Source organism: Pempheris klunzingeri, chromosome 22 (genome assembly GCF_042242105.1).
Source record: "Pempheris klunzingeri isolate RE-2024b chromosome 22, fPemKlu1.hap1, whole genome shotgun sequence".
Lineage (NCBI taxonomy): Eukaryota > Metazoa > Chordata > Actinopteri > Acropomatiformes > Pempheridae > Pempheris > Pempheris klunzingeri.
Genome location: NC_092033.1, coordinates 16,930,683 through 17,494,407, shown reverse-complemented (window position 1 = coordinate 17,494,407; position 563,725 = coordinate 16,930,683). Strand labels below are relative to the sequence as shown.

At 42.4% G+C, this 563,725-nt stretch overlaps 14 protein-coding genes across 17 annotated transcripts; 8 read left to right on the top strand and 6 right to left on the bottom strand.

The window, feature by feature from the left end:
- Positions 1-7,089: 7,089 nt before the first annotated feature.
- On the bottom strand, positions 7,090-9,324 carry mrps33 (mitochondrial ribosomal protein S33). Of its 3 annotated transcripts, none has more exons than XM_070854033.1 (3): positions 9,253-9,324; positions 7,760-7,979; positions 7,090-7,544 (listed from the first exon to the last, which is right to left on the bottom strand). In XM_070854033.1, the coding sequence occupies exons 2-3, from the start codon at positions 7,972-7,974 to the stop codon at positions 7,439-7,441; spliced, it is 321 nt and encodes a 106-aa protein (XP_070710134.1). In that variant the 5' UTR covers positions 7,975-7,979; positions 9,253-9,324; the 3' UTR covers positions 7,090-7,438. The 3 variants fall into 3 exon arrangements, with proteins under 3 accessions (XP_070710134.1, XP_070710135.1, XP_070710136.1); XM_070854034.1 differs by having other exon boundaries at positions 9,257-9,315; XM_070854035.1 differs by lacking the exon at positions 9,253-9,324 and adding an exon at positions 8,971-9,094.
- Positions 9,325-15,768: 6,444 nt separating this feature from the next.
- Positions 15,769-98,476, top strand: tmem178bb (transmembrane protein 178Bb). The gene is made up of 4 exons (XM_070854078.1): positions 15,769-16,153; positions 66,403-66,516; positions 94,984-95,121; positions 98,226-98,476. The coding sequence occupies exons 1-4, from the start codon at positions 15,814-15,816 to the stop codon at positions 98,474-98,476; spliced, it is 843 nt and encodes a 280-aa protein (XP_070710179.1). The 5' UTR covers positions 15,769-15,813.
- Positions 98,477-105,482: 7,006 nt separating this feature from the next.
- On the bottom strand, positions 105,483-128,411 carry cnot4b (CCR4-NOT transcription complex, subunit 4b). Its single transcript, XM_070853751.1, has 13 exons — positions 128,330-128,411; positions 122,308-122,543; positions 121,725-121,922; positions 120,637-120,723; positions 120,434-120,535; positions 120,199-120,324; positions 119,729-119,853; positions 116,821-117,015; positions 116,229-116,286; positions 115,680-115,935; positions 114,355-114,897; positions 107,558-107,791; positions 105,483-106,105 (listed from the first exon to the last, which is right to left on the bottom strand). The coding sequence occupies exons 2-13, from the start codon at positions 122,479-122,481 to the stop codon at positions 105,858-105,860; spliced, it is 2,346 nt and encodes a 781-aa protein (XP_070709852.1). The 5' UTR covers positions 122,482-122,543; positions 128,330-128,411; the 3' UTR covers positions 105,483-105,857.
- Positions 128,412-131,605: 3,194 nt separating this feature from the next.
- Positions 131,606-159,223, top strand: mkrn1 (makorin, ring finger protein, 1). Its single transcript, XM_070853855.1, has 8 exons — positions 131,606-131,725; positions 132,450-132,581; positions 149,285-149,466; positions 151,120-151,343; positions 152,424-152,638; positions 153,246-153,356; positions 154,628-154,772; positions 157,332-159,223. The coding sequence occupies exons 1-8, from the start codon at positions 131,652-131,654 to the stop codon at positions 157,542-157,544; spliced, it is 1,296 nt and encodes a 431-aa protein (XP_070709956.1). The 5' UTR covers positions 131,606-131,651; the 3' UTR covers positions 157,545-159,223.
- A 1,628-nt stretch (positions 159,224-160,851) lies between these two features.
- Positions 160,852-162,027, top strand: tmem121b (transmembrane protein 121B). Its single transcript, XM_070854238.1, has one exon. It carries the CDS (start codon positions 160,852-160,854, stop codon positions 162,025-162,027), a length of 1,176 nt encoding a protein of 391 aa, XP_070710339.1.
- A 15,454-nt stretch (positions 162,028-177,481) lies between these two features.
- il17ra1a (interleukin 17 receptor A1a) lies at positions 177,482-187,718 on the bottom strand. The gene is made up of 11 exons (XM_070854000.1): positions 187,550-187,718; positions 184,217-184,241; positions 183,615-183,761; positions 183,243-183,364; positions 182,795-182,921; positions 182,651-182,698; positions 182,404-182,558; positions 181,520-181,594; positions 181,291-181,357; positions 180,187-180,297; positions 177,482-180,046 (listed from the first exon to the last, which is right to left on the bottom strand). The coding sequence occupies exons 1-11, from the start codon at positions 187,643-187,645 to the stop codon at positions 178,590-178,592; spliced, it is 2,430 nt and encodes an 809-aa protein (XP_070710101.1). The 5' UTR covers positions 187,646-187,718; the 3' UTR covers positions 177,482-178,589.
- A 5,488-nt stretch (positions 187,719-193,206) lies between these two features.
- Positions 193,207-213,078, bottom strand: aldh1l2 (aldehyde dehydrogenase 1 family, member L2). The gene is made up of 23 exons (XM_070853638.1): positions 213,014-213,078; positions 211,311-211,455; positions 209,754-209,988; positions 208,400-208,565; positions 204,579-204,680; positions 203,200-203,289; positions 200,785-200,919; positions 200,482-200,607; positions 200,263-200,354; positions 199,251-199,398; positions 198,995-199,114; positions 198,753-198,880; positions 197,880-198,030; positions 197,727-197,797; positions 197,543-197,648; positions 197,270-197,357; positions 196,755-196,848; positions 196,561-196,660; positions 195,912-196,010; positions 195,503-195,668; positions 194,827-194,932; positions 194,543-194,742; positions 193,207-194,027 (listed from the first exon to the last, which is right to left on the bottom strand). The coding sequence occupies exons 1-23, from the start codon at positions 213,059-213,061 to the stop codon at positions 193,972-193,974; spliced, it is 2,772 nt and encodes a 923-aa protein (XP_070709739.1). The 5' UTR covers positions 213,062-213,078; the 3' UTR covers positions 193,207-193,971.
- A 1,923-nt stretch (positions 213,079-215,001) lies between these two features.
- samm50l (sorting and assembly machinery component 50 homolog, like) lies at positions 215,002-225,245 on the bottom strand. Its single transcript, XM_070854067.1, has 15 exons — positions 225,098-225,245; positions 224,206-224,319; positions 222,857-222,958; positions 222,651-222,738; positions 222,329-222,435; positions 220,213-220,343; positions 219,546-219,633; positions 219,307-219,435; positions 219,107-219,178; positions 218,655-218,741; positions 218,253-218,323; positions 217,906-217,973; positions 217,347-217,493; positions 217,102-217,243; positions 215,002-216,000 (listed from the first exon to the last, which is right to left on the bottom strand). The coding sequence occupies exons 1-15, from the start codon at positions 225,116-225,118 to the stop codon at positions 215,955-215,957; spliced, it is 1,413 nt and encodes a 470-aa protein (XP_070710168.1). The 5' UTR covers positions 225,119-225,245; the 3' UTR covers positions 215,002-215,954.
- Positions 225,246-227,247: 2,002 nt separating this feature from the next.
- On the top strand, positions 227,248-320,292 carry scube1 (signal peptide, CUB domain, EGF-like 1). 2 transcript variants are annotated; one of them, XM_070853677.1, is made up of 23 exons: positions 227,248-227,335; positions 229,856-229,978; positions 249,806-249,931; positions 257,527-257,661; positions 278,476-278,604; positions 280,465-280,581; positions 285,972-286,061; positions 292,668-292,784; positions 306,655-306,777; positions 311,747-311,863; positions 313,083-313,205; positions 313,329-313,448; positions 315,066-315,169; positions 316,030-316,141; positions 316,295-316,453; positions 316,657-316,860; positions 316,952-317,113; positions 317,317-317,484; positions 317,993-318,154; positions 318,281-318,478; positions 319,471-319,623; positions 319,838-319,917; positions 320,086-320,292. In XM_070853677.1, the coding sequence occupies exons 1-23, from the start codon at positions 227,248-227,250 to the stop codon at positions 320,236-320,238; spliced, it is 3,063 nt and encodes a 1,020-aa protein (XP_070709778.1). In that variant the 3' UTR covers positions 320,239-320,292. The 2 variants fall into 2 exon arrangements, with proteins under 2 accessions (XP_070709778.1, XP_070709779.1); XM_070853678.1 differs by lacking the exon at positions 285,972-286,061.
- Positions 320,293-340,609: 20,317 nt separating this feature from the next.
- Positions 340,610-409,936, top strand: mpped1 (metallophosphoesterase domain containing 1). Its single transcript, XM_070854110.1, has 6 exons — positions 340,610-340,788; positions 345,171-345,352; positions 365,037-365,262; positions 402,839-402,954; positions 407,234-407,347; positions 409,818-409,936. Exons 1-6 carry the CDS (start codon positions 340,610-340,612, stop codon positions 409,934-409,936), a joined length of 936 nt encoding a protein of 311 aa, XP_070710211.1.
- A 63,603-nt stretch (positions 409,937-473,539) lies between these two features.
- sult4a1 (sulfotransferase family 4A, member 1) lies at positions 473,540-490,476 on the bottom strand. Its single transcript, XM_070854149.1, has 7 exons — positions 490,308-490,476; positions 484,852-484,982; positions 484,443-484,523; positions 483,868-483,994; positions 483,645-483,739; positions 479,555-479,693; positions 473,540-473,652 (listed from the first exon to the last, which is right to left on the bottom strand). The coding sequence occupies exons 1-7, from the start codon at positions 490,474-490,476 to the stop codon at positions 473,540-473,542; spliced, it is 855 nt and encodes a 284-aa protein (XP_070710250.1).
- Positions 490,477-493,652: 3,176 nt separating this feature from the next.
- On the top strand, positions 493,653-505,891 carry pnpla3 (patatin-like phospholipase domain containing 3). Its single transcript, XM_070854056.1, has 9 exons — positions 493,653-493,899; positions 494,901-495,133; positions 495,241-495,306; positions 497,969-498,178; positions 501,880-501,940; positions 502,056-502,235; positions 502,812-502,944; positions 503,040-503,147; positions 504,525-505,891. Exons 1-9 carry the CDS (start codon positions 493,713-493,715, stop codon positions 504,766-504,768), a joined length of 1,422 nt encoding a protein of 473 aa, XP_070710157.1. The 5' UTR covers positions 493,653-493,712; the 3' UTR covers positions 504,769-505,891.
- A 2,559-nt stretch (positions 505,892-508,450) lies between these two features.
- On the top strand, positions 508,451-515,291 carry LOC139222070 (sorting nexin-4-like). The gene is made up of 14 exons (XM_070854039.1): positions 508,451-508,597; positions 509,020-509,144; positions 509,257-509,395; positions 509,945-510,094; positions 510,191-510,238; positions 510,345-510,400; positions 511,220-511,292; positions 511,642-511,703; positions 512,192-512,257; positions 512,380-512,469; positions 514,303-514,402; positions 514,549-514,694; positions 514,833-514,947; positions 515,028-515,291. The coding sequence occupies exons 1-14, from the start codon at positions 508,451-508,453 to the stop codon at positions 515,073-515,075; spliced, it is 1,365 nt and encodes a 454-aa protein (XP_070710140.1). The 3' UTR covers positions 515,076-515,291.
- Positions 515,292-519,188: 3,897 nt separating this feature from the next.
- On the top strand, positions 519,189-546,316 carry ttll12 (tubulin tyrosine ligase-like family, member 12). Its single transcript, XM_070853817.1, has 14 exons — positions 519,189-519,361; positions 519,937-520,103; positions 522,802-523,000; positions 523,753-523,912; positions 526,502-526,635; positions 526,781-526,857; positions 529,862-529,978; positions 532,880-533,074; positions 536,702-536,813; positions 538,902-539,053; positions 539,550-539,631; positions 540,286-540,354; positions 540,511-540,649; positions 546,124-546,316. The coding sequence occupies exons 1-14, from the start codon at positions 519,221-519,223 to the stop codon at positions 546,273-546,275; spliced, it is 1,896 nt and encodes a 631-aa protein (XP_070709918.1). The 5' UTR covers positions 519,189-519,220; the 3' UTR covers positions 546,276-546,316.
- The last annotated feature ends 17,409 nt before the right edge of the window (positions 546,317-563,725 follow it).

Here is a 563,725-nt window from a genome sequence, read left to right as displayed (position 1 = left end):
AGTAAAATAACTGGCACTACTCAAGAAACCCTACAGGACATTTAGAACAAACAGCTTTACAAGAAAGCAAAATCCATCCTGTCCGACTGTTCCCATCCCTTACATCATCAGTTTCAGGTTCTTCCATCCGGTTCACTGCTCAGACTTCCACTAGCAAAAACAAACAGATACAAACACTCTTTTGTTCCATCTGCCATCACCTTACTCAACACCAAGAGGAAAAGGTAGCCTGCCTGTAGTGTTTTGTTTTGTTTGATGTGATTTTCTATTTACTTTATTGTTTCAAGTGTGCATGTATTTTATGTTATGTTATGCTTCCACTGCTGCACAACCAATTGCCCCATCGGGGACAAATAAAGTCATTGATTGATTCTCTTCTCGGACGTCTTCCTCCCGGCAGGTCATCCACAGCCACCTCAAATTTGGTCAAAACATTCCCAGGACTTTGACGATGATGCTACGTTGTGAAGCTCTCCATCAAATGCCGTCGCCGTGGCGATGCCTCGTTTGCCATGAAACGGGAAGTTGCTGTTAAATGGCCGGGCACCTCACCAAACTTGGCACACGCATCAGGAGGTGTAAAATGAGTCATCTGATCTGGTTTATGGGTTTGGGTGTGTCAAACGGCTCAACGGCGCCCCCTACCACGCTGCAACGTGCTGCGTTTGACCTACATTTATGAAATTCGCCGAGTATATAGAGAATAAAAAAAGTCTCCTGGAGCCATGTCCTTAACAAGAAAAGCGCTATTTTGAATTAAGTGTGAAGTGTGAAGTTACTGCGTTGTAAATCTTCTGAGTTTCAGTGTAACAGTGTGGTTGTGGGAGGTGAAAATATAATGTATACCGATATAACGGCACTAAATTTTTTCTGCACTCATTTCATTGGCCACCAGCGGGCAGTGCTGGCTTTCTAATGGATGTAAATCTCTGGAAGAAACTCAGCATGTAATTTTCAGTGTATATCAACTCTACCGACAATCCCGGCTTTTCTAATTGCTCCCCCAATTTCACATGCTGGATGCACATGCAGCGAAAGCCACCAACCAACCAACAGGAGGTCAGCTTCACGTGACATTACATTTACATTTTTTAATCTCACTTCCACTCAAAAACTCCGGCAGCAAATCCACAACTGCAAACACAGACTCCTGTCTGACTCTACAACCAGCACTGCTCCCAGTAGACCACACTGTACCACACTGTACCAAAACTGACAATAACAGCGCTATAATGTACACCAGCTGTACAATATATTTATTCAGAATCATTCTGTGTAACATATTTATTCATCTTTTTACCTGTGAAGGCTCAGCTATCCTGGATTGCCACAAACCGCATTGACAGCTGCCTGGTTCGTGTCAAAGCGGCTTTGCTTCTGTCCGTTACAGTCAATTCAATTCAATATGTTTTATTGGCATGAATGTAAGACAGTATTGCCAAAGCATCAAGTAATGATGAGATTACTGTAATAAGAAAAAAGTAGTTCAGAGTTCAAAGTCAAGAAAGTAGAACATCTGTATGTGTGTTTGTGTAAAATGAGTATTTTTATTTCTAATGATTATATTGCCTTGTGTCACGTTCTTTTTTTCATTTCTGTTTCGAGCTATCCAGTCACAAGCAGCACAGTAAAAACAGTTTTAAAAGGATCAACAGGAATTCATTGAGATTCACCAATATATTTCCTTTTAAAAAATATGAAGTTAATGTACAAATGATGATATACACGTTGGAAATTAGAGGCACGGATACAAAAACACGTTTACAGATACAGATCACTTTGCATTTATTTGTGCATCATAATTTGAGTAATGAGTAATGTGACATGATGTTTGTTTGTGAATACTAATGAGACTTGCATTGGATCCTCATATTTTTTTGCTCTTCAGAGGCTGAAGCCATTGCTGCTGCTAAAGTATTTGGAAAAAGGCTAAAAAATGTTATACATGTACATCTCGGTCCTCTCTTTTTTTTAATGACTCTTCCTCGCTCTTTGATGCTCTTCATTTTTTATGTTTGGTGTTGTTAAATAATCTGTGCTTCAATTTTTGTATACTTGTTCTCTGTCTTCTGTATATTGTCCATGTGTTAAAACAAAATCTGGTCTAGTCAAGACTGTTGTCTTGAAATGATAATAATAAGTACAGGGCCCCATGCAGGTCTGGTGTGTGTCAAGTTAGTTGGTGGTAATTTGATTAATCACAACTTTATTTTCTGAAGATTCACTATGTGAGCATAAAATAAACTCCATTATTAAAGATACATCAATACTAGATGTCAAAAAAAGCTCAAGTTAAGAATGTTTAACCAAAATCTATTCACTTCTCATGAATGCGCCTCTCTCTGGTCCTCTATATGGCTGTTCAAATGTCTTCTTTCGCTGCAAAATACAGCTAATACAGTAAAAAATACTGCAAAGAACCCATTATTCTCAAAGCTGAACCCCAACTTGCATGAGTGTGAAAGGAAAATTAGATCCCCATCACACTGGACATCACTAAAATTTGGCATCTTATATTAGAAAAATCCATTCACACAACTCCAGACCACACAAGCTTTCTGAAGACATTTATTGCATCATGATTACATGACTCATTCACTGTAATTTCATCCTGCTCCTTCTAAGCAGATATTATCAAAATCATTATTTTGACCATCAGGCAAAAGACCAGACGACAAACTGGTAAAGTAGGGTCCATCTCACAGTAGGGTCCATCTTACTCAACAGTCCACTTGCCAGCAATGTGAACCTGAAAATGCTGTAAGCCCAAAACTTTTCTATTAGAAATGTTCAGTGTGGGTCCCCAGCATTATGAAACCACAGGATACTAACTTGCATATATTTTCCATAATTAACATTTATTTGTATAGTCATCTATCAATATTTCACAGCTTGGCCAATGGACTGGGGATGTGAACCTGGGAGCTGTGTTGTCGGGGGCTGTAGCCCCTGGTAGGGTCTCCCAAGGCAAAGTGGTTCCGGGGGGGCAGACTAAGAGCGGTTCAAAAAATCCCTGTATGAACTGGAGCCAGAAATCCAGTGTTCCCTCGTTCATGTTAGGAAAACCGGGGCCCCCTTCTGGAGCCAGACCAGGGAGGGGAGCTCACTGGCAAGCGTCTGGTGGCCGGGCCTGGATCCACGGGGCCCAGCCGAATAAAGCGGAACCGCCACCCTGTGGGCTCACCACCTGCAGGGGCCTTTACAGGGGTTGGGTGCGTGTCAAGCCGGGCGATGGGCCAAGGCGGGGTCCTGCTCTGGAACCAAACTCCTGGAGAGGGGCTGGACTTTCTCCATTTACAGTCCTTCCCCTATTTTGATCTGGACGGTCCTTCCCCTATTTTGATGGGCAGGTTGGAGTTCTCCCCGGTCAGTGAGAGGGGGTTGCTGGGGAGAAGGCTCTGACTGTTCCGTCTGGGGACTCCATAGTTCTACTGGGACACTTCAACGCTCACGTGGGTAATGATGGCGAAACCTGGATGGGGGTGACAGGGAGGAACGGTCTGCCTGACCTGAACCACAGCGGTGCTTTGTTATTGGACTTCTGTGCTAGGTATGGATTGGCCTTAACGAACACCGCGTTCGAGCACAGGGCGGTTCATAAGTGCACATGGTACCAGACCACCTTAGGCCAAAGATCTACGATCGACTTTGTGGTCGTGTCATCGGATCTTCGGCCGTATGTCTTGGACACTCAGGTGAAGAGAGAAGCTGTCAACTGATCACCACTTGGTGGCGAGTTGGATCAGAGCTCTGGGGGTGCACATGAGTGAGGACCTCTCCTGGACCACCAACACTGCATCACTGGTGAAGAAGGCACAGCGGCGCCTCTGCTTCCTTCGCAAACTCAAGCGAGCGAAAGCCCCCACACCCATCATGTACACTTTCTACCGGGGCACCATCGAGGGCATCCTGACCAGCTGTGTCACTGTGTGGGGCGGGAGCTGCACTGACTACAACAGGAAAGCCCTGCAGCGCATAGTGAACACAGCTGGAAGGATCATTGGTGCCCCACTCCCCTCCCTGCCAGACATACACACCACCCGCCTCACCCGCAAAGCGTCCATGATTGTGAGTGACGCCAGCCACCCTGCACACAGTCTGTTCAGCCTCCTGCCCTCAGGGAGAAGGTATCGGAGCCTCCGTGCCCACTCCTCCAGAGTCACGAGCAGCTTCATACACCAGGCTGTCAGGATGCTGAACTCTCTCCCCACTCTCCCACTCCCTCCTCTCTGGCCCCCCCTCGCCCCCAAAACACTCTGGACTCCGAACCCTGTCTTTTTGTACAACTACTATTTTTGCACTATTGCTATTTTTGCACTGTTACAGTAAAACACATCATGCTGCTGTTGTGTTATATACGGACTGGTTTGCACTACACTGTACAGAAACCTCTGCTGCTATTCTTTCTACATACACATATATTTATACATTTCAGTTTTATGCCTTTTTAATCTTTTTCATCTTTACCAGTTCAGCACTAGTAAATATATCTGTGTGCACTTTATTGTTTAATGTGCACTTTCTTATTATTTTTGTTTCATTTCTGTCACTGTGTGATAGTGAGAAATGTCTTCTCGATTCCTCTGTATGTCTGGTACATGTGGAGAAATTGACAATAAAGCTGACTTTGACTTTGGGAGAAGAGCTGGACTCTCCACAGCAGAGATGCCGATCCTAGAGGAGGCTGGGGACACGGAACTGAGGCACTTGCACTTGCACTCGAGTATTTAATGCTACTTTCTACTTCTACAACACTGCATCCGGGAGAGAAACATTATACTTTTTACTCCACTACATTTATTTAACAGCTTTAGCTGCTAGTTTTTTTCAGAGCAGATGCAGAGTTTATGTAGAGCTGAAATAAATGTTTGTATTTCTTTTGGTTGTGTCCAGTTCCTTTCTGAGCGCGGTGTATACGGTCTGTACAAGAGTATCAGTGGTGGTGCATATATCATCTTTAATCTTCGTTTCATAGGGCTGTAATGGCAGCTAATACTGCACGGGTCGGTGGGACTGCCTCCTCATTCACCGTATCGGGTATAAATAAATTGCATTATTACTATTATTATTATTGTCACACAGCACTTTAGAACGGATATATAAGCATTTAGTGTATTAATAATAGCAAAGTTCCTGGAGTTCTCAGAGACATTTCTCACTCTTTCATTGCTCAACAGCCTCCCGCATGAAACATAATCTGGTTTTAATATGGTGACCAGGCGTTAGGTAGATTGGCTGCAGCAGGGCACCTGGAAACATGGGATTACAGCCAGGTGTTGATTGAGCATGGAATTCCTCTTAATGCATTATTTTCTCTTCATTTTCATCATTAATTTTCATCATTAAGTTCATGGTTTTTCTAAAAGTTTCTGATAGCCATGAAATATTTGCCTTTGTTAAGATAAGGGTTAATTTATAGCCTACCAATGCATAATAATCAGAGAGGGTTTGTAAACAGCTCATTTGACTACCTGACTATTCCCTTAATATAAGCTGTTATTAACCCTGTCATCTTAAAGCAGCTTCCAGATCAAAATAGGGGAAGGAAAGGAGAAGAAATGACTAAAACTGATTTGTTAACAGTATTTCTGCGTATTTATCTGATTGATGGCATGAAGTATGCCTATAATCATGTTTAGATACTATCTGGAGACCAACAGCAAAGAAACTAATTTGGAAAAATCGGTCGGTGGTCTACCCTCTTAAGAGTGTTCTGTCACTTGTCAGAGGCATTTCTTCATCATAGGTCATGCGACATAGATATGTTGACTTTAGGTGTGCCCGGGACACTGCCAACCTCAGCAGTGTGTGTGTGTGTGTGTGTGTGTGTGTGTGTGTGTGTGTGTGTGTGTGTGTGCATCGTGGAACTTGTTTTTTTGGCTTTTCTTCAGGTGTCCATGTTAACAGTTTAGAAAAGCTACAGAGCTCCGCTGCAGCTCATAGAGTGAGTCTCACCAATTACTTCTGTGAACAAAATTAGACGGTGAAAACCTGTAAAAGTCATATTTACAGCATGCCGGCAGCATCATACACCTGTCGCTACATTTTCAACCTATGTACTGTGCGTGTATGACATAAACTAAACTCTCTGTGTATCAGCTTAGAATTAAAAGCCCTCTAGCATTTCTGTTGACAGACTGTCTTTATTTGTTAGCATTGCTTTTTATTTGATGGCCATTGTCAAAGACACACTCAGTGAGAATAGAATGACTGGCTGACAGACAGACAGACAGACAGCACTGCAGCAGCCACACTGTCTTTGTGGACACCACACTGGTGCGAGCTGCAGCAGTTCAGCGACGTAGCCGTCATGCACAGTTAGAAGTAGGCGGTGCAGCCATTCGGCTTCAGTAGAACCGGCTCCACACCGACCATTAGAATGCTGGTATTATGATGTCATGATCCTTCCTTCTTTTTCAGCTTCCCTGGCTTTGTGTATCTCCTGTGCTGTTTCTGTGTGTGTGCCTGTGAAGAGGGCATGGCATCAGTTCATTCTCCTCCGCTCCCCGTCTGAGGAAACTTGTATACCAGAAAACTGTTGAATAATTGATAGCAGGTGTAACTGCAAGGTTTGTCTCAGTCTGTTTCTGAAAACTAGATGCCATATGGCCTTGATGGTTTTGAAATTAAACCAACACATTAACAAATAGTCTTGGATATTATTTGTCACTGCAATAAGGAAAATCCCTTTCAAGCTGACAGCTAGGATTTGGTTTTATAAAATCTGTAATTCACAGGAGAGAATCAAAGTTCAAAAATGCTCTCAAATAATAGTATTTGCATTTAAAGATACTTCTTTTCTGTTGATTCCTCATTAATGATTTATTTTGAAATTTATTTTTGTCTCAAGAAATAAATGTCATTAATCACAATTACAGCAAATTTTTAAATTTAATATTTAAAGTATATTTAGCTGATCATATTTCTGTACATAGAATGCAGAGCTTTTACTTGTAATGGAGTATTTTCCCTTGTGGTATTGCTACCAGTCTGTGTACTGTATTGTGGTTTCACTGCAGTAATTTTAAACGGCAGGCAAAAAGAACTTTGTAATATTTTATTTTGAAAACATAAAAGATTTTTCTTCACATCATTTTCCAGCCATTTTATTAACAGTTAACCAAACACCAGCGAACACTTCCTCCCACAAGGAGGTACAATATAGCTGCAACAGACAGATATAAAAAAAAAAAAAAAACATGACCACAGGGTACTTATTGTTGTTCATGCTCTCTGATGATCACAATTACCGGCTTGAAAGTCACCTATTAGCATGTGACTGGTTGTTTGTGGGTCTATACTGCAACATGACAGTCCTGACCAGCTCAATGGAATCTTCATTATGACAGTGTGGACAGTCCAGCACTGTTCGCCTCCATGAAAATAAAAATGAGATCATTAGTCCCGTGTAAAGACGGACCACTCGAACAGTTGCAGTTCATTTCTTCTTGGTTGCCCTCTTCCCCTCTCCTTTCTTTGGCCTCCCTTTTCCTCTCAGCTTCCTCAGGCGACACATCTCCTCCTTGAAGTCCTCGTGCTCGTCTCTGAAAAGGGAAAACGTTTCCTTCAGACTTTCACTGAGCAGTAGGGTCCACGCTAACGCTAATGTTTCTCTACTAAACTGCAACACCGTTCTCACTCACTGATAAATTCTACTGTGCCACTTGTTTTTTTGACCGCCGTTAAGCTGCCACCAATGAGACTCAACATTTCCTGCACAGATGGATCACAGTAAAAATGTATTCATTCATTACAGTACCTGAACAGTCCCATGAACCTGAGCTTCTGGGTCATGGCGTAGTAGATCTTGTGCTGCGGGTACCAGTCAATAACGTCCGGTCTCTTGGCCATGGGGGGCTCCTGGAACAGCTGGACCACCTTCATGGATCTGGAGTCTGTTGGATGCACAACCTCCCCGAAGATCTGCGCGCTGAGCCTCGCCATGCGCGTGGCGTAGCTGGACACGCGAGCCATGACGGCTGAACGGAGCAGAGAGAAGACTTAATGAATTCCATATCACACGCGGGACACGATGGAGCATGAGACACTATTTGAACATCATACAGTAATCATTACATCAGCTGCACCCTATTGAGAGGTGGATTGGCTGGCCAGACACCGGCATGTGGATCTGAGTCCACACTGCCAGGCAGCGGGCTAGCTTTACCATCAACCATTACTCAGATTTGGGAAAAATTATAGGTGCTTTACAACTTTAATTTGAGGTTCTTGCATGATCCAAACCAGACTGGTTGTGGATTTTTAAAAAGGCGATATAATAATGATAGCTGCTGATAGCAGATTCTGCCGTCATCACGATCGATGGGGGCTGAGCAGCAATCCGCCACTATGGGAGCCAGTTCTGCCAAACAGGACAGGCCGGAAAACATCCTACTGGAGCCCATTAATCAGCTGATCGGTCAACATCTAACACAAACAGCAAAGAGGAGGAGTGAACGGGGATTTTTGAGTTTCATATACACATTTATTGTTATAGAGTTTAAAAGAATCTGACACTTATCCAATGGGGGACGTGCATTTCAAGCCAAAATGTGCCAAAAATGTCTTTATTTTTCGGACCAACAGTCCAAAACCCAAACATGTTATTAAGAAAAGAGAAGAATCCTAATAAAGAGAAGAATCCTTGTGTGAAATTGCATGTTTTCTATATATAATATTTTGGCTTTCACTGTTGCTATTTGACAGTTTTTACAGTAACTTCCACAAACATTTTCACAGTGTGAGATCTGTGTGTTGTCCCTCTCCTTAGCTGTACATCTGTCTGTCTGTTTAATCCCGTGGTTTGTGGGAAAAATCACAGAGAGCAAATACAAACTCTTTGTCTCTAATGTTGCCAGCCTGAATGTGAGCTCATGGTAGATATGTTGTTAGTGTTGTATTAAGCTCAGACTGTGCTAACATGAAACCCCCTCAGTCCTCTTTAAAAGGAACAACATGGCGTCGTCTTACCTGTACTCTATAGCCCTGTAGCCTGTGGGAAAGTAGATACCGTTCAGCGAAACGCTGGAAAACTTAAACTCTTGTTGAATGACAACTATGGTTCAGTCATTTCTACGCGTTAACCTTCCGCCGCCATACTGACTTCCCAGACAACACCGCGCCTGACTCGTTTCCCGTGAAGCTAACTGGTTAGTTTTTCACTTCCCGTTTTGAACTATTAAAGTGGCATTTTATTTCCGTCAGTGTTTTTTTTTTAAACGCATAAGTGTGTCAATTAGTCGCCATTAAGACTTACATTCAGGCAGGCTGTCCTTCCTATTGCAGTCGGATGTTTCCTTTAAGCGACCGAGCGCTGGCCGGAAGTCCGTCGCTGTAAAGAGTCCTCCGGGTTTGACAGGCTGTGCACAGAGTTCCAGTCAACGCTGCCTGAAAATGTCATTTATGTGTCATTAACCCTTTCATGCATGAATTATGTTTTTTTTACTAAGTGTTTTTATTCATCTTTAGGCATGAAAAACAAGGTTTGAACTTTATCTTTTTTTTTCAACCCAGATTTTATAAAGATATATTTACATGTCCAGTGGTTGAAATATAGCTAGAGATGCATGATGTACAATTCAGTGGACATTATTATATTTATAATATAGAATAATAACTGAAAAAGTAGGCAATGAAATAACGTTAATAAGGTTATTTTAAAATACATTGTAGCATACTAACTAACAGTATGAGCACATTTTCCAACAATATCTCACCCTCTCACCCATGAACTATGCTAATCGTCGCCCCTCCCAAACTGATCGACAGTGCTGCAGGCTCACTGCGGATGACGCCCCCCTAAAAAAGAAGACAATCAAACAAAAGAAACGACCTTAGCAAACACTTGACAAGAGATGGTATTCTACCAAATTGGAAGAACCCTGCTTAGTATGGCAAGATAGTCTTTAAGGATATAGGAAGGCCTTCTGTAATACCAGAGCTGCCTATTACTCCTCATTAATAAATGAATATAAAAACAGCCCTAGGTTCCTGTTCAGCACATTAGCCAGGCTGACAAAGAGCCAGAGCTCTATTGATCCATGTATTCTTATAGAACTTAGTAGTAATGACTTCATTAGCTTCTTTAATGTTAAAATTCTTACTAAATCGTCAACTTTTCTGCTAGACCCCATCCCTACTAGGCTGCTTAAGGAAGTCCTACCCTTAATTACCATGTCTAGAGCGAACCATAGCACGAAGACAGCCTATCTGATGGGTGAAGGTTACAAATGACCTCCTTACGCCATCAGACTGAGGACTTCTCTGCATTTGATATCATTGACCATCACATCCTATTACAGAGACCGGAACACTTCATTGGCATAAAAGGAGCTGCATTAAGCTGATTTAAGTCCAATTTATCAGATCGATTTCAGTTTGTACATGTTAACGATCAGTCCTCCATCCACACTAAAGCTAGACATGGAGCTCCACAAGATTCAGTACTCAGATCAATACTGTTCACTTTATATATGCTTCCTTTGGATATTGTTATCAGGCCCATCCCATCCATCTGAATGATGCAGAAAAACTAGTCCACACATTTGTCTTTACCAAGTTGAATTATTGCAATTCCTTATTATCAGGCTGGCCCAATCAGTCTGTAAAGACTGTCCAGCTAGTTTGAGAACACTTCTCCACATGTACTGAAAAGAACTAAGAGAAGAGATCATATTTCTCCCACAGTAGCTTCTCTTCATTGGCTTCCAATAAAATCTAGAATAGAGTTTTAAATCCTTCTCCTCACCTACAAGGTTCTTAATGGTCAGGCTCCATCATATCTTAAAGAACTCATAGTACCGTACATAAAGCTTATAGTTTAGGGCTGGCTCAGGCCTGCCTAGATGAGCCCCTAGTACTACGATAAAGCTTCTAACAATAAATGTGTGAGCCAGTAGCTGGTACACACAGCTGGTAACTGGTGAGAAAGTGAGCGGGTTGGAATAGGGGCTGGTCGCTGGCCTACCAGCTGTCACTAACCTTGCTCAAGCTAGCACCATCATCAGATCAACTAGCACTTGGCCAGTTCACCACAAAAATAAATGTTAAACATTATATAGCTCAAACTTTTAAATATCCAAATATATCTGCAAATATACCTATAACCTAGTTAGTAAGTTAGGACTCACTGTGTGAAACAGTGCAAGTCTAAGAGTAGATCCTACAAAAATATTAGTAGTCTATAAATCTGGATCAGTGTGCAAGTGTGCAAGTGTGCAAGTGTGCAAGTGTGCAAGTGTGCAAGTGTGCAAGTGTGCAAGTGTGCAAGTGTGCAAGTGTGCAAGTGTGCAAGTGTGCAAGTGTGCAGCCCCCACCTCTCTGTCAAGGCAGCCAACTCTCTACTCATTATATAGGGCGTTCAATTCACACCTTGCTCACTTCAGCTCTACCATTCTGCAGCATGGTGACCTGTTCTGTACCCTGAATGCAAACAAATCTGCAAACATCATCCTGGTACACATTACAAACTTCTAGGCGTTTCCAAAGATCTCCCTGCAAGCTAAACAAGTGAAATCAATACTAGTTGATGCGTTTTAACACCAAAAGAAACATTTATCAAAAGGAAAAAACCCTCCACTTGGTCTGACCCAATGATGTCACTCTGACATCACCAACACCATAAATTGGGGAAGTGCTGGGCCGGCCTCCTCTCGAACACTCCTCCCGCATGGTGAGCCAGAACAAACACAGAAAGGTGAGTATGAACAGAGGAACAAACAATTGGACCACATTTGACCTGGAACTTATTAAAAGATGACTGTTTCACTTTTATCCTTCCTGTGATGGATGGAAACTGTAACAGAATACTGACGCAAACAAACCCGGGATAGTATGTGCTCCAGTGTTCCGCTGTGGCCTGGTTAGATTAAAGCAAAATACACATGAGGAAAACAGTATGTAGCATGAAGGTGTCCAGGGACAAGTGGTGAGGAGAAGTGAGCGCTCTCACCCACTTTGTCACAAGTACCAGTTTTCTTTCACTCTGTAGTCCCACTCATCCCAAACCATCTTAATTGGGTTCAGGTCAGGTGATTGTGGAGGCCTGGTCATCTGACGCAGCCCTCCATCACTCTCCTTCCTGGTTAAATAGTCCTCACACAGTCTGGAGGAGTGTTCGGGCTCATTGTTCTGTTGAAGAACAAATGATGGTCCTACAAAGCGCAAACAGATGGGATGGCATGTAGCTGCAGAATGCTGTGGTAGCCATGCTGGTTAAGTTTGCCTTGACTTTTGAATAGTGTCACCAGCTCCTTCATGCTTCATGGTGGGTGGAAACAAAAATCTCAAAATCTCAGAGTACAGATCTCCACTGGTCTAATATTAATTCCTTTTCTTTCTTTGCCCAAGCACTTTTCTTCTTCTTCTTCTTCTTCCTCAATAGTTGCTTCCTTGCAGTATTTCGGCCATGCCGCCCTGATTCCCACAGTCCCCTCTGAACAGCTGATGTTGAGATGTTTCTGCTACTTGAACAGTGAAACATTTATGTGGCTCTAATCTGAGGAGCTGTTAACTTGTGGTTTCTGAGGCTGTTAACTCTGATGAACTTATCCTCTGCAGCAGAGAGTAACTCTTTGTCTTCCTTTCCTGGGGGGTCCTCATGAGAGCCAGTTTCACCGGAGCGTTTTCACAGGCTGCACTCAACCGAACATTCAAAGTTCTTGAAATTTTCCCAACTGACTGCTGCTAACGTCTTTAAGTAATGATGGACTGTGGTTTGTTCTGTACGTGTCGTAATAAAAATGCTCTGCTCAGTCCACATGGCGGCAGCATCCTTACAACTTCTCAACAGAAGAGGGCACCAGATATGAAGAAACATTAAAGTGCAGCCACAGAGCCTTGGGGGACATTTTCAAAGCTTCATCTGCACAGCATAGTGGGACTGCCTGTCAGGAAACACGGGGGGGGGGGCAAAGTACCCTGAAGATGAACCTCCAAGCAAGAGTTGATAACAATAATATATCACCGTACAGTCAGCCTTACTGTAGTGCACTGTTTTCTCTCCCCTGGAAGCAGCGGGGGGGGGGGTATTGTAATAGTATTAAGAGAAGCAGTTACACTATGATTATACAAAATGCACTTTTTAATGTGTAAAAATGCTCTGTTCAAATTTGGCCCCACTTGTGACATCATATGCAGGGATCTGTTGAACATGCGACCTCCTTAACCCCTTCAGCAGGCTGACGGTCCCACCCACTGGAAACCTGAACCCACCTTGCTGATGTTGGATGGATGGATGGATCAGTGTCAGTTGTCCCAGTTGTCTTCAGACTTGGAAGCTGTAAGTTTTGCCGTGTTTTGCTGTTTATTCGCTTTACTTACGCAATTAAACACAACGCCGGGAGAGCTGGGGCTAATGCTAAGTATTCCAATTTTCTCGCTGACTTTTCTCCAGGTATCAAAGACCCCCGGGGCCCTCAGACCACCAGCCTGGCTACCCTATGTTTGATTAACGGTCAGGACGCCAGGACAGCCTATCAGCGTTGAGATTCCCCTCATGGGTACATTCACTGAAGATAAGATAAGATGCACCTTCATTCATCACATGTACACAGCAGCTACATACGGAAATAACTGACTTCCAGTGAAAAGAAATAAAAAATACAAAAATAGAATAAAATATACAAAATAGAATGCAAATGTACAAAATAGAATGCAAATATGATGCAAATATACAAAATGTACACAAGGTAAATGGCATAAACAGTGTAGAAGGAAGCAGAAATGGTAAATACTGAAGTCATCTTTGTTTCTGCCAGGTGACTTTTTCAATGACGATGTATATTTTCAACTTGTGCGCTGCACAAATTCACGTCGTTCACATCTTTTGTGTCACCCACTGTGATTTAGTGTCTCTTCCCTTCTCTGCATTGACGTTGCATGTGATTCGCCCGTGGGGAAAATTCAGTTCACGTATAGTGGAAACACCTTTAGAATCGAAACCTGGTGACAGGTTTTGATTGATTTGTGGTGTTTAATCAGTCATATTCAATGTAACAGAGGCACACTTCAGATTTGAATCACATGTTCAGGTAGTTTAAACAGGAGCAGAAGGCCTGGTAGTAATGTTAAAATCAGTACAACAGGTACTATCAGAACTACAAGAAATCGTAGTGGTAGCAAAGGGTAAGTAGAAAGCAGCATCAAAAGTAGTGGCACACACTATAAAGTAGAATATAAAAATATGTGTTTAGCGTTGGTAGGGTTAGCACAGTTCTAATGAACCCTGGGGGGGGACACCTGGCCTTTGGGTCTCTGGTGACCTCACCATGTCTCATTGTTGTAGCATTTGTTCATGGAAACGAGATCGAGCACAGATCATCACAGACATGGCCTGCTATGGTAGTAAAAGCCCCACGTTCTCTGTAAATACTTTCAAATATTCAAAGTGCATAAGCAGTTGGGTGTTCTCCACTGGGGTGCACCAGCACACTAGTGCATAGGTGTTTTTAGAAAAGTGCCAAAATGAAGTCATGAGGAACAAGTTAATTCACAAAGTCATGAATAATTGGAATGATAGAATAAAGCACACGTCGTCAGGATTAGATGTGATCACAGAAACAAGTAACTTAATCCGGCCAGATCAGATTTCACAGAAAAAACACCACAATTGATTCTAGTTATTTGTAAAGGATTAATTGACAATATAATTTCAATTACATTTGTGAGTACATGTTAACAGTATAGTTATTTTAAGATGATAAAAGGTGTCTGTGTTAGGAAGGGTCATTTGATCTGACCCACTTTAAATGCTGAATATGTGAAATGCATGTAAGGAGAACAAATATTTGTGGATTTTATTTTTTATTTTTAGAATGTTTGCATTCAGATGAAATTCAATTTATAAGGAAATCCCATGGATCATGTAACTAATTACAACATTTGCCACGTAGGCTGAAACTGTATTCTACATTCCAAGGTAGAACCTAACTCTTACTATGGGTGAGGGGGGGGCAGGGGGGCAGGCTTTTTGAGGCCAAGGCACACAGCAGCGGTGCATGTAGTGTTACAGGCAGTAATAACGGAGGCTGAGGCGCTCTGTGCTGAATGAAGCATCGTGTGGCCTGCAGGCTCACACGCTGCTCCTCCAGACGCGCCGCCGTTGATTGGTCCTCTGTCGGCCTGCTCTGTAGCAACTGCCGTCATCCTATCAAACGTGCCGGGGATGGTGACTCTGCCGGCCGAGCCCTCTCTGCTCTCCTTCTGCTGATGGACTGCGGTCTTTGGGACACATCAGGTACGTTTAATAATCTAAACCAAGCTGGGCCCCATCATTTGAGGCGCGTAACGCTCCTGCTTATTATAAGGCATGTTGCAAAAAAAAAAAAAAAAAAAAAAAAAGAGGCTGCTGCACAATCCACTGCCCCAGTCTTTATCCACTGTGTTTGAATGGGCGGGTGATGCGTTTAAGGTGTATTCTGTGTAAAAATAGAACCTCCTATGTGCTTGATGACTAAACAGCAGACGGTGTGCTGATGTGCTTTGTGTGCATGCTGGTGTCGCCCTGCTCAGACGGATGGAGGCTGGAGATCTGGGGCTGATGTGAGATAAGCGTCCTCTGCAGCGCCGAGCACGCGGAGAAGACTCCGGAAAAACGCCGATCCCGAGGATTTTAACGGTTTTTTTTTTTTTGGTTTTGTTTGGCTTGCGGGCCGTGTCCACCGGATCGGTCCTCCCTCACACCGCACCGACTTCGACACCTCCGCGATGGCTTCGGCGCTGCTCTCCAGAGGGGATGTGAGCTGAAGTGGCGGAGGAGCCGCAGAGGAGTTGTCCGTCTGTCGAGGTGCTGATGCGGCTGTGACAGAGGCGAGGATGGCTGCCGGGAAGTTGCTGCTCTACGCCGGTCTCTCTCTTTCTCTCTGCGCCTTGGGCATGCTGGCCGTGGCGATGTGCTCCGACCACTGGTACGAGACCGACGCCAGGCGGTACAGGGAGCGGTGCCGAAGCTTCTCCAGCCGCCGCAAGGACCCGGGCTTCATTTACATCCCCAACAACAGCCTGCCGCTGCGGGCCAGCCGGAACCGGCGACAGCTGTTCGCCATGAGCGCCGCGGATGAGTGCAGCAGGCAGTATAACTCCACCAACATGGGGCTGTGGAGGAAGTGCCATCGACTGGGCTTCGACCAAGAAATCGAAGATCTCATCCGGAAAGGTAAGAACGGGGAATACACAGGTGATGAGGTGTTGTTGCAGAAACCAGCAGGTGTGCGTTTGACGCGCTGTGACATTTATCATGGAGAGAATCCAATGAGCATGTGACCACAGGAGGAACAAGGGCATCAGGCTGCTCTTCTTGGAGGCAAATGTTTTTTGACCCAAAGGTATGCCACCCCCAGAGGGAAGAAGAAGATGGGTGCTTGTTCATTGTGATGCTAGACAGATCAGCGGTGCCCCAGGTCTCGGGTTGGGTGCCCGACTCCTGCACAGGCAAATAATGACTTCATGATTTCTTTTTTTTTTAAATCATAATGTATGAATGAGCTCGCCAGTAAGCACTCAGCACTAGACCGGAAGGGAGGGCGGTGCAATGCTCTGCACGCTGGAACGACACAACCTTAATATGTGATGGACCAATATACAGTAATCCATGGGCGTCATATTCATGTTCAGGTGTATGCAGGGGTAGGGTGATTTCTCAAGAAGAGGCCTCAGTGGTGAGAAGTTGAAGTATGGGCTCCCAGGAAGGGGGTGGTGCAGGAGGAGCTCATTCATCAGACGAAAGAGCCAACGTGTGTGTGTGTATATGCATTGTGTTGTGGCATTTACAGAGCAGTGGACGCGTTACGTAACACGTGACAATGTTTTTCAGTGATGTCAAACCTCACCTTGGCACATCTATACTGCAATCTGACCAAACGAAAGGATTGTTTGTTCGTTACGTTTTCTAGAATTAACGCTTCAATCAAGTAGTTCCCGTCATTACATGGGCACGGCGGTTTAATTTGTAGCTCAAGTGCCTGCTCATGTAATGTAGTTCTGAAAAGTCAGGCTGTGAGCAGAGTAGCTGTGTAAAAGAATTGATGATGATGATGATGTCGCCCGTTGGTTGCTGTTATGAAGCCCTGACTTTGGCGTTTTGGGGCGTCACCAACTTGCTTTTTGGAACCAGAAGTGATGTTCCTTCTGCCAAGATCCCCGTGTCTGATTGGTTAGGTTTCTCCATGACCTGCCTCTGATCGGTTAGTCACCAGGTAGTCTCACCTCAAACCACGCTTATCGTCTCCTTTACTCGAAATGGGACCGCAATTTCCAATTTGATCACGCTGTATGGAAGAAGACTTGAAACTAGACTGAGACCGTAGCCTCATCAGGAAATAATCATAAAATTGGTTCAAAACTCAAATAGTTTCCACTTCTGTGTTTGTATTTGATGATACTACACAGGAAGGTTGTGTGTTTTAAAAAGGGAGGGAGACTGAGCTCTCTGATGGAGGCTGCTGGTCTGAGTCCAAGCTAGAAAAAGAGAGGGTGTGTGTGCACTCTCCGAATGTGTGTGTGTTTGTGTGTGCTGCAGCTGTGCCGTCCTTTGAGGACGCCTCAATGGCCTTGATGGCCTACCATCTGCAGTAATGGGCAGCCTGCAGTCAGTGTGCTCAGTGATCAGATATGAATGCCTCCATAGTGGGCTCGGATCTCTCCTAGCTCTCGGCTCCACCAGTGTGGAAAAGCACAGCGTCGCTATCACGGTGTCGTCATGGTGCGTCTGACAATAACTCCACATGGATGGGCCAATAAGGACCAAGTGTGGAGATAGAACACCGTTTATCCCCGTGCGCCCTGCACCTACAGTGGCGTGATCCATTAAAAAGCGATCATAAGTCACGTTTAGCTGCTGGAATGTGATGCACGGAAACTATTACTGCTGCTGCTGCTCATCTGCGCCGCTATTTCTGCCAGTGATGCTACTACTCCTACCGCTTCTACTTCCACTGCTACTACAACTTTCCCGAGTACATTCGCTGCTTCTGCTGCCCAACTCAGGGGTGCAAGCTCGTCGCCTCATCCTGAACTCAAATGAGGTTGTTTGTGAGATGCGTGTAGAGTTTTGGAGACTGGTGGATGCAAGGGGGGTCTTTTTTTCTTTTTTTTTTTTTTTGGCCAGATAAAAATAATGGCCTAACAGTGGGGGCGGTGGGAAACATAGGCTTGCCCTTAAGTTGCTTCCTCTCTGGTGGCAGAGTTTTATATTTTGAATACATCATTCAATAGTAGTATGAGCAGCAGGCGTAGCAGACCTCCATCATCATGGTAAGAAGAATAACCATGTGGTAACCCAAATGCTACACGGTCCCACTTGGGGTGGGGGTTACGGCACCAAAACAATGTGATAGGTTTAGAAAAAGATAAGAAAAGAAGTGTTATATTAGTTATGTTACATACGTGAGTTGAAATAAGTCAACGTTGACTTTTGGTTTCAGGAACAGTGGCCTGCTGGATGAAAAGCCCCGTGTTTCATCCATCCACCCACCCTGACCTCTGCCTTTGTCGCTCGTACTATGTCGCCCGCCTTTCTCTTTTGCTTCCATCATAATTAGAACGGCCGCTAAAGCTTGTTGCTGGACGATATGTAACGCAGTGTAAATATGGGCCGAACTAAGCCGCTTGCACAGGTGACCCATGTGGCTGCGTTTCACATGTGCTTATTCACCACGAAGAAGTTGAATGTAAAAATAAAAAAAACACATCGGTGCTTAACCCCCCGGAAACATTTCACCAGTGCTGTCATTTTCCAGTGAGGTCAGGCTGTTTAATTCTGTGGCTGCTTTTTTTATGTCTGGTCAGACCTTTTACGAGAGTGGAGGTGCTTTGGACTGAAGACCTCAATATTTCTAAAACCCTGACTGCAGCCCCACGGGTCAACAGGCTGTTCAGAGTAAATCTAGTATATTAGCAATGTGACATCGTATTCACAGCATCCAAGCGGAGGGAGAACATAATTCCTCTGAATTTACAGTTGCTTTAACTTACAAATGTCATGCTCCGTCTGCTGTTAACGTCCCTTGTGGGGGGAAAAAAAAACCTAATTCTAATTTTTTAGGGATTTTAAAAAGGTCAAAGGTCGGAACAAAGCACCACAAAGCCCTCCACATGCTGTTGGATTTTTATTACGTTTTAATCTCCAAAGTCAAATCACAGACATGCATACATGCTGCATGATTTCTTTATCTGCGTTGACTAACTGGCTTCATGCATCTGTTGTGTAATGGCTCCACGTTCTCCTGCGTCGTCTTGTGACGAACAGACCTTGTTAAATGACAGGAAACATTCGTGTGTTTGGTTGCCGCATATCTAAACCCCAGATGAGTAATTTCCTAGCCGCTGGAATCGCATAATGTTTTAATAAGCAGGATGATTGTTATATGGGAGGAATGAATGACAATCCAAAAGCATGTATCACATCTCTGTGAACAGATCAGTCCTGATTCACATTTAACGTATTTAACAATTCTTAAACTGGTAATCTCTCGATTCTTGTCCACCTCTCATCTGTAAGCATTTGGCCAGACAAGCAACATCCATTTATCTTATCTCAGAGGCATCGTCCATAACCACAGGCTGCATCAGTGTGTAGATTTATGGAGGGTAAAGGACAGAAGCAGTGGCAGTAGGTCAACACAAAACACTCAAACCTTCATTTCAGAGAGTAATGATGTATATGAATATGGAGTGGGAGTTATTCCAACAGTGTTTAGAGGGAATCTTACCAGTGTTCTCCTATTGCCAACAAATGCCATGAAAGGACTAGAACAATCAATGGGCTCCATTGGTGTCAAAAAACTATTGATGACACATCAGTTAGCCGCACTGTTGCACTGGGTGACATGTTACGTCATTGCCATGAACACACACACTGTAGTTTATATTATTATTATTATACTATTATTATTTTGTCACACATACACCATCCTGCTGCTCCAAATACTCACTAGAGCACCAAATGTGGATTCATCCGCCGCTGAAAGTAGTTCCCTGCAAACGGTTTGTTTGATTTAAAAACTACACTGGCTAGCTGTTACAAAATTAAACGATATGTTTGCAAATCAATATTTATGTCTTCAGAAGGAACAAATGGGCTTGAGCCACAGACAGGGTACGGAAGCCGCAAAGTATTAAGGGGAAGACTAATGCATTGATAATTTAGTGTTTGTCAACAATAAGAAAAATCTAGAATATTGTAGAATTATTCTTTATATTTATATTTTTCATACATGCACCCCCTTCTGGCACAATGGCAGTCTTCTTAACAAATACTATACAAAATACAATAGCGCACTAGACCACATTATAGGAAATCATCAGAGTGAACTTGTGATGCAGATGTTTTCACATATTTGAGTAGCTTTCCGCATTTTAATAAACATTAGGCTCAACACTTAACATTAGGCTTACTGTAGCCAATTATGTAGAAAGAATTGAAGAAAAAAAAAAACATATTTATAGTATGTCCGACCAGATGGATGTTATAGGTTGAGACTGACAAAAGAAAATATGACATGGGAACATTTCATATTGCATTCACATTTTGAATACAACTTTTATTTTTCACATCTTGTTGAGGCATGGATTGCACATTTCAGTAATATAGTCCTATAGGAAACATGGGATAAATTACTGTCAAATGTTTTTAGAGAGCCGGAGCCAATGGGCCAGAATTTGAGAGTTGGGGTACCACCCTGGTCTGGTTGCTAGCCGACCACAGGGCCATCACTTGGAGACAGACAACCACTCGCGCTCACGGGCAATTTAGAGTCACCAATTAACCTAACCTGGAGCTGGAGCACCCGGAGAAAACCCATGCAAGCACGGGGAGAACATGAAGCAGAAAGATCCCAGGTTCAAACCAGGAACCTTCTTGCTGTGAGGCAACAGTGCTAACTACTGTGCTGCCTGCATCATTTTCAAAGATAAGAAAATATTTGTTATGACAAAATGGATTCTGTAGAGATGAAATGTGTCCATAAGTTCTGTGACCCATTGTTTCAATGTTGGGATTTATTTCTTATTCCAAAATAACTAGATGGAGCTTATATGTATTGATTTATGTGAAGTTTCACCAAGATTAGTGAATGTGTACATAGAAGTACATACCGTGGAAGTCCTGGTTGAGCATTCCTGTGAAAATCAATCCACAGGAGTATTCTAACACAGAAAAGGATAGGATTATACTGAGTTGACCTGTAGGTGGTAGGGTTTCAGTGTACCCACCCTCTACTTTACATACTAGGTCACTGCCATACCAGCATCTGATCATTCACCACACGGCTCATGTTGATAATACAAACAGTTGGCACATGTTAACTCTGTGTCTGATTCCGTGACTGGGCATGATATGTGACAGCCTGCTTTAAGAGCAGCTCACTGACTGTCATTCTGTCTGTCATAAGGAAAAGCTCTTGTAGAGAGAGAGAGAGACAGACATCAGGCTACAAAGAGGTTTGGAATATATAATGAGAGGTAACAGAAAAAAGAAGGGAAGAGGAGCCAGGGAGGCTATGGTGATGAGGATGTCAGCGAAGCAGAGGATTACATTGAGGAGTAGGGGGGGGGATCGGTAGTCGGGGAGGTGAGGCCTCCTCATCTTGCACCATCTGTTGACCCTCTGTAAGCAAAAGGCTTTTCACGTCCTGATCAAGACATTCACAGTCCCACCCAAGCAAGGGCCAAGATTGGATTACCTTGCTCCCCAGGGGCCCCATATCATGGAGAGGGCTTAATTAAACCCTACAGGAGGCTAAAGGTGCTTGATAATGTCCCTGCGAATGAGCAACGCTGCTCATCTAATAGACACATTGAAGTGACTGGAGGCAGGTGGGGTGGTTGCTTTCATTTCCAGTTTGACTGGTTGTTGGATGATTATTAAGGGGTGATAGCTGCAAACAGATTTGCCTTCAAGGTTTAATTATAGTTAAGTAATCAATCAATCTTTATTTATATAGCGCCAATTCATAACAGTGTTCTCTCAAGACTCTTTACATAAAGAGCAGGTCTAGACCAAACTCTTTAATTAGAGAGAGACCCAACGATTCAGGAATTCTGTCGGTTTCTGTCGAGGTCCGTGTCAAACAAAAACCAAAATGACAGCAACTATATAAGAATATGACTAATAATGAGCAATATGTTAACAGTTAAAAACATGACTAATATTAGTACAATGCAGTCAATGATCCGCAGCAGTGATTCATGAAGCCAGAGAACTAGGACCAGGATCCACAGGAACCAGAGAACCACAGCAGGAGGACCAGGATCCACAGGAACCAGAGAACCACAGCAGGAGAACCAGGACCAGGATCCACAGGGACCAGAGAACCACAGCAGGAGAACCAGGACCAGGATCCACAGGGACCTGAGAGATGAGAAAAGCACAGAAAGGCTCCGGGGAAGAAACCAAGTTAGTAACAGACATTAAAGAGACATGAAGCATCAGGATGGAGAGGAAGAGGAGGAGAGAGGAGCCCAGTGCATCATGGTGCATCATCAAATTCAATTAATTGACTGTATTATGATGTAGACTATACAGACTGTAGGTCATAGCGGTGCTTTTGAAAGTTGTCTCTACAGTGTTTTTTTATTTGTCATGCCTAAAAGCAAAATGTAATATAAAAAAATCAGTAAGTAGAGATGTCCCTTGAGTTAGCGTCGGTTGGTGCTGAAGACTACAAGTTTAGAAAATGAAAAAAGGTCACGATGTCATAATGCAGGGAGCCGAGGGAGTCGATGCTTTTCAAAACATGTATAGATTTTTATCTCAGGCCATTTGTATGATATGCTTGAGACAAACTAGTCTGTACATAAATTTGAGAGGCAATATCGTCCTTTGTATTGTGTTGTACAGAGGAAAAAGTGGTCATACGCAGGATTGTCTGTCCTCCCCAGATCTGATGTCAATGAAATGTAGTCAAGTTACTCATGTCCAAGGTTATGGTGTGCGTTTCCATAGTAGTGTCCCAGCTGAGCCACTGTTGAGGGATGTAGGTTTGTTGCAGAGACAAAACACCAGCAATAAAACTACATTTGACTGCTAGGTGAAGTTACCCCCTTGATTCATCAAAGTCAGACTGCTGAGGCCTTATATTAGTGTCTGCTGAGCTTTAGAATGCATTTTTAAGACCGAATGACTGCAGATTGTCTCCTCCATCTCTTGCTGTGTACTGTGAGCATGGACAGGAGGAATGAATTCAGTGACCCATGACTCTTTCAACGTACTTTGGGCATTTTTGTATTGTCTTGCGGTGTATTCTGTCTTAAACCGGTTGAATCTGCAGCCAGGTGTGCTCCGATTAAGGCAGAGGTATTGTAGTGAGGTTATTTACCTGTGAAGATGGTCTGTTGTAGCCACAGCAGCAGACACGGGGGGGGGGGGGGGGGGGTTCTGTCGTCTTCCTGGAAACAGTTAAATTATTCAGACACATGTGGCAGCACTCCCTCGCTCATTAGTGCCCCTGCAATCTGCAGCCTAGCCGAGGAGCCTGCCTGCCTGCCTGCCTGCCTGCTAGGTGCTGCTGCAGCCATTTACACCCAGGAACTAATGAAACACAGGAACACCATAACCAGACTATTTTACTCCGTAGTCGATGTTGCAATCCAAACCAATATGACTGAAAATATTTGAAAGGTAAATCATAATGCAGAAGGAAAAAAAAAAAAAAAAACCTGTAGTGTAGTGAGTTAGTTTATTTTTATGTATTTACGATGCATTTTTGCTCCCAACTTGTAAAATGCGGCAGCTTGGTCATCTTTATCTTTCAAGCTATGATTGCTGTAGGTACCTATAGTTAGAATAAGCAATAATAAATATATAGCCTGGCGTCTGGTTAGACTTTGAAAATAACGCTTTCTGAGAAACATTTGATGAGTTTCAGATGTGCAGGTAATTGGTAAATGGAGTGTACTCGTCTTTTTGACCGCTCAAAGCACTGTAACCCTATGATCACAAATTCACCCATTCACAAACCATTCGAACATTGATGATACTGTAGGTTCTAATTAAGCAAACTCATCCTCATAAAACTCTGTGTCCGACGAACGGAACAAAAGCAGAACTGAACTGTGTTCATTTCAAAGCATGTCACCGTTTTGTTCCTGTATGATAATACATTAAATGTCTTATATATTTAAAAAATGACTTAATGAAATCAATTATTCCTCATCAGTCAGATGCAACCAGGGGTCCACTCTGAATTGAAGCTGTATCAGTGATATCAGCAAATATTGTATTGTCATTAATGATATTTTATCATTATATAAATTGTGATTCACAACCCTAATAACTAAAGTGATCTTTTACTAAACTTAACTAAGCGGTTTTGCTGCCTAAACCTGAGGAAACGTTTCACCATGTTAAGTCTCGTACATGATGTAACCTCTTTGATCGCTTGTGGCAGGTCCCCACCCATCCTATGGAAGGTGGTGGGGAAAAACCCTGTCGGAGCCATTTGGAAAATCAACCTATTCTGTTGTTTTTCTATGAGGACATGTTGCCATTATCTAGGTTTTAGTCAGCCAACCTACGTCGAATGGATTAATAGCATAGAATACATAATGTGACATCTTTCTTGAGTAGCTCACTCATCAGTACACTGTCCATTCAGTCAAACACGGTGCATACATCATGTTGGGACCTCACATTGTGGGAGAACAGAGAGCATAAAACCAAAAGCTTAAAACAACCTGGCCTCGTGGATATCACCTTTTTGGTTTGAGCCCATTTAAACCCTGGTGCTTCATGAGACGAGATCCACCGGAGCTTAGAGGGGATCCCCGTGACGTAGCCAGGACTTCACCGTGAATATTGAGCCAGTTTGCACTGAGGCCACACTGCGATGCGAGTTGCTACAAGGTGTTCTCCTCACCCGCTTGGTTTTTCTTTTTTTGTGTGTGTGTGTGTGTGTGTGTGTTCACTGAACACGTTTGGAGCCTGAGGAGAGACTGCCGTGCAAACCAGAAGGCAGAACCAGGTTAATGATGTGTTAATGCAAGCTTGATTGTCTGTGAGTTTTATTAATGGAACCAGTGAATCCTGTTTGTTGCCACCTAAAGATTTTGTTCTTGTGTACCTAAACGTTACAGTGGTCCGGCTGTCCTTTTGTGCTGTATGTCACACCGGTTAAAAGACTGTACCATGTACCATGGCGGGGGAACAGAGTTTGCACTTCAGGTGTGATGAATAAAAGAGACAGTTCCTGAGTCTTCCAGCTGCAGTTTGGATCCTCTTTTCCCTTCTTTGAGTGTTTCCCTCTGATTCTCTCCATCGCCCCTCACTCCTTACTAAACCACACATATATACAGACACGTCGCTTCACACGGTCACATATTTTATAGATAGCGTGGAAGCATAACTCTAGGCTTTGCCTGCCGCCTTTTGGTACCAGAGACGTGTTAATTCAACTCACTGTTATTCTTTCCATGCCGTCTGTTCGACTCTCGCGGGCATGTCCACCATCTTGAAACCACTCACATGAATATGTAAGCCATCTTGCCCTTTTCTCCTCCCTGCCCCTCTCTCTCACACACTCACACACACAATGCATGCTTTCTTGTTGTCTTTAGGTTTATTGTAGTGTTTGTTTGTGCTTGTAGTGTCATTGAATAGATGACGTCCTTAGATTGGACCCCCAGGCTTCTTAAGAAGATGATAACGGAGTTAACAAAGGTAGAGACTACAAAGCAACAGTTCAAACATGACTGTGAGAACACACACTCATGCGCTACCCTTGCCGCCGCCACCACCACCGTCCTTCATGTTGGCACATCCCTCCGCCTTGCTATTGGGTGAAGCATATGAGTTACTGAGGAATTATAGATCAAGACTACTCCAATGATATCTCTTACTGTCGCATGGGAAACAGCTGTTACTCATTAGTTGTGTTATGATGACTTGTTGGCATTGTTCTTCCAAGACGGGATGTTCCATGTTCCCTGGAAAATGACGTTTTAGCATAAACACGCGGTTGTGCAATCGATGTACTCCAACCTGAGGCTACACGAGGATACAATGTGGCCTTAAGACAGAGTATACTTTATAATTCTAGGTTATTTAATAGCTTGTTTGGACTTCCACCACAAATGATTACAGATTTCCAGTCAGTGTTTGTGATGGTCAGTGCCCAGATTCAACGCCAAAAGATCTGTACTTTCTAGTCATTCCTTTATTCACTACATCCACGTTCACACATCATTCATACAGGAGGAATCGAAGTTGGAGGAGACTGTTCTTTCATACGTTGAAGCTGCTTGAGGAGCATGTTGGGGTTCAGTGCCTCCCCCGAGGACACTTGGACGTGCAGGCCAGTGGAGCTGGCGATCAAACTGCCGATTTTTTTTTTTTTTTTTTTTCTGATTGATGGACAACCTGCTCTGCCTCTGAGCCACAGCTGCCCACTCTGCAAATGTAAGACGGTTATATTCTTTCCTTAAAGAATGTATTGACAGGTCAGTTACTGGTGCCTGATTCCAGCCTGTTCTCCTTAATTCTTCTCATATATGAATATGCTTCATTGATATTATTGATGATAATCTTTAATCATTAATGACCAAACCTGCTCCTACCAGTGCAATACTATTAGGAGCGTTTAGTAATACGAGAGTCTTTGATTCAGCTCAAATTTGACTTTACTGTGTGTGTGTATTTGAAAAGGCCAGAGCCAGAGAGCAGCTCCAGCTGGGGAGCTTAGTCATCATGAAGTCATTCTGACTCCTCTAACCACAGGCAGAGTAGCTGGAGAGTCAGAGAGAAAGAGAGGGAGAGAGATGAGGAGGAAGAAGAAGCATAATGTGTTTTTTTTTTTTTCTCTCTTCCACACAGCCAACGGCCAACATAAATGTTTGATGATCTCATGCTCTCTCCCACAGACTGGCCACAGCAGTACGGACACACACACACACAGCTCCGCACGGATTATATGCAGCCCCAGGACAGCCACTGTTTATAGTTGATGCATATGCACACTAGCACACATACTTACAAGACAAACTAATTGGATGGTTACGCCGGACACACCACACACACACACACCACATATGTACAAAGAACATGATTTGTCCAACATAAATAATAAATGATGCACTCAGTGCTCTTGTTTAATGCTGTCTCTTGACACAAAATGTGCATGATATGATACATGCACATGCACAAGGAGGATGCGGCAGATTTTTTTTTTTCGGTGAAGTTAGGAGGAAGGTTCACATTAAAGCTAAAAACGTTTGTGCTAGGCTGTCTAGAATGGAACACAATACTTAAAATAGTCTTGTTTTGTCAGCAGAACTAACACGAAAATGGTAAATGCGTTAGTTATTAGGCACTTGCATAGCACCTTTCAAGTCTTTTCGACCACTCAAAGCAGTTTAACGCTACTTTTAACTATTCATACACTGATGGGAAGTTGCCATAAGGAGGAAACTTACCACTCATACATACTCCGAAATAGAAGATTAGTGTTTTGTAGGACATTTTCATGGACTGGAGGAGCCAAGGATCGAACCACCTCTGGCTCCACCTCTGGGAGCAGAGTTGTTTTCTTCAAGGAAAAAAACTTTTGAGTCTGAGGGATGAATTGTGGTCATGTTTTAATGAAGTGAGAATGAGAAGTTGTTAGGATTTCAATCATCAGGCATCTGGTCAAATGTTTCCCTTTTACGCAAAATATAAATGATGGGCAAGTTGCCATGAATTTTTGGAAAAAAAATAATAAAAAAAGTTCCTGCTCCCCAGAGGATAAGCCCTTTTGATTTTAATGACTCGCAGGACAAGCTTTGCACTTTTAGCTGCAGTACTTATGGGGGGGTCTGAAAGTCTGATTCATTATAGATTGTGTTGGGTGAAAATGGACTGTAGACTATAGCTTTTCTTCCAGCCGCATTGATCCCAGGTGGATATTATTGTCTAATTTATCACAAGGAGTTCCATGCAATGAGGTATACACATTTTCAGTTTGTCAAAAAAAAGCACTGGCATCAGACTGGTAATCATATCAGCAAATACTCTGAGTTTTAATATCAAAATCAGGAGACAAAGAGTTGGACAGTGCATTCCTGCCATTCTCACAGAGTCCTGTGGTCAGTCTGCTTTATTCACACTACAATTGCTAAAACAGTTTGACCTCTAAGACAACATAGACTGTATTTAGATGGTAAATGGCTACACAAATGACAATTTTCTAATTTTCTACCGTCTTTGTCTAACTGTTACGTCACTGTAATCTATTGCCAAGAAATGGCCTTTGGTATGCAGGAAGTGCTTCTTTAGTTGGATTATAGGACTAATAAAGAACTGGCAATCACCACAAGTAACAATAGACCTCATTTTTAACCAGACAAAGTCAAACTTAAATATCACAAAACACTGAGAATGTGAGTGCTTTCTGAATGTGATGGCTGAGTAAGAAGTTATTAATGTGTAGGATTCCCTTTTAATGACTCTGGTCCACAGAAATGTCATGTGAGCCATCGGCGGTTGACGCACAGCATGCAGTCACATCAGCCCCTCAGCTTTAGTGACTTCACTCAGCATGATAAACCCACCGGCAGTGTCGTGGCATCTCCATGGAAATAAAGGTGTCCGAGACTTGTGACTGGCAGTCAGAGGCTGAGAGATGAGTGGGCTGGAGCAGAAGGCAAATATCTGACACAGTGAGGAGGAATGAACCTTCTCACTGAATATGAATATGAATTAGTACAGCCTCTAACATTCAGACTACATGCAATACAAGGCTGTAGAATAGATTTAAAGAAGCACCCATTATTTAGGGCCTTTTATTTGAGAATCTTTGCAGGCAACCCGAAGTGGTTAGAACTGAAACACTGTACATTGTATTAAGTGTATATATAGATATTTGTACACTTGCATTTAAAAGAAAACATCTAAGAGTTTTGCACACACAAGCAAAGTCCTAGAAAGATGGTTACTGTCAAGCATATTTAATCAGGCGCAAAACCAATCCCCCCCCCACATAAAATGCTGAATAAGCAGTAGATAACATAGCAGACATAATAGACTATAATAAACTACATTTAGCTGCATCGAGCCATTCAGCATCGTCAGAACTAACTGTCCAGTGTTCTATAGCAGTTTTACTGGGCATGCTTTATCGTGGAAAGGATGTGTGAAACTTCAAATCAATAAAAAACATCTTAAGCAGGAGATTATCCAATGCAGCTGGCTTGGCTGCCTGATATGAGACATAATTGTCAACTCGTTCCACTCCATTTTCTTCACTTTGACGTTGCCTCCACTCCATCAGAGGATTCAGTTTTCCTCAACCAATCGCTGAAGACCGACGCGTCCCCCTGAATCGTATGTCGTTTCAGGTTGACACTGAAAATTCAGGTCTTGCTGTTGGAGTTTTATTCATTGCTGTTCTTACATCCCAGTTGCCAAGTGTTGGTATTTTATGTTTCGGTAAACCACTGCTAGTTACATCAATATTAAATAAAATGCACATTTTGTGCTCGAAATGTTATCAAAACTAATTTTGATGCCAAAACTATCTTAAAATCTTAAATTTTCCACTGTGAAGAAAAAGAATGTCTGTCATTCATGATTATACATGTACAAACAGTGAATGCGAACAGCCTCCATAGAGGCACAGACGTGAGAACTGGGGGAGCTTGGCTCATTATTTCGTGTTTGATTTATGTTTTTAGAACCAGAAAAGGGTTATTACAGCCTGCTTCCATATTCTTTTCCGTCATACACATTCACACACCGAAGCTGCTTCAGGAGCAAGTTGGAGAATTTGACATGTGGACTTGGAGCAGTGAAGACGCAGTAACGCACACGTATATCTAGAAATGTTAATATATAACATGCACAAAATTAAACATGTGGTGCTCAGACATGTAAAACTGACATTTTCTTCTAGCGATGTGGTCGTATACTCCTCCTTGGTTCCAACGCACAGCTTGACAGCAGCGTAGGTCCCACCTGTGGTGCTAATTAGCTAATCGTCCTCCCACGGTGCTTAGTGGACAACTGCTGCTGTTTGCCTTCATGATGCCAGACCAGAGTCACTCAGCTCGGATAAGTGGGCACCGACCTGTAGGCTTTGCTAAACCCCCATATGCAAAGCCATGTCCTGTTAATTTGAGATATTGGGTGCAGCCACCTAATGTTATTAGGTTTAATCAATGTAATCAAATGTAACTTTGTCCCTTTTTTTTTTTATTTGTGAAAATAAGGTTCATTCTTAATTTTCCATTTTAGTCATCTTTTTTGCCCTTGGTGGTGGTGGGGGGGGTCGTTCTGCCCAGGTGGGGAAGCACTTCTCTAAAGCAGTCATTTTGTTTGATGTAAAACCATAGTACAGTGGCATATAGTTCAAAGGGCAAAGTGTAGTGGTACAAAGTTGAGATACTTGTATGTAAGTTTTACACTCTACTTTGTACTTTTACTTCTTCTACTTCATAGAATATAAAGAGTTTATAAAATATGATGCTTTTTTATAAATTAAATTACACTATATACGGTACAGCTGAAAGGATTATTCGATTAATTAAACAATTATTTGCCGTCCGATACAAAATTGTTCAAAATGAGCGCCACCTCAACCTAAAATCCAGGTGCGTTAATGCATGAGAAATGCTAATCTAGTATAGAATAGTAGAGCAACCACTGTGGATAACACTTTTCCCTGATTCTGCTTACGTGTTTTCTCTTACTGCAGTAAAAATGTTCAGTGCAGGACTTTTACTTGTAACAGAATAGTTTTTAGAGTGGAACTTAATTAAAGGCTCTGAACGCTTCTTCTATCACTGTGCGGTTCATACAACAGTCAGTCGTGTCTGAGACAAGTGTTCGGGATGAAAAGCATGTTTGATTTTTGCTTTAGGTGGACATCTCCATTCTTTAAAAGGAAGCTCTCTCCCTCCTGCAGTGCCTCGCCAGCCACGTCCTTCTCTGGCAAACTTAATCAACAGCTTACCAAGTCAAGAGAGTGCTGTGGGCCTGTAGGAAGAGCCCACATCAATCAGATCCTTATTCTGCCTACTTCCCAAAGACTGGCTGCTTGTGAGGAGGGAGAGTAGATAAAGGGAGCTCTGTGGTCACAGCTGCGTCCCTCACAAGAAAGGGCTTTTTACTGCTCAGGACCACTGGACAATACAAGAATTATGTCCCATAAAGGGATTATTATTGTGCAAGCAGAGTATCCAGGCTGGGTCTTAAGTGTAATGCGATAGTTAGCTTTGTGCCGTCTTCGCCCACAACATCGTCTCACACTCATTTAAAACCGAAGATTTGTTGATTTCCACTGATTAATACGGGAGGGACCGAATGAGAGCGTCGCTATCATCTGCCTCCAATCAATGAAGAAACACCCAGCTCATCCTCTGGCTTGTGCTGTCATGGTAACACGCCATAACTGATGACATTCAGGCAGGTTGAGCCGTTGTGCCGCTGAAGGCAGGGCAAGAGGGGATCGGTGCGAACGTTATTCTGAATGTCATGAGGTTAGACAACCGGATAGAAAGCGAGACTGCATCCCCACGGCGACACCTCTGCTGTGTCTACACGGCTACACCTTCATTGTTGGGTGGAAGAGAGGAGAGGGGGCCGATGTCTAATTATCTATCTAAATGTTTATTTAAATGCGATCTTGGCTGGTTGATCTGCTTTCAGACGTTCTAAGGAGAATACAGTCATACTAGACTTGCCAGTCAATGCCAGCAACTCCACTACAGAGCACTGGCAAACGCTCATGAAGCAAACCTAAAAGAAATATACCCTATGTATGTCAAAGAGCTGATGTTAGACATTTTTTTTTATAGTTCAGTGTCCATTGCATTGGGCAGACTCATCCACCGTAATGTGGTAAGTCAGTGACACAAAATCTCAAAGGGTCAACAATAATATTGTTCTTATTCTAAGTACTTTAAACTTAATCTAGATTTATGATTTACAGCAGGGGTTAGAGGGAGCTCTGACATAGACACCCGGCTCTTCTAAGTCAGCATGGTGAAGTGTCCTCGGGCAAGACGCTTAATCCCAACTTGCTGAATGTGTGTGAAACAACGGTCTCCTCCAACTTAGATTCCTCCTAAATGAATGACGGGTGAATGAGGATGTGACGTAAAAGCGCTTTGAGTGGTCGAAATGACTAGAAACAGTACAAATACAGACCATTTACCATTCACAGGAAACAATTACTGTGAGCGTTTTTGATACGACACCTCAACTGACAGAACAACATGGATTGTTTGTCTGTCACTGCCTTGCAAACGGTTGGATGGTTAAACTTTGCTTAAAGTTAGGGAAAACTCATGATTTGGAGTAAACCAGCTGACTGTTAACGTCTCTGTTAAGCTGTACTTTAGCACAGGGGTACTTTGAGCTACATCTTGATGATGACGATGCAGAGATGTTGATGTCTGTTTAACCCTTCAGAGTCTGGGCTAAAACGGCGTTTTTTACTACTTTTCATTTTACCTTTGTGTTTCCCATTAAAACTGCTTAGCTTGCCTTTCTTTGTGTCTTTCTTTTCAGCACAACCTCACCTGTTTGATTCTACAAGTATTTATTTATTTTGACAGAATATATGGACACACTGTATGTAAAAGTGCAAAAGAAACACAAAATCCGAGAAGGAACTAGTTGGATCTTTGGAGGAGCGGGGGTCTGCGCGGACACCTCGTCTCGTTCGTCTTCACGCGCAGCATCCACTTCATCCTCTGAAAGGAGTCTTCCTCAGAATCAGAACGTTCTTCCCCAGATTCAGCATCTTCTAACTCGTAGAAGAGCTGTAGTGCGCGACTTCGGCTCTTCATAAATTTAGTCTTAATAGGCCGATCGACAAAATTCAAACACTTGTAAAAAGTTTGAAGTGTCCGCTTTCCAACAGTCTTTGAATTGAGCACCTGCGTGCTTGTGTCACAGCTTTACGTTTTCAAACATGAGACATGTGACTTTGACGCCGTGTGGCGGTCCTAGACTCCGAAGGGTTAAAGGAACTCCTTCGAACAGACCAAAATGGTGAACCAAGTGGCCGACCAATGTTGCCATTGACATAGCTACTCAGAAGATGAACTGTTTCTGTTGTGGATGCATATCCATGTCCTTTCCTCTAGTGTCAACATCAGAAAGGTCAACTTTGTACACGAAATATCAAAAAGTAATGGCCAGATTGTTTGCCTTTTAGCTTTAGAGCTGCCACAGATTTTTAGATTTGAGCTGCTAGCATGGAATATCTATCATAGAACATACAGTGGAATTCAGCCAGCCAATGATGCTCCGAGACACTTAAGCACTTAAGAGCTTAAAAACGTGTCTACTTGCCTAATCATCAAGTCCTCAGTTTCTGTTGGGCTTCTTTCATCTCCTTTTAGCTCGTAATTTGCGTTGAATTCATAATTACAACATGATGGGAACTGAACGAACAAAGGCTGCGACGATGTAAGTGTAATGGACATTCTCAGCTGACAGCAACTTCTAAAGGAGCAGACTGCAGGATGATGACTTCAGGTGCCACAGTTTTCTAAATTCCATCAAAAATAGACGCGACCGACACGAGGCTGATCATGTCAGGCTGCTGTAAAAATGTAACTTCATGTTATGTAAAAGGTGATGTGCTACAATATTGGTTTTGTAGTTGAAGAAGTCGAACAGAAAATGCAAAAAACCACTGGTAAACTATAGATGTTCTCATTCTATATGCAATTATAATCACTGTAACTCCTAATACATGGAAAGACCAGCAGGGAGAGCCTTCTTTACCTCATCATCAGTGTTAGGGTTAGGGATTTTAAATGGTCTGTATTTCTGTAGCGCCTTTCTAGAGTTGTGGAAGGACACCAACTCCAGCAGCCTCTGGGAATTTTATTAAGTACGACACAGCTTCACAAAGCACTTCGGTATCAATATCAATTCCAAAGTTCTGATCAACTTCGGGGGTTTTTATACTTTAATACTGCGTCACTACTCAACGTGTGTGCATATGATCATTCTGGTGAATTGTATGTGTGTGACATCCCGCTTTTCACTTTGTGTGTGTGTGTGTGTGTAGTATTACTACTTTTACATCACATCCTCATTCACACATCATCCATTCAGGAGGAATCTAAGTGATACAGTAAAGCTTAATCTTACTTATAATGATATGATGAGCGCTTAACCTTAACCTTAAATATTATATGAATTGAGCATGAAAAACTATCTCTTCTGGTCTTTTTAACATCGTGTGTGTGGGGGTGTCACTTGGACATATAAAGCCTCAGTATTTCTAAAATCATGGCCAAGGTCCTTTTTACAGCCTACATTACATAGCATGGGAAAAAATGTGGTACATACCTTTAACACTGAGACCAAATCCAAATTCTCAGCTGGAGGTTTAATTTGATAGTAGAAAAAGAAAAAGTATCCATAGCAAAAGAAGACATTACTATTCTATATACAGTCCATATAAGTTTATACAGCTGGGACGTACTTATACATGAGCAGAAAACAAACACACCACTATGCCTGCATAGGGCGGGGGCATTAAAGCATGCCTTGATTCATGCAGCCTCAGAGATGCATTTAATTATCAGACATGTGGCTCAGGCTCAGCATGGCACTGGAATGGCTTTGACATTTGAATGACATCAATTTCTCTCTGAATAATTGGCTGAGGCCTGTCGGCTAACAGATAGGTGTTGAGCTCCAAAAAACTGCCTGTTCGCACAAGGATCCCCCAGTAGATACAGAAAATACATGCGGACACAGCCCTCAGCACACACACACAGTATAGATAGATCTCTTCCACAGCAGATAGAGCTGGGTTATTTCCCTTATCTTCTTCACTCCATTATTTTATTGTGCGTTTTCTTTTTCTGCTTTTGTTGCCTCCATTTGCCTTCGTTTATTCAGACAATCGGACATGACCAGATATAAACATGATGTATATCTTCTAACAACCACAATCTTGCAGTTAACTAAAGCCGAAACCATTGTAGTTTAGTTGAAGATATTGTGATGAATTTGAAACTGAAGTCCCAACCCAGAGGAGTTCAGCAGCACAGTGGGAGACGGATATAAATCAGCTGCTGCACCATTTCCTTGAAATGATGACCCCAGACAGAAAACCACCCACCTCTGTGGCGGCTTCTGTCTTCCTGTTAAAGGGGAGTTTAACCTTCTCATTGTTGCCTTGGACTTCCTGTCATGAGGATTCTAGAATCCCTCTCTTGGATCCTAGAAACCTTAAATTCTACAACGGAAGTTATTTAGAATTCTTGACTCTCTTGATTGGAGAGTTTGGTGTTGACCTGCTCTACGTGTAAAGTGTCTGGAGATAACATTTGTTATAAATTGGCACTTGATTGATTGAATGAATAATGGGTGGGAGGGTTGGGGGGGTGGGGTGGATCGATGGATCAAAAGTGTCGACACACGCAGACGGTTTTAGGTGCGTATGAAAAAACTGAGAAAGCTTTTGACAAACATTTGAATACATTTCATATACATTACATTTTGGAAAGTGGGCATTATATTGGTTCACTGTTTCACTAACGTCCACATGATGCTGAAAAGATGTTCCAGTCAAGACGGCTCCGCCACAGATATGGGTGAGGCTACTGGGTGTCTGTTGCAACTGGCATTGACAACCATCTGGCCACAGCTCCTAGCAGCTGCCTCTACAATAGAGACTTTGAACACTCCATGTCACCAACCTCTCACAAGCTGCATGAGAAATTCTCCCAGAGGTGGGAGGACAGGGGCACCCCTAGGCACGGTAATTGAAAACCTGTAAATTTTATTTTTATTGGCAGCTGGACCCCAGTAAGTTACTGTAATTTAATTTATAGTACCAAATTATTACCGTATTTCTATTAACAGTATTATTAGATGTTCAATTATAGTTTAGTTTAATTACAGCTTTAGGACAGCTGTGGCTCAGAGGTCGAGTGGGTCGTCCATCAATTTGGGAGGCTGGTGTCCTTGGGCAAGACACTGAACCCCAACTTGTTAGTTACAACTACAATGACTTCATTTCATTTACAGTATCATGTAATTACCTTGTTTTTATTTACAGTATTATTAGATTTTCAGTTAGTTTAGATTAAATTACATTTCTGATCATTTGTTAGCATTACGTCATTATTTCAGCCAAAGAAATCACATTTACCAATGAACATTTGTCCCTAACCCTTTAAATTGTAGAGCGTTGATTTATTCAAACTTTCAAACAATTTTGTCAGTTCAAACGCGGCTGAAATAGGTTGCACATAGAAAATACAAAGCATTAATACAAATAACATAATCACAAACAGTGTATGTGTACATACATATATATATATATATATATATATATATATACACACACATTTCATTTAGAGCTTATAGGCCAGATGTACTACAGGTGAGGAATGAAACGAGTGAGGAATGTCTTGTGAGTAATTTTTTGTAGAGTAGAAAATCTGTCTAGCAGTATACCACAACCTTAGATGTACTGTTAAGGTGTATTTTGGGGAAACGTGTTCTCTGTGAGACGCTGCGCTGCTACAGTCTATAACAGTCCAACGAGCAGGACCAGCTGTGGTCTAGTAGCAGGTAAAACCAACAGTCTTCAGCTGCAAGGATTGTCAGAATAATAATAATAGGGAGACCTCAGCAGCTATATGACATTGAAGCAAACTCTCTAGTTGATCAATACTCAATAGCTAATCATAGTAGCCATTTTTGATCTAAACATCTTGATAGCCTTACCCAGTGATCAACCTCAGCATGCTGGACACACACTGCCATCTAAAATCTGCTGGACCTGCAGTGACCTGAGATCAGCAATTAACAAAAAATGGAAGACAAATAATAACATGTACAGTCTGGAGAAGAAGCTGGAGTCGTTCTCTAACTTTACTATACTTCCTGTACGACGGATGTGCTGATCTCATGATACAGCCTCCCTGATCTGCTGTGCTACATTTTCACTATTAGCGTTCGGTTAATACAAACACTATGTTGATTCAAATGGCCATGTAAGGTTTTCAGCTAATATAACAGCGTATAAATAAAGCATAACCTCGTGCCCTTCTAACCAAGCACCATTTGAACCATTTACTTTAGCTTTGTCTTTACCAGAGTCAGCAAAAACTGACGGTGTCCTCAGTCTGACCTCCTAATACACTTTTAACGCCACCTAACGTTAATCACTGTCACTTTGTTATGCTGACTGTGGCTGGAGCTCGGCGTGCCTGTGGACGTGTCGGTGAATGAATTATGCAGAGTTACATTTCGGTTGTGATCCCAAACTCAAACTGAGCAGAAAATCCGTCGGACTCGGGACGCGCTTTGTGCAATGTTGTTTTTTTCGCAGGCAGGTTTATTACTGCAAATGGATTTACAGTAGAGAAGAATCACAGCAGTGACCGAATATTTACCCAGAATCCTTTGCTGTTTACAGTAGCAATACTGTATATACGTTTCTCAGTATTTTACATGAACTCGCTGTTCAAATCACAGAAATCATTTACAGTGTGGCTACGACTGACTTTTAATTCCATATGTGCTCCTCCATAGTTTTGGTGTCTTCAATATCAATCTAGAATGTAGAAAATAATTTCAAAAAATAAAGAATGAGAAGGTGTGTCCAAACTTTTGACTGTTCCTGCATGTGCGTATAGTTGAGCCAAATCATGTGTGGTTGGTACCAGCTGTGGTTCCTTTCCCTGTCAGAGAGGTGACATTCCACATCCCTAGAGCCGGTCTGTGATGCCACATGCACTGTTTCTTCCTCTTAACCGTCATATCTCGTGTTTCTCTGCTCTGATGGAACGGCAGAGAAATGGTTTTCGTCCTTTATTGATCCGTCTCAGCTCACGGAGCGGCATTTTTGAATACACATCCATTTGTCGACACTAAGTGCCATCTAAAAGTTACTCCAAATGCGTGTAGTGCTTTTTCCGCTCTGCTGCTCTGTTCATCTGTGACAGCAGCATGTAAAAGATATCGCAGGCATAGAAAGGGTGGTGGTGGTGGTGGTGGGGGGGGGGGGATCTTCCTGTCAAACACCTCACACACAAAGACCCACTTTGAACACAACTGATTGTTCCATGTCTAACTAACAACTGTTCTTATGGATGATGATTTATTTCATGTGGAAGTGTTTGTAAGAGAGGAAAGAGTGGGAGAAAATGGGAAGGACACAGAGTTCTGGGGGTGTTGTTTTACATTTGCATATATTGCATGTACATATATTGCACATGTCTTTCTGTGGTTACCCTAGTTGATCCATTATTCATGTGAAATCATTTCTGAGTGCAGAATGAAGTCACACTCACTCTGTGTGTTGTAATCGGAGCTTCTCTGTCCTTTTGTTTTGGTCATCGAGACAGCCACACTTTCATGTTAGTGCATGTGAGTGTGAATCGTGCTGTGGGGGGAAAAAAAATCGACAGCACAGTGAAACTGAACCGAAAAATAAGTGCGAGTCGCTGCACATGTTTGTTTTCATCTCAGATGCTGACATACAACCAAGTCTGTCCATGGACACCAGTTTCAAACTACTGTATTTCTATGGCGTTATCTCCCATCCCATTGTCTGCATCGTGCCTTTTTTTCCCTGTCAGTAGAACCGCTGTAGCACCTGGGAGCACAGAAACTAAACGGTAAATGTTCTCTACTTGTACAGCTCCTTTCTAGTCATTTCCACCACTCAAAGCGCTTTTACATCACATCCATCATTCATACAGGAGGAATCTACGTCGGAGGAGACTGTCCTTTCACTCACACAGTGAACGAGCGAGTTGGGGTTCAGTGTCTTGCCCAAGGGCACTTCGGTATGTGGACTGGGGGGGAGCCAGGGATTTAACCGCCGATCTGCTTATTGATGGACGACCCACTCCACCTGTTTCCTGTCAAACATTTCTCCACACAAGTATACACATCGTTTGTTTTAAATTAAATCAGATCTTGCCAAAAGTGCCACACAAGAGCACACAGCATACACAATGGTTTAAAGTCATTCGTGCGTTGCCTCTTTAAGTTATTAAAGAGTGAAGGAGTTGTGCCAATTCAACTTTGTTATTTTGCGATATTGGGTGAAAGGTGTTTTTTGTAATTAATGGGAAGGTCCCAAGTGAATATTATTAATGCTTGGTGATTTTCTGAGATGTAGTCTGGCTTTGTGAGGCATACTCATCAGGAAACTAGACAGCTTAAACACTTTCCCAAGCTCTTTAAATTTTATAAAAAATAAAATAATACTATTTCAGTGCAGCTGAAGTGAATATTCCTTTATTGACTTACACTTGCCAACACTGGCTTTACAGACAACAACCCAATGAAAACAGATACACCAGTCTATCATCCCTAATGAGCTTTAAAGCTAGCATATGGTCAGTTTCTAATGTATCTAATATATGACCAAGAGGGGATTGGTAGCACTGAGGGGGTTTCTTCGTTGCCCAATGTAGTGATAAGAGGGGGGGAAAAAAAGGAAGTGGGAGAGAGATGTGCTTTGGCCTACTTGAGTTAGCTCAACAGTCCGATGTGGTTTTCTTTGGCTGCGTCCTTCCCACAGCCAGTCACACTCACTTACCTGGCAGGGTCCCTTGGCTCCAGCCGCTCCTTTGTTTCTGTTGAAGCATTTTTTTAAAACATTCTTGCAAGACTGAATCAGTCGGTAATGGACTGTTGCTGACGCGCTTCACATGAATAATTAAGGTCCGAGGTTAATCCATGTGTCATTCTATGCTGTTTATGCAACACAAGAACAAAATTTTTTTAATTGGAATGTGGAGGATGCGTTAAGGCCCTGAAGAAAGAAGCTAGTAATTGTATATCTCTTTGTCCAGCCGGCAGCAGGGTGAACAGGCTGTTGCAGGGCCCCCACTTTACTGATACCGCTGGTGCTTGGTAGATGGGTACCGCTGATGTACTGTTTTAATCACTCGCTTGCAGAGCCCTCCTGTCCTGAGTCATGCACATCCCGTGCCAACTTTGATCGATTGATATTTACACTCAGGATGCTTTCTATCTCTTCTCTGTTGACAGGAGGCATAGGACGCTTAGCTTACACAGGGTACATCTGTTCACCTCAGCTCCATTGATGTAGATAGGGATATGTAAAATCTATGATCGGTTCCTTGGTTTTTCTGATTTGAGCATCACTCTGAAAGGTTGTTGATTTCCTTCCAGTATCTCATTGTTGCTTGAAACAGAGGACAGGGCTGAGCACACAGCTGCTTCCTAATATAATACCTGATGCTCAGCTCATGTGGGTGATTCTTGAATCCTTAATTTTGAATTCCTGAGTCATTGGGTCTCTCTCTCTTAATGAAAGAGTTTGGTCTAGACCCTGCTCTTTACGGAAAGAGTCTTGAGATAACACTGTTGTGAATTGGCGCTATATAAATAAAGATTGATTGATTGATTGATTGACATAGCCCTGCAGGGGTGGGGGGCTCTGGTGCTCAACCTACATTGGAGGAGATGTGACCACCAATTTGAATAGCCTGGGGTCTGTTTGTGAGGAAGTTTAATATTCAGTTGCAGAGTATAGTACTCAAGCCCAGAGTACTACATTTGCATCAGTTGTGGGAGATTGTGTTAAATGCATCTATCTATCTGTCTATCTGTCTATCTGTCTATCAGAAAATAAACAAGAGGTTAAATTAGCTGCTTTGGATCTTGACTTGGTGAACTGCTTTCAAAAGTCTTGGCCTTAGAAGAATTCTCAGGTGAATGCAGATAACATTAACTCGTAGAAAGCAATTCTACGCCGCAGAGACTCATTTCACATTTAACCAGAGATGAGAGGCAGCTCAGGGAGATTGGTTGCCGTTGTGAAGAGTATGACACAAATATTCAGGAGTGAACACACAGATAGGATGTGCTACAGTGTACTGCAGTGTGAGTGTGGGAGTCAATGGGAATGTGACTTGAGCCAAGTGGTGTCACTGTCTTGGTGTCAGGTTTGCTCATGGGTCTTGTTACAAAAACCTAGCTGCCCTGCAGCACTCAGGGCTGCTTCCTCGCTAGGCTCCCATCTCCCATTGCTGTAACAACAACACAGAAGGTAGCACACAGTAACCTCCTGCAACACTGTGTAGTACCGCCAGTAATTCGACCAATGCAAGGTGTAGCTGCAGCTATGGTGACAAAACACAGCAGACTGGAATTAGACACCCACTTTGACTATTATAAGCCCATTAAATGGCACATTATCAGTCATCAGTATCATTAGAATGCCTCAAATGGTGAGTAGTGCTGTTAGCAGCAAGCCAGAATGTGCGTATTATTAATATCAACACTTCCAAATTAACCTCGTCATTGTCGGGAAATCGACAATAATTAGGCTGGCTATACGCTGTGACTAACCAATTAGAAGCAGCCTTCGTGGAATGAATGTCACTTCTGGTTCCAAAAAACCAAACTGCCGACACCCTTGATACCAAGATTCAATTTCGTGGCTGCTTCACAAACGTCTGTGAGACTGGGTTGGTTAGTCATGGAAGTGAAGTTTTGTTGAAAGTAATCTCACTTTCAAAACGACTGTACTTATTTTAAGACAAATCATCTTTACCTAAACCTAACCATGTAGTCCAAAGAATGTATTCAATGTTGACTTTTGGTTTTACACAGAACAGAACTATTTCTCTTTGAGGCTTGCCTTCATGACCAGGATAATAAATCCTAAGAAGTCCTGTTGCGCAACAAGTATTTTGATTTCTTTAACAATAGTGTCACTAATGACATAATTGTTGCTCTGCATTGTTGTATTTACTGGAATGGAGCCACTGTCAGTTTGATTAGTTACACCTGAACTTGTTGTGCCTCAACTAGTCAAAATGACTGCTCTGATCAAATCTGTGATTCTGATTAATTTGGGAACAATAGGGGCATAGCAGTGCTCTGATGGTGGCAGGCTACTAAAATTCTGGTTAACTAGTTAGGACATAAAATTGATCAACATAGCCTTCGGTGTGAAAAAAGGCAAGCAGTTTGGGCAAAGTTTAGAGCTCAAGCAAAGCCACCGAGAAGCTGCCAGGCAAGTAGTGGCGACCCCAGGAAGTTACTGGTCCTATCTAATTAACAAGTACGGCACATAACGTACATCAATCAATGTTTTATGCTTTTTCAATGGCACCCACTAGTGACATATAAGTAGTTGTTTCCCCATTCCCAGTCTCTGTGCTAAGCTAGGCTAACCACCTGCTGGCTATAGAATCATAATGGATAGATATGGAAAAGCAGTCCTGACATCGCTTCCAGTCAAGCCTCTGTTCCACAACCTTCTGTAATTCAATGCTATCTATCAGTCAGCCTTTCTATATCATATCCACCTTCTAAGACACGTCAGCACCCCCTATGATACTGTCATAATGGATTTGCAAGTTTAAATGTACTACTGTGACAGAGCAAGTATTTAAATTCTCATAAATTGGTTCTGTGTATATTGCTGCTAACTGCTTTTCCCACAGAAGATTGCTAAATATGCACCAAATTTAATAAACAACTTCTTTTATTTCAAAATAATAAAAAAAAAAGGTTCAATAAAAATCAATCAATCAACGATTTATACGTTTTATAAGGTCGGTGTCTGCCTCAATATGCAAATTAGGCAGACTTATCAGCAAACACATGTCTGAAGTATGAGAATGATACGTGGAATACTCTTGGAGGGGAAATTATGGTTTCCTTTTTTATGTAGAATAAACAAACACGATATAACACGTTAATTAATTTTCAGTCTTTATGTTAAACTAAGCTAACTATCTAGTGTTTACCACAAAGACATGACCGTGGCATTAATCTGGAGAAGCCAAACCAATTTGAAGAAGTTGCTGCTTAAGAGGATGGGCAATTTAATCCCAAGATGGTTAAATGAGGAATTAGACTTGAAGCCATTTCTTTTCAGACTATAAACTGCAGGAATTGATTTAATCACAATTTTTAGAGCTTAATGCACTGGAAAATGAAGTTGGTAGAGGTCTGTTTTCAGCTTGTTCCCCAGGGTATGGCTGAACCAGAAAGAACATTTCCTCTCTAATTCAGTGAGCCGGCACTGAAGCAGCCTCTTTGGGATCAGGCTGGTGTGAATCTTTCCAACTTGATGGCTGTTGTGATGCATCTTTTTTTTTCTTTCCAACCCTTTGCAAACACACAACTGATTTCTTGTTTGTTATTCAGAAGTTGCACAGAGCTGCAGGATAATTATAATGTGGGTGATATGCAATGGGGCTTCGCCTGCCTTGCCTCAGTATGTGGGTAATTTATGTCATGTTGATCCCAGCCAGGTGCATGGGCCTCAGTTTCACAAACATGGATCTATAATAGCCTAGTCTGGTATCTGGCCTGTAACAGGATTTATCTACAGATGTCTGATATTTGCACCATCTAAAGAGCAAAGTAAGTCAGATAGATAGGTAGAGAAGTGTTTTAGTCAGCTCCTATTGAATGAGGTAGGACGATGGAGCTCAATAGTGATGCTTTATGGAGACATTCTGAACATTAACCCCAAAAATAGCTTAAATAAGATTAAGAAAATGAACTTCTGTGGAATGGTTGAAAAGTGCATTCAAGAAATTTTAAATAAAATGTAATTAAACTGCATCATATCCATTATAACAGAGGTGGACGCATTGTGTGGATCTGTGTCATTCCATCATATCAATTTAAGCTAACTTTCAACAACTCAAGGCCTCCTCAGAAGTGATTTTCATTGGTACACCCGTCTGTACTGCTGTACAGGTTCAGTTATTGAGCCACACTGTATGTCCTGCGTATATTTACATTGTGTTAAAAGATAATCTCAACTCAAAATCTACTGGCTTTCAGCCTCATCTCAAAGTCTTCATCAGCAAATCCTCAAGGCGACCAAATTTCATACACACACTGAAGCTGAGGTTGGGGTCTTGGCGACATGCAGATCTGAAGGGGCTTCTGATTGATGGACGACCCGCTCTACCCACAAGTGAGGCCAAGCTTAGTGAAGCTCTGGTAACCACCAGAGTTACCTCCATAATCCAGCTACAGTTGGCTCCCAGGGTTGGGAGTTGAGTGGTTTGCTTGTGCATTTACAGAGTGGAGGATGAAGCCATTAGAGGGTAAAACTACAAGCAATGGACTTTTTGGTTGGTTGTCAGGGATTGTTATGGGCGGACTTTGGCCAGACTGAGCCTGCAGCAAGATGAGGCATTTTAAGCCTGTAGGGAAATGCCTATTGTGCCTTCTTTTCTGTCTTCCTCTCTGTCTGTGCAAGTCCATTGATTATTTATTCTTGTAGTTAGTCTTGGATGTTACCACACAGACCTTCCCTTTCATGATTGTTGAAATACAAACTGGTACATGACTAGCCTGTCAGGACATTGAAATCTGATTGCGGTATTACTGGAGAGGTTCAGGGACATTTAGAGGGACACAATCTATCACAGGGTTCATGTTCTCTGCCATTTTGGAGCCCTCCCTGTATCACTGTAGCTGGCATCGCAGCGCATGGCAGGAGATACATGACTTCCTCTGTGGGCTCGGATCATCACGCTGATGCCATGCGACCTCGCGTCTCTCTTCCTATTTTTTTTTTTTAAAGCCCAGCGCTGATGGAAACAAAGGGGCAGTGAGTTGATTAACGAAAGCTGCACGCTCCAGTTAAGCGTAAGAAAGTATATAATTTAAAACCACACACAAACACTCCCCCTCCATCCCTCTACACCCTAGAGAAGCTGTGCAGATGGAAGCACAGGAACTGGGTTAGTAATGCGTTAATTAAATGTATGTCTTGAACTAGAACCTGGGAAAAGCTGGTCGAGAGAAATAGAGCGGGGTATTCCAGTTTTGTGGGGCCATTTGGATGGACCCCACTCGGAGAACAATGTTTTTTCTGAACTATGTTGTTGCTATTGACAAATCTGAAAGTGTTAAAATATTTGTTTGGCGGTGGCTAAGGTTAGGGTAAGGGTCAGGGATTGGTTAGTGTTTTTTAGTTACAGTATACATTGTTTCTATTGTTGTTCCTATGCAATATGATGTAAGTCGACGCGATGATGGAGAATCCGGTGCTATGTGCTTCAATATGATAGTTTGTTTTAATTTCTTGGGTTTTTCTAAGCAGCAAATAGCAAATTAACCAAAAAGGGGACATTTTCCCCAGTACTTCAACTCAGTATGCATCTTATTGTTTATTTCTTACTTCTAACAAAACACGTTCTAAGTAGTTGGCAGTTATCTGACAGTTATCTATTATAACCGAGACCTTCATCTTCAATTTGCTGTTGGTTAAAATATTCTAACATAAACTATGCCAGAGAAATACGGCAGAGAGTGAAGTGTTCCAACCAGCTGTGGTCTCCACTACTGTCAACACGGCAGTGCAAGACTCATGTGGTATTGTGCATAATGTTAGTGGAAAGTTTTTGGTTACTGTCATGTATCATCAGTGCTAAATGGATCCATATGGGGAAATCACGCCCCGTTTACACTCACTTTATAGTGAGAGTTTAGAAACTGCTAAAATGCACTAGTAGGACACATGACCATGGTTGTCAAGTTGTTTGCATAGATACTCAGATCACTTTCTTGACAGTTCATGACCATAATAGTAAGCTGGTTTTGAAATAATGGTAAAATGATAAATCTATTATCACAAAATCCTGTGGTTGGACTGTTTGCTTTCAGACCATAAGCAAACTGCACCAGAATCTGATCGGAAGTGGGCGAGAGACCCCCTTTCTTCAGGTAGTCTCCATCTGGTTTTTCAACTACATCTTTCACATCGGCCTGAACTGAACAGGCAGAAACACCAGACCGACTCTGAGGGAACTGTATTAGGAATATGAGGTACTGGCAAGTAACAGGTCGTGTAATTATGAGATGATATAATATGTACTACAAGTTGGCCTATTGGCGTACTTTGGGCTGGTTGGCTGAAATGCCATGTTCTATTGGCCTAAATATTATTGTTGTTTCCATGCTATTTCTTATTTTTCTGACCGTCAAAAAGATGCACATGGCTTTGTCTTTGAGCAAAGAATAACGACAATATTATTATGCGACTAACGCTCTGGTTCATGTTGGTCAGGTTTTACAAACATGGGTATGGGCCCCAGGTTTCAGTCAGTTTTAGGCCAGTGCAGAACTCCAGATCAGACTTAAAGGTGAGGACAAGAATTAGTACATAGACTTTGGTTTAAACAAAATAGTTTTTAGTATTACTGTGTGTTACACGGATATTTTGTGGCTTTTAACTAACCCTTTAAAACATCAAAGTCACACAAGAACAAACTAACTGACTGAGGCAATGATAGACCAGCAACTTCCAAATTATGGGCCGTAAAAGTACTGTTTTTGTCAGTGGAGTCTGGTGGCTTTGAGCCGAGTGCTGGAACGGCTCTTTCTGGTCAAATGAAAAGGATTTTAAAGGTATATCTCTGTAGCGATCATTTCCATGATGTTATCAGACACTTAGAATAATAATCGGAGCCTGTGACAGCGAAAAACAAGCACTTTAAGTGTTCGTACTTTGATCGGACGCAGTTGCCCGTTTTGCAGCTTCCAGCTAAAGAAATCTATTTTTCTTTTCCATTTCCTTAATTTTTTTTGCACCTACAAGTCATTTTGAACCTAAAATATGTAAATGTAGTGCTCAGGTTTTAAAATTCCAGAGATACCCTTTAAGATAAAGGCTGACCTGATAGAGAATGACTACAGTCTGCGGAAAGTCGTCACAGCTGCAATAAACCCAGCTTCTGTGCTCGCATGTGTTTCAGAGGAGGAAGCACATCTAACTCGTTGGCTCCAGAGGCCTATGACTAACAGGGTAATGTGACTAATTAAATATGGTCCATCTGTCTGTCACACCCACAACTTCCTGCACATCTCCCCCTCACAGAGTGTTGTCTGTCGGTGGGGCCCCAGGGGACCACAGGCTGCCTGGAGCTCCTCTCTCACTAGGGCTGCCTGTGTCTGTGACAACATGGGCCATTATGTTAGGCAGAAATGCAATGAAATGTCAGAAAAGGAGCAAGCACACATGCTAAACTGAGTGTCCCAACACAAGCTGAGATGAATCCTTCCGTAAAAAAGGCCTGTCTTACGCACCAATAGTCATAGTCACACGCACCAAGGCAGTTTGTTAAAATGTCATCATTCAGTCTGACAGAGAATTTGAATTCCCAGTCACCTGTGACTGCTGAATGTGGCTGGTGCTCCATTTATACAACTTGTGCTTCCATTTTGCTGACGAGGACCTCTTGTAATTCTTTTCTTCTTTCTCAAAAGTAGCTTAATGTTACTGCAAAAACCTCGGGGAAGTGGTACCAAGAGTCACTGTGGGCTTCTTTTGCCCATGACTATTTACACCTAACATTATTTAGAGTCTTAACAAATGAGTCCTAATGAGAAAACATTTATAAAACTATTTCTAAGATATATTGTATCTGCATTGTTTCCGCACAGTTCTGCTTGCTTGCAGTCTTCTTCTTCCCTACTGGTGCTTGGTGCTACAACACTGGTTGACATGTGACACACTCTACCACCTGTCCTCGAAATAATATGAAACCAGTGCCACTAATATTAATTGCATTGCTCTGCATTGCTACTTGTGGATTTGCATCCCTACTCATTTACACAATCCAAAGATAGGGATGCCACTCATAAATATGTTGCTCCACAGCTTTAATGCCAATAGAATAAAAGGCTGGAAATGGGCAGCTGCAACCTAAGTGTCTGACAGCATTATGGACATTATGAGCTCTTTTTTTGTGTTATTGTGTATGTTGGGTCAGAACTAACCTTTTTAAAGCACCAAAACCACACAGTAATGCAAACAATTCAGCCAGTCGAGGCAGAGGTAGACCATTGACACACGATGGAGTGTGGTTTCTTCAAAGAGCAACTTGCAGGTTTGCAGGTATTTTTTTCTTTACATTTAAACATGTCTGAAAATGACAATGTTTTAAGGGTAATGTAGGATTCAAAGTTTTACGAGATATAAGGGCAGAAATTCAGAGGGCCGCGAAAGTGGGCGTTGTCCGCAAAGCTCCTAAAAACGCTTTTTAAATAATTATAATAATAATAATAAGAAGAAGAAGATTAATAACTTGGATTTATTTGACCATATATCATCATGGTACCTGTCAGGACACGGAGTCCACAGTTTTCCAGCTGCTAGCTTTCGTGCCTGGCTTCGTTTTGTACGGGTGGAGGAAGTGGACTTCACTGCTTCATCTGTTACTAAAACAAAATTTATTTGAGGCGCTCATTTTGGATCCGAGAATTACCTTTCCAGTGATATAATGGAGTTTTAAAACTGAAGGCTGCTGCCATTCCTTCAGTGCACACGGCGGCGTCACGGGGAGGAGCAGCGCCTGGTTCTGCCGCCACAGCGGGTGGTGGTCACAGAACTGTCAGATACTCAATTCAGCGAAAATGTGCACAGTCTTTTGTTAGCTTCCAAGCACAGTGATTTCAGTAATGAGAGGCAACGTGTAACTGTGGTCAGGCAGTGACTCAATTTCTCTTCTCTGACAGTTATTCCTTCTAACCTTTGTCTGTTCCTGATCTCTTGGACGCCCCACCAGGCTCATAATTCCATGTATGAATAGATACTTGTAACCTCCTCAGAATCAAAATTAGCTTCAGATCTATTCATTCCCAATCTACTGCTTTCCCTTATGTTATGCCACTAGTGGTTTGGCTTCTTCAGATGTGGAAGTAAAATTCTCACACAAAAATGACTCCAGGAGTCCCGCCAGTGTGGGGAACATGTGAGTCCATTGGTATGAAAATCTAATTCCTATTTCGTTTTTTCCTGCATATTGGTTGGATGTGGTGTCCAGCCTCTGAGTTGCTCTTTAAAGAACAGTTGCCTGTGCTTATTTGTGATTAACTGATCATACGTGTTGTGATAACAGCTGGTTGTGATGGTCAGTGCTCTGATTCTCTCAGATTTCAGCCTGTAAATGTAAGAAAGTGTTTAAATATCAGCATTTTAAGTGAACCATTTTTTAGACTGGTTGGTATTGATATTAAAGATGATTTCTGATAACCAAACCAGCTCCTACTAGTGCCAGACACGATTAAGGAGCCATATTTGATCAGAAGTGCTTGTTAGATGGTTGAATAGCCTCGGAAACCCCCCCCCCCCCTCCCTGAAGCCCACATATTTCTGCTGTCAGAATGGCCAGTGGTTGTGCCTGACCATTTCTGAAACTGTCAGTCGCAACCACTTCATGCATGGGTGACTAAGCAGCCCGAGTTTGAGCTCCTCTTCTAGGAGAGGCTTCTGAAAAGGTCTCCATATAAATGATATCAGGTCAGCCGCAGTCTGGAAGCGGTCAAATGTAACGCCTCAGCTAATTACACTGTTGGAAAAATAGTTATAACATATGTAATGAACTCAAATTCAGCAATACGGTTATGCTCATTCTCTTTTAGGACACCGTGTTTCCATCCAGATTACTGTCATGATCATAAGTATATTTTGGCGGGAGGAAGAAGTGCACACCTGCCCGCTCAGACGTTCAAACCTGCGTCAGCCCTGCGAAAGCGAGTGTGTGTCAAAGTCTGCCTCCCTAATATAAATGCTGCTCTCCCATACTGGGATTGAGGTGAGTGGTGAGACTCCAGGCTGGTCCAGACCCATCACTTATTTTACAAGCGCAGAGAACACAGAGGGGACAGGAGCTAGTGAAACAAGGAGGGCCTGACAGAAGGAGAGGGGAGACAGAGGAGAGAGCACCGCCTGCAGCAATGTGTGAGGAATGCTGTCATCATTATTCAAATGTGATGCAAATTTCATACTTCCGACTGATTCCACCTTTTGCTGGATATAGGACTTTAAATCAAGGCACGTACGATATTAGAGAAAGGAATAAGCGAAAAAGCATCAAAAGAGGAGGAATCCAATCAAAACCGAGCCAATGACACATGGCAGCCCTTATCTTAGAAACGGGGCCAAAACCTCCGTCGCTGACAAATTCACTTTTACTTCCAATTCCCATCTCTCTCTTCTCAATGCAATGCCGATTCCCCTGCACCAAAGGGTGCTATAATTGGACTTGGCCATTCAGGCCTGAAAATCAATTCCATCAATATGTGAAATAACCCTCCCATCTTCTCGCTGCGGTGTAGATTATCCACCATCACTTCACTGTTTTCTACTGCCGTGCTTTCCGAGTGTAGACGGGGGGGGGGGGTGAAGCAAGAGTCGCACAATAACACGCAGAGACATCAAGAGCCACTTTCATATGTGATGTCTGTGATATTTACATCATAACCGAGCCTTATCGCAGCGCTATGTCACACCGAGCTTTCAACCGCTACGCTTAATTAATTGTGGTCATTTTGAGCAGTATGTAGTTTCACCACGATAGTGTTGTCTGATTGGTCCATCCGTCAGCCGAGAGCAACAGTTTGCTGTTATTATTTCTTATGATTTCTGAGCAAAATGTCCCTTTTTTCTTTGAAATGTCAAAAAAAATCATTCCAACGTTGACTACCCCAAAAATAAAAACGATACATACAGATCTTCAGGACAAGTCAATACTAACAATGATAATAAACTTATGTTATCTTAAACCTATATACTTTATATAGTATCTTTCATACAAGAAATGCAGCTCCAAGTGTTTCAGAACGAAGAAAAGTACTGCATGCACTGAATGCGTCACATGAAATTGACATGAAATGAGCATGAAAACACGAAAACGTTAATGTAACATAAGATGGAAAAGCAAAATAGAATATAAAAAAAAGTAAAAAGTTGAATTCACAGAATTGAAAACATAACATTTTTAAAAAAAGAGCAAAAGCCGCACAGTGAATGCTCTGCAAATGTTGTTTTATACCCAGTCAAGCAACTAATTTGGCCTCCGTCAAGGCATGAATGTTAAATGACAACATGGTTCTCACTAAAACAGGCACACATGAGCTTTTAAACGAGATGATTTGATATTTTTCAAGTGTTATTTTCCCCCAAACAGCAACAATAGCAGCAACTGAGTGTGATCACTGTCTGCGACGAAGAAAAACCGATTAACCTCAGTAAGACCCAACTGTCAGGATGTCTACATTAAAACAGCCAGTCAGAGATCTGCGCAGGACCAACTAGCGTTAGCGGAAGCATTTCTGCAGAGCGTAAAATGATCAGTTGGCCGTCTGTGCGTGGGTCAGCTCTGTGATGTAGTTCTGGGTTAACATACTGCTCAGAGCTGTCTTAGCTTGGCTCCAGCTGTCTCACAGCGTGCAGACATGGCATGACACACATTCGGAGAAAGAGTGTGGAAATGAATTGCACAAAGTTTAAGATTTCACCTCATTTTAGGATTGGATTTATTTTTTTTTTTGTGTTTGGTTTGTTTTACAAATTGTGGATATGGGCTTCAATGCAATGCATTCTTAACTTGGGGAGCTCTAATTGCTGTAATTGAGTGCTTCTTCTTCGGCAGAACAGCCAGCCAAGGAGACATGGGTTGATTAAAGATGATCAGAAGTTAATGTATTGTGATGGACACGTCCTGGGCTTCCTAGTCATTTAAACACACAGAGATATGACCAACAGAGAACATCTTCTGTTTTTTTGATGGGAATTTCAGCAGTACAGAACTTTAGTGATCACATTTTAAAAGACACACTGTTTCTTTTCTTCACAGTGTTTTAACTACATTATATTAGTAGTGTAGTGTTAACCAGTTAAGTATAAGATTCTAGTGTATGTTTTAAGTGTATTAACCCCTGTTATTTGTGGGGATCAATGGTACCTGTGTAACCTCCTTTTCAACCATGTTCCACACTTAATACTTAATAAAGCAGAAAAGATTTTGTTAAAAATGATTAAGGGAGACACTGAACTGTTTGTAGACGAGGAAGAAGAGCAGATTTTAAATGTAGTTTTATGCTTATTTCCAACATTCATCAAATGAGAAACAGTTATTTTATCATTACCAAATGGTGCCTTGTAACGTACTTTTATAACCTACGTTTTGTAAACCATTAATGACATGAGGCGGTTGCTATACATGTTTGAGGTCACTGCAAGGTTTATTAGGGGAGGATGGGGGGGGTGGAAGGAGGAGAAATGCTGCCCCCCTATTTATTTGGAGCTTATGGTACAATTGACATATAGTTCCGTGCAGCTTTTCGCGTGCCTGAGCTTCAAAGCTACACATTCTCATTGTGTGGTCGAGTTAGCGGTAATAACATAATGAAAATAAAGCTTCCTGAGCACAAACGACACCTGGTTACACTTTAAAGTGAAGCTTGCTGAGAAAAATGTTAGGTGATGATTGACATTTCGTTGGGTTTAGGCACCAAGCTATAGGTACAAACACTATGCACAACAATGACCTGGTTAGCTTTAGGAAAAGATTATGGTTTTGGCTAAAATAAGTATGTTAGTGAGTCACGCGACTACTCAAGTGAAGTCATGTTAGATACATGACAGAAGTTACATCAGTTACAATAATAACTAATGATTTTCGGTTTCATGCAGGAGATGAATCTGTACTGCCAAAGTCCTGTGTTCATCCATTCACCTACAAAGTGTACCTACACACACTTTGTTGCTACATTTGTAATGTTTCTCTATGACATTTGCATGTAAATAGACACTCTGCCTCTGTGCAATATAAGTCAGTAATGACTAAGTGGCCTGAAATGACGTGTGGAAAGTAAAAAATTAAAGTTAAACAAAAAAACATCAAATTACATAAGATCGAGACCAGTCTGATAAACAGTTGATCAATAACCGTTTTGCCAAAATCTGATCATGGAATAGTCGTCTAAAAATCAGGTTTGTACTTGAGCCTGTGCTACATCTTGTGGTTTTGTGACTTTTACTTGCAAAAGTCAAAAATCTGTTGCAAACACATCGCTTCCAAAATATTCATGTTATTCATCTAAAGCATCAAAGGTCTTCTCTCTGTCAATAATATGATGTGCTTTGTTAGAATTATGAATTAGACAAAGTCTTAAAAAGCAAACTCTTTCTGTCAAATATAAACAGCCGTGGGGGAGATTTGCTTCACCAGCATCTCTGCTCCTCCAAGGTTATCAAAACATGCTGCGTTCAATGAGTAATTTGTTTCCATGAAAGCAGCAGGCCTTGCTGTCAAGTCACATTGAGAAGAAATAAAATGGTGCTCAAATTAAAATAACAGCTACTATGTTAACTTACTGAGTCACTGCAGACTCCGTAAGGAACTTGCTGACAGTAATAGGGGTGCCAGTCACAACAAAGGATTAGACGAAGGTCTCTCGGGCATTTGATATTTTAAAAGGGCCTTAAAGAATCTGTCACAACCTTGCAGCTCCTCGAGGACCACGAATCAAAATGAACTCAAACGCAGAGGGATTTCAGCTACTCCTGGAGAATAATTGACTAAACTTAATAGCTGAACTAAGCAAAATTTCGAATCCTTCCTGCTTTCTGTGGCTGGAATGTAAAGGTGCAGCTCGTCTCTAGTGACCGTCAGACTGTAGATTCATTCTATCCATTCAAATTACATTTTGCTTAAAAAAAACTGTCACTGGTACCGAATTGTCTCTCTAATAATAATAAAATATAAGTCTCCTCAATAGCAGTCAAGACAGGGGTGTATTATTCACTATCATTACATCTCCTGGCTCTTTCCTTTCTTTGGTAATCAATGATAAACAGTGTAAAAAGGCTGATCAACATTATAGAGGTGTTGGGTTTAAGGATATACATTTTTAAGGTTGGGGAAAGATCGTGATGATGGTTTAAAAGAGGAAATCTGCAACTTTCTTTTAAAGGCACAACAGCCAGACAAGCTGTGCGGTTCGTTAAATTCAGAAGGGGCATTATGGGGGATCCACGGCACTGGCAGTGCTATGATTCTTGCTCTGCAGGTGCAACAACACAGAGTTAGTTATTGTGAATTGGCTGCTCAGTTTGAGATCATGGAGGCTGTTAAGGGGACTTTAACTTGATTGATGCAATTTGCATCAATTTAATCTCAAGCAAATCTGAACACACAGGCATGATACACATATTGTTAGTATTTTACTATTAGTGTTGATCCTTGATCTTGCCTAGAGGAGGGGTTTACTCTTAACTGACAAGTGAAAGCTGGATAAATCAGGACTCTTGTCTGTGACGCTGCTGTGTAAGATTTGCGATAATGCAGCAAATAAATTCACCTTCCCCAGTGGCTCCGTCACCCCGCTTGACATCAACAGCATTGCAAGTTTTCTCCCACTTCTGCGAATACACGTGTAATGTACCCTTAACGTGAATATTCACAGCTAACCTGCTGGCTAACAGGTTAACGCTCTGTGATAAGCACAGGCGGTTTAACATTGTGTAAGTAGTTCTACATGCGTGTCTTAAAATTTACCGATGTTCAGGCCTGGGGCACTCATGTGCAGAGCCGTGCTTCTAATCCACTGAGCCTCGACTCCAACGCAGCAAATAAACTACATTTTGTGTTATCAGTACCATTATCATTAAAGGAGGAAGAGGAATAGCAAAAGATAAGAATGGGAGTAGAACATTTAACCGGGTTTAGAGCATAAAAAAGCACCACTAGCAACAGAAACGCTGGCGACTTGGAATGAGACGGTACGATTAATGCAGGATGTCAGGTCATAACTTCATCTGGGCAGTCTGCTTTATTTTAGAGAACTGATTTCTGCAGCCCCGATTAAGATGCAACAAATCTGATTTATGACGTTGTTTGTTATTTTTAGATACTTTTTTATGTGATTACAATTTTTTTTACTCCATATTTCATTGAGGTCTACCTATTTTAGCACATCGTAGTCTTGAATAATATGAAACGCCTTCCGTTTTCAGCCGAATGCTTGCTTGAATGTCAGTCAATCAAATGTTTTAACAATGAATCCTAATTGTTCATTTTTTCACTTGCTATCATTGCACCATTGGTTTTGGCCTCGGTGCCCCACATTGGGGGGTGTTGATGCCCCAATAAATGTGTATTCATCAAAGGTACAAAATGACTTAATTCCACGCCCACACCTTTCCCTGTCACTCCCCTTTACCTCACAGTTTGAAAGCCTTTGGTCGAGACAGAAATATCACAACTACTGCTCCTCTTCACTCCCCCTGTGCCTTATTTTCATCCTCTATGGGGTGAAGCAGATGGAAGACTCGGGGTGGGGGGTTAGGGAGCAGAGCAATTCTGCAATCAGTCCATCAATACTCGACCTCACCAAAGCCTAGGGACAGATTTAGGACCTCCTGTTACACGTGGCTGGTGGAGGGGCTGTGACCCAAACTGAAATGCAGCCCCTGGACCTTCAAATCGAGGATATAGAGGTGCAAGAGGTTAGAGCTGACCTCACTGTTTGATCAGCGATGATTACACACTAATCAGAGTCTTAGGGGCTCTTCATGCTGGTGTGTTGTCGAGAAGAATGCACGTGACCACTAGATCATACCTCCGATTGTGTGCGCCCTCGTGGAATTGAACTAGAAAGGTGGCTCTGGAAAACTCCTCCACAGAGGACACCAGCTTCGGTCAGCTTTGATTCACAACAGCTACGATGTCTCCCAATTTAGAGCCAAAGTCACAAAAAATGTATCAAAAATGACATTTCCCAATCCTCAGATGCCTTCTGTGTGAAAGCCGTATGAAACCGTGAATGTAAATGTAATGTAAAAGTGCTTTGAGTGGTGGAAAGGTCTAGAAAGGCGTCACACAAGTGCAGACCATTTACCATGTAGTGCTGCTAAATGTGCTGCGAGCTTCACAGGAGGAAAAAAAAAACCCACCAGGTTTTCTTCTCTTTAAATGGTTGTCGCTGAAGAAGCGGGTCCTTTTGACTCGTGTGAGGCAGATTAAGGCCAGTTAAACATTAAGAGTTATCATGCTGTGACGAGCTCATCTACCTTCTAATCATTTTAAGCCAACGCTGCTGATGAGAACTCAGGAAACTCCCTGGAATAACTCTGAACGGCTGCGTTTTAATGAGAAAAAAAACAGTGAAATGACTGTAAGACTTTGTGGACGAGGCTGGTATGACTTAATGAGACAGGCACAGAATGGCGATTCTAATGATACCATGGATGGGCCTCTGCTGTAAGGGAAAGAAACAAAGACAGAAAAAATTGAACCCTGTTTGTGTATTTGTAATTAAGTATTATTTCCAATGTATTTCAAGCAGCTCCAACTAAATTTTGATTTGAGGCACAACTCTCAGAATTAAAATCAACACTGGCTAAATACCACTGCTATAGAGGAGCGGTTTCCAACCTTGGAATTGCGGGTCATAAATCTTAGTTTCTTAGTATTCTGTGTCATTTTAAGATCCCCTAAATGTTTATTGGCCTATTCAGAACACACACACACACACACACACACACACATGATGTAGGTAGAGGTAAAAAAAAACAACAACAACAGACAGCTGGTGTGTGAATACAGGCTATAGTCCGACCCCTCTAGCTTCAGCATCAGGATGGCTGTGCTGCCTCCTTGCTCGCTCTCTCTTCTAATCCCGTGGCTCTGGGTGTGGGAGCAGGGAAAGATGAAATGGGTCACACAAAAATGAGGCCATGCAGGGCTTGGGCTGTAGCACGACCTCCCATCTGGCAGAGGGCAGAGAGTCTATCCTATCTGCATGGGCACGGATGAAACAGGCCGCGGCAGCTGGCTCAGGTTTCCATTGGGGATGTTTCCAAATCTCAGTACAGCACACATTAAAGCACAAATTATGATCTCTGTTCAAATGTTTGTCTTTTTTTTTTTCTGCATTTGTTTAGACGACGTGAGAAACATCTTTCACAGTAACCGTACCTCATTTTCCACATTTGAAAGGTCCCCTGCTTTCTTGTGTTCATGTGTCGATAAGAGGCCGTGAAGCGCTTAGTTGCAGCCAACTGCAGATTGTAAGTTGTCATCTGGAAATAGTTAAACACACACCAGTGAATTTTGTTGTTGTACTCATGTGTCTGCATTTTGCGAGTCTTGTGCAATATCCCCCCTCAATCTGCTCCAGGTTCAGCTTCTCTGCTTATTCAGTTCACTTGTGCCGCCGCTTAACATAACCAGTCCACTCAGCGTCTCCGGTCCTCAACTGCACTCCTCGTAGTTTTCAACAATTTGAGCTGGCATTTACAACATGGGACAGGGAAAAAAGCAGAAAGCCCTCATATCCCTTACTGGAGGTGAAAGGTCTTCAGCAGAAGTCGCATCTTAGTCATGTTAGTCATGCAACATCATTAGTATGTTTAATTTGTTTGTCACTTGCTTGGTGCATTAAATCAATCATTAAATAAGGCTGATAAATCCCTGATTGATTGCACATTGTTGTGTTGTTCACAAACTGCTAGCCCCAGCCCAGGTGCAACCTCACCTCTCACACCCCCTGACACTTGGCCAGTGAATGCACATTAAGAATTACATTAAGAATATGAAGTTTTCTGGAGTGTCAGCTGAGTGTAGTGTCACCTCTGTGCACATGGAGTTTCTCTCTGCAGCTCTGCAGCAGCCACAGACACCATCAGCTTCTTCTCTGTTACACCTGCTGATTTGGCTTGCAGACTTTTTGTTTTAATTGATGGGACTTGGAAAAAAAATCTTTAGTAAAATTGAAATTACAATTTTTATTTTTAATTCATAAATGTACAGATGCACACAAAATGATTTTGTTACCGTAACATGAGTAAATGTAACAAACATGGTGTGTGTTGCTACATTCTTGTGGCTACAATCTGGTTGTGCAACCATCTTAAACCAATGAACATGTTTGGACCTTAGTTTCTTCACCAAAGGCCCAAAACTGGGAACAACTGGGCAAAATGCAAAGTTAACTCATTTACATGTTTACCAAGAACACTAACAAAAACATATTAATAAAAGCCATCTGTCTGTTGGCTGGATTTGAGACTAGGTTGCATTATTGGGGAGTAGCAATGCTTTTTTTCCCCTACATTTCCCAGCGGCTTCTATGTAGCATAGCTACATTTCCAGTAGTAAGACCAACTGTGTGACTAAGAATAAGAATAAGACCGACTTTATTTATCCCGGAGGAAATTGTTGTGCCAGAGTGCAGTACAGAGGTCAAGTCACAACAATACAAAATATTAAAATACAAAATTGAACAGAAACTTAGACACAATAAAATACAATTAAATTAAATAGTCTGTCCCTTTTTAAAACAAAAAGTACAGATTGAAAAGTACAAATTTGTGAATAGACTTTAACAATTGAATACTAACAATTAAAACTCCTACATTGCTTCATTTTATTTTCCCTTGAAGAAGAAAATAAGCTCAGAAATGATTAAAATGTTGCTCCAAAGTATGTTGACATTCATTGTTTCTCCCAAACTCTAGATTATATTTAGTGGCAACCTTTTTAATGTCAAATTCCACTGATTTAAAAGTTATTACCTTCCACAATACCTGTGCATGGCAACTATAGTATGATTTGGCCAGTGTATTTCCAGAAAACATCGGTGTATATTTACATTTTGATGTAGATATGCCAGCAGTCTCTCCCCTCCTACAGTCTTTGTGTTAAGCTAGGCTAAACACATCCTGGACCTGTGTCTGTGCCGAATATTGAAATTAAATTAAACTTATGATACATTTCAAACATTTAACATATTTTAACGTCTTCCTTTATGATGCTAAAGTTGAATTCAGCAGCAATTGGAGAAAGCTCCCTGTCCACATCACAGGTCTTCATCTTCATTAACCAAAGGTCAAGCATCACTGCACCCCCATAATGTCGGCCACTCTTAAGCATCTGAGTTATGCACGTATCCATACAGTGTAGCTACAGTGCACTCACATGGGCAGGTATGCAAACGCACAAATGCACACACGCCCTGCTTTGTAATCATTTCCAGTCACAGTCGGTAGCAGAGAGGAAATGGTGGCTGGTGGGTTGTGAGTTGTTTGCAGAGGGCTGAAAGGCAGTTTGGGTAAAAGGTTAGAAATTTAGAAATCCATTTGGCGGAGCAGCAGCTATAGGCCTGAGTCTCAGTTCTGGAAGGAGCACTTCTTAGTGCAGGGGTGTAATGTTGTGTAATGTAATGTGTCTCCTTGAGGTTTAGGATTAGGCTTCCTCTCTGTGGCGTTGTCTGCAGAGTCAAGCAGCAGAGAGATGTAGTGCTCACTGGTCGGGAAATCAAACAAAGTGCACTGCGGCTTCAAGCCGAGGGGAGCAGATGGTGATTGATGAAGAAGGATATTGAATGTATCCCATAAACCCGGCATCAGATTACTACTCTTCCTCGTTCTGTACTCCCGCTTCACACACAACTATATCCTTGCAGCATGAGATGCTCCCCATCTATCTGGACTATACCCACCTGCATGGAATTACCACTCAGTAAATATGTTGATTTAGCAAAAGCTTAATATCTCATTTTTGCTGCATGAGCACATTGTGTGCATTGTATCTTTCAAACTGTTGCCAATGAAGGGTTTGAGGAATTTAGTCATTAGGATCTGGTGTGCATTTATTGTTGTTTACTCTTGTTTTTACTTTTTGCTTGTAGTTTTGATTCCTGCCCTGTCAGCACTTTGGGCTGCATGCCTGTATGAAAGATATTCTATAAATAAGTCTGAGTTGAGTTCCTCTGGAATTGATGGTTACGTCTAATTAGTCATCTTGCCAGGCTCCAGGTTATGTGTTTGTGGCTGAACCACAGTGGTTCAAACCAATCACTGCAAGCTGTGGATGGAGTTTACATGTTGGAAACAACAATGGTGCCTTCTAAAGAGGTGAGCACAGATGCTGCATCAGTTATATCTGAACTGGAGAGTATTTCATCATTGAAAGCAGAGCAAAGGATGGTGCTTCTCCAATCACCCGACCAGTATTTTTTTGAATGCGCCTGCCCCTTTACAAACAGTTTCTACGGACAACTTCCCAGATGGTTATGTGTTCCCAAACTACCTGGTGCGTCAGGTTAGGAGACTGCACCACTTTTTTCAGTTTCAGTTTATTAATTACTATTACTTTTATCATGTGCTCACAGAAATATCAAACTTTGTAAAACTGTGGCAATCCTTAAATTCAAGACATTACAGTTTAGCAGCAGTTAAAGCTAAGGCAGTAAAGGACAGTGCTCCTGAGTACCTGACTATTAACTTTATTTCAATGTTAAAGTTGTTGCATACTTTGATTTAATTCCATCAATTGTACTGTTTGTCATTAACGAGCTTCAATACTGAGTTCAGGTTATCAACTGAACTAAGTGTAATTTTCAGTATTTCTATATTTTCAATACTTACTTACTTGCACAAAGTCAGGGATTTTGTAGGACCATAGTCAGGTGTGTGATTAACCAATTATACCAAACAAGTGCTAATGATTATCAATCCCATATGTAGACTGAAACACAGTCATTAACTGAAACAGAATCAGCTGTAGGAGGCTTAAAGCTGGGTGAGGAACAGCCAAACTCTGCTCCCAGGGTGAGACTGTGGAGGACAGTTTCATGTTACAGGTCATACACCATGACAAGACTGAGCACAGCAACAAGACACGCAAGGTAGTTATACTGCATCAGCAGGGTCTCTCCCAGGCAAAGACTTCAAAGTAGACTGGGGTTTCAAGATGTGCTGTTCAGGCTCTTTTAAAGAAGCACAAAGAAATGGGCAACATTGAGGACCATAGACTCAGTGGTAGGCCAAGGAAACTTGATAAAAGACACATTATGTTTACTTCCCTTTGGCATCGGCAGATGTCCAGCAGTGCCATCAGCTCAGAGCTAGCAGAAACCAGTGGGATCCAGGTACATCCGTCTACTGTCAAGAGAAGTCTGGCCAGAAGTGGTCAAAAAGCCATACCTCTGACGTGGAAACATGGCCAAGCTACTCAACTATGGAAACCATAGGAACTGGGATGCAGAAAAATGGCAGCAGGTGCTCCGGACTCAGTCACAATTTGAAATACTAGGCTGCAGCAGAAGGCAGTTTGTTCACTGAAGGGCTGGAGAGCTGTACAATAATGAGTGTCTGCAGGCTGCAAATGGAGTTGGGGATTTGTTCAGGATTAATGGTGTCCTCAATGCTGAGAAATACAGGCGGATACTTGTCCATCATGCAATGCACCATGCAAAGACTTGAGGCAGCCTACATCTATGTACTGTATATCCATGTTTGGAGGAACCTACCTGCCGAGTTCCTTCAAAAACAGTGTACAAGTGTACCTAGAAGAAATTACACCAAATATTGGTTTGATTTAGATTTTTCTTCTGTTTGCCCACTTTTCTTCACATCTGCCTAAAGCCTTTGCACAGTTACTGTACGTTTCACTTCCACTTATCAGGTGGACACAAACACAATTTTACATGAATGCTAATGTTGTTTCATGCGTACTGGAAAAAAGAAATACCTTTGATGTAACAACTCTATTAATCAGCTTAGTTTCTGCTGCCCTTAGGTGGCCAACAAATTATATTAATTCAGCTTTAGAGGAAGAAAAGAAAAAAGGGTTATTGAAGACTCACAGTTGGGCTGACTTCTTAATCTAATTTGAATAATTGGTTATTGACTGTGATAATAGCATGCTCACCAACTTTTAAAACATAAAAAAGCACTTTACGAGAGGGCATCACGACATGGGCAAACCATGGGTTCATCTGGATTTTTACATGTCTGGTCGGCTTTTCCACCGTGTAATCTGGTTGTATAAAAAAAACAGATTTTTCTTTTCTGATTTGCTTGTTCTGCTTCCTTCACACTCAACATGTTCCTGTGCGTTTGCCAGGCTTACAACTGAGTCGAGTAGCTGCTGCTGTAGGAACGGCTGTTCATTGCTGCACAAAGCTGTTGACTCATGTTAGTTCACATCTTCAGTGACCCAGACCGAATGACTTTGTTTTGAAGTGAATATGTAATTGCTTTTTTCACAGGTAAATATTTGGAAATGGCGGAGACTTGGCTGCTGATTGCTGCATTTGAACCATTTTTCACCATTCAACCATTTTTTTTTTGTGTGTGGTGTCTTATCACTTTATGAATATTTGAATTGGAAGCCTGGATTACCTGAGGCATGAATACAAGCGCTCTAAAAGCAGCCTCTGTGGGTTCACAGGATGTGCTTTTGTCTTCACTCTCCAGCCTTTGTCATGTTAGTCACTGCTATAAATCAAAGAAGATTTTGATCATCTTCTGGGTAAAAACTGTTGCTTGGCAACACTTATCTGGTTGTTGTTTTTGATTATGTCATATTGTTTTTAACTTATTTTAAGATCAGCGCATGGATATATGGCTACCGTCCGTTACTCACTGGTCAAACCCATCACAGAACCTGTTTTACTCTATGGCCAGGTTTCTAACATACTACTGTACTGTACATTACACTGAATTTATTAGGAGACAACAGGTTAAGCAATGGTGGAATAGGCTGATAGGGAAGTCTGGGCATCTCTGCTGAGACTGTTGCCTCCGCGACCCAACTCCGGATAAGCGGCAGAAGATGGATGGATAGATGGATGGATGGAATAGGCTGTGTGACATCAGAGCTGCCAATAGGTTAATGCAAAATCTTCTCAGAAAACTTTTAGATAAAAATACTGAAAGAGTCGGGTGGAGAGGCAGATGTAAAGGAGAAGGAAAGGTGAAATGAAAGAAGACACTTGTTACCTGCGAGCCTGAAAAGATAGCTGCTGCGAAGAAAATAAAGGCCAACCTGGCTGGGATGCCAAGATTCGCTTGGGCCTAGACAGTATCAGTGAAGAGATAAGAGAGTTGAAATCAGAAATGAATGTGATTTTCACACATTTTGAGAAGGTCTGTGGAGCAAAATGAAAAAGGACTTGAATAGTGTCATACAAGAAATAAATCATAGACTGACTTCATTAGCCACCGAGCAGCAGGGTGAAAGAGTGGATGAGGCAGAATCGCAAATCGAGAAGCCTGAAAAACAGGATCTGAAGGCAAACAATGCTCTCATCCTCTCCCTGAAACAACAAAACTCACTGAATTGGAAATCCAGGTCGAGGAGAAATAACATCCACAGTAGGGGGTAGAGGGTGAGTTTGTAATCAAGTTTATGGAAAACCTGTTCAGATGTGAACCTTCTCTACAGGACGATTCTCATCTGCAAATTCAAAGAGTGCCTTGACTGGTATAGGAACCTGCAGATGGAGCCCTGCCCATAATCATGAATTTTCTTGAAGTTTCTACAAAGGAGAGAATTTTGAATGAGGCATGAAAGAAGAAAATTCATCTTGGAAACAAAATTTTCATTTCACCGTCGTTATTAGGGATGGTTCAAAAAAGGAGGGAATATAATTTTGCTTTGCAGGAGTCTTGAAGTAGAAAGATATCTGACTCCAGACATCATTTACAGGATACAGAGTCACTGGAATACAGAGAACTGGACATACAATGATGTGCAGGAGTTGAAGAAGGAATCGGAGAGACGTGGATTCATGGAGGTGATGCAGGCTCCTGTGATGGTGGCACAGGATTCAAGGCTTCTATGAGGTTATGCAATGGCAGCATCAGGAAGGGGTCTGGAAAGTAATGCATCAAGGAGAAACTAGGAGGATTTGAAAGTTCTTCAGATAAAGGGATGATGTAATCAAACCAGTAGGAATGCTTTGATTTTGCCTGAATGTGACTTTTGGGGGTCTGGAATTTTTTTCTTCAAGATGTTGGACTATGGATGCTACAACCGTTATCATAGGCATAAAAAGTTTTATTTGTTCCTTTTGTTCCATGCCAGCGTTCTGGCAATGCTAGTGCTTTTCTCCACACAGATAACACAGTGTAACTCCGTGAAGATAGCATCCTTAAATGTCAACGGCTTAAATAATCCATTTAAACATGAAAAATACTAGTTAAAATGAAAGAGTGATAAATTCCAGTAACACATTTATAGGCAACACATCTCTCACAGCAAGAGTATAATAAATTGAAAAAATTCAGATATGGAATACTGTCAGTACTGTCTGTATGGTCCCAAATACAGGAGTGTTGTATTAATATTACATTTTGTCAATTTTAAAGAAATAAGTGATAATGAGTGAGGATATGTAATAGCAGCATGTAAAATAGATAATTATATGGTTACTCTGGTCAATGTTAATGCATCTCCTGGTAGTTCAGTATGATTTTAAATGCAAAGCTTAACACAACTGTGGAGAGTTTCAAGAGACAGACCCGTAAGATCCTTTTTGTTTAACCAGAAACAGCTGAGTAAAAGTTTGTAAGGGGATCATATCAGAACACAAGAACACAGAATTGGCCTGTTCGCAGATTATGTTGTTGCTAATAGAATTTTTTCCTACCTAGTAGCAATCAGTACTTGGGTTATAAATGGAATGTAACAAAGACTCATTGAATTATTTACTAACTAACCAAGAAATCAGACAAAAGTTAAATGTAGGATAAAGCAATTGAATGTGTGGGAATGGTAGTAGAAAAGAAACTTGTGAAAATGAATATTCAGAGTCGTCAGGCGGTGTCGGCCTTTAATCTGGATTTTAAGCACATGGTTTTAGCACGTGATTAAAGTTAATGTCCGTCTTTAACTAATATGAGGTCATATCCTTGCGCAGCTCAAGTGAATCCAAGTTTGTGAATACTGTCATTTATACCAAGAAATTAATATAGAAACTTTCTAAATTCAAGCAGTATTAGGAGATAAATAATAAAATAGTCAAACAAACGCTGAATTTCTGTGACAGTTGTAAAAGAGACGTCATAATATTAATTTGGCCTTCCCTAGATCCCACATTTAAATCTGTGATTTTGGATTCAGGCAGTAGTGGAATAAAGGCATAATAGAAGCAAGCACATTAACTCAGGAAACACAAAAACAAAGATTTCCTCAAATACTTCCAAGACAGACAAGATTGCTATGAAAAAAGAACCAGAAATATCTAAGGTGGGCAATACCATGATAGATATTGTGACTCAAGCATAGAAACAGAGCAGCAAGCAAACCATTTCCTATACCACGGTTAAAAAGAACTAGATATAGAAGTATCAGAGGAAGACTGGCGTTCACTGTGGAGCACACAACATTCATCCATGGGCTCGAAGAAGTGGAGAGAATTGGGTGGAAAAATTGTAATCCTCATAGTAAAAGAAACCAATCTCAGTCACAACAGCAGGACTGGAGACCGTGCAGGCACGTGAACGTCAACCACTCCCATATCTTTTGGACATGTTCAAAATTCAAATATTTTGGGAAAAAATATGTTTAATCCAATAAAACATTTTGGGATATGTAATCCCTAATGATGTTACGGTCCTGTATCTCGGCGTAGTAAGACAGGATGTGGTTGTTAAGAAGGAGTGGTATCTGTGTAAAATACTGTTTATTGCTGGTAGAAACGCGATTACAAGGACTTGATATAAACCTGAGCCTCCAAGCCCTTCATTCGGTGGATTGTATGAAATGGATGAAATGACCTGTGATACCATTCTTCCTGCTTCTTTGTCTAAAAAAAGAACATAGACAGTCGGACATGGAGCACATCAAAACAGGAGCAGAACATTAGACCGGGACGCTTGTTTTAAACCTAGCCCAATGCCTTTTGGTCCATGACGTCAAACTGAAATTGTTGACCACTTGCGGCCCCTACTGGCCAGTTAAGAAGCGTGAGGAGTCAGCAGACAATGGCAGCATAAAACAGTCGACATAATACTTTTTTCGCAAGTTGTGAATCACTGCACTTGCAAAAGGTCGCTCAGGAAAGAGATACAGATAGATACAGATCTTTACCCCTTTTAAACAGGGGTTCTGCTATTCTGCAAATTTAGCAGATCAATAGTGAAATCACTTATCGATGTTGAACTCCCAGCCCATCTGAGATCCTCAATTGTCAGACAAGCTATTGACGGATCTTTTTTCTCAGCATAATGCACACGCATGTATCCCTGCTATCTAACACTCAGTGCTCTCTGTGGGGAGGATCAGTCTGTGTGAGCAACGGGGTGCCGATGCACCACAGATAAAGAGATAGTCATGAATTGGTAATTACCATTGTCAGCAGTTGTGGTCTCTTGAGTTTTCTGGTTTATGCCATGTGTGTGTGTGTGTGTGTATGCACGGGTGCAGGACGCAGGGCTGGCACTGGTCCAGGTGGAGACAAATACCAGACTTAAGTTTAGGATGAATGGGGACCAGCCACAAGCAAGCACTGGCAGTGAAACATTTCATCTAGAAACCCAAGACACATCATCAGGGACACTCAGAGACATTTATAATTATCCAGTGAATGGTTCCCTTGACTCATTACTTAATAGCTTTTGAAGAACTCCGACAGCCATTGTGTCAAAGTTGCAGGTAATAGAAATATATGTTGAAAGCGTCCGTCAGCATTGACTCAATAGAGTCTCAAATGGCAGATTGCCAGCGTTTTAGAAAAGAGGAGTGATTTGCCACCGTTTAACTGCAGACGCAGCCTCTCCAGCTAAAACATCACGTTGTGGAACAACGTTCTGTTCAGTCCTGTGGATCTGATGTAATAATGCATGAGTCAGTGTTGTTTTTTTTCTTGTAATAAACAGGAGCATCTTTTTGTTTTACTCTCTGCAGGTTCCATCGCAAGGTGCACTTACATTAAGTATCACTACTCCTCTGCTACGATACCCAAAAATCTCTCCTACAACGTCACCAAGACAATAAGGCAGGACGAGTGGCACTCCCTACGTAAGTCTGCTACAGTTTCTTCTCTTTATTCTGTGACAACATAGTGTTTTATTTGTACATGGAAACTAAATTTTACTCTGAAACGTGCTTATATTCTGATATATTGATGTATTAATATTTGTTTTTAAAAAAAGGATGATAAATAGAAACACTGCACATTAGCCAGAGAGTTGTTCAATGCTCTTCTCTATCTTTATATCTCACCTCCACTGAGCTTACAGTGCTAGCTATTAATGTAGTAATATTCAAGATATTACAAAGGAAAATTTTTGTGATTTAACCTAGGTTACAGTACATTTCATCTGATTTGTTGTTTAATTTTCACAGGTAGTAAGGTGTACCATTTTCTCTTTGTGTTGACTTATAGTTGCAAAGTGCTTTCTTGAGCAGGTTCACTGTGTTGCTGTAGCACAACAAATGTGGTTGTTACAGGAAACGAATACTTGCAATCACTTAAAGCACTAGACCATTCTGCCTGCATTCAGATCAATAGTATTTGATGGTGTTACACTGTGAAACTGCATTCTTCCATTCGTCTGTCCACTCCTGTGTTCCTGAGCAAAGTATTTGAGCCACTTCTGACCACATAGCCATGTACAAGTGCCATGGTGAAAGTGGTTGAGAGGATAATTATTAACCTTTTTCATGATCCCCCGGACATATAGAGCCATAAGTTCAAAACTTGACGAAGCTAAAAGTATTGAATTAAATTTGCTGCATTCATGGTCCCCAAAGGACTAATGCTATATGTCTTCATTCCATAAATCCAGGTGTTTTCACTGTTTCAGGTGTGGTCTTTGAGAGCCACTGTCGGGTTACATATATATATACACTGTTGCTAATTGTTAATTGTTAATTGTTCAATACCCCCAATTTTGTTAAAGCCTGAATCCACAGTTTGCAAAGGTTCATTGTGGTTTAAGTTTCACTGTGAAGTGTTTGGAAGAGTTTGATCAATAAAGTTGAGAAGATATACACTTTATTTATCAAGAATAAATCACATTGTCACAATCATTTCATGAGAAGAGGTAAAAAAAAAACATTTGATTCCAACTTTATGGGCAACAGTGTATTATTATTATATATATATATATATATATATATATATATATATATATATATATATACACACACACACACACACACAGTACCAGTCAAAAGTTTGGACACACCCTCTCATTCATGTTTTTTCTTTATTTTCATTATTTTCTACATTGTAGATGAGTGTTGAAGGCATCAGAACTATGGAGGAACACATATGTAATTATGTAGTAAACAAAGAAGTGTTAAACAGACCAGAATATGTTTGTATATATGTTTTAGACTCTTTAAAGTAGCCACCTTTTTGTTATGATGACAGCTTTGCACACTCTTGGCGTTCTCTTAATCAGCTTCACGAGGTCGTCACCTGGAATGGTTTTCACTTAACATATGTGCCTTGTCAAGAGTTAATTTGTAGAATTTCCTGTCATCTTAATGCATTTGAAACCATCAGTTGTGTTTAGCAGAGGAAGTTGGTACTCAGTTACACAGTTATATAGTGCATATTCCTATTCCACTTCTGTTCTAATGCATATTATGGCATGAACCACTCAACTAACTAAAGGGAAAGGTCACTCCATCATTACTTTAAGACGTGAAGGTCAGCTAATCTGGAACATTTTGAATGTATCTGTAAGTGCAGTTGCGAAAAACATCAAACGCTATGATGAAGGACTGCCACAGGAAAGGAAGACAAAGAGTTTCCTCTGCTGCAGAGGATAAGCTCATTAGAGTTATCAGCTTTAGAAATTGTAAATTAGCAGCACCTCAGATTAGAGCCACATAACTGCTTCACAGAGTTCAAGTAGCAGACACTTCTCAGCATCAGCTGTTCAGAGCAGACTGTGGGACTCAGGCCTTCATGGTCGAATTGCTGCAAAGAAGCCACTACTCAGGAAGGACAACAAGAAGAGGAGAATTACTTGGGCCTTGAGCCATTAGACCAGTGGAAATCTGTACTTTGATCTGATGAGTCCAAATTTGACTCCACCAATGAATCGCCACCTTATCGTGGTGGGGGAGTTTGTGCGCCCCTGTGAACCTGGGAGCTGTGTTGTCGGGGCCTATAGCCCCTCGTAGGATCTCCCAAGGCGGGGTCAGACTAAGACAAAGACCCTGTATGAAGCAGAGCCAAAACTTCAATGTTCCCCTCGCCCGGGTTAGGGAAACTGTGGCCCCCAGGGTTCAGACTGTGCAAAGATACTCCTGAAACAATGCAGGGTGTAAGATGCAGGCAAGAAGAGCGTACATGGGGCGTCATAACCAAGTGGGTGACAATGTGTACAGGAACATCTGAGTATGAGCTGCAAGTCCCAAGGTTAGAATGGAAGACACTTCCCAAAGTGGGAAACACTCTCATTTGTGGGGGTAATGAACACCCATCACTAACTGCGTGCAGAAGTTTTGTTTTGTTCAGTGAGTCCAAACCTACAGAAAATGGTCAGAGGGCTCACAGCAATGTTGCCTGTTAAAATATGTGAGCGTGAGTTCAAGTACTGTCAAAGGATCCAGAGGGAGTCTATTTACTTTTAGGATACCTGCCAATCATGAGCCGGTCTTCTGGCCATGTTGTAGTGCTCTACTCGGCTGGTCACTGAGTCAAACGGAAACGTGCTCAAACCTCAAACTGTCATTGTGTCAGTCTGACTAGTCCTTAACTGTCAGGTAACAGGCTTGAGAAAAGCTCCCCTATGCTTTCCTCTGCTTTCTTCCCACGATGCAGCCCAGTCCTGCAAAGCATCTTTGACAGTTTATGGCATTACATTTAGCATATTAGACAAACGTACAGTTCCCACCAAATAATCTTCTGTGGATAGGCTTTTAAGCTCCAGCCAAGGACAAAAGACATCACATTTATTGGGTTAAATCACAAGGCTGCTGCTGTATATGCAAATGCTTTTAGCTCAGTTAGTGCCTTTTTCTACTTTGCATTCTCAGACAGAGATATTTCATGTCCTTACAACGTGGCCTATCCACACACCATCTCAGTGTGAGATAACTCTTCTCTAACCGGTGGCCTGTCATGCAAATGTGCGTATGAAAACAAGAAATAGAAATATGAAAAAGGTGACTAAACAAAGGACCCCTTCAATTACTCACCTGAGGGAGCATCTGCACTCACTACCAAATCAATAAGAAGAGCCAGATTAAATCACAGCACTGAAAGACCCACTAAGAAGAAATTACTTGTAGGTCTTGATCTGGAGAATCTTAAGGGACAGTCAGTTTCCTGAGTGACCACAGTTTGTCAGGATGGGGAAATGTGTCTCTGGGACGGTGGTGAGCAGCACACGGGCTCCACAGAGGACTGTTCTGTCTCCGTTCCTGTTCACTCTGTACACACCGGACTTTAAATAGAACTCCTACCACATCCAGAAACACTCTAACGGTGCTATTTTGGTACAGAGACCTCCTGAGCCTTTAGTGACTGGAGTGAGAAGAACATCTCCAAGACCAAGGAGATGGTCATGGACTTTCACAGAGCTAAGCCCCCACTTCACCCAGTCAGCATTTAAGGAAAGGTGGTGCAATCCTATAAATACCTAGGTGCGCCCCTAGACAACAAACTGGACCGGTTCCTGAATACAGCTGGCTAGTTTTCCTCAGGTCCTCCGATGTCTGCAGTGAAACGTTGTAAATGTTTTGCCAGTCAGTGACGGCAAGTGTGCTGTTTTATGCTGCAGTCTGCTGGGAGGTAACATGACAGCTGAGAACATCAGGACGGTTGAGGCATTACAGGGGATCCTTTGTCCCCAGAGCTATCAGACTGTACAACAACTCAGTTAAGGGCAGTGGCTTTCTCTCTGTCTCCAGCACCCCCCCTCCTGTAATATTGGCTTATTTATTTATACTTTACTTTAGCTTTTTTATTTAACAATGTGCAATTGTGCTCATTTTTTACTGGCTTGACTGACTTTACTGTCTACTGTCACTGACTTTTATGACTTATATTATTTATTATTTGTCCATTTTATTGTTTGGCAATATACTGTGAGCAACTGGATACCTGAATCTAAAAATGAACAGGAATTACAGTTTAAGTGTAAACTTTTAAAGCAGCAACAGTCATTTGTCTGTTTAGGTCCATTTTTGTGCTGCTTGTTGAATCGTCTTGGTGTGTTCGTTTGTTCAGCATGTGTGTTTTTGTAACGTTGATTTATTGGTCCCGTACGCATTCCAATGGTCAAAATATTATAGTTTACAGCCTGGCGCTTGACAGCAGCTCAGTAGCTGTTCACCCTGTTTGTATTCTGTCTGGCTGTGGTCACGGATTCATTGGCAGCCCATGATTGGTAGTTACAGTTACAGAAGGTTATGTCTGGTGCCTCAGTGCAGCTGCCATGGCTTTGGCCGCGCTGGTAATTTACCACCAGCCAGTCCTCCTCGTATTTTGTCTTATCTGAAGTTGTGCCAAGGAATGTTAGGGCTAGCTAACACAAAGCCAGTTTAACCCTTTATCTGGCAAGGGACCATATTTGGTAACTTCAGTGGGAGTTCAAAATGCTGCCCCTTGCCTCACCATGAGGCAGTAGAACTACGAGATCTCTGCAAGCCAATCAGCGACAATCAGGCTACATAACAGACCAGCAAGACACCACATATGGTAACTTCATTGACTTGATTTTCACCATAAAATTAAATTTTTTTTTTTTTTAAAAACTCACAAAAGTGAAAAAGTCTTGTAATGACCACCAGTGTTTGTATTTGTATTTCCAAGTATTTCAGTGAGTGCCCTATAAAGGGTTAAGTGGCTTGTAAGCACATAGATATTGTCACTTTCTTGTTGGAACAAGCTTTTAGGTCACGAAGATTTGGCCCTGACATTCCTTAGGCAGGCTTGTTTTCGAAGTAAATTATGCTAAAAGCACAATGAGCTAATCTAGAGTAGGATGCATGGATGCATCTCAGTTGAGAGGTCTACAAGTGTGCTGCCGAGGCAAGCGTGCTCGTAGGTGTGAACAGTAAACTGAATTAAATAGATCAGCATGTGGACCCACCACATTGTCACTGATCCCCTACCTGAATTTGTATTTTTCGTATTTTAGAAAAGTTTTTTTTTTTTCCGTGGGCGCTTTCTGTATGATAGTATGTGCTTAAATCACTGGAGGCATTTTTTCACTGTAATGAGACAGAGAGAGAGTGACTGCTAGTTTCAGTTGTAACTTCAGCTGCTATTATCACGGGGGACAGACCCTGAGGCTATTTCCACACAGTGATGCAGTTACTCTTGATAGGATTAAAGAATACGTGTGTGTCTTGGAGAGGCAGATGCATTTAGACCATTTCAACATCTGGCACATTAGACAAGTGTTTAAACAAAGTTTTTTTTTTTATCCATTCTAATATATTTTTGCGACCAACTACTGCTTTTTACAGATGAGTAACCACACTTCATCTCAGACCTTTTTAGGCTGTTTGGTAGGCAGGGTTTGATAGTGTGCTGTTAAACTTCAGAGATGTCCCGGACCAAAGCTTACCCACACTGCCTCAGGTCTGGATTAAGCAAGAATGGCAGGCTAGTCCTGACTTTCATGAAGTGTGTGAAATTGAGCTCAGGCATGCTTGACAATTTCTTCCACTCACATAACATAGATTTGAGGAAATAGTGGGGTGACACTGACACTGCTTCAAAGACTCAGAGATGAACATGATACTCATTTGTTTCTGTCCGTCAAAGAAGACGCTTCGCCTCGCAGCAGCACCCGCACAGCCAGGAACCAAAAGCCCTTTTTCCTATTACTCCTGAAGATCAAAGCCGCAGCAGAGAGCACACAATATCCCTTCTCCCACCCACATTGTCTGTCAAAGATGCAGACAGCACGCATTTTTGACACTGGCTTTTAGAGAGGACAGGGTGGAAGGAGGTTGTCTCATTCCGCAGCTAAGGATTTTTGATACTTCAAAAGGAAGCATAAGTTGTGAGTTGGGGAAAGCTGTCAATGAGTGACAGTGTATAATCCAAGGTAGCAGCAAAGGTTGTGGCTGAGGCTAATTGTTCACCAGGCAACCACTCCCACTCAATCTCATCACGCTGATGCGGCTGCTATAGTTGGTAGATTATGCAGTGAGCAGGCCTGCTTGAAGACGACAGGGATTTTGCTCGTTGAGAAACATCAATTCAGTGGTATTTAAAAGCTTTGTAGGGCTGCTGCTTTCATCCTGTTAAGCTGATAAGGTGGAACCTCCACCTTCCGCCCCATCACAGTCTCTTTCACTCTCCCGTACAAACAAATTGCACAAACAAGCAGAGCGTGATCCATCAGGTCACGCTGTATCATATCTGTATCTTATATTTGAGGGGGTGGGGGGGTTTAATGATGATTAAAGAGTGCCCCCCTTAGCAATTTGCCCGTGTAGCAGGAAGGTAAACCTGACCGCCGGGAGGTCCCCAGTAAGAGTGCACGAGGAGGGAAGCTCAGAGCTCAGGGGTGCATTATACTTTACACCTGAGTCGTCTGGTTACACATGATAAGACTTGAACTTGTCAATACGCCTCAAAAGAGAAAGGGTGTTAAGTCAAGTTTATTTATTTAGCACATTTCATACAACAAAGATTGGACTCATTGTGCTTCAGATAGGCAAAGGACATCAGATATGAAGTCATTACATATTTAAACACATATAGGGTGCGATAAAGGCATATTTTAAACAAACAAGCTTAAAGGTGGATTTTTTTTTACGAATGATGGTCTGTTTACCATCATTAATTCTGCAGAGCCTTCGAGAACAGTTGCACGAGGTCTTCTGTGTCTGTGTCTTGTTTTTTCAATGCTCTTAATGAATAATATTCCTCATCATGAAGTGCTGTTTATAATTAGCACTTTTTGGGAGTTATTTACTCCCAGAGACTTTGAGTTTTTTCAGTAGGCCTAGTATTTTTAGACTTAACCCTAGAACACTGACGTTAGTGTTCTCGGGTTAATGAAGAAAATGTAGAGATTGATAACCTCAGACAAACTGACATTTGCACTATTACTATGCAAATGCAGTAGTGTGGAGGATACTTTTGTCAGAGGCCGCTCAGCATCTGTAGCCATTATATCCCAATAGAGGGTGCGGAGGCTGTGGGTGGGGATCAGCTCATCAGCTTTCATTACACTTTACATATCACGTCTGAAGAATTCTTACATGGACTGAGGTGATAATTAAAGACCCCAGTGTCTCCCTGCCAGTCCCTTTGTGTGTCCTTCATCAAATATAGACTCACTCAACCCTCTCCCAGCGGTGTTGTACCATCTTCTCGGTGAATAGATGTCAAACAGAAAGAGAAATAAAAGCAGTATTTGCACCGCATGAGTATGTGGTGGTGGTGGGGGGGGTCCTGTTTAAGCTCTCCAAATGTCTTCAAATGTCTTGCCTGAGGACATCACTTTGATGTGAGGCAGATGGAATGATCATCGGCGTGTGTTCGGCGTAAACAGCTTCGGGGGTTAGAAGGCATATTGTTGCTCTTTCGACAGACTAGCAGTTTCCTCTGCTCAGAAGCAGACTCTGAGTTAAGCTAAACACAAACACCTCCCGGACCTCTGGTACACTCACACTGGAGACACAGATATGAGATTGAATTTGATTGTCCTCCTCTGTATGCAGGTTAGACAAAAAAACAAGATGATTTTTGGGGGGTTTTGACACACAGAGAGAGAGAGAGAGAGGTTAAAGAAACAAGCAGGCTGCTGATTGGCATGTCAAACAGTACTCACAAACACACCGTCTCTCGCATATAAACACAATGTAGATCTGAAGGCACTATATATGGATGATGAAGCAGCAGCAGACATTGTAATGGATTCACTCCATCTAGTGAGTGATTGATGGGAAGTAGGATTAAGCGTAATTAACAGGGCAGAAAAACATAACGAGCAGTCCTAGATGAGCCTCATTACACTCGTGTATTTCAGGCACATAATAGAGGAAATCAGTTGTGTTCAGCCATGTGACCACAGGCCCAGTGATTCATCGCTGCTCATACGTACGAACCCTCAGTCCAGAGGGGAGAGCCGTGAACTGTCTCAGTCCAGCAGACAGCCACTATCCCTGAGAGCAGAGGGCAGAGATGCTGTGCTGCGATGGGTAATTTTCATCTCGAAATGGTTTTGACCAGAAGTTTTTCATTCTCGGATCCTCGAGCGGTCTCACTGATTTGACCCCGTTCTGAACATCGGTTGAAGTGGTCTTGCACGGACGTCTGCTAGTGAATCTGTCATAAATGTCCAGTGATGTTCAAAAGCGGTCTTGAAAAGATGACGTCCAAAAATTGATCGGATCTGGCCTCGGCGGGACGTCTAGACAGCTGGACGCGGTTGTCGAGAATAGTCATTGACACTGTGATCATCTGTTGAGATACTGTAAGAAGATGTGCTGTACTGAGCCAGTCATGAACTTTCATAAGGTTTTTATTATGTTCCATGTGATCTTGGCTGGACATCAAATACTGAGCTCGTTATAACTGCTCGTTGGCCATCAGACATCAGATGTCAGAATTCCAGAATGTCTATAGATTGCTTGCATGTCCAGATGTTTGCCAAGCACTGGACACTGATCCAACAACCAAAGCTGATCTGTGACTAGCTGGACCAGGAAGAATAAACCTGTGGCATCGTAATATAATATGTAACACTATGAAAGGGGCATTCTGTATAATTACTGCATTTACTTTTGCCTCAAATACTTTTTTCCTTTACCTCAGTCAAAACTATATCAGGGCCAAATCTTTGTGACTATACTAAGTATTTTTAGGGCACCAAGCAGTGCAAGGACCCTCTTGAAATGCAAGGAATTCTTCTTATTATTATTATTTTTCTCTAAAATGAGTGTCATCGCTGAAAATGTTACTGTTGAGATAAAGAAAGTCCAGATCCTGTGGAGAGAGTTTCCAGCAAAAGTTAATCCAAGCCCCCACTGTGAGGTCAAACAGTCCCCAGGATCAAAATGTCTCTGAGGTCACTTACTCGTGTCTTTTAGGCTGCAAATAGTAAAATGGCAAAACATGGAGGTGATTCTCTTTGTGACTTATATCACTGTTGTAGGCTGTGGGATAGTGGAAATGTACAGGATAAGTTCCAAGCCACGTTTTATACTATGTTTGGCTGTTAATTAACCTTAGTGTTTGCATTTGTAGGTTTTGTGGGGATTAGAATATCTCTTAATAAAGCCTGTTTGAAGTATTATTAGAATGTTATATAATGTTCACTTTAACTTGCTTGAAGTGATCAGTTAAATGAAAATACAAGAAGATTCCTTGGCAATGAGAGAGAATGGTATGTAAGGACAACTGAAACGGTAATATTAACGGGGCTGATTAAAAAGGATGAGTTTTGAATTAAGAACGTGTCCTTTTATAGAATTCTTGCTGTGTCTTAGGCGGTGCGTTTAGAATATAATGACTGTGTTAATCCACTTTATGTTGCTCTATATTTTTTCCATGTAGATAATCCTTTTCTGCATGTTAACTTTTTGCTTTGGCTGCTGAAAATAGCACTTGCATCCCCGTCTCTGTACTTCCATTCAAACAGGATGGTGGAGGAATTGTTCCACATCCGGCACACACAGTCAAGTGCAGGAGTCATAGAAGCCCATAGATCAATCTGGCTTTGGGTGAGAAGCTTTGTCTGTAAAAAAAAAAAAAACAACAATATACATTTTTACTGAATATGAGCAGTAACACCTGCAGTGTATATATATCCAGCAAACATAATGTACACATGCACACACAGGCACCATCTTATGGCCAGCTAAAGTAAAGATGGGGAGGCAAAGCACGAATAAACTTACCAGTTTATTGATTTGCAGGCCAAAGGAGGTCTAGTCCTTCGTGTTAAAACTGTCAGTCTAGGTTGCATGCACAGTTTTTATTTCAAAAGCAGTGATAAATGACTGTATTTCAAGCTTTTCAACCAAATTGCCCAGTTGTAAATAGGATGTCTACTTATTAGTTAGGATATAATGTCTGATGTAAAGTAATGTGTAGTGTAGTAGTGTCAAAATATTTGGAGAAATTGTATTTTGAGGCTTTGGCAACATTGTTCTTGAAACTTACATGCCAATAAAGTTCTTTGAATTGAATTGAATTGTGTAGCAATGTAAGCAAGGTGTAGCTCAGTTGACTTTTCCTTGACAATTGACAATTGACATTACAATATAATACAATGCAGTTCTCTGTTAGCATTGGAAGTAGTGTAAAAGATCTGGACCTGAACTGGGGCGTATCACTGTCCCTAAAGACAGTGTGAGTAGATATACATTGTATTGACACCCCTTTGCTGCACTGTGTACTGTACTGTATTGTGTTAATTTCTTTGTTTCTTTTACTTAGAAACAAGACGGAGAGTGCAGTCATTAGTGATTTTAGTTTGATCAATGTGTAATATTGGCGATCAGTTAGTCCTACACTAGAGACACTCAGCATTTCTTCTATTGCTAAATTAGAGGTTATCTACACAAGACTTAGAACGGGAGAAAGCAAACTACTACGTAAATATATGGTGTAATCCTGTAATCCCAGCGTCTCTGTCCTTTGTTTTGGTCATCCGGACGAGAATGCGTCCATGTCAGTGTCCATTGGATCACTCTGTGAACAAACCCATAGCACAGTGAAACCGAGTCCAGATGGACTCAGAGCTGCTGCCCGGCAACATACTGAGGTAAGCTACTGCACTAAGGCAGCACCACAAAAGCTAAGAGAGGCTGACGGTCGGCGGTTTGTTTACTGCACGACTGAGCGAACCAGCTGAGGAACCACGGTGGCAGCAGGGGGTTCTGGAGGGGCGAGGTGCAGCTTTTGTTTTGGTCTGAGATGCTGAGAAATTAAATAGAGAGATCGGCAGGTCATCTGTGACGCATAATACGAGGACCGACGAATATATAGACGTATTCTGTGAGAGTCGTGTTGTCAAAAAGGCCGTGTAATCCCTGCATGTACAGCTGAGTGTGATAAGCACTTGTATCTAACTCCAGTAGGAGCCTGGCTAATGATCGGCTGCAACCAGGCAAAGGGATTCAGAGGTGTTTCTACTCTGTGTTTTTACAGCAGCAGAATCAGTAGCGGCAGGTTTTCCTCCGACTATTTGGTCCTGATTTATTCAATTTCAGTGGAAAACGTACTGATTTTGAAGTCAAGTGTGAATCCCAACCCTGACACTTCATGAACTTAACAAAATCACCATATGCAGTGTTTGAGCAAGAATTGAAGGGATTCAAATGGGAAATTACCACTTTTCTAAGGGGTCGATATGCTTTCATTTAGCAAAAGGCTGCTCGTCAGGAAGTAGGGTAATGTGTAAAAGTTAATGCAAAATGACATGATGTGCTTTTTATAAGGTTCCTAGCTCCTGCTAGGTCCAAGGCAGGACCTCGCTTTGACTAATGGTAGGAACATTCATCTATTTATTCTTTTTAATCATGATAAAAATGCCACACTGAGACAGCATTTAGGCACACGACTTATTGGAAATTGAGAGACCCACGTCACGGTTGTCTGCAGTTGCATCTCACAGACTTCAAAGCAGTGCCAGACTACACCTCACCAAATCTCCTCACAGAGACACCACTCCTCCATGTCTTTACTTAGCAGCTTCTCTCTGGGACAGAAAGAAAAAAAAAAAAAAATCCTCCTCCACCCCCAGTGTACTGCATAATGCTGTGTATTTATGATCAAGTGATCAGCTAAACATTGCAATCCATCACATCATTTGTCCTCTCTTTTATGCTCGGAGCATTTGTGTGGGTTTGTTGGAGGGTCTGTAGAGAGTCTACAGTCGAGCAGAAAAACAGTGAGCAGAGCCATAAAATTGGCATCAAATGCCTCTGTAAGTTTCAGTGATTTTTATGAAAGTAGGACACCCTGTTTGTAGACAGCTGTGTAAGATAATACACCTCATTTTGTTTGAAGGAAAAGGATGCATACACATCTACTGAAGTGGTTTCAATGAGTACTAGTCATAGACGTTGTCTTACGGTCATTCAATGAGAAAATCCCATGATGTTTGGGACAACAATGGTTATCTGCTTTTCCTGTTCGTTCAGTTCTTTTAGTCAAAAGGATATGATAGACAATACAATGAGTTATGGTTCACAAAGGGAAAACTCACTTTTTGATTGTCATTCTTGCAAAATGTAAGTTGTAATACCTTTATTTTACACAAGCAGAAATATTTTTATGGTTAGTCATGAAATTTCTGCTCTGTAGCGCGGTGGTACAACAGTACAACAAACGTGCCCCCTTTATGCAGAGTTTGGCCAGTTTTACTGGAATCTAACACTAGCTCACATACCTACTTCCATTACTTTTTGTGCGTACAACGTTGGAGAGACAATGGGGTAGCAGTGGGGTGTTGCCAGAATCCAGCCAAAACAGAGTGGTTGTCTGACTGATTTGCCAGATGGCTGAAAAGAGGATGCAGAAGATGCTTTATCCCCCTGCCCCCTTTAAGTGAAGCCACATAAACAGGTGTAAACACATTTGTCTTGTACACATAGATGACGACCTAGTTCATTCGAAGCATACTGAAGGCTCTGGGATCCTTTCACTGAGCACAATGATTGTCCACAGCACATTCGTATTCATTGCAAAATACAGAGATGTTTTCAAGATTTCTTGTACTTCACCACTGTGGTAGAGTTTCTGTGCCTGAATTGTATCTACAAAAGCATGCAGACCAATCAGTCAATATACTTTTGTAACTATAGATCAGATCAGCACATTCGGGAACTTCAGCTTGCGATGCGTCTCTGGCCCTTTTTGTGAGAAAACAAATGACACTCACCGGAGGCTTAAATGTAAAATAATGGTACAAAACAATGCTAATAGAAAACTACCTGAATGAAATTACTTCAAAAATGACTTGATCCACTGTCAGTCATGTCACGACATGAATTTTTCTTTTTTTTTGTGTGTCCTTCAGCACAATTTACAGACTAATGTATTTCTATGGGATTATCTTCTTGTCTACATCACTTCTTTTTTCTGTCAGTAGGACTTCTGTAGCACAGAGGCTGTGCTGTTATGTCTCATTTATATTCATTTTTAAACTACAACCAGTACATTACTCAGCATTTAACCACAAGAGTTTATCCTTGTTGTCCTCTCTTTATTTCATCTGTCCACATCAGTCAGAGGCAGTCTGGAGGGTCTGCTGCCAGTCAAAAACGTGTGTTTGATAAGGCAACAATACGAGCGGCTTTATGCTATGACCGTTGGTTTGAATACATTTCTCAAAAAGATGTGATATAAGCATGAAAAGATAATCCCATGGGAGTACATTGGTTTGAAATTCGTACTCAGGGACATGAAAAAAAAGAGAAATGTGTGTAGACGTACACAAATTCATAGATTAAGATTATTTCACAAACTTCCTTGAGACTGGGTTGACGTGTTTGGAAGGTACTGACAGATGATCATTTTCTGGTAGTAGGGGCAGGGCTATGTTTGTTGTTTTTAAAAACAAATTAAATTAATCATTTAACATTTGCATAATCCTCAAATAGTTCACAGTGACTATTGAATGCACATCCCTCATGTATACCTTCCTTTGTCAAAATGTACATGATTTACATGATTTCTGGAAGATATCTACCCTCTTTCATAACGTTTGAATAGTTTTAGTTACTCTGGTGTTCTGTGTTTTTGACAATGGTCAGACCAGGTAGAAATGTAGTATATACATGATTTGTGGTTCAGTGATAATCTCAAATTGTACTGAATAATGCAGCACTTTTTTTTAATCGTCCTCAGGTTTTGATAGACAGTAAAGTTGCGCGTGCGGTCTCAGCTTGGTTATGAGTGTATCTTGCACATTCATTGCTGCATGTGCTGCCATTGCAGCAGAGGATGGTGAGTCCACACTCCATTTTTCCTCCCATGAAGTCCCATCTAACTGTTAATCTGGTTAGTCACACCACAGAGCTTCTGTATCCATCAGCTCAGAAATCCTCCAGTCATTTAGCAGGACTGAAAAAAGAAGAAAAAGAAGAAGGGGAGAGCTGAGCTTACTTTGACCAGCTGCCACATATGATTTCACAGGCACTGCTATCGTCCTAGTTTACTGTAATTAGCTTAAAGTTAGCCACCTAAAGAGCTGCTCTCCTCTCTCCCTCCATCATACGATACAGTATATGCTGGTCACAATGCATTTATTCTCTGCTACAGTGTATTTTGTGAGTAATCTCTTTCCAGGGCAGCAATGTAGGGATTCATTCCATGTTGACTTTGCAGGGGACAAGAAAATGTGGAATATGAAGCATCATAGAAAACACGTTATATTAGTGATAATTACGGTGTTCTAGAGACCTAGTGGTAGATCTAACCTACCAGAACAGAATACCTGTTATTGTGTATATTGGTGGCTTTACACTCCATTGCAGAGATCAGAGAGCATGGTGACCAAACAGAACTCTGACAGGCCCAGAACACGATATGTGAAAATATGTGAAAAGACTTCTTAATGCCATATTGTGTGGTGGTAACACGTAACGTTATTATATGCCAGCACCATGGAAATGATATGTTATATATGACCGTTAGAGTCATAGTTTAGATTGGTTAGATTAGCAATTTAGTTAAATTTTGGTTAGCAGCAAAACTACCTGGTTAGGTTTTGGTAAAGATCATGGTTTGTGTTAACATTAGTGCATGAGTTACATAGGTTAAGTCATTAATTATGTATTAATTATGTAACAAGATAATAAACTTAGAGGTCCGCGATCACGCCAACGTGATCAGATCACGTGACGTTTTCAAAGCGCAGAAACAAAAAACCTATTTCTAATTTCATGTAGTTCTGCGAGATCAGTCTGGATTGTCATGTTGGTTTTCAGAATTTCCAATAAAATTCCGTAATCCTGCTACCTGGCACATGTCAGTCTTCATAATCCAGTGCACTTTGTCTCAAGACTGTGCTCCGCTGTGTAACGTGCTTTTCTCATATTCTTTGTACAAACATGGAAGTACATGCATGCATACACACCAGTGGATGCCCAAATCCCATGACAGTATTTATGGTTTCTACTGTATATAGCCTCTCATTGTTTATTCACCTTTGTCAGCAAGATGGCAAACAAGGATTACAAATTTCAAAAGCCTGGTTTAGGCCTCAGAGAAAAATGTAGCAAAGACCACAGTTCCATAAATCCATCTTGCACCGTAATACGATTATCTCCAAGGGGATGTCAATGATTTAACCATGATACCATAAATGATTGTGTGCTCTTTTCTTTTAAGATGGAGCTTTAAAGAGCAACTTCTCCCTGCTGGTACCAAACATTATCCCCTCTGTTCTTTACATTGTGCCTTGAAAACCGTTCGTTTATATTCCAACACGGGCGATGTCAGCTGAATGAACAAACAAGCCAACAGTGCCCAGGCTGCCTACAATATTTCCAGTACATTTGCTGTCGCTACTTCTATTTAAGCTCCATTATTCACTAGCATGCAAGTGTAATTAAAGTTGGTTAAAATAATGAATCAGTATATTATGCAGGTAAGACTGGGCTTTGTGTGGGCCAACGGAAGCATCACATAAGCCAGACCCAGAGTGCTCCTGCATATACACAGCCTATCTCGGTGCAACGGAAAAGACTGCGTTTAGCTTAAAGGTGGCGTCGGGGTTTGTCAAATTGGCTTTTCAGCACTGCTGCATATGTCCTTGTTGCACATGGGCAGTCTGAGAAAGCAAGGTCATCTCTCACAGCCCTCCTCAGATGGTGAAGCACAAATAACAAGTTGCTGGATGTGGAGAGCAAAAAGACAGGCGGTAGTGTTAGACATGTCAAGGTTTCACTTCTACCCCAGTTAACCCAGTGTGTGTTTGACTTATATATATAGAGAAAAGAGACTGTCTGTTTTCACCCATCCTAGAAAAGTCAAACATTTCTAACCAAATCCTACTTTACATTCATATTCATGATTTATTCACCTCGTTGACCTGATCTACATACCTTTGACAATATTCTTTATATTAGCCTTCTTTGGAGATGCCTCCCAGTCAGAGTCTGTGTACACACAATGAACAACGATATTTTGGTCGAACTTAAGACGTGGCAGGATTTTGAAGGCCCTCAAGCAAAAAATTGCAATTGGCCCTTTAAAGCCAAGGTGTCATTCCATTTGTGTGAAACACTAAAGTTAACTTGGTGAGACAGACCTTTGGATGGGTAAACAATTATGGTCCCTCTAGAGGTGTGTGTAATCCACAATGCATTATGCTTTTGGTGTATCCTTATTTGGATAATTTGGCCTGAAAGTGTACAAGGGGAGGGGTGCTCTATTTAAACACCCCCACTCCTCCTCCACCCACTTTCCTTATCCTCTCGAAGTGGCCTCTGTGCGATTTATGCTATTATGTAATAGCAAGGCCTGAGGGTGTGTGAATGAGGGGAGGTGGAACCACTAATGAAAGGCAGCCACCGTACCCCTAGTTGCTCCAGATGGAAAGCGTTTTATCCAGATAGAAAGGTGCTCTATGAAGTCCATTTACCATAGAATTAATAAACCCCATCAAACAACAGAATGGGGGAAAAATTTATGTAGTGTATCAAGTTTTTAAGTTAGAATCTCACTTTACATGTTGGTACAATCTACACTTCTTTCTCTAATTGTTGCTTCCCATCACAGCTGCTACCTTTTTCTGCAGCACAGAACGCCAGATTTCAAACACAGTGAACATCGTTGTCCATCCAGTAGGCCAGGTCTGCAGGTCACCTGACCACTGGCTAATCATTGGCATGGTAGTGAGGAACAACAGGCACTTCACTCATGTCACCTTGCTGGTACCCATAGCGCCACCAGCCTCTACCTGTCAGTCACCTGCCATACAGCTGAACACCCAGAACTGCAGTACATTAGAAGATATAGTGGTTAGTCTTACCTCATCTGGAGAAAACCCTACAGGCCTGTTCACTTTGAGCAGATATTAGGTGTGAACCGTGTAACATATGCAACAACGGGAGGAATAGCTGGAATCATGATCAATGACAGACCGAGGTTTAGAGACCACTGTTAAAGGGGGGAAAAAAAGGGTCTGCAGTTTCTGTATTGTCTATGTACACTAAACGTGTTTGAAATAGTTGACATGACGCTCTCACCTCAAGGTCCATTCACCAGCTGCTCTGGAGCTTTTGATCGTATCACATGATCTTGGTCGACAGATAGAGTTTCTTCAGTTGTCAGGGAATTGGAACCACCTTCGACACCTTTCTGTGTCTGTTAGTTGATCAATGCACTCTTTGACATAATGCACCTTCTCGATGTTGGACACTGTAAGATTAGCCCCCTGCTTTTAAATCATGTGTCTTTCAACTTTTTGCATCTCTACACTTTATTTTGTGTTTTAGTGTCCTATTCTGCTTAAAAACCAACATGAGCATTGCGGACTTGGTTGTAAGACAATTTCGGCTTATATTAGTGGCTACACTTTTCAGTACAGGATCACGTGATGCACTCTGGCCCAAAAAACCCTTTCCCCTTACACAATCAAGAAAAGTAATAAGTGTAAAATGGTGAATAAAGTTTTGTCACAAATATCCTGAAACGACTTTGTATGAGCTAAATTTGATCCAGCGTGCACAAGCTACAGTGGCCGTACTACCACTGGTATTCATGTTCTCTTTAAGTCCCATTTACATAAACTTTAAACATAGATATTCTGACTAACCGTGAAATCATTTTAACTTTGTTTCACCTTTTGCAAAATGTGTGAATTAACCCAAACATTGTCATTTCTTCTCTCTTTTCCTGTCTCCCCTTAAGCACTCAGCTCTGCACATCCCTTGTGAATGAGGAACACTTTCATTTCCATGCTCAGAGCATCTAGAACTGCAGATATTAATGGCTGAGAGCTTTTAGTATCTCTCTCCGCGCCAGCTCTGCCTCTGCCTCTCCCCAACTCTTGCTTTCTTTTCTGCTCTTTCATGCAGATTTTGGGGTCCAGACTGAAGCTTCACTCGCTCAACAACTTGGCACCAGACCTGAACAGATTACAAAAATCCAAAATTGCTGAGTCACACAAGTCCCATTTTAAAGGCGGTGGCGGTGGACTGGCCCATTAAAGGGGCGCACAACAGCCATTAACACAATGCCATGCAAACCCAAACCTTAATGATGCTGTGCTCTGATTAGCTGTGAGCACCTCTGCTCCCTCTACAGCATGTAGTCTTCTCTGAGGCTCACAGCCTTTTAGAAAGAGAATAATATTGGATATTAGTAGAGAAGTATGTCATACAGCTTGCCAGGGGAGGGATCTGGCTACCAGAGGCACCAGTTGGAGAATTTCCTTTTTTTCTTTGCCAGTAGTTTTCTTTTCTTGTTTTACAATTATCGGAGATACAAATCAATTAAGCTGCTGATTTTCATCTCTTTATCTGTTAATGCAGTTCCTGACCTTGATTGATAGAAAACATTACCTTGATTAATAGAAAGCGTCACCCTGATCATATGAAATCATTAAAGATGGTAAAATAGCTTAGAAGAGCTGAATGACTGATAAAGATGGTGTCCTTTCGAGCATATTCATTCTAGATAAGCGTAACTAAGGGCAACAGTGTTGTTTGTCCTGTCACTCCTAAACTTTGGTCCAGAGAAAGATATCTGCACAACCACAAGATAAGGTCTGTCCTTTTAAAATTTCAGTCCAATAAGATAAATCATTATATGTTGATCATGTTACTATCAACTATCTTCATGCAAATAATTTCAAAAGGATAAAAATTACTATACAGCAACAGTACGTCTGATGTGTCATGGCATTCCATACTAAAGCTGCTGGGCATCTAAGATGGCATTCATGTTTAATGACTAAACTTTTCTCTTTTGACCCATTTGTACATTGTGGTGTTTATATCAATCCCAGACAAGATACAGGAAGCACAAGGAAACAGGTGCAACACATAGAGACAGAGCATGCTGAACTTACGGGACTTCTAAAGAGGGAATGGTCAATGCATAGGCTTACAACTGGTCAACCTGAAGGCAGTCCAGGCTAAGCCTTAGCTCTGCCCCCGTCACAAACTGGCAGCAGGTCAAAAACATGTTGGCAATAAGGTTTACAGAACAAGGAGGAACCTGATACAGACATGAACAGGGAACAAGTAACAGGTGTGGTTCAAAGAGGGGTTGGAGGGACGGGTAATGGACAGAGCCAAGAGAAAGGAAGAATGTTTGAAACTGGAGAGGGTCAAGGAGAGAATGAAGAGGGACATTTTGGGTCTAAGAAGAGAAACGAGAGGTGTTAATACCCTGGTTTGCTTGAAACAAACTAGCCTGTGCAAAGTGTCATCCTCACACTACACTTAAGGACAAAGACAGTGTCTGATGTCATAGAGGAGAGTGAGACAGTTGTTCAAATGAGTATGATGGAGCACACTTTTAGACGGTCTTTCTGCCAAGACATTGATTTCATTTGATTTGATCTGATTTGATTTGACTTGACTTCAGAATATTACCATTTATTTACCAATTATAACATATTACATCCCATATGCATGGCGATGAATTTAGTCATTCCTTTTTACATATTAGTGTTTAGTTGACGCAGGAACACTGAGGCCTACTTGGAAATCAAACTCCAATTTAACAGCTTGACAGACTGAAGAACAAGAGTTCCACCGTCTGCGGGACTCAAAATCTTCTGTTTGATGACAAAAGCTGATATTTTTCAAGTAAAATATGAATGCGGGTTAACACATTATATTAGCGGCCAGAGACATCATTTTACTTAACACAACTCGGAAACTTGAAGCTAAGCCACTGACCCACAATCTTTGAGCAGACACGCAGCCGTCTAGCCAGTTGACCTTTAAGCTGAAGAGCGAGACAGCTGCCACGCACTGATTCCATACTGATTAGGTTTTATAGATTGGAAAAACAGGAAACAGGAATCTGTTTTCTCCAGAGAACATTCATACTGTCATTGTAAACATGAAAGCTAGTTGTGTAAGAAATTAAATGTAATAAAATTAAATAAGAGCACGAGATAACCGTGCTGTCCATTTCACCTCTATACACTACACCCTAGAAAGGGTCCACATCTGTCAACCATCTAATAAGAACTTTAGAAGCACACTCGATCCTAACCTACCCACGACACCGAGATAACAAGAGGCACAAGGGGCATCTCGTAATCTATCAGGCAGCTATTGCATTGTTATTCATAAAAACTGTTCTCCACCAGCCAGAAACATACCTAGTGAGTTTTCTTCTCAACCTCGTGCCAAACCGACAAATTATCATGCAAGATATCTCCAAATCTAATTGGCAGAATCTCGTGCTTGTTTGCTAAGCATGACTGGGTAAGCTCTCTAAGCTCTCTTTAATGACCCAATGCCTGTGGCACTAAGTTGGTAGTTTTTGTAACTCCATTGTTGAACAGCAAAAACTTAATCCATCCTTTTCAACACTTGGACACGTGAAGTGTAACGAACGCTGCAGTCCTTGTGTCATTATCTAGGCTTTCATTATATTTATGCTGATACGGCCGCACGGCATTACGACGACTCATCGTGCATTATGGTCCCGTTTTCATGTTTACGCGTCATATCAAAGGTCCACCAGACTTCCATCTGCAGCACAGAGGGATGGACAGCTCATAAGAGCATGTCACTGTAGTAACACTCCAATACGCCAGCTATCCTGCTCCAACCAGCCAGCTCCACGGGGACCGATACGTCTGATGTTCTCCAGGAGACGTTCATCAGTGATAACTCCCTGTCCACCCTTCATCTACCCATCCCTCTGTATACACTCGGCTGGCTCCCTCAGGCCCCTGACTCAACCCACAGGGGTGCTCGCACTGCTACTGACTTGTTGTGTTGGCGTGTTGTTAGGGCTTCTTCAGCAAATAGCAAATGTATTTAAAGACGTTGATGCTGCTGTCGCTGTTGCCAACTCATCCCCATCACAACCACCTTCTCCCTCCTCCCTGCTATCTTGCATAATTTGATTTTCCCACTCGATTGTTTTCTGCTCAGTGGCAGTTGGCATGGGGTAATGAAATTATGGTCTATTCCTCCTCCCCAATGAGCTGTGGCTGCAGGCAAGCCTGTGTGTCAGAGCTATATGCTTACAGCAGCAAAACCTCAGCAAATCTCAAATCTCTCTGAAACCTTCCCCTCAACCAACTCCTCTCATCAGAAATGCTTCGCCACTCTCACATCTCAAAACGCACGTGACCCTGGGCATTGCAGTTGGTTACATTGTGATTCGCTTTACATGGTCAATCAGACCCAAAGCCCCTAAGCTTGAGATAGGCCTTCAAATTCAATTTCACCACTTTTGTTTCACTTTTATCTCCAAATAAAGTGATTTGGCGGATCAGAGAATCTGTTTTGTTTCTCAGTAGCCTCATCAACTGACTGCTCATGTTTCGTGGGGGCCATGCAGTTGTTTCAATGGCAGATTATTCCGAAACTCCAATCGGCCGAAAATTGCCCCGTTGGACTGAAATCCTATTTGTCCGACAGTACCCATTGCTCAGAAGGCTCATCGCTTTGAAAATACACACTTTACCTGCAGTTATTATTGGTCCTGTCCATGGTGCTGAATCGTGGCCCTTAGCAGGCTATCTTTGAGGCCTTAGGCCAAAGGACATCTCAGACAATTTTCACCATGATAATGATCATTCCAAAATCTTAAAAGCATGTTTATTATTGTCACAATGACAAAGAAGCTTCTCTACTTTCAACAAACCAGTTGTTTTTTTACCATTAGACCCGACTTCCTCCCTATGCAGACTTTGGCGCTCTTCATACTATGTCACCCAGTATTTAATTCATCTGTGATTCTATAGTATACAGTACCGTAATCCATTTAGTTTGGGAAATGTGCAGGAGCAATGATTGGGGACTGGGGATGGATGGGTAGGAGGGAGGTTCTGTTGAAAAGGAATAGCTTAGAGGAGCTCATTTAGAAAATCCTCTAGAAAATGCTGAGAGTTTGACGTGGGTGGCGGAACTTTGTGGCACGTGGCATCACCCTTTGGAAATGATTTCTTGTCATCATCACTGACATTATATTAGATATTTCCCAAGACTGGTCAGATGTGGAAGATGGTCGGACCTGTTTTTAATTACCATAAAACTGGTACCAGCAGTAACGGTAGCAACCTCTGAATTTACAGTTGCACTTAGCCATGCCAGCAAGCCAGGTGCTGTAAAACACAGTGTGTGTGTGAGCTGTTGTTAACTCTTGTGGGAGTTAATGACACTCATGTTGATTCATTAGGAGGAAACGGATATGTTCAGTTTCCTGTTCCCCAAAGCATGATCGTGTTCGATGAACGCCCTCTTTAAGCATCTGACTCTCTCCTTTGCACTCATAATAATTAGTACAGGCACTAGAGGTTGCTGCCTGAACAATAAATGTAAATATGGGTCGTTCCGCCTTACCAGTAGATGATAACCGCTTAATGAGCCAATTAGGAGTAGCGTTCTACTACCTCTAATCTATGCTCCTGATGACAACTGATAACAGGCGTTTAATGGTCTAATAGCAATGGAATGCACTGACTGTTGGGTGGTGATGAAAGGCTGTGGAAAATGAAGTAATTAAAGTAGGAGTGGATGAGGCAGATGTGGGTGCGCCATAAAGTAAATAGCCCCAGGTCACAAAGTGAAGATCCACTGCAATAGTTCACTTAATATGTTCCAGTTACAAAACGGTGCTCCCGCACTGGATTTTCTAATAATGTAGAGGAGTGTCCGCGGCAGCAAACTGCTGATTAACAGGCAATCTTTTAGCTATTACAGCCAGGACATTTCCTCTCCATCTATCTGACTGAGAAAACAGTATTACCTCACAGGCACCAAATGCCATTTCCCTTTTATGAAATAACATTTCATTGGGCCACTGGTCCTGGAGCAAGATGTAATTAAAAGGGAATTGCAGCACAGAGCTGAACAATGGACTCTATTAAGCAGCAGAGAGAAGCAGATAGACAGCAGCCCGCGGATACAGTAAACAAATGAGCACAGTTACTATTCACAGTTATTCACTGCAAAGCATCCGTAATCAGGAGGATCCAATAAGAGCTTTTGTCTTTGAAGACAATCGTTCTATTTTTTACAGTTAGGACGTTAATTGTTCTACTAAACATTTTACTATTTCAGTAATAAAGTCTGGTTCCACATTCTGAGCTTCTTAGAGAAACTCTTAAGAAGCTCAGAATGTTCAACAACAGTTTAAATGCAACAGAAGAACTTTCACAGATTAATCTGAAGTTGTTGCTCTCAAGGCCCTGACGCAAAGCAGAGTACCAGAAGCAACGAAGGCCGACTGCTGCCTTGACTAATGTTGCCCGTGCCGTCCAAAAGGTTCCACTGGAACAAACCACAAGGACTACAGCCAACTTTTACTTAACTTCTGCACCTGCGTGAGAGGAAATAACTCTCCATAGCAGGAGGTGATGGTATTCTACTTGCGTCAAAAAGGGAAACTGGAAGGTCGAATGTGAACAAAGCAGCATTTGCTCTCATAGGCATTTAGTTACCAAAGATCTGTTTGGCTTCCCCACCAGCTGGTCAGATACAATCTAATCCAGGTCAGGAGGAGGGTCACTGATTTGACCATTTCAGAGTGTAAGAGAGATTTAAGCTAACTAATGGAATATTATTTTACTTGCGAGGTTAATTACAAGGTTGCTTTTGTTTTTGTAATTAAATTGCAGTGGTACTCACTGGTGTGAAATGCTGGAACTTCACCCTAAACAAATAGGCTAGCAATGCTTCTTACTATGTGCTGCCGCTCGGCGGATGGCCAAAATGTGTGGCGCAGGTTATTCACAATGCCAAAAGACAAAGACGGACTCTGACAAACTCACAGAATTGAATGTCGTTGATTTCAGCTACTGTGACTTCCCCCGTCGCTAACTTCACTTGCGAGCTGCAGTGCAAGTCCCTTGCCCCCTACACTGGAGAATGGCATAAACACCCTACAACAATATATCAGAGTTTTGACAGTAAAGGAAATGTATTGTGTGTGATTGTTTTGCAATTACTTCCATATGAGCTTATCTTGAGCATTTTTATAGATTATGTCTCGCTTTTATTTTATTGAAAACACCATGCCATGCAGCTGCCCATATGGGCACCTTTACTGCTTCACTTCAAGCACTGCTTTGTCATATTTCCTGTGTGTGTGTGTGCACGTTATCTTTTTAATGTTGAATTTAATGAACAGCTCCTGACCTGACCCATTCGTGATAAGTCGTAGCGGCTCACGGCGATTTCCGGCTATGATTCTACAAAAATTATTTTCACACGCGTTCCTCAGAGCAGAACTTAGAGTCGGTGCGATCACAGCCCGGCTCGTAAACTGTGAAAATATTGGGAGAACAGACGAGGTTGAGAGTGATCAATAGCGGTTTATTAACAAAATGTGAGCAAACAGGAAAGAATGTGAAAAATCAGTAGTCAGCCATACGTGCGTGTACGAGTGTGTGGACATGTGTGCAGCAATGAAACTAAACACCAGCTGTGCCCACAAGGAGATGGGGAGTGTGTGTGAGAGACAGAGAGAGAGAGAGAGAGAGAGAGAGAGAGGGAGCTGCTGGAAGGAAGGTGAGTGACCACATCGTGCCCAGGTGTGGCTCATGAAGCTGATGACGATCAGTCATCCTGGAACATAAAAGGGAACAAGCAACAGACAACTGCAGAGACACCTACCGGCACCACTGCTATCACACTGAAACAGAACAGCACCTGCCTTCCATCGCATGCATCACATTACAAAAACTGCGGTAGTAACCCTCAAGACCAAGAGGCCACTGAAGTTCCTTCTTAGTTGTCACCTTTGCCTGCACCAGCCACATGCTCCCCTCCCCCACTACTCATTTAGCAAACTCACACTTTGCTAAATTGATTGTCAGACGATCATCCTTCAAACGGCCAAACAGCTTCACAACGCAAACCAGGTGTTCTTCCCAGGTACACGGCCACAACCCAAAACTCATCACTGTGTAGGAAACGAGACCAAAAGGTGTTGTGAAAGCTGAGCTCTCCCTCGCATTCTTTGACAGGGGTATTAGCCAGTTCAATAGACCAAGGACTTTTATCAGACTCTTCTACTAGCAAACAAGGCGACGCATAGCTAGAACACAAGGGTTCAGCAATGCTGTTCTCAAGCATGTACTATATCTCAGAGTCCATCACTTTACACTTTTCCTCAGACGCATGTCAAAAAACGCTGGCGAATTGGCAGCAGATGTTTGGTTGGGTGTATCAAACACATAACCTTTGATAAGTGCAGACGGCTCAAGCACACCTCTCCTTAGAGATCACTAATTCTTGTAATGAAAATGCTTACTTGTGTGCGTTGCACGGTTTGTCTTTCCTCCAGAGATCTGAGACAAACAGCACTTCCAGCGTACTCTACTCTACTCTACTCTACTTCCTTACTGTAGAAACCATAAACCCCAGTGCCTGCTGCCAAAAAAGTCTCGCTGCAGGTCTTTTGCAGTCACTTGAGGGTTTCCAGCCACCTTCCTTCTCAGAAATCTGGTGGCAGCAGTTGATGGCTTCCTCTTTTTGCCACGTCTAGGTAGTGTAACCAGTGTTCCTTTAGCTCTTAGATCTATTATTAAACTCAGTAAGGTACATGATATGTCAGTATCAGTAATAAGTAATGCAAAAGTGTGTTTGTCGATGAGACTCATGGATAATGACTCAATTTTTGCTATTAAAAACGGACAAAAAAATTTATTTTCCAGGATGGAAGGAGAAAAAAATAAAAATGGATGGTCATAGCATTAACCTGTCGTGTTGTTGACTTATCAAGCACACGTTTTTGTGGATGGAGAGGAAAACGAGGATAAAATCTCAGTTAAATGTTGAGTAACGTAGAGGTTACAGTTAAAAAAAACGAACCTAAAAGGAGAAATAACAGCACAGTTTCTTCGCTCCCCCTCCTACTGACACAAAAAGATAATCCCATAGAAATACACAAGTTTGCAAATCACGCTCAGGGACATGAATTCATAGATTAAATTTCATGACTATTTCGCGAACTTCAGTGAGACTGGGCTGCAGAGAGCTTTGTGAACAAACACAAATATAATTTTGCATGTTTAATGTCAAGTCTAGCTAGTTAACCAGCCATTGTTCCTAAATTGATAAAGATTTTTACGAACAAACGAACGGCCGTGCGTGATGTTCAGTTAGTGATAGACTCTCTCTCTCTCTTCTTCCCTTCATTTGTGCTTTGAGTGCAATTTGTTTTCCTAAAAAAACACAAAATGCATAATAAACTGATGAAAATAACTAATAGAATTATTATAATTATTTCAGGTTTTACATAGATGTCGCAGTAATATCGTTAGCATGAATTCTTTCGGCCAAGATAATCATGTGATGAAAATCTGATGTAGTGATGACTGGTTCAAATGGTTCTCTGCCTAATGCCATAGACTTACCCCAGCCATAATTCAGTTATCAATGATCCGGTCCAAGCAGGAGGGAAACCCAAGGGATTACTGTGCTATTTTCTGACCCTCTAGCCTGATTCCAGATCTGTGAATTGGATATAATCCTTTGTTGGATGTAGGGGGAAGTTTTACCGTGCCTCCAACCATATAATAAACTGTTCCACGAGCTTTAGCTGAACATGGAAGCATCCTCCAAAGCTGTCGTGTTGATCTCGCTTTGTTTTCACGAATCCAATTTCCTTAGATACTGCCATACTAACATCAGGCTATTCTATATTTGCTACCACTTTACTCCTCTGTCCTCTTCGTATGTATTCATGTAGTCATGCAGGAGAATCATAGGACGTCATTACCCAGGGGGCACTTGTTCAAGAGTACGCCACGAGGGGTTTTACTCAGTATTTGTCTTCTGCGGTGCTTAATCTTGAAGAGTCCCACAATAATGACCTGCAAGATCTGGCTCATGACAGGGAGAATGCTGTGGGCTAATCTGACCTGACGGAGGCACCAGAAAAGGGGAAATATCACTCAAAGTAGAGCAATAACTCATGCTGACCTACATCGATAGCAGCTAGCCATTAGCCTTTTATGGAAACAAGTGAAGCAGAAACAGGTGTGTCTCAGTGCTGATCGGACCCCTGTGTGTAAGCAAAGGTTGAAAGAATGAATGAATGAGAAAAATAAAATCTTCAACATCAGGAAAGCCCGAACCTGGCCAGCATATGGATCACACACAGAGCACGAGGTCTGAAACAGCATGGTGCTGAAAAATGATGAAAAATGATCAAAGATGCTCTATATAATACGAGGAACTCAGCAGTCAGAGAACAGAATCCGACAAGCCAAACAATATGATATGTGAAAAAGGGAGAGCAGTGTTGATGCACGGCAGGATGAATCATTCGACAGTGTCACTGACTGTCAGGCGAGCTCCACTGACAAGGTCAGGGGTCACCATGGTTACACAGTGTGACTGACAGGGAGTTCCACATGGGCTTTTTTTTCCCCCATGAAACGCATGCACGGGCATCTGCATGTGTTAGAAATGGCTCGAGGGCAGCCTTTGAAATGCTGTTTGTATGTATAATATATTTCCTACAGTTTGTTTTCATGTCTGAAGGCAAGTTAGACAAGTTAGGAAAGCAGATGAATAATGTAGATATGTTCCCTCAGCATTGCATTATTAAATAACTTAAGTTACATTACGTATGTGACTTAATTTTGGGAAATAGCTGCAGTGTGTTTAGTTCAGGCACCAAAAACAACTAGGTTAGGTTTAGGCGACCTCAGATACCAAAGTGAAGTACATCACGTGACGTGCATGAAGTTATGTTGTGCATGTGATGTAACTTAGATGACTATATTGTGGGAAATGCCCTTTTTGGTGTCTTTTCCAGCATAAACATGTGTTCTGTTGTGTCTAGAGATCAAACTATGAGACGTTTTTATCAAATATCATGCTCGACTTGTACACATAATCTCCATCCCTCCATATAACTGTAAAAACTTACAGTAACTACAGAACTACAGTTATATAAATAGTTGGATGTCTGTTCCGGTAAAGGTGTGTAGGGTGTGAAGCGCTCAGTGGTAACAAAGCTGAAGGAACACGTACAGCATGTACTGTGTGAGAGGAGGTTTGGCTTTTGTTGTTTCAGATTGATGCTCTCGGGTCAAATGCATTGACCTCTCTCGCCCCAACATATGGTGTCACCTACCTGATATTTTGCTATGAAGTTTACTTTTGGAGTCCCCGGGGACCTCAGTCAGTAGTCCTTGACCACTGATGGTCCTCGTGTGCTGGAAGTGCTATATGTCAGCAGGCCTGGTTGTCGACCCAAAACTGAATGAAGCACCTAATTTTACTATTTTTTTTTTTTTTTTAGGTTGCGTTCTTCCCCACACAAACAGTTTTTTAAAAAATCTCCTCACGTCTCATGTTTCTGAGAGAATGCTTCGTGTTACTTCGTCAGGGTTGCTCGTTATTCTACTGACGTCGAACCTCTCTCCCGTGTTTCCTCAGACTTGCGGCGAATGACGGCAGGTTTCATGGGCATGGCCGTGGCCATCATCCTGTTCGGCTGGATTATCGGGGTGTTGGGCTGCTGCTGGGACAGAGGCCTCATGCAGTATGTGGCTGGCCTCCTCTTTCTCATGGGAGGTAAGTCACGCACACAATTAAAGCTGATTTTAGTATCTCCACCTTATTAGTCATCCTACAGCCCCAGTCACACGTGATTAGTATTTCCTGGAGGCCTCAAGCAATTAATGCAATCAGTAATAATTGAGGAAGTCGTCTCTACTTCTAATCCCATGCAAAAAGTAAAGATTCCACCAAACAGAGGTCACATGATAATATTAGTTCCCTGAGAATTGACATCAATCAATCAACCAATCCGAAACAAATTTTTATCTTAAGACACTTTTCATACAAGAGAGAAACCTAATTAAGAAAAACATCTCTGTGATTTGGGTTTTTTGTTTGCTTTGACATTATGGACAATGTCAGTAAACATGAGTTAAATACAGACTTCTCTTATTCAGCGCTAATGTGCACAGGAAACACAGCTGGGGATGTCACTTCTAAATGACCTGAGAACACCTGGTTATAAATAGTCATGTGAGAATAGGGGTTAATATAGTAAGAACCACACACTTCTGTTCCAGTATTGTACTGTAATCATTTAACGGACACATGGTAGAAATGACTTCACTGGTTTTCTGTTAAACAATTCTAAAGTAATGAATCAGTGTGTTTTTTTTTTTTACATTCTTTCTGAGAGTGAGATGTTCAAATTGATATCAATTTCATGTATGTGTATTAAGTGCGGAGCTCATGTGACATGACATAGTTAGCCTAGCTTAGCATAAGACTGTGTCCATAGTTCAAAAACCTACCGACCAAAAATGTTCAAGCTCACAGATTAAGATTTTGTATCTAATTTGTTTAATGAGCACACATACAGAAGTGTAAAAAACACTTTATGGTTTTATGAGGGGGGTTAAATGGAAAAACGACAGACTTTCCATTCGCCCTGTACTTGTGTGCAGCATCACTATGGACAGTCATCAGCTGTCTGACAGGTGTCACTAGCTATGTGAACTATTATTTTAACTACAGTAGCAGTCAATAGTTTGGACACACCTTCTCATTCAATCGTTTTTCTTTATTTTTTTTATTATTTTCTACATTGTAGATTAATATTGAAGACATCAAAACTCTGAAGGAACACATATGGAATAATCTAATAAACAAAAAGTGTTAAACAAACCAGAATATGGTTTATACTTTAGATTCTTCAAAGTAGCCACCTTTTGCTTTGATGACAGCTTTCAATGTAAAGTCTTGCAGAACCATTTCTTGGCATACCTTCCAGTCGTGCCACCTCACCAACCCTTTTACTTAAACGACTGCCATGGCAGCCCCTTGTCATGCAAAAGCAGTAAGCAGTCCCAACAGTGCAGCTTGTTGGTGAGCGGGCCACCTATTAGCCACAGGTAGTTACAGCTGCTAACTTGAAACTTTCAAGTTTTTCCTGAAAGGGCAATCTTTAATCTTTCTTCTTTAATCTTTGTAAATTTTAATTAATCCAGCCGCACTGTCTTCTCACAAACTCCCCCCCCCCCCGTTTCCTACGCTCTGTATTTTCATTGTCATTCCTAGTCCTTGTTCTCTTTTTTTCTCCTCACCCACTAACAACTGTGGTGAGTCTCTTATCATCTTCTTCATTGTCTTTATTCACGACTGCTGAAGATGTCAAGAAATGATCTCACTCCCCCCCCCCCCCAAACCCAAGCCCACATTCACTTAAGTTACAAGGACATTTGTTACATCTGCTGAATAAGTGAGTCCAAATTTATAACAATGATCTGAAAAACATTATTATTTCAGTTAAAGAATAAATGAATAAATAAATAGTAAAATAATCTTGCTCACTGAATACTTCGAAGGCCCAGAGGCTTCCCCTCTGGTAAAATGTTCTATTTGATCCAAACCTGTTAATCAGTGGACCTCTTTTTTTCTATATTTCTAAAATAGTATGCTTAATATTTGAATTCGGGAAGTGGCATATTCTCCTTGTCATCTTTTGGGGTTTTGACAATAGTTATTGTTCGGGTCATGAATCAGACTAAGCCATGTCATTCAAAGATCGTCCAAGGGAAGATCCGACAGAGAAGAGGAAGAAAGGCACATTTTTCTACCAACGCTAGGCCACAACGTAATGACCCAGTAGAGTGATGAGGCTGGGTGTATCTCAGACAGCCAAGGCTCTGGAAGTAATCGTCCTTTTCATTTTGGACAGGGACAGTATCAGGAGATCGCTGATACTGGAGCATCTCTCTTAATAGATTTAAATCTTTAACAGCTGAATCAGTGACAAAAAAATCGTTGAGAAACAGCTGGACAGATTCTGCAGATGCATTTTCTAGGAAACACAATGCCATCAGAATTACATTTTTTTTTTATTAGGATGATGACAGAATGATGACATCATTTTGTAATTTTCCAAATCCAACGATTCAGCAAGCATGCCCGTCTAACATACTGTTTGGTTCGGTATGCAGAGGTAAGGAATCAGGCTCTTTTTATCAGCTCCACCCAGTTACTTACATCACTTTTCATTTGAGCAACCAAGTCCAACACTATACATACTTTTAAGGAGAGACTGATGGAAAGAATGCTCCGTCTGTGAACAGGACATTGATAATGGGGTCGTGTCCTCTGTGTTTTTTTGTCAATTTCAGGGTGTTAGCAACTTATTACTAACCTACACATGTAGTTTTTGCAAGAAATCTGATTATATCTAACTGCTTTTTGGCCAACAAAATAATACACAAATAACAGTAGGAAAAAGCCTTAAGACGGTCGTAATGGAGAATGAAGCTTACAAAAAGAGACATTTGCAAAAATAAACAAATAATGATAAATAATGCATTGGTGTGACTCGTGACCTCAGTAAATACCTGGTACAGGTCCCTCCCCTACCAATGAGGGGAGGCTTTTCACATTGCACACAAGTGTGGCGGTTTGGAACAGCTATAAACACAGAAACAGTGTTTTCTGTTAAGAGTCATGTGAGTAGGATACAAACATATTTTGTGGGAGAAAGGGTTCCAGTTTAAGAGCACATGGCCAGTTTAGTACCTGCTTTTCATCAGCAGATGTCAGAGCTGTCACAGATTAAGATTTCAGCTTTGATTGCTCTTTTCACCGTGACAGAGGTCTGACGTATTTTTCTCCTTCGTCTCATTCTGTCGTTTCAGGAACCTTCTGCATCATCTCCCTCTGTACCTGCGTTGCCGGCATCAACTTCGAGCTTTCCCGTTACCCGCGCTACCTGTACGGCCTGCCTGACGACATCGGCCACGGCTACGGCTGGTCCATGTTCTGCGCCTGGGGAGGCCTCGGCCTTACCCTTATTGCTGGGTTCTTCTGCACCCTGGCTCCCTCTGTTCAGCCAATACCCCGATCCACCTGCCCCAAGTCCAGACAGGAGAATGGCACTGTTTGCTAAAGACCAACTGACACCACAGACTGAGAACAAACACACAGTAAAAACTGCTCCATGTCTTGATCTGTCCACTCATCTCCAGCCTCTCCTGGTTACAAATTTTCTCTTAATTTGTGTGTATGTTTAAAAATGGGTGTCTTGACGATCTTCTATCTTAATAAGAGAAAAAACTGAAAGAACTAAATGAAATATTATCAAAAATTTGAATTTGTGCTTGTTTTGTTGTTGTGGAACAGATGCTGAACCAGACCACGACCAAGAAAGGTTGCAAAGGAAATATGTGGAGACAGTGAGAGACAAAATTTTGGATAGTGATTGGTTGTAGCAAAAGAGTTGGAACTTAAACTGGGAAATGCTTCTAATTAACTGGTGATTGCGGAGAACTCAGTGAATCAGCAGTATCGGAGGAGAACAATCAGATTGTTAAGATCAATGAAAGATTTTGTGCAAGTTTCTCGCGGACTCTTGAAGCCTCTGTGGGATAATTCACGAAGGAATGGACCAGACATGAAACCATGTAGGTTGCTGGGATTGGATCGTGTTTCGTGGCCTTTGTTAGTTTTGAGTATTCCAGCTTCGGAGGTCCCTCCAGTTACGCGGGACAATGCGGGCAACAAGGAGATCAAGGACCTCTACTATTGTACATTATTGTACAGAATATTCAAGAGACAACCAGGAACTGTTATGTTGGACCATTTTCATTCTCTTGTAGGTGCATTCCATTCTATCTGATGGCCCCATGCCATTTAGCATTTTATACATGCATCCCTCTTTTATTCAAAGTATATTTTCCTTTTTACTGAACCCTTCATGTCGTGAACGAACTGTCAACTGAGCGTACTTCCTGAACAAATGTTGTATTTTTTCCATTCTAGTGATAGACTTAAACGTGTGTGTATGAATGTGTGTGTGTGTGTGTGTGGGGGGGGGAGGCATTGTTTTACAGTTTCTGTTGAAAATAGTTGTAAAAAATTACCATAATAACAAAGTGGAGCTCTGCCTTTGGGATGTATGAAGGCAGGAGCTTTGATGAACAGAAAGACAAAATGGAGAGATGTAATATCCTGTTTAACCCAACTGACTTCTGCCTTGTCATCTTTTCTGGAGATTCCCAGCAGACATGGCAGATAAAGAAGATTCGGTGTAAAGGGGTGAGCAGCTCAGAGTCGCTCAGAGCAGCAGAGAAGAGAGCTGAGCGAACGCTCTGAGCGACTACGGAAGGTTTAAGTAACTGTATCTGATGAGAACATGCTCCAGCTTTTCTTCTTTGGAATCTGTTAACCTCCAACTGTTTCTCCGAGCACATGGCTTTTCTGCTAGCTCGTATTTTCGCTTTCACCAACAGCAACAACAAGACCTGGCATGGCCTTTTTTTTTTTTTTTTTTTTTGCAAACAGTACAGTATCAAAGTACATGCACAAAAAGGTGTCACCTTACTCATTCAAACTACATCTAGACTGAAGAAGAATATCTAAGTGTTCTGTACCTGCAAGACCCCCTCAGGCCACTAGTCATGAGTTAGAAATCAAAATACACATTACTATGGGCTTAGAAATGTCTATGCACACAAGAAAGGATAATCAGAATGCAAAAAATAGGCCATTTTAACTCTCACCAGGACCAAATACAGCAGCTAGTTGTGCAGGCCAGAAGGCACAGATACCGACATCCAGTCTCGATGGAATAGCTGAATACAATAACAACAATACAAAAAGCAGACATTGAAAGGTAATGAGTATGATCCTCCATTGGATCTGTTGAAAACCGTAGTATAGCCTGTCCAAAAAGACAACCTGAACTGAGAGCTATTCAAGAGTAAGTCTGGTTAAATACATCGTGGGTCCTTATCCTGGTTATGTGAGTTCATGAAAATATCAATATGCTACCTGGAGTATTCTAATTGTGGGGTACTGTGGCTTGTTAACATTTTCTGGATCTGGAGATCAACTTTTTTCCCTATGACTGTGAAGTTAAATCAGGAATAGTTGATGAATGCAAAACTTTGTTCATCCAATCAGAGCAACCAATAATTCTTGATGTCAAAGCCATGATTCGTAAGGATTAAGCCTATGGAGTGACATGGTTAGAGTTAGGCTAAAAGTATCACAGCCAATCGGAGACAGAGGAAAGGCAGGAGTTCACTTTGCCACCATAGGAAAAAAAAATATGGGGTAGGTGGGAGTGGTTGAGCTAGGTTCAGCAAATACTGTCAGACATTCTAAATTGAGTCAAAAGATTGTCTGCCAAGATACAGACCAGTGAACCATGGTTAAGCTGCTAGTATGCTTCATCAGAACTGCTTGGAAGTTGCTTCAGCTTCAGAAACCCACTCCCACCACACCCTTCCCGTGTTGGAACTTTCATGTGAACAAATTAGGTGCATAACAATGAACGTCTTCCAGGAGAGACTCTCAATGCTGCACATTTTCAACCTTTGAAAACGGAAAGGGCGGTAGGGGGGGAGTTGTGGCGTGGACCTGGCAAATCCAAATGAGTAGTGAGGGTGAACTGGGAGAGGTTGGGGACACGGAATCTGAGTGGGCCATGTTCAAAGCCTCCATTTCAGAGGCGGCTGCTTGTAGCTGCGGCCAGAAGGTCATCACGCGAGGGTTGATGAAGGGAGTGAAGGGGTATTGAGGCCATTGCTGTGGGTCATCTGATCGCTGTGTAACCAAACTGGAAGCTGCGTCAGGCACATTTTCAGCGGGTGTTGGACTCTGCCGAGGCTGTCCCACCGATTCTGTTTGTGACATTCATGGACAGGATCTCAATGGTGCAGCCAAGATAAGGACGGTGTCTGGTTTTGGAATCTCAGAATTGCATCTCTCCTTTTTGCTGTTGATGTGGCCCTGTTGGATTCTTCAGACCATCTTCTCCAGCAGGCCCAGGGGGTGGTTTGCAGCGAATTGTGAAGAGGCCAGGATAAGAGTCGGACCTCCAAGCAGTAGGCCATAATTCTCTGCCAGAAAATGGTGGCTTGCTCCCTCCAGGTTTGGGAGTGAGTTGAGTAAGGGTGAGTTCATAAGTGAGGGTAAAATGGAGCAGAAGGTGGCCAGACAGATTGGTGCAGTGCCAGCAGTAATGTGGATGCTCTACCGGACCATTGTGGCAAAGAGGGAGCTATGCCAGAAGACAAAAGCTCTCGATTTAAGTGTTGATCTATGTTCTAACAAAAACAAAAAAGTAAAACAAAAGTAAATACAGTATACAATATAATAATAAATTCCAGGGAATGGAAAAACCGTCTTTTAACTAATTCACATTTGCGGCAAATTTACAACATACTCTGTATCTGTCAAACAAAAATCAATAAAAGAGATACTTCAAGTTCAAAATGAAGTCCTTAGCATTTATGAAGCCACACAGAACATCTGTAAGTAACGTGTGTTCTTGTCAGATACCATTTTATGACCCAGTAGCCAACACTGCTTGGACTGGTACTGGTTTAGATAATCTGCATGAACTGTTGTCTTGTTTGCAACCTGTCTGATCATCTGACTGTTCCCGTTTCTCGACTTCGGCTTAGTTGTATGACTGTCACTGTCTGCGGATCTGAGAAATGAACTTGGTGAGTAGAACGTGATCACGGAATGATGGCTAAAACTTACAACAACGAGACCCAAGTTGTAAGAAACTTGAAATGACCTTTAATAACATCGTCTCTCTCATCCATAGCATACAAGTCAATCCACACCTGGTGGTTCATATGCTCTGTGCTTAATATTTTCAACACATCCTCACACTGAAACGACAGAATAGGCCCATGACTCCCAAAACAACACATACGTGCATTTTCAGCGCTCTATAGGACAGATGGAGACCAGCCAGGCCAATACCTAAAGATACGCCACGTAATTGAGGTAAGTTAACTTTAAGGTTCGGTTCAGGCACCAAAACTACTTGGTTAGGTTTAGAAAAAAAAAGATCATGGTTTGGCTTAAAATAAGAAGATTAGTTATGGAAGGGAAATTATGTTGCGTATATGATGTAAGTTATGCAAGTTAAAATAAGTTAATGTTGACTTTTGGCTTCACACAACGGTATACAGACAGTCTTTTTGCTATCTTAAAAAAAAATGCATATGTACAGTATATACACAACAATTCTCCAGTTAGGTGTCCTTATACTATTGTGGACAAAGAGGGTGCAACAAGATTAAGAAAAGAGCACCAGTCAAACATCATTTAGAAAACTCAATGAATATATGACATCTCCGTTTCAGGTTATATCAGGTCTGTAAGGAACGACGAGTCTCTCAAGCAGAGCCAAAGCTCCCCTGGACTTTGACGTCACATGCCTCATGTGAGCCATCATTCATCTAAATCTAAATCCGTTTCCATTGGCCTTAGTCACATTTTGTTTTATTGATATGCCAACTTTCCACCTTAGCCCAGCAGAGAAGCTTTTTTGAGATATTTTCCGCTCAATTTTATCACGCACATTTTGAAAATGCACAACCTTCGTGATGCCTTTAGACCAATCCTGTTACTATACTCTGCCTGCTCACAGACAGATTTAAAGACTTTCATGTTCAGCCCGTAGTCAACCCAGAATTGATTAATGTTGGCAGGAAAGCGCACAGGCATGGATTTCCAGTATGCTAGACATTTGAGAAATATCTCAGACTAACAGATTTAACCATGGCACACCCAAACAGCAGCTACGCACAACTCATCAGGCCAACAACTTCGTCACAGCTTCCTGAAAGCCTCATCGTTACTCAGCTATCTGATGAAGAAATACAGACAGGAGACAGAGATACTTCTATCAACCTTAAACATCGGTACTTTGTCTGTCGAGTCACACAACGCGGGAGGAAAAGAAGAAATGTGTAACTGTGGAATGTAAAATCACGACAAAATAAATTGCGTCTGCGTGTTTACTAATTCTGCTGCTTGTCTTGCATGTCTGGGACCGGCATGTGTGAAGTGAGCGAGAGAGTTGGAGTTCTGAAGGGATGCACTGAACTCTAGGTTCAGGAGGCAAACCAAGAATCATCCAAGAATGTTTTTTACATGGCAACAGAACACCGTGGTTTTAACAGGAAAAAGACCTGAAGCTTCATTCAACTGCAGAGAAGAAAGAGAAATAAGGACCAAAGTCAATGCACTTCATATTTTCTCTTTTATTTGACATATAGTTTGTTCTATGTTCCAGAACTAGAGAGTCTTCAGTTCAGTTAAGGTCTTCAGTTTAGATGTTTGAACATTGTGAAAACATGTTAGACTGCACCAGTGTTTTAATTGTCAAGATGTTGCTGTTGAATGATGAAAGATGTCAGGACCTCATGTAAAAACATACAATTAGGACCATTAAAAGTGGACGTTTCTGGATGCTAGAGGGGTGTGGGATGTACACCTCATGGTACTGATGGTTTGAGTTGGTCTGAACCTCGACTATTCCCGCACATAGTGCCTTAACAATCAACTGGTCTTCTGAAGTGCAAAAAAAAAGTCAAAGAAAAATCGTCATGAATCCGACTTCAGGAACTCTTTGAGACAAAATGTTTGCAGCCCAGTCTAAAATCAAATAGTCTTTTCAAATGTGACTTTGATTTTTAAGAACTAAAAACTGACAGGATGAACATTAAATAGATGAAGATGAAGCTAAGAGCTCTGGTTTGAATAATAAAAAATCACGTAACCACAGGACAACAGTGATTGCCTTGGATGTCAGCATCACTCCTGCAGCTGAGGCTTTAAGCTGTCATGTAAGTCTGGGGCGATGGAGGCGATCTCTGAGGACAGGCGACAGTGAGTGCCACATAGTGGCACCAACTGTGCTACACCTCTTCTGAGTTTAGATACTTCACATCCTGCAACCCTCTGATGCAGAGGTTTGGCCAACACAGGAGGTGGATACTCACTAAGCAGCATAAAAGAAGGTCCACACTTTCAGTTTTTCACTTGTAAGATTTTCAGTTTATGGAATACCGTAGACTCCAACCCACTTGTTGCTCCGCAAAAAAGCATTCTCATTCAAACTGGCTCCTGCTTTAAACCCAAACCCAAGATCTCTTCCTAAACCTTACCAGGTAGTTTTGGTGCATAAACCTAATCAAACTGCGACTGAAGACTGATAATATAAATTAATTAAATTCACTAATTCATCTAGGATTCAACCCTGCTCAACTGGGTGAAAGTCTGATTCTTAATCCATTCAGGCACCACATTCAGCAAGACGCTTTGTCTATTATATCAGTGGAATCAGTAGATTTGTGCAGTTATTTTGATTGGAGTACACTTTTGGTGAACTTCTAGCCACCACAGGAACTTTTGCAGAGACCCCGAAATCATTTCAGGACCACGTAGGCACTTTATCTCAGTTTTGACTAAAGTAACCAGGTACTTTCTGGTGGCCCAGGAGCTACAACTGGTGTACAGCTTTATTCACACAGCAACCAAATCCTGAGTGTCACTACAGAGAGGAGGGGTGGGCACAACATGACCCTGTGTTGTTGTTTCCCCATCTTTTATTAATGGTCCTTTTGCCTAATTTCCAGATGCAATGGAAATGCCAACAAGAAAATGGAAGGAGTGCTTTTAGTTCCTGTGGTTTCATAGTTCCTGAAAAATAGTCACCGTTTTACCAAGCTTTCAGTACCACCACCTATTTCATGTGGATGTTCAACTGATTTGTCAGATTTACCAGAAAGCAAAGGCTTTGGGCTACAGAGTTTCACAGCAATGTGTTACATGTCAGCCAAAGTTGTTTAGGTGACACAAGCGTGAGCTGCAGTATTAAACAAAGAGACAGCATGCCACAACAGGATGAAGCTGCAGCCTCTGACTTGTTCTTCTTCGCTCTAAATACAGACGTTTTGTGCTACCGCAAAACTTTGGCCTAAACCATACTAAACCTTCAATTTCACCCTGATGAAAGAATCAAGGGTTTGATTATCAAGGGTCTTCCCTCAAGCATTCCTAAGCAGCTGCTGCCATGAAGACAAACAAGACTTATCAAGAAACACCAAATAATTCAGTTGTTTTTATTCCAAAGCATCTTTCAAACACTCTTCCTGGACGTAATCGACTGTCATTGATATCGTAATAACAAATGCTTTTTCAGAGTGACTATGTTTCTGTCAGCAGTACTTTATGATTATGAGGCATTCGGCGTGTTAAGAGGTACGGTCGGCGTAGCCTGCCTCGACCAACTCCAATAACCAATCACAACAAAGACAACAAACATAAGGGCTCAGAGGGTCTAGAGGAGGGAAATTAACATATGGTATTATATTATTAGTTGGTAATAGTTTTGTAATTTGTATCTGCAAAGTCAGTGCAATTTTGAAGTGATGCTAAGTGTGTGTGTGTGTGTGTGTGTGTGTGTGTGCCAACAGTCCCTTGTGGTGGTCCATAGCAGTGCTCTGCAGCAGGTCTGTCTAGGTCTGTGTTGGAGGTCTGAAGGCCGCCTGGAAGCCTGGTGGTGGGGAGTAGAACTGGTTGGTGGGGACCAAGTAGTGCGCCCAGCCAGCTCTGTGGGGGGGTGGCGGGCTCCTAAAGGGGCCGTTTTGTGTGGCGGTGCTGGACGGGGCATCCATTTCTGTAAGCACTTGCAAGGACTTGAGCCAGTGTGGAGGATTGTCATCTTGGAGACAGTCCAGACTATTGCCACCGGAGGCTGGGATTCCTGCAGGGGACAAAGAAATAGGGCACACAGGTTTGAAATGAATCTTTCTAATATACTAATAAATGAATAGGATACGCCTCACGAACAAGACACGTGACATTTACGTCAAATCTAGAGTGAAGGAAGTGTGGCTGAGTGGAATCCATGCTGCTACTACAAGAGGAGAACAGAGAAGAACAGTCTGAGTTGTCGGCACTGTGACTTAACAAGCACGATTGTTTTAAGAGCAAGATGACACATCTCCACTTCGCATGCTTCCACATTGGAAAGCCACATCGCCAGCATATGTCGATAATGACGTCTACAATTGTTACCACAGCGACCCATGCAGATAGGTTGGTGATGTCAGGATACGCAGCTTTGATCTGTCTGCACAGTCTGTCTTCTACACAAAGCCTAAAGGGTTTTCATTGAAAACTGGAAATGATACAGATCAGAGCGGAATTGGCTGGGTGGAAAACTTGACAGCTCCTTGACAGGGGTGCCTGTGGCTCAGAGGTAGAGCAGGTCATCCATCTATCGAACGATTGGCAGTCAATCGTCGGCTCCTCCAGTCCACATGTTGAAATGTCTTTGGGCAAGACGCTGAGCCCCTACTAGCTCCTGAAGCATAGCTTCAGTGTGTAAATGTATGTGAAAGAAAAGTCTCCTCCAACTTAGATTCCTTCTGTATGAATGATGTGTGAATGTGAATTTCGCGTAAAAGCACTTCGAGTGGTCAAAATGACTTGAAAGGCTCTATACATGTACAGACCATTTACCATAAATCCAAAACAATGAGCCAAAAGCTCACATATATCTGCCACATATTTGACTGCGAAATATCTACCTAAATTATCCACCCTAGTGTGCCTTAAGATGGGAACCAAGGTTTTGGTGGCTTGGAGGTGCTAATTGATTTTCGCTTGGCATTTAACACAATCTTGCCACAGCAGCTGGTGGAGAAGGTGCAGCCGCTGGAAATAGACTCAAAGACCTGCAACTGGATGCTGAATTCCCTGTCACAGCTCCGACAGACAGTCAGGATTGGCAGCACGACCTCTACGCCCTCTGAGCACAGGATCGCCTCAAGGGCGTGCACCGTTGTTCACACTGCTGAAACATGACTGTTCTGCACGATTCAACACGAACCACATGCTGAAGTTTGCCGACAACACCACACCTGTGGGCCTCATCGGGACAGAAGTGAGTAGCTGTCAGCCTCACGCACAACACATAATCTCACCCTGAACACGGACAAAACTAAGGAGATGATTGTGGATTTCAGGAGGGCCACTTCTGGTCACCATCCACCACCGGTCATGTGTGGTAGAGAGGGTAAAGTGCACCAAGTTCCTGGGCTTGCATCTAAATGATGACCTTTCCTCCGGTGACACCACAGCCATCATCGAGAGTAATCAGCCAGTAGCTTTTTAAAAGCTTATTACCGTATTTTTGGATAACGGTTCATACCTCTGATGATGGCTGGGTCCTTCCAGCTGGCTGTGCCGTCCCAGCAGAGACTGTGGGAAACATTTCCAGAAACCCCCTGTGCCCCTGTGTGGTTGATGCTGGATGAGGAGGATGACGATGAGGAAGACGAGGAGTTGGGTAGCCCTCCAAAGTTGATGTTGATGTTTGGCAACAGTGCTCTAAGGCCGTCTTGCCACTCTTTCACATTCATACTCTCGACCCAACTGTTGTTTTCTGCATTAAAACGGGGTGAGAGGAAGCTCTTAGGAGAAAAACTATACCACTTGCAACACATTGTTTAGTGCTTAAGTACTAAAATACCTCAGTAAAGAGCTGGTCAGCAAAGACCAAAGGCTCATTATGAACTAGGAACTCAAATATTGTCATTTCATATGCGGCACAAGGTCATTGTTATTCTATGTCCCAAAGACAAACATCACTTGGACTTGGTACTTGATGGTAGTGTCTTCAGTGCAAGAACATTTTGACGTCAAAACAATAAAACACTTAGCATAATATTCGACATATGTGTATCATTCCCCTAGACGACTAAGGGAGCAACATCATCAGAGAGAAGAAATACATTAAATTGAGGTGAAAAGCTTTGGGATGTGGGGGTTCTAGGGGGGTTAATATCAATCAATCATTCAATCTTTATTTATATGGCGCCAATTCATAACAAGATGCTTTCCGTGAAGAGAGACCCAACGAAGAATGGAATTCAACATTAAGGATTCAAGAATCCCCACATGAGCAGCATCAGATATTATACTGAGCATCAGTGGCAGGAAGAACTCCCCTTTAACAGGAAGAAACCTCGAACAGACCCAGGCTCAATGTGGGCGGCTTTCTGTTGGTGTCCGTGTTGGGTGAGGGTGAGGGGTGAGAGGGTGTACAACAAAAAACAACCAAAATAATAACAGCAACTATATCACTGAGAATAGGAATATGATATATGATAATATATATAATAATGAGCAAGTGAAAAACATGACAATAGTTAATATCTGAATAATTATAGCACGACTAATATCAGTAAAAAGTGTCGGCGGCCGATGATCCTCAGCAGTGATTCATGAAGCCAGAGAACCACAGCAGGAGAACCAGGACCAGGATCCACAGGAACCAGAGAGGTAAGCAGTGGCAGAGAGTGGTACATGTGGGTAGAGCAGAGGAAACGTTTAGGAGTAAGTGTTTGTTAAGAATAAAGGCTGCAGAAGTGGCCTTAAAAGTATACTTTTGGATAAAGCATATAGTTAGGGGTTTTCTCGCCTTGGTTTGCCGTGGACCAGCCCTTTCGTTAAGCTGCTACAGGCTTAGACTGGTGCAGGACTTCCCATGATGCGCTGAGCTCCTCTGTCCTCCTCTCCCGTTCCATCTGTACGTTTCATGCCGCATTACATATGCTGCTATCTTCCCCGGAGCTTTTGTACTTTCTCGTCATGCAGGTTCGTGCGGATCGTGGTCATGGTACGCCTGATCACCCAACACCGTAGACCTGTGCGACTCCCACTGTTTATGTTACTGTTATTGGTCATTATCCATTATTATTATTATTATTACTATTATTATATATGTGTTGTATATATAAGTGTTGTCTAATGATAGGAGTCATACAGTACCTTAGTCCAAATTAAATAGATTGAAATTGGCAAAAACAAATGTTTAAATCAGGAGCTACCTGATCGAAGAGTATTTGAACAATGTGATAAATCTGACCAAGAATTAACAAATGGCCTCCTGCCCACAGCTGTCTTCTAATCAGCGTGGAAAACATTATATTCAGGGCAAGCCGTTCACTCCCTTAGCTCTCCACACTGCCTTTCTGTGCCTGTGGTCAGTAAGATCTGAGATATAAGTCCAGAGTCTAGAGAGGCCGCAGCAGTGGGTTAATTATTTAGCTGCCATGTTTTCTCCTGCAGCCGAAAAGCAATGTTGCTGTGTTGTGGTTGGGGGCTGAAATCGTTCGGAGCTCTGACTAATGAGACGTTGCAGACAGCAGACCTCTCAAGGTAAAATACTAATTGACAGAATGATTGTTAGTTGACTTACTCTTTAGCCCACAGAATGCTTCGTATAAGATGGCCAAGGCACAGAGGAGACTATGGACATGCCATGAGGTTTAATTCATTAGAACAGGTCTTGAGATATTGTTACTACAGCCGTTACTTCAAGTGTTGAGTCTAAGGAAGATTCCATGAATCATACTCAGCATTTTCATTGAATACTGCCTGGCACCAACCCCCGACACACGTGATCCTCCCTTTGTATTCTCTTGGGATCGTTGCTTAGCCCTTACTAAGACCTTTTTTCATTTTAATCAGGCTGTCAGGCGTTAACTTCATCACCTATATTGCCATTTGCATCGCCACAGAAGTAAGTGTCTCCATGTTTAATTCACAAGGCAGAGAGTTGCCTTCAAAATCAATTTTAATCAAGTTATCCAATGCTACTCCCTTACAGGAAAGAATTATTCACCACTTAATTAGCTTATGTCTTTTATGAGTGCGGATCGTCTTCAGCTAGTTTCATTCAACAACCTTTATGCCGTGGGTCTGGGTGCATGATCTACTATCCTGAATTCACCCATATCCTACCTACCTCATGTATATATTGGAGCCTGTACATAGTTATTCCATTATTCCAGCGTCTTTGCACTCTGCATCATTGCACTACTGTCTTTTCACACTCTGTCATAGTTTTTCCAATCTTTTTGCTTAAGTTAAATGTGTGTTCACTTTGTTCAGCTCTGTTGCTCTTGTGTCCCTTTTTGTCCAGTTATGTGTAAGTACACACAATAAAGCTGACTCTGATTCTAATATTCATATACCCGATTCTCACTGGCTGCAGGTTGTCCATTATTCTTTGAGAACGGACACCAAAGTAGTTTCGTCGAAGCCCCTTAAAGCCTTTTACAATTTATTGCAACACATTATGAAGCATTCCGAAAACTTATTTCCAGCCGTGAGTGAAGTTCTTTCAGTCCTTCACTTTTTGAATACCACCAGATGGCGACTGTAACACACAAGCTGCAGAAGTACACTGCCCCTCTGACATATCAGATCATCTTACATTTTAACTGGCCGTTCAGCTAAACTACTTCAGCCTGCAGCCGACAGCATGACCTATCATTTGTTTCTTTGAAAATCTTGATATCGACTTGGCTGAATAGCTAGCTAGTCTTGTTGTTAAACATACCATCAAATTCCGTTTACTGTCAGTCATATGCAACGTTATTGACTTTGAATCTCGCTAGCATAATGTTAGCTTTCCAGCTAAAGTGTTCTATGAGCCTAGCGTACTAAAAATATATCTCTCGCATAAAGTCGCATTTAAGTTTCATCCTGTTTACCAGAGTAGAGAACAATGTTTTCATTGCGTTAGAACCTTATGAGAATTGTTCCAGGTATTGGTCAGCCCCTCGGGTATTAATAGGGAGACTGAATTACGACTTGTGAAAAATTTAGAATTTAGAATTTGCTTTTTGCTTTTCTTTGGCAAGTGACCACGGTATAAGCCTTCAACACGTCAGAGGCAACGGTCCTCCAGTTCTTGGCCTCCCCGTCGTCCATTAATTCCTGATAATGGACATCTAGTCAGGCATTATCCCTTACATATCTTTGGTTTAGACGCTGGTAACTTACTGATACACTGTTAATCAGATCATTGCAGCTCAGAAGTGGGGGACAATTACGTAGCAGCAACCTGTGCATGAGTGTAGAAATCTGATACTTGCTGATGATTGGGTTGCAACGCACCGGCAACCAGAAAGCCACCAAACTGTGTCTTTGAAAAGGAATAGAACAGGGAAGTAAGGCACCTAACACAAAGTTGGAGAGCAATCACAACCCCTGTATAGTTTAAATGTTGAGGTGAATTAACACTTCACGTACTTCACACACTTTTAGCCACAGAGAAACTGACTTGTTCCAAATTCAAATTCAAAAATACATCGATCAAAGCCACTCATGAGGTCCAGAGTCATTATGATAATCTGATAAAGGATCATTTATCTGTATCGATATCTTCAGTCCAATTGGAAATTAGAGGTCAAGAGGGAGGGTGAAAAAAATGGAGGGACTGCTTTACCATGTTACATTTTGTATGGTAGCACTTGGCTTTGCTGAGGTAGACAGTAACGTATAAGAACTGGTATTTCAAGCTTGTTGGTGTCGGTAACTTTCTCAATACAGACTTTGAACTCACATTTTTAGAAGATCCAAATTGACAAGCTGAACTGAGAAGTCTGAACTTGCAAGAACAGACAAGAGCTTCCTTGCTGGTATCACCAGCTGAGGCAGGTTTGGGTGACAGACCAGAGGGACCAGCCACTCCTCTGGTTGATATGTGATGATACTTGTCTACCTGAAGTTCATGCAATTATATTGTGAGTCATCCAGAAACTCTGACTGTCCTTGGCTAAATGTCGACTTGATTGTACTTCACAGTGCTTGAGCTGAGAGCACAAGAACAGACAAGAGTGCAGAATGAAAAGCCTCAGATCTATGGACGGGATGGGGGGATGTTTAGTTTGAATCAGATGGCAGAGCAGATAAATTGACTCCAGCAGATTTTATTGTGATGATTATGGAGTCACAGTCTTTACAGAGAAATTGAAATGGTACTCAAGTGGTACTGAAGAAATGTTACTTTTTGAAAGCTTTATACTAATACAGTATCAGGCACTATCACTTCACATGGCTGCACGCATAATTCATATATCATGAACACTACTGAAAATACTTAATTACTCATCCATCACCAGTGGAAAAACTATTACTAATTGCAAACAAAGCACAAACTATAAGCACAGAGTGGAATGTGTGGGGAGCATGGACTCTGTGGGCATCTCCAAGATCACCTGCTATTTTGGTTCATGCAATGATAACAATACAAGTGCAAAAGTCTGGTCTTGTATAGGTTTCACTGTAAATGCTGACAGAAATAAACAATCCATCAATCAGATGTTTTTGGAGTTTTAATTCTACAGTATCTCACATCATTAATGGTCACATATTGTAAAATGTGATACAGCAGTGTTTGCAATAGTACGCACTTTAAGAAGAAAACAAGAGCCACTAAAAAGAAAGTTTCCAACCCTCTCATTTTGTAACCAAACATCCTAAAATATACACTTTCCTGGCATTTTTGCCAACTCTTTTTTTTTTCCCCGTTGATTTGACAGCCAGAAGATAGCTACTGTAAAAGCAAAAGCTGAGGAAGTGAAATCAAATTTCATGTACCCATAACCAATCAGAGGCCACGTGAAATCAGACACAACCCGAAGAAGAAAGTTACTAACTTTACAAAAAATACTGGATTGCTGAATAAACAAATACAAATAAATAAATAAGATGCATAAACTCCCTGGTTTTCCATGGCATGCTCTATTCATCTATGGTGTTCTCTGACTGGAATAGACTTTTCTTGATTCCATGATTTTACAGAAATTCCATGACCCATGGGCACTGTATTAGTAGCAGCCTGCTGTCATTTGCACATGATTTAATCAAGTTAAACACAACAGATAACCATGCATAATGGCACTGGAGCTGCCAGGTGGGACGCCTTTCAGCTCAGAGACTAAAGATTTATGAGCGCTGCTGCCTTTAGGTGCCAAAACTAAAATGGATTAAAAAAAGTAGTTATATGGAGAAGAAATAAGAATAAAAAGAACAAGAATGAGAAGGAACATAGGAATGAAACAGGCTACCAGCCTGTGAGTACAGGTTACTGAATAACACGTAAAATACAAGAAGAAATCACAGCAAGTCGTGCTCTTGCTGGACAGTATGTTTTTCCCCCACCACCATGAATATTAGGCCTCCTCAATGAATGTAAGACAATGCCATTCATTTTAAGGCACAATTATTAGACATAAGTATTATCAGGCCGATACAATGAACAGAAACGAAACATGAGGCATCGTAGCTTTGTGCATCTCTCTAATGCGTCTTCGTTTGATCTCCCTGGTGAAAGACTCTCATGATTTATGGGGATGGGTTTATGTCAATAAGTGCACCTTGCAAATGGATGTCAGACCAGTCTACTTCCCGTAGCTGCTGCTAAAATTAACACAGTGTCTTTAGGGACTTTTACCACACCTTCTCTTGTCGAACAACACTTCCAGACTTATAACATAGGTCTGAAGCAAATTCATTACTTGTGATGGCATTTTATGGCCAGATTATTTCAGTACTTGAAGTGCTCTTTGGATGGTGATTTGCTCCTAGAATAATGCTACAGTAAATGATGTGCTGCCACCAAGTGGTCAATAAATAAGCATACGTTTACCCACAGTAAAGGCACTAAAAGAAGACGTGTGCTTTGAGCCCCCAGTTCTTTACTGATTCTGCAGTTGCTTTACAGACTGAATATTCTCCAGAGCAAAATATTGGGGTTTCTAATTCTGATACACATCCAGTACAGTAGAAATCTTTAGTAAAGCAGATAAGCAGAGACAGATGCAAATTATATGATGCACGTGGATGCATACGATCTGGGCAGAATGCTTGCACTTTCAGAAAGACAGTACTCTCTGAGGTTTCGTAGTTTCATGGCGGTAAACATGCAGTGACTTCTTGCACTGACACACGTCATTGTGCGAGGCTAAAAATATGTTGTCTCCCTACCTTCGTGGCAGTGTGGTGAAAAATGTAGTAAATCCTTGAAAAGACCATGTCCCAACTCATGCCCATTTTACATGACTTCTCACGCTCGTTAACGCCAGTAATCCACATTAAGTTAGACACCATTATATGTATACAGTGGACCGAAACTGCCTGGTCTAGACTTACCTGTGATGGGGATTCCTCCAAGCCCAGTACTGTGATGTCCTGGCAGCAAGTCCAAGAAGCTGCTGTGTGAGGACTGTGTTGGACTCACTGTGCGGTTCAAATGCACAAAGTTACCACGTGACGAGGCGGAACCCATCCAGGACCCACAAGATGCTGAAGAGGAGGAGGAGGTGGAGGAGCAGGAGGACGAAGATAATGAAGAAGGGTGAGTGGGGAAGCTGTAGGAGCTGTAGCCTCCTCTGTGAGGGTGCTGATGCTGGGAGAGGTGGTGATAAGGAGGTGGGAGGTGGTTGGGGAGAGGCAGCCCTCCCGGGGGCCCAAGGCCTTTGTTGAGCAAGGGTCCATGGGGTCTGTGGGGGAAGGAGCCGGTTGACAGGGAGGAGCTGAAACTGTCTTCAACAGAGAGCTCCTTCTCTATGAGGTCAGCCAGAGCCCTGCGAGTGATGTCGAAGGGGTCGAAACCCAGGTCATCCTCCTGCTGTTTGGATGAGCCGAAGCCGAACGCTGCCTGCCAGTCTGTGGACGATGACACTGGGATGGTATCTGCACACATGCAGGAGAGGAGCTCTGAGCAGACTTCACAAAGAAACAGTCAAACAATGTACTGTGGAAGGATTCCCCATTGATACACTGACACCCTTAAAGGGTAACTGGTATTTTTAAACCTGCGTCCTATTTTATTTAAAATAACTAGTAGGTACAAAAGATTTTAGATTATTTGGTCACGTGAATCAACTCAGTCAGTAGCCTGGCTGGGCTGCAATGGCGGCAACGTAATGCTTTGGGGCAACTGCATCCGATCTAAGCACGTCCACTAAGAGTGCTTGTTCTTGTCACCGACAGGTTCGATTGTTACTCGAAGCGTCGGACAACAGTTTAGAAAGAATCCCTACAGAGACCTGTTAGATCCTTTTTGTTTCGCAGAATCAGCCTTTATATGGCTTTAAACATTATATCTTTTGTTCTAGTCCATTTTAATAGTATTTCAGCTAGACTGATTGGCCATAAACTAATTCAAGTTGAAAAATGACATACAACGTTTAATCACCGATGAAAGTTTGCATGATATTTGTTTTATCAGAAATGTAAAAACAAATATTAGCAACTTTTGGGAAAAGTTACATGCCAAAACAATTTCTTGATGAATCAGTTTGGGAAGTCACTGAAGCCGATTCACCAAGAACTTACCAGCACTTGACCCCCCCCCCCATGAAAAACACACAAAGACACTATCAGCAGAAACAGTAACAAGCTGCAACCCATGCTTGACACAAACAGCCACTTCCTTTCTCACAATAAGCTGGCCATTCCTGCGCCAGGCCCACCTGAGGTGAAGAGGCTCTGTGGCTCTGGTGCAGTAGGCCAGTCAGCGTTGCTGTGCTGGGAACTGGGGAAGCCGCTCAGTCCACTGGGGAGGGGGTTTGGATGCCTGAAGTTACTATTGTCTGAGAATAGTGACTGGGACTCTGCAGCAGCCACCTTGAACGGGGAGTGAATTGTGTGGCCTGTGACACTGATGGGAACCACCAGGCTGGGCCTACTGAGGCTGGGAGGGGGAGATGGAGAGTCACTGCCCAGGAGCTATGGGACACAAGAGAGGAGAGCCTCCGATTACTTTCATCCTTTATTTAGTCTGGAGATTATAGTTTAATTACAATATGTATTTATGACTTTAACACATTGCTTAACAAAATTGCATACAAAAATATATTCACCACAAACGTGGAGGATAGGACATACAGATCAGTGATTTAAGATCATTTTGTCAGTGGGGTTCATGTAAAAAATGTATGCACAACAACCATGTCTTAGGACACTTTCATTAACACATTTGGAAATGTATGTTTTACAATTCAAGTAAGTCAGTTTCTTACCAGTTGTGAGGTTTCACCATTGCCTGTGCTGATGATGTCTGGCAGTTTGTTGCTGGGGCTGGAAAATAAAAGAAAGGAAAAATGAATTAAATTACCTGTAGCCTAAAACAACTGTTCTCACGTGTCAACTTCAGCATAACGTCTATTTCGACAGCACTATTTCCATCAGTTCATCGATAGTCAGTCATATCGTACCAACCACTCTGCTTTTCTCCTTTTCTCTTAACAAAAAAACAAACCTTGTTTTATCAACCTTTCGATTCCAGATTTTCAACATTTTTGTTTTCCAATCAATGTTAACTTTCTGTCAATGAAACCTAAGACTTCCTGTGAGTTTTTGACAGGAAAAACCAACAGCAATGACAGGCAGGATGGAGAAATGTCATATGTAAATAAGCAAAAGGAATTTAGGACTAAAAACCTGTCTCCAATAAGTCCTGGTTCTATCTGCCATTGAGGTATACAGATATAATTTACAAGAATTTAAATCCACTACAAATTGTGTTATTTATTCATGTTTATAAATGAATAAATATCAGTTCTTGGTTACTTATTTAAGCTTCTGTATCAAGAGAGAAGCAAACTCTCTTACCTAGTAAGGTCACAGTTAGAGGAGAAAGGGGAGAGGGTTGGTACAGCGACAAAGCTGAGGTCCGCTTCGGGCCCCTCAGGGGTCAAGTGTTCAGAGTCTGAGCCATCTGATGGTGGACTCTTCACGTGGTCTGACAACAGACCGTTGGTCATCCTCCCTGATGGCTGCAATGACAGCCAGCCATCTTTACTGGAGCTGTGACAAAGACAGACACAGACAGAAAAGCAAAGTAGATCATATATACATACACAGTGGGTACGGAAAGTATTCAGACCCCCTTCAATTTTTCACTCTTTGTTATATTGCAGCCATTTGCTAAAATCATTTAAGTTAATCTTTTTCCTCATTAATGTACACACAGCACCCCATATTGACAGAAAAACACGGAATTGTTGACATTTTTGCAGATTTATTAAAAAAGAAAAACTGACATATCACACAGCCATAAGTATTCAGACTCTTTGCTGTGACACTCATATATTTGCTGTCCATTTCTTCTGATCATCCTTGAGATGGTTCTACACCTTCATTGGAGTCCAGCTGTGTTTGATTATACTGAGTGGACTTGATTAGGAAAGCCACACACCTGTCTATATAAGACCTTACAGCTCACAGTGCATGTCAGAGCAAATGAGAATCATGTGGTCAAAGGAACTGCCTGAAGAGCTCAGAGACAGAATTGTGGCAAGGCACAGATCTGGCCAAGGTTACAAAATAATGTCTGCTGCACTTAAGGTTCCTAAGAGCACAGTGGCCTCCACAATCCTTAAATGGAAGACGTTTGGGACGACCAGAACCCTTCCTAGAGCTGGCTGTCGCCGCCAAACTGAGCAATCGGGGCAGAAGAGCCTTGGTGAGAGAGGTAAAGAAGAACCCAAAGATCACTGTGGCTGAGCTCCAGAGATGCAGTCGAGAGATGGGAGAAAGTTCTAGAAAGTCAACCATCACTGCAGCCCTCCACCAGTCGGGGCTTTATGGCAGAGTGGCCCGACGGAAGTCTCTCCTCAGTGCAAGACACATGAAAGCCCGCATGGAGTCCTGAAGGACTCCAGGATGGTGAGAAATAAGATTCTCTGGTCTGATGAGACCAAGATAGAACTTTTTGGCCTTAATTCTAAGCGGTATGTGTGGAGAAAACCAGGCACTGCTCATCACCTGTCCACTACAGTCCCAACAGTGAAGCATGGTGGTGGCAGCATCATGCTGTGGGGGTGTTTTTCTGCTGCAGGGACAGGACGACTGGTTGCAATCGAAGGAAAGATGAATGCGGCCGAGTACAGGGATATCCTGGATGAAAACCTTCTCCAGAGTGCTCAGGACCTCAGACTGGGCCGAAGGTTCACCTTCCAACAAGACAATGACCCTAAGCACACAGCTAAAATAACGAAGGAGTGGCTTCAGAACAACTCTGACTGTTCTTGAATGGCCCAGCCAGAGCCCTGACTAAAACCCAATTGAGCATCTCTGGAGAGACCTGAAAATGGCTGTCCACCAACGTTCACCATCCAATCTGACAGAACTGGAGAGGATCTGCAAGGAGGAGTGGCAGAGGATCCCCAAATCCAGGTGTGAAAAACTTGTTGCATCATTCCCAAAAAGACTCATGGCTGTATTAGCTCAAAAAGGTGCTTCTACTAAATACTGAGCAAAGACTCTGAATACTTATGACTGTGTGATATGTCAGTTTGTCTTTTTTAATAAATCTGCAAAAATTTCAACAATTCCGTGTTTTTCTGTCAATATGGGGTGCTGTGTGTACATTAATGAGGAAAAAAAGAACTTAAATGATTTTAGCAAATGGCTGCAATATACCAAAGAGTGAAAAATTGAAGGGGGTCTGAATACTTTCCGTACCCACTGTATATACAGTACAGAGCTTCATTTACAATAACAAATCTTTGCAGTTATTGTCACTCATTAGTTTTGCTTTTCAAACAAACAGGCAATGTATCTGTATTCATATTGGATAATGTGATCAACATAAACGGTCCAATTCGGTGATAAATTGGCTTTATAGTGTTGAAAAATGACCACAATTAACGCAGCTGCATTTCCTTTACTCCCTGTATCGTTTCCACGTGTGCTACTCTTAATACAAATCCAACACTTAACTTTCCAATGCCTATGAGTGTTCTGCTGCAGGAGCTAACAGAATACGGTTGCCGCCTGCCGCTGTCAGATAAAGCAGTTGAAAGATAACTACATTTTCAATCTGTAATCTTTCTCCTTTGTTGCTGAAACAAATGAAACCTGCTGTCATGATCAGACTCATGCCTTCAAGTTCTCCTTGTGTTTCAGATTGTTCCTGTCTGTGAAATGGGTGTTCCGCTCAGTTCGTCGAGCTCAGAGATGATACTCTGTGGAAGACTGTGGAATAAGGCTGAGTACAACCCTACAGATTTTATAGTGGTTAGTCTCAGTCTGTGTTTACAAATTAGATGGCATATGCTATGTAGGTGCTAATTTTGATGGCCTTGATGCTAGTGTATTTCAACTGGCGCTTTGAAATATGGGCCATCATTTTTGTTAGTCTTTAAACCTTTGCTTGGTGTGGCTTTGTTCAAAAGTTGTAGTTCATAGGAGAGAGTAATATTAAACGACATTAAATGCTTCCAAATACACGTCCTTTGTGTTGATTCTTCACTAATTCTATGATTTTACATTTTAATATTCATTATAGCAAGCTCCACTCTTAAGGAAATAAAGATTAATAGCGATTAAGAGCAAATTGTTTCGTTTAAATAATTAGTTTTTCAAACTGATTGACCGCCTTCATTTGTGAATAATAAAAAAAACAGTAGTAAATCTGATTTTTAAGAAACAAAGAGGAAACGAGGAGCAGCATGTCAAATGACTTTTGAGGCGCACAGAAACTAATGCACAGACACACAATTCACAGTGGTGTTACCTCTGTAGAGAGTTGGTTTTGCCCTTTGGTTTGTCTCCTGACACAGGATTGGTCTGTAGGAAAGTAGGGTTCATTTTGTAGAGGTCTTGCAGTAGTTTCTGCTCATACTCTTGATGCTTTCCTGCCTGAAAGCAAAAGAAAGAGCTATGCTTCATTTAACCATAACATAAAAGTTCCAAATACCAAGAAGTGCTTTGCCGCTGACCAGCTCAGATTGTTATTCCAAACGTCTAACAACATCCCTACATAGACAGATAAGATCCTTTTTGTTTAACCGCGAAGAGTCGTTATATTGCTCTCTACAAAGCCACCAGACTGCATCGACAAAAACAGCAATTTTAGCTCACAGAACATGGGACGTGTGTGAGTTTGGTACTTCAAAGGGTTAGGATGGATCCAAAGTACCCCTTTGGAACACCAAAGTTTGAGTTTAATAGTGTCTTCTAAACTACTACCCTGCCTCAACTTACCTGCATCTCCTCTTTTGTAAAACTGGCAGCTTCATCCCCCAGCTCGTGAAGATACATGCAGTCTGGCTTGGGGCACTGCATGCTCTTTAAAAAGTAACTGCAGTATTTTGTTGTTCCTAGAGAAGCCTGCAAAACAGAAAATAGATTCCACGCTAACTCAAGCTGCTTCAGCTGATGAGCTGTCATGAATTAAAATGCTTTATCTAAATGTACTACTTCTATCCTTCAAAATTACCTTCAGTGCTCTACCATCTACCACTACATTGTTGACGCACTGGATGGCTCTGAGAGCGTCTTCAGACCGAATGTACGTGACATAGGCACTGGCACTGGGCCCCTGGGGAAAAAAGACAGACAAATCTAACATTACAAACTGCATCAACGTGGCTCTGCCTCTTTAGTGAAGTACGAGCTGCTCTTTGCTGTGGACGCCCTCACCTGTGAACCGGCGTATGATGTGCTGTTGTTGATCACCACTTTGTGAATCTTCCCAAACTTTCCAAAATATTCTGGCCTCTTTAGAGCCTGTTAAACACAGAGGTCACATTTTCCAATGTAATAATCATTTACCATCATCATCATCATCATCATGGCAATTGTTCTATTGATCTATTTTCTGTTTGGTCTCAACAGGGTTAAACAACAGTCTGTATCTGTGTCTGTAAACTCACTTTTCCAAATCTATACACAAAAATCAGTGTGTAGATTCCTCTATACATATTACTGAACTATCTAAGAACACGACACTGACCATTTCATTTTTATCCACTTTAGAAAGCAATCATGGTTTTTCTAGCAAGGCCACAAAATCAGGGAAGTTGTGTTGTCTCTTAAAACTCACCAGCCTGCCAGCAGTCAGGATTATGACTGGGACACCAGTGACACCAGAAACTAAAAACTCTGCAGCTCCCATAAATTTAAGCCTAGAGGTCTGGAATTCCACTACAGGTGTGATGACAAGATGTTATGTGGTACTTTGTACAGGATTTGCATTTAGCATGCTGTTATAGTTATTCAAAATGCCTTCTAGATGAGGACCCGTGTTTGAAATGATGTAGTTTACATGTGTGTTATCCACATGCTTAACAAAAAGGTGTGCAAAAAAATCCGGAAAAGATTCCGATGTTAAGCTATGACACACTTTGCAGAGTTATCGCAGTGCAGTTTCTAGAAAGGAGAGGGCACAGAATATTTTTGTTGGGAGTTTACTGTGACTGCAACTGATTGCAAGGACACAGCTGGGGTGCCCTAAAGCCTAACTGTTAGGGTGCATACCAGATAGTTGGAACAGCCATATTTCAATTCTGCCATGTCTATGTCTCTGTAGGAGCTCTCAAATAAAGGCAAAAGGCTAAACACAATCTAAAAAAGTGGAGTTCTGGAATACAATTTCAAGCAGCATTATAGATACAATGTAGAAAATAATAAACATAAAGAAAAATCATTGAATGAGAAAGTGTGGTGAAACTTTTGATTGGTACTGTGTATTAATTGTGTGCATGGATATATGCATGTTGTCGTCTCACCTCAGGGTCAGCCAGCCTCTGAGACAGCCCCACTACAAACACAAGGTTTCTCTGGACCACTCGCACGCTGGCTAGATGTTTTCTGTTCTCTGTGATCTTCTGCTTCCTCTCATTCTGCTTCTGCTTCTTCTCGCTCTTTATCCTCTGCAGCTCCTCCTGTGACAGCGGCTTATACACTGCTGGGTCCTCTGGATACGGCTGTAGGGCGCACACAATGTTTAAGGAAAATGACCCCGGTCAGATGCTCTACCACTGTTACATATCGTACAATCTTTGCTGCTCACTTCTCCCAGGAGTTCATAACAACTGCGTGAGTCATTACACACTTCTTTAGCAATCATCAGTAACAGCTGTGAAACAGAGTGAAATCCAAACTGGATTTAACACTAGATAAAATATGTTAAAAACTGTTTATGCATACTGGTTATCTTAAAGGAGTGAGTATTAGACATAGGATATATTGACAAACACAACTTAAATAAGTCTGACACAGAACTGAATGAATGACTGAGCATTAAGGATTGCATGAATGAGATTGGTGGATCAGTTGGATTAATGTGCTGTAGGTTATTATGAGGAAAACCTTTCTGCAGGCGGGACAGAGACCGTTCTCATCTGTCCTGATTCGATGCCAGCAGAAGCGGCAGATCTGGTATCCACATGTGCAGGGGAAGAAGTTGACGTCATCAATCTCCAGTGGTTCCATACACAGTGGGCACTCCATCGGGTCGTCCTTCAACTCGCGGTTCCGGGGCATCCTACGATTCCGCAGCACCGGTCTGGACAGCTCTCACAGGACAGGGACAGGAGACGCACACACTAGAACAGAGACGGACAGGAGGTTAACTACCTAACCCTAAGAGACTGATACTGAACACCAAAACAAAAGTGTTGAGTAAAACAACCAAAAGATTGATGGTTAACTCTTAACAGTAGTAGCGTTGATAAAATTGTTTAAAGCATTTAAATGACTGAATTCAGCCCTTGGCCATGAATGAGCAAAGTGCTAAAATAATCTGCTTATTAGATAATGCGATATTATATATTTAGAAATCATATATTCATATTATATATTTGCAATGTTGACATTTTGGCCTGAGGGTGGTGCAACAGGTGAATTCATGAAATCTCCCAAATGGAAATAGCTGCTCAGGGTTTTTATATATTTCCTATTTCCTTCCTACAGTTGCATTTTCATTATTAACACAGTACCTACAATTATGATACATTATTATGGCCTCTACCCAATTACCCCACAGAGCAGCTGCCCAACATTTAACTCACATCCCACAGGTTCTACATGTATGAGTTTAAGGTCCAAGTCGCCAGGTTCAATACAACATGATGTTGACTTTGTAAATGATGGTCCCACTGAGAGTAAAATAGATGACAAAGCAGGGTATGCTTCTTCCATACAATATAGAATGCCAGAAAAAGATTTAGTATGTCACAGGACATGAATGTCAAATGCAGTATGCCAGAAATACCAGGATGTCCTACTACATTCAGTTTCATTTGGCAGTACGGAATCCAGCACACGTTTTTGGCTGTTCAGACCAGTCCTGTGATACGTCACATCAACGGAGCTGCCAAGGGAGCTCAGACAGGGGACAACGCATTGACAGTGAAATGATGTGCAGACAGAACGTAGCGCCAGCAGCTGCACATCTGCATTAAAAAATACTTTCATACACAGCCGATCGTCCTGACACTTGAATTGATTTTTGTTGGCTTAGTATATATAACTATGTTCTAACTTGGTGTGTTATGCAGAGGGAATAATACTACATGATAAACAGGAAGCTTCTAACAGACTGTATTACACTCTGTTGTAAACAGATGCTGCTTCCAGCCACTGGTGATCAGCCCTAAAAGTCATGATCAGAGCAGATCAGACCAGATCCTGTGTATTTGCTGGAGCTCTGTGTCTGTTTTCTACACTGTGGTCTTTATTGAAATGCAGAGAGGGATTGTTATTATTGTCCCACAGTCCAGTTGAACAGAGCCATGGGTTTGAAGACTTCTCAGACACCAAAACACTGCACAGTCTGTCTAATGGTATTGGACAAGATTTTAAAACTCTGGAACATTATCATTATCATATTTTATCTTTTGTCATGTTACAAAGTAATCTACCAGCAATGTGTGCTTGTATGTATCAATTTAGGTGTATTGACAAAGGTTGCAAACTTTCAGCTGTGTTCAATGAACAACTCAAACAAGAACAACACAACTAATATAACTTCTCCAAATTCAACACAAAATGCCACTTTTAATGACGACTGCAGTCTCAAAATTATTCAACCCCTTGAATAGAATCCCTCATAAGAGCACTTATTGTAAACTAATCAAGGGCCTCATTAGCTGCATCAGGTGTGCTTGAGATAGAACACATCAAATACCCGGACTGGCAAGGGGTTTGTTCACAGTGACGTTTGGTTGCAGGTGAAGAAAACTGTCCAAAATGTTGAACGAGAGGAGATCATTGCCTGCACAAACAAGGAAAAGGATACAAAAAGACAGCAAAGGCACTGAATATTCCTAAAGATACTGTTGGAAGCACAGTTCACAAGTTCAAAGCTAAAGGAGCACTGGCTGCACTACCTGGACGTGGCAGAAAAGGAAGCTATCAACACCTGCCACTAAATTTCTGAGGAGGCAGGTGACCAAAAACTGCAGTGACTGCAAAAGACCTGCAGCAAGACTTGGTGGCAGCAGGCGCTGAGGCTTCAGTTCCTACAGTAAGGTGCATACTAAAGCTGAAGGCCTCCATGCCAGAGCTCTAAGACGTTCACCACTACTGACCCAAAAGCACAAGAAATGTCAGCTCCAGTATGCTAGAAACCATTTAAGTAAGCCACAGAAGTTTTGGGATTCTGTTCTGTGGAGCGATGAAACAAAACTGGAACTTTTTCAAGTCAATGGATCAGCGGTATGTCTGGAGGAGGAGGAATTATGCATATGCAAAAGAACATCCTGCCTACAGTGAAGCATGGTGATGACTTGGTGATGCTCTGTGGCTGCTGTGCTTCTTCTGGCACTGCAAACCTGCAGGGATCTACCAAGGCTTGGCTTCAGGTTTGCAGCAGGTCATAACAGCAAAAAGGTGCTCTACTAAGTACTAAAGATGCTTATCAAGGGGGGGTTGAATAATTTTGAGACTGCATTAATCATTAAAGTTAAGAGTTATTCATTGAACACAGCTGAAAGTTTGTAATCCATAAAACCTACATATTTAGCTTCAGTAATGAGAAAAACATTTCAGCAGTCCCTGTACCTCTGTCCCCTTACTGGTCAAGTACAAAGGATTTCCATGTGGGTCTTTCCCAGGCAACAGGGTGGGAAGCCAGTGGATGACAGCTAAAAATACCCTGCCTGTCCAGAGTGCGTGGGTGGGCGGGGGAGTGCCTGGAGTGAGCCAAATCTTTTCTCTTTTTAAGGGGAAGTCCAGATGGGCAGCAGAGGTGCTCCTGCAGCCTCCCCTTTCCCCCCTGCTGGACATGTATGGTCATCACTGATTCCTTCAGCAGCTCAACACACGGAGTGGCTCTGCACTGCAGCCTGGCTGCTGATGCAAAATGAAACGAGTGTAAATAGACACACACTGCATGAAATTAGTAACAGCATTTTAGTAAGGCCAGCATTACTGCTTTCTGCTAGGCTCATATATCCATAACCACAAGATCCTCACTGCAGCTGACAGTGAAAGAAATATTCACTTCAACACCAATGAAATCTCCCACTCAGCTAAAGTCATCATTCGGATGAGAAAACAAGGTCTTCAGGTCTGCAGAAAAGAAAGCTCAGCTTGGTTTAGAAGCAGTGGCATGAGTTTTTAGTGACACATTTAGTTCCTAACGACAAATACCACCCTGTGGTATATCTGTATTGTAGCCCAAACTGAGACTATGAGCACGAATAACTGTGAACTATTGTTGAGATGCAGTTATAAACTATAAACTTTGACCTGTGCCACTTTTTGCACTTTGCGGGTGAATTGTTGCAGCGCTGCAAGCAGCACTTCTGGGGAATGCTCGAAATGGGCAAGCGTTCCAAACAGCCACGCCAAGAATGCGCCTGTACTGCACTAGTAGTAATAACATCAGCTTCTCTGCCACATTCGTTCAGTCACAGCACCAATACATCCCTGCCCGTGATGATAGCTTCTCCACTGCTTCAACAAATACACAATGTCAGACTCACATTGAAGGAGTAAAAAAAAAAAAGAGTAGTAACAGGGATATCATCTTTTTAATTCCACACAATTTTCTTCCTTATCAAAATCTGGTTCCTACATTACCCACAATGCAACTCAGTCGCCGACAGTTCAGTCAGAGATTGAGCATTATGTTTGCAGCACCTAATGTAGTCGGAGCCTCTGGCCTCTAGCAGAGATGATGAGTAGGCTACTGAGGTCTGGTAAGCTCACTGTTTTCTAACTTCCAGATTTCTTGTAGTTTTCAGACCCAACTGACGCTGACACAACTGTCATCACGTGAGGGCATTTATCATATCTCACACATGTAAGGCATGACTCAAGAACCCCTTCTCTTTATCATCTACATGCTCTCCCTTGGTCAGATCATCCACAAACATGGTCTCTGTTTTCACTGACACATAATGACACCCCCCACACACACACACACACACACACACACACACACACACACACACACACACACACACACACACACACTCCCTGGTCAACTGCCTGCAAGACAACAAACCAGTTCAAACTTAACAGTAACAAAACAGAGTTCATGGTTTTGTTCACTGAGAACAGACTCATGACTTTTTTCCTCATTTCCTTTTGTAGTCTAGAATTTAATGATAATAATAATAATGATAATATGTTGTTATTATGCTGTCATTATTGTTATTTCAATTATTGCTATACAGATATTGATTGACTGATTGATTGCTGACCAACAGAGACAACAAGGCAACACATGAGGAAGACTGACACTGAGGCAAATAAAGCACCTACAAGGAAGCAGTTGATTTTTTTTTTCTCAGTAATGATTAACTGAAATGCATTGTCCACACAAAAAGACGGAAACACTCAGATCCTTAAGGGAGGGGCTTTCCAGACATTGACACAGTGATACAAGTTGGTCACAGCCAATACACAGAGCTGTTCGCACAAGATGACAAACTTTACTGAGTACTTGCTTATTTAAAAACATAACAGCACTGATCAAGAGCAGGAGGCAATGTCACAAAAATGTGTAGAAGAAAAGCTACATTAAAAACACTGATTTTCAGTCAGAATAAGAAAAAACACAATCATGACGTCCACTTAAAGAGTAACTAAAGTTATCTTAACACAAGCAGCTGGCCAATAACACTTTTAGCCTTTTGGCATCTGCCAAGCTTTTGATAGATTTGATGCACCAACAAATTAACACTACATTTCATTGGAATAAGCTCTGGTTTGGTCTTTGTGAAATCTCTGCTAGCCCTGTGACTCCACTGTGTCTCTGAGGATGGATAAGTGTGTGGGAGGAAGGCGCGTTAGGTGTCAAACACAGGGTCGAGGCAGAGAATCACACTCTTCCCAGCTGACAAATCGTGCTTGGCGAGTAACTTCCCTTACTCAGTTACAAAGAAGCGTTTTGTTTTGGTGGTGATGAGGCCAGAACCTGAACCCCAAGACGAAAAAGATCGCTGATTGATCCTAAAGTGCCACCAGTCCCAGATCCACTTTTATTCTGTTCTTAGCTGCAGCTACGAAGAGGACAAGACTATTCCGATGTATGTTCCGACTATTGTAGCTCTGAAACGGTGCTAACCAAACGAATGTGCCAAACAAGTTGTTGGTAAAAACAAAAAGACGAGTAATGCACTTGTCTAATAGTTAAACACTTATAATACGTGTGTAATTAGAAGCAGTGCTGGTATGAGGGTTAGCACCGTCAGCTTTGTTGTCAGTCATGTGCCGGGTGAAGTGTCACTGAAGTGACAGTGCGCTGCCAGTCTAAGCTAAGCTAACCGGCTAGGCTAACCGGCTAAGCTAACCGGCTGGAGTGTTGCTATCTGCAGTCTGTCCTGTATGACGTCGGCTAAAGGTAGACAGCCTCTCCTTGCACTCTGCTGTAGCATGGAACACAACGGCTACTGTGTGGTAAAAATAAAAATAAAAAAACAGCAAAAGTAACCAGAAGACAGCGACACTTTCTCGCACTCTGGCGGGTTGTTTCTAAGTCGTGTTACTGACAGAAATGTGTAAGAAAGAGGAGTTTACGCGGCCTGCCCTTCGCCGGCAGAGCCCGACATGACCGAGACACTGCCGCTGAATGCAGCCGCCTCAGCCCCGCTCCGCTCCGCTCAGCTCCTGGTGCAGGGCGGTCGTTGGACAGCTATACAACGCTTTGGCTGAACTGTTCCACTCATGCCCTTCACTGAAGATAATGATTCAGTCTAAGGCGTTGACTTAACCAGCATAACTGTGAGTGTGAATACTCACCCTGTCTATGTGTTATAGCAGACCCCCCCACCCCCCCAGGATGTTGAGGCTGAAGTCTGCCTATGAGGGACAGTAACTCCGGTACAGACCGCTGCCGTCTGTGAGACTCAGAAGCGGTTGTCTCAAGGAAACAACCTACCTTTTCTCCCAGCCTGAAAAGGTCTTGGCTGCCTACTTTCACCACAAACCACCATCTTACATTGAAAGGAGGAGAGAATATGGGTAACTACACAACTCAGTGAGTCGGCGCAAATCATCTTGATGTTCATACATGGAATGATGGGTATTGTAGTCTCTACTCGCCGATCTGCACACCGAATGGCCTCACTGTCACATCGATTACTGTCGGCCTTCAGTTTTGCTTAAATCAGTGCAACTTACATTGCTTTATATACTGTGGGGGGAAAAATCTAAATATTATATATTTTATTTATAATAATATGAATATTATTTTTAAAATATTTTGTTAAAAATAATTAAAATGATTATTTTTATTATTCTAGCTAAATAAATAAATTAGTGTTTCTTATTTATAATGTGGAAGCTTTAGGGACATCGGAAATATTAATGAATGGTTTACTAACATTTATATAGACATTAGTTATACTATAGTTTATAAAACTGTAGTAAGGGTTCCTTATACAAATTGGTAGCATATATTATAAGCTTAAATAAATATTAAGAATTTATGGACGGAGTACTGGCAGTGATATAAAACTGACAGCAGTGCCACTGACCGTATGTACATACAGTAGATTTGAATATTAAACAAGGATAAAGGTCATAACTATATTCAGGGGAAAACATCTTTTAATACATTTAGAAAACAAACCTGTAAAATTTGATATATCAATACAGTCCCATTCTGATTCATTCTCTCATGCTGGTGTGTGTGGTAAGTGTCACTACAAACAGTAGATGGAAACGTTTGCCTAAATTAGAAATGTCATAGAAGTAGTTGCTGGGAAAAGACATGTTAGATTATTGAAATATTCAATACCTCATGAATCTGAATATTTCTGTTTTATTGCATCTTTAGATTTTTATGGATTTTATTTTTAGATTTCATATTCAAATCATTATTCTTATTCATGCTGACAGTACAGTGAGATATCTTAAGCTGAGTTATGACCAGTCAGAATGAATTTGAGTTATTGCTTGGAAAATATATTGCTTTTCATTATGAATGAAATATCAAACGTCTTCCAAGAAGTTTTTGGTATCCTGACAAGAGATGATCGATACAGATTTTGTTTTGGAGATTGAATTAGTTTAAAAGTAGTGTATGTCATTTTCATGTAGTGTGTATCAGAAGATGAAAAGTGCAATTCTCAGAATTTAGATAGCGGCAGTCAGACAAAGCAACTTATCTGATGATGAAACAGCTAATGCTTGTTCATCAATGCTAGTGCATGTTCTGGGTGTCAGTATTATCCAATATCTGAAGTGACATATTGATTGGTGCCTGGTGAGCCTGGTAGAACTCACTGGAGACATTCCTCATTGTGTCTTGAATAACATATACGTGTCATATACGAATAACAAACAAATAGCAGCACTTTGAGTGCTCACTTACTGAGATGCTGCAGGCTTTGTGATGATGACACAAGTCTATGATTGGTGTCACTACTTCTTTATACAGAATCAAACTAGCTGAAGGGTCTGAACAGTGGAACCTGTGTGTTTCCATTTAAAGGTTAGATTATTATTATTAGCTACAAACATGAAACATGCCTGAATAACCGCAAATGTATTCAGTTCCCATGAAACATGAGCCCAGTTGTCCTCATGGTGGCGCTGGATATTTAGCAAATTTTGTATAATGTGAAAAACATGAATATGAATAGACTTATTCAGATTCAGAGTTTCACTGTATCAACACCAAATTTGGTATGGGGAAAAAAGATTCTTTGGGCCCAATGGCATGCTGTGATGGACGCCATTGTGGTAATTATTCGTGTCAAATTGGCTGGCATGATTGGGGCAAAAGAAGACTACAAAGATGGCTGAATCAAATGTGACTTTATACAAGCTGCCACTGGTCTGACCCCCTGGTGTGTGGGTCAGACAAGCCCTCAGGAGGTGTGCCTGCCAACATGACATATTGACCAAACCGTGTAGTTACAACAGTGGCATCCATCCCATGATGGTGATGGGTCATAAGTGGTGCTAGGTTAGAGGGAGGAGAGTTAGTTTGCATGCGAGACCCAGTGTGGTCAAACAATAACCTAACAACACATCAGAACAATGAAACTCACTGAAAGGCAATAAAGCAAATCCATACATGTGCATTAACAAGGTTAAACAGCTCCTTAGCTGTGTATAAAATCATGCTATGCTATGTGCACCTTCCAAGATAAGGTTGTTTGTGTTACCAGTGTTTGGGGGGAGAAAGAGAGAGGTCCTTTAGTGTATTCTTTGTAATGGCCACCAAGGGGCGACTCTGCAGGTCTGATTGAATGGAAGTCTATGAAAAAAGGACCCTACTTCTCACTCGATTTATTACCTCAGTAAACACTTTCCTAATGAGTTTATGGTTGATTAAGCCATTGACTGACGTGATTGGCATGAATGATGTTCTCACGCCCCTGACTGTCAATTGTATTCTGTTCCTTTATCTTCTGTTAGCCACGTGCATAAAGAAACTGAGGGCAAATCAGTCCTCAGTTATCTTGTGTGAAATGTTGATGATCAAAACATCTCATAATGTAATAGGCAGTTAGGGAATAAGCCCACATCTCCATGTCCTTCCCTCTAGGACCATCCTCAGGCACGTTTTACATTTTAGCTCTACTACTAGTGTGGATCTAATGAAAGAAAATGGTCAATATTAGTGCAACAATGAATTAATTCAAGATGGATCTGTGGGTTAACAAAATGATTAAAGGGATAGGAAATAAAAATATATATTTCTTCTTCAGCTCTCGTCCTTCAGATGAAACATTATTATAACCGTATTCTTATTCATTTAAAATTTTAGATAAATGAAAATATTAAATATATATATATGCTTATATATATATATATGCTTACTCTACAGTACATTTTCTTGGTAATAGCCTACTTGCATACTTTCACTATATAATTTCGATGGAGGGCTTCTACTTGTAATATGCTATCAGTACCTTGACTTAAATAAATTACTTTTTTTAGAATTAAATTAGGGTTTTAAACAAGATATAATGCGTGAAATTAATTCACTCTGAATGGCGCCGAATTTTAAAGACACCGCAGAGTTTTCATGTTATATGAATAATTAGGCAATCTGGGTAAAACGACCGTTTTGACTGATTGAACTTGACAACTGGTGAAAGTGACAATGGCGTCCCGTCGTGCACGGAGCCTGGCGCTACTTGGCGGTCCTCGGTAAACTCCGGCTTGAATCGTACATATGCGAAAGAGACCGAGCCGGAGCGGAGCTGTCCGGAACATCCGGCTGAAGCTTCTCAACATAAACAGCAATGGCGGAGGCAGCAGTAACGTCTACGGCTACTCCAGCAGTAACAGGAGGTTGGACTAAACACGTAACCTGCAGGTAAGACGGGAAACAAACAACACTGATACAATACAAAAAAGATGGTTATGTTGCCTTTGGGTGGACACAAGAATAGAGGCGGTGCGGTGGGTAGCGAGCGACTGACAACAGTGTCTTGCTCGGCTCGGCTCGGCTCGGCTCAGCTGTTGGCTAGCTAGATGTTGCTAGACCGCTGTGTTGTTATGTTGGCTGTGTTGTGGTCAAACAGCAGACTGATGTGGGACGACAGCCACCAGTTCGCGAGCTAACTCGGCTAGCATTAATGTCGGACTACGGCGTTAGGTTACGCAAAATAACTGTCACACAACAGTGATAAAAGCCAGAGCACAGACGGGAACTAACAGTTCACAGGCACTTTCGCTTTTTAAATCGAACAAGACGAAAAACTAGCGAGTTTTGCTGGTTGGTGAGTTTAAATGTTATCATGGTCACAGCGTTTTGAACGGAACCTCATCCAGACAACACTAGCTAAGCTAACGCTAAGAATTGTCTGTTATGACTGCTAAGATTAGCTTGATGGCGTTACCAGTGTGGAAGTGGTGTAAGGCGTTCACACTAAGTCACACTGGTTAGGTTTAGCTGGCTGTTAAGCTTTTTAAACTATCAAAGATCAGGTTGACATGTGGGTTTGAAATGAGCGAGCTAACTTAATGCTTTGTTACCCTTTTTCTTTGAAAAACTTATAGCACGTATGGAAATCTTTACTTTTGCTTTGTATTTTCAGATATTTCATGCATGGTCTTTGCAAAGAAGGAGACAACTGTCGTTATTCCCACGATCTGACCAACAGCAAACCTGCAGCCATGATTTGCAAGTTCTTTCAGAAGGGAAACTGTGTGTTTGGGGACCGTTGCAGGTAAAGACACAACTGAAATCTTAAGTTATTTTGAGTGCAAACACAAAAAGGAAATAGTCAAAAGATGATGTGGTTTAAAAAAAAAAAAGGGTTTGGATGGTTGAACTTGGCTGGCACGCTCAGAGTCCAAAACCAAAACCAAAAAAAGTGCTCTCAGTTGTCAGTAAAGCTGCATCAATGTACCTTTTCTAAAATTGGCAGTGCTCTGCTTGTCCTCGAATGACAGCACAGCAGCTTTACTGGCAGCCGGGCCAGAAGAGTTACTGAACGCTCCTCAATGTGATGTGACACCTGAGACTGCAGCTCCCTAATGTCAACATGTTGCTGGTGTGTGTGTGTGTGTGTGTGTGCGTGCAGCCACTGCATTCAGGTCCAAGGAAGTGCAATCATTTGTCTGTGGCATTTCAACACTGCTTTGATGGATCAAATTGTGTATTATAAAATATGCATTTGAAGTTTTGTTCTCGAGTGTTAATGGATCTAGTGTAACCTTCCCCTCCCTCTGACTGTGTCACCTCAGGTTTATGTTGGGATGAAATGGCAACAATTTTTGTACATGCAGGCCATTTGCCGGGTTGAACGTGGGAATATTCTCTTGGGACAAATTTGCTGTGGTGTTTTGTCACTGCTTGTCGCCGCTCTGTTATCAATTAATCTGCAAATATTGTCATGATTAGTTCAATTATGATCGTCGCTAATTGATAGTTATAAATCTGCAGGTTACAATTTTAACAATTTCCCAGATGTCAAGTTGAAATATTTACATTTAACCATTCAAATCCAAAGATGTTGTGTTAACTATTAGAAGACAGTCAGGTATGACACTTCAGGCATGTCATTAATGACTAGGGCGACTAGGGATGTGCTTTTCTCCCAATTCGAGCCATACTGTCATTATCCTTGGGTGTTACAAGTCTCCAAATATTGCAATGTGATATAGAATCTTAAAAAGTGGCGACCCTTAAGTGAATCTTTCTCAGCGTCTCACTGCAGATTCAGACTGCATCAAAGCAGTAATGAGTTCAACCATTAATTCACCGTCGTAAAGAACTCCGGATATAAGCTTATGGTGAAAGTATTGGCCTTCGCATGATTATATGTGGATTTCATTCAGTCCATTGTGCCTGCCCTGTATACAAACCTGCAGCTGTGGCTTTTGTCGTGGCTCAAAAACTAACTTTGATAGAAAAGTTTGCTTTTGTTTTTGAACTGAAGTGCCTGCACAGTAATTCCGTAATCCATATTTTATGATCCACTGAATGAATGCACAATATAATGAGAATACAGCTTGAGTCTACAGTTACAAACACGCCAGGAGAACCAAAGCCTGTAATAACATTTTTTTTAAAAAGTAGAAAAATAAAAAGTTGCGTAAATGGCTCGTCAATCTTGCAGTGGTTGTAGTTTTAGGTTAGAATGTGGACTTTTGTTTTAGACTACCAGTCAAAAGTATGGACACACCTTCTCATTCAATGTTTCAATATTATTTTCTACATTGTAGATTGATATTGGGGACAATAAAACTCTAAGGGAACACACGTGTAACTATGTAGTAAAGAAAAAGTGCTAAACTAACCAGAATATGCTTTTATATTTTAGATTCATCAAATTCTGCTTTGATAACAACTTTGCACTCTCTTGGTATTCTCTCAATCAGCTCCGTGAGGTCGTCACCTGGAATAGTTTTCAGTTAACACATGTGCCTTGTCCAGAGTTAATTTGTGGAATTTTCTTGCCTTTTTAGTGTGTTAATGTGAGACCATTAGTGATGTTGTGTTAGGGTTAAATGGCCCTTTACAGCCATTGCTCTTATTGGGTATGGCTCATGATCTTTATTATTATTATTCATTTGTTTATTCGTTAAATTAGTAAAAAAAAAAAAAAATGAAATAGTTCATACAACTATCATAAGTATATTTTCCTTCATTTTTACTGGCACCTAGCTACTGCTGCTTTCTGCAGCGACATGCCATCCCATCTGGTTTGCTCTTAGCATCATTAGCACCATCATTTGTTCTTCAACAGAACAATGAGCCCAAACACTCCTCCAGACTGTGTGAGGACTATTTAACCAGGAAGGAGAGTGATGGAAGGCTGCGTCAGATGACCTGGCCTCCACAATCACCTGACCTAGACCCAATTAAGATGGTTTGGGATGAGTGGGACTGCAGAGTGAAGGAAAAGCAGCCAACAAGTGCTGTAACAATCAATTTGACTTAAACTAAATACCATGTGTTCTTTTTTTTTTTATCAGTTATGTCATCATTACTTGTCACAGATTGATTTGAAACGTCTAAACGGCACAATCATTAGAAAAGTAAAAGCAGACTCAGTGTTCACTGACGGATTACATAACAGGAGTCATTTTCAATTAAATCACTTAGTGGTTTCCTAAAACACATCAGAATACTGTGAATATGGTCAGCAGTATTTATTTGTAGTAAACGGGCTCAAACATGCTGTGGTGTGGTCCTTTTTAGATTAGGCCTCCGGTCTGTGGTCAAGCTAGAGTGTGCTCAGACAGTGCCTGCTCCACATCTGGCTTCAGGAGCATCCCAGTTGTTACCAAGGCACTGAAGAGGACCACCGCACGGCAGCAGGGGCGCATCAGTTCCTCGCATACTTTTTCTGGAGTAGTCGGGTTGTTGCCTGCAGGAAACCTTTGGTTGAGTGTACATAGCTCTGAGCTGTTGTTGTGTTGATAAGTCACATTCCTCTATCCTTGTGATGGAGCTGCAGTAAGAAGGGTGTGTGTCCTCATTATTTCCGTGACCCTGTGGGGCAGTACACCCTGTATTAAGAGTCCAGAGAAAGGCTCTCGCTGTGGGGGTTTATTATGGTTGAATTCCCTGGACTCTGTCTGTTGTTACGGGCTCTGTGTCTCTCTCTTCTCTGCAGCCCCCAGGGCCAAACAAAGTGCACTGCAGCTTGCATAGCAATTGCATAAGGCTTTCTATTTCCCTCCTGCTCTCTTTCTGTGAGCCGCCTCGCCTACCCCCCAACATACACAAAACACCCCCCATCCCTTATGCACGGTTGCCGGGTTCCCCAGGTTCACTGTGCTGCCGCAGCCTCTTCTCAGCCTCTTCCAGCAGCCCTCCACCCCCCCCTTCCCAACTCATTAACATTGTATTCTGATTAGCCATGATAAGCTTGCCATCATGGAGGAGGCTGGAGGAGAGATAGGTTAGATTTTCCTTTTGTATAACTGTGGGCACAGCACAGGCTCTCATGGCCTGTTGATTATGTTGTACTGGCACTTGTCGATGTGCTGAGGAATGTATGTTTTTTTTTTTTTTTTTAGGTTTTTCTTAGTCCTGTTTGCATCTCTATCCCCATGTGAACACTGAAGCGTCTTTGTGGATGGCGTGGAGGAGCTAGCTAGTTAGCTAACATGCAGCATTCCAGCTTCTGTTGACTTTTTCCGCAACGTGAAGACTTCACTTTAAGTCTCCAGTGCTTCCATTCACCCGTTAATCTCAGAGCGAGTCTCGTTCATGTCATTGCACCCGTCAGCTTGAGCTGGCGATTTTGGATTACATGATCTCTCGCACAAGCAGAATGAAAATACAAGGAGCTCTAGATAATGTGTAGGAATCATAACCAATCAATGATTGTTCACAGTAATGATAATAATAATAATAATTAAAGCTGCAAGCAGCGTTGGAGGGCCCTCGCACCTCCGTCCCATCGCCGGACTCCGACCCTTCCACGCGACTCAGAACGTTCATGTAGTTTGGACAGCGCGTGAAGGACTTGCACGTCACTTCCCGCGTCCCCTATGTTGCGCCAGAAAACGCCCGCTAATGACGTCCTATATTCCAGTATATGAAGTGTTGACTACACTGTGAAGGTCTTGAGGCTTCTCAGACAAAACATGAGAAGTGTGAAACACACTGGATAATCTACAGTGAACTTAGAAGAACTTTCGGTGCCATGGCGGGACACTGAACTTTGAAAGCTCGCCACGCCCAAACCGTAAAAGATTATATAAAGCTTTTGATAACTTTTCATCTTGAATAGTGTTTCCACCAGCTGACCGAGTTTGAAGTCGATCGCTTCGACACCCTCGGACTAGTTCGCTCATTTACGACCCCTATAAATGGCTGAAATTTTGACACTTAATTCAAAATGGTCGACTTCCTGTTGGGTTTAGGTCAATGCTCCAAGAGGCTTTTTTGCAGGTCCGATCGTCCCGCATAAGCATCCCGAATTTGGTAGATGTAGGTAAAACGTAGCCCGGGGGCTAGTTCGTCAAAGTTTTGTAGGGGGCGCCGTAGAGCCATTTTGGCCCACCCAAACCTGTTAACCCAATAAGATTATTCATTTTAGGCCTCCTGACGTGTATGCCAAATTTGGTGAGTGTGCACGTATGCGTAAGTGTGGAAATTAAATTCGTGTTTCATGGCGAACAGGGCGTCGCCATGGCGACAGCGTTTGGCAAAACCTCAAGCCCTTCATAACTTTGCATCAACCACATCTTCAGAATGTTTGGCTCAAATTTGAGGTGTCTGCGGTTAACCTGCTGAGAGAGAGACGTGCGAGAAAGAAGACATGTACCTCCTCACGCCAGTAGGTGGCGCTATGACTATGGTTCAAAATGGCCACATACATGTCTTCAGAGCTGGACAGTCATCAAACTGTATGAATTTGGTGAAGATAGGACCTTGTACAGTGGAGTTACAGCACTTTTAATTCTGATGGCGAAAATAAAATTTCACTTGACAGTGTCTGCGTCGCCACAGCAACAGCTTTTGACGGAGACTCACGGCGTTCGCTCCAGACCAACATCAACATCTTCTGGCTTTCCTGACCAAATTTGAAGTGGATCCGATCAACTGGCTGGTCTTGAGCCATAATAGCGTAAAACATAATGTTTCCCGTCACCACCAGGTGGCGCTGTGACTTAGAATGAATATTGACACGTACACCTGTTCGGGGCGGGACTCTCATCAGACATGTGAAGTTTGGTGCATATTGGATCACGTGCAGTCAAGTTATTAACAACTTCCTGTTTGACGGCAAGGCTCAGAATTTTGAGAGCTCACCACGCCCAAACCGTTAAAGATTATACAAAACCTTTGATAACTTTTCATCCTTGATATTGTTTCTATCACCTGACCAAGTTTGAAGTTGATAGCTTCAACCACCTCGGACGAGTTCGTTCATTTACGACCCCTACTTTTCGCCATAAAATCCAAAATGGCCGACTTCCTGTTGGTTTTAAGGCATACCTCCAAGAGACTTTTCTATGCGTCTTGAAACCATACATATACCCTACAACTTTCGTACATGTACATTATACGCAGTTCCGGGGCTGAGTTTTGGTGGCGCTATAGAGCCATTTTTTCACGCCCGTTTACGAAACCCATGAAATACGAAAATTTTTGATGTGCTTGAATTTTGTGCAAATTTTCCTGAGTTTTCGTGCATGTTCAGGCACCCAAATTAGCCTTTGTAAATACACAAGAAAAATAATAATAATAATAATAATAATTAAAGCTGCAAGCAGCGTTGAAGGGCCCTCGCACCTCCACGCGCGTCGGGGCGTGCGGCGGCCCTGTCCCGTTGTTGGACTCCGACCCTTCCATGCGCTTTCAGAACGTTCATGTAGTTTGGACAGCGCGTGAAGGACTTACACGTCACTTCCTGCGTCCCCTATGTGGCGCTAGAGAACAGTCACTAATCACATCCTGTATTCCAGTATATGAAGTGTTGACTACACTGAAAATTTCATGCAAATCAAATGATCATTGCCATAGACGTGTTACTTCCTGTTGCCACCAGGTGGCGCAATGACTGTGGTCACTAATTGGCATCTAGATGTCTTCAGGCCGGGACTCTTATTAAGCGTGACAAGTTTGAAAGAGATTGGATAATGTACACTGAAGTTACAGCAATTTCCTGTTCCATGGCGAACAGCGTTGCCATGGTGACAGCGTCTGAGAATACGTCAAGAGCTTCATAACTTTGCATCATCCATGTAGTGGGAATGTTTGGATCAAATTTGAGGTGTCTGTGATCAACCTGCTGAGAGAGAAACGTCTGAGAATAAAACATGCACTTCCTCTTGCCACTAGGTGGCGCTATGACTTTGAATGAATATTGACATGTAGACGTCTTCAGGGCGGGACTCTCATCAGACATGTCAAGATTGGTGCTGATTGGATCACGTACAGTCAAGTTATTAACAATTTCCTGTTTGATGGCGAGTCATGGCGACACACTGAACTTTACCAGCTCGCCACGCCCAAACCGTTAAAGATTATATCAAACCTTTGATAACTTTTCATCCTTGATATTGTTTGTACCAGCTGACCCAGTTTGAAGTCGATCGCTTGAACCCCCTCGGAGTAGTTCGTTCATTTACGTCCCCTGTAAATGGCCAAAAATGTGTGAAAAATCCAATATGGCCGACGTCCTGTTGGGTTTAGGTCAATGCTCCAAGAGGCTTTTTTGTAGGTCCTATGGTCCCGCATATGTATACCGAATTTGGTACATGTAGGTAAAACGTAGACCGGGGGCTAGTTCGTCAAAGTTTTGTAGGGGGCGCCATAGAGCCATTTTGGCCCACCGAAACCCGTGAACTAAATAAGATTACTCATTTTAGCCCTCCTGACGTGCATGCCAAATTTGGTGAGTGTGCACGCATGCATAAGCTTCGAAATTACGTTCGATTTTCATGGCGAACAAGGCGTCGCCACGGTGACAGCGTTTGGCGAAACCTCAAGCCCTTCATAACTTTGCATCAACCACGTTTTGAGAATGTTTGGCTAAAATTTGAAGTGTCTGTGGTTAACCTGCTGAGAGAGAGACGTCCGAGAAAGAAGACATGTACCTCCTCTAGCCAGTAGGTGGCGCTATGACTATGGTTCAAAATGGCCACGTACATGTCTTCAGAGCCGGACAGTCATCAAACTGTATGAATTTGGTGAAGATAGGACCTTGTACAGTGGAGTTACAGCACTTTCAATTTTCATGGCGTAAAAAAAATTTCAATCGACAGTGTCTGCGTCGCCACGGCAACAGCTTTTGACGGAGACTCACGGCGTTCGCTCCAGACCAACACCAACATCTTCTGGCTTTCCTGACCAGATTTGAAGTGGATCCGATCAACTGGCTGGTCTTGAGCCATCATAGCGTAAAACATAAAGTTTCCTGTCACCACCAGGTGGCGCTGTGACTTAGAATGAATATTGACACGTAGACGTGTTCAGGGCGGGACTCTCATCAGACATGTCAAGTTTGGTGCTGATTGGATCACGTACAGTCAAGTTATTAACAATTTCCTGTTTGATGGCGAGTCATGGCGAGACACTGAACTTTGCCAGCTCGCCACGCCCAAACCGTTAAAGTAATAACAAGACTTTTAATAACTTTTCATCATTGAGGCCTTCTCTACCAGCTGACCAAGTTTGAAGTCAATCGCTTGAACCCCCTCGGACTAGTTCGTTCATTTACGTCCCCTGTAAATCGCCAAAAATGCTTGAAAAATCCAATATGGCTGACTTCCTGTTGGGTTTAGGTCATCGCTCCAAGAGACTTTTTTGTTCGTCCTGAAGAGATACACGAACCCACCGAATTTCGTACATGTACATAAAACGCAGTTCCGGGGCTGAGTTTAGGTGGCGCTACAGAGCCATTTTGCCACGGCCATTTGCGAAACCTTTAAAATACGTAATTTTTCGCCATGTCTGAATTTTGTGCAAATTTTGGTGAGTTTTCGTGCATGTTCAGGCCCCCAAATTAGCGATTCATTGTGGATAAAAAGAATAATAATAATAATAATAATAATAATAATTAAAGCTGCAAGCAGCGTTGAAGGGCCCTCGCACCTCCACGCGCGTCGGCGCGTGCGGCGGCCCCGTCCCGTTGTTGGACTCCGACCCTTCCATGCACTTTCATAACGTTCATGTAGTTTGGACAGCGCGTGAAGGACTTACACGTCACTTCCTGCGTCCCCTATGTGGCGCTAGAGAACAGTCACTAATCACATCCTGTATTCCAGTATATGAAGTGTTGACTACACTGTGAAAATTTCATGCAAATCAAATGATCATTGCCATAGACGTGTTACTTCCTGTTGCCACCAGGTGGCGCAATGACTGTGGTCACTAATTGGCATCTAGATGTCTTCAGGCCGGGACTCTTATTAAGCGTGACAAGTTTGAAAGAGATTGGATAATGTACACTGAAGTTACAGCAATTTCCTGTTCCATGGCGAACAGCGTTGCCATGGTGACAGCGTCTGACAAAACGTCAAGAGCTTCATAACTTTGCATCATCCATGTAGTGGGAATGTTTGGATCAAATTTGAGGTGTCTGTGATCAACCTGTTGAGAGAGAAACGTCTGAGAATAAAACATGCACTTCCTCTTGCCACTAGGTGGCGCTATGACTTTGAATGAATATTGACATGTAGACGTCTTCAGGGCGGGACTCTCATCAGACATGTCAAGATTGGTGCTGATTGGATCACGTACAGTCAAGTTATTAACAATTTCCTGTTTGATGGCGAGTCATGGCGAGACACTGAACTTTACCAGCTCGCCACGCCCAAACCGTTAAAGATTATATCAAACCTTTGATAACTTTTCATCCTTGATATTGTTTGTACCAGCTGACCAAGTTTGAAGTCGATCGCTTGAACCCCCTCGGACTAGTTCGTTCATTTACGTCCCCTGTAAATCGCCAAAAATGTGTGAAAAATCCAATATGGCCGACGTCTTGTTGGGTTTAGGTCAATGCTCCAAGAGGCTTTTTTGTAGGTCCTATGGTCCCGCATATGTATACCGAATTTGGTACATGTAGGTAAAACGTAGACCGGGGGCTAGTTCGTCAAAGTTTTGTAGGGGGCGCCATAGAGCCATTTTGGCCCACCGAAACCCGTGAACTAAATAAAATTACTCATTTTAGGCCTCCTGACGTGCATGCCAAATTTGGTGAGTGTGCACGTATGCATAAGCTTCGAAATTACGTTCGATTTTCATGGCGAACAAGGCGTCGCCACGGTGACAGCGTTTGGCGAAACCTCAAGCCCTTCATAACTTTGCATCAACCACGTTTTGAGAATGTTTGGCTAAAATTTGAAGTGTCTGTGGTTAACCTGCTGAGAGAGAGACGTCCGAGAAAGAAGACATGTACCTCCTCTAGCCAGTAGGTGGCGCTATGACTATGGTTCAAAATGGCCACGTACATGTCTTCAGAGCCGGACAGTCATCAAACTGTATGAATTTGGTGAAGATAGGACCTTGTACAGTGGAGTTACAGCACTTTCAATTTTGATGGCGTAAAAAAAATTTCAATCGACAGTGTCTGCGTCGCCACGGCAACAGCTTTTGACGGAGACTCACGGCGTTCGCTCCAGACCAACACCAACATTTTCTGGCTTTCCTGACCAGATTTGAAGTGGATCCGATCAACTGGCTGGTCTTGAGCCATCATAGCGTAAAACATAAAGTTTCCTGTCACCACCAGGTGGCGCTGTGACTTAGAATGAATATTGACACGTAGACGTGTTCAGGGCGGGACTCTCATCAGACATGTCAAGTTTGGTGCTGATTGGATCACGTACAGTCAAGTTATTAACAATTTCCTGTTTGATGGCGAGTCATGGCGAGACACTGAACTTTGCCAGCTCGCCACGCCCAAACCGTTAAAGATTATATCAAACCTTTGATAACTTTTCATCGTTGATGCCTTCTCTACCAGCTGACCAAGTTTGAAGTCGATCGCTTGAACCCCCTCGGACTAGTTCGTTCATTTACGTCCCCTGTAAATCGCCAAAAATGCGTGAAAAATCCAATATGGCTGACTTCCTGTTGGGTTTAGGTCATCGCTCCAAGAGACTTTTTTGTTTGTCCTGAAGAGATACACGAACCCACCGAATTTCGTACATGTACATAAAACGCAGTTCCGGGGCTGAGTTTAGGTGGCGCTACAGAGCCATTTTGCCACGGCCATTTGCGAAACCTTTAAAATACGTAATTTTTCGCCATGTCTGAATTTTGTACAAATTTTGGTGAGTTTTCGTGCATGTTCAGGCCCCCAAATTAGCCATTCATTGTTTATAAAAAGGAGAAGAAGAATAATAATAATAATAATAATAATAATAATAATAATAATTCCTTCAGTTTCAACTATGTTTTTGGCCCCCTGGTCGCCTGGTTTTTTTCATTTGACGTATTTTTTCAAGGCCTACCTGCTCGGGGCCTGTGAGGTCCGTACACCTCTTGGTTCTTGGGTACTTGCACGTTTTCCTCCCTTGCTCGTTTTCCCCCACACAGTTACAATAGGGTCCTCGCACCGCTTGGTGCTCGGGCCCTAATAATAATAATAATAATAATAATAATTCCTTCAGTTTCAACTATGTTTTCGGCCCCCTGGTCGCCTGGTTTTTTTCATTTGACGTATTTTTTCGAGGCCTACCTGCTCGGGGCCTGTGAGGTCCGTACACCTCTCGGTTCTTGGGTACTTCCACGTTTTCCTCCCTTGCTCGTTTTCCCCTTCGGGTTTCAATAGGGTCCTCGCACCGCTTGGTGCTCGGGCCCTAATAATAATAATTCCTTCAGTTTCAACTATGTTTTCGGCTCCCTGGTCACCTGGTTTTTTCCATTTGACATATTTTTCCGAGGCCTACCTGCTCGAGGACTGTGAGGTCCGTACACCTCTCGGTTCTTGGGTTCTCGCCCGTTTTCCTCCCTTGCACGTTTTCCCCCTCGGGTTTCAATAGGGTCCTCGCACCGCTTGGTGCTCGGGCCCTAATAATTCCTTCAGTTTCAACTATGTTTTCGGCCCCCTGGTCACCTGGTTTTTTCCATTTGACATATTTTTCCGAGGCCTACCTGCTCGAGGACTGTGAGGTCCGTACACCTCTCGGTTCTTGGGTTCTCGCCCGTTTTCCTCCCTTGCACGTTTTCCCCCTCGGGTTTCAATAGGGTCCTCGCACCGCTTGGTGCTCGGGCCCTAATAATAATACTGGACTCTGATTGACTTTCAACAGAAAAATAGACATTCTTCCGTACTATCACCTCATGTCAGACTGGCTGTAAGACAGTTGTAGTGATCAATATGATTAAAGATAGATATATTTTTTTCACACCAGTAAACCTATTATTGACGTTGTGCTGGACTTAATCATGTTGAACTGGCAGTTTATTTCTTTACTTAATCACTACTTAATTACTCAATTTATTTCTTTAAGAGTACAGTTATATTGCCACATTTGATTTTTTTTTTTTTTTCTTGCTGATGCATGTAAACACCCTGCTATGGGTTTGACTTAACAGGTCCACGTGGTCAGCTGTGGATCATATTCCAATTCTGATTTTGATACCTCTACGCCAGGGGTGTCCAAACTACGGCCCGCGGGCCAACTGCGGCCCCTAGTCCAATTTTCATTGGCCCGCGGGAGTTGTGGCTCTGTGCTGCAGCGGTTTTATTCCCAGAGATCATAAATGGACTAGTTTTGAAGAGAGAAGGAGCTCTTCAAGAGCTCAGTGACCCTCTCTGGTTGGCATTTTTAGTGGATCTCACTGATCACCTGAACAAGAGCCTATAAGGCAAAGAGCAGCTTGTACCACAACTAATAAATGAAAGCCCACTAATGGAAAGGCTGTTTTTTTTTTTTTTCTTGAATCATTTCAGTTGTCAAGCAGGATTTACTTACATTTGATTGATTTTGCCAACTTTAACCCACTAGAGGTGAGGCGATATACATCACCTCTAGTGGATTAAAGTCAGCATTATAGCTCAGTTCTAGTGAGTGGCCCAGCCCTTTGTATGTTTTTCTGCATGTGGCCCTCAGTGAAAAAAGTTTGGACACCCCTGCTCTATGCAATCTTGTGAGAATGTTGTTCTGCTGTATTTGGATTAGCAGGAGATCAGTTGCAATTAAGCCCTCCTTAGTTCTCCTGTGTTGGTCTGTGACAAACTGTGAATAAGCAAAAGAGGTCAAACGTGTATGATGGAAATGGAAGAGTAACGGAAATTACTGTCCAGGACATTTATTTTCCTCATCAACACCAAACGGAACCAGACCTTTATTTGATCAGGATTATTTTAGAGACAGCCTTTTATTTATAATTTCCCCTCTTCCCTGAAGGATGTATTCTCTGAACTTCCTCTTTTTCTATTTATCCAACCCTCATTAATGACTGTCAAGAGCACACACACTTTACCTTTCACCAAAGTTAATACACAATGTTAGTCACTGTAAGTTCATACAGCTGTACATAAATAACCTCACCAGCAAAACATGGTGAAGCTATGAAGCCCCTGCAAACATCCAAAACAGGAGCCTTGAACGTATTCAGTATATCTGATAAGCTCCAACAGAAACAAGATTCAACATAACAGATGGAGGATCAGATGGAGAAGACTTGCAATGCAGTAGAGATCTTCCCCTTACTGAACCAATAATCTCTCTCACCCCCATCCCCCAACCTCCTGTTAAAGGTGCAATGTGTAAAGTCGTCCATCCATCCATCCATCCATCCACTATCCATGCCGCTTATCCGTCAGGGTCGTGGGGGAGCCTGAGCCAATTCCAGCTGACTTTGGGGCGAGAGGCAGGGTACACCCTGGACTGGTTGCCAGCCAACCACAGGGCCGACACACAGAGACAGACAACCACTCAGGCTCACACCTACACACAATTTAGAGTCATATATGCATTGGAGGAAGCCAGAGTACCCGGAGAAAACCCACACAAGCACGGGGAGAACATGCAAACTCCACACAGAAAGACCCCAGGGTCAAACCTAGATTCAAACCTGGAACCTTTTTGCTGCACCACCGTGCTGCCTGATTATCAAGGTTCAAAGTTAGTTTATCTGTCTTTTTACAACCTAGGGTTACACAATGTAGCACATAGAACACACTGTATGCAAATCATTAAATATAGAATAGAAAAGTATATCCTCAGGAAATCATTTTGTAGTGTGTTATGTGATATTTTTTAGATGGGGGGGGGTACAGGATGGTGATGATAATGTGTTGTACTGTTTGACTGTGTTTCAACACCAAGTGCATGTCTCCTGTCTTACCAGAGTCCTGCACTTAGTCTACTTGGACCACAGTCCACATGTTCAGAGCAGTAGCTTGATCCACGGAGCTGAGATTACGCCAGATCTCTGTAAAGATGCGGGCACAAACATCCCTGATTCATCATCTGATTTCTGATTACTTAGCTGGCCCGAGTTCCATATCATTGACTCCACCTTCCCATGAACAGACAATCGGCAGGAGCAGCCGGTCAACTTAGCTCTTGCGCCAGTTCTCTGGCCTCTCCTCCAGTCACACCACCTGCTATGGTGTTTGGTCCCACTGGTAGTGCTAAGATGCTATGGGCAGTGATTGTCAGGTCTGTCGCTTTCCTCCAAACCCCATGCTTTATTTCCAGTGCCTAGGAGTGTATTTTCTGACATGTTGCCTGCTGTGGCACTTGGTCCAGCTGGATACTGTGGGCAGTCATCATTTCAAAGGTGCTGCTCTTAATCCACACCTGCTGTATCTGGAATGTTTTTTGGGTTTTTTTTAGTGGCTAGCAGGTAACCATGCCAACAGTAGATTTCCCTGCTGCATAGTACATCCATATCATGTATATAATGCCAATACTGTTATTTCTACCATTCTGGTGTTATTGGTAATTGAATGTTAAACTGAAATTATGCTGAGATGTTACACATTGCACTTTTTAATGCTGGCACCACACTCCAAACAGAATCATATTTGTTTAGTCCTCACATGCAACATGGCAGACTTGAGACCACAATGCAGCTTACTTGATTCTTACAGTGCATATGTAATAGTTTCACACTATACTCAATGGTTAATTCAATTCAATTAACCTTTATTGATCTCCCAAAGGGGGAAATTCCATTTTTTACATTGGGGGGGAAAATGGGGAGGAAAACAGGAGGAGAGAGTGGGGAGGAGAAAAAACATGCGACACCAGACTGTACTCATGTGGAGTGCAGTGTGGGACCGGTAAAAAAACCTCAGCACAAATTTTAGCACATCACATGACAATAACAACATTGCAACAGGGGAGGGGAAAAGGGGAGTGGAGAATTTCCAGCACCGCAGGAGGCAGGCCGCTGGCTACAGCCCCGATAGGCGAACCCTTGGACCACGCCCCTCGTACTGGAGGGGTGGAAGCTGGCGAAGGCGTTGGATGTAGGGCAGGAGTAAGTCCTGATGTGTTTGCTCATCAGTTCCCAAAATCCACCTCAGTTCATTCGGGGTCGTCGGCGATAACATGGCGGTTGCCATGGAGACGTCCCTGGTCTGGTTCCAGACAAGCCAACAAGCACCAGGTGGATGGGGGTGGGATGGGGAAGAGCGTCCCAGCTGCAGTGAACTCAGAGGGGAGATTGTTCCGGCAGTGACCTTGGCCAAGGCCACTGCTTAGGGGAGGCCAATTCAGATTAGATTATTTGGGTTAGAGCGAGACAGCCGTATTCAATAGACTTGGCTTACTCTATTGTTCATTCTGGTCACTCAATTGATCCGATCGATCCCATCCTTTCTGCAGAGCCGAAAGCTTCTCCAAGATGTTATCTGTGCGGTTGAGAACCGCAGCCGTGGCCTGAGCCCTGCCTAAACCCTCAATCATGGCCAGCAGCGGAGTGGGGCCCTTGACTGCTGCCACCGTCTTCCAGTTTTGACGATACATCAGTGCAAAGCATAGTCCATTCAGCAGAACACCTATTATCATGGATCCAAACAGATAAACATCTTCCACGTCCTCAATGGACAGGTCCGCCAGGCACATGGTCCTCCACTTGTCCCATGAGTCGACCATGTAGCCAGCTGGAAACGTTCCTTGAGGGCATGCCGGTTCCCCAGGCACCGCTCTTCTGGTGCTGAAAATTTTATCAACTGCATGGAGAGACCAGTTCACTAATTCCATGGTTCAATAAATGACCTTGATTATTGACAGCTGATGTAAACTTTGACTTGGACTTGGTAACATATTTGTTAGCGGTGGTGCTTAGCGAATTGTGTATTTAGCAAACCTGGGGCTACTAAAGTACCCGCGCTGTGCGCCCAAAGAATGTTTCACGTTTGCGAACACATTTCTACTCTCATATCTCTGCAAAATGCTTGCACTGTAAATCCCTGTCCTGGCGAGATTAGTGCAGCAGATAATGCTTTATCTGTCATATACTACAGTATGGCACTTCAATAACATGGAAACACATAAAAGTCTTTTGTTGACAGTAAGTAAGTGGTAGAGAAATATAACAACAAACAGCAATGTGCAGGTTCAAGCCCTTTTTTTTTGCTCAGTGGAGGGAAGCGGAGCCCTATTGAGTCAGGGGTCTTATGCCATGAGCTGGAAACTGCAAACATGACACTCGGCATATTAACTGGAAATAATGTGCATTTGATTCCCAACAGACATGAGCCCTGTCGGCCACATGGTGGCACTGTACTTGAGGCCATACACCTTATACCCTGACTCTGAATGACTTCAACAAATCCTGTGTGTACTGTGCTACACATTCCTATTTAAATCCTATTTGTCAGGAAATTATTTCTATAAGACAAGAACTGTATTTTTGCTGTTAGTTTGTACCATTAATTTCCCAACACACAAGATAAACTCTCAGAGACAGAGATCTCAGTTCAAAGTTTTACTTGCAACAAGCAAGGAGTACAGGCAAAGATCTACATCTGCACTGAGCAGTCTCAGTGTCTTTCAAGCATATATGTGACATGTATAAGCAAAGTTCCTCCTCTCAGCAGTCCTCCGCCGCACCCTGCTCCCTCTCCTCCTTGCAGGGGAGGTTGGTGGGAAGCGCAGGTACGCTGACTTCTCACTGTTCAAGGCCTTCTCCAACTCTTCTTTATCTCAAGAATGCAAGCACAGCCTGATACATCCTACACCAACACACATCTCTTTGGTCTGTGTAAAGGTCACAGCAACTATCACACAGTCCTGCATCAGGCTAAAACTTCATGATAATAAAGCATAAATGTACTAACATAAAAATGTATTAACATAAGCGTGCCTGCACATTTTCTATTTCCTAACACTATTCATACATAAGATTGGCCGCCATCAATCAAAATGACTTTGCAAAAGCGGGCCTTAGCGGGAAATTTTCCATACCTCATAGATCTTTTGGTCAATCATCCTGAAACCGACCCAATGAGAGCTCCTGAAATGGCACATACTGTATGTATACTTCAAAATCTGGTGGACAAAATTTCACCTGTCACCTTTCACCCATTGCCACTATTGTCTATATATACTTTACACATACACACACACACACACACACACATATATAGTAATATGCAAAAGTTTTAGGCAAGTGTAAAGTGAAGCAAGTGCTGTAAGTAAAAATGTTTTCAAAGACATAATGATATAATTCTATTAATTTTTATAAATTTACAAAATGCAAAGTGAGCAAACAAGAAAAATCTAAATAATATGTGTATATGTACGTGTGTGTGTGTATATATGTGTGTGTGTGTGTGTATGTATATATGTATATATATATATATGTGTGTGTGTATAGATCATTTTTACTGCAACATCCTGATCCCAGTCCTGGTCATGGAATATCCTCTAGCCGTCAGATCTTTTTTGCATGTCACCAACATTTATAGTACATGGAAATTCAACTTCACAGTCATGGAAAGTCAAGAGTTTTACACTTAGAGTGGGAACCCTGTGTGTACTTCCTCAGGTTTGAGCACTGTAAACCGGTAAAGAACGAGGAGCTTCCAACCCCCCAGACGTTGCCGTTGCCCTCCGCCTTGCCTGTTGGCCCGTCAGACCCAGAACCCAGTGGGCCAACACCAGGCCCAGGGGCACAAGACTGGGTCAATGCTGCTGAGTTTGTTCCAGGACAGCCATACTGTGGACGGGGTGAGTGACCAACATTGATTCCATCCAGTTTGGTAGTGACACTCAGACTTGAACGTAGCCCCAAGTTCATACCAACTGTTAGAACGGGATGGTCTTTCATGATGTCACATTTGATTTTGTCTCATGGGTGCCTGGCAAGTGTAGTGTTTTAGTTCTCACTGTGATTGTCTGTTCTCAAATTAGCTTAGTCTTCTAGGGCGATAAGCTCAATTGGAAGTGTAGTGGCAAAGGGCAGTCCACACTGGCACCTTTTTTTGAAGTGTTTGTGGCTTTTGTTCATATCTGTCATTCATCTGTCTAACGGAACAGATCTGTTTCCATTTTAATAGAAATGACAACCCACACTGATTCTGAGAGACTCGTATGATATCAGTCTTCACCAACTTTCATCAATCTTCAGCATCTCCATCTTCATCATCAATCTTTTCATGCTCCAAGTGTATTTTTTGGCAGCCACTTAGATCACGCGTTTCATTTATTTTATTTATCAGTTATTCTGTAATGATGGGTGAAGGCCTCTAGTTTCATTGTGAGCTTGGATGGATGATACCTAACAACCTGTGGTCCATTTGGGTATTTGATTGGATTCACTTAGACATGTGTGAACGCTTTCATTGAAATTGGAATGCTGGTGGTGTTATTTATTAATTATGAAACTTAATTTGTTATAAGTCAATACGAAATGACTCAAACTAAAAGGCAACAATGTCTCATATTTAGGGCTGTCAGTCAATTAAACAAAGAACTAATTAATCGCACAGCTTGCTGTAATTAATCACATTTAAGACTAAAGCTTGATATAATGGATATTTGAATGTAAGCTATTTGTTCGCCTCACTTTAACCATAAACACTGATTCTCTCCCGTGAACCACAGATTTCTAATATAACCATCTTCAAAACTGACTGCGAGCTTGAAAGGCATATTTCTTAGAGCAGAAATAAAAACAAAACCTGTATGTTACTGTGTCATTGATGCCACTAATGTGAATTTCAAAGCCATCATGGCCATTAAAATAAGATATCAGGAGAACGAGCACCAGGCCTACTTCACAGACACACGGGGATGAAACAAACAGGGATTCACGGGAGATACATGAAGCAAGAACATACTGAAGGCAGGACTGTGACTGTTGACACAGATGTTTCAGGTGTAAAGCCGGAAAAAACTTAAAGGATTTAATAAAAATAAAAATTTTTGAAGGAGCTACAGCTACTGCATAATATCTAATGTTACCAATCAGCATCTGAATGCGCTATGGTGTGGTGGGCGGACAACTGCAGCACAGCAGAGTCCCAATCTGTTTTTTTTTTCTTTCTTCTCTATGGCTGAAACATGTATTTACCCATGTTAGAAACACACTAACAGGCTTTGGGAAATTAGGTGTGGGGTTTGGATTAAGAGCAGCAGAGCTTGATCTGATGTGTGCCCATGAAACGGGAAGTAAATAAAACAAAGCTGTGTTAATTATGTTTTTTCTTCTTCTTTTTTTAAAAAAAAAAAACGATTTCAAATTAATTACACAATAATAGTGTTCATTTTGCCAGCGCTGATCTTTTGTTCTTCTCTTTGGTCTGTACTGAGCCAACTGAACAACAGATGCGAATGACACTTTGAAATGATGACACGTCTGTTACCGTGGGTTGTGTGCAGCTGAGCCAGTGAAGGGGGAGACCTCCGACCCTCTCATTGAGGAGCTGGAGAGTGACGCAGCACTGGACAACAAAGAGCTGAGGAAGCAGCTCTGTCCGTACGCTGCTGTTGGAGAGTGCCGCTACGGAGTCAACTGTGCCTATCTCCACGGCAACGTGTGCGACATGTGCGGCCTCCAGGTGCTCCACCCCACCGACAACAGCCAGCGCTCAGAACACACTAAGGTAAAGGTTGTAGAAACGAGCTGCTTGTAGATCCACGTTAACAATGCCGGTGCCCCCACTGTGTATACACAAAGTTATTACAAGAAATTGTTCAAATAGTTTGCAAGTTCTCCTCTGAAGTTGTAGAACAGAAGAAACGGCCCACTTGTGGTCGTACAGCGGTGTTACAGACTGCTGGTCTTCCCTCACAGGCGATCTACGGCTGAGTACAGAGCCGCAAAGAGCACCTTCTGTTAGTGCTCTTTGTCATTTTGAGCTGAGAAATGAGTTTCTTAATTTTAATGAAGAGAGAGACCATAACCTGGTTTACTGACAGGACAGCAGAACTTGCTATGTGCTGATGCGATCACACTACATTTTAGGAATGTTCCCCGCTTTGTACTTTTAGATGTGAATATTGAATTTGGTGAGATCGCTACAGATCAAATATTGAATATTCTCTCTAAATGAAAAATTATAAGCCACATCAGACAGTGAAATATGGTCCAGGGAGTTTCCCCTACAAGAACCACAGCTGCTTCATGTAGAGGTCTCACCTTAAAGAGAATGAGGGGGCTGCTGGTTTCTGAGCACCGCCCTCGAAAACAACATCATGCCCGTAAGAAGTTTAACATTAGGCATGTAGTGATTAGGTTGGGCATTACTTGTTCACAGAAGCGCTAACTGCTTCAGAGGGTGAGCACTATATCAGAGTGAGGTCGATCTGTGACTGCTGCAAAATGGTCAGCTTTTCCCTGCCGTGTGAGAAGAGGGGCACCGATCCCACGTAGTTCACTCGAGCTCATTTGTTAGTTTAACTCTTGTTGATTAACGCTGTACGTTTGATGCTTAATATTGTTCGTATAGGCTACTTTGTATAAGCACTTGTATTAGCAACATTCAAATGTTTTTTTCTAACTGTGTAACCAACACTATTAACCAGTTAAAACTGCCACTGAATTGTTAATTATTAGCATGCCTATTCTGAGCTGTTGGTAGATTCTGCGTTTCTTCTTATTATCTGTGGACCAAAGTGCAATTGAACTCTGGTTAAATGAAGAAGAGGTTGTGGTGTGTTGGTGTAACTTTTTCCTCCTCTAGGCATGCATTGAGGCCCATGAGAAAGACATGGAAATTTCATTTGCCATCCAACGCAGCAAGGACATGATGTGTGGCGTGTGCATGGAAGTGGTGTTTGAGAAAGCCAACCCAAGCGAGCGCCGTTTCGGTATCCTGTCCAACTGCAGCCACTGCTACTGTCTTAAGTGCATTCGCAAGTGGAGGAGTGCCAAGCAGTTTGAGAGCAAAATCATCAAGTGAGTCACCTCTACATGACAAGTCAGGGTCTGGGAAACGTAGAAAGATCTTCTCTGGAATGTATATATTTTTTTTTTTACTTTTTTTGTTGTTGTTTGTGTTGAGGGCCTTCTGTATCCAGTAGATTGTAGGCTCTATCGCTCTAAATGGTAAATGATTTTAAGTCTGCCTCTGGGAAAACAAGAACCATTAGCCTGATCACAGCCCGTTCACAACTGCTGGCTGAGGTGATGTACTGGACCAATTCCAAACCTTTTTTATCAGTCAGTTCATCCCCAAAATGTGTGGACAGTTAGGCTCATGTTTTATATGTACAGGCTTTAGAATGAAAACCATTAATGGCCTTATTATCATATATTATATTTAATTTATTTAGGCTTTAGGCTTTGTAATAAAGACAACATGACACCCCTTTTCAAAGCTGCAATGTATTGCAAATAGATGAAGTCTGGTTAACTGGTTCTTGTTGAAGTATTGTGGTCAGAAGGCTACATGAGCTCAATCCTAGTGACCACACAACTAATCTTTAACTAATCTGTAGCAGTACTTGTAGTAGCTACAAAGTTCAAGGACTCTCTCCACTTTACTTGTTTTATTCTTTTGCAGATCTTGCCCAGAGTGTCGAATCACATCCAACTTTGTCATTCCAAGCGAGTACTGGGTGGAAGATAAGGATGACAAGCAGAAACTCATCCAGAAATACAAGGACGGCATGGGGTACACAGACCATTTCTCATATTAAGGGAAAACAGAGGATACATATCCATACACAGTTACATATATGTCTAAAATAGCAGCATCGCTGCTGCGCTGAAACCCAATGCTGACCAGCTGGTGTGTGTCTACGGTGGGAAACCACAATCCATAAGGTGTTTTCTGCACCTTTAGCTTTTACTAAAGCTGAAGCTGATCTTTCTTTTCTTTTTTTTAAAGACATTTGATGAGGCTTCCTTTTAAATCTGGTCTTCTAAGGCCCCAGTCAGGCAGAGTGTTTGTTAGCAGTGTGGGGCGGCTATTTGTACGACAGACATCCCAGAGACATTATGTTTTCAGGTTGTCGGTCAGTTCCTGTCTTGCGACATCTCACGAATGCCTTGAGGAAATTTCTTCAAATCTGGCACAAATGTCGACTCGGACAAGGATGATTTAATTAGAATTTGGTGGTCAAAGGTCAAGGTCACTGTGACACCACAAAACATGTTTTTGGCCTTAACTCGTATTCGTACACTAATCATGATAACATTTCACACAAACATAACCTAATGTGATATAAATGTTGGGTCTGGTCCGACATGGATGACAACTTAACTTCTAGTTGGAGGTCTATATTACCATGAGGTGGTAATTGTAGTTTATGTTTACGCTTACAGAACCCACATTTATTTTAATTTATATTTTCAGTTTAAAACACGGGCGGGAATATAAATTGTCAGCTTGCACTGTGTTCTTCAGTTGGCAGTTAACGTCATTGCAGTAAAGCCACTGAAGACCAGCTGATTCATTGTTTTGTTTCCAATGATTCAGGTAATTTATGCCGATCTGAAGTGAGGTGGTTGCCTAGCAATAATAAAAATGAAAAAAAAAAGACACAGAAAGCTACTCTTCTGTTAAATTGTAGCCTCCAACAAAAAAAAAAAAAAAAAAAGCAGCGTGGTGCACCTTGCATGGAAAGCTGTTACAGGGTGGATGCGATCAGAATCATCACAGGAGTGGGATGGTGAATCTGCATGAGTGAGTGGTAATAATGGAAGACTGGAGAATCACACTGTTGTAGAATCATCATTGTGCACATTTGAACTCTAAAACACTTAAAGAAGATTTGCCTTCGTCTAATTAACAAAAAGCTCCACAAGGGACAAGACATTAATCACACCCCAAATCGATCAGTGTTGCTCAGTGCTTCTTTGTGTTTTTGTGTTCTGAATCTCTAATAATCTGTGCTAATCAAACGTGTGTGTTTTCTCTGCTATTCCTCGTGTCTCATACAGGAGTAAACCATGCCGATACTTTGATGAGGGTCGTGGAGCATGCCCTTTTGGCTCAAATTGCTTCTACAAGCATGCCTTTCCTGATGGACGGCTTGAGGAAGCTCAGCCCCAGCGAAGACAGACCGGATCCAACAGCAGGAATCGGGTAACAGTTTAGGCTTGGTCCGAACATGGGTGGATGTGGAAAGTAGAAACCATAATAACATGCAGGGTGACCAGAAATAGAAAACGCCCCTCATGGGTAATGTAAAACAATAACCCCGCAATAAGTGTTGCCCTCCTTAAAGTTCCTTATTTGTAGAGTAAATAGTCCCTGTATTTGACTTCCAGTGATGCCACGCTCTGAATGGATGCACAGTCATTTACTTAATGTCTTAATCGGTCTTGAAAACATTCCCATACTTGAAAGTTAAACTCACAAACTTTGAAAGGAGAGAGAAGATTCTGGGGGAGGGTCGTATGAGTTCGAAAGGGCGGGTAACTGAATGATAAACCATGGAAGAAAGACCACAAGGAGCCCTTTGACGAGGAAGGCTGTTATGCCCACTAGTTGAGAAGAAGTTAGAGGATGGAAATAAGCTGCTATCTCAAAATCTAATCAGCTCCAGAACTCTGTGACTTGGAAAAAAAGACAAACACACAGCTATTTCTGAGATTAAGTGAGATTTAAGTAAAGACTTATAAGACAAACACAACCTTAATCAGCGGCTATCTGAGGTCAGGGTGGCACTACAGGCTATCACTGAGGCAGAGGTGACTAAAGAGGCCCTGCCATGTCTGCTGAAAGAACAGCTCAAGAGGAAATGAGGACGCAGGTGGCCATTGCTAGAGAGGACCCAGGACCGAGCATGGAGGTGAACATACCGCAGGGGTCTCCATGGTAACAAGCAGACAGGAACACAGGAGAAGGACTAGAAACGAGAGGAAAAAAGCTTCAGGAGTTCAGGAGAGCCGGTCATTCCGCCACCAGGGAGGGCCACAACCACTTATGGGAGGTCCCTCCACCCTCCAACTGGGACTCATGAGTGCTATTATTTTGTGTTTAAAGTAGGGGAGATCTGGTTTTACATTTTCAACGTGAGAAGTGTGCAGCTGTAGAGACAATTACCTTTTACAATGTAGTGCTTAAAACTAACACCACATAGTTAATTTTTGTTGGTGGGCATTACAAAAAAAAAAGGGAGAACATAGATATTGCATTCCTGCAACAAATTCACATGATTTAGATTTGTATAGTCCTCTTCAAACGGTTAAGAATATAGGAGTAGTTATATTGATTTCTGGAGCAATCTATGAACATGCATCTACTGTTGAGGATAGATTAGGCAGCTTTATATTGATAAAGGGAACAGCTGATTCCTTGACTCATCAGGAACGTGGGTATTTCATTCCAAAAAGATAACAAAGAAAGCAACCTTAAAGATGTCAGATGGGACTGACTGGTGTCTTGTCATCCCTAAATCCATCAGTTGGAGACTCATCTTTTATTACCATCTCCACGTTCAACATACTCACTAATCAATTATTAGTTATTATTTGAAATGGGTAGCAGCAGGGTTGTTACCCTGGAACTATTTATTTGTCTGACGACTGCCCGTTGTATTTGTCACACATCAGGGTGTTGTTCAAGGGGGTTAATCCGACCACCTCAAATGTGGTCAGTGTGTAGAAACGACCTTGACAATGAAAAGTTGCTAAAAGTCTGGAGGGCCTGCTCATCGCTGCTTGCAGCATTCATTCTTATTGTTTGGACCGAAAACTCGCACACACTTCAGGAGTGGCGAGCACTGCAGTGATTGGTCTCGGGCATGGTCAGCAAGCTCCATAGCGCCCCCTGGTATGGTATTAAAATCGGAGCGATACACCTCGGATAATCATGGAATTTGGTGGGATCGCTGAAGTACATAGGTGTAAAATATTTCCTAACAAGAAGTCAGCCACTTTGGATTGTTGATTTGTGTTGAGTTTCATTTTTTGAGCACATGTTCGAGGCCTTTAGCTCGAAGCGCAAAAACACGTGAAACTTTGCACCAATGTTTCTACTGGCAAATACTTTGATATATATCGCAATTGGGCACATGGACTCTGTAGAGCCCCCCCCCTTCTTTAGCATGTTTGAGGTGCTTGAAAACTAACTAATTTGCACGGGCATCAGGAGTGGCCAAACTTAATATTTCATTTGGGTATTGGGCATGTTTGTTGTAAATCAGCTTGAGGGCACCCCCTGGAAAAGCCACAGCTCTGCCCTCACATTCGACAAAATTCAGTAGAGATGTGCATCATGTCCAGACCTATATCTGGAACCTATATCATATCCTAACTCCAACAGGAAGTCCCACATTTTAAAGTGACAGTGCAATTTTCTCACAAATTGAAGCCAAGCATAGGTGTTGTTCACAAGCGAACTTGTCTGACATCGGCCAGGAGAGGGCAGAGCTGTCCTCCTGGTGGATAGAAACCTCTTAGGAAGACGCTGTAGAGCCTCACTAATGCCTGTGAAAACACTTTTTTGTCGTTTACTCTGCCGATGCCCAACATTGCATTGTAAGAGTCAAAGCTTAACAGAGGTCTACATGCCCTTATTGAGTCAAAACATTTTGTACTTATTAGTTATTATGAAACCAAAATATGTAATAATATAGAGTCTTCTTTTAAGTTATTGTCCCCAGAATACACTATATAACATATGACTCTTCCCCCCCAGAACTCGAGACGAACTCCGCTGTGGGACATCTTTGACGAGCGGGAAAGCACCGACTCCTTTGACAACGAGGACGAGGAGATGGTGACGTTTGAGCTGAGCGAGATGCTCCTCATGCTGCTCGCTGCAGGAACCGACGATGAGGTGACAGATTCAGAGGATGAATGGGACTTGTTTCACGAGGAGCTGGACGATTTCTATGAGATATACCTATAGCAGCCCCACACACTAACCCCCCCCCCCCACCACCCCCCGGCCCCCCCCCCCATGTATACTAAACACTAGAATGGACTGTCTTGTGCGAGTGATGGACAGTAGCTTTTTCCCCACTCCCTGTATTGTGGCAGTGCCTTTAAGCAGGCCATTAATAAATGAACTTATAAAAGATAAAAAAAAAAGTCTGTGCGCTAGTGCTAAACATTTTCTAGACATTTTCCTCGTGAGTCTGTCTTGTGCGGTTTATTCTAAAAGGTAAAATGATGAAATGACAAAAAGAAGTCGATATAAAATTCAACAAAAAATCTAACTTTCTTTAAATATTGCTAATAAACATTGTCAAGTTTATTTGTAGGTGTGGGTTTGACTTGTTTATTATCTACCCAGGTGTTAATACATACTTCGGAGACTTTGAGGATGCACTTGAACTTACTTAGCACCATTTACTGTAAATGTGATCGGCATGTTGCAAGATTTTACTCATGGTTTTTGAAGGCCGGAACTTCTTTTTTTCTATATCAAAGCTGCTGATGGCCAATATATTGTGCTTATGTTTAATACATTCACCTTAATCATTGTCATGTTGTACTGAAAATTATTTAATGTGTCTGTACTTGCAGGGTTAAGGTCCAAACAGTGAAACTGAAATCAGGGCAGCCACTAGCCCCGATCCTCGAAAGCCACCTTTAAACATTTCACTCACTAAGCAGCTAATAGAGTTATTTATGGAAAGAATATTATACATATACACACACCAGATGGTAGGTGAACATCTTGGAGGCTTAGAAGGTGGAAAAAAATAAAGTGGAAGAGTGAGAGTGTCTTCCACCAACTGGATTCGAATGTGGGTTAATAAAATTGAAGTGAAATAACAATTAGAAGCTCCCGTAAGGCTGCATTAGACTTACAAGTTACACTAAATCAGAGACCATTAAACATTTTGGCCCCGATTTCACAAAGACTCTGAATAAATGCTAAAAATGATTAACAGACGACTTGACGATTTGAGGTGCAGCTCAGTGGTGGCTGGAAGCCATATTTTACAGCATTACCATAGAACAAAATGCTAGGGCCCCCCACCCCCCCACGTGTCCATGTGTAGAAGTAGTCTGGGGAACGTACTGCCTTTGAAATGAAGAATGAATTTACTGTGCAATTAAGGTCAAATGTTATCTTGTGTGTTTTCTTCTGTGATCTAACTACCTGGGTTTTGCATGAAAAACAAATTAGCTCCATACATCGGTAAAATAAGTAAACTAAAGACGGACGACTTCATTTCTAATGCCCCCCCCCCTCCCCTCCCCTCCCCTCCCCCACGCCATCCTAAATCTCAGCATCCAGGAATGCCTGTGGTATCAAGTCCTCCCTCCCTCAGAACCAGATTCACGAGTCGATACTTGTGACCGATCACAAGTTCTTTAGCAGACGTGCAGCGCGGATAAAAAAAAAATGGACTGTCCCCCCCCCCCCCACAGCCCCAGTGTGAGGTGTGTGTTCACTGCTGTCTGTCGGCTTCACTGGGAGACGCTTGTTAAGCTTTGCCGCAGAAGAGACGCTCGTGGAGGCCGGTCTCAGCTTGTTGAACTCCAATGTAATGCATCTGTTTATACTGAAATGTGTGTTTTCTATGTTCCACAGCCATCCATCATAACTTGAAACTAAAGTTTATTATCAATTAATCTGCTGTATGGAGTCTAACTGTTGCTGCGTCTGTGTTTGAGTTACAGAGTTAAAAACGTGAAGTTACTTCACCCTTTATTTTGAAGACAGTGGTTGTATTGGGTCGATCCTAAAGGGCTTGTCATTACATTACACATGTCTCTAGATGATTTTTTTTTTTTTTGTTTGGTATGATTACATTTCTATGTGGTGGCTTTTTCAGGGTTTTATAAAATCTTTCCATTATTATTTTTTTTGGGGTATTTGAACACAGCACTATAGGGCAGCTGCCACCACCCTTTTTGAGACTGAGAGCTACCTGAAGGTTAAAGAGCTGTGTGAACTACATGAAGGGCTACTTGCTTGATATTATCCTCCTGAAGAATACAAATCTGCACCGTTTACCATTTGAATGATGAGAGTTATTCATTTGACAGGCTGCATATATTTGGGGACGTTCACTTACTGGTTTAATAGTCAACATAATGATTCCTCACATAGCAGCGCCAACATTGGACAGTCACACAGTAGCACGTGTTTGACCAAAATATGAGAGTTTAAAGTTTACATTTCTTGCTCAGTGGTTGTCCTTAATGAAGTTCCTATAAGAAAAGGCTAATCCACACAGTGAGGGCAGCTTGAACCAACCTTTCATAGCTCCCCTGTGTGTGTGTGTGTGTGGGTCTGTGGGCCCTGGTGGGCTTTGAGGTGAATTATCTCTTTGCAACGCGACAATTTCCCTCTCTACCCTCACGACAACCCAAGCTTAATGCTGCACGTATTTGCTCAGCAGGGCATGTAATGTCAGCTTGTGTGAAGGGATTTGAAATGAAGTGTCTTCGAACCCCTGGCCGGGTCTGCTGGTGAGCTGAGAGGATTTTCTGTTGATGGGTCTTTGTGACTGTACTCATTAGTGATCAAAGCCCGTCACTTCAGCACACATGTCCTTCATTTACTAGCTTCTTCATTCCTCCTGCTACTTCTTAACGTAGATCAACTACTTTTAAAAAAAAAAAAATACATCATCACAAAGCTGGGATGGGCCCAGCACAACCTTTAACATGTGGAGCATGACTTATTGTTTTTTTCTGGACAATGAGGACCTTTAGAGATCAGTGGAAATAAGGATGTTAGAGAGCCAGAAGAATGTGTGTCAGACATTTATCTCACGCTCAAGGTCGCAATGTAACGCTGATTAAGAGAACAGTGCAGATTCATCACACACTGGAGATTCTAATGTTACAGTACTGGAACAGACCCCGAAAGAGAAAAGGTTATGGGAGCACTGATTAAACACGATAATCGACATGACTTTAAATAACTTGGGCTGATGATATCTTCTCTGCCATCTCTAAGTAATGTTTTGAATGCTCCTTCTTCTACTAGTGTTTATAAGTCGAGAAGCATCAGTGAGAAAACATGTGAAAATCATGACTTCAGTGCTTTTAGGGGGACACAGGATGACTGGAGCTGCCAGATTAGATAACAAATGAATGAATAACTGAAGTGATGGATACAGAAGCAGATTGGAGCAGCTGTAGTCCATTCCACCAGAGTCCATGCCTCTCTTTGGGCTCCTCTCTTTCCACCTTTTAAGACATCAGGAAGGAAGAAGAGGGGGAGAAAGGAAGGCGACCGCACAAATACAATGATCTCAGAAACTGGGAACGACAATCCGAGGGCCGACTATCTCCGATCTGAAGTGAGCTATCAGCCGGACTCTCACGTCTCCTCTTCCACGGAATCCGGGCCTGTGAGCAGGAGGTGGGACACCCAGACCACCAGCGGCAGCATCATCCCGGAGGACAGCGGCAGCACTCAGCCCCTCGTCTCCTCGGCCGCGGCCGCCGCCTGCATCATGACATCGGGGGAGTTCATCCAGAGCGCTCCCCTGCTGGCGCACAAATCCAAGAGGAGCCTGCTGTACAAGACGCTGTGCTTCCTCCTCCTCATCTTCCAGGGCGCCGTGCTGGACTTCTACCTCATCGTCTTCACCGACCTGTACTGGTGCTCGTGGATCGCCACGGACCTGGTGGTCATCTCGGGCTGGGGCATTTTCTTCATGAAGAACGCGCGGAGCAAGAGGGAGCGGGCCTGCGGCTTCCACCAGAAGAGCTCCATCTTCGGCTGCAACCTCGGGGAGTTCACCTACGCCTACCTGGCCTGGCTCATCTACGTCATCGCCTGCACCCCGAAGGTGGTGCTCATCCTGGAGACCTCCATCCTGGACTTGATCGCGCTCAAGGTGCCGTGCGGGGTGACCGGCTTCAAGATCATCGTGCTGCTGTCCGTGCCGCTGCTCTTCTGCCTCATCAACTCCATCATCGAGGATTTAAACGGGGCGACGCGCCACCACTCCCAGAGCTGCTTCATGAGCACCTGCCTGGACCTGCTGGACAGCTTCGTGCTGGTGGAGATGCTGCTGAGGAACGAGATCCCGGCCGTGTACCTGAAGTACACCGTGGTGTCGGTGTACTTCGTGGCCCTGGCCGTGCCGGTGATCTGGCTCTACGAGCTGACCGCGTCGGAGCTGCGCTGCCGGTGGCTGTGGGCCCGCTTCTCCACGGGCCTGGTGGTGGACGCGCCCCTGCTGGTGGTCCGGTGCTTCCAGGTCTACGTGTACAAGGCGCCGGTGTCTGTCTTCATGTTCAAGAACATCTTCTTCTTGGCGTGCAAGTTCCTGGAGCTGGTGGAGCAGTGCGTGGCGGTGCGGGGCGTCCGGAAGCTGGCCGGCGGCAACCCGGCCCAGTTCTCCCACTGCGTGTCCGAGAACGACATGTGTCCGCACGGGTACGTCAACACCCTGGCCGTGACCCAGTCCTAGAGCCCCCCCCCCCCCCCCCTCGAGACCGTGTCTGCCTGTGGAGGTGGAGAAGTCATGCTGCAGGACAGAAGAACAACCTCCACCCTCTGCTTCCAGACAGTGTCTTTGGAGAAGCAGGCCCCCACCAGACAGTGTCTCTGTACAGCCAGATACCCCCCTGTTCACACATTCACACTTAACCCATCAGTCACCTGCAGCTCAGCACAAAGGCAGGGCTACGTTAACCTGCTGGCTGTCCCATGGGTCCCCCCCCCCCCCCAGCTCCTGCAATCAACTAGTATCATAATCAACTAATTGTTCTATCCTAAAGTCTGGTTGTTCCAGGTTCCTGGTTTTTCATTGGATTGAATTCAATATTTTTGGACTATTTGTCTGACGAGGTCAACCTGGGCTCTAGGACAGGATGGCATCTATCGCTGTTTACTCTTTTTTTTTATTGTTGACCAAACGATGGATCAGTTTATCAAGAAAATGATCAGCTGATTCAGACCTACTGGCTACCCCCCCCCCCCCCCCCCCCTTGCCTAACTTAATTTGGTTCTCAGTTGATCAAACACATTTTTATTGAAGGATATGCAACGACTGAAATATTCCATTCAAGCTCGATCTAAAAACTGTATATCTCTCTAGCGTTTGGCCAAAAAGTGTCTGCTCTCTTCTTGTTTTTCAATCTGCTTATAGAATGATCTACATCGTCTTAGAAATGATTCTCCTCAGCTACATGCCAAGGCACAGATCTCCTGCTATTTTAAAGGCTGCCAAGTAGCAGCTGCAGGACTCAATTAAGCTAAGAAATGACCAGCAAGCTGCTGTAATATATTATATTGTATAATATTTTGACACAGAGTCCTATAAAAGGGGCCCGTGACTAGATTTTGGAAGCAGTTTTGCGCTGACACGACGGCATGACGTCAGATAATTGCATCTCTGACGCCTCGGAGAGGACCTATCCCTCTGAGGTTTCTACCTGGATCTCTTAACTCTTGGGACAGAGGACATTTTACCCAACAAGAGATTTGGATATTCCAGTTGCTTGACATGTCTGGAACACATCGTCTGTACCAGCCTTACAGCGCTCCCCTTTTTCAGGCCAGTCTACAGGTGCTACAGTCAAAGCCAACATCTGCAATACCCTACAACAAAACGGAGATAACCAACTCTAGTGGGCTGAACCTTTTTGAGCTGTGGGTGTTCAAGTCTTTGAGTTTCACCTCTGCACTTGAATGGAACTCGGAGAGACAGCAGCTGGACAGTGTGCGCTGTTGGGACATGCATGAAGAACAGTTGGAGGAATCCTCTGGTGTCGCCCAAAGGGGGCTTGGCGCCACAAATGTACATTAGTGTTTTCTATCTGTGGCAGTGTTGTTTGCAGGTCTGTGCTGGTTTTAAACGCTGTAACTGGTACTGGAAGTAGAGGTAGGTAGGTAGGTAGGGGTGTGTAAGGTAATACCATGCATAAAGATCCAACAGTGCCATAATAGGTTTCTACAGGTTTTCTACACTCTTTTTCCAATGGACCCCTGACCAACAAGTGTGTCTGTTGATTTCTCTACCTGTGCTACTGGTTTACTACTTTTTTTTGTTCACGGGTGCTAAAGGATCACTTAGGCCACCTAAAGCTCTAAATGACACCAAAAACACCCAAGTATTCACTCGTGGGCCTACAGTCTTTACCTAAAGGTCATGTTAAGTATACAAAAAAAGCTCAAAGACTCTGAAAAAGGTTTTTTTTTCAACACATCTGTGAGGCAGATATTATATGGAATAACCCTCCCCCTCTCTCTCTTTCTGCAAAATATACGATTGGCCGTTCATCTTAACACGCTGATCTGTTTCTGACATGCATACACCTGCATGGCATTGCTGCGGTGACCAAAATGTGGGACTTTGACATCAGAGATTTCCATTAATGTTGGACCTAATAAATCTTTACCAAAGAAGTGGCTGGTCAGAAAACATGTCATTTCTTTTCCTAATGATTTAATGTAGGGATGTAAAGATACCAAAAACCATACCACAATATACCACAGTGAAAATCCATGATACAATATTTATCCAAAAAACTGGTACGCCTAAACATAACCTAACTTCAACCTATAACAAATGTAACTAGATATTTCTCTCAGTTTTTCTTTAAACAGTGGCTCAGAGCAGGTCGCCAACCAGCGTGTGAATGTGGTGTTAAAGCCACTCATCGTTTTTTGTTTCTTTTTTTATTCCAACCTTTGGTCTTCCAGACATTCTTGTCATTGTAGACTCAAGATGTAAGCGTCTTACACTTGTCACGGCCTGTAACGGCTTCAATAAACTCCCAGTCTTACAGTCGAGATGGCGGCAAGGATTAAAAACTGTAAATTCCACACCTGATATGTTATAAATCAGTGACGTTATGCTCAAAAAAGCAATATGTCACATATTGTTTTTTGTAAAACTCTATTTAAATAGTGACAATATGAAGTTCATACAGCTTGAATCAACAAATACATTGAGGAGGACCAAAAGTTGTGGAAAATAAACTTCTTGTAATGCTCACAGTTAAAAGTTAGAGGTTAACAGATCTGAGTGCACTTTTCTATTTTTTAAAAAACTTTATTTACACAATGGGAACTTAAGATCACCATTCCAACCACAGTAACAAGATAATGTGAGTTGGGGGTAAAGCAGAGATCACAATATCTATTTAAAAAACATCATTGCTGGTTGGCCTAAAACGATCAGCGTGCCTCCATGTTAATGTCACACACTAGTTAGCACTAGTTAGCACTAGTTAACCCAGCGGAGATCGACTCTTTGACGCTTCGAAGTAAAAAGCGACACCCGTGCCGTATCCAAAAGGTTGTGTTGAAAATTCACCTTTTTCAGTTCACACACTAATATTAGCAGATTCTAAAAATGTGTTGAAATAGTAGATAATCTGCCTCCAGGTACTGCTGGGAACCACATCAGTACATTTACCAGTCTGACACTACGGGTTTGTCTGAATGACGGTGGGGACGGTGGGGACGGTGCGTCAGGGCCCGATCACTGTCCTCTTCCAAAGCTCAGAGTAATGTTGTTTCCAACAAACATGGCTGATCAAAGTATTTTAGAAGTGTGTGCGTAGTGAAAGCATAGTATCGTGTCAGAACTGCTTTTAGTGCCTGTTATTTTGGGGCGTTGGAGTGAACTCGTAGAATGAAATCAGAGCGAGGGTGTCTTGTTTGCTCATCTTGGATCAATCAATGTGTGCTGGTCATAAATGTGCTTTTTGTAAACAGCATTAGAGGGCTGCTGAGGACGAGTGGTTCGGATGAAACCCCCCCGTAAAAGGTGGTGGGTTGGGGTCGGTGCTCTGCCTGACACAGGTAACAGGGTTTGCACCATTTCTGGGGCATGAGAAATGATTAATGATTATCAGAGATAACTGATGATTCTATTGATTCATGGGACTTACTGTAAAGTCCACCTCGGTAGGGACGCCACTTCATTAGCTGAGGAAAAAGATTGAACTGATTCAGTCTTCTAAAATATCTAGATAGATGTAGCTATCAATTTGGCTTTCTGACTAATAATTAACTCAATCAAAATGAACATATTGGTAGCTTTTTGTCGAACATACAATCTGTGTGTGTCCCTACAAAATAGTCAGTCAGACCTTGTGGTGGGGGTCAGAGGAGGCTCAATGCCCCAGCCTGGGTTTGTCTCTCAGAAGGACGAGGCGTATGGGTTTATATGTGAGTGTGTAGGATGAAGGTGTCTGTGTGAGCAAAGTAACATCAAGTTAACTTTATGGCTGCACAGTAAACTACAACACATTACAAATGAAACTCAATACTTTACCAAGGTGAAATGGTTCAGCCACGTTAGGTTGTGCTATGTACCCAGTTAGAGTTAGTTAGCAGCCCTCTGAAGGGAAGCGTGCTGCTTTCTTAGCTGGCACATCTGTCGGTGACCCCGGCTGGAAAAAGGGGTTCTTTTTAAAAGGGGTTCTTGTTGGAGGAATCCGGTCGCTCCTTTTGTTCCTTGATAGTTCGCAGCTCTGTGCCAACTTGCCGGTGCGCTCCTGCTGCTCTGAAGATCAGTCGGCAGACTTTGCTTTACCTGCTGGTGCTGAGGAGTTCGGTTCAGGCAGGGCTTTGTGTCGCTGCCGTGAAAAAGGCGGTCTGTTCTGGTACAGGCCACACTGAGGCTGGTGGGCTGGAGGAGTAAGCTGCAGGCCTGGAAGGTCTGAGCTGAGCCCCAGTCGAGCGCCCACCCATCCATTGTCTATACTGGTCATCCTTAAGGGTCACGGTGGGGCTGGAGCCAATCCCAGCTGACATTAGGAGAGAATCCACGCCGGACGGGTCCCCAATCAATCGCAGGGCCGACACGTAGAGACAGACGAGGGCAATTTCGAGTCACCAGTTAACCTGCATGTCCGTGGGCTGCGGGGGGGGGGGGGGGGGGGGGAGCGTCCAGAGAAAACATGCAGGTTGAAGGCTCAAAACGCAAACCTGTCAGTCAGCAGATTTGAACGTTGAACCCTCTCGCAGTGAGGCTAACCACAGTTAAGCAGAGCCAGGGAAAAGACAGAGGGGGAACTGTGCTTCTATTGACCTGACGTTGTGGGGGTCACGCGACACACAACCCGAGGACTCTGGAATGATTTTCATTGGGCTCCGCCATATGATAAGGTTTCCCAGAGTTCAAGTCAGCTTGTTCAAGTCAGCTCTATAGGGAGGAAATGTTTTCCTCTGACTGACAGCCCTGAGCTCAGCTTCATCCAACACCATCCATTAGTGGTCATATGTGGTTTTATGTGGTGATGTAAACTAAACCAAATGACAAAACAGGAAGGTGGTATGGAACTGTGACGAGTTTCTGAGATTTGGGGGTCTGACATCCAAAAATCAGGTGTTACTTGGTATTTGACTTGACCCCAGCAGTGCCATCTGTGACAAACACTGCTGTGACGGTGCAGCATGTCGGCGGAGGCAGCGTCACGTAGAAGCACCGGGGGGTTAAGAGCTCAGTTAGAAATAAAGAAAACAATTCAAAATACATTTAAAATGAGCAGAATTTCTACGGTCCACCGTCCGGACGTTATGGCTCACATTAGTGTTGTGAATATTGAAAATGACACACATTTGGAGAGGACTGTTGTTTCCCACTTTGCCACAAACAGGGACTTGTTAGTTGACCCCCTAAGGGTCCTGATACACCAAAGTGATTTGAAAGAACTGGTGCCGTCCAGAAAATGACAGCTCGTGCCTCGCACTCAATCGCTGGTAATCCTCAGTGTTGCCACACGCGTTGCCTCTTTTGCAGCTGACTTGTGAAGCTTGGACCTGCAGCTGTCCGCAGTAACGGCACGCTACTGTCACTATCTCTTGTGATGTCCACTTGACGCTTCTTTCAGTGATTTTCAAACTATCGTGCTAAAACACGCTGATCATGCTGATAAAAGCCAGTCGATCAGTGTGGGTTGGAGTTGATTCAGTGAAATGTCGTCAGTGAAACAGGTTGTTTAGTCTAAAAACTGATGCTAATTGACATTGATTGTTATTATTCAGAACAATTGAACAGTTAAATAGTCATTGTGAACTTTCAATCCCATGTCACAGTCTTCCTCATGAGATGTTAAGGTGTCACCGTGTGACCTCAATGCGGTTCAGGTCCCGTGTTCACAGACAGGTTATGTTAGGTTAGGCTATAACCTGTGATGTCACGATGATGTCACACTCATCCTCAGTTTTCCACCTACACGCAAACTGCTTGTTTTCACGACGCGAATGAAGCTCCTTCTGCGTCACGTGACGACAGCGGGGGCACCTCCCCACGTGCACGCGCATCCCGGTTACGATGGAGATTTCAGAATGTCCCGATTGTGTTTTGTGCAGTGATGTTAAGGTGTTATCGCAGTTCCAGAAACCACGCTGGGACTTTATCCTGGTTTTAAAAAGGAGTCGCACTACCTGGAATGAGTCAAATCTAAAGTGGCTGATTTAGTTGAGTCTTGGCTCTGCAGATGTCAGGATGCTGCTGCCTGTGATGTTGGACCTCTGTGTTAAAGATTACAGATCATGAGCTGCTGCTACACACACAATGTTGATGATGTTGATGATGTTGATGATGTTGATGATGTTGATGATGATGATGATGATGACTTGCTGACTGCTGCAGCGGCTCTTTGCTTTGCTTTGCACTGAGAACCGAATGTGTTTGTCTGTTATCATATCTTGCCAAAGTTTTGAAGATGTTCTATTTTGTACTATTCTGTTTTATTTCCTTGTGCTAGTTCTATACTAAACATTTGCATTAGCATCCTGCTGTCTCACAATCTCGGTTAAGATTTGCACACGAAGCGGACCCCAGTTCAGCTCCAGTATAGTGGGCCTGCATGAACAGTACAGTCCAGAAGTACAGTGAAAACGGCCAAAGGCTTTGATGGACGTGGATATTGAAAGGGGCACATGATGTTACCAGTGCTTTGTTTCTTCGCATAGGTGCAATGAAAAACACAACGTGTGCAATTTGGACAGTGTGTTGTATTATATCGACTGTTTTTTCTAAATAGTTTACAGGGAAACAACACTGTACCTACCTGAACTGTTGTGTGATGTCTATCTGTACTGATATAATCCGGTCTATGTACTGTAGCTGTAAGACAAACTATTGCGGTATGTGGTTGAAACCTGAAATAAATGTTGAGAAAGCACTGTAAAAAAGGCTTTATTAGGGGCCCGAGCACCAAGCGGCGCGAGGAGTCTGTTGAAATGGAAATGCTTCCAGTAAAAGTCACGAAACCCAGTCACGTACACATAGGATGAAGACAAAAAGGGCTCCCGGCAGCGCTGTACTCCCGTGACGACAAGGAGACTGTGTGCAGCTGCCATCTGAGCGGGCTGCAGGACTTTCTGCTGCTCCATGTGTCCACTCCACATTTAGTGGTTATTCATTGTAGCCAATGTAAGACGTGTGTGTGACCATATTTATGGTAAAAGCAGTCTCCAAGGTACAATGTGGGTCAAGTGAACTGGTTTCCAATGAGCGGTGGAAGAATAATATCTTTATATATAGTAGCAACATCCTTGAATGATTCTTTTCCATCACATCCATCCCATGTCTATTTCCACACATCCACGGAGTCTCTGAAAAGTGGTGTGATAATGTGCAGACTATGAACATTGTGTTAATATATGTGGTCACTGGCAGTGATATGTAAGAAGCAAAGAGAAGGTAAGAGGTGAAATAATGTGAGCAAATCTGTCAGTTGTCATAATTGTTGTGTGTTTACATTGTGCATTTATTCTTCTATCCATCAACATACAATAAATGAGTGTTTATGACACGGCTGGAATGATTCCTGGAACAATGAGAAGAATTTCATTCTAAAAACATACACAGTTACTATTGTTTAACATTTGGATCCAACCTTTGAATGAACAACTGAACACAGAACTACAGCAAACAAATGAAATAAATGAATCTAGGCCAGATGCTGCTTCTTTTATGATTTTCACTCATTTCTTGAACTAAAGTCAAGCGTTCATTCTTTCCAGACCTGCTTGAGTTTAAATCCAGCTCCGGTCTGTGTGTGGCTCTGTACCTGGACTGTACCACTACTAGCTGTCTTCAGAGCGTCTCCCTTCCTACTTTGACATAATGGTATGATCCTACTCTGTTCTCGCACGTGATTGGCCGCCCGGTGTGTGGCCATCAGATAAAGTGTGAGCAGGAGGAGCTCCAGACAGCAGTCGGCTCTTGTCCTTCAGCTGGGAAGAGTCGGCAGCTTAGCTTGTGCTTCATAAAGTGTTTGGAGGGCGAGAGGAGGAAGAAGGAGTTGGTTTTGGTCCACGAGGTCAGTCTGAGCTAGCTAGCTAGCTTGCGCACAGGTGCTGCATGTTCCTGCTGTTTGAGGCAGATCTACACTAAGAAGGGCTCAAGAGTTTGACTCTGGCTTTTGGGTTTGTCGGTGGTTTGGTTGTGGCCGGTGAAGGTGTTTGGGAACAAAAGTAGCAGATGAGTGTTGTAACCGTGGTTGTCATGTTCTCTGTGTTTGCACTAGAACCTCCAGACGTTCCTCATGGATCCTCGCAGCTGTTTCCCGTTTAATCAGCTGCTGCTTCAGAGGGAGAAACAGGAGGCTGTGAGCACAGTGGCACTCTGCAGCAACAGGAGAGTTAAAGCTCAGACTGAGTGTAACGTTTTTAATTTAAAGTCCTGTTTAAATAGTGTGAGCGTGCTGCTCATGACTGGAGCACAGGGTGAGTCATCAGTGATCAGTTTGAGCATGTGGCTAACATGCTGGCTAGTGTTAGCATGTAGCATCAGCATGTGGTCTGGTAAAGTTAGCTGTAATGAAAGTTGACTCTTGAATTGGCTTGAAGAGCCAAAGCTGAAGGAAGTCTTAAATCACAGGTTCATTGTGGCTGAGATCAGGCAGTGAACCACCAAGTTGAACCAGCTCTGTAGAGAGAAATCCCAAAGTTGTCACATGTAGTCTGTGGTGTTTCCAGGTGAAGTTGATCTGTAATGTAATTGATTTCCTTTTTACTTGAGTAAAGAGTTGCAGTTTTATTGTGAATGTGTTCCTGTTGCAGGTGGTGTCTGGGCTGAGTTTGAAGAGAGAAATCCCAAACTTTGCCACATCCAGTCTCAAGTTTCCAGGTGAGCTTGATTTCTAATAACTTTTTGACTTGACTAAAGAGCTGCAATTTTATTGTGACTGTCTTCCTGTTGCAGGTGGTGTCTGGGCTGAGTTTGGAGAAATCCCAAACTTTGTCACATCTAGTCAAGTTGATTTCTAATCTAACTTCCTTTTTACTTGACTAAAGAGTTGCAGTTATTGTGACTGTCTTCCTGTTGCAGGTGGTGTCTGGGCTGAAGAACCTGAAGGTAAGAATGCTCAACTTTAGCTAGAACATTAGCTGAGCTTTTATTGTCTTCAGAGCAAAGTAACTTTTTTTTGGTCCACTTTTCTGATGAGTTCCAGGTAGAAATCAGTTGTTGCAGTAGTTAATTGTGTCTTGTTTGTACAGGGAGAATGCAGGTGTGTGTGTGTGGTGGGAAGAGATGAGGAATCGGTAAGTATGAACACAGGATGTGAAACTTTATTTAAAATGCAGAGAACAATTTCAAAGTTGAGTCTTTGTGTTCTTTTTTTCCACAGAGGTTGCTGCAGGAGGACCTGAATCAGCCATGGCTCCAAACAGAAGGTCCTGTGGACAAGTAGCAGATGTAGGTGTTAGTGCTGTCTGACTTTGTATTGTGTGTTTTTTTTTTTTTTTTTTTTTTTTTTTTTTTTTTTATAAATAAAGCTGTTTTGTTGAAATTGTTTGTCTGTTTCTCTCTGTAAGTAAGTCCTCACTGCTCTGTCCTGACAAGAAGAACCAGAGAAAAGTGAGAACAAGGAACAGGTTTAAAACAAGAAGTACAAACTCCAGCCTGAGGAAGAGCTCAGCAAGATCAAACAGCTGATGAGGATGCTTTAACTGGGTTTCAGGGTTCATTTAGAAATGAACCCTGAAAACCACTTAAACACATACAGTACAAACATTGATCATTGATCTTCATCAGGTCATGGGATCTCAAACAATAAATGACTATACACTACTGAAAAAGTTAGGGATTTTCAGGTGACATTTATGGAAAATGTACAAAATGAATGCTACAGTGATATTATATCATGAAAGTAGGGCATTTAAGTAGAAGCATGCAATGGTCATTTCTTCAGCTCAAACTATTCAAAAGAAAATCTAACAACAGTAGTGGGTAAACCACCACTGTCTGAATAAATTGGGATGTGGCCAAAGGACGTCCACTCCTCTCCTTTCTGGGACTCTTCCAGTCTCTGTATCACTGTTACAACCTCCAGATGACACTCTGTGACCCTCTAAGCTCAGTGAACACCTCCGTCTGAGGACTATCTATATATCAAGTCAGAATTAGTAGAAATAAAAAATAAACAAGATGCTAAAATAGCTCCCTGAGGGCCTCACCTTGTTCTGCACGTCATCAGTTTCACACGGTGCTCTCCTCATCTGCTCTCATGGGAATGTGCTCGAGGCGTCGGGGTACTATGGACATCCAACCGGGGCTGCTGCTCTCCAAGGCGTGAACGATGGTGTTGCTTGCTTCTGGAAACAACCTGTTATTGTTTTCATCCCCCCATCTGCGGTGGCGAGGACAGCCAGTGACGTCATCCACTCGGTTGACGTGGGAAGCTGAGAGGCAAAACACAAATACAGGGAGAGGATTGAGGAAAAGATGGGACAGAAGAGGTGTGGAATGGGATGAAGCAAATGACTGGCTGCAGTGTGACTCCATCTGGAGGACAGGGGGACCAGGAGTTAGCAACCTATTTTTCAATAGGTTCAACACACCCCCATCCATGGGAGCTCTGACACCATGGTGCCGCCGCACTGTCAAACAGATAATCAATTTGGGAGGGACTAAGAGTAGCGTAGCACTCATCCACAGCACAGGGACACACTGACTGAAATACTGAAGGAATCACCTCCTTACATTTGGCAACAGCACTGTCAGATAAGTATCTAGTGAGGACCTCTCTGTCCTATAGACCATAGTGCAGTAACAAGAGATCAGCAGTTATCAGGGAATGGTCCCATAGAATAGAGTTATGTGGAAAGACTGTTCACTGTTCAAGTTCAACACTACAAGCCAGAACAAGGTCAACAGTGTGCTTCAAACAGTCAGTGGGTTCATTTACAGTCTGGGAGAAGCCAACTGGGTCCAATAGTGAGACAAAAGCAGTGCTCACACCATCGTTATCATCGTCCACATGAATATTAAAGTCACCTACTAGAATCACTTTGTGGCTCATCCCACCCAGGACCAAGACGGAGCGCTTCAGACGGTCATCTGTGCCCACTGCCATCAGACTGTTTCACAGCACTGGAGAACTCAGTCTGCCATCAAGCTGATCCAACAAACAACACTCACTGATCCCCCACCTCTTGCACTGGACTGACTGAATATGCACATAACATTCTACCTATCAACCAGACTATTAGATTTTAGCATCATTATCATTGTTGTCAACTTTATTATTATGTCACCTTGAACTATCATTCATATGGCTGTTATTGGAACTGCCAATATCACTATTATTATTAGTGTCATATAGTATGTTATTATTACTACTATAGCAGTAGTTATGGTTGATGGTAGTACTGTACTTGCACATATTTATCCATCCCATATTCTACTATTCTACCACACAGCAACACATCATGGCTTCACATCTGCACTTTTCTCACACCTGCTGCTATTTAATTTTGTACTTTAATGTTGTACATTGGGCTGTTGCAACACCTGAATTTCCTCCATGGGGATCAATAAAGGATTATTATTATTATTATTAAAATGTAGCAGCTGTTTACATTACCATGGTTAGCTAGCGTTAGCTAATTAGCTAGCGTTAGCTAATTAGCTAGCTTCTGACCACCATGTGTTTGTGTTTGTGTTCGGCCATTCAGCCTCAGACTGACCTCATTAACTAAAGCCAACTCCGCGTCTTCATGAAGTTTTCGTCTCCTCCTCCAAACATCTTTTTGAAGCAGAAAAACGAGCTGCAAAAAACGTGCCAAACAATCCGCTCAGGCTCCGACGTCATCTACTGATGCGGAAGTGTCCTGACTTCATTTCCGGTGTTGCGAACTTGGTGACTTTCTCGTTAAATCTGGCGACTTTTTCTGGTGTTATTTGAGACTTTTCTAGTGTTTTAGAGACTTTTCTGGTATTTTGGAGACTCTGATCACTCTGCAGTCACTGTCCTCAACCAGCAACAGGTGTTGCCGTTAGCCCCGCCCCCTCCCAAAGCTCTCACAGGAGCCTCGCGCAGCCGCGTGCACGCTGCTCATGAATCGCGCACGCGCAGAACCGCCACTGATCCCTCCCTGGCTTACAGAGCGGGATGGAAATGTGAATGTTCACTGTCACTCTAAAATAAATCAGTGCATTTGAGCCACACAGCCTCAGTCACTAACTCACCTGGTCCACTGTGTGTGAGCCTCTCTGTGACAGAAGCTAATCTAGCTAGCTGGCTCATCATGTCTCAGTCTAAAGTGGACGCTCAGAAACAGAGAAAGGAGCTGGAATCAAACCCTGAACTCAAAGGCTGGTTGAAGCCGTTTATTGATTTCTACGCCAAACTTTGTGATATAAAAAAACACACGACAACTCAAAAACATAGTGAAAAGACAAAGCCTTTTAACAGTTCCACCCAAATCAAGCTGCCATTAATGAGGAAAACACTGACAGAAGCCACTGCTAATGCTGAACACTGTTCCACACTGTCATGTTGGCCCATAGGAGCTGGGGATCGAACCCCCGACCTTCACGTTGAGGGACGACCCACTCTACCACTGATCCACAGCCGCCCATGTGGCCACACTGCTGCTCCTCACTTCTAAATGCTCAGGACAAAGTGCACAGAAATGATTCATGGTGTTCTAGCACCAGACTTTCTCTAAACGTTGGTCCAGATGTGGGTGAGCAGCGTTTCAGCCTCCTCCTCCTCCATGAGTCCACAGATGGAGGTGTTTCTAAGTACCTGGGGGGGTGATGAGGTGCTTTAGTGACACCAAACACATTTCTGGGGCTTGTTGAGTTGGAGGGAGGAGATGTCTGTTGTGGCTTTCCTGGAGAAGTGTTGTCTTAAAAATGACAAACTCCTGGGGACAGGGACCGACGATGCCTCCGTCATGACGGGGACTAACAATGGGCTCCATAAAGTGCTGAAGGAGGAGTGTGGCCTCAAAGATCTGGTTCTTACTCGCTGTGTGTGTCACTCTCTGCAGCTCGCTGTAAGTCATGCTTCCAATGACACCCCCCCCCGTAGTGTGGAGCACTTGGTACGGGAGACTCCAAAGCACAGGGAGGCCTACAAAGCCACATATGAGAGCATGTGGTTCTCTGGTTCCTGTGGATCCTGGTCCCGGTCCCGCTGGTGTGGTTCTCTGGTTCCTGTGGATCCTGGTCCTGGTTCTGCTGATGTGGTTCCCTGGTTCCTAAGGATCCTGGTCCTGGCCCCGCTGATGTGGTTCTCCACCAGCCAATGGATGTGCGTCTGTCCAAGGCTCCAGCCTGTCCGTCCTTGGGAGCTGGATCTCTCCTTCACTGTGGTGCTCCCGGAGGTTTCTCTTTTCCCACTGGGTTTTTTGAGTTTTTCCTTCCCAAAGAAGGAGGGTCATAAAGGGCAGGTGATGCCTCGGACTGATCCATTGGCCTCATCGACTGCTGGACTCTTTATTAGATTGTTTGTTCGCTTACACTTGTTTATTTCAGTGAACTTTGTAAAGCACTATGAGACACTCTGTTGTGATATTGGGCTATACAAATAAAATTGAATTGAATTGAATTGAATTGAATTGAATCAACTGTGGGGAGAAACCCTTCCAGATAACCAAGGTGTGTGCCACACGTTGGCTCTCCATTGAACCAGAGGTTTCACACATTTTGGACCAGTGGGAGGTGCTTAAAGTGTGTTTCACATTCACCAAGTCCAGTGAACACTGCTACATGGTTTTATACTCCATGTACATCCATCCATCCATCCATTATCTATACTGCTTATCCGTCAGGGTGGTGGGGGAGCTGGAGCCAGTCCCAACTGAACTGGTCGCCAGCCAATCACAGGGCCACATACAGAGACAGACAAACACTCACACCTACGGCCAAGTTAGAGTTATCAATTAACCCAGCTTGCATGTCTTTTGGATTGTGGGAGGAAGCCGGAGTACCCGGAGAGAGAGAGAACCCACGCTAGCATGCAAAACTCCACACAGAAAGATTCCAGGTTCAAACTGGGATTTGAACCTGGAACCTTCTTGCTGTGAGGCAACAGTGTTAACCACAGCACCACCATGCTGCCCCCTAGTCCATCTACAGTGATCCTCAAATGTTGTCCAAAAGTCCCAAACCGTACATTGGTTACCTTCTTGAGTCAAAGGCAGCTGAGCTCCACCTTGCGTCTGAGGGGAAGAACAGTGTGAGAAAGCGGTGTGTAGCCTTCACCATCTCCCTCTCTGATGAGCTGAGGGTGAGACTGCAGGACAACACTGAAGCATTGCAGTACATGTCAGTTTTCAATGTAGAGGAAACTCTAAAGCACAATAAGAGCCTGGGAGAAAGAGAAAAACTAGCCAAGCTCCTTGGCTACTCTCCTGCAGAGGTAGACAAGATTGTCCAGCAGTGGTGTGGGCTTCTGGGCTGAGATGTGGACAGCCAACAGCTACTTTCCTCACTGGGGAGTTGGCAACACTGGTCATTTCCTCGATCCGAGAAACGAGTTCATTCCACAGTGCAGGTAGAAGTTTGGGTTCAGGTGTTTAGCATTTTTGAAGACACAGCGCCCCCTTGTGTCCTGTAGGAGTAACGGTTTATCAACGTTCCTCCACTCGTTTTCTCTTTTTCACTGTTTTTCTTTTCATTTATTATATCTTTATATATCTTTACTTTTCATGAGTCATTCAATGACGTGTTGATCATTTGGGATGAATAAAAACAGTGTGAAGTGTGTTAACCTGCCCGTTGTGCTCTTTTCTGTCCAGGGAGCCTCATCTGGCCAGTTTTGCAGCAGCACACGATCCAGAGCCCGTCTGCCCTGAGCCACGGCTCTGTGGAGACATCTGGCACTTTGAAAAGAAATGACACAGTTGAACAATGTTGAACTCCACTCACTGCGCCACAGGAGGTGATACCTTCTCTTCTCTGAGTGTCCATCCCAGCAGGTTAGTTACAGCCACTTCAAATTCAGTCCAAACATCCCCAGGATGTGGATGATGCTCACTTATGAAGCTCTTGAGGTTTCACCAAACGTCACTGTGGCAACGCCGTGTTCGTCATGAAACAGGAAATTGTTGTATCTTCAGTGGACATTATCCAATCTGCTCCAAACTTGTCATGATTAATAAGACTCCCGGCCTGAAGACACCTACGTGCCAGTTAGTGACCACAGTCATTGCGCCACCTAGTGGCAACAGGAAGTAAGACTTTTGTGCCAATCATCATTTGATTTGCATGAACTTTTCACGGTGTAGTCAACACTTCATATACTGAAATACAGGACAGGTGATACAGGTGATTAGTGGCTGTTCTCTAGCGCCACATAGGGGACACAGGAAGTGACGTGTAACTCCTTGATGCACTGTCCGAAATACATGAAAACTCTGAGCTTAGCATGGAAGGGTTGCATGAAGCCGACGTGCACGAAGGTGCGAGGGCCCTCTAACGCTGCTTGCAGCTTTAATTTATTATGAATCATTCTACAACAGAGGAGAATGACTGACCCTGCTTCAGATATAAGTGCCCTTAGATCCCTGGTTTAACTGTAGAGGAAATATAATCATCACAGGAATACACAGACAGAATATTAGTTCTAAAATATCCTCATTCACAGAATACTTCTTCCAGTTTGGTGAAGCTTTCACCTTTTTTTTTTTCAATAATGTAAGAATGCAAAAGATACTTTCAGGTTAGATTATGTTTTAGTTATGTGGAGTTTTCCGTGCTGTTGATGATCTGGGGTCCTGGGCAGTTGTTGCTTTGCCTGATTGATAATCAGCAATCAGTGCAAATGCTTCCATCGTTTCCTCGTCCATTCAAGAGGTCCAACATCTCTATTAGAGCAGGTCAAGCATTTTCCAGCCAGATCTTGGTGGATCCAATCCAAGCTACCAATCAGACAACACTCACAACCCTCTGAAAAAATGCACATGATGTGCATTGTACTAGTCACAGTGTCTTAAATCTTTGTTCTATGAAGGTGTGATCATGTTGATTTGTCTTTTTTGATCAAAAAACACGTCAGTATTATTTTGGTCCTCTTTCTATGATACAATATCAAAAGTCTTTGGTCCACCTGTGGTTCCCAGTCCCCTAATCTCTAGTTTTGGTGTTCCTGAGAAATTTGCTTGCTTTTCTGCTAGGGAGAGAAATATTATTGCTTTTGCCTCACTTGTGGCCCTCAGGCGCATTTTACTTCATTGGAAGGATCGTAAACCTCCATCTTGTAATTCTTGTCTAAAAGACCTTATGTCCTTCCTTTATTTAGAAAAGATTAAGCACAGCATTAGAGGTTGTGCTGATAATTTTGACAAGACTTGTCCTTCATGCATTCTGTTCCTTCTTTGGAATTATCTGACTTTTTTTCCCCCCCTTTCTCTTTGTTTGTTTGTTTCCTTTCTTTACTACTTTTGATATTGTCATTGTCATTTAGGGTATTTGGGGTGTGTGATGTGTTATTATACTAAAATAAAAATGGGTTACATGTACTGCACAAAAGATGCATGTGATGCAGATATCCCAATAAAAAAACTTGGTAAAAAACAAAAAACATGTCAATAATACAGAATATGAATTGCTGTGTTTCAGACAGTCATCAACAAATGCTGGTTATTCCACATACAAGAGCCACACTTGGCCACAGCAGTACTTCTGTCCTGCTAACGTGTTTTCACGTTGTGTTGTCCTCATACACTGTTTAGACCTTTTACACCCTCCTACGTTCAGGTAATGTTGCTTAAAACCAGTGAAAGTCTAGTTCTCTTTTTACCGCTGGTGGCTGACTGCGAGCATCAGTTTCCTTCAGGGTCCATGTCGGAGTAACTGAGGTGCTGCTGTAATAGCTCCTCCTGCAGCCTCCTCAGAGCCACCAGGGGATCCTCCTCTGCGTGGGGTTCATGCTGTGAGGACATTTTGGAGATGTACCCTTGATCGGATCCACTGCTCTGACCCTTCCCACTGGGCTCCAGAACCTCGTACTCCTCCATCTCCACGGGCTGAGAGAGGCTGATTTCAGATGGGGGGAAACATTCACTCTCCACGTTGACATTTGTGGACTCTGGAGGGTTGGAGTAAAGGGAGCTCTGTAGGGCCGAGCTTTGGCAATGCAAAGGCACGGAGAATTGAGTTATAGGCAGTAGGGAATCGTCTTCCTCGTCTTCAGTGGGAATTTGACCCAAAGGTTCCTCCTTGAGGGACAGCCAGGTCTGTCTCGGGCCTGTTGGCTTGTTCAGTACAGACTCAACTACGTAGATTGATTCTGTACGGGGGCTGTGAAGATGCAGGCCACCTGTCGACTCTTCACCCAGGTGTGACGGATACTGGTGTTTGAACTCAGGGTTCGCTGCTGGTGTAAGATCCACCACTGACAACAGCCTGTGCTCTGTGTTGAGTTCAGGCGTAAGGACATGGCCGCTGTTGCTTTTTTCATTGATTTCAACCTCGTGGATGCAGACAGGAAGCCCATCTCTGATTAGGGGAATGCACTCCAGGACTGGAGGGAGATTGTCAGTGGGCAGGTTTGTCATGAGCTCCTCCTCGCCATCCACGCACTCCCTCTCGAACCAATCAGGATTTTCCAACTGGTAGGCCTCAAAGGTTTCGATGGCATTCTTCAGGGCTCTACCTGACGGACAATTGAAATATTCATCCACACCAATGCCCTCAATGTGATTGACCTGACCTGGCTGATACTTCTCAATGTCTAGGATGCGGAAGTACAGCTCTTCGAAATGCTTCATCAGCTTGTATTTAACTGCAATGTCAAAGACGGATGGCACATCTTGTTCACTGCTGATGTCATCAAAGTAGGCCACCATGTACTTGCCCAGCATGCCTGCGTGGTGCATGTCTGGTAGGAAGAGGTTGAGAAAGGGAGTCAGCATGTCGTCAGTAGTGGAGAGAACGTCTTCCTTCAGTGTCACCCGACCTTGGCCGCACATGGCCCTCCACTTTGCCTGGACGCCCCGCGAGCACAGCACCAGTATTTTGTCCGAACGATTTTTAAGCTGCTGTCGTTGCCACTCGAGCCAGCGAAGGCGACCCACCATGCCGACCGAGGTGGAGTCCAGCAGGTCTACCAGCACCTTGGTGCCACACTTGGCCTGGAGGAAGGCACAGAGCTTCAGTACTATGTCCCTGTAGAAGTGGTGGTCCTGGGAGTAGATGACCAGCACTTTGGGAGGTGGTTTAAGCTGCTGTTGCCATGGCTTTTTACCCCCCTCAGGTGCTACAGGAACACCAGTTTTTCCTGAAAAAGTACACAAGAGCACTAATAAGATATCATTGGCAAATTCTCAGTAATTTCAAAGCAAAGTTTCTCAATAAAATCTGATGGATTCGGAAGTTAAAACTTAACAGATACAAAACTGAAAATGTAATGTGACTAACTTGGTTTCCTGCAGAGGACATAGGCAATAACTGCCATCACCACACAAATAAACGGCACTCCCAGATGGACAAATGTGTTCGGAGGGACATCGGGGGCATCTGTTGGCTTTACTGTGGAAATCAAAACACAGGTCATGGTGTTGCTGTTTTTACACAGTAAACTATGATTATGACTATGATTTATGGCCTCTTATTAACTGCAGTGTTCTGATATCTACGTACGCTGCTTTTCTACTTTTGGCAAAACCACATTTGGCCTAATATATAAAATACATCGCAACAGAAGATTAGGATTTCTATCTTGATGAAAACACGAATGGTGTCTACACATTGACAAACTGCCAAAATACCTGCCTTCCATATTGTACATATGTAAATTATAGTCCCCTCCCTCTCTGTCCAACCTCCACCCAACACGGACCCTGACAGAAAGCCCCCCTCCCTCTGAGCCTGGGTCTGTTCCAGGTTTCTTCCTGTTAAAGGGGAGTTCTTCCTGCCACTGTTTCCTAATCTAATATCTGATGATGCTCATGTGGGGATTCTTGAATCCTTAATGTTGAATTCCTGAATCGTTGGGTCTCTCTCTAATTAAAGAGTTTGGTCTAGACCTGCTCTTTATGGAAAGAGTCTGACTGACTGACTGACTGACTGACTGACTGACTGACTGACTGACTGACTGACTGACTGACTGACTGACTGACTGACTGACTGACTGACTGACTGACTGGTTGGTTAGTTGGTTGATTGATTTCACTGCCAACACAGAGGGGATCAATGAGGTTCAGAATGTGGAGAACTGAGTTTGTGGCATGGGTGGAGCATTATCTGTTTTCATTCCCATTACTTCCATGGGGCAACAGGTGGAGCTGCCAGTTTGTGGTTTTATGAAATCACAAAACCAGCTTGACTGAGAACTACAACTGTGGTGCTGATTTGTGTCAAATTGCATGGTGCAGCTCTAGGGAATCGTAGTTTTTGATAAGAGCTCTCTATATAACGGTTGGTCCCATGTGTGTAACCCCTTATGGCTTTGTCCAGTGATCACAAGAAAGAGCATCCAGTCACTAGCCTACTTGGCCATAATATTGATATCTGCCAACATACCACAAATATCCAGAGTCGTCTTTCGACGGCTACAGTCCTGGCCACATTGTGGGCAAACAGGTTTGATCTGCAGTGAAGAATAAAGCCGCGAATAACTCCAACATGAAGGTCAAATTACACTGCTGTACATTAAACATGCATCAAATGTCATTATAGATAATGCAGAGGTGAGTAATATAGTTCAGTAATATACTGAATCAATCAGCAGAATAGATTTGAGAAGATTTACCTGAACATCAAACTGGCAGCAGGACCTCGGCCATTTATCGAGGCTGAATGCTACATTCAGGATCGTCTGATTTCCCTGGAGACAAGAGTTTTTTCATGCACATAGTGTCATCATGGAGGCACAGCATTAAAGAGTACTGAACCGAAAGAGGTCGCTAGAATGACACATATCAGGACACTTGTTGACTTGAATAGTGAGTAGGATTTATCTTATTTCTTTTAGGAGGCAAAACAGTTACCAGTGGCATCATTAAGTCTCTGAGGCTTATGTCCCTGAGTGTAGCCCTGAATAAAATTAAATTAAATACTGCCAACTTTACTGCTAACCTTTCAGGCTTTGCTCACATTCACCATCACTCTCTGCCACTCTCTCTCTCTCTCTCTCACTCACTCACTCAACCACACGCTATGTACTGCGTATTCTTTAAAGGAGGAATGCTACTCTTATAATATTGGGGTCTTGTGGTGAGTGCTGAGTGACAGTGTTCTTATTTGGTGTGAATTACTCACACTCGAGTTTGAATACATTCAATAAAGTCCATGTCTAATGTGAACTCTACAGTGTTGCAACTTGGAAAAATATTTACAAAGATGCGACAAGGTGTGAGTCTTAAAATGTGTCTTTGACTGTGGAAATATGTACATTCAAGTGATTTGCAAAAAAAAGCCCTGCACAGAGAGAGAGGCTGCACGGTTTCCTGTGCTAAAAAAACAGGGTAGAAACTAGGCTAAGGCTCAAAACACAGGATGTCTTAATGGGCAGCGACAGTAATGTTCTGGGTCACGTCAAGAAAAAAAGGAAATGCAGTAATCTTCTGAAAGCCTACTGCTCAACTACTCTTCAAATGCAAACACATTTAAATGTCCGGCATGCCATGACCTTACCTTGTATGTGTGCTCGACATCCTGGGTACCGGAGCAACTGACAATAACCATGTACTCCTCACAGAATCTGTAGGGACTGAAGCTGACAGCCAACGCAGATCTTCCACTGGCTGCAGTCACCTGAGCCACACTGATGTTAGGGTGCCACAGACTTCCTACAGTAAGAAGACAACACGGGATTAATGGCAGAATAATGGTTTATATGATTTATACACTCTTACTGGACTTCATACTATCAAGGACTCACCTCTCTCTATGCAAAACTGGGTCTTCCGCATTGCGGGAGCTTGACAACCTGGGTAAACCAAAATCACAGACCACAAAGATACAGTTTCACTTGCTTCATTAAGAACAATAACCAATCTAAATGCTGGTTTTAACTTCAACTCACCAAGAACAGTGATATCGATGCTGACATCATAGTGGCTGTGGTTCAGCTCTGGTTTGGGAATGTTGAAGACAGAGATGTGGTACGTCTGACCAGGATCCAACACGAGCATGTCAGCCCAGAACGACCACTGAAAACAACAAATAACACTGTCTATTGGGGAATTCCACTCTGCTGACTCATGCTGTTCCTATTGCTGGATCTAAAGGAACCTTTGTTCTAAGTTGTGTGAGGTAAATCTATTGTTTGTACTGGGACGTCTGGGGTGATCTACTGGACCAATCCCAAAGCCTTTTGTACCTACAAATCATCAAGACACCAAAATGTGTCAAAATAGGTTTAAAAATTTATCTTTAAGCAGCAACAGTCAGCAGTCCTTCAGTGGTATCATATAAGCTGCTTCATCCTGCAGATATGACACTATACACTAAGTAAGTTGTGAGCCACCCACCTTTTCCCCTGATGGGCTTCTCATTGGGAGTTTGTCTTTGAAAGAGTATCGAACACAGAGGTTCTGGTTGGTGGGCGTCACCAGAACATGAATCTCAGTGGCATTCAGGTACGAAATACTGCCTGCGAAGCAAAGCAGCAGAAGTCACTTTCTGCCTCACTGCTACTTCCTGTTCAAACTACACACGGAAAGTTCATCTTAAGTCACGTAAGTCATCATTGGAAATTCAGAAATCATTACACCATGATTTTCCTAACGTGCTCCTTCTTGCATCTATTTTTATGGAATAATAATAATAGGAGGTAAATTTGGAGGTACAAACCTCAAAGTGCAATACTTGAGAACGCATTTCTTTGCATAAGAGTGACTCACCATCATCCTTTATCTTCCAGTTAGCAACCAGCACAGGCTGGAGGTGCCCTGTGTCATCCTTCCTGGTCTCCACGGAAACCCGCAGCTCCTCTGGACTGCTCGGAGTGTACTCATGCACATGCAGCCATCTACTGTCCATGCAATTACCTACACACACACACACACACACACACACACACACACACACACACACACACACACACACACACACACACACACACACACACACACACACACACACACACACACACACACACACACACACACACACACACACACACACACACACACACACACACACACACACACACACACACAATTCATGTATTTGCAGCTTGCCTTGTTTGTTTACTGAAATTAAATGCAAGTAAGTATTCCACAGTTCCATAACACTGAGCTAGTTTGGGGTGGAACACAGTAGTTCTGAAAGTTTGTACAATATAAATGTTAAAATGTGAAGATAAAGACAGTATGCGCCAAATTGTGGTGACTTAATGTGTGATATCATAATCCTTCAGAACTCAAATCTGTCATCTCTGAGGCATATAACGCTAGAGCAGATGAGACATGGCAACAGTGGGAGTAGGAGTGAAATGACTCACTTATGCTGACTGTACACCTCAAACCCTGTGGCCGGGAAAAAAGAAGAAGATTAGAAATGACAGTTCAAGTATTCAATCTTACAAATGTAAACTTGACAGATTTGCCAGCGTTTTACCAACTACACAAGGTGCTATACAAAACAGCAATAGAAAAAAATCCAAGTCTATTTCAGAGAAATTAAGTTAGGGATAATGAACAACTAAGTGTCCATTTGCCACTGCATCTGCATCTGCATCTGCGTCATCCATTAATTAACAGGTTTTCATGTCCCAATCACCTACATAAGACAACCTGCCATTATTGTACAATTTCATCAAGATTAAAACTGGACAAGTGGTCAAACGTCCAGTCTGAGATCACACATTATCAACATTGTCAGCATGTAGAAAAATATGATGGTAACGTGTTTGCACGTTGTTGTGGTCAAATCAGGTGCATTTGAACTGTTGGGCTTTCCATAGTTATTTCTATTCCGCTATACTTTGGGCTCAGCTATGAGTAGTAAAGCCAACGTTATACTAATGAGACTGAAATGTCAGTAACACTGTGTATGGTTGACAATCTGCAAATGTAATTTCACAATTGTTAAAAGACAAGGATAGCTTGCTAACCAGCTAACTTTTATGTCACTGTCTGTGATTCGACATTGAAGATTTTCCCAAATGATAGGCCGTGTGTTATGTTACTGTCGGCTGCAGCCTGAAGATGTGAATGTGAATGTGGGATGTGAGGCTTGTGCCTACTTCACGCTATGGGATTGCGGCTCTGATTTTCCACACGGAACTTTTTTGAAGACCGCAGGCAAAAATCCCCCGGTCACAGGCTTGCTTTTGTGGTGCTGTACATATATTGTTACTACTGATCAAATCATTGTGCTTTTACACATATATAAATCCTAAATGTGTAGACAAAGGACATTTTAAAATGTCTGTGGATGGACAGAGAAATGACCTAAAAACCATCCTCTTCTTCTATTCATTAAAAGGTCTCCGAAGATGAACATGTCCTTTTCATGACAACAAATTGAGAATATTTGTTGACAGGGTGGCAGTAATAGGATGCTTGAAATCTATTTTCCACACTTCATGTCTAAAATGTGTGGCTACTTTACACTGTCGTCTCTAATGTTTGCATCAATATGCTGCCCTCACTGGTGGAATGTAAGTAAGTACATTTACTCAGGTACCGTTTCTTAGTACAGTTTTGACATACTTGTACTTTACTTGAGTATTTCCACTCTATGCCACTTTCTACGTCTACTCCACGAGAACTCAGAAGGACATCTTGTACTTTTTACATTAATTTGACAGCTACAGTTACTAGTTACTTTTCACATATAAAGCATGTTGTGTCTGTATTATATGATGTAGTGCGATTCTATCGATCTACCCAGTAGTAGAGGACTTCTCTCTGTCCTGGTCTTGTTAGACCTGAGTGCTGCTTTTGACACCATTGACCATCACATCCTGTTACAGAGACTGGAACAGTTCATTGGTATAAAAGGAACTGCACTAAGCTGGTTTAAGTCTTATCTATTAGATCGATTTCAGTTTGTACATGTTAACAACGAGTCCTCTGTCCACACTAAGGTTAGACATGGAGTTCCACAAGGTTCAGTGTTTGGACCGATACTATTTATCTTATATATGCTTCCTCTGGGTTATATTATCAGGAAGCACTCCATTAATTTCCACTGTTATGCAGATGATAAAGTCCTGGATGAGCAGCAACTTTCTGCTGCTAAGTTCAGATAAAACTGAAGTTATTTTGCTTGGCCCCAGACACCTTAGAGACAGCTTTTCTACCAACATAACTGCTCTGGATGACATTACTCTGGCCTCCAGCTCCATTGTGAGGAATCTGGGAGTCTTATTTGATCAAGATTTTGCCTTTTTCCATCTACATAATATTGCTAAAATCAGGCCCATCATATCCACAGATGATGCAGAAAAATTAGTCCATGCATTTGTCACTTCTATTGTAACTCCTTATTATCAGGCTGCCCCAATAAGTACTTAAAGACTCTCCAGTTGGTTCAGAGCGCTGCTGCTCGTGTTCTGACAAGAACTAAGACAAGAGACCATATTTCTCCTGAACTGCCGCCCACATTGAGCCTGGGTCTGTTCCAGGTTTCTTCCTGTTAAAGGGGAGTGCCACTGCCACTGTAGCTCAATATAATATCTGATGCTGCTCATGTGGGGATTCTTGAATCCTTAATGTTGAATCCCTGAATCGTTGGGTCTCTCTCTAATTAAAGAGTTTGGTCTAGACCTGCTCTTTATGGAAAGAGTCTTGAGATAACGCTGTTGTGAATTGGCGCTATATAAATAAAGATTGATTGATTGATTGATTGATAGTATACAAAGCTTCTTAAACGGTCTCCAAACTACAGCATTAAAATGCTCTTAAGTGCATTTGTTAGTGATGAAACAGAATAACACTTCATATTCCATACCAGGGGTGTCAAACTCATTTTAGTTCAGGGGCCACACACGGCCCAATTTGATCTCAAGTGGGCCGGACCAGTAAAATCACAGCATGATAACCTTTAAATAACGACAACTCCAAATGTTTCTCTTAGTTATAGTGCAAAAAAAAAGTACATTCAGAAAATGTTCACGCTCAGATTCACTTTTTACAAAACATTCTGAACGACCTGAAATTTGTCTTCTCTGTAATTTTTACACTGTAAAGTCATCCCGTGGGGCCGGATCGGACACTCTGGCGGGCCGGTTTAGGTCCGCGGGCCGTATGTTTGACACACCTGTTCTATACCAATATGACACTTAATGACTATTTACCAGTGATGGGCAGAGGCCTATAAAGTACATTTTATATGCTTTTGCTTCAATAATATTTTGAATGCAGGACTTAGGACTTCTACTTGTAACAGATTCTTTCTTGTAACAAATGATACACTAATATTTCTACTTTTGCTTCTCCTGAGTACTGGCTGTCATATCTCTCATATAGTGACAGCCTAGTTTTTGAATTAACCCATAAGACCGTTTAAATGTTCTGGAAATGTCTTCATCCTTGAATTTAACTCCAGAACTTCTCTCAGTGACAGCTGCTACACTTCCTGGTGCAGTCATGTGACCCAGTGTCAATTTCTTTTTCCTAGGACAACATTTCCAAAATGGTGGTCTGTCTGCCTGCCTGATTAATAAAGTTAATAAAGTTATACAAAAGCTGTCAAACCGTGATTTTCGACACTACACAACACTAACTAGCAGCTTTAGTTTTAATTTTCACTTTTTTGTGCCGTATTGATAACACATATCAGGACAAAGCTGCTCTACTAATTACAGCTCTGTAATAATGAGGCTTACCTGTTGAGAGCAGTTGAGAGGAGGGACGGTTAGGATCCTCAGCGCGGACGACAGCGGCACACACAGCAGCCACAGCACCGCGCGGTTAACAAGCATTTTTAAAGAAGTACTATCACCCAGTCAGTCCCAGTCTGTGAAGTCCATGCGTTCAGCCATTAGAAAACACTTCAGACAGAGTTTCTACAGTAAGGGGAAACACAAGGTGTGGGCGAACGTGACGCTGCTGCTGCTGCGCGGAAAACTTCCTGCTCTTTATGCAAATCACCTGCTCTGTTTACAGTAAGCTGCCTTCGCGTCGCCTTGGAATGTAGAGTGATTTCTGTAGACGTAATTTCAGAGCTTTTGTCGCAAAAATGAAATATAAAAATACGTTCATTTTTCCCAACTGAAGGTGCAGCAGCGAGTCTGTGTTCTCGTCATGTCTGCTTCCAGGGTCCCAGCCAGGGCGCTCTGCTCTTACAGCACATCTACCCTGGTCTGCTCCTCTGTTAAACCTACCCCCATTGCCCTAACCATAACCACCCTCTCGCCCTGTGCCTCAATCCAACCACCTGTCCACAACAACAGACCATAGCATGCTGAAATTCAATCAGAATCAAGTATCCAGCAAAACCGTGAAACAAGAGGCAAATATTCATCTCTATGCAGGGCTTTATTCAAAATCTTAGAAATGCCGAGGCCACGACAGTTCCCTCTGGCACAGTTACTCAACTCCAATTTTCTGCTTACTGACATACACTCATCTTTTGTCAGTAGGGCCCTGACATGGTGTATTGTACCCGTTTCAACAGAATATCGCAATCAACTCTAAAACTTCCTTTCACAGACACTGCATTTGCATATTTACATAAAACACTAGAAAAAAGAATGACAGAATAGCATCTAACATGAAGAAAATAGGCACAAGTTCTCTGTATGTTCTGGTTGCACACATCAGTGGAAAGCCAGAGTGAAGAGTCATTTCTGACAGGAAGTTGGGTCATTTTTCCTACAGACCCTGAATGCGACATGGGTCGTGCCTCTCTTCCTTGTTGTGTGGTCTCATGGGAACATTTTATTCTACTTTCAACTTCAAAGTGACACATTTCTGATTGATCTTGTTTCTCCGTCATTATGATAGACAGCACACGATGAGATGTGGGTTCCTCCTACACTCTCTGGACTGCACTATAGAGTCTAAAAGGAGCACATCCTCCTCCAGTCCATCAACTGAACTAAACTAAGGCAGCTGCATCGCTACAGTCTGTATTACAGTCTGTACTATGACCTAATGCACTTTTTTGTCATAGTTGAGTAGCTATACATACACAGAATAGATGGAAATGCAGGATGAGATGGTTTGAATCACATTTTTCCGGTTAGATCATTTTGACCTTTCCTTCTTTGAGTTGAAATTTCATCCCAGAGGCTCGCAGATACAACTTTTCCCATTGTATAGACTGAGAATAGTAAAGGATAAAGAGTAACATGGTTTGGGTTTCTCTAGTTTATCTCCAGGTGATAAATGTTTCTTTTGAGATCCCGTCCCTACTGATTTTTGACACTGAGAAAATGTCTTTCCTCAAGCTCGCGCATACAAACTTTTACATTATGCACACTTTGTATATGTGGACATGTCGATCAACGTGGTTTGAACCCATTTTTTTGTCACCAAATAGCAAATGAATGGACCTTTTTTGCTTTTCGCTGTAGATGCAGATGCATGTGTGGATACAGACACAAAACTTCTGGATTTAAAAATTTGAGAATGAATGGAACTGAAGCATAATATACGTGGAATGAAGGTTTTTCTTAATAGTATCTCACCAGACATCAGACGTTCATTTTCAGCTTCTTTCGCTGAAATAACTTGATTTACATTTTGATCTGGAATTTCTTCCAAAAAGGCGCACAACTCCTACATTTTAAACACTGAGGATAGATGGACAGGCACGGTAAAAATGATTTGAATCAATTTGTATTTAGTTGTTTGTCCACAGACATCATTTATCCTTGTTTGTCTGTGTGTTTTGTAAAACTGTCTGTGCCTATGTGAATTCCATGTGCCCTCTCTGCAGCAGTGATTGAATCATTCAGATGAGGCACGATGATCTTATGTAACTCAGACCAAGGTAACCATCAGATGAACATTCCCTCTAACATCATTATGCATCTGTAAAACGGTGAGCCACTGTTAGCGGACGTATTTAGCCCTGAGTTTATTTCTGAGTTTGTTGCTCTATGTCTTCTTACATGCTCTGATTTCCAGCATTGTTAAAAAGGCTATGCCTCTGGTCATGCCCCCCCCTCCTCTCGTGCCGGATCATACTCTGTGCATGTGAACTCCCTGTGCCCTCACTGCAGCACTGTGCATGAGGCCCGACCTTTCTTCTTCTTTCATGTTAGTACAGGTACTAACATCAGTCTTTACTAACAGGCTACGTACCACAGTCCTTTAAAGTAGCAGTAATCAAACCTCTCCTGAAAAAGCCTACTCTTGATTCAGGTGTATTAGCTAACGATAGACCTATATCCAACCTTCCCTTTCTCTCCAAGATCCTGGAGAAACTCTAATAGTCTATTTGAGGATTTTCAGTCAGGTTTTAGAGCGAACCACAGCACAGAGACAGCACTGGTGAAGGTTACAAACGACCTCCTTATGGCATCAGACAGAGGACTTCTCTCTGTCCTGGTCTTGTTAGACCTGAGTGCTGCTTTCGACACCATCCTGTAACACATCCTGTTACAGAGACTGGAACAGTTCATTGGTATAAAAGGAACTGCAGTAAACTGGTTTAAGTCTTATCTATTAGATCGATTTCAGTTTGTACATATTAACAACAAATCCTCTGTCCACACTAAGGTTAGACATGGAGTTCCACAAGGTTCAGTGCTTGGACCGATACTCTTTATCTTATATATGCTTCCTCTGGGTTATATTATCAGGAAGCACACATTAATTTCAACTGTTATGCAGATGATACACAATTATATTTATCAATAAAGCCAGATGAATCCAATCAGTTGGCTAAACTTCAAGTCTGCCTTAAGGACATAAAGTCCTGGATGAGCAGCAACTTTATAACAGCAAAGTTATTCTGCTTGGCCCCAAACACCTCAGAGACAGCTTTTCTACCAACATAACTGCTCTGGATGACATTACTTTGGCCTCCAGCTCCACTGTGAGGAATCTGGGAGTCTTATTTGATCAGGATTTGTCCTTTAACTCCCACATAAAACAGATTTCTAGAACTGCCTTTTTCCATCTACGTAATATTACTAAAATCAGGCCCATCATATCCACTGATGATGCAGAAAAATGAGTCCATGCATTTGTCACTTCTAGGTTGGACTATTGTAACTCCTTATCACCAGGCTGCTCCAATAAGTCCTTAAAGACTCTCCAGCTGGTCCAGAGTGCTGCTGCTTGTGTTCTGATGAGAACTAAGAGAAGAGACCACATTTCTCCTGTACTGGCTTCTCTTCACTGGCTTCCAGTAAAATCTAGAATAGAGTTTAAAATCCTTCTCCTCACTTACAAGGCTCTTAATGGTCAGGCTCCATCATATCTTAAAGAGCTCATAGTACCGTACTACCCCACTAGAGCACTGTGCTCCCAGAATGCAGGCCTACTGGTGGTTCCTAAAGTCTCCAAAAGTAGTGTTGGAGCCAGAGCTTTCAGCTATCAGGCTCCTCTCCTGTGGAACCTCTTCCAGTCTGGATTCGGGGGGCAGAAACCCTCTCTACAGTTAAGAGTAGACTAAAAACCTTCCTTTTTGACAAGGCATATAGTTTAGGGCTGGATCAGGCCTTAGACCAGCCCCTAGTTATGCTGCTATAGGCTTAGACTGCCGGGGGACTCCCATGATGCACTGGGCTCCTCTCTATTCTCTCTCCTCCTCTTCCTCTCCATCATCATGTCTCATGTCCGCTGAATGTCTGCCACTAACTTGCTATCTTCCCTGGAGCCTTTCTGTGCTTTCTCATCTCTCAGGTTCCTGTGGATCCTGGTCCTGGTTCTCCGGCTGTGGTTCTCTGGTTCTTGTGGATCCTGGTCCTGGTTCTCCTGCTGTGGTTCTCTGGTTCTTGTGGATCCTGGTCCTGGTTCTCCTGCTGTGGTTCTCTGCTTCATGAATCACTGCTGCGGATCGTCGGCCACTCGTCATGTTTTTCAATAATATCATACTGCTAATCTTTTAGTCACACTCCTATTGTTAGTGCTATAGTCACTGTTAGTATGTTGGTTGCTGTTTGTGTTGTCTCTCTCTCTCTCTCTCTATCCAACCTCCACCCAACACGGACCCCTACAGAAGCTGCCCACATTGAGCCTGGGTCTGTCCAAGGTTTCTTCCTGTTAAAGAGGAGTTCTTCCTGCTACTGTTGCTCAATATAACATCTGATGCTGCTCATGTGGGAATTCTTGAATCCTTAATGTTGAATTCCTGAATCGTTGGGTCTCTCTCTAATTAAAGAGTTTGGTCTAGACCTGCTCTTTATGGAAAGAGTCTTGAGATAACGCTGTTGTGAATTGGCGCTCTATAAATAAAGATTGACTGATTGATTATAGTACAGGTAGTAGTAGTTATAGTACAGTACACTGCAGAGCTAGTTTGTTCTAGCCAATACTAGAAGCAGAGTTAATAGCATGTCGTCTTGCTCTGCTATTGAAAGAATATAAATATTATATATAGTATTTTGAACAGTATTTAGGGTGCATGAGGTGTGCCCAAATGTATTTCCATTCATTGATTTCATTCACAATAATGTTAAATGTAGTTACACTAGCCGAGTTGTGCTTTGATAGATCTTGTTTTAAGGGATTATAATTTCATGTTATATGAGAAAATATACGGGAAAGGTATTTTATTATATGATGATTGAGGCATGTCACCATCTGGACATCCAACCAGTGTGTGATCATACGTATTTCCCGTGATGACTTCTGGGTGTCTTGGAGTCCTTCTAAATGAAAATGAGAGTTGCCTAAACAACAACTTTTGCATTTTGCATGTATCAAATGTAAGCCCACGAGCTTAACTTCACATATACCGCTTCTCTATTTTTGCAGAACACACTGTAAATGAGGCTCTGTGTGTTGAACACAACAGTAAATACTACATGATAGTGTCACGCTTTCCTCCCTCCATTTGGATTTTGAAAACATTTTCTGGTTAACAGAGACATTATGCAGTAAATTTAAGATGAAAGTTATTTTATCACCTTCTGCGTGAGAAAAAAAGACACTTGCTGCCTTAACCGTCAATGTGGGACAAATGGAAAAGCAATTTCACAACTTCTTCACATTAATGATGCATACAAACATCTAGGTAATGTGTCTTTAATGGATATAATAGTGTTCTGAGAAAATATATCAAATAAACCTTTTTCCCTTTTGTTCAAAATATTTACAAAACAAAAGGTCCAATTTGACAAAGGGAAGAGAGTCGTATGTGGGAAGAGACCGCTGCCAGGACAAGATATAAACCAGAGTGTAATTATTAAGGGTGCAATGATCATTATTGGCTGTTTAAATAGTTTGACTGGTGGTCTCAATAAAGGCCTGCTTTCTCATCTCATTATTTTAATACTTGACAAACTATATTGCTAAGAATAGTTAAAAAAAAAAAAAAAAAAAGCAGCTTTACCCTTTATGAAATAAAGGTGAATCATTTTATGACTTCAGAGCAGGCTGTCAAACGACCATTTTAATGCAAAGAGACAATTAATTTAGCATTAGCATCTCTTCACAGCTAACGTAATCGCCGAATGATTTCCTTGCGACGTGGCTCGTGAGTGTGATGCGATGAAAATATTGGACGTCACGTCCCAAGTTTGATGATTGATACTGAAAGATAAGTCACGTCCTCCTAGGGACGACATTCTAGTGTTCAACTTGTGTTTGGCTGTGGTGAAGTCAGTCCTCATTAATCAATAAGAATAAAACAGTGTCAACAATTCCCTCTACAACTTTTATGTGGTTTGTTGTTTATGTGTGTTTTTTATGATAAATCCCATTGTTGACCTTGGAAACAAGAGATCTGAGAAAATTAATCATTGATAATGATGGAAAAACAGGTGACGGGTTTAAAATGTTGAGCATGTTTTAACATAAAACACGCCGTTATGAAATTGAATCCTTGAAAATACAGTCCGACCCAGCTGGGCTCCCGTTCAGCATCTAACTCGTGGTTATATGTGTAGACACAGAGACAGGTATGTGTCCCCGCGATGTGAATTCTCACACAGAAAAGCGAAAGAAAGACAGGCACATTGTCCAAACTGTGGCGAAAGACGAACGACCAAACTCTCTTCTCATTCTCACAGTAGTGCAACGCAGTCGCGCACAAACACACACACCGTCCAGAAGCACCGCTGACTGAAACAGGCCGACAAGTCCCCGCTCCAGCAGACGTGGGTCAGAGTTCATACGGAGAGTCTTTGCCTCAGTACTCCACGGTCACTGCTTTGGTCTTCAGGTATTCCATGAGAGCATCCTCTCCTGTGAACGGACAAAGAACAAGACAGTGTCAGTGAAGCCTGTTTGGTTACAGAGGATAGGACATTAGGAGGTTTGCATTATGACCCAATGTCTGCATGTGACACGCCTTGTGTACACGTGACTTGTGAACAGTTAAACTAAAAAAAAAATTTTAAAAAAAAAAGTGATTTTTCCTCGTCGAATTGTTAAAAAAGCCAGAAATATTGCAGATAATTCATAGTGAGAGAAATATGTTTTCTAGCCATCATAAGCCTGACAAAAGCAGGACATCAAATACAGAAGTTTAGAAGAAGATTCTGAGAGGGAGCCACGTGTTTCTTGCAATCCTCTGATGACATCATCAGGGTTAATGTGAAGGGTTTATAGCTTCCGCAACAAGCAAGCAGACCTTTAATGCGTAGCTTCCCTTTACTTCAGTCAATACATCACTGGCTGTACAAACAATAAGACAGATGAAAACACTAATACAGTAACACCTTCTGCCTTACGACTGCTAATCCCAAGTGTCTACGCACCGAGGTCTTTGCCAAAGCCAGACTGCTTGAAGCCTCCAAAAGGTGAAGCCACGTCGGTCTTGTTGTAGGTGTTGACGAACACGGTTCCGGCATCCAGCCGCTCGCTCACGTACATGGCCTTGTTGATGTCGCGGGTGAACACGCCCGAAGCCAGGCCGTACTCCGTGTCGTTCGCCCTCTGCAGCACGCCTTCCACGTCGCTGTACCATTCGGAGCAAGAGGACAGAGGCCGCAGGTTATCCACTCGAATCGCACGGCGGCAAGGTGCGTTTCTGACAACTTACCCGTCTCCGAATTTGGACACCACCATGACGGGGCCGAAGGACTCCTCTTTGGCGATGAACATGTGGTCCTCCACATCAGTGAACACAGTGGGCTCCATGAAATAACCTGAAGGAAAATTCCCGTACTGATTACTAGCTAATGCTAACAATGATGCTTCTAAAGTCGAGACTCACCAGAATAATATTCAAACATTTACAATGCTTCTGATTCTTTTGGTAATAATACTGATTTTATGTTTTGACCATTACTGATTTGGACTTTTCTGCTATAGCTAGCTTAGTATATTCTATATACATCTATAATATAGAATATTCTTTCCGTTTCTTGAATGTTTAAACCAAACACTAAGAAGGAAACCTTTAAACAAAAACTGGCATTGTGGTTATACCATTTCTTTGCATTTGACCTTTTTTTTTTTTTTTTTTTTTAAATGTGAACATTTGTTAGTTGCAAACATGGCAAACAAGAAAAGCTGTGTGTAAAGCCTATAAACTGTGTGATTTTAGTGCTCCTAAACGCACACATTTAATGTCCGGTGTCAAATTTCTGATGTAGACACCTTTACTAGGCGTGTTCCTGTGCATACATCTGCCTTTAGCTACGGACGTCGTGCTACTGGTCAGCAGTGCATGGGTGCAGCGCCGCTTGTCTCAGGACACACGGTGCACACTGTACCTGGCCGGTCCACCTGTTTGCCTCCATACACCAGCGTAGCTCCCTCTTTCAGTCCGACCTCGCAGTACTCCAGCAGCTTGTCCAGGTGGGCTTTGTGATTCTGTGGGCCGTGGTCTGTGGAGCGATCCAGTGGATCTCCAATCTTCATCTTCTTGATCTCCTCCACCTTAAAGGGAAAAGGGTGGAGAAATAGTACGGAGATGCTTTAGACTTAATAATACTGTTTTTGTTTCTTCTGCTCAAATTGAAATTATCCTGGGAAGTGTTTTTGCAGCTTGACCCACACTACAGACTAAAGGTTAGGATACTTCTGCCTCTGCCGATCTGATGACTATTGTTTTTTTTTTTAATCGAAGAACCCTTTTCATGCACTGCATGCGCTATAACGTCAGTGTTTCGCCTCACTCACCACTCGGCTGATGAACTCATCGTGAATCGACTCCTCTACAAATAGACGTCCAGCGGCGATGCAGTTCTCACCTTTGTTAAAATACACAGAGCTCATGCCCTGTGGAGCAGCACACACACACACACACACACACACACACACACGTACTGAGGTAAGAACACACAGCAGTTTCATGAGCTCACCGACAGACAAACTGTCCATGTAACCATAGATGTGGGTCACTCTATTGACCACTCGTGAGCAGTATACAAAGATTTAAGAAATAGTTCGTAACACGCTAAAATGTAGGACAACATGTAGTGTTTATCAATGTGCAGCAGTTTTCTTAAGGAATGTTTGATCTTGACTAAAATTTCAAGCATCAGTAAGAACACATATGGCGTAGGACTGCAACAAACGAGTAGTTTCGTTATTGACACGTAGTTTTTTCAGTTACTCTGGTAAATGTCAGTACTCCCTAAGCCAAACATGCTCAAAAGACAGAGAAATCTGTACATTTGAGAAGCTGGATCGACAAAATGTTTGGCACTTTGCTCCATAAATAATACATTCATCAAAGAATATATTTACTGACCGATTGATTCGCACTGACGTGAAATAAAACTAGCTTAACACTACTTAATACTGTCCGTGAGTCTTGCTCTCTCACCATGCGGACAGCCTTGTCCATGTCACAGTCGCTGAAGATGATGAGAGGCGACTTCCCTCCCAGCTCCAGAGAAACCTTCTTCAGGTTACTGACTGCACAGCTGCCGGAACACATCGAAGCAAAAACAAAAAAGGTCAAGAGGTTTCAAACTGACAGTGACCGGGCCGATGAGCAGTGACCGCGTTGGGTTATACCTCTTCATGATTTGTTTGCCGATGGGTGTGGAGCCAGTGAAGCCCAGCTTGCGGATGTCTGGGTGTTCTGACAAGCGCTGTCCCACCATGCCTCCTGCAGGAGAGAAGGGAATGAAGGCGATGGATTATGGATGGCTGAGGAAGCCTGCCTGAGTCAGATGTATCATAGCTGGTGTGATTCTCTAACGGAGCTCAATACTTCCTTTTCTGGCTGTTTTTTTTTTGGAAAATATTGAACAGTTTTAGGTTTCGGGCCAAACTAAAATGAACAAACTGGAAAGGGAACGTCAATCTTAGGACTGCTCACAAATTCTAGATGCATAACCTGTTTCAAGGAGACTTTCCCGTGTGTGAGGAAGCAATGGATTTTACACTAGCCTAGAGTACGATAAGCCACGTTTCATTTTCACCGTTGACTGATTTCAAATGATATGCTTCCTTGACCTCATGCCATCAAGGAAAAGAAACCTAATTTAAAAAAGGAACCTCATTTTGTGGACCATGTGGATCTTTACCTGAGCCTGGCAAAATGTTTATGACTCCTTTGGGAATACCAGCTTTCACCGACAGCTCGGCAAACTTCAGCGCCGTCAACGGAGTCACCTGTGGACATTGGAAGTACTGGATGAAGCACAAACTACTCTGACACTACATCCATTCAGCTGGACGGAAAGAATCAAGAGAAAGACATAGGACAGGGGAGGTAAAGCCGTATAAGGTGTTGAGAACACACTCCACTGTGTGCACGCGAACGGAAAACTAAATATTTAAAGTGACAGTGTTCTCACCTGTGCAGGCTTAAGAACAAGTGTGTTCCCAGCTGCAAGGCATGCAGCACTCTTCCACGCCAACATCATGAGAGGGTAGTTCCATGGGATGACTATAGCACACACACTGCCACAGGAAAACACTCTTACTGAATAGAAAAGTATAAATATGTGAACGTGAGGTAATTCAGTGACAACATTTTACCCCAGAGGTTCTCTCTTGGTGAAGGTTAGGTTGCGATTGGGCCTGGCTTGGTTAATGGGGATCGTCTTGCCCTGCAACAAAGAACCACATGCCGTTATAATCGGCGCTGAACGTTTAAAAAGCTTCGGTTCGTGTGGCTGGACGTTAACCCACCTGGATCTTGTCACACCAACCGGCAAAGTAGCGGAAAGTCTGGATGGACATGCCCACGTGCGTCTTGAGGGCCAGCGTGTACACGGCTCCTGAGTCGATGGACTCGATGGTGGCCAGCTCCTCCTGGTGTTCCTCCATTAGGTCTGCAAGCCTGGGGAGGGGAGGTCCGACGGGGCGGAGACAAAAGATTATGTGTGTGATGCACGTTATACATGAAATATTATAGTCCTGATTTATTGATAACTAGTTTTGAACACTGCCCACGATGTCAGTATCATGCAGGGTGTTGTTAGTGGCACTGGTGAGTAAGCAGCACACCAACATCTAGAAAGACCCAGGTGTCATTGGCAGGACGTTTCCACGCCGTTTAATGTGCTGCTAATATCTGGCCAGCAATATTTGGTGCACTACACCGTGGTGAATGCTTTTTTTAAGTGGAGTCTGTGGCTCTCACTGTGTGGCAGGCTGCTCTCCCTACGGTAGAATGCTCATGTTACCGTTTAATTGGCTGCACTGAAATAAGGTCTCCATTTATGACAATGAATTAAGTTAATGCAAAACTAGGGAGGGGGCACCCTCGGGAAAACCAGAACATCCGATTAAAATCGTCCCTTCAGGCTTCTGATTGCTTCTCAAATGAGAACACGGGACTGGTGACTTGCAGAGCAGCTATCTGGCCTGTACACTAACATTTTCCTGGTGGATAATTAGTTAGTCACGGTACAGATTTTTCAAAAAAGAGAGCAGAGAACGTGTCATTTAGAGAGTCGACCCGAGTGCCGTGGCACAAAAACTCTAACTTTCTAACCTTGGTTAATCTGTGGCAGATTTTTTTTTCGAATCACTGTCGTCCCTCTAAGTGGAGCTACTCACTTGTAAAGCAGACTTCCTCTGTCTCTAGGGTTCATCCTGCCCCAGGGGCCGTTCTCATAAGCTTCTTTGGCAGCTGCCACTGCCCGGTCAACATCCGCTACGGAGGCGTAGGACACCTTACAGATCACCTGGTAGAGGACACAGTGGCCACACAATCATTAAAACGAGCGCAAACAACTCTTGAAACGAAAACCTGTGCATTTATGCGTGGATTAATATGTCGGTACGGTCATGTGACTAACCGATCCATCACTAGGGTTAATGGTCTCGTAGGTCTTGCCATTTTCTGCATCCTCAAACTTGCCGTTGACAAAACACTGGGACGGCATCTTCACCGTCATGTTGTTTACTTCTCTCGTCGCCTGGGTACAACACAGCAGTAACGGCAGCTCAAACATCAACCCTCGCGCACGTCTCAGAATACGATGTGTGACGAAAGGGAATAGAAAATCCGAGCTGAGAGTTAAAAGAACGGGCTTCATGCGTGGGAAGACTCACGTAGTCGATGGCCAGCTCCTCCTCCTGGTCCTCTCCTCTCAGCTTGCGGACGCACATCTGGATGAAGTCCTGGAAGGTGGTAGCCAAGTACACATCCTCGGTCTGCAGCTGGATGCCAGCACACTTCTGCTTCACCTCCTCCACCAGCCTGCACATAGAGGGACGACATCAGTGCTCAGTGCTGCTGCAGCGGTCTCCTCTAGTTTAGTGTGTGCACGACAGCTCCCACACCGGTAGTTCAGCAAAAGGATGATAAAAAGGTTTATAATAACTCATAGGGTTACATTTTGATTTTTTTCTTATTCTTATTTCATTGATTCTATTATTGGAATTCTTTTGGTGTTTGCTGTCAGCTCACCTGCCTTAAAGGACCAGTCATTAAGGAGTGGTCGGCACTGGAACACTGGTAGCCTTCACACTTGGGCCCAATCATTTCATTTAAAAATCATATACCATATTATACTTATATACTTATACTCTTCAGACAGCGTTGTACTGTTTTTGTAATACTTATACTGATCTATTTCGGTTCCACTCTAATGTCGTGGTCTTGTAGTTGGATTTCGAAAGATTGTACTGTGCATGTGTCCCCGAACAATACTTAGTGTCACGCAGTGATTAAATGATTGCCCTCTTGCTATTGCACTACTAGAAAATACATTTAATCATCAAGTATTTCAAATAGACGAGGTATTTTGCTTGTGAAAGGGTAAAAAATGTGTAGGTATAGAGTATAACTCTATTCTTCTGTGTCAAAACATAAAGATCATAGATGGTTATTATTATTATTATTATGGTTACCATCTTTAAATCAGAGAATGTCATTGAGATTTGAGGCCCAAAAATGAAGATTATCAGATAGAACTTTAGTTCAGTGATTTAGGATTTACTTGACACTTGCCTAATACGTGAGACTAACGGCTGGAACTTCCTCATATGTGCAAAACTTATTTCTCTTTGTCTTTCTGGCGAATCCATGCGGACCGATCGCTGCACTTGCCTCCTCCCTCACCTGACTACATCCATGGAAGCAGCTCCGGACTTGAAGAAGTCCGTGGTGTCCCCGATCGCTGGGATGTTGCTGAGAATGCCTTTCCAGATGTTCTGTGAGAAAAACAGAAATAACCAACGCGGCATTTCTAATGAATATAACGGTGCAGTGACTAAATGTGTATAATGTAATGACCAGTCAGCTACCAGGTTAAAAAGAACCAGTGAATAGTTTACTTGCCCTGATCTCCTCTGCCATCTTCTTCTCATCATCGGTTAGCTCCACACTAGAGCTTTCCCCGTAGGTGAAGTATTTGGCAGCAGGGATCATCTTCCCATCTTCAAACTGCAGGTTCTTCACCAGGAGCTGTGGATCAGACAGTGAATGAGGTACAAGAACGAGACCAGGCTAACACATGGAATTCGAATAAACCCAGCAGCCATCGAACCTGCTGTATCTGGAGAGCAGTAGCAGAACGACCGACAGAGGCACGAGTGTTACCGAACTTGTCCAGCTCTCTAAACTAACTACAGAGACACTTACTGCTTTGCCATCAGTTCCGTACAGAACAAGGCCATTCTTGGCGATCAGGCCAGGTTGGGACGCCCCCTTGATCTCCAGGGGCTGACCGTCTGGTATTGATCCCTCCAGCATGGACGAGCCATACAGGGTCACGGACTGAGGAAAAACAGACAGAGAAGTCTTAAAAGGTGATGTTCTTGGTGCCTCTTTCGTTAACCCGCGGTGGTCACATGGTATTACAAGCTCAGAAAGAGAATGGACACCAAATGAATCAAGTCAGGTTCCTCTCTTCATTGTAAGATTGTCCCCATCGATACCAGTTTTTTTCTGGGGTTCTTTAAATGTTCTCTTCAGCTAAACCTATTTGCTGATTATTTCTTACACTTGGTTTTTTGTATAGTGCCACAGAAGAGAAAAATCTTATTCTAACTTTATGAGACATGGGACTACGTGGACACAGAGGAGGCCCAAAGTCTGATCTAGCAGGGAAAAGTATGCTTTCAGCACAGCAACAGGGGCTGTGCTGCTAATATATTTAGAGACAACTTGGTAATTGTGACTGTAAAGGTATATACAGTTATTTATATGCATGTGTACATATATACGTATAGACTCAGTACATACTTCTGTAGTGTATTCTTTTTATTTTAGTCCGGGGGACTGTAAACAGCAGCAACAAGACAGTGTTGATCAGTATCTTAACATGGTAAATCGTTTGAGCAAGCATCACAGGTGTAAACACAGAGTCAAGCTTGGATCAGCTGTTCCGGCCATGTTCTCAGTGTTGAAACTTTCCTTTTTTTTTATGTACATGTATTTTTCTTTGGAATTGATTTATTTTACTGATGTGCCCCTGTCTCTTTTTTGCCAAAAAGTTTCATGAATATATCAATTCAAAAAACGTTAACGTGGGTGCCACTTAACTTTTCATCTGAGATCTCACTTTTCAAAACCATCAAAACGCGCATGAAGACACTCACTGCAGCCTAAAACCTTGGGAAATCTGGAAATAAATTCTAAAGTGATTGTCTACAATGTAAAGAGGAACAGTAAAGGGGGCATAAAGGGACTGCAGGAAGGAAGTGGAAATACAATTCCAAGGAGAACAATCCCAGAAGCTAGTTGAAAGGTCTAAGAACTACCAAACCCCATCCTTGTCACATGTTGATGTGTCCATTGCAAGCGGGCAAAATAGACTTTTATGCTTTTACGCTTTGAGGCCATTGGCAGAGGTTATCCAGTGGATGGATAGTTCCGTGTTTCAAACCAGTTATGACGATGAGCATGACATCTGGCAGGCTGTCAGGCATGTGAACACCAAGAAAGCAGCAGGACCAGATGGTATCATTGGGCGGGGCCTCAAACTATGTGCTGACCAGCTAGCGTCGGTGTGCACAATGATATTCAACCTGCCCTTGGCTCAGTCTGTCGTATGTAGTGCTTCAACAGAGCCACCATCACTCCAGTGCCCATAAAACCTCTGTAGTGACAAAGTCCTCTGAACTGTGGTCGGGGAGGATTACATCTGCTCTTCACTACCCAGGACACTGGACTCACGACATAAGACGCCACAGCGCACATCCTCTGCACCACCCTAACTCACCTGGACAAGAAAAGGAGCTACGTGACCACTGCCGTCCACTGACTAAAGTTCAGCATTTACCACCCTAGTTTTCTTCAAGCTCATCACAAAGCTCAAGGAACCGGGAATTAAACAGCTCACAGTGCGTGTGGGCCCCAGATAGTGAGGGCGGACAGACACAACTGTTCCACCCTCATCCTTAACACCATCCTATCCTAGGGCTGTGTTGTAAGTCTGCTGCTGTAGTCAATCATTGGTGACCTCCTGACCGTCACCAAGACTAAGGTGCTGAAGTTGATAGTGGGGGAAGGCACCAAGGGCTTGGCTGTTTCACCTCAGACACTTGAGGAAATCCTGGATACCCTTCAAATACTGAGAAATTTCAACTCCTGCACCAATGAGAGCGTCCTGATGGGTAATGAAACAGCACTGAACAGGAACGCAAGGACCTGTTGAGAGCGGTTCGCTCGGCTGAACATACAATAGGCTGTGCTCTAGCCGGCTATTTTACACAATATTTACACAAGGCGCTGCGAGAATGAGTCTAAGTGAATCATTAAAGATCCAGACCACTCAAATAGAGGCCATGTCTCCCTGTCTGGACAATAAAGTAAGATAAATGTTATCATTAACAAGAGTAGAAAAAGAAAGTCCAATACCTGGTTTAATGATGCCACGCAGTGCACCGGCCCCGTTTGTAAGCCCACATTTCAAGACTCTTACAGGTCTTAAGATACCTCTAGCCAAAAACTTCAGGATCTATATCAACCATTCAGACCTGCTTGAATCAGTTTGACCACACAAAAGACACTTGGTATGTGCATTTTCTTTGCTTGTGTGTTCAGGAAACACACCTGACCATCGATGGCAGTCCAGGCACCGGGGACTTTGTCATGGCCACGGATCCAGTTGTGGATGGCCTCAGCTGGCTGGGCCAGGTTGACCTGAGGGACAGAGAGAGACACCAAAGTCAACATGCTGACAGCTCGGATTCATTTTCAGACCAGATAAATTTCTGAGAATAAGAAGGAAGCCCAGCAGCCAGTTTCCACTAGCTGAGCGACACGTAGAAAAGCACGGCTGGAAAATAACCCTTTGCACTAAGAATAGCCCGGTTTGATACGCTGCCAGCAACGTGGCTCAAAGTGACAAATCAGAGAGCAGCGAAGATCAGCCCCGACTTGATCTTTCCATTTGTAAAACAAAACACCGGTCCTACAAACTTGGCCCTGAATTTCCATGCATGAATGAAAGTGTTAGTTAGCAGCTGTTGAACAGCTTAAGGCAGCAGAAAGCACGTTGTATGTTTTTCTTTATAAAAGGTCCTCGGCTTTGGCACATTACTTTGATGTAAATACTGAACATTTCAGCACTGATGTGAGGATTTAAACCATCCTGTGTTTAGAATATTTTGGGCCGCCTAGTAGATATTTACATTTAGGAATGACCTCTGTGGGAAGCACCCTATCGGAATGCATGGCCACTGGAATAGTACTGTTCCAATAGTACGCTGTGTGTCAATTAGTTTAAATCAATTTAAGAATGTCTGGAACACACACACACACATGTTCACAAATTCAAAAACTTATTCAAACCTATATGCACAACCCCTTCCCACTGTCCCCTGTCCCCTGATACTCCCACCCCCCCTCACAGCTCTGGCAGATTGTTGCAAAAGTCTTATCTTTCTTCCTGTCTTCACTGGACACATTTCAGTCATGTTAATGCCTAGATAACACATCCAACGGTCATCCAGAACCCATGGTGTCACACTGACATACTAACTCCTTATATAATGTCAGCACTGGGCAGTACAATCGCACTCAAAATTATTCAACCCCCATTGCAAATTAGGTGTATTGGCAAGACCTACTAACTCAACACGTTAATAATGACAAGTTATGTTACAAGTAATGATTACTGCGGTCTTAAAATTATTCAGCCCCCTGAGTAGAATCCCTCATGACTCATTTACAAATCAGACAAAGAACACATTAAATACCTGGACTGGCTGGGGGTTTGTTCACAGTGACGTAAGTCAACAGCATTGTGCAAAACGTTAAGAGAGGAGATCATTTCCTGGCACAAACGAGGAAAAAGATCCCTACCTCTCATTGACACATTCCAACACAGTGAATCAAGTCACCCTGACTCTCCACCCTTCACTGACTCATTAATTTGGCATTATACAGTAACTGACTTTGGGCAGGTGTCTGTAAAAGAAAACTTTCACCTTAGCGTTGGATTTCTTCTGAATGCCTTCATAGCTCGCTCCCTCCTCCGTCTGGGGAAGTCGAGGAGCCTTTCCATCAGCGATGAGCTGCACCGACTCCACCTGCACCAGGAAACAGTATGAGTGTCACTATTTTGTGTAGTGATGCATCAGGATTATGTCATCAGAGGGTTACAGCTTGATAATATCTTTAAACTTATGGAATTGTTTTCATGACAACCAATTCTATCAATCCATGAAAAGCACATCCAACATAGAGGGTTTCCTAGAGAAGAGCTCCACTTTCTGGTGGGGAAACAGAATGGAGTTGAGACGAGATGGAAGGTTCAAGCAGCGGCTGTCCCAAAAAGCTTTCCATTCCTGGCAATATCACCGTCACTCACATGCAAAGTTAAAGAAAGAAACAGCACCCCACGTGTTGTAGAACACACACAATATACCTTTAGTTTGCTCCAGTACTATTTTTATGTTTCATATTCAAAATACATTTGCACTGACAATATTTTGCGATGTTTAAAGAGATAATAGATAGATAATAGTTTTTCACACCCAACCTGGAAAACACTAAAACCAGTGTTGGTTGTCACAGTGTACCGTCCTCCTGGCGTTTTCAGAGTTTTTATCAGACTTAGTCCTCAGTGTGGACAAAGTGATTATAGTAGGTGACTTTAATATGCAGGTGGATAATGAAAATGATAGTCTCAGCACTGCCTTTGTCTCACTTTTGGACTCAATTGGCTTCTCCCAGGACTGTAAATGAACCAAGTCACTGTTTTAACCACACTCTTGACCTTGTTTTGTCTTATGGTGTTGAACTTAACCACATAACTCTATTTTATCAGACCATTACCTGATAACATTTGATTTCTTCCTACTGGACTATGGTCTGTATGACAGAGAGGTCCTCACTAAATCTTTATCAGACAGTGCTGTTGCCAAATGTAAGGAGGTGATTCCTTCAGTATTTCAGCCAGTGCGTCCCTGTGTTATGGATGACCGCTATGCTACTCTTAGCCCCTCCCAAATTGATTATCTAGTCAATAGTGCTGCAGGTTCACTGCGAATGACACTAGACTCTATCGCCCCTCTAAAAAAGAAGAGAATTAAAGAAAAGAGACAAGCTCCCTGGTATAAGTCCCAGACACGCGAGCTTAAGCAACATTCATGAAAGCTAGAAAGGATATGGCGTGCCACCAAATTGGACTCCCGTTTAATCTGGCAACACAGTCTTAAAACCTATAGAAAGGCCCTCTGTAATGCCAGAGCTGCCTACTACTACTACTATTAATAGAAGAAAATAAAAGCAACCCTAGATTCCTTTTTAGCACAATAGCTAGGCTGACAAGGAGCCAGAACTCTATTGATCCTTGTGATCCCTTAGAGCTCAGCAGTAACAACTTCATGAGCTTCTTTAATGATAAAATTCTGACTATTAGAGACAAAATTCATCACCTCCTGCCCTCAACAGGGTCTGATTCAACTTCAAACTTAGGAACCATAGAAACACCTGTTACACCTGATGTGTACTTGGACTGTTTTTCTCCAATTGATCTTGCCGAATTGACCTCAATAATCTCCTCATCTAGACCGTCAACATGTCTCCTAGACCCCATTCCTACTGGACTACTTAAGGAGGTCCTGCCCCTAATTAACACGTCCTTACTGGATATGACAGATCAGTCTTTACTAACAGGCTATGTACCACAGTCCTATAAAGTAGCAGTAATTAAACCTCTCCTGAAAAAGCCTACTCTTGATTCAGGTGTGTTAGCTAACTATAGACCTATATCCAACCTTCCCTTTCTCTCCAAGATCCTGGAGAAAGTTGTAGCTAATCAGCTGTGTAATTTTCTAAACTCTAATAGTCTATTTGAGGATTTTCAGTCAGGTTTTAGAGCGAACAGCAGCACTGGTGAAGGTTACAAACGACCTCCTTATGGCATCAGACAGAGGACTTCTCTCTGTCCTGGTCTTGTTAGACCTGAGTGCTGCTTTCGACACCATTGACCATCACATCCTGTTACAGAGACTGGAACAGTTCATTGGTATAAAAGGAGCTGCATTAAGCTGGTTTAAGTCCTATTTATTAGATGGATTTCAGTTTGTACACGTTAACAACGAGTCCTCTGTCCACACTAAGGTTAGACATGGAGTTCCACAAGGTTCAGTGCTTGGACCAATACTCTTTATCTTATATATGCTTCCTCTGGGTTATATTATCAGGAAGCACTCCATTAATTTCCACTGTTATGCAGATGATACACAATTATATTTATCAATAAAGCCAGATGAACCCAATCAGTTGGCTAAACTTCAAATCTGCCTTAAGGACATAAAGTCCTGGATGAGCAGCAACTTTCTGCTGCTAAATTCAGATAAAACTGAAGTTATTCTGCTTGGCCCCAGACACCTCAGAGACAGCTTTTCCACTACCTTAACTGCTCTGGATGACATTACTCTGGCCTCCAGCTCCACTGTGAGGAGTCTGGGAGTCTTATTTGATCAAGATTTGTCCTTTAACTCCAACATGAAACAGATTTCTAGAACTGCCTTTTTCCATCTACGTAATATTGCTAAAATCAGGCCCATCATATCCACTGATGATGCAGAAAAATGAGTACACGCATTTGTCACTTCTAGGTTGGACTATTGTAACTCTTTATTATCAGGCTGCCCCAATAAGTCGTTAAAGACTCTTCAGCTGGTCCAGAACGCTGCTGCTCGTGTTCTGACGAGAACTAAGAGAAGAGACCACATTTCTCCTGTACTGGCTTCTCTTCATTGGCTTCCAGTAAAATCTAGAATAGAGTTTAAAGAGTTTAAAATCCTTCTCCTCACCTACAAGGTTCTTAATGGTCAGGCTCCATCATATCTTAAAGATCTTATAGTACCGTACTACCCCACTAGAGCACTGTGCTCCCAGACTGCAGGCCTACTGGTGGTTCCTAAAGTCCTCTAAAGTAGTGATGGAGCCAGAGCTTTCAGCTATCAGGCTCCTCTCCTGTGGAATCTCCTTCCAGTCTGGATTCGGGGGGCAGACACCCTCTCTACATTTAAGAGTAGACTAAAAACCTTACTTTTTGACAAGGCATATAGTTTAGGGCTGGCTCAGGCCTTAGACCAGCCCCTAGTTATGCGGCTATAGGCTCAGACTGACGGGGGACTCCCATGGTGCACTTGAGCTCCTCTATTCTCTCTCCTCCTCTTCCTCTCCATCATTATGTCTCATGTTAGTCAAATGTCTGCCTCTAACTTGCTATCTTCCCCGGAGCCTTTCTGTGCTTTCTCATCTCTCAGGTTCCTGTGGATCCTGGTCCTGGTTCTCCTGATGTGGTTCTCTGGCTTCATGAATCCCTGCTGCGGATCGTCGGCCACTCGTCATGTTTTTCAATAATATCATACTGCTAATCTTTTAGTCACACTCCTATTGTTAGTGCTATAGTCACTGCTAGTACGTTGGTTGCTGTTTGTGTTGTCTCTCTCTCTCTCTCTCTCTCTCCCTCTCTCTCTCTCTCCCTCTCTGTCTCTCTCCCTCTCTGTCCAACCTCCACCCAACGCAGACCCCTACAGAAGACACCACAGCGTATGCTGTACGTCTATGAACTTTATGTTGTTGACAGTATTAAAAAGATAGAGATGGCTGAGTAGGAACTGGGCATTATGGGATCAAGATGTGTCTTGACGGGTCTTGCCTACTTCATGGATTACCCAGTTTGAAAAATATTCTGTATGAATGTATGCTGATGATGCGTTCCAGCTTGCACTTGTAATGTAATCAAAAGGTGTAGTAAACCCAAAAATATTAAATTCCATTTACTTACCATAGCCTTGATGCCCTCTGGGAAGAGGAATCGGTTGTAGAGTGCGTCTACGGTATCGTTTGGCTCGACAGCACACTCCCTCTGCAGCAGGATTGGTCCAGTGTCCAGTCCATCGTCAGCCCAGAACACTGTGAAGCCAGCTTTCTTATCACCGTGAATCAAGGTCCTGGTAACACACACGTATTCACAGAAAAAACACACTTTGAGTCATGATGGGATAGGCTCCAGGCCCTAACAAAAGTGTGGAAAGGATAAGCAGTTTAGAACGTCGATTGGATGGAGCTTTTAACTAACTATATCTACAGCACAATTCGGTTTTCACCATCTGAAACATGAAATGCAGACTCATTTTAAACTGTGATTAGTCTTAGTCTTATTTTGCTGTCTCTATCCAAAATTAATACTATTTGTTGAAATGCAATTGTAGGTATCTTGAGCTGTAAAAAGCCTGGAATCAGGGTATTTTTCATCTGTAGCTTTACTTATTAACTTTGCACAATTTGTACAGAAATGTACGAAAATAGCAGGGGTTCAATAGTCACTGTCTTGAAAATGTAGTAACAGTTGTCTCTTCAATATCACAAGGAGGTTGGAGACAGTAACTGCGGATTGGCAGACCAGGGTGGTGGTCCCCATATTTAAAAAAAAAAGGGACCGGAGGGTGTGCTCCAATTATTGGGGTATCACACTGCACAGCCTCCCTGGGAAAGTCTGGAAAGGAGTCTGGAAAACGGTGGATTGCCCTCTCCAGGTTGGGAGCAGGCGCTGCTTCAATAGGGGAGTTTAAGTATCTCGGGGTCTTGTTCCTGAGTGAGGGAACAAAAATGGATGGACAGACGGATTTGTGCTACGCCAGCAGTAATGCGGGCACTGTACCAGTCCGTTGTGGTGAAGAGGGAGATGAGCCGGAAGGCAAAGCTCTCGTTTTACCAGCTGACCTGCATTCCAACCCTCAGCTATGGTCATTTTGTCTGTATTAGCCTAAATGTAAGGACAAAAGAAATCACAACTAAGTATAATATTAAACCCAAATAGACCCAGGAGAGTAATGTGTATTGGTGCTATCAGATGAAACGCATGGTTAGCATGAATTCATAACATAACGGGCAATTAAACTAAACAAAGATGTGGCAATGACATGGCTTCAAAATGAGCAGATACATAAGTTACAAGTGGCACAGTTGAATCCACTGTCACAGTTGTAGATTTTTTTACCACTTTGAGTCCATGTGGGCAGTGAGCCAAACACCGTTTTACAGCAGTGATATCTTTTAACCGGAGAGAAGATGTTAACAACTGTATCCCTAACCCTAACCCTTCAAATAACACTTGTTTTAATCCCCTCCCTCCCTACCAGTTGATGGCTGAGGCTCCTCTGTGCAGGGGCAGGATGGAGGGGTGATAGATGATGGAGCCGTGCTTGGGGTGATCGATGACGTTCATAGGAATGAACTGGGAGCAGAAGGGCATGACATTGAGCTCAGCGCCAACAGCCTTGTAGTAATCCACCACCTCTGGGATGGGCTTCCCCTTGACCCGCCACCGTGGGAACTTGAACACTGGCGTCCCGTCCCTCTCAGCAGCCACCGCTGGAAGAGCAGAGGAGGGGTTATCGGTTCAGTTCAGAACAGTAGAAAGAAGGGCTGCTCAGGGTGATGACTTTATTGACAGTGTTAAGCCTACTCTTGGCAGGCAATTTAGATAAAATCCACTGTAATGGTATGGTAAAGTAATTTCATATCATGGCAGCAAGTATAAAATAAAAGACATTTTGCGGACATCACCAGACGGAAATGAATACTGACCATTAGAATATATAATCAGTTTTTGGACAAACAAAAGAGTTGGAGTCTCTTCATGCTACACACACACATAGAACATATATACAGATTGTTCTCTGTGGAGAGCCATTCAGACCAAGGGTCACATGTGGCACAACTCTACTGGCTGGTCCCGCTCCAGCCGTAAATACTATTGGGCTAAAAGGTTAAAGAATATCTATCATTTCACATGGGCTGGGAGGGGAGAACGACAGGCAGAGGTCGAGGGACAGCTGATAGCTGATGAACGTGACACTTCCTGGAAAGATTGCATCATCCTAAAGACTTTTCACCTCAGAGATGCATGTGCGGGCCACACGGGGCCTCTTCCCACACAGACAATGGAGCCACTCTCCCACCACTAACGCAGGATAAAGACCTGCCTTTGTCCACGAGCACAGTGGAGTTAACATGCGTCTACCTCTGCCACAGCACAGGCCTTTAATGACCCAGTGAAGATCATCAGAGGCTGCCACATACATAGTTTTCTATCTTATTATTTACTTAGAATAAAGTTTTAGTTACAATACTATGGACAGATTTCAGCCAATACCAAATACGTATTACGGTTTGCTACTCAGTGCTACTAAATAGTAGTTACAACTATAGTAGTAGTTCAAACAAAAAAAGTTTATCAATTTGTCCAGCTTGTCACTAAAAAACTGAATTTTTTTTAGAAAAAGATGTAAATATAAACCAATGTTTTACCCCCCCATCACTACTTAAAGGTAGCTCCTCCACTGGGCAGAGCTTTGGCAACCTCTGCATCCCGAAGGGTTAGTGATATTCAGTTAGAATGGGGGTAGTAAAAACGGACTCAAGCAAAAAAGAAATGGCTGCGTATTGCAGACGGCAGTTTGCTCTACTTTATTTAAATGTACCAGAAAGCACCAGTGTCTTTACAGAGAGACAGAAGTTTGTATTTTCAAGTTTTTTAGCTAAAAAGATGAATGGGAATCCACAGTGGGTGTACAGTGACAATAACAGCTCCGTGGAGGATCAGGAAGACAGTAATGTGCGCACAGTCTGGTGGTGCACAAGTCAAAGAGAAAGGCAGAACCAACAGGTAAGAGAGAAGGGAACTGACTCACCCAGGGGGTCGGCCTTGCCATCCTTGTCGGGGACTGTGAACACACCCACCACTTTGTGACCTTGCTTCCTCAGGTTATTGTATACCTCCTGGCCGAACAGGCTCTGGCCAATTATAGCTAGTTTAAGCTTCTTCTGGTAGTAATGCTGTAACGAGACCAAAGAAAAACACCAGTATAAATCTGCAACACTGGAAAAGCTGGAAATACTCAGTTCTCTTTCCTGCTCTCATGTGAGTTCCAGGGATGTTACGCAACTAGTTATGATAGATCCAGTGTGGAGGCTGCCAGAGGTGTCCACAGAGCACAACAAGTTGTAATGTAGGGGAATGCAATACGATTTAAAAGTCAAAACTGATGCTGATCAAAACTTTTGGTACCATATAGGGGTGGAGATCCAAAAACACTGGATCTTACATTTCCCACAATGCAACTTGATAACATCCCCCTACTTGGTAAACACATTTCTGTTAAAATGTGATTATACTGTGTTTTTTATACTGTGTGCACTTTAAGGAGCTGCCCTTTTAATCTCGTTGTACCCAGTAGAATGACAATAAAGGCTTTCTATTCTATTCTATTACTGTTCCCCTCAGACTTGATAGAAAACATTATTCAACTGCGTTAACAGGCTGAGTAGTGCTCCCTTCACTTGTAAGTTCACCAGGAGGTCAGTGAGATCCAATCAATTGCCCCTTTAATACATTAAATCGAGTTAGATAATGTCAAACCTCTACTAATTGAATTGATTTTTGATTAAAAGAACCAACAGCTGCTTAAGTTGCTGGAGACAATTTCACCACAGACTTTAAGACACACTGGGGATTTAATATAATATAACATAATATGTTTAGTCAACACAATGTCCAAAAATACATCTTCAGATTTCTTATTTTATAACAATCTAAAACCCAATTCATTTTTATGGAAGTTACAATCATCAGCTAACATTTCTAAACTGGCATGAGTGAATAAAAAGGCATGAACTGAAAAGAGCCAGGGGTGAAACACTGAGCTCAACGTGTTCTTTAAAGCCAACTAATGGCTGACAGGGGGGGAGATAGGGAGAGAGTGAGGGGGAGTCTGACATGTGTGAGGGACGAGGTTTCAGGTTTCAATGGTCCTGTCAAGCACAGGAGGCACCCTCTCAGGCTGTCACACTGCAAGCGTGCTTCACTGTGCAGATTCAATCTATGCACACTGGGGTAGCACACTGGGGTAGCACACTGGGTTGGGGGGGTGGGGGGACTGACACCCACTGAGTGTGCAGACCGTCCATATGGTGCTTTCCTTTAAAATTGCATGCAGCCGTGCTTCCAGGACCGTAACTGAGCCGCTGACGAGCAACAGTGTGGAGCTCTCAGGCTGATGCAACTCCTCCAGAGCTCCCAGGTCAGGGAGAGGAGGGAGAGCAGGGGGAGAGAGGGGAGAGAGGGGTGACAGCGAACGGGCAGTAACGTGGCAGACTGGCAGTGACACAAAGCTCTGATGAAAATACACGAGCAGGGGAGACTTAAGAAGCCCCCGGACACCAAGTATGACTCACTGATCCGCAATCAGAGCCATCCTGGATCACTCCACCAGTGGGCATAGCCTACGTGATATTTACCAGCGTGGGGGGGTTTGTTTTTATCACTACAGCCTAAGTATCAAAAGGAACTACTCATTTGTGGTACAGCAGGATCTGCAAAAGCAACGTTACTCACGGAAGAGGTGGAGAATTTCCTTAAGACCTGACCCGCCGTCCACAACATTACAGCGGCGTTTAGTATAAAAAAAAAAGGCTAAAAATTAAAAATAAAATCAATCCAGATTCTGCAGAATGTGTCCGGTATGCGCGCTGCTGGCCGCATCCACCTGCCTCCGCATGAGTGTGTGTGTGTGTGTGTGTGACGGTCTCCGTCAGATGAGTAGGGGTGGTGAGGGCTCGCCAGCCACAGCCAGCTTACGCTCGACAGCGGCGGTCACGGCACGTACTGCTGGGAAGCTGTGCGTGCGCGGTCACGCGGCGCTTACTACATTCCGCGGCCGCGCGATCACGCCGCCTGAAATACTGGACTGCCAACGCTGATCAGAGTTGGTTTTAAGTGCACTTTCAAGTTGATGTCGTGTTGGTGTAAGGATGCAGCGTTGTAAAGGCAAACAAAGTGCAGTGCACGTGTAGCTTCTAAAGTAGGGCCACTTTTATGTACAATATTAAATTCTTATTTCTAGCAAAAACATAATCAGAGCAGTAGTGGAGTAGTTTGATAACACTTAAAGTTAACGTGTTGATGGAGGACTGTAAGTCTTCTAGAATATCTGTTTAAATTCTTAATTGATTCATTACTTAACATATTTCATTTATTCCCATTCTGCCCTGTGCTGGTTCTCACTCCACAGTCTAATAATAAATGGTGTTTTCTATTTGTCAGACTGAATTCTATTCAGGAGCTTGAGTCATTTTTAAGACCGCAGCGGTCATTAAAAGTAGCCCTTTGTGTTGAATTTGGAGAAACCACCTGTGATATTAGTTGTTTTGACCTATTTAAATTGTTCCTTTTAGAGCCGTTCATTGAACACAGCTGGAAGTTTGACAATTTTGCCAATACACCTAATTTGCAAAGGGGATTGAATAATTTTAAGTGAAACTGTACTCAAAAATGTGTTAAAAAAAAAAAAAAGAGTACAAAATGTATTTCTGTTCTGTTTCTCAACCCCATGATGTAAAAATAACCCGTGGCCCTTAGACTGACAGTGCTAAGAACCATTCTTTGTATAGGCCATGGCAGTGCATTCATTGAAGTTAAGGTGTAAAAATACTTTATCATATATACAATGTTCACCTCCTTTAACCTCAATTTCTTTTGCACGCTGGCACTGTTTTGTACCACAAGAGCAAGATACAGTGTTCTTCTGCACAGTTTTTTTGGAAAGGCCCTAATTTTCCACCCATGAATACTTGGGTTGCAAGGTCACCTTTGAATCAACCATTTCCAGTACAAACTGCTCAATGTTTAACCACAAAATCCTTTTAAATAAACGGCCACCGCTCTGTATTGTTATAGATGTTGCAATTTTTAAAGATCTAAGGTTAACTTTGGCCCGGAGATCTTACCAAAACTGTTCTTAAAAGGTACGGTGTCCTTCTGCACCACCAACACCCTTTTCAGGGCAAAGATAAACTTCCAAGTAATTTTGTTTTTACCGTGCTCGTGTAGCTCCAGATCTCTACGGCGTTCACCTGCTGTACACCTGCCCAGACTCCCACACAGAGCACGCTCTGATCAAACACATATCTAGCATCAACCGAACTCAACTGCCCTGCACAGGTACCTGTGGAGCAAAGATTAGAACGGTCAGCTCACAGCATGCAGGGAGGTAGGGCTGCAGCACACACTTATTCGTTCACCATGTCCAGTTTAGGTTGGACTGACCCTGCAGACCTGCTAACTTCTTCCACCCATTAGGTACGCCTTTTTAGAACACAGATTATAATGCTCCTGTAAACTTCTTAACTTTTAGATGAGATGCGAGGTGTGTAGTTCAAAATGTTCTAAGAAGCCTTAATGAAGAAAAATACCTCACTTTTAAGAGACATAAAGCGCAAACACATATGAATTTTAGGACAGAAAACCAAGAGCTGGTTGTTTTTCCCCCACTTACTGTAATTGTGTGTACACGACAACCACAAATGATCCAAAGAGAACCAGGGGAGCATCTGTGATTTATTTGTGAACAGCTTCAAAAACATCAAAAAGACTTCTAACAGTAAGAGCACTGGTGGTGGATGTTGCTCAGACGTGGGTGAAGGTGGGGCTGGGGCCTCACAACAATCTTTTGAACAAACTGCTTTGGCGTGCGGGTCGACTCCCCTCTAAAAACAGCTGGCACTGCTCTGATTCAAAAGCGATGCTCTTTCTCGTTTCATATCCCCCGCCGGTCGCTGCCGCAGTCGTTCGGCTGCAGAGCAGAACTCGGCAAAAACTCGTCAGGTCAGAAGAACGCGTACGGGTACGGTGACCTGTCAAACAAAACAAGTCCTGGAACGCACAAAAAAAACAGGAACATGCCCAAAAACTTCTAACATTCTTAAATAAAGTTACTTCGTGCCACCACGGGAATTTGCAGTGGGTGAAATGAACCAGTGAATAACTTTTCCACAGGCAAGGTGCCAGTGCTGGAGATTTCAAATCAAGGCTCATATTTAAAAACAATGCCATAACTCAACAATCTATCGAGGAGAATTAAAACTACTGATATGCAAGTGGAAATTTGGTTGGAAAGATTAACCATGATTGTATTTTTGTAGCCAGAGTCATTACCTGTGGTGGTAAGTAAAGAAATCTAGACTGTAAAAACCCGTTCAGTTTGTACTGTGAACGGCTTCACTAGTTGCGTGACCCAGCACTGATACCTTGTTGTTCGAAAGCTTTATCTGATACATATCAAAGGAGGGCTCTGTGTGTGTGTGTGTGTGTGTGTGTGTGTGTGTGTGTGTGTGTGTGTGTGGGGGGGAGTGGGTCAGGCATGTTTTCCCAGGACGCAGGACCCATGCTTTTGTGTTACACACTCTACAACAAGATACAGGTAACAAACAACAAGACATTTTCCCACTTCATGTCACAAGCCTCTGGTGGAATACTGGTGGGCAGTGGAGTGGTGAGGTTACAGAAAACGGATTCCTGCTCCAAACTGGACGCCGTCACATATCCTGTAGGAGAGATCAGTTAAGGGCTACTATCAGACCATTCCTTGTATTACATAGCATTTCTAAGTTTAAAGGTTGGAGCAATATGAGCCACAGATATCGTGTTTAGTATTTCACACGTTTTTCTTTCTTGGCAGCACCACGCACCTATGTTACCCACAATGCAACTTGACTGTTTGGTCAAAGATTCAGTTGTTGTGCTAGTAGGTGCTAGCGTGAACCTGGAGCTGATAGCCTCGGGCACAGGTAAGCAGCGGGCTATAGAGGTCTGATAAGCTTCCTCCCACCTAAAAACGTCTTCATCTTCAAACTGACTGAGACAGACAGACGTCTGACTGAGACGTCTATATCCAATATACGGTATACAAGTTTGACATTAGCAGTAGCACTTCCCTCACATTTAACAAGCTACAGATGCTGATGAAAAGTGGTCCAGCCTACTTTGCTTCATCTAAAGCAGGGGGGTCAAACTCGATCAAAGAAGGGGCCAAAATTTAAAACACAGTCTAAGTCACAAGTCTAAAAGTGACTATTTTATTATAGTATATAATATAATAATATATATTTTCTTCACAAATATGAATTTAAACTCCAACAACTTTTCCTCAATACAATTTTTAATTCTTTTTTTCTTTGTTCTTGTACTTATCCTGATGTTTTGTCTCACAGTGCTGTCTTGTATTTATATTCTTTAATTACGCCCACATCAGCTCCACAAACAGGACACACAGGTTTACCTCCGATAGACAAACAGGTAAAACTCTGCTGTGAAAGTCTCTGTGTTCAAAGTCCACATTTCCTTTAGCCATTTATTTTAGGGCTGGCTGAAGTGTCGCTATAAAGACGCTGATCGGAGTATCACTATATCTGCGGGAGGGAGGTTTCTGTACGGGTCCTGACTAGCGCGGCAGCTATCCAGTGCATTGTGGGACTTGTAGAGGTGGGAGTGCTATTTACCGGCGGGCCATTCTTAATAGTCACATGAAATTATCTCGCGGGCCGTATATGATGGTATCGTAGGTCAGATGTGGCCTTGAGTTTGACATGTTTGATCTAAAGCATGCTAGTCCTTTTTTCTTTTTTTCTGTGCGACTTGTAGTATACCTGTCTCCACTCTGGACTCCCATGGGCACACAGTAGTTGAGCTCCAGCCTGGCAATGTTCCCAAGCCGCAGCACGATGCCCGCTCCGTATGACCAGCGAATACACTCGGCTAGTTTCTGAATGTGCGCCCGCGGACCATCACCTGCACACACAATAGTCAACATGTTACAACACACTTGGGACGTCTGAAGCAATCGAACATTACTAGATTTCAGTGTATCCGGTAATATTTTCAGTCCACTCACCGTAGTTCAGGTTGCAGAGGTTGCCTGCGTTGAGGAAGAAGTGCGTCCTAAAAAGGTCCCCAAAGCTACCCTTGCCTGGTCTGAAGGGCAGTGGAGTATAGAGGTGCAGACCGCCTGCCCAGTAAGCCTCTCCACCCAGATAGTCCCCTGTGACACACAGCATTAAACCAAGATAAGTTGCTGTAGTACACTACCTGATGGAACACATACACATCTGTCCTATGGCACAAAATGCCCTCTGTGAGGCGGGCTGATACACTATGTTTAGGAGGCTTTGTAATTCCTCCCAAAGGCCAATCCAAATCCCTCCATACCAGCTCGTCTAACCATATCTTTAGTATAATTATTCACCACTGCAAAGAACACATTTAAATCTTAATCTCTTTTTTTAGTCATTAAACATTGCTGTTTTGCATTTTGCAGCAATATCTTAATTATTTGAAGTTACAGCTGACATTACACATGATTTGTTTTACATTTTGTGGGTATTCAGCACTTTTTTCCACTGTGGAAAGCAATTTCTTTAGTTAGTTTAGTTAGTTAGTTTTCCTGATTCTACCTTCACTTTGTGGCCCAATGCTGTACATCCCAAACCCTCGTACGCTGGTGGGTCCTCCGAGATAGAACCTTGACGAAATGCAAAACTATCATTAAAATATCCTCTTAGAATACAGCGTTGTCTTAAAATGACTAAAAGTGAGGAGATTGATTGTGCAAGGTAAAATGCGATGTAAACAAAAAAGTTGAAATGATAGTTCAAGTTTGATTTAAGTATTTTTAAAATAGATGCTTAACATTTTGAGAGCAATCTCTTCATAAAAAAAAAAAAAAACAACTGTTAAATATAAGGTCTCCTACGGCGGCCAGAGTCCGATCACATGTCAGAGCCAGATGCATCAGATGTACCTGTCAGCGATGCAGGATGGCTGTCCTCCCAAAGGATAAAGCATTCCACCCCACAGAGAAGCAGACAGGACCTGACAGGACACACAATATTCCTTTTACATTCCAAACAAACCAAACGTTGCAGAAAAAGAATGCAGTGAAGCAGAACATGACAAAAAAATTGAAACTAATTTAACAGTTTCTCTTCAACTTTAGTGCTGCTTTAGCGCCCACTGGTGGTTCTTTAATGCAACTAAAATTACAAGTGCACCGTGGCAAATATCACTACAATCAGATGTCGATGAAGAAGCTGGAGAAGAGGCTTGAAGCTTTATAATACATGGGGCTATAGGGCTTGTCGTCTAAAACCCTAAAATAGTAGCTTTCAGAAGCAGAACCCTTTTAGATAAGTTTCTATCTTACCGAGTCCCAGAGGAGCCGCGTGTTGACCTGCAGCTCAAAATCCTCTTTTAAGAAGCTGGCGTCTCCACCGGTGTATCCAGCCAGTTCCTGCAGGCCAAAGACACCTCAATAAGTGGACAGAACAGGAAGAATATATCCAGTTGTTTCCAGAGACTAGAGAATACGTGGTCTTTGTTGTCAAATATGCCTCACTCTGTTATAGCTTATATAAAATGCCTACAAGCTCATCATTCATTTTTCAAGGTGGGAAGAAATTAAGATTCCAGATCTGCTGTTCCTTTGTCATGTTACCCTGATGAAATACACAATAAATCTTTGGCACCAACTAATACTACTGTTTTTCCCTCAGTAGACAGGTCATCTATTCTCATAATTAAGAGAATAATTCTGAACACAGTGAGACAATCCAGGTGTGATTGTTCTGTATGGTTCCTACATGTGGGCACACTTACTTGGTTGATCCGGAGTAAGGCACCTCTGCTGGGGTAAATGGCAGAATTCCTTGAATCAACTGACATTGTGTGCTGCAAATAAACAAAACGAGCTGTGTTGAACTGGTGCAGAACAAAAAAACGATATACATCAAAATACTATGGAAAGGAAAAGTATCTTTCAGGTGTACGAGGAGCCGGGAAAAGGCTTCAGGATGTACCGAAAGGGCAGATTTCAGCGAGTGTCCGCTCTCCTCTCGCACGGCAAAGGAAGCACTGCGAGCTAGGCAACCCAGCTCCCTCCATACGCCCTCCCACTTCAATGTGTGGTTGGTAATTCCAAGAGGAAACTGCAGCGGCACAGGGAGGTGGAGAAGATGGTTTTAGTTTAAGTAAACCCACCAGTTACACTTTTTCTTGATAAGAAAGCCCAACAGTTGTGTGTGTGTGTGTGTCTTACACTGAGTTCTGCAGACATGCCTCGGTCCGTCTCTTTTAAAGAGCTCCATGGGAACTGCCCGGTGACTTTGTAAATATTAAGGGTGAGGCTGAAACGGAGGACACCAAGTCTCAAAAATAAATAAGAACTCAAAAAAACTCAGCTTGGTACTGCAATCTAGTTCAGCATCCAAGATTTCAGAGTCAGCTACCTCGAAACCATTGCATTCACTGGATGTAGTCAGGACAGCTGTGCTTTCTTGAAGGCACCATCAACAGACTCAAAGCATTCAATAGTAATATACCTGATCTGTATTTAACAAGGAGGCAGCATGGTGGTGCGGTGGTTAGCACTACTGCCTCACAGCAAGAAGGTTCCAGGTGTGAATCCACTGGCAGGCAGGTTTGTGGTTTGAGCCTTTCTTTCTCTCCCTGTACTTGCATGCCTGGCTTCCTCCCACAGTCCAAAGACATGCAGGTCAGGTTAATAACTCTAAATTGACCATAGGTTTGAGTGGCCATAGTGCTCAAACAGAACAGGATGACGCTTTCACTATAGCTGCACCATGAATTGTTTGGGATGTTAAGATTTGATTTATCTTATCAGGTCTACTACGCTTAATGTGACAGGGCTTTTACTTCTAGCGGACAGCGAGATAGGTGGGTTCTGATCTGTGTCACTGACATACTTGCGTTCAAAGTGTCCAGGCTGGGGCTTGAAGAATGACAGGCCATATGATGTCTCCTTGGTCCCATAAGAGAACTGGAAGGTGAGTTTCTCAGCTCGCCCCAACATGTTGGGCAACTTCAGACCCAGCACCTGGAAGACGGGACACATGTAGTTAACTGATAACCAGTCACTTCTGCTTAAACTGCAATAGCACAACAAAAATAATAATAATAGGAACATACTGGAGCAGCTGCTTGTCCGTCTCCTGAAACCACAGTGTGAACAAGCACCCAACCCCCTACAGTTCAGACACCAGGAAAAGGGCTCACTCACGTAGACGGAGCCAGGTCGATATGTGACAATTATGTTCTTTGAATTTTCAAGTACTTTCAACACCATCCAACCTCCCACGCGAGAGACAAGCTCCTTCACTTCCTGGATCACGGATCACCTGACCGGACGATCAGTTTGTCAGGGTGAGGAAATGCATCTCTGGGACGGTGGTGAGTAGCACAGGGGCTCCACAGGGGACTGTTCTGTCTTCATTCCTGTTCACCCTGCACACATCAGGCTTTAAATATATAACTCTGAGTCCTGCCACATCCAGAAATATTCTGACGACATGCTATTGTGGCGTGTGTGAGGAAGAGACAGGAAGGGGAGTACAGGGACCTGCTGAGAGCATTTAGTGACTAGAGTGAGAAGAATGGCCCCCTATGAACACCTCCAAGACAAAGGAGATGGTTGTGGACTTTTGCAGGTCACACCCACACTTCACCCAGTCAGCATTCCAGGAAAGGACCGGTCCCTGATTACAGATGCCCTCTACAGAAAGGGACAGAGCTGGCTATTTTCCCTCAGGAGGCTCAGGTCCTTGGATGTCTACAGTGAAATGTTGCACATGTTCTCCCGGTCAGTGGTGTGCTGCAGCCTGCTGGGGAGGTAACACGACAACTAAGAACACCGGGCGGCTGGACAAGCTGATTGAAAAGACTGGCTCAGTGCTGGGCAGGAGTCTGGGATTCACTGGGGATGGTGGTGGAGAGACGCACATGAAGCGAGCTGCAGGCCATAATGGACACCACCCTCAGCCGCCCTCTTCACCAGACCCTGGCAGCACAGAGGAGCAGCTGCAGTGGACGGCTCCTGTCGCTGCAGCTGAGGACTGAGCGGTGCAGAGGGTCCTTTGTACCCACAGCCATCAGGCTGTGCAACACCTCAGTCAAGAGCAGTGGCTCATGACCCACCCACTCTCTCTTATCTGTCTCCAAGCTTGACTTTTCAACGAACAGCGTGGCCGTGGCAAGGTCTCAAATTTCGGTATCGCGCCAGGAAACAGGAAGCGGTCTAGAACTTAACTGTAGATGATCAAATCTGCACCAAACTTCACAGATTTGTCCCGTCCTGAAGACGTCGACATGTAAATATTCAGTTAGCCTTAGCGCCACCTATTGGCAACAGGAAATATCATGCTTTCTACTTGGATGTCCCCTGACAAGCTGCTTTTACAGATCCACCTCAAATGTGGTCAGAAAAGCCCAAAGACCTTCATGATGCTTCATAGTGAAAATTGTGAGTTTTCATCAAAAGGCGTTGCCGTGGCGGTGCAGCGTATTTCGATTCTTCGCCATGAGAAATCAACCTGTTGTAACTTGACTCCACGAGGTTAGAGCTTTACCAAATGTCACATGTTTGGTGACAGTCCAGACCTCAAGACATCTACGTCCAAAAAGTCTCAAGAAGTTGCTGATGCTTAATTGTGAAGCTTTCAAGTTTTCATTAAACACTGCTGCCATGGCGACGTATTGTTGCCATGAAACAGGAAGTTGCTTTAGAAGGGCTAGGCATGGTTGAAACTTCACCGAATTTGGCACACGCATCAGGAGCTTTGAAATGTCTGTACTTGTGTAACACCTTTTGCAATTCAAATTGCAACGTTGTTGAAGTTTCATGAAATGCCCTAGACGGGGAGCGGTGTTGAAGTTTTGCCCTACAGTTGCCCAAAAAAACCTAACTCAGCCAAATTTCTGATAATCATGAATAAGTTGTAGTTACTGTATAGCAGTCTAATACAGAGGCTTCTCTTAATGCCTGAGAACTGTTAGATAAAAGGGCCCAAGTGTTGTTTCGCTCACCATGCTTCCTTCGTTGTTGCCAACCATGGTGTTGTAGCTTCCTGTAAGCCTCTTTATCTCTGTCACCTCAAAAGTTACATCCAGACCATTGGGCAACGCATCTGTACCTGAGGAGGGAGAAGCAATGAGGCTGAAGAAGGTGTGTTTCTGCAAATACACATCAGCTCAACCTTTGGGCTAGGCAGGGAATCCATAACACTAATCTGATATATGTAGAAAAGCCCTGTTCTATTCAGAAAGAATTCTGGAAAATGTATTTCCTTTAACATTTAGTTTATAGGGTCTAGAATGCAATTCTATTATTTTTGCTGATAAGAATTACCTTCAGACGTATCAATAAGAACCTCGACCTCTTTGAAGATTCCCAGGCGAAGCAGCTTCTGTCTGGCGATGTGAGATTTTTTCATCACCTGTAGCCGAGACGGAAGAGACACTTCCTCAAATCCCCAAACTTTTTTTAGAATCTAAGACTAAATCAGTTCAGATTGCTATCGTGCCTTCATGAGCAATACTGTCATAAATACATACATCAATAAGGTTTTTGGCATGAAAAACATCAGAGATCTCGTAGCCAAGCAGATCCTCTTTAGTTCTTCCAAGGCCCTGGATGTTGACATGTTGGACCACCACCTGTAATCAAAGATATTTTTTATGTGGATTACTTTCATGTTGTCATCACCACAGACAGATGAAAACAGACCTAAAATGTATTCAACTTCAGGTGTTTGCCTCGGCCGTAGTTTTGTAAGATTTTCCTTGAATGCGATTGCAAGTGAAAGCTGTTTTTAGTACATATGTATGTTATATTATCTGTCCAGTAAGTATCCTTCTCTAAAACTGTTCATGAAGAATTAGATTTGCTCACTTTTCTTAACAAACAGAAGTAAGCCACCATCGCATTAAAGCATCCTAAACATTGTCCTTCGGCCCCTCTGCATAATAAGTAAAGATTTCTGCAGAGCTGATGAAGACTAAACACACAAACACTGCCAAAGCAAACTATACAACATCTAAAGTGAACTGATTTCAGAGTTGAGACATCAGTTTAACCCTTCAGAGTCTGGGGTAAAACTTTTACCTTTGTGTTTCCCATTAAAAGTGCTTAGCTTGCCTTTCTTTGTGTCTTTCTTTTCAGCACAACCTCACCTATGTGATTCTACAAGTATTTCTTTATTTTGACAGAATATATGGACACACTGTATGTAAAAGTGCAAAAGAAACACAAAATCCCAGCAGGAACTAGTTGGATCTTTGGAGGAGCGGGGGTCTGCGGACACCTCCTCTCGTTCGTCTTCACGTGCAGCATCCACTTCATCCTCTGAAAGGAGTCTTCCTCAGAATCAGAGCGTTCTTCCCCAGATTCAGCATCTTCTAACTCGTAGAAGAGCTGTAGTGCGCGACTTCGGCTCTTCATAAATTTAGTCTTAATAGGCCAATCGACAAAATTCAAACATTTGTAAAAAGTTTGAAGTGTCCGCTTTCCAACAGTCTTTGAATTGAGCACCTGCGTGCTTGTGTCACAGCTTTACATTTTCAAACGTGCGACATGTGACTTTGACGCCGTGTGGCGGTCCTAGACTCCGAAGGGTTAAAGAGATGGCAAACACTAATTGGAGAATTATGAATAGAGAAATATCTCCACCAAAGCAAACCACAATTCAAATTTGAGAAACGAGTAATCTGTAAAAAGAAAGCTTCCACCTAAAACAAATGTTGTACACAAAAATGTTATGTTGTTAGAATAATCTTATAACCTATATCCATTGACACAACTCACCAGAGGGATGTCGTGCTTTGGACGACTACTATACCTCTATTTTTTAAAATTGCACAAGAGCTACCATGATGCTAGTGCTGAAACTAACGCTAGAACTCACGTCTTTGTTCTCAAGGATCTCCTGCTTGGACCCCTGCTCCAGTTCTGGAGGATCCATCAGATCGTCGGGGTTGACACCCAAGTCCCTGCCCTGCATTGGGAGAGGATCCAGGCTCTGCACCGAAGAGAAGGACAAACACTTGAATAGCAGCCCCCTTCACAATCTAATGCAGTTATCAAAATATAGTGAGGTTTGGTGAAGGGACACATTATAGTTCATTCTAACTCGGTCCAACACAACGACATAACAAGTGTCACATTTTAAAGGGCAGCTGTCATGAAGGAGAAAGGGCAGCACAGTGGGTGGGGCTTTAAAAAAGGGTGGTGGGGGGGTCATAAAGTCTCTGCACATGGTGTGTGTTCGGTGTAAATAGACAGAATAGTCGTTGATTGATTAAAAAAAAGGTAAATGTCTCAATTAGAAGCTATTAGAGAAAAGTGCATTTCCTGGATTCAATTCCACTGGCTGGCAATACCAATAATAAAACTGTCTTCTCGTCATATTCTCGCGAGGTCTCATCTCTGTTTGATGAATGTTGTCTGTTGTCTGTCCACTAAGACATCCTCACGGTGAGTGGGCTGGAACATCATGTATCATGATACCTTCACTTGAAAATGCCGCCCTGTTAGCATTAATATACAGTCAAGTTATCTGGAGGTGAAATGACACCGTGTCGCCCACAGTTCGGTAGACACTCCACTTAATCCGCTAGCTGACTTTGTCGTTTGTCTTTTTTTCCAATTATGAGCAACAGTAAAAAAAAAAAAAAGCACAGAGTTCACAAGCTAGCGACTGCGCAGCCTACAGCACCGGCTGGGCTCCAGGGAGGTCATGGTCCCAACCCCACATAAAGGCCTATTGTCTTTATGTCTATTGAGGAAACGGAGTTTACCTTAGCGTGTACGGTTCCCATGGTAACTACCCGCGGTTGAATGCCTCTTCAGTTGGGGTCAGCTGCTCTGTTCGCGGGAGAAAAGTGGTCAGTGACAGCGGCTACTTTCTCCAGTACCAAATCTCCTTCCAGGGAGACGCCATGACAGTCCTGTGAGACCTTGTGCGGTGTTCAAGTACTCATCGTAATGTACGAAACCTCGCCGATGTTTTTCACTTTAAATAGAATTTGAATGTGTTTGTATGTTTTCTCTCTAAAAGCACCCACGTGAATAGTTAAACGCTCCCGTCAAATGAACAAGAAATACGTATTGTCAGCCTACTTGTGTTTGTTTTACCTTGGAATTGAACCAACACACAGAAGAAACACCGTTGCAGAATGAACAGGAATATAGCGACAGACAGTTCACTACTAGAATTAGGCTAAAGCTAAAAAACTCCAAGCATCCTGTGGCTTTTGTGAAGTGGTCGAACGTCTGCCGTAAAGCAGCGACGACAGCTACATTGCTGCAATACTGGGACAATGTAATGTATTAAATACCACAATGTATTAAATTAGTAGCACTACGGTCGTTGCTTACACACTTCTTGCTCTTAAAGGCATCACCTTGTGTTCTCTCTGTGATTGGATAGAAAGAATACTTCCCTGAAGTGGGCGGGACCAAAGTCGCGATGAAGGAGCTTCTCCAGCAGGTGGGGCTGTTTGTCCTTTTTTCACAGACTTCAGCTCCACAGATCGACTTCAAGCTGAGCAGAAACTTTCACAATCTGGATAAAAACACGTGCAAATCCCACCACTGTTTGGACAGTGTTTATTTTTTTTAATGAGAAAAATAAACCACTATATTCACTATTACACACTTAAAGTGACCAAACTTTGATCCTTGAACTTCCACGGTTGCTTCGTAAAAAACAAGGAATGTTCTTGTCATTTTAGACAGACACCAAAAAATGAGGATCACCATATTTACCGTGACATTTTTTTCTCATTTTTGAGGTAAATGAATTCTTGTTGACCCTTGACATAGCTGGATTAACCTGCTGGTGACATGTGGCCCCTGTTAAGGCTGCCTTTACACAAATTTCCCCCAGCATATTTTGCTCCAAGTCCCACAAAGCGGCCACTTTTCCTACACTTGAATACAACCCTGCCCGAGGTTTGTGTGTTAGTTAGCGTCACTGTCTTTGGAATCTGAGGACAAGATGGACATAAAGACAGCAGACCAAGGAATGTACCCCACTTGTTTCATTTTGTTGGTTTTCTTTTGTGTGTGTGTGTGTGAAATATTTTAAATTGTCACAAATAATAATAATAATCCAAACTCGACCCTTGATGTTTAATCGCTGGATGTCAATATCTTTTAATCCTAAACTTAAATAACCTGTCATGATTCAGAAGGAAGTGAAGGAGAAGGATGTTAATGAGGTGGTCACTGGATCTTACTGTGAAATCAAGCAAGAGATGGATCTTTTTTTTTTTTTTTCTCCTTGTGACCCCTCGAATCCAATCTTGACCCCACCACAAGTTAAACCAGAGAGGTGTTTTTACAGACTGACCTGGCGAGGAACGAGAAAATGGCACAATTAGAGAAAAGTCAGTCAAAAGTCATTTGGACATTTTGGGAGTTCTAACCTCAGACTGGCTATAAATCCCATTTGCAGTAAATTATGGAAATTACAGTTTGTCTAAATGATGTATTTATGTGTATCCATTTGCTAACTTATTTTATTTTTATTCAACTTTTTTTAATTGAACCTGTTATGGCGCTGTGCACCTATTTGCTCATAAAATCTCTCTCTCTCTCCCTCTCTCTCTCTCTCTCTCTCTCTCTCACCCCCGGCCAAAACAAGCCAATCACAGCGCACGATGAGCCTCCACTCTCTCTCTCCTGATGTTCCTTCCCTCTCTCTCTCTCTCTCTCTCTCTCTCTCTCTCCCACTCCACCAAAACCGGTCCTCCTCCTCTCCTGTCAGGGACACACACACACACACACACACACACACACACATCCCCACACACACATCACCCACACACACATCCACACTCACACACACACACTCACACACACTCACACACACACACACACACACACACACACACAGTCCAAACCCCCAGTAAAGCCCTGCTGTATCCTCACACAGTCTGTCAGCATGGGGAGCGCTTGTTTTTTCCGGGACGTGTGTTTGTTTATCCTCCTCATAAATACTTGCAGGGTGATGGGGAATGTCGGAGTCTCAGGTAAGAGCTCATCTTTCCTCTTTTGTCTTTCTGTCTGTTGTTGTCAAACAGCAAGTTGCGGTTCTTACTGCTCTTTTTTTTTTTAAGGGGAAAAGATGGGAACATGGCTGAAAGAGGTGTACTCCAATGATATCAGTGGAGATTTAAAAAAAAAAAAAAAAAGAAAAAGAAAGCATGGCACAGGAAAGGACACTTGAAACTTGACATCTGGCTGCATTGGAAATCTCTCTTTAATATTATTATTCTCATCCCATAATGTACTTTGTGGCGTCCACATGTTATCCACTGTGAGCTGCAGCTTAACGGCGCTGAAAACTCACGTTAGCGGACTTCCACTAATGGAATCTGGACACAGATCGTGCCTGCTTTTATTGAAATATCATCACCGGTCTTCACATCACCATTTTTCACGAAATGCGCAAAAACGCGATTCCCAGCCGGGTCCACCGGTCTCTGTCCCAGGCTTCACTGGAACTTCTCTTTTCTGCGCGTAAAAGCCACATTTTAATCGGAAGCCGCAGCTTGATCTCTGGGTTAGACGTTCAGTTCGCTCAGATTTTGGAGCGGAGGGGGCTGCCTGTGCTGATGTTTCACCGTCTGTACGCGCTGATTTACCGAAAGGTGGGATTAAAAGCTGGAGATCGCCTTGGCTCCGAGTTTGGTGGCCGGAGGAGGAGGAGGAGGAGGGACGTGGAGGCTGTGTGTGTGTGTGTGTGAGAGAGAGACTGTGTCGTGTGGGGTGGGGGGTTTGGGGGGAGGGAGGGGGTGAGAGAGGGGAGAGGGGTGAGGGAGAGGGGTGGGGGGCGTCAAAGTCCCGAGAGAAGAAGCAGGCAGGCAGGCAGGCAGCAGGGGCCCAATATCGAGCTGGCAGCAGCAGCAGCAGCAGCAGCAGCACATTGTTGAGCCTCCCACTGCTGTCAATGGATGAAGAGTCAATATTGAGACAGTGATCCAGCATGCAGACAAGGCTTTGTCAAAAACCAGTGGTGCTCAGGTTTCAACGGCACACAGGAAGAGGAGCTGAAAAGGAGAGGATCTTCTTCAGTGAAACACTTTCAGTGCTCGCAGCATTTCACCGACCCCTTGGACTCACTGCCGCTCTGTGGGTCTCATTCGGTGCCATTAAAAGACCTCACAAACTTTTTCTCAACGTGAAAAATATTTGTTGTAAATGCTGGTTCGGTGTTTATTTGCCTGCCTCTGTGTGGCAGGGCTGGGCAAGAGAGCAGAAAACACAGCTGAACCAAAAACAGCTTCCAGCCACCTTACCTCATTTACACACGGGCTATTAATACTCTGATGGGAGCAGAGAGTGGGCAGAGGAGTTCTGTGACGGTGCAAAGCTTTCTTTTACCGATCGATATGACAGGAGAGAGCAAAACATCTCTCTGTCTCTTTCTCCCTCTCTCTCTCTCTCTCTCTCTCTCTCTCTCCCTCCCTCTCTGGGCATGTATATGTGGACATAGTGTAATGAGTTTGCCCTCTGCCCCGGGATTCTGACCCAGATGGGACCAGCTCTTCTATCAATAACCTGATCAGTGGGTGAGCTGTGGAACCCTGTGTGACTTGAGAGCCCTCTTTCACCGACACACTAATACATAATGGCTTGACACATTTGGGAAGGGTGTCTTGAGATTTGGTTGATTTAAAAAAAAAAAAAAAAAAACATACACACACAAATTCAGTCCCATTAAAGCTGACTGAGACGATGACAGGACACGATTTCATTCAACTTCTTTTTAAAAATCGCGGGAGGAAAAACATGTTTTGGCTTAAGCGGAGTTAGACGACACATCCCAGCTAGTTATAGTCCTGCCTCATTGGTCACATGTTTCAGGTGGAGTCAACTTGTGACCCATTGTCACCAGTTTTAAGGCCCGAAGAAGAGTTATCCACTAGAGGGAGAAGGGCAAAGACTAGAGGACTGTATGATAGACAGATAGTCTGTTCTTTTTCTTCCATATCCTGGTAATATTTTTCCTACCCATCAGGTTTATCTTGCTACACCTCGAGGGGGTCCAAAACTCTAGGTTAGGAACCACTCGTGCAAGGTCAAATCATTTTGTCCTACTCTGAGGCGTAAAACAAACTAAATGAAATACTCAAAGTAACAAATATGTTATTTGAACTTTGAAATTCTTGTAATTTGATCTTAACCTGTTAGAAGGATGCTAAAGGGTCATGAGAGAGCACAGAAAGCAGAATCATCAGTGGTCCATCATTGACATGCACCAATCCAACCTTTTCTCTCCTGATCAATTCTGATACCTCAGCTCAGGGTTTGTGCTGTCACTTTCTTTTGTCCAAACGTAAAAGATGTTTACCACACTCCCTATAGAGCTCACTGGAATTATTCGTATGCATACACAAGGCTAGGGATGACCGCGGTTGGAGGCAAGGCGGTCAGCGCGAGCTCCGACACCGCTCTGGCAGAATGGTGCATTCCTAGTCATACCCAGCATCGGGGCCTTCTGAATCCACTCAGGTCGGATTAGATACTGATTTTCCATGTTTCCGCAGAGGCAGATGAGTGCGCTGAGGGTTCAGACGACTGCCACATCGACGCCCTCTGCCAGAACACGCCCAAGTCCTACAACTGCATCTGCAAGCCGGGCTACAAGGGAGATGGCAAGCAGTGCGAGGGTGAGTGACCATTCTTCTTCGTCATGCTTCTTTTTTCACTCACTTCCTGTCATCTCTACTTCCTGGTCCTATTACGGTTACATTCAGGACTCGCTGGAATTTAATGCGTGTGCCTCTTAACGCACATTCAAAGCCAATCTACATTGTGAATTCGGATTTTACTGCGAGATCGAGGTCAAGAACAGACGCGCAAATAACAGTTTGAGTCCAAAAGATTGGTGCTGGACCATTATAGTTGAGCTGTGTGTTAAGGCGATGATATAACTGCAGCGTTGTGACATCCGGTGGGACGTTACACGGGAAAAGAGACAGAAAATCTCATCAGCTTCGTGCAGCGATTGGCCTTTAATATCTCTCTCTCAAGCTCTCCTTCTCGCTTCTCACAAAGCTGCTCTCATCTTTTTTTTAAATGTGTTTTAAATGTGAGCCATCATTCAACGCATCGACATGACAGAAAAAGACACTCAAAAGGGTTTTCGGGAAAAAGAAAATTGGGATTGTGATGAGTGGGATGCAACCAGAGGGAGTATGGATGCAGACTTTTTTATCTTGCTTTTGAGTGTGGCCATTCAAATCATCTTAGACTGAGCAGAACAACGTGTTTTGTGACTTTGCGAAACGAAAACTTGAAGTGAAGCCTCGACAAATCTCCCGGTGTCGTCTTCGTCAAAATGTTACAAGCGAGCTAAGATGGCAGTTAAGTCAGTTACTCTAAATGTCTAGTCTTTTTAACCACCCAAAAAACGAAAAAAGCCCCACATTCACATTCACCCATTCATACACTGGATGTCAAAGCCACTGATGGAGGAGTATCTGCAGGGGGAAAAACAAAACCACGAAAAAGCAACACCAGGAGCGAGAAGAGTCGAGCAGAGTTGAGACGTACATGCAGTGGAAATATGGCATTAGACAGCTGCTTCACAACCTCCATATACACCCCCCCCCTCCACACACACACACACACACACACACACAAACAGGTTCCCCCTAATTAACAGGGAGGAAGTGGACTGAGTGAGGGTGTTAGGGTGAGACGGGGCAGCACCTGGCTGTGCATTCACATCTCTGCTCACTTCTGCCTCAAAGCACACCACAGCTGGAGCCCCACGGACAGCGCAGATACCCCCCCCCCCCCCCCCCCCCCCCCCCCCCCCCCGCTCCCTTTTTCCCTTTTTATGCTGAATCCCAGCTCGCTCCTACATTTATTTACTCACACACGCACAGTTGTAGGCCTGTATAATCTTTCCCCATGTACTGCACGCTCCACCGCTCATAACAAGACAGATTGTCTTCACGCAAAATAATGCCACAGTGTTTTTGCTTTTTTCGAAAAGCCATGATGACATTAAAGGGGATTATTCTGGTTTAAAGGATAATTACACTTTACCACAACCTCGGCCTTATATTTGTACTTTTAGCCACCATTCCTAAGTCCAACCGGACAAGAATCACGACCAGGCGATCGGACAATCAGGCAGGTTATGGACCACGTGATTAGACAGCTGGTAAACACACAAACAGTTTTATCCAAACCAAGTTCTAAATACTGGAATTATGGGTAAAAATAAAACTGCAAGCTTTATTTCCTCATGTCTTTTCCAATATAACTCAATCTCATTCTCGCTTGTTCTGTAGCATTTGGTCATATCAAATGGTCTTCAGATGGTAAATGGTCTGTATTTGTACAGCACCCTTCTGCTCATTTTGACCTTGTTCACCCATCACACATCATTCACTTGCCGCCTGGAACTAGGCTGTTTTCCTCATCGTCACTCCTGTCTTTTGATGATATCTATAACATTTGGCAACAGAAAAACACTTCAGTGTCCTTGACACCTCCATGATATGACCAAGGCCATTTGTTTTAATTCATGCCTTTTTCAATTCTGAGGAATACATTTTTTTTTGGTCTGTTTTGGGTAGCGTGATGCTACGGAAATGCATTGTGTTGGAGGTGCATTTGACTGCTGTTTTTGGGTTGTGTGCTATCAGTGGGTCTTACTATTCAATAAATGTGTGTGTGCTTGTCTTGTACAATGAGCAACATGAAGACGGGGTTATCAAGCTGAACTAGAATGTGCAAATCACTCATTGTGACTTAGTTTGATTATTTATGGACATGTCATATTTCATTTTTGTCACCTTCATATATTTCATACACTTCTTTTATTGTCCATAGCACCGTCCATATTTCCTTTCTTCAGTCAATATTTCATTTCAACTTTCATATCCTATTTTAACTATTACTATTCCATTCTGTAAATGTCAGTTTAATATTACTAATTAACTTTCTGTGTTGCATTTTTGGGAGATTCAGTGAGCTATGCCATGCTGACATAAAATCCCCAAACCAAGATTTGTAAAGATCCTAATTTCTCCACAGTTCAAGCCTGTAGTAATGTCCGCCTTGATCTCTGACGATGACTCATTTTGATCACCATTTCCACCAAAAAAAAGAAGAAGTACAGCATTGGAAAGGTCTCAACCTGCAGATTAACATGTGTCAGTATGAAAATTCTACATGTCTCCTGGTTTGAGATACTGACCTTGGTGTATGTTTTATGTCCTCAGAGACAAAAAATAATCACAAACATAGGACCAACTTCTTGCCCATTTAACTAATCAATGTAAAAATAAAATCTGATTACACAAATGTGTTTACCATCCCCTTTAAACCCCTCAGTGCACACCCAATTCAGTATGTACAACTTACAATTCAAGGAAAAACACTAATATTTAAAAAAAAAAATTACAGTTTTCTAAAACCGAATCATGCAGTTTGACAAAATCAGCACTACTTTTGTTTTCTGGTTTAGAAAGTAGGGTCATAAAAGGATATCAACTGAATATATCCAGTACAGCAGAATCAGCAATTACACTGTATCTAGATGATGCATGTTAAGAAAAAGAAAAGATATTGTTCTATTAAGATATGATGATGCGAGACCGTCTTCGTCTCTAGAGCAATGGTTGACGAGAATCATGGGTACCGATGCTACTGTCCTCTTGTCCGCCCACCGGAGTGAGGGAGCACCCTTTGAGATGACATACCGTGATTGAAGGCTCTAACGTTTGCTAACTACATTATATAAGCTGGAATTAGCTGCAGCCTTTGGCTACGGTTAGTAGGAGGCTAAACTATTAGCATCAAAACAGACACTCATGGCCTGCTTTCATGGTAAATGTAAGGACACAACCTAATAAACTACTGCAGCACATTTGTATAAATGACGGGAAAATGGAGTTGAGGGCCTCAATCGTTCAAATGGTGATTGTGATCTCGCTGCACTTCTAAAATGTTACATAAACATGAACTTGCATTAGCTACAACCACAGGCCTTTGGCTAATGTGGTTAGCTGGAGGCTAAGCTATGAGCAACAGACAATATGGCCACTCATAGCCTTTCATGGTAAATCTACATGCACAATACATAATAATGTACTGGAAGAGGTCTCGTGATAATGAGACCTGCAACACATTTAGATATTGTAGGAAAATGAGGTTGGCTGATTCATCCCTCTCTCCATCTCTTCATCTCTGAGACGCTTTGCTGATTGACTCGTGTTTTATTGTGTTTATTGTCAGCCTCTCTGTTTGACAAGTCTTTTGTCCTTTGTTTGGGTTGCTTTGCAGTGTAGACAGATGTTGCCAATGCTAGAATAGCGACTTTTTTTCTGCAGGATATCCCACCATTGAATCAGGCTTTCACCAGAAATCTGAAGGGACCATAGATGGAGGGGACGTGCGCACTAATCTGCATTTGTAGAAAAGCCAATAAGGGTGCTCCCTCCCCGAGGGGACCTGTTATTGACCAAGGACTCTCGTTATGGGCTAGATTTTCCAAAGCCTGAAAACGGAGCCAAGAGGAGGTGCAGAAGTTTAGTTTTCTCTCAGACCACTTGAATTACAATATGCTGAAAGGTTATGGATTTTGTCGCAATTACGTCAAAAATAACCTGCCCCAGCTTCCAATGCTGAGTAATGTAGTAGTTATAGTTAAAAAAAAAAAAAAATGAGACAAAATAATACAGCTTATGTGTTAATGACTCTAATGATATTGTGTTTAGCGTCCATAGAAACCACCATAGCAACGATAGGAAGACTTGAAAGAAAGAAATAACTAATAAATAACTAATAGTAACTAATGAACTAAACATCATGTACATTCACTGAACAAAGATAATGCATTTTAATGTTGAGCCTATCTTAAAATATTGGATTATCCACTAAGAATGAAAGTCTGCCATTCAAAGTGATGTGGGTTTATATAATGTAGGTGTCAGAAAACAGTGAAAGAGAACGGCTTGCATTTATGCATATGTAGAAGAACTGCAAAAATATAGTTTATTGTTCCACATGTTTGACATAACTGGTGTGTAGTGAAATATTGGTTATTATTAAAATAATAATAACCAATATCCTGCATTATAAGAATTTACATTTTGGTCGAACTATTGTTGGTTGGTTGACTATTGATTGCCATTCTGTTTGCCGTATAGGATGTGATTTATTCATACACACACACGCGCACACGCACGCATACACAGCCTGAACAGGGCATCTGGAATAACAACTGCTCCTCTGTCCTCTGAGAAGGCGCAGGCTTTTCAGGAATATGATCTTCCTCCTATAAAATTGCTGTCTGAGCAGACCTGTCCTGCCAGGCACATTTTATTACATCACTTCACCCAGGCCAGCATTTGAATCGGTGTGTGTGTGTGTACGTTTGTGTGTGTGTGTGTGTGTTTCGGCGTAAGTGTGTGTGTGTGTGTGTGTGAGAGCTGTTCTTCGCTTCAATGGAGCTTGAATGTCAACCGCGCTTTTTTTTTACATCAGCACTCTACATCCAGCATCTGAATGCTCCTGTGTGTGTGTGTAGGTGTGTAGGTGCCTCCTGACTGTATGCTGAGATCTGTTGAACTCCCCCCCCCCCCCCCCCCCCCAGTGATGAGGCAACAACTAATGACAGGGATGTCAAATGAAGACAGATGGTGGATGAGAGTTGACCTCCAACCCTGGTGATTAGATATGGTTGCTGTAATTGGCTAGCTGTCTTTTCCATCAACAGGCATTACAGGCCACTTTGCCGTCGGCCAGCGCCATTAACGGTTCTGCTATTCCTGGAAGCATCCCTCTGGTCCCCTCTGCTTCTTTCATCGTTCCATATCAGCAAAGACATACTCTGCGCTGTAGTAAAATACACCACTGATGATTAAAAATCGGATAAAACTTCACGGCTTTGTCACAGACATTTAGTCCACAATCCTCATGAGTGCATACGCGATCTATCCTGATCCTGTTATCTCTTATCCTTACTGTCCAGAGCACCTGCCTTTATTCAGAGACCTCCAGATGCACTCCTCATATGCCATGTTCTTGGATGCAATGTACTATTTTGGATTGTGAAGCTAGAATGATATAACTTCTAGGCTTGTCTAGACAGAAGAGCAGCAACATGTGCAAAGACAGATGTGACCAAACAGGAAAAAAAAAAGTATCATAGTTTAAATTTTAGTTCAGAACTGAGATCAATCAATCTCCAGATAAACTATTAATGAAAAATATCTTTTTTTTTTTTTTTTTAAATATGACATTTCCTAATTAAAACACTTCCAGATAGTTTCCAGGAGAATCCTGTAGTTCGGAGTGAGTGATGCAGATTCATCATGCTGGCATTTTCTTGAGGGAAGTACAGCGCAGAAACTGCCCAGCGATGAAATCATGCCAAAGAAATCATTGACTTTTCAGATAGAAAATATAGTAAATGTGCCGGCTCGTGCCGAAGACCAGATCTCGCTTTGTCGAAAAGGTCTTTTGACAATTTTGTGACTTGGTTATAGTCAGGTACATTATTAATGTGCAGTTTCTAGATTATAGAGGGATGTGGCCTCTAATGTGGCTCCACATTGAGAAAACTCTGGCTAACTCTTGTGCTTTTGTAACGGCTGGGATTCGAGCCCCGGTGACCAAGGGAGACGACCTGTGCTCTCAGCCTCTGCTACACTTCACCACTACAAATTAGCAGCTTGCAGGCTGCATTGTTCTCCCAGGAGTCGGCTGTCTGGTAGTAAGACTTGGACTCGGGGATCACATCCCAGCCACAGCGGGCTTCACCCAGACTGGTGAATATGGGTGTTTTCCTTTTTTTTTTTTTTTTTTATCTCCCAGCGTCTGAGTTCATCAGGACTGGACTGTGTCCTTGGAGGAGTTTTTTCTCGAGTATAAACGTTTCTTCTCTGAAAATTGCTCACCACTGAAATCTGATCTGACGTTTATGAACACTGCTCTCTGTAGACTTTTCCACGAGATGATACTGCCGGCTCGTTATGGAAAAATGTGAACTTTTATCCCCGTGCTGTCAAATGAAGAGTATGTGGGAGGAGCTGCGTATCAGTCAAACTTGCTTCGCTGAATATGTCCCTGTGTGTGTCTGTGTGTGCAGAACAGTGCCAGAGTTGTCTCCCTGTTTATAGAGATCTAGCATAAATGTCACCGGCTGTCGATAGAGCACTGTGCACTTGTTTACCAGGCTGAGAGTTAAAAGTTGTGATATGATGAATCCACTGTGAATCAAAGAGACTTTGCTTTGTATTTACAGCTCAAATCCATAAGCTGTAGGAGATTAGCGATGGCATTCCTGCGGAAAAATGCCATCTTTACTAACCATTTGAAAGGTCGAGTCTTTAAATCTCATCAATATGTGACAACGTCAGGTGAGAATATTATTTTTTAAATCGATGTAGCACAGAAGTAGGTGACATTTTGAGATTTTTCTTTTTTTTTTTTAAGTGTGATCTTGAGATTCAGCTACAGGTTAAGTGGCATTTTCATAAAGACGATTTTTACAGTGCACAACAGTGCAGAAAGATGGGCACTCTGATTGCCTCCGAGCTGTCAGACGCCTGCAAAAGCCCCCCCCCTGTGTTTGCTCAGCATTTGTCACTCACGGGCTAATTGACTGTTTTTCATCAGCGCTGCCCATTGCACTGAATAAAAGTCTCCTCTCCTCCCTCCTCTGTTTTAACTCCGAGGCCTCTGCCGTCTCCATTCACAAACACGTTTGTGAGTGTAAATTGTAATCCGAGATTTGATCTCCGTGCCAAAGCAGCTAATTAAGGATGAGTTATATGGAGGAAAATGTCCCTTTGAACACTGTAATATTTTTGATATTACAAGAACAGTGTTTGGCTGCGTAGTTTGCCTCTCTGGGCCAATTGGATTATTTGTTGTGTGTTTCACATTGACATAATTAACACAGACAATGTGATGCAGCATGCTGTCGTTTAACACCAACGAGGGGAACTGCAGCGTGGTAACTGTGTGTGACGTGATGCAAAGCCAGATTTAGAGGCATTGCAAATGCATACAATAATGCAGTCAATGGAAAGATGCGATTAAATTCAGATTTGCCCATGTTGGCGTGCCTCCCTCGGTGTGTTCGTTGCAAGCCGCCTAACAGCTAATGCACAGGGTATATTGGCAGTTTGGGGCGTGAACACAAACAGTCAAGCATTTAGATTCACACAAATGATGAAGTGAGCTTTGTTTTCTGCCTGTACACACCTTAAATCTCACATTAAGTTGAAAGAGGACATTTCAGGTTAAGCTAAACGTAGCAGGCATTCAGTCCATCCATCCATCCATTCATCCATTATCTTCCTCTTATCTGGGGTCGGCAACTCTTTCCAGCTCCTCTTGGGGGATCGCGCGAGGTGTAACTGTCAAGTAACTGCACCTGTGAAGCCCAATCCAGGAACTCCATCTGACAGTTTTCATGTTAATTACAAAACTCCCAAAAGGAGACTCCTTCAAGTGCGGCCACTCAGGGATAAACACTTTTACATTAAGATTTACAATTCCAGACAACTAAGTCCCGCAATGCCTGATTTAAATTTTTGATCAATATTTATTCATTATCAGCACAAACAGTGACGTAACATCCTATTCATTGTTTGTCTGTGTGCGAGGCTGTACCATCCCTTTAATACATTTGTCCGGTTGTAAGGTTGGAACATAGCTAGCTCGAGACTGGATTCTCCTTGGAGCTCATCCCATGCTTGTGATGAACCTGACCTGCTTTACAGAGAGGGAGAAAGGGCATTTCACAGGAAGAGTGGATGGTGAAGGAGACAGCACAGGTGGGAGGGTGAGAGAGAGAAGTGGCAGACAATTACTAGGCCATTGTCTGCCTGGAGTCTGCACCTCCGTCATCAGTCACCCGCTCTCCTTACTGGCTAGCTGCAGACACTCACATGTACCTCAATTCACAAATTCACACACACACACACACACACACGCACGCACACACACACAAAATGCAACCCACAGAACAGGTCAGGTTCACTGAGGCTCAGGCTTTATATATAGATAGAGTGACCTCATGCCAGCATCTCCAAGCTGCTTCCTTGTCAGGCTTTGACAGATGATGTCTGGCGCTGTGGGGTGGAAATGTCACTCATGAACGGCTCACAGGGAGGAAAGAAATTCCCTGCAGCTTGCTTCAGACTTAAGCTTTCACTCCGCAGCTGAAAGGCGAGCGTGTGTTGGGTGTGCTGACAGAGACCTGTGTAGAGATTGTGACTTTATATCATAACACACACACACACACACACACTCTGAATCAAAATGAGTGGTCTTGACTTGACAATGAGGCGATTCATCCGCCATATTATACAGGGACTACTTCAGATGCAGATGCTTGGAAAGTCACACTTTATTTCTTACTTGCCGTGCTTTAGCTACACCTTTGGTCCACCACTAAGAGATATTACATGAAGGGGTTATTAACTTGCTGCCTTAACTTACCAAGCGCATCACCAGTGAGTGGGAAACAAAAACCTCCATGTAAATAGAATAATTATGATTGCACCTGTTGTGGTGCAGAGAAACGGCGGAAACAAGTGGAAGAAAACAGGCGAAACGTCCAGACGCCCTTGGATTTCAGAATAGGATGCAGGAAAAGATTACCTTGAGATTCACGATTGCAAGCCATTAAGCGGACAGACTGGACTCTGGGACTTTCATCTCTGCAGTGCTCATATCATTTCAGGCAAGGTCATTTTCTACTTTTTGCAAAATCACTGAAGTGCTTCATAATGATTTATTGATAGCAGCAGCAACCACAGAGGTGGTTCTCTCAACACAATGAGCAAAAGTAGCATGACTCAGTATTCATGGTAAGGTAACAGGTAACCTTCTTCCTTTCTGATTTTACCTTACCAAATGGTGGTAGTATATCTTAACTACTATTTCTTGGCCGTTGCTTGTTTTAGTTGTAGGTTCAGTAAGAGGAGAAAGAGGGCTGAAGCTATCAGCAAGTCCTCACTGGCTAACACCTCGAGCTCTCTCACGGCTGCTCAGGTGTGGAGCCAACTACAGAATTTCAGCTTCCAGGCTGTCAAGGGGAGGTTTGTACTAATAAGAGTTTCACACCTGCTTGTTAGCCCAGGGATCCTCCTTTTGTGATGACGCAGAGTCATGGATAGTTTCATAATGACCCAGTTGTCAGAGTAGTTTGAGACTGCATTATTGTCCAGCAATGGTAAATAGTAAATAGAGTGATCTGTCTGATAACTATTATGTCTGATAACCATTAATACCAATAGAAGACAGCTTGTGTCTTGTAAAAGTTAACTTAACAGTGTATTAAATGTGTAATGATTTGCACAAATGCACACCTATTTATGAATCCAGATTCTACATTTTGCACAAAAGATTCTATTTTTTTTTTTTCAATAAACTGGTGCTCGAGAATGCTTCAACATGCAGACTGGAGGAGGTCTTCCACTTAGTAGACCACCTGCCAACAATCTGATTTATTTTATGTGATAGTAACATGTTTGTTACGTGCATTGTCCTGTGACTTGCAAAAAAAAAGTTAGCTCTACAGAGTGGGAGCCTTAGTTGCAGTCGCAGTTAGTTTGCTGGACCTGGAACTGGAAATGTTACATGAAGGTCTTAGTTGTGTTGTTAAAGTTAAGTTGGCCGTTGGGCTTGATAGCAGCATCACAACATAGTTAGTGAAAACTAATGTCATTCTGTATATAGGATGAATCTTGGAATCAACATGGCAGGGGGAGTAACCCTGCTTTAGCATGACATATCTCATCGTTTTGATAAAATACCTTTGGCAAATTGGCACCAAACACCAAAGTAGCTTCTTTCCTTAAGTTACTGGTCAGGAGGGTCCATCAACACTACAAGGTCTACAAGGCCTTGTGGGTCCCTTAGATCATCATCCACAAGCACTATGATGCAACAAAAGATTGCTGTTGGTCTCAATTATGCTGAATTTTTTGTTAAGTTTCAGTTTGAAACTGCATATTTAAGGCATGAATCAGGCAAGAGCGCCTTTTGCAAATTGCAAAATGGGAGGTGCACCACTGTCAAGCCAATAATATAAAAGAATAATTTGGGTTTTGGCCAACTGTTTATCCAACAGCCTAAAAATCTGACAGGTGTAGATGTGAGACTTTGTTCCTAAAAGTTAATATGATAAACAATGCATATCATGCTGTATTCATGTTCAGGTATAATTAATGTTGTATCATATTCTGCTCCCCTAATGTTACAAAGGGACAAATCTAATGTCATCTTACCTTTTAACACAAGTTGACAAAAGTCTCATGTAAGTTAAAGTTAAAACTCAGAATTTAAGTTATAATTTCACTCATGCATCAGATAATGGATAGCCGGCACATTCTAAAATAAGGTGTAGGCTCACGCACAACTATAACTCCCTCTTACATTACAGATTTCTGACCACTGGAGATTCATACAGAATAACTGCATTTATCTACAGTGTAGGATTATCCACTGTGGAGGAAACTGTGAAAAAGGTGTATGAGGCACTCTGATCATGTTTGGCTGGAGAATATTTCCTGGAAGGTGTGAGAGTAGAGAGCCATTGCAGGGGACCTCCATAAATTGCGGAATTTTCCAACTTGTGTTGGAGCAAGTGATGGGAAACACGTTGCCATCCAAGACCCAGCAAAACAGTGGCTCCTAGTTCCACGGTTACAGAATCTCCTTCTCCATTGTCCTGCTGGCCGCGGTGAATGGCCTTTGGCCAAGCATTCCGTCATGATGTCCTTGACCTCCCATCAGATGCTCCTCTCCCAGGAGCTGAATGAGCTGCACCCTGTGTCTTTGTGGGGGATAAAGCATTGAGAGCAACATGATAACCATGATAACGCTGGCGCACAACTGAGCAGGGGGATCTTCAATTCTCGCCTGTCTCAATGCCCAGAAGATGATGGAGTGTACCTTTGGCCAGAGGCGATGAGTAAATAGTAAATGGACTGCATTTGTATTGCTTCTTTCCAGTCTTGTAGATCACTCAAAGCTCCTCAACACTACATTTTCTCAACCCTGACATTAAGAGGAAACTGCTAATTCAGACACTTTGGGCAGGACACTGGCAGGACCAAATTGCTCCCAAAGCAGAGTCTTGCCCAAGAACACTTCAACTTGTGGACTGGAAGGGTCTTAAGTGAGTCTTCATTTGATGACTTTTGCTAAAGAAGGCCCCAGAAGAAGAGTCTTGTGGACTGTGCCAACACCCCCACTGGCACTGGCTGTGAGAGTCTGCTACTTTCTTCTCCTCCTCTACTGGCAAAGTGTCTTGGCACTATCCAGCTGTGTTTTAATGGACCCTCTACCATTCCTCTGACGACCCAGGACACCCTCAGCTGACCATCAGCATCAATTTGAAAACAAAGGTTCTTTTGTTCCATCGCATATGTTGAAATGTCATTATCATTTCCTATTCACCAAAATCAAATCAAATGCATCGCTTTTACAGTGAGATGTGTTTTGTCAAAAACAAACTTCGATGAAGACATATTAGATGATAGTCTCTCTTTAATGTAACATACGGCAAACCTAGTATTTACAATGATGTATAGCTGGATTACAAGTAATTCATATTATTTGAATAAAGGATAAAGAAATGTGAAACAAAAGCAGTATTTACAATTTGTTTTAATAATTTAAAGGATTTTAGTTGGTATTTACAATACTGTGTTATAATAACTTTGTTTGTGTGTGTGTGTGTGTGTGTGTGTGTGTGAGACAGATAGAGATCAATAAAAACTAAACCATCATCACCAAACTTTTAGGATCAGCATAAACTTTACGTAAATTGTGTGGCGCTCTGTCAACTCCGTGCTCTGCCTTCTCCTTACGAACTCTTCCCATTCTTTCTGCTGGTGGGGGCTACGGTGCACTTGATGGAGGAGCTCAGATACTCTGGTGCTAGATGGTGCGGGAGGCACAGGGGATGGCTAAATGGTCGTATCTTATCCTCCTAAAAGACTGTCATGCACAACGCCAAGTTAAACACCAAGAAACAGATGGGAGGCCATTTTCACAGTGGCCATTTTGACATGTCATCGCAAGGTAACCACAAATGGATTTAATAATAGTAATCACAGGGCCATTCCATCAAGGTGTACCAGAGCCAGTGTGGTATGGTGTTTTCTGTCTCACTGGAACAGCTGTGACACTTAAATGGAATGTAGCCATAATGAATTAATTAAAATGACCGCTGTAAAAGGGTCCACTGACGTGTGACCACATCAGTCTATACTTTATGGAGCCATAAAGTGGCTGTATTTGGTTAACACTACAACTGTTGGCTGTATACCCAAAACTTCATTTCCCCTAAATAGCTCATCTGCATGCGGGGGGCTCTTTTGATGCAATCCATTCGGTGGATGAGGGCAGCTAAAGCATAAAGTCTATTTTGGGGGGGGAGTTCATGCAGCTCCAGTATAAGATGCAAGCATTGATGGCAGCAAGATCCAGCACGTCGTAAAAGATGGCAATGAGCCAGTGAAGACTAAGAGAGAGGGAGAGGGAGAGTTAACCCCTGGTGGTTATATGTATAAATTCCCTAGTTTTACAATCTGGATTTATCTTGACCATTTTTAACAATAGGGGGCGCTACATAACTCACTTTTTTAGGAAAAGTCAAACACAGGGACTGGAATATTTTATTGGATCAAGGTTAGATACATTTGAAAAACAGCCTTGGATACATTTTTACCCGTTTTTTATCTGAGGCTTCAGTTTCTTGAGATATTTCTTGCATCTTGCCAGGGGCCATGTTGAAGGTGAGCTAACATTAGCTTAACGTTAAACACAAACCACAAATTGTAAGCTACTAATTTATTATCTGATCACTTTGAATATATGAAAACACACAGACTAATTCTTCTGCAGGCAAATGAATCTGTACTGGAGATTTTTCCTGCGCCTGTCTTCGAGCGGCCTGCCTGTCCTCTTTGGTTTTCCTGAAAATGATCTCTCCTTGACCTCTCTGCTGGACTTTCCACATGCAGGCCCCTGCTGTGCTAGCTGTCCCTCCAATCCTGACATATAGTTCACCCTTAAGAAGCAGAGGCAGCGCAATGGCACGGCTGCAGTATTAACCCCAATCTGCAATAATTAGCATACATTAGAGATTTAATATAATGCAAACAATGGATCCAGATTATATTAAGATAATTACAGCTTGGTAAGGTCACAGGATCTGATGGATCACAGAGTGGGTCACAGAATCTGATGGATCACCAAATCTGGTGCAACACCAGCCAGTCAAAACACGTATGTGTGTGACAAACACTTCATCACAGGTTAGTTAGTGGTGTTAAAGTCAACATTTGATGTTAGCCTGTAACAAAAGGGGTGAAGTTAGCACAGAGCTAACATTGGCTTGTCAGCCCCGGATGTAACAACGTGGCTTCTCCTCTGATTTGTTGAAACGCAGCTACCAAGTAAAATGGCTCCACCTGCCTTTCCCTAGTGGTTTTATAGCACGGCTATTGGTATGAAATATATAAAGTGTTGCCTAAATACTGCATTGATGTGATGATAGTCAAACTAAAGGGGATCGTAATGGATTAAATGAAGCAATAAGTTTATTTGTTCATCACTAACTATTGCAGCAATACACTCGTCCGGCCATTGGGTGGGGTTGTTTGTCCACTTTGATGGAGACAGACTGAAAGGACATTTGTTAGCCCCTATTTCTTTAATTTTTTTCTATGTAACGATGCTGATCATCGATCAGCAATGACATAACATCATTGTTTGCCTGACTGGGCACAGGATTTGGGCTCATAATGGCTGAAAAGCTGCACAGCATCCTTATTTTATGCTGTTAAACTGTCAAAGACCTCAGAATTTGAATTTTGCGGCAGTCATGTTGAAAGGGGGCGGGTTAGGCATGGCACAATGGTGATGGATCCGGATGGGCTGCTTTCATCTAAACAATTACTAGCTGAATTGATTTTACAAAGGGGATGAGTGGCACTGGCCTGATGCCAGTGTCCTGCCCTTTCAATGTACATCCACAGCTGTGGCTGCTTTTTAAACGAATAAATCGTTTTTGTCATTAGAGGTAGCAACGAAGCAAACTGGCCTTGTTCTTTGAACAATGACAGGTTGCCGTGAGCAAAAGAATAGACTATTCTATTTTAAATGCTGTGCATGTGTACATCATTATTAACAGGAACAAAATAATATATTAATATGTTAAATAAAACATTTGCAGAGTGAGATACCAGCTATGTTCGTCAGATGAAGCTAAAACAGAAGCCGCTAGCTAATGTTAGCTATGTGAACACAGCTGATGTTGGTAGAGATTTAAGAGATGTCCACAATTTCAGTTAATGGGGAGTAGCACCATCCAGTGCAGGACGTCTTGTATACAGGGGGTAAATACATGGATGTGTTAATAAGTATAAGTGATGCCTTGGCCAGGATCCAACATCCAGCCTGAAATCTGCCAAACGGTCTCTGCCCACCATCCCCAACTTTTATTCTAACAGTAGGCATGATATTCAATAAAAATAATTACTTATCTCTATTTTTTTTTTTAGGAATATTGTACTCTATGGACATTATTCACCATAGCCAGTGTTTTTTTTTGGGTAGTTTGTGCAGTTCTGAGTTACAGAGACAAAGTTTGTGGTTAGTTATGGAGTTTTGGAGTTTTCATAACCATATTGGTTATGTTCAACCAACCAATGTTCAGCTATCTTTGTGTGTTCTGAAAAAGTGCCTGTCTCTACACTCCTGTCAATTTTACAGTGTCAAAAATTTTATATCAAAGCACTATAAACCTATTGTGACCTATTTTGATGCTACATAAATGTGCATATATATTTGAACATATTTGGATCAGTGTATACCTTTATCATATATTTATTATATATGTGTATATCTGGAAAAATATGAGACGTGTATGAAAGGGGCCATTTTTTCTAGATTTGAAAACATATTTGACATGTATTTATGGCGACTATCTATACACACATACTGTATGTCTGGATTGAAACCTGGAACCTTCTTGCTGTGAGGCAACAGTGCTAACCATTATCACTCAATAAGAGTAGCTAATGTGTCAACAAGCAAATGCATGGGACATTAGAGCTATGAGCAGACTGAGTAACGCTGACTTCTAAGTCAAATATTTACTCTTATTTCAGCTCTGGTTTGGTCTCTACCAAGTTTACATGAGCTTATTAGATATTTCGCTCCACTAGCTTGTCATTCAATTTGCTATTTGATGGAGAGTTGCTTATTTTGTTAAAACCACCTGCTCCTTAGCTCAACAACCTGAACAAAGTCTAGTGGGATAGCTGGGAGTGGCTCCAGCCCCCCTGCGACCCTTAAGGATAAGCGGTATAGACAATGGTTGGATGGATTGTCTGTTGGTGCAGCACAATGGGGTTATCTGCCCTTTTTTTTTTTGTGCTGAAGACAGCTGCTTGGAAGCAGGGTAAATAGAAACGGTGAGGCTGGAACACAGAGTGAATGTGCTGCAAAACCAAAACTAAGAGCACCTCACTTATTTTTTAATACATTTTTACTATGCACCGTGCGTGCAATGAAAGCAGCATGGCCTCCTCCTCTCTCCCCTTTTCTTCTGCCCATTCAGTACATCTGCCCTGTTACGGGGTGTAACCGGCGAAGGTGCCTAATTCACTCGATGAGACGTGGAGCATAAATGTTTCCCCGGCAATTAGAAAATGTGTTCATGTGGATGGAAGCAGCGGCCAGTCCAGAGCTGGGGCACCGCTGTTAGATGTCAACAACAGCTCTGGGGCAGGAAGTGGCACCACTTGGATCAAAATAGACCCTATGAGGCGCGTTCCTCCTCCTCACACCGACCTTTTTCTGCCTCTCTCGCTCAAACATACTCTTATGCACACTTCTTCCCGTCTTCTTCTTTCCATAACCTCAACGTACAACCAATTTATCCTCCATTTTCACACGACAAACAACCCTTGAATTAGTTCAGCTGCATTTTTTTTTTACTTACCTGTTAATCAGCAATTGTAAACCTCAGACTTGTCAGAATCAAGGGAAAAGACTGTTGGAAATTGCTTTGCATTGCAGTTATGTCTATCAACTCTGGAGACATATTTTCAACTGCTCTGGTTTTGCAAAAAAAAAAAAAAAAAAAAATACCAGCTTAGCACAAGGCCAACACAAAGAAAAGAAAATATGTTTCAAAAAAAAATTGGAGCCAACTTAGTTTAAATGTAGCCTCAGTCTGCCTGTTTGGAGTGATTCAGGCAGCAATTCATCACCTGCTGCTTTACATTCACCCTCAGTGGTGAGGCTCTATCTCCCCCTCGTGCTCCTGCAGTTCCAGTCTTTACCGTCTCCCCTTCATCTCTGACAGATGAAAAGCAGAGCACACAGGAACGAAGCCACATCGCGCTGAACTGCGCCGTCTGAGCTGGCAGCACGACACAGTGTCCAAACAACCTTTTCCTCCAAACAGTCGCCAATTCCACCTCACTCTTAATTGGTTGCAAATGCCTTTCAGGATGAGCCAGCGACGGCTGTAAGGAGCTTGTATACACAGCTCTCATGCTCTTAAATTCCGCAATGATCGATTCGTTGTTTTCCATGCCTTTAAGACGAATTATTGCGCACATGCACCAAACGATGCTGTTTGTAGCCCAGTTTTATGGACACCATCACTGTCTCATATTACAGTATTTGATGCGGTATTCATCTTTTCCTCTAACATTTGCGAGTACGTGTGAATGTGAGTTTCCTTTGTCAAGAGATCAGACAATCAGAATTCCATTGTCCTGGTGTGTGTTGGCCAGTGTAATTGACTTCTGGTAAACATGTCTATGCTGCTTCACGGGGCAAAATGTGGCATTGATTTGGCTTTTGTCATCATGGTTTCTAACCAAGTGAAACCTCTAAGATGACCATCTTTTCATGTTTACATCTGCCTGCTTTTGGAGACTTCAAAGCCATCAAAATCTAGTCAAAAATCACAATGTTCATCAGCTGAATGGCATTGTTCTGTGGATAGAAGGTTCCTATGACCAAACAAAGATGTTTGATCGTGTGTGTGTACTTGTTTGTACATTTCTTGTGTGGACTGAGTCAGTATTCGCATGTGTGTTGTTTCTGTGTGCGTGGGATTATAGTTGCAAGTGTTCTGGTGTTGGTGCCTGTGCATGCTGTACACTTGCCATACAGTTTTTGTGTGAGTGTGTGTACATGCTCAGTGTCCAGGTCTGGGTTACGTCCACATAACCAGAGCCATGTATGTGTGACGGCCATCGCTGCTGTATGCCAGCGCCTCGATCCTGCTCGGAACCACCAGCCTTCACCGCCTTCACCTATCGGATCAAATCTGGCAACTTAAGTCACTGACAGTTTTCCGCCACCTCAAAACAAACAATGACTCAAATGGCACACCGATATTGGTGTTATTTGAGCTTTTAACTAAAAATCTGCATCAGTAACAGCAGCGTCTGAGCACAACACACACTGTCACATCAACCATTTTACCTCGAAATTATGTCTACGTAGTTGAATTGTTTTTTTTTTCCCGCCAGATCCATTTAGAAGAAACCGTAATTACTGCCTGGAGTATGTTCGCTGTTATTAAAAAGAAGTGCTATGTTCTTGTATAGTTTACATTCTAAGAAGGTGGTTGTTGGTAGGCACATGAAGTGTCCTGCATGTGGTTGGGTTCATGCTACCAAAACGCTCAAGGTTAACCCTTTAACCTCCTCACCAAGAAAAAAGCAATGAAGAAATGTATTCTTTATATATTTTATTTCCTTGGGGCACTGATTACAAAAATCTATGTTTTTTTATGAACAGACCCCACATTTTTTGAAATATTGGCCTCTACCAAATGGTTGAGATGTCATAAGTAAAACATGTTTTCAATAAGATATAGTGAGTCAAAATGTGCTCTACCATATGGTTGAGCAGAAGGTTAAAGGGTTAAGATGAGGGAGAGGCTGTTGTTTCGGTCAAATATTTGAAGAGTGATTAAAGATTTAAAAAAAAAAAAGGGAGAAGGGCAATTTAGATATTTCGAAGGTTGTAGTGTTTGGTGCTTTTGAACTGGATTGCATTATACATATTGTGTCTGTCATTTCGCTCACTGTCATTACTGTCATTACTTAGCTTTTAATGTCATTACTGCCCACTAGAAACCCCTGCCAGTCAAGTTCAGCAGCACCAGACTGACAGTAGCTATGATGAAGACAGGAAGAGAGCGAAGAAAGAGAGACGCTGAACAGTTGGAGAGACTTTAAAATGAAATGCTACAAGTGACTTTGCAGTCATCAAACTGGCATCCTGTTTGGCATGAGGGAGAGACAGAGAGGACAAGATGGTCCACACCTGTACAATGTCATCCTCAGTACAGAAGGAGGAAGGGGGGGGGGGGGGAGAGGAGGTGGGGGAGAAGGATGTGGGTCGTAGTCTTCCGAGCTGCCTGGCTGATCTCCTGCTGTTCACACAGAGGGGGAGGACTGTTTGTTTAAGTGGCTCCACATGGCAACCACTTGTGAGCAGCTCCTGTGAAAGCCTTGGCTGGCTCAGCATGGAGTTGGGGGTTGGTGGGAGTTGCATCCCCAGATGAATAAACACTAATTGACTCTCCTTCCTCACAACCCACCCAACTGCCACTCCTGGTTTCCCTATTAATGCACTGTAATGCTGCTAGGGATACTCCTGTATAGTAGGAGAAATGCTATGGAACATTAATGTTCATGCATTGATTGGTATCCAAACTTAAAAAATAATCCTTCAGAGCAACACAGGTATCATTATCATGATGATCATCATCTATCTGGGTGCAGTGACCCTCTGCTTCTTATCAGAGTCTTTGTGTTATCTGTCTTTCCTACTACTGACATACTGTAATAAAACTGTCATTGACCAGAGTAACTTCTTCTTCTTCTGCAAACTTGAAACTTTCCTAGGCTCTCATCTGTGCCACAAGCTCAAAGCAATATAGGAACTAATGACTCAAAGTAGAAACCCTCTTTACCTCCCTTTAAAAACGGCATTGTTCATTTTAACTGTGAAATCAGGCCTTTCCTTTCGAAAACTGCACTGACTGTACTGACAGTGCTGAATTGTAATTCATTCAGGGATTATTAACACAAATTTACCATCACTGTTTAAAACACAAAACCTCACACTTTATAGTTTAGAATTCCAGCAAGTTAATATTTTAAATATAACACTAATTAATGAGTGTAGTGATCGGCAGGAAAGAGTAGCACACCACTCACAAGAAAACTTTGACCAAACCAATTGCAGTGTCATGTTTGCCATGAAGGATGATCGTTACTGTGGAAGCACGAGAGCTGCTGAAGAAGCGATCCGAGCGAATGGTTCCACAAAGAAGAAAAAACAAGCCTCTGTAACTCCGACTGACGGCAAAACTTCAAACGAGACCGACGACCTAAAACGACACGAGCAAAGAAAAACGCAAGTTATTAAAGTTTCAGTAACATAAGAACCACATTTTCTTTCAGACATGGACGAGTGTGAGAATGACTACAATGGGGGCTGCGTTCACGAATGCATCAACATACCTGGCAACTACAGGTGCACCTGCTATGATGGATTCATGCTGGCCCACGATGGACACAACTGTCAAGGTGAGACCAGTCTTTGCTTGAGTGCATTCCTCTTCAGTGTGTTTGTTTCTGTTAACAGGGTTGATGGACTAAATGATGATGCGACCCAGTGTCACAGAAGTTTGTGAAATTTAATCTATGAATTTTGACACGAATTTCTCTTTTTTTTTTCTTTTCGTGTCCCTGAGCATGATTTTCAAACAAATGTACTTCCATTGGATTATCTTTTCGTGTCTGCATCGCAGACCGTGATGGTCCACCACCGGCCACAAACGTGCGCCTTGAAAAGTCAACGATACGACTGGTCAATGCTACGACCATCCATTTTAATTAATTTATCCTTCAGTCTTGAAAAATCATGCTTTTCCTCACTGTCACCTTGTTCCTGTTAAACATTTCTCAACATAAAAACATGACAGTGTCAGCTCAACTATATGGGAAACTACTGTTAAGGCCATTAGTTTGAGTTATTTCCTCAAAGATTCTAAAAACAATGAAGATTGTTTGTCCGTTTTTTTGATTTGATATATTTCATACACATATCTTTTTACAACCCTACCTTGTATTGTGAGAATTCTGCCAATCCAAAACCTAATTTTCTAGAATGCTGACTGAAATATCTGACATAAACCAACAAATGTAACTTGGGTTAAATTTAATTTTTAACTAGGTGCGGCGTAATTACTAGTGTCTGTGTTCTAGATATACGATATATTCAGTAGATGTATCGTTTTATTTGCGGCCCTAAACTGAGAACTACAATTGTGGTGCTGATTTGTATCAAATTGCATGGTGCTTCTCTAGGAAATTATAGATTTTGAAAAATTAGAGCTGTTCCCATCCCAGCAGGTCCCATGTGTGTAACCTCCTTATAGTGCTGATTTATAAGCCTTCAAACATGCTCTGAGGTCAAGGTTCAAAGGTTTGTATTACACAGTCGGAGCCACACAGAATCCTCAAACGGATATGTTACTTGCCAGGTCGAGACCTTTTCTAATGATATATTTGGTTTAGCTCTATGACAAAGTTTTAGTGTTCTCATTTCGTGGACACAAGGTATCCCAGAGCTATTTTCAAAGAGCTCTTTGAAGGCCCACTTTATGAAATAAAATACATGATGTAACCCAATATTGAAATTAGATTGAGAATTTAAAATTAATTTGTAGAGTGGAATAGTAGGCTAGAATGAAAAAAATTGAAATGAAATATCGACCGTATAAAGGAAATGAAGTGTAGGTCTTTCAAATATATGAATGTAACAAGAAACAATAAGAAAGTTAATAAGCAAGCTATTAGAAATCCTCAGACATATACATTTACAATCATAGGCTATAAAAAGCCTTTTCTTAAAAGATGCTGTGATTAAAATCAGGGGGAGTTTTTCCTGCCACTGTCGCCTGAAGCCTGATGCTTACTTATGTGGGGATTCTTGAATCCTTAATTCTTGAATCGTTGGGTCTCTCTTTTAATTAAAGGCTTTGGTTTAGACCTGCTCTTTGTGGACAGCATCTTGAGATAACACTGTTATGAATTGCCGCTATATAGATAAAAACTCAATCAATCAATCAATCAATCAATCTGTTTTTATTTAGCACCCAAACTGATGAAAAGTCGAAGGAGGAATAAATCAAAAAAGATATTGTTGACTTATCAAGCACATGTGTTTGACCTGCAGCGGACTGAGGTGGACTGATAGAATAAAGAGAGGAAAACAAGGATAAAATGTTGAGTAATGTAGCAGTTATAGGTAAGAATCAAACATTAAGTGAGAAATAACAGCACAGCTTCTGTGCTCCCAGGTCCTTACAGAAAGTCCCACTGATGTGAAAAAAGATGTGATGCAGACGTGAAAAGATACTCCGTAGAAACCCATAGAAATATATCGTTTTAAAATTGTGCTCAAGGACACAAATTCATAGATTACATTTCGTGACTATTCGACAAACTGAGACTGGGTTGGATTCTGTACAAAAAAATTGTTTGCTCCTGATCTTGACAAATGGCAAAAATTTTTGATTTTGCATCTGCCTGAATGTGACATGGGAGATTTGTGAGAATTGGGAGTAAAGTACAGAATCAAGAGATGGGACACTGTCACACGTGTGTGTTACGTTAAAAAATCTAGCTCTTGGTTTATAAAACAATTAAAGCCTTTAGAGAATTTCAAGTCCTGTGGGAAGTCTGTTTTTAAATGTATGGTTGTCATTTTAGCTTCTAGATGTTCATCTATCTTTGGTTTGGTTTAAGCTGTGTCAATTCGAGGTAGTAAGGTAGTGCAGTAGTTAGTTGCTTGTTGCCTCACGTTTCCTGGTTCAAACCTGCAGGCCGGCAGGAATGGGGTTTGCACTTTGAGCCTGGGGTCTTTCTGTGTGGAGTTTGCGTGTGTGGGTTTTCCCCGGGTACTCAGTCAGTCTGAAGACATGCAGGTTAGGTGACTCTAAAAGTGTTCCACAAACACAGATGCACGTGCACGACCCTTCAGATGCAGAAGGAAGCCTCATTCAATCGCGGAAAATCCCTGCATTGACAGCATCTGTCTATTCTGCAAAGCACCCCAAACAACGGAATATTTTTCATGAAGAGAGACTAAAGAAAAGACTGACAACAAACGAAATGAAACAGAAATCAGTATTGGCAAAGCATTTTAGAGATGGAGAGAAATTCTTGAAAAAGCTGCTAAGTTAAGTGTCCTGCGATATCTAAGTGTGCTGCAGTGGTTTGTTAGGGTTGTGTCATGGATGTAATGTAACCGTGACGCAATGTGGACGTAAATACAGTCTATTACATTCATGCAATGATAGCAGAGCAGACTAGTATAGACCAGACTCCTGTATTCTAAGTTATGTCCATATTCAACAAAATGATTACTTCTATATCACCACAGAGTTCCATGTTGCAGCAATGGGTCGGAGGTGTTACTATAATTGTGTCTGCCAGTGTTACATGTTGTTTATTTCCTGCTGGCTTGCCTGTAATGGGCCCTGACTGTCTACATCTGTTTGCTCACTGGTTAGCTGCAGTGTCGCTTTGTGTATTGTGGTTAGCTGAGGAAAAGGAGCATGAGGTTAGTGGGATTTCACCTCAAGCGTATGTGCCACTAATTCAAACGATACCAACCGAGTCACGTAAGTAACTGTCATCGCCAGGCCCAGCGAGAGGAAGCCGGGCCGCGCTCCATCTTAACCCGCAAACTTGCTTTATTGGATGTTGACTGGATGCGGCATTAATGAACTGCTGCTAATTAAGATCAGGTTGAGTTCAAACGCAGCAATAAAATCTCTGTGATCACAGTTGAAATCAGTACAGACTATATGAGTCATCCTATCCTTTCTTTTGGCTTATTTCTATCTTCTTTCTTTTCTCTTACCTTACTTTCTTTTTTTCTATTGCTCATTTTCTTCCCACCTTACATTTCTTTATTTCCTTCCTCCTTTGTTTCTTTGTTAGCTTCTTTTCTTTCCTTTATCTTTTTTCTTTCCTTCTTTCATGATTTTACTCACTCGTTCTTCACTTTTCTCTACTGTTTGTCTTTTCCATACCTAATTTCCTTATTGTGTGCCTTCTTTTTTCTATCCTTTCCACTTTTCTTTGTCTTGTTCCAACAATTAGGTTTTTTTTTAAATTAGAGTGGTGGTTGGATAACCATCTGCTTCAAGAAGAACACGAAGTAGAGGTGGGAGATGGACGGAACGTGTGTGTGTGTGTGTGTGTGTGTGTGTTCCCAGTCCTCCACTAGTGGCGAGTTACAGTATAGCTGCTTAATAAAGATATGAAAATAATGGATTAAAGGTCCCATATTCTACTAATTTTCAAGTTCCTGTTGAAGCTCCTATTAGAACAGGTTTAATGAGGAAAACAATGGCAGACAGTAAGATGGACTGTGATGGTTCTCAGTGGGCAGAGACAGGGCTGGACTACGTCAGATCACCTAGTGACATCATAAAGGGAGCTGAAATACATTTGCTTAAAGGTGGAGCAGGAGAAAAAGATACAGAATGGTCTTTTCTTAGAGTTCTCTGGGTCTCCGGGCATGCAGAGAACACTTATTTATGGTGAAAGACATTAGATTGGGCACTTTGCGTAAATGGAATCATAATGCATCATGGGAACTTTAAGAAGGCTTTTCTCCTCATGAAAGTAACACCAGCGATTGTCCGACCAGTGAAAACTTGGTAGGCCAAGAGCTTATTTACCTGTTATGTCTCGTCAAGTTCACTTCCTGTTTTCAGGTCCCTTGACCTCCACCATTTTCAGTCTGTTATGCCTTGTGTCGAGCATTTGAGTCCATCCTCCTGTGTGGTCGTAACATCGACCAATCAATTGACCAACTGGGTCAATCAGCCCCACTATTTTCTTTACTTCAGTCCATTCCTTCCACTGTCTACACACTACCCACTTTCCCATCTTCTTCCTCTTCTTAGTTTCCTCCTTTTTCTTCCCCTGGTCTTTACTCTACTTGTCAGTCTGCCTACTGCACTGACTTTTTAAATGCACTTGTCTGATGGATCACTGAATGTTTCTACTAGACTTCCAATCATCATCAGGTATCAGCTGAAGAGTGATTAATCAGTGTGTTTATGGTGATAATTGCTGGACATAATTTACAGTATTTAATGAGACGCTAGCTCTCAAGGCATGTTGACAGTTTCCTTAATTTCTTGGAGTAAAGAACATACAATTGCACTCAGAATTATTCAACCTCCATTGTAACTTTGGTTTATTGGCAAAATTTACTAACTTTCAGCTGTGTTCAATGAGCAGCTCAAACAAGACTAATAGCTCAACACAACTATTACAGGTGGCTTCTCCAAATTCAACACAATATGCCACTTTTAATGGCCACAGCTGTCTCCAAATTATTCAAAACCTTCTTGACAAGCATCTTTAGTACTAAAGATGCAAACATGGTGCATAGCCAGACACCACATTTGAACTGCATTCCTAAGAAAATCAATCAATTCACTTCACACCTTGCTCACTTCAGCTCTACCATTCTGCAGCACGGTGACCTGTTCTGTACCCTGAATGCAAACAAATCTGCAAACATCATCCTGGTACACATCACAAACTTCTAGGCGTTTCTAAAGATCTCCCTGCAAGCTAAACAAGTGAAATCAATACTACTTGATGCGTTTTAACACCAAAAGAAACATTTATCAAAAGGAAAAAACCCTCCACTTGGTCTGACCCAATGATGTCACTCTGACATCACCAACACCATAAATTGGGGAAGTGCTGGGCCGGCCTCCTCTCGAACACTCCTCCCGCATGGTGAGCCAGAACAAACACAGAAAGGTGAGTATGAACAGAGGAACAAACAATTGGACCACATTTGACCTGGAACTTATTAAAAGATGACTGTTTCACTTTAATCCTTCCTGTGATGGATGGAAACTGTAACAGAATACTGACGCAAACAAACCCAGGATAGTATGTGCTCCAGTGTTCCGCTGTGGCCTGGTTAGATTAAAGCCAAATACACATGAGGAAAACAGTATGTATGCATGAAGGTGTCCAGGGACAAGTGGTGAGGAGAAGTGAGCGCTCTCCCTTTGTCACAGTATGTGCAGCGTTCTGAAATGACTTTCTCCATTTGTTCACATTCCCCCTTCCCTCTGGGTGTAGGTATTGGATGCCTAGATATGGGTGCTCTTTTATCCTAGAGGCTTGAACCTGTAACTGGAGGAAATGTGGGCTAGGACTGATTAACTGTGATATTGCTTTTGTTATATATGTTCTGGCATAATGCACTGAAAGAGTATCCATTTAGCTATGTGTCTTTAGATGACTTAATCTTAATGTTATGTTTTTTTGGCTGTTTATGTTTGTAGACTTTTATGGCCCTTTAACTGAATGTGTTTTCTTGACCCTAGCTCAGCGTTTTCTGTTTGTGTAATTACTTCAGTACTTACTTACTCCAGCCCCACACTGCCCCGTCAACCCACACTGAGCCAAGCTCATCCGAGTTGTGTCTAAACAAAATTTTACACAAGTTTACATGAGCACAATCAAACAAAACAAAGGCTTCAGCTGAAACTCAACCTGTGTTTATGCAGAAATGTTGGACTGAGTTTGCTGCAGTTTTTTTTTTTTCTCTTTCTTTCTGCAAATTAAATGCATCACTCATAATAATAAGTGTTAAACCATGACATTTTTTCTTAAATGGTGTTGGGAAGTGATATGAAAACAAAGCCCAGGGTTCAATGAAGACATGATGACTTCTGCGGCGCTAATACAACAGCATATTTACACAGAAATTGGAGTTTTATGGATGTATGTCCAGGACGGCATGAAGTCAGCGTTTTGTTTGATTGCCCTCTCATTCATCTCATTTCCTGCACCACTTCTCATTTTTGTTCACTGAAGCAGCTCCTGCATGGATTTAAGCAGAAAGGAGAACATGCACAAAGCAGGCACTGTTCTGTTGCTGTGACGAGTACAGGTAGAACCTTTTGGGGCGACTATGGCTCAGAGGTAGAGAACTGGAAGGTCGGTGGTTCGATCCCCGGCTCCTAGCAATACACTGAACCCCCAACTTGCCCCTGAAGCATGGCTTCAATGTGTGAAAGAGCAGTCTCTTCCAACTTAGATTCCTCCTGAATGAATGATGTGTGAATGGGTGAATGAGGATGTGATGTAAAAGCTCTTTGAGTAGTTGAAATGATTAGAAAGGTGCTATACAAAAAATATTAAAACATTTACTATTGTTCAGACTGTTTATGCTTCTTTAGCTATTTTTGTGAACTGAAATCATAACGTCATTATATAAGAGGCATCGCACATCATGACATATGTTCTTATATACGTGTGAACGAATCAACCCCAAAGTATGCACAGCTACCCTCATTAAATCGATTATCATGGCTCCCCTCTCTGGCTTTTCACATCACTTTTGAGTATGGCCATTCAGAACAGCTGTCAAACCTTTTGCCTTCAGATGTTACTGGATGACTCGTCGATTGAACCAAATGGAGCTTTGTAATTGAGTCTCTTACTGTCATCTGTTGCGTACGTCCTGGTTTGGTGGTAACCATCAAGATAGGATCATCATGTCCAACATGATTAAAGCCAAGTTGTGTATACTGTTTTAAAGCAGCTATGTGTGTTTTTGTTGTTCTGTCTCTTTTCTGGTCAGGCACAGGGCACACACACACACATGCATGGACTACCTCGTTGGATCCCTGTTAAAGTTAGGAGTGGGTGTTACATGTTTTCAGTTCACCTCAGCCCCATCAAAATGCTCCATTGGAAATTTACTGGCCTTTCAGTGCCACAGCGGGGTCCTATAAACACAGTTGTGCACTAGTGTATGCACACACTCGCAGTAGATCCTCACGTGGTCAGACCCCTGTTACCACCTAGTGCAAGAGTTTGATTCAGCCACCAACTAAATTGTTCCTGGAGCAGATGCATGTTGGGTAACCCTCTCTGCGTGTGTGTGTGTTTGTGTATGCATGACTGGCCCACGTTCCTTACTCTTGTGTCATCCCTCTCATTAAACATTTCCCAGCACATAAACTTTCATTGACACATGTTTGTTTTTTTGAAGCGTAATTGGCTGCTATTCCACTATTGCCTGACTTTATCTCTCTGTCTCTCTCTCTCTCTCCTAACAGATGTGGATGAGTGTCTGGACAACAACGGTGGATGCCAGCAAGTGTGTGTCAACACCATGGGGAGCTATGAGTGTCAGTGTACAGACGGCTTCTTCCTCAGTGACAATCAGCATACTTGCATCCACCGTTCTGATGGTAAGGCTGGTAGAGGGTGCCATACTTTTCCACTTTCTGAAAGCTAATCACTTCATAGAAGCAAAGAGAACACACAGATGTATTTCAGGGTTATGCAAAACTATTTGATGCTCTTTGCTCAATATTTAAAAAAACAGAGGGATTAACATTGTTTAAAATGTCTTGGGTTTTTTTTTTTTAGAATGACTTGATGGGTATGAGTTCGTGCAAAACCATTAGAAAGAAATAGATTGTATGTGTTTTTGGTTGAATATTTTTTCAGGCATGTTATTTCTGTAAATACGGTCCTATAAGCACGGACAGATTGGTCAATGGGTCCCTGGGAAGTCATGTAAAAGACCAGCCACCCCTCCTACATATTTGCAATGCACACAGACTGAAAGACTCATCATTTGCAATTGTTTTGCAGCTCTTTTTGAGTCTCTTTGTAGTTTCCAGCAAGACATGTTAACAGTCACTTCAAACAGAGGCTCTTGACAAGGAGCCCCTTGACCTCTTGGGCCCCTGGGCCTGTGCCAACTAGGCCCATTCAGCAAGCCACTGATGCCTATTGGTGCTCCAAAGGGTGACATAGGTTAGCCCTTGTTCCAGACAACTACTAGTGTCTTGAGAGGAAACAGAGGTTTATTTCTGTTTTATTTTTAGGTACCATAAAGACTGCACAGTAGAAATAAACTAAAATCTCAACAACTATTAGACAGGTTGCTTTGGTATTAGCTACAGATATCCATGGATAACTGAGTCCTAATGGCTTTAGTGATCCCCTGACTATTGCTCTAGCACCATCATGAAGTTGACATTTGTGATGTACATGAAATGTCTTAATGACAATTCAAGGTGCAAGGTTTATTTATTGTCATCCTGCAACATATAGGGCCCATAACAAGATGCAAGTTATAGTCATATTTTGCTACTTTAAATTTTACTTTACATTTATACATTTCTATAATGGAATGTGGAGAATGACTTAACCTCTTAACCATTCAACCCTAAACCCGTGTATGTATGATTTCTTAAGTTTCTTGAAGAACTGCAGCTGTTTTTTGACGTTAACCAGGGTGATAATGTGAGATTACCATGTCAGGTTCTGTATGATACCAATTTGTTCCAAACCAAAGTGTTCGCCTGCTCCATATCAGTTCCATTAGACAGGCAGGGGTGTGTGTCTTCGCTTCTTTCTTCTAAAATCAGTGATTTTACTTGGTTTTGCTGATGTTGAGCAAGAGGTTGTTCTCTCTTAGCAAGTTTATTGATTTCCTCCCGATATGATTAGTTTGTAATCAGGCCCTTGATGTAGAAGATTCCATCTGTGGGTGCATAATGTAAACAGGAGGGGTCTGACCACACAGCCTTGGGGCGCTCCAGTGCTCAGCACTAGGTTGGTGAAGGTGTGAATGCTAACCTGGACTGTTTAGGGTCCGTTTGTGAGGAAGTCCAATAGTCAGTTACACAGTGCAGTCCTCAAGCCCAGAGTTCTCACTTTCATGGGGGAGGTTGTGTTTAATGCTGAAATCAACAAACAGCATCATTGCAGGTGTTTGCATTATAAAGATGTGTGAAGGTTAAGTGCCAGGCAATGGAGATGTATCCTCTGTGGATCTGATGAGCAAACCTGCAACTGGTGAGGGTCCAAGCTCGTTGGGATGTTTTTTCCTGATTTGCTGGAAAATTAGTTTGTCAAAGCCTCAAAATGGGGGGTGAATGCAACAGGGTGGTTCATGGATCATTTAGACTAGACACTACAGTGACTGTGGTGGCTGTCTCAAAGCAGTATGGGGACGCTCTCCTGTGTCAGTGGTTTGGTAAAAATCTTGCTGATTGGTATATGTTTGTAGTACAGAGCCAGAGATGTTATCAGACCCAGGAGCTTTACTCATATTTACCCTCATCAAGGGTTTTTCTTACATCCACCATGGATACCGACAGTGGCTGGTCCTCACGAGGTGTGGCAGACTTGACAGATGATTCTGTGTTGAGCATAGAATGTGTTAAGCTCACCTGGTAACGTGGCCTCACACATGATGGATGCGCGCCTGCTTTTCTGAATTGCCTGGTTTTGAGGGCTCTGCAGTCTCACTTAATGTCATTGCTTTGCCTCCTTGATACCAGCTTTCACTCTTGCTCTGGTGGTTATATGCTTCCTTAACTCACTGGAAGGCAGCTTTTTTTTTGGCCTGGAATAAAATGTGATAGACATTTCTGCCCCTTATACCATATGTATTAGAATAACTGATTGTCTAACTGCATATGCATCATTAATCACAATTTGCAATTCATCACCAAATACCTGTTGTATTACCATCAGCCTCAGCTGTGTGTTCAGTGCATTTTAGCGAGCATGCTGCACAAAGATGGGTGAACATGATAACCTGTTTAACATCAGCATTCCCCATCAGCACCGCCCCACAGAGCTGCTAGTGTGAGAGTAGACTGTCTACAGGTCTGTCAGCTTTGCCTCAGACTCAAACCCTCAAACCCTTGGCTTAAAACACTTTAACTCGATTTATAATTGAAACAAAGAGTTGAGCAAAATGCCATCCAGAGGACTGTAAAATGCTTTCCCTTACGTATTGTCATGGCAGTTTGCCTTGCAGGGTGTAAAGCTGTATGAAATTCTCCTTTAGAGCATGAAGCCCATCTGTCTAGCTTTGAAACAATCTTCCCTTATGTGCATCCCTGTTCATATCAATGTCTGCTTCAACTGCTTCCTAAAATATAAAGTAAGATCTTGCTTGTGTGTGGCCCTGTGACTTGCTTTCTGGATCACAGGGAGATGTGGGATTCTAGGACACTGACATCATGCCTCTGACTTGGTCAGTCTCTCTCCACACCCACGGTGGCAGCGACAGAGACTGGGGGTCATATTTGCCTTGTCATCTTACATCTTTGCAATGGCACAAAAAGGAGACACTGGAGGAATGCGGTGATGGGGGGAGGACTGAGGGGGAGGAGGCAGAGATCAAATAGAGGAAGAGGCGTCAATAGAGTGGCCTCTCCTTTATCTTCTCCTCCCTCTTTTTCCCCGGGTGCTTACAGTTTTGGTGTGGTCAGTGTGAAGACATGTTTTTAACCAATGTCAGGATGTTAGAGGATTCTCTGTGGAGACGTTCAGAAGAAGAGGTGAAAGAGATGCAGAAATAGAAGCGTGTTTACTCACTGGAAACCCCATAAACCAGCATGTGAATATATCCCTCTTTCCTCTCTCTCTCTCTCTCTCTTCTCTCCTTAAAACTATTTCTGAAAGTGTTCGGATAGCTCTAAAAAGAGGAAACAAATTCAGGTGACAGCCAGTTCCTCTTACTTTGTATGGTGGATTAGCAAAGGTCCTACTGAATGAGACTGCAAACAACCGTAGAAAAGTAAATTGGAAACCAAATGGTAGTTAAAATGCAAATATGCCATATTTAATATAACCAGGTATGTCTATAAATCAAATTACATGTCACATTTTCTCTACAACTAGCAAAGCTTTCTAGGTCCTACATATCTCTTCACCCTGCCCTCCATGTCTAAGTTATTACTAGACATTTTCTAGGTTAAAGGAGCTACTGTGTTAAAGTGTAATTCCTCCTTCTGTCAAAGGGATGTTAACGATAAACACGCAGTGAAGATGTTTGTGGTGTAGCCCTGCTCTGTCAGGCTGTACTGAGCCTTGAACCACCACCACACAGCCCTCCACCTTTTCCAGAGATCCTCAATCAGACACTTGTCTCCTCTCGCTCTCCTGCACAGGAATAGCAGCAGCATCCCAGTGTCCCACAGGAATCTCCACAGCACATTTTTTCTCCATCTTCCCAACGATGGCCCACTTCTCTCCCTCCTTCATCGTGTCTCCCTCTCATTCATTCTCTTTATTCCTTTTTAATCTGCTCGAAACTTATTTTTTCTTGCTGCAACACAGGACAAAACAGCTCAGACGTACCATGACGAGCAAAATGTGAATAAATAGAAATAAAAAAGGAAAAATAGTGGGTATTATATCACATCTTACACCCACAACCCTCATGAAAGGCAACATCAAATAAATACAGGTTTTATAGGTAAAGGTACAGAGATTGTCAAGGAAACCATTGTAATATTGAAGATGGCAGCATAGATCCAACATTTTCTGAAGTGAGGATCCCAAATCTTATAGAAAAGTGTTGACCGAGGAGTAAAGCATACATGAAATGTATTCTTTGGGAATACACTGAGTTTGTGCCACAAGTTTTTTTTGTTTTTTTTTTTTGTTTTGTTTTTTTTTGTTGGAGCAGAATCATCGGTCCAATAGAGGGAAATATTCCTCTCAGTAGCAAAGGTCAATAGATTGAGACTTCCAGCTAATCTAGGATGTGAATAGTGATGTGAAAATTTAGACCCATATAAAATACAATGAGTTTCTTGCATACTTGTAAAGGCAAGGCTCTGTCTACATGTGTGAGGTTGGGTGTTATATGGTATCTTTAGTGATGAAGTGTTTTAAGTATCTAAAAAAACCATTCTGTAAGTTGCTACTGAAAGGACTGCCAGTTGCTGAAACTGCTGCCGTTGGAGTGTTGTAGATTGTTGTGTCCTCCAGTGTACAAAACAAATAAGACCACTCGGCCTGGTTGAATGCCATCTCATCATCAGTTGACATTATTAGCGCCCCTGGGATGAATGATATTAAGAAGCCTGCTAATATATATAACACAGATCTTTTGATTCTTAATTAAACTGGTCTGGGACTCAACACTTTTTCTAAATGCATGACTATTTTGAAAAGCAGTGTTTTTAGAGTTAAGTAGGGCTGTTGGCCTATAAGAGTTGCAACTGTAAAGGTGCTTTGCTCTTTTCAGGATGAGAGAAATATTAGCCTCACTGAGTGATTGAGGGTGGATTCCACTTTCAAATGAACACTTAAGCATAGGCAGCAAGGGGTCTAAGAGAGAAACTCCTCATAAAACTCACACCCTAAACCATCTGGCCCTCGGACCATTCAGCTGTAGTTTTTCAGCCTTTAGCAATCTGAGGTCTGAGAAAAATGAGTGCTAAAGTAGACAAGTAACAAGATTGGCAAGCTATCTACCTGGGTTATCCCTAAACTAAATGTTTTTCATTTTTTCAATGTCTCATCCATGGTATAAAAGACATGATTAAGTCCTGGAAGTAAGCTTTACACATCTCCCAAAGGATTGTCTTTAGATAGTTAATTGAGTAAGGCATTTTGAAATCTGAGGTAAAGTAAGAAGTGAAATTATCATCCTTGAGAAGAGATAACTGAAGTCTCCAGTGCCTTCTCAATGCCCTCTCCTTTGAAAGAGAATATATAGGGTGGCATGGCCAGATAAGATGATGCTACCTCAGGTATTTGACAGTACCAAAAAAAAAAAAGATGAAAGAATGAAAAGGTAATTGATTCTAGTATAACTTTTATGGGGGGGTGGCAGAAAAAAGTCAGTGGGATGCAGCTCCCTCCATGCATTTGAATCTTCAGGGTCGTGACATATAGAAGAGAGAACCCTGGCGTGCTTGAAATGAGATGAGATGCCTGGAAGTTTTCAAAAGAGGCATTCAGATGGGAGTTGAAATTTCCAACCTCAAAAGAATTTGGCAAATTCCACAAAAGCCTCAGATGCAAAATTTCCTTTATGCTCCAAGAGCAAAGCTTAAAGGTATCCAAATTAGACATCAAATAAAGCTTTTAATCAAGGTATAAGGGTAATTTATTTGTCGTTTATTTATGCTTACTGGCATTTAGGGCAGCAACAAAGGATCTCTACTCCTGTCTGTGTGGGGTGAACATTTGTAACGTACCCCAGGTCTGCATTACGGCTTTCATTTGCCTCTCCATTGCTCAGCACCAGGTTTCCCTGGGTCTTCCTTCTGGCGTCCAGTGTAGAGCAGTTCTTGTAAGGTCATCCTGTCCTCTTTGCATAATGTGGTCAAACCATTTCCACCGCCTTCCAATGACGATGGTGCCCATGCTGTCTCGAGTGGACCTAGTGAGTAGTTGTTGGGTAGAAATGGTGATTGGCCAGAAGATATCAAGATGTTTTCAGAGGCTTCTTTTATTATTTATTTCATCCTCCAACACTCTGAGCCATATAGCAGGGCAGACAGAATACAGCTCTTGCACAAAGGGTAAAGGTAAGACAAAGTGTGATCCACTGGTCCTCTTGTGGGTTGGACACTGGGCCAACAACCCAGTCCTGTAGAAAAAGCTCTGTTACAGAACAAAAGAACACATGTATGCACCCAGGAAGGAGTATTTTTGCCTGAATACTTAGCGGGAATTTCTTCAACATCTACTTGGACTGATTAGATTTTGGTGGTCAAAGGTTGAGGTCACTGTGACCTCATGTCCATCCCATTCTCGTGAATGCAATATCTTAGGAATGCCTGGAAGTAATTTCATAACACATGGCACAAATTTTCACATGGACTAAAGGATGAACTGATTAGATTTTGGGCGTCGGTGGTCAAAGGTCAAGGTCACTTTGACCTCACAAAATGCTTTTCTGGCCATTAATCAACACCATAGCTTAGGAACAGAGGGGAACATTGCGACCATGTTTCTTCTGTGCTCTGCTCTGATCTTCTGTGCTGCAGGGTTCAAGATGTGTCTGAAACATCCATGTTTTAGAATTTGAAGCTTCTTTGCACCAAAATCCATTTTTGACGCATTGTATCACATGTGGAAACATTGTCTCAAAAGGCTTTACAATCTGTATAGCAAACATGTTTTATCCTTAGACCCTCAATAATTCCTTTGAACAACAGGCATTGATGTAAAAACTGAATTTTCCTCACCTTGTCCTGTCAGAGCCTTGCATTCCTGTTGGTTCAGAACATGGTTCACCCATCAAGTGCAATAGATTGATGTGATGGAACAAGGTTTCTGTAAAGATGTGGGCAGCCTCAGTCTCTGATTTCCTGTAAATTTGGCTTGTAAGTAATTATGTGTATTCTGGCAAATGACAGGACATATAGACATGTCATGCACTGCTGATCTAATCTCGACAAGCAGTATTCACCATGACTGCAATAGTAATAGTGTGTACATGTGAGAAGGAGAGACAGTTGGTGTTTTACTTTGCGCGTGGTGCAAAACAAAAAGTGTCAGCTCGTGGCTCATTTCTTTCTCCATGACACTCGCCTGGGGGATCATAAAGCCTAGCAACAATTGTTTGTTCCATTATGGTGTGTTTTCCACTCTGTTGTGCTTCACAGCTCTGTCTGAAGCACAGGCAGGAACCAAGACTTTGGCCCACAAGCTCTCAACCTCAAGTTGGGAAACAGCTCTCTCAGCAAATGTTCCTGATCTGTCATGATGTGGGAGAGCTATGACCACATGAGTCAGGTATTGCTCACAAGGGCCACTGTCAACATGCATGAAGAATAGAGAAGCTCATTTCCATCTCAGGACATTTTTGGGATCTCTAAAATGGAGGATCTTGCTTTTCAACACAAGTCTTGGCTTACCTGCTGCCCTCGGAGAAGAGATAACATTTGCACTGGATTTCTTGTCTTTTTAGTCTAGGTGTTCTTTAATAAAAACATTTCATGAAACTCCAGTTGCTCCAGGTTGCTGTACTGTATTGCAGTTGCATGTGATTTGCAGCAGCAGTGTAGAGGTTCATAAGCTGTAGTGTAGTATTAGATATCAAACTGATGCTTCCAATTGACCGGGTCTGTCTCTATGTCTGATTTATTAACAATGGACAATATAGCCACTGCCAAAACAGTGTGAAAACAATACTCTTGTAAATTCTTCTGGGTTCAACACCAAAATTCCTGGCAGAGTTGGAAGTAAGTTGAGAAATTAAAACACCAACTTATGTGGATGCCATGCTTGGCACATTAACACACTAAGAGAATGTTTGGTTGCAGGAGTTCCTATGAACTGGGGAAAATGATGACTAGGTGGTTCTTAATAGTGCACTGAGGGCTAGAAAAAATAAACCATTTTGATCCAAAAACAATTGAGAAAGAATCAGGATACTGTAAGAAAATGTCCCTGTTTTCATTCTTTTTAAATTACACTTTTCAGATTCTCTCCCGTTTTGAGTTTTTCAGTTTGAAAAATCATCGGACGACTACCTAGCCCCAAGGGTACAAGCGTACTGCCGGATGGAGAGACGGTGGCTCTGTGGGATTTACTGCAGAGATTTGAAAAAGGCTCATTGGCAGTTCCTGGAGGGCTATATAAAATCATGGAGATTACAATCAATAGGAGGCATTGGGCTGATGCAAGGCACTTACAAGACACTTGTGGGTAGTTTAACAGTGAGCAGTAGCACTTATGCTGCTCAATGTAACGTGATAAGTCATTTTTGCCTAAGCAGGACGACAAACAATCCCTATCCCCGAGCATCCGTCATTTGGTGACACTTAACTTAATGTCACACGATATAGTTCGCGCATAATATGCATAGACATTGTGCTATTTATTGAGAAAGAGGAAGGCAAAGAGAGCGATGGATTGTGGGAGCAGTGGCGGGGGAGCTGTGCATGTTGGGGGAGAGAAAGAGAAAAATAAACACTGTAAGACAAACATAGAGGAGTGGACCAATGGAGGTTGCATACGTTTATTTGGAGTTGTGGGAGGAGAGGACGCAGACTGAGGCTGAAGCTGCTGCCATACTCTCTCTCTCGCTCACTCACACACACACACACACACAAAGACAAACATGCATAGACTTCTATTCATGCACAAAAACTCATACACTCCCGTGCACCCCAACATGCACACAAGCCTACTCCTGATGAAGGAAGAATTCTCACTCTAAACAAACCAAAGCAGGAAATCGGACAGATTTTTAAAATGACAGCCCAGAGGCATGTGGAAACTGTAAGTACAGGAGGCTGTGTTTACCTGGCTGCTATCATCATCATCAATTACAAACACCATCAAAACACTTAACCTGTCATGCACCTATACACCTAGAGCTTTATGTGTTTGTAAAATACTGTAAATGGTCTCTTGTTCTAATTTAAGACACCCTTATGTGTGTAGAGGCACATCATTAGGTGAAAAACATCTAAATATGTAATATTGTCATTGTAGAGGCCCTACAGGTAAGTTAGACCAATAAACTGGATTATAAATTGAATCAAACTCTCAAAGAAAAGAGGCAACAGAAAGGCTTTTGCTTGAACAAGAGAATGAAGTTTTTGGTGAGATAAAGATGGTAAAATGCAAGTGCATTAATAACGCAATGCCAAAAAGTGATGTCAAACATGCTGAAATATAAATTCTGTACGAATAATGTGCACCATGGATCCCAAATGTTTTTGTAAAATTTCCGAGTCATGTGTTATGTGGCATACACACAGTACTGCATTAAGTTACCCAACATGTACTTTCCACATGCTTGCCTTTGGACAAACTCTGGTTTGGTACCACAAGTCTGAACCAAACCAAACTGTCATGCATTTATCGATGCCAAAAACACTTGGTCAAAATAATCATACGCAAAGCAACACTTTAGTTAAACAAACAAGGTTTCACTGAAATCAAGAATTATCTGGCCCATGTGAGTATTCCATGCCAAAGACCACCAAGTCTGACACTGTCTTGCTCTGGACCAAAGTGTGAAATAATTTCCTTGATATAGAGGAAATATAGTGCAGACTTTGCATTCAGTAAATGAGCAATTACCCGTAATGGAGCTTGTTTTATTGTGTTTTGTATGAACATCCACTTTCTCCTCTGCAAAGGTGGTGGTGTGTGGAGATGAGATCTCGGTGTTTGTGTCTCCTTGGATGCTGTGAGCGTAGCGTCGCCGTAGGCGTGCTTGCATTCTGCCGCTTTTATGTTTTTAGCTGTCGTGTGTGAATTAATTAAACTCTGCATCTGTTTGGATTCTGTTTGAATGCTGTGAATCTGAAAGTGTTTACTTTCCGCTCTGCTTACTTTTGTATTGCAGAGGCCTGTGCATGAACTTTCCTTCAAACAGAGACAGTCCGTTAGAGTTCACACACACACACACACACACACACACACTGGGTCATCGGAACATGGTGGGGGTGCTGAAAGTGACTAATACTTTCCTTTCAATCACCCACTCATCCTACAATTTATAAATACTTTGTTTAAATATTATTCCAGCATGTGATTTTAACCCTGAAAAGAAGCTCTAAAAACTTTGCCTTCTCTTTCTTTCTCTCCCTCTTGTAAGTAAATATAAGTTATTTACCTGTGAGTGGAGTCCACATCTTTTTTTTCCTCAGTTTTGCTCTTTTTCTTTTACCCCAAAAACTGCCTCCACTATATTTTTAGACCAGAGTTTGTCTTTGGTCAGTGGAAATGTTTCATATAAGGATGTGTTGATGACCTGGCGTGTAGTGCTCCTCGGCATCAAACACAGGAAAAATGGGAAGTGGACTTTTTTTTTTTTTTTAAACTTCCTTCCTTAACTTCCTTCAAACACATAAAAGTAAATGTCCTCCTGTCTTATCATTTCCCAGCCTTTTACAAGAGACTAACATCTGCTGCAGCCGGAGTCGGTCGGAGACACACGCTCACTTTGTAGTTGTACTATTTCAGTTAACAAGGACTGTGTGAATCAAACAGTTCCCCAAAAGTTTTTCATCCCTTTAATGTTAGCAGCTGGACTCTGTTAACATAATTCACTGAACTTTGGTTCGCCTGCTCTCTGGCCTTCATGTAAACGTTGCTGCTTTGAAGCCATAGTTGTTGACGACACGATTAAACACACCGCTTGTGCATTTAAAGAACAATACCTAGGTTTTGCAGGGTGTACCTCGGTAACTATAAATCAAGTATTGATCAAGTATCACATACACACATATTTCCTACCTTCGAGGTAACCTTTGGTTTGAATTCATTCCAGTATACAGTATCCAGTAAGTATAGTAAACTTACTTGACAGAACTAATCCATCAGTGGACATTTGGTTGTTTGTAGTCTTTTTTCAGAACAGTTGCACTCAAATTATTTAAACCCTATTGCAAAATAGATGTACTGACAAACTTTCAGCTGTGTTCAATGAAGAACTCAAACAACACCAACTGAGATAGGTCAACATGACTAATATTATAAATGGTTTTCTCCTAATTCAACCCAAAAGGCCACTTTTAATCACTACTGACAAGTACTTTAGTACTTGGTAGAGCACCCTTTTGGTGTTACGAACTGCTGCAAATGTGATGCATAGCCAGACACCAGGTTCTGACAGCGTTCCTGAGGAATCTTAGCCCATTCCTCATGGGCAACAGCCTCCAGCTCTAATATTCTTGGGTTTGCGTGCTGCAACCGCCTTCTTCAAATCCCACCAGAGATTTTCTGGGGGATTCAAATTTGTGACGTCCACTCTGGTATCCTCCAGGACTTTTTCTGAAGCAAAGCTTCAGTGGATGTATGCTTGCAATCATAGTTCTGTTGGAAGATCCAATGACGCCCAAGCTTTAGCTTCCTCACAAACTGCATGATGTTTTGTCCTAGGATTTCCTGATACTAGACGGAATCCATGTTGCCCTCCAAACGCTGCAGGTTTGTAGTGCCAAAAGAAGCAAAGCAGCCCCAGAGCATCACTGACCCAGCGCCATGCTTCACTGTAGGCGGGGTGTTCTTTTCAGTGTATGCCTCATTCTTCTTCCACCAGACATACCGCTGATTCATAGACCCAAAAAGTTCCAGTTTAGTTTCATAGCTCCACAGAACAGAAACCCAAAATTTCTGTGGCCTATTTATGTGGTTTCGAGAATATTGGAGCCGACATGTCTCGTGCCTTTGGGTCAGTAGTGGTGTACATCTTGGAGTTCAGCCTTGGAGGCCTTCAGTGTTTACTATGCGCCTTACTTTAGAAATTGAAACCTCAGTGCCTGCTGCCACCAAGTCTTGCTGCAGGTCTTTTGAAGTCACTCTAGTGTTTTTGGCCACCTGCCTCCTCAGAAATCTGCTGGCAACCATTGATGGCTTCCTTTTCTGCCACGTCCAGGTATTGTAGCCTGTGTTCCTTTAGATTTGAACAGTATCTCTGGGAACATTCAGTACATTTGCTATCATTTGTATCCTTTGCCTTGCTTGTGCAATTCTCTTGACTTATCCACATTTCTAACATGCAACCCAACGTCACGATGAACAAACCCCAAGCCTAATGAGGCCCTTGATTAGTTGTCAGGTGTGCTTGAGACACCTGATTTGCATGATGAATGCTCTTATGAGGGATTCTGTTCAGGGGGTTGAATAATTTTGAGACTACAGTACTCATTAAAAAGGACCTATTGCGTAGAAATTGAAGAAACCACCAGTGGTATTAGTTGTGTTGAGCTATTTCTGTTCTTGAGTTGTTCATTGAACACGGCTGAAAGTTTTTACATTTTGCCAATACACCTACTTTGCAATGGGGGTTGAATAATAAGTGCAATTGTATGCTATTTTGCAGTGCTGACATTACAATGAAGTGCTATTCAGGCCATATCGTATATCGTTTGTCTTTCAGGTTTGACTTCCAGCTTTACATCCAGTAGCAACATGAATGCCTTTGCTTTTTGGTAAATGACTATGACTTTGTAGTTTTGAGGTGTGAGGGAAGTACATTAATTGAGAAAGGTTTGATAATTGAAATGTATGCAAAGAACAATATAGCAGAGAGTGAGTGAGCAGTGAAGGCTTAGATACTGGCTTAATGAGTGATCAATAACAGGTGGTGGGATTTGGCTGATTGGTGGCAGATGAGTGGAAAACTGAGTGACTGTGAGGAAGCTGTTAACCGTATTAATTATTCCTGTTTTATAAAGAGGCTTTTTAAAAAAGATTGCTTTTAAGTGGTGCCACTAAAACGTTACGATTACCAGTATAACTCAACAAAGCCTAAAGGAAAATTCCACTGATTCTATGCATCAAACTCTTGTTTCCAGGTGTTGGGAAGTACTGCTGCATATGTGAAAAGTTTTAGTATAAAGCCTTTTAGTGTCTTAACAAAGAGCTGTGGGAAGTCTGGTAAATGTCCTTAAGTGATGTCACTTGAGTCGCTGTTGGTTGGGTCGAAAATATTTGAAAATGACAACAATGTGTGGACTCACCAAGTCTCTGCAGCCCATTCCTCATTTTTACTTGAGGCAGGCCGCTCGAGGACATGTTACCTGTGCTACTGTATGCTGGTAGTGGTAAATAAGCAGTTAAATCTCTAACTGAACTGGCTTTAATGCTGCATTGCGGGTAATGTAGACGCCAGGTTCTGACAAAGAGTGTGTGAAATAAAAGTACTTTTGTAACCAAATAACTGTGGCTGTGATTTTGTGGTGATGTGTTAAATTGACAAGTAAATTGAGACGATCAAAAAGTATGTGCAGATGCAGGAATCATAATGAGTGAATAAAAAAACGAACAAAGGGAGGTTAAGTACTTTCTGGAACTCAACTCTTTATATTCTTTTCCATGTTTGTTTAGTCATTTTTCTCGATAATTAGTTAAGGCAGTTTCAGTGGATGAAGACGTGATTTTTTTTAATTGGGTTTTTGCTTAATAAGACTTTATCAAGTTAGTACTTGTATAGTTGCTTTTAATTGTTCAAATTTTGAATGTTGCAACGTCTTCAGAAGTTAACATCACATTTGCCTTGCAGTTAAATCAAACTGAAAATTCTCTTTTTTTTTCCTGGTGAAGAGATCAGGTTGTGAGACTGGCGTTCAACATCACCTCATTCCTCATCAGCCTCAAAGGAAACGGGGAGTAGAGTGACTGCGAGGCTTTAAATTATCCTTCTCTGTCTCCATCACTCTCTCTCTCCATCTACCATTTCTTTTCCACATTCCTCTCCTCTTTCTCCCATTTTTTTTTTCTCCATATCCGTCTCTGTCTTTCTGTCTCCCATTAAACTTTGCCAGGCAGACTTTGGGGGCTTTGGGGTGTAACGCTGCAAGAGTCAGGTTGTAATAACATGGCTGTGCTATGCTTGGACCTCATCTGGAGTCAGAGCTCCTGAGAGAGCAAGAGAGAGATGTGTGGAGAGGTGGATTAAGAAAGGCAGGGAAAGTGAAAGGGAAAGACAGACAGAGGATAATAAAACAGACAGAGGAGAGACTGAGTGAGAGACGGACTGTGTCCAGGGGGCTCTTACTGGACCATGAAGAAGTGTCTCAGTGTTTTATCTGGACCTGCTGGGACTCCCAGAGAGGAGCTTCAGTAGTTGTAAACCTGCTGACCTCTCCAATCTAAACAAAACTGCACACTAAGCTGAGAAAAAGAAACATCAGCCTTCTCTCAACCTTTTCACTGATACCTGAAGAATTGCTGTCAAAAGTGACTTAGACACCAGTTTATTGTAAAGAAGCATGGAAGTGTTTGCGCCTTCAGTCAAAAATACAAACATTTCCCAAAACACACTACCATCATCTTTTTTTTTTCCCCCATTCATTTTCAGGCACACACTGATTTCATTTCATTTCATAAAAGTTACACAAACATCTTATCAGCATTTTTGTATGCATGTACATGTATGGGCTATTCATGCCTGATATGTAAAGATGTCCGTGAGCTGCAGGCTTTGCTTGGCCTTGCTGCCTGTCACATCAGACGTGTTGTGAGGCCACAGTTGCTCTATTTGTTGTTTCAGGCTTGACTGTGCTGAGTCCCAGGCTCATGTCCACCTTCTCCCTCTGACTCAGTTTATTTGACTTTTCCCAGGTTTAAATTGATTGTAGATACTCTCCTTTCTTATAAGTTTAATTTTCTAACTGGGTCAATGCATGTTTGGGCAACACCTTTTTTTTTTTTTTTTTTTACATTTAGCTGTGCATCAGTATATTAGGTCCTGCCTACATTTAAAGGTGCAATAGGTCACCTGCACCAAAAAAAAGTAGCAGTCAGAAATTCGCTCTCCCCTGATGAACCTTTCAATGTCCTCCAAAATTTGAATAATGACTTGAAGTTCAAGGTTCATTTATTTGTCATTTCGCAACACTGGGTTACATAATGAAGTGGAAGGTGCAGCCTCCTAATGTTACACATTCATAGAACATACTGTATATGCAGATAATTAAATTTAGAATGAAACAGGGCCAAATATATTATAAAATAAAAACTTTATACATGCTTATTTCTATACACATATACAGTATAGGTACACACACCAAATAATTCTGTTGTGCTGGACATCTGGGAAACGTTGTCCATCAGCTTTGCATTTGAGCACCAAGATGCTCACAGATGCAAACGTACAGTCTCACAGGAGTCCTATGCTCCGTCTGCTCAGAACATGGTCCTCCTGTCGAGAGCAATAGCTTGATCCGGGGTACAGACTTGAAGCCAGGTCTCTGTGAAGGTGTGGGCACAAACCGTTCTCCGATTTCCCGTTACTTGGCTAGTCTGAGTACCCTTTCATCAACTCTTATCCCCGCACATCAATGGCCCTTTCCCTCTCCTCTGGGACTATTGCTCCACCCCACTGCGATGTTTGGTCTTGCTGGCAGTCATAAGATGCCGTGTGCAGCGTCTGTCAGGTCCACTGTTAATGTTTTCTCCGACACACTACCTGCTGCAGTGTTTGGTCCGGCTGGATGCTCTCTGGGCAGTGATTGTTCCAGAGTCCACTGTCAAACTGAAAAAAGAACAGCTTGAAACAAAAATGCAGTCACAAGCCACTACATCTAGTGTTTGTTGGTATGGTGGTATGTGTTGTTGTACGTTTGGACAGTGACTCGCTATCTCCCCTCAGGTAGAGACAGGACATGCTGGGGCTAGCTAGTGAGCACACTAAGCATACTAACTGGTGAGTTAGTTGATTTTTGAATGGTTTAAACGAATCTTCTGGCTTGATCTTACATGTTGTACTTTTAACTGAAATATATTGTCTGAATTATGCTGAACAGGGTTGCAGATTTGTTTGATCATTTGTTGATCATGTAAATGCACAATTTCCTTTGGCTCCTTTGATTTTTGGACTTTGATGGAATGGTCCTGCTGGTAGAAGATTGCTCGAATGGTAGTGTTTCTCTAAGGATCTTGTTTTTGTGAAGGGGACCTTTTCTAGAACGGTACCCTAATGAGGTACTTGAAGTGCTCTTGGGTCCCATGAAGGGACATTGTTCACCATGGAGACCAGGGAAGGGGTGTGTCTTTAAACCAAATTTAGATGAAGTATGTTGAGTGCTACCACACAAATGCAAATCCTGAGTAGTTTAGATACAAATGAATAAAAAATGAAGTGAGTCGCATCTCTTGTATTGTTTCTTTTTTTAAAACTTTGGTAATGAATTTAGGGATTCAGAATTCATTCTTTGAATATGAAATACTTTGTTATAGTACAACTTAAATCATCCACATGATTCTTGGATTAGTTTGAAGAGTATTGTCAAGCGCGGGGGCCTTTACAGCCAAGTACAAATATATAGAGAAGACATTCAGAGAGCACGTATCTCCTCCAATGCTGCATAATCCTCCAAATGTGTTATTCTAATCACAGAAAATATTCAGAAGATTTTGATCAGTTCTGGGATTCTAGTCTGTATCATTGTTTTTAGAATACTAATACTGAGGCTCTGCAAATGGATAAACTGTGCACTTGTTAAAGTGAGACAGATTGAGTTATGGCTACTTGAATGTATTATGTTGCTTTAGTGCTGCCAGAGCAGGATGCCGGATCGTTATATTGTTCATTTGTTGCATTGGCACAATCCAGATGGTAGTTTATGTCAAATAGGCAATAGCTTTCCTGTTAAACATTTATCAACATAACAACACAAGAGTCCTTGGTAACTCATTATTTCCTCCTCGATTCTAACATCAATCAATCAACACGCTTTGCATTATTTAAAAAAACCAAACATTTATTGTTACTATGATATTGGTACATCTTTTACTTTACAGAATTGAATCATAGATCATCTAGAGGCAGTGTAATTACTAATTCGGCTGCTGCGTTCAACTGTTGTTTTGGGCTCTCCCCTGTATCTTCAGAGAAAAGGCCTTTTATATAGCCTATGATTGTAAATGCGAAGTTGCTCATTTAATTTTGTACTTAGAGTAAGATGTGGCTGAGTGTGTGCGTTTAGGTGTGCATCAAATTTTGCACAATGGCCATATAAGGAGAACAAAGTTGGGGTTATCGAAGTGGATTTTCCACATTCAATCGTTGCACTTGTCACTTTCATATATTCAAACTGGACTTTAGACTGTGAATTGCATCCAACATTGACTGTAACACAATTTAATTATTCATAAAGGTATAGCCACGATGGCAATGTGCTTTAGGCTTTGTATCAACACTGCAACCCCTTAACAGAGACACATGAATCTCTTGGCATTAAAAAAATCAAGTCCTCCCAATATCCTACTAGCTGTCTGGATGTGCACACAGAGGCTGTGACGTAATCCATCAGCTTCTGTGAGGACAGCTGCATACCATCATGCACCAGGGTGAGGTCACAGTCAAACTCAGACAGTTGAGGTTGTAAAAGGAAAAAGCATTCAGGAGTGGGGACAGGGACATATTTAGAGTTTGTTTCTCATGGTGAATGTAAACACCATGACAGCAATTACTTCCTGTTTCTGTGGACAATGGAGGCCTCAATAATAAAGATATACCGGTTGCTTTTTTGGGTTTTTTTTCAGTGGGCTTGATGTTAGTTGTTGTTTTATAGCCTCTCATTGCTGGATTTGATGCTCTAGCTGAAGAGGGATAAGCATTGTGGGCCATTGCAAATAAATATAATATAATAAAATTTATCTACAATGTTTTTGGAATTATTAGCTTTTTAATAAAATATTATACCCAAAGATAATGATTTAACCCTAATCTTTTGCATTTCAGTCCAGTTTTTTCCCCTGTTAAGTTGTATTATGGTTGAAATCGTATGTTAATGCAGACATATCAAGATTCAAATGTTTATGACTTTTTGCTCCAAAACTGAACTGCAGCTAAACAGATGTTCAGAAATAGTTTAGCAGGTGCAGTGACTAGACAATGTTTTGATTAATGCAAAATTTGGCTTGTGCTTGGTGGAAATTAATTTCTTGGGTTGGTTTTGGGTTGGCTTCCTTTCAGACAAACGCTGTTAGGTCAAATTATATCCCTCTAGAGTGGGACACAAGCTATGGGTGTCTCCTCTCAACTGTTTGTGCTTCCCACTGAGCCCCCTTACCATTGCCCTACATTCACTTAGTGACTAATAGGGGGTATGTAATGGTGAAAAGGAACACAATATTTCTTTATAGGCAGATGACCTACTTTTGTATGTGAGAAATCCAACTGAATCAATTCCTTAATTTATTTAGGAGTGAACTGCTCCCTATCAACAAAGTTGCCCAGAATTTATCATACTCCCAATTGGTGGTCTCTCCTACCAGAGATGTACTTTTTTTCTCTGGTAGGAGACTTATTGTTGTAAAAATGAATATTCTTACAAAATCTTTGATTGTTTTTTAATGTATCTCATCCCAGTAGAGAAATCATCCGTTTTTTCCACCCGTATTTGGAATCAGAAACGCCCTAGAATTAGAGAAGACTTTTTTTACAGATCAGAGGCATGGGATTGCCTAATTTCTAGTATTATTATTATTATTGGGTCTGAAATGTGCAAATATTATTTTATCTACGGCCATCATCTGTATTTGTCAAAGATCAGACGTTCTAAGATACCTCCAACCTCACTGGGGAACATGATCTGGCTATTCCCAAAATGATCCAACATTTGGAACTCTACTTTCTAAACTTCATCTGTTATCTTAGGACACACAGTAGATATTGACACAGTGTTGACTGTATTTGGATTACTGGGAAAGAACAGTAAAAATCATAAAGGACTCACTTTTGCTGTGGCAAGGTTCATAACCCTTTTAGCATGCAGATTAATTCTACCGAACTGGTAACAGGTACAATCTCCCAGTTACACTACATTGATTAAAGATGTTATGCAATACCTCAAACAGGGAAAACTCATTTTACAAGATTCCAGTGAGAAATCCCATAACACTTAGTCTGGGCAATAAATATCCTCTTAATTCTTTGCAAGACTAACTAGGTTATTTCTAATGTAATCTGTCAATAATAACCAGCTTTTTGTCTTGGCAAATATCTATACTTTACATGCACTGTACATGTTGTATAAAAAACCTATACTTTTTTTCATGTAATTGTATAATTTGTATACGGTGCTTAATGTTTGGTAGCTAAAATAACCAATAAACAGATTCAAAAGTATACAAACCTAAAGCCCCTTCCTCTAAAAATGACTTTCACCAGACCAACAACCTGAATGAGTTTTACTTCAACAAGCATTCCAAGAGGCAAAATCCATGCAAAGCAGCCAGGCCAGACCCAGTCGCTGAAGAGCTGTGCTTATCTACTGTGTCTGGTGTTCGCAAACATCTTTAACACCTCATTGGAGACATGCCATGCGTGCGAGCATGCTTCAAGAGCTCCACCACCGTCCCCGTTCCCAAAAAACAAACACCATAAGACCTAAGAACATAAGCACTCTGACCTCTGTGGTAATAAAGACATTTTAGTGTCTTCTGCTGTCACACCTCCAATCCATTACTCCTTCAAACCCCCTGCACAGAGCCAACAGGTCTATAGACGATACACTAAACATGGCCCCTCACTTCATCCTCAAGCACCTGGACTCCTCAGGGACCTACACCAAGACCCTGTTTGTGGACTTCAGTCCTCAGTCCTGTCTTTAATACCTTCATCCCACTGACCATGGCCAGTAGAGCTACAAACTACCAAAGGATGATGTTTAAGATTTGGATGTGTCGGTGAAAATTGAGTCTTGTGTGATCTAATATGATTTATTTTGTATCACCTGAATCCGTGTTTTACCCCACGTCTTCTGTTCCCGTGGAGACAGATTCTCTCTGTCCTTGCTTCTTGTCTTATACTCCCCTTTCAGAAGAGTAAAGAGTGCATTGATGCAGCCTGGTCACACAAGATATTTGAATGACAAGCATGAGGAGGAAAGTGTGGTTACAAAATCACTTCCATACATACTCCTTACAGTGTAAGTGTGAAACGGGCTGTGCGCTGAGTAGAAATTAAGACGGAGTTTAATTATTGGACTGGACTGTAATGCGCTTCAGTGCTTTCAGGAAGCAGAAAAAGAAAACGGTGGTTTGATGACCCTTGAGTGATCGCCTCAGGTGATTATCATGCTTCCTGTCCTAGACACCAGAGGAACCACAGGTTCTCAGTTACAAGTCTCATAACTTGAGGCTCTTCTTTGCTGTGATTCTGGGTGTTATAATGATGCAGTAGGTTCAACTTGTTCTGCAGTGGAGTCCACACAATCAGTTAAGCCGTCTTTCAGGGAAATGTGGATTTAACTTTTCAATTTGAATTTGGCATGTTGCTCCTGCTTTGTCTTGATAATTCAGCACGGCCACAGTATGCATTGTGCCCCTGAAGTGATATAGTTACATCACAGCGATTGCAAGATAGGTGTTTCCATCCCCAGCTCCTCCAAGTCCTCATGTTGAAGCGTCCTTGGGCAAGACGCTGAACCCCAACTTGCTCCTGACGCATAGCTTCAGTTTTTGGAAGTGTGGAAAAAAAAAAAGTCTCCACCAACTCAGATTCCTCCTGTATAAATGATGTATGAGTGGGTAAATGCGGATGTAGTGCAAAACTCCTTTGAGTGGACGAAATGACTAGAAAGGAGCTACACAAGTACAGACCATTTACCATTCTTACTATGAGTAATGGGTTTCTGCATGAATACACTACGTACCGCCAAGGTAACAGTAGGTTTGGTTGATTCACATGTTGTTGGTTTTATTTCATTTTTTTTTATGTTACCGAGAAATACTTTCTACCTTTTTCAAAAGTTGCACAGCTATACAAAGTCCTACAAGTCTCTCCATTCCCCTGTGTCTTTCCCCCTGCACAGATGGCATGAACTGCATGAACAAGGACCACGGCTGTGCTCACATATGCAGAGAGGCTCCTGGCAAAGGCGGGGTGTCGTGCGAGTGTCGTCCTGGATTCGAGCTGGCCAAAAACCAGAAAGACTGCACATGTACGTATCACACCTGATCTCCGTACTACCCACGCTGAGGCGCAAGTGTACGCACACCCCAGGTCAACCTTTGGTCTCCAGTTTTTGTGTTGTACATTTATTAAATCTCACGCACAGTCAGATACACTTTCGTGTTCCACTTTCTGTACATCTGTTAATGTGCGGTCAATTGACTTGTCACTTTATTTTACAATTCACATGGCCCGAGGTATTAACACTTTGTTTCATAGACCTGATTTTATTGAGGTTATGTACTGGTGTAATGAAGGATCTAAACCGTTCCTCTAATAAACATCTGCATTAGCAATGATGGACAAGTTCCAGTAGGCCTTCAGCGGTAAATTACGAGGGAGGACATTTAATACCAAAATCAGTTAAGCGTTTCAGGCCAAGCTGAAGGTGCTGAAGGATTCAGTAGAGAGAATTCATGTCTCTAACCCTCCTCCCTTGCTACTCCATCCCTGTTTCTCAATTTTCACAAGTGCCTGCAGCCATGGAATTTAGGACTGCTGTTTTTGAGGGGGGGAAAAAAACAAGCTTTTAGTTACACTTTGTTTGGCAACACATCATGTTCTCCTCTCAGACAGTGAGAGTGTAAAGATTGTGTAAGCCTCTGAAAGGCTCTAATGTGTCCCCCGCTGTGGTAATATTTCATTAGCAGCAAGCGACCCTGTGCTGTGTCGGCCTGTTGAGCATGGCAGCGCAGGACGGTAATAAACGGTGATGAAAGAAGTGGTAGTTACGTTTAGAACACCTCCACACACTCACACAGACACACACACTCTCACACAAGCAAATACGCACTTCCATTCTCTTCCTCTCCATTTTCACTTTTCTCCTCCACTTTCTCCTTCGTTCAATCAGTTCAGTTCATTATGGCAAACGCCATCTCAACTGTTTGTGGCCTGTTAAAAAGTAAAGTTGAAATGTGGTTATCTCTGGTGGATAAGGGCTAAAGTTCATGAGATCTCCTTGTTACAATCCCCTTCTTTCTCACACTGCTTTTTTGCCCCCCCTCCCTGTATCTCTCTTTTGCACGAGTGAATTCTCCTCCTCACTCTTCCACATCTTTTCTCATCCCTCATGTTTTTCCACATTTATCTAATTTTCTTTTCCTTCTCCTTTTTTCTCCCCTTCCTCTTTTGACCTTTTGACCTCAGAAAGTTTTCCAGGAAGTCGGGAACCTTTTTTTTTTTTTTTTTTTTTTTACTGCAGTTCAAACACAGGAACCAGTTCCAGTTTAAAGGATATCATTGTAACCATGACGACAAAGCTCCCCCAACCTTAACAAAAGTAGTCATTTGAATCCAAACCATGATGTTTCTCTAACCCTAAACAGAATTGTTGGTTCTTTCTCTACTTTTTCCATCAACCCTCTCTTTCCTTCTCCCTCTCCCCATCTTTATGCTTCCATCTCCATCTTTCCCACAACTCTCTCCCTATCTATTTTCTCCCTTATCCTCTTTTTCTCCTGATTCAGGTTTCTCAGCCTTTCTCTCTTTATCTCTAATATCTCTCTTTCTATCATGTCATCTTACTCTACCTCTCCATTTCTCACTTTCTCTCCCCCTGTCTCTGTTTTTCCCCTCTCTTTCTCCTTATGCTTTAATCCGTTCCCACCTGTCGTGACAACCATTTCTTCATTCGGCATCACTTTGCTTCTTCGTTACTGCACACTGTGAACACCCCTCTGGGGCTTTTGTCGGGTATGTTAGAATGAACTGTCTTCTCACATCACTGTTAAAGCGAAATTAGTTTGGAGGAATGAGTCGACACTTGAAATGTCACGAGCCTCGTGTTTGCAACTTAGAAACGATGCACGAGCCAGGAGTAAGACTTGAATGTGTATGTCGTCTTCAGTGACATGTAACTACGGAAACGGCGGTTGCCAGCATACGTGCGACGACACGGACACGGGGCCGGTGTGTGGCTGCCACCAGAAGTACGCCTTGCACTCAGACAGCAAGACCTGCATTGGTGAGTGAGAAACTAAGATGGTTTTCCATTTCGCGCACACATATACCGTGGAGCCGTCACAGATGTTTGGCCATAACATCTGGACCTGGACAGGTTCAGTGCAGAACAGATGATTTAAAAGAAAAGTAGCAAAATGAGGAAGTGTCCTGGAGGTGAGGGAGGGGGGGGATCCCAAAATTTCTTCTCCCACTCCAAAAACAGAAGACACAAGGAGCTGCACACTTAGACGGGGAGAAACGGCACTTTCACTAAAGTATGTCCACATCCAGCTTTACCCGATACCCTGGTATAACTATAACCAGTCCACACTGTCGGTTATTACAATAATGAGGTTTCATTGCAGCCCTGCAGCTTCTAAGAAGTGCTGTGAGCCTTATTGTGCCTTCTTTAGCTACAGAAGCTTTAGTCTAGCTTCATGCTCACTTCATCGCTCATCATTAACAGTGTGTGTATAAACCAGCAGAACCGCTACTTTAGGGTTGCCGGTAGATTACAAATATGAATAACTGCATCTTTTTTTTTTGCATATAGTTGAAAGCATTAATTTCAGTTTTGTACAAGCTCAAATCAAACCAACAACTAATGTGGAGTGAGCACGAACATTAAAAAGTGTTTTAATAGCATTTGTACTTCAAGCACAAAATGAATATTATTGCACGCTAGAGGTGCAACGATTTTAAGTTTAAGTGTTTTCTGGATATTACTCCAATAATAGCTTGACATTTCAGTGGGTGGGATTTCTTGATAGACTCACAGAGCCGTCTTAAATTTGATCGAAACACAAAAATTGTCCCCGTGTTGAAGATTTCAAATGAACAGAAAAGAGTCGACGTGAGAGGATCCACGTTATACACAACCAAACTGTGGCTGGGTGTTTGGCAATAAGGATGTACAGGATCAAAATAGAACATGATTTCTCTTCTGAGTTCTGAGATCTTCTCTGCCACATGAGCATCTGCAAGCACACAAAACACTATGATAATGCCCATAGTAAGTCTTGGAGGAAGTATCGCGGCGTGAAAGTGTCAGGGCCAAGGAATAAGCAGTAATATGTTTTTTTTTTTGAGTGATGGAGAAATTATTGAGTTGGTTGGTGGAACTCAAATGACGGACACATTTCCCACCATGAGAAACGCATTCATCATGCCAAAATTCAATGAGCCCAGCCAGCAACCAGCAGGCAGCATTCTGTGCCCAAACAGGTCATTTATATATCCGATTGTCGCAACAGAAGCGTGCCTCCACACACCCTGGCTCTCACACAGAAGGACATTCATTTCATCATCTTGATATTTGATCTTTATTATGAGTAGAGGACGAATAAGGCGCCGCCAGGTAAGTGGAGTTGTTCATGACTCTGTTTTCTCCACCTCCTTCCTGTTGATATAAAAGTAAGAAACTGTTGAGCCTGAAATTTTCATCACCATTTCTATGCTCAACTGCAGTTTGGGTATATTTGCCCAAGTAATCATGTTTCTTTCATTTGTCCTCACCCACTGAAACTCTTTCTCATACAGTTTGGATGTTATATTGGGCATCCTTTCAGAACTTTTTTGTTTTACTTTTGCTGGCCAACTTCCAGTGCTAAATTAACAAAGTGGTCAGGTCATGCACAATCTAAACGGCATGCTTGAGTTTAAGACGGCCCGAAATGCTAATGCTGTAGCTGTAAGTGGCGGGCCCACACTGTAACATTTATCGACATGTGTAGGCATACAAATATAAAAGGTAACAGCTATTCTCTCAATTAGTTTCATTTGAATTGATGAGAGCACACAACTCCGGTGGCACCAAAACCCCTACAAAAGGAAGGTTTCTGTCCTTTTCTAAAAGAACTGTCCCTGTTTTCAGTTTCAGAGAAATCTTCCCCAAAATCCAGGATTGATGAGGATGACTGACAGGTGACAGAATGTCTAGCATGACAAACTGAACCACAGTCTGGACTAGGGAAATATTCACAATTGATGCAAACACCAGAAAAGGTGCTCTGAGCAGTCCATTCTAAACAGAAACACCTGAAGCAGTGAATCACTAAAGTTCAGAGAATCTGTTTTGACTCTGCTGCCAGAACCTCTAATCTGACCTCTAATCTGACCTCTAATCTGACCAATAGGGCACCAAATCTCTGTCCCGTTAATGAGGTTCTTAAGAGTGACATTTGTTTGCAAGTTCTGGTTCAGTTGTAATGGACAATGTAAACCTTAATGAACCACATAAAAAAAACAAAAAAAAAGAATCAAACAAACATTTCCGTGTGGTTAAAAGTTAAAAAGTGACTGTGTGACTCTGTTACATGTAAACTGGAGAGATTATACGCACCTGCTCGTAAATGATTTAAATGCAGTTGATCACATAAATGGACACAGTGTTATTTTGAGAGTGATGTTGAGGTGCTGTCCTTCCTGCTGTGTTGAACACTGGAAACACCTCCCTCTGTCTCCCTTTCTCTCTCTCTCTCTCTCGCTCTCTCTCTCTCACCCTTCTCTTGCTGTCCTTTTCCTCTGCCTTCCACCGTCTCTGTCTCTCATCCTCACCACGTGAGCAGATTGCAGTGCTGCTTTTGGCAGCACGAGGTTTTGGCTGCCAATAACCCCTTTTTCTTTCCAGCTGTTTGAAGAAATGAAACGCACCATCAAGGAAAAAAGGCTTTGAAGAGGAAGCGGAATGAGAGCGAGCAGGAACCCTCCTCTCCCTCCTTCTTTCCCAGTGTCTTCTGTCTTTTCTCTCTCTTTCGCTTTTCTCTGTCTGTCTTCATACTTTGACAAGAGGAAGGACCTCTGTTTCCGTGGTCTGAGTGGCCCAACTGCTCAAGGGGGCCTACCTTTAACCCCGACCCTCCTTTTTAACCTTTTCTATGTAGAACTGTCCCACTGCTCCTCCTTCCTCCTCCCTCCTCCTCCTCCTCCTCCTCCTCCTCCTGCTTTCTGGTGATAGCACCTGATTGCCTGTCTTGTCTGAGCATCCATGTTAAAACCGAATCAGGTGGATTTAAAGGATTAATCCTCAGTGCACAAGAGAAAGGAGTGACTGTGGGTGGGGAGGGTGGGATCGTTGGCCACGTGTCAGACTCTGTGGTTTTAAAAAACGGACATCTCAATTGCAGCCTGATCTTAAGTAAAGATCCCAAGACAGCAAACCTAACCTCCTCATCCTCCAGCTTTCCAGCTCACTGCCTCCTTATCATCCACATCCTCACAAGTCCCAAACAAACTTAGACTCACCAAAACCCTGTAAAAACCTCAGTGCCTAAACTCCATCCGTCAGCCCCCCTTCCTTTGCTCCATACACCTCAATGGAAAGGCAGGGATTTGCACCGCTCACCCTTTTTTTTCTGTCTTACAACATGCTGTTTCTACTGCATGTGTCCACTCACATGTGCCACATCGTCCATTTGTCTGCCACCGCCTTTCTCACTTATCTTTCTATCAGTCTGTCTGTGTACCTGCTTGTCCGGCTACATGGGAGAAACCTGCACTACATTTATTTGCTCTTGCCTTTTTCTATTTTCTTTTTTTTTTTTGTCTTTAATTTTCCCATTTTTGAATTTAAGTAAATTTTTACTATTGTTTTTAGCAAACCTGGTCCTTATGTTTCCTCCCAGTGCCTTGGTTTTTTTTTTTTTTTTTTACCATTCCCCTCTTAGCTGTTGTAGTGTAGAGTGGTTTAACTGTTTCCCTCTCTTGTCCTGTATAGGTCTGGCTCTCTAAAATACTCCCCTCTCAGTGGGCTCTCTTCCCACCCTTTCTCAGCCTGTCTTACACATCCACCCATTATATACACGCAGAGTTTTTCACACACTTGAACAAGCAGGTGCTCAAAAGCATACACACTGGTATGCTCAAGAATTCAGTCTAACAATCACACACACACACATTCACAGAGCCACATTTCACCCATTAGCTGGGCACCAGAAAGCTGCCATTCATCCCTAAGTGTACTTCAGACAGTCCTCCACTTTGTCCATCAAGACCCTGTGAGGAGAGAGAGAACAGTAGTGGCCCGAGGCCAGGCAGTGGAAGGGACATTAATTACCCCCACATCCAACCCCACCACCACGGGACTGTGTGTTTACATCAGCCCCAGTCCTATTGCGTCAAGTGGCATCCATTCATAGCGAGATGCTCTTTCAGGCCCTAATGACTCATGCCAAATGAAAGGCTGCCTCCCTCTCTGAGCCCAATCAAGCAAACCAACCATCCTCAACACTGCACCACATGCATGCCACCTTAACGGCGATCTCACCCCTTCTATAAATCGTCTCCACCGCCACCCTCCTATGTCTCCCTCCTCACCTTCCTGCCTTCATCTCCCTCAGCCCCCTCACCTCCGCTGCCCAGCTTTGGAAAATGTGGTTTTTTCCAGCACTGACTGTTAAAGCCAGCTGTGATGTGTCCCATAGACAAACAGGCAACCAGCGCTGCCCCCAGACTACCTCCTGCTTTTTTTTATTTTTTTTTTATTATTTCTCTGCATGCCCTCCCTACACTCCCCCTTCAAACCCCATTTCTCAGTTTCTCAGTGCACCCCTCCTTCCCTCATACGTCTCTCCCATTGTGGGCCATGATGGGATTGATTCTGTGCTACTTCTTGCCCCTTGCTATCTTTTCTCACTCTGTTCATTATTCCCTCTCATTCACCAACACCCTTTCTCCTCTTGTAAATTTCCCCCGTCGTGGGACTAATAAAGGAACATCTTATCTTATCTATCTTGTCATCATTATCACCCCCTTTTTTTCTTTGTTTCTGTCTCCGTGCCCACATTTAAGGCAGCCTGTCTTAGAAATGTTGGGTCGTGTGTTCTTCCCCCCCTCCCTCCTTCTCTTTCTTGTCTTCCTCCATCCGAACACAAGGGAAATCATTGCTGACAAAATGTGGCTGTTTGATATGGAAGAAAGAATCTCCATCAGTGACAACAGCAACATCAGCATCAGAATTAAAATCCCCTTAAATGTTCAACCTAATCCTACTCCATCCTCAAAACCGCACACCTTTACCTTTTTTTTTTTTTTTTACGTGTTTCATATCTAAGCCCTGAACCACCTTCCTTCTTCTTCCCTCCCTCCCTACCTCCCTCCCCTACCTCCCCTACCTCCCTACCTCCCTCTCTCCCTACCTACCTATTTGCATACCTACCGCTTCATTTTGTAAGCTACACACTGATACTGATCATTTTCATTTATTTTGTTTTATTCCTTTATTTGCTCTGGGGGGTTTATCATTTGTTTGGGGATTAACACTCTAACAGGGATTTTGGCGCTTTTTTTCATCGCTTCTTGCTTCTTGGCTTTGGTTTTTTTTGCTCAAACGCCAAGAGGGGCTGAAGGTCTGGTCATTTGGGCTTCTCATTAACCTGCTGCTCACTGTTTGTCCCCTTGTCACTTGTGTTTTAGAGAAAGATGAGGCTGCAATTGAGAGCTCTGAGTTCAATGCCACGTCAGTAGCTGATGTGGACAAGCGGGTGAAACGGCGGCTACTTATGGGTAACTCTTTTCTTCCTCTTTCTATGTGTTGCCATGGCGCTTGTGCTTGTATCCCCCCAACTCCACCCCACTCCGTTCCTCCTCGTCCACCTCTCTCTGTCTTTATTTTATTAATCTTTATTTTGTAAACCTTTTTGATGCCCACTGTGTCTACTCCCACAGTCACAGTTTTGTTGCAACAGTATCTAACGTGCTGAAAATGGAGTAAAAGAAGTCGCTGTTTTTCTTTAAACCCTTCCTTTCCGTACTCTACCTATCAAATTTCTGGATGGCTCTAAGGTTTTCTCAATGACTAACATTTACTTTCCCAGTCGCACCTTATTCCAAATGTTTTGTGTCCCGTTCCCCTAATTGTACCCCCGTTACAAAGCAGGACACCTTAGCAGCAAAGTAAAATCTACGGTGGCCGGGAGGTGCAAAACAATTTTACAATACGAGAAACACTTTTACAAAGCTGGAGACAAATTTACATTTTAGAAAACATTTTTACAAATCAGAAAACAAAATTACATTACCATAATACATTTACAAGTCCTGAGACAAATTTACATTTGAGAAAACAAATTTACAAGACGTGAAACACTTTTACAAACGCCGAGACAAATTTACAAGTAACTTTTTCAACCGGAAAGGGAATGTACCAACTGTCGAGTAGAACCGGAAGTGATAAGGAGTTCATGGCGACCCATGATGGACGGCAGTCAAGTGGTCTTTTGCCCGTTTTGTGGCGAACATATAAGCCGATTAACGCGGTACATTCCCTTTCCGGTTGAAAAAGTTACTTGTAAATTTGTTTCGGCCGCTTGTAAAAGTGCTTCGTCACTTGTAAATTTGTCTCGGCGTTTGTAAAAGTGTTTCACGTCTTGTAAATTTGTTTTCTCAAATGTAAATTTGTCTCAGGACTTGTAAATGTGTTATGGCAATGTAATTTTGTTTTCTGATTTGTAAAAATGTTTTCTAAAATGTAAATTTGTCTCCAGCTTTGCAAAAGTGTTTCTCGTATTGTAAAATTGTTTTGCACCTCCCGGCCACCGTAAAAATCCCTTGAAATGTCACGGATCCGACTTGCACCATGATTACAGAACTATGCCGTGAGATCTTTGCACTGTAGTTGATGTTGAAGACGCCAAATCAAACCCTCATTTCATGAGATGTTTAAAATTACATATATATCTAATCTTTTGGTGGGATGATTGCAAGTGAAACATGAGATGGAAACAGTCAAATATTGGGTTTCCGGGGCTGCATGACACTCAAGAACCTCTCAGACCTCTCAGTCTGTTTTTACATTCGTCTTCGGGTGTTATGTTTGCACTATTAATGCCAAGGGATGGCTATCAATGGGCTTCTTTACAAAATAAATAAAATTAGAAAAACTAGTGGGCCATAATGTGGTTGCTGAAGGACTGCACCCTGCCACTTCTTGCTTTCAGACCTTCAACTCATCTTCCAATAGATGAACACTTTTCCTTTGAATTGATCAATCAGACTTTCGGACTGTTTCAATCAAGCTTTCAACCAAAGTACTTCTTCTGAAACACCACCTTTCTTTTCTGTTTTTGAGTTTTAACGTTTCTTTTATTTTCTAAGACAGAGGTCCTGGTATGTGAAACTCCAAACTGATGTGCTTTACACTCTATAGTCTATTAAACCGCATTCTATACTTACAAAAGTTTCATTTCAGCAGGTTCTGGCCAGTGTGGCTTGGACGAACAGTGGAGAATTTGGTGTTAGGGGCACTCCCTAATCCTTCATCGAACCTCTCTGTCCTCCTCTCTCCTCACTGAATTACTTTTTAACTAAATATTCTATTTCTCCTCACTGGCTATAGTCCTCAAGCCCTGTAGTCCTGATGGCCACTTGTAACCTGTTGGGTTCCAGGGCTGCCCGATTATATGTCATGCACAAATGGGTTGCTGGATTGCATTGGGAAAACCTCCCGAGATGGATTAAACTGATTAATCCCTGTATGGGGGTTTTCCTTTTAAAAAAAACAAACTCTTCCACAAGATGCAATGTGGTGTTAGAAACATTTCCGGCTTGATTATTTGATGTTAAGCTGCCTCATTTTACCCCAGATATGTACATAATAAACAAAATAAAGTTTGCAACTACATGAAATGTCATTCACTCATGTCAGCCAAAGCTTTGTTGAAGTTGGCTTGACCACTGAATGTGTGAAGCAATTTGGACAAAAGTGCTATGTGAAAGTCCATGTAGTCCAAACAATAAACTAAAGTAAAATATATGATACCAGTGGTGTCCGCGATTTAATTAAACGTTTATTTTATTGAGTTCATGTGTGAACTCACTTCCTGCACATATATATATGTGCATGAATGAACGTGTGTTGTTATGTTCCTGACACAGCCTGACCAGTCTCGATATGTTAAATTTCAGTTTGTCTGCTTCCATCTGGTGCATAAGCGCTTTGGTCTCTGCTCCCAATGCCGTCCCACAGCACAGACAACACGCTGATCAAGACAACAGACTTAAAGAAGGAAAGTAAGCAAGGCAGAAAGGAAAGAGAGGGCAGAAGAGAGGAGGGTAGAATGGGCGACTTCGTGGAAACTAATATTAATATGGGAGGGATCGCTCGATCGGGAGCCAGGTGCTGGACACATGTGAGCAAAGTGTCACAAGAGAGAGTCGGTGTTAGTACAGTGGCCCTGAACTCCAAATAAACCATCACCTCAGTACATATGGAGCTGAGGTGCATATAGCCTTGTGTGTGTGTGTGTGTGTGTGTGTGTGAAGTAGGTGTATCCGTACAGCGTGATTACAGGTCAGAGCTATGCTGACTGACAGATGATTTGGGTGCAAGAGGGGATTTTGTTGAGTGCTGACAGGCCATCATCTGACCGTTTTACAACAGTGTAGCAGTTGCTTACGTGTGGTGTGACACTTTTTCTTGACACGATGCTGCGACTTGGCGTGATGCTTTAGTATACACGGTGCACGTGGCCTTTTCTCTCTCACGCTCTCCAGCTTTAATCAATAGAACGTGTGTCCTCCAATCAAGGAAAGAGCAGTGGTCAGCGTTTCCAGCGCAGAGAGTGACAGATTGTGTATACTTACTGTCGTTCCTCTCATTCCTCTGGTCCTTGCTGACGTATTGTACTCCCTGCAGATGAATGTCCTTGTTCAGTCTGCAAGATATGGGGGCTGCACTCAGTTGCTTTCATCTCATCACGAACTGTACTGAAGCACGTTTCTAGTCTTTTCAACCGCAGAGAGAGCTATGACACTACATTCACATTCACCCATTCAGAAATCGTTCATACGCTGATGGCAAGGGCAACCGTGCTCCTCAGGGGGGGGTCTACCCACTCACATACACACACACACGCTGAACCATAGCTTCGGGAGCAATTTGGGGTTCAGTATCTGTCTCCAATCGTCTCCAATCCTAAGCCATCAGCCTCACCTTAAATCCTCTTAAATTTGTGCATCATCTTCTTAATACATTGCCGGTTCTCTCCTGCGAGCCAAAGTTTCATTCCAACATGGGACATTTTATGTACAATGGCGAACAAACCATTTAAGTATTTGTTAATGGTCTGGATGAGTTAGAATGAGTGAGTGTACATGGTGCTCAGGCCAATCACTGATCTGAATCAACCACAAAGCTGCTAACAAACGTGCATAATCCTGCTAACACATAACGGCAACAAATACAGAAATTGCATTTTTACTTCATAACCTCTTTCCTTTCTCGAATATGTTGAACAAGAATAAGTGAAAATTTGGGAAATGGCTCAATAGTCAATTGACCAGTGGGAAGTTTAAGACTAATGGATTAAAGGAATTGTTTAACATTTTGGAAAATTAACTTATTTGCTGTTTTGCTGAAAGTTAGATGAGGCGGTTACCTTTTAGCATAGAAAGACATGAAACTGGGGGGGTGGGGGGGGGGGCAGCTGGCCTGGCTGTGTCCAAAGAAAAGGAAATCATATTCAACATAAATATTTTTCTAGCACTTCTAAGGCTCTATAGCTTGAGACACCTGTAAAGCTCTACAAAAACCATAGTGTAAAAGTGACCTGTTGTAGCGTAGTGTTATTTCTAATGAGCTGTAGAGACACTGGTGGGTCTGGTAGGTATCAACTGTCCCATCTCACTCTCGGCAAGAATTAGTCCTTTAATCTTTGCCATTGCTCATTCTAGGTATCTCAACAATACATCGATGTTTATTCTGAATCAGAGCCACGACCCAAAAGCACTTCTAGTATATTTGCTTCAGTTATTTACATGTAATCAGCAGCTCATTCACATTTTCTTAATTATTCCTTTCACTCAGTGAAGAGTGTCAGCAGGAAAAACACCAACGTTGGCAATTATGTTGACATAAAATTAGGGAGACACGTAAATCTTATCCTCTTCTTTAAAATATTTTTTAAGCACCAAAAGAACACCAATGAATAATTAACATTAAACAAACTATGTGATCCAATCCATTATTGGTCTCATGAGAAATTACAAGCAGAAATGTGGGTGCCCCAACACACACACACACACACACACACACACACACACACACACACACACACACACACACACACACACACACACACACACACACACACACACACACACACACCAGGCTAGGACAGACATATACAGGGCTAGATGGAGGATGTAGAGGATTTGAGAGGGGGCTGAGTGAGCAGTACAAGGGGCTTATCTAGCGCATCAATCAAGCCCGGCGGTGCATCTGTGTTCCTGCACTTAGTCAGACCCCGGGGCTGGGCAGGGCGTGGCCTGGAGAGGACCGTGCACACCCTCAGCTAATGATAGGGCCCACTGTACTCATTATAAATCACTCTGACCCATAAACACCACCTTCACACACACCAAGTCTTCTCACATGCACGTTTACCTTTGCACTTTACCCTCACACAGACAAGTCTTATTGACTGACTGGATACACCTGTGCAGGCACATAGGTGATCATCTTAAGTTATCAGCAATACACATTATCACACACACACACACACACACACACACACATGACAGAGACCTGCACAGGGGAGTGGAGAGGAAACAGGTGTCTGCTGCTCCCTCGATGATGGAGTGTCTCTCCCTCCAGCCTTCGTTTTTCTTTGCAATTTTTCTACAACGCAATATCTATGACACTTCATCGCCTCGTTCTTAAAAAAAAAAAAAAAAAAAACTTCTCCATTTAGGACAGAGTGTGGAATTGTTTGCTGTCTGGCATCCTTCAAAAGAGAGCACTAGACATGAAAAGAATTACAAAATGCCACTTAGAGCGGAGATACGGGGACGGAAACCGCGAGATCGATGCTGTTTTGGAGTCGCGTGAAGAAACGCAAACAAATTAGAAAATGCCTTCCTCTTTCTTGATAGAAAGCGACAGCCCATGTTGGTTCCAATGCGTTTGTGACTCTGCAATCTGAAAGGGCATTATGTTAATACCTTGACCTCCGGATGTGAAAAGGGCTTTGCCTCCCTTTCTGTTTGCTTCTCTCAGGCGCACAGTCCCCTGGCATTTTTTATAAAACTGGAAAAGCTACCAAAAAGGAAGGGGAACATTGCTTGATTTTCATGTTGCTGTTTTCCAAAAACACCTTTTTTGGATTCCAAATGTCAGTTTTGCAGGAACTAACATTATTTGATGATGTTATGTTTTAATGGTAACCACTTTAGTTTCAAATGGAAGGCTTATAAGCCCAAGAACTCGTGAAACGTCTTAAGGTCCTGACTTGGATTTTCTCTGGAATTACTGAAGTCAAACCCACCAAAAGCAGAACAGTATTTAAGTGAAACTTTGTTAGTAGGTGTTGTTTTATTGAATCAATTTCAATAAACATGAGTCAATGTCAAATTTCAGCCTCCTCAGCACTTCTCAAGGCCCATTGGGAAAGTGTGTGCTGAGCTTTGCTAAAGCAACAGTGGCAGGGCAGGTGAGCTAGAGTTACCATGAGCTTGTGTTTGTTTTGGGATAAGCTCAGGCAATATTCACAAGTCCGAGCAAACCTTATCTGCGCCACGTACAAGAACATTTTTGAGGAGGAAAATATACACGCTGGTTTTACCAAGTGTGTTCTAGACTTACAGCACTCAGCCTTGCACTAACTTTATTTTTCTATATACTTACCTTAACCCTACCCTATGTTAACTGATTTTCTTGTCATGTGTGGAAACAGGACTGACCTTTGGGCCAAAGAGTTCCTCACCCTCCTTTTATCAGCACAGTGTTCATTTTTCGTTTCGTTGTACTGATACACTGCTGTCAATGAAAAATCCTGATTGTGACTCTCTGTGTGTATGAACATTGTATTAATCTCTGTATAAATCTCTACTCATGAAGTTGAATGGTGTTGTGGTGTAATTTCTTCATCTTTGTGTTGAAAAAGCTACATCAGAATACGCAAGAATACTGTGTAACTTATTTTGCTGTTGCTTGATAGTGTATTCTTGTACTGCATGAAGCTTTGTTTCAACCCATATCACCTTCAGTGTCACAAGTGTCCTTTTTTTTTTTTTTCTTTTCTTTTTTTTAATGCGGTTTCAGAAGCTGGGGGCTCACGCGTTAACACCTCTTCTTCGCTTTCTCTTTCTCCGTTTCTGTCCCACCATCTGCAGAGACCTGCGCTGTGAACAACGGCGGCTGTGACAGGACATGCAAAGACACGGCCACAGGGGTGCGCTGCAGCTGCCCTGTGGGATTCACCCTGCAGCCTGACGGCAAAACCTGCAAAGGTCAGGAAACGCTTCAAAGTGTGGGAATATGTGTGTGTGTGTGTGTGTGTATGAGGCCTGCAAGTTTGCTATAAGGGTCAATGGTGCACATCTGCTGTTCACTGAGCACTTTGTTTATGCACCTGAGCCTGCTATGACTAGCATCTGAGTGATCCGGATCCAAACCCAACACTGCCATCCGCTTCACTTCCAACTCCACACAGCTCCAGTCGCGGTCATTGCCACTACCATCGCCGCCGCTTGTTGTTGTTGATTTTGCCGCTGAGCATTTCTCCACTTCCGACGGCCCGCTAGTGACGTCAACGATGGTGGTCCGAGGGGGAGAAGGCCGCCATTGTCAAACATATTGTTGTAGTGTTTTTTTGCTTTCCTTTAAAGAAACAATCCCGCTGAATGAGTCTGACCTACGGGTTAACGGGAGTCCAGCCCTGGTCTTTACTGGCAGCATTGCTCTAATCTCCTCGGGGGTAGACAAAAGCAGCAGTAAGTGGGCTGTGAGTGGGTGGAAGGAGGCATTCTGGTGCATTTTAAAGGATAAGTTCACACGTCTTCTCTACAACCACACACACATGCCCATACATCCAGCGACAGAGTGACTGGCTGCTGTATTTGTTCCTCCTGACGAGGGACAAAGATTATGCAACCTATTTTCATTGAGTTGCACTGAGGCTGATTTTATGTTTGCCAGTGAAGCAGTGTGTGGATCTGTGGTCTTTTACTTTGAAGGGAAAGGGAAGTAGGGCGTGAGATGCTCGCTGCGCGGTCTTGCCGGGAAAAGGAATGAAGTGTGGGATGTTCGGCTCAGGAGATGGAGCCTCCGTGTTTTTATTTCATAACTTGTTGAAGTATAGGCGTACACAAAAACCCTCTGCTACAGTTACAGTCCTTGTTTCCTTAAATTACACCAATCATGTCAGGTATTTAGTACTGGTGTTTTATCCCTCCACTATAACCAAGCATGGAAACACTGAGAGGCAATTTTATACTTTAAGGACTGACTTCAAATTATATCTGAAAAATCAGAGTGCTGAAACCTCGTATAAGCTTGAGATATACTTAAGTATGCTTAGGTAAGGTAAAACTACCTGTAATGGCTGTAAGAGGAATAATTAAGCTCCACATTGCTCTGCCACATGGACACTTTTCCTCTCCCTATAGATGGAGAGATGGAGCGGTGAGACATGTGCCAGACATGATCAAGGAGATGGGAGAGTTGTCTTAGCAATCAGGTCCAGGTTTTGTGACAGCATCATGCATGTCAGAGTCCAGCCCCCCCCCTCCTGTGTAATGTGAGCGTCCTCTTTATAAATTGTATAATACTGCATGTGTCCGTGTTCTGGATTATGTGTGTTTGCGAAATGCTTGTCAGGCAGTATGAGAATGTGGCATGTAGGTGTGTGAAATCCTGGAGCCGGCGCTGTCTCAGGCCTAGCAGGCAGACGACGTGTCGGCAAACTTTGAGATGTTTGAACAGTGAGGCCCATGCTTCTCTCTCTCTCTCTCTCGCTCTCTCTCTCTCTCTCTCTCTCATCCACGACCACACTCACACAGACAGCACCATCCAGCTGCAGATGCAGTAAATACAGCAATCAACCAGCAAATGCGCTCATCTAGAGGAGAGGACAAATCAGTCGGTTTCTAATTTGAAGCACCAAGTACAACATAATTACCATGATAACATTAGTAGAGACCTCTGGCCGGCTGCATTAGATTTGCATTAGATTAACATATTAATATTTGTACATCAGAAAACGGCACCATTCAAGTGCAATCGACTCTTGTCCAGAAGGATTCGATAAAAGTTATTCAGTTATTTTGGAAATTGAGCAACAAGTCCTTTTAAATTAAACGACGAAACATGTTGTTTGTAACTGCTCTGCAGATGGACACACATGGACGTGTTTTCTTGTTCATTCTCAGTGTCTGATTAAAGTTTGGTTACTTTACTTTAAGGTTACCAAACTTTATTGCCATGGTTACAATGATAAATACACGCTTGATTAAGGTAAGGGAACAAATGGTGATTCTGCCGACAGAAGAGTAACTCTGCAGTCGTATGTAGGGAGAACATCTTGTCTGCTGCTCTGACGTAAAGTTCAAGCCCGGCAGCTTGTGAGAACACTTCCACTCTGTCTCCTCAGGTGATTTGTGGACCTGACAGAACCCAGCATTTACAGTGGTGGAAAGATGATAAGTCGCCCCTGTTTTTTTTCGGCCCCGAGTTGAGTGGGGAAGATGGATAGGAGTGCAGTCCAGCTGTGCCACACCCACATAATTTGGCTGTGAATCAGCCTCCGGGCTTCATAAATCCCAGCGTGGGGATCAGTGCTGAAGGAAGCTGAGAGACAGAGCAGGCACTGCACATCGATCAGTATCTATCAGCCGGGCACCAAGCAGTAGAACACACACTCACACAAAACTTCCCTATACACTGAACTTCTGCAGCATAATTGCTGCCATTTGTAACCCAGGCCATGATGTACAGGACTCATAGACTGCTGAAAAACATGGCCACAGTATAACACCACCAATAGGTCTCTGTGGGGAGGTTTTAAAGACAGAAACGTGGGTTTACTGCTCAACCACATCTTTTTAAATTACTGTAGTAGAACCAGTGATCAAACATCCATATCTGGACAATGTGTTAGATCCTGGGTGGAGCTGAGGCGGAAGGTACAAGTGGCAGCCACATCATCTTCATAGCTGAATGGCTTGTCAAGGACTGTATTTTACTTTTGTGTAATGTAGTCAGTCAGTTCAGCCAATTTACCAAACATATCTTAATCTGTTATTTCTTATTTCAAATGGTATCAATAAAAACAGATTCTGTTGTATTTGTCCAGGTTTTTAGAATTCACCTCACTTCCAATGAAGGTCAATGGAATTGTGTTTAAAATGATTAATTTCTGTCTTAAAAAATACATTTGAACTGCAGTATGTCTTACAATATATGCTATATATCACACACTATGGACAGTTTGTTGGAACTATTCACTACTAGGGAAACTCCCTGTGCTGTCATCAAGAGGAACAGGGACACATCTGGGGAAATATGTTTAATTGACAGAAAAAAGGGGGAGCGAAAGATGCAGGCATGAAATGCAACACAAATCCCTGCTCTGATGTTGCAGTAGCATTGGTCAGTGTATCAAATCCCTTGGCTCCCATCCATCATTTTTCTAAATTGCTTTTTGAGGTTCAGGTGGGAGCCCAGTGGCAAACGTCAGGCCTCGACGTACATATGAATATATTCACATGGAGCTGCAGAAAGCTCCTTCAAACTCAGACCCATCATGTTACCTTTGTTTTAGGTTACGGTTTCATTTTGCTGGTAGCAACTCTATATGACAATGACCATTTTCATCACCTTCCGCTGTGTTATTGCATCAGCTCTGGTTTTCAATTTTAGCATGGTATTCGCCAGGAGGCCAGATTCTTCCTGTTGGAGTAAGTCTGCGCTTTAGTCCTTTCTTCACTGATGAGCCTTCAAAAGTCCTTCCGGCCACATGTGACAGAGCCTTCATGTAACCTCAGCAATAGCAACACAGGCTGAAAGTTAGTTAGCTATTCAATATTTCCTGAAAAATCCTATATTCGCAAATGTGTGTGGACTCCGGTGGCACATGTAATCACAGTCATGTTAGCGGCGCATTGTAGTGCGCAGCCTGGACTATAATTGCTGGCTTTTAACAGTTTACCGAACATAGTAGTTAGCGGCAAGATAAGTGCCATGCTGTGAGGTGGTCTCATCTAATGTGCCACTAAATTGCTTGATAGAGATAGACAGCTCTCTCTCCCCGTCTGCGTCTACCTCGCTTTAAAGCCAAGGGGATGTGCCCTGTCGTGCCTGTCTATCACAATCATTTCAATATAAACTATGTAGGGTATGTTTAAAACCCACCAGTCCGATAAACGCCCTTTCATCTGTGTTGACAGACGAGGCGGTTCAGCCTCTCACGATGACAGACACGCCAACCCGAGGAGGCATTTCATCCCGGGTCTCTTGTACCGACGAGAGAGAGAGAGAGAGAGAAGAAGATTTTTCTTTTGAACAGTTTCCAGATGTTTGATTAGAAGGTGCACACTGGAGGTTGGATGAGTTACTATGTAGCCGTGCATGTGTGTGCGTGCGTTTGAGAGCATGTCCATATGTACGTCTTTTTCTGTGGGTCAATTAACGCATGTTAGTCTGTATTTTGTGCACACAAAAACTCAAAAGTCTGTCCTTTTGGTTGTGTGTTTGTGTTTCTGTGGATAGCCTGGTCTGGTCGGTATACTGTGCTGTACAGTACACTGTGTGTGTTAGGACCTGAGACACGTTCCCACTGGCCTGCATTCCTCCTCCTACCTGAAAAGACCTGAAAACACAGACAAACACACACACACACACATTTTCACACACACACACACACACACACAGAAAGAAACAAATACGCAATCGGATCAAACCAAGACATCCACAAGTGTTAAACCATTTCAGGGGAGGTGGACACAAGATGGTCAAACCTCAAGCGACGTAAAACAATGTAGAAAACACAATGGTAATGTGACACTGACGTTGGTTTCATCTATTAATGTGAGGAAGGTCACAATCCGCTCATCGCTTCACTCAGATCTGAAGTCTTCTCCCTGTCAAGGACCACACCACGCATGATGTCATTTGAATTTACAGATTATTCAAAATATTTTAGGAGTGTGGAAGGGAGATGCCGTGTGGTAGGTGGTCCGGGATGTATTGGAGACCAGGCAGAGGGAGACTCGGTTTGGCGGGGGTTCCATCTCAGGTGTGTTCTTCTCGTGGGCTTGACTGACTTGTTCAGACTGTTGCATATGTAGGAGCAGTAAACCTGAGACGAGCAGCAGCCGAGGACCTGGATGGTTTTTGTCCAAGATACCCAATCTGGCTGCTGCTGATGCTGCGCAGATGCGGAAGGAATGATTTGAATAGTGCTCAGGAGATATGCCTGACATGGGGGAAGGACTTGGTTTTGATGCTTCTGGCCACTTTTCCGGTTCAGTGAGAAACTGTGGTGTGTTGTGGTGATGCCTTTGCAGCATTATCTGGAGTATTTAGTCAGCGGCTCACGTGGGCTAAGATAGGAGTTGAGGTTGATAGATGGGGGACGGAAACTCCCAACTGATTCGTTTTGCTCCGAGTGTGAATATGAGCGAGTCAGGAGTGTGGACGGAGGTGTCGGACAGACCGGGGGCGATGAGGAGAATTGTAAGCAGATGACGTCGGGGCGAATTCGGCGCACCTCGTGGAAAGAAAATGAGCATTTGGTCTCATTGGCTTTTTGTCACTCACTCACTTACTGCATGACTGAATGAAAACAACAAAGTTCTTTAATAGATGGATGAAGTCAGCAATGTATTCCACATTGAGAAAGGCTGCATATCGGTTTCATGTGTGATGCGCATGTGATATATCTGTGATATATGAAGTGCTAAAGCTAAAAAAGTGGGGTCTCTTAGTCTCTTAGTGGGGCTCTGGGTGTCCCTGGTACCTTTTTTTAATATTGAGTCACAGATCAATGACCCTCAGTGACCACACTTGTCACACTAATGCAGTCGTGACGTCACGGTCTCCGTCACCTTACATGACTGCAGCACTGCTGGCAGGCCCCGCTCAGGCCAGACCCGGCCCATATAACAGGCTGTTTTATTGTTGTGTAAAGCTGAGAGTTTCCCTTGGCCCACATGCTTTGTGGAGTGTTTGTTATTAAGCAGTGCTGGAATCGTTTAATACGTGAATAAATACACGCTACCTCCTGGCCTGATGTCTGTCCTCTTCGCCGACAACACGTTACAAAGAAAATCAACGCTCTCCAAGAAAACTAGATCCCCTGTACTCCGTTTATAATTATTTTTAGAGGCTCGAGTTTCTGCAAATATATTCCATTTAATTGCTTTTTACTGCAAATATTTGGTAAAATTATATTTGGTAAAATTCTCCACCATGTGTGAAGCCTGTACCCTGGAGGTATGTGTTACACATTCCTAGAAGCAACTCTAAATGTGGTTTAAGTGACAGCGCAAGACAACGCAGCCCACTTTTTCCATCTAAGTCTTTCTGTTGGAGCAGAGCAGACAGACAAACTTCTTACATAACAGCCTGACCCTGCACTAAACCTCCAGATACTGGCGTCGGAGATGAGGAGCTAGGGTTCATTCACTCCTACGCTGATGGCAGTGGGGCTGCAGTGCTGGTTAATCAGTCAGAGGGTAGTTATCAGGCAGTAGAGCCCCAAAACAGCAGTCTCTTTTGGAGTTGGGTTTCTTATTCCAAACACTGGGCTCCTCAAACACAGCCCTGAGGCTCACTAAGGAGCAGGCAGGGGGTGGAAGGCTTGTTTCCTTTGGCCCAGGTGGATGTTAGCAAGCCTTCTCATTTGGTCCTCAGCCTCCTCCACAGCCAGCGCACTGTATGTGAAGACTTCACTTCCAGAATGTCTATGCTGGAAGACAACCAGCAGATTCATTGTATAGGAGCTAGCCCTGTGATTGACTCTCGCCCAGTGTCAGCTGGGATTGGCTTCAGCCCCCCTGTAACCATAAAGGATAGGAGGTATGCATTATGCAATATTTCGGTAATCCAAATAATAGGCCTCCTATGCATCCATCCATTAAGTGCCAGGTCCCATTAATTAGCGACTCTAACTGTCTCGATGCACCCAACTCCTAATGTTTCTGTAACTATAATGGATGCATTCATTAGCATTATTTTTGTTCTCTTCGGATGAGTTCCTTACACTAAATGTGGATGGAAGCTTGACTTGTATCAGGGACGCTCCCTCCTTGCCGAGGTCATGACATTTTTCTGATCTATAAATGTTGTCAGAAGCCGGATAAGGTTGTGTGTAAGATTGCGTTTCAAATTAGATAAAACAACAGATGATGCTATGATTTCATTGAATATCCTCAAACAAGTGTCATAACATATTCTTAAATTGTTTCCTGGCAACATTTTTTTTTTTTTTTTTTACTTTCCATTTATAGTCTCAGAACTGTAATTGGCTTAGTTCAATGTGGAAATTTTTATTTCTTCATTTTAGTTATAGTTATACTCGTACCTGCTTTTCTGGCCAGCCTCCTAAAAACCTGCAAATTGTGTCCGTCATACGCAGCAGTGTGTTAATAGAGCTGTGTGATATATAGAGAGACAGGCAGCTCTCAGCAAAGGGTGGAACTATTGATTGAAAGCCGACCAAGATATTGATCGCGCAGAGTTAACTGTCAAAGATGGATCCAAGGAGACGGCCCCTTTTGTGTTTTCTGTGTACGTTGAAACATATTGCGGCATGTGCAAGCCTCTAATAGTGAAAGTGACAAATGATTCCTCTTGCATGAGGGGGGCAGGCAGAGATGGAAAGAGTTGGGCAATGATTTAGGAAACATTGGCGTGAGAGACTGTGTGTATGTTTGCGTGCAAAACCAGAGAAATTGTCTCTGTGATTTAACCTTTCTTTTTTTTTTTTTTCCCGCTTCTCATTGCAGTCAAAGTGCAGTTATATTCGAAGCGTTAATTAGATAATTAGCAGTGTCTTTATTAAGATACACCTCCGGCAAGATGGCTTCTAGGCACCCCAGATGTTAGTGCATGACATCAAGGTGTACCCATTCATGTGAACACAGAATTTATTCCTAAATTTGCTCCTCACACAGCTCACACTTTGACTTCCCCATCTAGCATTACCAACAAGGTATGGATTAACCAATCCAGTGAAATCTCCACATCTATTAGAAGGATTTTGATTTTGATGTCTCTTGCTCATTTTTCACATCTCTCACACTAAATATTACATCGTAAAATCTGACTAAGTGACTATGGTGATATTGACCCTTCTGGCCCTTCAGAGTCTTCTGCTCTTTAGCCAGTTATTACATTGACTGCACCATGACAGTTACAAATACAAAATTTTCAACCTCATTCCCTTAAAGAGGACATATTAGACTAATTTCAGGTATTTGGGGTCCTACTTGAACATGTTGACATTCTGTAATGTTTAAAAAAAACATAATTTTCTCATACTGTGCATCCAGCACACGACTCTTTTCAGCCAAGCACAACTGGCGTGTTTTGCTTCACCTTCAACATCTTATTACCAGACTTTTAGCTACATAGCAACGGAGACGAGCGAGGTGGATTCCTGTTTTCTGTGGTCGGCCTGCTGTTCAACAAATCCAGGCAAAATTGCCGCATGTCAGGCCACCCTGCATTCTCCAGTCAGCCACTCTCCTCACGCTCCATTTTAGAAGAGCAGAGCAGTCTGCTGTTTTGGGAGCTGGGGTTAGTGAGGAAATAAAAAAAACAAACAATGGCAGACAGCGAGGTGGAGTCGGGAGGTTTTCAGGTATTGGGGACAGTCGGCATGCTGTAGGGCTGGAGGAGGTCACATGGTCAACAGATCCCCTTATGACAGTACAATGGGAGCCAAATCTAAACGGCATGTTTTCACACACATTTACTGAAAGATGGAGAACAAGAGAGAGGGCAGCCTTTACTCAGAGTTTGGCGGTCTTTAAGCACACCGGGGAGACATACTAATGTTGAAAGACATTAAAAAGTGCATTTTGCATAATATGGGACCTTTAATATATATTTATTTAAGCTCAAAGCCTATTTAAGTTCCATTAAAGGTAATTATATACTCCGTTATAAAGCTTAGCTATCCCTAGAGTGGCCGTTAAGTGTGGGTAAATGCAGTGGTTCTGCCAGTGTTTGTGGCTGCCAGAGTAATTAAGAAGCTGTGTCTGTGTTGGGTAGAACTGGGGTGGTATCCACTGTTTTTACATCGGCAATAGAGCAGAGACTATGTGGGCAGAGGGTGAACTTTGTGTGTGTGTGTTTCTCATTTTGTGTACACATCCTACTTGCCAACATGTCTAATCGGAGAATCCAGATTGACCTAGTCTTAAAGGTTGTCTTCATGTGGTTTATGCGCCCTACTTTTGTAAACTGGTTCATTCAGAATTCACCAGATGCAGAAAATGATCATTTGTTTCACCTAATCTTTTACATTTGTTCAGTTTTTGTAGTCTCAGGGTTGACCAGCGTGTAAAAAGGAAAAAAGGGAGAACGGCAGCTATTCCTCCAACCGTCTCACAGATAAGAGATCGGCCCACCGAGCCCCCGTCAGCATGTCAAAGAAAATGGCGGTGACTGATTTATGTCCTTTGGGGCAGATTGGACATGTGACAATAGATCAGCTTAAGAGAAAACACAGGATATTAACACTGACAACATTAAAAACAAAAAAGACAAAGAAAGGAATCAAAAGAGAAAATCCATTGAAAGTCAAGAGTAGGTGATTTACTGGCAGTGGAGAGTAGAATGAAAATGAAAGGAGCTAATCAATCTAAATGCTTGTTGCTTGTATGACATCACATTTAAGGATGTTAGACGGAAACTTAAGTATAATTGAAGGCCCTCACCTATCCGTCTTTCCCAGAACCTCATTCTCTTCCCGCCAGCCGTGGGGGGAAATTCGTTTAAACCGAGTTAGACGGAGGGACAATCCCTTTTTTTAAAGGGCCGCTGACTGGGCACAGCGGGATGCACGGTTTACTACATTTCATACCGCAGCGTGCAGCCGGCTTGTTGTGGATTCCTGTCTTGGCTCCATCTTTAGATGAAGAGTTCATTCAGCAGACGCTCCCGTAGGATACAGAGTGGGCGGATCAGACCGGGGGAAGCCTGTGTCTAACCTGATGGAAAAACACAGTGGCTGAGTTACAGGCTCACACTGACGGCCATTTGAGAGTGTGTGTGGACTGGACCTCTCTGTGCACTCTTACAGTGTTGTGGCCTCATAAGCTGGCCCACAATTTTCACTCCACTCATTGTGGCACACCACCTACCAGGACTTGATCAGCACTTACTTGAGAAAGGCATCGTTTCGAGGATTCACAGTTAAAAGTGTTCTCCCTGACTGTGACATCATCGCTCCCAAAATACATCAAACTCGCATAGCAGCAACTGAGTATAGGTAATATTAGAACCCAGAGTTTCTAGTGACTGTTCACTTAAACTCTTTAAAACAGTGATTTTCTTTTCATAGCTTGGCAGGTAACAAGGCAGGCTAGTCAAGCTTCTGATTTCTCAAAATTTGATCTAATTATAAGAAGTTTTCTGTCTTTCGGGATTGTGCCAATGCATATACCCAATGGTGTTTTTTCTCTTGTCGGACCATTCATTTAAGAAGCTCTGTCTTAAATTGACATTTTATCCAGTTTTAAGCTCCTTTAACCTTTTAAAGTTTCAGGCCATAAGACTTGTTGGATGTTGCTCACATAGACTGCTATTGTCTCTCGCCACGATAGAGCAGCACACAAACTGCATGGCAAGGAGTCACACAGAATTGAACTGAGGCAATGTTGAATGGCATGCAACCGGGCTTCTTAGTCTAGCTTGGTAACTTAGAGCTACGTGGGTACGTTTCAGTAACCAGGCTTCATTTGGCCTGCCTCAGGTCCACCTCTTTGCCCATTTTTGGATCAGCTGAGAGTTAGGGGGTCCATGTATTATCAAATCTACGGTTTCCACTTGAGTGATTGGCAGACCTGCTGTGGGTCTCTTGAATGATGGCCATTGCAGATGAAATCTCAAGTATTAAGATTGAGCTCCCCTCTATTACGAGTCTCATAAATGATATCCTGCAGCGGCAGTCACTGTACACCAAAAATCAAAGCAGCTAAGAATTTCACCTCCCCTCTTTGAGCTATATGAATTTGGCAAATGCGACATCGTCAGTGAGTTACCATTATTCCAGCTTTTATGTACTGCTGTAGGAGTAAGCAGACAGCTCATCCTGCCTCACTACCTCAGAAGGGCGGCGTAAGGTTCCATCGACTGGCCCCAGGATGTTCACTCATCTGGACTCTTTGTCTGGCTCCTTGATCGCCTCCTTCGCCTCCTTCACCCCCCAAAAGCCGTTTATCCTCTGTGAAAATGGACATGTCATCTGTCACCCAGTGTACCCAAGCCAGTTACCACCACAGCTGCTTTCAATTTGCCTCCAGCTGCAAGGACTACTGCCTCTTGACTAGGGCCAGCCTGAGGTTGGATCCGTCACTTGCAGACTCCCTCTCAACCTTGCAGTTTTTCTCTGACTGGGTGCGATCTGAAGATTTTACCCTTCCTCCTCCTCCTCCTCTTTTTCTCACAAACCTGGATTCTTGAGAAATGAAGGTGGGGTCCCCTTTAACAGGAAGAAACCTCAAACAGAACCAGGCTCAGAGGTGGGCAGCTTCCTGTCAGGGTCCGTGTTTCGTGGGCACGAGATACAGTTCATTCCCACGTTTTGATGAATTCCTCGGCATGAATCCGTTCCAATGTTCTCATTAACTAGTTGGCATGGGGATAAAACCTGTTCCCACATTTTGATTAATTTGTTTGTACATTTTGATTTATTTGTGTCCACAAGATCTATTTTGTTCCCACATTTGATTCATTTGTTAGATTGTTAGAAGATAATTTAATTTGATTTTAAAAATTAGATAACAAGTTCACTACTTTGGCCGTCTCTCCTCATTTTCCCTCCATTTCTCTCCCTCCTATTTCTTCTCAGTCTTGTCTCCTCTGCCTCCCTCATCCATCCTACCCCTCCAACATTCCCTCCCCCTCTCATCTCCTCCTCTATTTCTCTGTGGTGTCTTGCTCGACTTATTCCCCAGCTCAGGGGCTTAGGTGTTAATCCTTCACAGTTTTCATCACTTAGAGCACCAATCAAAAAGGGTTTAGTCTGTGTAATCTGCCAGACTATTGTCCCCTCTCCCTCCTCCTTTGCCCCACCTCCTTCTTCTCCTCCACCCTCACCCTTTCCACCCTCCAAAACTTTCAGCCTCTCCAATTTACCCTCCTCTAGTTTTTACAGCAGAAAATGGAAAAAAAAACTTTCATGATCTGGACAAGTTGCGCTTGCTGTATTTTTTTTTTTTTTTAGTAGCAAAATGTATTCACATGAAAAAGCCACTGGTCACTGAAAAACTGATATTATTTTTCAGTTTGGCCTCACCCGAGGGCACCTGGAAAAGGGTGAGGGAGAGAGGTTAGATGAAAGGGACTTGTGAAACCAGATCTACCAGGAGGTTTGCGGTTGGCACTGAGGATGCTGCCTTGGGGTGCAATTGCATTTGCCCTATTATTATTTTAGGATCGGTGCATCTGGATTGCCGCACCACATCTGAACTGAAGCTCAGGTATTGAGGTTTTATTCTGACATGATTCAGCAGACGCTTTCTCCCAGGATCACAGGGCTGTTTGTTTATTCAACATGATTATTGCACCAGCATTTTAGTGCCTTCTCGTAAGCGTTTGATAGTGATCAGTGAAACTGAATTCTTAAAACCAGACTATCCCCAGGTGTATTGTTAGGTTTTGACTTCATCATTTATCTCTCTGCTCTCGGCAGGATCGCCAAAATGAAGATGGTGTGATTTTAATGATGCTTCCTTTTAAGTATCTCTTTACTTCCCATCTCTTAATTTACATTTGTAGTGAGACATAAAGCCCATTATCTAGTCTTTCTCCTCTTAAAAACTTTAATTGTCAATTAAACTCAGTGACTTGATGTGTATGACAGCAAATTAGTAACTTATGAAAAAAAAAGCAAACCTCTCTCCTTAGTGTGAATGTCTCTGTCTTTATGTATAGATTTGCAGGAACATAATTGTTACTATGGTCACCAGTGCTGTGACTGCTCCCTTACTGTGATCATAAAAAAGTTGAATGATGCTTTCTTTGCTATCAGCAGATATTGTCAGGAATAAGAAGAAAAAAATATTAGAATCAAAGACATGTTGAATCCAAGACCTGAACATGAAATAGTATAGCACCAAAATATAGGAGAGGAATGAAATATAGACTACAATATAATGAAATAGAATATGAAATAATACATTCTGTGTTAGACGGGTGACAGTTGTGGTAGCCAGGTGAGTAAAAGTAAGATGTAAAAACAGTAAAGTATGCAGCAGTAATAAAAAGCATATACAGAACTATATATACAGTGGTGGATCAAACATATAGCTATAAATATATAATTTAAGTAAGCAGCTTATAAACAGGCAATGACAAATAAAAGATGCTGTAATGTGAGCAGGTTGTAAATGTTAAGTGACAAATGAAGTAAACATGTGGGGCAAGTGCAGCAGTAAAGTATATATGTACAGCTCCGGTACGCATGTACATGCAGTGCAGTAGTAGTGTTCAGTATCAACGTTGTGTGACTTTGCACTTATGTTCATTAAAAACAAATGAATGTATGAAGACAAAAAGGGCAGACATGTCTGTTGTTTCCTCCACTCACCACTTCTGTCGATCTTTTAGCATTTATGGTCTCTGGGGCGACTTTAATCCAAAGACAGATAACAGTGGAAAAAACAATGAGAGACATTTATCTTTCTTCAGTCAAGTTCTGGATTCGTAGAAATGGAGGGATATGATATGAATGCATGACCCAGTCACCCTTGTTGCTGGCCATCAGCCCCCCTCAAAAGAAATGTTCAATAATAGACCTATTCATTTCTCAATGATAGCCTCTCTCTCTCAGAAGCTACACTCCATTAGTTCCAGGTGAGTAGCGTATAATGAGATGAGATAGAAGGAATCCCTATGAACACAGTTTCACTTCCAAAGACTGATCCATGCTACCTGCTAAAGCCCTGTTAAACAAATGTACTAAATGTGCACTTAAATGTAACATTGCAGTACAGCTTGAGTTAGAGTCCTCATATACTGGGAAAATAGTTCTTTGGCAGACCAGTGCAGTTTTTACTGATATGTTCTAGATTCATATCCTCTGTATTCTCTTTTGAGCTGCACCACAAACCTCTCTCTCTTTTTCATTCTTTTATTTTCTCCACCCAGACATTGATGAATGCCAGGAGAACAATGGAGGCTGCGATCATTTCTGCCGGAACACCGTGGGATCCTTCGAATGCAGCTGCCAGAAAGGCCACAAACTGCTCACTGATGAACGGACATGCCAAGGTCAGTGACTGACATCTATCTAGCTATCTAAATTATTAAGTCCTACATTTGCATGTTAGAAATATGGATAAGTCGAGAGAATTGTTCAAAAAGTTAAGAGAGGAGATCATTACCTTGTACAAGCAAGGAAACAAAAAGATAATAAAGGCACTGAATGTTCCTAGAAGTACTGTTGAAAGCATAGTTCACAAGTTCAAAGCTAAAGGAACACTGGCTACACTAATTGGACGTGGCAGAAAGAGGAAGCTATCAACGGCTGCCACCAGATTTCTGAGGAGGCAGGTGGTCAAAAACACTGCAGTGACTGCCAGAGACCTGTAGCAAGACTTGGTGGCAGCAGGCACTGAGGCTTCAGTTTCTGCAGTATACCTCAAAGGCTTCAGAAAAAGTCCTGGAAGACACTAGAGTGACCTTTACAGTTGCTTGACTTGAATCCTATAGAAAATCTCTGGTGGGATTCAAAGAAGGCAGTTGCAGCATGCGAACACAAGAATATTAGAGAGCTGGAGGCTGTTGTTCATGAGGAAAGGGCTAAGATTCCTCAGGAACTCTGTCAGAACCTGGTGTCTGGCTGTGCATCACATTTGCAGCAGGTCATAACAGCAAAAGGAGGCTCTACAAAGTACTAAAGATGCTTTTCGAGAAAGGGTTGAATGATTTTGAGACTGCAGTAGTCATTAAAAGTGACAATTTGGAGAAACCACCTGTAATATTAGTTAAGCTATTTCATTTGGTCTTATGTTGTGTGATGTCAACCATATCAATAGGCAGCAATCAATTAAGTTATCTACCTCTGTGACAGTTATTATTCAATTATTACATGCAAATTACTTTTAAACACAGCACTAAAAAATACATTAAGGCCTATTCAACAGAGTACAAATGTCCATTTTACGTTCCCTTTTTTATTGCCCAGTAGCTATTTGCGTTAGTCGACATGACAGTTAGCTTGTTGTAGCAGTCTAGAAGGACTGTTAAACCACCAGACTGTCTCACACAGGGGCGTCGCACCTGTGGATGCTGTGGGTTTTGCAACACCTGAACTTTCACAGACCCATAATTAATTAACCCATAATTCCACCCTGCACCCCCAAAACGCTGCTTCAGAATAGTGTTTTTAACAAGCTGTTGGTCAAGTTAGAGTGGTTGGACCATCATCCGGCCAATCACAGCCACTTGGACAACCCAGAAACAGGACTTCTAGTTGGTGCCAAATGTCTTGCTGTGAAAAAATAGATAAATCAGAGGTGTGAAATGGCTATTTAACTAGTTGGTAATGTTGGATTACCCAGCTAACATTAGCCATTTAAGATGAAATGAAATAGGCTATCTTAGTTGTTGCTAACTCAGTCATCCCATATGCGAGCCATCTGGCTAACAAACTGCAAGCTAATCGTAGCTAAACAGAGGTGGAATAAGTATTTAGTTCCTTTCCTTGAGTAAAAGTGCTGATTCCACTGTGTGGAAGTAAGAGGAAGTGAAGGTCCTGCATTTAAACCTCTCTTTGCATGCAAGTACTGTCGGCCAAACACTCTAAAAGTATGAGAAGTAGAAGTACCCATAGTGTAGTAAAATGATCCCTGTCGATGTATGTGACACGTGTCTGCGCAGCTTCTGCATCGGAGAGGTCAAGATCCGCTAGTAAACTGCATTGAGAGATGTCGACGTCATTACAAAAGCTGGTAACACAAACAATAGACCCAATTTCCTTCAAAGAGCGAAACAGAGTATCTCAAGGTCTCGATGAGGTACACTTAAAGCATGAGAATTACAAACATGGACTTGGACTATTGATTGGCTTCTCAGCTAATCGCTCATGAATCCTGTTGCTCTGTTGGTTCTTGGATCCTGTCATCTGCGCCCTTTTCATCTCAGCCGACAGTGGGACCGTCTGTTGGGCCGTTTCTTTAAACTCCGAGTGTGAAAATCGGAACGTGTGCAGATTGGATGCTGAAATGCATACACGAGAAGAGGTCGAGCAGTGCGCACCCATCTTTTCCTGCGAATGCAATCGACGGCTTGTTGCAGCAGCGTGGCTGACTTCCCCGTTTGGGTGTGTAGTGTACATGTTAAAGCCTCCTGATCAGCAACTGTATCTGCACGACCAAAGGCAGATTCTTGCTTGCAAGTCGCAGCAAGCGAAACGGGAGAGCAGACAAACACCAAATGATTTTTTATTAACAACAAAACCCCGAGGTGCTTCTGTCCCCGGCCCAAAACCGCCAGTTTTGCACACGTCTGTATTTGCAGGATTAGCTGTGCAGCATAGGTGGTGCGTTTGGAGTCTTTTTAATAATGTGGTGCTGGGAGTTGTTGGCCTCGCCACAGTGTCGGTGCCTATTTATGACACATCTTTGCCACTGTACCATGTCCGCTAATAGCTGCCAGGTTTGTCCCATTCCCTGACATCTGGACTGTTCCCCTTAGACATGACCTTAAAACGAAATATAATGTTTAATTTGCAAAGTCTTATTGTTCCAGTGAGAGTTTCCAGAGAAAATAGCTCTTGGTGATAAACAACATGCCAGAGTTGGAGCGTTTGCCAGAACTGGCAAACCAGAACGAAACTAAGGCGAAAAGATTAATCATTTGCCATAGTTGCATAAGCAATCCCCACAAATGATTCCTTTTTTCTTTTTTTTTTTTCAAATGCTTAGAAAGGAAGAGAGAGAGAGAGAGAGAGAGAGAGAATGCTGTCAGTTAGATAAATGTTATCACGATAGAGGGTGTGACTCAGAAAAAACACATCAGCCAAACCAGAAACCAACATTCATTTTAAATGTATTCCTTTTACATTAAACAGCTATAGACAAGTCCTGTGTGCCCCGGCTCAGTTTATGTAAACTTTGCTCGTGGGCTAGGTTGAAACAGGCAAGCTATTCCTAAGTCCTCACATGGACAGTTGTCTGGAGTATTTACAGAGCCAACATCCAGGCCTTAACAACTTCCTCCACATGACAAACTCCATTATAACATGTCATATTTTTAGCTCCTGTAAAGCCCTGTGGAACAGCCTGAAATAAACCAGGTGAGCTTGGCCTCCATTCCTGATAGGTTAATAATATTTGGTGCTGGACAAGTATACATAAACGCATGCTTAGGCAGCCGTGCACACACACACACACACACACATGCTCACACATCAACGTGACGGTGAATGTGAGCTGTCTCAATCTCTTTTTTTCCAGATTGGTTTATTATAATGAGCTCTTCGTCCTCGTTTAGTGCGGAACAATATATTTGTTTATGGCCGTGTCCACTGTGATTAATAGGATTGCCTCTTTAGCCCCTCGGTGAGCAGCCTGTGTTTGTCCTTAAATGAGTCATAGAAGATTGCAATGTCTGTTAACCACTCACTCCCGCTGACCTTTGCTTCTGCGGATGCAGTGGGACAAAGCCTGTGTGCTCTCGTTAGACTGATTCAATCCATGGCTAAAGCCAGTTCATAATTCCATTTATGTATGTGGAATCCAACCACCGCCTGTGATGCAGTTGTAGCACCATCTACAGGTTATCAGCAGGTTTTCAACAAGACTCAAGAGGTTGTGCAACAACCCTCAAATATTTATGATCAATATGTTTAACACATCCAATTTGACACGTTGATACTAATACTTTTTTTGGGGGGGGGTAATAACGGCCTTAAAAGTAAATCACATCACCCATAAATCGGTGTCTAGGCAGCGACCATCAGAGGTGGCCGATAAGGATACATTTTATATCAGGATAGTGATATTGAGTTATGTTTTGTGCTTCTAGGTGGTGTTGTGAAAAAGATCTGATGCTTACCTATCAGCAGAAGGATGGGTTTATTTAAATTGTTCACGCAAATAATCAAAGCAACAAATTTAGATTTTCCTGATATATTATAAATACACATGGGGAGTTGGGGGGGTGATGTGGCATCTTCAAGCTCGGTGCTGGGAGTTTGAGGGTTCTGTATATATCAGTATCAGCTGTCCTTAGGATTGGGCTCTTCTGAACAGGACTTCCACACTACGCCCATGTATGCTGTTCCTGCCTGGATTCTACACCCTGCTAGTATGTGCTTGGCTGTTTCAGGACCATCTCTGCACAGTCTGCATCTGGGGGGTCCCGTCTGGTAAAAGCCCCATGTCACAGAAAGCTATGTGTAAAAGCTAACCAGATGAGCCTGTGTTTTGGATGAAGAAATATAACAGTACGCTGACCATCTGATCCCAGAGCTGTGCAGCAGAGCTAATGGAATTAGCACTGCTGCAGATCATCAGACTGGTGCACAAGAAGGACCCTCGTTTTCTTCCAGCAGCACTGTCACTACCAGCTTGGAAAAGAAGTTAAAAACCAAAACAATTGAGTCAGAGAAAATCCAGTCTGATGCCTGAGGTCAATACAGTTTACACGGATAGAAATCCACTTTAAACCCAAACATGGATGATGAGATGAAATGACCACATGACAATGTGTGCTTTTGGCCGATCCAGTGAATTAAACAAATACACGGCAAATCAGAGGCACCTATAAAGACGGAAATCCTTTTAATCCAGTATTACCTCGAAGCAGTCTTGATCACACACAGTGCTGCCACAGGACAGACAGTGCAGTCAAATCTCAGACAGCTGACTTATTTCTGTTTCTCACAGTACAGATGTATTTCCAATACTGACACTGAGATATCCTGACCTTTAGTCACTAATCAGTCAAGTCAAGGTCCAAAAAAGCTTTCCCATAATTCAACCAATGATATTTTTTGTTCGGCCCTTTATGCCTGGTTGAGCGTTGATGGATACCAGCCATGATGGATAAAATGGCATTTATGTAAAAAGTTTTTAATGGCTGCTGGAAGCCCATCGAAGCCTAATCCGCCAAGTCACTGATTACGTTGTCTCTTGCAGTCACTAGTGTCTCTATTTTGTGTTCTCAACCCTTTCCATTGCATATAGAGCTCCACTGTTTCTCACCAGTCATGTATGTGTTTGGTCTCTCTCAGACATTGATGAGTGCTCCTTTGAGAGAACCTGCGACCACACCTGCATCAACTACCCTGGCAGCTTTGAGTGCTTGTGCAACAAGGGATACATCCTATATGGCCTCACTCACTGTGGAGGTGAGAGTCACCTTACTTCCATCCCACTCCCCAGAGCACAGGAGAAATGCATGAAACAGCAAATTGGCCTGTGTATATGTGTGTGTGTGTGTGTGTGTGTGTGTGTGAGAGAGAGAGTGTATTTTGTGTGTATGCATCTGAAAGGTAGACGCTTTTTAGCTTGTGAAAGTGAGGGGTCACTGAGCATGTGCAGACAGCTGCTGCTGAAAGCATTTCCACACCTCACTTCCCCTGAATAACTTCTCCCTCTGTTTTTTTTTCTGTATAACGTGTGCTTGCATCTTTGTGTGTGTACAGTTCTAGTCCCTGTGTGTATGCATGTTTATTGGTTCGTCTGCTTGCCTATGTTATGAGTGTTTGCTGCTGCACACCTGTAGCTCAGTCAACCAGTCAAGTCCTGACTGTTTTTATTGTTTGACTGACTGACGTCACTGCTGGAGAGGTGAGGTCAGCGTGATCACAGCAGCAGGATGCATCTTTATCAGTTCATTAGGTACACCTTAGACAACAGTCCTGAAATTATTCTGACTTAAAGGTTACTAGTTTATTAAGTATGCCCAGTAATACAATCCTGCAATAAATCCTACCTTCATGAAGGTTAGAATGTTCCGTTTATGTTGAAACTCTTTGAGAGGAGTAGATTTGACTGTATGATCACTGTATGATGGTTTGAAATGTATTGCACTCTATAGAGAGGTGTTTCTATTTAGCGTACCTTTTTAGCCCACCCTCATTGATAGGAGAGAGAACAATTGATATGAAATGGGACAAAATAATGGAAACACCTGTCAGCATAACAGGTCTCTTAGAGAAGGACACTTTAAACCAATCAAATTGTGTCTCATGTTATTTACAATTTTCTAAAGACCGCTGAGGTTCATATGAAATGTGTTTTATAATCCAAACTACCAAGAGGGCCGTAACCTTTGCATTAGTAAAAGTTATTTTTTTTTAAAATGTTGTTGCAAGAGGTCATTTCACTTGTAGCCTGGAGTGCGTGCTCCCCATGTGGGATTTTGAACAGCTATTATAGTAAGTGAAGGGCTTTCTTCTCAATGTACCTGTGATGTTAAGATTGAAATGACTGTGCCTTTTACGGTGTCTCATCCTGAGGTGCTTCTAATTCAGATCTCTCGTCCACCCTAATCTGTCTCTCTCTCTCTCTCTAGTTTTCCATTTTCCAAAAGTGACTATGATGCTGTCTCTGGTTGTGTCTCAGATATTGATGAGTGCAGCATCAGCAATGGGAGCTGTGAGTACAGCTGCATAAACACCCAGGGCGGCTACGAGTGTGTGTGTCCTCCTGGACAGAAGCTCCACTGGAACAAGAAAGATTGCATTGGTAAGGACCGACTCGTTTTCGCGTTTGCCTCGCCTTGCTCGTCCACATGTGGCGCCGTGATGGCTTCGGGCGTGTGCGCCTTCAGGTCATTGTCATGGTGATGTGACTCTCTGCGTCCCTCAGAGGCAGTGAAGTGTCTTCCCAATGGGAAGCCAGTGCCGAGAGCCCAGCTGACTTGCACCAAGAGCGGAGGGACGGAGGCATGCTCGCTCTCCTGTCCATCCAACGCCCTCTTCCTTGCAGGTATACGCACACGGGTTTATGCCCATACAGTTAATTAGATTACTGCGAGAAATAGAGAATACAGTGAACAGTGGAGATAAAATGTATTGAGCCGACACAGCTTTAATGTGTGTTCACTATTCTAAGTATGAAACACAAATTATTAGTGCTGGAACAACACAGCTGTGATTCCAATGCCTGATAATCAAACAATTATCTAAGTATTTTATAAAGGAAAACTACAAAATGACAACCTTAGAATTTAGCTTTATCATCCATTCCCTTTCAAGTGTAGCATGTAAAACTTTATTGCCGATACTTTAGGACTGCGTATCTCAAGTGACGACCAATGTTGGTATTTCAACATCTGCTCGATGAGTCCCCATCAATGAATGATAACGACTTTAGTAATCTGCTGTCTTCTCCTCTTGCACCGCCATGAGGTTGACATTTTCGTTTGAAAATGGAAATATCCACCAAAAAATGATAAAATTATAAAACATAATGTGGGAAAAGTCACAGATTGTGTCTTTAAGTTGAATGCACACTAAATGCACTGTAAATCACCCTACAATGCCTTTGTTTTGTCGCATGAGCTGTCATGGTAACTGTGTTGCTGCCCTCTGGTGGTGATAGTTTACTGTCACAGCTTTCTGCCCCGTCCTTTCCCCTCAACGCCACTGTTCGATCAGAATCAGAATCAGAATCAGCTTTTACTGGCCACGTATGTGAACACATACAAGGAATTTGACTTTGGTTTTTACCGCCGCTCTTATATACGTACACATAAACAGACAAAAAAAAAAATGGAGACAAGAACAACAAAGCTGAAAGTAAGCAAAGGAAACACACATTTAACTTGTGCAAAAAAACATTTAAGGTCTACGTGCAATGTAAATATATAGAGAAATATAGACATAAAAAAATAAGAGTGTGAAGAAGACAGTAGAGTGCAAAGGTTCCATTATATACATGGTAGGCACCATTACAGCTTAGTAATGGTATAGATGAAGGCTTGCATGACTTCCTTGCTGTATTTAAGCAGCTGCCTGCTCAGACTGATGTGTTTTTCACTCTGCAAGGTTTACTTGGCTTCACCCATCCCAGCACTTTGGCCGCTCCTCTTGCAACAGTGCTTGACATGCATCTGTAAATCGATATTCTTTGATCACGCCGTTTTTTCCCATAGTTTGGCCCTCACTTCATTTAACTTGGCAGCCATTGAGTGAGAATGACGGATAGCTCCCAGGCACAAAGTGAAATATTTGTTTTTCTGTCTTTTTCCTTAATTTTAGGGGGAGTGAGCCATGTAAATTCCTGTGGCTGAATGTAGCCGGAGCTGTTATTTAATGATCTCACTTTTATGACCTCTGAAGGCTTCATCCCTCATTTCATACCTGAAATGCGTCTTTGTGTGTACGTGTGCGTCGAGATAGAAAGACAGGATTGATAGATGTTTCATTTGGGCTTTAATTTCTCATTCGGGGTTTAAGGTCACATGGAAGCAGAGTTTCCTCTGTGCTCTCTGTCTCGTTTCTGAATACAGGAGGTCAGTAAGGTTATGCAAAATTTATAAAAATTCTTTTTAATTCTCAATACGTCTGTAGTTTGATAAATGTTTCTATATGTGTCTCACAGACTCGGAGAACAGCTACACTCTTAGCTGCGGAGTGCCTGTCCATTCTGGTAAAGCCCCTCAGAAGAGGAATGCCACTGCTGCCTTACTCACCTGTGCAGGTATGGTAGGCCGAGCATGATGGGAAATGCAGCGCTCAGAGTCAAGCTTACTAAGAACGTGACTGTCGTTGAGTTTGTATTTGCAATCCGCATGCATTCAGTGCCGGCTTTACTGAGAAAGCAGCTCTCCTCTTGTCTGCTCCTGGACTCCTATTACTCCAAACATTGTTCTTGAAGTTATAATATCATAATCTTTCATATATATCGAGTTATTAACACGTTAGGAGGTATTTAACATATTCATTGTAAATGAAAAGAAACTTAAACAATCTAATAAGACAAATTAAAGATGCTAACATCGGAGGTGAGCTATGCTTTACTCAACAGTAAAAACAATTAACCCTTTGAGGGTCTTCAGCACTTTCTAGTGTGTTATGATTTTTATTTTTAGCATATTTTATCAGTTTTTCATGCATATTGCTTATAATTTTGCAAGATGGTGAATTTTTCAGAGTTCTCAATTTTTTTCATGTATTTTTTGTGTATTTTAGACCATAAAATGATGCGCATCATGACAAAAACATGGCAATTTAAGGGTTAATTTTTTAAAAAACTAATTAAAATTTGATATGTATGATTAGGGCTGATGCTGGTCTAAAAAACTATTTTAAAAAAATTTAAAAAAAAGAAAGATTTTTAACATTTTTATGGCTTGTTTTTATGCATACACATTTATGTGTGTAAGGATCTTTAACGTGATTATTTCTGAGGACCTTCAAGGGGTTAATCTGTAAAAATGCTGAATAGGGGAAAACATGTCATGTCATTTTACATAATCATGTGAGATAAACTGAGAGTCCCTAACTTCACACTATGTCATGATTAACAATCTTGTTTGTTCCTGCTGTGTTTGAACAAAGACAAGCTGGCCCCGCCCATCAAACAGAAGGCCAGGTTTAAGATTAAAGACGCCAAGTGTCACCTGAGGCCCCGCAACAAGGAGAAACACAGAGAGTCATTCAGGCAGAACCTGCAAGGTAAAGAACTCAGTAACACATCAGCTCAGGGTTTAGGATGCCTCCTCTGGTCCGTATTTGAAGCGAATGCTGGAAAAAACGTATCTTTAGCGCTTCATTATGATGATGATGATGATCTTCATCGCTTTTGTTTTTTTTTTGTTCACCCGAAAGGAGGCCAGTTCCCCTGCACTGACGACTGCCAGGTAACTTTTGTCAACCTCAAGTGCGACTCGTCTAAGAAGCGCCGCCGAGGACGAAAATCTCCTTCGAAAGAGGTTTCCCACATCACAGCTGAGTTTGAGATGGAAATGAAGGAGGAGGAAGCCTCAGGTGGGATGTCCTTTTGTCTAACTCCACTACAGTGCAAAGATAATTGCATGAGGTCACCTGCATACAGTGTGTATCTGATATACCTTTGTATGTAGCATTTACAACATCAAGATTTAAAAAACTACAGATTAGACTACAGAAGGAAGTCAGATGATCTTTTTATTGGGGTTTGCTTTTTGATGAACACCAATCTTTGCCTTTAGACTCGTGTAATGTGGACTGTGTGCGGGAGAGGATGAAGCAGAAGCTGCAGAGTGCTATGCGGACGCTCAGAAAGTCCATCAACAAACAGCAATTCTACATCCAGTTCTCTGGGACAGAGTACGAAGTGGCCCAGAAACCGTCCAGGGTACCGGATGGCGCTGAGGCCTGCAGCACGGGTCAAGTCCTACGAGATGGAAAGTGTGGTAAGTCGCCAGTGATGTTACTGCCCTGGCATAATTAGGAAGAGTAATGAAAGCATTCCTTCAAAGAGCTCACCTGTGTCGTCCTCCTCAGTGAGCTGTGCCGTGGGGACGTTCTACAGCGGAGAACAGGAGCAGTGTGTCCAGTGCCCCCCCGGTACATATCAGGACATGGTGGGTCAGCTGTCCTGTGAGCCATGTCCCAGCATCGAAGGACAGGGCATCGCCGGTGCGAAGAATGTATCTCAGTGTGGAGGTAACTCACCATCTCATCATTGCAGTCATGTAAAAAAGTCTTGCATTTCTCCAACAGTACTGAAACTATCACTGTATTAATCATATTAACACACAGGAGCTGGTCCAACTAGTCCGAATGAGGGATTAACAGTTAGAGTATCTGTTTTGTGTTAAAGAGACGAAAAGCTACTAATACTGATTAATAATTTGTCCTTCGCTCAGGTCAGTGCCCAGCGGGTCACTTCTCTGCCGATGGCTTCCGTCCATGCCAGCTCTGTCCGCTGGGCTCCTACCAGACGGAACCGGGTCGAGTCCTCTGCTTCCCCTGCGGAGGAGGTCTCATGACCAAGTACGAAGGAGCGATCTCCTTCAGGGACTGTGAGGCCAAAGGTGAGGCTTTGCGTGTCGCGGTGTTGTCGAGAAGCGTAAGACGTTTGTAAATGTTGTGCCGTATGTCTGTTTATGTTAATGACATGAAACCATCTGAGCAGCATTTACTGCACCAGCCACAGTGAGAGAAGAGGGGCTTTCATCAAGGACATGCTTTTATTTTGTATCTTTGATGCCAATTGTGACTGTACAGATGATCCTTGTTATGTCTTATATATGATCAGATTTTTTTATCACATGCCACCAACACATCAAAGTCTGTTTGTGACAAATTGGCGATTACTGCATTGCCAACATTACTAAAAACCAACTTGCTTGTTTTGTTCTGCTGCTTTGTCCATAATACATGGCACCTGTAGGACTTCTCATTATATTCTATATGCTCACTATGTGCTGGCTTAGATATTTCTCTTGACAGTTCATTCACGACCTCGAATCCTGATGATCCGCTGACTTCTACTGTCAGTTTAGACTGTGTGTACGCTGACTTCCTCCTGTTCCTCCTCAGTGCACTGCGCTCCTGGACATTACTACAACTCCAGTACCCACCGCTGTATCCGGTGCCCGGCTGGAACCTACCAGTCTGAGTTTGGCCAGAACTACTGCATCACCTGCCCTGGGAACACAACCACCGACTTTGATGGTGCCACCAATGTCTCCCAATGCAAAAGTAACATTGCTCAACAATTATATTTAGTGTGCTTCTGAAGACAGGCTTCAGGGACAGTAGTATTTTTTTTTTTTAAGGCGTTGGTTGCTGTTGTATTTCAAAGCATTTCTATTATTTTGCCTTCAGACCAGCTCTGTGGAGGTGAGCTGGGAGAATACACAGGCTACATAGAGTCCCCTAACTACCCTGGGGATTACCCGTCCAACGTGGACTGTGTCTGGACCATCAACCCTCCGCACAAGAGGCGGATTCTCATCGTGGTACCGGAGATCTTCCTCCCCATCGAGGATGAGTGCGGAGACGTCCTGGTCATGAGGAAGAGTGGTAAAAAAAAAATTCATAAATCATCATAAACTCAAAATGTGGGAAATTGTGTTACTGTCCCCTTGTTATTGCCTAAATTACTGCAGAGTGTGTGTGTCCCACCTGGTTGTGCTTGAATGTTAACTTCTACCTGTACATCACTGAGGCATTTTATCGTGTCCACACACACACACACACACACACGAAAGTTTCTCCAGTGGGAGTATAGATTATGTTGTTAGAAACACCAGAGCCATGCCAGAGTTTGATTTAAAAGTCATTTCAGACCATTTGACAAAACGATCTCAACTCAAGGTCAACGTTGGGTTTTTTTTCTGCCGCTTCGGGCCACGTCACTTGGTCCTCATCAGCAGATAGAATTGACTTAGTAAACTTACTTAATTGCATGTTGGTTTAAATGTTGGAGGTCCGTCATGGTTTTGATGAAACAATCCCAGATGGTGCACGTGGACTTAGTGTAATTGATTATACTGTGTTCATTTAAACGCAGTTGTAAGCTGAAGCTCTTCCTCTGAGGGCATAAGCAACCCTTTGTCGTTTAGTCCGATCGACTCTGACTCCACAGCGACGTTACTTGGCTGCTGAACAAAACAACCACACCAAGACCTTTTCATGGAAATGAAGGAACAAATGGGTAGATGACTACATTTTCCATTTTCCTACAAGCAACATATAAAAACACTTAAATGTTCATAATGTCCAGCCATCGACTGAAGGTCAGGGAATGTGACCTGTAAAACAGCTGAAGCAGCGGAGCATGCCGGTGAGAGATGCTCTCTCACAAAAATACCCACTAACCCAGAGTGCAGAACATTCTCACCTGACTTTTAGGGATGCATTTCGGTTTGCTTGCATTATTTTCCGTGCGAGAAAAGAAACCGGAGAAAGTTTACCAACTCATCTAGTGACTCAGACCAGAGCAAATAAAGTATAGGTTTGAAAAACGTCCTTACAAAGTACTTTTCTAACGTCTAATGTTTGTACTCCTCCAGCCCTCCCCACCTCCATCACCACCTATGAAACATGTCAGACCTACGAGCGGCCCATCGCCTTCACCTCTCGCTCTCGCAAGCTCTGGATTCAGTTCAAGTCCAACGAGGGCAACAGCGGCAAAGGCTTCCAAGTCCCATATGTCACCTATGACGGTGAGTCACTTTCAACACAAGTCGGGCAGCTGAGTTAAATCTAATCTCATATAAAGGCTGCCATGAGTGAGTTCCTGGTAATCTCAAAAAAATCTGAATTTCTTTGTGAGTTACATGATAATTCATCTATTATTGCCAATCTACCTTCACTCAACAAGACTCTACACATTCTGTTTTCTATTATTCGGCATAATTGAACCTTTCTATGTTCCAGAGGACTACCAGCAGCTGATAGAGGACATAGTGAGAGATGGCAGGCTCTATGCCTCTGAGAACCACCAGGAGATACTGAAGGTATTGTGCATACAGTATGCACCAGCCCGATGGTTGTATGGTTGTATGGTGCTTGGTCTTTGAGTCTGAGGGAAAGACGTTTGCTGCTGAATAAAGGTTGAGAAAATCTTCACTTCGTATGATTAGTCCAGCGGGATGATCCACTTTGTCTTTGTGTCCTTCCTGCAGGACAAGAAGCTGATAAAGGCCCTGTTTGACGTGCTGGCTCACCCCCAGAACTATTTCAGGTACACGGCACAGGAGTCCAAAGAGATGTTCCCCCGCTCCTTCATCAAGCTGCTGCGCTCCAAAGTCACCAGGTTCCTACGGCCATACAAATAGAAGGGTCTCTCTACTGTTCTGTTAAAGACCCCCATCATCCTGAGTCATTCCAAATCCAACAACCTAAATAGAAACCCCTAAACCCCCCCTGGCGTCATCTATTTCTCCCCTGCCCGGGTCAATACATTGATGTGCCTGTTCTATGACAAACATCTTCACCATCTGTCAGACGATGCCCTTCCTTATCTTTGACCCCTTTAACTAGTATTATTATTAACACCCTCCCCTCCAGTCAGTGCAGCTTCTTGCCGGTTTGACCGATATGGGTTTTTAAAAGGCCAGTAATAATATTTTTATAGTGTAGCAGAAGATACCGGATATATATTTTGTGTATATATTGTTTCTTAAAATTTGACCATTTTATACCAAACATGTACAAGTATTTAGTATTTTTTCTCAGTTTATTATTAAAAAAAATTAGCAGCTCCCTAAGGAAGTGTTGCTCACACCAATAAAACAACACATTTACAGCAGCAGTCAAACATCTGGACACACCTTCTCACTCACTCAATGGTTTTTCTTTATTGCTATTATTTCCTACATTGTAGATTAATGTTGAAGACATCAAAACAACGAAGGACGAACTATGTTAAACAAACCAGCACATGTTTTCCATTTTAGATTCTAAAAGTAGCCACAGTTTGCTTTGATGACGGCTTTGCTCACTCTTGGGATTCTCTCAATCAGCCTCACGAGTTATCTGGAATGGTTTTCAAACAGTTTTGAAGGAGTTCCCAGAGGTGCCGAGAACTCGCTGGCTGCTTTTCCTTCACTCTGAGACGGAGAAGGACTCCGTTGGGTGATTGTGGAGGCCTTGCATAGCCTGCAGGTGTGTTTGGACTCATTGTCCCGTTGAAAATCAAATGATGGTCCCGCTAAGCGCAAACCAGATGGGATGGCGTGTCGCTGCAGAATGCTCTGGAACCACACATGTAGAAACCATCCGCTCACCATTTCTGCATCGCTCAAAGACATGGAGGGTGCGACCAAACATCTCAAATTTGGACTCGTCAGACCCAAGAAATTCTCTTCTTCTTCTCGTTCGTCCTCAGCAGCGGCTGCTTTGCAGGAATTCGACCACGAGGGCCTGATTGACGCAGTCTCCTCTGAACAGCTGACGTTGAGATGTTTCTGCTGCTTGAACTCAAGCATCTATGTGGGCTCTAATCTGAGGTTGCTGTTGATTTGCGGTTTCTGAGGCTGATAACTCTGACGAACTGTGCAGCAGAGGTAACTCTCTTGGTCTTCCTTTCCTGGGTCGGTCCTCATAAGAGCTGGTTTCATCATGGTGTTTGATGGTTTTCATGACTGCAGTTGAGAATATACTAGATAAGATAAGTTAAGTAAGATAAGTTCTTGAAATTTTCTGGACTGACTGACCTTCATGTCTTAAAGTAATGATGGACTGATGTTTCTCTTTACTTAGTTGAGTGGTTCTTGCCATAGTATGGATTAGAACTGTCATTTAATAGGGCTAATCACTGTATAGAACTGTGCGCCAACCCTACCTCTGCACACAACAACACAACTGATGGTCTGGAAGGGAAGAAATTCCACAAATTAATTCTTGACAAGGCACGTGTTGAGAGAAAACCATCCAGGTGACGACCTCATGAAGCTGATTGAGAGAATGTCAAGAGTGAGCAGAGCTGCCATCAAAGCAAAAGGTGTCTAAAGAATCTAAAATATAAAACATGTTCTGGTTTGTTAAACACTTTTTTGGTTACTAGGTAATTCCATACGTGTTCTTTCACAGTTTTTGACCTTAATCGTCACTATTGGTTTTTCATTATTTGTTAAAGCTTAACAGATCAAGTATAATGCTGTTGTAATGCATACATATAAAAAGTGTTAACCCATATTTAAGTGAAGATTCCATTTGGTCTGTGTATATCTTTTCCCAAGAGTTGCCTTTTAACAAGGCAGTCCAGCTATGCTGGCAGTTAACATCCGGCAACTTTTTAAAAACGGTACTCTTGTGCCTGTATTCGATAGAAACAATATTCAGACGATAGAACTGAGGGAGAGAGAGATGTGGCAATGGCTCCCTGTTGGATTTGAAATGGGAACGCTACAATTCAAGCAAATTTCCTGTCGAGCTATTCCTTTAAAAATGATGTATTAATAATCTGTAAAGCATGGAAAAAAAAAAAGATGCATTCCTAGAGTAAAGTGAGTACATATAACTGTAAAGTGGTACTTTGAGTCGCCTATTGAGTAAAAAGGTTAGAGTCAGCAAACCAATATATCGGTCAAACCCCTTTTCTGCACAACATATACTACATCTTCCCCTCTCCAAATCATTCCCCCATTTCTGCACCTTCATTAACAATACTTCCCACTTCTCCTCCTTCGCCCCTCCCCATTTATTTTGCTCCGCTTTGTTTTCTGTGTTGTTGTTTTGTTTTTTGTGATATTTATACTGAACGTGTCGGAGGGCCCCACATCGCAGAGATACGACATGCATACGAATATGTATAGACGTGCATGTTGGCGTACATGCTTGACGCGTTGAGATGTACTGGGGCCCACACACATGGGCGTATCCTGAACTGGATTATCTTTATCGACCCATGCGCGAGACCGAGATGAGAAATCAATGGGTGCACTTAAAACACATTTTACATGGAAAACTATTTGTGGGGACGTCTAAACCGCTCGTCCCTTCTAGCATAGGAAAAGATTAAATGGGGGTGAATCAGAAAGTCCATACTGTATTTTTTTGAAAGATAATAAAAGATAAAAGCTATATAACAAGGTAAGATAAACTACCTGCGAGTAACAGATTGTTACTTTAGAGAGTAATGTATGTGATATAACTAATATTTGGAACTTTAATTGCACTTGAATTTTCTATTTTAAACTGTAGGAGAAATATCTAAGTTACACATTTTGTTACCTTTTTTTTTGTGTCGTTTTGAAATGTGCCACATATGGCAGTGACGAGAGACAAAGACAGCTGTGTCTCCTGTTGTTGCTCCTGCTCTGTAGCTTGCAGTTACACCCCCCCCCACCCCCACACACCCCCCCGCGAGTTTCTCAGTTACTGTAGCTTCAAGCTCCCTTCACACACACACAGTGAGGAATATTTTTTCTTTTAGGTTAAAGCTTCAGCATCTCAAAAGCGAAGACTGTATGTTAAACTAACGCGCACGGTGGGAAAGACGGTTGGGTTTAGTCACGTTTGCCGCCACCACCACCACCACCACCGCTACAGTTTGCTTTCACTGCTTAGTCCTGCTTCATCCCCCAACCGTGTCCTACAGCTGCCAGAGAGAAGAAGCATCACCATAAAGGCTTCTTGTATGATGGCATTATACATACATACTACTACAATATATGCTGTGTCGAAAGAACTACTTCAAATATCTGCATTCACCCAGATGCAATTATTTTCCATTAAATTGGAAGTGTAGTGCATATACTATGCTTTTCTTTTATAACCCAACTAAATGTTTCTGTGTCATTCCCCTTGGTACTAATATGGCTATGAAATCCTATACTGCGTATTGAAGATGGACTCTATATCTGCACAATGCGAGTGGGGTTTAAAAAAACAAAAAACAAACAAACATATGTATGGTGTGACTGGTGTGCCTGGAGGTGAATGTAGTGGCGGTAGATACAGATGAGGATAAGAGGCCTCTCCTATATGAGTGTCTATGTGTCCGTAGCATTTGCAGCTTGAACTGTAAAGACGACTTTATGTGCGTGTTGTGTTGTTCATACAGAAGCAAGCCCCCTGACAGGTGATTAAAAAATGGATATGTAATTTCCCTTAAACCTGGTGTTAAACCTCCCCTAGAAGCTAAACTCCTGTTAATAGTGTCATGAAAAGAGAAAGCGTCCGGTCTTTGTACTGAGCACAGGGAACACGAGTGTCAGTACTAATATAGAACTTTTTAAAAGGTCAGTGATAACAGATTCACGGACCACTACTGACCTACTGGAGGCTTTTAGCCTGTTAACTATAAATTGTGTACACTGCCTAAATTTTTTTTTTCCAAAGCAAAGGATTTCAGGTTTCATACTTTCCAGATGCCCATTGGTTTCAGCTCATTTTACTATACTGTGAAAATCAATGCACAGACACTTGCACAATTGTTTTTTTAAGATCTAGCTCTTCCCAAATTTAAGAAAATCTGCCAACCACCATCTCTAAAGCTTGTTAATTATTAACACATTACAAAAAAATGTCACCTTTAGAGATGCTACCCAGCTGTATACCGTCATGTGTTTGTATTGTATACGCCCAAGGATAAACCACGCATCGTGTTTTATCTGCCCCAGGAATATCCAAGAACCTCACAGTTTGCCTACTTTGCTACAAACTCCCTTCGTCCTGTCTGTGACATTCAGATTGAATTATTTCTTTTGTTTACTGGGTCTGACAAACAATCCAATTACTAAATCTAGGATGTTGGAGCACGCTCCAACAAATACAAGTTGTGAAAATGCTCGCGCGATAACTTACAGTAACTGTCACGCGAAGAAAAGGTGACTGAATGTTCCCCAGGGTTTGGATTTTTCAAGTCTGTGCATGTTGACTTTCATAGCATACTGAAATGAAACTATTGTAGCTACAAGGCAGAAAATCAATCAAAAGACTGCGAATGTTCTGCAGCCATGTAGAGCGTTTGTAATGAATGGGCCGAAAGCAGGCGAAACCACAAGTGTGGTCCTGCATAGCGCTGAGCTACAGTCACAGTTCAGGGTTTTCTTCTGAAATAAGATTTGAAATTGTTGAGAGAACCGATAACAATGTGGTAAATCATTTAAAAAAACAAAAAAAAGGCAGTAGGTTCATGAGATAATTGACCAAAATAGAACCACACTGTGATTTGTTGTTGTTCCAGGCCTCTCCAAATAGCCGTCACACAGACTTGAGCTGCGTTTCACCAGTAAATTCCACTTCCCCTCATTCACAGAGCCTCGGCCCTCGGTGCGTTACGTACGCCGTTACGTCACAAAGGCCACCGGAGGAGCTGAGAGAAAGTGGGAGGGGGGAAGGAGAAAAAGGTTGTGGGATTTACTGCCCTTGTACACTTTCAGCCCCAATTATTCACTAAGGGTGCATCAGATACGTTATGCATTTGACGCATCCTGACCGATGAAACGCAGCCATGTTATATTATAGCCTACTCGCTTTTTAAGGTGGGGACTGTTTAATATGAGAGTTATGAAAAAAATGATATGAAATGCTCTAAAATTTATAATTGACTGTTTTTCCTAAGAATGTATTCTATAGTGACTGTGTACGTGTGTGTGTGTGTGTGTGTGTGAGAGAGAGATTGTGAGAATGAAAGTGTGTGCATTAACTGAGTGTGTGTGTGTGTGTGAGTAATGAGTTTCTGTGCTGGATGCCTGTGAAAGAGAAAGAAACTGTGTATGTATGTACTTTAGTCCAGTTTGTAGAGGAATAATTTTAATGTTTGTGTTAGTCAGTTGTACCCAAAGAGAGAAACTATAACGCAGTGTTGTGCCATTGTTTGGTCCATGAAACTCCAGTACTGAACAAATTAAATGAAACAGTAGCAGAAAACAGATTGGAGCCGTCTCTTTTGTGTGTCCATGTTAAAACCTCGGAGCGTCTTGTATCTGCTCGTTATGTATCTTTCCTCCCACACACACCCAGCCTGAAGTACGCTTTTAGAACACTTCCAAACAGCGACACTTTTAATATATTTACGCTCTTTATACAGCAGGTCATGAGTCTGGAGGTGGTCTACCTTTCTCTTTTTAAAAATACATACAGTGTAAATGTATCAGACCAGCTGTCATAAAAACGAAAAAACACAAATATTTTAGAAATCTGTCAAAAACTTGTTTCAAATTAAACATTGTATTATTATTCATTAGGCAAATAACAAACTGGAACATCTAAATAGTCCTTATTCACATATTTTAACCAGAAATCTTTATATTTAGTTTGACCTCCCTGATTGTTTTCATGGACTTTTCCACCGTCTCTTTTGTTATTGAGCTCCAAATAGTTCCCAGCTGTTCCCACAGACTTGCTTTGGATTAAATCTGTGTGTGATCTATTTTTTAATTGAATAAATCCCAGATCTGTTTGATAGGATTCAAGTCTGGACTTTGACTTGTCCAGTCCATCAGTTCCTCTACTCCAGATTCCTTTTACATCATTTCAGATACATCATTGTGATTAAAGAGCTGCACATACTGGTGGGTTAACCATTACAGAAACTAAAAAAATATTTTGGTAATCAGAAATACTGTTAATTTAGGGCAGGGGAGGCAAACACCTCACACTGGGTGGTGCTCTAATACATTTGTTAAGCACTGTACAAGCTGCATTGTAACCACAGACTTGTACATGTATGTTTGTAAAGCGCATGTTGTCCACAAGGAGGAGCTGTTTAGTCATTGTCACATTTGACCAAGAGCAATTCAAATGCTGCTCTTGTTGGTTAGCACTTTTCCAACCAGCAATTGAAGTTTACAAATTCTTAAATATTTGAACTAAGCAAATAGATTATTTTCTGCTTGTTAAGCATTTTAATATTACCCCAGATGAAGTTGGCGAAAAGAAATCTATTTCCTATTGTCTTTCCTAATGGATGCCATTCCAGAGGATCCTTCTGCCTGCAGTGAAGAGAAAGACTAAAGGGTGGTTTGAGTTGAGTTTTTGAGGTTTTTATATCTTTCTGTTCACAATAATTCCATATGTATTCAAATGTATTTGAAATTTCAAGTATGCATGTTTTAGTACCAGAATGCAATTTGCAGTGAAGAACAAGGCAGCGCTGCTCACCTGGAGAGTCTCTGGAGATCCTTCTGTCAGAGAGTCCATGAGGACGGATGCGTAGGGAGAAAAAAGTGTTCGGCCATCACAGCAGCCTCTCAGCTGCCATTCTGGAGAGACGAGCCGGTTGAACAGGTAGATTCTACAGCTTACAAGTCGTATGAACCTTATGTGCATAAACCCTGAAGTACAGAACAGTGTCCAGTTTATAAAGTACAGTAAACGACTGCGGTCTAATCCAGCAGCCCTGCAGCGACTCCTCCTTCAAGGTGATAATGTTTGGTTTCTCAGAGGTGGAGATTCACCTGTTCACTCGTTCTGGAGGATGTAGTTGATGGTGCAGTTGAATTAGAGTTTGTGTTGTACGGTGGCAGGTGTGTGGCATTTGTGGCTGTAGTTTAAAGGACGAGTGGGGTCATCCATAAATCAGAAGTCAGCATGTCAAAGTGTCCTTGGGCACGACACTGAATCCCAACTTGCTCCTGAAGCTTAGCTTCAGTGTGTGAATGTGTGTGAAAGAATAATCTCCTCCAACTTAGATTCCTCCTGCGTGAATGGATGAATGAGGATGTGATGTAAAAAGCGCCTTGAGTCGTCAAACTGACTGGAAAAGCGTTACACAAAACCCAGAGCATTTACTGTATCAACAAGGGTAGGCTAAATAAGAAACGGCTCTCTGTATCACACAAACTGCATCCTCCAGAATGAGCGTACAGGTGAATCTCCACCTCAGAGACAACGCAGACTGAATATGATCACCTTCATGAAGGAAGAGTTACAGTTGTATTGTATTACTGCATCAATATTACAGCACATGAACATTGTATTTTTCTTGTATGGTGTCAAGCGTTGAGGTAACCCTGCCACACTGTGACTAAAAAAAATGCTTCTAGGAAATGACAGGACAGAATATTTAATCTAATAAATACTTAGTTCCAGTTAGTACACAAAGCCACAGCTAATGCAGCACAACTAACACAGCAGCCCTGCAATGAGGTCTGTCTTCATGCGTCATGCTTTTAGTCTTTATCCTGATCTGGGACATTTACCAGCAGAATGTTTCAGGGCTGAGCGCCCTGGAAAAATAAACCAAGCACCAACCAGCACCACTGAAGCCTGGACCACTTACAATTTTCAGCCACATACTGTCCACGGTCTGTTGTGCCTGGTTCCAGCGTGCATGTTCATGCATGTCTGAACATGGTTCACCAGGCTTTGCCACTTGGTCTCCATCCAGAGTGGAGGCTACGGTCCAGGATAGGCGCTTAATGGCTGCTTCAGGTCCTCCCTCTCCCCTGCATCAGCATCCAAAGCTTTCTTTAGAACTGATTCAGAAAATGTAATTAGAACAACAGCCCTGACATGGAATCGACCTGCACCAAGATTACAATGTTGAGCTTTTGCTGATATTAAGTCTGTGTTAATGTGTTTGTGTAATTATATGTCTAGGCCATAGTTCAATCAATCAATCAATCAATCAATCTTTATTTATATAGCTCCAATTCACAACAGCATTATCTCAAGACTCTTTCCATAAAGAGCAGGTCTAGACCAAACTCTTTAATTAGAGAGAGACCCAACGATTCAGGAATTCAACATTAAGGATTCAAGAATCCCCACATGAGCAGCATCAGATATTATATTAGGAAACAGTGGCAGGAAGAACTCCCCTTTAACAGGAAGAAACCTGGAACAGACCCAGGCTCAATGTGGGCGGCTTCGAGAGACAGACAGACAGAGAGACAGACAGACAGACAGACAGACAGACAGACATGTACTAGCAGTGACTATAGCACTAGCAACAGGAGTGTGACTAAAAGATTAGCAGTATGGTATTAAGTTAGTTAGTGTTGAGTTGTACACACTGCATCATGAAGCGTTCCTAAGGTTTAGTCACCACTTGATGAACATCGGGAAGGTTGGAGGCTGAGGAGCCAGTGGACAGAAGGCCTCTTGAAGGGGTTTAAAATGACTTTAAATGAATGAATTAATAGTTGATGTGAACAGGTGCCACATGCACGTTTAAACAGCTCCTTTATCCCAAACAAAAGACAGAGGAGTAAATCAGGGCTACATGTGTACTGACTCTACAGGGTTGATGCAGATGAGGCAAAAAAATTGGTGCATTACTGTTTACAAGAATGTAGGAAGTGTTTTAGGCTCAAGATTTCTTGGGGGTGCGACCGCCAGAACCCTGCTGAATATGTTTCAATCAAAACCAGCACCCCCAAACTGCATCATACCTACTTTTCTTTCAATTTCATTCAACCGCCTTGCTGTTCTGTCTACGTCTAACGTAGCACCGGTAAAACACCAGTGAAAAGGAGCAGATTAAAGTCACAGCACCCACCTGTCACTCAAAATGACCACGCCCTTAAATATGCATAACTTTGAGCCTTAATATTATTTAAACGGATTAGTTATATAAAAATCCCCCCCCCCCCCCCCCCCCCTGCATAATTGTTATTAGCTATAGAGACCAAAACAGTTTTTTTGTAACAGTCTGTAAACATATTTGTGTTTAACATGGGGGTGTATGGGGACGGGGACTTCCTTTTGGAACTAGCCTCAAGTAGCCAGTTGAGGAATCACAGTTTTTGTCTCTTCAAGTCTCCTCTTGGCAAAAGCCCCGTCTGCCTTAACTGTTCAGCTCCCATAAGCCCGAGAAGGCATCGCCCACCAACTCCCACATCAGCTCTGCCAGTCTCTGTTCCGAAGGGGAGCCGTGTTCTGTAGCCGAGCAACATACCAACACCACTACAGTAAAAGAAACCAAAGCAAACACAATAAAACATGACAAAACTTAGAGCTTTCAAGTCTGAAGTCAGGTCATGGACAGTGGTATGGATCCATCTTTGAACCTTTGCAAAGTCAGCCATCCCCTGTAAACACACACACACACACACACACACACACACACACAATGGGCATGCAATAGACTATTTCGACTACTCAAATCACATCCTCATTCATACAGGAGGAATCAGGAAGTTGGAGGAGACTATTCTTTCACACACTGAAGCGCGTGTGTGTGTGTGTGTGTGTGTGTGTGTGTGTGTGTGTGTGTGTGTGTGTGTGTGTGTGTGTGTGTGTGTGTGTGTGTGTGTGTGTGTGTGTGTGTGTGTGTGTGTGTGTGTGTGTGTGTGTGTGTGTGTGTGTGTGTGTGTGTGTGTGTGTGTGTGTGTGTGTGTGTGTGTGTGTGTGTGTGTGTGTGTGTGTGTGTGTGTGTGTGTGTGTGTGTGTGTGTGTGTGTGTGTGTGTGTGTTGGGGTTCAGTGTCTTGCCAGAGGACACTTTGACTTCGAGGAGCCCTGGATCAGCCCGCCGACCTCCAGCCAACAGCTGACAGATTAAACTCAGATGCGTCACTCCCAAGTTGTTCTTTTCTCTTTTTGGATTTTTCAGACATCCGCACCTTGGATCGCAGAGTAATCAGTTTAAGTGTGCTGCAATGCAAATGTAGACGTAAATGGCCTACAACCCCGACAGTGGCAGTCTCCTTTAGTGATGGACTTCACAGCCTGTTTAGAATATTGTTGTAACTCCCACGCCGCTGCTTAGCTGTTGGTCACTCATCACATTTGACAGACAGATCTGATATTTATACATGATCTTTCCAGGATGTCCAATCAGCAGACATCATCTGCAGGCAAACGCAGCTGTGCCAGATGTCCCTTCACTATCTTGTTGCTTTCCTTCAATCAGCTGCTCTGCTGAAAGTTCACCGGTTATGAGGTGATGAAGACGGAATAAAGGCTGACTGAGTGACAGAAATGTGACAAAACCTAAAACTACAGTTTGGTCTGATCACCTGATTACTCTAGCACATTTACATTAGTAAATGTATTCTCTTGTTATGTATTCTCACAGATCGTTCTCAGTGTTCATCAGAGGGAAGAAAGAACTGGAACACACTGACTGATCTGCACCCTTTAATAGTCGCTCATTCCCATTCACTGTTTCAGCGCAATCCAGATAATGTCCAACCTTTATTATAATAAACACGTAACTAACAGTAACTAACAGGATACAGGCTACACATACTAACAACATCTGATGATAATGACCATCCTAATAAATGAAAACTACTTTAACCTCTGACTTCTGCCTTAAAGGAAACACCCAGACGACAAGCTTTAGAATGAATGTCATTAATTGCTAAACGCCTATTAAAATTGACTACATGCTTATTGAAATGATAATTAATACAGAATATATCTGATGATCCAACGTTTATATGGAGATGAACACGTCCGCTTTTCATTATGTTACTGAACTTTTATTATTACTACGATACAATTCTATCGTTTCCATTACTGAATGAAGTCATATTACCGTTACTAACTACTACAAAGCACTAAAATCTTTTTGTATTTACATTGTCATATCTTTTCTCAGTAGGTGGTGCACAGAGGCAAAGAAATGAGCGACTGGTGTTCAGTTTCATTGAGAAAGGGGCCGTATATGGCCAGCAGATGGCAAGCTCACTCCAATTACCGCGGTGGACCAGCTGCCAGTGTGTGGTGGGGAAGTGCAGCATGATGTAGGCGATTCATTTGGCAGTTACCACACAGTAACCAGCCGCCGGCTGGGGTTTGATATCTTGGGGTTGTTCGTGGTGCTATCATGGTATGAGCTACATGGACTGTTTTTACCTTTTCTGTTCTTTTCCACCAAGCACTTTAACACTTACATTCACATTCACACACACACACTGCCTAATAGTCATTCATTCACACACACACTCTCACATATATATATATATATATATGTATCTAAGGATCTAAGGTAGATGAACTAGTTCCACCTAAACAGCAAAATGCTTATTGATGCATCAGCATTAACAACAAGTCTTTTACTTTTGAGACTTTTAAATAAATTTTTCTGATAATAATCTTTTTCTTTTGCTACTCACTAGATTTTATAGTTTTATATGTATGTGCTTTTACTTGAGTAGAGGATCTAAATACCTCTTTCACCACTTGAAGCCAGACGTGTTGTTATGAGTTGGTTCTACGATTTAGACCATCTCTCTTTATTTATTTATTCTCTATATAAGTAAGAACACAACAAAGGTTCAGGAGCAATTTTCAACCATAGCAGCACTTAACCAGGGATTTTTGGAAAATAGTTTCAGGTCCAGTATCAGAAATGAGAGAGAAGTGGGAGATTCATTGACTAACATCGAGGAAATGACACATGGCTCTCGTTGACAGAATCTTTTCTTGAGAAAACTACAGGTTAAGGACTAAATGATAAACCAAGTGACTTGTTGATATTGAGATGTTTGCAGTGCACTAAGACAGACAGGGTGCACCCGGCCTCTCACCTACCGTCAGCTGGGACTGGCACACTGACACAGTAGTAGTAGTAGTAGTTGTAGTTTACAGTTTTACTAAAAATACGCAGTGAATTTAGACAGTGGTAGAAAGTACGCTCACTGAAGCGCTGTACTTCATTACAGCTTTGAGGTAGCTGCACTTTACTTCAGTGTTTCCCTTTTTATCTCCACAAAATATACGATCATTTTATGAAATGTGCTGTAATGTCAAAGATCAAACCAATTTACAGCATATAAAGTTAAACCAGCAACAACATAAACCAGTGCATATAGAGGAATACACCATTAATAATAGTAACATATTGTAACACTCAGTCATTCTGCCTGATGAGTATTTTAACTTTTGACACTTAAAGTCCTTTCGGCTCATGGATCTGTACTTATGCAGGACCTTCAAACCTTTTACTTGTAGTGGTGACTTTCACCTTCCACCTTATTTTTTTTTTTTTTAAAGTAAAGATTTAAATACTTCTTTCACCTTAATGGTGGAAATACACAAATACATACAAAAATAGATTTGTAAAATGTGTGAATAAGACTTTTTTTTCATGTTGGAAGATAAAAGTGAACCTAAAGTGATCAGCACAGTGAATAAATATGTGAAACAGACTGTGTGTATGATCCTGGACACGGCCCTAATGTCCCCAGTGGAACCCTCATCTTGGAACCACAGTGATTTCTGCAGGTGTGAATGGGCGACATTCGCCCCCCTCCTCCTCATTTTACCGCTCACCGGGAAATACTGGGGGCAGTACCGATTCTGGAGAGAGAGAGGGAGGGAGAGAGAGAGAGAGAGAGAGAAGGGGAGAGAAAGAGAGACAAATATCAGCGGCGCTCCACCGGTGTACCACGGGGTGCGCATTCAAACTGACCAGCGCGTCTCTCTCCCAGCACAGACATCGTCCTTCTCTCCATCTTCGTCGCCAGGCCGCCTCACCGCAGATGATCACAGGACCCCGGTAGGTTTGCTGTTCTCTTCATCCTCTAGCGGGCATTTTTTTTTAACTGCCCGTATTTTCTCGTGCATGTGAGACCGGAGCGGAGATTTGCGCCGGACCCGCAGAGCGCTGCGTAATCCCGGCTTGCTCGTTTAACATGTGAGTGGGGTTCAGCGGCTCTGGATGTTAACAGGCGCATGCATCCACGTCGCCAGATGCAGCCTGAGCTTCCCCAGCAGGGCTCACCGGGACGCTTTTAAGCCAGATAAGATTTCTGCAGCGCCACGTTCAAAACGGGCTAAAGTCCTGGCTCGAGAGGCTCGCTGGCTTCTCCAATGGAGAGTTGGTTCAGTTTGCAGGACCAAATGGCTGAAAAGTTTGATTATAGATCAGTTAAACAGGAGTGTAGGGAAACTTCTCCAGAATGTGCATGAACCTGATGAAACACTCAGTTAAAATGATTTTATTCAAGGTTTGCACTTGTCTTTTTTTTTTCCTGCAAACTACTTAATTGGAAAAAAAAAAAAATGGTGTGTGACATTAAATCATCACATTAAATGGATAGTTAGTAAATGGAATAGCACGCAGAGAAATAATAGATGTTCCAAAATGCACCTGTTCCAATTATTCTTCAGCACTTCTCCCGTCCTGGTTGATGTGGTTTTATCTATTTTTTCTTTTTTTTTCTTTTCTAATCTGATTGGAATTTTCTTCATAGACTCTAAATGTCCTGTGTTTCTCAGAGCTGCAGCTCAGCCGAGCACACGTTCTCCAGGCTGTGCGTGGATCAGATGCAGTAATGCAGTGCCACACTCAAATGCACTTTAATTTTCGGTGTCCTTATGTAGCACAAAACGAGCGAGTGAGCAGAGGAGATTGCCACAAAGTACGATATGATGACCAATTGTTCTGCATGAGAGCGTGCCGAGGAAGAGACGGCATCAATCACACAGACCCCTCTCTTCTGTTTCTGCATTTATCAGCCACTCTATACCTCCTCCAACATGCTGCACAGTACAGCTCAGGTCCATGTAGCTGCTGCAGTCACAGGCTTCTCTTCTCTTCTCCTGTCAGTGGATAGATTACTGAACAGGGAATGGGCCCGTGTGAATCAGGGGCCTCTGAGGTAAAGCCTCTGTAAGACTCGTCATTAACACTTCCCGTTGCAGGACTCTAGAAAGTCCCTCTAGAACATCAGCGTCCATAAAGTCTGTGCGATAGCTTCACCGACGGTGTGGCCACGATCAAAGCTCCAGAGTCTGTTAGAGGGTTTTGATACATACAAATGTTTGATTTAGTCTATAAAGCCTGAGCGATAAGACGTGTGAGTTAGATCTGATCTATTTCAACTTTGCTGTTGAGCTCTGTCTACGAGTGAAGGGCACAGTAGTGGGTGCGTGTCATTGTGTTTGCCTCTTTGTGCAAAGTTTTGCATTTAACAATTCCAAATATCGTGAAGTGGTTCATACATCTGGAAAATGTTCTCTGTCTATTTCATCAATCAATGAACTTAACTTTGGAAATCCTGATCGATCGTGTGACTTTAGAAAGAAATGACTAGAACTCTAGTTTCCCATTAACCTAATCTTAAAGACTGAAGTAACTTTTTCACTCCGCTGCAAATTTCAGAGAATGATTTTTGCCAATGGGACATGGGTCTTGTATGCCTGGATAAAGCCTATGATTGAATGTATTTAATAGACTGCAAACTGAAGTATGTGGAAGCTCCTTGAATTTTTTTTCGACTCATCTCTTTCAAAGGTGAAGAGGTGTTTATTTTAGATGAAGGTAGCACTGCTAAGTAAGTGCTACAGTACTTGGTCTTTTTTTTTTTTTTAAAGAAAGAAAAGAGGATGAGAGATGTGGAACCCTTTTCTATTTTGAAATGCAAATGAAGAAATACTAACGTTTACAATAGTGCTCTTTGGAATACAGCAGAATGTTCCAGTGATTGTCAAGGGGTAAAATGAATAAATGAATTCAAGACAATCACACAGGTACATCTATCTGATGCACATGATGTGCATATGTGCATTTAGTCACCTTTGACCTGGGTTTTATATCTGGATTTTAGAGAAAAGGAGGCAAAGACACACACGTCAGTGGAGCTTCGGTGAAGCAGGTTAACAGTTTTTCCTGGGAATCAGCATCACAGAGAGCACTGTACTGGTCATCTCCCATCTCCACCGGGGGTTAAGAAAGCTCAGAAATGGCTTTATATGTCAAGGATACTTGTGGAAATATCAGTGAGGTGAGGAGCCTGTGCAGAACCCTTAGGATATTAAAAGATCATAGCGAGTCCAGCAACAGCTGTTCAGCCTGCTGTTGTTGGGCAAGAGACACAGAATTAGTGAAACGCTGGCATTGACAATACCCATGATATTTAAAAAAAAAAAAAAAAAAAGAAACAAGATGATATGATGTTAAAAATGCACGTATGATAAAATGTGATTAATCCAGCGGCCTGAAATGGGAAATGTTACATTAAGGTGTTGTGTTGTTAAAGGGAAGTTTGTCAGGCAGAGAGAGAGAGACAGGGAGCTAACAGCGAGTCGGCGAAGAAAAAGAGAAGCAAACATGCTTGTGTACGTCAGGCTAAAACCATCACTTAAAAACATGCTCAGCGTCCTTCTGAGAAATGTGAGAATGGCGTTTAAGACGTGATTAGTAGACATTAAATCCCAGCATAGCAGAGAGGTTCGCTCTCACACACAAACCTGATTTGATGATTTTTTTCAGAAAGTGGCTTCGTTCCACCTGATATTGTATTGTTCTCTCTTTCCACTTCCCCACACTCACATTATGAATGCCATTTATTTACCCCCCTCCAAAAAAAAGTGACAAATTGCACAATAAGCAAAGTGACGATACTCTGATATCGTCACTCTGAATTCTTTGATGATAATCATGCGGTGAAAATCTGACATCGTGACGAACACGGTATCTGCTGTCCTACCACCAGACTGCAGAGCGAGCGCGCTCCTTCCTCGGGCTGCGAGACCCATTAACTCGTTCTCCGCACTCCACCATAAAAATAGTTCTTTTTAAGAAGCCTGTAGCTTGTATCTCATACTACGCCGTCTCGTAGAATGACAAACAAACGCACTCTTTGCTTTGTACCTTGTGTACAAGTTTGCCACATGCGTCCTCCACAACAGGCTAATTCGGCTAATCAAAGCATCAAGATAACGTATTTATTATTCAGTTCATTCATCATTTCATTTAGGGTTGCACAGTGAAGTGCAGGTTGCAGTCCCTACATGCCATAGATAGATTTACTAGTATACATATACACGTGTACCCGCGTACACCCAGGAAATACATCTGTAGTGCGTTTTTTGAATTTATGTCTGTTGGGGGATGTAAACAGCATTCTATCAGGTCTTACACGGTCCGCCTGTCAAGTACAACAGCTTGATCCAGGGTTGTTGCGATGGAGCCAGGTCTCTGTAAAATATGCACCACTCGCAGCAGCGCTTGGTCTGGCTGGTCTGCCTGGGTGGTCGGAAGATGCCGTGCTGCAGTGATTGTCTCCAGGTCCTGGCTCTTAATTCAGTCCCTGTGCCTCCCCTTCCCAATGCCGATGAGTGTATTTCTTAAATACACGAAATGTCCACATGGAGATGCGGGACTATGACCTGTGATGTCGGCTCGTCATCAGTCGATGATCTTAGACACGTGACAAGCGACGGACGCATTTGTTAGAATGAAGAATAAATAGAGAGCAGAGAGAGAAGTGCCTACATCGCCACACATTTGGCCAATGAATGCATAAAGTTTTGCAAAGTTTGGAAAAGAATTGTTGGGGCTATCCTGCACACAGTTCTGGGGAAAGGGCCGAGAAAGATGCTAGGTGATGGATAGTCAGACAAGGCCTTTGTTTGAGGCCTTTACAACAACGTAGCCACCAGGTATCAATATTCCTCTGACCAACAGCACTGTCACACTTGTTACCACGTTCATTCTAAATCCAATTATATCTATTTGAACATTAGTAGACTTGAGGTGCATTTCAGCCATGTTTTTCAGTTGACCATCTCTCACTGACAAACAAATGTACAATCATTCTGATCAATACAGCACTAGGTCTTGAATAAAGGTCTTGACACTTGAATCACTATATCTGCAACCCGAAGCGGCTTCAAGTCGATTTTCCTCTTTTTTACACGTCAGTTGGGGCATCAGATGCATCTGATCCCACAGCAGTACCCAACTGAACACTTACAAATCTAGATACTGCCGGAGGACTGGTGATGTCGCATTTAGAAAAGGATTAAAACCTGTTTAACAAAGGTCTTTTAAAAAAAAAAAAAGAACTGTTGTGTGTATCTGTACTGTCAAAGATTGTCACTAGATTCCCCGGCCTTAAGCCCCACGAATATCACTGACTCAAAGATGTGACAGATCACACGATTGCTTCACATGTCGTGATCACAGACATCTCTGATAACTAGTCGCATTCGGGATTTGGTTCCAAATAGCTGGATTCACGACGCTCTTAGGCTAATGTCTCTCCCTCACCCTTCGGTAATTAGCGATGTAGAGAGGAGTCAGGTAGCATTAGCAGCCTTCTCATTTTATCCGTCATTTGCTCATGATTAAATGACAAAAAAAAACAAAACGTCCTTGACAGGTTTTTATCAGCAATGCCATAACATAGTGAACATAGTAGAACATTTGATAATAGATCTGAAAGGATTCGGATTCAACAAAATTCTATTAAACTCTAAGTGTAGCCACAGATGACTTTGCTAGATGAATCAGTCTGACAGATATGAATAGAATAGATCAGAACTTTTTACGTTTTAATGAGTCCGAGAGAATAAAAAGTGTTGAGAGCGGACAGATGGTACTGTTAAAGTTTGTGAACTGAAGATTAAGTCGTCCTGTGCAGCCTGCTCGATCTAGAAAACCCGCATTTGGCCCCATTGTGTTCTAATCTCACAGCATCTGCTAATGCAACTTTCTGTTTCACACTGGCACCGTCACTGTCATATTCACGACAACAAAAAAAACACTAAAATATGCATGCACAGGCCCCGGATACACATTAAACACACACAGAATACACACGCGTAATGTATGCAATCCTGAAACACGTCCCGGAGTGTGCTGGGATTTGTCTGCGACAAACAGTGGTGTGAAGTGTGTATCTGTCACTTCAGTGCACTGTCAGCGTGTGAGGTTACAGTGAATGAGAATTCGAGATGGTGTGGCGACATCACACCGCGGTAGAGGCAGAATTTGCCAAAGCCTCCCTTTCCCCAAATTATCACCCTGGGCTCTCAGTATCCCCGTCTTTTCAGCATCTCTTCGCAGCTCCGTTCTCTCAGCAGCCGCCAGAGCTTCTGAAAATGTGCGGCACAGCTGAACACAGTCCTAATGGAGCACACTCACACACACCAGAGCCGGGATTTAAAAAGATTTTTTTATCAGTTTAGTGTGTTATTTTATATCTCTTAAACAAAGACATCTAACACACTGGACGGAACAACATATACAGGAAACTAGGAGCTACGATTTGCAGCCGGAATAACATTATGCATAACATCCATTTTTCATTTAGCTTCTCATTCAAGGCGAGGATGATGTGTTGGGGCTGCCGGTGCGGTTGTGCTAAATGTAAAAATATCAGATTTAACCCGGGCTAACAGATGCACTTGTACCACAGTAGCTTGAATGGGATGCAGCACTCACCTCCAGGCTTTTAAAAACATTACAGTTTTTGTCATTTTAATGCAGCGCGTCGCTGACATGTGTTTAAGCATAATGTGAAGCGCAGTGTTTTTCACACCCGTCTGGAGTCACGGTTTTGCATGCTTTGCCTTTCATACACAGTTTCCCTCCGTATTTGATGTCAGACTATGGATGATCTGTTATGGTCTCATATGGTCTTTATGTGGTAGTCATTTTTGATTTGATTTAGTGCAAACTTATTTTGTAAATGGCATTGTTTTATGGCTTTATTAGTACTGTATATATATATATATATATATATATATATATATATATATAAATATTCTTTAAATAATTTATCAGTTTATTTTACTGTGTGTTGGAAGACTGCCCTTTGTTATAAGGGTATATACAGTATAATGGATACGGTACACTGGATCAATACTGTCCCAATAAACATCAGTGAGAACACCTTTATCCAGCTGACTGGATTGTGAACACTACAATGTTTCCTCATTCGTCGTGATTTTCTGGTTGTCAATTTTCTGTCACTCACTGCGGAATTGCTGTTGTTTTCTGTTCTGCTTTGGTCATTTGTTGCAGTGAAGTCAACGTAATACTAACTTCAAGCTTCCACTTCGATTTAAGAGGTGATGTATGGTTATTGATTTGAGTTGTTTGTTAGGAAATAGAATATATTTGGGTTTTGGACATATCAGCTAGCCCTGTGATTGGCTGGCGACCAGTCCCCGCCTCTTGCCCAGTGTCGGCTGGGATTGGCTCCAGCCCCCCTGCGGACCCTTAAGGATAAGCGATATAGACAATAGATGGATGGATGGATGATATTACCTTGGTCTTTAAGAAGTTGTCATGATTTTTGACTACTTTATGATGTTTTAAAGAGCTCATTATTTTCTCTGTGATTAATCAATTAATCGAGAAAATACTGAGCAAATGAATCATTAATGAAAAGAGCTGTTATTTCAAGGATTTTTCTTATCCAGTTTGGCAAAATACACCCAAGCTTAAGCGTTCTTTTCGTTATTGCCACTGTGGAACACCCTTTTTGAAAAACACTGCTGTGACTCCAATGTAAACATTGTGGGAAAAAATGATGGAGTCAGATCTGAACAATTCTTAGGAATCAAAGGTTTTTGGAGCCTAGCATTTTATAAATTAGTAAAAGTGTCAGAAATGTGTTAAAACATGCCAATCATAGGATGCCAGAGTTCATGATGACATCTTCAATGGTTTTCATCACATAAAACAAATGAAAAGCTGCAAATCTTCAAAATCAATTTTTGTCATCAGTTTTTTTTTTTTTTTTTTGTCAGCTGATCATTTCATCCCCTCATCAGAACTCCCATCAATACGACCCGCCGTCAGAACTGCTTTGCTTTGTTCACCTCAGGTGCAGAGGAGCTGCAGAGAAGAAGAAGAGGAGTCGGGAGGAGGTGATGTTCTGTCGTCAGCTCAGTGTGGCTGTGAGCTCAGCGAGGGTTTGAGCCTGTCAGCGCGCCTCCTTGCACAATCTCTTCAGGCTGGGACTATCCACCCCCCTATCCTGAAACAAAAAAAACGACCAAAAGCTTAAACTTGCCGACCCGACACCTGGCTTTCCTCCGCTCGCTGTGCTCTGGTCCCAAGTGCCATGGCCTTCACCCTGTCAGAGATCATGGCGGCGAGGCGACAGCAGTCACAGGCCCAGTCACATGTCCAGCGAGGAGGCAGGACAGCAGTGGAGGTGGACGAGTATAGTACCAACCCCACTCAGGCCTTTACCTTCTACAACATCAACCAGGGACGCTTCCAGCCACCACACGTCCACATGTGAGTAGCTACAAGAAACAGGTGTCTGGAAATTCATATGCAGCAAGATGTCTAATTAAAGGAACATACCGCCGTCATTTAGACTTACAGCTCAGTCGACTTTTTCATTTACCTTTTGATCGTTTTCCTGTGAATCCTGGATATATTGACTCTTATGCATCGTTACATCAAGATTGTATTAGAAATCATTACCCAAAAAAAGGAGCAGTTCGACATTTAAAGAAATATGCTTGATTTAGAGCTTGATTTAGGACATGGTTAACCTAGCTTAGCATAGGTGGAAGCGGGGAGAAACAGCTAGGCCTGACTCTGTTCAAGTTCTGCACATGTTCAAAATCACACCTACAAACCCCCCTAAGGCTAATTAACACATCATGCACCCACATGGCAGGTATGCACAGCATCTCTAAATATTGTGCTGGTTGCCAGGGTTATTTACAGGTTAAATCTATACCATAGATAATGCCAAAGAATCAGCAGTGTTGGTCGGTATATATTTCAACTATGGACAGAGCCACGCTAGCTGTTTCCTTGCTTAGTCTTTATGCTATGCTAGCCTAACCACATCCTGATTCCAGCTATAAAGATACAAGCATACAGGGATATTTAATCGTCAGTTACACAACACAGGGTTGTGCAATGCAATGGAAGTTGCAATTCCTTAATGCCACCCACAAAACAGATAATTGATATTCAACCTTACAATATAGTTTTTTTGATATACGTATATGAATACACATATACACCCAAGAAATAATTTAGCAGTGTATAACAGCAGCAACAAGATGATGGTGAAAATATGGTCTTCATCATCACATTAAAAGTTACTCATCTGGACACATTGTCCATCAGCTCTGACTGTATTTGAGCACTAAGAAATATAGTGCTTGGCCTGGCTTACATCCACTCCACATCCCCACAACCTGATCATTAAGGTATTTTTCCAAAATGGTGAACTATTCCTTTAACATTTTGAATTAACCATATACACTTACCTGAACTTCGGATTGACTTTTACCTTTTGACTTTTACATAAGGCTTTTGACCCTCAGCTCATCTTTACTCTATATATTTGCCCTCTAACCTAATTTGTCATGCTGCACAACAATTACCTTCAGGGTAAATTAAGTACAGGCTTATGCCTTTCAAATGAAATGGATTTTTTTTTTAGAGAGAGAGAGAAATTAAATAATTTGTGAAATCCTATAACTTGAAAGCACGACTGTGTGGCCTTCAGCGTTCGTCTACTGTTGTGCCTATGCTGCTAAACTCAGTCAGAGGAAGTTTTGAAAGGGATTTCTGAACTTGATGCTGCGATAACTGTTGCGTCGTGGAACCTTAGAGCAGCCACACAGCAGCTCACCACTGCGGCTCCGGTACGACTCACATGCAGCTTACCTGCTGCTCATCTACAGAGCCGGAGTCTCAGCACGTGCGACACATGTGAGCTGTGATGATTTTATTGACACACCGACAACATTACACACCTCACCACAGTTTCACTGTCGGAACCTGTAGAATATGATAAAAATACATTTGTGTGAAATGTTCACCTCAGCGAACATTTTCTTTCTTTCACAAGTCTTCTTCAATATAGCATGATCTTCATTTGTACATTTTGGTCCCATTTATTTCTTTTATTTTTTAATTATCTTATTTCTTTAGGGAGGGCAGTGTTTCTGTGTGGTAGTGCTGTGTGTGCTTGTTTTCAAACATAATATAAATCCACGAGACAACGGTGTAGACATTTAGTTTACTATTTATATCTATATGAGGACTCAATTTAAAAAAAATAAATTTTCTGTAATTAATAGGGACCAATACCATTTTTTTTCCTTTAGACTGAAGCTTGAAATATTGCCTAATTTACATAACAAAAATGGTATTGGTCCCTATTAATTACAGAAAATTGCCTAAGTAAATTGTTTAATTGCATCTTTTTAACCTTGAGCACAGATTCTCCCCTGTGAACTAGATTTCTAATAAAACCATCCAGGCCATCAAAACTGACCATCAGCCTGACAGGCATAACCAATGCCTATATGTCTATGTGGCTGTTGAATGTTCAAACCATCAAAAGGCACTAAAATTAGATGTTAGCTTGGAAGGCAATAATTTCTAAGATGCACAAAAAAACCCAACACCTCCATAGCATATGGCAAATAATTAGCAAAGACAGACTAAGACAGACCACCTCAAACTGGAGGGCTGCAGCTCCAGCCATCTCTTATTCCACTGAGTATACAGGTTTCATGTGCACACTGAACAGCAGTCGGGAGCTGCGAGAATGATGGAAGTGCCACCACCACTTCATAGACACACACGGCGAGAAAAACAAACAGAGACACACAGGAGACACACGGGGAAAAACAGGAAGCGCAGCCGCGACTTTGACAGCAGGTTTTAATGCGTATCAGCAAAGAAACCCAAAAAAAATAAGAGATTAAAACTAAACTGTAGCGAAGTGTGAAGGAGCTGCAGGCTGTAATCAATTATTTCTGTATTACCTATGTAGGAAATGCACTCGTGGGCATTGTAAAATGAAGCATGGGATTTTTTTTCTCTAACATGTTATTTCAGTTGAATTAGAAAATCAACAAGTTAAGCTTGACAGCACAAATGCATTTGTAAAGATATATCCTAGTTTTGTATTTGTGCGCGTGTAGTCATACGTCGATTCATCTCCAGTTAACAGTAATGTTGTGGATCATATGTAGGAATTCACTCAGTAACCATCTCTCCAAGTACATCACACTAAGCGTATGTTGTGTGTGTGTGTGTGTGTGTGTATTTCACTGTCCTTCAGGTTGTGGCATGTTAAAACCTCATACACCAACTGTAAATCCACATTTTACAGCTGATACTTCTATAAATTGTCCCAACCTCCCGAACTGCTTGGCCTGTTGAGCTGGAGGTCAAGGGTAGAGTTACGAATGTGATCAGATGATTGATTTTGTAAATTTTCATTTACTTTTGTTAGTTCTTGCATTTTTTTCCCCAACCAGCACTGATAGTATAGAACACGTGAGTCGTCCAATGGATTTAACTGTGTCTTTATTAACAATGTAGAGAAGGCTAAGCCTTCATCGTTCATAGTCCTCACTCATTGAATCCATCCTCACATTCAATATTGCATCCTGGCACGGCTCCCTCTCCACGAAACACAAAACAAAACTCTCCCGTATTGTTAATCAAGCCAATCAAATCATTGGTTCACCACAAACTCATGTCTCCGAACTGTACAACCGCTCTGTGATCAGGAAAGCCACCCTGATCACAGAGGACCCCTCTCACCCCCTCCATCACTCCCTCCAGCTACTTCCATCAGGCAGACGTTACAAAGTCCCACTGGCCCGCAAAAACATCTATAAAAAATCCTTTATTCCCATAACCACCCTGAACAACATGAAATAAGACAGTGAACAGTCCATATATTTGGCTGCTGTTTGCTTTTAACATTTCACTTGTCATCTGTGTGTGTGATATGTGTTGTATTTTATTGTTAGAGCCTAGATCTATCTATCTATCTATCTATCTATCTATCTATCTATCTATCTATCTATCTATCTATCTATCTATCTATCTATCTATCTATCTATCTATCTATCTATCTATCTATCTATCTATCTATCTATCTATCTATCTATCTATCTATCTATCTATCTATCTATAGTTTATATAACCAATACAACTGTCTTTGAAGTGTACTTATATTGGTGCTAAGACAGAGGATTTCACTGCAGGGCTCCATTAAGCATAACTTTACATTTCCCTGTACTTAATTGTGGAAATGAAACATTTTTCATTACTTTGTGACTCATTCTTCTTAGCAGCTGTCCCATATGTATGTACTGTATTGCTCCTCTCCCGCTTCCACTTCCCTCGTTCTCTCTCTTGTGGTGGGGTGTGGAGGAGGAAGAGGAGGGGGGCGGGGCGGGGCTGGGTGTTATTGTACCTGGAGGAGCGCTCACTAAAGTGGGCCACGGTTATTCACCAGCTCCCCTCTTCCCCCTGGAGACCCTGTGGATCTGCACACTCGCTGGAAATCCCACAGGACTTTGCTCCTTTTCTATATGTTCGCTTTATTCTTTTTCTATCTCTGCACATTTCTCTTTCTGTCTCTCTCAGCGCCACGCTTTTATTGTGGCCTCTCGCTATCGCTTCTTGCTACGTCTCATTTCCTCCTTTGCCTCAGTCTGTGGGGATGATTTTCTGCTGGATACTAATTCAAACTTCTTTTACTGTCAGCCTCTTACCACAGAGACTTTGCATACAGCGCTGTCTCCTTCTCCTGTATTTTTTAAGAGTATGAAAAGCGGCAGTGACCCCTTTTCCCTTCCCCCTCTCTTAACTTTGTTGTCTTGTGTTCTCCCTTGGTTCAGGGTGGATCCAATGCCCCACGACACTCCCAAGCCGCCGGGCTTCACCCGCTTTGTGTGCATCTCGGACACTCACTCCCGCACCGACGCCATCCAGATGCCCTACGGGGATGTGTTCATCCACGCCGGGGACTTCACTGAGCTGGGACTTCCATCTGAGGTCAAGAAGTTCAACGACTGGCTAGGTCAGCATCACTGAAAGTTGTGGCTTTAGATCCAGAACAGGCCTGTTTTCTGTAACTGGGTCCCCTTGTGACGATCTATTATTATGGCTAGGATCAGTGCCAGGCTAAATTTACTCACTCTGGGTTCTATACTGAAAGTTTTTAGGAAAACCCAACTCACTTTCTTTTACTGTTTTCACTGTAATTTAAAAAAGGACCATACCAGAGGTTTGACACATTTTAGAACAAAAACTGTAAATTGAAAATCTACTTTGATTTACTGCTGATTCCCAAGCACGCCATGCATTTTTTAAGTGAACTGAGTCTTTACTTCCTTGTCGGTGAGTTCAAGGACACTCTGAGAACATTACAGCTTACGAGCAGCAAGAATTCACATTCTACGTATTGTTTATGTTCTGTGTTCAGTTTTCTGACAATAGAGCTCATGAATGCAGCGCTTTTAGTTTGCTGATTCTCGGCTCCTTGAGGAGTTCCTTGAACACACCACAAAGGAGAGTTTTTAAAATGTTTCTGCTCATAACCGCACTTCCACGCTATGATAACTTTGACTAAGAATAAAGTTGACTGAATCTTTATTGTGATGGACAGGAAGTCTTTGCAAGTTAATTTCCATAGCGTACATAGCGGCCGACAAATTGAAACCAAAGGCAGCCTGGAAAAAAGAAAATCAAATCAAAGTAAATTGTGATTGTGTTAAACACTCAAAACCTGCAGTATGGTCCTTTAAGTGTGATGCGGTCCAGTGTGAATCTGGTTCGTGTTACACTCTGAAACAAACCCTGCCAACCAAATTAAGTTTATTCTCTGGTTTTTTAAAAGCCTAAAGAATGGAGTAGTTGGTCCTCACACAGAATATTTATGTTCAACTTCTAATATTTTCATTGTATCAAAATCCCATTTTTTACATCTCTCAGCAACAGCCAATGAATGGATTTACATTCTCTAAGAGTCTCTCTGTGTAGCCAGTTTTCTTTGTAAAGCCCAATTCATGTGATCTTAGTTTTGTTGTCTGCCCGTGCCCTGAAGGTTCGTACACACCCCTGTGCAGACATCCGCACTAGAAGTGCACTGATTGCATGTGCCAGGGTTTCCAGTCATAATCATTATTTTTACCTCTTGAAAATCTGTTGAAGTCATATTCAAATCCGTGTCCATTGAATCCAGTTTTAGTTTGATTGCAAATTACTCTGTTGAGCCAACCCCAGCTGACGTAGGGCAAGAGGCAGGGTACACCCTGGACTGGTCGCCATTCAGTCACAGAGCTGAGGTTGACAACCGTTCACACTCACACCTACAGTCACCAATTAACTTAACCTGCATGTCTCAGTACTCTGAGAAAGCCCCCACATGTAAACTCCACACAGAAAAGCCCCAGGTTCAAACTGCAAACCTGACGGCCGGCAGATTTGAACCTGGAACCTTCTTGCTGTGAGTCAACCGCACCATCATGCTGCCCTGTAGGCTGAAGAGCCAGGCTAAATTGAATATGTAACATATACAGGCCGCTCACATCCACTATATATTAAAGGTAGGATGTGCAACTTATTTTAAAAGCACTTCGTTATATTGGTTGAAATTGTCACAGCAGCCCGACGGCAATCGATAAATGAAATAACTTGTCACAGGACTGTAATGAATTCATCCAGTCGTTTCATTCAGACTGGCTAAAAGGCAACCTGCCTGCCTGTCTACCTGTGCACATGCTGCAAGTGCAACCATTGCTCCCATTCCACAAGGCTAAAGCTAGCAAGCTAGTCGCACGAGGATGGCAGAAAAAGTGTGGCAAGATTTAAAGTGAGCTGAGCTGAGTGAGCGGCTGCTATGAGCAAAAGGTAACGTTACATTACTGATAGCTGTTTTGCTTGTATTTATATTATTGTGGCATTGAAAAAAAGTTGTTTAATTGTTAGACTGAAGAACTTAAAGAAGGCTGTCAGTCAGCGGTCGGTTGTGTCCAGAATGAGGGAGGGATGCTGTGGCGGCCGGTCTTCTCATCATGACTGTGGACCAGCAGTAACATTAGTCAGGTAGTGTGTGTTGCCTGAGTGAAGGGGTGGAATATTTCTGGCTGGATCCTTTCAAAATCTACTCCTGGTAGTTGTTCCAGCACCTTTAAACTACAGATATACAGGAAATGTCAGCATTTGTTTTGCCAGGACTAGCTGGTGGTTTCTTAGCAACCTCATGTAGTGGACTTTTGTACAAATTTGTATATATCACACAGACTCTGTAAAAAAAAAAAAAAAGTTTTACAGCACTGTGCTGGTTCCAAAAACACAATCCGAAAATGAAAAGCTCACAGTCTTGTTTTGCTTGTGACTCACACAACCCAATGCCTGAGCCAGGGAGCCACAAGTAGACAGGATCTGGGAGGGACAGGGACAAAACTCGTAGTCAGAAACAGAATGCCGTGGTGATTACCGGGACAGAAACAGACTGGGCCGGCAACAGGCGATCAGTCCACGAATGAATGCTGGAGAGCCTTACATCAAAGAGCGAAGAACAATCTGGCAGTGAGCGAGCGAGCAGTGAAGGCTTAAACGCTGGCTTAATGAGTGATCAGGAGCGGGTGAGTGGAGCAGGTGGTGGGAGTTGGCTGAACGGTGGGAGTGGATGGCAGGTGAGTGGAAAACTACCAAGAGGAGGGTTAACCAGAAGACGGACAGTGACAGAAATAGGTTCCTCTTCTCCTGTTCATCTCTGTCGCAATCTGGCCCGTCTGTAAGAGATGCCGTCAGTGTGGTCAACAAATCACTTGAAATTGAAATCTTGAGGATTATAACTGAATTATTTGAACTGTGGCAGCAGAACAATCTAAAAACAGATTGCAAAAGACTCCTTCATGTTTAAAGTTTGTGCTTTTAATGCATCTGTCATATTGTTCATATAGTGTTGGAACGAAGGAAGTTTGGAGTTTTATTTTGAAAGGAGACCTTACAGGTAGCAAACGTAAACTGCATAGGAAGGAACGAAGGAGTGTAACGGTAATGGGGCTTGGGGAGAGTATCAGGTGTCACAAAATGAGTATTAATGAACGAGGAGAAGCTACGACGGGAGATTAGCTCCAGGTGAGAGTGGCAAACAAAGGTGTATTGCATTATTTGCGTTCAGTTTATTAATTTGCATTTTGCTTGTTTAATCTCTTTTCAGCTTCTCGCGTTGGTCTATGAACCACCAGTCCGGGCTTAACTACTCATTTTCCAACTGGGGCGCTACAAAGATTGACCCATCCAGTCGGTTTTGCTGACATTCTTTTGGTTGTTAAATGCTCCGTTATATTCACTCTGTCATTAACTGTGTCTTTCGCTCGGTGCTGAACAGGTAGCGTACAGTGAGTTTCTGGTGCTTTTTCACTCAAAACAGCTGCCTGCTGCTACTGTCAACTAAAACAGTGAGATAAAAGCTGTTAAAACACTTATCAGTGCTGAGGGGAACTGTGGAGCCGGTTATAATTCTCTGTGGACTCATCACGCTGAGTGACTTCTTTCACATTCAAGTGCTTCTGTGATCCATTATTGGTCTAGAAATACAGACTGTAGCTGCTTTAATGCAAAGTCTACCAATTGTTTTTTTTTACAGTGGAGGTGCTTCTCATGGTTTTCATCGGTGAATGGAGTTTGCTCAATTGTCACAATGGGTCAGCTGACTTCATTGTACCTCAGATGTCATTCCAAGTGTTCCATATCCATGAAAAATGAGGAGACTCCATCTTTAACATAATAGAAATCAGCATTTAAGAACAGCAGATACTTTTAATCTTCGCCTATTGAAGTCTTTCTGGTATATCACTGTAACTAAAGCGCTGCTTATTTACTGCAGATTTCTGCTTTTGAGTCATTTCCTTTATTCAAGGGTATGTTTTACCTCTGCCTTGTCTTTTTTTTGACTTTGTGCATCAGCAGTTGGAGCATACAGAGCAGCCTTGCTACCGTCGCCGTCGCCGTCGTCACTTCCTGTGAGAAATGTCTCAGCGTAACAAATATGACAGTGGTCCTTGATAGCTCAATAAATACAGTACTATACTATCGTTAAAGCCATCAGTCTGAAAGAATTCCTCCTCGATTTCGTCTGGAGGTGGAAGTGGCGTCATAAACCAGCACCTCATCGACTGTTGCCATGGAGACGAGCACATCCGCTTTGCGTCACGTCACAAAACTTTTACTATTACCATGATGCTATAATCATGTCACATGAATACATTAATTCACAGATCATCCAGATGCAGTGTCATTACTAATTCCACATAATTTGATGTATTCGATAGACGACCCTACTTTGGGGGGGGGGGGGGGGGGGTGACACTGGCACCGCAGAATACAGTGTTTCTGTGAGATCAGATGGGCACAAACTTGTTAACGGGAGCGTAAGCCTCTGTGTTTTCATCTTTTTCTCTGAGGGAAGGGAGTGGGGAGGAGTAGGGGGGGGGAAGTGAAGGGAGAACTTGTTGTCCTTCCCCTCCTTATACTCTCCCTCACACACACACACACACACACACACACACACACAGGCAAACACGTGCGCGAGCTGCAGGGAGCACAAGCTGCAAATCCGCTAGCCCGCACTCCAGCGGCGAGAGAGACAACGGGAGAGACGGGAAAGAAAACAGAAACCAAGCCAAATGGGCCTGCTGCTGCCTCTGAAGTCACTCTCTCCTCTGCCGTTATTTCCTTCTCCCCTGCAACTCTGCCGTCTCTTCCTCTCATATAAATATTTATAATCCGGCTATTCGTCTTTTCTCCCTTTCACTCCCTCCTGCTCCCCATCTCTGTCTCACACGCACCATCTCATCCCGTGGATGAATGTAACTCCTGCTGTTTGCCCTGTGCAGAGCAGAGTAGCAGGGGGATCAAGTTTAGCGTGTTCATTTCGGAGGAGGTTGGTTTAAACTAATTCTCGGTCAGGTAATGTTATCTGCTCCCAAAGTTTACACTCTTTTATCTTTCTTCTGCTCAATCTTTTCTTCCTCTTTTACTCATATTTTGCCTCTCTCTCAGTTTGCGTTTGCGCTTCTCTTGTCGTACTCTTCCTCCTCGTTCAAACCTCGTCCTTCCATTCCCACAACCTCCGTCGTTCTGTGCTGATCTTCCTCTCTCTCTCTGCGTTTCCACATTCTCCACATCTCTCTCCCGTTCAGCCCGTTGGTTGGCAGCTCTGTGAGATTCTTCTCTTAGCTCTTATTTTTAGCAGGAAGTCAGTCGGCTCTCGGGGGCCGCTGGCAACCGCTCATGGCTTCATCGGGGATGCTGCGGTGGGGGGGGGGTGGGGGTAGGGGGGGTGGTGGAGCTACGTGGAAGAGGAGGTTAAGGCTTAAAATGACTAGGCAGGAGGAGAGACTGTCCAAGTGTGCCATACCTGGGTGAACTCACAGCTCACAGTCCTGGAGAGTGATGCAAAACTTCTTCCCTCTGTTGTCATGGTGATCCGTGCAGGTCCACCTGTCAGTCACTGTATGGGGACTGCATATGTGTGTGTGTGTGTGTCTATGAGAGAGAGAGTTGAGTCATTTGTACTGCTCTATGGTCCCTCTACACTTTGACTTTGGGGTTTGTCAGTTTAAGACAATCAGAATGTTGTAGGCTTTTAATCTTAAGCTTACTATTTTAATTTGTTTTAGTATTTTATCAGGAGCATTTCAGTTTTCAGCCTCTCAAATATGAGGATTTGTTGATTTTCTGTTTTCGGAAATTCACAAATCAAATCATTTAGAAACAACAACGAACAAACTTTGGACTCTGGGAAACTGTGATAACAATTTTTTGTATTTTCTTTCTTTTATTATTATCAGGTTTATTGAATGATTGAGGCATTCGTCAATAATGAAAATAATCAAAGGCCTAATTCAGAACCATTTCCTACTTAGCACTTATTCCAAACTATTCTTCCACTAAGTAATTGTTGGATCTTGTAGATCTTTTAATTTGATTATTGGTGGACATATGGACGTTACTATCCCACCTTATTTTGACACAACATACAATTTGATTCAGCATGATTGTCGTTGTATTTGTACTTGAGGCGTGTGGAGTACAAGGCAATGCGCCACAGACTGTCACAGGTTGTTTCTTGGGGTAATTGATTTTGCTATTGCACTGAACACCATAGACCAGGTATTAGGCTCAATGAATGGCTTCCTGGAACATAATAAAAGCAAAACCTGTTCAGCATTTACACACGGTCAGCAAAACTGCGAAACAAACATAATGTGTAGTTAAAGAGCTAAAACTATAACTTTTTCTTAAATGTATCTTTCTGTTGGTGGCTGTTTGCCATATGATATTTACTGATAAAAGTTCCCCTAGTTTACCTCTTTATTCAATGTCATTGCCTGTGCGTGAGTGTGTGTGTGTGTGTGTGTATTGTTTGTGTGTTTAAGGTGAAACACACGTTTTACTGTGAGCACATCGTGCCCCCTGAAGAAGCTTGATGCCTAAAAAAGGACGACTGTAAGAGGTTTTTGTTCGCGTCCATGCAGAAGTGAGTGATGGACTGGGACAGGTGAAACAGAGGAGAGAGAGAAAGAGAGAGAGAGAGAATCAGTTAGAGGAAGGCGGGAGAAAAAGGGGGGTTAGCAAGGGCGAGAGACGGACCGCAAGCTTTGGAGCAGCAGCACTTCAGTCCAATTGTCTCCAATAATGGCCTCTTTGATCAGGCTCTCAGTACACTCTCGCGGCTGTAAGCGTACACATGCCAACAGGCATCAACGTGGATTGCGTAAGCCGGGCCAACGCTTCTTTGAGTGTTTGCTTGTTTGTTTGCGTGCACGGCCCTCACTGTGTAGACTCGAGCGGTGCCTTTATTCATTCCATGTGATGGCATGAGCGGGCGGAGGACTATACCGCAGTCAATGTCGTGATTAAATATGGATCTCATTGTGCCTGGGAGTCGACTTGAGGTCAAGAGAGGAGCAGCTTTAATTCTTAAAGGGCTTTGTTCTCCTGCTCTTTTCCTTCTGTCCGTCTCCCCCCCCCTCTCTCTCTCTGTCTGACTTCAGTTCAGTGGCTGTATTACTGCCACCACAGATGGGCAAAAATACTGAAGACTCACACCAGGAAGGTACAGATCAATTGCCAGCTCTGTATCTACTCTGCTCATTAGCTGTTTGAGAAGATTCTGAGGATGTTTTAATACATTTTGAAATGTTTTTTTTTCGGGCTGCCTCCAGTCCAAACTCCCACAAATGAACAAGTTTAAAGGGAATATTTAATATGAATACTATTGGTTGATTTTAGCTCACTGTAGGCCCGTATGTTGGTTGAGAAGTTAAGAAATGTCAATAATACAACTTGACATAGTTTAGATACAGCTTTCAACATACTTTGAATTATGTGTTTAGTCATCAAGTTGTAGAAGAAGTGCAATACAATCAAAATACATATTTGTTTTCTGCAAAACACCACAATGCTTTATAGCCTCTGCACGTTTGGTCGCACGAAACAATCTCATCCAACATTATCAATGTTACAGATGTTGTTATAGTGAAATGATCAGCATGTGAATGGCTCCTCTGTCGCTGCGCCATGCGATGAATTATGGGTAAGGTCAGAGGTGAAGCGCGCTGGTGCTTTACTGAGGGTGTACACAGTTTTTTTCAAAAGCAAGAGGAGGTTGTTGGCAAAGAACTTGGGAGTACAAGAATGAATCTGGAGTAGTGACGGGAAAAAAAAAAAAAAAAAATGTGGGTGTGGGTTTTTATTTCCATGACAACATATCACCATTCTGATTGCTGTTGTGTGAGAAGCTGCCATTGTGTTTTTACCGTGAGCACCAACTGGAGGATGTCTGCACTCAGACGTCGTACGGACAGCACGTTAACACAGGGTTGGCTACACAGCTAGCGGCAAGCTTACAGCGTGATAAAATGGTGATTAAGAACACAACGCTCGCCGGCAACATTCAGTGTTCGGCCGACCGGTTCCCACAAATGGGCTTTTCTGTCTTTGTTTTCTGTGTAACATATTATAAAGCTTTGGATAGACAGACGTGACCAGAACGAGCTTCTCATCGGTTTTCTTGGCTACGAGGGTGACAAGTCCCGTGGCTCCCGTCTCATTTCATTTCAGTGACAGTCACCAGTGCCTTTTTTGAGAATTATTCTTATTATTATTTTTGCCGCATTGCTGTTTTCCCCTTGGAACAGAGCCAACTCATTTTTTAGTTGTCAGGGAATGATGAACAGAGATTTCGCCAAAATGTTTCCATTGTTCTCATAATTTAGTCCAGAATTAAAAGGACACTTTTCATGGGCAGAATTAACACTGCATCAGACATCACAGTAAAGTAACAATCAGCAAAAGACATTTGAGGGACTTGCACAAGTTATATGAAACTTCATGTAAAATAAAAAAAAAGCTCATATATATACTGTAGATATTTGTATATGATGCTGTAAAGCAGAGTAACAGAGCCTCGATAATGCTGAAGGGAAGGACTGAGCAACTCACTATCAAGGAGGAAGTATATTTTCCTATTTACCAATTTGATCAATTTATCAATTGCCTATTTACACATTCAGCTCATATGGACAAATGAAACAACCACCAAGACAATAGTTGTTGAGAAGCTCCATTATTTTTTGATTGAGTGATCAATTTTACGGCCACTTGGTGGCAGATGAACAATAAGAACAACCTGAAAAAAAAAACTTTTCAAAAATCATTTTCGTTCATCCATTCATGTTGAGTTGTGTTTCTGGTCACCTGATGAATGGAAGTCAAATATTCACTCTTCTTGTAGCTCCGTTTTGACATCCTGATAAGAATATTTGCCTTATTAGCAGCCAATTGCTCTATTCTATGTTTACCAGCTAGTTGCTAACTTTGTCTGCCATTTGTTTCTGGGCAGGGAGTGTGCGGTGGGTTTATCCTCTCATTCCTGCTGAAAACAGCTGCTCAACAGCTCAAAAAAGATTTAAGTAAGTGGAAATCTGTGGTTTTGTCAGTACAGTTGACACCTTTCACATCGCATATAGTCATTTGATTCATTGTTAATAAAAAAACAAAAACATCAGTTGGTGCAGCTTTAAGTTGTTAAACAGGACAGAAGAGATTGTTAAAACCAAAGTAACCCAACTTCCATCTCGGTGTTGAGATTCTGTCTCAAAGTACGTCAGAATAAAAAACAGCCACAGACCTCTCTCTCTCTCTTCCTCTGACTCTGGGTTGTGAGGTCTTCTGCCTTTAGTGTCTCTGCTACAACTCTTTATTTAGCGCCTGCTCTACTCTGTTCCCCTCTGCTGCTGAATAATAGATAAGTGCCGACCATGATGCGATTGCCATGTAGGCACTTTAAATGCAAGTGTGTGTGTTTTTTTTTTCTTTGCCCGGAAGAGGGAGAGTGTGTCTCCTGCACTGTACCTGTGTGTGTAATATTTGCTCCTCCATCTACATACTCAGGTGTTTGGAAACCCCCGCCTCCCCCTTGGACCCCTTCCTCACCTCTACAGCATCCCTCCTTCCCCTCCCAGCTTGCCCCCTTTAGCTTAGTAACAGCGAGAGCATTAAACTTTTATGACTGCTGTCTTTCTCTGACGTGCTCTCCTTCCTTCTTTCCTTCCTTCCTTCCTTCCTTCCATATTCCCGATTCTTTCTCTTGCCACTTCCCTTCTTCCTCACTTCTTCTCTCTCTTCTCCTTCCATCCGTAAACCTATTTTTCCTTCATTCTCATTCTCTTCACTTTCTTTCCTTCATATCTTTTTTTCCTCTCTTATGTTTACCCAGAAGTAAGTGCTGCTGGAGGAGAGCATAACGAGGAAGTTTGACACTCCTTTATGGTTTTTAACATTGGAAAACTCTACAGAATTTCAAGTGACTGTAAATTTAAGCAAACCGTTTCCCATCTGTCACTCACTACTTTTGTGTTCCTATTTGCACACTTGAAAGACTTGCATTGCTCGCGTATGTGAGTGTCTGTGCATGCGTGTGCATGAGGGGGAAAATAAAGATGCAAGCTGATGTGAAAATGGTCTTAGGAAACATCTCCTCCTTTTCTTTCAATCAATTTTTTTTTTTCCTTTTGCCTCCAAGTTTAGAAAGCGTTTAGAAAAGACTGAAGCCTCTGTGGATGTTGCTTATGAAATGCTGGAAGTCTATCCCATAATTTTCCATTTCTCTCTGCCTTTCTTTCTCTGTATCAGATTTGCTTTCTGGGTCATCTTCACTAGCTGTAATTTGCTGAACGCAAACTGTTGCTGAATTAAGTAGAAGTCCTCTCTTTCAAGCAGAAATATACAGCAAACAAACAGAGGCCAAGCTTTTAGAGAGTTAGAGAGCAGAGGGGAGTCAGATGTAAAACACCTGGTTACAGATACAGGCATCAAACACTTGACACTCCCCGACATTTAGTCACTTGACTCGCTTAAATTGTGAATGTCGCAGTCTTGAGCAAATCAACTTGGACCTGCTCTCATAACATTGCATATGTGCATTCTGCAGAATACTGCAGTGTACAAGGGTTGGAGTTTAACATCAGCAAAATGTGGCATCAGTAGAAATCCAATTTAAAAACAGGCATGGGACAGATGGCAAGTGGCCAGCTGGTTAATTCGTCAGCATTCATCAGAAGCCCACCTCACTCGTTTTTGAAAGTTGCAGCTTAATCTTCAGCCACTTTATCCTAGAGGCAACGTCGTCACACTGAACATGGAAGTGGAGCAGACAGGATGACAGAGACAGAGATGGAGTGTAGGAGGGAGAAAGAGACCACCTACGAGGCCGCTTGATGATGCGCTGTATCTGTCTTTGTCACTGCTTCAGTGTGTGTGTGTGTGTGTGTCTTCATGCATGTGTTTGCGCGGTGCATTATGTTGAGTGAGGACATTGCGAAGTGTTTGGAGAAACTGTTGTACGCAGATAAAAAATGTGTGTTTTGGATGCGTTGCTCAGTAGGTGGTGTTTGTGTACGCCATCTCATAATTGCTGGCTGTCTTTGTTTTGCGTCTGCATGATTGTGTGTGTGTGTGTGTGTGTGTGTGTGTGTATGATGAGACACAGCAGTGTGTGGGTGGCGAGTTAAATGAAACAAGTGAGTATTAAGTTTAAGCTAAGGTTAGAAGGCAGGAGACTCGCTGCTGCTCTTCCTCCATCATCCATCTGTACCTTGTTGCATGTCTCTCCCTTACTCACCTCTCCGTTTTTCTCACTTTCATGTGACATATTACTTTCTTCTCTCACATCCAGTCTTCCCTCTCCGTCGCTGAGAAGTACACACACACACACACACACACACACACACACACACACACACACTGCTGTAAAGGAATTACGACTTATCCGAGCTGAGTCTTTAGCCTGTCTGTCTTTGAACATCAGTGCTATTGCTTTTGAAGCTTCCTTTTGAATTATTGCACGTCTGTTTAAGTACACATAAAGGCAGGCTAAAGCTGCACTGTTTGGTATAATCCCACTATGCTGTGTACGTATAGAAGACATCCATAAATTGTGGGTGTATACACACAAACACATGCAGCATATGTTCTTGCAATAAACCCAGACACAGAGTTCTGTATTATAGAATAATTCTGGTGTATTCTCCTCTCCGTGCATAAATCAGTCATGTGTTTGCAAGCATGTGGGTGTATCTGCTGTCCGCATCTAGTCTCACATACTACTGAACTGATAAATTTGGTCATGCTTCGAACCAGATCATCTGCTTGATTCCATACCTGATATGCGATATACGATCCACCATGATCCATGGTACTACGCGAATAACTCCCTATTTCTGTTTTCTTTGTCACCATCTTGACTGTAAGGGAGCCAGTATCAACAGCTGTTATGTTGAAGTCTGTTACTCTGGAGACAGTGTTTCCTAAAGCGATGCTTGTGTGTTGGGGCTAGGTTTAGGTTACCTTATGGTCAGGCATACAAGAGATCACCTGAGATCTGCACTCTACAGAGTGCACTTTTTCTAGTTGTCAACTTGGGTCTTCTTTTCTAGGTTCTGGCCATCTGTCTCAACAAAACAGGACAACAGAAGCAGTCAGACCCAGCAGTTTATCCAGATTATCTAAACCACAAGCACTTCTGAGATGCTAGTAAAAATCCCTAATTACAAAGAAAAAAGTATATGTGTAAGGTAAGTCAAAATTGAAGTCAATTTAGAGTCACTTAACCGGAGCACATGGAGAAAATCCATGCAAGCACGGGGAGAACATGCAAACTCCACCCAGAGAGGCCCCCGCCAGTGGAATTGAACCTGGAACCTTCTTGCTGTGAGGCAACAGAGCTAAGCACCACTCCACCGTGCTGCCCTATCAGAAATAAATATCAGAGATATTGAATAATTAATTAATTGGACTTAATGTGGAATCCACCTTGGGGCACCACTTCTTTTTAAAAAGAAGAAACCAATTCATACTTTTTTGATAAACTAAACAATTAACTACAATTTTGATTTCTGATTGATAACTACAACCAAAAGTACAATATCTACATTAACAGGGTGAAACAGTTCTGCTTAGCCGTATACAGTTATGCTATGATATATGTATGCCCAGTTATCCCTCCAGTCCTTGGAAGGAAAAAAGAGAGGTCTTTTGGTGAGCTGCTTTTGTAGCTAGCAAATCCATTGATGAGCCAGGCTGGGGTTGTACAGTTGCATTCAAAATTATTCAATGCCACTTTTAATGACTACTGCAGTCTTAAAATTATTCAACCCCCTAAACAGAATCACTCATTTGCACATCAGGTGTTGTCTCAAGCACACCTGCTGCAACCAATCAAGGGTGTCATTAGTTGTGTCAGGTGTGCTTGAGATAGAACACATAAAATACCAGGACTGGAAAGGGGGTTGTTCAGGTTGATGTTTGGTTGCATGTTAGAAATATGGGTAAGTCAAATTGCCCAAAAAAGTTAGAGAGGAGATAATTGCCTTGCAAAAACAAGGAAATGGATACAAAAAGATAGCAAAGGCACTGAATGTTCCTTGAGATGCTGTTGGAAGAAAAGTTTGCAAGTTCAAAGCTAAAGGAGCACTGGCTACACTGCCTAGACGTGGCAGAAAAGGAAGCTACCAATATCTGCCAGCAGATTTCTGAGGAGGCAGGAGGCCAAAAACCCTCGAGTGACTGCAAAAGACCTGCAGCAAGACTTGGTGGAAGCAGGCACTGAGGTTTCAGTTTCTACAGTAAGGCGCATGCTAAACGCTGAAGGCCTCCATGCACAAACTCAAAGACGTTCACCACTACTGACCCAAAAGCACAAGACAAGTCAGCTCCAATATGCTCGAAACCATATAAATAAGCCACAGAAGTTTTGGGATTCTGTTCTGTGGAGCGATGAAACAAAACTGGAACTTTTCTGGTCTATGGATCAGCAGTATGTCTGGAGGATGAAGAATGAGACATACACTGAAAGGTGTACCCAGTGAAGCATGGCAGTGGCTAGGTGATGCTCTGGGGCTGCTTTGCTTCTTCTTGCAGTGGAAACCCGCAGCGTTTGGAGGGCAACATGGATTCACTCAAATATCAGGAAATTCCAGGAGAAAACTTTATGCTGACTGTGAGCAGAAACGTGGATGTCATTGGACCTTCCAACAGGACAATGATCCCAAGCGTACCTCAAAGTTCACCAAGGCTTGACTTCAGAAACGGTTCTGGAAGTCTTGAATACCAAAATCTCTTCTGGGATTTGAAGAAGGCGGTTGCAGCACACAAACCTAAGAATATTAGAGAGCTGGAGGATTTTGCCCTTTAGGATTGAGCTTAGATTCCTCAGTCAGAACCTGGTGTCTGGCTATGCATCACATTTGCAGCAGGTCATAACAGCAGAATGGTGCTCTATTAAGTACTAAAGATGTTTATCAAGAAGGGGTTGAATAATTTTGAGACTGTTGTAGTCATTAAAAGTGGCATATTGTGTTGAATTTGGAGAAACCAACTGTAATATTAGTTGTGTTGAGCCATTTCAGTTGTTCTTGATTGAGTTGTTTATTGAACCTAGTTGAAAGTTTGCCAGTACACCTAATTTCCAAAGGGGGGTTGAATAATTTTGAGTGCAACTGTAGTTCTGAAGTCAGAGTTGGTCCTTGTCCTTGCTGTGTTTGGGTTGCAGGTTAGATGGAAACCGATCAATTCTTTGTTTTTTGCTGGTTCGCCGCTTGGCGCTAACTTGCTTGTGTTCCATTTTGCTTTAAAAAGACTTTGTGCTGTACATGCTGGTGCTAACTAAGCTTGGTTCCGGCAGGATTTTGCCAGGAGAAGAGCTCCAAGAGAGGCAACAGCGCTAATCTAATATGAGGAAAGTGTTAATGTTTCAAAAAGAAAAAATTAAAGAAGTGGTTTGACCTTTTGAAAATATTCTTTCTCACTGAGCTCATATCGTTGCAATAAGAATCTAGGGTCAGGAGATGATTTGCATAGTGTAGCATTAGTGTAGTCTAAGCAGGAGAAAATAGCTAGTCAGTTGCATCTTGTGTTGAATTCATACAAAAACAGAAATGTAAAAACAACGAGTTGTGTATTTATGTTAAATGATGTGTTAATTAGCGAGCGTCATAGGTGTTGATGGGTGGTATTTTTGAACTCTGGACAGAGCCAGACTAGCTGTTCTCTCTTGCCTCTATTCCTTATGCTAAGCTAATGCTAAGCACCTGTTCTAACGCTTACAAAATCCTGACAACGGGTTACTACGCACACGATAAAACTACGGTACAAAGAATAAGATACTAGTCGTAATAAACTGGACTTTTCCTTGAATTTAATTTTAGCTGAAAGTTTTGGCTACTGCTTCTGGTATACAAGCATTCACTCATACTGACACACGCACTGGTATTAATTCAAGCATTTTGAGTTGGCAAGAAATATTTGGCCCCTGTTTTCTGCAATTGCTCACACACTCATAGACACTCTAGACACACACACATACTTTATTACTAAGTTATTTGGCAGTACATTTTGGCTACTAATTTTTGGTATCAACGCACACACACACTTAGGAATTAACTTTGTCTTGGCCGGTTGGGAATTTCTGGCTTTTTTGTTTCTGCATGCACCCAAACACATATTAGAGCACACACACACACACACACACACACAGACACATACAGACACAATGGGCAGTAATCCCCCTGTACATGCCAAGGCTTTGGGCAGAGCAGGGATTTTCCTCTTCAAAGAGTAGACCACCCATTGCAATGTCAGAACAATGGTGGCCGAAGTCCGTAAGATTTCCTGTGGTGGGGGTGGGAGTCCACACACACACACACACACACACACACACACAGGAAACACACAGATACTGTAGCTTGTGTTGTGTATAGACACACACACGTAATCACATGCATCCACACGTCATGATGCACAAACATGATGCTTATTCACAGTCCCCTAGGATCATATACATACCTTCAGGCTACATGAGGCACTTTTACACACACGCACACACAGATGAACCATCTTGTGTAGCTCATGGGAGGAAGGAGGTTTTTGTGGTGACAGACAAAAAGACAGACTAGACCTGCGATGTGTATGACTGGAGGGGGGCAGGCGCTCGACAAAAGAGCAAAGATATGGCGCAAAAGAGATTGAAAAAGAACCCGAGAGGAATAAAGAGACAGAAGGAAGGACTGAAGTCCAGCTGTTTCCACTCCTGAACGCAGCCTTGCTTTCAATCAGTGTTGTCCTATGTTTTCCAGGAAGCTTTGCACTCTCTTCGCTCACTGGCTGACTTTGTTTTTTTTTTTCTTCTTCTTCTTCTTCTTCTTCTTCTTTTGTTATTTTTTTTGATGCGACAGACCGCAAGGTGTCTGCCGATTCACTGACAGACAAATTAAAACTATTTGTTACTTAAAAGCAGCCTTTTGAATTCAAAGACAAAAGATGGCGAAGCGACAAAGAGCGGCCCACATGTTGTGAGGGAGTGTCGCCCCAAATGTGTGGATGCACATGCACACACTTCCACCCACATCCTCTCCACTTTTCTTCCGTCTCTTTTGTCACAGAGGCAACACATTCTCTCTCATTTGATGTTGAAATTGTCATTTTGTGATTGATTTATTATTTGTGGACATGTGCAGTAAGGGACTGCATTGTATAATTTCTTTCCTTTTTTGTATTATTATTTATATATTGACAGCAGTTGACTGGGACAGAGAATTCCTACAATATACAGATACGCACACTGGCTGCTTTTAGCGTGTAAAATTCAGCTACTTGGTATTCTCACACTTGATGTTTTCTGAAAAAATATCCATGAAATTGAGATTTAATTTTGATCGTGAGTGTGTGTGTGTGTGTGTGTGTGTGTGTGTGTAAGAGGATGGTGGGGTGTTTGTGTCCAGCTGGAGTTTTATATTTCTCCCTGTGATTTATGCCTCTCAGTTTACAATCGGCCGTCAAACTTCATGAGTGAAAAATTGCTCGTGTTGCAGAATTCCTGAGGAGACGCATTGTGTTTATTTGTTGAAAAATTTACGAGCGCCTTTTTGTGTCGTTGTCTTTTTCCTCATTGTCTCCCTTGTCCGTCGTCCCGCACACACACACACACACACACACATTCATGGACACACATACAGTACATCCATTCCCCTTACTTATTCTTATGTTTGCATTTGAGGTATTTAGCTGATGATCCCGTGCAAAGTCGCTTTAATTCTTCCCCGGCTTGTCCGTCTTTGAACATCACTGTGGTGGCGTTGGATGAGTCCCTTTGAATCACCGCCTTTTTTATTTGCAGATTAAGGCGGACGAGGTAGGGCTGTGCTCAGAGTGTGCCACGTCACAGAAAATATCATTGACCTGATGTGAAGTAGAAAAAGTTTCAGAGCACAAAGACCAAAGACTAAATGTAGCTTCTTCTTGACATTACTTCATTCATTTTTCATACATGCATTGCATTTTTTTTTTATATGCGTGCAGCCTGTCTTCAAAGGCTGAAACAATATACTAGTCTCTGCGAGCTTTTATTCCTGAGAGATGGATATAGTCATTAATGCTAGAGAGAATATAGGCGTTGTCTGATAGATTTGTAGCATTTTGTGAGGCATGACATGAAAGCAAGATTTGCACATGCTGTCAGCAAAGACCTTAGAAACGAGTCAGTCAGTTGCACAAGTGGAGGTTAATTTCAACTTATTCTTAAAGCTGCACTCTTAACATTTTTATGTTAACAAAGAATCAAGTGTCAAAGTATGACCCGAGTCTGAAACATTTTCATTGAGTCAATCATTCAGGTTGTTGTTTTCTTTGCCTTTTGTCCCACAATTTTGAATCTAGCATTTAGCAGCTAAAGAGCCATATATTTTTTTCAGGAGTTGGTGGAGACCAAAACAGAGCTGAAAGGAGAGAGAATGCTTGGCTTACATTCATCAGATATGCACGAATGAATGCTAAAGCTATGCTAAATGTGCACGTGTTTGCTAACGCATTAGCTGTATCAACGACAGAATGTGAGGTGATGATATATGAGCTTGCTCTACTGCCAGCAAGTGGGCCAAAAAAAAAAATCCGTTTTAAAGTAATGCTCCATAATAGTAAAGTGTAGTTCATCTAGTACGCTCTTGTATTGTGCTCTTACCCACCAACAACAAAAATTAAACATTTTTCTAATCTCGTCCCTGCAGCTGTTTAATAGTAAGAGCCCTCCAGAAATATTCTTTGCTCAGAGCTTTGGTTTGGTCAGGCTTTTACTGTGAAGCAGCAGCAGGAATTTGACACACAAAGCATAAAGAAATGTTTTTGTTAGCCTGACTTATGTTTGCATCCAAATGTATGTTTCTGCATGTTTTATTCAGGGCAGCATGTCGGTGCGGTGGTTAGCGCTGTTGCCTTACAGCAAGAAGGTTTCGGATTTCAATTCAGGTTTGATCCTGGGGTCTCTCCGTGTGGAGTTTGTTCTCCCTGTGCTTGCGTGGGTTCTCTCCAGGTACTCCGGCTTCCTCCCACAATCCAAAGACATGCAGGTTAGATTAATTGGTGACTCTAAATTGCCCACAGGTGTGAGTGTGAGCGTGAGTGGTGGTCTGCCTCTTATGTGTTGGCCCTGTGAGCGGCTGGCGACCAGTCCAGGTGTAAGGTGTTAATCAGCTGGGATTGGCTCCAGCCTCCCTGCAACCCTGAAGGGTAAGCAGTATAGACAATAGATGGATGTTTTATTTAGTTGGAAATCCAGAAAATGCACAGGGATTTAATGCTTTTTTTGGCCCATTGCCTCCAATACTTTGTGAGATAGAAATAAGTTTTTAAGTTTTTATTTTGGAGTAAAGTATTCACTCAACCCTGGCTTATCCAGGGATGATTGAGTGAACAAACGCCAATGTCGGATGAAAAGGAATCTACAAAATGGAATCTTGTGTCTATGTGTGCCTTTGTGAAGGTGCAGCCCCTCATTTACAGAGCTTTTTGGTGTCTGCTTGACAACTAAACACAGGCCCTTCTGCCAAACAAATGGGAGCTGTGCTGGGGAGAGGGGGTGGCCCCGGCCTAAACTGCAGAGATGGGCACTGTTTGACAGCTGCTTTCATCTTGTTATTATTCCTCCTTCACACTCAAGGACTTTTGGGCTTCCTAAAGTATTTCTATCGCTCTCTCCTTCCTCTCCGTCCCTCTCTCCCCCCCCACACACACACTCTTTTTCTCTTTCTTTCTGTTATGACAGAGCCATCACCGGGCTGTCAGCCTCTTCTAAAGCTCAGTTTAATTACTCCTTTTTACTAACATGACATGTTCATGCACAGATGTATGCAAACTCGCGCACACGAAGGAAAGTCACTCACAAACACGCATGCTGACACTCAAACGATGTGCTCAGCTGCAAGCTGCGCCGTCCTGGCAGTAATAAAGAAGCCATGGTGATTGAACCCGCCGTCATCCGCCCTACCTGACAAAGCAGATCACCAGATGCTTGTCAGTGTTCGCTCTGTGTCTCCTCAGCAGAGCTTTGAAAGCATCATGTAGATTCGTGAAGGGGCCGGTCGCCATTGGGTGCGATGGTTGCGGATCGATCACGCGCCCTGCTGTGCCAGGCTCTGAATAGCCAATTAAAGCCATTGAGGAAGAGGAGAAAATGTAGGGTGATTGGGAGTTTGATTAGAGGCGGATGATAAAAGAGAAAAAGTGTGTGTGTGTGTGGGGGGGGGAGATGCAGCAGGGTAGCAGCGTAGTCTGTAAATGTTTAATATTCTGTGTCGTAAACTTCCCAAAGATCACTTTCTGCTTTTCCTTCTCATCATTTCTCATCATAAAGATTCACTGATGGATGCGTTCAGCTGTGCTTCAGTAAACAGAAGACTGCAGTGCACTGGGTTGAGACCTTGACTGATGGAGGGGAGCTAAGACAGATGTACACATTTACTAGAAATGGAGGGGGGAAACAATGCGAAAGCCTTGCTGCATGCGAATGCCAAGCTGTCTGGGGATGGGTGTCTTGTCGTCCTCAATTTTCCCTCCCCTTTTTGTCCCTCCCCACTCTGTCTGACACCCCTCTTTCTTTCTATTCCCTCACCCCCTCCCCTCCGTCTCCTGTCTTGCCATCTCCCCCTATACGTGCCCCGATGTCTCCTTCCATTTCCTATTTCCTCCTCTATCCATCCACTGTTTTGTCCCCCCTCTATATTTCTTGTTGTCACTCCCCCATCACTCCCATCATCCCATTTGTGTCTTTTTCCCGCCCCTCTCCTTATCTGTTTTGAATTCATATTCCCTCAACACTTTTCCCTTTCCTTTCTTTCCCCCCTCTGCTCCCCTGCCAGGTACCCTACCCTATGACATCAAGATAGTAATCGCCGGAAACCACGAGCTGACCTTTGACCAGGAATTTATGGCTGACCTGATCAAACAGGACTTCTACTACTTCCCCTCTGCCTCCAAGCTGAAGCCAGAGAATTATGAAAACGTCCAGTCACTTCTCACCAACTGCATCTACCTGCAGGACTCTGAGGTCACTGTGCGCGGCTTCAGGATCTATGGCTCCCCCTGGTGAGTAACCCCGACTACTGCACTGCACTGCACATAAGAGCAGACGCTCAGCCGAGTGGTCAGAAAGACCAGACAGGAGGAGAAGCAGCTTTTTTAAAAGTCTGCCATTTCACAAGTGTTTTTATGAGAGGAGTGGTCTTTTTGGTAGCGGATTAAGCTATTTTGGTGAATCCAAATGTCTGTGTCTGGAGTTCTTGCTTGCTGCTGCTTCTGCTGATTTTGTTTTTAGCTTCTTTTTTTATTTTTTTTTTTATTTGTGTGTGTGCGTGTGCAGAGAACGTTTGCCATAGGTGGTCATGGCTAACACACAATGGAAATGTCATACAGGCAGTTGCACTAAGACCCTGGGACATAAGCGTATCTCTAAGTATCTGATGCATCATCCCATACATTTCATCATTTCATTTTAACACATAGGCCTTGAATACATAAAATAGCAGTTTATATGCTCACAATATCCAGCGCTGTGTTGGTCATAATATAGAATGATTTATTGCTGGTGTATGGTCCCACTCCCTGGTCTCATTCCCTGCTGTACCTGGTACTTCCTTCTGGGGATTGATAAGCTCCCAGTCTGGATGACAAATAGTAACAGTGTGCATATTCTTACCTCCTACATAATAATCCCATATTGGCTTGCTGAATTAGCAAGCCAGTAAGGGATCATGACTGGAAACAATACAGATGTGCATGGCCCAGGACAAAGGGGGCTCTGCAGCGGGTGATTAATTCCACCCAGAACATCATTGGTACCCAACTACTGAGCTTCAGTGATATTAGTTAGGTGTAGAGCACATAAGGATATTAAAAGACCATACCCCCCCTCAGCAACAGCCTGTTCACCCTGCGGCCATACAGAAGTATCCGCTGTGAATGGCGGCGCAATATCACCACCATCATCATCATCATCATCATCATCATCGCATAACTGCACAGCGACTTTCAATATTTCGATTTTGTGTTTTTTATTTTGAATATTACTGAATTAATTTGTGTTAAATCAAATTACCACATGGCGATGCAAACACAGGGAGGGGGGGGGGATGGTGTTTCAGTTAAAATGCTGATATCGTGACAATGCTCTCTTGCTGTTCTCTTTTCAACTTAATCTGTGCATCGTTGAATATTGCAATCAACCATTTGTTTGCATCTTTATTTAATTTTCACCTGTCTTAACTTCTTGTGATTGGCTCCCAGTGTGTGTGTGACTGTGTGGATGTGAGTGGCTGGTTAGGCGGTGGTCGATGATCTGCTGTGTGTGTTTTAGTGACAGAAGTGCCCCCAGCGCTCGGTAATTGGTTTGCTGCGATGGCGGGGGTCTCCTGAGTTTATTGCTCAAGCCACTGCAGAGAGCTGGTGGTGGATCAAGAGGGGGAAATAAGAGGAGAGGGAGGGGAAAAAGTAAGAGAACCCATGGAGGGCAGCAGGCAAAGGAGAGATGTGGGAAAAGAAGGAAGAGGTGCTGATGCATGGAGAGAGAGAGAGAGAGAGAGAGAGAGAGAGAGACAGACAAAGGGAGGGTGGAATGGAGATTTAGGAAGAAATGATTTTGTTCCTATTCACCGGCTGGCCCCGGCTGGTGTAATGGGCACATGAGGTGATGTGTGTGTGTGTGGAAGAGTATCTCTGTCTGAATGTGTGAATGTGTGTGTCTGCTGGGGGTCTGGGGGTGTGTGCACCCGTGTGTGCTCTCACTTGCCTTGGACTGTGTGTGTGTGTGTGTGTGTGTGTGTGTGTGTGTGTGTGTGTGTGTGTGTGTGTGTGTGTGTGTGTGTGTGTGTGTGTGTGTGTGTGTGTGTGTGTGTGTGTGTGTGTGTGTGTGTGTGTGTGTGTGTGTGAGCCCCGGGGTGTGTTCCTGCAGCACAGAGGGCCTCCAGCTGGAGGCTCCGTGTGTTCCCCTCTACACTGTCTGCTCCCCTCTTCCCTTCTTTCCCTTCTTTCCCTCCTCTATCTATCAGTCTCTACGCCCTTCCATTCTTTCATTATCCCTTCTTCTATCCTTTGGTCTTTCTTTTGCTTTCCCTATTCTCCACCATACGCTATTTATCTGCTCTGCCTGTCTACGTCAATTCAGTCAGTTCAATTCATGTTCCCTAACTCCCCTCCTGTCCTCTCTTTGTTCGACTGGGCACCCTTTTCCACCTCTGCCCCTCACCTCCCCGATCATTTGATGGGCTCTCGCCACCTCCTCCACATGCTCCGTTCTCTGGCAGGCCGCGCCTGTTCCGGTCCACCTGTTGCTATGACGGTGCCAGACGGGCGCTGCTTCGCACAACCACTATCACCATCACCCCAAGGTGCTACACGATTGTCTTACTATCTGACCACCTGATTTTCTTAGTTCTTATCAGTTGTCTGTCTTTAAGACTGGAATCGGGCTAAAAAAAGAAATGCAGTACAGATCCAATAATACAAGCTACAGGGTACATTTATTGTCATTCTACACCACAGGGTTGCACAACAACTCTTGTTTCCTCTGCCCATTCTGCTACCTCAGAAAAATATTGTTTTTGGTGGGAGGAAAGAAGCTGCTCTGTTGTCTGGTGGTGTGGCAGCAGATACCTCTACCTCCTGCCAGACGGCAGCAGGCTGAGCTGGGATGGCTATGGTCTCACACCAATCACGTTCTTGGAGGTTTTAGTCACCTGCTGTAGAGCCTCATCAGAAAGCCTTGTTTTGTTCCTCGGTAAAAGTTAGAGAATAACTTGGCATGGGACTTTTGCTTCCTTAATGTCCTTTGAGAAATACAAGGAAATACAACTGGCTCTACTCATATACACTACTCACAGAAAGTTAGGGATATTCAGCTTTCAGGTGAAATGTATGGAAAATGTAAAAAGTGAATGCTACAGTGATATTATATCATGAAAGTAGGGCATTTAAGTAGAAGCATGCAATGGTCATTTCTTCATTTTAAACAATGTATTTGAAGAAAATCTACCAACAGTGGTAGGTATACCACAACAAAACATGTTCAGTGTCTCAATAAATTGGGATGTGGCCAAAGGACGTCCACTCCTCTCCTTTCTGTGACTCTTCCAGTCTCTGTATCACTGTTCCAACCTCCTGATGACACTCTGTGACCCTCTAAGCTCAGTGAACACCTCCGTCTGAGGACTTCCTGTTTGAAGCCTCCAGTGTTGAGGTGCTGCTGATCAACTGTTAGGTGTCGTCTTGGTCTCATGATGTCAGAATGTGAACAGCAGGATGAGGAGGACTGTTTAAATACCAATTCTAACTGAAGCAGGAAATGTATTGGTGGATTCATGGATCAAACCTGTTGTGAATGTTGCTGTTAAGCTTCTTGTTAGAGAACAGCAGCTGGTGCAGAAAGTACTGAGACACTGAACAGTTGGACATGTGCATTCAAAGGTTTAGAGAAGGTCACATTAAGTTCACCTGGAAAGGTTAGAATGCATTTTAGGTTCATCCTGAAATTTCACCTGAAAGCTGAATATCCCTAACTTTTAGTGAGTAGTGTATGTACCAAATATTGTGAACTGTATAAACTCTACCATCAGAAATTTTTACTTACTTGAGCAACTCATTTTTCAACCAATCCATATGTCTTTAACCCGCAAGATTGGTTTGAATTTTATGTGATGTAGCTGATCATTGTTTTAGAGAAGAGTATTCATGATTCTAGCCATGCTAGGGATGAGTCAGCATGTCGGACTGTCAGTCCACTAGTTTGTCCAACAACTATTGGATTTAAGTTTAGTATGGCCTTTCATGGTTTATTCTCATTCCAACATAAAGACTGACTTATGGCTTTGAGTGAAATTTCCCCAACAACTGTTGAAGGGATTTCCATCAAATTGTCCCATAGGGTGAAGTGTGGGAAGCATTTTGCTGATCCTGACTTTCCATGTAGTGCTATCAATCAGTCAAAATTTCCAAATGTATTAAGTAATTTGATTTATGACAAAATGCATGCAATGTAATGACATTCCAGTAAGTCTCAGTGACTGACAAGACAGTCGCTCTTTTGTATCTTGGTCTTGTTGTCTGAATGTCTCAGCGAACATTAATCATTTAACATAAAATGAAATAGGCCGGCCTTGTCATCGTGCTATCCTCCCAAATCCAAGCCATCTGGCCAACGTAATGAGAGCAACTGGTAGCTGACCAGCGGTAGAAGAAGTATTCAGATCCTTTACTTAAGAGAACTAATGTGAAAATGGACCTCGACAGTGAACATGTGAACAGTGAACTGCATTCAAACCTTAGATCAATAATTCTTATCATCAAAATACAGTTGTGACCAGTTGTGGAAATTAACAGTCATCGTGTTGCAGTACACGGTACCCTATCAGTTCGTGTTGTTATGCTGATGTTTCTGCATTAATATTACTGCTGCATTACTGTATATGTTGCATTTTACCTCTGTAGATGTTTAAGGTTGAGCTAATTTTAAGTAGTGTATATATATATTGTTGGGCATTTAAATCTACAGCAAGGCATCATGGTCTATAAGATCATCATTGTTTGTGGCGTCACTGTCCTGTGAGAACCATGTACGTTTAAAAAGTCATGTTTTAATGATAAAAACAGCTTGTTTTCAACTTTGGGACGATTGCATTTTTCCTGCCGATCAAAGAGGATTTAACTTCTTATATTGATTTAAGAAGTAGGACACTTTTCTCAACCTGTCATCCTTCAGTAGGTCAGATCAACATTCACATTCAAAATCACCAAATCTGAAGACACGTGGTTATTACTGCACAGGGTATGAGAAAGTGTCATCTGAAAAGTAACTAAACCTGCCAATGTGGTAATATTATTCTTTATAATTTGATGAAAAGAGTGTTTTTTAAAGGAAATACAATGTTGGCAGTTAGTATATTTGTATCTTTGGGTGAAGGGCATGGTGTTACAATGTAGATTTTGAACTAGCCCATTATTAGCTTAATGAAGAAAATGTGACATCCGCTAGCAGAGGATACATTAACTGGTAAACAGTCAAAATTTCATTTTAGCAATTATAGAATGAATGTAAATTAACTAAAGCTGATGCTATCCGTCATTTTAACTGGTAAAAGCGAGCGTAAGCAGAAGCTAAAAATGAGAACCCTGCTAACACGAATGCTTTCTACATTGAACTGTGCTAATAAAAAGAGGGAGAGGAGATTTGTTAATGGTGGAGCAGGGTATAATCTGGGTATCACATCATATAATACTGCTCAAAGAGGCCACAGAGGCAGGTGGTGAGAGTATGGATGGACCAACATGAACGAAAAAGTGAAAAATTGGAGATGGGATGAGAGAACAAGGATTTAAAAAATGAAGAAATGGCAGGGGAAAGCAATAAAACAGAGTGATGCAAGAAAGTTGAGAGAAAAGAGAGGTGGATAAGAAGTGAGGTGACATGAAGGTGCAAGGAAGAAGGGATAATGGGAGGAGTTTTATCTTCCTTTTTCCCTTCTCATGTGGTCTGATTGGCTGTTGGTTCTTCCTTTCCGTCCGTTGCCTCCTATCGTCTGCCACTGTCTTCATCACTTCTCATCTCTTCACCATCCTTCCATCCATCTGGCTTCACAGGCCAGTTACTTGTTACCTCTGCTATCCCTCACTCCTGCTTCATCCCTGTACTCTCTCTCTCTCTCTCTCTCTCTCTCTCTCCCCCCTCCACAGAGGCAGTCTGATGCTGTGTGCTCAGCAGGCTCTTCCAGTCCATCTCACACCTGGATTACACATGCAAACACACACATATGTGCACACAAATACACCACGTATCCCCATCTAAATGCCTTTAGCATCCCGGCCTAAATTAGATCCTGCTTGCTTCATTCTCTCCAATTTGTCACTGCATGAATCAGCAGAGCGGTGAGATGGCATAAGGGCGCTGCTCTGCTCTGCTTTCCTCGTGATGCTAATGTTGGTGTACGAGGCATTTGTCACAGATGTATGGCACAGCCACCCTCTGTCTGAAAGCAGAAGGAACAGGGAACGGCGACTCATGGGCACGTTTCATTCTGTAAAAGAAGTACAATAGTAGAATTGCGTGAGTGTTAACCACAGTGTCAACGTCCTCCACCGAAGGAAGTGTCTTACATTTACTCTCTCAGTGAGCTTGAGAGCACTTCCTAGTGCATCGCTCATGGTTTCAGTCCTCTTTAGAGAGTAAAGTGCAGGAACAGCATCAGATTTGTTCACTTGTAACATTCAGATGGAGAGATTTTGCACAAATATGAAATATAGATGAAAGTATTCCAGAATTTATGTACCATTTTATGAGCATAGAATTATTAGGTATTATCTGTCCTTCATTTATTAATTAAAATTGAGCTCCATCTTTTTTTATTACTGGACTGAATACTGCTGCAGAAATGTAAAATCAAGTTTTGAAATTAAATATTCACACACAAAGTACACGATAGTTCCACCAGCTGGTATCTCGTTTCTTGGATGCTCGGTATTTCAAAACTACTCTCTACTCATAATTTAGCAACTAAGATGCTCGGTAGCAGAAACCAATCTGGCAACGCGGACATATTACATCTGAGTCATTATTAATAATGATCTGTAAGGCTGGGACGTGTAGCTTTGCACATTTATAGATCTGCTCCCTCTACGAGCACGAACACAGAGAACCGCGAGTGTATAGCTTCTCGCTTTGTGCAATTTTATCACCAACAGCCAATTAAGAAGAATCTCATGTCTGATGGGAGGAGGAGCGAAAGAATCTTCTCAAAAAACAAAATTCTTTATCACAGCGATTCATCCTTCTTTGAATTACTGTGCGTATCACCTTGAGCTTGATGACAGTCAGAGCAAATGTTCAGTCCTGGACAGAATTCTTACAGTAGAGAGAAATCTTCAGTGACATATTTGTTCATCTGTAAGATGGGAATAAATTATGTTTACATTTATGACCAGATTAACCAGCTGTATATTTCAATATTGCTTCATTATTACATTATATTATTTCATTAGATACTCAATAATTGGTCATTTGATCAAGAGAAAATTCGCCATCAACAATCTTGATAATCAAGCGATGATTTAGATCATTTCAAGCGGGTACCATAGCGACACGAAACGCAATCCATTTATGTGCGTCTAAAGCCCAATCCAATGCCCAGGCACAGAAGTAGTATTCATAACACTGAAGAATAGGATTTTACTCCCATGATAAGTTTTCACAGTGACGATCACGAGGTAAGGAACGGAAAGGTTGAAGAGAAACGTTTCACATTCCAAAATCATTTACCAGGATTACGCTCTTTTGTGTATTTAATCGCCTCATTCATATTTCAACTTTTTCAACTGTAGTGAATTTACAGACAATTCAAATGTTGCCTCGCCAAGGACACAAGTTATTATGACATCTTTTAATTCCTGTGCAACTCCCAAATATGTCGTTTCATTGTTAAAAATGGCTCAGTCATTCCCTTGCCATTTATAACAGGAGGCAATAGTGCATCGGTTGAGCAGTACATTCAGAGGCAGATTAATTCACAGTTGGTGCTCTAGTGAGTATTTGGGGCAGCAGGACGGTGTATGTGGGATTGAGTCAAAATAAACTTTGTTGTGTGTGTTCATGCTAATGAAGGAACGTGTGCAACAGTGTGGCTGCCTGTGTGTTTAGTACCTTTTGGACAACAATGGAGTTCTCTGATGAATAGGAATAAGATATGAAGCTTTCATGCACAGATTACACTTGTTACACTTGGAAAATGTCGCCGGCCTTATTCTCTAAAAATGTTGCCTATTTTCCAGGCAACAGCAGATGTGTGAAACCTTGACACGAGACTATTTAGCTCGAGGGTCTCTGACAGATGCATTGAATAATTGAAATTCAGGCAGCAGCCCTAATAACTTTGAAACTAATAGGGTTAGAGACTTGATTCCGAAATCCTAAGGGAATGTTTTGTAGGGTCAAGATACAAGGCTAACTCGGGGGAAACTGTTCAGTGGCTGAGAGCTTCAAATACTGTATTTGGGTACTTTTTGCTGCTGAACTCGGCCGGAAGGTTGAGTCTGGGTTGAGAAAGAGACAGAGAGTGAAGGAAAAGTGCCTATATGTGATGACACTAATGGGTTAAATTTCCTTAAATGTTTATAATGATGGTCTCTGACAAATGTTAAGACAGGCAGGGGAGGCGAACGGCTTTTTCACATAAACACACACACAAAACAGACAGGGATGAGGAGGACAAAGTAGTCTTTTTGTTGATGGAGGATTTGCATGGAGCGACAAGGAAGAGAAAGAGAGAGACCCTTTTTTTCTTCCTTAAATCAAAACGGCAGAAATGTATCGCTCCCCACTGCTCCGCATGGAATAATTAAGGACAGAGATGCAAAAGACTCCTTAATTAGATTTTTTAATTATTGAGGATTCACTTCTCCTTCTATAGTGGCCCAATTAAGAAAGCTCATCAAAAACTAAAGAGATGAAGAGAGGCCTCCCCCCCGTCTCGTCTCTCTCCATCTCGTCTTCCTCAACTCTCTCAGTTGACAGAAATGGACTACCTACGCTTCGTTTGATGGCTTGTCCTCGCTGATGAGCGAGAAATGGAAGGAACTCTCACCAACTTTAATTAACTTGCTTGTTTTCCAGCCCTTGCTGAAAGAGGAGAGAGGGGAGAGAGAATGGAGGGGTGGGAAAAAAGAGGTAAAATGCATCAGTGACACACAAAGCTTTTTCTTTAATGATAATGAGTCTAATGATGGTGGAGATGGCATGAAGGTAATTTGACCTTATTTCTTTGTTCTCCCACTGATGAGAACACACTTCAGAGAAAGAGAAGTTTGAATGATGCAGAAAGAATGAATGAAGTAACAAATTCCACTTCCTGAAGGACTGTACTGGTGGTGCTACATGTTTTAGCCCATTAACTGCAAATTGCGTTTAGTTTGCATTCCTGCCAACTATGTTCCAAAGCAGTCAAAGTTTTTAGATTGATCCCTTCTTCCAGGCCATCCCTGTCTAACAGAAGGTTGTGAAATAGTCATGAATTTTAGTCTGTGAATACGTGGACACAAATTTCTCTTTTTTTTTCGTGTGCCTAAGTACAAAATAACATATTCCTGTGGGATTCACTTTTCGTGTCTGCATCACGTCCGTTTTCTGCAAGTAGGACAGAAAAAAGAGGTAGGACGTCTATAGGACCTGGGAGCACAGAAGCTGTGCTGTTATTTCTCATCTTATTTTATTCATTTTATTATTATTTTTTTTTTAACGACATCATCAGTCTGTGGCGGTCCAGGAGTCTGCTGCCGGTCAAAAACATGTGCTCAATAAGTCAGCAAAAGCGAAACGTCTTCGCCTCTATCGAAAAGTCGCTTGTGCTGTTAAAAATTGATAAAAAACAAGATTTTTTCTTTAGGATGGAAGGAGAAATATATTAAAATGAATGGTCATAGCATTTAGCAGTCTTACTGTTAGTTTATCCAGCACACGTTTTTGACCGGCAGCGGCCCCTCCAGACTGCCAAGGACTGATGTGCACTGATAAAATGAAGAAAACAAGAATAAAATCTTGTGGTGAAATGTTGAATAATGTAATGGTTTGGTTTAAAAATTTAATATAAAATGAGAAATAACAGCACAGCTTCTGTGATCCCAGGTCCTACAGAAGTCCTACTAACATCAAAAGATAATCCTATAGAAATGCCTTCGTTTGAAAATCATGCTGATGGGGGAAAAAAAAAGTCGTGTGCACAAACACAAATTCATAGTTTGAATTTCATGACAATTTCACAAACTCCAGTGAAACTGGGTTGTCCAGGCAGCCATTGATGTCTCCATTTCACGATGCTATGAAAATGAACTTGCAGAAAAGTATGTAGATAGCTAATCAGTCTGAGTGGACGTTTAGTGGCAAATAGGGACCGTTTAACCTCCATGATGTGTAGTATGACTGCTAAAACGGTGTTCTGGAAGACTGGGAGCAATAAGCAAATAAAGACAATGAAAAGGGTGAAGTGATTCTGACCATTTCTTTCATTGAAATTTTGCAGCCAACTCTCAAGTCGTCAAGGATGCTGTTTGTTTTTTCTGCTAATGAGAAAAAATAGACAGTAGCCATTTGTTCAAATTTTTAAATTCTCTTTATAAATAAGGACTAACCTCTCTCACAGGCAAAGGCATAAGTAGCATAATATTATACTTATATAATTCCTTACACCTTATTCACACAGTCACGCATAGATTCAAAAGTAGCAAACTCAATGTTGCCTTTCATGAGTGTAGCTTTTGGCTTGGTTTGTGTTGAGCGTGTAATTTAAATGCTTACATCAAAGTCGTTCATTCGCAGAGTGGTATCACTAACTTTCTGTTGTAGAGGCCTGGCAGTCTGCTGACTGCTGTTACAGTTGCAACTCTATTTAGTTTTGTTTTTTTCTCCATGCTAACTGCACAAAGCTCCAGTAAAAGTTACTATCTGGCCTGTTAGTTTTCATCAAACGTATTGTTTTTTTAATCATTGAAACGATGGATGTTGGCACTGTATGTATGTGCGGCACACTAATATAAATAGGTTTTGTAACGGCCATTTGTTTTTGTTTTTTTTTTTATTTATTTTTTCTAAGGCATTGATAAATGAGCTATTTCGTCATTTGCTTGTGAAGGTTATAGTTTTAAAGACAAAAAAGTAAACAGCTACCAAACATACCTCACATCTAGTTTTTTCCAAGTTTGCTTCCATAGTATGCTGAAATTAAATGAAACCGATGGCTTCCTGAAAAGAGGGGAAATCAATCTAAAACGGTAGCATGCTTTGGAATATTGTGGGCGGTAATGTAATAAATGCACGGTTTGAAGTCAGTAGGCTGTAACATGCAGCGCTACCGGTGCGCTGCTTCAAAGATGTAAAAAGTCGTACAGTTGCTTTTCTGGGCCTCCTCACCAGAGTCCACACTAAATTAACATCTGATTCACTCTGAGACTCTCAACCCCCCTGGGCCCCTGTCCTGTCCTCTCTCCCCTCCCGTTCTCTATCCCTCCATCCTTTAAATCCTCTATCTCCCACCTCCATCCCTATAGCCCTTACATTCCCACAGGACCCAAATAAAGTAGCCTACGAACACTGAACATTAATAAACGGGTACTTAAGGGGGTTGGTGGAGAAAAGAAGAAAAAAAATTGGCCTACTTTAACACTTGTCACTTTCCACCCTCTCATACATCCCTCCCTTTTTTTTTTTCTTCCTACTCGTCTCCAATTTCAGTAAGTGCTGCCAGTCTGCAGCCCTGTAGCTGAATAAACAGTTATGGAGGGAGGAAGAGCAGACGAGAGGACATTTACTGTGTCGTTTCCCTGAAGGGATTTCTCTTTAAATTACCTGTTAAATGGCCTCCAGGGGCAGGACTTCAGCGGGTGTGTGTGTGTGTGTGTGTCAGCATTTGTGTGTGTGCTTGTGTGTTATGGCATGCTACGGGGCATTTCCCTCCATTTCACACATGCCTTCCCTCCCCAAGGCATGTGGCATTGTTCAGGAAAAAAAATGAATTAAAGTGATTCTGTCCTTATGTTGTTCCTCGCCTCAGTCTCTCTCTTCTTGCCTCCACACGCTCAAACAGACACACACCATTCCCCACCGCTTCTTTCCTCCATCTCGCCAGTTCATTAGTGAGTGGTTATGTTTGCTGTTTGACCCCGGAATAAGGGGGGGGAGTCAGGACGCCATACATGCTGCAAAAAGTGTTATATAAGTTATATCATCTCTGTTTTCGTCTGTCTCTTCACATGCTTGAAACCACCAAATGAAATAACTCTGCTTGCCCTAAAAAAAACATTTAGCAAAACAATTTTGCACAAACAAATCTGATTGATCCACTTGCATTAACATTAGCCGTTAAAGCACGATAAACATGTTGATGTACTGAAACGAAAGGACGTTTACTGAAGGTGTCCTCTGGACTATGTATCCATGTTATTATATGAATAGTGATTTCAGTCCTACGTTGACCGGATTACTAACCGATTTTAAATGCATTGCACTTAGCGGTTGGTTGACAAAGTATTAGTAGTAGCTGTAAGAGCAAAAGTGAGGCTTGAAAGATGAAAAGGCTTGAAGGTGTGAATGCTTTCAGAAATATAACATTTAGTTGTTATTGAAGGACCTCGGCAGTTAGAACTAACCACAGATCTTTTGTGGACCCAGGCTGCCTCAAATCCTTCGGTCTCTTCATGTGATCCCAGGCAGACTCATTGATGTTGAGATCGGGGCTCTGTGGGGGCCAAACCATCACTTCCAGGACTCCTTGTTCTTCTTTATGCTGAAGATGGTTCTTAATGACATTGGCTGTATGTTTGGGGTTGTTGTCCTGCCGCAGAATACATTTGGGGCCAATCAGAAACCTCCCTGATGGTGTTGCATGATGGATAAGCATCGGCCTGTATGTGTCAGCATTGAGGCAGCCCCAAACTTGCAAGGAACCTCCACCACCACCACCACCACCACCAAACCGGTCATGCTGGATGATGTTGCAGCATAACGTTCATCACGGCTTCTCCAGACTCTTTCACGTCTGTCACGGGGTGCCAATGACGGACCTGCTAGTTCTGGTGTTCTCTGGCCAATCCAGCTGCATGGTGCTGCGCTGTGAGGCCCTCAGGCCCTCATGCCCTACTTGCAATGGCACGTATAGATGTGCCATCCTGGAGGAGCAGGACTACCTGTGCTACCTGAATGTGCTGCAGGTACCGCCTCATGCTACCAGTAGTGACAAGGACACCAGCAAAACGCAAAACTAGAGAAGAATCAGTCTGGAAGGATGAGGACAGAGCAACTGTCTCTGGCCACCACCTGCAAAGCTATTCTCTTTTTGGGGGTCACTGTTCGTTTGAAATTTGATTTACTTTTAAAATGCAACTTCTTTACTTGCAACAGTAGTTTGTCACTCAAACGAGGCAGCAGAGGAACCTTAAAAAATTGAACAATGATGAATTTTAGTTCAGAGGGTTGCCTCTAATTTGTTTGATCTAGAATTTATGGAAAAGTGGCCAAACTAAATTAAAAGAGCCCATAAGACTGATTAGCAAAGCTGCATCAGGACACCCCGTCAGAAGACGTAGCCCTTTGTCTTATTATCGAACTTCAGTAAAACATTTTGACCGTTATTAATTTGAAGAAGACAGATCTTTTGTTGAACGTGGATCTGTCCTTAATTGCCGCTTCAAACTCACCTTCAAAGGAAACTTATTGCAGTTTGTGCTGAGAGCCTTCCTAAACAGAGCACATACTTAGCCCTGAGACAGAGCCAACATGGACGCCTGCACGCTGCATTCCATATTCTGATATTCTGGTCTATCAAGTCCAAGTCAGTTATACAATTGATCTGTTATGATGGATTTCTCCTTGTTCATTGCTTTATTATTTCTGATGTGGCTCTCTTTCCATTTTGCCAGTAATAACTTGCCTCGGCCACTTTCTTTTCCATTGAAGTATATTTGCGTGAATTTGTTCCTTTAAATGTATTAATCTGTCAAAGTTGAAACTTTTTTCAAGAACTGATTTGCCTTTGAAATAAGAGCAATTAACTCACTAAAATAGGAAGAATCTGAGTTTTTCTTTTTCGTGAAAATTATTATTGATTCTGCCATTCTGAGTGAATACCACATTGTATTGCTTGTTAAGGTCTTGAACAACATTATTTGCATTGAAAACAACAAGGAACAAACAAGGTTAAGATCAAAAGATTCAGCTCTTTGTTTAAACGAGGTTGTCAAGATGTGTTTTGCAGCATGCAGAATCCATAGGATTGGCTCCATCCTTCCCTCTGAGTCAGATCGGTTTCCACACCACAGCGTGTTCCTTCTGTCACGCTAGCACCAGGCGTACAGTTCTTGCCACTTGTTCCCACTTCATCCCGGATGGAAAAGAGGGAGCCACCCTGCCACCCCGCCTTCCATCCCGCTGCCCACCCAACCACCCGCAACCACTTTACTCTGAGCGAGCCACCAGCTCTGGATGATCTAGCTAATCTCCCCAATTCACACACTGAGGAGCAGAGGAAAAGAGGAGGGGAAGACAAGAGTAGAGGAGCAGAGAGGGTGTGGGGGAGGGGGCTCCCTCCCATTTCTATTGTCTTTCTGTTCCTTTCTTCTCCTCTCCCCACCCCCCGTTTCCTTCTCTCTACCAGAGAACTTTGAAATAATTTGCGTCTCGTGGGTTTTTTTACACAGTCTAATTTCCAACTAAATGGGACATCTGTTTGAGAAAAGGAAGATTTGCCATGGTTGCCAAGGCAACTATCATTCTGAAAGGAAGGGGGGGGGGGGGGCAGGTTGTGGGAGAAAAAAAGAAAAAAAAGTCAAACAGCTTTTATGGACAGAATTAGACTTTGGTGGAATATTATCCCTGCAAGACAAACAGCGGCGAGGCCTGTTTTTTCCTCCTTCTCTCTTTCTATCTTCTCATCCCTCTTTATGTCATCCTCCCTTTCTCAGTCTCTTTATCATCTGTCATTCTACTTTCTTCCACTGTCTGCCTGTCTCTCTATCGGCTCTTTTCTCGTTCAGGCCCCCATATTCCCCTCCCCCTTGTCTGTTTGCCTTCCTTCCCACTCTTTTTTTTTTTTCTCTTGGTCTCTATCCCTCATGCTGCAGCATCATCATAAATATCAGTGTGAAATCTGCCTCCAATTAGAGGCCTAAACCCCCCTGTCCAACCCCTAGCCGCCTACCCATGACAGCTTTTCTGCTGTCTGAAATGTGTCATCCATGGTGCTGAAGCCCACCTCACACTCTCTGGTAATTGGTTATTATTTAGAACAGGAAGGGACAAATGTGCTTCCCCCAGTGCTTCTAAATGCAAGTTAAATGATCCGTCATTATGCCTGCGTCAACACTAAGAAATGCTTGGTGATGAAGGCGTGTGTGCACTGGTCTTGCAGTTGTGTAAAATGTCACATGCTGCAGTCCAGACATGATTAGACAAGGTGAGGAAGGACTTCTTCCCCTTCCTTCTTAGTTACATTTCATGAAGGTGTGTATGAAAGCAGAGTGTGTGTTGGAAATCAGGTGAAGCAGCACCGAGTCTGTTTGTATTACATTGAAATCTGTTGTGTGTCCAACATGAGGGATGAGTCCGGGGGACTCAAAGTGGCAGCATTGGTGCATTGTGTGAAACACTCTCTGACAGTCAGATTGAGCTCCTTTCCCTGCTCCCACTCAAACCCCAAACCAGGGCTTGATGGGAATAAAAAAAAAAAAAAAAGGTAGCAGTATTACAAACTAGCACCCTGCATAGCAGCACTGCAGCACAAATCATGCATAAGCAATTCACATTTTCAAAAACTCTGCAATTCACACTGAAACTGGCGGAGAGAAAAAATATCAATTTTTGATTTTGGGGTGAACTGTCCCTGTCTCTGCCAAGGCATTTTTATAGGATATAAAAGGAAAAGGCCAGAGCAGTGCCCCAAAATGACACCTTCCAGACTCAGGAACTCCTTCTTTCCCTCCGCCATCAGGCTCCTTAACAGCCGATAGGAGTCACAACTACCTCCAATGACTATACTTTATTTTAAATTGCACATTTTGTAAATATATTTATATCTAGCAATAGTAGTTTATATTTATATGTTTTTATATTTTATTCTATCCTCTTCTTTTTTTACTCTTTGGCATTCAGTGCGAATGGCAAAGTAAGATTTTCATTGTACAGGGAAACCCGTTTCTACACTGTACACATGACAATAAACGCTTTGAATCTTGAATCTTGAATCTTGAATCTTAGTTATACAGTATTATCAAAAAGCTTGATAAAGCAATAAATACATTTGGAACATTAAATCTTGTCAGTTGTAAAACGTGTCTCCCCAAGTAGCGAGAAATCTCCCGCATCTCCTTTTAAGAACAGTCTACTGCCAATGATGCATCATTTACCAGATTCACCTGGAAAGGAATATGGAGTTAAATCAGAAGTGTTCTGACTCTATGATACACCATCACCAAGGAATGAAATATAGCGACCACGGTGACTGACACAATGTTTGTACTTGTTTGCACTATGACGTATGAACTCTAGTTACATTCTCTACCAATAATGATTAGAATCATTTATGTCTTGGTGTGAGTGCTTTGGGACTGTTGCATGTTCTGTTGTCAATCTTCCACCACATGGGGCCATGTGAGCACCGATGATGCACAATGAATGCTGAATCCTGTCGCTCTGCATGACTTTTAGACCGCTCTTGCTTTTTTTTGTAATGAGTCAGTGTGAATGTGAAGCACTACAGAACAAAAAGACATGTATCGTTTTTTTTTTCCCTCTGTCCGGACCAAATGACCCAAACTAAGGGTGTGAAAGCTCCCAACGTCACATTAACTTCTCCTGAAAAAAGAACATATTCTCTGATGTCAGTGAAAAATGAATACAGTTTTATGAAATATGATATGAGGCTTATTAAGCTTTAGAGAAAATGAGCAGTGTAGCATGCGTGCTCCTGGAGTCTGTGACATCGCCGTCGGGTGTGATTACAGGTGCAACGGAGCACAGGCTTGAAACAATGCGTTTAAGCCTGCTGTTAAGTTAAACCATTAAGTACTTATTTTTAGCCCAAACCGTGATATTTCCCTAACCCTAATTAAGTTGTGTGCCTAAAACGAGCCATGACCCACATCATGAAACTGATTTGTTTATGTTTTTAATAGTTTTTGAGGGCAAGGACGAATTGTCCTGCAAATAGGGACATCATATCAGAAAACACATCTAATGGTTGCTTTAAAGAGCACGGCCAAACAAACTTATTTTGTCATTTAAGAGTCTGCGCCGAGTTTCAGTTTGAAGTTCCTATTGACCAACTTGGCAGAAAATAGCACCACTAACCAGAAAGTAAAGTGTGACAGTTCAACTTAAGAGCTGCCCCCACCCACACTTCATTCTACGACCGGCGGTCCAAACAGACAGGCTTGAATTAAGCCTCCTATGTCGCCCTGTGTAGCTCTAGGCGTCTCCAAAATGACGCAGCAGCTCACCCACCTGCTCTGTAAGCACACACGCCCCCCCCCCCCCACACACACACGTACTGCAGCTTCCACCTGCCGTACCGAGGGAGGCTTATGCAGCGCTGCAACCGTGTGCTCTGATCCAGTCCGCCCTCATCCCGTGCACATGCAGCCCCCACACTCCACAGAGACTCCCACACTCTTCCCCCTTTTACCTGCTTATGTTTGTCCACCCATCTGGCTGTCTTCAGATCATTTACTCCTTCTCCTTCTCCCCTCCCATCATCAAAATTTCACACACTCCCCCTCCCACCCCCCCCCACTGAAAAGCTATCTTAATTTTTTTTTTTATTCTTTAAAAAAAATCTCTGCTTTGGCCGATTAGCACGTCATTAACGTTTTTCCACGTCTTCAGTCCCTCCCCGCGAGAGATGTCTCCGGCGGGAGCTCATTATCGCCGGGCATGAAGTTGACTGCTAGAGTCCCGGCTGATTTGTCACATCCCAGTTCCCTCCTACCGTTGAGCCAAACATATTTGGGGTGTTGTTGAGAAGTGTATGTCTGTGAGTGGGTGGGGGGTTAGGGGGGTGTGGAGAGGATTGTCTAGAACTGCTTGCTCTGGGGAGCGTCACAAAGCGCTTCTCTATGGCCTGTGCTTGTTACTGTCTTGTTTCTTGACAGTAACTCTTGTCTGCAGAGAGGGATGGCGGTGAGGCACGTGATGCATGTTGAGAGCATTTCCGTGTGGCGTTTTGTCATGTCACTGCTATTGTTTACAGTGATTCATGCAGTTTTGTTTACGGCTTTGTATTGTACTGTGAAATGGAAATGGTGCCCAGGCAGAGTTTCATTCACTTACAGGACGCCTGAGATGGGCTGAGGCTGTGAAAGCGGCAATGAAGGCAAAGATTTATGACCCAGACAGACATTTTTCAGCATGATGGCTCCATCAGAGTGTGTAAATCAATTCATCCACAAGCCTGACAATGGGTTTTACTGAAGTATTCTGTGTCAGCATTATAAGCATTACTGTAATTTTCCCTTTTTTCTGTGTTGTCCATTGAAATAAGAATGGCAAAACTTTAGCATTGCATTTAATCTATCATGGCTCTAGGATTAGTTCTTTATTGTACAGCTCCTGCAGACCTCCAGCATCCTTGAAAGTTACTGGATTTGACAAATTAAATAAAGTCATAACGATAAATGATGAATGAAATGAAAGGACAGCTTTCAAAGTTCTGGATTAAAAGGCATTCAGGGGTAATTCACCATTGCGCCTCACCCTTCTGAGTCCAAATATCAAGGCCCCACTTCTTTCACACCCTCTGGTGATGGTTGTCTTTTTCTGACCGATGTCTCATCTCAACCAACACAGGCCAATTTGAGTCCATATACGTCAATATTTATATTGAGTCCTTATAAAAATTGAAAAGTCCAAGTGTTGGGACCCTAAAATTTTCAGTAAAAGATGATGGAACCTAAGCGAATATTAGTGGTCCTCAAAGAGCTACATTAATTTCACTTTTGTTTGACCTGTTGATCTCAAAGGATTATGAGAAACTGTTATAATTACAGATGTATCTGCTACTCCCTCCTCTTACTGAATGGTAGAATATAAATTGGAGACTCATCCTACAGTCAGCGATACTGTAGTTATAAATAAGAAGGTGGGACGGAGCCTCAGGGCCACTAAACTTAAGGGCCCCTGAATGCTCTACCCTTACACTGCGTCAGATGGTGTGTGCTAATCTAATTTACATTAACTGACATGGGTTACCTTAACTGAGTCAAAGCTGTTAATGTCAAAATCTAATTTTAATACTGCGCTTGTTTTAGTTTTTTGCTTATATGTTATATACCCCTAAATTAATCTGCAACATAAAACAAATAACCGGACAGCAAATCTCTACTAGACATTTACAACCGTCTCACGAGGGTTAAGCGAAATTAAAATCAACTTGTCGTACATGAGGAGGAGGCTCACGAATCCTGCCTGAACTTGAAAATGTTTCCCCTCCTATTGCACCTCCTCCGGTGCGCAGAGATGAAAATGATCCCAAGAAGTGCTAGATGTCTGATTGCAAAATGGCAAGTATTGGCTAACAACTGCAAAAGAGATGCAACAACACCACCATCAAACAAAAATGGATTACAAACAACAATGAAAATTCATATCGGGAGGGAGTCGACAACCTTGCAGAAAGGTGCACAGAGGACAACCTACTGCTCAACATCAGCAGAGATAATTGAGTTTAGAAAAACGAAACACACATCTGTCTGCAAGGAGACATATTATGCTTATTTTCAGGTTCATACCTGGATTTGAGGGTGTAACCACACTCTACCTAACCTTCAGCAACCCATGTGGAAAAGTTGCCCCCACACCACACATTGCATAATAACACAGCACTGCTGAAGTGCTGTGTTACTAAGCAATAAGGATTAAGCAAATCTTGACTATTCAGAAACAAGGACACAAATGGTTGCTCAGCTTATGACAAGTATGGAGCACCAAGTTCTTTCAAATTCTTTATTCCCTCAATGCGTAATTACAGTATATTTAGGCGAGGAACATGTACCACACTGTAGTGGTCAACAACACATGGGATAAACATTTAGCATATTATCTTTAATTACATTTAAGTATTTAAGTTTATGAAAAGAAACAACCACAGAATATAACCAACAACACACTGATTTAGATTTCTAGTACACAAACAGTTAGATTTTAATTTATATAAAAGGCCTTTCCCCCTCCGAACTGTCCATCACTTAAAACAAGCCATATCTTATGTTCTAGACAAAAATATACCCCGCACTATCTGTGGCTATCTGGAAACTACTAAACTACATCTGAACTACAATCACTTGAAGATACTTCAAATGATTGTAACCATGGAAATCTGAGTCTTCAATGATGACCAGTAAAGCTGCTCTTTCAGTATAAAGCTCAATTTATACTGTACTAAAAAATATGAATTTTTCATTGTGCTCTGTCCAGCAGTGAGAGGCCAATTAAACGCTGTCTCAGAGTAATACAGATTACTTACTGTCTCAGTAATACAGATATTTCTTAGTTTGCCAGGACAAATGGGGAAGCTACTTAACTCACCTGGACATATTTCAGTTCAAAACTACGCTTTTGATGTGTTTGTCACCTGATCTTGTGCATTTCAGTTTCTAATCCACTATAAAATTGGAAAGTAACCCTAAACCCTAAAAAAGTAAACCCTAAAGAGTACTTTCTAAATCCTAGCTCCTCATACACACAATGTGTGTGTGTGTATATGAAAATAAACTATAAAATAAGCTCAATCAACATCGCCTCTTTACATAAACTCAGGACTTGAACCCTGGTCTCCTGGGTAAAAGTTATGCATTTATCCATTGACTCATTAGGTTTCCATCTCACCCACTGACTTTGTCGCACTTATAACTATGACACCTGAAGTCTCTCTTGCGGAAAGCCCTGAAGACCAACTTCTTCATGTTCAGTGACTGAAAGCCAGCCGCACAGATATTCGGGCCACAGTAACGTAGTTGGTTATGTAGTTATGTAATTATGTAGTTGTGTAGTTTCCCATCATGTTATGCCACCTGCAGTCCTCGGCTAAACCAAATGGAGTATTTCAGTAGGTGATAATAGTCTTACAGTTGTGTGCATACATGTGTGAAAGACTCCAGTCTGGACCTGATTCTACTGGAACTGTCCAGAGTTTATTTGAGAAAACTGCTTTGGTAAGATCGGGAAATGTTTTTTTTTTTTTTTTTTTCAAATAGCATAGTTGCCTGATCAAAAAGTGGGGTTGCAAAAACACACGTTTGCTCCCCCAGGTCTAAAAGTAGGGGTGCACCTGCTCTGCCTGCTCCATTGGTCAGGCGCCTATGCCTACATACTGTATATAAGCAGGACCCAAGCCATCATCCACTTGCTATATTTGCAGAACAGCCCCTTTGGTCCGACTGCAAGATACCCTGCTGGATGGACTCCCAAGATATAAAACATGACACGGATGATTATGTGTGCACGGCCAAGGTGAAGAGCGTGAGAGAGAGCGAGAACCTCAGACTTCCATCCATGGTTCTGTTGGTTATGTCAGACCGTGACCTCCACCGTGCACTGGGGTGGTTTGTAGCTGAGTGTGAAGAGGTCAGGACGTTTGAGGCATTGGCTCTCTGCCCCGAAAATGGATTTCTCCCTCTTGGTTAGCAGTTGCTGCCCCAAAGTGAAGGAGGTCTTGAATACGAGGGAGGGTAAAAGGGAGTGGGTGAAGAACAGACGAATTGGTACAGCATCCACAGTTATACCAGACGGTTGTGGTGAAGAAGGAGCTGAGCCAGAAGGTAAAGCTCTTGATTTACTGGTCAGTCTACGCTCCAACCCTCACCTGTGGGCCATACGCTTCGGGTAGAGACGGAGCAAATTAGGCTGTGGGTGCAGGCAGCCGAAACAAGTGGGGTGTCTGAGCTCAGCCTAAGATATAGGAAGAGGATCATCTGGAGGGAGCTCAGAGTAGAAGGGCTGCACATTCATATTGAAAGTGTAGGGATGCTTTTCTATGGTTTGTAGTAATGAAGAGAGGATTCCAAGATTCACTCAAGAAGTTTATGTGCAGCATGTTACATGAAAAAGACATTCTAACAGAAAGGAGCCAGTTGAGGTGGTTTGGAGTTGAGGAGACCCAGAACTCACTGGAGGATTTATATAGTTCATCTGGCCAGGGAACACCTCAGGATCACCTAGGAAAGTATAGAATATGTAATAATTTATTACAAAATGCAGGGAAATATTTTTTACATATTGCTACAAGGATGTTCACAGCAGAGGATTTCAAAATGCCAGAATAATCACATAATGAAGTGAAAGTGTATTACATGTGATTGAATATGTTTCCTTGCTGTACACATTATATCCTCATGCTGTGCATACTGCTTACTGTTCTTTTCACCCTCTTTCTGAATGCTCTGAAAGCCCAACCTTGCACGTACCGCCCCACCAACCAACATCAGCTACTTGGGGAGACAACGCATTACCTGAGCAACACGTTAGCGCCAAGTTCAACGGACTAATCTGCCAAACAAACGGCAAAGCAGCATAAAACACAACCAAACGCACAGCTGTGACGTCAGGTCGCAGACATTGACCTGAGTGTGACCCAACAAAGAGGGCTTAAATCTAAGCGGAGCATTTTCACACATATTTACTGAAAGATGGAGCAGGAGAAACAGCTAAATTCCCAAAGATGGAGCATGCCGAGTTCTTTTAGAGAGTACCAATTGGAAAGCATTCTGACTGGAAATATTGCACGCTGGCATGGTATCTGCATGGCCCGGGACAGGAGAGCTTAAATGGGTGATTAAACCCTCCCCTCCCCAGTACATCATTGGTACCCACTGGTATCCAACAAGCATCGCTGATACCGGTGAGGTGAGGTGCCTGCGCAGAGCCCAAAGGATATTAAAAGTACATAACCACCACAGTAAGAGCCTGTTCACCCTGACGCCATCTGGCAACAGATAAAGTAGTATCTGCTGTTGTACCACCAGACTACTGAACAGCTTCTTTCTTTAGGCTGTAAGACTACTGCAGTCATCCTCTGCGCTCACCATATAAATAGTTTTTTTTATTTCCTATGTAGTAGATGGGACTAAAACTTGAATTTCATAGTGTAATCTGTGTTGTGGAACCACAAATAAATGAACCTCGCATCTTGTACTATAGCATGACCTCATTCTCATTAAAATGAAAAAAAGTCAGCTGTATTTTGCAGAACTGTATACAGAAATAAATACGCTCTACACTAATAAAAACACAATAGTACAATACACTATTTCAATGCTCACTGAAGGACTCAACTATTAACCTGTCAGTAATTCTGTGTACACTTCTTTCCCCCTGCTTGTATTACAATACCCCACTTTCCCTGCACTGTGTGTCTTTGCTTTACTCCTCATGTCTTTGTTCGCCGCCGTAGCACCTCCTTTCATTTCAGTCTCTCTTTTTCTTTGCTGCTCTCTGCATCTTTCTCTTTGTTTGCCTATCCGGCGTTCCTCAACTCTGAAGCCTCCATCTCTCCCCCCCCACCCCCCCACCCACCCCCCCCATCTTCCATTTCTCTACGATGGCAGACTCTTCTCTTATTAAAAGTGGGAAACATCAAGGAGACTGAGACCTGCCAGGTGTGCTTGTGTGTGTGTGTGTGTGTTTGCGAGTGTGTAATTGACGTGGGACTTGAGGTGTGATATTTCAGTGTTTCAGCAAACAAGCAGATTTTACAGCCTTGGGGGATGGATAGATGGATAGATGCACAGTATAGATGGATAGACAGACTGGGTAAATGAGTGAAAGTTGGTGTGATGGTGCTACAGTTTCTAGAGGGAGGCAGCGGCCAGTGACAGCAATTACTTTGGGAAATGGATAGAGAACGGAATCGGTACTGTTTGACAAGGGCAAGGTAAAGTTATTCACAAATTGTTTTCCGATGGAGGGTTTTTGTAGTGTCCCGCTCTCTGGTTGGAGAAAACTTTTCAGTATTCAGTCGCTTCTTGGAAGCTCCTTCAGAAAGGGTTAAAGAACAATTCTGGTTTCATTCATTCAAATCTTATTTTCAGATGAAGTGGTACCGGTTAACGTTAAGGTACAATGTCATTGCACTTGTGTTTGTCTGTTTAATTCACACACAAGCAAGGATTTCTTTGTTTGAGGGTGACATTTATGCTGTCAAACATTCCCAGTATGAAGCAAAAAATCAGGGTTCATGGCATTTTCTGCTGACTGTCCAACAATGTCATGTGTCGCAATTTATAAATGTAAAAATCACAATCACCTTAATTATTCATGCCGAGTGATGATGACTCGCAACTGCTGTCTATAGAGCAGGAGTTACTACGACAAAGCTGATACTCTGGGCCCCCCATCAGTCAAAACTCAGACTACTCTGCCAGGAGGTAAAATGTTGCCATGTGAGTAATAACTAACTTCCTGCACCTGTCTCTCGGCCAAATGTCTCTCCTTCCATCCCAAATCCTCATGAATTAAACATCTAATCACATTAATTAGGAAATAATCAACAGATCAATTGATAATGTAAATAATTATTTGGCACTGCCCTGATCTGAAGGTCCTTATAAGTCCTTACACACACTCATGCACTCACACCCGCACACGCATACGTGCAAGTCTTTAAGATTTTATTACTCGAAACATGAAACAGCAGGAACCATGCAACACAGTCAGGGAATGTCTATATCATCAGTCGTGTGTGTGTGTGTGTGTGTGTGTGCAGCGGCGCAGAAGAGTGTGAAAGCTATGAATGAGCACAACTGTGAGCAGGCGAGGGCAGCGCATACACTCCAGACCTCACACACTCACACGCTTACTCACAGACCTCGTGTGCACTCCTGAGCTCTCACTGTTTCTTTGATAAACCTCACTCTCTCTCTGTCGTTGTGTGTGTGTGTGTGTGTGTGTGTGTGTGTGCGTGTGTGTGCGTATCTCAAATGGACAGATGTCTCCACTCTGTGTCCCACAGATGGGCTCTGCGATACCACAGTGTCTTTGTCCAGGATTCCCAGGATGCTTGGACACGCAAATGCAAACTGAACCCAACTGGGCCCTCTACTGAGTGTGTGTGTGTGTGTGTGTGTGTGTGTGTGTGTGTGTGTGTGTGTGTGTGTGTGTGTGTATCAGTGAAGGGAAGACTGTGTTTACAACAACACTGTGTGTAGATCAGAGCTCTGGCAATCCTCTAATCCTTCTGCTACTTTCTGAGACCCCCACCGCACTCACAGCTTACCTGCAATTACACCATTACGGGGCTTCTCTCTCTATGTCTGTCTTTCACACACACACACACATACACACACACACACACACACACATGTGCGCACACACACACACACAGAAACATACACATAGATACAACCACACACAAAGAAGTAATCAAGGTAAGAGAAGTGTGTGTGAGAGAGAGAGAGAGAGTGTGTGTGTGTGTCCTGCGACCTGCTGTAAATTACATAAATCATGCTGAGGGCCAACATGTCTCCAATCTGCCTCTCTGCAGAGAGGTGTGGGGGTAAAGACACAGTCCACTGCCACACAGGTGGAACCAAGGCCACAGGAAGGGCAGATTAAAGGAGCAGTCTACCTCAAATTCAACCTGATCTTTCCTTCCTCTGCTCTTGTAATTTCCACCTCATCAGTATTTTTTTTAGGTGTTAGGTGAGCAGGGACTATTTTGAAGACAGTTCATTGTTGGTGCATTCAAGTGCTTTTGGGAATTTTGTGAACACTGGAGTTTTGGAGTATTAGAAAAGAGAAAACCAAAGTAGAGCTTACAATTGTTGTCCAAACTGTCTGTTGTAGACATCTATTACAGTTTAGAGACCCACTTCCTGCTTCAACTGTGATCCACTTCTGCTCTATTTTCTTGTGCAGTGTAGAATTAGATGAGTGACTTTGCTTTTATTTCATCAACAGGTAACAATGCGTGGGAGACTGGAAACAATAGCCTCTGTTGTGCAAATGAGAAATCTAAATTTAAAATGTTCACACATAAGGCTTAGGATTTCTTCATATCTCGGAGTTGACCTCTGAGCATTAGTAGGTTTTCTTTTTGTCTATCCATCTTGTAAAACACAGCACAGATGGGACTAAAACAATTAACTATGGGTTCAGTTTCAGCAATAAGTACAACACAATGCAACAATTACTTGTGAAAAAGGTCCGTCCATCTTTATTTTCACAGCACCACCCAGTTCTGGACTCACCGCTGTAGTGAGCATAATTTTAGCATCAATTTGTATGTTGGCTAAAATGACTGAAAAACAAGACTTTTACGCTGTAAAAAATGTCAAGGTCCTTTTAAAAAGCTGTTCTGGTGCTTTGGATCATATCATTGTGAGTCTGGGCAGTAATTACGGAACTGTAGATGTGACCTTTACAGACTTCTTATCCATAGTGGCTCAAAAACACGACACAACACACATTTCTGACCTCGGAAGCACAATAATCTCACTAGAAAATCCTGGAAATCTACAATTTCCATCACAAGCGGCAAACTCCTTGAAGGTGGTGTGATATGATCAAAAGCTCCACGGCAGCTACTAAATGGACCTTGAGCTGAGAACAGTAGACTTTTGTCAACTACTGTTTACAGACTCAGTGAAGCCGAATCTAATCTAATCTAATATAATCTAATCTAATCTAATCTAATCTAGTTTAGTAGCTTTTGTGAAAATGTCAATCACATAATCTTCATGAGCTTCAGATGGAGTTTGTCTAGTAGTCATGGAATTCTAAGAAATCTAAAAAGGGGGGCATTTTCTATAGGACTCTTACACAGAGTAACATGTTAAATGTTGTCTGATGAATTGGAATTGAAAAGCTTCCCCTCAATTTGATAGTCAGTGTGAAGAGCAAAAATCCAATCAACAATATAGACAACATGTTGTGCAACCCCCGGGGTACTGTATGTCTGTTGAGGAAAGTAAAATAAGTGGAGAATTAGCACACACACACTCACACACTCACACTCACACACACACACACACGTGGTGATATAGTACTGCAGGCTTTGTCTTTGTCACATTTCTAATCTTCCTTATTTCCAGATTCAGATATTCTCCGCCATCCAACGCCGTTTTCCTCTTTCCTAGCTCCTTCCGTTCATCCCTCCCACACTTCTGTCCTTCTACTCACCCCTTCCTCCCCTCTTTTCTCTGTCTTTATCGCCGTCATCATCCCCCTATCCATAACTGTGCCACTTTCTCAATCCCGTCTTATTTGCCGCATTGAACTTAAACATCGTCTCTTGCGTCCCCTGCACCTCCTTCTTTCTGTACTGCTCTCTCTCTCTCTACCTCTCATTCACTGTCCATGCCTCTCGCCCTTTCTCAGGCATCTCTGAATCCCTGCTGCGAGAATCAGCCCGCCATAGCAAGCCAACTCCTACGTGTGCTGGCCTACTATCAAACATCAAAGTCTGTACGCAAACGGCGAATTCTATTGCGTCTGCAGTAGTTTTAAGTTACAATAGACGATTAAATTAAAGAACGGTCTCCTCGCACCACATAATAAAACAACTTGTTCCCTCTCCGTGTCTCTCTAACTTGGCACCCCGCTGTTCTGAGTGGGCCGACCGAGGCAAACTCTCACATGCTCGCCATGTGTCACATGCCTGTACGCGTCCACTAGCGCCACCGAGCCCGTTGAGTTAGAACCGTCAAATCTGCTGAGACCAGCACTGCTAATCCCGGCGTGCAGGAGGGGACAGGGGATGAGGATGGGGATGGGGATGGGGATGGGGATGGGGATGGGGATGGGGATGGGGGGAGCATCTTGCCGCTTTCACATTGCTTTTGTGAAAACCGCTGTTGTTCTGATTCTCCACCTGAGAAGATAAACTTTTTAATTTTGTCTCTTGTAATGGTGTCGTTTGGCCAAGGCATTTGAGGGAGGCTAGACTTTTAGGTTTTTCAATTCAAAGTCAAGTATATCTGGTTAGAGGCTGCAATGGCACTTTTACAATGTAATTTCTTATTATCTGTGGCTGTGGGTAAGTTTAAACACAGGATCTTGAAGTTACCTTGTGTAACTGGAAATAGCACTGGAGGGACTGTATAATTACTTGGTTGGATCAATACAGTAGCCTTGTAGCTGTAATTACTCCATTAGACTTGTTGGATATAAGGAGACAATAACATTTTTAAGAGAGGTTTCTGATGGAATTACCTCCTTCATGACTGCGCCGAAGTGGCATCAGTAGAGGACATCTATCAGACTTTGATTTCTCAAAATTTAAAATTGGTGGAGTTCCCATTTAACATTTGAACTCTGCCATTCATTCCTTATTTTCAATTTAGAATCTTTCTAACAGTTCAAACAACTCATCCATTGTTTTGTCTCCTCACATCTTGAATATTATAATACTCTGTTTTCTTATTTTAGCCATCGAGTCGATGCATGTCTATGATTACCTCAAAATTCTGCTGCACGATTACTAACAAATACTTATGTGGATGCTGAGTTTATTACACTGTCAAATTTAGGAAATCACTCTAATTACCTTTAAGCTATTACACAGTTTATCATCGTATATGAGTGAGTTGCTAAGGACAGGTCCTCCAGACCTCTCAGGCCGTCAGAGCAATGGCTTTTAGTTGTTCAAGACGGTTTTGAAATGTGCTTCACTCACGTATTTACCTATTATTAAATGTGTGTGTTTAAGTCTCCTAACCTTAACTATACCTTAGCCATAGCTTATTTGCCATGACCACAATCTTTCCCCAGCCTTCATGATATGATCACATGACTTTGGCACCATGATGCGGTACTTTGAGCTAAATACTAGCATGCGAGAATGTACACAATGAAAAAGCTAAAAGTTTTGCTATCTTAGTTTACGGCATGCTAACATTTGGTAACTATCAATAAGCACAAAGTTTGACTTGAGTTTGACAGACTGGAATTTTTACAGATGGTGACAGAAAATGAAAGATCACCAAAGGGGATCATCAAAGTGATTAGTAGGCCTCTTCGTCCTCTTAGCATCATGAATGTCTGCACAAGATTTCCAAGCCATTCAAAGCCGTCCATGTAATAGTTACAGGTAGATGGATATTTCAGTCTGGACCAAAGTGGTGGACTGACCAACCTACAGACAAACCAATGTTGCCATCCCTGCCTAAAATCTAAAAAAATGCTGCCATTTGACAGAATAAAATGCCATTAAATGCCATCCAGGGTTTTGCAGAATTGTTCAATGCTTATCTTGTCTGGGTTGATTTGTTGCATATCACTGTCATAAACACTTGTCAAAGAAATGACCATCTATTGCTGGTGGTTATTCAGTTCAGTTTGGAGGAAAAGGGAGAGCTAATCACCTCGATAAACATACGTGAACGTTAGATCTTAAATCAACCAAAAGTGCAAGAAGGATAGGGTAGGGGGAGCTGCAGCAGCAAAACACTGTCCATGTGGATGAACACGCATGAAGTGTCCGCTTGTAAAGGCCACTTTGTATACCTACATGAATATGACTACACAAGTCTGAATGAGCCTGTGACTGGGAAGCATCCTACATACCCCTTGCTTTTCTGGAGTCGAGCTGCGACCATATTCCACTGACGCGGCAGGAAAAGCACAAAGAAGCAGTGAGGAAAATCTGGCCTCAGGCTGTGCTTCAGGGGCGCACAACAGAGGCTGTGTCTGCTCCTGAGGTGGACCGACAGCATGTCTCACCGTCGGGGCGACCGTGGCCAGAGAGGGGGATCCTCAGGGGAACAGCGGCCTCCCCTCAGCGCATTTTTAATTGAGAAAAGTTTCCCAGTGAGGTTTCCTGATGACAGAGACAATGAGACCCAAAGATGTAAAGGGGTTGAGGAAGGAGCTGGAAATTTGGAAATAAATCTGGACGGAAAAACACACAAAAATAAGCATGAGTGCATTGCAAATAAGCAATTATACGTATGCACTGTACATCAAACACAGAAGAAACACCTCACAAATGTGTGTGTGTGGGCACACTCCGCTTCTCTAACCTGCCTCCCAGGCTATTATTAGGGTCGTTAAGTCATGAGTAGTTAATTAATTCCAGCGGAGGTGATCACGGTGGGTGTTTTCACAGCGTCAGTGCATGTAATGATTAGCACAAGGCCCGTGTTACACATTAAGATGAACCTTGTTACAGTAATACTCTTTAATTCTTATTACAGTTTTTTTTTTCCCCTAAAACCACAGCACCTCCTCACCTTGCCTACTGTTGGCTCGTGCTTATCGTGTTGTTTTCTCCCTCCCATGTCTGGATCTCCTTTGAAAAGTTTTCATATCGGTGCCAATGCTATACATGAGTTTCAGTACTGATAGCACAATTATTTATCTTAGTTTGAGGATAAGGCTGGCATTATTCAATTTCTTTTTATTATTAATACATCCTGTTAAAAGACTAAACCAACAAACGTGTCTCTCGGTACATACTGACTTCCCTATTCTGTCTGTGGCCTTCAGCACCAACCTCGCTGGGTCCTACTGAAGATGTACATGTTAGAAACAAACATTACTCAAAGGCTATTTTCACCGGTGGATTAATCCACATTCGGTGCTCCAATGAGTGTGAAGAGCAGTGGTATATGTGAGTAATAGTCAAAATAAACGAACACAAAGTTTGTGTAATGGCTCAGGAACTAGAACCCAGAAGTACGACTTAAATACGGGCAGTTTAAAGGCAGTAGGTCAGGAAGGCAGAACTAAGGGCAGAAAGCCAGGGCAAATAAACTCTGGACAGTCAGTCAGCGAATGTGTGAAAAAGTTTAACCCATGAAACCCCATGAAACCTTTTTCTTTCCTCACACATATAGACCCATTGATATTCACTGAAACACTATCTATGGTCTGTATGGTAAATGGTCTGTATTTGTACAGCGCCTTTCTAGTTATTTCAACTACTCAAAGCGCTTTACATCACATCCTCATCCTCATTCACACGACCCACTCTACCACTGAGCCACAGCCGCCCCTATCTACAGACAAAAGGTGATGTCATTGAACAAAAACCACGAGAATTCAATTATGCAATCATTTACTCAACACAAACTTAACGGAGATATTATTTTATTCCAAGAAAAAACCAAGTACACCCTTGGATTCAGTAACTAGTATTGGCCCCTTTGGCAGAAACAACTTCCTGTGCGTACTTACTTTTTTACTTGATCGTACACTGCAACGCTAATGAGGTAAACTGGAGTCGGTGATGGAAATGACAGCAAAGGGCATGGGGGTGTGGGGGAGTGACTGGAGGAGTTGTGACAATGTGCGTGTCCATGGTAATGAAGGAACGTGTCACCCAGTGCGACTGTGTGGTTCATAATTTCAAGTCAATAATTAAATATGAATGATGGCTCCAGTGATAGCACGAAAGGTGACACTCATAATAACTATGCGGTTTCCCACAGTGTTAGTTTCTCTAGCAACTTCAATGTCTCATCGCTATCATCGACCTTTTTTCCCGCCACTGCAAGCAGCTGGCATCAGTAAGTAAGCTCTTACCACTGTACACTCCCTGTCCAGCAGCAAACAGACCGGTGAACATGTTGGTACAGTTAGCAGCTAAAGAGCCAGATATTTTTTCTCAAGAGCTGGTGAAGACCAAAACAGAGCTAAAAGGAAATGGACTTCACCGGGTGACTGTGGGAGGAAGCCAGAGTACCAGGAGAAGAACCCACGCAAGCACGGGGAGAACATGCAAACTCCACACAGAAAGAACCCAGGTCCACCACACCTCCTATAAACTTTAGAGGCAAAAATATATAGTAGTTCCAAATTGTCCGATCCATCGGATTCGTATGTCTCTGAGCTTATCAATTCCTTTTATCGATGCTGCCTGTTGTGCATTGCAAACCAAAGACCACAGTCATGCGTCTACAAAAGAAGGAGTCATGGTGGAGCGGCAAAAAATAGTCCAAGTTGTATTGTAGTGTCTGTACAGTCATTATTAGGATGTGGAGAGGGTAGTGGGTAGGGGTGGAGTGAGGGAAGAGAGGGAGAGTGCGACTGGAGCGGAGGAATAATTTTACAGTTTGATAAGAATTAAAGCTGCAGCTTCTGAAGAACAACATAAAGCTCCTGTATGTTCTTTTGCAGGCAATTTTGCTGAAAACGTTAAGGGTGTTAGTTGAAGCAGGAAGTTGAAGCAGAAAAGGCCAGAATTATGGCAGGAGTGCCGTGTTTTACTGCTTCTAAACCTAGCAGCACACCGAGGGTAAATGTTTACTATGAAAACTAATGAATATTTTAGATCATGACAGACTGATACTGTGTTCAGGCTCCAGAGATAATTAAGAGATAATAAAACAGTTGCCCATGTAGGCTTACTTCTTTTCCACCCAGAAAACTGATCAGGAATCAGTAAGGGACTCGATGGCTTTGGGATCAATACATTCAGCTCCCATCCCTAGTCTCTCTCTCTCTCTTCCCGGCTTGACCTCGGAATACCTTCGCTCTTAATGTGGTTTTAAAAGATTCCCTCACAAACACAGAGCGCAGCCTCCCAGAGAGCTGGCTGGCAGGTCATCTCCCCCCAGCAACGAGGGGAGCAAGTGGGAGAAATAAAGAGGAAGCGAGACACACAGAGAGAAAGAGAGAGAGAGAGAGATATGACAGATGTGAGATATGAGAGAGATATGTCGAGAGGAGACAGAGACGGAGGAGAGAGAAGGAGAAGGGAAATGGACAGAGAGATATGATGAGGGGGGGGTGAAGAAGAGAGAGAATAGTGTGGGGGGGGGGGGTGCTTCGAAGCCCTTGGCAGAGATCTTGAATGATTCATGGACTTATTCCAGTGATATCAGTGGGCCTCCTTTAATAAGACATGTTCACACACACAAATGCACACATGCAAGCCCCAACAGAGAACTGTGTGCTGCCCTGTTGATGCTAAATCCTTAAATGCATTTTAGATTAGAAGTGTTAAACTTGACTTTTCCTCTCGCACTTAAGAGCGATGAGGTCAATAACTTGGAGTGTGTGTGTGTGTGTGTGTGTGTGTTGGTGTGTGTGTGTGGGTGGACGTCTGAAATGGTATGAATGCTGTTGTTTTTCTGCTCTCGCACAAACATCTGTGTTATCCTTTTTTTTTTCTTTTTTAAAAAACTTGTAACAAATACCACCGCTGCACATTTACAGAATTTACAGATTCTCCTCCTCTAAGTGAACACAAATCACTTATCCCACTGTAATCCCTTACCTGATAAAAGCCTCCTAATTCTGGAGCAGGGGTGTTATCCATGCAATTACATTCAGTTAGTTTCCAGTTTACTCGGCAAACACAGGCGCGGGTCAGTTCCTCACAAGAGATAACCTCTTTAGAAACTGTAATGGAGACGGTTTACACCGTGATGTCTTGCTGCAAAGTGAGATTTAAACCATTTACAAAAGAGTCGCATCTTCTCTTCCAGAATGATTGATGGCACAACATTTAAACAAACAGCATTACTTGATATAGGACGATATGATCGACTGGATCGACAGTCTTGAGGTAAAGATTTTTTTATGATATATTCAATTTCAAACAAACCACCAGTCAGCTGATGGACGACCCACTGTACCTCTACTGATCAAACGTAGATTACTATATCTGCAGGGGATCAGGACTGAAGACTTCACATTGGTGGTACTGGTGCACCTTACTTTTTCATTTACACGCACCAGCACATAATTTAGGTGTGCCCAACAATTCTTGCATCAGAAATAAAAAATTTTTAGCCTTTTGTGTCAGGTCCCATACACATTACACGTCTATTTTACCAGATTCAGCTCAGCTCCAGTAGCAGGTTTTACATCTATTAATCAATCAATCTTTATTTATATAGCTCCAATTCATAACAGCGTTATCTCAAGACTCTTTCCATAAAGAGCAGGTCTAGACCAAACTCTTTAATTAGAGAGAGACCCAACGATTCAGGAATTCAACATTAAGGATTCAAGAATCCCCACATGAGCAGCATCAGATGTTATATTAGGAAACAGTGGCAGGAAGAACTCCCCTTTAACAGGAAGAAACCTCGAACAGACCCAGGCTCAATGTGGGCGGCTTTCTGTCAGGGTCTGTGTTGGGTGGAGGTTGGACAGAGACAGAGAGACAGAGAGAAAACAAACAGCAACTATAGCACTGACAATAGGAGTGTGACTAATAAATTAGCACTGTGGTATTAAGGTTCTCTATTATTACTCAGCTACAATCATTTGGCAATGAGTTCAAGTTCAAGTTTCGGCAATCACCCCAATGAGGTGTTCACAGACAGCACCGGTGTAGGTCGTTTTTAAACTCGTTCCTGTTCTTTTTTCACAAGACGTTGGATCATATGATGACAGATCATAGTGTTGATTCCACGTAGCTCTAAAAATGCTGTATATACTGTGTAGATCCATATCCTGTCTACCAGAAGCGGACCCAAGGCCGTTAGGGTGATCCCCACCTAATTAATAGATAATATACTTTACTCAGTTTTTACCACCACCAGCAAAATGACTGCTTCACCCACATGCCTTCATCTGTCAGCCACAAACCACACTCAGCTGTTTTTGTCTCCCCTGCTCCCCCGTGCGGACCGGCTGTATCACATATTCTCCTCCGGGGGTTCCCACTATGACCATGTCACAGAAAGACAAGGACTGTTAATTACCAAAACCTTAAATATACACACTTTTATCTTAAATGACCTTTCACCTTTTGGTGAAGGTAGTCAGCTTAGTGAGTTGTGTATTGACATCTATCATCTCCTCCAAGTCAAATCTAATGTTTTAGTCAGAATCATTGGTTATTTTATCAGTGGTTCTTTTAAGAGGTGATCCTGGTTGGGGATTTTAACCTGCACATAAATGACACCTCTAATTCTACTGCAGTTGAGCAGAAGTTCTTTGATGGTGGTTCAACATGTGTTTAACCCGACTCCTAGCTGCAGCCACGCTTGGTGTTTAGGCATGTTTGGACTTAAATAATGTGGCTGTGATAGACCTCCCCATCTCTGATCACCAGTGTATTTTATTTGATACTGTGGTACAGGCTGCACCGAAGACATGCAAACTCAGTTTTGAGTAACTGCTGAGCTCACAGCTGATCAATTCTGTTTCCTCTTTAACAAGGAACAACACAACCTTTCTTTTAATTCAGATATTAACAAGCTGCTTGGAAAATTCAACTGAATTTGTGTGCCTACACTACGCTAGACGCTGGCCTCGCTTACAGCCAACCCAACAAGTTTTTGTCAGTTCTTTGCATGGATCAGTGAAGACGTGAAACTTTGTGAAGTGAAAAATGATGGAAGACCAATTGGTCAACTACAATCAAAACATCAGCAACATTAAATCAGTTTGTCGAACCTCCCACCACTCTCATCACTGTCCCATATCGCAATCAGTTGTCAAAGTTCTACATCCAACTAAAAACGTTTTCACACGGGAAATGCAGACTAATTAAACGATTCTTCAACAGAAGAGTTACTGTGAGCACATAATGCTGTCATTTTGAACTATAAAGGAAGAAGTCTCAGACTGTATGTCTGGGGACCCAAGGAACTGCAATTGTTATTTGGATGTGAAATATTGACGACATCATCATTAACTATTTAGCAAATCTTGACCTCTTCAGTACGGCACCTGCAAATACCACCACGGGCAAACAAAAGCCTCTCTAACTCAAATGTGTACGCGTGTCTGGAGAACCGTTCCATTCGGTCAATTTCGTACTTGGCGGGTCTATAGCTGTGAAACTGATCACACGAGCGTTTTCCCTGCAAGCGATCAGCGTGCTCCGAACGGGCGTATATCTAGAATGGCTATGCACTCCCAGCGGCTACGCCACAAACTGAACCCCAGTAGTAGTCTCAGTAAAACAGCATGAAGTGCAGTGCAGTAATGCAGGAATGGTAAACTGCTCGGCATATCTTTAAGTTAATGCAGTTGAATTTCATTGGGAACTGAAATAAAACAATACCTGGAGGATATGAAGTCAATCCAGGTATTGAATACGCTTTGGAAAATGGTTGTGAATAACGTAAGGTGGACATGATTTGTAGTTAATAAACATAGGAAAGTACAATCTGGTCATTTAAGTTGACTTGATCCATCTAAGCATCTCATTACTTGCTCTCTCCATCCTCTTCAATCTCTCTCCTTCCTTACCTATACCGCTCTGTTAGGATGACTATCCATCCATTGGTCATTACGGAGGTGAAAACCTCTTTACCGTTCCTCCTCCTTTGGTCTCTCCACATCCCCAGATTCACGCTGAGACGCTCTGCGGTGCGCATCAATCGCACTGCAGAGCTTCATTTCATTTTAATTGAGACGTCCGTGTTAAGATGAACATGAATATTACATTCCACAGGCCCTATTAATATGCTACGGCCAGTCTACATGTTTTAATATTCGCAGTATACATTATTGAACTTGTGTTCATAGGCACATCTTTCCTCAGATATGTCTGGTCTCTGATGTTTTAGCGTGGCTCCAGCTGAAATAGGACGTGATACCCCATGATGCACTGCCACATGTGCCGGACCACCCCAGCCTGGCTGGTGACCTCCTAGTCACCATTTTTAGCTTTTCGTCATGAGAGGAAAAGACAAGGAGACAGTGAATGTGTGTGTATGTGTGTGTGTGTGTGTGTGTGTGACAGTTATTTCTTCCTATCTTCAAGCCTGTCTTTCTTTTTCCCCATCTGTCTCTGAAATCCCTAAGCATGTCACACTCACACACACACACAAACACACACATACACACTCCGGAAATTATTCTAAAGAATACTCATCTGATGTTCCACTGAGCACAGACGCGTTGGGCAGCGGCCACAGCGATAAAGTTGGCGTTTCAAGTGACTGCACTCGGCAATTTAAAAAAAAAAAAGCTGGCTGCAAGGCAGCAGCGGCGGACGTCTTGCCTGCGGTTGCACTCACACACGCATGCAGCATGTTGGAGCGGAAGATGGATCGGAGTGCAGATTGTAAGTGACATGTTAATTTCTTCTCCGTCACTCAGGACCGAGGCGTCCGCTATCAAAGTAAAGGGGCACGAGTCCCTCCTCCTCTTCTTGTTCTCCTCTTTTTCCCATTTCATCCTCTTTTTTTTTTTTTTTTTCCTCCCCTCCCTGGGCTTTCTGTCCTGGAGCGTTCCAGGGTGCGACTGTGATCAAGGAGACGTTTAATGTAGGTTTCTGCTCGCCCCGTTCCTTGGGATCAGGTTTATTGCTCACCTTATCCTCTCTGCTCTTCGTGACCCTCCAGGAGTTTCTCTTTTTAGAGGTCAAACCACATGTTTAGAGACTAAAAAAGGGGAAAAAAAAAAAGACTGACAGTCATTTGAGTGAGGTGCAACAAGATTCATCTTTATTTTTGTCCTTGTATTTATCTTTGTTCTCCATTCAGTGCTCCTGCAGTTATCCCCCCCCCTTGAACCCCATCCAGGTAGCAAATTCAGGAGGCTGCAGTTAGAAATGCACAATTAAGTTGTTTTAGGAAAAGACTCGTCTTTATCAAGATTTGACAGTCAGCGTTTTTATGGGCCTTGAATGCAACAGAAGACGTCTTACAGAGCAGCAGAGAGGCCAGACAGCAGCTGATGTGAAAAACCTGGATATGATTAATACAGGGGGAAACTGCTTTTACCAAGTGATCATGTTAGACTTGTCCGTCTGTCCAAAACCCCCCCCCCCCCCTCCCTCCCGCCTTAAATGGACACTCACCTTTTTAGCAATTCCTTACATTACAATATCCTATTTAACCTCAAGTTATAACTCCAACATTTTGGAATATTACACCATCAAAAATGTGTTCTCATCAGCTTTATTGTCCACACTTGCTCAGTGGTTGCTTGTCCAGTGGGTCATTTAATTTCAGTGTTTAACTGACTTCTAATGCTTTTTGTATACTGTGTGTTATATCATATATCTCTCAATACAGCACAAATAAGGATCATTTTGACTATAATTATCACATTTAATTTGTCCCTTCAAGTCTTATCTCATTTATTGACTGGTATTTTTAATGTTACGGTTACTAGAGAGAAATGTATATCTGCCCACCGCTGGGAGATGGATTCTAGATTCAGAACATTGCACGTGATGTCGTCCGTACTTCTCACAGGGAGCGTATTAACCAAATGATCTATGTTTGTGTGTGTCTGCAGGCAGCCCTGGTACTACGGCTGGGGCTTCAACCTTCCACGGGGTCAGGCTCTGCTGGACAAATGGAACCAGATCCCGGACAACACAGACATCCTGGTCACACACTGCCCCCCACTGGGTGAGACAGGCATTACAGAGCACACACACACACACACACACACACACACACACACACACACACACACACACACACACAAAGAAGAAAACATGTATTTATACATATGCATGAGTTCATAGAAACCTCACACACACTCACGCTTTATCATACATCTATGATTAAACATATAAACCCCCACACACACACACACACACACACGCACACTCTCAATACCCCATACATACAGGACATGTCTACATGTACAGTCAGCTTATTCGCAGACTGCAGAAAATGTGCTAACACAGAGACACGCACCCAAAATATGATGCATGCGGCCATAAATAAGCACCGGTACACTGTGCAGGTGGTGTAAGCGTGTGCATGTACATACAGTGTGTACACACAAATACACACAACACGTGCGTATACAGACTCCCCGACGCTCAAGACATCACCTCGAGCTCTGAGAAACGATCGTCACTTTGTGGAAAAAGTCAAATCAGCAGCTTGATCATCGATGAAAATAGTAAAATAGTTGCAGCTCTAGTTGGGATGTTGATTGCAAAGCATTTATTTGGAAGTGAATCAGCTCCACCTGGGGAAGAAAAAACTGTTTACTAGTAAGAGCGATTCACAAAATATTCATAAAGCACTGAAAGACAGACACACAGACAGAATCTATTGTTGCAGATGCACCTCGTAGCTTCAGCCTGCTGCATTTCTTTATTAATTCCACTGTATGTGTTTGGGCAGAATGCACTTCGCATCTGTGGCTCAAATACCTCAGTAAACCCGGCCCCTCGATCCAGTTTATTTATTTACCTAGTAGGAGTCACGTTCAGTTATACCGTCTCCAGCTTTTACACACAGATACAGACACCACATGCACAGCACTCTGTGAATTCTTTATTTTCTCCTTAATTGAAAGAGAGCAGCGGAAGAGGCACAGATGAATCACTGTCATAGCGAGTGGATGAATAAAGGGTGAGGGGAATCAAAAAGAGTGACTCACACTCAGTCTTGTCGGCTCACACAGCTCCGCCTGAAAACACACTTCACCTATAGAGGAGATTATTTGCCTTCTTAGTGATCACCTTTTAGCTCCCGCGCACTTGTTTTCATCCTCATACTTAGCCTTGTTACGCACAAACATCGCAAGAGTTTGAACAAACACAGATGCTGGCTCACGAGCTAATTGACATCCTTTGCACACATTTCTTATCCTGTGCACATGAACAGACGTGGACAGGGATGCTTACACACACACACACACACAAACACACATACACACACACACACACACACTACTACTACTCTCTCTCTAACTCTCACTCACACACACACACACTTTCACACCTCATCTCCCACTGCAGCTGTGGTGTTCAGACGAGTGTGTGTGATTGATTTCTGTGTCTGCGTCTCGGCTGCGAACACGAGCGTTTATTTTCCATTCAGCTTAGCGAAGTGTCTCCAGCTATCTGTTCGTAAGCCACCGGCATATGGAGCAGCTACAGCAGGCTACTAATGCATGAGACACACACACACACGCACGCGCACACACACACACACACACACACACACACGCACACACACAAATTCAGAGCAAGACTTGAGGGAATGGCATCAGAAAAAAAAAAAAAAAAAGGGAAAAAGAGAACGAGGGACAAAAGTGTCAGGAAAAGCCAGCCACTTTCGAAGTATTCTCAAAAAGAGGGAGAAGCGATGGATGAGGAGGTGAAGGGAAAAAGCGAGCGACGTGTTGTTTCGCACTGCAGCAAAAGCGCACATCTTTTATGACATGATAAATCAGCAGATAGGTGGCTAGAGAGGGAAAATATGGCCTCTTTATCTGGCTGCGAGGAAGAAGTTAACAGCAGAGAGAGAAAGAGAGAAAGCGAGACAAAAAAAAAAAAGAAAAAAAAAAAGGAAAACAGGCGCAGTGCCCAAAGCAGCATCTGCTTTGAAACAAGCAGCACATTAGAGCAAAATACCCCGAGACACAAAAAGCCCTCATAACTTCTCACTTCACTTCCACCGTCTCTCAAGGCTTGTGAGGAACACACTTACCGGTTTAAGGCGTTTTAGACCTGAAATGGTACTAAAAGTGTGTGTTTTTTTTTTTTAACAGGTGGATACATTTAGAGGACAAAGTAGTCCGACTGTATCACTTTACCAGCACGACTGATTCACTGCGAGCTGAGATCCTGGACGTTTTTAACGGCCCTGTTGTGCGTGATGAGGTCCATTAACTTTGTCTCGAGTGAGATTTTTTTTTTTTAGCGCTCTGTTTGGTAATGAAAAATAAAAATGTCTAAAGGATCTTAAAGTCATTTCCCATCTTTTCCGTCTCTCTCTCTCTCTCTTGACACCATGAAACGTGCTACTGCTCGCTAGCGTACAAATATATGGCACAACCCCGTTGTTAGTTTTGTGTCTAAGGCTAAGTCTGTCACTTTTAATTCACGCTAATATTCCAATTTGGAAATATGGAAAATGAATGGAATAGCCAGATGGGGATTTCTGTAAGTCAAATATTAAATCTGTGATGATCCATCCATATTATCAGGAATATTCAGTGTGTAAGTCGGGACTGGAGACTTGAGACTTGGACCCAAGCTGGACCTTGAGACTTGGCTTACTTAACAAATGTCTGTCTGAAAACTTGACTTGAGATTCTAAGGCAAAAAGCGGAGACTTGAACTGGTTGTTCATTGAACTGAAAAAAAAAAAGTCATGGTTTTGGTTTTTGCCTTTGGAACTCAGTCAACTGTTAAAGACTTGAGATTTGAATTAGTCTTGCCTCTTGTCCTTAAAGAGCTGAGCTTTGACAATGACTTGCCCTTAAAGACTGTAGAATTGACTTGGACCTGTTTGAACCTTATTCACATCTCCTACAATTGCGCTCATCTCTTCAGTTTTGCTGTAGATATTAATGCTTCCCAGGCGATGAAAACACAAAATGTATTGACTCACTAAACCTCTCCTCTAGCACCGCTATCGGGCCAAAAACATTTCACTGTCTCCAGATGAAATGTGACGATTTTCTGGAATTCTATACACAAAGCAAGTGATGAACTGATCAAAACAATGCTAGCAGGACTTCTCTCTCGCTTTGTTTACTTTCTTATTTCTGTCTGGGCCGAGCAACAGAAGGCAGGCATAGGCAGAGGCGCGAGCTTCTCAGTCATTTAATTTCTCTGACGTGATGCCTTTATTGACTCAGCATCAGCAGCATCCCTCCTCACAGAGCAGCCACTAAATCATATACACTCCACGCTTCATCCTTGTCACACACACTGTGAAGTCTGCATCTGTGTGTGCTATGATTGATCTTTATTTTCTATGGCTGCTTTCGAAGTCTTTTCTTTTTTGTGCTGCGATGTGCAGTTTGCCATTAGACAAGGAGCCTGAAATCAAAAGCTTTGTTCTAAGACGTGATGCATTGCTTTTTTGAAGGAAGAGGAAATTTAGAACCTTCATTGAGACACGTTCAGCGACGCAAACACAGAAAACCGAACCTGACATAAATGATGGTGCAGATATGTGTTAAACGCATTAGTGGAATGGTCTGAGTAGTAGCATAACTGTATGAATGCAAGTTTATGGGGCATGTTATGAATTAACCAGGCTAATTGTTGTGTTCCCAGTTATTTTTTCATGTAAAACAGTGGTAAGGGCCACATTAATGCTATGAATGAGCCTTTAAAAAGTAGAAAACGCCAGACAATGTTTTAACTGACCTTATATTTTATGGTGAGACTTACTTGCAGCTCTGTTTGTCCTTACAGATAATATGTTGCATATACTGGGCATGGCCCTCTCGACTGCACGTCATTCAAATGACAATAGAGAGTTTGAAAACAGTGATTTTAAAGCATGAAAAGAAAGAAAGAGTACTGATTTGCACGACTGTGCTGTGGAGTGAGTGTATGGTAATTATACAGCCTATTTCCCATAATGTAATGCAATATTTAGAGAACCTGTCTCTAAAACATGAAACTATAATGGAATTGAATGCCATTGTTCTGCCTTCAGTGCATTTCTTCTAGGTTCACCCGAGCAGATTGCGGTGCAGCTGTAATTGTGGCTGTGTCCATCTCCACATTAGCCCTTTTTGGGAGTTTTTGTCAAAAACCATAGTGATATAAAGAAGACAAACATGATTTACAGCAATGGGAGAGTATCTAAAATGTATTAAGTCTCACCACCTCACTATCTCATTTTGCACCACAGCTCTTCAACTGTGAACTGCAACACGTTTGCTGTCAAGTGTGTTTGATTTACTTGTCGCTGCGTGCAGGTTTCCTGGACTGGGTCCCGAAAAAAATGCAACGCGTCGGTTGCATGGAGTTGCTCAACACGGTCCAGAGGAGAGTCCAACCTAAATTACACGTGTTCGGACACATCCATGAAGGTACCTGCATGCGCTTGGAAAATCCTTAAACACACACAATGCTGCGGTTACAGCGCAGGCACGCACATAAATCCACAAGCACTCAAAGCACATGTGGCTTTCAGCAAGTTTATGAGAGCTATTTTAGACGACTGTAAATTGTCTCGCAGGTTAAGAAATGTACTTGTGGATTTACATGAGAGGTGGCAGCGCCTGCACGACATCAGATGTGGAAAGCGATGTGAACTTCCATTTCCTGAGTTACATTTTTGCCATGCGAACATATCTTTGTGTTATTTAATTAGATAATAAAGCATGGAATGTATCTGAATTGTGTGGTCCAGGTGGAAATGAACGTGAAGAGCGGCAAGATTCGACGATTTGAAGTGGAAAAAAAAAAAGAGAGCTTTTGACAAAATCTTTAGTTATTTATGCATATATTCATATCATCTCATAAAAAATGAATTGTGATTATACTGGGTTTCATGCTTTCCATTATAACACTGGTATACCACAAAAAGGCCCTTGCTGCATGATAATAATGCACTAATCCAAGAATTATCTCCAATGACATTTGATGATGAACAGTTGCTTGCTGTTTGTCTATGTTCAGAACACAAATAATCAGAGTACATACATATGGCCAACATGATGTTGTCTTTGGGTAAGGACGCACTGAACATCAACTCATTTTCCTCCTTTTTACAGTCGGCACTTTTTAGCCTCGCATAAATCCTAAAGATCCGAATTCATATCACATTCAGCATCAACTTGAAGAAGTTAGAATATCTGTGGCTGCCCACTTCATCACAGTCTGAAGGCAGCAGTTGCTTCTGACACATTTTTATATCTTAACACCTAAACATTTGCCTCGTTCTATAAATGCACATATAAGTCTAGATCACGTTAACATCCTCATCCTTAACAAAATGAATCTTTTTTTTTTTTAAGTTAATTAAATATACTGAAACTTAGAATTCAATTTCACGTAACCTTAGAGAATATAAAGAACGTAAAGGTCTTCTTAAAGAAAATGATTAAAGCGTAGATTAGAGAACAGCTGAGACGCCATAACTCTATCAGCATTTCATCCAGGCCAGCGAGGGCAGAGAGGCCATCTCCCAAGACCGAGGATTGGCTCTTTTTTCGGGGTTATCAGGTCAGCGCTGTGCCCCTGGAGCAGTGCTATCCCTTCAGAGAGAGCCAGATTAGAAACTAGATCAGATTTTATAACAGGGGGGAAATACGCTAAAAGCAGCTAATGTGAGGGACTCGGAGAGAAAACTCAGGAAGACAGAAATGATCCTCGCTGTGTTTTGTATTCACGTATTCGCAGTCTGAAAGGACCAACACAGACATGCAGATTTCTGTTCCAAGAGATGGTGAAAGTGACACCTACACTTAAGAAAAATCACTGCTAGTGCAAAGTTAAATTGTAGTACTTTTTGGAAGATGGTAATTAACTTATGCCTGACAAAATGGTCACACTTCTACATCTGCCATTTGGAAGAAATGATGATCCAAAATGTCTTGTGAGCAGACATTATTTTAGTGTGGCGGCGGTGGTTAGTGCCACATTTTCTCAACTGGATTCTTTCACTTTTAGTAATGATTGAAACGCACAGTGACACTAAGCGCTTATAACTACGGTGCTCACGTCCAAGATCCCCGTCTGACGGACGGTGGATTTAATTCTATCATTTAATCATATATTGGGGGATATTTAGGGATTTGTATCCCTTTGGGGCAGTAGGAAGTATTGCATCAGCGTAATAAAAGAAAAGCTGCACCAATTAAAATTCTGTGTTTGGGTTTATGTAGCATCAATTTTAAAATATTCCTATGAGTAGGCATTAAGATAAGTAAGACTGGAAATGTATACAAATAGCTGCTGCACTGAAATGAATTTCTGGTTAATTAACGCCGCAGCAGAAGAAATCTGCCGGAAAATGTAGTATTGGAGAAGATTTCAAACCTGTTGCAAACACGGAGGAGGAGGATGCGGTGAAAACAGTGAGAGAGAGAGAGAGTGAAAAAAGACGAGTGGTAAAAACAACTTTGGTTGACTTTCAGCAACAGACAATATTAGTAGGAATAAAGTAAAGATAAAGCTGTGATGATGCAGGCTTTCGTGCCCCTGGTGGTAAATTAGGATCATGTTTACCATGACGCTAAATAAGTCTGTACAGCTGGTTCTGTTGCCACAAATGGAAAATGTAATTTTTTTTCACACAGTAAAATAACTCCTCAGTTTTCCAACATTGAAAAGTCATTTGAATTTTCAAAATAAAAGCTCATAATGTCAGAACAAGAATAAAGCAGGCATTCCAACAAAATGACAGTTTGCACAAATACTAGAAATGCTCTCTCTTTTTCTGAATAGAAAATGTATTCAGTCTCATTTTATGTTTTTTTTTTTAGATGTGTTGGAGTATTGCTTTGAAAAGTAGCTCGTAGTGTGCATGAGTTCACGTTTCCCACTGCTCCCCAGGTTACGGCATGATGACTGACGGCACCACCACGTTCGTCAACGCCTCAGCGTGCACCGTCAACTTCCTGCCCATGAACGCGCCCATCGTCTTTGACCTTCCGAACCCCAGGACAACATGACTAGAGGAAGCCCGCCCCAAAACACCTACTGTCAGTCAGGAGAAAGGAGTCAGGAGAGGTAGGTGAGGTCGGTGGGCAGATGGACCTGAAATCTGTAAATATGAGGCAGGCGCGTGAGTTAACGTGACACACTGCGGTACGTGACTGGAGATGGAGCAGACTAAGTGAGAGATGGACTCTCTCCCTCGCGTTATTAATGATTTTTTTTTTTTCCTCTTTATTTCAACACTTAATCTGAAAGCAGACAAATGGACGAGCAGAGAGAGACTTTTTTTGAGCGAAACAAATGGACATTTCTCTGTGTAATCTTTTACTGCACTGACAATCTGATGTGGCTCGCACAGAGACAGAACAGACACTGCATCGTCCCCGTTGGCCTTTTCCATCTCATTTCAATGAACTGTAAACATTCGAGCTTAAAGTGAAATAACCCAACATAACCTCGTCTGAGGGAGATTTCTGGTCTTGCAGCTATGGACCATTTACTAGGGCACTTTTAACAAAGCTTTTCATTTCCTGTATTTTTCCTCATTTCTGCACCCACCTATATTCTCCTCCTGTTTCTCTCCCCTCCTTGGACCCAGAGCATGCTGTGTGTTTACTTCTTTCTTTTTTTTTTTTTTTTTTTTTACCAGCATGTCTGTGTTGTGTATGTGAGATCAAAGCGGGTTGAGGGGCAGCAAGAGGTCTGTGCCGTGCGCTGTGTGAGAGTCAAACATGTTGACATCACTCCCTTGGGCCTCATTACAAACCTCATAAGCCTCTTAACCAGCCGAGAGACAAACGCAGAGGAAACCACAGGCAGCACTTCCCCTTTTTTTCTCCACACCAATCCTTCCATGTAGCTCCCATTTCACCTTTTTGTCCTCTTTTTCATGCCTCATGCTAAATGACTTAGTTTTTTTTTTTTAGCTACAACTGGAAGGTTTGGCTTTTTGGACTTGAAAGCACAGCAGGCAACTTACAACCTAAAGGTGCTACATGCTCAATGCTACCCCTGGACTTCTGGACTCAGCTTTTGAGCAGCAGCGGTTGTTTCAATGATCATCCCCCTCCCAACCCACCCAACCCCCTGTGTTCTTTGAGAGATGGAACATTTGATCTCTTTTTCAAGAGGAATAAAGCTGTATTTACATGTACTGTAACTGGTGTTTGTAAATGTTCTCAATGTTCTCACAATGTAAAGAGAAAAAAAAAAGGGTTTCTTGTAAATTTCCAAGTTGTTGCCATGCTTTTCAAAAGAACTTGTTAATATTTGTGTCCAGAAATTTGTGGTTGTTAAATTTCATTTGGTCCATTTCTTAGTAATGTAAATGCTTATTATGGTAATTTTCTTCTCAGTGTAGCTGCTCGGCCCCATTTGGTGATTATTAACTCTTTCATGTCCTTTAACAGTTTTCTATATTTAAAAAAAAAAAGGAAAAAAAAAGAAGCGTTTCATTTCTTTTCCCTTCTGAGTAAGGCCTTCCTCGGTAAGAGTCTGAATGTGCTTAGCATAACAAGGCTACATCACACTTTGATCTCCCTGCTCTCCGACATTATGTATGAACATTCCCCGGGGCTGCAGTTTACTCCCACTTCACTCTTGCTTCTTCAGCACATCAGCATTCATTGTGCCTGCTGATGTCTTAATGTTTCCAAATGGGCAAAAGTGGAAAGAGCAGCAGAAATGCTCACCAAGAGACTCGTGTCTGTAGATAACGGTGGGTGGGTGGGTAGGGGTGGGGGGGGGGGGGGCGGGGTGAGCACACTTGTTAGAGCATGCACATTGATGCCTGAGTGTCTGTGCGTGCTAATGTCGGAATAGAGGGCGTTTTGGCTGATCCTCCCTTCTTCAAAGGGTACACTTAAGGTTAAGGTTAGGCTAAGAATTAAGTTAAGTTTAAGGTAGAGGATGTGCAGGAGTGAAGGGAGTATGGGCACGCCAGCTCAATAAAGCACAGGTGAATGAGCCAAATCTTATTTACCAGTTAGACAGCACATATATCCAGTGCTTAAGTCTGAAGCCCTAGAACACAGAGAGGCTGCTGGTCTGACTGATCAGTCGAGGGGCTGATAGACGATCAGCAGTATAGTGTGAAATGCAGAATCCTCTCAGATTAACAGGGAAACATTTTCAATCAAAACTCTGGTGGAGTGATTTAAAGTCAACTGTCTCATCCCGTCTAGATGACTGTGGTAAATCTCTACAGACAGACGACATCCTCAATAATATTGACCACATGCAATGAGAGCAATAAAAGTGATAGCTAACTTGTTTAACCTGCTTGTTCGCCAGTGGAACCGGCCTCATAGTCGACGTAGATTTTATCGACCAAAAATGTTGTAGCGTGTAGCTGTAGCAAAAGGGGTTTTAGATTTGAAAGTTAGTAATTAGTATTTTGAGAATCCACAAAGACTGCTCAGGTTTTTCATTTTATCAGAAAGAATCATAGCTGTCCAGCTTCTAACTGCAGAAAGTGAAACTGTTCAAATTATACCTATGTTTGGCCTAGTACAAATTAAGTTAAAGGTCTAACAAACTGCTGTCATTCATGAATTAATCCTTTTAGCGTTAACTACTTTGGTTGTTTTTTTTTCCAGCTGCTGTTAAGCTTTCCTACTGTCGGTGAAAATAATCACTGCAATCACCTGCAGATGTTTCAAATTAAAAGCATGATAGGAAACGGAGGAATTACGTCCTTTCAGCCGCTGGAAGGTGTTTGACAAGTCACGGCATATTAGACTTAGACTTAGACTTCTTTTATTGATCCCCCATAGGTTTTAAAGTTTCACTTTTGAAGCAGGTAAAAATTCTTTAAAAAAAAATTTTGATTTATTTAAGGAAACTAAAAGTTGGACCGTTTTCGTAGTAGTAGGTCCTCATTTCACTAATCGGTTTTATTGTATCAAAAGAACAATCAGGAGCTCTTTGTTGAATGCTGGCCCAGTTTATCATTACAATTCTCTTTAAAGGACTGGGATTTTAGGCTCGAGAGTAGATCAGTGTTAGCAGTAATAGTTTGAATGTTTGTGTTTTAGCTTGAATTAAAACACAAACATACTGTCTATGACGGAAAATATTCCAAGAAAGGAATAAAAGGGAATTATTAGAAAACTTTCATGCCTAAATTTCATGAAAAGCAGCCCGTTTGGTCTGACTCTCCGGCTCTATTCCTCATTTAGATGTCTTACTTTGATGCTCTTCTGCTCCAGTAGCTGTGTTATGTGTTTCCTGTTTTTTTTTCTGAGGAAAAAAAAAAAAAAAAAAGTGCTGTACTATTTCTTGATTTATTTCATGAGGCATGCTTAAAGGAGTTAATGACTTCTGCTACTCAGACAATCTGCATATGAAGAGTTTTGTTCCAAAATGAGATATCTACTGTTTGAACAAAGGGACGCCTACATAGGCAGAATGAATGACAGCTAAAACTGGAAAGCAGATTGCGGTGGTAGATTGTTAGTAACTTGTGTCCTTGGTAACATTTTTTACTGGCTGGATCTGCTGCATTTCAGCAACACTGGCTGGTTATGAACAGATATTTTATGAAATAGTAGAACTGCGTTTTGGAATGGAAGTTTTCATATGGTATTGTATTTTGCCATCGCTGTTGGGGACTTTTACAATTTTCTAAACTGTAGAACAAAAAAATGAAGACCCAACAGCTGCCAACGTTTACTATGTTGCTCCTTGAGACAACTCTACAAATGTAAAGTACCTTTCTTTCTTAAAACCATAAGGATTCTGCTGGTTCTGAGAGATTATTCACTGACTGAATAAAATCTTATCTGTGACCAGTGGATCATGCTTCCTTATTTCTATCCTTCCTGTTCCCTTTTGTCTCTCCTCTCCTTTGCTTCTTGTTCTAGAAAAAAAAAAATTATTGGAGGCAGTAAGGAAACTTTTCTCATCTTGGTTCTTCCCTTTTGTTCCAATCAAAGGTATCTGTGTCTCGTATCAATTATAGAGCCCAGAGCAGCAAGTTAATTTCCAGTAGCTAAACCCTCGCCGCTCCGTCTCCCATTTGTTCCGCAGGTCTTCTACACCTCTGCACATTCTAATGAGAACCCTCGTTCAAATAATTACATTAGTAATCCCGGGGGAGACCAAGTAATTTATTCGCAGACAGCTTTTTACTTTGCCATTTATACAACTAGCTTTCATATACTCTTGTCTTCCTCCAGCTCCCCCCCTCCCCCTCCCTTTTTTTTCTCACTCTGCCTCTTTAACCACAATACTGAGCTCTTTTTCTCAGTTCTGATCTCCCTTTTTCCATTTCCATCTGCTCGTCCCTCTCTCAGCTTCCTCAGATAATGATGCCCAGCTCTCCACACTTTTCTCTCCTCTGAGTGCATCTGTAGCATTTTTCTTGAATGAATGACAGACGTTCACTCCATCTCCGTGTCATCCGTCTCACTTCACTCACCCCAATCCGAACTGAACGCTTCTCATTGCCTGCATCATTAAAAAGGCATTTTAATTAATTGGCTTTGGAACACAATTCAGTGTCAGACACAGTGAAGGTGGAGAACTTGTTGGGAATTCGAAAGTTGCTGGGCCAGATTCACCCACCAAGGGGTCTGGGGGCAAAAATGAGCTGTGGTCCCCGATTCCAACACTTCCTTCCCATATTAATATATAAGTCATCATGTGTGATACTTGTGCACACAAATGTACAGTTAAAGAAGCATGGAAGTATAATATAAACTGATGTGTTAAAGGTAATACAAGTTGTCATTGACTCTTCAAGAGTAAAGGTCATTCCCAATCAGCTACTTCCAAATATTTCTCTGGTTTCAGTGACCCAGTGTGTTTTGTTGACCCTTAGAGACTTTGTCATCCCTCAGCCAAAAGCTACATCAATTGTATTCAAGATGTTGTTTCCTCTGATTATTCAAGCAGTCTTCTATCTGACCACGCACCATTATTTCTATTTTTTGTTCCGTGCACATATTCTCCCTCCTTTGGAGATTCAATTCTTAATTGTTGGCAGATAAAACATTCTGTGGATTTGTATCAAATTCTATCAATGAGTTTGCCTCTTTTGATCATTAAAAAATTTTTAACCACTAATAATTAATCATCACATCGTCGCCAAAAGCTTTTCTCAAAGGACAGATTATTTCATATTCCTTCTATTTTAAAGGTCCCATATTATGCAAATATTATGCACTTTGTAATGTCTTTTCAATATAAATATGTGGTCCCTGTGTGCCCACAGAACAGCACACTATCAGAGAAGACCATCCTCTCTCTTCTTCTCCAGCTCCATCTTCCAGTAAATCTGTGTGAAAACATGCTGTTTAGATTTGGCTCCCCTTGTGATGTCATAAGGGGATCTGCTGAACACGTGACCTCCTCCAGCCCCTCAGCAGGCCAACTGTTCCCGTCAATGGAGAACCTCCTCAATCCACCTCGCTGTCTGCCATTATTCTTTCCTCACTAATGCCAGCTCTAGGTAGCACGAAGATGTGGAAGGCCAGAGTGAAGCAGTAGATTGTTCTGTTCTTATAAAACTGAGTGTTCAGGCAGAGGCTGAAAACAGCTGCAGCAGGATAATGTGTTTTTTGAACATTAACTATATTAGGAAGCATCTTAATCTTCAGGTAGAGTTTGATCTGACTTATATGAGAAATGCCAAGACATTGCTATTAGAAAACCATGGTACTTTTTATGAACATGGTGACGAAGCAACTCAAATTATGGCACACCAGTTGAAAAATAAGCCCACCTCATGTCTTAGGTTATACCTCAAATGACTAATGTTCAATTGTTAGAATACTGTGGAAATCTATTCCTCCCTTTGCAAATCACAATGTCCCACAGGTACTTCTAAAATCCATCAATTTGTGGCTAATCTTGGAAATCCTACAATGGATTCTGATCATGCAAAAGACATTTAAGAATTACATTTTTCAATTAAACCAGTGCAATCTAATAAAACCCCAAGCCCTGATGGATTTCCGATAGAGTTTTTAATGTAATGTATTGATAAATTGGCACCTTTCGTTCTGTAGATGATTAATGAGTCTTCCTTAGAGATTCCTTCCTTAGAGCCAGAGCAGTCGGAAGATCGGTGGTTTAATCCCTGGCTCCCCCAGTTCACATGACAAAGTGTCCTTGGACAAGACACTGAATCAGTCTCCTCCACAATTTGATGCCTCCTGTATGAATAATGGGTGAATGTAAATGCAGTGTCAAAAGGGGCTATACCTTATTATGATATATAAGTTATTATACTATTTCTTTTAAAAACTCCTACTCTTAAATAGAATCCATTCAACCCCTTCTGAAAATGTAATAATGTAATCTCATTTGTTGCTTAGAGGGTGTTTTATAGAGCAGGGTGGGGGTATTCACAGTATTTACCAGGTGAGTGATATTATTATGCACATTGATATATAAATGATATTCGCTCTGAATAGTTTGCTCTTGAACATGGGACACATCAAGGCTGTCGATTATCACCATCTCTCTTTGCCTTAGCTATTTAATCACTAGCCTTCTCATCTAGGTCCTCCAATTTTTCTTTAAAGGTGTTGATCCTAACAGTGTTGAATATCTTCTATGTGAATGATTTGTTGGTATATGTGACTGACCGTGCATTTTGTCTTCAGTGTGCATCTTCTAAAGAGTGAATGCTACCCCATTAACTTAGCAGGGTTGCAACATCAGGAAGCTGACTTTCCCTTTAATATCTCTCGGTCTTGATTCAGGTATCTTGGTATGTGACATGACCATTTTCAGGTCTTTTGTCTGCCAACTTTACTCTGCTCATGTCCAAAGTGAAACCATACTTTCAAAGATGGAACGATCTGCCTCTCTCTTTGATTGGGAACATTTCACTGGCCTCCAAAACCTTTGATCACCACATGAATTGAATTTCAAGAACTGCCATTATTAGCAGAAGTTATTAGTAATTTCTCCATTGTTAGCGTCTCTGCGCTGGCTCCTGTCATATCTCTCCTCACCTTCAAAGCCATTATTGGTCAGGTAGCTCTTAATACTGTACTACCCCTCTAGTGCAGACTTACTTGTGGTTCCTAGAGTGGCCAAACGTCATATGGGAGATGGAACTTTCAGGCACCCTCTCTGCTTTGGACCAGCCCTTGCAGCTACAGGCTTAGGCTGCCAGGGGACTTCCTATGACGCACTGAGCTCCCTCGAATGTGCCCTTGACTGTATGTGACTGACTTGGTGTTTAGGAATGAATTAATGACTTGGAAAAAGACCCCAACACACCAAATCAACCTCACAGAACTGGTGCAGACTGCTGCATTGCCTCACGGAGCCTGGTCCAAAAAGTTGCACTAATTCATGGCATGTGACAAGTAGGGAGTCAACACAAAATGTTTGTCATAAAACAAGAAAGATTTATTGAAACAAGTCCAAACAAACCAAAAAGACAATAATGCAGGGGGAAGAGAGAAAATCACACAGACCAACTCTTTTAGCCTCTTCTAAAATGAACTATCCACACGGCCGGTTTGGCATGCTCCGTTTTGAATTGGCTGTTGCGCACTTAAAAGGAAGTTTCCTCATTTAAAACTAGATGGGACATAGCAAATAGACAAACTCAGATTTCCCAGTGTCTGTTTCAACATATTGGACATCAACAGTAGCGCGAGATTTCTCCCACTTCTGCCAAGACATGTGTAACATTAACCTTACCATAAATATTTACAACTAGCCCTCTAGCCAACAGCAGTTAATGTTATGTGATAAGGACATGCACCTAAACACTCTAGAGTGTAAGTATTGATAGTGCAAGTGTTTTAAAGGTTACCAGGATTTTCTTAGAGCTGTGTGCAGTGCTGCACTTTCATTGTAGTGAGCTTCATCTCCAGCCAACAATTAAAGTGAACCATTAGCATTAATGGAGGCAGAGGAATAGCTTAACATCAAGCAAGAGAGAGAAGGTGAGGGAGAGAGAGAAGCTATTGCTAAATTGCTACACTAAAGAAACTACTAACTAGCAGATCATGAATAGCTTATAAGCAACTGTGGGATTAATGAGAAATTTGCCAGTGCTTGAACAAAACTAGTGTAAGTTTAAATGGATGCCTAAAGATGCACTTTAGGAGACACCAAAAAAAATCGTTTGAATCGAAAACTGAACTGAATTTAAAATAAAATGTCAAATTGAATCATGGATTTGGATAATTGTGACAGCCCTGTTAAGTATTATAGAGAAAATAAGTTTGCAGGGGATTCAAGATTGTGTAAATATGCAGAACTTTTCAAGGTACATATACATCATTTCATAGTGCATATTACCCAACAAATTTGTAATTAATTAAATTACCATAAAGTAATTGCCAAACACTAAACCTGGGGCCCCTGAGTGTATGGGGCCTCCCGATGTTTGCCTATTGCCACAGTTGTTCACTCAGCCATGAATGTTGTAAGCAACTGAAGGCATCTAAGTGAAGGCAAGAGAAGAAACGGCCAAAAGGAAGTTGTAGCAGATCTTCCTTTTGGCCATGTGTTGGCATCAAGATAAGAGCAAAGGTGGAAGAACTCCTCCTCCAACAGATTTAGGCTGATATGTGGCAGCACCTGCCGGGCAAACGGCAGCAACCACTGGAGTGTCTATATGTGCAAATCTGTGTGCCCTAGTGTAATAGCTGGGAGGTTAGGAGATGTCATCCCTTACCAGGTTCCTAATTGTTTCCATCGATTACCTCAAGGAACGCTGTGCTCAATAAATTGCACCACAGGTAAATGGCAGGGACAATAACACAGGAGTGTCAGCTGTTGTTCTCCTGAGCCAAAATGTCAGCGTGGCCTTCTTTCAACCTTCAGCTAAATTGAACAGTTAAAATTATAGACTGTCAACTGTCAGTGTGTGTGTGTGTGTGTGTGAACGTCTGTGTATGTGTGTGAGTGGGTTGGGTTAAACTTGATGGATCTCTAGTTTTTCTCAATCATTCTCTTTCAGACATGTTGATAGAAGAGACACAAGTGGAGTCGCATCAATAATTCATAAAGAACCAGTTCATCTTTGAGTGACATCACTGGGATGCAGCAGCTCTGCAGGGTGGCGTGCTGTAGCAGATCTCACCTTCCACAAGTCCTGCGTGAAGACAATCAGGAAGCAGCATCTGATGGAGTTCCAGGAGGAGCGAATCACATGACCTCCATGCAGTCTTTGCTCGGAACGCCCCGGCTCGTCTGAACCGGATCAAACCGTGCAGGATCCCATTAGACCGCAATACAAGGCCCAAGGAGGAAGACATGAACAACAAGAAAGAAAACAACAAGTAGAGGTGAGAGCCCCCACATAATCAGTAATATTTCACTTCTTCACAAGCTGAGAGTCAGAACAAAGTGTTTTCTCGTATGTGATCAGATACCGAGATTTTGTCTGTAAACTCGTGTACAGACATACCATCGAATCAAATAAGAAACAGGGGGTCTCTGCAATTTTACACAGATGGTGGGTACAGTTGAGACAATGCAAGTCTTTGTGATTCTAAAGTTGGTTTGGAAGGTTGTAGCTCGTGGGTTGCCAGATTAAGCCCTCACCCACACACTCCATTGAAGCTTGGGGCTCAGCTTAGTCGCTCAGCGGGGGTCCTTTTAGAATGTGCCCACCCGTGTGTCATTGTTCAAAGCTTCATATACACCTCTCCATGCCAAAAAAGCAATGCAAATCACCAAACTTGCCCAATTTGCTTGTCATGGGAGGTGATAGTCGAGAGCCTGGGGGTGGGAGGTCCCCGCTGAGTTTACACAATCTGGCAACCCGCTGTCGCCCATCACCGCCCCTTCACATTCCAGAGCCCCTCACCGCACCTCCGCCCCCCGCCATTTTACTGTAACCAAATTTAGACTTGAAGCCAATAAAACTACAATAGATCAAACCTTAACAAGAGGAAAGGAGAGGGACTACAGACTTAATTTGAAATGTGCTAATGTGCTGGTCAGCATGGGTATGTGTAGCTGCTGAAATCACATTCCCAGTGTAAAAGTATATTTTCCAAAACTGGCTAGGCAGAAAATCAATGTTTGATGTTTGAAGTATTATTAAATTATGTTTCAAGCGTAGATAAATCCATTAATGCACCGGCACCAATGCAGGTTCTACAATGTTCACCGCACTTTTCCCTGATTTGTTTGGTAGCCTCTTAAGTAGGCTTAGGTGCAACATAAACCATGTCCCTTGTCACTAGGATAGGTCAAAATATTAGTATGAAAAGCACGGGTGTTACTAATAACATTAATGATGAATCTGTTCTATGCAAGTGTCCCAGTCAACCGTGTCAGTGTGACAGTGGTTCAGCATGTACAATACCAGGGCCCTAAAACTGACATATAAATGTAAAATATTTCTCTCTTCTGGATGCATTTTGTCCTAAAAGGCAGGACATTCAGGACACAGGTCATGTGATCTGTATGTAGCAGAACAAACAGTCGTCCAGTTTCACATACTTAGAAAAACATTTCCAAAGTCACAGCTCAATATAATGTCTGTTCAAGCATATTACTGTCGATGAATTTGGGACAGAATTATTGTCTCTTGAGAGATTATTTCATGAAGAGGGAGTTTACGTCGTTCAAATGCCCTCTTGGACTGCTGGTTTTATGTTCAGGAGGAAGTGATGAAAGAAGTTGCGATATGGTGTCAAACTTCACAGCAACATGGTCAAGCTGCTCCCAAGTCATACGGATGCTTACAGACTGGAGGATCTCAGTTTTATACATAATTACAGGTGGTGTGCTGCTTCCCCATGAAGGAGGTAGTCCTCATATGTAAGATCTTCCTTGCTACAGTCCCTCTGGATCTCCTCTCAGCAGTGCCGCACTGCCCCGCACAGCCGCCTCTCCATGCTGCCCAGCGGGCTTCTCGCTCCCAGCCTCCCCACTGATGCAGGATGCCTGGAGGTGCACTGGGGGGCAGACTGGGAGAGGAATGAGGGGAGTTCAGGAGAGAAGCTGCACAGCTACAGAAAAAGTGTCTGAAGTTATTTAAGACTGGTTTGCATGAAGCAGGTTCTTCTAACGGCATGTCTAAACAGGAGGCATTTCTGCTGGATTTTTTCAGCCATCTCATGTGTTTCTGAGAGCTCAACCAAAGGTGACACATCTCGACCACCCCCTGGTGACTGGCTGCAGTATAAGTCATTAACCCCGTCCCCTTTATGTTACTGGATGGGACATGGGCACAACTAAAAAAATCCAAAGTACACATCAAATAATTTCCCCCAAAAATAGCATTTTAGGTAGTTATTATCACACTGATATACGTTCAGATGTTCTTTTTTTTTTTAAGTTTGGTTTTAATTAGATATTTCATACTATAAAAAAGGGTTTGTGACATCATGATTGACAGCTGTGATTGACAGCGGCTCTGAGTGAAGTAGTTGCCATGACAACATGACAACGCTGGTCCTGTATATTAGATATTAATATTAGGGGCGTCAGCATTTGACAAACTGGGAATAAGAACTGTTTGGAATTATGGGATGGGACCCCCTGCTGGCTCACCTACTACCACACAGTACATACATTAAGGCATTGTCCTTACCGCAGCTGCTTCCTTTGTGCAACTACAGTGCAAACTATTGGGCTCTCAGCCCTGCTTAAATGACTTACACTCAATACTGTGCTGAATGTCTCCCGTGTAGACACAGATGGTGGACTGACGTTGCTGCTGCTCAGCTAAGCATGCTGTGTAGCCTTGCTGCATTCTTATTCAGACTGATAAACCAGATGAATATTATTCACACCATTTAGTGTACACTACCAATCTGATGTTTGGAATCAGCTGTCATATTGGTGTTTTTGTCCCTCTCTTCACTAATGACTATTTTAATATGAATTAAAGCAGAGGTCAGACACCAAATGTTTTTATTTACATTTCAAATAGTTTTGACTCCAAAGGAAGATTCATTAAATTAAAACTTCCATTTAGTCTATGTCTTCACAGTGCAGTATGACATGGGAAATCATTTGAATTTTGAATTTGCCAGATTTTAAATAATTTGAATCAATGGGGGATCAATAAAGTCCAAATAAAGTACAAATTTTGAATTTGTTTTCCTATCCAGAGAAGCGAAGGTAATCCCTGATCATTCATGAACTACAATGGTGCAAATAGGCTCTAAATATTTTGGAAACCGCTCTGTAGTTTATTTCCAATAGTGCTAACTGTCATGACCAGTCCTTGGGTTTTGCTGTTTGTTCTTCATACTCCTTTATTTCCTGTTGTTTTTTGTTTTATTCTCCTCATTTCTGGTACATTCACTTCCTCCCATTGTGTGTTTTCCCGCCACCACTGATTGTGTCTCAACCCCTTCCACCTGTGTCTCGTTACCTGCCTGCCCCACTCTATTTAGTCTGTGCCTCCCCTGTCTTCTGTGCCAGTTTGTCTTCGTTCCCCATGACAAGCGTTCCAGCAGTTTTTCTTGTGTGTTACATTCCTGGTGTTTCATTCCTGTTCTTGCCTTCGACTCTGCCTTTCCCTTGCCCCTCCCGAATTTGGTTGCCTTCACTCTGACTGCCTACCCATGTACCGAATCTGCTAGTGAAGACTTTTACCTTATCTGCCAGTTGTCTCCAGTCGTGCTGTTGAGTCCACCTGCTTTTGGTTTCCCAGTCGTTACACTAACCTTCAATGAACCTTTGATTTTTATTTAAGTTTTAAGAATAGCTTTGCTAAATCAACACACCTGTTAATTCCCTCACCTTCTGTACAACTGTTCCTAACACCTTCTGTAACCCCAAATACTATCACAAATCTATAAGTATAGATGTAGCCCTTCAAGAGCTGTCGCTATTGACGTATGATGACATTGTGTTACGTTATATTACGTTGATATGTTGTATTGACGTTATGTCAATGGCTGCCAGCAGATTTCTGAGGAGGCAGGTGGCCAAAAGCACAAGTGACTTAAAAAGAACTGCAGCAGTACTTAGTAGCAGCAGACACTGAGGTTTCAGTTTCTACAGTACGGCACTTACTAAACATTGAAGGCCTCGATGCCCAAACTCCAAGATCTGCACTACTACTGACCGAAAAGAACAAGACAAGTTTGTTCCAATATGCATTAAAAAAACATATAAAGAAGCCACAGAAAGTTTGGGATTCTGTTCTGTGAAGCGATGAAACAAAACTGGAACTTTTTGGGTCTATTTTGACCTCAAAGTCCACCAAGGCTTGGCACTATACAAACCCAAGAATATTAGAAAGCTGGAGGCTTTTGTCCATGAGGAATGGGCTAAGATTCCTCAGGAATGCTGTCACAACCTGGTGTCTGGTTATGCATCACATTTGCAGCAGGTCATAACAGCGAAAGGGTGGATTACTAAGCACTAAAGTGCACTAAGATACAAAAAAAAGGCAAAATTTGAGGGAAAAAAAGAGGAAGAATAATTCTGAGTGAAACTGTACTATTAGTGGAGCAGGACTGAAGAATGCAACACATCATTGGTAATTTGCAAACCCGGAAACTCAATAAGGTAAAACCGGGTATCCGGGTGGGACAACACTTCCCACTGAGTGGAGTTATTTCAGGGATGTATTGCAACCGGCCTGGTGCTGGTGGATGAAGGGACGTGACTGAAGGTGGATCAAAGTAACCTTTTCCATGTATCGTGCACTTTCTAGGTCAAGAAGAGTGGATGTATACAGTTGCACTCAGAATTATTCAACCCCCATTGCAAATTAGGCGTACTGAATCTATCTTGCCCTCTGAACGCTGCAGGTTTCCAGTGCCTGAAGAAGCAAAGCAGCATCAGAGCATCACTGAGCCACAGCAGTGCTTCACTGAAGGCTGGGTGTTTTATTCAGCATATGCCTCATTCTTCCTCCTCCAGACATACTGCCCAGACCCAAAAAGTTCCAGTTTTGTTTCATTGCTCCCCAGAGCAGAATTCCGAAACTTCTGTAGCTTGTTCATATGGTTTAGAGCATATTGGAACAGACTTGTCTTGTGCTTGTTGTCAAAATACTCCATCATCCTATACTTCTGTTTCAGCTGAGCATAAGGAGCGAAAGAGCGCCTTGCATGCGGCAGAGTGCATTGTGTAACTTAGTGCGTAATTTTTGCCCTCTTCAATCTGATTGAAGCTGTGCTCATCATTGAATGGTCATTATCATTATCATCATCATTAAAAAAAATGCCAAGGGAGGCTAGAATGAACCTGGTGTTACTGATCTCTGACCACCTATTGTCAGATTTCAGATTCTGTAGTAAGCTAGTAAGTCACAAAATGGATGGAGACAAGGACCTTGATTTTCTTGTTAGGAACGATTTTACCAAGCTACGTTTTGGCTGAGTGAGGATTAAGGTTCCCCATGACAAGCGTTCCAGTAGTTTTTCTTGTGTGTTACATTCCTGGTGTTTCATTCCTGTTCTTGCCTTCGACTCTGCCTTTCCCTTGCCCCTCCTGAATTTGTTTGCCTTCACTCTGACTGCCTACCCATGTACCGAATCTGCTAGTGAAGACTTTTACCTTATCTGCCAGTTGTCTCCAGTCATGCTGTTGAGTCCACCTGCTTTTGGTTTCCCAGTCGTTGCTGGCCATGTCTGTCTATTGTTTGACTGATCCACTGCTTCCTTGGACAACCCATGGAGCACAGCAGGATTTGTGGATCTTTCAAACCTATCACGGGCCATAGAGAGGCACTCAAAGTCCTGAAGTCACATTTTGTCCGAGCTCAAGCTTGAACGTTTTGGCTGAGTGAGGATTAATGAGGCTCTGGATCAAGCAGCGGCCATAAGCGTATCAAGGCATTGGACAATCGTGCCATTTAGAAGAGAATGATGCCTGTCTAGTCATTTTGACTACTCAAAGACTCAAATGAAGATGTACTCAAATTACATCAAGTAAGTCGGGGTTCAGTGTCTTGCCCAAGGACACTTCAATACTTTGACTTCGAGGAACCAGGGAGCAAACCACTGACCTTACGATTGATGGACGACCAACTCGACCTCTGAGGTACAGCCTCTTTCTCTTGACTTCTACATGAAGGGACAAAATGGCATAACATTTTCACTTAATCCATCTTTGTCCCATGTAAGTTAGAGTCCATTCACATCCTTGCATTAACTTTACAGGCTTTTAGAATTTCATTTTAGCTACCAAAAATCTATTCTCTGCTAAATACATGTGTTTGTGTGTTAGCAATTAACCACATGTGCACATTAATAACCCCTCTTTCAGCTTCTCAGTTTCAGTTTCTTTCATTTTCGAACTCTTACATTTCCTGGTCTGTGTGCTTTGTAAACTGGCTGAAATTGTGAAATGCTGAAATACTGTAACAATGAGCTCACATAGTAGAGATGAACAAGAGAGATTCAAAGTTTAATGGTTTGTAAATGCTCAGAGCAGGACATTTGACAGGGGGAAAATAAGATCATCTGAGTGAGAGAGGTTATTGTGTGCTCTTGAGGATAATAGCAAATACACACTGAGAGTAATTTTTGTTTGCACAACTTTTGAAAATAATTTCTCTACTAAATATGTATGCGTGCTTTTGCAACTAATCTTTTATCGTGCTCAAAATGTAGAAAGAAATCTAATTATGTAAGTGAGTTTGTGAGTATGTATGGCTTTGCAAAGCAGCTGGTGTCTTCATGCATCACAGATCATACTGCAGCATTCAACAAAAACGTTAAAAAAAAAAAAATGTTATGACAGTGTTGTACAGATCAAATCATAATTCATAAGTGAGCTTGAATGATTTGGGATTTTTATTATTTTGCAAGAGCAATGATAATGAAAAAAGGAGAGTAGATAAGGCATGACAGATGACAAAGGTCTATCCTCATGAGCTGTATCGTAGTGTGTTGCAGAATGGCCCCTGTTGCCTCAGGGCAGCAAGATTTTCTGATTGAGACTGTTTGGCCTCAGGAGAAGGTAATGGGACATTGCTTGCATCCGTATGGGGGATCCTGCCCAGGGCATCAAAGCACCTCAGACATTTGCTGTACTGCAGCTTCTTCTGCTCATTCACAGCCATCTGATTCCACACACACACACTCACTCTCAAACTGGGGAAGAAAAGGAAACGCACACATAGTGATCATCCACACTGGGGGGACTAATACCCCAAAGAGAGTTTCACGCTGCACGTAAATTGGCTTTACAGATGACTAACTTTCACGCAGTCAATAATTATCAGCAAAGATAAATTAGATTTTGATTGGAATAATTAAACAAAACATCCCAGACTCAAAAGAATAGAACTGGCAAAATTCAGTTTCATCTTTTCATTTGTAACCATGGAATGATGCCAGAATATGTTGTCAGCTTCAATTTCAGCTTGACATCACTGGGAGAGTTGTTGGAACTGTGCTTGTTCTCTTCAGTGTCTCCTTCCTGAATTCTCGGAATTGCAATGCACTGGAATGTAAGCAGTAGCGCACACGTTTTCTGGCTTTACCTGATAATTTGAGTCTCAGGCAGTGATGAATTGCTCCTTAGAGATTGTAGTGTTGTTGGACTGGTCCAAATCCATCAGCTCTTTGGTGATTTCCCACAAATGACTTGAGATAACTTCCTGGATCTGCTGCAGATGTTCAGTGATTTCAGAGGCCTCGGTCTGGATAGGGGGACTTGTTTTAGTTCCTTTTTTCCCAGGTGTTACTCAGCCGCTTCTCTACTGACATCAACAGTATTATGAACAGAGACATACAAGACAACACATACAGTCATACATACAGTATAGGGCTACGAGTCATACTGTACACGTAGGGTTGCCATAAAATTAAAATAACTGCTCAACATTTTGGAGCAATATACTTATTTGCTTGCTTTCTTAGAGTGAGCTGAAAAGATATATGTCAATCTCATGACTGTCGAGCACTAAGCTAGAGTTAGGATGTAATTGTCCTTGCTTAGCATAGCAAGGCTAACAGTCTGCTACTGTATGTGCAGAGATATGTGCCACTGGACAACTGAATCTGAATAACTTATATTTGAACCGCTCAACTTGAAGAATTGCATTAAAAAGCTGACTTTTAATTGCATCAATGAATTTGTATTATTTAACTTGAGGAATTGCATTATTTTAAATTGAATGTATTAGTTTGGAACTGAATCCTAATACACTTGAAACTGAATGTAATATTATGAAGAAAGGAAAGTCATGCAAAGCCTACATTTACATCAGTGTGGAGTTTTGAAGGGGTAGAAAAGTGATGCACGGCTAGCTGTACTGCCTGTGGACAGGTAAAATAACATTATACTTTATTGCACAACAGTAGTTATGCAGATATTTGTTAGCCAGTTAGGTGTGTTGGTGGTTTTTACCCCAATTTATAACTACCTGGATACTGGATTTGTGGTAGACTGTGGTTTGTTGTGTAACAATAGTTACAAAGCTTGTTGTTAGATAGGTGGCTGATATTATATGTATATATGGGTTAAATAATCTCAAATGAATCTGAGACCTTCAATTTATCAAACCCAAAGTGTTTAATATTGAATAAATAAAAGACAATAAAATATCATGATTAAATTGTGTTATTTTATAAAAACATTTCATAATTTCTTATTTCTGTTTCAAAATGTCCTTTTTCAAAACTTTTTGTTGAGAGGAGTCAGTGCAAGTGGTTCAGGTATCTGATTAGAATGCCTCCATTTGGAGGTATTCCATGCACATACAACTGTGGGAAGAGAGCAAGGGGCAGAACCAGAGCAAGCTGACGGGGATTACAGATTGCATGGGAGAGCTTCAGCATCCCCAAGGAATAGCTGGAGGATGGATGTGGCAAAGGAGAAGCATGTCTGGGCTACTGACCTAGAGTCGGATAAGCAGGAGAGAGTGGTTAGCTGGATGATCTAAAATCAGCCACAGCTTAGTCTACACATTCCAGTGAGGCAGCATCAGCGGAAATCGGTATGTCAGGGTCCAGTTTGGTTCAGCCTCTGGCTCAGAGGCCTGAGCTCCCCTTCATGATTAAACCCCAGCGTTTACAGGAAGTCACAAACTGCTACAGCCCTGACACTCTGGGTCATAGCTGTCAAAATGAAGTGAAAAACTGCAGCTGGCACAGAGAACAGCTCTTCACTGTATTATGTTGTGATTGTGATGCCTGCTGGGTGTCTCTTACCTCGCTGGTCAAACTTATCAGAGTTTATGAGAAGAACATAGGTGAAGAGGAGTCCCGTCAAACTCTTTTTATCGATCTAACCCTGGCCACATGTGTCAAACTTGCATAGCGCCTGATGGGAAAGAGTGGAACAGGTACAGATGTTTGCATCATGCAACGAGTCTATATTCTATGTGATTCTTCTGTAAGTTTTGTCGACCGTGGCCATGTCCGCCCACTTGTAGCACGCTTCACAGCCCAGGAGTTGATGGAGCTGCACAGAAGTACCCTCAAGACCCAACTTTTCTCGAAATGGGCGAACGTCAGTAATAACAACCAAATCAGACTCACACACTTGCTGCCTGTGTCCCTTTTTTGCATTGCTGTTGTGGCCTTTTCAACAACATTGAGAAATTGTGTGAAGTTGACGCTGCCTCCAGGACGCAGGTCTGTCAGATCCAGCAGCCATTCATACTCCCTGCTGTTGTACAGCCTTTTAAAATCATGTGAATCAACCACACCTTTGCATTTCCTGTTCATCAGGCTGGGTACTGTCAACAGATTGATTCATTGATTGAATAGTTGGATGCATTGTGTATATATATTTGAATTCCTTCCACATAAAACATTGGCAAAGCTGAAAAGAATCATCTGCGTTTACGTGATCACAGTCTTCTTCTCTGTTTGTGCATTGCTGAAAATCTCGGCGCCACCAGTAGATCAGTGGAATAGCGTAAAACCGTTGGCACAACTATGGCGCTCTTGTACATGTGCAGGGGTTAAACAAATCCGACATTCTTTTTTTTTTTTTTCTATGAATGAATTGCTGATTAGCAACGGGTGTGAAATATTTAAGCATTAAGCAGGGGGATGACCTCATCTGTACCACCATGACCATCAGAGCGCTGCCGCCTCTGGCTGTGGCCTCGACAGAAACCACAGATGTTAAATGGCATTAAACAAAGAGGATTGATGTTTGGCATTTTAATCAGTCACACAATTATCTGGTTCCACTAAATTCCGAGTCTTTGTGAGGGAATTACACCCAACAAATTGGAATATTTGTTTCTATTTTGTGAATTATTTGTGTTTTTCCACACTCCACAGAATGCCCCTTATGTCTGGCAAGCACACTGGGCATTTAACTGTCTGACCTAATTTACATCTAATTAGAAGCACACTTCATCAGACATCTTGGAAAGTCAATTTGTATGCTTTGCAAACATGACTAACTTTACATCCTGGCTTTGTTTAATGATTCCTCTCTTTTTTTTTGTTGTCATTTCTCTTGTGTTTCTTTTTATTTTTTTAGAGGATACAAATTAGAGTGATGCCCTGCTGCTGTGTTTTCTGCTTCCAAAGCACATAATTAGCCCAAACAAGCAGAAATGAGTGCAATTTTGAATCTGTGTGCTTCTCCGCTCTACTAATGAGCGACGAAGAGACTCACTCTTACTCTATTTATAATCCAGGATGATTTCTCCAATGGCTCACGTGCTAAGAAAGACATCATTTTACGGGAAGCAGGGGGCTTATGTTTGATCACCATGGGTGGGGTAGTAGTTTGGATAAAAGGCATGATGGAGTTGAGGGGGGCGGGAGCTTGGTGAGGAGTAGGAAGGGATTTTTAAAATCTCTATTTAAGCATTGAAAACCCTGGTATGCAGAACTGAAAGGATTGCTGACGCCGCTGGTCAACCTGTGCTGCCTGCCATTCTTCTGTCTCACCCTCTTGCTTTGCCAAGAACACTGAGCACTCGATCCATCCATCCCCGAGGCCCAGCGGTTCAGCGAACGTATTGAAATTCTTCCCGTCCAAGATGACCCAGCTGTCCTCTAGCATATGGGGGTAAAAGAGGAGAAAGCAGGACAGGTCTGGCCAATCTGCTACACTGCCCTGTGCCTAAGGCCGGGTTACATTGACTTTTCAGTCAGAAACACATTCATTCCCCAAGTGTAACAAGTACACAGGGAAATTTGACCTGTATCTTTCACTGGCTAGCTGTGGAAGATTTTAAATGTGTAAATGAAATCATAAGAATTCAATAACTGCTTATTATGTTGACATGAACTTTACTTCTCCACGAAATCAAATCACAGCACAGAAAAGTCCAGCTGCTCGCACGCAGGACACAATTTTAATGTGAAAGGCTGTCATCAGCTCAAGTCAGCGACAGTAAGCTGCACCCACGGCCTCGCCCCCCACCCCCCCCAAGCTGTGATTGGACTGTAGGTTGTGTTTCATTTTTATCGTGGATGATGTGACCCATCTTAAAAAAGCCTAACTCCACTTGCACCTCCCCATAAAAACTAATGACAGCTTTGTGTCAAGCATTGGTAGTTGTCTACTGCTCTCTCCTGAACACTGAAAAGCAATACACCTTTTCACTTTGCGATGGACAATTAAATCAAATGGGCAACAAATGGACGATTCATTTAGTTATTAACTGTTAAATTAATAAAATGTGGTTTTACTCTGGGAGATAAAAATAAACATTTCACTCATGTTTGGTTTTGACCTACATATAAAGTGGTTTAGGTAAGTGACTGTTAAAAAAAAAAAAAGTGGTTGGGGCGGGGCGAAGGTTTTTAAATTTCTAGTCCCCGATAGTGATACTGAAATAAAAATCCATCCATCCATCCATAATGTGCTTGGTACACCTTGGACTGATTGCCAGTCAATCACAGGGCTAACACACAGAGAAACCACTCATCTTCACATTACCACCTACGGGCAATTTAGAGTCACCATTAACCTAACCTGCATGTCTTTGGACTGTGGGAGGAAGCCGGAGGGTTCGGCAATTTGTATCACAACAACATTTTTGTATAATTTATCTAATTTGTATCCTAAAAGCATGGGGAGAACACGCAAACTCCACACAGAAAGCCCTCAGCACCACTGTGCCACCCCTCGGCAATTTACTCATCACCGTTCACTCAGCAATTAGTAGAACAGTGTAGCAGCCCACTGAACATTAGTCGACATCTGAAGTTGGTGAAACTTTAACTGGCTGGACTGAATGTTTGATCCAGTTACTCCTACCTACTGTAGGGGCGTGTGTGATGATTCACAGATCCAACCTGATGCCCTTTCCTTAACATTTAATAAACAGGGCCATCGTTTGGCATCACTTGTATCAAGCAACAAGTGTTGCATGTTTTATTTTTTAGCATCTAATTATAGCCATCGCAGCCTCTCTTACATTGGATATTTTTTGCTGATTTCTATTAAGAGTTTGAACCCAGAAGGCGCTCTAATTCTCTCTCTGATTTGTCCACCTGCTCAGAGACATCACACCTCCCCAGCCTCTCATTCAAAGAATAGGCAGACTCTTGCACACATGCTACTGTGTCTGCTTCAATGTTTTTCAGCCCAGTTGGAGATATGCTTCATACATTTAGCAGTGTAATCCAACATAACATGACGTGACGTGAAAGGAGCCACCATATACTACACCTGCACATGTAGTTGAAATGTATATGATAGAACAAATGAATGGATGAACTGTGTTCCAGAACTATTGCACTTTTAGAAGGGCATTTCCAAAGTTTTGATGGTTTACCAATTGTCAATTCAGACCATAATGGATAAGGCTGTTGGTATTTTATATTTTTTATTATTAGCATACCCATTAATAGACCAGAGTGTGTTCTACTAGCAAGTATTGTTAGTAGGATGCTAATTAATACTAATACTAATATATCTTCTTCCTCTGTGCTATAGATGAACAGAGAGAGAGAATGATAATACTAACAGACATAGTAATAAGTATGATCCTCCATTTGTCAAAATGTGGGTTCTCAAACATTCACAACATGAAATGGTATTCCTCTTCTTTCCTCTTCCATATGGTGCCAACATGGCCAACATGGCAGACTCAGTGGAAGAGGACCCTTCCCTATGTAGATAAAAAGGGCTCACTCTAAGCTAATGAAAACACTTCAGGGGATTATACACTACTGAAAACACAATTATCTGTATCATATTCCATTTCTGCTAAAATCCTACACATTGCACCTTTGAACTTTATACATCCTACTGTTACTCACCTGGTTACCACAGCTGTCAAATGACACATTATATTTTATACTTTATTATGTTGTATTTTATATTTCATTATACTCTATTCCTATACTTATTTCTGTTTTTCAAACACTTAATGACCGAGATACAAGAATTTCATTGCCAGTGAATGCTTCACCTGTTGAGTAACATTTGTTAAAAGATAAAATGTACACAGCTGATTGGCTACTACTTTCTCCAGGATCTTGGAGAGAAAAGACATAGGTCTATATTTGGCTAATACACCTGAACGAACATGCTGAACAAGGTTCTAGGGCTGTTTTTATTTTCTACTATTAATGAGGGGTAATCGGTGGCTCTGGTATTACAGAGGCCTTTCTATAGGTTTTATGACTATCTTGCCAGATTAAGTGTTCTAATTTTGTGGCATGCCATATCCTCAAGTTTTCATAAATGCTGCTTAAGTTTTAAACCAAGGAGCTTGTCTCTTTTCTTGAATTATCTTCTTTTTTTAGAGGGGCAATGGAGTCGAGTGTCAAATTAGCATAGGGTTCTTCTATTGTATTGAGACATAGCATTAGCTTAAATACTGATGGAATCACCTCCTTAAATTTGGCAGATAAGCATCTAGTGAGGATATTTTTGTCATATGGTGCATAGTCCAGTAACAAGAAATCAAATGCTATCAGGTAATGGTCCGATAGATTTGAGTTTTGTGGAAAGACTGAGTTAATTGTTCAGTTTCTATAATATATGCTCACGGGTGTGGTCAGACTTACAGTCTGGGAGAAGCCAATTGAGTCCAATAATGAGATGAAAGCAGTGCTAAGACCATCATTATCATCGTCCGCATAAATATTAAAGTCACCTACTATGATTATTTTCTCAGCACTAAGGACTAAATTTGATAGAGAATTCAGTTAGGATTTCAGAGTAGGGACCAGGAGGGCGGTACACTGTAACAAATAAGACTGGCTTCTGTGTTTTCCAGGTTGGATGTGAGAGACTAAGAGCAAGGCTTTCGAATATAATATTATAGTTAATTTTAGTTCTGGGCTTGATTAATAAGCTAGAGTTGAGAATGTGAGTATTAATATGACGGGGGGTGGCTGTTGTCTAGCAGCATGCGTTGCTAGGATACATTGTTAACAATCTCCCATTGTTTTACTAATTTTGTTGCTAATCATTTCTAATTTGCTGCGATGATATGAAGGATTCAAGAGACAGAAAAGTTATGGACAGTGAAATACAAAAATGTATAGAGCTGATAACACTGACTGTCATGCAGCAGTATGCTGCGTTATGACAAATAAGAAAAATATGGTGATGATTTAAAGGAAAAAAATTGTCATATCTTGGTCAGCTCTGCTTTGTGCGGTGATCTGTCCTGATCAATGTGTCAGAACCGTGGACACTCAAATCTGTCTCCCTCTGCCTAACTCGGTCCTTTGGCCCATGATGCTCTCCGTTGTGCTGATCAGGACGGATCACCCGACTTTAACTGTCTGTGCTATTACGGTAGAAATGCCTAAACTCTGTTGATGTCACTGGCATAACTATTAGGTGAGATTTAGAATGCAAGGTCACAACTGTTTTCATTATATAACAATGTGTTCAGAGTTTCTGGGACTGGTAGAAGAAGGATAAATTATAGGCATGGTAAACTCACTTGTATTATCATCTTTGGAAAAGACAAGGAGACGACAGATGGGGTTTGCTCTAGGATTGTCAGAAACCTATTGGAGCAGTCTTTACCCACAGCTTACATTAGTCTAGTATATATTATAGGTCTAGTTTTATGTTCTCAAAGAGTAGGCATATTGAGTAAATAAGGAAACTGTTGTGGTTGTGTTAATCAAATGAAATGCCACATTAATTAGTGAGCTGTAGAGATGCTGACCGGTGCATTTTTTAACTATGAAGAGAGCCATGCTACTTCTTCCTGCTTTCAGTCTAAGCTATGCTAGGCTAATTGCCTCCTGGCTCCACCTCTGTACTTAAATAAACTAAGTAACAAGCAGCACTCACGAAAAAAAAAGGTGAATAAGCGTATTTCCCCAAATACCAAACTATTTCCTTAAAGCTGAGAAACACACACTAATCCATTCATTTTGTGACATGGTTATACAGTGGATCAGTACAGTACAGTCATGCTTTTTCCATGTCTGTGTGGGATTCCTCTGGGTGCCTCTGGGTGCGCTAGTGTCCAAACACATGGTGGTACTGATGGCATCCCTGGATGCATGTTCAGGGCCTGTGCTGGGCAGCTGACTGTTGAAGTGAGTGTGTCTGAGATGGGCATGCCACAACAGCTTTGGGCCTTCTTCAGGTTGTCTTCTCTGACGTATCCAGTGTGCTGAGGGTCAATTTCACCAGGATACCAGGACCGAACTAAACTGCTCACAGAGCTTAAGTAGACAAACAGTGCATACACAGATATAGAGCAGGCACACACGCATACACAAATCAAACAGAGCATTAGTAATTCTTTCTTTTGTGCTCATCCTCTGTTTTCTTTCTACTGTTTCATCTCGTGATGTATGCTACGTGTGATATGGTTGCTATTTGATCACAGTATGTTGTGTTCGTACCCTCTCCGTTTTCCATGAAGCAGATGCCACAGATACATTATCTGGTGTTCTTTGGTCCTCCTAAGGAAAAGTAATCAAAAAACATGCATATATTTATGGCCTTTTGTGGAACTGTGCAATATCTGTATGAAACGCACACACACACACAAGCAAATTATTAGAAAAGCATACAGTTGTGTCTTCAGTCTGTCTCTGGAAACCCTGGAACTCAGCGTCATTTCCAGAGGAGGGTGGTGGTGCCGTTGAGCCTGTGGGAGTTGAGGTGATGCTGGGGTTTCTACACCACTTGACCACTTGATTCCGGGGCGCCTCCTGTACATGTGTCGAAGTTTCTCCCCCAATGAGCAGGTTGCCAGGATAGTGCTGTGCTCAGTACTCTGGGTTACACTGTGGCACCAAAACATGTTGGGGTTTGCACCATTTCTGGGGCAGTTTTGCCATCGAAAATAATTAATAATTATCAAAGATAATGAGTAATTATATTGATTGATGGGACTTAATGTAAAGTCCACCTCGACTGGGGCACCACCTCGTTAAATGAGGAAAAGATAGCCAATCTAACTTAAAATAATGAAACTGTCAATTTGGTATTATGAATAATGATGTACTACATAATAACTACAACCAAAGTTACCATATAGTTAACTAGTTTAAGGATTTCAAAGTTCTTGACAGAGTAGAGGTTGGCAGTGTTCACTATAACATAAAGTCAAACATACAAACAACGCTTAGGGGCCCAGGTGAGACAAGGTGCAAGGCTGGAGCTGGGCTTCAGCAGAGCTCAGGGGGAAGAGAGCTGAGGTGGGACTGGCCAGGCGAAAAAGAGAGCTGGATCCTCAGGGGTCCAGGTGAGAAATGAGAGCAACCTGGACCCTCAGGTGTCCAGACAAGAAGTGAGAAAGTAAAAATGCCAACAATAAATGGAAACAAATCTTAAAAACAACCGCATTGTGATGCCCGTTTTGCTCTGCGTTCCTTCTGTCCTGCAAATTTCCCTCCAACTTTCCGCTTAAAGTCAGTCATCTCAGTCACCAGTCTCTTCTCCATTGACAGCATGGCCAATGCATTCAGTATTTCCTGAGTCATGGTGTTTCTGAGAAAAGTTTTACTTCTTTTCAAAGTTGAGAAGCACCTCTCAGCTCCCGCTTAGGCCATGGGTGTGGTGATGTTTTGTGTTTAGAAGGCCAGGACGGTGCAATCAGTACCACACTGATGGAAAATTACATTTGTCAGGATAACTCAGTGGCCACAATAATAAGCAACTAATAAGCAACATCATTATTAAACTAACATTTAAAAGTCTTTTCATTGCTTTATTTGTTACTTCAATTAGTACTTAAGATGCATGCTATTTTATTTGATAGCACAAATGCTACTGTTTTGACATTTGTCAAAAAAGTATGTCACTAGCTACTTGCTAGTTAGCCCTCTTAGCAAATGCTTACTATTACTATTTTGAAAAACAAAAAAACGAGCATTCCATCTTGAATTGTGTCTTCATAAAGTTTCACAGCAATTTTTAACATTGGCAGTGAAATGGTTTCATTGATTGTTATATATGCGTGTGTGTGTGTGTGTGTGTGTGTAAATGGTAAATGGTCTGTATTTGTATAGCTCCTTTCTAGTTATTTCAACTACTCAAAGCGCTTTACATCACATCCTCATTCATCCATTCACACATCATTCATACAGGAGGGATCTAATTTGGAGGAGACTATTCTTTCATACTCATTCACACACTGAAGCTGCTTCAGGAGCAAGTTGGGGTTCAGTGTCTTGTCCAAGGACACTTCGACATGTTGACCCATAGGAGCTGGGGATTGAACCCCCTTCTGATTGAAGGAAGACCCACTCTACCACTGTTCCACAGGCGCCGTGTGTACAGCATATATATATCTATATATATATGAAATGAAACCATCGAAAAAGAAAAGGACAAACAAGAAACACAAATTTCAAACAAATCAGAAACATATTTACAAAATCAGAAATATACATGCTCAAAAAGGGTGGCACCTGGAGAGACAGGGGCAACAAGTACGGACAAACACAGCAGTACAGCTGTAACTCTATTACGCTCGATTGCATTAACAGTACATATGTTAATGATATCGTGTTTAATCCTAGGAGAGGTTACGAAACGCAATGTGTTTTATATGGTAATGTGCTGTGATATGATTGCATTATCGATGGCCTGACACAATAGCATTCCCATCTGACGTGTATTGTACACAATACATGCACAAACAATATGAATCAGAGCAGTTCTTAGGAGCTCTCGAATGCTTCCCCAGTGATAGTCTAAAAACCATAGTTGGCTTAAAACCTGCCTGAGTGAAAAACCTCATTATTGGCTGGTGGTATGAGGACACTTTTGTTTGATCTCCTACCACTGAATAGATTATTAAAACAGTTGATGGAGGGATTTTTTTTTCCCTCCCATGCCATTAAAAGGAGGAGATTCTGGCAGATAGATATGTGTGATTCATATCTGGGAGAAGCCTCACGCCCATACACACGTGCGCACACACACACACACACACACACACATACTTCCACAAACTTGGAAGCTGACTGTTGTTTTGTGAGTGGCGGCAGCAACATCAAACATAACTGTGAATTAATAGAAAATTCAACCACCCTTCCCCCAAAGTTTAGTCAAACTCCAAAGTTTCATCCAGCTGAAGTAGACTGATTTGAAATTAAAGAGGCAGAACTGGATGCGGAGGCGTGTTGAAGGGGGTTTGCTGTCAGACGAACATATGGCTAGTGACTGAGTGGCTAACCAGTGGCCATATGCAATCATCTAATCATGTTTATGGCCATCAAAAATCTGCGGATAATGATTGGCTCATCTGTAAAGCTGTCTGGCATTTATATTTAAAGTATACACCTCAGCATGTGCCTTTGTCTATTAGCAATCTGCTGAGATTACTCCCATGTGTCCTGTCTGATAATATTCAAACTCACTTCTGTCTTGCTTCCTTGTTTTGCAAGGCTACGCAAATAAGGAGGAGGATTGAAAACACTTCAATGTGTCTTTTGTACAAGTAGCAGATTTGTAACTACGTGTTAGTCTATTATTTACTTGCTTAGACCTGACTCCTGCTGTGTCCAGCAGAGGGAAGATTTGTTTCAGTCCAGGGAAAATGTCCAGGAGATGCGAGGTGTCTTCATCTTGGACAGGCTCAAAGGCCCTGAGAGAGGGGATAGTTGATAAAGGAAAGGAAAGGAAAGAACATGATAACGCCTTATGATTCCAAACACATCTTTCCCACCAGTAACTATTGCTTCCCCTCACACCTACCTCACAAGTATTGGAGAATTTTATCTTCACCCATTAATGTTAGGGGGCAATCTTCATGTACCTGCTCTTTATGGAAAGATAACACTGTTATGAATTGGCGCTATATAAATAAAGATTGATTGATTGATTGATGTAGGACTAATAGCTTGAGTCACTTATCCAATCAGAGGCCCCAAAGGGCAGATGCTTTTATCCCCTTGTTGCCTGTTGTCGCAAATTCGCCTCAAACCTCTTCCGGTCTTGATGCAGCTGAGGTGGCCTCTGTATCCCACTAATGCTGGTTGATGCATCTTCTATCTATACATTATATATACATAGATGCATATATATATATATATATATATATATATATATATATATATATATATATATATATATATATATATATATATATATTCTATGCGTATGTACATATATATTATATTATACTATTATTATATTGTACTAGTCTATGCTATGTTATATTCAAACTAACAATCTCCACTTAATTTAGCATCTGCTTGAATGCAAAAACACAAATAATTAATCTTTTTATATGACTGTAAATAAATTCAGGCAGTAAGGGGTTATATCTGTGCACATGCCTGTTAACAACAGTTCAATAGTTGATTATCTAAAAATATACCACTGCATTGGTCCAATGTGAATATTGCAAACTAGATTATGCATGATGACAGTCTCACATGGTTTCACTTTATATAATAGTTCTGTCCAAGTATTTGATTAATATAACTTTCTTTGCATCCAACATGTGCTTTTGTTAACATTTGTTAACAACCTCAGGTGGACCAAACCCCCCCTCCAAAGAGAAAGTAGGGATCAAATTGCACCCAAATTGCACACTGCAGAAATCCAATCACCTGATAGCCAGATCGTTCATCGTTCAGGCGTCGTGACGCCCACTGCATGTCAAATGACAAAAGCAATATCAGGCAGGTAGTGCAGGTTCCATGTCACATCATCACACCACAGTTTCATACTCACACTTCCCAATAATCCATACACATGCATGAAAAATATATAACACAATAGAAAATAGATAGATTTTAAGATTTAAAGAGCAAAGGCCAGGGAAGTTGAGGCAGAGAAGGTTGGTAGAAAGAGGGAAAAGAAAAGATAAATAAATAAGGTATTTCTTTCCCTACCACATGGTCACCCTCTGGAAGGAATGAGGATTCATGGGATATTTAAAGTTGCTCGAAACAGCCCTGAGAACATCCTGTTTTACCAGGCCAGTGTGCATGGTGTCAAAGGCCTGCAGTGCTTGCCACATTGGGGGAAAGTTTTTACACATCTGGCAGAGGACGTGCAGTATCAGTGCAAAAGTCTTAGGCAGGTGTGAAGAAATGCTTTCAAAAAGATAAAATTAAATTCTATGTTTATATTAAATTGAATTTGTTATCAATTTACAATATGCAAAGTGAGCAAACAGAAGAAAAATCTAAATCCTTCAAAACAGCATCAATTCTTCTAGGTACACTTGCACAAAGTCAGGGATTTTGTAGTGTCATAGTCAGGTGTATGATTCATTATTGATTATACCAAACAGGTGCTAATAATCATTAATTTCATATGTAGATTGAAACACAAGCATTAACTGAAACAGAAACAGCTGTGTAGGATGCTAGCAGTGCCATCAGCTCAGAACTAGCAGAAACCAGTGGGCCGAAGATCCAAGTGCACCCATCTACTGTCCGGAGAAGTCTGGCCAGAAGTGATCTTCATGGAAGAACTGCACCCAAAAAGCCATACCTCCGATGTGGACACATGGCCCTGCGATTAAACTATGCACGAAAACATAGGAACTGAGGTGCAGAAAAATGGCAGCAGGTGCTCTGGACTGATGAGTCAAAATGAAATATTTGGCTGTAGCTGAGAGCAGTTTGTTCGCCGAAGGGATGGGGAGCGGTACAGTAATGAGTGTCTGCAGGCAACAGTGAAGCATGGTGGAGGTTCCTTGCAGGTGTGGGGCTGCATTTCTGCAAATGGAGTTAGGGATTTGGTCAGAATTAATGGTGGTGCGATGCTGAGAAATACAGGCAGATTCTTAAGCATCATGCAATACCATCATGGAGGCGTCTGATTGGCCCCAAATTTATTCTGCAGCAGGACAGTGACCCCAAACAAACAGCCAATGTCATTAGGAACTATCTTCAGCGTAAAGAAGAACAAGGAGTCCTGGAAGTGATGGTGTGGCCCCCACAGAGCCCTGATCTCAACATCATCGAGTCAGTCTGGGATTTCATGAAGACACTAGGATTTGAGGCAGCTGTGACGAACCCTCCCACTCCTGTTTTTTGTGCTATGCTCTATTTTGTAGATCCTGGGAGTTGGGCTGGTAGGTGGAGCTGGGAGGCTTCTCAGTCTACCTGCCTAACTGGGTGGCGGCCTCCAGAAAGGCATATAGCCCTCCCCTTCTGGGAGTCTCTCTCTCTCTCTCTCTCTCTCCTGGGCCCGCAGCATACCTACCTTTTTCCTTTGTTTGGTTTGTTGCACCATTCAACATGCACCACACCACATCCTTACTCATCCACACATACTTACATGACTGATCCCTTTATATGAACACAGTTCATTGATGAGTTGTTATTATTCATGATTATTCATTTTAGTTGAATGGAATAACTTTTTTGCTGCTTAATCTGTGTGAGGCCTCCCTCTTTATTGCCATTTCTGAGCCAGATGGTAACAAATGGGGGCTCGTCCGGGACGATTAGTGCTGGGAAACTGGTAAATGTATTTTTCATTTGAGGGAGTATTTCACATGGAAGTTGGATCGCTCTGGAATTTGTAGAGGTTGACTTTAACTGTGCAGCATTTTGTTATCCAGTAAATTGGGCTCTTCAGACATTGTGGCCTGGCTATAAAAATACTAGTTTTCCTGAGCTGCCAGATTAAGGTATGGGCTGGTAGATACTTGGAACCCTTATTCCTGTTAGGCACAGTCAATGTGGGGCAAACACTGTCTCCATTGAACTTTTTTGTTTTAGTTTGTTGTTTTTGTGTAGTAGGTGGTTAGAGCAGTTGCTCGGGTGCACTTCCATGACTGCCTAGGTGATTTTCAGCATGCTGAAAGTTAACCGGGTCACTGGGCTCTGTGCTTAATTTATCCTGCCACTAACCTACATGAAGTCTAGGGTTGAGTATGTCAGATAGAATTGGTTAAGCAGTTAGTCAGAGGGATGGGGTTCCATACTTAAACAGCCTGTTGTCCTGTCTGCTGGGGATGGAAAATTGGTAGTTGTAGTTCTGGCTTCTCTGTTGTGTGCTGGTACAACAGCTGTTCTAACTGGGGATAATTTAACATGGCTTCCATAGAAGACTTTGTTCTGTGCCCAAGTGAAGAGTTGCTCAACTCCTACAAAAAAGATCAGCTCTTGAAAGTGGCTGAATACTACGGTGTCGAATTTTCTAAAAAGCTCAGTAAAGAAGGGTCACATTAAAGGGCAAATTGGTAGAAAAAAGGTTCTGTCGGTTTCAGTGGAAAAATCAAGTGTGCAGGTAGAAATGTCCGGAGGTTCTGATGTAGGTTCTCCCAGAGCACATGTGTCTGGAAAAGTGTCAACTATGGCTCCTGTTCTGGCTGGTCTTCGGGCTGGATTGACATTTGAACAGCAAAAACAGCTTCTTGTGTTACAGCTGCAACAGGAGCAGAGTACTGTCCTAGAATTAGAGAAGTAGAAACATGATGCCCGACTCAGAGAAGCTGAAATGACCCATGCTCAGACCAGACAGCAGCTCGAGTTGGAGCGTTAAAAGCTGGAGCTTATGAGTAAGGGAAAGTTTCAGACTCCAGAGGCTCAAGAATCGGCCATGTTTGTTCCTCCTGCTCCAACATTTGATGTAGCTGTAAATTTACAGTTAGTTCCATAATTTAACGAAAGGGACCCAAACATTTTCTTTGTGTTGTTTGAACGTTTGGCAGAAGCACGAAATTGGTCGGATGCTGAGCGTGTCCTCCTGCTTCAATGTGTGCTCACTGGAAAGGCCCAGGAGGCTTTTTGGTGTTACAGACAGTGGTAGCTATGAAACGGTTAAAGCTGCTATGCTTAGGGCATTTGAACTGGTACCGGAAGCATATCGTCAGCGGTTCAGACTACTCAGAAAAGAGAAGCAGACACACACTGAATTTGCTCGTGATTTGGCCACGCATTTTAACCGGTGGTGTGCTGCTTCCCTAGTAAAAACCTTGGAGAATCTGCAGGAGCTAATTTTGCTTGAGCAGTTTAAAAATACTCTGTCTGAACGTGTTGTTATTTACATTAATGAACAGAAAGTAAGTAAAGTTTCAGATGCTGCCAAGTTGGCAGATGAGTTTGTTTTGACTCATAAGGTTTTTTCTGGTGAGAATCGTGTTCACGGAGATGGCTGCGTGGGGGCTCACTCTGGTAAATATGTTTCTGATGGAATGGAGAGGATTTCAGTTAAAGCAGATCATGGACTACGGGGAAAGTTGGACCCAAATCGCATCTGTAATTATTGTTTTGGTAAGGGTCACTGGAGAAATGAGTGTCCAGAGTGGAAAAAGGTAGGTATGCTGCGGGCCCAGGAGAGAGAGAGACTCCCAGAAGGGGAGGGCTATATGCCTTTCTGGAGGCCGCCGCCCAGTTAGGCAGGTAGACTGAGAAGCCTCCCAGCTCCACCTACCAGCCCAACTCCCAGGATCTACAAAATAGAGCATAGCACAAAAAACAGGAGTGGGAGGGTTCGTCACACAGCCTACATCCACAGAAGATCTGTGGTTAGTTCTCCTGGATGTTCGGAACAACCTACCTGCCGAGTTCCTTCAAAGACTGTGTGCAAGTGTACCTAGAAGAGTTGATGTTGTTTTAAAGGCAAAGGGTGGTCACATTAAACACTGATTTGATTTAGAGTTTTCTTTTGTTTGCTCACTTTGCATTTTGTAAATTGATAAAAATAAACAATTGGATTTTATATTTCTGAAAGCATTCTTACTTTACAGCATTTCTTCACACCAGCCTAAAACGTTGACGCGGTACTGTATATACATTCATATTTTATCATCCTTTGTCTGTTGCTTCTCAATGCGGACAGGAAGTGAGTCATCTCTGGTTTTGGTTGCCATGCAAAACATCACAGTACTGCTGTCGGATGCCAAATAGGAGCCAGCCCTGACTCTGACGCCTTTCCCGCAAATTAGCTGTGATTAACGCATTAATTCAGGAGCTGATTTTTCTGGGCAAACCTTTTAATTAGAAGTGTTCCCTGTGCCGTTTGCATCGTGATGCGCCACTCAGAGCCAATTTACCTGTCTGTCATTAAAGAGGATAATGCAGGAGAGAGATCAAGGTAGTGACATGCAAATACTAGGAATAAAACACACAAAGTCAAGTCTGTACTTTATCATAGAGGAGAATCTTTAGCTTCCTCAATGGCAGGACTGATGAGCTATCACACAAGCTGGAAAGAGATTCTGGTCTGTGCTTCCTCCCTCTGTTTGACTTTCTCAGGTGGAATTGTCCGTCAGATGGACACCTCTATTAAACACAATCTTTAGTAAAGCTTTTAATTCTAGTATTTGGTTTGCAAATATGAGCAAGTGGGTGTGAGATAATATTTCATGAAACAGTTTGAATCTGTGTCTGACATTTTGCAACTATAGACACAGATTCAAAGTGTAGATTTTTAGTCAGGCTAGTGGTGGAGCTGTAGGGGTGACAGTGTCAGTCTGTTTGTCCACCACTTTGATCCAGACAGAAGTATCAGATAAAGTGGATGGATTATTGGATTGGTACAGATATCCATGGTAACCAGCGGTTATGGTGATTCTCTGACCTTTCATCAGGTTGGAATTTCAATCTGTCACTTTGGTTTATGACTACCTGCAAATCTAACTAACTTTTCCATTAGCCTCAGCAACTTTATGAAAATGTTAGCATGCACAGCCAATCTCAATTGTTATTTATGTGACGGTATAAAGAGCAAGTCTAGACCAAACTCTTTAATTAAGAGAGAGACCCAATTCAAAAGAAGAAAACAAAAGAATTCAAAATTAAGGATTCAAGAATCCCCACATGAGCAAGCATCCGGTATTAGATGACAGTGGCGAGGAAAAACTCCCCTTTAACAGGAAGAAACCTTGAACAGAACCAGGCTTAGAGGTGGACGGCTTTCTGTTGGGGTCCATGTTGAGTGGAGATTGGACAGAGAGAACACAGTAAAACATGACAATAACCATCGAAAAAAATATTTTATAACAGTGCACTTACCATTTTCATTATGAGCATGGTAGTATAAGATGAGATTTATTTTCGGGAATCTTTATTTTATCTTACAGTTGAGCAGTAACAGCTAGAGGTACAATGCACAATGCATCTGGCGAGAGGCCACAGCCATTACGATTCCTCAAATCGAAGCATCTATAGGGACTCTTCCTATGACCGACACTCAGCTCTTGATAGCTCCTACAGACACCAAGGCATGAAAGAGACAAGTATGACAGTCAGGACTCTTTCACTCGTTCTGGATCATCTGAGTGCAAAGTATGTGGCTACAGCCCATTACCCAGGGACTACATGCAGTGTGGCCACTGTCCTGAACAGCATGTGGGCAGACGTCCTTCTCACCGCTCTCCAAGTTCTGGATATGTATGGTTCCATTCTCTTTCTCTAACAAGGTAAACTTCGAATGGTTGACAATGAGTACCAGTTGCCAGCTACTGACTTTACTCAGGCAAGGCTCATGAGTACAGTAATGCTATTGACTTTATTTGAAGTTGATGTGTCAAAAATAAATGGGACACTTGTGATTGCTGTTGCTTTTGTTGTTTTCATGCTTTTGTTGAGCCAACAGTTCAGAATTTCAATTGTCTACAGCTGCTCTCCACAAATGACCCATTTCAAAGCAGTTTGTTCCTCTCACTGGGTTCACAGCTGACCCTCTGTAATCATTTGGCTCAATCTCAATCACTTTAACTATTGCCCACAAGCCAATGACACATGCCTCTCACATTGTCAGATACTATACTAAAACATTTTCTGCAAATGGCATTATTGTAAACACCCACAACATGGCTCTTATGTTAGATGATAAAGTGATGCTTCTAGTTGCATTTACTGATATTACAGTATCTTCTACAGTTTGGGTTTCGGCCATGTCAGAGAATGTCATCAACATAAATAAATAAATAAATAATAGTAAAAGTAGGAATTTCACATGTTGTGTGGTGTACAGATGTAATATTGCACATGTTCATAGCAGAATTGAAATGACCATGGTCATGTTGCACATGATTGGTAACAGAACAAACATTATGGATGGAGGGACACAAGAACACCTTGAGGAGGATGGGAGAGTTTAGTTTAGTTCACAAAAGGAGCCATTTTATACTATGCGATCCCATCATTTTGAAATGGTGAAATCACAACAAGGTTCCATCTATGTGAACGTAGCTAATCCCTCCAGTGAGGAAGTCAAGTTACATCAAGGTACAAGCTTTCCTAACTATGTAGTTGGTGCAGTGCTTCCTTAGGGTTATGACACATGCAACTCTGGACCATTGTCTGGCCTGTCAGACACTTCAGACCCTACCTGAGTCACCCTATTTATCTGCCAGTGGAGCCTTCTTCTGTTGCAAGCACATCCAATCAGGTTTGCTAATCAGAAAAAGACTGCTGTTGTTCAGACAACCAGTACATGGAACAGTTGCAACACATCTAGCCAATGAAATTACTCTTTATATTAGCCAACTTTCTGACCCATTTCTCTCAGAAATGCAAAAATAGTAAGAAGAAAGCAAACAAGCTTACCTCACACATGTAAAAGGGAAAATTCAACAGAAACTCTAGAGGCAATTCCCTGAACTTGTGCAGTTACAGCTCAAATTATTCAACCCCCATTGCAAATTAGGTGTTTTGGCAAAACTTACAAACTTTCAGCTGTATTCAATGAAGAACTCAAACAAGAACAAATTAAACGGCTCAGCTTGTCCTTGATCCCAAGCATACCTCAAAGTCCACCAAGGATTGGCTTTAAAAAAATCCTGGATGACATTCGAGTGGCCATAACGGTCACCTGACTTGAATCCTATAGAAAATCTCTGGTAGGATTTGAAGAGGCTATGCATCACATTTGCAGCAGGGCATAACAGCTGAAAGGGTGCTCTAGCAAGTCCTAAAGATGCTTGTCAAGAAGGGGTTGAATAATTTTGAGACTGCAGTAGTCATTAATAGTGCCATATAGTGTTGAATTTGGAGAAACCACCTGTAAAATTAGTTGTGTTGAGCTATTTCATTTATTCTTGTTTGAGTTGTTCATTGACATCCAATTTTTTAGTGGGGGTTGATCAGTGGAGATCTGGTATGGATGGACAATATGGATACACAACCCAAAAGTAGGCCTACTTTTAATCAGCAACTCTTTTAACTTACAGATGTGTAATTGAATGAATTATTATTCTTCTACTATTCAACTTCTACTAATTGTAGAAGCTTTCCGTGGCATAGAGGTAGCTAGGTGTAAGACAGCAACTATGTAGTTAGCACTAACAGTTCTGATAACCAGTGTTGCATTAGTAGATTGAATAGCTAGTCTTTTCAGCCACTCAAAAGCACCGTAACACATCATACATTCACATTCATCATTTTACTCCATGTAAGGTGCCAATCTGCTCATCAGTTGCAGACTAACTAGTTGTTTGCAATTTTATGTTTAGTATCTTGCCCAAGGATACTTCAACATGCAGGCATGGCCAATCTTCCAATTAACCCACACTATCACTGAGCAACAGCCGCCCAGTATTAGTATTTGCTTTAGCTCAAGCCCTACTATACCTCACAGAACAGCAAACCTGGCTGTGCACTTTTTTGGCATCTTGGTTTGTGTTCCCTGTTGCTCCCACTCAATCATATTCTCTAAAGCCACATTTAAATTTACTGTATCCATACCAAGCTTAGTGCAGGCTGGATTAATCCTGAAGTTATGGCTGTCACCAATGCCTAGCTTGTCCAGGTACAATGTGTAAGTAAGGGTGGATGTATAATTGACCGTAGTGATTCCACCTAAACTAGAAAACAGATGCTTAATGTTGATGTTTAAATAAAAGGTACAGTTTCACAGATGACCTATAATGTCAAGAATATCCACCTCACTCAAAAAGATGAAAAAAGGTCATGCTTTATCTGTTGTATCACACAGACAGAGTATGTGTGTGTGTGTGTGTGTGTGTGTGTGTGTGTGTGTGTGTGTGTGTGTGTGTGTGAGGGTCCTGAGCGCTAAAACTAATTAAAGCCATTGAAAATGAACCTGTCAGAAACAATCCTCTAGAGCTGCATCAAAAAAAGTTGAGCGGCATTTCTGGAGTATATTTGACTGCAGGGCCCAAAGTTTTAAAAGTCAATTAGCTCTCTCTCTCTGTCTCATCCTGAGACAAAGGCTGACCACAAAGTTAGTTCTAGTGATCTCGTCCTAGCCAGCAGACGACTTACCACCACAGGGAATACTGGAAATAGATGTGCTGGTTGGTTGACAACAAGTATGTGTGTGTGTGTGTGTGTGTGTGTGCAAGACATTACCATATGAACACGTTTAAAAGAGAATGCTTTGAGTTTGATTACATGGATGCATATTTTTATTCAGTTGTGGAGCTTAGATGTGATGTGTGAGTAAAGTAGGTTGAGTTTAAGTACGAAAATTTTAATCTAACCAGGTTGGAGGTTGGTTCACAGTCTGTTTGTCTCATTGTATTTCCTTTTTAGCAACATCACTGATTGTCACTCATAGAAATAAAGCAAAAATAAGACACAAATTGTAATAATTCGAACGATAAAACATCCTTTGAGCACAAATCTTTACTCTACACTACATATGTTTGCTGCACACAGTTGCCTTGAAGGATGTGGACTCAATAATATGCTTGTATATGGTTCTTGGGACAGAAAGAGATGCTGACTTGATTAATGCTGGCAGAAATCCAAGGTCACTGACCTGTCAGCAAGTCTTTATGTGTGGTATTTGTGGGCCTTTGCATGCCTCTGCACAGATTTGTGGGATCTGTTGTGTCAAACTGTGTCAGATATATAATATTAACCCCCCCACCTGTGAAACTCCTTGTCTGTCAGGTGGATTTAGTAGTTGTCCAGGATGTGGTGGAGCTCGTGCTGCTGGATGTGTCTTTCTCGGTTATGGTTAAACTGACAGAACACTCTCCGGGTTGCCACAGATCTGCAGGGTTCATGCACAATGATTGCAACACTACACCACTGTAGTGCCTGTGAATTCCTGAACCTGGCTGACTTGCAAGGCTCAGCTCACTGGAGTTTTCATCTATCTGAACATTGTTATTGACGTGCCTTCCTTGATCTGTGGAAGCCTGGATCTGTTCTCGGAAGTGCTGACTACTGATGAGGTGGAAGAGAGCAAAGAGATACGAAGATCACTGCTAGACAAAATAGAGAGAGATATATACTTACGAGTGATCTCATTTGAAGGCTGATATCTACTCAGTGCTATACTGAAGTCGCCAGGGGAATATTTTCATTTGCATTTGCATTTCATTTTCTTTAAATTCAAACCTTAAATTAAATCTGCCAAGAAGAAATTTCTCAAATCCATGGGTATACATATAAATGTAAAGTAAGCCATCTGTCTATAGACAGCATTTTATTTATGCTGCAAAAAATAGATTACAAAATATGTTACAATAGAATTCACATAACAACTTGACAGTTCATAAACTGCTGGGTTAATTCTAATTTTCAAGTCTAAACCAAGGTCATGGGTTAAAAAAATGCTCATCATCATGCAGCACTATAGATTCCATGTAACTCAGGTATATTAGCTTCTTAAAGTGCGGAGGGCCACCGATCATCGATGTCATATTAAAGGCTTTTTATTTTACTTAGGACTTGAAGTTTTTCTTCATTCACTTGAACGTCAACCCTTAAAATCAGAACAAAATTTGCAAAATTTTTAAAAATACAAAAAAAATTTAATTTCTGTCATCATAGAGACAATTTTTTATATTAAACCTTTAAGCACTACCATGGTAAACTATGACTGAAAATGTTTGGACTATATACATAGTCAATAAGGCCCATTTCACAAAAATGACTTGCAAGCACAGAGGTGTCTCCTACCAATATTCAAAATTAGTTTGTTTTAAATCCTTCAACTAGCTATCAATATGGTAACTTTGGTTTTAGTTATTAAGTTAATTGATACCAAATTGATAGTTTAGTTATTTTAATGAGACTGAATCCGTTAAATTGTCAATCAGTTAAATCTTTTCCCTTGTTTATCGAGGTGGTCCCCCAGTCAAGTGGGACTTTAAACTAAGTCCCGTTAATTAATATGATTATTAATCATCTTTGATAATTGTTGAATCAGATCAGGCCAAATTGCCTCGGAAATGGTGCAAACCCCAATATTTATTTGGTACCACAGTGTAATGCATAGTACTGAGCACAATATGCCCTCTGAGGTGTTATCAGGTAATAGTGGATGGCTGCTAATGGTCATTAATTCCTGATTACACCTCAAAGTGAGTTATCCTACTTATACCATGGCCACTTGCCATAGAAAAAAAATATGACAATTAATTTATATTTTCATGCATTTTCCAATCAAACTTTACAATTTTTCACACGCGACAACACCATTCCCCTGGTAACACCTGAGGGTTAGACTAATAACTGGAGCAATCATCACCATCCCATGAAATTCTTTTGCAATGGAAACCTTGTTCACTACTCTCCCTCTTGTGTGTTTTGTCTCCCCCTGTCTGTCGCTGGAGTGGAGTCAGGAGGGTTACTCCCGGTCATCTATCCACACACCTGCAGTAATCACACACCTGTTCCTCATCAGCAATCCAGCCACCTACTCCTCCCCAGTCTTTATTAGCCCAGTTCACCCTCTCCCTCACTGCCAGAATACCCGTTTCCCTACGGCTCCTTATATTGTGATTTCCTAGCGTTAGCCTTTGTGCTTCTTTCCCTCGTCCGGTCCTGTCTCCCTCTCCGGTTGTTTCCCCAGGTCCCCTCTGGTCCGGTTCCTTCATCTCCACCACTGTTCCGTCCCTCACTCCACCAGCCTGCACCTCCCGGCTTCCACCTCCTGCCCAGTTTACAATAAACTTACCTGTCTTCAACCTCTATCTGTGTCAGTCTGCAGTGTGGGTCCAGCCAGCTCGGTTCTCATAACACAAACCTTAAATAAGACTTATTTATTATATTTCTGCTGAGCTCAGGGAATGCTTTGGCTCAGCTGTCAGCCAGAAAACATTACGGTAGCAAGATTCAAAGTCAATAACATTGTGTACGGCGATTTGTACTGTCGGATGCGGGTTGAAGTTGCAGTTTGAAGAGTCACTAGGATGTGAGATGATTGCATTTGTGATACAGAGTATCAGTAAGTTCAGTTCAGTGGGGCAGTGTATTTCCTGCAGCTTGTGCGTTACAGTCGCAATCCTGTGGCGTTCAAGGGGTGAGGCACCGACGGAGCATACTCATTTTATGTAGCCTTTGCAGTAGATTACAATGTTGAACAGACAGTTTTACTGGAACTACTTAGTAGGTATCTTATATCACATCTGAACTGACACCCTGCTGCCAGTCAGAATCATGTATTTATCCAGACTGTGGTAAAAAAATGAATGTTTCTATCACCAGGCAAGAACGTCAGTATGGAACAATATTGCAAAGCCCTAAAATTCAATATCAACATTTTTGCATTCCTACAATGGTAAGCATGGGAGCTATGATATGGGTAGGGTTAGAATAAGACTGTGTGTGTTCACTCACTAAAAAGGCAAACACTAACTGCAGGTCTGTGACTGAACCCAAACTCTATCCTCTTGCATGTCTGGGACACTTTTTGCTCACCCACTTGCCCACCTTCCACTCCCTTACTGCCCCACTGCACAAACAGCAAACTCCTTCCTTCACTGGTACTGAATGTTGGTACTGGATGCAAGTCATGAGCTGCAGAACCATTCAAACAGTAGATAATTCCTAAGGATTCTTGGGACACATTAAATGAAGCATGCAATATTGGGCTTCCTTACAGGCAAACCAATATATGAGTCAAACACTGGCCAACACACTGAGCAGTAAAGGATCAGAGCAGCAGAGCGCCGGGGAGCTACAGGCAGTAAGAGATTTGATATATGTGTAATTTGGAACACCCTCACTCTCTGGGAAGCTGGATGATGACGGTTTGGATCAGGTTAACATTATGACAGATCAGTTGCAGTCAGAGCGAGCGCCCCAGCCAAGTCCAGCCCATCCTGCATCTCAATGTCTCCGCCATGTGCTCCGTAGCTCCGGGGCGCCACACTAACTACGGAGGAACAAGAGCACAGATACTAAATATACGCCCAGTGACTCTTGGGTAATCAGAGTCTTCTGTCGCCCAGAGAAGTCTCCGTCTAATTGCACTCTGATTAGACGAGCTGCCAAGTGTCTCACTGAAAGGCGTGAAGCGAGCCTCCCTCATGTGCTGTTACACTGACATTGTCTACAAAGGCACAAAATAGAGCAGATGGAGTAAAGTAAAGCAAAAATATACTCGATGCTGACCTCTGAAGCGATTCGCGATTTTCTTGCGATGCAGCAATTACAATTACCATGGTAACGGCGGTGCATGCAGATGCTGCGACTGTAGCTTTGCACGTTTTTATTTATTTATTTTTTTTATTTTTAAGTTTTTTTCCAAATTGAATTACCTGTACAGTTTATGCTCCGTTATGTTTGTGTAGCATTACAACAACTTTTGTTCCGCTGTCTAAACCCTGTGCTGTAAAATGACAAATGAATGACCTTGATAGCTTCATCCTAAGCCGTGTTTCTCCGATTCCAGATTTCTTTAGTCGTCTCTTGAATCTCAGGGGGGAGGTGGGGTTTTTGTTACAACGGTAAAACTTTAAAATTCTCCACTTTTTTGTAATCTAACAACTTTAGCTTCCGTTCAAGCATCCTTACAAGCATAACAATTAGCCTCGCATTTACACCACCTTTCATTCTGCCAGAGTCAGGGGAAAGGGAAGAGGCTCTGCACAGCAGCTCGTGCGTTTAAAAAAAGATCAAATGAAAGTGAATTTATTAAAGACAGATATAAATATGATTCTCTCCCCCCCCCCCTGCTCTCCCTCCCTCCTGCTCCAACTTAGAGGATTCTGTGCTAATTAGAAATGTGTTAAAATCACAAAGGAGGGAGAGGGGAGATCATACGGTATTAATGAACAGAGACAGAGGGATATCATCCAATCTCCATCTCTATCTCCATCTCATCTCTCCCTCTGCACACACAAACTCCCACTCTCCTTTTATCTGCCTTTGTTTCCTCCCCATCTCAGTTCTCTAATAAACTTTGTTTCCCTTTGTTTTCCCACTTTTGTCTTTCAACCCGTGCCTCCCTCTGCCTTTCTTCTCCCACAAATTCCTTGATTATTTAGTTTTTATTTCCAATTCCCACTTCTTTTTTCCTCTTTTTTTCCCCCCTCTATCTACTCCCCCGTCATTCACCGGTGCCAGCACTCCATTAGGCAGCTGTGTTCTGGTTGGCGTGGTTGGAGGCCTGGCGCTGTGCCGTGCTCCGAGTGTCTCAGCAGCCCTCACCCATCCGTCTGCCCACCCAGCCCCTTGGTCCTTAATTAATGAAAGCTCTGTTGTTTTTGTTTACCGGCCTGTTATATGCTAATCCAGCAATCCAGCAAGCCCTGTGTGTACATGCCCGTCCTTCCTCGATGCCTGTGTGTTACCCAGACCCAACCCAGCCATGACCCAGGTCTGAGAGCCTTTTGATCCATGTGTATTATCAACCATTCACCTCTACTGGTAATTAGCCACTTTTTGGAGATATTTCTCTTTGGAGGTGAACGGAATTGTTCGGGTGCTCTCAGCGTCGCAATAATGACATTCAAAACATGACATGAAAATTCAACAGTAGCATCTCTTCCCAGAAACAGAGTTCCTGTTACTCTGGCTAATACACAAGAGCACACAGGGGAGAATTTTCAAACAAACTATTTGTTCAGAGGAAAGTGGTTCCACTGGAAATTGTTCACACCGAGGTCCATCCAGAGCAGCACTGCCGGATGTTTGTACAATCACTAATGCCACCATTGCCATAATGCAGTTTAGCCTATGCTGTCTCCAAGCCAGCTCGTCGTGGACACGCTGCATGCACACATCATGTGAACACATGTGGATGTACGGCGTTTAAGCCATCAAGCACTTCGCTCTGCTCCTCAACGGCATCAAACCTCTATGGTAGAATGAGCGCCTCATCGGCACCTTGCATCTACAGTGGGCGGAGCAGCTAAAGACGGCAACTCAGAGGTGGCGTTTGACATTTCTCAATAAGCTGTGTTCAAGTCAAGTTGTTAATGCATCAGCAAGCCAAGTTATTTATATAATTGGCTTATCTTATGGACTTAGCAGTTTTCATGCAGAACATGAGCAGGATTTCAGCCGTGCTGTCTTGTGATTTAAAAAAAAAAAAGATGTGGGTAGAATTGGATTTGATTTGTGGAATTATATAGAGATGATTTATAGGTGGGTCAGAAAGTTGTTTCAGTACGTGTTTTGTAAAATGACACATTTATTTCTTCTCATTGTTTTGACTTGTGTGCAATTCTTTTCCTCAACATATGGCAATTTGCAAACCGCTGATGTAATAGTTTCACATTTCCCATTTGGCAATGCTCATGAGTAGTTGGGACGATGGTTTGGTAGCTGTTCAGAATTTTGACTGTCCATCCTTGTAGAGTGTATTAGGTGACCGGCAATGGTGGAACAAAACGTGCAACAACAAGTGCAACGAAGCATTTTGAATTGGCCACAGTGTTGATGTAGCTTTGGCTTTCGTTTGTTTGTTGGTTTGCTGTGCCAGTGCAACACTGACCAGCCAATTGTCAATCATTGTTTTTTTTTGCGGTGGACATGTGTTTTTGTCATTTGAATGAGCAAACCCTTTAAAGCCTTTTTTTCTTTCAACAAAATGGCATTAGTCTGGAGTTCCACTGTTTCATTGGATTTTTTTGAAGACTAAAACAATTGTCTGAAGACTGAAGTCGACAGCTGTGTTGGTATTGAAAAGTCCAGAGGATTTCCATTAGAACTGTGTTTTGGCAGGCTAGAGAGAGACGCCTCCGAAATAGAACTTAGATCATCATCTGTTACAAACAAATCAGTCTAAAGTAGCACCGACTTAAGTTGGTGTGAATTAAACTCAGTTTGTTCATATGTGATACCACTAAACTGGTTTGCTTAATTCCACTGACCTGTTTAAATACAGGAAAATATCTTCAGTGATTTGTTAAGCGTGAAACCCTCTCAGCAGGGCTTAATTAGAGTGATGATTAATGACTAATGTGATGTGTTTGTGCCTCCAGCCTCCTACCTCACCTGCATGTTGGAATTAACAGACTTGGCCATGCATGGGGAAGTTAAAACATGTCAAAATGTTTCATTTAGACGGATGAAAGCTCCAATATTGAACTCATTTGACAAAAGAAACGGTCACAGAACGATATTGTGATACTGTAAGCGTACTAATCCTCACGTCATCACTGTTTTTAAGACATTCCTTTATGTCGCAGACAAAGCTGCATTTCAGTACTTTGAGTCAAACTGTGCTGACTTGTAAACAGTGTGCAACAACAAGGCTTTAAAAGACACTCGGCTCTCCTCTCTCTGTCAACCAGAGCTCCGCTGTGCTCGCTCTAACCTTTCCTGTCACCATGAATTATGGCAAGGAGACAAGTTGAGGGATAGGGTGAATCTCTGAAGAGGAGGGATGAAAGAGGGAGATGGGGGGAACGAAAGAGATGGAGAGTTGGAAGAGAATGGAGGGAGACAGATCACAAACGGAAGCTAAGTGACGTGAGTGTGAAGGGAAGAGGAACGAGAGAAAAGCCAGAGGAGATCAGACGGCGATCGAGAGAGAGCGCGGAGATAAACTTTCTTTCGTCTGTCAATTAGAGGGCAAATTTCACTCCGGTTGGGCTCCAGAGTGCCAGAGACGGGGGGGGGGGGCATTTAAGTGGAGCTCAGAGGTGCAACAAGGGGGTCTGGGACCATTCTGCTGCTGTCAATCCCTACCCAAACATTAGTGTTACAAAAGCACCACAAAACCTAAACAACATGGTGGGTCTTAAGAGGGCTTCCCAGAAATACTCGTGCTTTGTCTCCTGAAATAGATGCAGATTAGACCAAAGACGCCAATATGACGAAGATTTACTCCTGGGAATCCCCATGTGGAAGGCTTCCTGCTAATGTGGTGGTTTCGGGAACTGCTTGTGAGAGTGACAACTGATATTTTTATTATCATATAATAAAAATGTGTTTCTATTTTTTTTTTTTTTAAGAGATTATCAGTTGAAAATATATTGAAATTAGTTTGCACCCTGTTTGCTTGTACTTGTCATTTTTATTATTGTAGCATGCTGCAATCCTACTGATGGTGTCATGAAGCACCCACTCCTTCGCTAAGCATACATTCAACGTTTGAGTTGCATGTTGTCTCTGTCTTTCAGTTGCTGCAGGGTGTTGCAGGGTGGGAGGGAAGATGCACGGCAAGCAACCATGATAATGATAACTATATTACTGATGATAGGAATATAACTAATATTGAGTGAATGACATGGCAAAAACAAATATATGAATAATAATAACATGACTAATAAAGAAGTGACAGTTGACTGGACTCATTTCGTTGGCCCGTCCATTCTCCGTGACCTTCCCCCTATGAGGACTTTCATTTATACACTTTATAATAATGTCACCTGACTTCTCCTTTTCCTCATAATTGCCATGATCCCTGGAGGGCTTTGTCACTGAATGTAGATGTCATGTGGGCCACTTACTGAAATTACTGATGCCCTCTTTTTTTTTTTTTTTTCCTTGGACAGTCTCCTTGGATTACATGCTCAGGAGCTTGGACAATCATAGATAATGGTGAACACCCTCTGGGAGAGTGATAAGAGCATATCAGGAGAACTGCAACACTGTAAAATTAAGATTAATGGTTAGAGTACATGGTCGCAACCATCGCCGGCCGATCTTGTCGCGCGTCATACACTCTCTCTCTCTCTCTCTGTTTCCTGTTACTCTTCACTGCCACTGTCCAATAAAGGCAAACCTACAAAAATGATAATTAAATAGAGATATATAGTAAGATTTTGATAAATTTCAAAGTTCAGATAGAGAAGGTCGTCCACCAACCGGGAGGTCAGCGGGCCGATCCCCAGCATGTCGAAGTGTCTTTGGGTAAGAACCCCAACTTGTGTGAATATGTGTGAAAGAATTCTCGTACGTTCAACATCTTATCACTAGAGCTAGCGATAGCAAGATAACAACGATGACTGACAGCGAATTGGATTATCAGTGGGTGGGTCCATTAGCCTGCTGAAGGGCTTAAGGGGGTCACATGTTCAACAGATCCTTGCTTGCGTCGTCCCAAGTGGGGTCCAATCTAAATGGACTAACAAATGGTCATTTGTCTTCGTTTCAGAGTCTCACACCGAGACACATGGTTACGTTAGAAGTGTCCCCTTTAATGACCAGTTCTTCTTTGAAAGTGAGAACTTTTTTAATAACTTGCAGGGAGTTTTGCAGTCTTAGCAATGTCAGTGAATTGACAACTGTAGTGAGTGAGCTCATTTATAAAATGGAACATTTAGACAGACAGACTGCCAGACAAAGATTAGTTACAACGCCCCAATATGGGATTAAAGAATGACAGAAATAACACACTCATCCATCACAGAACAGGCAAAAATGTGATTGAACGTTTGGCCCGCCTGTGTCCTGGTGTTGATGTGCTGCAGTAAGCACACTGTCTCATTTCCAGTTCTGTGTTGTTGATAGTGTCTCTGCATTTCAACCCAGGTAATCTTGTGTTTTTCAGCAGTGTCTTAACGCTCTGTGCACTTAAACGTACAATAGTTCTGTAGTTCTCTAGTACTCTTGATAGTTGATAGTTACTTTAGCATACCAATTAGCTCACAGAGGTTTGTGAAATAGTCATAAAGTGTAATCTTTCAGAGAAGCTGTACTGTTATTTTTCATTTTATATTCGTTGTTTAACTATAACTACTACATTACTCAGCATTTAATCACAAGATATTAGCCCTTTTTTTCTCTTTTTATTTTATCAGTTCCCATTAGACAGCGGTCAGCCTGGAGGGTCCGCTGTCGGTCAAAAAAACGTGTGCTTGATAAACCAACAATACAATCGGTTAATGCTATGACCACCCATTTTAATTTATTTCTCCTTCGATCTTGACAAATCAGGGCTTTTTTTTGTCAGATTTTAATAGCTATAGCTATCAAGGACATCAGCTGATAGCTATATATAACAAATATAGTCCACTTTGCATTACGTTACAAAACTTTTATTAATACTGACACTTTTAAGCTTTCAAACATGTCTGAGTCAAGGTTCGAAGGTTAGTATTACACAGCAGGAGCCTTGTAGAATCTTCATACTAAAATATGTTACTCACCAGGTCGAGACCTTTCTAACAATATATTTGGTTGAGCTCTATGATGTTTTAATGTTCTCACTTCATGGACACAAGGTATCCCAGACCCAGTTTCAAAGAGCACTTTAAAGGCCCACTTTATGGGATGAAATAGATAAAGTAGCCTAATATTTAAAATCAAATTGAAAATTTCAAATGTGTATGTAGAGTGAAATAGTAGGCTAATAGTTATAAAATGGAAAAACTTGAAATAACATATTGACCATTCAATGGAAATACTGTTGTCTCACAGCCAGAAGGTTCCAGGTTTGAATCCAGGTTTGACCCTGTGTGGAGTTTGTATGTTCTCCCTGCGCTTGCGTGGGTTTTCTCGGGGTGCTCCGGCTTCCACCAAAGTTAACTGGTGACTCTAAATTGCGTGTAGGTGTGAGCCTGAGTGGTTGTCTGTCTCTGTGTGTCGGCCCTGTGGTTTGCTGGCAACCAGTCCAGGGCGTACCCTGCCTCTCGCCCAAAATCAGCTGGGATTGGCTCAGGCTCCCATGGATGGATGCACTATGAATAAACAAATGAAGTGTAGGCCTATGTAAAATAATAAGACAAAGTCCAAAATAAATCTGTTTTCTTTTCTCTCCACTATTTAAGCAGTTACCAGCTGTGTTATAAGTGCACTATAGAATTTGAAAGCAAAAGATCAGTTATGAAATGTGATACAGCCACCGATTGAAAGTAAGAGTGTAATTCTATGAAACAGGCAACAGCCCAGTGAATCTGGACAATGTTTTAAGCTATTGATGATCAATTGTAAAGTATCTTTTTAGATTTAAATTTAAATCTAAATCTGCAAGGCCAAATAAAAAAAAAAACCCAGAAAGGTGCAGATACAGATGGAGTTAATACACAGTTGTTCTTCATACCACCCTTGGATGAACCTCTTCAGTGAAAGTGTGTGTGTGTGTGTGTGTCTGAGTGTGTGTGGAAGGAGTAGGGGGTTCAGTGATCTTAATTGAATATAGATAAGTGAAGCAGGCACATGGGGTAAACAGCTGTGAGCGGTACTTCATCATATGTTTGTTTGCGTCACTCATTATCATGGCCAGCTGGTCCTTCAACAGTCATCAGACAGTGACCACTCTCTCTCACACACACACACACACTCATGCACAAGTTCCTACACATTACAACTGACAGAGATCAAAGTCACAAAAACAGTGTTCAGTGCAGAGAGGGACTGTGGCCTTGGAATATCTGCTTCATCCATCACAGCCTTCTATAAAACAGAGCATCTTTTTGTTGCCGGCCCGCTAAGCCAACATCTTGTTGCTGTCACAACAAAACCTATTGTCTTAGTATCAGAAGACCGATGCAGAGTGTTTAGGGTTAAATGGTCACTATACTCCAGAACAAATAAAATGCACAAGAAACTTAGACGGGATGAGCATTGTCTTGATATGGCCTAGATTTTATGGCCTAGGTAGGAAGCCCCCTATGGTTTAGTGTCCTTTGTTGCATCTTTCTCCTTCATTTCCTGTCATCTCGCTGCTATCACTATCTAATAAAGGCAGAAAGGCCCCAAAGCCTAATTATAGCATAAAGGTTGAAGGGTCAAACACTGCATTCAGTCATATGTTAGTGGGGACATGCAGCCTCAAGCACGAGCATCAATGGAAGTCCACAATTCCGTTTCTGCAATACGACAAGCTTGTTCCGTCATTCCTGCCACATCCTCATTCACCCGTTCACACATCATTCATTCATTCATTCATTCAGGAGGAATCTAAGTAGGAGGAGACTGTTCTTTCACACACTGAAGCTGCTTCAGGAGCAAGTTGGGGTTCAGTGTCTTGCCCAAGGACACTTCGACACGCTGACTCACAGGAGCCGGGGATGGACGACCCACTCTACCTCTGAGCCACAGCTGCCCGTATATGAATGGGCTTTATGAAACTTTCAACATGAGGAGTCTGCAATTGTCCAACTGTATTGTTTTTTTCTTTGTCCTTGTTATTTGTACTGCTTTCACTTTTTCATTTAATCTGGATAAATCCCCTTTACAAAGAGCTAAGTTTGAGCAAAGGAACCATTCATTTAAAAGCTTATCAGATGCCAAAAACATTTACCACAGGTTTATAATTCTGTCAAACCTCTGAACAAACAGCAGAATTATTCATGTGACATATTTTGCCGGAGCAAAGGACAAATGCATAGGTTTGTTTATGGACCACCATGTCCCTACCAATGCTTTTACTAATCTAATCATTTACTCATCATTTACACAATCATTTGAATTTACTAATCAGAGGGAGACTCAGTTTAAGGATTCCGTCTTGGGTGTGTCCACTATTATAATATTGCCCTACTAATAAACTCCTTCAGCTTGTGTTTTGATTAGATCATCTGATTTTTGACACCCGATTTGACTGTTTTTATTGTTTGACTGTTAGTCAAATAGGCATCATCAGCACACATCTCTCCCAATCACATGGGCCAGTAGGGGCCTACTAAACTAAAGGACTTTCACCCCTTGAGACTGCCGTTCACGTCCAGCGTGAAACCCACGTTGAGTTAATGTTTTTTGAACACATGGTTAGGTTTAGGAAGAAATGACAGTTTGGGATAAAACAAGTGCGATTGTTATGTAACATAACTTTTAACGCAACCTACACAACGTCATTGTACAAGTGAATTATCTAACATATCTGAGAAATGGAATCAATGCTTAATTCCAGAGAAGTGTGACATTGTATGGGTGGTGGTATATCTCTGGGTGGGCGATCAGAGACAAAAGCTCTTTCTATTCTCACTCCACCCCTGCATATCTGAGACAAACTTCCAGAAAACTCTCTCTTTTTTTAAATTAATAAAAGCTTTCTGTTTTCTGCTGCCTTTTATCAAATTGCATTTGAGACTATTCATTCGTACCTTGGACTGCACTTTAACTAAACTGATTTTAATGTTTTATTTACGATTTCTATCTTCTATTCTACATCCTTTATATTGCCTTGTGTTTCCTTCATATCTCGTCTTAAAGCTGCACGTTGCCTGACGAACAGGACTTTGAATAGCCTTGTTAGCGAGAGCCATTACACAAAAATTTACCTTGCCTTGCCAATCTCCAGAGAAACTGGACCAAAAACAACCAGAAAATAGAAATGTGGTTTGACTAGAACTCCAGTGAGTTTTTTTTTTTGTTTTTTTTTATGAAACGAAATAATCTGACAAGGTTGATTTGTTTCTCTGTGTGGGTTACTGTGACACAACCGTTTCTTGTTCCGTTGTCCCTGGCTGGCATCATATTGTTGCTGGAAGTCAGTCTCTTTGAACACACAGGACAAGTAGCAAAAAAAAAAAGCATATGCACAGAATGAGAAAGAGTAGTATATGGATGAACCTCAGTCGAATGCGCCTGAATGTGCGGACTGTAGGATGTGGGCTGTAAGACATGTCTTTCCTGAAAATAGCCAACACAGAAACATACAGTTCAACAAACACACACACACACACACACACTTTTGTCTGTTGCGGATAAGGACAGACCTGATAGCCCTCGGGCCTTCATTTATCCACAGCAGAGGATTTGGTGAATTTTCTACATTTCACAACAACATCAGCAGCCTGGTTGAATATGTGGAACACAAGCAGCACAAATCCAGAGTCGATTCTGTCATGCTTCCCACATAGAGCCTAAATTCTGCCAAAGCCAGCCCCACGAACACAGCTGCTGCCACATGAATCACCTCCTCACACACATGCAAACACACACACACACACAAAGTGCCCTCTGCAGAACTGTGGATTTTTTGCAGCATTAATAAGACCCTGACCCCTCACGTACTCAAACATCATCACTCTGTTTGTTCTACGCTTTCAGGGGGTGAAGCTACGAGCATGTTGCAAAGTTTTCATGTTCAATGTTCTTAGCTGAATGCATTATCCTCTTAAGACCCGAGCTCTTGTTTGATATGCATTTTTTTATTTCTCCTTGCTATTTGGGCTTATTGGACCCTGATAAGTATAAAACCTAAGCATCATCTTTTTACATGGTGTAGTTTTAGAGAAACATTATGTCCACATATGTGGACAATCGGTCTTAATTTCCAGAAAACACAATAAAGTCACCTTTGTGCAAAACTCTTTATTTCCACCCTGAACATAGCAGTTTTTTTTTCCTGACTGCTTTTGCATGTATTTAGAACACATACAAAACATATTTTGAACATGTTTTGAAAATCACGGTGCAAAAAACGATATGAAATATCAACAATTTTGCCCACATACATGTCCATACGGCCCCAGCTAAGCAGAATTAACTACTATGGTAATATAACCCAAAATGTGATGTCCACGCATGTGTACTCCAGGTCTTTAGAGGTTATAAGATGGAGGTTTGCCCCAGACCTTTAAAGTTAAAATGTTATCATGTGAGAATGCAAAGATAATTTTCTGCCCAACTATCTGTGTGTCTTAGAATAATAGCATCAGTTTATCATCCCATCTTTCTGGTCTTGTGTGGCTCCCGAAGTTGACAACTATTGAAATCAAAATAGAGCTGTGTCCCAATTTTCAGTGAACTTTGTAAAGCACTATGAGACACTCTGTTGTGATATTGGGCTATACAAAATAAATTGAATTGAATTGAATTACACACAACTGCTGTGTGTTATAGCCTGCTAGCATCTAGCTAAAGCGACATACACAACAGTAAGTCCACACAGTTAATGGATGGTGCAATACAGCTAATAAAAGTGTTAAAATGTTTTGGACTGTCCGACTGTCTGTTCTCCCAAAGGTCAGCGTTGCTATTGGTCAACGAAACTAAACTCTACACAAAAGATTGGCTTCTGTTTACTTCGGCCATAAGAATGAACCTGCTGATTGGGGCGATCCAACCCAATCCAAACGTTTGCCGTTTTGAATGCTGGCGTTCCACGAGTCTTAGTCATGCTTACAACATTATGTTGAATACACAGTTCTGCACTGTACGAATCCTTGAGCCTTGAGCCTTCAAAAATGTTTCACAAAACCATCTCGAAGACCTTTTTTTCTGTTTTGAATCAGTTTGCAGGAATGCATCACGTGCATGCTCATCGAAATATTTCTCCCTCGCACCGACAGTAAGGAAACACTGCGCAGCACACCTTTAGTATACACAGTAATTCAGCCAGACTTTGGTGGTGTGCATTGAATTCAGCTGCAGTTTAATGCCAGCAGGCTCACTGTACCTGATCACCAATGAAGCTTAAATCCCAGTTTGCAGCTTTTAACAATGATGGTGACTGGAGGGAAACAGAGGGTTTACACCTTATCTTTGAGATGCCTCTGCATCTCAGACAGGGACATAGAGGAGATGTATGGACCACATCTGAGAGAAACACACAAACACGTAGAGCTAAAGCAAGTTCAGCTGCCGCCACCAAACACCTAAAAATGTGAACGTGGTGTAAACGCGGCGCTTGAGGAGAGAAGAGTGCGTACATCACCCTGCTGCGGCTGCCGCGGGTTCTGTGGGCTGTAGGAGCTTGCACGCACTCCTACATCAGCCACAAGTAAAGTCGCATAAATGAGCAGAGCCACAAAGACAAAACAATGTAACTGTGAGAACGATGATGATAAAAAGCAAGAAGAGGATGAAGATGATAGTGTGGGGGAAACAATACTCCTGGAACCAATCTCTCTCTCTCCAAACTTTTCAAACATTTCAGCACCAGCGTCTGTGATAATGGCACATGTAATGGCATCTCTGTGGGGATGAAGAGCAGCTTGGTGATGTGGCTGGCTGGCGCCAGGTGGGTTGAGCAGTAATTTTCAGGATGAGGCTGTTGGGGGAATACACTCTGTGCTGTTCTCCGGAACGGGGCACACCAGGGGAATGCAGCCGCATGCTTTTCTTCTGACCTTGTGCTATTTTACGCGCACACTCATGCACGGACACACACTTTAAGAAAAACTGGTTAAGAGTTGGCACATGCCCAAAAACACGAAATCAGACTAGTTTTCACAAAGACATGCACACACTCAAATTCAGTCAAGACAAGACAAATACTTGTTCATGCTCGCGCACACACACACACACACACACACACACACACATGTATACCTATTTTGGTGGCTCATAATCAAAGTACAGTCCCTGCTGCCCTGCCCTACATCCTTCCATGGTGTAATCCAGTGCAGCGGTCCCCAGCGGAGCTCCTGGCATTGAGTCTTATTATAGACACCACGCTGTCCAATTATCACTGCTATCAGCAGTGTAACACACAGCCCCCACCTCAGGGGAGTGGGGTGGGGGGGGGTGATTTTCATGCTCTATATACCTGTGACGGCGTTGTTACACCTAGTTGAGTTTGAGGCTGAAGGTGAGACAAAGGTCAGCGGTTGGCGGTATGGCATGGCAGGGGCCAGAAAAGGAGTTGAGATCATCATGTAAATATCAGCTTTTTAGCCTCTCATCGTTTTCACTGTGGATTTTGAGCAAAGCATTAATCATGATTATTCATGTGGACTAGAGGAGATCTCCCCAAAGTAGTCACCTCAAGTTAAATATATGAACTATGTCAAAACAAACTACCATTTAAAGTCTGTTGCTGAAAAGATACTTGTCATAAGAATGAATTAAGTTGGAAGAGTGTATTGATACAGTAACTCTGTGTGTGTCAGTGGGGAAATCAGAACTCACTCTTCACCACATCCATTTTAAAGCTCAATTCATTGATTTTCGTCCACATGGGGGCAGCAGAGCAGAGCTGAAAACGTGGCGTGGCGATGCAGCAGATGTTTCCTTGTTACACATCTAGCATTCTCAGCTTTAGCGCAGGCTACAAGGTGAGAGGATTCAACCCTTACCTCTCCTCATACTGCAAAATAAAAGTATGTTGACAGTCTCACTGCACAAATGTGGGTTCAAATAAGGCTTTAAATTGCCGAGTGTATTTCAAAGAGGTATCAAAATCAATTCTAATCACACTGAATAAACAGAGAAATGAGACATTTAGCAAGAGAGGAGACAGAACTTGAGCTTTCACGATGCGGAGGATTTTAGTCTAGCTGTCTGTCACCCTTTCTTTTAGAAATGTGGCATGGATGAGACCAGATAGATAAAAAAAAATAAAAGAAGAAGAAGGGTGGGGTTTTCGGGCTGCTTGTGGCATCTTGCTCCCCGAAGCACAAAGCAACTTCCTCATCAGAATGTCACCAGAACAACAGCTGCTACTCCAGTGATAGTTCTTTAAAGTAAACTTTCGGCAACTCTCCAGAAAGCACACATAAACTCACCCACACAGTGTCTTTAATAAGTGAGACGGTGAGTGGGAAAGGTGGGCAGGGGATGGAGGGAAGTGGGGTTGTGTATATGGGGGGGGGGGGGGGCGGGGGACACAGAGTGCTGATATTATGGGAGGAAATCTGTGTAGGAAAGACAGGCAGTCAAACTGTCAGGCGTGAGCGCTGAGACGGAACAAAGAGGAACAGTGGAGACGATTACAGTGGCGTACCTGAGTGACAGAGGCGTCGTGTGCACAAATGAAGATGAAGGGAGAGGGGGAATTAAGCTGCCGTGCATGGACCCCAAACGCACCGCACGCACGTGCATGCTTGATTGATCAATGCCAGAGAGCAGAAGCATCCTGATGCAAGGCCTCACTACTCTCATTAGGCCCCATGGATGCACAGAGCCTCTATCACTGCAGCGTTCACAGCACCAATAGTTTTTTTTTTTTAATGCACGCCTTCACTTTTTGGTAAACATCTGCAGGCTAATGAGGAATGTGTGAGATAAAATATAGCAAATAATATGTGTGTGGGCTGGATCAGAGGAAAAACATGCCAACAAATGCAAACAAATAGTGTCTGGTTTAACAGCTGCCAGATTCACTTCTCCTCTGACTGGTCTCCACGGCCGCAGAGCATTGTTTGTCAATGTCAGCTGCCTGGAAGAGAGAAAAAAAAATCTTCTACTGCCATCTTCTGGATGATGTGTCACATAAAACAGAAATGACTTGGAGGGGGGGAAATACACACCTCAGGGCCACCCAGGCTCGCTTTCACATCCTGTTGCCCAGATACTTTGACCAGTGATCACTTTGGGAGTTGGCACAAAGCAATCTCTGGAAGAAAACTTGGAAGCTCTGTTGAAGGAAACAACGGAATAAGTGAAATTTAGAAAAAATACAAAAAAATTATTTAAGAAAGCAACAAAAAAAAAGGGGGGGAAAAGAGGACAGAGAATAAATTCCTGATCTGGATAAAGGTGGGGATTCGAAGCCAAAGGGATAAATAATTCCTCTTGTGTGTTCCAGGTCTTGAATGCACCTGGAGGTGCAACACTTAACTAAGTCAATATGTCAAAGTCTTGTACAGTGAATATTTTCTTTATTGGGGCATCCAATTGGCAGAATTTATTTTCTCTTGCCCTGCTTGCAGGTCACAACAAAGGGTCAGATACTTCGAAATGGTTGCCAACATCAAAGCTGTGAAGCAGACCTCTTAAAAGTTGGCCCTTAAAACCATTAAGACCATGCTGCCAAGCAGCGAAGGAGCAAATGGCACTGAGATATTTAGTTAACGTGCAAAGATCATAGTCATAAATATAAAGCCAATTTAAAATACATTTCTAAATTCTGACATTGAAAACTAATTGTATTTCAACTGCTTTTTGTTTTTTTGGTCATCCTTCCTCCTCCAGACATACTGCTCATCCATAAACCTGAAAATACCAGTTTTGTTTCATTTTTTGCTCCACAGAAGAGATTTCCGAATGAGCGCTCTAATGAGGGATTCCATTCAGGGGGTTAGGGTTAGGGTTAGTTTGTTAAACTGTTCTTGTTTGAGTTTTTTCACTGAACAAAGCTGAAAGTGTGTACATTTTGCCAGTACACCTCATTTGCAATGATGGTTGAATAATGAGTTGAGTGCAACTGTGAATATCAATTGACCCTTTGCTTTCTTCACTGAGACAAAAGTCAAAAGACTGAGCCAACCAAAGCTCAGCTTTTGGAAAAGGGACTGATACAGGACAAGATGAGAGGGTTATCGTAGGAACATAGTACTGTATAGTACACAATCTATGTGCTGTCTGTGACACATTTATATATTTCTAATTCAAAATGATGTCATCTTAGAAACAAAGATCGAACAACAAATTTGCGTATCATTTTACAAAATCATTTTTAATGCACTTCGGGAGGAGAGATGAGTGAGGAGCGAATGTCCCTCTCACCTCACCGAGCACAGTGTTAAGTGTGACACACTGCAGAATCTTCAGGACTGACGTCTGAAACTCCCCCTTTTCCTTTTGCTCACCAAACCTGCCCCATCAGGGTCCACCGCCATGATGTTGGAGAATCTCAAAGCCTCAAACCTGCTCCAGGGTGAGCTGCAGGCCTGGACTGTAGGGGTCAGTTAGGGATGAAAGATTTAATGTCACTTTAGGGAAATAAAGTAGCTGAATTTTAAAAATTCTTTACCAGCAGCCAGATGGATGGAATAAGAAGTGTGGATTTAGAGGGCGCCTGTGTCATTTCCTACACTGAGTGTTCTGCTATTGGTGTAGGGAGGTGAATGACTCTGGAAGTGGTATGACTGACAATGTTAACTTAAGAATTAACTGAATTATGCTTTTGGATTCTGATCTCACAGATGACACAGAGTTTTTGTTGGTGTCTTTTATGGATATCACTAGTGCTGGTTAAAAAAAACTAATAAACTGTGTTTAGATATTTGAGACGGTTTAATTGACTAACTGTTTTGCCATGGAGAGGCAGAGTTCACTCTAGTACAGTGTGTGTTTGGTGTTTTTGTTCTGTCAGCATTCAGCTGGTCATTTTGTACAGAACAAACACTTGGGAACAAACTATTATTTCAGCAAGTAGCATAGTATAGTATAAACTCAACTACTGAATGTCTGTGTTATATTGTACCTCCTCTTGAAAAATGACTATTTATCTACTGAAATGTTTGGCTCTGTATATTATTAGGTACAGTATAACATCATGTTCACATATTCTGCAAAGAATAATAACAGAATTCACTTTGAGAGAACTAAACACATGTTTGTAACCGACAGAAGAATGAGACTCTACAAACTGAAGAGTTAAAAGAAAGAAAACAGCAGTCAGATATCGCCTGGGGACACAACTTTATTAATAAACCAGCCAGCTCAAGCATGTAAAAATACAACACAAGATGCCCAGGAAACAGAGAAAGGCATGTATAAAAACTAAAAAACTGTAAAAGTGGAGATGAGCAGTTGAAGCCTTACCAACGGCTGTAAACAGAGTAACAGACAGGAGAAAGAATCTGCAGCCGCAAAGGAGCCGTGACGAGTGTGTGTGTGTGTGTGTTGAGGTTGTCGTTTTACGTCCACACAAAGACATTCACGAGTGTCTGGCAGAGCGCGGAGGGCAGGTTCTACCGGAATGGAAAACTACTATGGCAACAGAGGACAGAGGAGGAGGGTGCTGGACTGGCCTCCAGATACTGCTGGGATGGTGACACTACAGTGAGTAGCAGAATACAGTTAATGCTGGTTATGGGTTAATACTCTCTCTCTCTCTCTCCTCCCCCTGCAGCCAAAACCTGACAACGTGGTTCACAAAGGAAAGAAATGTGTTAATAATCAACCAGGCAAAGTGGCCGCAGCTCCCAAAAGCCCTGTTTACACTTTCAGCCTGGAGAACTGACACAGACCGTAATCAGATCTGTGATCTGGCAAACATCGACGCATGTGACCGAGTGGAAACTGAAGTGTAGTAAAATCACATCTGGATTCAATCTGGATATGAAACACTGGTTTGGAATTTGAGCCACTGAGATGAAATATTAATCTCGGTGGGCCATGTACGATGATATAATCTGATAGATTTAAGACATGATGTTAACTACAGAGCAATATCCTTTTTGATTTCATGTAATCCTGTTTTTGTTGCTTAGTTTTTTTTTTTTTATGGGAGAGGTCTCTCTCTCTACTGCTTTTAGCTTTCTGCTCCTCCTGCTACTGTTCATTCACCTGTATGTTAAAGTGTTGGCTTTCCTATATGTATGTGAATGTCTTTGTGTACACACATCCAGTCGATGTGTTTTTATTTTGCACACAAATGAAATTAAAAAGAACGTCAGAATCCTGGTCTTGAATTTCATCCACAATGACCTTAAACGTCTGCCTCCATTAGAGACGAGGGGCTGAAATCTGCCTAACATTACGTGTTATCTAACTGTGTCGTCTGCAGCTGAGCGGCAGCTGCTCATGTTCACCACCGGAGGGTATATATATATATATATATATATATATATATATATATCGTATGATATGTTGTACAGTGCGGCAGATTGCATTTCAAATGTTGACAAGTCTAAGTATTTTGTGTACAAAATAGCAGTTCAAATTTCAAGAGGAGCGTGCGACTCCTTGAAGCCGTTATTTGTAGGATTTTATGTGAGGACAAGTTCCAACCGGCGCCGTCGCTGAGGAGCGAGGACATCTTCACATAGAGCTTTTAAACATCCACGACCGATGAGTCTCAAACACACTCTCACATGCATCCATACAGACAAGAAGTGTCCAATGACAATCAGCGATCGAAGGTGATAAACCCCCGCAGCGCTTGGAGAACAATGATCATCTAATAGAACTATCCCCCAGCTGTGGCACGAGGCTGCTGGCTTTATTTAGGCGCGACAGGGCTTCTTCTCAACGGGTTCGGCTTGACCTTTTTTTTTTTTTGACATTTATTCTACCATGCGTCTGCGTCTGGCTTGGAGCCACTGCGGCATCAAGACTCACTGCTGATGCACTAACCTTCAAGGTCAGGATATACTGGTTTGACACGATAATGGCCAAACATAAGTGTCGTGTGTAAAACTTTAAAGTCTCTTCGGGCGGTGTGTTCAGTCATAATATAACCACCACATCTGTAGCAGGTGGGTTCCATAACATTAGGACCATAGATGAGTCCAGCCAAGCTGTCTTTTCAACATGTCTTCACCCGCCAGATGTTGCGGGGTGAGTTAATTCCTTGCTTACAGGCAGTAATGTATTCCCCGCCAATAAATAGGTGTGTGTGGTCTGTCCTACAGAGTCACTAACCAGATAACTGTTTCATTAGCCTGGGCTTGTCTGGAGAGGTTTAGTATCTCCTTATGTAAGTGTTTCAGAGGGTATATCCACCATATCCAACCGGAGACACCAGAGAGAACCACTGAGCATATTTACTGATATTTGTGGCTGAGCAACATTTCAAATCACAAGTCAAAGAATGTACTAAATCATTCTTCACCCCAGTGTAACTACGTCCGTAAAATGATGTATCGAAACAGCCTGGCCAAGACCAAATGAATATGTGTGATGTGAAACGCGTTGATGATCATCACCCGACTCAACAGTTCCCCTCAGTGCATCTTTCAGTTCGCTGTGTTTTGGGGTTCTGCCCTGCGGTGTTGCTGCTTTGGCTCAGTCTCAACACAGTCGTTAGTCCTGCTGTGCCGGGTACCTCTAAAAACCCGTCACACACTACCTATCCAGCACCAGACAGCGAGACAAAGCGAGCGAATGCATGGTGAACACGGACGGACCATTTATCGCCGAAGAGACTGGCTTTGTTCTGATTTAGAAAACCAAAGCAGAGCCAAAAGGACCGTGTCAAATGTCAAACAAATATATAAGTATTCATGTTTTGTTGAGTAGACAGAAACACAACACTGGATGAATGTGAATATTGTCAATATGATCATTTCATATTTAATATGATAAAACGTCAGGCCAGCGTTGTATTTCTAAGTTGTTGTGTTACCCCAAAGTGGCCAAAAACTCTGTAAATGCAAATCGACAGAATGAAAAGAAACAACAGTAATGACATCATGTCGAAGACGTCTATGTCTGTGTTGCAGAGATGTCTACTGAAGTCAATGTATCATGGGGACTAACTAGATCCAGCCCATAATGCTGCGCAGTACAACTTTGTACCAAGAGTCACTGTGGCGTCCAGAAACCACACAGAAAAAAAAAGGGGGCTACAACTTCCAAATTTGTTTTGGGCAACCCTGTGCTGTAAAATGACAATAAATGAACTTTGAGTAGCAATATATTTCTGAGGACATATTTAGGCAATATCTATTAGAGCAGGGGTGTCCAAACTACGGCCCGAGGGCCAACTGCGGCCCGTGCTCCAATTTTCATTGGCCCGCAGGAAATTCTAAAAATGTATTGGAACACGGCCCACACATGGAACCTGCACATGGACTGTATTGTACTTCTTAGTCTCACCACTAGGTGGAGTAACTGTCTTGAACAAGGACAGCTTCTCTATAAAATGAGTAATAGAAGAAGAAATGTGCTACAGATGACCCAAAATGGCAGAATTAAGGAAACGTAAGAGAGCAGGTGAGTGTAGAAAGTTTCAGACGAGGTGTGCGATGAGAGCACAGCTAATAACTAAGGACGATCACTTTTGCATTACGGAGGAGCTGCTTGATGTTAGCAGTCTAAAGAGCACCACGATGGGTGAGGATGTGTTTGAAGCTGTGCCAGGTGCAGTTGGCATGATGGGACTTAAATGGGACGAGCTGTGTGGAGGTACGACGGATGGAGCTCCAAAGGAATGGCCTCTACGGTGTCTGCCAAGGGGCAAGAAAGTGGAGGTAAGTCTGTTGATTCGAGCACCAGAGCTCTAGAACTGACTATTTCAAGCTTCCCTCTCTGATGCTGATGCTGGGCGGGGTGGGGGGGGGGGCGCTGCTCTACCATTCTCATGTGCACTGGCTAAGTTGTGGCTCTGTGCTGCAGTGGTTTTATTCCCAGAGATCAGAAATGGACCAGTTTTGAAGAGAGAAGGACCTCTTCAAGAGCTCAGTGACCCTCTCTGGTTGGCATGTTTAGTGGATCTCACTGATCACCTGAACAAGAGCCTACAAGGCAAAGAGCAGCTTGGACCACAACTATCAAGCAGGATTTACCTCCATTTGATTGATTTTGCCAACTTTAATCCACTAGAGGTGAGGCGATACACATCACCTCTAGTGGATTAAAGTCAGCAATCTAGCTCACTTCTAGTGAGTGGCCCAGCTCTTTGTATGTTTTTCTGTATGTGGCCCTCAGTGAAAAAAGTTTGGACACCCCTGTATTAGAGGATGTGGATGGGAGGAGAAATGCTTTGGTGTTTTTTGGGGGTTTTTTTTGATGCAGCTGATCAAAATTTGTACAAACTGCACGATGAAAAAGTTCCCTTTGTTAGAAATTTCTTTCCATCAAGATATGTCTTTGCTCTAAAGTGCAACGTTTAGACTGTGGCCTGTAGAGGGTGAACTTTAGCGTCCTTTTGATCCGCCCAAAATGTGGCCCAGAAGTCACAGGGAACGTTTCACCACTCCTCAGCTGAATCAAACAGGCTGAACCCTATATTCTGGTGTTGTCGTGGGCTAGTGTTCAATGACACAATACATTAGCAGGTAACCTGGGTGTGGTAGTAGCAGCACGGGACACATCCTTTGTGATTATACGGCAGAGCTTCTCATACTGTCCCTATGGGCCAGTCCAGACACCCCATATCCTTCAGAGAATCGTTGGACCTGTGTTACATGTAGGGCTGACGTCTCCTGGTCAGCTGGTCGATACGCTCTTGTCCGACATGACTCTCATTGGTTGGACAGGAGATAAACCTTCTTAATCCATTATTTTTTGTGTATTTATTATTCTGTAATTCACAACTAGTGGTGAGCTGGTGCTGGATTGAAGGGGGTGGTAGATATGAATGAGAGTGCACAAGAGGAACACCGAGCAGAAGATGAAAACGTGTGTTGAGAACACACACACGTTTTAGTTCTTGCCACCATCACCACCACCACCACCACCATCCACCATCCACCCTTCTTCTTCTGCTTGCGGGGGAAGAGCAGATGATTATTCCACTGCTACGCCAAAGATTCTCTAATTACTAAAGATTACAAGCTGTGCCAATGATATGAAATGGTAAACACTTCCTGTCTTCTAAGCGGCCATGGTTCTTGACGACCTTTTCACAATGCTGACAAGCACTGGACGACATTGGCATGGTAGAATAACCTGGTTGCACTGGTGTAGAGGGACCGTTTTCCTCTTGAAATAGCTTCCAAGTATACTGAGAGCATTTGCTGGTCTTTGGTTAAAGTCAATGGCCTTCTGCCAGAGGCTGCTCAGGAACTATCGCTGTGTCGCAGAGCTCACAAGAGTGTGTTGACAGGACAGACACAGGTCTCGCACAGAAGTTAACTTTCCCCTGATTCGTGTGTTACTTTGGTGACTATGGGGTGAAAGAATCAGTCATAATCTGTGCTCATGTTTACTTGGTTCACCCGTTGGACTCAGTAGACTCAGGACCTGCCTCTAGTCTCCTAAAGGGGCGGGGCAGTGGTGAAACCCACGTAACACAGACGCATGAAAAGACTCTTAAACGGGACGTTTCTATTCTAAATGGTCTCTGATCAACACACGCACATTTTCCTTTTCTGCTCCACGTTCGTCTCTGCGCGCATCTTTCGCCTCTTCGGTGACGTAATTAGCAAAGCAGCGATGTCTGCCCATCCGTCCGCCATTACTACCATTTGACCCCAGCCCCAATTTAACCCCAACCTCCACATCTCAACCCAATGAGGTAGGCAGGCTTTTTGCCCTGCCTATGAATGTTAGCATTTGATATAGACATTAACATTCCTGGCACACCCAGACCTTCAGGGATTGACAATTAACGGACAGGCCAACTTTGTCTGGGAGGGGTATAACCATGACTTTGCCCAGCCAAAGATAGTGGCATGTGATTTTCTGTGTATGTCAGTCATAAATATATATACATAACTTTGAATCCCTATTATGCAGCCATATTCTAGGTCTAGGCCTTAAAATCTTGGTATCGGCCCCAGTAAAACCTTTATCCGTGGAACACTGCTTAGTATATAGATATATACACAGCAGCAGCAACATGCTGCGGAGGTAGGGGTTAAAGGAGGTTTGGTTTAACTGTCGATTGATACGTTTCAATAACTTCCACCCAAATTTTCAGATTCAGTTTGACCATTCTGCAAGCTTTGAGACAGATTGCAATCTGGGAAGTGTCTGTGCTATCAAACTTCAGACTGACAGACAGAATGGAGATGTAGGAGCGTGGGTTTTGGTAAGTGGAGTGTGAAATCGTCAACTGTACTGAAGGAGATCAGTGGAGTGGAGAGCGGGGAGGTCAGGGTCAGGCGCTCTTCACAGGCAGAAATCAAAGGTCAGGTCGGACTTGCCCATCTTCTGTCTGTACACCAAGTCAAACTTTTCGTTCATAGAAACTGTGAAGACGTCCTTCCACAGACCCACTCGACCTGCAGGCAGAGCACACATGCATGTGTATCAAGAAACATTGTTCAGTTACTTTTCAGCAAAACCTGGATGTCTGCATCTCAGAACAGTTTCCAGAGGAGTTTACCGATTGATCTAAAACAAGGCTGGATTAACAGTCTGAACTGAGAACTGAGTTGTCTGCTTCACCCAGTTTCTAATAATAATAGCTAATACTCTTCCTAGTGTCACCTTAAGCTTTCAAATACACTTCAGTGTAGTGGAGTTTGCTTAGTAGTTTTATTCTTATTTACCTTTTGTACTGATTGCACTGGTCTTTCTGATTTTCTTTTTCAATGTATTAATCATGATTGATAAAATTCACAACACCACATTTTTCTGTGTGCGTCGTATGACTAAAACAAATGTTTACTTAAATGAACATCTTCAATTTGAACTTTGTTAACTTTAAGTTGTTTTTACGTCGCGGGATGATTTAATCAGAAATTGAGTCCTGTTTGAATTTCCTGTTCAAACGCATAAAAAAAAAAAAATCAAAACAAGGTCACAAGATTTCCTCAAACTGCCATTTTAAAATCTTTGAAGTTTCCATTTTGCTGTAGAACTGCTACAGTATTTATGTAGCCCTGCTCGGGGGTTAGTCCATGGATGTAGTCCATTCTGTAGTTAGAAAACATCCCATTTTATTTTCAGCTGTAGAGTGAATGCAGTCCGACATGGCGGTGACTCACCTGCTGTGACAGATCAGACTGACCGTCAGCTGTGTGTTAAGCCTATAGCGGATCAGACACCAGACTTCCATGCGCTAAAGAAAATGTGAATAAAAAAAAAACAACAACAACAAAAGAGAGATGACAGAAACTATAGGTGAACATCAAATCGAAACAAGAATGGCAACAGAGACAAACAATTATGAGAAATTAGGGAATAAACATTCAAGATGTTAAAACATAAAAGAAGGTTAAATCAAAGCGGATGGAGTTGGCATGTTGACATCATGCAATCTATAGTTTGAATACATTTTGTGGTGTAGATGCAACGTGTAGCCACAAGGTGTCGGTATAATCATCTCAAAGAAGAGCGTGAGAAAACACTGTTTATGTACAGAACTCAGAGATCCCATGACGTGTGTAAATGATGATGGAACCCTGAATTGTTCAGTATGACGTATTTTTGCAAAAGAGAGAGTGAAAAAAAAAAAGAGAAATGCGTTTCGGAAATAAATGAAGAAATCGTTCAAAGTTCGACTCATTAGTATGAAGTGTTGTTTCATCTCTCATTGTCACAGTAATAGAATCTTACTTATTTCATTCATCATCATTTCATTTTATGAGTTGAGTTTCAATACATTTCTCCAATTATTTCACAATCTATCGTTTACTTTATGTATGTTATATATTTTTTCGTTAATATGATTATTTCGGATTTATTTATTTACTAATGAACCCTTTTGGTGCTACATAGATAATGTTGGTGAATACTTATTCTACTAATATCTACATATTACACACTACCATTCAACTCCTCTAACTGCTCTGAGTCAGATGGACTCTTACTGTAACTACACCACTTAATGTGTTAGAGGTCTAAATTAATGGTGGGGTCAACTGTATAGAAATGGTCATTAAACCTGTATTGTCCACTGTTCCTGTGTTAAACAGTGTTTAACATATAACTGTCCTGCTTCCTGAGCCAACGTGCCGACTTCAATATTATGAAAGGGAACCGTCTTGTGAAACTTGTCTGTCTGACTAATCCTTATCTTATCATAATCTCATTAGGGTATACAGTAAGAGGGAGCGGGTGAGGCCTCGATGTATTCAGACTATATCAGATGAGCAGACCTGCTGTACATTATGTGCTGTATCATGTGGAGTTCCCCACAGTGTCCCACTTTAAGCGTTCACACTGTGTACTCCGGGTCAATGCCCTGAGATGAATCTGCATACATACACACACAGTAGAAAAGCCCTGCAGTAATGGTTTAATTTACCGCTTCGACGCTTTCTAGTACGAACGTTTCCTGGAACTGTGTGATTTGGAAAAATCGACACAGTCAATTTAAGGTATCTATTTCATTTATCATTTTTCATACAGCATATGTTAAGATGTGAAGTGACTAAAATACTAATTTGACAATTATTAGGAATGAATTAATGAAAAGTTTACTTATTTTACAATCTGTGTCTCCGTTAATCCGAGTAGTCCAACCTCTCTGCTGCACATCATGTGGCTTTTAGGACATACCCTGATAGGATGTCTGTTGGATGTGATCTCGTGAAATTATTTGTATTTTTGTAGAAAATACACGTGAATTCATGAGAAATAAAAAAAAACATATCCTTCACGCATGGAACTCGAAGATACAATATGTGGTTAAAGAATGTTGGCTTTTCATGTAGTTGTCCACAATAAGCAAATGCAAAGCAAAGCTGATGTGTTTGGGACTTGTTTCTTATTGTGACCAAAAAACAACTAGCAATTGAAAAAATGGACACTGATTAGCAACCAGATTCATGCACTGCTGTCAACAGTTTTTTATAGGTAGTATTTCTCTGGTAGAAATAGGGTGCAGTGAAAACTGCTCACAGTGTGCTCTGTGAATTAACAGGTTTTAGCAAGAGAATTTTGATTTTTCTCAGCAACTGAAAATGAAATTTCATGCATCTGCGTTGATTTGGGGTGCAGAGGTTTCTCTGCAGATACAGTATCCCACCAACTGGACAAAAAAAATCAATGAAAGTCACACCTCCTCAGTTAATGTTTTTTCTTTATCTTTATTACTTTATACATTGTAGATTAGTGTTGAAGACGTGAAAACTATGAAGGAACGCGTATGGAATTATGTAGTAGCCAAAAAAGTAGCCACCTTTTGCTTTGATGGCAGCTCTGCTCACTCTTGACATTCTCTCAGTCAGCTTCGTGAGGTCGTCACCTGGATGGTTTTCAGTTAACACACGTGCCTTGTTAAGAGTTAATTTGTGGAATTTCTTGCCTTCTTAGTGTGTTTGAGACCATCAGGTGTGTTGTTGTGTGCAGAGGTAGGGTTGGTGCACAGTTCTATACAGTGAACAGCCCTATTCAACGACAGTTCTAATCCATACTATGGCAAGAACCACTCAACTAAGTAAAGAGAAACATCAGTCCATCATTACTTTAAGACATGAAGGTCAGTCAGTCCAGAAAATTTCAAGAACTTATCTTACTTAACTTATCTTATCTAGTATATTCTCAACTGCAGTCATGAAAACCATCAAACACTATGATGAAACCGGCTCTTATGAGGACCGACCCAGGAAAGGAAGACCAAGAGAGTTACCTCTGCTGCACAGTTCGTCAGAGTTATCAGCCTCAGAAACCGCAAATTAACAGCAACCTCAGATTAGAGCCCACATAGATGCTTCACAGTAGCAGACACATCTCAAAATCAATTTTCAACAACAGAGGAGACTGCGTCAATCAGGCCCTCATGGACGCATTCCTGCAAAGCAGCCACTGCTGCGACAGAACAAGAAGAAGAAGAGAACTGCTTGAGGCAAGAAACATAATGGACATAATGGAACGGACATAAGACCAGCGGAAGTCTGTACTTTGATCTGATGAGTCCAAATTTGAGATTTGTGGTCGCACCCACCGTGTCTTTGTGAGACACAGAAAGGTGAGCAGATGGTTCCTACATGTGTGGTTCTCACTGTGAAGCCTGGAGGAGGAGGAGGTGTGATGGCGACACTGTTAGTGATTTATTCAAAGTTCAATGCACACTTAACCAGCATGGCTAACGCAGCATTCTGCAGCGACACGCCATCCCATCTGTTTTGCTTAGTGGGACCATCGTTTGATTTTCAACAGGACAATGAGCCCAAACACACCTATAGGCTATATAAGGGGCAATTTAATCAAGAAGGAGAGTGATGGAGGCTCTGTCAGATGACCTGGCCTCCAAAATCACTCGACATAAATCCAAATGAAATGGTTTACGATGAGTCGGACTGCAGAGTGAAGGAAAAGCAGCCAGCAAGTTTTCAGCATCTCGGAGAACTCCTTCAAGACTGTCGACCTCATGAAGCTGACCGAGAGAAGGCCAAGAGTGTGCAAAGCTGTCATTAAAGCAAACTGTGGCTACTTTGAAGAATCTAAAATGTTAAACATATTCTGGTTTGTTTTGAACACTTATTTTGTTTGCAACATAATTCCACAGGTTTCTTCATAGTTTCATCACCACTTAAAAGAGGAACTTTGCTCTTGTTGTGACTTCTCTGATGCCGATGGTGTGCAGATGATGGGAGGAAAAACATCCGCTGACAACGACTTGTTGCATAAAAATAGGTTTATTACAAAAAGATCAGTTGTCTAACAGGCTCCATGGTTGCCTGGGAAGACGTGAAACCAATTATTTGTCTCTTATAGACAGAGCATCCCCTAACCAAATTAATGTCTTCCCCGAGCTTCTCTGAATGTCATCTTTTATACCTTTAGGAACGCTTACCTCACCATATGGTTTCCCTCAGTAGCAAGGCCCAAAGAGGTCTTGCCCTAATATGGAGGGATGTATAGAAACTGTCCCTCTTGGGAAGTCACCACATCTCTTATATGTTACTATTCCTCTTGGGAAATCATCCTGCAGCACCCTGACCATATCTGTTAACACATACCATGTGTCCTCTCTGACTCTCTTACCTAAACATTCACAGAGAAGACACACACATACATATAACATAGCAGATGCACATGACATATCAGATACCACACTCTAAAAGAGGAACATCGCCACTTAAAAGAGGAAGTTTGCTCTAAAAGAGGAACATCACCATTTAAATGTATGTTCTCCTCTCAGTATCCTGCTCTTTTGGCTGTATAGTTGTTTTTCTCAAATGAATTCAAGACTTACTTTCCATTTGGCATTTGTCTCAGCTTTGTCTTGCATTTGCACGTATTCACGGAAATTTTGTTTGGACTATATCCTGGAACCCAAACGTTCTCGTAGACCTCCTAGTCAGCAGACCTCCGTAGTCCATTTCTAACCTCTAGCCAGAGTCTCTAGGCCACTAACTATTAACTCCTAAGACACACCTCCCTGAACTGTTGGTGGTTGAATGGTCTCTATGTGTCAGCCCTGTCATTGACTGGCGACCAGTCATGGGTGTACCCCGCCTCTTGCCCAAAGTCAGCTGGGATTGGCTCCAGCCACCCTGTGACCCTGAAGGATAAGCTGTATAGACAATGGATGCAGGAGACTCTAATAAAAGATGCCTTAGAGTTGCACTATGAAAAATGTAGGATCAAACTTTTTTGGAGGTTGATTTAACGCAGACACTAAAAGTCTAAATATCTTGGCAGCTGTTGCTTCACTTCTGACTATCTGAATAGCGATACTAAATAGCTGGAGCACTCCTTTAATCAAATTCAACAAATCCTAGATTTTTTACACATTTTTCTATAATTCAGCCTGACTTATTTAGGTTTGTAGAGTGCCTGACCTGACAAAAGCGGTTGTGATGATTTGTCCATCGAACTGTGCCAACATGCTTTGCAAAACGGGCAAAAATCATGATCACGTGACACTAACTGTAAAATCATAAATGGAAGGAACTCAAGTAGAAGAGATCGTAACAGATGCAGTGAAAGTGTCATTAAAAAATGTTTTTAACCCTGGAGAACCCATGGGGTCAAACAGAAGTGGCACTCTGGGTTTTTGAAGTTAAATTTGACAATTTTTTTTATGTTTGTTCACTTTGGGTAGCAGCAATTAACAGCGGCCAAATTTGACCCCATGGGTTCTCCAGGGTTAAGATGCATTTGATGGATGTGATGCTTTAGAGATGCATTTTAAGTAGGACCTCAGGGAACCATAAACTGCATAGTTAGCTGACCGGAGGAACCGAGCAGTGTTTTTGTGCTTCCTGTCCCAGTTCCTCTCCCACTCACCCCTGCAGATGGACAGCGCCTCTGAGTTGCAGCACTGCTCGATGAGCTGGTTGCAGCTTTCCACCATGCCCTCCAGCTGAGCCTTGTCACAGGAAACACCCAGAAACCGGGCTAACTGTTCCACCAATGTCCCCAGATCCTGGAGAGGAGAGGAGAGGAGGAAACAATTGGAAATGTAATAAAACAATACTCACACAGAAATTCAGAGAAAACTGCCTCCCTCATGAATTCTAATATAGCGCTACGGCAGTGAGTCTGTTTCTTCAAATAGCATCCACCCACAGCTTCCACAGCTGTGGGTGGATGCTTACACAATCCATGTGGTATAAAGTACAGGGATACTGACAGCAGACAGTTGTAATGGCAAAATGTACAGTTCTCTATGGACAATACATCATCTAGGAACAGCTCTGCACGACCCAGTTCAAGCCACTGCCTAATTATACGCAGATGCCATGTCAAAAAACTGTATGCCTCACCTGACATCACCACACCTGATTGCATTACCCTTCCTGCATAAATGCAGTTTCACTAATGGTAAGGTAGTTTGAATGTTTATTCAGTGTTATTATTACGCAGTCATTGCTAGCCTTTAGCTCTGTATGCTACCTGTATAAATGCATATGTCTGTCTCTGCTAGATTCTCAATTACTAATCAGCCTGTTCCACTGCAATGACTTTCAGCATGGTTGTTGAATCTTGTTTGGTAGCTGTCTGTTGCAAAAAGCTACAGTGGAGCAGTGAGGATATGAGGGTTGGGCCAAAGATACTCAAGAACTAAAGATGGCGCATTACAAACTGTACCACCGCCATAAAAAAAGAGAGTTGTGACAATCCTAACTTGCATCATGAGGCAACCAAGCCCCCAGGAAGTGCACCAGGCATTGAAGCCAATTTTACTTAGTGGCTAAACCGGATAATTTTTTTGAGAGTCACAACCCCCGCAAAGAATCTGATCCATTTGGGAAGTAAGGGCCGCACGATTAAATCATTTTATTCCCATTCATTATAGTGGGGTGCTAACAGGAAATTAGCCAGTCTGACAGACCTGAGATGCTACAATGTGGCAGATGCGGTTACTTTTATACCCAGGAAGTCAAACTTTTTGGACTTAATGCGCCACAGAGCAACTTTCATAGGAATGAACGGGAACCAATAGTGCCAAACACATATAGTTCCAGTGTTGAGCCCCATTCATTTTCAGTGTTTCCCAAGCAGACTCATTGATAAGTTGATTAAATTAGCAAATTTTTTTGACAGTTTAATACATTCGCAAACTTTTCATGAATTAGGTCGATAGTGGTATTTTATGTAGGTACCTATAGTTAATGTTTACCGTAAGATAATAGCTCATTAGATTGTAAATGCCTCGCTAGCTACCATGAACACCTGTTGCTTGGCCAACATTCACCTCACATTAATTGCAATTATTGGTGTTTGTTGGCATACGAAGTTCATCTTTAGTTATTAGATTTACTGTGAAACTTAACACTTAATTTTAACCGCATCAGTGGAATTAATTTTTGGGGGTGAAAAAATAATCTGAGATCATGTTGAAATCTCCTATTGGAATCGATAGACTCAGGACCTGCCACTGGTCTCCTAAAGGGCAGGGTAGTAGCAGAACCCACTTGACACAGATACAGGAAAAGGCTCTTCAGTGGGTAATCTCTCTTCTCTGGTTGAGCGCCGCAAGCTGGAGTTCAATGCATGATGGTACATGTAGGCACTGCATAGCTATGGAAGCAGGAAATCTCAACTCTCAGGTATATCTTCTGCATTTATGGCAATTAATATCAAGTCAAGGAGAAATATGGAGAGAAAAACATCATTTCAGATTCGTGTGCTGCTCTACCATTCTCATGTGCGCTGGCTAAGTTGTGGCTCTGTGCTGCAGCGGTTTTATTCCCAGAGATCAGAAATTGACTAGTTTTGAAGAGAGAAGGACCTCTTCATGAGCTCAGTGACCCTCTCTGGTTGGCATTTTTAGTGGATCTCACTGATCACCTGAACAAGAGCCTATAAGGCAAAGACCAGCTTGTACCACAACTAATAAATGAAAGCCCACTAATGGAAAGGCTGTTTTTTTTTCTTGAATCATTTCAGTTATCAAGCAGGATTTACCTACATTTGATTGATTTTGTCAACTTTAACCCACTAGAGGTGAGGAGATATACATCACCTCTAGTGGATTAAAGTTAGCAATATAGCTCCCTTCTAGTGAGTGGCACAGCCCTTTGTATGTTTTTCTGTATGTGGCCCTCAGGGAAAAAAGTTTGGACACCCCTGTATTACACCTTATCTCTTTACTTAAAAAGATCTATTCTGAGAAAAGCATATCTGCGGAAGAGAGGACATGTGTGAGGCTGTGCCTCGTAAACATGATAAGACTAGATAATGTTAAAAAGGGACCTTTGACAAAGCAAAGGGCAAATATTGATTTAGCATATTATGTTCTTGTTACTTTACTGGTGAGTTTTACACAAGAGCGTTCTGGTCAGATGGTAGATAGGATACATGTGTCTGCCACGTCCTGCAAAGAGGGGGACAAAGGATCAAACTGAGGGTTAAAATAGGTTACAGCTATGTAAAAGTGATGGGGAATGAGCTTGGATTAGGGAGGAAATGTGTTTGCTTAGTATAAAACAGTTACAAAAAGAAGTTTCCTTTAGATACATGGTCTTTGTCATAGATTAGGTGTTTCCAAATTGCCTCTACCAACATTTTACATTTTTTTTTTTTTACATATTTTTACATTTTAACTCCACATAGTGACACCAGTAGAATTGATGGAAAAGTGAGTTCTTTCGATGAAGAGTGAAGGAATGGAGGATGTCTGGTTACCTGCTGCAGTATACATTGTTGGTTAGCTGCAGCAGTGGTAATAAAGTCTGTGATGTGATGAATGAACGTAGCATTTAATACCATTGAGCCGTCCCTTCCCCTGCATTTTCTTCATATGTAGATCAGGGTATTATTATGTAGGCCATATTTCACTGTAGGATAAATTAGCCACAGCTTATCCAAATGATAGTGTGTTTGTGAGAGGCATGCATCATTTTATCAGGAAAATCCTGTCAGCAGCATCCCGAGCGGCACACAGACAGGAGAGCTTTGATGTCACGTGGAATGTATGACTCTGAGTTCATGAGCTGAGAAAGAAAAATAAATAAATGCAAGAGGAGGTTTTTGAGCTGGTTTGAAGATAATGTTAATGCATTAGAACTGCTGTGACGCTGGGATGAAGCACTACTTTATTTGCTGCTGGAAACTCTTGAGTTGTGTTGTCAAATCATTAGACTGACAGAATCTCAGATGAGGTTTGACGTTGGTTTACGGCAGACGGTTGGTTCAAATGCAGCAACACATTACCTACAGATTATTATCCATTTCATTTCTTGTAACATTTCTTGTGAAAAATCTATGATATGATGACTAATTTCAGTTTCAGATTCACTGATCTGAGATCAACAAAATAGTGTTTTTCAGAGCAACGAATATACAGACAGTTTTTTATATTTTTAGAGCTTTAGAGCACTAGTGATACAAAGTCCACAGGTTTATCTCCTTGGAGAATTTAATGTCAATCTGCCAATTAGAGCCAATTAATGATAATCAGATATTGTGTCTGCAAGGGAAAGTTTTGGCTTGGTGGTGTTGCAAGAGAATGATATAAAAATATTAGCGTGCATGATCTTAGGACAGCAAATTTCATGGGTTATCTAGCCAGAAGATGTCGAGAGACTACCGGTGGACTCCCCATGATGCACTGGGCTCCTCTCTCCTCCTCTTCCTCTCCATCCTGATGCTCCATGCTTTAATGTCTGTTACTAACTTGGTATCTTTCCCCCGGAACCTTTCTGTGCTTTTCTCATCGCTCATATGTGCTTCTATCTAATCACATCTCCATTATTGTAATTTGTTGTGTTCAGAATTGTCTTGAATTGCTGCCATCCTACGAACCACAGCATAGCCTTCAGTCATTAGGCAGCTCTCCTTTGACAGACTAGTGGATTATGACTTGGAATTATATACTATTGAAACAAGTAGACAAAGGCTTAAAAAGAGCAAGAGACAGTGAGGATGTTACCTTGTACATGTCTTCATATTTCAAGAAGAGGACATTAGAGTCCATACGATGTTCCCAAAATTCTTGGACATGTTCAAACCAGGAACCATATCCCACTTTGAGAGAGAAACAGAGAGAGGGACAAACAGCTAGATAAAATTGGAGTTGTCCGTGGACACTTCACTGACTTGAAACCAGATGGAAGGCCACAGCGTCCCAGTCCCCCAGTACGCCACACACTTACACTTGTCATTCATAAAGCGTCGGCAGAACTCCTGGAAGGTTCCCCGGTAGCTCATGGTCCTGAGAGAGCGGTGGAACTGGTAGTAGGACACCACCAGGTCCTTAGGGTTACGAGCCATGTAGATCACCTGGGAGATAAGCACAGCAGTCATCAGTATAGTCAGATACATGATGTTACTTCTTAGCAACGCTCTTGTTGAAGTACGATCCAATATAATTTAGTTATTGGAGGTGATGGTTGATGTTTGACATTTGCGGCACGAGTTAACCTTGCAAATGACACAAATATAAATGGCATGAATTCTTTGTCAGTCATTCAAGATTTTGGACAATCAGCACACTATTTTGACCACCATACTAGCTTGTTGGCTATTGCAGCTAATTTAGTTAGAGACACTAATATTAACTATTCTTCTGTGTTCTTCCTGAACTAATATTAGTATTCAGGGTACTATTTGCTAATATATGATACCTAGAACAAAAAAAATTCCCAACATCTTATAAGAATTCTTCAGGGTCTTAATGCAATGAAAATCATGGTTACTGAATGTACACTGTTCAGTCCAGTGGACTGACCTTGGCCTCTCCTTTGTGCATGGCTGTGGGGAGGAATCGATAGGGTAGATGGCTTTTGATCAAACGAGGGGACGTCAGTTCCTGTGGAGACACAAAGGAAGTCATTACTTTAATATGTACCCTGCAGTTCACTTATCAGTCCCACAGAATGCTCTGATGATTCCAGATGTGTCTTATCTGCACAAACCCTCTCATACACATAATAGCTTCAAACCTTTTGTCTGGAATGAGACAGATACCAGCATCCTCTCGTGTTTTTACATCTAAACAAGTTGCTGGTTTGCTGTTATGCTGCTACACCCAACAAAAGCCTTGCCCACAACAACGCAGAGTTGTTCATTACTTTGCCAACAATGATTGAGCAGGTTAAGGAAAAGAATGAATACTAATCGGATTTCAGCTACATTACCTGTATGATGTCCAGGCCAGGTTGTGGGTATTCTAAGACAGGCAGCTGTTCATCAATGTTCATAAGGCCGATCTCATCTGGATCTGCTCCTTGACTCACTAAGTACACAACCTCCTGAAGAAGACTGGTGCCTAAAAAGAGAACCAAAGGACAATCAAGAATTTGGGACAAGAAGAAGAGAGTAAGGAAAGAGGTTACCGTGTACACAGGAGTTTGACTTAATAAAAATGATATAAGAAAATTAAAGTAATATTAGCTGAATGTTTATGTTAGCAAAACCCTCACTGGATGCCATAGCAGTAATTTCCCTTCAGGTCATCTTAGATCTGCAGTTCCTCTCAGCTCTATGGAGCCATTTAGTTAACTCCGTGTTTCATTTTTTCTGGACCCCAATGATTGCTATCATTAGCCACATTTCAAACAGCAGCAGCAGGCGACTATTTTCAGCAATAACAAAAAAAAGGCACTGATAACAGCACAAAAGAGCAGACACAAAAAATAGCTGGTGAATTGGACAGAACCATTTTTTTTCCTCAGGAGTTGGTGGAGACCAAAAACAGAGTTTGAATACTGGACTTAAATTCATCAGGTGTCCGCGAACATGACGCCAAATGAATCTTAATATTGCTCTGCCTCGGCTGGATGAAAATGGGGAATTATCCGCCAACACGTTTTGCGTTAATCATAAGGCTGCGCTCGTATGTCAGATACGTTTTCAAATAAAAATTCACACAGCTTTAATGTGCAGCATTGTAAACAAAAGGATCAAAATCGATGCAGATCAAACCAGATCAATTCTAACTCCACAGCCCCAGTTTTTTAAAAAACTTTGTAGTCTTCATTCCCAATCGACACCGACTCAAGTGACATCACTTGAGGACAGCTATCAGAAAAACTAACCCTCCCTCTGGAGACACTAAAGGCTTTATAACTACTCTTCCACATATTCAGTAGTATTCCCCAATACCTCGAAACGGACTTTGATGTGGAAAATCAGTTCAACTTTAAGCACGTACGGTAAACAATAGCATCATTTATAGTTACATGTTGGAGCCCTTGGAGACTGAACGCCCAGTAGCACATTTAGGTCCAGCCATGAGAACACTACAATGTTCCACTTTCGACCACTCAACAGTTCAGGAATACAGTTAATGTAATGCTAACAAGATTAACTTAGCTGTAGCTGTTTAAGGCAGAAAAATAAGCACAGACACAAACACTTTTTCAGTCAGTGAGGTGACTCAGTCTTGCTACCTGCATTAAATCTTTCTCCTCATAATACTGTTTTATTCATTGTCATGCCAATGCTCTGCGGTATCCTGTGACTCATTTTTGCAGATATGCTTGAATATGCCAGTTCAATCTAACCTCTCACATGCTTTTTTTGGAAAAGCAGGAGTCGCATAACTCAACAAAATGAAGACTGGAGGCTGCTATAAGTGTGAAACCGTTCAGAACATTGACTCATTAAGCAGAAAGACAGACTTTATTAGAGCACAATAAATTAAGCATTGCTTGTTTTTTAATAACCAATCAACCTGGTAGCTTGCTAATGTTCTGCAAGACAGGGCGGTGTGAACAAGACTGCCTGCTCTTGCTTGAAGGAAGATGATGTGTATCTGTGTGGCTTCAGGCAGGCCACATGCTGACTGTGAAACCAAAAAAATCATGGAATGAAGATTTTTGTCAGTTTCCTGAAAAAGCTTCTCATTTTCTAAAAGGAAACTGTTATTTCTCATTGGTACCAGTTATGATGCATTTTGCAATAATGAAAGAGTTCAGTTGTGTTTGACATTTGAAAAACATCAGCTGCGGCTTACATATTAAAAGCCAGAAATATTCAGTCGATGGATAAAAAAAATATTAGCTGAAGACATGTTTAAATCAAGTTATAAAACCTATCAACTCTTGAAGGTTTCATATTAAAGGCAACATAGATTGCTTGTCCACTATATGCATTTAGTCATCCCTAATTCAGCCCAGTAACCCTAGGAATTGAGTACATATTTGCCAAATCCACAGCTCATGTCAAATGTGGTCAGTCCAGCAAAAAGCATATGTAATTTACAACTGGGAAGATTGCAAGAGACCGAGCTAGCAGGTCAGAGGAGACACAAGTTGATGTTTTTTACCCACAGAATAAAGAAAACTTATTTACAAAAATACAGTATACATCATTTCTGGGCCCATAAAAGAAGTCAGCTAAATGGAATTAACTTCCAACTCAGCATAAACTGAATCAAACTGAACGGACTAATTGACCTCAACGAAGACAAACTGACCTTGTGAACTGACCACAAAGAGGGATAACTAAATACTAGACAAACACGACCAACTAAACTCCAAACAAACTAGACTGTCACTACTATTCCAAAACAAATGAATCAAACTAATAGAGTCCAAAGAAATATACAAATTCTCTACACTGGACTTTTCGATTTCCTCCACATGATGGCCCTGGCACTTGGTATGGCCCGAATGGCCATATTACCTACTGAATACATGGAGGCAACACAGTTCATACAGTTTCTGCTACTGTAGCTCAGCTTCAGCTTCTTTTGCAAAACCCTGTGTTGCAAAACAGCGCGCAGGATGCAGCCAGTGCAGAGGACTCTCTCTCTCTCTCTCTCTCTCTCTTTCTCTCTCTTCTATGCCAGTGCTTGCGATTAAATTGCCCCTCTCTAATTTATGTGTGAGTGTGTGTGCACAGCGCCGTGCAGAGGTGTACCGCTTGCGGGGAGACGTGGTTGAGCGTATGGCTGATATCAAAACAGAAATGAATGCGCTGCTATCATAAACTATAGAGCAACCCCACACTCTCACTCCTCCCGTTGGTCAAGACTGTCACATGTGAACCAATGGCATCGCAGCTCTGCAGAAACCCAACCATGTGGCCTGCCATGTGCTTTTCTTTTGCTTTGCACCACAAGACAATAGATACACCAACACAGAGCAGGGAGATAAAAAGGAAACAGGAGAGGGGAAACCCCAAAAAGCTCGGACTGTTTTTGACTGTTTCTCTAATGTGCAAGAAAGAGCAGAGTTATTTAAATGTCAGAAATGAAGATCAACGTGATTTTTCAGGGTTTTTGCCTGAGAACACTAATATGGTGTGCAGAAAACCACAGAGATATAGAGGAGATGCCAGTTGCCTGCTGATTTGGAAGCTGGAAAGGACATCAAGTCCAGATCCAGTGATTCTCTGTTTTTGGGAACATTGCAGATCCAGCTGTGACAAATGTATTTAAGCAAATGTTCTTGGTTCTTGCACTTAGACTGAAGTGTTTGGCGACCTTAACAGGCGTCACTGACTCTGAGCCTGAAAAACAGCTTTCATATCAAACCACACTTCTCCGGAAATGCCTTTGTTGTTTTTATCTTTTATTCGTTAAGTTGGACGTGGGATTGGGTGTATTCTGTGGCTGTGAGGCAGGGTTCTAGGGTGTTCTAGGGTGTTCTAGGGTTAATACTAGTCCAGAGTTTACATGTAACTTCAACGTGTGCAGTTCAGTACAAGCGTTAAACAGAGTTAAACAAGAATTTGGATCATCCAAGCCTTTACAATCTACAATCACACATCGCATCCTCGTCTGCGTAGATTCACAAATGAATTGAAGTGTTTCTTTGCAGAAGAATAGTTCTCGCATCAGCTGGACTGTTTGTAATATCAAATGAGCAAAATCCCGAACAAATATTACTTTACCAGAATAATTCTATGTGACCTTAACCCAAAAATGCTAGGCTGTGGAGGGGCCAGCGGTACCTCTGCGTGGCACCGTGCATGTCTAAATTAATCATGACTGTGTAGAGGCCCCACATGTAGTCTACTGCAGGATGATACAGCAATACTCCACCATCCACTCTCTAACATCTCCAGAACAAGAAGAACGGGAGACACAAGGAAATCATCTTCTGGCCAAACAACCTTTCACAGTAGGAGCGTCCAGGTTCGGAACATCCTTCCATTGAATATATGTCTAACATTGTTTTGTGTTAATGATTTGCTTCGTACATGTCCTACTCTGCATGATGCATGATATTCCTCTAAGCTCCTCACCGGTTCAGCTTCTTTCTGTCTTCTTTTCTACTATTTTTTTTTAGCGTACTTGTATGTGTTATTGTTTTTTTAATGGCTTATTTAACTTCTGGCCAAGTGGACAAAAGTTGGAAACCAGCATTTTGGCTAACCCTGGCTAACTGCTGATCGACGTGTATTGTCCCAGCAAGATGGATAAGATTGAAATTGAATACAAATATAAAATGCATTCGTGCGATTGGACCCATCAGGCACTGTTCATTGTTCCAATGAAGTCCTACACTCTGTGCTTTCACTCGGCCATGTGCTGTTTTCATTCATTAAACCCTTTGACCCTTCTATTTTTATTTTATTTTCAGGCTTCTGACATTGTCACAACATGCCTTAAAGTATGCTCATACATACATACATAAAGACCCGGTCCCTGCTTAATCCCTGCTTTCGATTAAACGTGGTTTATAATGTGACTTATTCTCTGTAGGGCAGCCTCTCCATTTAAAGGGCATCCATTAGTACACTGCATCACGCTTTTGCCCCTGGGAGAAAGAAAGAGTGTGCTTTTTTTTTTTTGTAAGATTGACATCATTTTAAGGGCATAGCCGTGTATATATATATATATATATATATATGTTACACATTAAGATGCATCAAAATTATTGAATTGATTTTAGAGTCCCATAATGGGAAACATCTTGATACATTTTCCTCTTGAATGATGATGACTAACTCTACATAGTTGACTTTCTTCCATTGCATGCAGCACAGGTGTCTTCCGATGCTGCTGAGACTCTACAGGAAAAAAAATTAGAAAGATAGTTCCCACAGTAATAATCCAGCCAGCCGGCCAGCCAGCCGTCACATGACCGGACCCACCCAGTGCACAGCAGGGCACCGCGCACGGAAGCCGGCCTGCAGCAGCGCTGCGCAACCTCCTTTGGAAGGTGGATGTAAACACCAACTTCCATCTGCTTCTGATAAGCGCGTGTGATTGATGTGAGGGCCGCCTCGGACGCGTAGGCCAGCTGGTGCACTACAGCCAGGCTTAGATGGACTTACTCTGGACTCAATATGATGCCGTTTGATGTTGAAACAGCTTCACGCTGGATACCACTTGCAACAAGATATTTTTTTTCTGCTGCGCAAGCATGATGTTGAGCAGATATATTTCAACTGTGACTCACACCCACCGCTGCTTGACGTGCAACTCGCCTGATTTACTTTAATAATAACTGCTGTGACCCGCGCCTTTACGCACAATGAATCACATTAATGCTGTGGGATGTGGATTTTCCTCGCTTGGTGCTTTACTTATGCGATCAAACTTTAATAATGACAAGGAGAGCCGCTGCAGCAGAGGGAGAGACATCTGAAGACAGACACAGTCAGCGACGTGCACAGGGTGACGCAGGAGCTTGTTTACCTGACTTCGGGTAGGTTACAATCCAAATGTCGCTACTTCTGAGGGAGAAGTTGGCGATCTCCTCCATCTTTCCTCTGCAGAAGGGCGGTAGCCGTACTCCATCAAACTCGAAGTATTTGCTCTCAAACTCGATCGGCGTGCTCGGCGTGTCTGCCTCGCTCTCGGCCATCCTCCAAATGAGCCGCCAGTGCAAGGGGGGAAAAAAAAGAAAAAACGCGCTCAGCCACGCGAACGGTGCTGTTTACATTGACTGAAATCAAAGGTGAGGATGACGATGGTGATGAGGTTGGCTCGAAACGCCTCTCTCCGCCGCTCGCTTCGGGATGCTGGAGCTCGCGGAGGATGCTGCGCGGCGGGGCGGACGTGTTGACCTCCAGCCAATCGCGCGGGAGAGAAGTGATGTAATGCGTGCGCACGAGTCTCAGCATCAGGACCAGTCTCGCTCGGCCCGCGGATGCGCGTTCCCGCCCTCAGAGGAAGGATTATTCCCAATACGTTATACAGACCTATACGCTCCAGTAGTGGCTGTTATCCTATGATTAGAGGTTCTAATCCTCCAGACTTACAGTACATTGTATGACCTACTCAATTTCCATGATGTCACATAATAGCCCGATGATATTCTATAGGCTTTTTTTTATTAGGTCTTACAGTGTATTATAATATTTATGACATATGATATGTATTGTTGAGTTTATAACAAAATCAGTATTGTGCTCGTACAGTACTCTTATACTCACTTCTATGATGTATTCATAGCACATCTACATTCACTTATAGTCAGTCTTATAGGCTTTTATAGTTGAAGTGCTTTTAACTTGTGGTGATTGTGGGCACTTTTAGTATGTAGAATAAATAATACACACATATGAGACACTTAATGTCCTACAGATGATTGACTGTTTGTATGCTTATGATAGCATGTGTAGTTTATAAGGTACTATGGAGGCCCATTAAGTCCTGTTCTATTTATAACACAGCACTTGTCTACACCACAAATTCAAATCAGTTCAATTTCGAAATGGTCAGTGTTGTGCAATGAACGACTGTGAATAAGCTAGTAGACCAGTTGCATTAAATCCCAACACAGAACCGTATTAATGCCGCATTCCCCCTTATTACCCCTATAACTCAGCCCGTGCATTAAAGGCAGGGTATGCAATTTATTTTAGAACTAGTTTTTTTTTTGTCATATCTGTTGAAATTCTTCAAGCCCAACAACAATCAATGAATCAAATGGTTTGACTAAAAAAAAAGGATGTCTGTGGGTGTGTCAGGCTGTCAGGGGCCAATTAAAGGCTTATTAAATACACAAACCACACCCTCTGAGCCAGGTGAGCAGTAACTCGGAGCTAAAAGCACCATTTGTAGCGACCATTTTGGTTGTGTTTAAATGATTGTGGCATTAAAATGAGTTTGTTAGAAGAAACTGAGAAGTTGAGCGAGATTGTCAGCCAGTGGTTGTGTACAGGAGACCCCCACGCTCATCACTATGGTGGACTTTACTCCAGCGGTATAGCTTACATTAGTCAGTAGCTAACGTTAGCCTCACTGTATGGCACGTCTGCCATATTGGGGAGGTCAAGATCTTCTATGTGTATTGAGTGATGCAGTTTTCTCAACAAAAATTCACTAACCTATTTAATTCTGGACTGATTTTCTTAGATTTTGGTTTGTTGTAAATTTGAGAAATTGGACATGATACTGATTACCTGTTGGAATTAAACTCAGCTGCTTATCAGCTTTATTTCAAAACATTAACCATCCAAATAGCCATAACTTCCACTGGGACACTCAGGCTCCAATCTCTGAATAGGCAACATCTCTACATCTATGTCTATTACACTGTTATAAAGCCACCTGGTTGTTTGTTATTTCATCAATAAGTAAATCAATTCATTAATAAAAGTTTAATTAGTTAGTTTCCTAGACTCCAGTTAAGAGAAGAAAATCCAGTCAGTAAGCTTTGAGCCGACCCCAGCTGATACAGAGCGAGAGGCCAACAAACAACCATTCATGCTCACATTCACACCTACAAGCGATTTCGACCCACCAATTAACCCTCTGGGGTCTGAACCATGTTTTTGCTCTGACTGTGGTCTCAACCCTCTCAATGTATAAATGTGTACAAATTCAGTACAAGCAAGTAATTGACATAATTTTTTTTCAGCAACACACTGACTATTTGAATGTCTATGCAGTGAAATCACATGATATTGTAAAAAGGCCAAGAAGTTAAACTGAATTTGGATATTTGAACAGTTTATTCATTTTACACCACAAATAACTACGTGCAAAAGTTTATTATGTTCACGTGTGTAGTCCAATGCTTCAGGTGAAAAAGCAAAAAATTGAATAAAAGCTCTCCTCATAAAGTCTCTATTAATATAATATAATATAATATGATATAATACTAAATGGATATGGCTATTCAATATCTCCCATTTAGAACAAATTTCATGAAAAATTCAGTTCTGAATTAAGCAAGTTTCTAGTAGACCTGCTTGACTTTGGCATGCCACATAAATATCTATGAGTATATTATATGTCTGTATCTATGAGCCACGCACCTTTATGTGTTGTGGGGGGTGTGGCCTAAAGGGAAGGGGTGGGATATTTTCAGTTGGATACTTTTCTACAGGTTTTCCAATATTTTAGACTTTTAAGTCAGTTGGTATGAATGTGCACAGTAAATACACACATGCTTCTCTAATAAGCAACTAAATTCAATTATTAGATTAGATTGAATGTAATTTCTTCTTTAATATAATGTTCCTATAATTTTCTTATAATGATGCATGGTCCAAGTAACACTGTGTGTGTGTGTGTGTGTGTGTGTGTGTGTGTGTGTGTGTGTGTGTGTGTGTGTGTGTGTGTGTGTGTTTCTCTTGCTGTGGATTGGCTCGTGTGTAGAAAGGGGAATTGACAGACGTTTAATTGTCCAATAATACTTTCAGTAGCACATGTTGCCTTCGTGGTTACTCGTAAATCTTAACATCTCTGAATACCCTCCAGCGCATTCAGTGGCTCCACGTTCTGTTTCATGTGCGTCAGAGTGCGTCACACAGTGCAAAAGCACGCATGTAACATAACATCAAAATAACTGTAATACTGTTTAGATTTTCATATCATATATAATGGTAATATCCCTGTCGTGAAAAGGGAACGTAAGACGCACAACCAGGCCGCTGAGGTCAGCGTTCTGAGAGTTCTGACTGCACCTGAAGGCATCATCAGCAGTGCGACCTCCCCTTCACTTCCCTTTTATAGAGCCAGTTGTTGACTTGTTGATTCCGCGAATCTACCTCTCTCCTCCGAGCAGGGGTGACGACTGTGCGACCCCCCCCCCCGGTACACTCGGGATCTGTCCGCTCTCAGGGCTCCCCGGCCGGGGCATGCCCCGCCATGTTCGACCTAAACGCAGGGTGGAACCTGTCTTTCGCCGGATGCGGGTTCTTGGGGATTTACCACATCGGAGTAGCCAGCTGCTTGCTGGAGAAAGCTCCCTACCTCGTCACGGGGGCCACCAAGCTGTACGGTGCCTCTGCCGGTGCTCTGACCGCGTCGGTGCTCGCCAGCCAGGCTTCCATAAGTAAGACACACCGCTGAGGCTCCGGAGCCTGGAGCTTTACCCTTTACACTTCAGGCTGGATAGGAGGGCTTTTAGTCCTGTACTATTATTGCTGCTAGTATTATTATTATTATTATCATGGGTTATTATGGGCTCAACCTTTTTCACTTCAGTCCCTGTTGGAAAGAAAAAGAAAAAGATTTTAGTTGAATGTTTTGCCAAAAGAGACCCAAAGGTGTATTTTGTGCATGATGGAATACTGAAATATACTATAAATACATTCTCAGATATTTTTCATATTCTCAAAACATAGATTCAGTTTCTCGGTCTCTAAAACAAACCTCATGTGACTGGTGTTGGCTTTCAAAACACAAAACTGGTTATTTAATCTAGCAAGTCAGACTAAATGTGAATATATATATAATAATATATATATATATATGTGCTTCTAATCGTTTATGACTGTCGTTATTAGGCCATAATTATACTTTCAGTGTTCAAAACTGGGTAAAGACGCTGTAGATAATTTTTGGCGCCTGTACAAGATTAGATGTAACATGTATGCAGTGAGTCACCATCAGGTTTTAGTGCTACACCGGCAGAAACAGAGCATGGACAGTTGGCTGGAAGTGGTTTTCGCTGATGTATAGGCAGCATGTGTTTAATGGAAGTGGAACACTGGTGTGAAACCGCAGCAGAATGAAACAACCTTTCTCTGCTGTTTATGGTGCGACGGCGGTGCTCTCTCAGTTTCTCTTCCACAAATGAGAAATCCTCGGGACCGACACCAGTAGACACATCAGCCTATGTGCGTCGACCAACAGGAGTCCGCAGTGAGCTCAGCGTGAGTTCAGTACTCAGAAGAAGGCTCATACTGGTCACTGACGGTCAATGACTCCTGGTAGCTTTAGTGAATATTGATCCAGGGTTTTTTTTTGGTTTTTCTTTTCTGCAGGCGATTCATCTACAGGTGTGACGTTCTTCTGAGCTAAAACTTCTCCTTTTTCATTCTTATTTCTTAGCGAAATGCTGCGCAGATGTGATCGAGGTGGCGAAAGAGGCCAGGAGGAGGAACCTGGGTCCCCTTCACCCTACCTTCAACCTGGTCAAGGTCATAAAGTCTGGCCTGGATCGCGACCTGCCCTCTGACGCACACGTGCTGGCCTCGGGGCGGCTGTGCGTTTCGCTGACCAGAGTGTCCGACGGGGAGAACGTGCTGGTGTCAGAATTTAGCTCCAAAGAGGAACTCATCCAGGTGCGGCTTATTCTTTTGAAATCAGGAGAACCCTTTGGGACCTCAGTTACATCAGTACAAAGCCTCAAGAAACGTCTTCTGCTTTTAACCCTGCGCTCTGTCCACAGGCACTGATCTGTAGCTGTTTTATTCCCATCTACTGTGGGCTGATTCCTCCGTCCTTCAGAGGAGTGGTACGTGTCTGAGCTTGAATCACTCCTCATTAAGATTTAGCTTTGGTTTCCCGCTGTGGGATGCACGAGTATTTTTAACAAAATTGCTTTTCACAATTTTTTTTTACAAGAACAGTCGCAGTGTTTCCTTCATCACATGTGATCAAAACCGTTCACTGCGGAACATTTACTAACAAACATGTTAAAGAAGGAGTAAGAAAGAAAGACAAGTCTGTGTTTAGAGACATGAAGGAAAGCAAAAGTGAGTAATCTGTGGTAATCATTTAGGTTGCAGGGTCTAGTTTCTGATACCAATGCCTCAGTGTTGTCTTCACTTTGACTTATCAGCTGCTGCTGGACTTTGACAGTGACATAATTCAGATAAAGAGTGCCGGGGGTTTCTGTGTTTGTGTGCACTGGATGTAGGCAGCGCTAATCAGACCTGCCTCCTCTCCTCTGCTGCCAGGGCATCAAACGGAACTAAGTCGGTCAGATTGGATTCAGATGACGTTACGTAGTAATAACGAAATACAAAGGTCAAAGGCGTGGCGACGAAGACAGATGTAAAAAAAGAATGAAGAAGATGACGTGACATGTTGTGATAAAGGCAGAGAATTATAGCACGCTGAAGTGTGTGCGCTGGAAGAATCTAAAGTGTCACTAGGATGTCAAAATAATCAAAGATCAAATGCTTCACATTCAAGACAGATAGAAAATAATCAACCACGTCGGATATCTTGGTGTGTTTCACCCCGAATAGAGTCCGTTCACTCAGGGTTTCTGTCAAAGTTCACCACAGGGAGCACAATACATATAGTCTACACATAAACTGTCTGCAGGTCTTATCTTAGGTTTCTGTACATTGTGTACTTTCTGTTTCCTAGACTGCCTGCTGGCTCGGAGCAAAGTTTAGCGTGACTCATTGGCTGTGTGTCATTCATTTGACATGACACCGTGTGGACAAATAGCACCGTGGAGAACAGTTTAACAGGCGGTATAGTTATCCAGAGTCGTGTATTCATTTGTAGATATTTGTTAAAACAAACTTTATAAAGTCCAGTAAGCGTCCGTCTCTGCAGGCCCCCCCTGGCTTCCTTATAAATACCTAGAAAGGAACCGGCATTTCACTGTAAATTCTTGGAAAGTTCCTCGAGAGGACTTTGTAATGAAGCGATAATGAAAGGAAAGATCAGAGTTCAGCTGGCCAATAAGGTTTTAGAAAAGAAAGAAATTCCTCTGGAAATCAACAACTACTTCTAATACTTGTCAAATAAGTGAGTTAATGAACGGAACTTGTATGCAGGGCAGCCGGAAGGGCTTCAAAAGTCTTAAAATGCCATACATTCACTTATTAAAGACCATAAAAAGTATCAAACAGTTATAATTTCTGTCGGGGAAGGTCTTAAATATTTAGTTACTGACTGCTGTGGGCCTGCTCTAAAATCCAGTGTCTGATCATTTAATGTTTGATGGAATCAGTTTCGGGTTGATTTCACAGATGTCTGTTATCCTGCCACAGTTACAGGCTACAAATATGATTTTTCCACATTAGTAAGCGGTTCTGTTCTTCCACTGAACCAGTTACTGTCATTCTGCCTTACTTCTACTTTTTAATTGTCTTTGTATGATTTGTTTTTATTGCAAAAAAAAAAGGCCTGAAATTGAATTAAATTGTCTTATTAAAAAGCTTTTAAAAGTCTTAAATTGAACTTGCAGACGCATGTAGACACCTCTTTTCTCCTCCAAACCACAAAACCTGCTGGCAGGGTGCTAACCGCTGCACCACCGTGCTGCACGATTTGACTTAACAGAAGCATGTGAGTGGAGAAAAGAATTACACCTGGAATAGGAAACCCCACAGGAAATATTATCTGAGGATGAAAGAAGCTACCCATAACGACAGAAGGTTCTGTTATTCAGGTATGAAGTTATCCAGGCCAGAGCTCGACCCCCAATACCAACTCTAATACCAGTAATGTGCAACCCCCAGAAACACGGCTGGTTCTGTACTGTGGAGGGCCCTGAAAGCAGATTTGAATTTCTCAAGGATGTTATTGTGATTCAGACGTGACAAGAGCTGTACCAGAATGTTTTCAGTCATTTTAGATTTACCTTAGTGCATCAGAAGAAATGATGAAAACAGGAGATGCTACTAACAGTGCAACAACAGTAAAGGAATGAAAAATAAAGTTGTAATAATGCCAGTGTAGAAAATCTAACACACACTTATATAATCTCTATTCACGTTGAATGATAATGACGTCTTCCTCGCTGACCTACATTCTGTCGGGCTGGGTGTCCTAACACAGAGGCTGCATGTCTAACCTTTCTGCCAAGCTGAATGGGATTTTACAACTGGCACTTAGAATAAGGTTAATTCCTTCTCCGCGGCATTTTAACACACACCCCTTCAATGTTCCAGGTCTGAATCTGAAATGGAACTGGAGCATTTAATTTCATAAATGAACGGGCAAAGTCTGTAAAAAAAAACTGTGTCACAAAGATGTTAGTGTTACAGACTGTTTGACAGGCTGGCCTTTGTCTAGACCTGGTCCCATTATGATGGTGCAGCAGCAGTATTGTATTGTCAGCGGACGACTGATGTAGTGATTTAACCACGTCGAGTCTGAACGAAAGTAAGAGCAGATGTCATTTCTGTGCCCGCTTTCTCTCGTGTCTGCAGCGTTACGTGGATGGAGGCATCAGCGACAACCTTCCGCAGTCAGGCCTGAAGAACACCATCACCATCTCTCCCTTCTCTGGCGAGAACGACATCTGTCCCCGTGACAACTCCACCAGTTTCCACGAGCTGCGCTTCACCAACACCAGCATCCAGATGAACCTGGGCAACATGTACCGCCTCAGCAGAGCCCTGTTTCCACCAGAGCCCAAGGTAAGTGGTGCCTTCAGGGGCATAGGGGGAGACCACTTTAACTTTTGCAGATGGTGCGCTCTTTTGGACAGTATTTAAATAAGCTCCCATCAAGTCAAGTATGTGGAGAAGATTTTTTTTTTTTTCTGAATCAGAGTAATTTAATCCAGAGGCCCAATCTGATATTTATGCTTCCCTATATGTCACAGCAACACACTTCAATTCAAAGCTGCGCCGATCAATATTCTTACATCAACACTGGATCAAATTACGACGTGTAATGTGATAGAATTCGCTCGTAGCAGTGAACCCGCGGAGAATTACCATCCAAGTCTGCAATGCTTCAAACAGACGAAGCTAATGACACGCTGGTGAATAAAGAGCCGGGTAATATAGAACTTCAGAAGCTGATAATGTGTTTTTAGCTGTTCTGCCGTCCCCAAGGGGCCAAGAAGTGAGCTAACGTAGCTTTAAAGTGAGTCTGTGCAGCATTAAAAAGAGGAAATAACACTCGTCTACAGCACTATGTGAGAATCGTGTGTGTTATGTAGAATCTTAACTTCCAACAAACGCAAAAGTGAAATACTGTGACTGAGTACTTCACAATTCCACCTCTCTGATCACGTTAACCAGGTCAAGTACAGAAGCATCACTGCCTCATGAAGCGCCACAGGACCCCGCGGTCCTGTCTTAGTTACAGGCATCGTTAAAAAAAGATCTATGTAGGAGATTCAGAACCACTAGGTGTGGTACTACAGCGACAAGCACCCCACCGCCGTGGCTTTCCTTCGTTCGATGCGTGTGCTCTCGTAAGAGAGATCAGATAAACTAAAAGTCCATTAAATGCCACAATTGTTAAATGAAGGGAAATTGCCTTTTTTTGGAGCTTGGAACTGTCACGCAGGCACATGTGTGGGGGGGTCAGTCTTAAGAGCGATAGCTATGTGCTTGCTTACTGAAAATGAGCCAAGAATTCTGATTCTGATTTTTCCGACCAGCAACTTCATATTTCACCCCCAAGCAAACCACCTGGCTTCCGTCCCCGGGAGCCGACAGCACTCCGGCCGGATTATGACCATAATTCCAGTGTTGACTACCCTTTGCTAAGCTTGTCTGTTAGTTGCTAAAGGCATCACTTGTTTTTTTTTTTTAAATAAAGTGTCAAGCCAACTGTTTTGGGGCTTCTCTTATAGTGTAATTGTTTTGCTTACTGCATCAGCTCACTGAACCGCTCACAGACTGAGTGAGCTGAGTCCAGGTGACCTAACCAAGGACAGAGAAGGAGTGCGACTTCATTCTCTGCTCTCAGGTCGCCATACTCCACTGTATCTTTACCTACCAATAGTTGCTCTAGTTCTATATTAATATTCTGAATGTCGTCGAGAGAGCTTTTAACTTTAATTTAAAAAAAACATCACCCACGTCCTCAGTGGCTGGAAGACTGCCAGATGGTTTTAGATTAGGAGACACCCCCTGGATTAATGAAAGTAATTCCATGCTGTGACATTGCAGTGGCTTGCTGACTTTTTTTTTTTTTTTTTTTTTAAGACATCTGCCTCACTTTCACAAGTGGATGAAGTCCCTTTGAGACGCGCACGAGAGCTGTGCAGATCGCTTCGGCTTGAGATATCCCCGTTAAAAACCTTGAATATCCACATCCATGACACTTTTCTTGTTTTCCCCAGTCCCTGTTTAATCTCCCTCTGCTCCCCTTCCGCATGATTGACAGGAAGTTGCATCTGGATGTACCTTGTATCCTCTGTTTACCCCCCCCCCCCCCCCCTTCCACTGTCACTCCCCTGTCGCTGTGATGATCGTTAGGTAACCTTTAAGACGAGCTGAGCTTTGACTTTGTCGGGGTGGAGCTGTGTGCCGTGTTGTTGTCACGCAGCCTGGCTCTTCACCGCTCCCCTCCTGTGTGTGTGTGTGTGTGTGTGTGCATGCCGCCTGAGTCTCCGGATTATGTCACTGGGCGCACAAATCTGTGTGACGCAGGCGCATTTGTGCTTACCACATTCCTGCAGGGAGGAATTACCCCCTCTGTGCCACCGCTACATGAAAAACAAGTTTACCCGGACATATTCGAGGCAGCAAATCTTTGTTAACTCGTCACCACAAACACACGCTTGGCATTGCGGTATTGACATTTGACACAGGAATACAGAATCGGTCTTACCTGTGAGCACCTCTGCTGCCGTCAGAGTTCTCTCTCCTCGAAGAAGTTGCTCTCATGCAGTAACAAACAAAGTGACGACAGTGGCATGGCTGCACAGTAATGACAGATAGGATATCTGAACGGTGTACGACAGGTGCACTTCTTTATCACCTTTGGGCTTGGTGCTTTGACAGGAAATATAACCAGCTGTCACAAATTCCCTGTATATGTTTATATATTCGTAATATTTTAAAGCGCAGCAGTAGTTTGATGATAGTTTGGTCCAACTCTTAAGATTTAAAATGCCTGAATAAAAGCAAGTCAACCAAATAAAAATAAAGTGAACTACAATGAGCCTGAGCACGAAGTCTTAAAATAAAAAATAAATGCTGAAAGGACAATATAGATCTTTGGTTTTAATAAGCCAAATTACAACATGGGAAATACATTTAAATCAAATAAATAAAAAAAAGAGGCATGTTATATGTTCAGCTCAGACATTTTATAGGCGTTTAAAATTTGGGTGAGTATGGCAGCCCTAAAGGGTCAAAACTCCAACAACCCTTCTGACATAAAGAACAGTAAAGTTTTACTGTGAAACAGGCACATTTTGACATCATTGCAGTCACCGTACAACACTGTACACCAAGAAATAAGATGAGACAGAAAGGCCAGTCAAAAAAAAAGCCCACTACATGGACAATTTATGTCATGAATATTGAGACATTTCTTTTTTTTTTTTTTTTTAACTTTTTATTTATGAGAATTTTTACATTGGCAAGAGTAAATAAACACAATACAGAACGAACATATGGGGTCATGGGATGAGAGTGAGTCAAGGCAAGTTTCGCATTTTTTACGATGTACTGTCACACACAGTAAAGTTAAATATCCGTCTCATTGGCTAAATAAATACACCATTTTTCCCACCGCTTTTTTTTTTCCCCAGTTCTTTGTGGAGTCGTATGGAGTGGTTCATCTGTTCTAAGAGATGTAGATGTTTAACAATATTAACAAAAAGGCCAGCAGTAGGACTGTTTTTTTGGAGCCAGCATTTTGTAATGGCCTTTTTACTTGCAGCCAGCAAAATCTTTAACAGGAAAATGTCATTTTTACTCAGTCCATCAGGAATATGACCAAAGTAAAGAAATGTAAAGGGTTGAGCTGAAACTAAAACCCAGTATATTTGAAATTATTGTTCCTTCCAGAAGGTCCGGATAGAGGGACAGGTCCAGAAAATATGGGAATGATCCGCCATAATTTCTCCACATTCCCTCCAGCAAGTTGATTGAGAACCAGTTTGTTTAGTCTTCTGTTTGGGAGTTATAAAAAAATCAAATCAGGTTCTTCCAACAGAAGTCTCTCCAAGTTAGGGAACTGGTGGTAGAAGACTGTGTTTTCCAGGCATTCAGCCACATGTCTGCAGATATTTCAATGTCCAGTTCCTTTTCCCATCGCTGTTTTATGTAGTCTGTGCTATCCTTCTTCAGTGATATTATACCAAGGTATAGTTTGCTTATAATATTGAGACATTTCTGAAAAGACCGTACCGTCTTCCTCTCCTCAGGTGCTGGCTGAGATGTGCCAGAGTGGGTATAAGGATGCTCTACGCTTCCTCGAAGCGAACAGTGAGTATTCAGCGACTGCGTCATCACGGTGTCTCTCAAATAAGCATGACTCATTACGCTGCATCATTATCTAGCTTAACCTTTGGACCGTGTCGCTGATGTCATGTTTTACCAGACCTGCTGATGCTACAGCGTCCCACCGCGGGCCCCGCCCTGCCCGAAAGCCTGCCCAACTGCTGCTGCTGCAAGCATACGGAAACCACCAAAGAGTGGGTGCTCCGGAGGCTCCACCTGCTTCGCAAACAGCACTGGTGGCTGGACGAGCAGATCGCTCTGCCCACGCCCATCAAGAAAGGTGCAGCGGCGTCCCCCGGCTTTTAATAATCGAGATTTTAGTTTTTCATATCTGTAGGGATGCTTTTCTGTGGTTTGTAGTAATGAAGAGAGGAGTCCAAGTTTATGTAGGTTCACAAGCTCGGAGTCTAACATCACAGGCATAGATGAGACTAAAGAATACAGAGCAAAGCTTTCACATATATATATATATATATGTATATATATATATGTGTGTGTGTATGTGTGTGTGTGTGTGTATATATATATATATATATATACACACATACATACACACACACACACACATATATATATATATATATAGATTCCACAAGCAAGATCTGGTTTCAGGTATGTGAGGGGGTACCCCAAAGATGGACTTAACCTTTACATGAACTGACCATCGTCCAGACAAGGTGGAGTCAGGAAGATAGAATGCTGACTTGAGGGGAACGTGCATACTGTCTAGGACACATGTCCCTGCAGCATGTTACATAAAAAAGACATTCTAACAATATCATACAGATTTTGTAATGTACCTTTAAATTGGTGTGTGAATAATGGTGAAAACATGCTGTGTATGTGTGTCTGTCAGTGTTCTGTGAGGCCTGCCAAGACAAATCTGGTCTGTATGCCAAGGTATCCGGGATGCTGCCTGTGAGAGTGGCCTCCTACATGCTCATGCCATACACGCTTCCTGTGCAGTCAGCCTACTCGGTGGCCCAGAGGTGAGACGTGACAATGGCAACACCTCATCCTAAAGCATCTTAATGGTCCGTGACGTGTTCACGTATTACATAATATCATTTCTGCTCTGTCCCAGGTTTCTGGAGTGGATCCCAGAGGTGCCGTCTGATGTGAGCTGGCTGTTTGGAGTGGCGGGTGGCATGTACCGACAGGCCTGGAAAGGAGCGCCGGCCAGTTCCAATAGGTGACGGATGAGTTCCCACACAGTGGACACGGTGTTCGGTCGTACATACTCACTCTTTGGAACCAGAATCATTCTCTTTCTTTCCTTCAAAGGTTTATTTACTACTCAGTAAATATCAGTGCAAATAAACATGTTTTTAACTGAAACCCCGACACCCAGCTGACATCAGACAACCGTGCACACACATCAAGCTACAAAACCCACGCATTAAAAACCAAATCATCCTTTGTTTCCACTGGTTAGATGTAAATCAGGGGTCCGCCCTTTATGAAGACAGTGATGCACCTGAAGCTATTGTTACTGAAGAAGAAGAACTTTTCACATTTAAGCGATTTTAGTCACAAACACATGAATGAACAGCATTTCTGAAATACAGGAGAGACCAAACTTTTATTGTCTTCGTGGGGTCTAATTCGCTCCATCCCCTCACTCATACAGGTCAGCGCTCTTTGGAGCACACAGATCGTTCGGCAGTTGAACTGATCAGGAATCAGATTCTGGCTACAGCAGCAGAAATGATTGGTTCAGGTGTCCAGAGGTGGAAGATAAGGCGGCTTTTAAACTTCTCTCTCATGGTCTCATTTCTCTTTGTTTTCATTCTTTTATGTCGACCGCGACACCACGAATGCTTTTCTAGAGAAACGGTCCATAGGTCTTGCGCTGTTGCCTGTATTTGTACAACTCGTCGCGTCTCCCACCTCTCCGATGGCGGACTTTGCATCTCGCACTTTTGTTGTTGGCTTAATCAGGCAACATGTCCGTGCCGTCTAGTTTGTTTGAAGCACACGGGAGCCTTAAGCCTGGCTCTCGACAGCCCAGGAGTTCTTGTGAGAGAGCACCTTTTAGAGGCATAGATTTAGATTGTTTTTAAACTTCATTTTTACTAAATTATTGCATTACTCACAGTAGATTGCAATCGGCGTGCCTGCAGGAGTGTCCTCTAAGCAATGTACTGCTGTGGACGGGATCAACAGAAAAAGGCAGTGTCTGTTGAAGCGTATGCAATATTAGAACATCTTCACCACTTGAGGTTGCTGAAGAGAGCATGTAGTGACACCGTGGAGTCAGATCCCTGATGTGAAAGGCTGTCTGACAGCAATGCAAAGCTGCGTAAATTCTAAATATAGGATATACTTCAACAGGTATTGATTTTATTTGGTTAAGTTGGTTTATTTTGTGTAGTTTAGCCATTTTTTTTAGGTGGCTAAAACTGTTCCTGACCCATCCTAACTGTGGATTAGAATCCAAACTGTCGCTTTAAAGCTGAATAAGTATATCTGAAAGGATCTATTTGCTGTCGTGAACTTTTTTTCCTGTTGCTTGCATGCATGAAGAAATAAATCAAACTCTTAAACACCCATGTCACTGACTTCACAGCGAGCCGTGCCTGAGGAAATGCCTGAGCGCGCCGCCTCTGCCCACGGGGTGCGACGAACCCATGCAGGGGGACAGCCTGCCTGCCCTTTCCTCCCTAGACCTCCACGGCAGCTACTGGGAGATCCCCAAGTCTACCTCCACCCCGTCCTCCCACCATCACCCTCACACCGCCCCGTCCTCTCCGCAGCAGGTCTGCTTCTTTGTCGGCTTGCGGGATGAACCTCACAGCCAAACCCAGGAGTGAGACGGTTTGGGGACGTGCGCCTCAACAACGACGCGGTCCGGTGTACGCTCTGTGAGGAGCTAGCGGATCGCAGGTGGTACAAATTTGAACCAATGAGCAATGGTGCGGAAACGTTTTTAAGGAAACGCATTTATCTGTGACTCCAAGTGTATGATATTTTAATACGTGTTCTGGAAGATAGCATCACAACTCACTAAGGATCATGGACATTTTTTTATGGCCTGTTTTAGCATAGAAATGTTTTACAGTCCAACTACAGCCCCACCTACCTGTTTGTAGCATTCAAATGTAGCATGCTTTCCTCATTCCAGTATAGTTAACTAAATCGGGATCAATCTTTTGTCTCTCCACAAGTGTCTCTCTTTATTTCTCTTTTTGATCATGCCTTGTGATTTTTGCACCATACGACAGCTTTGAGGTGGCATGATGCAACTTCTGGATGTCTGAGGGGACCAGCCTCATTTCTTAACGTACTTAATCTCACCAGAAATGGCTAATCTGTCTGCTGTTTTTAAACCACAAATCGGACCAGTCTTGTGTCCGACATTGTTCTCAGTAGCTATTTCTCAGCCCTGCTGATTGCTTTAGTGAGAAGGCTGGTGTCACAATCAAATGAAATGAGGGCTAAAGCTACTAAAACAACACCCGAGTCGTAATAAACTAAAGTATCCTGCACAGTGTGGTGCCTCACAGAAACAAATCTAGCAAATTAGACTAGTCACTTCACTCAGTGGTCACTAGAATTACTGACCTATGCATACTTAAGAGAAACTTAATGTCATCCATCTGTGTACAGTGCTGTGCAATAGAGGAACAGAGGAACTAAACTGTGTTTCTCCTGGTAGTCTGAGCAAAACAAGAAGAGTGACTGATGCAATATTCAGTGGAGTGAAGCAAACATTCAAATTACGCGTGAGGTGCAAAACAAAATTAGGATACAAAGCAAAGGCACACACATTTAGTGCGAGGTGCAAATACTTGCAGGTGAATCTTGCCCATTTTGTGTGTATAAATCCGCCACGATGATATGAGACGGCAGTTTTTTGATGACTGCGATGCCTCTGACCAGGTCATTGTTGTGACTTAATTTGCTAGACTGTGCCAATAAAGAGAGTACAACCGATTTTGTTTTTGCTGTGTCAGTGTTCCCATGCATGGTCTGAACTTTGTCCATCTGTTTTATGCTATCATTTGATTGTAGTTATATTCTCTTAAGATTAAACAATTTTAAAATTGGGTGTACCCGCAGCAAATAGTAACACTAGACACCAACCAGGATGGACACGTGACATTATCCATCCACTGTCTATGTCTGGAATCTATTGTCTCACTCAACCTCAGCAACAATGCTAGAATTTTTTTATTGTCACCATTTCTGCTGCTAGAGAATAATATTTACGTTAGACAATAGATGGATGGGTTGGTGAAGAGCGAGGGATGGAGCCAGTAGTCTAATAGCATGAGGAAAGACGCTCTTCCTTTCTGCGGAACAGCTATCCCACAGTTTCCCATTTTATTTCTATTTTCTAGGATGCTTCCTATCGAACTATCAAAAGAATCCTGTCTGGAAACATCAAGAAATCATTTGCTAAATGAGCAGTGCTGTATTAAAGACTTGAAACTAGCAATTGAGACCATAAATACTTCAGGAAAATGTTCACTCTAGTGGATAAATAAAGTGAGAAGTAGGTTTGTTTTAGACTTCCACATACTTGTTTTTGAAAAAGTGACAGTGCCCCCTGCTGGCCTTTAGAAAGAATGCAGTTTTAAGGCACCTAGGAATTGGCTTCACTTTTCAGACCCATCCATTTCTTTTAAAAACCGTCTATGAGGCAGAACAACATTGTCCTCGCAGAAATTGATTTAACAAGAATAATAATAATAATAATGTGTAAAGGTGTTATGTCATTGTGCACAATCTCCTTTTCCATGACACAACTCATAAACTACCACACTTCCCTACACTGTACTATTTGAAGCACAGAATACAGAGGTGCTGTATCAGGTGCTCCTTGCAAATCTTTTTATATATAGCACCTCAGTAATGCTGCGTAGATGGTCGTTAACCTCCTCCAACAATTTGTCCAATACTAATGATTCAACCTTTTTTTCCAGTGTCTCCATATTCTGGCACAGGATCTCTTTCTCTGCCTCTCGGGGCTTTTCTGTCATGTCCTTCCCTGAGTCAGGGTTGTCATGGCATGATTGCGGTTGCACAAATGGTAAATGGAAAATGAACTTTACTTATATAATGCCATTCTAGTCTTTTGAACCACTCAAAGCGCTTTAACGCTACATTCACATTCAGCCATTCACATGCTGATGAGAGATTGCCAATCTACCATCAGTAGGAGGCTAACCATTCACACACACACACACACACTGAAGCCGTGGTGCAATTAGTGGTTCAGTGTCTCTTCTGTTTTTTTTTTTCTTTCTCCTGTATTTGTATAGTGCCTCTCTAGTCATTTTGACTACTCAAAGCTACATTATATCCTCATTCACTCATTTACACATACAGGAAGAATCTAAGTCTGAGTTGACTATTCTTTCACACATATGAGCAAGTTGGGCTTCAGTGTCTTGCCCATGGACATGCTTACTTAGAGGATCTGGGGTTGGAACCGCTGACCGTCCCATTGATGGACAAGCCACCTCTGAGCCACAGCCGCCCCAAACTGTGCATCGAACCACTGGATGGTGTCTATGATGGTGCATAGCAGTTGCTCATCATTTCATGAAGGGCCCAGCCGTCTCTGCAAAGAACCTCATAGTGTTGGAGGAGCGCCTCATTGTATGGGAACACTGTACTAATGTTTTGGCAGAGGGTATTGTTCTGTGGGTAGAGGGTTTCCTTATAGATAAAAACATCCAATGGGATGGCCCGTGCTGTTTTTCTATTCCCTGTTACTTTTGGGTGAAAATACCTTTTTCTATTGTTTCTAATTATTATTCTCATTATCGCTGACACTGATTGATAATGCCTATGTGTGTGTGTATGGAAAATCCTAATCCTAACCAATAAGTGATGCCATGGCGCCTGACATTAAAAGACTTTTGTTTGTTTGTTTGTTTGCTTGCTTGTTTTTTTATTTTATTTTATTTGATTTTATTTGATCAATTTTATTCAGAAGAATTCTGTACATTAAAAGTTCACATGGTAACTCTGGCTTACATTTCCCAGCTCAACACGAAAAAACGTACAAAACAGCAAGGCAAAACATAGAAAAATCAAAACAAATGCATAAACATGAAAATTAATGGATGTAAATAACATGCAGTGATGAATTCTCACATTCCAGGAGTTCATAGACCAGTCCTCAGCCTGTGTGTCCTTGTACAAAGCCAAACATGCCTCTACACCACAAATCACCCATAAATTAAATTGAGGCCATGGCCATCCCTTATGTGTGACGTAACGGTGCGTTTACTGGTAATGGGTTTTATGATATAAACTTTTTATGCAAATGGTCACAAGCTATTTCTGGTGAGTCACACGTACTGAGAAATACAAGAGAAGAGCCAAATACTGTGAGGGAGACATTAATGGCGTTAAATTGCTTCTCTTGTCGTTTCAATAACTCCACAGCTTGTTTTGACGGGCCGTTCATTTTAGCTTGAATTTAGCTTTTCCGAAAATATTTCATTCATACTATCGTCCGCCTGATGTGACGCTCTGCGCATGCGCCCTGGCTCAACAACAACAACAACAGCAGCAGCAGCATCAGGAACAGAGAGGATGGCGGAGGATGGTAAAGAGGAGTGGATGGCGACCGACGAGGACTCGGAAACCACAGCTGCAGACAGCAGCAACAGCGTCAACAACAAGGTGAAACAGCGGCTCGCTCATAGTATTTTAGTTGTTTAATGGCCGTTACAGCAGGCGTGGCGTCGGGTAAAGGCCGCGTTAACGTTTAACATACACGTATTTAACATTAGCTAACAACAACAACAAAAAAAAAGCTCAGCGCTAGCTTACTTTATGTTGTAGAGACGTTAGCTCAATGGAAGTAAACGCACGCGTACATAATACACGTTAATGAGGCACAATTGAGGTAAAATATAATAAGTTATTTAAATTATTTTGGTCTTAACGTACATGTCCATCCAGTGTGACGTCATTTCCATGCTAACACCAACTAGTTCGCTCAATAAATAATGCGTCATAGTTCTCATGTGGATGGAGACGGTGGCAAGTTGTGACCAGCTGCCGGGAGCCTGTTAACGCCTCTGTGTGATGTGCTGGCTCAGGTGGTGGAGGAGGACTCGACTCTCCTGCGCAGGATGGAGATCTGTGTCGCCGAGGCTGAGAAAAGGAGTGGCAAGAACGCAGTGAACATGCAGGAGACGTTCACTGTCTACCTCATCGAAACAAGGTGATCACACACACGTGTCTATCTGTGCTTCCTCTTGTTTCAGCTCTGCGTCTGTGTGAAATGACAACTTACAAGTTGCACAATGGCTTCTTTTTTTTCTTTTCTTTTCAAGGCCAATGGATGCAGTCGCTGAAGGTCGCAACCCAGCCCCTGACTCTCTGTGGAGGAGATACAGTGAATTTGAACTGCTGCGGAACTACTTAATAGTGACCTACCCATACGTCGTAGTCCCCCCTCTGCCCGAGAAGAGGGTGAGTTAAGTGTGGCTCTGTGCAGTGATATTCAAAAGATGTGAAATGTCTAACGTGATAGAGCAGGACAAGCGTGAGTAGGTTGAGAAATTAGTGGTTGAAATTTTCCAGATTGACTGACCTTCACGTCTTAGAATAATGATGGACTGAACTGTGGACCAGCCCTACCTCTGCACAGCACAGCTGATAGTCTCAAACACTTTAAGAAGCACAAAATTACTTAATTATTAAAAAATACTTGCTGTATAAGCTTTGTGTATTACGAGTGATGCACCAAAATACTTGTATATTGCCTTCCTGTTCTTTTAGACTACTCAAGGTGCTCAAAGTCGGAGATCAACCGTTCACACGTCGAAGCGAACATACAGTTTAGGAGCAATCTGGCGTTCAGTATCTTGCTGATACTTTGACATGTGGACTGGAGAAGGCGTCAAACCGCCCAAATTCCTGGATGATGTCAAAGAAAAGCAATGCAAAGCAAAATAACTGTGCCGAAATGTCAAGTGAAAGGTTGAAAGCTTGGCAGTTTGTTTGTTCCCTTGCATACAGGCAGAGTTTGTGTGGCACAAGCTGTCGGCAGACAACATGGACCCAGACTTTGTGGAGCGCCGCAGGGTCGGGCTGGAGAACTTCTTGCTTCGCGTGGCATCTCATCCAGTTCTCTCCAACGACAAGATCCTGTGTCACTTCCTTACCGAGGTAGATGCTGCAGCGCTGGTCAGTCCTGCACTTCCTGTTATCATTTATAGATCAGTAGCTCAGTGATTGACTTTCTTTCACTAATGTGTGTGGCAGGAATCCGGGTGGAAGGAAGTTGTGTACGAGACAGGATTTCAGGCGAAGGTACTGGACTGTTGTCAACCTGTTGTTGACCTTGTTCTTGCAGGCAACTCATAGATTTTTCAAGATTTTTACAAAGCTTGACCACCTCTTGTCACTCCTATTGCAGGCAGATTCCAGGCTGAGAGCGCTCAGTGCCACCTTCAGGGTGAGAAATCCAGATAAGTAAGTTCATGTTAAACACGCTGTAAGAGGGGACAAGAAATGTTAAGAATAAAATAAGTTAAGAGTGATAAGATGTTATCTTAACTGTTTGTAGGAAGGAGGAATTTTTTTACTCTTTATTTGTATCATCCAATTGATCAATCCAAAAGCAATTGCTTGATTAAAGAATGTTTTTATATATTACCAGTGTTGGGAAGGTTACTTTTGAAATGTAATGGCTCACATATTACTAGTCAACCTGTTAAAAATGTAGTAAGTAATGTAGCTCTTCTAGTTACTTAATGAAGGTAATGTAGCTAATAACATTTGACTTTTTGATTACTTTTCTCACAAATTGGTCAGTAAAGGTCAATACAGCTGAAAAGTCCTCAAAACATAAATAACCCTCACATCAGTACACTGATTAATGTCTTTTACTACAAGTCCTTCAGTATAACCTTAATTAAGACTGGAATATCGAAGACTCCTTGGTCTGTATTTCGAGACGGGTTAGGTTGTGCTGACATCCCTGCAGACTGCTGTCACCTTTTACTTATTACAGTTACTTTTATTTTGCTAAACTATCTAGTAGATTTAATTTTGGACCGCTGTTTCGTGTGACTAGTTACTCCTCTGCACTGTATGTAATATAATAATGTATATTTATATATTTAAAATTACAATGATCATATTTTTATATTTAATAATGTTATTGTTTTATAATTGTGTAAAGAAGGAAAAAATGAAAGGATGATTAAATACATATATATTGTCAAATAACCAGGGAGAGGGCAGGTAAAGGACATTTTAATCACTGTCGTCTGTTTCTCTTTCACTCAGACGCTTCATGGAAATGAAACACTACAGCGATGAGCTGCAGTCCCACACATCTCAGCTGCTTCGAGCACGAGCAGTACGTTTCTCTGTCTGCCTTTGTCTCACTCACTCACACACACGTTAAATTCCTGTTTGCTTAAATACCTTTTAATAAAAGTGTCTCCACGCTTTAAATCTTTAAACATGAAACAACTCCCTCGTTTAGCCACTTGGGGGCAGCAGCAAGACAGCAACTCACTAGTCCTGTTAAAGACTGATATCATGAACTTGGAGGAGCAAATGAAGCAAACACTAATTACAGAGTAGACATCATAAAATTTTTTCTGTGTATAGAAAAAGACAGCTGCCGGGCTCATTATGCTGTAAACCTTAATATCATTTATATTGGTTGAACACTCACTTTTTTATTTTCTGTGTCTCTCTAGAGGGTTGCAGATCGACTCTATGGAGTTTACAAGGTCCACGGGAACTACGGAAGAGTCTTCAGGTTGTACCACTCACACGTTCTAATGTATCAGTGCGTGACTGGGGTTGTCGATGGATGTGCATTGTTTCCACACTGTCATTATCGAGTCGAATCACTTTTGATCAATCCTCAATCCTCGGGCCGTCAGTTTGAAGAAGGGAAAAACAAAAAACCTCTTTAACAGCAAAAAGTACTGCTTAATTAAAGCAGGTTTGGTGGTACCTTAGGAAAAAAATGTATTCAGTCCCCAAATTGAGGAGCACTAGGATGTGACCATCATGATGTTATTACTACAAATATATTACATACCATAAAAATGAATTCTGTACTGCATATCCAACTTTGGAGAACAAAGCCTCCTTTTCAAGACAGTATTTTCTCAAATGTAGCAGTGTGTGTGTGTGACAGGCTGGCCTTGTTAATTGCAAATGTGTGTGTGTGTGTGTGTGTGTGTGTGTGTGTGTGTGTGTGTGTGTGTGTGTGTGTGTGCATCCACGCGTTCACTGCAGTGAGTGGAGTGCCATTGAGAAAGAGATGGGAGATGGACTGCAGAGTGCCGGTCATCATATGGATGCGTGAGTATTTGAGTCTGCCCATCATTACATTTAACACATACTGTAAGAGTGGGACTGCCAACTCCTTTCTGTGTTGCTTGTTGAGACAGATGCTGTTTTTTTTTTGTCACACACCTGTATAGATATGCTGCCTCAATAGATGATATCTTGGAAGAGGAGGAACATTATGCAGACCAAATTAAAGAATATCTCTTCTATGCTGAAGCTCTGAGGTAAGACCGAATTTTAGAGGCGTCAGTAAAGAGAGAGACTCCTCACGTGTACATGACATACAACCAGAGAGCTCTGAGCTCCACCGTCATTCTGCCTCCTTCCAGGATAACTGAGTTAACTTCTAGCTTCCATCTGTTCTCTGTCCTCTTCTTTCTTTTTAATTAAGTTATCTTTGGTGCATTGCACTATTATCTCTCAATGTCCTTCATGGAGGTAACATAAAGATGACAGATTACATGGAACACACTGTAAATAAGTGTCATCACATGTTTCCTACTCTACTTTTATAACAACACGTAACACAGTCAGCCTCAGCATAGCGCTTCTTAATCAATGTCTAGCAGTTTTTGCAATCTTATTCTTCTAGCACAACACTTGTCCTTGAAAATGATACTACAGTTGCTCCATGAACATTATGATATCACCAGCTGGAGCCTGACACATTACTTCAAACAAAGAGAAGTTCAGAAGCATCTTAGGTGTGTGTTGCCTCATAGTAAATACGACTCCTCCGATGCCAGCAAGCATCTTACAAGAAAGACTGAGGCGAGGAAATCTGCATGGTTAAATACAACGGCATGAATTTTTTTCTCTGTTTGTTAAGTCGGTTGATTAAAAGCCAACAAGTTCAGGCAAAAATGAAGGCCTCTTGTTTCATGGAGGTGAACTGGTTATGCTGGCCCACACTGCCATGCTGGGTGAGGAGATCCTGATGTGTGTGTGCGTGTGTGTGTGTGTGTGTGAGTATAAAGCCTAATCACCCCCGTTATTTAGACAGGGTGAACAGAATGTCCATTTAATATACTCGAGTCAGTCCCATTTTAAATCCTTTGTGCTCTCTATTATATCTCGGGAAGTCTTCATTCTATTTTCTTTACATCACCTCCGCTAGGCCCTTTTCTGTTGGTGGATTTTCCTGGCCAGTTTGCCTGGTGGGCAGGCCCATGAGTTCTGTGAAAGCCCTTTGATTTTATAATTGTGTCATAAGATATCTTTGTCTCTACCAGACCAAGATCCTGATTCCACTATGTTCAGGTCTCACCTTTCTGTGTTTAATATGACATACATTTGTGCAGTATGCAATATAATGACAGTGTTTACATCAACTAACATCAGCAAGAGCTCCAACAAGAGCTCCGATGATGGTTACATATGACATCCTGCTGCTTTGACAGAGGTTAATATTCAACTTGTCTTGACCCAATTCCCCCCCCCCCCCCCCCCCCCAAAGTACAAACTCACCATATGCTGTCCTTCACAACAGTTATGTTTCCATGACCATACATTCTCCTCACTTAGCAGAGCTAGGTTTCCTAACACTGTTATACGGTGACAGCTTATGCAAAGCAGGGACTCCTGAAAAAAACTAGACAAGAAAGATTCTTTTGTTCTGTTATGTAACTTACTAATGGAATCAACATTAATTAGACAGTTGACCTGCTAACATGTTAACAAGTGAAGTTGACAGTCAGCTCCGGCTCAAAATGAGAAGCTGCTACCTGAATTTTTTTGCGTATCGCTCTCTGCTGCTGATAATTAGCTAAGAAAATGTGTGCATTTTGCCAACCTCATTGTCTTAACTTAACCACTCTTGATAATAACACACTGATTCACAACGCTCACTCTGTAGAGTCTGACTGTGGTGAAGCACTATAAAGAAAGGATCTGATGTTGATCGTGTGTCTCAGAGCCATGAACAATGACCTCTTGCACCCCAGTGATTAATGTGTTTGTGGCTAGTGGTGTGCTTTATGTCTGACATCTATGTTCCCTGGACATACCTCTACTCTACAGAGCAGATAATGATACGATCGTGCACTTTGCTTTGGCAGGGCAGTGTGCAGAAAACACGAGCTGACCCAGTTTGAGCTTGAGATGGCCTCCCAGGACCTCATCTCTAAGAAGCAGCAGCGTGAGGAGCTGGCTACAGGGGTGAGCGATACTTACGTTAAACACTTTTCCTTTTCCTTTGTCTGTTATCCCTGATAGCGGCGATGGCTAATTTTGTAACGTCAAACCAAGGTAAGGCCTTTGAGGGAGACTCCAGATGTTAACAACTTCCAAAATAACTTCCTCAGATCGTACGGACGTTCTCCTTCAAGGGCATGACCAACAAGCTCTTTGGCCAGGAAGCACCTGAGCAGAGGGAGGCCAGAATGAAGCTGCTGGAGGAGCTGATAGCGGAGGGTGAAGAGACGGTCAAGGACAAAACAGTTGAATGCGAGTGAGTCACAGACACAGCTGAACGCTCTTGATTGTGTGTGAGAGCGGTCGTCAAGGTTTTGCTGAAGACACAGATATCTTTGCCAGTTGTGTGTGTGTGTGTGTGTGTGTGTGCTTTATTTGATCTGTCTCATTGCAGAGAGCTTGTTGAAAGGGCGTGGGTGGACATGCAGCGCTTTAAGGAGCAGAAGGATAAAGATCTCCGGGAAGCACTCATAAACTACGCTGTCATGCAAATCAGCTTGTGTAAAAAGGTACAGAGCAGCACGTCAGCCAGCATCAGCTGTGATGGTGGTGTTCATTATAAATGTGTTTGTATTCTTTCTCCCTGCAGGGAATACAAGTGTGGAGTAATGCCAAAGAATGCTTCCTCAAGATGTAAAGCTGAAGCCATACTCAAGGGATGTCCACCCTCAGTGATCCTCAGTGGTGGATGCTGGGAAATAATGCCAATGTCCTCTGGTTGAAGTCTGAAAATAACCACAGTTAAGTAACAAAACTGCACAAAAAGATGGTTTAATTCCAAGTATTCGTACAAAAGGCATTCATATGCACCACGTTTTCAGTAGTGATTTACATTCACTGTTACGTTTTGTTGAGGGAAAAGGCTTAGATAGGGGAAGAGGAGGTGTGTGGAGGACTCTGGAAGTCAGGGTCGACTTTTTCAATATTTAATATTGTCTAACCTTAAAGAGGCACTTTACCAACTTTACATATTAAAGTCAATCAGCTGGTCACGATGGGATGAGTAAATTGACTTTGATGACTGGTGAGTGTGGTGTTTGACGGATGTGAGCATCAACCAAGCCAAGACACTATATCAAGTTGTATCATGGGAAGTATAAAATTCAGGATTTTTTGGGGGCTTGACCCACACACTGCATAGAAGTCTGGTTTTCTCAGACACTGCTGCGTTGATTTTGACCGTTCTTTTTTAGATTCTGATGGAAATGCAATACTAAATTGCCTAAAGTGTGTTGAGGCTGCTTTCACCCCCACGCAACCTGTTCGCTTTGGTTCAGAGCTCAAAGTCTGCTGTGTTTGCCATTTAGTTTCACTTAGGCTGGTCTGGAGTTTGTCAGGCTGTCATGGCTGACCAAGCAACAGGTCAGATCTCCCAGCTCTGTTTACTTCAGCAGGAAATGTCTCTCCTTTGGAAGAAATCCATCAACGCAAGGACATTATTTCAGTGCGGTACAGACGTGTAGCAGAGCTGAGAAGCTGAGGCTGCTCAGTGTGGCAGTGCACTGTGCTTCAGGCTCTGGGTGATTTTATTGGCTAAACCAAAAAACGGCCAGCTGCTGTATGTCAGCAACAGGCTGCATTCATGGACAACTTTTCAGACTTTTTTTTGACTTGTGTCTAATTTGCATCAGACTTAGACTAAATAAAGACTGGCCCAACACAAGAGACCAGTCTAAAATAGTCTGTAGTAGAGAAGTTGCCACACATGCATACCCAAAGTGTCATTCATCATTCTCACCATGAAGAGACTTGCACCGGAAGCAAGTCCTTGTTGTGTCACTTAAGGCCCCCTAATGTCAACACCGGATTGAAAAACATTCAAACAACGATTTTCCCATATTATTATATAGGAAATGATAGAATGAAGACACATTTTCCATCATACTTTCAGACCATGTGGCGTCATTTGTACTCAGCTTAGTTAATAAGTAATAAGTGTAAACCAAATTGGACCAGAACTAAAAGGGAAGAGATGTATCATATTTCACCTGTAATGAATGGGAACAAATGAAATCGTGATTTAAAAAAAAAACATACAAATTTTCACATTCTCTCCTCCTCCGCCTCTGCTGTGAAGTAATTGCTTGCTTAAATGGATCAGTCAAAGGGAAGAGGCAAGGGCGAGTGTCGTGGAAAATTCTCCGTTTCGATAAACAAGCTCAGCTTCAGTCGTTTGTCTGGAAGCGAGTACTTTATTTAGGGACAAGGTTTCCAGAGCAACGAAGCAGTCTGCTAAAGGTCCAACGAACAAAATAGCAGAGCGTATTCAAGGGGAACCGAGTCGATGTATGTGTATGTGGAATAGGTGCGCGTGAATATAAATGAGATGTGTGTGTGTGGGGGGGTCATCTGGTTTGTGATGCCCTCATGAGGAGCTGTTTGTGGTCTGTTATGTGTCTTCTGTGAATGTTTAACTGTGAGATGAGCGTGGCTGGGTATGGAGTAGAAAGGTACAGAGAGGGAAGTGGTTAAGTGGGTACGTCTCACAGCCAAGTGTTATACTTTGCCTTATTTGGGGTTTAACATGAGGACGGGGAAGTTACCTACGTACAAAGTGTTCAAACAGAGTGCAGGTACATGTTCTACTAATGTACAGTGAGCTACACATGAGGTAAGATGATTTTAGTCGACAGGTCATTTCTATGTTATTTAATATTTTCTATTTACTGTTTCGGAGGCTTGTCTGCAATAAGCTTTGTGAGTGTATTTGTAAAGTTGTCATACTTTCTCAGTTTGGATGTAGCTCTTGTGTGTTCTATTTATTTGAATAAAAATGTCTCACCCCTGACTGTATTTGGATGTAGTTTTTCTGGTTTATTTATAATCCAGAATTAGTCTCATGTAATATATCTTTATTCTGACTTCATACACGTCAATCAATCAATCTTTATTTATAGAGCACCAATTCATAACAGCGTTATCTCAAGACTCTTTCCATAAAGAGCAGGTCTAGACCAAACTCTTTAATTAGAGAGAGACCCAACGATTCAGGAATTCAACATTAAGGATTCAAGAATCCCCACATGAGCAGCATCAGATGTTATATTAGGAAACAGTGGCAGGAAGAACTCCCCTTTAACAGGAAGAAACCTGGAACAGACACAGGCTCAGAGGGAGGGGGGCTTTCTGTCAGGGTCTGTGTTGGGTGGAGGTTAGAGAGAGAGAGAGAGAGAGAGAGAAATGTAATTTGGCACACAAGCTAGGTCTTTAATGCCGGCAGCAAAGAGAGAGACTTCTCATGTGTACATTACATCCAACCAGAGAGCTCTGAGCTCCACTGGACAGTCCCCCTGTTTATATTCCCTGGAGCCCTCAACGCTCCACCCACCACCCCATCAACTAAACATTTTCACTGGTCGTCTATTTCTGCACCCATTAAACATTACACCAATATGTTTCCATGTTCCACGTATCCACCTGTTTTATTACACTAATAAATCGTAGTGCTCCACGCTCCATGTATGGAAGGGAGCGTATGGGTGAGACTATCCCTCTGCCTTCTGCAAACAGGCACTTTGCTCTCTGCAAACAAAGGCTGTTGTGTTCTTTCTTTTGTTACAATATCACACCACACATGACACTTAGTCAGCTTCAGCATAACTGTTCTTCAACAGTGTCTAGCAGTTTTTGCAATCTTATTCTTCTAGCACAACACTTAGTCTCATTGAAAATGATACTGCACCCCGAGATGGACAAGTGGAGCTCTCATTGCCTTAATGCATACAAGACACTGTTGATGATTTTCCCTTCGTTGACCCCTGTGCAGATTCTGTGCGACGGACTCGATCCTCTTGCATGCGAGTTTGAATAAACGAGACCGGAGACACGTTTTGTCATACTTCTCAGATCTTCTACTAGTCTGTAGTAGCCAGCGCCCTGTACTGTGCAGTGGTCTGTTGGGGAGCAGCATCAGATCATCATCATCAGCTCTGATGCTGCCCTCCGCCAACAGACTGAACAAACTCATTAAGAAGGCCGGCTCTGTGATTGACTGCAAACCGGACATTCTTGAAGTGGTGGTGGAAAGGAGGACCGTGAACAAACTGTTGTCCATTCTGGACAATCCTGACCACCCACTTTCACCCACTACTGGACAGACAGCAGAGCAGCTTCTCCAACAGGCTGGTTCAGCTCCACTGTCACAAGGACAGATACAGGAAATCATTCCTGCCAACATCCATAACACTGTTCAATAACTCAGCTCTGGCTGGCAGAGAGCTCTCAGCACCCTCTGCCATTTAACACTAACATGTTACTGCGGTTCTTAAACTTGCACTACAGTTATTATTAACTTGTATTTTATACATTTTTTATTTTTTTATTTTGCATATTTATTTGTCTGTATTCATGGTGGTGGTCCAGAATTTCACCCTGGGGATCAATAAAGTTCTATCTATCTATCTGTCTGTCTGTCTGTCTGTCTATCTATCTATCTATCTATCTGTCTGTCTGTCTGTCTGTCTGTCTGTCTGTCTATCTGTCTGTCTATCTATACTTCATTTTGATAAGATTTCCATCACAAATAACAATAACACAGTGTAAAAATATTCCAATACAAGTAAAAGTCCTGTATTCAGAGTTTAATGAGTAAAGGTACTGATGAATTATTATTCATTCAATAATCTCATTATTATTTTTGCATGCTGACAACAGGACAGTTACAAAAATTGAAAATAGAGGGAGCCCTTTAAAACCGTCCCACAATGCAATGCGCCCGCAGCGGCCAGACTCTTTCCGGGTTTGATCTGTCCGCCTCCACGTGAGCAATATCTCGCCACAAACATGTCAACAAGTCCTTTAACTGTGAATGGAGAGGAGGACGAAGAGTTCCGAGCCTTCGTGGCCCTCCACTCAGGGGCCTTACAGTCGTCAGGAATACCCCAAACCTACTGGAGAAGCCTCCATCACAAAATCACCAACGAGGTGTGCCACCGGCCGGTCTCACATGCCGCCGGCATCACACACGACAGGCTACGATGAAGTGGAAAGATGAAGTTTCAGTGTTTTGTCTCGTCGGTATTTTCTCAGCTTGGATCTAAGACGTTACTAAGCCCACTCACCGATTCGTCCAGTTTTAGTCACAAGGGAGAGAATTATGCCAAACTCGCGTAAAAAAATCGGCTATTTAAATTTTTCCTTCATTGTTGGCAAATACGCACATCGGATAGAGCATCGTTAAAAAACTTGACCAAATGTCCATGTTTTCAGAGTCAATTCGGCATAAACTTTAGGCACCAATGAGCATGTTTTTTCAGTGAAATGTCCACCCTGATACCAGTTGGCTCACACGTCCACTCACGTGAATGCAGCTGCTGCTGTGGACACTTGATAAATGGCTGGTTGACAAGTGGAATTAACAAAACACTGAACACTTTATCACAGCCTTTCCCTGGTGTGATTCAGATGGCAATCTAACACATTTTAAATTGACAAATTCTCATATAGAGTCTGGTTATGGCTCATTCTTCTTTTTTCTTTTTTTTTTTTATATATAATAGATTTATGATGCTGGGGAAGTTTTTGGAATCATGCAGATCCAACAAGAAGACGATGAGGAGAGCGAAGAGAATGAGGAGAGGAAGAAGAAGGACAATCCTGGAGCAGAGATCGGCCATAAAGTGATTGTGACCCGGGAGAGTGGGCTGCAGGCCTCAGAGCCGACCAGGTGGGTGCACCAGGGGACCGAGGTGGGGGGGTGGGGGCTTTGACAGCACTTATATCCAACACAGAGGCTGTTCAGAGGGATTTCCATGCATGCAAAGACATGCATGTGAGTGACATCCAAAGCAAAAGGCAATAAAAATAATCTAGACAGAATAAAATTAAATGACTGGTACTGTATGTTTGAGCATTAATTGCACATTTACAGGGCGACCCAGCTTTATGTCATCATTACACCCCCATGCAGAGGCAAATAAATACATTTCACCCAATAGTGTTTTTTTTTTAATGCAGTTCTTGTTATATACCTCGGTCCTTTTTAAGTACATTGATGGGAGCCATGTAGAAATGAAAGTATTCAATGAATGTGTAAACCACGTGTGACTAAAACACACTCGACTGATGTTGTGGCAAAATAAGCCCGAACGAGCTCAAGTGTTCCCTGTTAGATTCCCAAATTAAATAGAATAGAATGCCTTTATTGTCAGTATGCAATGTATAACGAGATAACATTTGCTCCCTGAGAAGAAAATCCACATGGAAATATATTGCGCAGTAGGAAGGAAGTGCATGAATGTTGGGGGATCAGTCTGTGTCGGTGCGTGTGAGGGTTCAGAGTGGATATGGCTCTGTACAGCTGTTCCTATGATTGTGCTCTTCAGGAAAAAGATCTCAGATGTTGCACCTGGAATCTGGTGACAGCCCCCAGTGCTCCCATCACAGCTGGCCCTGTGACTTTAACCCTTGACTCCCCCGCGTCTTTTCTAGCCTCTCTTTCAGCCCTTGGTATTTTTTCAAGCTTCTCTTGTTCCTTCTTGCTGATGTTGCTGCTTCCTGGCATTGTTTACGTCCATCGTCGCTGCCCTCTTCTGTTGTGTCTGTCGATCAACACGGTGTCTGCTTGTGTTAGCCATGAGCAGTTTGCCAGTCTGGATCTGGATCTTGGTTATGGTGTTGACTTTTCACGACCTGGCTCACTCTGTGTAGGTATTTGGCTGCGGCTGACTTCCTTGCAGCCTCCTCGTGGTTCCCATTCGCCCGCAGGATCCCGCGGTAATTGTAGCTGTCCTGCTCTGCAGCTGGTGCTCGGCTCTGCTGGTATTGCTACCATTTCTTCTTTGAGCCCTGCTAATGTATTAGACCACGTGACTATTTACCTCGGCCTTCCACGTTGCACCAGAGGCAGGTTATTGGCTGGTACTTGGATCACTCGGAGTAGGTCCTGCAGTCTCTCTAGGATCACATCAACTGATTTGTCTCAGTTATGATCCTAGTTGGGATAGTCTGTAGTGCTGCATTCACATCACTAGCATTAGTCATGATCTTCAATCTCAGGTCAGTTGTCCTTGTGTTAATGGAATCTCTGTCTCTATCATCAACCTCTAGTTGTGATAGTAGTTCCCATTTGTGGATGTTCGGCTAGTAATTGTTTCTTTGTTAGCCTAGATCAACCTTAACTGCTCAAAGAGCCATTTGGTCCCGTTTCCCACAGAAAGGAAAACACCAGGAGCCACAAAACCCTTCTGACATTCAAAATGAAGATAACACTGCATATATCGTTTTTTACCTTTATGTTATGTATAAACAAACTATAGTGTGTTGCTTTCAAGTAATCAATGAACTGCTATAGAAAAAACGAAATTATATTTCTGAATGCAACAAAAACATTTTGAACTCCGAAAAAAAGACGCTGGGTTGAAGGTTACTTTTAAATAAAATACGCAATGTCTATTTTTTTATTCTTGTATAATAATATAATATAATAACAATAATGTGTATTTTTCCTCTCTGAACTCCCAAACAATGTTTGCATTGCGATGATTGCAGACTGCAAATACTCCGAATTTATCATATTGCGAGTTTGTTTAAACTCTCTCAAATAGGGGAAGTGAGACAGTGTACCTCTCTGTAAATCTCTGCCAAGCACTGTCAACTTGCGCTCGAATGCCAAAACCTCCTCCAGCATGTGCAGGGCTGTGCGTCCAGGTGCACCGTCATGTCTACCAGGAAGTGTAGCTTTTCCAGCCACTCTAGCTGTTCCAGCTTTGGAGAGGGGAGCCCTTTGCTGCTCGGAAAGTTTTCACTTCTTCCACGTCAGACACGCGGCAAACCGTTTCAGCACCTCCCCTCTGGACAGCCACCGGACTGCAGCAGGAGATGAGAATACATGCTTTCCACCTCGTCTAGTAACAGGCGGAACTGACGGTGATTTAAACCTTTTGCCATTATTTTATTGACAAGATCACCATAATCTTCAAATTTAGAATTACATTTCAAAAACTAATGGGCTAAAATAAAACACATTTTAATTAAATAGTCATTATTTATTTTTCAAAGCCACAGGGAGCCGCAGCAGAGGGATGAAAGAGCCACATGGCCTAGATGTTTGGTCTTGAAGGATCCACATATCGTCATCCAAGCTGGAATGAATCTTGCATTTGTGATTTTGCTCATCCCGCGGTACGCTTCCCAACGGTGGATAGGAACCTCTCGATCTCCTGTGCCAAAGTCGTGATAGATAGTAGTAGTAATCCCGAGAGTCAGCAACATCTGGAAGAAGGAACGCGAGAAGCTTGAAAAAACATCAAGGGCTGAAAGAGGATCTAGAAAAGATGTGGGGAGTAAAGGCAACAGTGTCCCAGCTTCCAAAATCAGCCTTTTAACATGAACGTCTGTCTGTCTTCCTCCTGCGCTGCCTGCAGTGTGTTCTTGGTGGATCACGCCTGGACATACCGTGTGGAGAATGCCCGTCAGCAGCTGGAGCAGATCCCTGGCCTGCTCTCTAGAATGGCCGCTCTCATGGGGTTGGACTTCCACGGCGAGGCCCCTGACCCCGACACGGTGGAGCTGGTGATGGAGTGCATGTGGAAGTACAACCAGACTTATCATCTCTCCCAGGGGGTACGTTAGAAAACCTGCTCCACCCTCTCACTACTTATTACTTTGATCTGGACGTCCTCTCGGTGCCCCTGTTAGCTGAGGTCCTCTCCACACACTGAACCTGCAAGGCCGAGTTCTTCAGGGAGTTTGAGCTACGGTCGTCACAGAAATGAAAAAATAAAACATGAAGTCTGCACCTAGATAACATTAAAGGACTATTCCAGATAAATTAGACAATAACTGAGTACCGTATTTACCGGACTATAGAGCGCATCGGAATATAAGCCACACCCACTAAATTTTAAAAGAAAAAAATATTTTTACATATATTAGCCGCACCAGACTATAAGCCGCAGATATATACGTTGTGAAATGAGATATTTACACAGAAAGATTTTATAAATGTTTAGTTACATACCTTAATGGTTTGCAAACGGTGCCTGTAACACGGCAGTAAAACGGCTGATCGAACAAAACAGAAAAGTCATTAATGTTTTTATTCATCCTCCTCCTGTGCACTGAAACGTTAGCGAAGAAAAATCTATAGATTAGCCGCATAGTTGTATAAGCCGCAGGGTTCAAAGCGTGGGAAAAAAGTAGCAGCTTATAGTCCGGTAAATACGGTAAATCTCAGCACCTGGTTAACTGGTAGCATGGCATCATGTAAAACTGCTCTGTAAATCAACTTCAGATTCAAATTTAAATTAAAAAAAGCTATTATTCTCAGTCGTTGTCCCTCTCCCTCCCCCTCTCCCTCTCCTCCGGTCGTGCAGTCTGCAGAGGAGAAGGTTCCCGTGTGGTACATCATGGATGAGTTTGGCTCCCAGGTGCAGCACTCCGATCAGCCCAGCTGTGGCCTGGCTCCCTTCTTTTACGTTCAGGGCCAGTTGGCCTACTCTGTGCTGTGGCCTCTGCAGGACCTGCAGGAAGGAGGTGAAAGCAAGCAAACACACACACACACACACACACCACACACCACACACACCACACTGATAGTGAGCAGGGAGGAAGTCATTTCAGGATAACCACAAGTCTGGTCATTTTTGTACATTTTTTCCCATTGTCAATGCAGCCTGATGTATCTTGTTCCTCTGTGCCACAGAGTAAGTAAGTAACTTTATTTGTATAGCACCCTCAAGAGGATGAAGTAGTGTTGTGTCCTGACCACGGGCCAGAAAAGGTCTTGACCCCCTCCCCCCACCAACACACATCAAAAACTCCTTCAAAGCACCCATGTCGTAGCAGTGAAAGTCATGTAGAAAGGTGCTAGAGACTGATAAGATAAGATTAGACTTTAGTGATCCCCCATCGTAGGAAATTAGCATGTTACAGCAGCCACAGAGGCAGGGGCAAGATAAATAGACAAAGTAAGCAATAGTAGGAAAGCAGGACAAGAACAATATTAATAACAATAATTATTTGATACAAGGAGAGTTTAATGTGTACAGACAACAGTACAATCTAAGCTGCTCCCGGGAAGGAAACCGCCTTCAATTCTTTTAGGGCTCCACAGCTCTCCATTTGATTCTCAAAGAAGTGCCTCCTTTCTGAGGGAGGGGCAGTGTTGGTGTCATCTCACAAACTTACAGAAGTTCTTACACATCATTAACCTCACACGACCCTTAAATAAGTTTCCAGCCAACAAAGACCTGAGCTACCTTAGGTCACAGCAAGTGATGATTAGTCGGTAAAAAAATATAGAAAAGTTCAAAACGAAGTCTTGCTCCTACTCTGTACGTCCTGCTCCCTCGTCTTGGAATCCTCACGTCCACTGTGCAGGACTAATGAGAAAATAACTGCATGTTCTGAACAATCACGATGAACCGTGCGATTACTCATGACTCTCTAATTGTCCTTTCTACTCGGAGAGAAATGTGTAAGAATAAAAGTTAGCTTACAAATGGCTCCATAAGTGATTAAATTCACATTCTAGTGCAACCACATCTTTTTCAGGAATTCAAAAGTCCCCCTCGAGCGGACTAACAATCAAATCTCGAATCCAAGTTCATTGGAAGGGTTTGCAAACCTGGCGGAGATGGTCTGGAAAGGGTTCTCTAGCTGGAAGGGCGGCCGCACCCAAGATCATCTCCTGCTGAATTAACGATGACACACACTGTGTCCTTTTGTAGACGGCAACGTTTCTGCCCAACCTTCAGCGAAGGCTGATAAATCCAGAGAGAAAGGCGACGGGGGGGGGGGGGGGGGTCCTCTTGGTTTTAAGGGTCCTGTTGTATCAGACTTTCATAGTCCTAAATGAGACCAATGAGGGTAGTATAGACGGAGCGATGGAAGGTGTTTTTTTATAAACGGTGTATGTTCCTGATAAAATGGTTATCTCTGACTAAATCTGGATGGAAGGTATTTATGGTGCCGTCAGTCACAAAAAAAGCGGTTCCAGTGAAGATTGCTAGCTGTGAAATGGTCATTAGAGCCTTTATAGATAAAAACTAATGGATATCCTCCTATTGTTTTCCCCTCTTTAAAGTTATTTGGGCGTGGAGGGATGCTTTTCTGTGGTTGTTCCTAATGAAGAGAGGACACCAAGATGCATTCAAGAGCTTTATGCAGTTTTACGAGCTCGGAGTCGAACATCACAGGCAAAGATGAGAGACTGAAGAATACAGAGTAAAGCTTCCACATACTGTATATAGGATTCAGCAAGTAATATCAGGTTTCAGGTATATGAGGGGGGAATCCTAAATATGGACTTGACCTTTCCTTGTCTAGACAAGGTGCAGCCAGGAAGATGGAATGCTGACTCAAGCATGACGTACATACGATCTGTGGTACATGTTCCTGCAACATGCTGCTTTAGAAAAACCTTCTGACAGGGCACTTCTTCCAAAAGCTCTTCTAGTCTTTTACTGCATATCTGTTCTGCCAGGTCATTGTACTTATGGTGCTGTCAGCTAGCTGCTTTTTTTAAAGGTGTCTTCGCAAGTCCAAAGGGAGAGAGTTCTCAGCAGCACCGTCTGCTTTAGTTTCCTGGATTGGACCAACAAACCCCAAAAAGAACATATAGAGACCTGCTGGTAAATAGAGCTGCAGCAGGTCTCTAATGTGGGCAAGAGCCTGACCGTGCAGAGCTCTGTAAGTGATGAGAAGAATCTTTGATTGAGTTGAATTCTCAATTTGATGGGGAGCCAGTGAAGAGAAATCAAAATTGCTTAGCAGCAGCATTTGGGTCCGCTGGTACCGTCCTACTCCAAGTGTTACTACCTGACTAGTTATTCTACTTTCCCGCAGTGGTAAACACCTGAACAAACCTTCTTTGATCATATAAACTCCATGAACTCTATTGTTAGTTAATGGCAAGTAATCTAGTCAGTAATCAGGTAGATTGGAACCAATCACCTTCCTCAGCTTTTAGGATACAGATCACTACGTTACATGTGACCATCAATGTCTTTAAACATGATTATATGTCACAAGTACACAACAAACACACTATCTCCTCCTGTTCGAGTGACATTTGTTAAAAACTACACCGAAAGCAAACTGTACATCTTCTTCTTCCTGCAGATGAAGCAACCCGTGATTATACCTACGGGGAGACAAACACCCTGGTGAGGCGATGCCGCCTGTTACCGTGGATACCTGCTGATCTAGAACACATCAACAGCGACACCGCCGAGCCTCCGAACTCATACTACGAGGTGAAGACTTTGATTTAACGATCCCGAGCTGCCAGATTATTTTGATCGAAAAGATTTCATTCACAAAGCAACACAGATTTCAGCTATTTCCACACGTGAAAATGTTCTCACTGATTTATTAAATCCTGTGTGTCTGCTTCTCCAGACCATTTTATTGGAGAACAAGGAGCAGCTTCCCGTGGAAATCCGACCCCACGCCGTGCCAGAGCACAAAATCCTCAAGTAAGTGTCTCATCTCAGCAACACCGGAGATCTAAAGAGATAAGCGGGTCGTTTTACCATCATTACCATCAGGGAAGAGGCCTGTGTGTCATCAGATGACATTCTGGCGCACATGACGAGACTCAGAGGTCAGAGCTTTGGCTGAGGGGAGGGCAGGGAAAAGCAGACCTTTGGTTTTACAGCATAAGGAACCGAGAGAGAAAGTTGGAACTTCCTTAACTTGCAGAAGGGAGCATGAGGTCTCTCTTATGGGATACAATATATTTATATACACTACTGAAAAAGTTAGGGATATTTGACTTTCAGGTGAAATATATGGAAAATGTAAAAAGTGAATGCTACAGTGATATTATATCATGAAAGTAGGACATTTAAGTAGAAGCATGCAATGGTGATTTTATTCATCTTAAACAATTTATTGAAAGAAAATCTACCAACAGTGGTAGGTATACCACAACAAAACATGTTCAGTGTCTCAATAAATTGGGATGTGGCCAAAGGACGTCCACTCCTCTCCTTTCTGTGACTCTTCCAGTCTCTGTATCACTGTTCCAACCTCCTGATGACACTCTGTGACCCTCTAAGCTCAGTGAACACCTCCGTCTGAGGACTTCCTGTTTGAAGCCTCCAGTGTTGAGGTGCTGCTGATCAACTGTTAGGTGTCGTCTTGGTCTCATGATGTCAGAATGTGAACAGCAGGATGAGGAGGACTGTTTAAATACCAATTCTAACTGAAGCAGGAAATGTATTGGTGGATTCATGGATCAAACCTGTGGTGAATGTTGCTGTTAAGCTTGTTGTTAGAGAACAGCAGCTGGTGCAGAAAGTACTGAGACACTGAACAGTTGGACATGTGCATTCAAAGGTTTAGAGAAGGTCACATTAAGTTCACCTGGAAAGGTTAGAATGCATTTTAGGTTCATCCTGAAATTTCACCTGAAAGCTGAACATCCCTAACTTTTTGTGAGTAGTGTACTTACTTTCTAAGCAACATTATCAGCATTGTCATAAGCTCAGATTTCTTCTCAGAAACACAGCAGGGTACGTGGAAATATATGGAAACAACAATCCAACCACAGGTGGCTTTGTGTTACAACATGTGTATCAGCCTAAATTCTCCAACTTCTTCTCTGAGACATGATTATGAGTAATAATTTGAATCCATCAATTTAGATCCATTTATATATCTACCTCTTTTTATTTTTCTCAGTGTACAGTGGTGATCAAAATTAGAGAACACTTTCAGATCATTGGTGTTAATCTGGCACCTGGTGCTAATTTCCCTAATGATCTGATAAACCCTATTTAACTAGCAGCCTAACTTTCCAGTTTTCACTGACTATGCAAGATGGCGAGCCGTTCTAAAGCGACTGAAACCCTCCGGCAGCAGGTTGTCCAGATGAAGGCTGAAGGGACGACCCCTTCAGCCATAGCAAGAGAAGTTGGTCGTTCCAAATCTGTAATTTCTACAATATTGAATCTTTACAACATCACAAACTCATTAAAGTCCCTCAAGAAGGCTGTGGTCGTCCACGAAAGACAAGTGCAAGAGAGGACAGGATACTGAGGAGGATCTCGATGGGCAGTTCAGCTCTGAACAGGGTGAGGATCTGTCTCGTCATGCAGTGTCTCGACATTTAACAGAATTTGGACTGAAAGCCCACTCTGCAGAGAGCAAACCTCTCATTAGCAGAAAGAATCAAAAGGCTAGACTAAGCTTTGCTGAGGAGCATGTTGTGTGGACAGAGGAGAACTGGTCCAGAGTTCACTTCAGTGACGAAAGCAAGTTTAATTTATTTGGGTCCGATGGGAAACATCATGTTCGTCGTCAAACTGGGGAAAGACTGAACCCAAAGTGTGTAAAGAAGTCAGTGAAAGGTGGAGGAGGAAGTGTCATGGATGTTTTCTGCAGCTCTCACACAGCTACATGGCAGACTGAATGCAAATGTTTATCAGAACCATCTTCGACAGCACGCTGCTCCTTCCCTGCGTTTATCACCCAATCAGCCCGCAATTTCCATGCAGGACAAATGCCCCCCTGTCACACAGCAAAACGGGTAAAGCAGCTCCTCGAAGCTGAAAACACTGAAATAATGAAATAGCCAGCCCAGAGTCCTGATCTAAACCCAATAGAAAAACCTCTGGAAAATCCTTGGCCACTACAGTCACCCACTACAGTCACCGACCTGTGGAAGAGGAGTGGACCAACATCACACCAGAGCAGTGTGAGAGACTAGTGACGTCCTGTGGACGCAGATGTGCTGAAGTGTCTCTCCGTGCTACAGTCACTGCTGTTCTCTAATTTGGATCATTGTGTTTTTTCCGCAAAATGAAGTTTTCTGGGTTTTTTTTTTTTGTTGAAGTGCCTTGGTTATTTTGTAAAACACTGTTCTAGTAGCATGGTATAGCCACAACAAACACCATTCTCTAATTTTGACCACCACTGTATATAGAAAAAGTGTTGTTTAAGGTCGTGGAAACTTCTGCAAATAAAGAGTTTGCTGCGAGGAGTTCTTTGGCGTTTCTGTATTCGTGCACGAAGGGATAAACAACACAGAGTGAAAGAGGCAGAGTATTTATGGTGGACTGTCGAAGGACAAAGCCTGCCCCTCCTTATGTGGTAAATCATCTGAGGGGTGAATCTGTTGACTCGTGACTTACATTTTGTTACTTAAAACATTTTGTGCATTTTTATTTTGCTTATTATTTGTTTGCACTCATGGTGGTGGTCACTTTAACTTTCTATGCTATACTACTGCTACTGGGTTGGATATATAAGTTGCTGCCTCTGTTCACAGAGGCTCTTTGTTTGTGACCTTTTGAACTTTTGTTTTCTATGAAACGTCCCTTATCCATCGTGCTGTGTGTGTGGCTACAATGTGCTCACACCAAAAATGACAAAGAAGCATTACACAGTCGGGAGTTTTCCATTATTACACGTTACAGGTCATGATTAAATAATGTTCCATTCCATCATCGTAGCGTTCTTGCGCTTTGCTTTCAGAGTTTATTCCCAGATGTCGCAAGTAACGAACAACCTGACGCATCCTCGGTTCCAGCTGACGGAGGAAGAGGAGGAGGCTGATGTCATCTGGAGCTACAGTCACATCAAAGACTACAGGTAGCAGCACACACACAGCATTCATATTATACACGCTATGTTGTGGGAATTCAGCTTGGATGTGTGGATGATCGGTCAACATGAAGCAGAATGATCACAGATGATCCATTTGAACTGTTCATCACAGAGCCAGGCTGTGAAAACGCCCCCTCGTCTGTTATTCCTTACATAATAAACGCTAAATGGTTTACACTGATGAGTAGGTTAAGAGTTTGGACGCTGTGAATCATCATTTTACAAGGTACAAAGTATATTTGTTGTTCTACAACCTAAGATCGCACAATGAAATGCAAGTTATAGTCTGAATTGCTACTTGACAAAAAAAAACACAACAAGATGTTATCATAGGTTTACACAACGGGACTATTCCATTCCGCTCAGGTGGCTGTAAGGTGCAGTGCCAATAAACAGCAGAGTAAATGCTGCAGATAAGGAGTGAAAGTGAGCTGTGGGAACACCCCATGTGTAAACCAAAGCAAAAAAAGCTGTCTGTATCTTTCACTGAAGACTTGGCAAGAAGCTGCCTTGTCATAGTTTGAGAGGAGGTGATCTCCACATGGGCTGCAGAAACTGAAGTATTGCCTTTCCCAGGTTGTGCACAGGTGGTTGCATTTTCTGCCGGTTGTTTAATACAGTGTGATACGTGCGTTAATTCACAAAGAGATCCCATTAGCTCATCCAGTACGTCCCAGCGGTTATTAAAGTCACGACTTCTCCTGAGTATTCTTTAGAGGAAGTGCCTGTCGGATCATCAAACAGCATCTGAACCCCCCCCTCCTCCCCTAACACCTTTCATACATCAGAATCGACCCTGTAATGTAATGTTACGTTATGTAAGCCCTGTAACGGTGAGGATGGGGTGCTCACGAGTTGCGATTAAATCTTTTTTTTAAAGACTTTTTTAGCTGTTTGACGGTCGATGTACGAATGTCGACATACAGTCCCGCGCAAACGCTTTAGGCAGGTGTGAAGAAATGCTGTAAAGTATGAAATTTAATTATTTATTTTTGTCAACTTAAAAAAAATGCAAAGTGAGCAAACAGAAGAAAAATCTAGATCAAATCAGTATTTGGTGTGACCACCAACAGCATCAGTTCTTCACGTCCACTTGCACACAGTTTTTGAGGGAACTCAGCAGGAAGGTTGAACCACAGATCTCCTCTTGATGCAGGCTGCCTCAGATCCTCCTGTGAGATCAGGGCTCTGGGGGGGGGGGGGGCCACACCATCACCTCCTTGTTCTTCTTTACACTGAAGATAGTTCCCGATGACGTTGGTGTGGAGGAAAATCTAGAACGAATAAAGAAACATGACGAGAAAGAATTAGTTCTCTGAGTGTTTTAATGCAGTGAAGCTTCAGGCTTCGTACAAAGGGTCGAAACCATACAGTCAACTGCTACAGAGGGAATCGGCGAAGAGTACACGTCCACCAGAACTTAATACACTCGAAGAGGAAATCATAAACAGATTATTGACAGTGGCAGGGTAAAATCAAGTCAAATATGATTGTGTAGGAGAGTCTTTATATTTAATATGGATCCTTCCCCTACAATTGGCTGCATGTTTGGGGGCGCTGTCCTGCTGCAGAATAAATCTGGGGCCAGTCAGACTTCCTGATGGTACTGCATGATGGATAAGTACCTGCCTGTATGTCTCAGCACTGAGGACCCCTTTAATCCTGACCAAATCCCCAACTCCATTTGCAGAAATGGTTTCTGAGCTGAAGGCAGAACCATCCATGCATCATCATCTCCACTCCAGTGAGGTCAGGGCGCCCTGTGTCACAAACAGTTCAGGAAAAACACTTTTCCCTTGTGGTCCATGTTGTTGAAAACAGGACTTGGCACGATAGCCAAAACTTCGCTCCCCTACATCTAACTATCACAACAGACGTTCATATCGCAAGTGGCCTTGCCGGGAACACAACAGCGCCGAGACCTCCTGTTTACCACATCGCTGTGTAAGACAGCGATGATAATAATGAAGAATAATAAGACATTATGGCATATAGATTAGGGAAGTAAGTATGAGGTGTCATTTCATCTGCTGCCGACCTTGGCCGACTGCTGCGTCTACGGTCCTCAACGCTGCCGTTTCTTTGTGCTTCTTCGAAAGAGCTTGAACATCTTGAAACGTCAGTCTGCTTTGGAATCTTTATCTGGGAGAGACCTTGCTGATGCAGTAGATCCACCTTGTAGCTGAGATTAGCTGCTCCTCACCCAGTTTTAAGCCTCCTGCAGCTGTTTCTGTTTCACACCTGACTGTGGTCCCACAAAGGCCCTGACTCTGTGCTAGTGTTTTGAAGGCAAAGGGTGGTCACACCAAATATTGATTTGATTTAGATTTTTTTTCTCCTGCTCGCTCACTTTGCATTTTGTAAATCGATAAAAAATAAACAATCACATTTCACATTTTTGAAAGCGTTCTTACTTTACTGCATTTCTTCACACCTTGATTGTAACTATTGCACAGCGCTGCATGTCATCAACCCGTATTTTGCCGGATGAAGTTGTGACCATAAGTCAGCTAGGCCGTCTGCTCTACTACTCTACCGTTGGATGTGATGTGAGGATGACGAGACTCAGTTGTTTTTATGTTGCTGTCAGGTGTTTTTATTGTGGCTCTACAAAAGCTAGCTGGAAATGCTAATTGTTTTCACACAGAAGTGACTTTTTTTTTTTTTTTTAAACTGGACGGCTTAATGTGGACATGGACTGAAGTTCCCCTGCTTTGCTCTTAATTTAAGCCTCAAGTCCAAATGAAGTCACATGTCATTGGCTCAAAGTTGTCTGACTCAATTTCAAGTCCACACCTCCGTAAAAAAGATCCTAACTTTTGACTTTGTGATACAGTCCTAGCTCCAAACGGACCTCCCTGTAAGAAATGACCTCTTCGTTGACAGGAAGCTGAGCGAGGAGCGACCTCATGTGATGGTTAACCAGTTCCCCTGCGAGAGCATCATCACGGTGAAGGACTGCCTGGCTGCCGTGGCCCGCAGAGTGAAAGGCGGCCCGGCGCCCGATTGGCTACCAGAGACCTTCAACCTCCAGACAGAGCTGCCACAGTTCATCAAGCATTATCAACAGAGACAACAAAGGTGGGTTTTTTTTTTTTTAGTGCCTGTCAGGAAATTATTTCTATAAGACAAGAACTGTATTTTCGCTGTTAGTTCGTACCATTAATTTCCCAACACACAAGATAAACTCTCAGAGACAGAGATCTCAGTTCAAAGTTTTACTTGCAACAAGCAAGGAGTACAGGCAAAGATCTGCATCTGCACTGAGCAGTCTCAGTGTCTTTCAAGCATATATGCGACATGTAAAAGCAAAGTTCCTCCTCTCAGCAGTCCTCCGCCGCACCCTGGCCTTCTGCAGCTGTCTGTATCTTTCACTGAAGACTTGGCAAGAAGCTGCCTTGTCATAGTTTGAGAGGAGGTGATCTCCACATGGGCTGCAGAAACTGAAGTATTGCCTTTCACAGGTTGTGCACAGGTGGTTGCATTTTCTGCCGGTTGTTTAATACAGTGTGATACGTGCGTTAATTCACAAAGAGATCCCATTAGCTCATCCAGTACGTCCCAGCGGTTATTAAAGTCACGACTTCTCAGTATTCTTTAGAGGATCATCAACCCCCCCCCCACACACACACACACACACACACACACCTTTCATACGTCAGAATCAACCCCCGTAATGTAATGTAATATTATGTAAGCCCTGTAACGGTGATTAAATTAAATCGCTGTCTGACTTTTTTAGCTGTTTGACGGTCGATGTACGAATGTCGACATACAGTCCCGCGCAAACGCTTTAGGCAGGTGTGAAGAAATGCTGTAAAGTATGAAATTAAATTATTTATTTTTGTCAATTTAAAAAAAAATGCAAAGTGAGCAAACAGAAGAAAAATCTAGATCAAATCAGTATTTGGTGTGACCACCAACAGCATCAGTTCTTCAGGGCCACTTGCACACAGTTTTTGAGGGAACTCAGCAGGAAGGTTGTTCCAGTCATCTTGAACCACAGATCTCCTCTTGATGCAGGCTGCCCCAGATCCTCCTGTGAGATCAGGGCTCTGTGGGGGGGGGGGGCCACACCATCACTTCCTTGTTCTTCTTTACACTGAAGATAGTTCCCGATGACGTTGGTGTGGAGGAAAATCTAGGATGAATAAAGAAACATGACGAGAAAGAATTAGTGTTTTAATGCAGTGAAGCTTCAGGCTTCGTACAAAGGGTTGAAACCATACAGTCAACTGCTGCAGAGGCGAAGAGTACACGTCCACCAGAACTTTATACACTCGAAGAGGAAATCATAAACAGATGATTGACAGTGGCAGGGTAAAATCAAGTCAAATATGATTGTGTAGGAGAGGATGGATCTTTCCCCTACAATTGGCTGCATGTTTGGGGGCGCTGTCCTGCTGCAGAATAAATCTGGGGCCAGTCAGACTTCCTGATGGTACTGCATGATGGATAAGTACCTGCCTGTATGTCTCAGCACTGAGGACCCCTTTAATCCTGACCAAATCCCCAACTCCATTTGCAGAAATGGTTTCTGAGCTGAAGGCAGAACCATCCATGCATCATCATCTCCACTCCAGTGAGGTCAGGGCGCCCTGTGTCACAAACAGTTCAGGAAAAACACTTTTCCCTTGTGGTCCATGTTGTTGAAAACAGGACTTGGCACGATAGCCAAAACTTTGATGTAAAAGCAAAGTTCCTCCTCTCAGCAGTCCTCCGCCGCACCCTGCTCCCTCTCCTCCTTGCAGGGGAGGTTGGTGGGAAACGCAGGTACGCTGACTTCTCACTGTTCAAGGCCTTCTCCAACTCTTCTTTATCTCAAGAATGCAAGCACAGTCTGATACATCCTACACCAACACACATCTCTTTGGTCTGTGTAAAGGTCACAGCAACTATCACACAGTCCTGCATCAGGCTAAAACTTCATGATAATAAAGCATAAATGTACTAACATAAAAATGTATTAACATAAGCGTGCCTGCACATTTTCTATCTCCTAACAGTGCCTTTCACAGAATATCATATTGAATAGTACTATTGAAACTGTTATACAGGTGCTGGTCATATAATTAGAATATCATGAAAAAGTTGATTTATTTCAGTAATTCCATTCAAAAAGTGAAATTTGTATATTATATTCATTCATTACACACAGACTGATATATTTCAAGTGTTTATTTCTTTTAATTTTGATGATTATAACTGACAACTAATGAAAAACCCAAATTTAGTATCTCAGAAAATTAGAATATTACTTAAGACTGATACAAAAAAAAGATTTCTAGAAATGTTGGCCAACTGGAAGGTATGAACATGAAAAGTATGAGCATGTACAGCACTCAATACTTAGTTGGGGCTCCTTTGGCCTGAATTACTGCAGCAATGCGGCGTGGCATGGAGTCGATCAGTCTTTGGCACTGCTCAGGTGTTGTGAGAGCCCAGGTTGCTCTGATAGTGGCCTTCAGCTCTTCTGCATTGTTGGGTCTGGTGTATCGCATTTTCCTCTTCACAATACCCCATAGATTTTCTATGGGATTAAGGTCAGGCGAGTTTGCTGGCCAATTAAGAACTGGTCCTTAAACCAGGTACTGGTAGCTTTGGCACTGTGTGCAGGTGCCAAGTCCTGTTGGAAAATGAAATCTGCATCTCCATAAAGTTGGTCAGCAGCAGGAAGCATGAAGTGCTCAAAAACTTCCTGGTAGACGGCTGCGTTGACCTTGGACCTAAGAAAACACAGTGGACCAACACCAGCAGATGACATGGCACCCCAAACCATCACTGACTGTGGAAACTTTACACTCGACTTCAAGCAACGTGGATTCTGTGCCTCTCCTCTCTTCCTCCAGACTCTGGGACCTTGATTTCCAAAGGACATGCAAAATGTACTTTCATCAGAGAACATAACTTTGGACCACTCAGCAGCAGTCCAGTCCTTTTTGTCTTTAGCCCAGGCGAGACGCTTGTGACGCTGTCTCTTGTTCAAGAGTGGCTTGACACAAGGAATGCGACAGCTGAAACCCATGTCTTGCATACGTCTGTGCGTGGTGGTTCTTGAAGCTCTGACTCCAGCTGCAGTCCACTCTTTGTGAATCTCCCCCACATTTTTGAATGGGTTTTGTTTCACAATCCTCTCCAGGGTGCGGTTATCCCTATTGCTTGTACGCTTTTTTCTACCACATCTTTTCCTTCCCTTCGCCTCTCTATTAATGTGCTTGGACACAGAGCTCTGTGAACAGCCAGCCTCTTTAGCAATGACCTTTTGTGTCTTGCCCTCCTTGTGCAAGGTGTCAATGGTCGTCTTTTGGACAACTGTCAGGTCAGCAGTCTTCCCCATGATTGTGTAGCCTACAGAATTAGACTGAGAGACCATTTAAAGGCCTTTGCAGGTGTTTTGAGTTAATTAGCTGATTAGAGTGTGGCACCAGGTGTCTTCAATATTGAACCTTTCCACAATATTCTAATTTTCTGAGATACTGAATTTGGGTTTTTCATTAGTTGTCAGTTATAATCATCAAAATTAAAAGAAATAAACACTTGAAATATATCAGTCTGTGTGTAATGAATGAATATAATATACAAATTTCACTTTTTGAATGGAATTACTGAAATAAATCAACTTTTTCATGATATTCTAATTATATGACCAGCACCTGTATACTGTGGTCCCTGGAGTTTGATGTTAGACGTCTCGGTGTTTGTTTTCAGGGGAGAGGATAACCACTGGATCTGTAAGCCCTGGAACTTGGCCCGTGGACTAGACACACACATTAGCGACAGCCTGAACTGCATAATCAGACAAAGAGAGAGTTCACCAAAGGTATGAGGAGACAACATGGAACGAACTCGCCCACGACCATGTACACATTAAACTGCATCTTTTCCTTTTAGGCGTTAAGGTCACTAAGCCAACACCTCCTTACTCAGTGTATACAAAAAGCGTGGATTCCTGTATGTAACATCTTAGACAGCCATACAGAAACCATCCTATGATCTAATGGTGTGTGTGTGTGTGTGTCAGTTTAATGCAAAGTAGTCCAATGTTCACACAGCTTAATGTAAATCAGTCTGAGGCAGTCTGGTACTCAATATAGTACTCACTCTTCACACTGTTTCATTTATTTTTGTGGAAGTGCTGAAATCAACAAGTGGTATCTGCATTCTGTAATGCAGTCACCTCCTACTGTGCTCATAAGTTACATGTGTACACACTTTGTTCTTCTATTACAAATAGAACAGATAGGACAGAGATTTTCCACAACAACCCTCTGAAGTGTGCCAGGAAAAAGTCTGGGCTCTGTATCAACACTACATAGAGAATGCTTCTTAAAAGATCTTGGAGTCAAGAAAAATGCACATAAAGAAAACCTGCGGGGAAGGAAGAAGTTCCAGAATCAGACTGACTTCACATCCTTGGTCTTCCCGGTTTAACCAGCGGCCACAAGAACCCTCCACTTATTGTTCAACCTGTGGACGTGCGCATAGATCACGCTGATACTGTTCGGCCAGCAGACACCTGTGCTGCCTGCGCTCTGACAGATCCACGTCTATTACCTCCTCACGGCACTTGTAAGCCTCAAGAACAGTTCTGGGCAGTGGGGGGGGATTCAGCTTTACTTGACAGCTCCCCTGTAATTATCCTGTCAGCCACAAGGCCTCATACATTCACCATACAGAGAGCATCCTTTGATTCGATGGTGCCAGTCTCCATCCCCGGCCTGCTCAGGCCTCCCTTCCCCGTGTTTCTGACAGCCTGTCAGTACTCCCCTCATTTGTGCATCGCACCACACAGTGGAAGTGTTAACAAGTGCTCTAACTGGGTACATGTTACACAGTGATTTGGTTTTACATGCTTTAATTCTGTTTTGAACAAAGAGCTCACTGTTCAAACACTCAGGTCGCACAACAGGTTAACATGATAGACCAATAGGTTACACAATTATCTATATGACTAGTTAACATAACATTTAGGTACATACACTACTCACTAAAAGTTAGGGATGTTCAGCTTTCAGGTGAAATCTCAGGATGAACCTAAAATGCATTCTAACCTTTCCAGGTGAACTTAATGTGACCTTCTCTAAACCTTTGAATGCACATGTCCAACTGTTCAGTGTCTCAGTACTTTCTGCACCAGCTGCTGTTCTCTAACAAGAAGCTTAACAGCAACATTCACAACAGGTTTGATCCATGAATCCACCAATACATTTCCTGCTTCAGTTAGAATTGGTATTTAAACAGTCCTCCTCATCCTGCTGTTCACATTCTGACATCATGAGACCAAGACGACACCTAACAGTTGATCAGCAGCACCTCAACACTGGAGGCTTCAAACAGGAAGTCCTCAGACGGAGGTGTTCACTGAGCTTAGAGGGTCACAGAGTGTCATCAGGAGGTTGGAACAGTGATACAGAGACTGGAAGAGTCACAGAAAGGAGAGGAGTGGACGTCCTTTGGCCACATCCCAATTTATTGAGACACTGAAAATGTTTTGTTGTGGTATACCTACCACTGTTGGTAGATTTTCTTCAAATACATTGTTTAAAATGAAGAAATGACCATTGCATGCTTCTACTTAAATGCCCTACTTTCATGATATAATATCACTGTAGCATTCACTTTTTACATTTTCCATATATTTCACCTGAAAGCTGAATATCCCTAACTCTTTGTGAGTAGTGTATGAAGGATGTTTTGAAGATCTTCTTCCAAAATACACATACAGCATCGTTCTCTGATTATTTGTGTTATGTGTTATTTTTGGTCCAAATAAATAATTTCCTCTGTTTGGGGATTTTCATGAAAATGTTTTCCTCTTTAACTCCTCTTCGATTGCAGCTTTGATTCAGACAGATGTCTCATTATTTCGTTAAGTCTGACTAACTACTTTTGTGTCCTCACTCTCCAGGTGGCGTGTAAGTACCTTGAAGACCCAGTGCTGTTCAGAAGAGAGGGGGTGGGAATGGTGAAGTTCGACATCCGCTACATGCTCATGCTGCGCTCCGTGCAGCCTCTGCGTCTGTACGCCTACAACGTCTTCTGGCTGCGCTTTGCTAATAGGTAAAACACAATGTCTGCTCGTTCACACGCGCATGTTTAGCTATCATGGAGAAAAAGTAAGAACTTAAAGTATTGATTTGACTATTCAAACCATCAGTCATAAATTGTGGGGGCTGATGTTGGGGTGGAGGGGGGGAGTAAGTAAATGAAATGAGAAAAATGAGGTTGTATCTGGACTTCTGTAGCTTTTGCATCATGTTTTGTGCAAAGGTCATTTACTAATCAGATATAAGAGTTTACACATGATGCTCAAAGGCGTTGCAGAGTTTCATTAACTGTTTTATATGGTTTAGATAATAAAGCATTCATCTCTAAATAGAAAATGAGCTTTTTGTTAATTCTCTTAATGAGAACTCTTGATGGAAGAGTTTGGTCTAGACCTGCTCTTTATGGAAAGCATCTTGAAATAACACAGTTATGAATTAAGTGCTATATAAATAACGATTGACGGACTGATCGCTGGTGCCTGGACCTAATGTATGTTTCTTCTATCTAGGCCTTTCTCGTTGGACCATTTTGATGATTATCAAAAGCACTTCACCGTCATGAACTACGCAGAAGGCGTGGACCTTAAGCAGGTAAATTTTTTTCTGTTTGATTTGCCACTTTTCTCTTCTTACTGCTGCCTTTTTGTGAAACTGGCTGACTGAGTGGAAAAGCGTGGGAAGCGCTCAACGTGGTCACTGTTATACACTTGTGTGGATCCAAACTCTCGGGACAGAATCATTTAGATAATTAGCTCATAGTGTTCATTCTGTATCATACATGATAACATATGGAAGAACATCTAAAACTACGATAATTCCATTATTATTATTATTATTTAGTTTAACTTGTCATCTGTCTGTGTTAGGATCTGTTCGCTATATTTGGCCAGAGCAAGAAGTGCCCTTCTTTCATGATATAATATCACTGTAGCATTCACTTTTTACATTTTCCATAAATGTCACCTGAAAGCTGAATATCCCTAACTTTTTGTGAGTAGTGTATATGTTTTTCTTCTGTTTCAACTTTAACACCAATCCGTTCACACATTGAGCATGTAACGGTCTCTCTGAACTGCCAGCTACCAAATAAAAGCAAACATACACAAGAATAATTTGGGAAAACATTAGAATTAGGGTATGGGTAGACAAAGAAGGCTTGGATCAGGATCATTCACAAAGGCGCACTTGTTCCAAGTCTGGTCCAATAAGTAATAAGAAGCTGAATCACTGTCTCTCCGTCCGTAGGTGCACTACGATGAGTTCATCCCCATGTTTGAGGAGCAGTACCCACTGTATCCATGGAAGGAGGTGGAAGTAAGAATAAACCTTTTAGCTCTTTTCAACTGCAGGAACTTTTCCAGGATTAATCCTTGAATTAAGGATCTTAACCCTTTTGACCCTTTTGTTTCAAAGGTCTTCTAAGCCATCTTTTTGTTTCCTCTCCTTCCTCCCCCCCCCCCCGACTCACAGGCAGAGTTGTTTAAAGCTTTCAGGGAGCTCTTCCAAGCAGCTGCATCTCGGCCGGCTCCATACGGTATATGTGCCTACCCGTCTTCCCGGGCGATCTACGCTGTGGACTTCATGCTGAAGTGGAGGACCGGGCAGAACGGTGAGCGTTCGTTCCGCTGTCGTGCTTTGAGCCTCAGCCCAGACTGTTTCAAACGCCGTGATTTAACTTAACAGCAACATTCACAACAGGTTTGATCCATGAATCCACCAATACATTTCCTGCTTCAGTTAGAATTGGTATTTAAACAGTCCTCCTCATCCTGCTGTTCACATTCTGACATCATGAGACCAAGACGACACCTAACAATTGACCCACCACTGTTGTTAGATTTTCTTCAAATACATTGTTTAAGATGAATAAAATCACCATTTCATGCTTCTACTTAAATGCCCTACTTTCATGATATAATATCACTGTAGCATTCACTTTTTACATTTTCCATATATTTAACCTGAAAGTCAAATATCCCTAACTTTTTGTGAGTAGTGTATATTACATATATATAATATATATGTTAGTGGCTACACAGATAGAGTCCATTTACTATCACATATCTCTTCCTCTGTTCTTCTGGTGGGGTGGGAAGACACTTTTTGTCACCGGCAATAGTCCCCCCACCACTTTAAATGGATGGATGGGAATCTCTTTGCGGAGTGTTTGAAGACTAGGGACAGATTGCAGGACTGTTTTGCCACTACAGACTGGGATGTCTTCAAAGCTGCAGCCACTCTGGAGGACTCTTCTGTCAGCACACAGGAGTATGCCGACTATGTGACTGGGTACATCAGCACTTGTGTGGATAACATCGTACCCACCATACAAGTCAAGAAGTTTCCCAACCAGAAACCCTGGATAAACAGTCAGGTGCGTCACATGCTACGTGCTCGCTCTGCTGCCTTCACATCTGGCAACGAGACCGAGTGCAAAGCTGAAAAGTACGGACTGAGACAGGACCATCACAGCTGCCAAGAGGCAGTACAGAGAGAAGCTGGATGGCTTCTATTCCTCTGCTGACTCCAGGCGCATGTGGCAGGGCCTGCAGCACATCACGGACTACAGGAGCAGCTCCAGTACCACCAGCACCACCGCAAAGCTGCAGGGCCAGACAACATTCCTGGACGAGCCCTCAGAGCATGTGCCAACGAGCCGACTGACGTTCTCACCTCCATGTTCAACCTCTCCCTCAGCCAGAGAACTGTCCCCTCCTGCTTCAAGACCACCACCATCGTCCCCCTCCCCAAAAGGAGCCCGCCCACCTGCCTGAATGACTACAGGCCAGTAGCACTCACTCCAATCATTATGAAGTGCTTTGAGAGAGTGGTGCTGACCCACATTCAGAGCTGCATACCGGACACACTAGACCCCCTACAGTACGCCTACCGGCCCAACAGGTCCACTTCAGACGCTATTACTGCAGTCCTGCACACCTCCCTCTCACACCTGGAGAATAGAGACTCCTACATCAGGATGCTCTTTATCGACTACAGCTCGGCGTTCATCACCCACAAGCTGTTCTCACTCGGACTGCACCCCCCCCCCTCTGTGACTGGCTTCTGGCAGGCCCCAATCTGTCAGGATAGGAAACAGGACTTCAGCCAGCATCATCACCAACGTCCGCACACCTCAGGGGTGTGTCCTCAGCCCCATCCTCTACACCCTGTTCACCAACGACTGTGTTGCCTCCCACAAGGACAACACCATCCTGAAGTTTGCGGACGACACCGCTGTGATAGGACACATCACCGGTGGAGACGAAGCATCCTACAGGAGGGAGGTGGACACTCTGGTGACATGGTGTGAGGACAACAACCTCACCCTCAACACGGACAAGACGAAGGAGATGATAGTGGACACGAGGAAGGAGAGGAGCCCTCATCAGCCACTGCTCGTCCGTGGTCAGGAAGTGGAGAGGGTGAGCACCTTCAAATACCTGGGGGTCCACATCAACGAGGACCTCACCTGGTCACTGAACACCACACAGCTGGTGAAGAAGGCCCAGCAGTGGCTGTACTTCCTGAGGAGGCTGAGGAGGTTTGGCATGTCGTCAAAAATCCTCACCATCTTCTACAGCTGCGTTGTTGAGTCCATCTTAACCGGCTGCATCACCGTGTGGTACAGCAGCACCACCACCACCAACGCCTGCAGAGAGTGGTGAAGACCGCGTCCAAGATCACCAGGACCCCCCCTGCCCTCTCTGCAGACCATCTACAGACGCAGAGTCCACCGGAGGGCTGCCTCCATCATCAAGGACCCCACCCACCCCCAACACAAACTGTTCACTCTCCTCCCCTCAGGCCGGAGGTACAGGAGTCTGAAATGCAGGACGTCCAGACTCAGAAGCTCCTTCTTTCCCTCTGCCATCAGGCTCCTTAACAGCCGATAGGAGTCAACAACACCCAACTACCTCTAATCTGCACATTCACTTTGCTTTATGTTAATGAAATTGCACATTTTGTAAATATATTTATGTAGCAATAGTAGTTTATATTTTATATTTTATCCTCTCTTTTTTACTCTTTTAAACTCTTTGGCATTCAGTGTGGATGGCAAAGTAAGATTTTCATTTTACAGGGAAACCCGTTTCTGCACTGTACACATGATAAAAAATGCTTTGACTCTTGAGAGGTAATGATCAAAACAGAGCTCGCTTCTTTTGTTCTTATCATCTTTGTCAGCTGGAAGACTGGAGGGGGGGGGTCATATGTTTGGTCGCGTCTTCTGTCTGTCTGTCTGTCTGTGACTTGTCCCTAACAATACTGGACCAATCAACCAACATACACTACTCACAAAAAGTTAGGGATATTCGACTTTCAGGTGAAATATATGGAAAATGTAAAAAGTGAATGCTACAGTGATATTATATCATGAAAGTAGGGCATTTAAGTAGAAGCATGCAATGGTCATTTTATTCATCTTAAACTATTTATTGAAAGAAAATCTACCAACAGTGGTAGGTATACCACAACAAAACATTTTCAGTGTCTCAATAAATTGGGACGTGGCCAAAGGACGTCCACTCCTCTCCTTTCTGTGACTCTTCCAGTCTCTGTATCACTGTTCCAACCTCCTGATGACACTCTGTGACCCTCTAAGCTCAGTGAACACCTCCGTCTGAGGACTTCCTGTTTGAAGCCTCCAGTGTTGAGGTGCTGCTGATCAACTGTTAGGTGTCGTCTTGGTCTCATGATGTCAGAATGTGAACAGCAGGATGAGGAGGACTGTTTAAATACCAATTCTAACTGAAGCAGGAAATGTATTGGTGGATTCATGGATCAAACCTGTTGTGAATGTTGCTGTTAAGCTTCTTGTTAGAGAACAGCAGCTGGTGCAGAAAGTACTGAGACACTGAACAGTTGGACATGTGCATTCAAAGGTTTAGAGAAGGTCACATTAAGTTCACCTGGAAAGGTTAGAATGCATTTTAGGTTCATCCTGAAATTTCACCTGAAAGCTGAATAGCCCTAACTTTTAGTGAGTAGTGTATGTGCATGCTGAATAACCTTTCGTGGTCGCAGTGATTCACACTGTTTTGAAAAACTTCTTTCTGAGGGTTATTCTTTGCAACGAAGGTCAGACAGTCAGACAGAGTGCACAGCAGTCTGCAGAGAGTACGGGGCTTTTTATTGTGATGTGCACAGTTGCATAGACAGACAGAGAAGACAAAACACTGTAGATAGTTGTACAAGGACAAGGTCAGAGACTGGTGAGAAAGAATTCTCCCACATTTACCCATCACGCTGTTTTATGTCATTAACAACTGTTTCATTTTGAAATTCCAGAGCATGTGGCACTTTCAGCAGTCGGCGTTTTAATTAAGATACGCACATCACATCATGTAAATCCTCATTTCTGTTATTGCCGCCATCTTGAAGTCGAGCAGCTTTAACAACTTTATTGATTCTGTTTCACAACAAGTTTCTAGACTTAGGACTCAATTAACTGGTGGCCCAAAAATTTTGATTAAAAAGTCGGATGAAATTATAAAACCCACAAACAATCTACTGACTAGCTATCAAACAATGGGGAGAGAGTGTGTGTGAGGGGATGTGTGGGGGGATGATAGGCAAAGGAATGTGATATGGAGGGCTACAAGTGGTGGGAGAACCACATTGTGTGTGTGTGTGGGGGTCAGAGGCCACAAAGGAAAGCCATGTGCTGTAGCCGGCGGCTTAGCTTCGTCTCTCTGTGGAGGAGTATTTGTAAAGCTGCATGTGTCAGGAAAGGATGGTTGATTCTGCATGCACGACCCCACGTCTGTGTGAGCACCCACTCAACTTTACGACCGCACAGTAAACTGCAACACACTTGTGCATTTATGGTAAACGCTTGGTGCTCCAGGAGAGAGCAGAAGACGCTGCAGAGGGTCATTAAGTGAACTCCGAGACAACTAAGTCATTTACTTGGGCCCCGATGTCTCAGCACACCCCACCCCTCAGGCAGGAGACACATGACAGGGGTGAAAAACAGCTTCTTCCCCAAAGCTGTTAAACTCCCTCAACTCATCTGGATTACAGACTCTAAAACTTGTTTTATTGTCTTTAATCAAACGCGTGTACCATCAATAGCAAACATCATCGTACCACGGTTGTCACATCGTGATCAAAATAATATTAATAAAGCGCTGCAGCATTTCTCATGTCCTTACGCAGCTATTTGTGTAACGTTTCATGTCAAGTGAGCGCAGCACTGTACCTGTCATACTGGGTGTCCCAACAGTCAATTCATCTTTGCAACATTATTGTAATCCAATTATACTGTTCGGAGGTATATACACTACTCACAAAAAGTTAGGGATATTCAGCTTTCAGGTGACATTTATGGAAAATGTAAAAAGTGAATGCTACAGTGATATTATATCATGAAAGTAGGGCATTTAAGTAGAAGCATGCAATGGTAGTTTTATTCATCTTAAACAATTTATTGAAAGAAAATCTAACGTCTAAATAATATATATATAATATATTTATAATAATGTCTCAATAAATTGGGATGTGGCCAAAGGACGTCCACTCCTCTCCTTTCTGTGACTCTTCCAGTCTCTGTATCACTGTTCCAACCTCCTGATGACACTCTGTGACCCTCTAAGCTCAGTGAACACCTCCGTCTGAGGACTTCCTGTTTGAAGCCTCCAGTGTTGAGGTGCTGCTGATCAACTGTTAGGTGTCGTCTTGGTCTCATGATGTCAGAATGTGAACAGCAGGATGAGGAGGACTGTTTAAATACCAATTCTAACTGAAGCAGGAAATGTATTGGTGGATTCATGGATCAAACCTGTGGTGAATGTTGCTGTTAAGCTTCTTGTTAGAGAACAGCAGCTGGTGCAGAAAGTACTGAGACACTGAACAGTTGGACATGTGCATTCAAAGGTTTAGAGAAGGTCACATTAAGTTCACCTGGAAAGGTTACAGTATGTTGTGGACAAATTCACTAGTGAGACTCAAAAAAAATGTGCATGGACACCAAAATATACTTCCACATGTGGATGTCTTTGTGTGGGAACATTTATTCCTGTTCTGTAGGATCTTCTTTATCATTTGTTGGACTAATGTATGTATATTCTGCTCCTGGGTCAGGTGAGCGGGTCATGCAGCCCCAGATCCTGGAGTTCAACTTCAGCCCGGACTGCGCCCGGGCCTGCCTCTACCACCCCTCCTTCTACAATGACATGTTCCAGACGCTGTTCCTGGATCAGCCAGATGATTGTCCAGTCACACAGATCGTATGAGCCAACCTAACAGCACTGGAGCACTTCTGTTTCTTTTTTTTTTTTAAACAAAGAGACATCCACTTACTTTTTTTTGTCCCTTTCCTTGTCCCTGATAACTGGTTCATGTGTTCATTTGCAATTCTCTCATTTTACCATCTAAGAGCTTAGAAAAACGAGCAGCTTCTGGAGCTCAGTTCACCATAAAGCCAGTTACAAATTTTCATTTCAATGAAATGATTACAATGTTGATTTCAGAACTGGCGGTGTTATGAACTCAGTGGTTAAAACCAAACTATTGTACAAGCAAGACACAATAAAAAACATTACTGCTTAAACTTGTGTTTGACAATGGACACTAGAAACAGTTTGATCTGTGCAGCAGCTGCATCTGCAGGTGAGTGTGGGCACACTCCATATCAAGACTAAAGATTCCCCACATAGGCTAATGGAGCAAAATCCTAAAGCAAAATCCAGGTCCTTGGTTCTGAAGAGAGGGAAGGTGACAGAGAGCCCTTTGACTCCAATCAAGACAGGGTGGGGAGGGTGTGGGGGGTTGTGGGGGTGTGGTATCTTCATTTTGGCCAGAATGCCAGACTGAACGGAGTCATTCATCTCTGCTGAAGAAGTCCGCTGCTTCCCGAACAACAAACCTTGGGGTTACCAGCAACCTCGAGGTCCTACTCAGGGGACTGAGCAGAACTCAAGCGGGTACGAAGAGAGCTAAAAGGAGAGCAAGGATGCCTGCAGGAGGAAACTGTTGGAAAAGCTAGAGAATAAGGCCAGGGATGAAACGTCGAAGCATCCCAGCAGCACGCTCCGTGTCGCTATAAGACCAACACTCGGCACGCCAACAGCAAAAATTCATCTCAGTTTTATGATCCATCGGACCGATCCATTGCTGGACTGCTGGACTCTATTAGATTGTTTGTTCGCTTACACTTCTTGTTTATTTCAGTGAACTTTGTAAAGCACTGTGAGACACTCTGTTGTGATATTGGGCTATACAAATAAATTGAATTGAACTGAATTGACGCCATAACCATAAATGATGTCCGACCATTGCTGTGTTGCACTATAATATATATAGACCTTAGACCAACTAAAATCTACAGGAATAACTTTAAAAAGGCACGTTTCAGAAAATAACAGAAATAATAAAATGTTTACCAGGAGATCTTGGAGAATTTCGGTGCAAACTTAAATTTCTACAATTCACAGAAGGTTTACGTCATTATTTTAGATTCAAAAGGAAACGGCGCAGAATCTTTGGCAAAGTTTGCAGCTTAGGAGATCGGAAAACAGTGCTTCATAGAGGTCAGCATGCATTCCTTGTGTGAAAGAGAGCCTCATGCCTATTTGTATAACAATAGACGTGTCAAGTTTGGACGAGTTATGGGTACATCCTCCTCAAGTTCTATCAAAAGGGTTTGATAGGAAACCATTTTTCAGCGCAGAGGAGGATTAGGTGTATGTTTTCTTTTTTTTCTTGCCAGCATTGATGTGGAAACACAGTTGAGACAACATGAATAGGTGATTCATCACAACCGTCAATTCCTCCCTCATCATTACTGGTTTCTGGCCTCGGGTCATGTTGCAGTTACATGATTGAAAAATCAGCGTCCCTCACTCACAATGAACATGTTCTGTCGAGCATTCAATGCTGCAGCTATGGACAAAGACGCTATGTTTTCCTAAATGCCTTTATCCTTTAACCATGCATTGTGACTATTCCGATGTGCACAACCTGCTAAGTCAGTATTCATTTGGGAAATAAATTCATAATTCATAAATAAGTCAACTATTACTAAAAATATCAAACGGGTCAGTTACTGTGCTAATTTTACAGTAACTTAATTGCAGCCAGTTGCTTTTTTTAAAATTTTTTTTACAGAGACTGTCGCATAACACATCCCCCGAACTAGTCCAGGAAAAAGTTTGGGTTCTGGACCCACACCAAGTCAAAAAAGCTTCTTTCTTCTCAGAGAATCTCGGAGTCCGGGATAATTGTCGTGACTCTTCAGGTGCCGATGATGAAAAGAAACGACTTGCTGCATAAAAATAGGTTTTATTACAAAAAGATCAGTTATCTAACAGGTGCCATGGAAGCCTGGAAAGACGTGAAACCCCTGGTTCACTGTCACGTCAATCTCTTATAAATCACTTATTAATTTGATCCTTTATAACATGACAAATCATTCATTTGTACTTCATGCATTCTGCTTTTACTCACTTCATCCTAGATTGTGACATCACACATTGCTGTTATCATGAATCCCTCAGTCCACAGAGGCCTAAAAGCCTCAAGAACAGTCCTGGGCAGTGGGGGGGATTCAACTTTACTTGACACACCCCACCAATTAAGCATTAACATGACACCAGTATGTTCTTGCTCCATGTATGGAACATCCTGCATGTAAGGGGCCTCCCCTATCTTCAGGATATACTGGGTTACTCCCACGCATGCCCTTTTTCTTTTCATCCTGTTCCACCTTCGAACTAATGGAAAATGTTCTGTTTATTTTCCAGTTTTGACTTTGGGGTGGAAATCTGCATCTTCCTCTCTCACACACGCCCACACACAAGTTTCAGGTCACATTAGGACACATCAATAGGTTGCACAATCATGCGACTCTTTAGTATCATTGAGAAAAGGCTCATAAGGCACAGAGATGTCTGATGATTCAGAAACGTGTTATGGCTTTTTCACGTGATACAAGCCCGAACCGGTCTGAACTTGACACCAGTGTATTGAGTCAGAGACATTGGTCATGGCCAGCCCTCAGAAAGGAGGTGCCTTTTTTAAAAAAATTTTTACAGAGACTGTCGCATAACACATCCCCCGAACTAGTCCAGGAAAAAGTTTGGGTTCTGGACCCACACCAAGTCAAAAAAGCTTCTTTCTTCTCCGAGAATCTCAGAGTCAGGGAAATTGTCGTGACTCTTCAGGTGCCGATGATGAAAAGAAACGACTTGCTGCATAAAAATAGGTTTTATTACAAAAAGATCAGTTGTCTAACAGGTGCCATGAAAGCCTGGAAAGATGTGAAACCAATTCTCTGTCTCGCACAGACAGTGTAACCCCTTGCCAAATATGTGTCTTCCCCAAACTGTTCTTCTGACCACCTTTTTATACCTTAAAGAAAGCTTATCTCATCCTATGGCTTCCATCAGTTCAAGACCCCCCTTTGTCGATATATGGAGAAATGCATATGTTAGTGTCCCTCTTGGGAGCTCATCCTAAAACACCATGCCCTTATATGTTAACACATACACTATCCACAGAGAGGACACACACACGTACCATACAAGATACACAGAACAGATCAGATCCCACAAAATATACAAAGAAAAACCTGAGATGGGAGGAATCACCTACAAAGGAAAGAGTTTATTGGGTTCTTCAGGACAAACTGAAGCATCAAGAGTCCCTTTCACTGGAACTAAGGGGCCAAGCCCACCCCCTGAAAAACAACCCCACACCATAATCCCCCCCTCCACCAAACTTTCCACTTGGCACAATGCAGTCAGACAGTGGTGGCTGCTTTACACCACTGCTCCAACGCTTTGCATTACACTTGGTGATGTTAGGCTTGGATGCAGCTGCTCGGCCATGGAAACTCATTCCATGAAGCTCTCTACACACTGTTCTTGAGCTAATCTGAAGGCCACATGAAGTTTGGAGGTCTGCAGCTATTGACTCTGCAGAAAGTTGGCAATTTCTGCACACTGTGCGCCTCAGCATCCGCTGACTGCTGACCGCTCTGTGATTTTACGTGGCCTACCACTTCATGCCTGAGTTGCTGTTGTTCCCAACCGCTTCAATCACCTACAATTGACTGTGGAATATCCAGCAGTGATGAAATTTCACGAACCGTCGCATTGCAGAGGTGGCATCCTATCACAGCACCACGCTTGAAGTCACTGAGCTCTTCAGAACGACCCATTTTGCATCACAAATGTTTGCAAATGGAGACTGCGTGGCTCGATGCTTGGCTTTATACACCTGTGGCAAGGGGTCTGATTGAAACACCTGAATTCAATAATTAACATCCATCCATCCATTATCCATCAGGGTCGCGGGGGAGCTGGAGCCAATCCCAGCTGACTTCGGGCGAGAGGCAGGGTACACCCTGAACTGGTCGCCAGCCAATCACAGGGCCAACATATATAGAGACAGACAACCACTCACACCCACGGGCAATTTAGAGTCACCAATTAACCCAGCTTGCATGTCTTTTGGATTGTGGGAGGAAGCAGGAGTACCCGGAGAGAGAGAGAACCCACGCTAGCGTGCAAAGCTCCACACAGAAAGATTCCAGGTTCAAACCGGGATTCAAACCTGAAACCTTTTTGCTGTGAGGCAACAGTGCTGATCACAGCACCACCATGCTGCCCGCAAATAATTAACAGGTGTGGCCAAATACTTTTGTCCATATAGTGTTTTCTGTATATGACTGAGGTTTAGAAAGTATAGCTTTTAATAAAAAAATAATCATGAATTAGTCCAAGTTATTATGATAAATACAAAACATCAGTCCCAACATTTCCTCTTTCCTCCCCCTGCCAGCTGACCATTAGAGCTGGACACTGTTGGGCTGGTTCAGCAGTTTCTTATCGCACAACAATAGTTCTTTTGATATGTTAGCTTGGTTATCTAGATCCAATAATCAGACACATCAGTGTCCTTTTTCTTTATGTAAAGTCTATGGTCTGGACCAAGGCAAATATTCCAGAACTAAAATCATCTTTGTTTCCTGGTGCCATCTCTGAAAACATTACTGTAGTAGCAAATACAATCCTCAGGGAAGACGTTTCTCCCTTTCAAGATCCTTTATAAAAGACCTGAATTTGTCTCTGCAGGGTGCAATTCTGAATATTCATCAGGATGCATGATATTAGATAGAAATGTGTCAGACTTCTCCCTGAAGTCTGCAGAGGACGGCGGTGAAATATCAGCGAAGCGAAATGCAAGCTCTTTTATACATGAGGGGAGCACACTGGCTCGTCCATGTCGCCCCCCTTTTGCAGACACAGCTGTCATTGTGAGAGAGCAGGGTGGCTTTACATGCTTGTTAGGGATGCTTTTCTGTGGTTGTAGTAATGAAGAGAGTAGTCCAAGATTCATTCAAGAAGTTTATGTAGGTTCACGAGCTCGGAGTCTAACATCACAGGCATAGATGAGACTAAAGAATACAGAGCAAAGCTTTCACATATATATATATAGGATTCCACAAGCAAAGTGGAGTCAGGAAGATAGAATGCTGACTTGAGGGGAACGTGTTATCTAGGACACATGTCCCTGCAGCATCTGACAAGAAAAAGACATTCTAACAATACTCCTACTGTTGCTCACACAATGCTCACTTTATCTCATCTTGGTAGCTCTGCTGCTTATTGCTCAGGCAGGGTGAACATCATTTCTTCTGACAACTTCCTGGCTCTGTTTATTACAAAGGAAGCATAAAGGACCATCTATATAGTCTTTGGATGCGATGTGTCACGTGGAGATCACTGTGGTCTCACGCAGAGTTTAAACGTGCTGGCTATCACAGTCCAAGTGATTACTGTTGCGTCTTGAAACCGAAGTTTCAGGCCACTGGGCCAAACTCTGACCAGTTTAGCAATGTCCAGTTATACAGAAAAGCCTTCTCAATGGAGTCTTCAATGCCGGCGGTAAAGAGAGAACTTCTCATGTGTACATTACATAGAACCAGAGAGCTCCTAGCTCCCTATGTTTATATTCCCTAGAGTTCCCACAGGCTCCACCTGTTCCCCATCTATATAGTTTGTCCCGTGTGTTAAGTTATTGTCCTTATAAGGTGCCGTCTCAAGTTCACGGTGTTTCTCGTAAGTTACTGTTAAAAGGGGGAACTTGATTTGTAGAGTTCCTCAAAGCATCAGTTTGCACCTCCGTTGCTGATTATTGCTTAACCCTTTGAGGGTCTTCAGCACTTTCTAGTGCGTTATGATTTTTATTTTTAGCATATTTTATCAGTTTTTCATGCATATTGCTTATAATTTTGCAAGATGGTGAATTTTTCAGAGTTCTCAATTTTTTTCATGTATTTTTTGTGTATTTTAGACCATAAAATGATGCGCATCATGACAAAAACATGGCAATTTAAGGGTTAATTTTTTAAAAAACTAATTAAAATTTGATATGTATGATTAGGGCTGATGCTGGTCTAAAAAACTATTTAAAAAAAATTTAAAAAAAAGAAAGATTTTTAACATTTTTATGGCTTGTTTTTATGCATACACATTTATGTGTGTAAGGATCTTTAACGTGATTATTTCTGAGGACCTTCAAGGGGTTAATCAACCTCTTGTGTCACATACACCTCCTGATTCAGTATTATAACACTTTGTCCTCCTTTCACCTCTCTGCTGTCAAATCATAACATGATCTAAAACATTTCCATTACACAAATCATAAAGTTTTGACTTTGGGGTGGAAATCTGCATCTTCCTCTCTCCTCACACACGCCCACACACAAGTTTCAGGTCACATCAGGACACATCAATAGGTTGCACAATCATGCGACTCTTCAGTATCATTGAGAAAAGGCTCATAAGGCACAGAGATGTCTGATGATTCAGAAAGGTGTTATGGCTTTTTCACGTGATGCAGAGGCAAGCTCAAACAAGCCTGAACCGGTCTGAACTTGACACCAGTGTGTTGAGTCAGAGACATTGGTCATGGCCAGCCCTCAGAAAGGAGGTGCCTTTAGGAGTATAAATTGGAGAGCTGTGAGCGCCGAAGCCAGTTGCTTCCTAGAGAGCAAGGCTGTGCACAATAACCTTTCTACCAGAAGTATGGGGAGCCGTGTGAATTCTTAATGACAGCGTTTTTTACATAAATTGTAGGGTAACCTCTATAAAATCTGACTAAATGATTAAAAATCTATGTGATTCTCTCTTCATGTGGCATTGTTAAACAAATTAAAAGAACATCTGACAAACTCAGACTGCTGTGAAAAGAGGAAGTGCTGATCAGGTAATCTGTGGCCAGTGTCATTTTACATTAGATTAAGTTATGTTTAAGTCGTTAGTCCTCCAAATAACTCATTCTAGCTATTATTGGATAAAGAAAGGCTGTATTATCCAATAATAGACGCCCCCTTCACAGATCGACCAATCAGAGCTCACGCTTTATTATAAATGAAGGTCCGGTTCACGCCCCCTTCCGCAGTCTCAGTGAGCATCGGTACTTCCCAGAAAGACTTGCGATTCCAAGCTCAACACTTCAGTCTGGGGCTCCCCGTTACTTCTGCCTTGGACATGTGGATTTTTATGGATTACAGCGCTTCGAGTGGGATTTATTTCAGTGGAGAACGTGACTTTACACGGTGAAGGTTCATCGGAGAAAATAGCTTTGAGGACATTATACGACGGTTTTGAGGAAGATTTGGTAAGTAACGAGAAAATGGGGGTTAAATACGGTGACGAGAGGAGAGAGTGTCGGTGTGGTTGAGCGTGAAAGGAGTACTTTTAAACGAGTACTTTTAAATGTACCAAACCGTAAAACACTAACTTTGAACAAGTGGTTTCTGAAAGTAACTTCACCGTGATGTCTGGTATTTTAGTGGCGTGTCTCGTCCGTGTGACGTTCAGGTGCAATTTGTCATCGTTACATGTTATTAATGAGCCAAGAAAAGAGCCTTGGCTAATTAGTTACTAATCAATAATGATAAAAGTAGCCTATCAAGCCAACATGGCTACTCCTGGTTTTGCATTAAATGGCTGCAGCTGGCTCATCGCAGCTTCCGACACTGCAGCATGTTTTCAGTCTGGTACTTAAACGCTGTTTGAGCTGCAACATGGCGCCATGAACGCAACTAACAACGGAAATAGTTCATCTAATGAACTCAGCCGCCAGTTTTGTGTGCTGGTAGCTCCCGCACGGACCAGAGACTAAGAGATAAAACTAAGAAAAAAGAGACAAAGTTTGTCTCTCTCTTTTCTTTTCTCTCCGTTCAGCTCCGCCTCACAACACACCATCACTCCGTTTCTAGCTAAATGACGTAATTAACCTGCCCACTGAGTCATTTTACTTTCTGTTCTTACATTTTTAGATCAAACTCCTCAACTTGCCCATGCATGTCTGGAGGAGTTCTGCTTTTTTTTAATTAATTAATTAATTTTTTTTACTCTACTGTGCTCCAGTGGACACCATAATGCTCTAATTCCTTCTCTGTGTATCTACTCAAGTTGGCACCATTAAATTTTCTCTTGCTGCATTTTTCAAATTGTAAGGTGATACATTTGGTGACATCATGCTTGTTGTTTGGTTACCAGGAATGTATTTAATTCAAAATAGTACAGTTGATCAGCACACGTTGTCATACTAAGTCACCGTGTTCTACATTTTAATCAATACCTACCATCATCTCTCTTGGCATTATCCACATGCCTAAGATATTTGATACCACACTCCTTTTCTCCGCCCCCACTCTCACTGCTGTAGGATCTCATTTTCTAGTCTAGTCTATCCCCCAGAGGCAAAACTCTCTGGCTGACTCAAGCGTCTTATAGAGTTACACCAGCTGAGAACAACTGGTACAACAGTGACTTAGACTTTTTCTAGGGGATACGCTAGTCCTGATTTATCACAGCAAAAGCCCAGATAAGATATAACCCACTCCTGATGCACGTGCAAAGTTTTGAATTTTTATGCATTCTGGTTGTCTTGGTTACACTGCAACTTTGTGAAAACTGAGCATCTGTCATGAAATGACTTAAGTGTCAAGTACAGGCACCTTTTTGAGGTTTTTAGAGCCTTTTTAGAAAGGCAGCACTATCCTGTTCTGGTCAATGAAATAAGTGCAGAATGTAGTTGCATACTTACTTGGACTACACTGTTCTACAAAACTCCAAAACTTGTGCATGAAATGTTCTAAATGCCACACCCTGTGAAGGGTGAAGCAGAGAAATGGAAACTGTAACAGCTTCTTCTAGAGATTTATATCCATTAGAAAATCAGGAGTGCCCTCTTCTGGTCAGTGAAATGAGTGCAGACTGTTCACTTAACGAAGCAGAATGCAATTGTTCATCTACTAGGACCACGCCATCCCATGAAATCTAATGGGCTTTGCAATTTAGCATTGTGAAGGATTTGATGAGTAAAATCACCAAGACGGAGGTGGATCTAGTTAATCTGCTGGGAGGAGTGCATACAAGCGTTGAGCCTATTTTGAGACTGAAGTGGCCGAAATCCTGTTGGTTTCAGGTCATGGCACTAAGAGGCTTTTTTTCGAGATAAGTCTGGATATGATATGCGTACCGAATTTTCATACATCTTGGTGAAACGTACTGTGAGAGCTACTTTTGGAAAGTTTGCCGCCAAGCCTGCTCAGCGTATCAAAAAGAGTAAGAACCACATCATGTTAGCACTTTTACAATATTGTTTAGAAAAGTGCTACATAGATAAAGAGCTTCTTAAAGAAAAATGAAATCCATCAAGACGGTTAAAATGAGAATAAAAGGGTATAAGCCCAAATGAAGTAAAATTAAAAGGATGATAATAGGAACAGTGCAAATAAAAACATATGTGAATATATAGAATTGTTGCCAAAAGCTTTCACAAAGAGAAAGATGAAATTTAAAACCGGCCAAACTCGTGTGAATGGCTGCCAATCTTTGTGAACGAGAGGACACATATTTATTGTCCAACAGGAAGCCAATGTTGGTAGATAAGCACAGGGGTGATGTGTTTGTGTCATCTTGTTCTGGTAATGAGTCGAGCAGCTGGGGGATCCCTGGCTGATACCGAAATTAATTGCATCGCAGTAATTCACGAATAAATAAAAGCATTAACTACTTTTTGTAGATCAGTAAATGATAGAAGTGACCTGATATTAGAGATAAGAAGTAGGAGATGGTAAAACATGGTTGTCAACAGTTTTGACTTGAATATCAAAACAGAGAGTGGAATCAAACATTATCCTAAGATTCCCAGCAGCCTGTGTAATATTATTTGACAACCCAACAAGATTAACATCTAGAGAGCAGATGGAGTTTTGAGGACCAAATAAAAAAACCTCTAACTCTCTTCATTGACAATGATGAATTTGTGTGACAAAATATAATGTCATCATAAAAATGGTACAAACACGTAATGATTATGAATAACCTGGCCAAACGGCTGAATATAAATGGAAATAGAAGGATGCAAAGAACTGAGCCTTGAGGGACACCACAACTCAGTTGAAGTAGTGCAGTTACCCAGAGTGAAAAAGTTCTGTTGGATAGATATATGTATAGCGGGATCCAGGGGTGCATCAAGCACATAGGTGTGAAAACCTAAAGACTCTGGGGAAACTGACTTTAGAGGGCCCTTTGTCCAAAGAGGGAGCCTTTTGCTCAAAGGATAAGAAACACGTGGGCCCAGCAGTGGGAACGATATCCAAGATGTCAAGTAAGGTTGAATCCCCTCATTGCCCGTAACTGTCCTTGAGGCCTTTAGGCCTCGGTGGACTGAGTGACTCATGAAAATAGCAGTGTGTGTGCTGAATCTGTGTTGAAGGGAAGTATGCATGAATGATTATTTTACAGTTCTGATTAATGAATGATTTTAAGAAATGTACTGATTATTTATGAGAATGTATTAAGCTTATAGTAGATTGACAGGTGAAGAGGTGAATTAAGGATAGAATGAGATAATGGTAAATCACGAGGTGTGTACGTGACAAATGATGATTAAGCAAGATCAGCAACAGATGGGTTATAAAATTAATGAACAGATGCTCCCTTGGTAAGGAGAGTTAAGGGAACTCCACATCTTTGTTCCTCTTTTTAACATGAATTTACGGGAAAACGCTTGAGCACGAGACCGCGCCTTGGCAGACAAACTGCACATAAGCAGTTGGAACTAAAGTATAAAAAGAGCCTGAATAGAGGAAGGCTTAGTCAGTTCTACGCAGATTCCTGGCACCAAGACCTTCATTGGACTACAGTGGACTCAGAAAACCTTGTTTCAAGAAGAGAGAATTTGAGTAGCTTTAACAACGCAGAAAAGGCACTGTGAAATCTCCGGCCAAGACTGAGACAGGTTTCGGCAGCGGACAAGGGACTGAACATTTCCCTTTGGCCGGGGAGCTCCTGGCTCACAGAGACTATTTTGCTTGACCTGCAGCTGAAGACTGACAGGGGGACCACCAGACTTTGGATAAAGTTGCAAATTTCATCCAGATTCCCGTAGTTCTGCAGAAATGGTCTAATCCACACTGGGTGGATTATTTCTGTTCTCTCACTTCAGACCAAATTACAATCAACAAGGAGGCATCAGTCAAAAATCAGGTTTAGTGAATTTCCAATGAATGACTGGTTGTAGTGAGTTAATTTTGAAGATGAGGTTTTTTACCAGTCCCACACTGCACTCCACGAGTACAGTCTGGTGTCGCATGTTTTTTCTCCTCCCCTCTCTCTCTCCTCCTGTTTTTTCCCCACTTTCCCCCCCACTGTAAAATGGAATTTCTCCCCTTGGGGGGGATCAATAAAGGTGAATTGAATTGAATTGAAGATGTGTTAGAATTAATCTGTCAATCAATGTTAAAGCTGTTTGCCATACCCTGCTATATTTTGCAATAAAGTTAGAATCCCAGCATTTAAAGTGAAATTGTGGACATTGAGCTTTTTGAATCTTCTTAGGACATAAAGTAAAGGCTATACTGTTTAACATCGGTAGACTCATAATAGGTTTCCCTAATCTCAGCAAAGTAACAGGCCCTTGGGACCTAACAAGGCCACTAAAATCCATCCTAGCTAACACACCAAGAGCTCAGATCATTTAGAGGAGAGCTACCGTTAACGGGCGCGGCTGGTGTACAGTACCGGTACATAGGCTATTCTGCTGGGTGCCTCACCAGTGGAAGTAGGGCAGGTGCTCGGACGAAGGTAGTGAGATAAGCTAGGCGAATCTCCTCGCAACAGCTTAAATAGCCAATAGGTGAAACACTAAGCAGGCCACCCTGTTAGTGCACTGAGGCTCTGACACTTCTAACGGAGAGCTGTTCATCACCTGCCGTATGGCGGTACTAGATGCGGCTTTGACAAGGAGGATGGGTTCACTTCAAAGATTGTACTTTCTAATACTGAAATTGTAATGGGTTGATGGTGAGTAAAGGGTGAACAGTTAACTTGGGGACTGGAGAGGATGCAGGGATCAGGCTGAATTTAGGACCTAATGTACAGTGTACTTACAAATTGGGAAGAAGAAGAAGCAAGAAATTCTTCACCTTGAAATCAAGATTTAGGTTGGATATTTTCTTGGCCCAGTTCTAAGGGACTGTGATCCAACATCAGTTAAAGGTATGTCCATCAAATGTCCATCTGCAAAATGTGTGGACAATTCAGTGAGTTGCCATTTGAGGCGTCATAGTCCCTTAAAAGGCCCTTAGAACTTCAGCAAGTTTCCATCATTACAGTCTTTTCTACACAACCTCAATTCCTTCCAGCTGGGGGCCCCCAAGGTGTTCCCAGGCCAAATGAAATGGAAATCCCTTCAGTGAGTTTTGGGTCTGCCTCTGAGCCTCCTCCCAGTGGGACTTGCCTGGTAAACCACTAAAGGGAGGTGCCCAGGAGGCATCATGACCACTGAATCCCCTCAACTGGCCCCCTCCCAGATGTCTGAGCTCCTCACCTTATCTCTAAGGCTGAACCTAGACACTCTACAGAAGAAACTCATTTCGGCTGCTTGTGTCCGCGATGTCATTCTTTCAGTCATCACCCAGAGCTCATGACAATAGGTGAGGGTTGGAGTGTAGATCGACTCGGACTGGCACAGCGCCTGCATTACTGCTGACGGCACACCAATCCGTCTGTCCATCTTGTGCTCCATTTTACCGTCACTTGTGAACAAGACCAATATACTTAAAGTCCCCCACTTGGGGCAGATACTTGCCCCCAACCTGGAGTGAAGATCCACCATTTTCCAGCAGAGAATCATGGCCTCAGACTTGGAGTTGTGACTCTCATCCCAGCCGCTTCAACTGCCCTGTCCATGAATATCACAAAAGGGAATCAATGACAATGGGCAGCCATGGCGGAGTCCAACACCTATTGAGAATGTGATGGACTTTGTGGTGAGAATGCGGACACAGCTGTCGCACAGCAATGAACTTGGTATCCCATACTCCTACAGTACCCCCCCACAGGATTTGTCAATGGACACAGTCATAGGCCTTCTCAAAGTCCACAATGCACATGTAGCCTGAATGGGTGAACTCCCATGACCCCTCCAACAACCCTGGAAGGGTAAAGAGCTGTTCCACGACCAGGATGGAATCTGCATTGTTCCTCTTGAACCTGAGGGCCAACAATTGGGCAGAGCCTCCTTTTCAGCACCCTAGAGTAGACTTTCCTGGATTTTTCCTGATAATTGGAGCACGCCATCTGTCATTTAGCTCGGTTGGGAGCCCGACGAACAAGACATGATTTCGACAGAACTCGAACGTTCCCTGTCTCTGGGCTCAGGTGGAAGATCCTCTGGAGAGGCTTTGCCATAAGGACTGCATCAACCTTAAGCAGTCTTGATCACACATTATCTGGGCCAGCTGCTTTTCCTGGACGCAGTCTCTCTAGCTCAACCCTCACCTCATCTGTCATGAGGGACCGGGAGGGCCCAGGTGATAGAGGAGATGCGGCCGCAGTGTTGGGGCTGCAAGTGGAGGTGATGGTGGAGGGGGTAAGCTACTGCTGAAGTGGTGGATGGGATGGGTTAGGTGTGCATCATGGGCGGGGCAGACACTGGCCGCTGTGTCAAACCTATTGTAGAACCGGTTAAACTCATTGGCCCTGTTCTTACCACCCGCTATTGTTCTTCTGCTTAAAGCCAGTGATAGTCCTCATACCCCACCACACCTCTCTGGTGTTGTTTTTGTGCTACAACTTTCTCTCTACTTTTGACTTCCTTGGCCTGCTTTAGACTCGTCTTTAGCTCTTGTTGCACTTTGCTATATCCAAAGGCCTGGATTTTCTGGTTTAGGAATGTCTTAACCCTCCTGTTGTCCTCATATTCTGTATACACCCCGTGTCCTCCGGGTCAAAATGACCCATCTTCGTTAAACCCCCAATATAAGCAACTTAATTGAATTTGAAACACCAAATCTTATTTTGCTTGAAGAAACAACTTGTCATTCACCACAAATTGTGTGAATACCTGAGTTTTCCCTCTTCACCTGAAAGATTGCATTTATTCAAGACACCACTCGTTGCTATGACACTGTCAATTGTATTATTGTTTCTTGTTCTCTTGACTCCCGGTTATCAAATCGTAGCAGTCTTGAGTAGGTGTGAAAGAGTTTGAGTGGCATTGTGGCTCAGAAAATTGGCCTTCCACTCTCTGCATCCCATAGACTAGCTGCAGTCGCATGACTGTATACACCTGCTAAGATTATGGGTATTATAGGGTATTCCTCCCCATCTTCTTCTTCTGATACATCCTCCACTTCCTCTTCTGAATCACAGTTGTCTTGCTGGACATCTGAAAAAATCAGCTCTAGAGCCTGTTTGACATTATGACGCGCACTCATGGCTTCAGCACAGAGATAATTCGGGGTACTGTCATCTGCAGCACCTTTATAGCCTCTGGGAATCCACAGACAAAGGGGCAATATTGTTACATTTGGGTCAGATCAAAGGCAGTGCAGTCTGCAAGAAGACCACCTGTCTTGTCTTGTTTATGTCTGCTACTGATTGATCTGAGACAGAACTAAAACCTTCTCACATTCTGTGGTGTGTAACTAACTCTGTGACTGTGATTTCAACTCAATTTGACTGTCGGGTCATTTTGACCCGAAGACGATCTTTGTACCTTTTTTTTGTACAGCTTACATGGAAATGTGAATAAAGGCAACAATTCACTTTTTCTAATGTTGGGGTCAATCTAGGAAAAGTCATCAAATTTCAAGTTGAAAAAATATCGTTTAGGGGAATTTTTTTTGGTTTTTAACACAGTGGCGGGTCATTTTGACCCGAGGACAACAGGAGGGTTAACGTCACTGGTAACCCAGGGTCTATTATTGGGAAAACAGTCCTTGCTAGCATAACAATTTCTCTCCAGGAGTTAATGTAAGCCGTAGTGCAGTCAACCATTCGGTCAATGTCTGTGTACGTGTTTTCTGTGCCCCCAGCAGTATGACCGAACCGAAATGGCCAATTGGGAAGAGCAATCCATCCATCCGTTATTTATACCGCTTATCACTCTAGGTTGTTGAGCTGACATTGGGCAAGAGGCAGGGTACACCTTGGACTGGTCGCCAGTCAATCGCAGGGCTGACACATAGAGACAGACAATCGTGCATGCAAACATTAGAAACCAAGTATGTTCAAGATGAGTGCAGTGATTTTTGTTTCATCAAGACCAAAGCATGTGCATGCCAAATTTAGGCAGTAGGAGTAAGTAAGTGCTCATCAGAGTGATGGTCTGTGGGAAGAAACTGTTATATCGGGGACTCAATTTCCACCTATTTTTAAAATACTATCTGTATATGGACAAATGCATGTTAATGCAACATGTAAATCCAGTGTGATCGGAATGCCAATGGATCTGCCTGCTTCATCTGGAGGTAGTCTGGCTTGCATTGTATTCAGATCCTAAAAGTAGATGTAAACCATCTGTACTATGGCAGACAAACCATGGATGAACAGCCTTGGGTGGTGAGGTAATAACGGATAGCCTGCACTGGCTGAGGGAAGGTTCATTTTTTTTTCTTCCAATTTTGTGTTTCTGAATGAAAAATTAATTCAGCTTCATCTTTACCAAAGATTACATTTATGGAACAAAAGTAATTGCATCCCTGCACTTTCCATGTGCATCTGCAGCACTTTGTTTGCTTTCACAAGCCCCCGTCTTCAAACTTTCCTGAAGAAATGATCACACAAACTTTCAAACATTCAGAAGAGCGTGCTCCTCTTCTCTCCTCCCCTTCCTACATGAAGCAGGTGGATAGGCAGTTGCATTTAGGATCTGCTAGAGCACTCCCAGTCCTTGTTACCAGATCTGATCTCTTTGAAGATTGAAAATACCAGGAGATGGTGTAAAGGCAAAATTGAATTGAGGATCAGGTTGAACTCTTTGAGCTGCAGAGGTTTTTTGATTATTGTTTTGTACTTGACACGCAGTTTAGGTCCTGGAAGATCGTGGATGCCGGAAACCTCAAGGTCTAGTATAGCAGACATAGTCTGTGGAGTATGATAAGGAAGGCAGTGTTGGGGGTGCTCCTTTTTCACAAAGCATCATCTCCACTGGTTTGAGCTTATTCAACTACAGGTTGTTCTGACGGAACCAGTGGGCCAGCTGTTCAACCTCTCATCTGTAACATCCCGGATGAGGCCAGTGAATGCTGTGTCATCTGTCAGGGGTTAAACACATGGGTCTCCTGAGGTGCAGTTGTTGGTGCAGAGGGGAGAGCACACATCTCTTTGAGTCACCAATGTTGATTGTCTTATTGTTGTGTGATGCGATGTCCCCCAGCCTCACCTAATGCCTCCTGTCTGTCAGGAAATTTGTAATCCAATGACAAGTGGTGGCCTGTGAGGTGAGCTGGGAGGGTGTGTAATTTACTATTATATACAGATTTGACAAATTTTAGCAATAGTAACAAAGTAGGACGCTGCTAATTATGAAGCACTCATTTGAGGACATTGGGACTTTATTATCATTCATTTAAAGTGAAAGTATATAAGTGAGCTTGGGAAGAAATCAACAGTTTACAAGAGCATAAATAGTTCCTGCATGTGGTACAAATTATTATTTTTTTTTATTCTAATGTGATACATTTCCAGGGCCTATTTCTCTGTCAAAAGCAGAAAGATTGCTGAAAGCGATGGTAGGAGAGAACTCTGATGTCAATAGGTGTGACAGACTGTTCCTATAGTTAAAAATGACATTTTTGCTGTATCGTCATATTCTATTGTGTTATACAGTAAGAGAAGGCTATTGTCCCCATATGAGGACATCATTTTTTTTCAAAAACTACTTCCTGTTCAAAGATGATGTGTAGTTTTCATACTTATCAGGTCCAACTAATCCCAAATAGAAGAAAAAGAATGCATACCAAACAAAAGCTCTGGTCTCAGGAGGTTAAGTTGTGGGTTGTATAGTTCCTACAACTAGTGGAAAAATGCTTGTATGTCCTAGCGAATGTGAAACCAGCCCAAAGCTAATTATCCTTTTTCATTTGCTTTCTAGATCTGAGAAGAGCTTAACTGAAGCGGTCGCTTGAAAGAATGCGCTACACGCAATGCGATCTGGATGTCCATATAACCACGGAGGGTCCTATCCTGCGTTTCAACACTTGAGTGACATTGGTGCTCTCCCATCACCTCAAGACAACCGTGTAACATCAGTGGTTCACCCTGCAAATGGAATACAAAACACTATGATTGCCACTCAAAATCCTGGGGGGTTCAGAGTGACTTACATTTCAGCCCCGTGGCAGCAAAGCAATACACGATCGCAACAAAAT

Coding starts and splice junctions, on each gene's coding strand:
- mpped1 (XM_070854110.1), top strand. CDS start 340,610: ATGGCCTTCACCCTGTCAGAGATCATGGCGGCGAGGCGACAGCAGTCA. Junction 345,353..365,036: donor GAAGTTCAACGACTGGCTAG/GTCAGCATCACT, acceptor CTCCCCTGCCAG/GTACCCTACCCTATGACATC. Junction 407,348..409,817: donor GTTCGGACACATCCATGAAG/GTACCTGCATGC, acceptor ACTGCTCCCCAG/GTTACGGCATGATGACTGAC.
- LOC139222070 (XM_070854039.1), top strand. CDS start 508,451: ATGCGCCCTGGCTCAACAACAACAACAACAGCAGCAGCAGCATCAGGA. Junction 510,095..510,190: donor TGTGTCACTTCCTTACCGAG/GTAGATGCTGCA, acceptor TGTGTGTGGCAG/GAATCCGGGTGGAAGGAAGT. Junction 512,470..514,302: donor TTCTATGCTGAAGCTCTGAG/GTAAGACCGAAT, acceptor TTGCTTTGGCAG/GGCAGTGTGCAGAAAACACG.
- mkrn1 (XM_070853855.1), top strand. CDS start 131,652: ATGGCGGAGGCAGCAGTAACGTCTACGGCTACTCCAGCAGTAACAGGA. Junction 151,344..152,423: donor AGCGCTCAGAACACACTAAG/GTAAAGGTTGTA, acceptor TTCCTCCTCTAG/GCATGCATTGAGGCCCATGA. Junction 153,357..154,627: donor AAATACAAGGACGGCATGGG/GTACACAGACCA, acceptor TGTCTCATACAG/GAGTAAACCATGCCGATACT.
- sult4a1 (XM_070854149.1), bottom strand. CDS start 490,476: ATGGCCGAGAGCGAGGCAGACACGCCGAGCACGCCGATCGAGTTTGAG. Junction 484,983..490,307: donor TGTAACCTACCCGAAGTCAG/GTAAACAAGCTC, acceptor TTCTCTTTTTAG/GCACCAGTCTTCTTCAGGAG. Junction 473,653..479,554: donor GGCGCTGTCCATCTGCAGGG/GTGAGTGGGAGA, acceptor CTCTGCCTGCAG/GTCGAGTGGGTCTGTGGAAG.
- il17ra1a (XM_070854000.1), bottom strand. CDS start 187,645: ATGCTTGTTAACCGCGCGGTGCTGTGGCTGCTGTGTGTGCCGCTGTCG. Junction 184,242..187,549: donor CTCTCAACTGCTCTCAACAG/GTAAGCCTCATT, acceptor TCCCGGCCACAG/GGTTTGAGGTGTACAGTCAG. Junction 182,922..183,242: donor GAAGCCCATCAGGGGAAAAG/GTGGGTGGCTCA, acceptor TGTTGTTTTCAG/TGGTCGTTCTGGGCTGACAT.
- pnpla3 (XM_070854056.1), top strand. CDS start 493,713: ATGTTCGACCTAAACGCAGGGTGGAACCTGTCTTTCGCCGGATGCGGG. Junction 493,900..494,900: donor CGCCAGCCAGGCTTCCATAA/GTAAGACACACC, acceptor CTTATTTCTTAG/CGAAATGCTGCGCAGATGTG. Junction 503,148..504,524: donor GCGCCGGCCAGTTCCAATAG/GTGACGGATGAG, acceptor CTGACTTCACAG/CGAGCCGTGCCTGAGGAAAT.
- scube1 (XM_070853677.1), top strand. CDS start 227,248: ATGGGGAGCGCTTGTTTTTTCCGGGACGTGTGTTTGTTTATCCTCCTC. Junction 229,979..249,805: donor AGATGGCAAGCAGTGCGAGG/GTGAGTGACCAT, acceptor ATTTTCTTTCAG/ACATGGACGAGTGTGAGAAT. Junction 315,170..316,029: donor TACTCACCTGTGCAGGTATG/GTAGGCCGAGCA, acceptor AACAAAGACAAG/CTGGCCCCGCCCATCAAACA.
- ttll12 (XM_070853817.1), top strand. CDS start 519,221: ATGTCAACAAGTCCTTTAACTGTGAATGGAGAGGAGGACGAAGAGTTC. Junction 526,858..529,861: donor CCAGAGCACAAAATCCTCAA/GTAAGTGTCTCA, acceptor CTTTGCTTTCAG/AGTTTATTCCCAGATGTCGC. Junction 539,054..539,549: donor TGGCTGCGCTTTGCTAATAG/GTAAAACACAAT, acceptor TCTTCTATCTAG/GCCTTTCTCGTTGGACCATT.
- mrps33 (XM_070854033.1), bottom strand. CDS start 7,974: ATGGCTCGCGTGTCCAGCTACGCCACGCGCATGGCGAGGCTCAGCGCG. Junction 7,545..7,759: donor AGGTTCATGGGACTGTTCAG/GTACTGTAATGA, acceptor TTCCCTTTTCAG/AGACGAGCACGAGGACTTCA.
- aldh1l2 (XM_070853638.1), bottom strand. CDS start 213,061: ATGTTGTGGACGGCGGGTCAGGTCTTAAGGAAATTCTCCACCTCTTCC. Junction 209,989..211,310: donor TGGCAAGGCCGACCCCCTGG/GTGAGTCAGTTC, acceptor CTGCTCTTCCAG/CGGTGGCTGCTGAGAGGGAC. Junction 197,798..197,879: donor GTTGGTGTGACAAGATCCAG/GTGGGTTAACGT, acceptor TCTTTGTTGCAG/GGCAAGACGATCCCCATTAA.
- tmem121b (XM_070854238.1), top strand. CDS start 160,852: ATGATCTCAGAAACTGGGAACGACAATCCGAGGGCCGACTATCTCCGA.
- samm50l (XM_070854067.1), bottom strand. CDS start 225,118: ATGGGAACCGTACACGCTAAG. Junction 224,320..225,097: donor TGGGAACCGTACACGCTAAG/GTAAACTCCGTT, acceptor TCTTCGGTGCAG/AGCCTGGATCCTCTCCCAAT. Junction 219,436..219,545: donor GCATGTCTGCAGAACTCAGT/GTAAGACACACA, acceptor GTGCCGCTGCAG/TTTCCTCTTGGAATTACCAA.
- cnot4b (XM_070853751.1), bottom strand. CDS start 122,481: ATGCCCCGGAACCGCGAGTTGAAGGACGACCCGATGGAGTGCCCACTG. Junction 121,923..122,307: donor TCTGTCCCGCCTGCAGAAAG/GTTTTCCTCATA, acceptor TGCGCCCTACAG/CCGTATCCAGAGGACCCAGC. Junction 117,016..119,728: donor AAAACCAACTCTCTACAGAG/GTAACACCACTG, acceptor TCTTTGTCACAG/CTCCAGTAAAGATGGCTGGC.
- tmem178bb (XM_070854078.1), top strand. CDS start 15,814: ATGGCTGCCGGGAAGTTGCTGCTCTACGCCGGTCTCTCTCTTTCTCTC. Junction 66,517..94,983: donor GGACGAGTGGCACTCCCTAC/GTAAGTCTGCTA, acceptor GTGTTTCCTCAG/ACTTGCGGCGAATGACGGCA. Junction 95,122..98,225: donor CCTCCTCTTTCTCATGGGAG/GTAAGTCACGCA, acceptor CTGTCGTTTCAG/GAACCTTCTGCATCATCTCC.